The 576,716-nt window shown below is 41.3% G+C and overlaps 1 protein-coding gene across 3 annotated transcripts; it reads right to left on the reverse strand.

The window, feature by feature from the left end:
- Nucleotides 1–3,957: 3,957 nt before the first annotated feature.
- On the reverse strand, nucleotides 3,958–405,273 carry PARD3B (par-3 family cell polarity regulator beta). 3 transcript variants are annotated; one of them, XM_082763758.1, is made up of 23 exons: nucleotides 404,861–405,270; nucleotides 377,980–378,081; nucleotides 283,758–283,929; nucleotides 269,248–269,357; nucleotides 239,961–240,052; nucleotides 229,619–229,705; nucleotides 225,976–226,101; nucleotides 221,752–222,110; nucleotides 220,060–220,199; nucleotides 219,180–219,308; nucleotides 204,783–204,968; nucleotides 198,414–198,584; nucleotides 195,282–195,411; nucleotides 189,438–189,537; nucleotides 187,294–187,409; nucleotides 175,703–175,747; nucleotides 143,138–143,344; nucleotides 141,947–142,181; nucleotides 100,773–100,883; nucleotides 81,604–81,900; nucleotides 51,591–51,726; nucleotides 30,957–31,036; nucleotides 3,959–5,624 (listed from the first exon to the last, which is right to left on the reverse strand). In XM_082763758.1, the coding sequence occupies exons 1-23, from the start codon at nucleotides 404,978–404,980 to the stop codon at nucleotides 5,270–5,272; spliced, it is 3,606 nt and encodes a 1,201-aa protein (XP_082619884.1). In that variant the 5' UTR covers nucleotides 404,981–405,270; the 3' UTR covers nucleotides 3,959–5,269. The 3 variants fall into 3 exon arrangements, with proteins under 3 accessions (XP_082619886.1, XP_082619884.1, XP_082619885.1); XM_082763760.1 differs by lacking the exon at nucleotides 81,604–81,900 and having other exon boundaries at nucleotides 3,958–5,624; nucleotides 404,861–405,273; XM_082763759.1 differs by lacking the exon at nucleotides 175,703–175,747 and having other exon boundaries at nucleotides 404,861–405,271.
- Nucleotides 405,274–576,716: the final 171,443 nt, after the last annotated feature.

The raw sequence follows: 576,716 nt of genomic DNA on the forward strand, positions 1-576,716 counted from the left end.
CATTTTAACTTAGCCATATCTTGTGTTGTAAACCTTCTGTACTTTTCTATCCCTCCACTTTGTTCTTTATTCTTTCGTTTTCTTCACAGCAAAATTTGCATCTCATAAATGCTACATTCTTTTCTTTCCTTCCCATTCTAGTGATGTTTCACTTAAATATGTACTAATTTGAATATTACATCATCTAACATAAACATAACACCCTTGCCTGACTCTCAGTATGCTCTACAACCCGTAGATCTGATCCTACCAAGATTTATGCTTGTACATAATCTGGAGCATGAGAAGTAGTGCCATCAGCTTCAGCAAAATGACCCACGTACCTCAAGTTAAGTACCTGTGTAAAACTTTCAAGGAGTCCTAAATCTCTGGGAAGATAGTGCTGCAGCCATCTCGCTGAAATACAGCCGCAGCTAGCTGGACCTGGTACAGGCTGCACGGCCACAGAACAGCTCGGTCCTCACTGACAGCAAGGGCTGGCTGGGTGTTGCGATGAAGCTGCCTGGGGAACTCTAGCAATGAACATGCAGTTGCCTAAGCTGAATTCGTTGAGTTGGCAAGGGACTTCTCTCTCTTTCTCTCTCTCTCCACCTCTCAGGGCTACAAAATCGGGACTCCGTCTCTACAACTGAAGACAATGCAGATTTAATGATGAATCAAGTGAAGCTTGGTGATTGTATTTTTTTTCTTCTACAATCAGCACACGGCTGCTGTGGTTTGTTCTGTTGGTGTCACCTTACCAATTCTGATCCGGCCTGATGGCACATGGTCTTCTAACATCAAATCACATCCAGAGGTGAGGATGACTTTGTAGACACAAAGAAGAGAAAGACTCAACATGCAAATACATAATCATACATAGTCTTAAAGCCTTTATTTTATTGCAAAATAAAACAGGTAAAATTTGTATAGCCATATGTAACAAAAGATCAAAATCTTTTATGTGGTACTAGAAAAAAACTCTCAAATTGTGTGTTGAATTTCTCCCGCAAAACAATCACACATGATTCTGAAATCAGTTTTGCTTAACCATACGGGTATTGTCAGGACCATAAACACCTTCCTCTCCGCCAAAATAACACAGAAGTGTCTAAAAAAGTGTGTTTTTAAATTCAGACAGTAAAGAGTGCTTCTAACTTTGCACTTAAGGCTTAGAGACTCTGCAGAACAACACTGGCAGAGAGCACAGGTGTAGGGCCTTTTGAAAGTGCAAAGCAGCCCCTGCTCAGAGCAGAGCATCAGGATGTGGCCCTGGCAGAGCAGGTGGTGGGATTCACTCACAGCACTAACCTTCTGATAAACAAACCTGTGGCGGCTGGGAGGAGGAGGTAGCACAATTCATCTGTAAAAAAATTAGGCAGCATGTGAAGCTATTTCTAGTTCAGGAAGCTGGAGTGAATCGGAATGCAGAGCTGCACGCAATTCTTCAAGGCAGGAGCTTTTTTTTTTTTTTTAAATTAAAATGCTTAGTTCCTCTTTTTCCCCACAAAGGACAATTGCTATTTCTTTATGCAGTCAAGGGGTGCCTAGAGACTCCTGCCTTATATTATATGACAGTGGTAATGTCTGCTCCCAGGCCGAGACCACGGGTCACTAGTGGGTGGTCACTCAGAAAATCCACAGGCTCTCCCCGTATATCTTCATCTTTCAACTGCTGGGCCCGGCTGGCCACGTGCCAGGGCCAGAGCTGCTGGCTGCACGCACCAGCTCAGGAAATCAAAGCTTCCAGCTTCGGGCAGGAGCGTGCCTCTCCCCCTCGCCCTGACTCCCCTTCACACGCACACTTATGGCACGCCGCTCCTGCCGCAAGCCCCAGCCCTCCCTTCACACCCCCTACGTCAGGAGCTGTGCTGCTGGACTGGCACATTTTGGATGAGGGAGTGCGAGGCAATTACGTGTCAAGAGCATTTCAGACTCATAATTTTCCCAAACATATGGACATATGGGGAAAAGAACAACTTGTTACTTAACGGCTCTTTTGGATTTTTGCAAGTGTGTATTTTCAACCGTCAGTTGTAGCACCTCGTGAATTCTGCACGGTACATATTTTTCCACAATATGGTGCTAAAATCATACATTTTACACTGCAGAGAAGCTGACTATATATACTGTAGTTACACATCATACTTTTGAAAATACCATACCTCTATTGGATATTAAACCGGCAAATGGCAATCCTCTCTCAGAACAATGGCACCAGAGATTGAGGAGATGCTCTGCGATACTTTTTGGTCTTGTTCCCCCAGCTAGGACAGCCTGCTCTTCCTCCTTAGCTCCTCGCCTGTAGGATGCATCCATATATTATGCTTGTAGCTATTTTATGTTTTTTTTGGAAGGAAGAAGCTCTGTACTGCTCTAACAGCCGAAGCATCGCTTAATAACCTGTTGGGTAAGATTAACAGCTCAGAAGTTGTTGGTTTGATCTGACCGCCTCAACCGAGTGGAGCTGAGGCAGTCAAGGGGAGCTGTTAAGGGAAGATTCAGGTTACGGGGAGACAATTGCGCAGGTCCTTCAAAGGCTATAAATAACCCAGGAGCTGTTTCCATCCAGATTTTATTTGGCCCTGGCTCTTGAAATACTGTAAATAAGTTCTGCTCACTGTGCTGCGATGCCATCTGAAGGGTTAGTTGAGAGTGATTTATAAAGGCAGTAGCTTACATTCAGAGCTGTTCTTAATTGTGGCCTGGCTTGATAAAGCCACTGTCGCAAACATATTAGTTTCTTTACAGCTGGATCAAATGTATCAGGGGTTATATTTCAAGCAGGGAAAGGAAAGTATTTTAATTTGTTTTCGCTTCACTTTCAGCAGGGCTTCATAACACCAGCATCTACCCTGTGGCTGCCAAGTCCTGGCTGAGTATCCTACAGCATCTAAAACTCTTGTAGAGGAGTACAAGGCTGCGTACAGCACGTATGCGACAAGGCAGAGTTTCCTTGGGGAATGTGCCTTATTTATGGAGGGTACCGAGAGACACCCAGCTTTACATCCAACCTCTCCCTCAGAGGTTTTCCCTCCTACATTTCTAGGGAAGAGGGCAGAAAGAAATGGAGCAAGAACCAAACATACTTGCTTCATGATCGGTTGCATTCCTCTCCCTCCCACCGATGCTTCCTCCTGACTGGATCTCGAGCTCGCCTGCCCCTGCCCCGGGGAGCCCAGCCCTGCCTCTGAGCCAGGGAGACACCCCCTCCCCACCACCCCAAGGCTGCTTCTCCCCCTGCTTCCAGCCTGCCTGGTGGGGAGAGGTCGGTGTGAATGCAACTGCAGGAGCCCACGGGCCAGCAGGGTGGATGCAGATGCTCCCAGACTCTTCCTGGCGCTGGCAGCACACAGACAACGGGCTGGCAGGGATAAATGCTCACCCTCTCACGGCCACGAGCTTCGGCTGTGGCCCCTGGAAGGCAGCAGCACGCAAACCCGCCCCCCTGTGCGCCTTATGGATCTCTTACTCTAACGAGGCCTTTTCCCAGGGATTTCTAGTAAAGGGGCACACTCCTGGCAGGATAGATCTTCCTGTGACATTTAACACCTAGAAGTGACCTATGTGATTTAATCTGCTGCATACCAAAGGTGTCAAAAAGACATCAAAGAAATCCTTGCACTTAATCCTTGGCTTAGGTCACAGTCTCTCCCTGACGAGGAGAAGAGCCCAAACTATTTAATAACACTCCCAAAAGACAGAAGTTGAGGAATTAAGGGCACTTGGTGACTTCATATTGCTAGGTGGCAAGATTGCATGGTTTCCCTGCAACAACATCCTTGAGATAAACCTCTGAGGGCCCCCAGCCCTGCTGGGCCAGGTAGCTATGTCTCTGTGGCTGCCATCGTATATTTCTGGCCTCCTGGCAGGCTGGGTGCACAGCGAGCTCAGGCTGCACGGGGCAAAGAGCCGGGCAGGAGCCCCAGCATCGTGCGCCCCCAGCTCCCCACCCACCCACCTCCTACCTCCTCTCTTCCCATGTACTCTTGCAAATAACTCACCGCTTACAGCTATTCCCTCCTCTTCCTCCGGGGCCCCAAGGTTTCAAAGCTCTTTCTGTTCCTTTCCTCGCTTTTTTCCTCACCTCTCACTGCGAAAAGCCTCTCTCCCTGCTGGCCCCCGACTGCAGGAACTGGAGTCGTTTGGCACGTGGCACCGCCTGAGGCTGATTTTCCATGTGGAGGCTGCGGGCAGCCCTGCTCTGACAGGTGCCTTCCCGTGGCAGCAGGCTGGCGAGGGCAGGGCGCAGGCACTTGATCGACTCGCATGCCACTGGCAGGCACTTGGCTGTCTTCCTGGCCAGCGGGCTGGGAACTGGGCTGCCCTGCCTGAGCCAAAGCAGCACCTGATATGTTAACTTAACGGGAGTTAGGGACTCCACGCCCGCGGTCACCTCCGCAGCCACTTCTTACAGGCTAGCTCCACTGAAAACCCGAGAGCGACACTTGCTGAGAACAACTAAGGATCTGCTCTCTGGGGTTTACATGTAAAGAGTGCACGTTGTGTAACTAAGAAGTGTTCACAGACACACATGCACCCAGACACACACCTCTCAGATGGCCGGCTGCCTTGTCCTCTGCAAGCCTGCTCAAGCATGGTGGATAAAACTTGTTGCCTTACTCCAAGCGCAGCAGGTGCAACAAGAGGAGAATCTTGCTATGCAAACTGCAAAAAAAAATAATAATGCAGGCTACAAGATAAACTGCTGCCACCATCAAATAGAAAGAGGAAGACAACGGCCAGATTACAAATCTGGGACTGCAGCATCCTTAAGATGCAGAGCTGCTGGTCTGAACAAGCCTGGAATGTGGTGGCTAACCCCACGAGGTCCCTGGTCAGCTGATGGATTACACAAGATCCCCAGCTCCGCAAGAAGTCCGCACTGCATGCTGTGTTCTCACTTAAAGGCTCTGCAACAGTGCTCTGAAGTAAACTCCGGTGACGCCGCTGCCCTTACGCAGCCAGCTGTGTGCTGCATAGGTGCAGCCGGGTTCGGTAAATAGCCCTGAGGTGTAATGAGTGTTGCGCTTCATTTCCAGCAGCCACTTTCTATTTTAAAAAAGGAATTAAAAAATACTCAACTGTCTGGTACCTCACGTACTCAAAACACATCGTACCTCCCGCGGCTTTAGTTCGCCTGTTAGAAAGCACCTCTGCTGAGCCCAGCTCAGTGCAAACGACTCCAGGTCTAATGCCACTCTTACAGGCAGCCACGCGTGGAACAACTCTAAAAGGCCGAGGTCCAACAGAAGTCCTCCCGGGCTGTGCTGGCAAGTCCAGTGCGTGGCTATACAGCTGCTGTCATGGGGTTCTTCTGCCTAGGATCCTGTTGCCTGTACTGGTACTGGTCTGGACTGGTCCCACGGTGTCGGACAATTTCGTTATAAGCTGGTGCACGGTGGGGCTGAGGAGGGGAAGGTGGCACGTCCTGCCGGAGGGGACCTTTGTGCTGGTTTGCAATGGGCGGGGCTGGGTAGTACTGGGGGTACCTCAATTCTGCCACTCTCGTGTCTGGTGCGCGGATGTAGTTCCCCTTCGACGGGTGGACAGCGGGCTGTCCTCCTTGGTAGTAGGGAAGATCTCTCTCTTTGTATATTACTCGTGGTCCTGTTAAATATTCCAGTGGTTCTGCAGGTCCACGCCTGAGGAGGAAAAACACAATAAAGCACATAAAAAGGCAGTCTGCAAGCCTAGAGGCACATTATTGTGCTCACAGTCTATGTGTACTTTGGGAAAGGAAATGCCACCTCAACCATGACTTGTCCAGATGAGTCAAAAGAACTCCTGAAGGATAACAACCCTCCCACCTGCAAGCTACAGAAGTCTGCAACACCCAGGACGCTGGAAGAAGGGTCCAGCACACATCACGGCCCTTTTACAATGGGGGAGCACTGGAGCCCTTCAGCTCCCAAACTCAGCCTCCTGTGATCCATTTGCCATAATGGAAACAAAGCTCCTTTAAACAATGCATGTTTGACTGAATCTTATCTGGCCTGAGGATAAACAGATGAGTTGGGTCTGCAAGTCTGCAAATCCCATAAGCTTTACATGCACAAATATTCACGCTTTCCAAGCCATTTCCCACTATTTTTTCTCCTAACATGTCAGACCGTAAAGCTTTCCAAACACTACAGTTGGAAAAACTGGAACTCCTGGAAGAAACACAAGGGATGTCAGGCTACTATACCTGTGTGCAACGGGCAAGCTGCCAATGGGGTTTCAAAAAAAAACTCCTGTGATCTGGAAGGCTCGATGTTACAACAGCTCTGTAACCTGTCTGTAACTTATCTGCATCAGTATGGATCTGACAAGCTCTAGTTCACGTGAAAAGCAACATGTGAACATGTCATCCCTGAGGATGTGCCACCGAGCCCTCTCTGTAGCTTTCTGCATCTTAATTCCATGATTTGCACTAATGAAGGACTGGTATTTTTCCTAGTACAGCTTAACTTGTGATACTTTCGAAATGGCAAAAATAATTGTTCTCACAGACATGTCGCCAGAGTACCCACAAAAGTTCAACTCAATTAGGAGTTTTTGCCAGTCTGATTGCAAATGCCTTTGCACTTAGGCAAAACCTCCCATTGACTGCACAGGAAGCTCCTCTCCAAGTGTGAGCTGAAGGAAGAAGGCAGGGCTTTGACCCAAAACAGGGGCCGAAAATATAAATCAATTACACCTGCTCTGTTGGTTTGGGACTAAACTCATCAACTGTTTAAATAGCCTTTCCATAGATTTATTAAAAAAAGTCATCGTTCATGGTACAGCAGATCAGGTGTGCACAATTCATCAATGCCTCTCTTTTGTTCACACAGAGATTTTACAAGCTCACCTCCCCTTTCTTAATCTGGACTCCCAGACTCCATTGGAATTGTTTTGCATGAAGTAAAACAAAACATGTGGTTTTCTGCTGCACTCGTTTAAGCCCATGGGGTAAATCATGGACATAGGCAATGAACAAACATTATCTGCCTTGAAATGAACCTACAATTCTCCCCCTGGAATAACTTAGTGCAAATGTTTCCTGTTTAAAATGGAAAGAGCAAAAGGAAGAATTCCAGGCCCTGGACTTTTAGGACCCCATGCTCCCCAGAGACTTTTTGCTTTAAAAACAGAACATTATAAAAGACAGGCACTCTTGGCTTTTTTTCCCCCCTCTCTCTCCTTGTGAGACAGTCCAGACAAAGTGCTGAAGGGCCTGAAGCCACCCTCTGAGATACTGAAAGGACTCCTAACCGCATGTGTTGAGACAACTGCTATCTCTGCTCACACACCTACGCCTTGCAACGAAGCCTTATTTCCACAGCAGGCCGAGGAGTTGCTCCATGTATTTCTCTATCAAGACTTGTTCACTAGTTAGTCCCATCACACACAGCTTTTAATTCTTCTGTGCACAATAACGCACATCCAATCTAAAAGGGCTTCTGCAATGTTAAGAACTGCTTTGTGTCAAGCAGCAAAGCAACAAGAACAAATGTCAAACCTACAACCATCACCTTTTAATTAGGGTAACACTCGAGATCCTGGTTATTAGATTTTAAAGATGTTCTCATCAGCAGCTGTAATCAACCAAATTCTTGTGGATCACATTAAAATGGGACTGAGCTTGGACACAGATCCAGAATTCACCAAGAAGCCAGGCAGCTTTTGGACAGAGATCTAACTACAAAATTGAATGACCCTAGAATAACAAAATCAAGATTAATTGGCACCAAAATGACTGCAGAGAACAGGACCGAGCCACCAGCATCATCTCCCGAGCCTTCAGCACAGCTCATCCCTCAGCTCACACGATGGGTCTGGATGCAGCAGGAAGAGGGGGATGCGCTTTGCTATCCAGCCAGCCCGCTTGGCTCCCGGCAGGGCTGCTTCCAGGAAAGCTCAGGCAGTCCAGTTCTGGGTGGAAGTGTGTGCAGAGGCAGCACATTCAGGCAGCTCTCACCTAGAATTGTGCAGCAAAGATGTGCCAGAGACCTCAGGCATGCACCCAAGCATCTTGAGCTTGTGCCACACAGTCCTCATTGCTGTTACCTAAGCAAGAAAACTAAAATCCACCATCGGTTCACTTACAGTTATACCACCTCTTGCTGTGTAGGCAGACTGCAGAGGAACATGAACGAGGGGCAAAATCTTTCTTAAAAACTACATAAATATGCAAGCTGCTCTCTTTCACACCAGTTTATCTGGGAAATACCCAGAGCTGCTATCATTCTGGAGTATCTTCCTCAGAGCTGGGGGGCAGCAGCTGGAGGAGAGGTTGTGCAGAGAGACAAGACTTGAATCCACTTCACGTGGATCCTTTAGGAAATCCCTGGGAGGATGGGAAGGTGTGCCATTTTTTTTGGCAGCCTTGGCATTAATATAATCAGGAATCTAATAAATGACTATTGCAACTCTCTCATGAGCAAAAGCTGGGTAAACCCTGGTAACTTGGCCCAAAAGGCAGCCTCCAGTCATCATGACCAGGGGAAATTTCATGAAGAATATCCCCGTGGCTGTACCACCCTCTGCAGCTCACTTCCCCTGGTGATCCAGTGGGTGTTTTGCATGCAAATCCACAAAGAATGACATTTTGCTTCCCTTTTATGACCAACACTGCATGCTGAAGGTGATTTATTTCCTTAAGATTAATTCCTCCCCACCTACTAGCCCTGCTCGGTGAAGCCTGCTCTCAGGGAGCTGCTCACAGTGCAAACGACCAGCCTGGGGAGTCTCTGACATGAACCTCCATTTGGCACATCTTTGAATACAGGAGAAAACAGCCCTTTCCTCCCCAAGTGCTTCAAATTAGTCCTCAGAAAGTCAAACTTGCTGAGGTAGAAAAACCATCTCTAGATGCCATGCTCTGACTATAGAAATGCTGTTACCATTAGGAGTGAGTCTGGGAGATGGGGCTGCTCCAGGCAGCAAAAGCAGGGTTTCTCTGGAAAAACAGCATTTTCACTTGATAGCTTATGGTGTAAAAGTATATGCTGTTGTTTACCCGTAAAGAAATTGCCGTAACAACTCAAACCAAGCCCTTTCTACTTGGCAGCCCCTTGTAGCTGCTATGCTTATTTCTGCAAGAAGCAAAACAACCCCTGCCTTTCCCCTCGGCAGACACTGCCACCTCTGAGGAGGCCCTAATGAAATTCTTCTCCCCTTCGTTGCTGTTTTTGTAGGCTCCTGATGAGTTCAGAGTTCATGGGGCCATATCACACCTCCCAAGTGACCCATGGTTTGGGGGTCAAACCAATAACCTCAAGTGGAAAATCAGTGACCCAGGGGACTGATCAAAAATCCACAAATTGGGTCAAGCAGGTCCAGCCACTCAAAAGGACCAGGCCAGGAGTGTGTCCTTTGAGAGGACATGCTGTGTAGGAGCTGCTCTGACCGTCAGCTGTTTTCCAGATTTTTGGTCAGTTGTTTGACCTGTGGGCCCAGTGAAATTAATGGCAGGCAGAAGGTGGGGAAGTTGACACAACATCCTGGGAAGGAACTGATCTCAGAGCTCAAAAAGTGTTTCTGCTGACAGTTCAGCTCTGCTGGCTTCCAGTGGAAGATCCATCAGTGATGTGCGCCTAGCTAACAGCAGAGGCTGCTGACCGAGGAAGCAGTAGAAGGCAAGCAGGCAGAAGCACCAGCTTCAAGAAAGGGCAAAGCTAGTGGGGTAGTGTGAAAATGCACCCCTCGAGAATGTCACACGCAAGGTGCCCCTTAAAATGTTCATTTTATTATGAGGGAGAGAAATCTCACCTTCCCCTGAAGCAGAAGCATAGATCACGCAGAGGTAGCTGCAGACATGTTTGGCCATATAGCTTCACATGCTGGTTAGCAGCTCTATGGGTTCATCTTCTACATGACTGACGGGGTAGGCACTGCGATTAATTTTGAGCTTTAAGAGCAAAAAGGAGCTTTGTCCAAGTAAAGCAGGTAACCTGTTTGTAAAGCAGTTAAAGCAGGCGATTGACATTCAATTAGCAGTACATGTTTTTTTTTTCTCTATGACAAGTAAAGCCTGAAATAGTTTAGTTTGTTTTTCTATCTCTGCTTTATTTACCTTTCAAGCACAAAGCATGTAAGACCTAATATATTCTGGCTTTGCTGCAGAATTTTTGAACGCTTCTGGAATTATTTAAAACAGAACTAAAGGAGTCAGAATACATAAGAAGGGCTTCTTTTACCCAAAATAATATTTAGTCACTGAAGTCAAATGGGTATCTGTATGTTTAAAAAAACACTAACCAAAACAGTTTTTGCTCTCTATAGTTCCATTTTTTTTGTTTTTAAAAGACACCATTTCAGTGATTCTTCAGTTGCCAAGAGTCTCACAGGGTAGAGCGTACCTGTCACACTGGCCTAAATACCTAATGTTTAAAAAAAAAAAAAAAAAGGAAAAAAAGAGCACATTTCAGGTTTACTGTGTTTCATTGTTAACCCCCATTTGCAGGTCACCTTTAACATAAGCTGCAAAGACACATGCTCGGGTTATCTCAAAGCAAAGGAAAGCAAAAAGACGATCTGGCTGTTCATGCTGTGCCCCATCATGTTGGGGGTTTGGATTTCATCATGACAAAAGAGTTTTTCTTGCCTCTGTTCTATGGGGAGAATCACAGAGGTCACATTCTTAGTACCTGGTAAAAAGCAAGGAAGGGAATGCTCCCTTCTTACATCACTGCCTCCTTCTAGCTGCTGCAGGAATATTTTGCAAGGGATATAATCTCACATGAAAAACTGCCTTCTTACTTTGTCAGGGAGTACTTCTTGAAATAAACTTCAAAGACAGCCACAGACTAAGTGGCAAATGGAAAGCCCACATTTGGCTGCAATCTCTTTCATGTCTAAGCAAGACATAGAGAGACTCTGGGTGATGGCATCAGGCAGCTCAGGCTGTGATTAAAGAACAGGAGAAAGCAACAAGGTCCTGTCTGTGTCCAGATTCTCACTGAAGAACTCTATTGTAGGCATTGTGATTGCAAGCTGTTTGTTCTCAGCCAGGAGGATCTACTTTTAAAGAAAAAAGGAGCAGATGTAAGAATTAAATTATGCAAATAAACAATCTTAGAGTATCAAATACATTACTGTGTCTTTATAAAGCTGTTCTCAATGTACACTAAAAACAACTGACTGAAAAGACCACGTAGCCCCTCTCTCTCCAGATACAGTATTAAAGACGTTGCTGTGCTGTTTGTAGTCTGTGGCAATAAGAAATTCTGTTGCTTAATATTCCATGTTCATTAAAAAATACAAAAAAAAACCTGCAGGTTACAAAAAAAAATAACTGCACGACTCTGAGCTTCATTAAAGTCTGTCTCCACATCTTAATAGGTGATATACTCCTGTAACAAATATTCTTTGCTGTTTCAGACCAATACTTCCCATAGCCAATGATAGGTTTTGCATTTTAAAAAACCACAGGAAATCAAATTTGGTATCTTAATGCTGGGAGGAATCTGCAGTGCAAGGAAGTGCTCTGTGGCTCCTGTCTGCGAGAGAGGCTTGTACCTCTCAGTACAAGGCAGATGTCTAGCAATGTCATACTAACCTCAAACACACCACACACAGATTATTTATGGGCTGAGCTGGTGGAGGTGCTTTCTTCTCCTGTTCTTTTATCAACAACGCAAGGCTAAAAAATCAGATAACATAAACGAATACAATCCCTGGCTCTCATGTAGCACATGCCATGTGGAGAGAGCTGTTTTTAGTTTGAGGACTGTGTTTGGAATTCCTTCAGTGTCAGGTTTCCAGTTACCAGACCCTCTTCCCTGGGCCAGGCACGACTGCGGTTGGACGGGATTAGCAGAACACTCTGCAATGTATATTACATAGCTTTGACTTCTATAGGCTTTGCAGTCCCATAAAAATAATGATCATTTCACGACCTGCATTACTAGTGGAAAAAAGAGCAGAAAGATCTCTCTCCTTTTTAAAGAACTTGTATTTGTTTTGGATTTGGAGAAGAAGGGATCCATACGAGTTTGTTTGATATTCAAGCAAGAGTACATTTCCGATGAGATGCAGGCCAGATTCCCTGCCCTTGCACACAGTTTTGCAAAGTTGAGCAGCGGTCTTGACTGGCCTGAACGTAAGAGCTTACGTGTGCAGTTTTTCTTTCTCTACAATACTATGGCTTTGAGTATTTAGAAACAAACAGCAAAAACACCACAGTCCTGGAATGCAACTGTAGAGTTTATATTACTCCACTTGAAGTCTATCCTTAAAGTGACTGGAGAACAGTCTTTTTTATTTGCAGAGGGACAAACCCTTTGAGCTGCTGGGCCCAGCAGCTACCTGGGCAGTTATTAGGAACTGGAGCTATTCAGTTGCCCCAGTCATCTTTACATCTGAGGCCAAGTGTAAAGTTTTGTCAGACTTTTGTCCCAACTTTCCAAGCACACAAGTAGACTGCAGAAGCAACTGTCAGAAAGGGAAACGGCAATTTGACAGGTCTGAAACTTTACTATAAGATTACTAAGATTTCTTATGGTAGCACCAACAGTTTATTCTGCACACAAACAACCTGATTGTTCTAAATCCCTAAGGGCCCAGACTATGTCACAGATTGGTTAACATCATGGTTTAGGCTGCCATTTAATTAAACAGCCTCCCATCACCAACAAAGCCATGGAACACTTTATGCTGCTCCTGTGCTCCAGCATTAGTTTGTTTTCCACAGAAGATCTCAGACCAGCTTCTGATAATCCTATCCTGCAGGCAAAGCTCCCTTTTCTTTCCTTCCCTAAATCCAACCTACAAATATAGGAACTGTGATAATCAGGATTAAAAAACTCAAATCAACAGCAACAAGCCCCAAATATGTTAGCTGGTGCTCTATAAATGCCCAATGAGCATTCAAAACAACTAGTCCAATAATCCTTCCTACTCAATTCACCACTTGCTTTGTTTGTATGCTCTCAGGCATGGCACATCTCCTCTACCAGGAGGCATAAAATAAAGCAGCACCTATTGAACAAGACATCGCTATTCTGTGATCTCTTCGAGCTTAAAGGGGTCTTAAGTAGATTGGTACTTTAAGTAGCGAGTCATTACAACATGTGTCATTTCATATGTTACTCATTATTCAACACAACATAATACCACGCGAGTCATTAACCTCTTGGCATTGGTAACCTACTCTCAATGCTAAGCAAGCACGCTTGTTGCTCAGGAACCCCTGCTCTGCTGGGGAGAGACCTGGATGGGATTTTAAGGTCCCTTTGGTCTTTTGTTTTGCAGATCAGCAGAGGCCAAAAGCTCTTGCTATAAACTAAGTGTTCTTGGCCTTTGGTCTCTTGCGTCACGTTTCTAAGATGATGCAGGCCAAGCGGCACAGGAGGACAGAAAGCTTTTCAAAGGGCTGAAGCCAGCAGAAGAAGCAAATGCTTTAGGTTTCTCAGCTGAATTTTGACTTTCAAAGCAGACAAACTAATACAGAGAAGTCCAAACAAGTGCAGAACTGTCATCACCTGGGTGAAATGCTCACGTGAAGTCTCTCTTATGGGATATTTGTACCACAGTACTGTGCAGTAACTCCAGTGGATGTGGGCACCTTGCTAACACTGCCAGGAGAAGAGCCAGCTACTGTCCCAAAAAGCAGACGTCCAGTGGGAAGGGAGAGGGGCACAGACAGGTGAGACCCCACCACTGGCCCTGTACAGCAGCACAAGAGCCAGAAACACCAAAAATTCAGATGTCTTCACCTCACCCTAAGCTCTCCTGCAGATCTATGCTGTTTTCAGAGGCTACCAGGGTAAAAATTAAAGGTCATGTGGTGGTTTGGGAGATTTTCATTTGATTTAAAAGCAATTCTGTTGCCACAGTCCAAATTCCCCTTCAGAAAGAAACAAACACACCACCCTGGGAAGCCTCCTCCAGTAGCCTATCCATTCACTGCTCCTATCTGTGCCATTTTCGTTCAGCGCTTTCAAAGGGACGTAAAACCAAATTCTATCCTGTTCTCATTTTTCACATGGAATGAATTTAAAGCATGGTGATTATTCAGCTGTGCTGTTAAAATGATTTTTCAACAAATAACAGAAGTCATTAAAAGAATCTTCCTAAGAAATAATAGCCTGGGCCTGGGTCTTTACTGTTCAGCCGCTGGGATCTTAACACGCTGTCTGATCTTTAGTGGGCTAGTAAAAACCCGCAAGAACTGGTTATTAATGTTATTACCAAGCTTTCAGGCTTTCTTTCTTTCTTTCTTATTTTTTTTTAAAGCATCTCTCATTTAAATTAAAGCATTCCTTGCAGCGTTTTCTCCCATTGCCATGATGAAGCATGGCTGTCAATTCTGCCTCCAATGGCACAAACTGGGTAGTAAAATCATGCTTCAATAAAAAAGGAAAATGATTTTTGAAACTGACTGTAGCTGGTTATTTTTCCCTCCGTTTCATTTTGTTTCTAGGTCCAGACATTCTGTTAAACTCCCTGGGAAGTGTCATTCCCTTCTCTCCCCTCCGCAGTCAAGGCAAGGCTCAACATCCAAGAAGAAAGATCCTGCTTTTGGGGGGGAGAGGGGGACCTTAAAAACAAGCAGCTCTTATTGGTTTCTTCAGGCAGTATTTCAATCCCCATTGTTCCTCCACTGCTCATGTATTGATTTGCTCCTAAACAGCACAAGCAGCCTGTAAATAGAGCCTCCCCATCCCCCAGCCCCCTTCCCTTATATTTTCTTTTGTTAGAGCCATTCATTTCTATACAGGCATTAGATTATAGATTTCCTGGCTTGCAGCACTCCATTAACACTCTGGTAACCACCCCTTTTCCAGCCAGCCATTAAACACCACCTTTAATAATTGAGATTTAAAGGCTCAGGGCATGATAAACAGCTGAAGTTATAACTTTACAGCTGCCTCCACAAAAGTGTGTAAATCTCCACATTTGGATAAGCAAATCAGTTAATTAGACTTGTATTAAGTCACAAACTTTGCAGGCGCTCTTGACAGCGTACGTCCTGAGGTTGAGCTTTAAATAACAAGGGTCAAACCCCTGAATCCCACAGGGCTGGGAGAGACGGAAACGTCCCACCCGGTGCCCAGAGAGCAGTAGCACTGCCTGCAGCTGCTGAGACATGAAGACGGCCGCGAGCGCCCTGCGACTGCAGCCCCTTCCAGCTGTGTTTATGCTGGCTTCTTCCTTAGGAGCTTCTACTGTTACACTAACACCAGTGCAGCTGCAGCAAGCACAGCGCCTGCCGACGGGATGTACTCTACCTGCTGCCCGTGGTGGAGACATCCCTTGTTTTAGCACCCTGCGTGTCCTGCCCAGCAGGACACAGGTTGCTCTTTCCAAGTGGGGCCCTGCAAGTTCCGTGGGCTGAGCACAGCTTCCTCCAGCTCTGCCCCCTGCACTCACCTGGGCTGAGGAAATGCTATGGATGTCCCTCAGTCGCTGCTGGCCAGCAAATGTTCAAAGCTGGGGAGATTTGGGAGATACAGGTCACTGGCCTCTTTAGGGACATGGGTAGTAAGAGGTTAACCTTCAGTTGCGAGGCCCAAGTGTCTGTGCTCCATCTCTGCATGAGTTATCTCCCTGTTGCTGCATTTAAAAATACTGTATGTAATTAACTGTTATCAGGTTGTTAAGCAGTGTGCTGAAGTGTGAACTTATCATTCAATTGTTTCCTTTATTTACAAAATCCTTGCCATTCTCTGGGATGGCAGCCTGGGACAGGCTGTTTACTTGTTCAGATTAGGAGGGTTTAGCACACCAGATTCTGGTGGCAGAAGCAGATTCGAGAGAGGTGAGACACAGCTGTGAGCCTGCTTGGCTCCTCAACCACCCCTTCAACACGCCCCGCAGAGTAGCTGTGTGTGTACGAGATGCACACATGCCGCTGCTACCAAATACATCACTGTAACACTGCTTTGCCCCCACTGCTCCCCTCCTTTCTCCTCCTTGAAGATCCTTCTGCACACTCTCCTATCCAGCAACAGCAGCTGCGTCCTACTCCTCTCTTGGCCTGGCAACCGTTCTTTTCTTTGCTTTCTCCTCCAGCAGCACTGCCCCTGGCAATGCCAGCAAAGAGGGAAGAAAACATGACACCATCAGACCTATGTGATTTTTCACATGTGTTTCTGTCTGAGGCAGCATCATGCATCCAGGACATATCAGTGTGGTCCCTGGGCATGCAGCATCCTTTGATCTTTGGGAACTGGTGCGATCCCCAATATCCCAGATCTATGCATCCCCCCAGCACTTGTAATACAGGAGATATGCAACTTCTAAACAAATTTCTTCTGTGCCATCTGCACACCATACTGCATGCCAGATGACGAGATAAAATTTGCAACAGCAAAGTTCTCGGAGCACAGCAATCTTCTAGAGAGAGCAACCACAGCCCGTGGAAACACTTCTATCAGCTTAGTCATGTACCTAGAACAGAAGATGTCAGGATGATGAAGCTGGAAGAGGGAGCACAAAGCAGAGGCCAAAAAAATGGGCTCTAAGGATGCACCAAAACACCACCTCCCATACCAATGGGACCCTGATGCTAATAGCTGGAAATTAGTGATACCTTACAAAGTTAACAACACAACAATTGAAAGACAGAAGCAGGCCAGTACTGAGATAAAGAGAGGCTCTGGAAAGCACCACCAGCTATAGGCTTTGGTTTCCTTTAAATATATCCACACATCATGTGGCAAAGACTACCATGTGCAGTAGAGTCATATGTGTAAGTCACAATGCTACCAGCGGTTTCAGTTTAGATTATGATAAACACCATCGCAGTCAGAGAGGTACCCCTGGGTACCTATTCCTGTGCCACCCAGTAAGGCCCAGTATGCCATTAGAGAGAAACAGAGAAGTGGCACCTCCCTATTTGAACGTGGTAAGAACCTGGCAAAGACTCCAGACATCCCTAAAGACAGCATGTCTCAATTTGGCTGGATTTTTTATTTATTTTTAAATTAAACAAAAATACCCTCTACCTTGAAACAAATTTTTTACATAATGAATCAATCAAACAATTATCTATGCTCTAGTATGTTCAAATCAAGGGAATCATCATCGAAAATAACCAGTTTTTATAGCTCATTTAAAACCACAGTACGCTAGGCTGCTGATTCACTAATGAACAATAAAGGTCACTACTACAGTATCATTCTGCCTATTTTCAGATTGTGTGATGTGATAGATTTGAAGTGGCAAGTTCATAAAAAAAACATCAAGGCACTTTGCAGAGGGAAGTGAAGATGGAAAGAGATCTGCGCCCTGCCCAAATACCAGACAGAGAAGAGGAAATAACTTAATGGTACATGAAATTTGGTCCCCCGGCCTCATCCAGACTCAGCCAAAGCCTCTGGATGTCAATGGAAGAATTTCAGTGAGCTTTGGATTTAGGCTCTTGTATAGGAAAATGGTATCTGAAAGGGGAGAAGAGGGCAGGCAGAGAATGAGACATCTGTATCCTGGAATGAAGTCAGGAAGTTAAGGTCTGAAAGCCTGAGATAGCAACTAAATAGCTGGAGTACGAGATGGGAGTTGCTGAAATGCCTCACTTCACACGGAAACTTCCTTTTTGGTACTCCCTTGCAGGTATCCAGAGGAAAGACAGACCAATACCATTAATTTACTTTTTGCTTTTTGAGTGCTCATGACCTAGATGGAGGTGTTTAGGTACAGCTGCTAAGGAACAGGCGTTCCCCCAGATGAACAGCACACCTCTACTACACAGATTCTGCACCTCTGAATATTGGTAATGTGGCAACTGGGGCGATGCAGCCGAGTGTGCATGCACCATGTCTCTGACTGCTACCAGAGCCCAATGCTTCAGAGGAAGATGCAATCAGTAGACAATTAACGACTTACAGGACAAAAGTAGTCCTCTTTCCCCTCCCCAAAACACATTCAAAACAAAACCACTATCAGCATTAAGTCCAGCTTTGCAGAAAGGTGCAGAAACACAAAACACTTGATGTGCATGTGCTCACAGATGGGGATAGGGAAAAACACAAAACCTGAACTTGATATTTAACCTTGAAAGACCTACTATTTGAATCCCATAGGAAAAAAGCACAATATAGGACAGAGGCACTGTGGTGAGTTGAGAATGATGTCTTTTCTAAACCTCCATGCTCATTTTTAATGCTGACTTGGGTTCCTCTCTAATAAACAAGTGAAATTCTACTTCCAGTAAACTGGGATTTTCTTTAAAATAACTCTGCAACATTTCAAAGGCCCCTCTTTTTTAATGATGAAAAAGTAAAAGGGAGGAATTTCACATCACATGAAACAGCTACAATATAAACCAACAATCAAGAACATTCCAGTTTCTACGTCAGAAAAGCAGAGAGCACCAACACCATTCTAAGGATGCAAAATGGTTTCTGTGTACTGAAGTTCCTTGAGAAACTTGTAAAACTTGTGGTATAAACTAGTACAACTGAAAACGAGACGTCTAAGGAGGAAAAGACCAGGGTTAAGGGTTCTTTATTGATTTTTTTCCCCCGCATTGGGATTAAAGTGATTTCAGCTGGGACCAAGCATTACAGATGTAATTATAATTTCCATTTATATTTTTAGACTGTGTACAAAGAAGTGTAATAATGGACAGCTGAACACTTTCCATTGTCCATTAAAAACAAAATGTTTCTGATGAAATCTCTGCAAGACCAAGGACCAGTGCAGTAATCTCTCAATAACGGAGCTTTCTTTAGATGTTTGGTGATGAGAGAGAAGGGAGAGCTGTCAGCCCTTCACACAAAGAAATCAAACTAAAATGACATTAAGGTTCTTATTCCACTCAGTAATACTAAAGAAATCCCATGTTAAGATCAGTAACAAGTTTCTTCAGAGAAAAAGTCAGATTATTCATTAAATATAATGATATTTTGATATTATTTACAGGATATTTAACAAAAACCAGTACATTGAGGCAACATTAGGGAAGCATTATTTAAACCACAGAAAGCTCAGAGAGTGAAAAAGTGAAATTTATGTAAGTACCACTGACTGTCTCCCATCCTTCCCCCATGTTTTACAATGCACATTTAAGTCCAGGTTTCCTGGAGATCTCTGATAGCTAGGCAAATGCTTGTTATTGAAAAGCAAAATGTATTCAAGGTAAAGCAGGTGCTTAAGTGCTCTGATGGATCTGGGCCTAAAAATCCAAGTTGTAATCCCCAACTCAATTTCAACTGACTAATTGAATTTGCTTTTTTTTTTTTTTTTTTTTTTTGTAAATTCCCTTTCGTTGCAAGCCGCTCTGCTGTGCAGCTCTGTGCTCTGTGCCAGGCGCCGTGGCGCAGGCAGCACCGCAGCACAGCTCGCAGCCCCCAGCTTCCCCTGCCCAGAGGGGCAGCAGCATGCCCTGCAGTGGAGTGGTCCTCACAGAAAGGTGCTAAAAATCAGCACCGGTGTGCTCAGGCAGCCTAAATTCAGCCTAATTCCCAAGTCAGTGAGAAAACCCAGTGCCTTTGGAGACCTCCAAAATACTAATTAGGATGACCAGAAGTTGAGTTAGGCAGGCAGTATAAGAAACGGGACACACAGGGCTTTGCGAGTGACTACCAGTGTCCTTAAAACTTTTAGCTCACTTTGGAGATCTTTAATCTCCTAATGTGCACATTTGCTGTATGAGGATCTTTGAAAGAAAGACTCTATGTCCTTTCTTCTATTAGTTTTGTCCCAGCTACTGTTTTACTGGTGGTTGATTTCAGTTCAAGAGCATATTGCTATCAAGAAAACAAAAGGAAAAACCATAACCAACACCATGACCATAAAAATGGACTTCTAAAAATGTATTCTTATTACACTGAAAACATCTTTGTTCTCAGAAAAGAAGCATTAATTTTCTTTGAAGCACAGCATCTCAGATGGAGTCAAAATTCATAATAAAAATGCTAAATGAGGGACCAAAACCTCGTGGCACATGGGTATGTACAACAGTATGCTAACACCAAGCAATAAGCCATTCATATGGATTTTCAGCTGTGAAATCCTGCTGAGATTGGTTTTGCTTGCCAGATTTTGTCATGATCTACAACCGACTGCTCTCAAAGTACTTCTTTTCACCTGGAAAACAAAGGCTATTTTTCTACTTTAAATGAAGAAAAGCTCCAGCCACTCAATATTCAAGGACCCCCGTTGGCTTGGGGTTTTACTTGATAACCTGGGCCGGGCTTTGTTCACACATTTACTGCCCTCTCTCTCCTCTCTTGCTTGGAACTGGCTGCCAATTTCCAAGGTGCTGTCTCAGACCATCTAACACACAGATTCAATCTTCTTGCTGAATTACATCTGGAGTGGAACAAAGATGGCAGATAATGCACTTTCTGTTCAAGTTAACAGCCACCTCCTCCTGCTTCCCATGTATGTTATACAGTGGACGTTTGCATGTTCTGCTTTGTTTTTTCAGCTGGTGCAAGTGCATGAGTTATCAACCAGTCTACGCACAGAGAGAAGATGGTGACTTGAGGAACAGCTTCCAGTTTACATGACTCCTCGCCTCACCTCCCTTTCTAACTGGGTACTAACACCAACTACATGCCTACCAGATATAGCTGGTGTTCTTCTGGCACAGCCAGAGCATCTTTACCTATGGTAAATAGCTTATGCAGAGTTTCCTAAATAAGCATCATTGAAAGAGCAGCATCCCTGAGCATCTTGTACTTTGTTTACGCTGTATTTTAAAGAACTGTTCTAGTAGAAAATTTTGTACAGGTGCTAAGTGACAAAATTAGAGCTAATTTACATAACTATTAAATGTTAGAACAATACAATCTCTTCCAAGCCCAGAGATGAGAGTAAAGATTCCTAAGAAAGCAGGAATTAATTTTCTCTAACAGGGTACAACAAGAGTTTTAGCTCCATGTTGGCTCTTAACAAAGTTAATGGCCCGTAACAGCCACTGATGTGAATGTTTGTGACTCTCCAGCGACCTTGAATTGCATTCATTTTTAAGTCCTACTTCACATATATCTGTGGTAAGATGGGACAGGGTAGAGAAGAAAATAGCATGCGAGGATATACTCCTTTTTCTAGAACCTCCAAAATATGGAGAGATTTTGACTGCTAGCACTGGTCTGCAGAGTTCATGTGCAAAAAACAAAGATACCATTTAGGTATAAGAAATAACACCACAGTTTATCAAATTGCTATCAAACAGACCTGGACAACAAAGAAATGATGGAATATGCTCTTACAGCAACTGCATTTCAGTCTAGACCGACTGCTTTCTGAAACCTACCGAACCACAACCATGGATTGCACTGATTCTGGATCAGGCTCATACTAGCGTGTACAGCATTTCTTGCAGAATAAGGTGTTATTCTACCTGGATGAACATATCCCATAGCATGACCTTTTAAAGTGCCAGAGTTAAAGAGCAAAATAAAACCTTAGGTGAATATATGGACAAAGAAAGTGGATAAAAACATGGAATTCAGAATATTCTCTTGATGTGTATTTAAGAGACTTCTGTGCAGAGAAATTAAATGTGTCACCTACTCATGAGATGGAAGCAGTTTGGCTGCCAGTTGAATGAGCTGTATTGAAACAGCTGCTCTAGCAACTGTTTTTACTGTTAACTTCTTCAGTGATTCTCTTCATCCCAAATTAGATAGCTCTTTCCTTTAATCACCAGTTTATATAAAAGCTCCCTCCTCACAAGGCAGGGTTTCACAGTGGATAACACTCATAAACAACTACAGGGCTGTTTAAAGCACTGCCCCTGAGTTCCTCTGTGGCTCAGATCTCCTCACCCCACGTGTTCTCGTTGCTCAGTGGGTGGCACTCCAGGCGCTCACTGTGTCTCCTCCTGATGTGCTTGTAAAAGAGCCCAGAACTGAATCCGGGTCCTTAAGAGTGCACAGCCCATCATTACCCTACAGTGCGCCTTTAAAACTGTCCACATACAACTCACTTCCCTACTTTATTGGCAATATCTCCTTTCCTTCTTTACCAATGTGCACGCAAGAATACTTATAACTGATGTACTTTTAATGGCTTGTTATTAGAAACTCAGATCTTGCCATGACAGTGCAACTTCCTTGTTCTTTTTAACCTTTCCCGCTTTTTGCTGTGAGAAGACACAGGCAGGATTATGGAGAGCTAGCTGCAGCCTGCCTCTGAACGATGGGAGCCATCGCAAAGCCGCCACTTGTTAGCAGGAACCTTGCTGAGCTCTGACAAACTGTACAGGACATCTATGCACAACGCTGTGGGAGAACTGCAGGAAGCTTGCTCAAAAAATCCTGATCCAACATCCTCAAAAACTCCGTGTATTTTTACACCTGATGGTGTTGGCTTCCTATGCTTCTCCTCGGCTAGCTGTTTTGAAAGCACGTTTGCTGGCAATTGTCTTTCAGCCACACCTCCAGACCTATTTATCAAGAGAAAGGCAACGCCAAAAACTGCAGTGGAGTTGCTTTATGTTAATTTACAAGGATCTTTCTCACGAAAACAAAACTTTTGCAGCCTAGAGTCCAAACTTTTTGATCAGTTCTGACTTACAACCCAACCCAAGCAGCAACATTTTTATTCCAGATATCCATACCTATAAAGCAGCCGGCTGAATTTCCCAGTCTGTTGGTCTCCTGAGCCATTTCAATATTCATCCTGACAATGCAGAGGATGTTATTTGCATTTTGTAGCACACATCTTATTCCCCAGGTTTCACTCAGCACATCACTCTGCTGATACATTCTATGGGACATATGCTTTTGTTTTTTAATTTGATCTCCTTGTTTTTAATTTGCATCCAGTTATCTTTTTTCCACAGATCCTTCATCTCAACCTAACCATTTTCTACTGACACTTACTTCTTTCATTAAAATTTTGTTCTGAACAGCTGTTTTGTTCTTCTGCTCATTGGAAGCACAGCTAATACGGCTTTCTTTTCTGTTCCTGAGTCATGTCTCCACGACTTCATTAAACTTTATAATATTAATTCAAGCCCCTTTGTTCACAGGCAATATTTTCTTCCCCTACCATATTTTTAAGCTGAATTTGGTGTTCCTAGTTTTAGTGGGAGGTCTTATGCCTGGTTGTACAATAAAATCCATATCAGATCCATGTTTTTTGTAAATGTGACAATTTAAAATTTAAATTTACTCCAGCTAATATCTCCTTAAAATAAGAATTAAAAAAAAAGCAAGCTGGCTGTTTAATTTCAAAATATTAATTGACTTCTAAACCATTCCATATTGCATTAACTGGCTCTTTGCTATGAGGAGTTGACTGACTTATTAGAAAAATTGACAAAACCCATCCCCATCTGCCTCCTCCTACACTTCCAAAGTATTCTGCTGGGACATCTGGCTTTCAGTGTTCTTTTCAAGCTATATCCCAGTTGTTGCAGACATTTTCTTTGCTCAGTTTTCTTTAGTTATCCCCATGGAAATTACAGAGGTGGCCCGCCAGCCACAATCCATGATTTGATGTCATGAACCTTGACCTTTCTGACTTTCTCAAGTATACTTTTTCAGCATAAAGACTCAATTTGGATAGAGGCATCCAGTTCATTTCAGCTGATATTTCCTTCTGTTAAGAAGACCAGAGGCATGTTTAACAACCAAATCCCCTCCTTTTTGAATTCCACCTATGGATTGCTGTATTTGTGATCTCATTTACAGTTTCCTTTCCTCCTAGTCTTAAGAGAAATTTAGGTTGCCTCAGACACAAGAGCATTTTATGAACCACACCTACAGTATAATGTAGATCCCTCCCTACCTGCACTGGCTTTTAATGTCTGAGACTCTCCCTGTAGAAGATATGCACAGATTATTTATAAACCCCAAATGTTTTTGGACAGATATATTTTAACACCATGCACAAAAGAAATCCTTCAGACATCACATATGACACAGAGGTGTTATTAGGAGCATGGCACAACGCAGCAGAGCAACCGAAACAGATGCAAGAGCATGATGCAACAGAGCACTTGCAGGTCCCTGCTGCGTGCCATTTACCACAATTCAGGTGTCCCACTTTGGATCTGGACTCTGTCCTTCTTGAAATACAATGACTTTCCTGTCATCTCTGAGGCTCTGGGCAGTTTCCACAGCAATCAGTTTTATTACCTTGCAGAGTTAAGTAAAGTTAAGTAAATCTTAAACTGTTTGATATTGGATTTAAGATAATCTTTTAATAAGCACATCAGCTTGGTTCCCAAGCTTGTGCTCTAGCATGTAAGAATGATCTCTTTTTTTTTTTTTCTTTGCTTGTATTTCATCTTGGCTGGTTTATTGCAGCGTATCTTGGAGGTCCTTGAGTAGGACCAGTATTTCCATTAAAACTGATTCTAAATTCATCTGCCAGGACTTAAAAACCAACTAAAACCATTCACGTATTTCATTTATAATGAGATCACTCCATTGGAAGATGCAGACAGATAAGATTTTGCTGCATTCTCAATGAAAGTACAGCTGTCAAGATAAAAATCATATTTAAAAATATTCCTGAGTTACTGATATTACTTTAGATGACTAAAACAGGAGAGAAAGTTAATAATCAAGTGTACTGTAGAATATACTGGACATTTTTTATATTTTATAGGACATTGGATGATGAAATTAGGTGGGTCGTTCATTTTTGCTCCCTACTTGGTTCCAATCCTATTTAATTTTTGCTAAGACTTCAAGTTATCAAGTTGTCTTAGTTCTGAAGCTCTGTCAGGTGAATATTTAAAAAAAATACTAATTCACATTGTAAACTGAAGTAAAAAGACCACTCACAATTGGTTCTCAAACCTATCTCCTGACTTTAATCAACATGAGAAATGGGAAGATACATACGTTTTTCAGCTCTAACCCAAATCTACAAAATATTTACCTGTTTTCCACCACTTTGGGGGGCAAATTAGAGCATTATTAAAATATACCTTGTTATATTATACAGAAAAAGTTTAAAGGTTTGCATTGTATCTGCATAATGTGTGTCTTGTTATGTGCTCTCACTGACAGAACGTGACATTGGTGATGCTGGACTAGGATGATAAGTTAGTTAGCTGCCATTGCAGTTTAAGAAAACAAAAACAAACCACGTTTATGATGATACATCTGCAGATGCTCTTTTGAAACAGGAGACTGACCCTACAGTTTTAACTACAGGCAGCACTACAAGGCAGCACTGGCATTGCCTGCAATTCCTGCAGCCTGCAATCAGCATTGCCACTCTCTGCCTGCCACAAAACATGATTTTGGGCTAAAAATTAGAAAAAGAGAATTGAGTAGAGCCATGTAATGAAGTCAACTGAAGAGTGGAACAGTGGAAACTGAGAGGTAGACAGGTATTAAGAGGTTGCTGAGCACTAGGAAGGCACCTGGAAGATAACTTGGCAGGACAGAGCAATGTTGTTGCTGTTACCAAAGACCTCCCTGCTACTGCATGGCCCTTGTCAGTGCAGATGGGTCAACAAAAAACCAACCACACCACCACATTACTCAGCTGGTGGCTGTAACCATGACTGCGCTGCTGGGAGAATGTTGTGCAACATACTTCTGTGTGTCAAGGATGAAAGTAAATGAAGTACCCAAATAAGAGGGAAAGACTTTTGGCAAAATGGGCTGACTAAGTTAAATGAAAGTGATTGAAACCAGAAAATTTAATTGCAATTTAAACCAAGAAACAGGGAATTTTGATTTAAATTATTGACTTGAAGCCTTGCTTTTTCATCTGTGTTCCTTGGTTTGTTGATTCCCATAGGTTGGGAATGCTCTGACAAGTTGATTTGAAGCTAATTATAGTCTGCACTAAAATTATGATTTCTTTTTGTTAACCAGGCAAATACACTATATACATATTTAAGTATTGTCAGTATATTATTTTCAGATTCTGCTAGACAATGGCAAATGATGACTTATTTAACAGATAATTAACTTTTCCTGGTGATTTGTGTCAAGTCACTTTATGATGACGTTTTTGGGGATTCAATTAAATTGCAGAAATTGTGAATTTTGAAATTAACTTGGTTAGTAAAGGCAAGAACACTTAACTGCAAGAAAAAGCTAATGGAACTCACTAAGTAGTCCATTCCTTCTCTTTGAGGATCCTTATCTCTTCATGACGTAGGTGTTACAGAAACAATTCTTTTGATCCAAACAGTTGGAAATGTTTTCAACTCTACTCTAGAGGCTATCTCATAATTTGACTGCATGGGGATTCCTGCCCCCTGAGTCAACGTTGTTTTCATGGTCTATAGTGAAAGACTTAAGTGCTCAATCTATTTAATTTATTCAAAGGGAGGTTAAAAGATAAAATAAATGATCACTGCATAGGACTACTGAAGGGGAGAGATTTTACAGACCACTTGGCTCTTAAAATCTAGCAGAAACTTGTAATTTTCTCAGAAAATGAAATGGGACAATTTCAGACTTAAAGAAGGCATAATATTTTCAAATAGTAAAATAATTATCCTCTGAAGAGTGTAATGAATTCTCCACTCTGTGACATTTTAATTCTAGGTTCAATGTTTTTTAAGTATATTTATTAAAGTAATGCTGTAGATCAAAATTGAAATTTAGTCTGATGCAGAAATGTAGAGGATAGGGAAAGGCTCAGAGAAGGTGATCACAGGTGCCCTTTCTGGCTTCAAACTTAGAAATGGTGGGTGGCTTCTTTTAGCTACTGCCTTAAAAAGCTTCCTTAACAGACTTGCAAGTTCCCCAGTTTTAAGGTGCATGCTACATTTGAGACAGATATTCCCATGAGCCAATTGCTAGCTTGCTCACTGGTCTCCTGCCAGCCACAGAAATGCAGCCTGAACTCATTTTTCCATCCTGGTAATTATTTTGTGATGTTCTTAGTGCAGTCGCACCCGTTTTCTTGACAAAACACATATTTTTCAGTAACTTGAGGATTCCAGAGAAAGTCTGGAATGTTAGCTTTCTTTTGGAATTAGCACTTCTTACCAGGAAGATGGCTGAGCTTTCTGATCTGCACTCATCATGCCATCAGTATCCCATCTCAGTGTCTCTGCTTCTGGTCACAGCCAGCTTAATGCAGCAAAGAGTATGTCTGGGGGCACGAGATTCCTCTGAGCAAGGTTGCTATTGGCAAGGCTGTGATTTAGATTGAGACAGACTTCCACAAAAGCAAGCTATGGGTATAGCTATATATAATATGAAAGCTATATGTAATATGTAAAAGCAAGCTATGAAAAATACAGCTATCAACAAACAGAGCAGCTTCTGCTTTCTATCTGTTCCATCAGGAAAATATTCTGGATTACACCAAGGAAACAGTTGTTAAAAAGAGTTCAAAAATACTAATGTTTTTTCTAGCTCCCACACTCCTCTTGTCAAAAAAGGAGGCTAAGAGGTGTAAGATTCAAGCCATTCTTCTCCTAAGCAGGAAGATTTAACATTGCTTAATAAATCTATTCAGCACTACTTAGCCTTAGCCCCAGAGCAACACATAAGCGCCGAGTGCACAGAACTGTATCTCTCTTGCAAAGCCTTCCTTTCTGTCTTTCCCATTTTGCTTCTTTTCTGCAGACAGAACAGCACAATGCAGCCTGAGATGAAGACCTGCCACTCTCCTGCCACAGTCACTTATCATCCAATTCAAATGTTTGCCTCTGTAGACATTTCCAAACAAAGTCTACAGACTGGCATTATTTTAGCTAGAAACTTAACTAGGTAACTCATCTGGCCACTCATTAAACCCAGCACATACAAAGCCTTCCTCCAAAGGCTGCTGCCTCCTGTTTTCAGCTTTTAATTAAAAACATCACCTTACAGAGGAACAGATCTTACACTCAAAGGCAAAAAGGGTGTCACTGAGCTCAGTGAGACTGGAACACTGGATTTGCTGCAAGTATCCAGAAAAGGCAAACACACTCGACACAGCTGAATTCCACAAACGCAGTTAAAACAGACTCACAGCACCTGAATTGGGCCCATAATATCTAGGCTTAAATTAGCAGCTTCAGAGAAAGCCAGAAAAATACAAAACGAAAGGGCAAAGCAGCAATGCTGTTTAAATGCTGAGATTTTACAAACCCAGCAGCAGATAAGCACAGATGCTGCTGACAGTCTTCCCCTCCATGCAGGATTTGTGCCTTTGCACTGAACAGGGTGGTGCCTTTGGGCACCACACATTCATAAAGCTATTTGGCACGTGATCCTTTTCTTCTTCTTGCCCAGCAGGGAGGAAAAATCAAAGCTCTCTTCCTTGATTTGTCCATGTCCACACACGTGCTGGCATGGCTCCTGCTGGCTTCAGGTAAGCGGATGTGTTTCCCTGTGCAAGTCCCACTTGCTCTTCACACGGCACAAGTTCCCTCCTCCTCCTCCTCGAGGGAAACCAGCTGCAGCCTCAGCACTTTCCTCTACTCCCTTGCGTTGTGCCATGCCAGAATGGCAGGCAAAGGTCAGAGCCTCCTAGACTCAACGCTATATTGCAAAGAGAAACTGCTTCCCAGCAGCTACAACCCTCAGCTGATCCTCCTTAACTCTCTCTTATTAAAAACTGGACTTAAGAGGCTAAATTTGTAAGACACTTATATGCTACCTCCATACCAAATACAGCTCAGTGGTTTGACCAAGGTGAGGACAGGACAAAAGAAGGACAGAAAACCATGACTATGAGAAAGCTGGGGAGAAGAAAGGTGGTCTTTGAGGAAATACTACCTCTGTAGAACCACCTACTGCTCTCTCTCTCCTCTGCCTGTCACCATAGCTTTCAAGATCCTCCACAGAGAATTGGTTGGCAAATAGGTGGCTTTTACCTGGATTCCTCTATACGCCTGGGCAGTCAGCCATGAGAACAAAAGACATCACTCATTTCCATTAGTGGCTGGCAATGAGACTGCATCCCCTTCTTCTGGATGTAGACTTCACTGTAGTGATCTAGTCATTTGTGACTGCCAGGGCTTAATTACTGCAGTAACGTGAAACTGCAAAACTTACAAAATGCGAGTATAAAACACAGCCGCTGATTGCTCGGCTGCAGGCACATCCAGGGCTGTGCTACCCCAAAGCTCTGCTCCTGCCTGGGTGGAAATGCTCTAGGGACAGGGCAGCGACATGGCCTACGTGTGACGGGGCGAGCCTTTGGGTCAGGCGTTGCACACAATCCACCTGAAGTACACACCTCACTGCAGCATTATCTTCTCAGGCTCTGAGGAAAACGACATTCTTTTCACACCGATCTCCAAAAGCTTATTGCATGTTTGGATCGCTTCCTAAATAGTGAGTCCTAGCCAGCTAAATGCTCAAACCTGTCAGAAGAGCTGGGAGAGTCGTGTTTCCAGCAAGTTAAATGGAAGTTTTGGGAAGAAAACTGTGAGATGCGCGATCTGATTAACACAGACATACTTTGAAAAATGCAGGGTGCCCCAGCAAGCAATTCACCCAGGGAATGTGCCGAGGGTCCAACAGGTTTAAAAAGGAACAGGACAAAAGGAATATGTGGAATACTTTGCTGCTGCATAAAGCAAAGACGTGTCTGCATCTGCAGTATTGTGCTCAGTTCTGGTCATCCTCGCTCCAAAGGAATACTAGTGATACAAAAATAACTCAGGGTGATGGAGGTTACTTCACTGCGAAATTTCCATTTTAAAAAGATTGGAAAAATAAGGCTGATTAGCTTGGATGGAAGATGAATAAAAGGAGACATGGTACAGAAATGTGAAAATTGCTGTAGAGAATTACACTGGGCACCACTTACTAATTTATTCTTGTAAGTCACAAGGAAATATTCAACAAAATTTAAGTTTAAAATAGATTTTTAAAAAAAGGGGTTGTGTATAATTAAACTGTGTAGAACCTGCAAAACTCACTGCTAAAACATGGCAGGAAACACAAGTGTCGAAGGACTCTGAAAGAAGATGGCTATTTAACCCGTACAGTAAGAATATCCACAGCCAGTCAGGAAATACATACAAGAATCCTTGCTGGAAAGCCGGGTCCAGTTAGAAAAGCCAGTTACTATGCAGAAGAAAGTTCCAAAACAAATAACATTTGAAGACAGTAACTAGACTACAGACTCATTCTTTGATTTAGAAGCCATATGCATTAAAAACACCTACGAACATCCAACAATTTGTATTGGTTTCCAAAGTAAGAGATGCTTTATATTTTCATGTGGAATTGAACAGAGCATTACATATTTATCAATCTTTGCAGTAATACCTATGAATGTGCATAGGTCAGTGGGAAAAAGAAGCAAAAAGAAATTCTTTACTGATTTCCTAAATGCCAGCACTACATCACAACTAAGAATCTCTTCTTGCTTGTAAATAGCTGTTTTGGCTTTGTTTTTACAAATTACCTTGCTTGAAGGTTCAAGAAGTGGACTGTGCAACCTCCTTAAGGTCTTTCCTGGCCGCCTCATTCCACAGGGGGACTATTTTCTATTTTTCCTTTCTTCCCACTCTCTCTTCTAGCGTTCTCTCACTCTTCTTTCTAGGTTGCTGAAACTTATACTATGCTATTAGAACTCCCATAGAAATGGGACTGAAATCTGTGAAATGCTTCCTTTTTGTTATGCCCCACTGGTTTTCTGGTTTTCAGTCTAGAAGGACTCTTCATTGAGTTGATAAGGACTAAAAAAAAAAAAAAAAAAAGCAAGCCTACAGAGAATTTGCTCTTTTTTCCACAGTGTTCAGTTAAAACACAGAGATGCTCTGCTCGAATGGGACCGCTACTTAGATAGTCTTTCCAGCAACACAGGACTTCAGGAGCTGTAGCTGCTGTACCAGAGACTTTCCACAGCAGTACTCTGTTATTGCCAGTTAGGGTTATGCCACTATAAACTTGGTCAGTTAGGCCTTGCTATGACCTGTTGTAACTCTCACAGAGACGGCTTCCCCAATGTCCATGTTCTCTACCTGTGGATCATGCCTCTTGCTAATGTGTTCAATGAGAGAGATTTTTTTCTTTAAAACCAAAAGTCCAAATTATTATCACAGTTATAAAGTTAGCATTAAATCATCACCAAAAGATGACATGACAAAATTGCAAAATAATGTCTCCTGCTGAAGCCAGGCTGATTTCCCTACTCATTGGAAGGAGGGTGTGAGTGTCCGAGGCTCGGCACTGTACCTGGGTAAAGATGCATACTGCCTTTCCATCCCTTCAAAGTGGAGATTGTATGAGCTCCCGTCTGGACCTTTTCCAGGAACCTGTGGAGAGAAGAGTAATTAGAGATGAAGATCAATTATGCACCCCAGCTACTAACAATGCATCTCGAAACGATAAGCAGAGAACACATGATGCTGCAACATGCCAAAATCAACAAAAGAAAGGCAGGAGCTCAAAGAAGCTCCACATCCTATACATAATCTTATCACTGCTAACAAGAAAGGCTTTTGTATCAAAGAGCTGTTTAGAACAGGTACAATCTTCAGAGACTTCTCCTTGTCTGCATGCTAGCTGGGATACTGTCTCGCCTTTCCTGGCTGGCCTTCCTCCTAGAATTCAGTAACAAGAGGAGCTAATCTAATTAAGCAAGCATACTCCTGATTCCTGCAGCATAACTCCCTGAGTCAAAGCTAGCATTTTAGTACCAAGTTTTCTGTTTTTCCTTTGCTTGTGTGTTTTGCTCAAGTATAAAACATGATATAAACAGGTATTGCTTTCATCCTTAACACAAATCCAGAAACTTCCCCTAGCACCACTGCAAAGCTAAGTATCCCACCGGGAGTTAAGCATATTTGTCATGCTCTGGTGGCAGTTCAGAAGTGAAGCATTAGTGTACTCAGTCAAAATGCCAGCTCACTACTTGGTTTGTTTTCAAGATGGCAACTGGAGTTGGCTGGAGAGCACTATTCTATCAGGAAGGCTCCAACTGGGGTACAAAATGGTGAACTTCAATGCTTTTAGCACACAGGAGCTCTCCCAATTTCACTCACTCAATGCCTGCTGATGGCCCAAAGTGTTAAGAGCCTTGTTAAAATGGAGCTATTAGTCTTTTCCTCCATAAATGCAGGAGGCTCTGACTGCATTCAGTGTTTCCTACATTAGTATGTATTCCTATTCCGGTGCTGCTAGAATCAGCAGTTTTATAAAGCAATATACTAAGAGGCCATTTAAAATCCCCTTCCTCTTTTACAGATTAATGGCAGAAAGGAAGATTTAATGCCTTTTCAAACATTTTTAACAATTCATTAAAAAGAAAAGAATAAATCACATGCAGCTTTCTGCAAATGCCTGATTATAGAGAAACAAACAAAAATTAACATTTTGCACTTTCCACAGGTTAGAGTACATTTCTGTTAGTTCTGTAATTTATGTATAATATGTCATTTTTACCGAGGAGATTTAAAAGCTTCTACAATGGGACAGGTTGTGCACTGAGGTGTAGTAGGTCTTATCTCCTTTTACAGAGCATTTTCACGTACAATCTCTCTACTATGGACCCATTACATAAGACAAGTGCAATGCAAATAGAGGCATAATTCCTAGCAAAGCACAGGAATTATGCTAGACAAATACCATTATGCACCTTACCATTCACTGAGCATCCAAGACACTCCTAAGCGAAAGCAATATTTATCACAGGCCTCCTGCTAATTCCCCTTTATCTGAATCAAAACAGAAAGGAATCCTCATGGAACTGATGGCCACAAGAAATAACCACCTCTGATTGGAAATGACCCCTACGCTAGCAGTGCCTGACTTTGGATGAGTGAAAAGTAACAGTAATTGCCCTACATTTCAAAAGGAGGGCAGCAGTCTAAATTGATCATTCATTCATTTTTTCTATCAGTAACAGTGACACGTAGAGAGAATTTGCACAGATAGATGCACTCAGGCTGCGAGTCAGAGCTGCTTTGGCTGTTCTCACACTGCTAATTTGATCAGGTTGGTAATTTCCCTTAATTCATCAGGTACAGTGGTGAGGGAGGAACCTCCCAATTTCTGCTATTTATGAAGAAGAATGAAGAAGGAAAAAAAAACTGAACATGTAATTTAGTTTGCTCAGCAAAAAAGCCATGTAGAATACAGTCTACCTGCATGGCAGTAGATAGGCTATTAATTATGTTCAGAGGCAAGATGTTTATGAGCTGAATGATGTGCCAGGTAACTGACTGTGCACTCGGGATGCCGTGCAAGCTTCACAGTGATTACTTTCACGCCTACCATGAATAGCAGGAGCCAGTCAATGTGCAGGAACAGGAACAGATTTAGAATTATGCCAATGCTCAGTAGCGATCCCAAAACTTCTACCAGTCACCAGAAAGTAAGAAATATTTATATCACAAGGCCTTTTTACAGCCTGAAAATACCCCTTTTCTGATGGTTTCCTACAGACCAAATAGAAGGAGGTCCCCCCTGCCAGTTCTGTTTGTATATACGACTCGAGAGCCAGTTGCCATAGAAACTCCCTGGCGGTGGATACCATTTTGCTAATTTGGTTCCATCGAGCTGCTCAGTCTCCCCATCCTGTATAAACCCCCCAATGCACTGGAAAAGCAAGCTCCGGCTCTCTATTGCTAATTAAAGACTCAGCCATTTCTTCTTTCCTTTCCTTTCCCCATCTGTCCACGCAGCAGTAAAAACATAGCGTCGCTCAGCCAAAGCAAAATGGTGCCTGAAATAAAATACTGCCCCGACGAAGAGGGAAGTTGTGAAAACGGAACAATTATGGACAAAATTATTTGCACTTCAGAACGAGTCAAAGCAATGGCTCCTTGCTGTCTTCACAACAAACCGAGCTAAGAATTGGCATTACAGATACTAATTAGCAAAATATTCCAACTTGCCCTCCTTCCCCCAAACCGGGAGCACACAGCAGGCCTCAGGACAGGTACGCAGATTTTAATGGCATATTTAATAATTGTGAGATATTTAGGCGAGTAAACAAGAACCCTAACAAAAAGGATTAGAAACTGGCAGTCCCACCCGAGGCAAAGGGATGTTGACCATGCAGTGCCCGGCGAGGCGCAGGAGCCGACGGGAGACGCGATGTTCGGTTGAGGCCCTGCCAGAGGCTTGAGATCAACTCTCCGGTCAGCACAGAGCGAACACAGCGGCAGATTAAATGCATGTTTCACGGATGTACAGTAATACACAACACTAAGAATGATTGGAAACACGCATCTGTATTTTTTCAGGGTTTAAATTAACTACATCAACTTAAAAAAAGAGCCATCATTAAGAAGAAATCATCTTAGCGTAGAGCGGCCTCAAATAACTAACAAGCAAAACATGAATATGCAAAAATAACGGGGGAGAGATAAACACAGAAACAGCCATCATCCCATCAGTGCAATTAAAAGAGCAGCATGCCTAAATTGAGGAAAGGAAATGCCATCTTTACTAAAAAACAACAACAAACAATTCATCAAACTTACTGTTGCAAAGTATCACCGCCAAACCCTTGAATAACTGGGACGCTTGAATTAATCCAAAGAAGGTGCACTAGGTTAACAGACGGCTATAAAGTCTCTGACAGGTTCGAGTCAGCTCCAGCCTCAAAGAGAAGTCTTCCCTTCTCTGAAAGGTTTGGTATCTTTGATACCAAAGTTGGTAGAAACTTTGGCATCAGCAGGCTGCTCTTCTGACTGCCTGCTGGGCAGCTGTGCCGCTGGCTCCTCTGAAGCACACCGCAGTGGCCACACTTGGAGACAAGATATGAGACATATAGGCAAGATATTACACCCATATATTGTAATGCCTTTCTGGTCAAGCTTTTCTGTAGGGCAAAAAGGCTTTTTTCCATCTACTTCGCTTTTTTTTTTTTTTTAATTATTTAAATATTATTCAAATCTCTCTCTCCAGTACTTTCCATTGGTAAACAAGATTTCTGTCATAGAAATACATCACTTCAGAAAAAAAAAGTGTGACACCTCTGTGTCTTCAATTACAACCCTGCCAGTCCCCAGCAGCTGGGGGAATGCAGATAGGAGAGCAGTGCAGGCACTGTGCGCTGCCTTCTGAATCCTCAGGCATCATCAGGGGACTAATGTGAAGGAAGAGAAGGAGAGCAGGCTGGGGGCTCGCCTCATCTCCAGGACAACTGGAACCCACGCTTGTTTCAAGACAGAAAACTGTAGATTCTTAATTTCACATTCAGATCCCAAACAGACAGAAAGAAAAAGTAACTATAAAGAAAGAGAAAACAAGACAAAAGCTGTGCAGGTGTCAGTGCAATCTATGTCAAATACACTAACTGCAAGGTACTTCAGAGGAGTCTTCTGATACAAGGAAACGATAAGCTAACAGCAAGTATCTCAAACCTGCTAATTCTCCCAAGGAAAATTTCCTAGGGAAAAAAGAAAAAGTGAACATGCACATTTAGATCAAACCAGAGAACAAATGTCTTAGGTAATTCAAGTATTTGCACATGAATTATATGGTGTGAGTAGAGTATACCTGCAGGCAGGTATCTTGAAATAAGTTTAGGACTTGCCTATGCTGGGCTTGTAGAAGAACAATTCTTTACAAGCAGAAAAAGATTTACTTCATATCCTAAAGACTGAGAGTACCTTGAAACATGCACTTAAAAGTGCAAGGGGTTGCATCTTTTTTTTTTTTTTTTTTTTTTTTTTTTTTTTTTTTCCCAGGAGATGCTGTGCCTTGTTTCTCTTCACCTGCTTTCTACTGGCTTCCTCCTGGAGTATTTATTCTAGGCTAAGGGAGCAGCTAAGAGCATAGTCTACCTTACCTCTTCCACATGGAGTGAGGCATCTGGCGCTGGACAGCCGCTGTGGTATGAACAACTACAGTGACCTCGTTCAAAGTCCATGATGCTTTACAAAGCCAGAATCAACTCTTTGTGCACCCGCCCACAGCTCAAGATGGGAGCTAGAGCTCCACAAACGAATACCAGCAGCAGCTCCTTGCCCCTGGCAGTGGAGCTGGCATTCAGCATGACTGTGGTTTCACCCGGGGCTCTACCTCCTCTCACATATTCCCACCTGAGCTACCCGATCTTCCTGCTCTGGGTCCATCCCAAATTAAGTCAGCAGGCTGAAGACCCAAGACCTTGTGTATTGCTCACAAGGAAGAAAAGAATAAAGCAGAGGCATTTTCAGGGTGGCTGTCTCAGAAGGCTGCAGTTATCGATCCCTCTGTCATATGCAGCAAGTATTACTCAGGGCTCTGTTGGAAAACTTCGACCATCTTTGCAGAGAGAGGTTTGTTAAAAAGTTTGTTTAAAGCTTCTTAACCAGCTGTAGGAAAACCGTATCTCCGCATCAGGAATTTCAGTCTTAAAAAGAAATACATAGGGTTGCTAAGGTTTATTCATTTTCCATTTTTATGCTAAACATCTCCTTTGCCCGTTTCATTTTTTTCGTTTTAACCCATCACTTTCTCCAGTTCTGAACAGTAAGCCTCCTCCAAACATTTCAATCATCACTAAGATCTGAAAGACAATGAAGCAGTCTGTGTTGCCTACTACATAAGTAGCAGTACTATAACTTCATACAGCTTGAGCTGATTTTAGCCATACTTTTGTGAACCCAAGGAAAAATACTGCTGACTCCACTTAAGTCATGCCTGACTTACCTAAAATTACAGGAGATCAGGAAGAGCTTATGAGGATAAGGAAGCTGGGACTCCCTATTTTTTTTTTTTTTTTTTTTTTACTGATTCACTGTGTATGTTCAGAAACATCACCGGAGCTTGTGCATTCTGGTTTTCTCTCCATAAAAAATGGCATGACACTACTGCTCTGTGTTATATGACTGACAAGCACTAAAAGACATGATCCAGCCCAGGAAGCCTGCAGAGTGAGGCATGTGCTCTGCCATCACCCAAGTGCTTTGAAAATCCCACCCAGTAGTGCCTTTTGCCTGCAAACCTGTGTATAAACATGGCACATAGTACCGCCGCATTGCTTAGCACATTTTTCAATAGTCTTGTGATCATCTGTTAAAGGACTTGATTCAGATGCTGGTTTGACCTCTGTTCTCAAAGCTCTTCTTTTGTCTGTGAGCGTTTCTAATCACATGGGTTGAGATTCAGCATGCCAAAAAGAGCCATGGTATAACGGAATTTGCCCTTTAACCTTCAGGTCTCCCCTCTGCTGAGACACAGTTGGTTTTTGTTTTCAATTAAGTGAAAACTGAAGAAAAAAACTGCGAGGTAAAAGTGGATTTGTTCCCCACCCTGGTCTCAATGTTTCACACACAGGTGAAGTATCAAAATACATCCATTTTATTTTTGCATTTCAACAGTCTGCCTGGATGTAGTGACTTCCAGTGGAATTTAAGAGGATGATTTGACTCACTAAGACTTTTTTTTATCTATTAAAACAGAGGTGGGTTATGTAAGGCAGTGAACTGCACGTTCCATGTGAAATGGATGAAGTTGATAGAAAGGGTCTTCTTAATTGCTTGCTGCTATGATATCCTAATTATCCCCCCCTTCAAGACCTCCAGCATTTCCAGAGAAAACATGTTTTCCTCCATCCAGCTTTTTTATGTTTTGCATCAAAAGGTAAAAATTAAAAATTCTAGCAGTGTTCACGATTCAAAAGAATTTTCCCGATGTTTTCCTTACATACACAAAGAGGGATGTATTTTGCTTTCCTGGTTTTGCAATGAAAGTTGAAACAGTGATTTTGCGTTATTATAACACTCATCATTTCTCCCTCTAATTTGGATGGTTTTTAATAAAGCTCCATTGATTCCACTGAAAGAAATCCCTCCTGGCAAAAGCAGAACACACACGCTGATTGCTAAATATGCAGCAATTATCATATTCAGCAGCACACTTTAATATCTTATTTATAGATGTATCTATCTATAATTTGCTTTAATTAAGTTGCATTGATTTTAATGACAGAAGCAGTCCTCAAAGAGGAGTCTAATGTTATATGAGCCCATCAGTACTGCTTTACTATTGTTTAGATATAAGACAGCACCTTTAATGCTTCTTTTCGGTACTCTTAGTGGTGCTTTCCTTCATTAAGTGGCCACAATGGCAAACCAAGAAATGTTCCATAGGAACCCTCAAACCCACCTCCACCGGACAGAGAACACTTTCAGCTTCCCTGTTACATGCTTAATTTCCACACAGGATAGTTTTCAAAACTAGGGAAGGAAGCAATGCATTCCCAGCACTGCGGGTCCTGGGAAACCTTGTAGTTCTGTTCCCCCTCCATTTCACAGATGTCTTGGGAGTATAGTTGTTAAGAGCTCCTCAAATCATGGTCTGATGCTTTGAAAGTTTGTTTTGGGTAGTCTGGCAACTAATTTAAACTTTTTTGTTATTTTGTCAAGAGAAAATACAGGGATACAGGGTATTTTGGAAGGTGAACCAACAAATTGCTGTGGGTGCCACTTCACTGCCCAAGTCATGATCTCACAGACTTCTGAAGTTCTGTTTTCTGGGCTCAGTCATAGGAAATGTTGAGCCTTCTTTCCCTTGAGCACATGCACGTGCACACTCACTTCTAAGCATTTGGTACAATGGTTTGGTATTGAGGTTACTCCAAAAAACACTTGATGTTATTAGAACTGTAGCTAACTGTCAAAAAAGCATCTTCAAGAACTGAAGGAAGGTATTGCTGCAGTCCTAGTAGAGTCTCACAGCCTTGGTTTCTGCTGTGTGCTACCACATACCTTGGCCCCGATTCAGGAAAGCATGCTAAATACTGATGAGAGTGGTTTGTTTTAATTTCAATAGCATTTGATTCTTCTTGGAGGAATTCCCAAAGCTGACATACACCTGCATCTCTCAATGGCTCTCTCTCCTTTTTGGGTGAAAATACACAGGGAAAACGTCAATATCTCTGTATCCTCTGCATGTCTTTACACACTTGAACACAGCATTCTAGTGATGATGAATTTGGCATGTACATTTCTGAAGTAACCCCGTAAGGTATTACTGGTCCACATCAATTGAGGATCTATCTCAGACATTATTGAGTAGCTTTGTACCATTACTTATGCAGATCTTCATGTATCATTCACTGTTTTTTGTTTTTTTTTTTCTAACATGAAAAATAAGTGCTGGCTTTTTAAATCACTGCCTTTTGGAATATATCAGCACTAATTTTATAAGAATTGTTCATGTTAAAATGCAAGGGCACGATCTCAAAGGAAAAGCGCCAAAATAGTTATGCAAGTACATTTTCAGTTTCTGGTCATCATTTTTCATTCACTGATTATTGCTTAAGTGTTGATTAATAGTTATGTTCATGCTGCTAGAATGCATTTCCCTTGGGTGAGAAAAACATCCTTGTCTAAAAGAAAAAAAGAGACAGTAATCAAACCATCCTTCATCTTCCCCATAAGAAACACAGACACACACTGCAGAGTTACTGATGATCTTGGCTGTGCTGGTGAGTAGTTTTGAAAATTTTCACTTAGAAAATCAGTTGTATGAGGACTGAACAATACTTGGTCAGTCAAGATTGCTAGGCAATTAAATGTTCCCCTTCTACCACTATACACACACGCACATATATATATATACATATACACACAGATGTGCATATTTACAGTCATTGCCCCTTCTTCCTATGCAATAAGCACCAGAAGCACTGATGACAGCAGTGCTCCATGCTGGAATTAAGCAAGGCTGATTATCTCAGGATTTAGTTCTCCTCACTAATGTCCTACCTCTTGTTCAAGGAGGTGAAACTAATGGTTTAGATTTAGAGAGAGGAAAACTCTCTATAAAGGCAATAGACTGAGGGAAATACAAACACAGATGGGAACTTTAAAAGGGAAACAGGCTGTTCCCATAACAGTTTAAAAACATGGCAATTGCCTTAGCTCAGTAGAAAACAAGCTCTCAGCATTTGCTGTATCTCACAACAGAAAGCAGAGAGAAAATAGCAGAGATGGAGGTGAAGCCAAAACTGCACAGCCCCACAAAGATAATATTCTGCTTTCTGAACCTTAGCTCCGTGATCCCTGATCCCTGGTGCAGGAGGACTATGGTTTCCTCTGACCATGCAAAATGAGATCATTTCCTGGCCTGTGTCCTTCTCTGTGGGTGGCTTCTTTTTCCATTAGTCGTCTAATATGTTTTGGTTAATTTTACCTCTTAATTGTCTTTAATGAGCACCAGATTTGCGACACCCTCACTTGCAAACCTGTTCTCAGAGTGCAGAGGCAAACAGAGGCCCTTGAGCTCAGCACAAAACTTAAAAGCAGCAAAACAACAAAAAAACTCAGCACGCACCGGCATTGATTCTTCCAACTACAAGGGGGCATTTCAATTGCTCTTCCACTGAACCAGGCCAATGCAATTAATTTCTTCCCGGCTACCAGACAGAATAATTTAACTTTTCACAGAGATACATTTGTGATGCAATATAGAGCATACATTAAAAAACGTTTTCACATGTACGTATTAAGTGGCTCTCTCATAGTTGTTCTACAATACCGTGCACCGCTCCTTCTCCCCTGCCTCAAAGGAAACTCTGCCTTAGCCTCTGTTTGAAACTAAGCTGCTTCTTGTTCCTCCCAGTCTTGCATTCTTTGCTTCTCTTCTCACTGTAATTAGTTTACAAGACTACTTATCCAGATGATTACTGCTTTTAAATGACAGTCGTCTTTTCTTTTACTCTAGTTCATTGTTGTGTATCATTTTGTCTTGCTATCTGAATCCCAGTTCTCTAAAGCATTTTCTCATTATGTTATCTCCTGATATAAGGCATTTTGAAATACTTCATGAGAGACACTGTATGAAGTAAATTGAATTGAATTTTCTCTCCAAGTCAGGGGCTTTCAGCATCTTTCTCTAGCTAAGTCAGCAGAGTTCTTGGCACCAGTGCCAGGGTGTAATGACCACTCTGTGCAGCACAGATATGAGCTTGTATTCTTTTTAGGGAAAATGAAATGACAGTGTCAGAACCTGGAAAGCAAACAGGGGACAGATCAATATTTCCACTTATGCTGAGGATGGCAAATGAAAACGTTTGGGGTATTTTTGAGGTTTTTAACATATACATCGAGATAATGCCATTTTGCCGCATCTACCTACAGCTGGTGTTGGTGCTGAATGCATACATGGGGGGTATGTGCATGTGTGTCTGGGAAGGAAAGAGGGAGGGGAAGGGGGAAATAGCAGGGCACAGAACTAAATTGCAGAGCAAGTAGTGGAAAAAGACAGAGAAAAGCTTCCTGCAGGCAGGCAGCTTCACAGGGGAGAGAGAGCCTTTCATTGTCTATAAAATCATGCCTTGCTGGAGGTCCTCAAGAGTGGAAGGGGTAGCGCCTAGAGGCAGTAAACCTCTCACTGTTGTATTATTACATTCTAAACACTTAGCCACTGTACAAACCAGCACACTGCTGCAAGAGAAGACAAGACAGAAGACAGGGGAAAAATGAACAAAGGGAAGAAGAGGAAGATGGTAATAAAATTGGGAAAAAACCCCCTGCCACACCTCTCCCCAAGAACAGCTCACATCAAAGAAAAAGAGCAGAGTAAATTGTCACGGAGTTAGAAGTTAACCCCAACTCATTCTATTGTGACTTGACACCACTCTGGAACAGTATTGCTAGAATTTGAATGGTTAGCCTCTAGCACAGGCTATTAAATCCACCTTAATCCTGTTAGACATAGATGCCACTAAAGAGAGGCTCTCTTTCAATGGCATTATGACAAAAGCTCTCCACGCCACAAATTCAATATGGTTAACAAAAAAAAAATCCCAAACCTGGATTAATACTGAGCAAACAACATCAGCATAAGCAGGCTTAGAAAGAGGAATTGCTTTCCATATGCTATGGCATCAGGTTCCTCCGGATCTTCAGATACCAGTCTGTAAATGTTACAGACATTGTTTCTCCTGCTTGCAACTGCTGTTGGGTGGCGACCTTCTTTGCTTGCTGATACCAATTTAGCAGTTGGTACAGTTTCTCTGCGATTTGGTACTGTCTGTTGTTTGCTGGTACCAGATGGATACCAGATGGGTAACTGTGGGCAATGGTTCTTCTGTGTTCCAGTCCCCAAAATCACTGCCTATAGGGTCAGTCCTGTCAGTTGACTCCTAAATGGCACTTCAAAGCAGCATTCTGAAAAACCTCAACATCTGTTCCTTACTCCTAATGACCTTAAAAAAATGTTGCAGACATACTTTCTTTTAGCCAGGAGTTACTATGCATCTGCAGGAAAAATACAGCCTTGCAGATGCTCAAAGCCATCAAACTCACTCCTCACTAATGGCAGCTCCAGAAGCTACCACCTCCACTCTGAGAGTCAGCACCGAATATGAAGTATAATCAATACATTCCTTTTCTGTGGTGTAGCCCCACAATGCGAGAGTTGAGATATTTCAATGCATTTCTCAAACAGTACTTGCAGCACTGAAGTGGAAGAATGAGAAAGCAAAAAAGTTAAAGTGCCTTTGAAAGGCAGCTGGGATACCCAAGGGCCAAACGTGAAGTGTGGAGACAAAGCAAGGAACGAGAAAGTGATGGAAGAGATCTCTATATGTAGTAATTTGTGATCGGTTTTTCAAAATGTTGACCTAGTTGTCAATCTATAGACAGCAGCTGAAAGGTCAGTTAATGGTTTTGAATACCTCCTATTGCCTTGCCCTTCTATATTATTTTCTATAACTGCTTCTGAGAGAGGGAAAAAAGTTTATGTAGGACAGTATGGGAGCATTTTGGTAAATTCTCTATAGATGCTAGAGAAGAATGATCTCTACAGAAAAATACAGTTGACATCAAAGCGTATTCCCCACCCCCTGTCTTGTTTCATGGAGAAGTTATGATAAACAGGTTATGTGTTCCCCTAAGGTTACCATGGAAACTCATTCTTTTCAGGCCATCATTTGCAAAGGTAAAATTTGCATTAAAATGTGATGGAATTTGATTTCGTGCATGTGTGTGTGAAACTCAAGTGGGGTCATGCTACCACACAGTATAGCTATTATTTCCAACTCAGGAGCATACGCTGAAGGGAGAGATCTATTAATCCGTGTAAACACCTCAGTGACCAAATTACAGTTTAATTGCTAACTTGACAGGTATCTTCCTAGCAAATTAAGAGAAATACTTTGAAAATTAGCTTCATATGCAAATGTAAACGTTAATACTGATCCACTGGTGGGGACCGCCAGATAGTATTTTGTTAAATTCCCCTATAATCATTCCACAGGAAAGATTGAATTTAAATTGTCAGAATGATTTTGTTTGATGATGGTAGACCAGGGATAGAAGGCACAGGCATGTGTTTCGAACTATCTTATCTTGAAGGAGTTATCATCAAATTACAAACTACAGAACAGAATACGATATGGTCATGCTTAATGTAATAAAAGAAACTCTCAAATCTCCTCAGAACCCTCCTTTGTTTGCCTTGTTCTGAGTCATACCATGCCTTCAAAGTTATAATTTCAACTTGGGTATCTACTGCTCTGACTTTTATTGGGATGTCTCAAGGTATAAAGTATACAGGCTCTCCAGGCCTCCCCAGAATCCGTGTTTCTTGAGAGCCACTACCATTACTTGTCATGCACAGCACTGTCTTCCTAATAGAGCAGTGCGTTATTTGCAATGGTAATTTTGACAACCATTATTTGCAGCCTATCTAGAAAACACATGAGAAGACCACACAGGGAAATCTTACCATTAGTCACCAGACCACATTTTAGAAGAGATACCAAAATTTGTCCTCCTTTTCAGTAGTAGGCATTCACAATACACATGTTGAAATAAACATACTACTTCATGAAATAGGTGATATTCTGGGGCACAGGATTGTTCACATATCATCTGCCTTGAACAGGAGGATCCCCTTGGAGCCAGCACTGTCCTCTGAAGGCAGATAATCCAGTAGCACCTGGATTACAAAAGACTAAGCAGCTCCTATCATACAGGACTTATGACAAACAGTTCAGCTGGAATGGCTCTACTTACTATTGGGCAATGTGACACGAAACCCAGCAGCCACGCTGTTTGAAGACAAAGAGAAGCAAAACCAAGCAGCAGTATTCATCACTTTTGCTTTCTTATTGTTAATAAATACAGTTGAACAGCAACTGTCTTAAAAAGACTAAAATATGTATATATATCAAAACCAACCCTTCAGATTAGGTTGCGCAGTGCAGGTATTTCATCAGACACACTTTTGTACCAGCAAATTCCTGCTGACAAATTCAGTTTACTAATCAAAGCAAGAACATTAAAGAAAGTTTACGAAATGAAATTGACTTCTAACTTTCACAGAACTTGTCAAAACTCAGCACATTCAACGGAAAGACTGCGTTCCAGTTGGATCCCATATTGAGCAAGAAAAAAGGGGGGTTAGCCTTCTTTTTTCGAAGCGTTCTTTAACAATAAAAGTTGAAGCTGAAAGTTGAGAAGAACTGGCCTTGAGCAGAAAAACCAAACTCATGTACAGCACCAGCCTTACCGGGTAAATGGAGTTCTCTTTCCCATATTTTGTGCTTTATTTTAATGCAATCTGGATATTAGATTAGCATCTGCACTACAGACCCTAGACTGGGAACTAATAAAGTTATCCGCCCAATCTCTCAATGTCTGAGTCAGTGACTTTCTTTTTCATTTTAAATAATTATAACAATGTCGCCTGTTTGTTGAGAAAAAATAGAGCCTTTATATATTCATAGATAATTGCTTATACCCAGCACCCAGCGATACATTCTAATTGCTTTTCACACCTTGGCTGTGAAGAAATCTTGAACTTTTTTAGTGTTTTTAACTGCGAGACAACAACGTAACCAGAACACTGACACCCTGGCTGCTGAAACTGTGCCTATGATGTAATTTAACAAGCAGTTCTCCTAATGCATTTTGCAGTGAGGAACTTCAACAAAACTCCAGAAGACCCAGGACCTACAGCTCAGATCTTATGCTGCAGTAATGAGAAGTGCTACATGTAAGATCTCAATCCAAAAATCAAAAGTAATCGAAAGTCCATTATTTCAGCTGGCTTCTGTCACATACTTAACTATAAAAAATAAAAGACCTGTACCCTGTAACAGCCTCAATGACATAGTTGTATTGCTTGACCCGGCTTCTTTCAAGCTTGACCCTGCTCTGCACACTCTGGGCAACCACCGCAGTTTCCCTCTCCGAGGTCATTCTGCTTTCCATTACGTTAAATGGACAAATGCTACAGTACTTCGTCAAAACTACTCTGTCTTGGTGGGACATTACCCCGAGCAGGTAGAACTAGACAGTGACCAGCATCTTTGGGCTACAGGATACTGTCTGGGACAACAGCAGCTAGGCAACTCTTTGGATCATCGATATTTTTGAGGGGAGAGATTTCTTTTTAATCAGCAACATACCGAACAAGGACATAACCTAGGGAGATTAAGCTGTGAGAATTCAAAAAGAAGTCAACCTTGTCAGCATCTATTTGATAAATGTCCCGGATACCTGATAGGAAAGGCAAAGCCTTCAGCCTGTGCCTATGAAGGGGTCAAGTCTGAGGCCCGGCTCCAGGCCCAATCTAATAAATACCTTAAGCATGTGCTTAGCTTCAGACATGAATTTAAATGGCATTACAGACTTGTCTCATGATTAAGAAAATGAGAGTTGTTGTAACTGGGGCCTCTTTCCAGAAGTTGAAGCAGGCCTCTTACTAATAGCCCGAGGAAGGGGAGGTCAATTTTAAAAGGAAGTGTACTTTTTTTCCCCCTGGTAGTCAGGCCCACGAGCAGCTGTATTTGATTCCATGGTATGTGGGGTGCTGACTTGCTAGGGGTCGGGACCGAGCTGTCATGGAGAAGTACATATCACTGAGGGCAAAGTGCAAAGTAGGAGCTTTAGCAACCCCTCACGAAGGCTCAGTGTTAAAATTTCAGTCCTCTTCCACCTTCAGCATGTGACACTGGCCAGAGACTGACAGCGTGCACACACGTTCAAGGGAAGTGGTCACACAGTCAGGGATCTACTGAGTGACCAACAAGTAGCCAGAAAACTATGACAGCCTATGCTGGCAGAAGCTTGCCATAAATGAAGCAAGTCACAAAGGCCCAGCTGTTGTGCAGCTCACAACTGCAACAAAGCCTTTGCACAGACCCACAGGCCAGTATAAAGCCTAGCTCTGAAAACCCCATTTCTGTGCCCATCCAGCTGTGCCCAAAGGATAAAAGTTGCGGAGCCAAGGCTCTGCACACAAGTACAGTAATTGTTCACCACACTACATGGCATGGATTACTTGTTCCCCTCATCAATATAATTACCAATTAGAGATTTGTTTCTTACCTCCCCAAACATATTGGCAAATTAGGAAAAATATATACAACAGAAAACCTCTAGGGCCCTTCATAACATATCAGCATGATCTGTGGCAGCTGTCATGGTCTCTGTGATACCACAATCAAGTTCTCAATTTGGGCAATGTCAGAAGAACCTCTGCTAGCTGCAAGGGACACGACCGCTGGAGCATGTGGTAATGTGCAGCCTCCCAGTGCTGCCAGCCTGCGTGGAAAGCCACAGCCAGGCGGCCTGGCAGCACCACCTGCTTTTGTCCAAGTTCCTCCCGCTATTTCTATGAAGAAAGAGCAAAGCTTAGAGTCCGTCTGTCTCAGAATAACCCCCCTGCACTTAAATGAAACAAAAAGCAGCTGTGTGGTGATGAGGTGCCTCATGGAATAGATGGCATGATGTATTTCTGGGATTCACAGAATATTGTAGGGTATAAAGAGTACCGGCGGGCTTTGATAAGACGACATATGGCACCAGAACTGTTTCCCTTGGTAAACAAGTGTGTACACAGCATTAAGCATGAAGACACGAGCATTTCAGACTCCCCTCTGGTTCAGTTTCCCTATGCCAAATTTAACCTTTGTGTAAGTAGGAATGACTCCAAGCAAGTTATAAGAGTCACTCTTTATTACTAGTATTAATGGAATTGAATTTGGCTCTCCTTGCATGTACCATTTGGAATAGTTTATTTTTCACATGAGGTTTGGCAGGGATTTCTCTAAAATAATTTTCCCCCAAAACCTACCCCCAAAGCCAGCCTGCAAATTTCAAAATCTCTCTGCTTGCTTAGAACAGCTTTTTAGAATATACCCCAATCTGAAACCTTCAGTATAGAGAGGTAAGTAGTGACCACAAAAAGTTATTGATTGGTGAGCTAATCATACATCCTAGTAGAATGCTTTAAATCCTCTCTTAATTAAGATGTTTTAATAACATATACTCAAATACTTCTGATCCACAGCTTTCAAAACAGCTACACAGAGTAAGTCATTGCTTTTCTTTCTTTCTTTTTTTTTTTTTTTAATTCAATGTTTTCTACTGACTAACAGTCTGTGGGCTCAAAGTCTGGAATTCACAGCAGTTTCTGCTATATGGTTTCACAAAGTACATAAAATTGTCACTTCTCCCATTGCGCTAGAAGACAGGAATGCTATTATTCTGGAAGTTGGAATTTTGGTTTCTAGCTGTGGTCCAACACAAATGCTGGTGAGTTTTGGGAACCTAACCTATTTGAAATGCAACATCCTGAACCTGGAATTAATTGATCGTGAAAAGTACAAACAGCTCCTTACTCAACCTGAAGTAAGCGTAGAACCCTTTGACACATTATGGAAAAATAATGCACTTCTTAACGTTCCTCTTCTTTTTTTTTTTTTCCCGTTTGATTTTTAGGCTTGGATCCCTGCCACACACACAATAAAGTACTTGGCCTTTAACACAGACAGGAATGATTCTTCTTCCATATTCTTGACTTGGAACTGACAAAACTCAGTACGTTACAGGTTTGTTTCATTCAAAATGTTCAGTTAGCATCCAGAAGCAGGTTTTCTTATGTCTTTAGTCTACTTACCAACTTACAAACCTCATTTGCAAATAAAAAAGCAGCTCTTACAGCCACTTAACATAAAGTTTGGTACAGTGAAGCTGATGTGGTCACTAACAGGTGAAGAATTATTTGCAATGTGGCCTGTGCTACACATAGTTCTTGAAAGTATATTACACAGAATATTTCAAGAATTTACTGCCACTCTGAAGGAAGGAACTGGTATTAAGTAACTTGAATTTGTACAGAGCCTGTAAGACAATCCAAGTAAATCCTCAAATAGATGATTAATTTCTCATTATTTAAATGCCTTTAAATAAAAGCATACATGCTAAATTTACAGCTCGTCTTCACAGCTCCTTTGGTATTTCTTATGACCTGTTACGACTCTACGACTCTAATGCCCTGAAAAAATGCTCCATGAAAATGCTCTCTAACTCCTAGGGATACTGGCTAAGTTCTTGCAGCTTATTGCTTATAGGGTTCTCTCAGGGTCTGACTGATACTGCACTATATGATAATACCACATAGACCTATTCTCTCTGTAGGCTCCAATGGCCTTAGGATTAGGTTTGTACAGAACACTTTCATGAGTGCTTTCACTATCTGATGTTCTGCTAGGACATGAATACGTATGCACTCTGTCTTGAGCTGATGCTTCCCAGCAGACATCCTGAGTGTCAGAAAATTTCAGGGTAATCCCATAGTGTACTGACAACAACTGGCACTCTTTTTCCTTAACAGTATTTATGCTCACCACAAGCCCGTTCTTTGGTTAACTAGGTTAACCCTCTGACCGAGGTTTACTTTAACCCTTGTGATCCACCCTGTAGAGCTGGGCTCACCATTTACCCTAGCTGTGAACCTGAAATGAAGGGGGGACGGGAGCAGGTGTAGAGGATTCCAAGGGATGCAAAACTCAGTGAGAAACCAAAACACAAAGGAACTGGAAATTAATTTCAAAGGATCTGGCTCCATAGCACAGACAGTGCTATATACATGCGTCTGTTTATGGAGACACACTAAACTGAATTATTCAGTTACTTACAAAAGGAAAAAGAACAGACTGTGGGGAAGGGAGACCAGAATGAAGGCACAAAAGAGCAAAAATTTCATCCAGCAACAGATGAGAAGAACAGCAGAGGACTGGAAAATGGATGCAGGGGGTGGGGAATGGATGATGAGAGAATAGCAGGCCTATTTAAAATGAATTTTTGACCTTATTTTTAAAACATTTATGGATCCCAATTGCCTGTCATGAGATCATTTTGCCTTACAATGCTGGCTTTTCAACCAGCTCTGCACTTTAACTTGATTTATCCCACTTTAAAAAAAGTAGATTGTTAGAAATACCCCTTCTATTAGAAATTCTGTCCCATTACAGTGTCAGCTAAAGGCCACTTGTCAATGTCAGCTTTATCAGAGAGAAACTCGCCTCATGAGTTCTCAGATACTTTTTGGAGGACAAGACCCCGTGTCCATTTCTGAGGCTGTTGATTTGTGACAGGATAGTGTCTTCTCAGATTATCCTCTGTAACTTCCCAACTTATCTGCGTGTTTCAGGAGATGGTGAGTAGCGATTACAGCAGCTGCTGTATGTTAGAAAGACATCATATAGAGAAGCTGGCTTAGGTAAAACAGCTGACTGACAAAAGCATAGGAAGAACTAATTGAGTATTAAAAATATATGCAGAGACCCACAATCTCCTTTCCAGCTGCAGCTTCTATGGTGATCTTATCTCCTGTGCGAAGCAAGAAAAATTATACCAGAAGGTTTTCCTCCTCCTCAGATGTCTCTTGACTCTTTGAAGAAAGACCTTCCGTCCTGAAGATTAGAGTAAGTTTTTATTTACAATTATGCAATTAGTCACCAGGATGTCTCTTCACTGATGAGTAAAGGTGGAAAAATTCAGCTGCTGTTCAATCTGTGTTACCACAGTACTGCTGAGGGTCAGCAGCCTGAGGCGGGTGAGATGACATTGCTTATAAAATATCTTGAGGACTCTTCTGGCAAGATGCTTTGAGACATTTGTTTTCTTTTGAATATTTTGATTCTAATTTTGTTCCTTCATTTTTGCTTGAATTGAATGATGTAACATACATTTTAAGGGTAAAACCATATGTCAGAGTAGAATCAAGTGTTTCAGCCAGGAGTCAAGAGGGAGCAAGCTATGGCTGCAGTATTTTCCAGACTAAAAGACTGTGCCTGTGAAAGCAAGGCTGGGTAGATCAATGGATGATATTGTTGCAGTGAAGAGACCAGAAGTCTTTGAAATTTGTAAACCGCTTCAACAAGAGCAACTGTTTCAGCAACAAACTTCAGTGTATTAAAGCCCTCAAGGTAAACTCTGATTTTTGAGCAGACTACAATTCCTCACAACAAAAAATGTTTAAAAATATTCTGCATTTGAAGGACAAAAAGAAACAATCCTGGCCACTATTATTTATCAATTCAAGATTGAGATACTCAGAGCTCCCTTTCAGCGGCTCTGATTAAGGACAAGTTGCCTCACAGGAAAAGCAAGGCTTTGGAAATCAGTAATCTCACGGTATTATACCTAATAGGAAAGGCTTAAAAAGGATTACCTGGGAGAAACCTTTGTGAATCTTAGGAAACAACACTGGACCATAAATATCAGCCTCCTCTGAGGATTAATAAAACTATCAGTTTCAGATAAGAAGTAAAAAACCTCAGGCTGCTGAAGAGGTACCACTGGGCCAGTCTAGGGCCTCTGGCAGAACACTTCACACACCATACAATTTCAGCAGAAAGAAGCATTTGATGAATATTCTCAGTTCGGTTTACAAAAGCTATTCAGAAGAACAGGAAAGTTGGGCCACAAATTTTAAGGCAGTAGATTGAAGTTAACAACTCTAAGGAAAGATTATTTTACTGAAAGTGAAATTTTGGGTACCTGAATGAGAATAATATATACAAAAACTTTTTGGGGCTAATGAACAAATATAAATGTTAATTTATGTAAAAACACTCTGTATCTGTGATTGCAATAAAATCTAGTCTCACACAGGATTTTTTTGGACTATAACCCCAATCACTGAAGATTTCACTTCAACATTTGCACGGATAGTTTGGAGGACATTAAAAACGTCAGTTCAAAGCTCAGGTGCATTTAGATTCTTAAGATTTTTAACATAATTCTGTCTCTTTTTTTAACTAAAATTTCAAATTTAGCATAAATTGCATCGTATCAGAGTTACGTTTTTGAATGCTTGCTGATTATAATTACTTCTAAAGAGACAGAGTCCAACTCTGAAGTCTGCTCAGGTAGAGCTGAGTGCCACAATTGTCATCCCATAGATTACAGCTGTTGCATTAAAAATCCAGCACTCTTGACTTAATCTCAGGTTCTACCACAGGTTACTCTTCTTTAGCAGGGTACATAATATGTGTCTATGTAGTGCAATTCCTGGGTGTAAAATCAAGAAAATAGCATATTTCTAACAGTTCTACTATGGCAGTAAAATATTTTAAGACCCTTTGACAGAGAAGGAATAAGTTATTCCATTTTTCACTTTATAAAGGTGACTGAGGATGTGTCACGGTCAGATTGCTATTGTCCAACGTACAGAAGGAAAGGCAGGGGTAGACATGCCTGTATTTCCTCCCTGTCACTTTGCAGCTAAGCACAGTGAGAGCCTGTTGTTCTAATGCTGTCATTAATCCAGGGAATCACTGGATGAACTGCCAGAATACCATAAATCCTGCTGAAAAGCCTTGATGCTACCACATGTGACAAAGTTTGGCAAGGACTGCATATCTTGGACCACCTCAGGAGAGAGAAAACCTGGGCCTAGATCAAAGACAGTGAACAGGCAGGGTATTTTTTAGCCAAGTTTTCATGTTACCAGTGTTTTCTTTGGGGGTGGGGGAAACTGGCATTAAGGATTTCTCTAATTCTGTAAATCCCCCCAAGTCATGTTAGGCCGACACAAGCTTTCTGTAAAATACAAACAAATGGACATCTTCTGCAAACCCCGAATGCTGCAAGCACACTTTGCAGCACATTGTAGACCTACCCAATGCTGGTCGTAATCAGACGGCTGTGTTCTTACTTCGTCGTCCTCATAGAAGGGTAAGCCCTCTCGCCTGGCCTGATGGTACTCCTTACGTAACTTCTGGATACGATCAGCATTCCCACCGCCTGCACAGCCACTGAGAGAAATAAAAAATGGTAAATAACACTCGTATGTACACACACATCTAAACATGTATCAGATACCCACGGGAGCACACACAATTCCCACACCTGAGACAAATGGATCGTGACTGTTTGACTCTTGACTTGCACAGTGCCCACAGGCTCACATCACCAATATTTTTGCCTTCTTGTATGAATACAGCTCCTAATTGTGAACTTGATCCAAATTTTTAAAAAATGCTATCCTTGTCCAAAGAACTTAACAATTCCAGTACAAGACAAGAGACAACAGATGGATGCAGACAGATGGGGGAGCACAAGGAAACTTTTAACATTCCTATGAGCAGCTATAAATGGCTATCATATTTTAATAATAATGATGATGATGATGATAAGCTGCCAGAAAAATGTTTCCTTTTGCTCCCACGCTAAATGTGGAATTTCCCTAAAATTGCATTTGTTCAAGGTAAAGAATAGACTATATTCATAGAGAAGCGAAGAAAAAAGTTGTACCTCCAAGAAAACCCCACACAACAAAAACAGAAAACAAAACAAACAAACAAGCAAACAAACAAAAAAAACCCAAACAACTGACAAACAAAAAAACAACCTTACTCTCAATTACACAAAGAATTAAAACATCATCTACGAAAATACAGGGCAGGCAAGAGATGGGAAAGCAAAGTACCACATCTCGATTCCATTTTTTAAAGGTAGTATTTAAGCAGCAATCCAACAAAGACTCACTTCTACGCTGGCTACGCTTCAAGCTGCCCTAGTAAAGGTAGCTGAGTTTAGTTTGTCAAGTTAAACACATGCTCGTCTTTGTGCTTTTTGACCCTGATAAACATTCCAAAACCTTACGGCTGGGCTTGCACAACTGTGGAAGCTCACGCCACTATACCTGAAAGGACAAAAAAAAAAAAACAAACAAACAAACTGAAAACACCTAGGAATTCTAATAAAATAAAATACCGGCACATGAAAATTAATAAATTAAATGTTCCTCCAGACCTATTTCCAGCCCTTCTCTGGCCAGGCTGGGGCAAATACTGACCACATAGCTCAGTAGCATTTACAAACTTTCACAGGGAATTGTTATAGAATTTATCTGTAGCCACTTCTAAACTCACACTGTTGTTTGTGTAGCACATATTCATATATTTTCTTAATTTGCAACCTCAACTCTGCCTCACCAGCAAAGGGCTATAGAGATACAAACTTATTCATGAGCTCTGTGGAGCATCTTGTCATACCGCAGTCCACTATGAGTGTGCCAGAATCTAGGTAAGCCTTTTATAGGATTTGCATAGCAAACTGAGTTAGGAAAGCACACAGAGAAGACTGAACATAAACCCATCAGTTCAATAGGTAGTTTCTAATACCTAATAGCAATCTAGAATGGTGGCTAAATTAGGTTCAAAGTTAATTACCAATGGCGAGAGATCCTATGTAGAGTGCAAATGCAACTGAATATGCAGGACTGGAAGTGTTTACTGGCAGCATCAGTATGTTTCCATGAAAAAATCAAACAAATTACTCGCTTTTCCTGGATCCCAAGCTATCCAGCCCCTCTACTCTACAAAACCCCAGAGGTTTCAAGCTTCTCTAGCTGACTTATCAACCTCTTCCAGAGGAAGTTTTTCTCATGATCTGCCAAGACAGCGCAGAAAGCTTGCGCAAACTTTGTGGATTATTGAAAAAACAACCATGCCCACAGTATATTCCTTTTTTCCCCAAGACTCTTTTCATAGATAAATGCCTCTGTTCCTTGCATGGATTCTTGTCAAATAGTGGAGAACCACCTCCAGTTCGCAAGTTAAGGACTACCTAATGGGGGATATCACTTAGAACAGTGAAGTTTGGTCCACAGTTCACAAGCAATACCTGTGAAATCCTCTGACTTCACTTGTGACTACAGATAATGAGTTTAATTAGGGCTGCTAAAATACAGATAAGGCCCAAAGTGCAATGCTATCCTTGTTGCTTTGCCAGCATCATTACCCAAAGCAGCACTAGCTGAGAGAAGGAAATGCTGAAATACACGCAACACAGCAGGTTTGGTTCCAGCTGGGCCGGCTCCCTGCTGCTCTTTGCAAACAGTGTTAGCATCTGCAACCAGTGGCCTGATAGCCACTGCACCCCTTTCTACCTCCAGGTATTTTGGCTGAAGAGGTTATATATATATATATATATATATATATATATATATATATATATATATATATATATATATGTATATAAATTGGGCCTGACAGCTTACTCTTTGGCAAACCTCTGCCATGCCATATTAATAAGTACAAAACCTCCCCATGAGAATGAGTAGGAACATTTGAATGAAAGATAGCACCACATGGAAAGTTATCCATCTGGATTAGTGTGAAAACACAAGCATAATCTCTGTGGAAACAAGCAGCTCCGTGAAGCCTGATTTCCTGTGCTTCTCTCCTGTGGGTTCTCTGGTGTCCGATAATGGGACTGAGTTCATGCTGCCGCGCTTCTCCCGGGCAAGGGCGTTCATCTGGACCCCTCTAATAGGCTGCTTATTTTCATGAAAATTACCTGATTTAGCATCCTTTGAACATCTAATCATCTGTCAAATCTGGTCAGAATTGGCCAGCAAGATCAGAAATCTGTGAGGAAGGTGCGGGTAACAGATCAGAAAAGGGACGATCAGTGCAATGTCAGCTTCATTTTTTCAGGAAACAGTTAGAGCTCAATGGCTCATTTTTTTCTCCATCACTGTTTACAGGCACAAATGTAAAAGACATTGGCTTTTGAAAGAGCTGCATATCTAGCTTACCATGAAAGTTTTACCCACTCCTGAGTAATGTGAGATGAATATGATGCCCTGTGCAATGCTCGTGAAACAGTTCTGAATTTCAAGTTGGCTCCTGACAATTATGTGAATATATGAACCACATTCAAGCTCACCAGATGAATTCAATCAGCACTGTGCAAATATCGCATACATAATCTATTAGTTTACCCCAAAGAAACTGAAGCATTGAATTCAAACAGAATGAAGTCATCAGTAATAAAAAAAAGAAACTGATAAGGCAATATTAAAAAAAAAAAAAAACACAACACAATTTTCAAAGATTTGCAGAGAAGATCATACATTGACTGTAAACTATTCTCCCATCTGCCTATAAGTACATAATTAAAAAATATTGGTTTGATCAGATAGCAGTTCTCAGACAGGGCTGGTAAATGAATACCAGTTCAAATGTTTGGGATGCATGACTATTTATACTGAAAAGGAACCTGCACTTACAGAAGAAATACAAAAACAATACTCCAATCAGAGTCAATTTATATTAAGGAGACTTATTGGAGCTTTTCCCCAGCCTAGTAAGTACAGCAGACGGATTTCTTTTACAGTAGCTTTACATTTAATGTAGTGCTCCTTCCTTTAGGAGACATAAATATTACAGTCCTCATGGTATCCACAGTATCATGCAAAACTCACTCCTCTGACATGGCTCCCTGCAGTATATGGTCGACAGAGAAGCGTGCAATGACACATTTGCCATTCTCCCTAGCGTGCTTGCAGGCTCCAACAGTTAACCTGCTCATGGACTTCTCAACCACCATGAGAAAGCTGTACGAGAAGCATCCACTTTGCATTTCGTGACTGGTTTCAGAACTATTTCCTAGAACAGTGCTATACTTACAGAGACTAGTTAGAAGTAGGTGGTGGTGGGATGGACCCTAAAGCTTTTTGTGGAAGTTTTAAACTAACACATAGGTGTGGAAAAAAGACTTGGAGAAACTTTACAAGGTGATTGGTGAAGACTGAGATGCTGATTTTAAACAGTAGCAAAAACTCTCCAAACTTCCAAGCCACAAGCAAGCAATCTTAAGAGAAGTTCAACAGTTGTTTGAATAAGCTGCACATACTGCAAGGACCTTTGCTGGAAATAATAATAATAACAACAACAATAATAGCAGTTATCTTACTAGAACAATCAAAAGAGGAAAAAGCACTTTCCTGCCAGCCATTCCGTAGTTTTGCCAGTTACAAGCCTTACAAACCAAAGCTTTCTTCTGGCTTGGAAGAAAGAAAAAAGAAGTCTGAACATTCATCATTCCTGGGTTGCTGGGGCCGTATAACTAACGAGATTAACTGCCCCAAATCACGTTTTTCTGCCTTATCCCCGAATATGCCTAAGTCCCAATACAGGTTTCACTCTGACCACTGTGACCGCAAGGAGAACCGCTGCGAAACAGCCACTCCAACCATACAGCTGGCATAGGTGTCCCAAAACAAAGCGTAAACTGTGCTTTGGCACAGCTGTTATCTTCAAGCTATCTCTAATCCTATGCAAAATATGACCACGAAATTTTATTTCTTCTTTATCTCTGAAGAGCTAGATGAGCAAGCACCACAGCAATAACGTTTGCAATATGACAGACAAGTTATTTTTTTCAAAGAATCAAAAGATTATCGTCAGTATTTAATACGTATGGCTCAGATTTTACACAATAAAATCTCCCCTCCATTCTTCCTTTGAGTAGCTCATCTGGATTTCAATCATTCAGGTTGAAAATGTCATTTTTTAAATTAATGACTTCTTAACTGCAGCTCTCTAGATAGCACAAAATTAAAAACAAGTGTTGCACGTACAGGCGAAGATGAACCACTTAAGGCTGTATATAAACATACATTTAAAGAGGCAATAAACATTTTGTTTCCAGTGGTTTTCCTAAACACATTAATATTGCACAGGCCACTTTGCCAGCCACTTACTTCAAACACTGATTTCACCCAGCTGACTGTCAGCCTTTAAACAAACTACTTGTGCTTCCAAGTGGAAAAAAAAAAAAGTGTTTTTTAGTGTAATTTCCATTAACAAACAAAACTTAATTCACTGACTCAAGAGAAGGGACAATCTTCCATTCACAGTTTGCCATAAACCCAAACTAGCTGTTACATACCGCAGGGAACGTACTGGTCTGCACAGGTATACAATGCAAAGGAGTCCAAAGGAGCATGTAAGAGAATATTTCATTCAGGATAAAATTTTCATTCTGGAGTTATAATAAAGAAATATTCAAGTATGTTACTCTTTCAATTCCAGACCTTGTCTTCCTACTCTAAAGTATTACGTTGCTTATGAAGATATTTCTGAACCTTAGCAGTAAGAAGGAATGGTGGCAAGCGATAAAAAGAAAATCGATGATAAGAACATAATCCTACAGTATTTCAGCTTTCATCTCGGCCAGCCACTGAGAGAGCAAGTTTAGGAAGAAATGAACATTTGTTGTTTTCATATGCACTTGGGTGAATGATACTGCAAGAAAAGACTTGTCAGAAAGTGGCACCACTGATATTACCTTGGAGGTCTGCGAATCCTGCTTTAAGAGCTGTACCTCTCTAGCCACCGGATCCATGCACACCATTTCACTGGTCTCCGCAATGCTTGCTTTCTTGGTCTGGGCAGGACTATACCCCCTGCACATGCAAGTAGGAACTTTATCAACACAAAAGGGGCCCCAGCAGGACATTTGATTTGGAAACTGTGCAAAGTGGCTGGAAGGAAGGCTGAGCCCAGTTCCACTTACACAGGGCTGCCCCTCATAGATGGGCCGCCTTGAGAAGCAGTAGATGGATATGTAGATGGATATGTAGCTCCCTAACTGAAAGTACATAAATACAAAGCCAGGAATCACAAATAAACTGCAGGAAAACCAACTACCCAGAAGAAGCTACTTACATCTGTTTGAGTGTATTTAACTCGTACACTGAAGTTCCCGAGTCTGTTTTACCGATACTCTGTATCTGCTTTACAATACTTAACAAAGTCATAACTGTCCCTCAGCATAACATATGCTGTCACCTTTCAGTTCTTCAGACTAACATAAAAGCAGTACAACCACTGATGTCCAAAAGGTCAAAGACTCCTAGGGCAGCACATGACTACCATTTGTCTGAATGTAAATCGAGTCCTATTGACCCTGTAACATCACTACTGACCCCTTGACATTAGGAGCTTAGTGGAGAGAAAGACGATGATATTCTTACCGACTCATTATGAAGAAAGAAGGAGAGTGAGCCTTGCACGATATGAATTAGCAGTGTCATTAACCTTTTCTTCCCCCAAATAGCTCCTAATATGTTTACAGAAGCCTCACCCGAACTATTTGAGGATTGAGACCAACAGATTTGTATCACTTTCAGTTTTTCCAAACTGTTTATACAATACTTCTCAGTGGCTTGACATAAAGCATCCTTTTCTGTCCTTTCAAATGACATACAACACCTTTTCCTGTTTGTCATGGCAGATGGCCTAGACATTCAGATGAGCACCATCTTTCCAATCCAGGTCACTTTTCATCTCTTTTGCCCCCCTTTATAATTTATAGCTGGCTACAGTTGGACAGAAATAAAGGTATAGCCTAGTTCTTTGCTTTAGGGAAACAAAATGGGCACATTAAGGCTTAACTTCACTGTAACAACAGAATGGTACTTGCTACTCCAATAGAAACATGAGGAAAAAGAAGACAGGAAAAAGAAAAAAGGAAAGGAAAAAAAAAAGAAGGGAAAAATTGAAAGAAAAAAGAAAAAAAGGAAAACAGGAAAGGACACTTTCTTGTTAGCAGCCGGTTTGTCATCTTTACTTCACAGAAAAGATTATTTTTTTCTTTTCTACTCAGTGTATTGTGCCTCATCAAAAAAGCAATCACCAGACTAACTACTAATAAAAAAAGACGCCTTACAGTTCAGGCTGGTTAATGACAATGCCTGCTCCTGGCATGTGACCAGTTTACTGCCGTCTTGTTGATCCGAGATGTGCACGTGTCTCCAAAGGGCTAGGAAAGCAGGGAGATTAGGGACTCGGCTGCTGACAACAACCAAACTCTCTATAAACAATACACAATGAAAATAATGAAAAACAGATTTTCCTGGTATTTTCAGTAGCCTCTAGACAATGCAACAGTTTCTGGTTTCTTCACTAAAGATGATATCAATTATGCCTTTTATCTATCATGCAGATGTCACATGTGAGGCATAATTGAGGGCCTTCTCTCCAAGGTAATTTCTTCTGGATTTACACGGCAAAGTACTTAAATTGCCTTTTTTGGCACTTTGTATTACAACACGGCTTGGGAGGGGGTATTTTACTTCCCTGATCTAAAGCAGCTGGCATATTTACAATAGATAGGTCACATCAACACACAGCGCAGATTTTCAGCCCTCCAACTCCATTTACTGTGGCTCTAACAATTCAACAAAGCAAACGCTGAATGCTAAACTCTTGTGTGGAAATGTAGCTCTGTTCCTTAATGGCTATCACACCTGCCTGCGACTGGCAGCCAGGTTTTTTCATTTGCAGACTCTTGCTTTTTTGCACTACAGTTTATTAAACTTACTGCTAAAGCTGAAATAATAAGTACTTTACAGACTTCCAATGAATTAGCCATTCAAGAGTCCCTCTGGAATTCCCTTTAGCACACACAAAGCAAAAGCAGGAGGGAGAGAAGGTGACAATTCACCGCAGTCTTAATTTCTGCGCTCCCTTGTGAGGGAAGAGTCGAGGATCTAAGAACTTGCTCGCAGCAGATGATGCTGTCCACGTTATAAAACACACTTTGTTGGAAACTACAAAGCCGAGAGTAACTATCCATTTTCTCTGAGAAATTACCTCTCCAAGTTTCACACAAGAGACTATATTCGGTTCTTTGTTGCAAACAAAAAAATTCCTGTCATTACCAGAATGGCAGCAACTAATCCTCTACGTTGTTCATTTTTATAATATCTGGCCCAGGTAGAAATAAGGTACAAATCTCAATTCAGAAGTCTCTGTGTCTGTAATCCTGTTACTGATAAAGTTTATGCTTTAAAATAAATAAATGAATTAATTTATACCATCTACAAAGCATCAGGGAAAGTCATAGCACTCAGTCAATTCACATCCTTACTACAAAGGTTTTTTTGTTTGTTTGTGTTTCTAATAAATGATCGCTGGGAGGATAACATTAATCCAGTATTAGGACCTTTACGGGAAAAAAAATACAAATGTAATTTATCTTTTTTAACTGTCAGCTGCATTTCTAAAGCTTAAAGTCTGTAGCTTCCAGCGGCCTTTTGTCTTTCTGCCATGGCAGGAATATCTTGGACAGCTGTAAGAGCTTTGTAAGCTATCTTTCTCAAAATCCATTAGCTAATTCAAGGAACCTAATTAGAGCTGCCATTTTGATGGAGCATATTGAATGTTCTGTATAAACTAGTAACACCATCAATGTTTATTAAAAATTGCAAGAACCAAAGCTCTCAGCTCGATATAAATATTAATGGACAGATACACAATACTTACTGAAATACAGATAGCGTGTTCACAGAAATACACACAGGTATACTTAGAGTAACAATCCAGTGTGATGTCTTTATTCCCAAAGGCTGAAGTACGGAAGCAAAATCCAGGGACTATTTTACACAAACTGCTGAAAATTGACTGGCTTCCATTTACACTATCCTTATGCACATTAAAGGAAGCAAAGCACACTGAGGATGAGTCGTTTCTTGTGTTTTTCATGAGTAGTGTGCTGACAATTTGGAGCGTATTTAGAGCTTACCTCAAGAATGCTCTCCAGCTGGAACTGTTTTTTAGCCCTCTTAACCTAGCCACTCCAATCACCGTACTTTGTAGACATTTACACGTACTCCACTACTGCACTGTTTAAGGGCTCCCAAAGATTCAAAGGGAATTTACACTGTAGAGCTAAAATGCAAGTTTTGCTGTAGACAGCAACAAAATCAGTAAAAGGAGCCAGACATCTGGAGCAATGCTCTCCTACGTTCTGCTGTGTAAAAGCCCAACTATAATGAAAAAGCAACTCTCAGACAATGATACAAGACACGAAACACTGACCATTCTAAGAATATCTCAGAGATCTAATTAGGTTAGGCTGTACAAGCATATGCCTTTGGCTGCAGAAATGCAAAGTTTTCTGGCTACTTCACAGCTTTGTTTTTAACTCGATACTTCATAAATGAACTACAGAAAACCTCATATGTTACCATTTCAATTTGACGTACGCTTTCGTACGCATCTAACAGTGCCTGGATTCTATTTATATGTACAACTGAATATACGTGCATAGAAAAATCATCGGATTTGCTACAGAAAGACAGCAGATGTTCTTATTAAGCCACTGGCACATGCAAGGTGAAGCATGGAAGCCTTATAAGGAAAACATTTTACGTTCTAACTACAAGCTAAAGAAAAGCAAAGATAACAAATTAAATTATTTCGCATGTATCTTACTATCCGTGAGCTGAAGGCACAGCAAACAAAAGCACTATTCAGCATGCTAGGATGACGCTCACAATACACGGAGCTTCTCACAGAGGGGAGCAGAAGCCATACGCACTCCTTGGAACACCCTAACTCCACTACAGCGATGCAGAGTTCACTTGCTCTGAATACAGACTAGCATGACACATGAAGCATTGAACAGACGTGCAAGAGGAACACTGTTAATTATATTTCTTACACTGTAGTAGTGCAAGGGGGCTAAAAATTTTGTAACGACCTTATCACGGGGACAATCCTGATGGGAAATTCATTTTAGCTCTCTGATAGGGCAGCGTTTCCAACTGATAACTGAGATCTGAGCAGTTTCACAGGAACACGCTCAAAAGTCAAAACAACAGTTACCACTAGCTTCTCTCAGGAATTATAAATGGCAAATTTAGCTTGTGGTTATTGCTCAACAGAAACCCTGCCAGATGCCGAAGCAGTTGATGGATTTTGCAAAGTTCTGCTGCCTTCAGGGCCACCCTGCCTACCCCAGCAGCACCTCCCTCCCCTCCACGGGCACCTCTCCCCCGCACAGCACAGCATTTTTGCTCACGTTTGCGATGGCTGGGGAGTGCACATTCCCTTCAGCTAGCTTTCATCGCAAGCTCCACATCAACAGAATTAAACATTTTACAAGCTGAACTGTATTTCGGAGAAATATTTCTGCACTCAAGGGCCTAAATTAGCAGTGGAACTTTATTACTTTTTATTCTGCAGCCCATGGAAGCTCTCAGACTTCCAGGCATGCGCAGCTTCTCTTGCTTCTTCCTCTTGTGGCTGCAGCTGCACCGCACCTCTCTGAAAGGACTCCCCCTTTTCCACTCAGAGAGGTGGGGGCAGATTTTCAGGTGTTGAAGATGGAAGGTGAAGAACTGTTCCTTTTCAGTATTTGGGTTGAAAAATGTTAAATTAAAACAGAAAAAAGGCAAAGTCATGGAATCTTCAAGCTACACACAATCACCTCCTCGTACATCTCACCTGGAAGAGGAAGAGCAAGCCTGCATCTCTGCATTTGGTTGGGATGTCTCAAACACCCTGAAGCAAGTGTTCTGGTTCAGGCCCATCCCTAGCCCTGCCGAATGATTCCTCTCTCTTTTCCCAAATAAAAAGGAAACACTGTTCTGCACCTTCTCTGTTTACATTTGCTCATATGGTTTCAAGTGGTGCGTTTAGATAAACAACTTACAAACCCTCACATGTGTTTTGTCTCGCTGCACTCATTCTCTGTTCTCACCCTGATGTTCCGAAGTTTTCCCTTCGTACCTTTCAGCTGAGGATGCCAGTTTCCTTGGCCCCTTACCAGCTTCTCACACAAGTGCATCCCCGTCCCGTGGGCTGTTCTAGCACCTTCCCCGATGCATCTAGGTCAGCGTCTCGCCTTCCAGCACTCCTTGAGCACCATCTCCCAGAAGCTTTTCACAAAGCAGTCTGCCAGTACCGATCAGGCTGCAGGTGGTTTGGGGCACCCAACAACACTTCTTCCTTTCTGCACTGCTTCAATATATAACACATTAACAGGGTATATATGTTCATGTATTACATGTTAACAGAGCATTAAGCTCACAGGGTCAAGCTCTCACAAGAAAAGACGTCCCTTTACTCTGAGGCACACACTCACTGCCAACCACGCTGCCCTGATCCAGCTCCTCCCTATATACATGTCTTTTATTCTCCCCATCCCCTGGGCTGCTCCAGCTATTCCTGTCCTACCCCTCCATGGCATTTCTTAGGATTTTGCATTCACCTCGGCTTTCCCTTTCCCTCCCCTAAGGTGGATCACAATGGCAAGGGGACACTGATCATACCCAGGTCACCTCGGTGCTCTCTGCTGCGCCGGGAGCCTCCCTGGTCCCTGCAGCCGGGAGAACCTACTGCTGGAAAAGCACGTCTAGGCGCTGGCAGCTCAGGACTAGCGCTTTTGGTGAAGTCAGCAGCCAAGTTTCCATCATGTGTGTGGGAAGTACTCTAAATCTTATAATTTAGTCAAATTGTCAACGTTCAAGGGGTGGCAAAAGGCACAGTCTGGTATAAGACTAGGCTGTGTTCCCTTCCTAAATATAAAGGCCCTGTTCCAGAGGATGGGAGGACTACAGCTTCTTATTGAAAGTATCATATGCTGCTTATTTTTACCTTTTCCACAGACAAACCAACCCCTTGCCTCCTCCCTCCCAGCCCCCCAAAACAGCTGTCATCATGTTCCAGAGAAATTCGGCTTCAGCACACCTCCTACATAGGCATTTTCAACCCAAATGGTTGAAGCCTGGTTATTAGCAGACAGAAACATGTTTTTCCAGTGGAAGTCAGGCCTGCAGCTCCTGCGGCAAGTGGAGCAGCAGGGGGCTGTATGACTGACCCCCAGCCCGCCCCCCAGCACTGCTCGTGCCTGGCACCGAGTCCTGCTTCCCGGTCCCGAAGGCAGCACAAAGCCGGTTTGCTCCCAAGGTGTGAGCGCTCCCAACAACCACCACACCACAGCCACCTCCGAGGCACAGCCTGGTGAGCTCGCAGAACTCCTGCATGTGCTCCAGATTAAGCTGTAGTCAGCTTAATGAGCGGCTTAATTGATGAGTGCTACTTCCTTCACTTGTCCATTAAGATAAGTACAGCACATGGACATTTCAACCCATCAAAGACGAGAAAATGCATTAATTTTGGTTTTCTTAGAGCTGTTAATAAATCTGACACTGTCTGGCAGTTTTCTTCATTTCCTACCATTTGACAGATACTGTGATCGCAAGTTACAGAAGATGTTTTTCCTCTGAAATTATCACTCTGGTAATACAAGACAGAAGGAAACTTTATCAAGATACCAAGAAGCTGGGTATCGTTTTTATTTTTAACTTTCTGTGACTGGTTTGTGAGTATCTCTATCTGATCAAAAAATAAAATCCATCTAGTGCTATTAAAAATATGTAGGCACACATTACAGATGACTGCATTACGGCAAAGAGTCACGCTGTGTGTTTATTAGCAAAAGTTAGTATTCCTCTCGTACAATCAGCCTGGCTCTACTGAGATCTCTCTACTGTAGAACCTCCTGCAACTGTTTTCTGCCTCTTTTTCTCTCTCAAATTGACATTTGTATGGAATCAAGAAAAATCTTCCTTAATAATTTTTCATTACTAATGGATTTTTTTTGGTATGTGTGTTTGGGAGGAGGGAAGGCAAAGGGCAGGAAAAAGCAGCTTTAAGTGCTCTGCAAATGATCCTCCCGAATCTGGGCCTCATAAATCCTATCAAATGTTATATTTCATCAATAGACTGCAAAAGCTTTTTCTCTGCAATGATGAAGCCTGGCTTTAAAATTTATGGTTTCATTTTAGAAATGGACTATAAAAAGAGTCTGACTTAGCTGTCTATCAACCACGGCTGACATTAGCAAGTTAGGTGTGGACTTTCAAAGTGTTATATGTATTTTTTATTTATATAGATGCACGTACATACATACAGAGAAATATGAGGACATATGGGCTTGCGCATGCTAAATACACAGCCTTTTTTGTCTTTAAAAAAACACATTTTCTTCCAACGCATGAGGTATTCAGCAGATTAGATTGCAAAGTGATAAAAGTCTCCAGACCAGAGCTGGCTCAAAGATCTGCAGCAACACCAGCAAATTGCATTTTGCTGCTCAAATGATGGAGGATAAAGTAGTTTATTTTGCTCTCATTTGTGGGGTGGTAAAATGCAATTCAGCAACGATAGAGCAGGTTTCAGGGGGAGGCAGTGGAGCTTTCAGAAGACTTGGGTGAGGGGAATGGCAAAAGGGCAGGAAATAACGAGAAGTTTTAAGGCTGTGGGAGACAATTAGTGAAGGCCCAGGACTGGGGAGGGAGGGGGTGCAGAGCTGCTGCACCTCTTGTGCAGGGGGATGGAGGCAGGTGGGCTGCCCGGCCTCTGTGCAACTCTTTGCCCCTGCTCTCTGCCACAAGCCCCAGAAACAAGCCTGGCTCCTGAGAGCCGCTCCTGCCTGCTCTCCTGCGCTGCTGGGCCAAAGGAGAGAGCTGAGAACATGAAGCCTGTTCCCGTCGCTGAAACTATGGATGGAGCCACGTGGGTGCAAGAGCTGTCCCTCACAAGCATCCTCTGAGCAGTGACAGCAGCAGCTTCCTCAGAGGGGAGGAGGAGACAGTCAGTGCATGCTGCCGCAACACCCGCTCCTCCTCTCCTCTGTCGCCACCAAAACCAGAGGTCTGCAGCCAGCGGCTACTGTGCAGTTCCCTCTATGCCTAAGTAAGCCTCCACGGTAACATTTCTCACGGAAGCATTGCTGTTGTCCCATCTCCTCCTGCCAGAATGCTTGAAAAAATAAACCACACTGAAAGCGGAAAAACAGATAAATGAAGTAAAATAGCTGCAGCTGAGAACGTGAGGCTCCGCTCTGAACGCAGGGGAGCCCATCTCTCCACCCGCTACAGAAGAACCTAGTTTCCGAAGTCAGACAATTAATGATGGATTATGTGAATACAGCAAATCAGATCATGCTGCTGAAGCATTACAAGAACCAAACGGAAGAGCAGTTAATCTAAATCTCATGTGGGATGGTTCCTATTGCACGTTGCCATCCTTGCTGCCGGGCCCAGCTGTAACGTCAGTTTTGGTGGCAACTCATAGAAGCAGCCGGAGGTCCTGTTCCTCATTATGGAACGGGGAGAAATCTCACCCTGGGGAACAAGGCCCAGGCTGACAAGTGAATATTGAAGCAAAGGTCTGGGAGAGGAGGGGGAAGGGACAGTGGTTAATGGTAAATGCTTTCTGAGTCAAGAATGAGGAAACAAAGCTCTTCTTCCACAGCCTCTCTTCTGTAACACAATCAATACAGAAAACAACCCTCGTGGATGCTGAGGACATGGCCTGGGGTCACCCCTGCAATAAGCTCTCAGGGGGCCCTGGCAAAGGTTCCGGGGAGGTGCTGCAGGGCAAGGCAGGGCTGGACTCCTCCTGCAGCTCCTGCTCTCGGTATGCCGGGAGCCTGCAGCTCACCACAGGTATTGGCGGAGTGTGTTAGCAAGGGAGACTCCTTTGTTTGGTGCCATCAACCAGGGGAGCACGCAGGGAAAACACCATCCATCCATATTTTGCAATTCAATTCCTGTGCTGGTTCTGGCACTGTTTCCACTGTCAGTATACAAAACATCGCAGCCACAACTTATGGAAATGAGAGGAGCTGGAGCTGCCTGTATTTTCACCAAAGGATATTTGTAATAATGAAGGGAAATTTTATAGCACCTTGATCTACAGACAACATGTCTCTGTAACTCTACATTTTTTATTGGAAGGGGACACACTAGCAGTATCATATTATCTGAACAGAAGTAACTTACGAAAATGAAGAGACTAAAATAAAATCTTGAAATGTTTCAGATTCATATAGGTTAACTCAATTTATCAATCAAAATCAGGTCACTATTGTTTTAGTGTCATGACAGTGTTTTCAAACACAAACACACACACCCTACAGCAGATCAAGAGTAACTCTAGCAGTGCACTTTCTTCTACAATTTCCCTGTAATGTTTCTCTTTGAAGGTTTCAAAATAATCAAACAACTCAGCTTTCCCTAGAACTCTTGGACTTTTTCAAACCTGAATTAACTCTCCTCTACACAAACCTTCTGCAAAGAAGCTCCTGGCACTGTTCATATTTTTAAAATCTTTTCTTACCATTTCTTAATTTCTTCTCTTTTAAAAATCTTTTCATTTGATTTTTTCTCCCCAAGGTGGATTTTTTTTTTCTTTTTGGTAATTCTTTTTGCTTTCCTTGCCTCTTTCTTTTTTGTTTCTTTCCTAAGACTTATCTCCAGCTTTTTTTTTTTTTTTTTTTGGTATTTTCCTTGAGCTTTTATGAAACCCTGACCTGTTCACAGAAAAAAAAACACAACCACCAACAACAAAAAAACAGAGCTCAAGGGTTAATGTTTTACCCCTTACTCACCATCCTGTATCTGGCTGCAGTCAACAGCAACCAAAATTCATCATCATCAATGGATTTTCACTGACATGCACTGTATTTGCTCACATAATGGCCCCATATATTGCCTTTGAAACGAGGGCGTGACCATTGCTGAGATATATTCCCAGGAGTCAGTAATTGGCATTGCTGCAGGACATATTTGCATAGTGTTTTGAAGGCAGACCTGCAGAAAAACAGGCTTTGAAGTTCTTTTGGATGGTACTGCGCTCTCAGCAGGACACATCAACATTAACCTAAGCACGTTCTCTTTGGATTGGAGCAGGCCATTAGCTGGCTGGTTTGGAGCACGGGGGAAACAGGCACACGTCTGCCTCTAAAAGGTCAGGCAAACACATGAGGGTACAAGACCTTCCCAAAATCTGCAGTGAGCTCCAGGCTAAATGCTGTAGGCTGGAGTGGCCTCGCTCCAGCTTCTGACAGGCATCCTCCTTATCTCTGCATACTTTTGGGATGGCCTCAAATCTGTCAAGACCACCTTTGGGATACTTGCAGACAAAACACCCCTGCAATGCCCCAGTCAGAGACAGGGCTCTCCGTGCAACAGGCCCTGCACAGATGCAAAATAAAAGGAAAGCTCTGTTCCCCCTCAACAGAAATTACGGAAACAGTAAAGGCAGGTGGGGAACACAAGACAATATGGAAACAACACTGGTCAGCAAGATGCCTGGCAGTGGTACTTAGCATTTGAGGAAGGTGGCAGATATATCACAACCATACAGGCTGCAAAGACAATTTTAGTTTTTGAGTTTCACTTCTGTAAGAAGTCACTATAAACAGTATACTAGCATTCTGACTTAAAAGAGCTAACAACTTGACAGAGCTACCATACGAACACACAAAGCAACTTCGGTGCAAGGTAACTGAAAGAAGAGAAGTGTATGCAGAATACCTGTGAGAATGCAGCCTCCAAAGTTGCTATTGCCAGCGAAGGAAAAATATCAGTCCACTTCTCTATCCATAGCTTTATAAGCATGTCACCTGAGCCCAAAAGGGGATCCCAGCTGCTATTCCTGGAGCAAGGAGGGAGCAAGGAGGATATCTTGTATCCAGCCCAGTTCTGTACACCTTTCCCACCTGCAGAGAGGAAAGCAAGGTGGCCTACCAACATTTGGGAGCGGGAGGAGAGATTGCTTTTATCTGCTGTATTTTTCCTGCACTGGCCATTGTTTGCAATCCCCATGGAGGCGCATTATCACTGACATAGCCACAGTGCCCATAAGATTTTTCTTTCCCTCATTTTTCTACATTTAAGCATGCTCTCCATTACTACACAAAATTACCCTTTTTCCCATCTAATTCACTGCTCCCCGTGGGATAGCAATTAAAATTGATTCATGAATATAATACATTTGCCAGGGAAAGCAGAACAGAGAAAGCCACTCGCCATCACGTCCCTCGCCACGAGAGGCTTTGAGGCCTACCCCGAGCAAGGCCCCCTCAGATCTGCGGGCACACAGCTTAGAAACCAGAATGTAGTTTCCAACCTGTATCTCACTTCAGTACAGAAGATATGGTCCTTAAAACAGGCACTGGGCTTTGACCAGCTGTATTTGTGCTCTAGCTTTTAGTTTGTGTTTCTGTAGATCCCGCTTTGCAACAGGAAGCTTCTCTCTTCAGTCCCTCCAGTCTGACTCCTCAGCATCCCCCGCTGCAGGACAGAAAGCACCTGCAGGACTTGGGCCGATAGAGAAAATGCAAGGCCCTCAGTCTCTGTATTTCACTCCCAAGTATATGTCTGGATTTGGCAAAGTCATGCCTATCAGACAGATCATCAGATAGTCTATCTATGTTGTGGTTGCAGGATTAGGTGGGAAGAGCACTCTGGCAACTTGTGCTTTACCACAACGAAAAGAGTGGTGCAAGCTTTTCAGTCCTGCTCTGGAGACAGCAAAAAAGGACAACTCATCACACTAACCAAATTCTTTCCCCTTAATCCTGGTGCAGGACCAGTCTACTTTGTGACCCTGAGAGATAAATAAAGTCTTAAATTACTGCTATTTAACTGCATATTCCAATAATATAAACCTCTCATAATACAACTGAGGCCAGGAGGCAAATTTCTTTTGAGAAAATCCATCATGGTTCAGGACAAACAATGTTGTAAGAACAGAAAGAACAATAATATTATTCTTCTACCTCTAAGCTGTTGTCATCTACGATGGCATAGCTGGGTTTTCCAGCCAACCCCATCAGAGGGCCACACTGGCCACCAGCAGAAGAGCAGTCTGGAAAACAGCGCACTACAGCCCTGCCTCAGCATGCTGGCTGCAATGCACTCTGAGGCAGCAGCTCTGTACTCAGTCAGAGATATTCCCACTGCACGTGCTGAAGAATTTCTGAAATTTGTGAAGAGATTAGAGCCAAACTTCTGGTCCCACAGAGGTCAGGGAAAATAACAGAACAATGGTTAGTAGCTTTTAAATGTTAATCATGACTATTCACACTAAAACCTCACTATACTAAAAACACAACCCCTCCCAACACCGGCTCATAGTACGAACATTTTCTTAAAAATAGCCTAAAAGGATTTTCTCCTAAGGTGTAGGTAAATTCAGCTGCAGAGGATTCTAGCACCTAGATACAATTTTCTGTTTCATGGAGGCTGTGCAACCATTCCTCCTCTTACATACAACTGTGCATATCAGTGTGTTAGTGATGCTTTTGCAAAGAGGGTTTGACAACAATAGAGAGTCCCCAGCCTGCTAAATAAGAAGTGACAACTCCATTTGAAAGCTGTCTCTGGATGTGTTTTATGTGCAGAAATTATCTGTGACAGTTCAGATCAAAATAGAGTTTTCATTTCATGTGGGAGGTAAATGGACGATAGAATAGGTTACTTTAAATGCTGTAGTCTAGTCCAATTAATGTTTCAGACTTTTTTTTGTATGGATTTCTTCTGTATTCTATGCTCTAAACTTTGGGGTAAAAAAAATGTAAAACTCATTTTGTCAATAGCATGATGCAAAAACCAGGCTAAAAGGTAATAAAAGTGGTTAACAAAAACAGTCATGCAGAAGTATGGCAAAAAAGCTCAAGTTACAGTAATCTGGCTGTGAAACTAATAAGTATAAAACAGAAAAGAAAACATCACTTCATCATTCTTTCAGGTAGAACTAGGCATGGGAATCAGTTCTGATTTTCCACCTCAATCAAGTGAAATGTTGCCACTTTGATGGAAAGAGGACTTGCACATCAGTCTTCTTTCTGAACAGCAGATTCAAATCCACATGCTATCTTTTTCTTTTCAGATTGTGAAACATAAATTTACAATTTTTAGCTTATGTAACAGTGACAATGACACAATTTGTACTTAAGAAAAATGTCAAATAAAAAATAATACTTTGGCCTCTAAGACAAGGTTGCAGATTTTCATGTTTTCCAGAACATCATACCTGCTGATTTTTTCAAAGATATGCCCCATTAAGTACCAGGCATGGTATCTTATTGGAAATAAGAAAGAATATGATAGAAAAGCATTAATGATTTCATTTGTTCTTGTATCCCTTTTATGCATTGTGGCAACTGCTGCTATCCTATCATATACAGTGACTACCACGTGTTACTTCCAACAGCTATAGCAATGAAGCGTGTGCCACCAAATTTATGTAGGTATGTATGTAAATGCAGAAGCAGTTACATTTCTTCCCAGTAAGCACAAATTCACATTTGTTACCTATAAACCGATCAGTTGTCTCCTGACAACTGATAAAAGAGACACGTTTTACTAGTGGAGTGGTTGGGATCCTCTGCTGTTACTTGAGCACAACCACAGTTCTGGTAAAAGTGGAAGGGAACTGTGCTGACTCAGTGCCCAGAGCCTCCTAGACATCTTTCAAAGTTGATGGGGAAAACAGTAGTTCATACAGTGCTTTTTCAGATGTAAGCAGTAAGTATTGCTAGCAGAAAAGCTACAGACCTACGAGAGTGATTTCTTCCTAAACAAGGGCCCACAAACCTTACATAATCTCTTCTATGTCACACACTAAACAATGCATATTTCGAAACTTTTCTGCGAAACAGCATTTTTCTTGGCATGATTTTCAATTTCCACCCACTTGCAAGAGCAGGTGTCTAAATGTATCATCTCTTAACTCCAGAAATAAAGAAAACACTTAGAAAGCGTATTAAAATCATTTTCCTAAATTCAGGGGACAGTAATTTGAGGTTTTTGCTTACAGAAAAGCAGACCTCTGCTACAAATGCACTGCACTACTAAAAACATGAACTGAGACAAAGCATTCAGAAAATATTAGACCTCAGTATTTTTACTGGCCAAAACCTGAATACTGGCAATCTTATTCCTCAGAGGCAGGTTTTAATACAAAAGGGAAATTAACATGTATCTATGCACTGCGGTCTTTAAAAGAAAAACACCAGAACAATGAAGCTGCTCAGCCATTTGATGTATTTGCCATAGCTAATAGTAATGAGATAGTGGGCAGAATGCAGATAAAAGGCTAAAAGGTATGAAGGAATACTGTTAATCATTTCTGAAGCCACACAGACATGTAAGAAATACCAGTATTTAGGCTAATGAGTTTAAATTTGGGGAGGAATACTTGAGCACTTATCATATTTAGATTGATAATCTATTTGCAGAAACGCTCAAAGACAGAGAGTTAGACTTCTGCCTGTTCGGTTCTGGAGCCAGGACATGTCACTAAGTGCAAGAGACTTTTCAAGCTCTGTAGCAAAGAGGTCAAAGTATCAACACTGATGCAGACAGTGGTATTTACAGAGAAAAGAAGGAAAAGATCAATCCCTTCCCCCCAGTCCCCTTTACATCAGCCACTGTTTTAACATTGCCATTGTACACAGCTGCACCATATAACCGCCTCCTGCTTTTTTTTTTTTTTTTTCAAATGAGGGACAGCAGAAAATGTCAAAGGAAGAAAATAGCACCTTATTCAGGTGAAGGATGGACTGCAGACTGTTTGCTTGTAATCTGTGTACTAACAATCCATAACGATTAGGAACAGGTTTATTGCTACTTTGCTGCTGCTCCCTAATGCTCCTCCGCCAGCTCACACCTCGCTGTCTTGCTAGAAGTGCCTGCTGACCTGCAAAGCAGGGACGAGCTGCAGAAGGCCTCCTCTATCATTACCTGAGAGCAGCGCTGAAGCAATCCAGGTCCCCTGGTTACCAGTGCACTTAGGGCAAGCAAGTGCTCAATTAAAGCAGTCTTTCAGCCAATTTAGCATTATGTCAACTCTGACACAGAAGATAGTTGCACCCTCCTTCCCCCCGACAGAACACGCTTTAACCTGTTTGCATCCCTCTGAAGGTGCATTTGCTTACTTTTCTACTGCTAGACCATGCACAGCACTTCCACTGGAACCATGTCCCGTGCTTTAACTTACAGGCTGGTCTCACAGTAATTGTTTTCCATGCATTTTATGTAAATACCATAATGATCGTTTGCAGTTGATTCCCATTTACAAGGTAATAACCATAACCAGGACTAAGTAGACATCAAAGCCTAAGGGCAGAAGTGTTTACAACAGATAAACTCCAGAGCTGAAGGATGTATTCTAGTTAATAGTGGTTTCAGAAGAAATGCCCCTAAGATACTATTAGGCAGAAAAAAAAATATTTAAGATTAAAATTTTAAGTGAGTGAAGAAATTAAACCACAAATATAGGTCATCAGAGACTGAACGATAAGATGTTGTTTGAAATGTTAGAACACTATCTGACACTTGCTTCTTTCTCCTCACGACTGCCAAATCACTGGAGGGAAGGGGCTAGCACAGCACAGATTCAGAGGAGTGCAACATGGATGCAATGTCACACTGACCGACTGCCACTGAAGGAACTGGAACAAGAAGGGGGGAAAACAAATTAAGAGGACATTTATTGCTTTATAGGTATGTTCAAGCTATTTGATTTTTAGCACTTTCTAACAGTATTTCATACTCTTTCATCATCATCTTTGTTATAAGTGTTTTTTTTCTTTTTCTCTCCTTCAGCTTGATTTGATAAAATAAATAAATAAATAAATGAAGGCAGCTACCTATTTTGCAGGCAACTGAAGAGTATAAAATCTTTCATGCAATTGCTCTCCACTGCTTTTTAAAAAATGGCCTCCAGGCATCAAGGACAAGGTAGTGATAAAAAAGATAACCGGTGTGGTTATCTGAAGCAACATCATTTTCTCATGTTCCTTTGTCCTAATGAAAGACCTCACTTTCCTTCAGATGCAGACCACAATCTAGTTGAAGACAAGTTACTTGTTTCATTTTCTGTAACAGTCTAACACCACTCTCCACAAAATAGTCACAATTCTCTTAGACCATCCCAGAATCAATACAGATACCTTGATCAATGTCAACAAATGATCTGTAGCTGCATGGCCTGCCAGAGAGACTGTTCCTCAGCCACTGTACGCGTGAACTCCATATGGTGCCAGCGCTCCTTTCAGGGATGTAAGGACAGTCAGTCAGTCACAGAGGTGCAGAGTATGTACCAACCTAACTACATCAGAAGGCTTGAGCTGACAAACAAACAATTTCTTGGCTTGCTCTGACCCCTCGAGTTGCTGTCTCTACCACTGGACTTGTTTGTGATCACGTATTGAAAAATAGGATGTTTTAGAGATTGTCATCGACTGCATGCTCTGCACAGCTGTCAGACAGTAATCACAATTATTCTCTTTTTATTCTGCATCCTGTTGCCTATTAAGCCATTTCCATCACATCTCTTCAGTTCTCCCAATATTTTTGCTAGCACAATATTGAGTGATTTTCAGCTTTTCAAACAACATCAATTCTTAGTTTTCTGCTGACCAAAAGGCAGTTCATGCTTCTGTCTGTACTTGCTGCCAGCAACGCTGCTTACTAAGTCCTTGGGTAACCTTTCACCAGTAGCATCTTGACACAAGCAAGGAGCAAGGTCCTGGACTCTGTTAGGAGCAGCTGGCTTATTCTGCTATTAGATCCTCAAACCTCCCACAAGTAGGTTCCCATTGACTCATTCTGAGGTCAGATCCACAGCCCTGTTACATCTTTTATAACTTGAGAGCTAAGTCACTTCACTGAAACAAAAGAATTAAGATTAGCAGAAAAATCTTAAAGATCTGCCAGTGTAAACTCTAACTAAACTGGGACTGCAGGAAAATCAGAGTATAAATATTCTACTCAGAAAACATTAAGAATTCCCTACAATTTTTATGGGTGCCTACAGATCACTACACTTTCCATTGTAAGGCTTCCCTTACAGAGTTGAGCTGTGTGAACACCATACAGGTTTAAGCACTATGCCTGGACATGAGCAGTCATGCTGCTGGAAAGCCCCCAAATTACTGCACTGTTCCTGCTGGCTATTTAACCTGGCAATGCTGGTGGGTCTGTGATGTCCCCTGTGGACATCATCCCCTATTATTGACTGCTTACTTTTAGAAAATATGAGAACTTGTGGGATGTCACCTGAAGACTCTCAGTATTCTTCCACCTCCAAGGAAAGACACGATATGCACAGACTAAATCCCATACCCTCATCTACTGATCAGTTTTACTAGGCAAAGACTATCGCTGCAGTGAAAGAACCTTTTTCTTTCACTTTGCACATTTCTTTCTACATTTGAGTAGGAGCTCAAAAAATACCATGGAAAAGGATTTTTTTTTTTTTTTTTTTTTTTTTGAAACTCACAGTTCTGGACAGAATGCAAGTTCCCTGAGGTTAGCAATGTAAATTCACCTCACATCGGGCTACACAGCAAAGCTTGCACAAGGCTAAGTCATCAGGGCTTTCTCTGGAAATTCTTACTTATCCAGAAGCTAGAAGATGGTAAGCCAAAACAACTATGACAGGAAGCTAGGGGAAAACCAGCAGAGAGTTAACAAAAGGAGTTGGGAACCGGGCTGAGAAGGGGAAAACATAAGAAAAACAGTTTCTTGGATCACAACGTGTTGGAAGAACAAGCCTCCGAATAGTGAGCAACATACAGACCTTCTGCTTGTTGTTTCTCTTCAGTCAGGGAAATGGGACTACGTTAACATTCATCATTTAACCCGAGTTGCAGTACAGAATAAACCTGACTGAAAACATACTTTTTTTTTTTTTTTCTTCCCTTAGCTGAAGCAACTCTGCAAGGCTAATGATGGGTCTGAGGAGACTCATTCTGACAGAAAACAACCTGGAGCAATGAAAAGCTGGGCACTTTGAAAACCCCGAAGCGTATGAAGTAGAACAGGCTATTTGGAGAGTAGTGGGAAAATAGAACCACATCACATTTAACCATGTCCCTTAAACTTTAATTAAAATAAGATTTAGCAATTTTATTTAGGATTACTGAAATCCCAGAGGATTTTGCATTTCACTGCCTATACTGCTACCAGACAACTATTAATTAGGAGGAAAACAGAGCACACAATGTTACATCCATCTATCTATACAGTATATCCAGTAAGGTAGGTTTCCTTGTTCAAGAAAAATATCCTAGTTACACTTCTTGCCTGCTAAATGGAAATACCACATGCCATTAAGGTTTGCACTTTAAGTATGCAAGTGACTGGCCTATAAACAAGATTTTAACAGCTTCTCTTTTGAACAACTCTGACTGTTTAATTAATCTTCAGCCATTAACCATTCATTTAAAATGCCACTTACAAAATCTTAATTTTGCACATTATCAGCTGGTTCGCAAATAGCTATCTACGAGCAGAAGTGTAATGATCTTCCTCACTGTTCCTTGGAGCTTACCAACCTTATAGTCAATTCTGGCTTCTTCATTAACAAGACACATATTAGCATTTAAAATTAAATGGCATTTTGTTGAAAAAAAAAAAAAGGGGGGCACAGAGAGAAGTTAATACGTACACACATTATTCTACTGCTGATTAAAGAAGCAAGTATGAGCTTTTGGTCAAACAACATCCTGCATGAGGCAGAATTTAGCATCTCTTGCTCACAGTAGGAAATACGCTATGGCAGCAACACATGCAAGGCCATATGATTTCATTCCAGCTGTATGGACGATCTCATTTTGTCTTTATTTGTACATTTAAGAGGCTGACAACACCATCTGCATTTCACTCTGTATCCTCTGGTATGGTCTCATCTTCCAGTAACAGACCTGCTCTTTCTCCAGGGATCTATCTTTTGCATTTGCATCCAACAACAGAAACAACAGAAAGAATGGGACATTACCAACAAATAGGCAGAATTAATGTAAAATAATTCCATGCAATAATATATCACATAAGAAAAGACAGGGCTGGAGGGGAAAAAAACCTGAATGCATATGAATGCTTAACACAGCTGCCAAAGCTCAGGCTCACCAGCATCTGCAGCAGGAGTCACAAGGGAGTTGTGGGAGTGCAGTATATAAAATTTTACACATCTGTCAATAAGTGAGGTGATCCAAATGCAAACCCTAGCAGGCAGGATGCATGTAGGCAGATTTGTGACTATTCCTGACAGAATTTATTTCTGCTGAAGAATGCATGGCCTCAAACAACCATGCACACATTACACGGCAGTAGCAGCTCTGCTCTGGTTCAAGTTTGACAATGTCCTTCTGTTTAGATGTGCTCTAAAATGCTCAGGGTCACCTGATTTCTGTGAAATCTGGGGTGTCCATAAGAGGTGAACAACAGGGCTGAGGTCCCAACAGCAGAAGGATCTGGGTGAGGGATCTTTCCTGGGAAAAAGCGCTTTGAACTTTACCTGGACTGTCGTTTTTCTTGAGTGCTATCAGTACATTCAGAGCCTCATCCCATTTCTGTTCCTCTACAACACAGAGCCTCATTCCACTTCTATCTTGCCTCTACAACATCCACCTTAAAGAGTAACCTTTCCTAAGTAAAAGACCCCCCACCCCTCTAGCAGTGAATTGCTTTTTCCATTCAGTGATAGAACGTGCTGTAGATGGACATTAGGCAATGACCATGGTGCCCTGTACTGACAAAAAAACCCTTCAGTGTCAGGCTGAGGGCCAAGTGATGTACCTGGACAACCCAAACTTACACTTTTGGAACAAAGCCTTTTCTGTACAGCTCTGGATTCCTAAGGCCTTGCTTACTTTGAACAGGGCCAGAGCTACCTATACACCTGCCCAAAAGATGAGCATTTAGCCTGCTTTTTAGAACAAAAATTCTCCATTTGTTGTATTTCAAAACTGTGGATCCTTTTCACTTTCCTCTCAAGTTTACACACAGCTTATGATTACCATTTAGTTTCTCAGGATCCACACACCACTATTTGTCTTTGATCCTCTCCAGGGCAGGGGACAGACTGCTCAGTGTGTCTTGCCTCTCCCCCATGCCTCCGACCGGTTCTGAGGGTGGCATGTGAGGGGCACAGGTTGGGCTGTGCAGAGGGATAGTTTTCCTCATTTACAATTTTGCATTTTGCTAGAAGAGTGGAAGAAATTTTCCATGAGGAAATTTTAATTCTGAAATAAGGAAGATCATTTTTTTTTGATTAATTAATTAACACTGTACAATCTTCCATATGGAGATAAGATCTTCCACATAATATCTTCTACAGTGGGACCCAACATAGCATCTCCAAAAAACGAGAGCTGGAACAGACTAGGGCTTTGGACTCTACTCCTATGCAATAAAACAGTGATTTCTTTCTTTCTTTTCTTTTTTTTTTTTTTTTTCTTAAATCTGCAACAAGATACAGCTCTGAATGTATTCTTGCTAAACAAAGGAAAACTGTATTCGTTTTTGTCAGACCAGCACTTTGAAATTCCCCAAGATAAGACACATAAATAAATGAAGAATTATACTTGGCAAAGAGTTTGGCATCAGACTTTAAATGTTTCATAGTTCTGGGCTGAGCAAATAAGTTGAGCATGTCTCTAGAACCTTTCAGGAGATGTGCTCAGAGTGTTTGGATAAACTTGACAGCACCATGTTTGAGGGAGGAAAAAAGAGGAAATTGCTTATTCAAAACGTGAGAAAGGGTTACAACATGTGACATGCCTGACATTTAAGTGATAAAAGTGTTTTACATATGCTCTTTTGGCTTTGGTCTGACACCTAGGCTCTGCCATGGTGCAACTTAGCACTGTCATGGTACAGCCTTGATAACTAAACTCAGAAATGTGACTTACCACTCGTTTCGGGAACATATGGGCCACAGACCGCAAAGCCTCTGCTGCAGGCTGAGGAAATGTACAGCGTCTCCAGCAGAGATCCACAAGTTCCCCAGCTGCACAAGGTGCCTGTGCAGGCTGCGCCATCCTCTAGGATGGCATTTGCATTACAGAAAATTGTGTCTAATTACAAATAAACAGAAAAATGCTTGATTTACAATGAAATGTGTGATTTTGCTAGCATTTTTTTAACCGTCTTTAACTTAACATTCACAGAATACACTGATCATGCTAATGATTTCGCTATATTCATTAATAAGGACAATTTACATTTATATAGCACCTCTCTTAGTTAAGAATCCCGAAGCTTTCAGTAAAATATACACAAAAAAATTAAATCTATTTCACTGAATATAGTAATCGTTGGAATAAAAACCAACGATTGTGAAGCAGTGCAGAAGAACGTTACACAACAGTTGAAAATAAGACAAAGCAAACCCCACAAAATAAACCAACGCAAAAAAATCCCTGAGATGCCAGATGCAATTGTAGGTAAAGGAATGTTAGTATGCAAAGAGCAGTGTGAACCAGGTCTGCGTGTGCCCTACGCAGCAGTGCTTGGAGGCAGCAGACATACTTCAGAATGATTAAAGGAACATTCTTCATACACTTGCAGGCTTTTGTTTTCTGCAATAGTGGGATCTCTGTGGGAGATTCTCAGTTTAAACTGGGAATCTACTGAGAAGAATAAACTGGGGACACTCAATGGACTCGTGATGAGAAAAGGGAAGGTGGGTAAGTATGTGAGTGGTGATTGGCACATATCTGACCACAAAGCTTCTTTCTTTACAAATGGCCTCTAATTCTACAAGCCATTTATTATGCTAATTCATTCTTCTGCAAAAATAAAATAAAAGTGAACTTACCATTTCAAATAATGAGTTTTAATTCTCTATCATAATGACACATAACGAATTTCCAGACCAAAATGCAATAAAGTATTCTCTCTGTGTTCAAATCCCCCTTCTACCCCAAGCTGCATTTACTCTAGTCACTGATCAAATCTCCACACACCACATTACAAGTGGAGAGTCAGAGGCAGGAGAAAAAGCCATCCATCTAAAGTAAAATTAATAGCAAAACTTTGAGAGAGCATGCATGCGTTAGCAGGACCAAAACATGAGCTATTACATGACAAATGCATTGATAAATGTTCCACCCTGCAAATGCAAAATAACTTTGGTTTGGTTAATAAGCATCCATTATAACCCTTTCCCATCATTCTGAGGCAGACTAGGCAGTTTTCATACTTGACCCTTGAAAGCAGATTTGTTTTTGTAATTAACATGTTACCCAGAGATTTTTCTTTCCACATCTCTTTTCTCCTTTCAATACTCTCCCTCTAGCACAGAAAGATTTCCTTGCGTGTAGTTGCCACTACATTCAACAACTGCTGGCTGAGACCTCACAACACACTGCATAAATTCACATCAAATTATTCAGGTTTGGCACATTTCTGCTGGTGAGTAACAACAACCTTTTTGTCTCTGAGACAAAGGAAATAAAGATTTAAAAAAAGAACAAAGGCAGCCTAATAAGAATCCCATATTTCCTATTTTTTCCTAATCTGGCTAAACACTATCTACAAGCCTCAGAAATTCAACAAAGCAAAGTTGTTGTGGACTGTTTGTCTTTCAGTACAGAACCAAAACAGATGGAACAGCCTCTCAGCATGACTTCTGATCACAGGTCAGACATTAGGTAACTTTTTTTTTTTCTTGTTTAGTTTTTCACTGAATTATCATGGCAGGACATGCAATTACAGATAAATACACTGTAAAACCCAGGACCCCAACACTGTATCCAGACTTGGTTGGGATTGCGATCATGTCCACATACCAAGTCAAGAGTTCATTCAGTGTAGTTACAGCCACAACATAAGCAATCAAACAAAAGAGGCCAGAGGGAGAGACTAGGGCATTTCTTCATGGCTGCATGGAAAAACAATGTTTAAACCACACTTCAAAACTGATGACATGTTTAAAATGTTAAGCTATAAAGTCTCTGTTAAAACTGATATTATGAAGCAACCTTTATGACAACGTCTTACTCCCATGCTGAGTTACATCTGTATATACTTATTTTTGAAAAATCCGTGAATCTGAATTTGGACTCCCTCCTGATGGTAATTCTCAGCTCTGGGTTTCCGAGCTAGCGTGAACTTGGTTTCAGATCCCTTCACTATATACAGATGTTCATGCGACTTCAGTAACAATCACCTCAAGCCTTTTCTAGGAAAGCAAAACACTTTAGATGGCAAAAAGCTTCAATCACTGCTTCTAATTTCACCCACTTCACCCTTATGCAGTAGGGGAAGAGTTAACAATACAGAAGAAGAGAATTAGCAATGCCATTATGTTTGGAAAGATCTCTCCCATACTGTATTTAGGTGAAAAAGAGAGATACTCGGCCAATTCCTTGCTAGGCACTTAGATTTATGTCAGAAGTATTTTATTACTATTTATAACAAGGACTCAGTACACATTTTTAAGGCACTGTGATGCCACAAACTGAAAACACTCCTGTATCTGTGCTCGTGTATTTCTCCAAAATTAACAAGTGTGGTATCACACAGAAGAGACTGAGGCTACAGGGAGACACTACCCATACGTGGGCATGAACTCAAAGCATAAACAATTCCTCAAGTCCCCAATGTCTTTCTCTGTCAGATCTTCTTTTCACATGCACCTCTCTATAATGCCTACACACTCAGATAATGGTTTGAAAAACCCAGCATCAATACATTAACACTGTGATACTAATGAAGACTTATGTTCCTTTAGCCCCAAATTCCAGAAGCATCCAGTTTTAAAACCATCATAATGGTGGGTAATCATCACCTCAACAGAATTTGTTTTCTTTTTAACCCAGGGAAAAACTTGACCATCTTTCTTTGGTGCTATCAACCTGGAACCTTGACAGTAAGGATTAAAAATTGCTCTTTCCTTCCCACTTGGTTATTGGAAAGGCTGTGAAAGGCAATCAGTCTTGTGAAGCCACACTTCACAGTCTGCATAAAAATGCCATGATTCCCAGTCCTCTCCCCAGCCTAATTGAAAGTGCATAATATCACACAGCTGGGAAAAACTAAACTATAAAAATATGCAATATATCATGTTATCATACAAAACCTGTTACTAATAGGCATTTGATGATCAGCAAGATCGAAAGGGATCTGAAACCAGAGATTATTTTTGCTGCAGTTTAAGAACTTTTCCCGAGTGAAAAAGGGAAAAGCACTCTCTCAGCAGGGGAGAAATTGGACTGAAGTCAGTTCATTCATTCTGTTTGTGAAATATGGACTTTTCTTTAATGATTTCTGTTTGACTGCTGTCTTGCTCAGATGCTTTAGGGGCATTGCTAGAGCAAATTACAGTTTTAAGAGGAAATCCATGGCTTTCTAAATCAGTAAATACAGGTGCCTGGGGCATCTGAACAGCCTCCCTGCCCAGCCCCAATCTCCCCTCTGCCAAGCTATTATTGTTTCTAATGCCAGGTGGCAATGTTACCTGTCACCAGGAGTCTGTGGGTAGTGCTGCTTGTTTATTTTTGCATACAATCCTTCCAAGTGCTCCCTCTCCATTGGTGCTGAAGCAGAATCACGTGGATACACAAAGGTTTCTGCTACTGCTGGTGATGATGGCCTGTAAATGCTCGCTGCTGGATACGCCTCTCGGAAGTGATTCACTCTAGCATAATTTGGATCCACCTCATCATCATCAATGTCAGGTCCTCCAGGACTAGTGGAATAATCAAGCAGGCCTCTCAGTTGCTTTTGCCGTAACTCCTGATGCTTTGCACCAATCCTAACAATGAAAAACAAAGAACAAATATGCAGTTGGATCTGCTTCAACAGCAACGACAGACACTGATTCATCATGTAAATTTGGAGCACCAGCTCCAAATCCAACTGTTTAGATCTTCCACTACGCAGTGAACTGGTGCCAGATGAAACAAAATGGTGCACACATTTGTCTCTGGAAATCACCTTTGTAACCAAGGTGGTCATCGTTCTGGTGAAAAAAACACAATGCTGAATATAGTGGCTTTTTAGAGGTGTATATGCATATCTGTGCATACATATGGTTTTAATTCTACAGCTGCTCTCCACTTTGTGGTTAATATACCTCACCCAGTCCTGAAACATTTAATCTAAAGTAGCCAATAAAATGATTACTGTCCCTTGTACAGTTGACCCACACAGATTCTTATAAATAAGCTAACTTTTGAAAAGTGGATTAAATGTGAACATTGATTTAAGACAACTCTGCCATCTCTCCATTAAAGGACCACAGTTCATTTGCTGAAGATTTAATTTTTTTAATTTTATTTTGGCTGAATAGATGGGGAAATCACGCCTCACTATATACAGGATAGGGAAAAAGTAAAACAGCAAAGAAATTAATAGAAACCTGACAGAGATGAATTGGTGCATATAAGTGAATTAAAGACTATTACTGGCAGTACTCCACTGTGATAAAGCCTTAAGTGGTATTACAAAATGCTGCTGCTAATCAGGGCCATTGTGTAATCTCTTTGGAATAGTAAAACATATTCAGGTAAATTTCAAACTCAGCTGATATTCAATGATTCAACATTCATGCTGAAGGAAAAAAAAACCAACAACCTATAGCAAAGCACATGCAACTTCTACTAACTGCTCAGCTACTCTTCAACACAGCATAATTAAATGCCGTGAGATGGATCAAGCAGAATGCTGATCACAGTATGCAGTAAATAGCATTTAGAGAAAATAATGAAGCATGGATGAAAAAATGAAGAATGGAAGACAGATACAGAAATGCAGTGATTGACAGAAGAAGCCAACATTCATTGTTTACTGTATCTGAAGTACAGCATCAGCACAGAAGGAATAGTATAATTTGTACCAAAGAAGAGTAAGTACAAAGGGTGTAAGCAGACCTGGTTCCCTCAGTTAAGCCTCAAGACTCTGCAGAGTGAAAAATGAAGATGTTTTCAAGAGTTTTGAATGGACATGGAGAAAACAGTTCCTTGAAAGAAGAGAAGAGCCCATCAGGAGCTTGGTGCTGATGATCCAGTCTGGCAGACAGCTGCTATTAAGTGGAGAATGAGATTCATGCCACTTATTTTGTTCCATTAGAATTGTATCATCAAAATAAATGTTTATTACTTTTCAAATGATTTATAGCTTCACAAATAATTCTAATGAGAACAACATGCTTTTCTCCACATACGTCTGAGTACATTAATGTGCACCATGCAGGCTTTTCAGTTAGACCTCTCCCTTATTCATGTGAGGATGTATCTAGTGAGGGTGCCAAATAAAAGGGCAAGTTTTAAATGCTTAAAACGTAGGCATACTTTACAGTGGGATGAGCCTGCATATGATACGATACAAGGCCGTTGACAGAGGAGATGTCTGTTCTCCACTCCATGTTTCCTCAGTGGAGCACATCACCTTTTTTCTCTCGAAATACTTTCTTATAAGGACTAAGAGGAGAGAGAGTAATATTTTCCTAATACACCATTTCTGCTTTTCTTCAAGTTCTTGATTCCAGCCCAGTTAGTTCATTTTCTTTTATTTTTCTTATTTTTTCATTAAAAGGTCTCACAAAGCCTAAATGTAATCTACTGCATTATTCTTAGAGATTAAAGGTCAATTAGAAGAAATAAACTCTAATCCAAGTGTATCCTTGACACCTCTCAAGTTTCTACACTTAGGCTTCCTAAGAATTCCTCCTTTTTTCTTCCTGGAGTTTCTCTACTCTGTACAATCTCCTCCTCCTTCCATACCCTTCACCCTACTTCTCTTTCACTTCATGTTTCAATGCCACACGTACTCCCTGTTGTGCATTTGAATGATGGTTCAGGTCATGACAGGTGCTAGCACCAAGTACAAACTCACACAGGCTATGCCAGTATCTTGAAGTTGTAGCAGATTCTGCACAACGCTTGCTTTATCCGCAAGGGAAATTTTTCAGGAGAATCTTATGGAGGGCACAGCCCGGCATCAATGTGTGATAAATTCAGTTATTAAGGTGTATCTTCTCCCATTTTACTCCCAATTGCTCTGGCTCATCTGGCTGAGGACTTCTTGAGATGGTGAGAATTTAATGGAATTCACAGAATGATGGGATGTGCAGCTTATTCTTGGTAAAACTAATAGTGACAGTGGTATAGACCTTGGTAACGGTCATGCTTTTCTTCATAAAACAATGGACAACAGTATGGGGAGAAAAGTCATCATGGAGGAGCTATATATGACAACAAGCTAAAAAGTAGTGGTCATCATTCATTTCCATCTAAACCACAAACCATCGCTAGCAAATTAGTAATAATTAAAGAGCATCTGAAAGCATGCAGAAGCCTTTATCCTCCAAGGACTTGTGAATAAAGATAAAAGAGAGATTATACAGCAGAGTTTTGTGGAGAAAACCAGTCTGCCCATGTGCAAAAAAAACCACATTCATCATTCACATAAAGGAATCTGTGGCAAAGTTATCACCTGGGACATTTGTGCAAAAAACAAATTTTCCAGGTAGCCCTTCACCAAGAGCACTCATTGTGCTATGATGGGGGTGGATTCTCACTGCAAATATGGCCTCAGACATCAGTGAAGCAGGGAGGGAGGTCTACATTGCTGATTTCTATCTTTTATACATAAAGAGACTTCAAGAGAAACCCTCTTGCAGAAGGATTAATATTTTACATGTCCCACATGGGATTACATCAGAAATGTAAAAATCTATCTATTTTTGTTTAAAAAATTCACACAAATAACCGTTAGCTCCTGCACTCCTCAATAACTCTGTCTGGCTGGTAGCTGTCCTTGCTTCTCATTATCCTGCTCTTCACCTACTAAAATTCACAAGGCACTTTGAGATTGTTTCTGCCTTTCAGATGAAGTTTGAAAAAGATTATTTGAATCTTCTTCCAGGGAAGCTCATGGAGCAGATTATCTTGAGTGTCATCACGCAGCACTTACAGGGCAAGCACGTGATCAGGCCCAGTCAGCACGGGTTTATGAAAGGCAGGTCCTGCTTGATGAACCTGATCTCCTTCTATGACAAAGTGACATGCTTGGTGGATGAGGGAAAGGCTCTGGATGTGGCCTACCTTGATTTCAGCAAGGCTTTTGACACTGTTTCCCACAGCATTCTCCTCAAGAAACTGGCTGCTCTTGGCTTGGACTGGCGCACGCTTCATTGGGTTAGAAACTAGCTGGATAGCCGGGCCCAAAGAGTTGTGGTGAATGGAGTCAAATCCAGTTGGAGGCCAGTCACTAGTGGCATCCCCCAGGGCTCGGTGCTGGGGCCAGTCCTCTTTAATACCTTTATCGATGATCTGGATGAGGGGATTGAGTGCACCCTCAGTAAGTTTGCAGATGACACCAAGTTAGGTGCGTGTGTCGATCTGCTCGAGGGTAGGAAAGCTCTGCAGGAGGATCTGGATAGGCTGCACCGATGGGCTGAGGTCAACTGCATCAAGTTCAACAAGGCCAAGTGCCGGGTCCTGCACCTGGGGCGCAATAACCCCAAGCAGAGCTACAGGCTGGGAGATGAGTGGTTGGAAAGCTGCCAGGCAGAGAAGAACCTGGGAGTATTGGTTGATAGTCAGCTGAATATGAGCCAGCAGCGTGCTCAGGTGGCCAAGAAGGCCAACAGCATCCTGGCTTGCATAAGAAGCAGTGTGGCCAGCAGGGCTAGGGAAGTGATTGTCCCTCTGTACTCGGCTCTGGTGAGGCCGTACCACGAGTACTGTGTTCAGTTTTGGGCCCCTCGTTACAAGAAGGACATGGAGGTGCTTGAGCGAGTCCAGAGAAGGGCGACGAAGCTGGTGAGGGGCCTGGAGAACAAGTCCTACGAGGAGCGGCTGAGGGAGCTGGGCTTGTTCAGCCTGGAGAAGAGGAGGCTCAGGGGCGACCTCATTGCACTCTATAGGTACATTAAAGGAGGCTGTAGAGAGGTGGGGGTTGGTCTGTTCTCCCATGTGCCTGGTGACAGGACAAGGGGGAATGGGCTAAAGTTGCGCCAGGAGTGTTTTAGGTTGGATATTAGGAAGAACTTCTTTACTGAGAGGGTTGTGAGGCATTGGAACAGGCTGCCCAGGGAAGTGGTGGAGTCACCATCCCTGGAGGTCTTCAAAAGATGTTTAGATGTAGAGCTTAGGGATATGGTTTAGTGGGGACTGCTAGTGTTAGGTCAGAGGTTGGACTCGATGATCTTGAGGTCTCTTCCAACCTAGACAATTCTGTGATTCTGTGATTCTTAAAAGCCCAGAAAACTGAAGGGCTTTGACCTCAATTAGCGATTAAAAAGCCTAACACAGACCTTGGTACGTGAATATATCAGCAGAGGTACAAGCTTCATGGCACACAGTGGGGAATTATTATAGGCCCATGTGGGATGACAGAGTGCAGAAAAGCAAGAGGACATTGCAATCAAGGAACAGTCTTCTCACACGCCAGTGTGGAAGGCACGGCACACATTCACAAGAAGAGTCCCAACAGTTTCTCAGAAATGAGGAGACATAACATTCTTTGGACCAATACATCACCTGTCCCCTAGGTACTTAAGACCTATCTGAAAACAAAAGTGTGTGCAGCACAGCAGCATCACATGATTTTTGCTTTCATGTCTGACAGCGAGAGTAATTTGTTCTGCTATCAATAATGGTATATTCTGCACAACAAAAGCTGGAATTAGGTCACCACAATTTTCTTTTGTTCCTGTAAATAAGTCTACCTTCTTCTACTTCTTCTGAATGCAACCTCCAATTGCTTCCACTATTGTAAGCCAAACCTGCTCAAGAACAATTATTTCCATTCTATATTATACTGACCAGCCAATACCAGGTTATGTCAAATTTTTCATGATCAATGTTTCATCTTTTCAGCACAGCTATTACAACTGCATTAATATTTTGTGTTTCTTTTCTACCCTTCCATATGAATCTATAAAGTTTGCTCTGTGATCTCTTTTTCACTTCAATCCAAATGTTCAAATATATGGAAACAAACTGCCAGATGACTGATTATTCTTTCCTTCTCTCTATTTATCTGGATTTCCAGGCCTTCTCTTACATTTTTCACCTTGGAAATTGCTTTGCATTTTTCTGAAGTTTTAAATACGCTCACTGTATTTCAGCATCATGTTTTCACCCAGTTTTAAAGCAATCATTTTTTCTGCAGCACATCCCAGTTGGTGCACAGGAATCCTTTACTGAGATATAGAAAAAATAAATGTTGCATTTCTTCTCTCTCTCCTACAACGCTCTGTCAACCCTACTAAGAAGGTTACTTCTGCTGCATCCCAGTGTATTGGTTTTACATTTCTGCATCTTCCTCTGCACTTCTTCCCATCTGAAAAAGCACTATCTTTATTTCCCACCACAAAAACACAAAGAAAATCATTCAAAATCAACACAATTATCATAGCAACCAGCTTACAGTTATTATGAACAAACAGTAATTACAAGAGAGTCCAAGACTTGAAGCACAGGATGGGTCTGGTTAAACAACTGGTGCAAACTTGTGACAAAAGATAAAATGTCACTCAGCACCACGATGCTGGCAGTGAAACCAGAGATGAGGAGAGGCACAGGTCACCATCTGAACAATTTAGTGTAGCACTGAAGTTTCTACAAACTTCCTGATGAGGGAAGGGGAAAAAAAAGCCTCTCAGAATGAAGGGAAGTTAAATATATTTCCTTTTGGGTATCCCATATCAGTCCTGCTTGCTCTCTTCCGCCACCTGAACACCACGCTCTCCAGTTAAATCACTGCATGACAACTACATCAACTTCCCTTAGCTGTGTCTCTGTAAAAACAAAACCTTTGCACACCAGCAGTCTGAGAACAAGCAACAGAAGTGCTGCATCAAGCAATGCCCTTTCTATTTCCTGTAACCTACCTTTTCCTCAACAGCATCCAACACATATCCTATCTTCATCTTTTCTGTCACTTTCAAGACCCACTAGCTATTGCTAGAACCTTTCTCTACAGCAAATCATGTCAGTAGAAAAAAGTACTTTGATAAAATATATAAGCTCAATAAAACCATAGGCAACATTTTCAAAACATGTTGCATGATTTGAAAATGAGTTAAATGAAGACAGTATCTAATATGCCTCACATACTTCTGAAAGTGGGACACAGTATTTTGAAAACATTTATCGACACCTCATGTAATACTCGGTAGCACACCCCCAGCACTATAAATCAAGTAAATGCCCTCATCTACTTTCAACCTTCCTACCTGACGTACCCACATGAATCCCATATGCTGACTGTGCATGTATTACTGCATGAAAAGCTGCACAAGGCCGGAGTGCAACAGCCACAGAAGGGTTAACAGCCCCAACAGCTCCTTCCAGCTGCAGCTCAGAGCTCAGACACACGATTGAGTTACTGTGGCTTAACAAGTTATTGTGTTTCTGCTGAGCTACTGTCAATGACCACATATGTATTCGCTGCCTGTGACAAACACAATGTAAAATGCTTTAGCCTGACATCAGTGACAGAGACACTGACAGGCAAAAGCTGGCTCAGAAGACAGCAGCTCACCAAGAGCAAGGCAGCTGCTGGAAGGGCTTGGGACCACCTCAAGAAAACTCCAAAAAAAAGGAGTGGAGCAGAAGTGGCTTGTGGAGCACACCCAGGAATGCTTTCAGGAATGGCATGAGAGGGCCAGGAAAAGCCACACCAGATACTCCTCATCTCTTGGCTTCCCAGGGTGGGTGGCTGGGTTGGGAGCAGGGAACAAGAAAATGCTGAACCTTCTAAAACCCATGCAGAAAAAAAACTCTGGAAAAACTAAAACACCGGACTTAGTGTGAGCAGCACAGTAGCTGAAAGAAGGCCAGGGTCATAAAAAACTTTGGAAATCAAAGACCGCTTGCAACAAGGCGCAACCAGGCACGTATTGGATGCAACCCAGCCTGCAGCTCTGGAGGCCCAACACCAGCCCTAGCTCGGAAGGAGATGTGCAGGGAGTCACCATCTAAGGAGCTATCACCTTGAGAGCAGTCCTGCCACCCCCATGCAAGGCTCAGGGTGTCTGCCACCCAACAGGAGGCACAAGAAGCTGCTTGGAGGCACAAACAGCCGCTAGATCTGATCACAGTGTAAGGACAACAGGAGGGGAGCTCAACCCAGGAGACACCATGGGCTTTTACTTCTGCAAGGCTGCATTTCACACCAGAACAGCTTTGGATGGGGGAGAAAAGAACAATCAACCAGAAATATACCCATGACAAAAAGCACAGTCTTTACTGAGGCATTTGAACGTCTCCCTTGCACACCCATGAGCTCTGGGATGTCCTGTCAGCACGAAGTCTGGCAAGAAACACTTCTCTAGAGGGTCTCAAAAAGCTCACAGCTTTCTGGTGGCACAAGCCCCACCAGAAGCACTTGTGTGGTGACAGTCCCACGGAAAGCAGGGGCAGGAGCACTGCATACTGGCTTACTGGTGCAAGAACACGAGCTGGAGGCGGATGCTATGTGAAATGTGCTCCAGCCCGCCAACTTTAGAAGTGGTGGTGTAAGCCCTGTTGTGACCATGCTTTCAGCAGCAAGTTAGGAGAGTCAAGTCCCAGCAGGACTAGGCACACATGCCACTTCCAGATGCCTCATCTTGTATCAGCAGTGGCTTTTAGTACAATTTTTGCTAGTTATTTACTAAAGTAGCAATGGCTTTTCCCAGTACTTTCTGCTAAGCTGTTACAGCTTCAGCTTTATCCATGTTTTTATACACAAGTATGAAATATCTATGAGTTTACGGAGTATTCTCTGTTTATATCTCAAGATAAGGTAAAAAATTGATTAGCACAACCTGTAGCTTGCAACCCAGAGTTGCCAGTAAGCACCTGTGACCGATCTGTGTTGCTGCAGAAAGGTTGCTCTTACTTTTTGAGGGCACAGAGCCCTCAAAATTGACAGCACTGAAGTTGTTCAATGGATCCAAAATGGCAAGTGGTACTATTTCTTCTGATTTCTCAGGGAAAGCACAAGAGTGATGCTTTTTTTTTTTTTTATTTTCTTTAATAAGCCATACACTGACTGTGCTTAGTACTGAGCAGATACAAAGAATGACACGGTTTAAGCCTCAAGGTGCCAATCTAAGTAGTCAAACACAACTAATGGACAGAAAATATACTTGCTGACCAAATGGTGTATTTTATAATAGCGAAATACTGAGTGGTTCAGGGACTTTGTTCTATACTTAAGATGAATACAGCAACATTTCTTGTAAGGTAGATTAAAAGCAATAGTCTTTGTTGAAGAGCAAGCATATATATGAATAAGAAAGATGCTGGCTAAGTCAATGAAAGATATTCCTGGGGGAGAATAAAGAATATCAACAGATAAAACATGCAACAGAAACAGGGAGGGAGCGATAGGTCTTTTAGGAGAATTTCTATCCTGTTCACAAAAAGAGGAGCAGAATAAGAGCAGGTGAGTGTGTGTACAAGCAGTTTGAGGTGCACCTAAACTCTGAAAAAGAACCTGATCTTTAAGTCTTTTGAAATCATTGAGATGCTAAACATTTTCCCACTCATTTGGTTCTTCCTTGTGAACAGCAGAATAAAAGCTGCTGCACTGATTTTTTCCCCACTCATGTGACTCTCCCCGAGATCTACATACTGCAATGATTACTCAATTTACATCTGATTTAGTATCTTAATACTTCAACTGTGATTTTACATAACATTTCTGCTTTTGTCTCTCATTTACCTAATTCATACATATATTGAGTAACGGGTTGACTAGAGGAAAGCAGCCTATTTCTGCAGGAGGTCACTTAGATTTCCATTGGGTTTAATGTTTTAATTTCTTTCTAGCTGCTAGCAAAATATATTTTGGTAACTAAAATATTGTATTTTCATTCATTTACATAATAGTGGACTGAAAACATCCTGCCTTCAGATATTCATAAGCCATAATCACTGATGGGAATGGATATATTTCACTTGAATATCTGAGGAAATAATTTCAGTATAGTGCTTTTAATTTTTTTTATTTCACACTCATTTTTCAGATGGGCATGGTCTATAATGACATTAATAACTTGATTCAAACCTGCATCTTTTATCAGGAAAAGACTCACTTATATTTTTTCAATCATCATCTAGGAAAACTCTAGAGGTAGGCAAGTCTTACAGCTAAATAAAATAATAATAAAAAAAAGATATCCAAACAACATCTAACTTAGCATTACCTTTCAGGGCATTCTGCTGGAGGCATATTTGTCAAAAACAACCTCTCCATAAACTATGCAAGTGTTTCTTCATTCTATCTCATTCTATTGTGCTGGATTTGAACAACTTATTTACAATTACAGATACTAATTACAGGGAGAAGAACAGAAACGGTCTTGGAAATAAATAAAAAATAAGGCATCTCACAAATTTAAAAGAGTAAGAGACTAACTTGGGCTAAGATAGATCTTGCAACAAGCATTAAGTGGCCCAACAATCAAAACCACCAAGTTTTAAACACAAAACAATGCCTATTCTGGAGAACTATCCTATGCCTTCCATGTAATGCTGAATTGACTGAAAAAGCTGCCCTTTGATGACTGTAAGCAAAGAAACATGGGAAAGAAAAAACTAAGAAGGAAATTTTATGGTCAATGTAGCCTAAGTTTATGACAAACTGAAGATGAAACATAGCCGTTTCATGCCACAAAACAAGAATTTTCCTGATGACTAAGTGTGAGCTTTGGACAGAAAAGACAGATGGCTCAGTGTTCTTCCATTTATCTCAGGGGTGACAGGGAGTGATCACCAAGTCACTCAGGATCTTGCCCTGTAAAGAAAAATTTTGGTTCTAATGAGGTCAGTGAGTTCCTGCTCATGAACTTCAATGAGAGCACGACTTCACTTTTGCTGCTAAATCTAAGAAAGTTTCAGCAGCTCTCTTTTTTTCCACATTAGTTCTACATTTGGTGAAATGCAGCAGATTACTAAAAGCAAATTATCACATTAAATTCCGTATTTTACTACATTATGCAATTTTCTCTGCTTGTAACTATCCTGTGTTGTTTTCTGAAGTGCCAATTTCATTAAAAAAAATAAAATAGGGTAGAAGGAACCCTCTAAAGGTCACCCTGTTCCATCTCCTGCTGAAAAAGCAAGGCTGACTACACTACCAGGTTGCTCAGCCTCTTGTCAACAGGATGTTCCTTGTTTTGTAGCAATGTGGATTAAATAGTGGAATCATTCCAGGTTTGTCAAAATTCCTTCTTTAGTGTCTTTCAACTGAAATGTTCTGATGCCTTTAGGAACTTCAGTCTCCTCCTGTAAGAAGACCTTGTATCTGCAGGGACTTTGCAGACCATAAGTAAGTTGTGGGCCTAGCTCTCTACGCTGATTTAAAGGGATTCCCAGGCTGCTATGATTTGTTCTTTTCAGTAAAAAAATATCTAGGTCAGGTATTCTGCACATCATACCTGAGGAAGGACAGCAGAGTCTGTATTAGGTAAGTACTCTGCATGCCTAACACTAGTCATGGTGCACTACTGGGCTACAATAAAATGTCTGTCACATAACGTGAATTTTACTGCAGGTTCATGTTTTCGAAACCCCAGAACCTACCCACTACCTTCTGTTCTGAATTCACCCACCCACATGTGGCCCAGAACTTTGTTCAATGCTAATTTGTGGCCCACACATTACCTGAGACCTGGGATCACAGCACTTCCTGATGAACCTTGAATCTAGCATCTAAAATTAACTCAAAAGGAGGATGTGATGACACAGGATCTGGCAGAGAGTTCAGCTTCAACTGTACAAATCATTAAGTCATACACCTCTACTGACACCTAGGCCAGCTGTCTTTAAATCTATGTCACATTATTTTTTTCCAGAAATCAAAATCCAAGCAGAAATGTGGCCTCTTTAGGCTTCAACATGCCAATGAGTTGTGCAACAGATGCACCTCAAGAGATTACTTTGTCCTACCACCTTTAGGAAAGAAAGTAGATTTAATTATTTATAATATGGTAGTAATGCAATATACTTGGGACATCTCTGCACAGGTACCTACCATGTGCAGTTCCCACTCACCTAGTGAGACCTCATGATTTTGCAAAACCACCTCTGCAACCGCATACATACTGTGCCTTAATTTGAATTAAATACTTGTAGTGGAAGGAGCAGGCCTAGCTCCACATGATAGGATGTATTTCCCGTTTCCTTATTCTACACTCAATGACATCAAACCTGGAACCTATTGAACAGAATCTCCCTGTTCAAGAACAGGAACAATCTCCGTCTGTCAGTCTGGGCTTCACATTTGCTCTTGTTGTTGTTTTCCTAATTACCAGTCTTGGACTAGAGAGCAAAACCGAGCTTTGACCGAGCAGAGAAGACTTCAAGCTTTTCAGTTATTTTGGTTTAAGCTTGCTATGGAGAATCACAAATGCAAACTGACTTCCTGTCCATCCCCATGAATTGTACTTTCATTTTTTTCCACTGGAAACAGGAACAGGAATTCTGTGCTGTGGCTTTACTTCAAAGCGCCTGCCAAGGACTTCTGATAGATTGTTATAAATCACAATTGGAAGGGCAAGGTACGAAATGCAGCTTCCAAGTCATTCTTATGCTCTTATTGATTTTGGGGTAGGCCAAGAGCTGACCTACGGTCTGTACTGCATCTAAGAAATCCCTAAGCCAGATTAGTCTGTCTCCTAGAAAGCACTCTACTACCCAGGCTGGCTAGTACACTGGCCAGTTTCACTGTATTAATTTGGTCTTTAAAAGTTTCTAATAACAGTATTTCTGTTTTACAGTCTAATTTTTTAAAACACCAAGCAATAAAGCTCCCATACATCCAGAAAGCACTGCACTGGCATGTCCATGCAAGCAAGAGCCAGGCCATTGCCACTGGGCTGCTCGGACCTCTTGGTTCGGTGGGCAAGTAGCACAGCTTGTGAAAAGTGGTCTCCAGAGCAAAGTGGAACCAGTGCCTCAAAGATGAGCAAACCAAGGACACTTTGATGAGACTTTGGGTCTTACTTAGAGGGCACGGCTATGATACCTGGAGAGGGTTATTTTCAGCAATCTCCAATACATGGAACAGTACTGCGATAGTTTAAGAGAAGGACCAACTCCACATGCCATTTTGCCATCCACAGTGCGAAATGCTGAGGTAGGACTTGAGGCTGTGAGGTAGAACTCACATCCTAATATTTTCATACAAATGCCCTCCAGCTGTGTATTAGCCCTCTGAAGGAGCTCACAAACTGCTATTTGGTTCTGGATTCCACGTCACAACCTGTGAAAGGTAAACGTGAGTCATCTACCTCAGCTATTCATAACCATGCATCAGTTTCTCAGTGTTCAGTGGTAGTCTTTTATTACATGTTCTGGTATGCAGAGCAGCAGCAGACCTAAAATGAGAATCATTCAGAATCAATGGGTTGGGATTAATCTGTCCTCCTGTCCAGTGCAAGTGCTGCCACAGTAATAAACAGAAATCTGATAACTTCATACTGTCAGCAAAAAATGAAACTATGACCTTGACCTATGCAACATCATCCACTAACTTTTTCATAACTTCAACATACCATACTACACGACTATGATCTAATAAGAATCTAAAAGTAATTAACTGGAATTTTTGAAAACTGAAGCTTTAATCAAATATGTATTCTTATCAGGGTTGCAAGCCAGCAATAAATTGAAACATTTAAAAAACTGGGATCCAATCCAATCCGTGATCTGATCAGAGTTCAATGGTTATAATAAATTGGGAGTATTAAAACTGGGATCACATCCAACATTTTATTTTGTCTAAACCACAGGACCTAGCTGTGTTGCAAAGTCAGGCATACTCAATGAAGAGATATGCAGTGTTGGATTAACCCTTAATAAATAATGATGCACACGTTCAGAGTCCCAAAAACATGTGGTTTAGCACAGAGTGGAATGGTGAGAAGAGCAATTACCAACATTTTACTAGAGATCAATATAAACTATAAACAGCCATAATAATACTTTCAGACTTTGCAAGACTGTAACGCAAGCACAAAAACTACATGGGGTTGATAACATTTTTTGTGTGTATGAGTGCAGTCTGAGATGTACCACATTTAAAAATCGTACTTTCATTTTTGTAACAGTGAGTTTCAACTTTTGACTCAGAACAATTTGGCTTTCGTACCACACTGCCGTGGCTGTAACTATTCTTGTCTTCATTTTGATTTCCAGTAACGTAGAAATTGTTTGTAATTAAATATAATGAAGCAACTGCTAACAGAAATGGAATGGAGTTTCACTCACAAGTATTCTCTCATATAGAAATGGTCTCTAAATGATTTTATTTCTGTAAGATGCATTCCCTTCGTACAGGGATCTTGCAGCTGCAAAATTAAATCTCAGTTTGCCAAATATCAAAAACATATGTATTGATTTTTTAAACTATGGGAACAGGCAACAAGCACCAGAGCTGATAAGACAAGAGAAGCTCCCTTCAATTTCTGGAAGGTTTCTGAAAAGTAAAGGCAACTCAGTCTTTAATATGAAAACTAAAACCATTTAATTTTACCCAAATTTGAGATGCACTGTAACTTAAGCATTCGGTTCAGACATTCAGAAAGCAAGGGCCAGATGTTCTTTCTGCTTCTCTGACATTCCACTCGACAACTTAATACTATTAAAAAAAATCCTCAATTAATGCTAATATGTAGTAAAAAAAAAACAAACAGACTGATTGAACAAAATGAGTTATCCTCTGAACAAGTGCAGAGTACAGTTTGCTTTTTTTTTTTTTTTTTTTTTTTTTTTACATAGGGAGCCTCCTTATTCACCAACGTATGATATGCTACTTATCAAAATCACCCCATTTTCAACAGAGTGCCATATTTTGTGAAAATTTATGTGAAGGGAATATATACATGTGAAGGAAATGTTCTATTCTGTTAGAAGAGAGACTCCGGTCTCAGCATGAATATTCCTGTACGATAATCCTAAATAAATAAAAAAAGAGTTTTCTTTCATTTACAGTCACTTTATTTGCATTTGAAAGGCAAACAAATTATTATGTGTAAAACTCAAGTGCCTAATATATTTATCTAGTTTGTTTTACGAAGATTTTCAAACTTCAGAAAATTTAAAGGCAACCCCAAATGAGTGGGAAAAAGATGGGAAGAAGGGAGGAAGAGAAATCTTGTTTTGAGGGAAAGAAAACAGGATCCCTTCCAACGTTTAATAATGTAGCGAACATCTTATTGTTAAAATGATAGATTCTGAGTAATTTATACAGAATGCACTAAAAATACAGATTTGAGTCAGCTTGATCAAAATAAACCTCAGACACAGCATTCGCTTTTTCCTTTTATGGGCAGATTCTAGACCTTTGGAGCACATGTTTTATTACAGCCAAAGTCTTTGAAGCAGGAACAAAATGTTGAGCTTATTTGAAGTAGGGCCTCAGTCCAATGAACCACTTGACTGGTGTCAGGAAGGACAAACCACCACCTCAGAGAACTGTATCACAAGCTAAGTCGTTCCTCCTAAACTAGCTGTGCCCTGAAGTTCTGACTTTCTCTGGTAAAGTTTCAGTGGTTTTGCATTGCTGCAGTAGAAAGGAAAGCTACGGGAGGTAGGGGGAGAAGGAGAAAATTGTGAAATTCAGAAGAGTGCTGACTTCATATTCAATTGGACACAGATAAAGCCATTACTAAATGAGGAATGCCTAACATCCTAAATTCCCTTTAACCACTTGAAGCCTGCAGAAGTAGCAGTCATATAATGAAGCACTGCCTTTGCAATGAAAGGAGGCCTGGGGCTAAGGTCTGGAACAAATTCCTAGTCTGACAGGGACTTTTTAGGAACCTGGATAAGCAGCTGCACTGCCTGCACATCATATTCCCACCCATGGGACACTTTTTTTTTTTTTTTCCCTGACAGATTTTGTCTCTGCTACCTCAACTGTAAGTGCTTGGGGCTGGGCCCAAGCTTCCCTAACAGCAACGAGCACAATGAGACCTTCACCTTGGTTGGGACTGTTAGGGAATACAAGCAGTAAGAAATAATAACGATGTCAGCATTTTAGTGCAGGATGCAGGGCTGCTTCAGAGAACTGCAGCTACAAGGCAGTACAGTACAGAGAGTCGTACTGAGAACTGAAAGATGTGGAATGGAAATAAGAATTGCTAGTCTAGAGAAATACTCAATTTTTTCACTTTTTAAGGTTCAAATCTTTAACTTGGTGGCCCATAAAAAGGTTGCCAGGCAAATCTGTGCTGTGGACCAATGTGCAGCAAGTTCAATCCTTTTGGGAAGCATCTGCATTACAGAGTAAGTGCTGTATGCTCTGTCTGCACACGCCTACTAGATCTAACACATTCTGGATGTGTCAGACTTGTTGCACATGCACTGTACAATTCTTTCCCCATGCAAGCAGTAAATCCAGCCTAGTCTGAGCATGATGGACTTATGTTCCTGCAAGCACACCTACATAAGATCTGATGTTTCCTGTCAGAGTCACTGAATTTGTACTGCACAGCCAATCCATAATCATGCACTGATAACATCTGTCATTTCTGCATGTCTGTAAATCTTGCAAAATTTCTGGAAAAAGGCTGTGTACAAGGAAATACAGAATTATGGCAGGCCTGTCTCTGGAATTCTGTGAGATATTATTGTACCTATTCAACACCAATCAAAAAAACTAACACCTTTGCAAAACTCCAAGTGACAACCTGCTCCTGTAAACTGGAAATGCATTTCCTTCTGAAAACTATTTCTCAGCTGGAACATACCTTGAAATGGTATTCTTTTTTTCTTTTTTCTTTTTGGTGTCTTTTTTTTTTTTTTTTTTTTTTTTTTTTTGGAGATCTGCCAAACATATAGTGCATGTAAAACCAACCTCCAAAACCATGCAAGGTCCACAGCTGCTAAGATGCACTCGATCATTAATCCTGTCACACCCAGCCCAAAAATCAACTACTCTGACCTCTTCTACCAGTGTCCAAAATGGACAGCTCAGCCTCTGAAAAAGATACCACTGAAAATCCTAAGTATTAGTTGATATGACAGATTCTGAAATATTTAGGTAGTCAGCATTAAAGAAAACTGAAGTTTAAGCAAACAAACTGACTTTAAAACTGTAGTAATTGGGATTGTGTCTGAACAAAATTACTTAGACAGCCCATCTTGGAAAAGTAAAATTAGGTATGTGTTTAAATTAATTTGAAAAAGGTTAGATGTCAGAAAAGCAATTTGTATTTTGTTCTAACTGTTAAATAGAGGATTTGTTCATGGGTATCAAGGGACAAAAGCTGCATTTCTATCAACATTTCTGTAGTCCATTTGTTCTACTATTACATTCCTAGTAGTTTTAACGTAACTCGTTTGAAAACATGATTTGAAAGCATACTGATGCTTTAGTAAAATTCAGCAAAGGTTGGTTTTATAAAGATGAAACCAAGTATGCAGAACTGTAGCTAGTGAAGTCATAGAAGCAGAAGATCTATGGTGTGTATGTGCCACAAGGTTTTCTTTGCCAATATCTGCATTAAAATCTTGGAATTCAATTACTTTATACAATCACTAAATCTTGAGACAGAGCTATAAAACTTGTCTAGTGTTTTACTGAGTATCATCACTAGCTGAACAGTCAACAACAAAACAAAAGGACTGAATTATATTTAAGTCAAGTAATGTTTCCTTCCACTGATTTTACTCTATCTCCCAAACAGTTCTTACCCATATATGAGAACCTTATTTAATTTTCCTCCAGGAAAGATGGAGCCTCTTCCATCTTACGATTCAAGAAGGATTCAGGAGTCAGCCTGTAGACGTACTTACGTGTGCAAACATATACTGCTGTGCTCTTATTTCACTTAGAAAGCTGAAGTGACTTGACTGCTTTTACAGCATATGTTGCATAGCTTTGGGGATAACGCAAGGAAATTTTATTCACTCCTCGTCTCTCCCCCCTCTTTATTTTTTGATTTTAATCCTTAAGCCATACAAGCTGTATTACCTGATAGAAAATAGGGTATATTTCTATTTTCATGCATTACAGAAGAAGAGGCAAATAAGTGAGTTAAAAATATCATCTTGGTTCATCCACTTCTCAACACACCTGCTGTTCTCCATTTCAGTCACAAACTCTTCCAGGTCAAAACTGAAATCATTACTAGAGAAACCAGAATGATGAAGACATTGAGCTGCCAGTTTCTAATGCAGTCTTACCAAGTTACTGTCAATCAGCGACTGTAACTTTAAAAAAATAATACAACACTAAAGAAGTATTAAGAACAATTATCTCATGTCCAATTGGAATGTTAGACCTCTAGACAGAAGGGTTCATTCCTTGCAGCCTGCCAACATTTTACTAAATGACACTGGCCCTTTAACAGATGGAATACATGCTTCTTAGCTTGCCAGGATCCTAATAAAAGACACTGGCTTCTTTAAAATGAAGGACACATACCTCTCAAATTGCCAGTATCCAAATTGGGAGTCAGCAGTTTAAAATAAAGGCACTCATCAATCTGGCAAAATCAAGGACGTGATACAGAAATTTTAAAACAAATGGTACAAAGTTTCTCCTGACACTACTTAACTTGGATGAACTAAATACTTCAAACACTGGCTAGGCATATCCAGTAGCAGCAAGAAGCAGCACTGTGGCAATTGGATACCATACTAGCTTTTAAAATGAGTCAAATAAATATTAGCAGCAGACTTCAGTGGTCAGGGCCTGGATTTATTTCTTTTTCTCCATCCCGTCATCTCCCACTCCACTCATACAGCTGACTGTGCACTGCATGACTCAAATGAAAGCAGGATATCTTTTCCCTGGGCACTGATCAGCACCACAAAGGCTGGCCTGTACCACAGGGAAAGACCCAGAACTCCCAAAATGAACTGTATCTGCTTCCTTCCCATCACCCAGGAGCAGCGTTTTCCACTGAGGGAAATAAGCCTCTGAAAGCTTTCCCTGTGCACTGACAACCCATAATACTACAGCTTGAAAAGTCTTGCAGCAACTGCAGAAGCCTCTTGAAAGCCAGCAAGTATGGGCTCTAACTTTTCTGACAGCAGCTATCCAAAGGGAGCAAAGACCCTCACTGGCAAGGACACCTGGATGAGTTGGGTTAGAGAAGCGGAGAAAGAAGTTTGCTGAGCCTTGTCAGCACTTACAGACTAACCCCAAACCCTGAATGGCTGAAATGGGTGAAAGGAGAAAACTGCAAGCTCCCCCTGTTTGCAGAAATCATGAAAATGATAAGATTGGGCATGAAACAGGAGCATTTTTATGAACAAGAGAACTGGTGTTACTCACATCAGTGGTTCCTTGTATTTCAGTCTCAGAGCCTTACTTCTGAAATTCTGCAACTCACTGCTGACACATGCCCAGTGGTACCTACGAACCTCAGATTCTTGTCTTGCCCAGCATCCCTTTCCCACCCCCTGAATGTCAGCAGACCCCTGCCTCTAAGTCTTCAGACTGACTGCATCTAGCTGAGCCTCTTTTCTTCCCATTGTGCCTGCCTACTCAACACTTGCTGACTAGATACTTCTGCAACATGGGGCTAGCCAGCAAACTCTTGTGCAGTAAAGAACATACTTAAGTCCAAAAACTACCATCTTATGGCACAGCCAGATGAAGCCAAAGATGTCTGATGTACTGGATCGGTTTTTCATCTGATGAACAAAAACGCGGACATGATTTACTTACCTTTCACGTTCATCTTTCATTTTCTCCAGCTCCTCTTCTTTAAGTACATCATGCTTTGGATTCCCCTTCTGATCTGTTTTCCCACTTTTATCTTCCTTTTTCTTTCCAAATCTGTTTAAGGTATTAAGGAAGGAGTCAGGAAGAAGTAATTACCAGAAGAAAAAACAGTACTTATCTATCATAAAGCACTGAAATTTTAGGCAATCACAACACTGTAAGCTTTTATCTTGACCACTCATAGATCCCACATAGCAAAAGAAGTACATTTTTAAATGGGCTGTGTGTAATAGGAAGGATTAGTTATGAACTGATTTGGTTCCCGAACTTTTGAAACATACTGCTCGAGAGAGAAAGCAGTGAAGCCCCACCAAACCCAAAACGCAAGCCACTGCAGGACTAAACTATTATTGCACATTTTAAAGTAGCAGAAGGTTGTTCTTACCACAGGACAGCTCTCTGAAAGTAATCTGCAGTGACTGTGGTGCCAGCACCCAAACTGGACCACAAATTCTGCTCTTATCAGTATCTATTATCTCTTAATCATATCTTGTCTTAATTTAAAGATTTGTTCTTTGTTTAAATAATGATGCATTCAGAAAGAATAAAATCTTGATATATTTTAAAGTACAAAACTAGACTGCTTTTAAGATCTCTTTTTAAAGTACTTGTGTTTTCCTTTCTGCCTGGGGATGCACTATACTTTAACATTTATGCAGTGAAAGTCCTCCAGAGACCCCCATCAGTTCTGGGGTCCCACTGTTTTATATGTTGCACTGAGATGTTATGTTGCATAACATAACAGCCCGTTTTATGCAGCCTGTAAAAGGTGACTAAACCAGGGAGCTACATATCATTTTTGGTGGAGCTAGACAGAATACTGGGGTCAAGTATGTCGTATCTCAAATATGCTTATGAATTATGGGCCAAAAAGTATAAAAACCTCCTCACCTCTTCCCCAATTTGAAATTCTCAATTCTGTAAGTAAATAAAAGATCAGTGTCTTCCACATAAGTTAGTGTCCTTTCATGCAAATCAATGACAGTACGTACAAAAAAGTAATGATTTCTCACTACTTACTCTTCTCTGTAAGTCTGCAGTATTGTCTTGGTGATCTTTCTTTTACCCTTTTTATTTTTCATGTCAGCCCAAACTGCCTCAAGTGGAACAGCTGAACTACTGTACATGTAGTTAAGTTGTAAATCATTGACTTTAGGTTTTTGCTCTGACCAAAGCAGAAATCTTTCTTGTCAGGCTTGTAAGTCAACAATCCAAATTTTTAGTGCATTTAAATCAATAATTATGAGCTTATGGTCAAATGAAGTTCTGACAGACTCTTCAGCAAGTCTTCCAGACAATAAGAATTTGGTTATATGTGTATATATGATGGGCACAAGAGACGGACATGTAGTTTATGGTGCAGACAAGAAGAAAAGCAAATACTACAGGCATTACCATGAGATGCTCTACTATTGCCTGTGCTGGGGAATAGGAAGAGTCACATCCCAGTGCACAGCTTTCTCTTGCCTTTTTCTTATATGTGACAAGACAGCTAGCGTATTACATTCTTCCAGGGATCCTCTGATCAATATAGATGCATACATGCACACACACACCCCATTTCCTACAAACCATCTTCAGTTCTTTTCTGATGGTCTCTCTTATATCAGTGCTTTCAGAAAGACAGCAGATACTTTCCATGCTTCTAATTTTCCTGAGTCAAGAGCAGCACACTGATTCCACTGCTGCTTTCCAAGTTCTAGCAGTCCCACCAGGCTGCGGAGCCATAAAACCCATCAGAGGGTGGTGGTAGCAGTGAAAGCAGCAGTTGGGAAACACAAGACAGATAGAGGTTGTTAAGAAAGAGTGAGAACATATGAAGTGAGGAAGGCTCATTACCCATGTGAAAAGCCAGGTGAAACTCTGCATATATTGCTCTCTACAGAGATGTCAGATAAACAAAGCACCTCACCAGACAGCCAAACAACAACTCTCCTTGGGATGAGCACCAGCAGGCTGCACCTGAAAACACCCTGCTTTTGAACACTTGCACATGCTGTGAAGGTCTCATGGCAGTTTTCTCAAGGGAGGCTGTATTAGCACTTACATCTTGGTCGTAATCCAAGTCTGGTACTTTGTTTGTATTCAGTCTGCTTACTTTTCTCCCACAATTTTTCAATTATGATTTTGTGGATTCTCATATTTGACTGTAGTAAGTATTGATTCTGAAAAGAGTATTCTTGGGCATATTGTACTGTTGAAGGGAGTTAAAGCTGAATATGTTGCATACTCAAGAGAAATGAAAAAAAAGAAATGTTCAGCATGCTTTCTTTTCAAGACTAGTATTATTTCTTCCTTATGAAGAAAATACATTTTAAATAAAATAGTGACGATTTTGATTGTAACAACTGCAAGCATCATAACTCTCAGTAAAAATAGTGCTGTCCATTGGTAGAGCTGCTCTAGCTAAAAATTAGCAAATTCCAGTGTAATTATAAATCAGGAATAGTGAGTTGGTCTTGATGAAAACACTTGATCTGTTGTTTTGGGGTATTTTTGTTGTTGTTGCTTTGTTTTATTTGTTTTTCATGTTATATTTAGCTTCACATGGGATTTGTGAAGACTTACAATTTTTACCTGTTACACTAAGTATGCAGCATATAGCTAAAGGCTAGGAAACGTTGAGGTTTTTAGCCTCTTGTGCACATTGCTATATCATAAAAATCCATTGTTTTTTATTATTATTGTAATATGTTTTCAGCTCAAAAAAATCTTGCACAAACATTAAAGAATAAAAACAACAAAAAATTAACACTTAAGAAAACCAATATAGAGCACAAAGCATTAAGCCACACACACAAAAAAAAAAAAAAGGAAAAGAAAAGAAGTATCACGTCTTCCTGAAATTATACACCCTGTCCTAAAATTTATCTTCTGCTCACTGATGTGTTCTAATTGCCATGGGCTTCCGATGATAAAATTAACTTCCACCCATTGTAATCTTGCATGGTTTTGTGCATTACAGGCTTAATGGTTCTCTAATGCTTATAGAAGAATAAACAACAAACAAATAGAAACAAAAACCAACAACAAAAAAGTTTGCTGCCCAACTGGGTTTTGATGCTATTCTCACTGAAATCAGTGAGAGGCCCGCTACTCTCTTGAACAAGGGCAGGATAAAATCTATTGTCAAAAGTATAGTATAGAATTAATTAAATCCATATTAAAATTCTATGAAAACTAAATGGTTTTAGGACTTAAAAGTTTCCAGTTCTCCAGGCAACAAATAATTGGAATACATTAAAATCTACCTTCCATAGTATATGCTATTGACAGAAGCATTATTTTCATCATTGATGAAAAGATTTATGGCACAAATTTTTTAAAAGTTCTGTTTGCTATCCTGAACACAGCAAAATTCTCTTTTAAGTTAATCTCTCTCAGAATTGTTACGCTGAAAACCTTATGTGCAAATGGAGAAACGTAACAGGAAGACCTGAAACAAATGGATTGGTTGCATCCTCTCATTCTATATACATCTATAATCAGTTTATGCCAAATGAATCCACTTCTAATCATAATGACTGAAAAGAAATAAACTCGTAACTTCCCAGGTTGTTAGAGCAACTGTCCCTGTTCTCTGACTATCTGCTGCAAATGCCTGGGTAGTACTGCTACAGAAGAGAAAACCTAATAACCTTAGCATACTTTTCAGCTGAGAAAATTAATATTCCAACTACTCAGAGCACAGTCCTGGAAACAAAAGTATAAAGGGATTTTCTTTAAGTGATCAGAGTGATACATCCTTACGGGAAAAGTCCATATGCAACAGTTGAGAACATACTGTAGCTTAGTGAAGGATTATCCTATTTCTTTGAATTTCAAAGGATGCCCTGCAAATAACTAACATTTTCCCCTTAGAAGCATTAAATGAATACCGAGTGTACATCATCATCTCGCAGTACATATTAACATTCAATTGGCTATCGTATAAAAGCACACATATGCTTCATTTCAAGGCTTTTATCCCCATTTTAAGGGATAAAAGTTAGAACAAACCTTCTATAGGCCTGCTCTGTTATATTTGGGATAAACGTCTTATATGCAAGACCTAAAGCTGTGGTCATGGCAACACCATTTCCGCGTGGAGCTGGGAGCTTCCAGATCTCAAACATGTTGATATTTGCTTCAAGGATTAAAAAGCAGGCAGGTCTGTGAAGTCCCAGACTTGTAAGGAGGAGAAACATCTGCTGGGTAGAACCCCAAGCAGCTTGCTGACTAAATTCAGCAACTTGGATTTCTTAGTTAATTTGGTTGCCCTAGATCAGTAGGTGTCACTGCAGCCAACAGGGTACATAATGGAACTGCAAACATCTGCACGGAAATAATTCAAGAGGGCATATGACACAGTCAAGCAAGATACACAGCCTAACAATGTCATAAAGCCTTGACATCTCCAGAAATGATCTGTAAAAAAACAGAGTGATTTGTAAAGTACATATAACAAAAGCTCTGGCTCCTAGTCATTTCACAGCAAATGGGGAAAAATGCTGAGATTATTAAAGCAGCTCCCTTATGAAAGACTAGAAATAACCCTTAAAATTAAATTTAAATGTGAGTAAGAATGAATGAGTGAACAAGAAAGATAAAGATACTAATAAGGTATGATTTTCAGGTCCACACAGGGACTATAAAAAGCTTATTAACTGCCACTACTGCTGTGTGTTTTAAGTTATTTTATCACGCAGCTTTACAGCAGAAGAAATACCCTAGAAGCAGCGCTGTGCTTTGATTAATCACTTTCATACATACACTTTTACAGAGTATTAAATATTTCCATAAAGATCCTTAGTGAGTCACACTTGTTTGTGATTACAGACCAGGCTCATTTTACATTTATGTTAATAGGAACATTAATGAAATACTTCTTTTACATTTTTTGTGGCTCTCTAAATATCTAAAAGGTTTGTTATTAAATGTTTACTTATTGGACAGAAGCATGCCATTGAGTATTATACTAATGGATCGAGAGCTTTGCAACAGCTGAAGAAATACAGAAAGACGAGAATATGTTTGGGTAAAGGCTGTGAATTTGAGAGCAGAGCACACATGGCAAGGGCTGGGCAGCACTGTTCACACCTTCACCAGTATCCAAGAAGATGGCCGTACTTTCATGGCACGAGTTAAACTTTTGTGGAAGGGCAGCTCTGTGCCAGGGGCATGTGTGCATCTCTTGTCCTTGCCCCACTGCCACCCCCACTCACCACTGACCGCATCCAATTCTCTATCCCTGGTAGATGGTGGACCTGGAGACGGCCACATCAGCTTCTTCTGCTCACAGCTTCGTGGTTCACAGGCAGGTGAACCGTGATGGCAGTGCCTCCACCTCCAGGGAGGAGGAGAGGAAGGGGCAGGCAGGCAAGTCCACTGCGGGGCTGGGCAGTGCTGTGTACAACACCCAGACCATTTGTTCCTCTTTATACTCCGGATCTCAGCACTGTGGTGGTGTTGAAAGAGTCCCTTCCATCCCACCCAACAGCCAGGTGGTCACTCCATCAGGCTCCCACCGAACCACCCCAAAAAGCAGGTAAGGCGGGTATGTGCAAGCTTAGACAATCAAAACTAGCTTGTATGGGAAGAGAAAAATAACCTAACCTTTGTTTTATTATATCAACCAAGACTCAAGAGGCACAACTTGTTAACATGTCCAGCGCTATAATTATTATTTGTATTTCACAAATTTAGCTAAGCTTTATGACAGTGACTGTGCTTATGTTTAGCCATCCTCAAATCACTTTGGGAGATAATCCACATTATTCTAATGCTGTGATCGGCATTTAACTGGTTATGGTCAGCCGGAAAAGAGAAGGTTATACAGATAATGCAAATACAAAGAAAACCACATTATTAACACCAGTATTTTGTTGCTCCTGTTTTGTTATGTCAACGTTAAACTAAGTACTTTTTTTTTTTTTTTTTTAATTTGCTATAGCTAACTACTGGAGCTAGACTGAGCTTCCAGATCCAGTCTAATGGGAGTAAAACTTATCTTTCTAACAACTCTCATTAAACACAACCTCCCCCCAACCCGTTTATTTCTTTGATGCCCAAATTAGCATCTTTTCTCCAGCATGCTGAATTAATTAGTACAGTGACAAAGAATTAGTACAGATAGGATCAAAGCTGAAACCGTATTTATCTGGAATTTGAAATTAAGAGCAGAGTATATTAACCCTCAGCATTTCATGGAGCTTTCCACATGGCATACTTAGTAAGCCTTCCAGGAGGTCATTCAAAATAAATCAACAGTGCAATTTTTTTCCCACCAAAGTCGTGCTAAAATGAAAATGAATTTGCCAAGAAGTCTGCTACAACGGGGAACTGCCTTTAATGCATAGCCTTCCGTACTACTTATTATGTAACTTGTAGGTATCAGTAGAACAAAGCAAACAAAGCTGAAAAAAGACAGTTAATCACATCTGTATTAATGCCTGGATCATTGCATTGTTCACAGACTTAAGGGCTAATGAAAGAATTCCCAGCACCAAACCTGAAGAACTGCTTGCTGTAACTCCTCACAGGTAAATAACATCTAATCTTTGATGAAATGAAGAAACTTGGAAATGAAATGTCAAAACAAAAGCCCTAACTTACACAGTAAAGCTTAGTCTGAAAGCATCAACCATATGGACTGCAACAAAAGAAAATCTTCACTGCCAGTATCATTGTCTCAAATATTATCTGTGTTTCAGTATCAGATAAATGATTGGAGATTGTTTGCCGGATGAAATGCAAGAGGTTCCTCTTCTGCATACAAACCACAGAACGAAATCAGGCAATCTAAATAAATACCCTGAAATCTTGAAATCTTTTTAACCATCATCTTCGCTAAGCCTTTATGCCCCACATCCTTACCGTTTAAATGTCGAACTTGCCCCTGATTTATATAGATGCCAGACCACGCTGAAGTACTGCAACTCTTTCTGGTAACTAGGTATTAGGAAATCCTTACCAGTGGGGTAGCTCTATCCAGCCCTACCATAGACCCAATGTAACTTCTGCAGGATATGACGTGACCAGAGACAAAAACCGAGGAACATGATGGTACCCTAAGACTTGGGCTACCCGAGTCACAGGTGGTTGCTACAAAACCACAAGTCCCATCTACAGAACCCATGGACTGGAGCAACTCTCCCTGGCAACTATGCAAGAATAGACAACAGAAGGCAGCCTGAGGAATCATCATTAATATTTCAAGAAACTTATTTCTAGAAAACATGCAGAGGTAGTATGAGTTTTGGAGATAGTGTTTATTAAGAGGGGTCACTGTTATTATTATCTGACTGGGAAACTTGTTACAGTGAATGACAGCTTTCCACCTGTGTCCAAGAAATGATGCTTAAGTCATCTGACGACCATGTTGCTGATTTGTGGTCGCTAGTACAAGAACTCTGCATCCTACATCACTTCCACAGAGAAATAAACACCTACAGTAATATAACACAGCTATGATTTACAGCTTGGCCAGAAGAAGGGAAAGTTGATTTATAGTCTGTCCAATCCATCAAGCCCTACCAGCTTATCCACCAGGCAGCGTAATTACCCTCCACCCAAGAAACTATTCCCATATATTCTTATTTTTCCCTGCTTTCATATAACATTATCCATTTCTCCCCTCTCTGTTCTACCCTACAGGAAAGTAATTTCTTCTGAAGTGAATACTAATTCTCTCCCAGTGCACAGAAACAGTGCACAGAAACATACCCGACCCTATTCTACATGAAGTTAGCAAATGCCAACACTAGGGGAAACAGAAAATCACACCCATGTCTTGGCCATGGTGAGAAAAAGAAAAGGACAGAGTACTAAGGTCTTCTCCCCTGACTCTGCTTTCTTAATTCCCATTTTCTCATCCCCACACTGAAGAAAAGAGACGAGAAGCAGGCAGTTAGGACAGCTATTATTTTTTCCAGGAATTTGTTATCCTCTGTCATGCAGGAGAAAGATAAATGCAGTTTCTGACTGAACCTATTCCTCTGAGGTTCAGTCAATAAGACAAAAAGTAGGAGACAGAGACTCCCTGTGCAGTCTGCAGGCGCTGCCAGCTGCCCCTCTGGGACTACTTGCTGACTCGGTGGATTTCTCAGATTGAGTTTGGAAATTCTGCAGGGTCCAGAGAGAGACAGCATCCCTCGGTGTCACACCAGCACCTTCAGCCTTAACAGGTAAATGAGACAGGGAAAAGACCAACTGAAGTGAGGGAAAGAGGCTTTTTTTTCTCCTTCTGTTCTCTTTCATGCTACCTCCTCATCTGTTCTGTGCCTCTTCCCCTATTACCAGCAATACAGCCCCAGAACTCACTGATGTATCAACTACACATGCATGTATAGCATATGCATATTTGTAAGGGGAAGGATTTTTCCATTTTTCTTGCATCGTGATTCTCATGGTACTTGGTGCTTTTCTTATCATTTTCAGCTGCTGAGACATTATATGAGAATCTCCATTCACACCAGAAAATTGTTTGCTCAGCCCTTTTGGCTATAGAAAACACTTGGACCCGTGACATTCTCAGAACTGCAGATACAAAACTTGTGAGGCAAATTAAATACATGACATTTGCAAAACAAAACTGAAAACCTGCTACATTTGCACTCAGAGTCATGATACTTGGAAGTGTCAGACTCGCTAATTATCTCACAACAGCAGTACTCACCTCCTCGACCACACCGTGTGCTTTCCTCTCCTTATGTGCCACAGCGGGGATTTGTTGGGGCTTATCTGACTTTCATGAAGAGAAACTGCTCATTGCAGGTTCCAACAAGATCTCCAGGAAAGCCTGACTCTTGAAAAACAGCAGTAACAGAGGAGTCCCCTGTGTTGTGCTTGAGACAACACCTAAACCTTCACAGAAGTCCCTTTCTCTATGGAAATGTAGTCACACTCTAATCATCATTCATGCTGAGCATGTATCACCACACCCATTCTACAAATCTAAGAAACTGAGGCACAAAGGGCAAAAACAGCTTGCCCAGATTAAGAAATCCTATTATCTTTCTCTGCTAATCTCCTCCGAGCTGTAGTTACAGTAATGCTACATATCCACCTGCCTTGTTTTCCTACCAGTGTAAGATGCTTTTTCCTTTTTCTATTTCCCCCTATCTCCTTTCAGTTTTCTCCTCATTCATTTCCTTTTCCTTTCCCAACACACTCCTTCTCCCCCCACCCCTTGCTCCATACTCCTTTCATATGCTCTCCTGCTGCACTGTTACGGAAATACCCCTTCCTGGAGATTTTTGCTGGAGGCAGAAAAGGAAAGGAATGTGTCTTGGGAAACAGCACTCTTGCCTCCAAGACGCAGCGCAGCAATATGCAGTAGAGACATGCAGAGTTCACTACAGTAGCTGAGCTACCAAAAACAGTCTCAATTCCTTCCCAGCAGGATGCATTAGTCTATATTTGAGCTCTGCACTGCTCACAGTGCTCAAGAAACTCTGAACTAAAGGAGAGTATACAGTGAAAAGACTCAGCCTCTTTCGAAGGAAGGCTTGTCCAAGGGAGAGGTACGGATATTGAATTGGAAAGGGAGGCAGTAAAGGCAACCAGAAAACTCTACAAGCCTTGTTCTTCGATTACACAGTGCACTCTTAAGGTTTAAGCATCACAAATTCCATCCCTACAGCCTCAATGACAGTTGCCTTTTTTTTTTTTGGAAAGCAGTAACTTTCAAAACAATGCCAAAATTAAAGAAGAGTGGAGTTACATATACTGTATTTTGAAAGATGTGTTTCAGCATAATAAATAATAGATGCTTTTGCATTTTTAAACTGTCAAAATCAGTCCTTCTGATAAATAATACTTTCCTTCCCTGGCCTTGGCTATTGTACATCACTAATTAGACATAGTAGTTTGTGGTTAAAATCCTTCCCTACAGATTTATTATTAGCTTGTATACACTTTTCTGTAGAATTTTGCTAATGGTAAGGTCTGCTGGAGGCCAACTCCATGAAGCCACTGGGAGGAGAAATCTGTTTGCCTGTCAAAACAGTGGCCATCAATTAGAACTGTAAATGTGATTCCTTTAAGTGTCTTGGATGGTAGCAGAGACTTCTAGTGATGTATTAGGGGGGTGAATCACTTTCATAGTGTACTAAAGGAAGCTTTCAGACAAACAGCTGTCCACATGAAACAAATTCACCACTATCTTTGAGTTCAGGAAGAACCAGTACGGTCTGCCAAAATTCCCTCAGCTATTTTCTCAGAAATCCCAGCTTTAAAACATTTTATGTGGCATATTGACAAAACTGATACTAGGTTATTCTGTGGTTTGCTTAGGAAAAATTTGGCTTAGGATAGTTATAACAACGTGAGAAAAAACAATGGAGTTGCTGAAAGACACAAAGCACGAGAAAAGTGTCAGTGGAACGATTCAATTCCACTGTTCACTGATTTAGGATGCAACCCTGGCACACACACAGCAATTTCGCCTTTGATACAAGCACCCAGCTCTCATTAGCATCAATAAGAGTTGTGTGGACACACTGATGGGAATATGTTCCCCAGTATGTTGCAGAAAATTAACACCACTCACTTGGGGACTGGAGGAGGCTCTGTCTGTCAGTCAGGCAGCCTTCTCTACCAGTTAATTAAGCAAAAACCTGTGTCACAAATCTCTAGAGGATCTCTTCCCTGTTCTCCTCGGTACAGCAAAACTGACACAAAGCAAAATGTCAGGAGCCTGAGCTGGGAAGTAGGGATGTTCAGGGAAGATGGACGTCCACCTGCATTTGCCAAGATCTTTTACCATTATTTTTTTGTGGATTTTGCAAGTAGTTATTACAAAGTAAAATGATTAGTCACAGTTATTTCTATGCTTTGAAAAGAATGATCTACAAAATTTTCAGTTCTCAATATATTGTGGCTTCTGGTTACCAGTTATTTTCAGCAGAGAGAGTCCCAGAGCACAGGGTCATAAACTCATTTAGGTAGGAAAAGACCTTTAAGATCATCAAGTCCAACCATCAACAAAACACTACCAAGTCCACCACTAAACCATGTTCCTAAGTACCACGTGATATATTAAATATATGACATATATAAATATATGACATATATAAAAACAAGTCAGCAAGATTGCTAACCCTCCAGGACTCCACTAATAATGGAGTGACCAACAAAAACAGGAAAAAGCAAAAGGACTCCATCACGCTCACAAGATGTGGCTCTGGCAGCTGAAGGACAGGGGCTCAGGATGGGAAAGGTTTCATCCAGCTGCTACACAACACACTCTCTTATCAGGCTAGGAAACTAGACTGAACTTAATAAACATCCTTCCTCATTGCCACTTTATAAAGAATAAATATGAGAACTGAGCAAATGAAATTTTTAGTCAATTGCGTGAACTACACAGATCTGTTGTATCTGCTTTTCTGCTCATGTACTATGCGCCAGAAACTTTCTTTATAAGGTTTTAATGAAGACCTGGCAATTGCTACTGTTTCTTGAACCTTAAAAGCAGTTATCCTAGAAGAATCAGATAGAAATATTATTTTACTGGATAAGTTCAGAGAAAATTGGTATAATTATGCTTTAAATCCATGAAGTATTTTGTTTTTGCTAGCTATCATAACCATGTAGCTCAAAGTTAATTAAACAACATAAACAGTCCAGATTCCCCAAATCTTTTTCCTCTTTGCATGTTCCTTGTCTTTCACACACTAATTTCCTGTCACAGATGTGCATACACAATTTTTACAAGACTTGTTATTAATGTTTGTATTACCAGCCTGTTAGTTTTTGTGTGAAAACGTAGGGAAAAAACTTCATCTGCTTTTTTGTTTAGATACAGTGATGCTTTGTTCACCACACAAAGGCATGGCTTCTTTTCTCAGTTGCCCTACAGCTCCAGGTTCTGATGTTATACTCATGCACTCAACTATTCACAATTCTAAAAAAAAAAACTGGTGCTAATTTTACCTAGTGACCAAAATGAGCACAGATCTCCTACAAATTCTACACAGTATCATCTCAACACAAAAAATTAATCTGAAAAAAGAACTCTGCTATGACTGATAAAATAAATGTTCAGTTCAAAGCCTCTATCTGCACAGGAGACTGGAGAACACAGATGAAGTCTGTCACTGACTTCATCAAAACTTATGCCACAGCGGATGCCAGTAGAAAACAGTATATATAAATAACTAAATGGTGTTGATAAAAACTACTCTAGGATGCATAATCAATAAATGAACTTAACACCACCTTGTTTCCGAACCGTGCCTGATTCAACCACAATGTTTCCTGAATGCATTAGCTAATAGCCTTTGTCCACCAAATAATTTGTAGGAAAAAGTTTAGCTTACTGGTGATTTGTGAATTGAATGCAATCATTATTCATTAAAATGAGCATTATGCTTATTCATCATTAACTGCAACTGATCATATGTATTGTTGCTACTTCTTTACTTGATGACTCATTCTTTAAAAACTACCTTCACAATCAGGGAGGAGGAGAAGTCACTCTTCGCTTCTTGAACAAACATGTTTTGGCCTCGGGCCCAAAAATTTACTGCATAAAAAACCCCACAACAGTATGAACACAAATTTCACCAGACGAGCGCTCACAGTTGATGAATTATGTTTAACTGAAAGTATTTCATCTGTAAAACAAACTAGAGACCTGACTGCGAAATAACTTAACCATCTGCATTTCCATTTCTTTAGCTGTATAGTTGGTCTTCTATTGTAAGAAAAAGTGAAGAGTGCCTAACAATGTCTATATAACATACATTTCTATTTGTTAGATATAATATTTAAAACAGATTTTTTTTCCCCATACTCTTTAGTTGTCCTTGCACTCTTCTAGTATTGTATTACTATTGTGCATCTGGACAACTGCACTGAAGATGGGACAGGATTTTTAGATGAGGCAGCATTATTAATTTGCAATGCTATGATGCTATTTTTCTGCCATGCTCTTAGAACTAAGACACCCAGTTACCTGGCCTCAATTCTGTTTTTCTTCTTCCAGTGGGACAATGAAACCCTTTTACCCCTTTCCCTTCAGTTACACAATTTCCTGCCATCCTCTTTCTCACTTGAACATAGCTGTTCAGTTGTGCCATTGCCATTCTGTCTCTCTTCCAGCTGCTGCTGAATAGACAAGTATCACTACAAATATAGCCCAGTGATCCTTGGAAAAAAGAGGTAACAGGATACAGGAATGTAAAGTAGAAATCGTGGTCAAATCCAAGGTCCTGAATTTCAATAACTGGAAAGCTGCACACCTGGAAAAAACATTCCCCCAAGTCCACTCACATCAGCTGGAATTAACAACTGCATCTTTTCTGCTGTCAGATATACTTCCTCTAGCAGCTTGTATATTGTCCAAATAAGCAGAATAGTAAAAGCACCAGTGCTGTTATTAGAAATCTTTATCAAAAACTGCTAATATTTAACAGATTGGCTGAAATTTGGATAAATATGAGAAAGTACAAGTTTCCAAAGAGTGAACTTTCACGTTATGTAGAGGATGGTAACTTTGACTCATACAATGTGGCTAGTACTGTTTGAAATGAAATGAGAGTAGAAAGGTAGAGAAGTGGAGATACCTAAAAGCTGTGTTTTTTCTCAAGAAATACCAAGAAGCTGGAACGTAGATTCTGAGAAGTAAAATGCCTAGACAAGAGAATAAAGTAAACGACGGGTTTTCCTGCACTAAATTGCAAAATATTTGCTTTTTGTCACTTTGAATACGAAGAATTCAGATGCAGTATTTAGGCTTAATAAAAACAAACCAAACCAAAAAACAAACAAACAAACAAACAAACAAACAAAAAAAACACATGGGATGAAAAAAGATCAAACTAACTGTATGACTTTTGTTGCAAGGGAAGAAGCCTGGGGAAGAAAAAATACTAGTATTGAGATAGATACCCCGTGTATCACTGACCTCTGTGCATTAAATATCTTCACCTGCAAATACCGTGCTTCTCAGTATTAACTATGTTTTTAAAAGACATGTACTGGACACCATATTCTAATCTGTCTTATCAGCACAACTAGATAAAACCAAATGCACAAAGATGCCTGAAAAACATCCCACCTACGAAATTGCTTTTACTATTTCCAGTGGTTCCTTTTCTGAATTTGAGCATGGCCTAGGAGATGGAACATAGGCTTTCCATGTCCTTTTGGTTCCAATCCCAGCATATGCTAAGGAATGCTCTTTTTCCTGAGGCAGGGCCAAAAAGAGAAAGGTCTATTTTGTTCTAGCCCATACTTTTAATTCCCCCAGTAGATGCAGTGTTTACTATTCCACAGACCAGCTGCTAGGAACAAATGCAAACATTGTGTTTGTCCTGTTCTGTTCAAGTTATCACACCAGAGAAACTCCATGTCTCCTTTCAACAAAAGAAGATACTTCACAGATGCATTATTTCCTCCAATATCAAACACGGGGAAAAATGGTTTAAAATACTCTCAAAGCAACTTTGTCATGACGCGGAAGAGAATAGCCCTTCAAAAAGGAAAAACATTAAGATAAATGAGGAAAGGCCTCTCTTATCATTAAATAGTAATTTAAGCACAGGATTAAGCTTAGTCAGATCATTTATGCTATTAATGACCTAACGTTTTGAACCAACCCTTATCATATCCCCTTGATGTTTCAGAAATTAAACTCTTAGACCTTTTCTCTCCTGAATCATAATCCTTTCTGAGAAAATTGTGTGTTCCTCCTTTTTTGAACATTATACATAGCACCAAATCAGGACCCAAAAATAACTCAACAGCCTGTATTCACAAGATGACTTGTAAATGCTACTTAAGCACCTTTTATCACCAGCCTTCACCCTTAGCCTCTGGGCCTTTGCATAGCCAGGAAGAAGCTCAGTTCTTTGAGCCCTTCTTTCTCAGATCCAAACCACAATCTGCTATTAATATTGTTTCGCCTCAACCTTTGCCATGTCTAAGCCAGGCCATTGCAATACATCCTTGTGCTTGCACACAGCAACTGTAGAATCAAAGAATCACAGAATATCCTGAGTTGGAAGGGACCCACACTGAGGGGAGGCCTCATGGCGGCCTGCAGCTCCCTCACGAGGGGAGCGGAGGGGCAGGTGCTGAGCTCTGCTCTCTGGGGACAGCGACAGGACCTGAGGGGACGGCATGGAGCTGGGACAGGGGAGGGTCAGGCTGGGGGTTAGGGACAGGTTCTGCACCCAGAGGGTGGTCAGGCACTGGGACAGGCTCCTCAAGGCAGTGGGCACAGCACCGAGTTCAAGAAGTATTTGGACAATGCTCTCAGACACGTGGTATGTTTTTTGGGTGGTCCTTTGGGACCACCCAAAAACACGGGAGTTTGACACTTTCAACAGGCTTTTGAAGACAGGTATGAAACATGCCCTTCCTTCCCCCCTTTTAACCCTTCTTAATTTTGCTTGTATAGGGTGATTTCCAAAGGCAGAAAGTCTGGCCTCCCCAAAGCTGCAGAAGATGTCGGTCAGTTCTACACAAATGCCTCTGTAAGCTTTGTAAGCTGTTCTCTAGCTTCTGCAACATCTTTGTGAAATGTTCACTAAAACAACAGTGGCACTTCTGGATGGGAATAGGTAGACCTGTACAACAACAGATTCTTCTGTACTTGGGAAGAAGCCTCACCAACAAAGCAGGAAAAAGGACAAGAATGGATGGTGGAAACATCTTTTGTTGCCTGGATCCTCAAGGTTCTGACCTCCTCCCTGTTGCACCTGTCAGCCTCTCCCAGAATAAATTCACAGCCAAAAAGAAAACTCAGCACAGCTGCTGTGCCCAACAAGGTTCAGCAAGACTCCCAATCACCTCAAGAATATGACAGCCTAAAGTGTTAGGAGATGCACAAAGCCTAGAGCTTCAGCTGGAGTACAGCAGCAAAGGGGTAGGCTGCAAACAGAACCCTTCCCTGAGAACTTGTTCTTCTGGACTATGGCTGAAGCTAAACTTGAGCTAACTATATAAATAACTATATACTATACAGTTATATAAGTAACTATATGTATATATACATATAAGCTATAATATATTTATGTATACTATAGATCTAAAATTACTAAAGCTGTATTAGCTAATATGAGACTATTATACAAATTTTTTAACTGCGCTGTCTGCATACTGATAAAAGATTACTCCCCCCCCCTCCTGTTTTTATGAATAAGTCAGTAGTGGAACAAGTGGAACTAAAATCAGAATAAACAAGACTATTTTGATCTGACATTAATTGTATAGTAGAGCTTGTTTCATGCAGTGAGCAAATTGTGCATGCCAAGGTTTTTTTTTTAAAAAAAAAAAAAAAAAAAAAAAAAAAGTATAGTCATTACTTTTTTTGTTCTTGCCTACTTGTACTTTAAGAAATCCTTATAACTTCTTGTCTGAACTCTTCCAGAAAAACGTATGTGAAAGATAAGGTCCTGTACATATTGAAAAAGGAAGCTGCAAGAGTGCTGCCCAATTTTCTTTTTCAGCAATGGCCATTTTTTGAAAACACCATTACTATGACTTAGCTAGCCCTGCCTAGTATCAGGTACACCGGAGTAAAGCATTGTAAAGACTGGTTCAGCAAAGTAAAGAGTTACTTCTGCCTGTCTAATTAAGGGTCAGTAGTGACTTCGGAAATAATAAGCTGCACTGACCCTCACAGATGCAAAACACAATAAGCCAAGAGAAGCAGGAGGAACAGAAAATGAGCTGTGGTCTTCTCCATGGCTGGAGGCATCATATGAAGCTTCTGACCAGCTCCAGCTGGGCTCCCGTGAGCGCGGCACGGGGCAGCCAGCCACCTGGGAATGGAGTGCCACATGAGGATGAACTGGCACTTTTCTTGGGTATGCATGTAAATGTTTGCCTATTTAGCTATAAATATATTTAAATATGCACATAATCATGCCCATATGTAAATACCCAGTGTTTTGCAAAACACGCTTATTTAAATATGTACATACTTAAATAAGAATCCCAAGTAGGATACTAACTTCCCTCTTCCTCTCATCAGCGTGGGCCTGATCTGATTCCTCACAAAATGAACAGGAATTTGTAAATTGTCCTCACTGAACATTGGATTAAGCCTCAAAATTTCCTCATGGCTCCCTCCTGAACATACTATCAAAATTCTTTACAGCTTAGTATTTCCTGAGGCCACGTACTACAATGACTGGTTCAGACTAGGGAATGTGAGGACACAGAGGCCTTGTGAAAAGAGAGATATCTGGGAGCTTCAGAGTAGTGAGATAGATTTCCTCCTGTGTTCCTTTCAGCACGTACTTTTTCATCAGATAAATATAAATAAGTAGCACAGCAGTTGTTTAGTGAACAGCTTAGGGACATATTGTTCCCGCTGTCCTAATTTTCCTGACACAATTGGTAAATTTAGACATCTAATTAACAGTCTGTGCCATTTACCAGGTTACTCATTGCCTTTTTTTTTTTTTTTTTTTAAGGCCATCAATTAAGCTTTCCATACCGTAGACATATACTCCATCTCCAGACTGAGCCCTAGACCCCTCCTAGAATGATTATAAATGCCTCTCACACATCCTCATTCTGTTTATATGGGTTTTGCATAGCTCCAGGGAGATGAACTAGGGTCATCTCTAAAACTAGTTTCAAAGTAATACTCTAACACCTGCATGTGTGGGATGGAAACCAAACAGGACAAAGAATGGAAGAATTTACAGTTTAGAGCCAGCTGGGGTACAAAGTCATCCAGTAAGAGCCATATCATAAAACAACTTCAGCATATTTGTTGACATTGTCATGATTATATTCTCAAATCTAACTTTGTAGGTCTTGCTGTTTTATGGTTATAAACGCATATTTTTACCATTACTTATTTATCCTCCTTTGTGCTGGGAGCTTTTGCATCTAACACACAAGATTTTTCATAGTGAAATATTTTTTAACCTCAGCAGTGACACTATTTGATTTCAAGTCCCTTTTTATCACAGATAGAGCAAAGGAAATTAAGAGCCTTCAAATAAAAAGGAAGATCTTTTGCAAGTTCATTGCCACACACATACACAAAAGGAGCTTGTAATGCTATGACAGATATGCAAGTTTTGTTTGCAGTGTGAAGAATCTTTGACTAGATCAATGCTACAAGCCTGCAGTAAAGCGAATCCTCTAACAAGCAGTGCATTTATTATCACTTCTTTACTAAAGAATAACAATTATGTAGGATCTAAAGTGTATGCTCTCACTCCCCACAGAGGTAGTGTAAAATGGGTCTTCTAGTTTATGCTTAGCTTAAAAATAAATAAATAAGACAACCAGATGCATGTATACATCAAATTTCTCTAATGATATTCCCCCATCTGAGAAAGGTAGATGCAGCGTGAAAAAGAAATCCCAAGAGAAAACCAGGCTCTCTTCACCCCTGCTTTGAGCTTCTGGACCATTCAGGTAATTGTCAGATCACCAGCACCAGAAGCAGGCAAAGAAAAAAACAACTGCAGAAGTATCTATTCATACACGTTCAGATGAAAGAACCCTTTTCTTCATTCTGTCACTAGTAACAATCAAACTAAAACTGCAAATGTATTTACCCTGAGGGTCATGCCTGGATTACATGAAACCTGCTTCCAGAAATCCAGGAAGCTAAAAAATCAAAATATACCTGCAATTAATGTTTAGTGGGCAAAGATAATTCATAACATTTTGCAGTGGCTAAGAAAGCTTTGCTACTTTTTTTTTTTTTTTTTTTTTAATACATATGCTTTAAATGATCTTTTTTAGGATACAGTGCAGTTTGTTTTGGCAAATTCTCTGAAGAAGGTAAGATACACAGTCCCATTGCAAGCTAGAAGGAAAAATTCTGATGCACTGTTTTCAGAGATGATATGTTGTAGTGAAAAATCCTGTCTGATGTCAATCTAACATCAAGAAAGAAAGGCCTCCACTGTGCCTCTCAGCAGCTTGCCCGACTTACCGTGAAGGAGTCTGGCCCTAAGGGTCTACAGCTCCAGGCAGCCCAGCAGTCGGACCCTCCTAGGTCCCAAAGCCCTGAAAGACAGCTGTCCAGAGCCCCCAAGCAGTCAGCTAGGAAGTCGTGAAAGTGAGCCAGGAGGAAACCCAACAACTCTTCTTTTTTGCTTTGCTCCGCTGCTGGCAGCACCGCTGCTACTCTGGCAGCTGCAGCCTGCTGGGAGAAGCCAGGGCTTCCAGGGTCCTTAACTCTGCAACAGCCGACCACTTTGAGTGCTCCTGGCTCTCTGGCAAACAATCTCAATGTCAAGGTTGGGTGCTCAGGGAAACTAACTTCATCCCTCCCTCAATTATTTTTAACTGAGTTCCAATTGTTGTGTTCTGTCTGGAGATGAAACGAGGGGCTCCTGAACATAATTTAGAAACAATAAACTGGGTAACATATGAGTTTTAAGGTTTTCTGCTTCAATTTCTTTGGTAGCTCTTTCATGCCACTGACAGATTTGTGCAGGAAAAGCAGTAACCTGAGTTTTGCTGGAATTGTATTGCACATATGCGTGGAATAGAGCCAGGCTGACACAAAGGACTCTGCAGCATTTCCTATCAAGATATTCACGTCAGAGATCATCACAAAACTCCACAAATTCAGGTCAAGGAGGTTATTTTTCTGAAAGGGGAAAAAAATATTAGAATTCAAAATAGAAAAGCTTCTTACAAATTTAAGCACAAGGTTGTGACCAGTGGCTAGTGAAAACCTACCAAATGTCAATGAATAGAATAATTATTACTGGTTTCCAAGGTGAAAGATAGCACCTTTGACTGAAGAGTAACAACTAACTTGGGTTAGCAGAAAGCTTGATTGAAACCATTATGTTTCACTCACTCTCTGTGGTTGATCATGCCTACGGAGACTTCCTTCATTATATAAAGCATGTAGGAGATAAATGGAACAAAAATCTCTAGGATAGTTAGGTCAGATGACATACACCACAGTGACACATTTTCCTCTATGAAGCCAGAAATTTCCAGTCCTCAGACACGATAGATGTGCTAAGTTTACTTTTCAGGGAGAAAAAAGGGTGCTGTTATAGTTCTGGCTAACCTTTGTAGAAATCCTTAATTCACAGAACAAGTGTGGAATCCTGTCTGGGAAACGCTGATCTCCTGCTTCATGCCTTGAAGCTACTCCACGCTTTAAGTACCCTGACAAGATTTTGAATCAGACAATAAGGATGAAAGGGAGGAATAGAGTCTGTTGGGGCACAGAGAGAGAAAGGCGGGGCAGGGGGGGAGGAATGAGAAGAGCAGATGGTAGCATTTGTTACGTTTTGCTTTTACAGTCCAAATAAGTCTAAAACCCAAAGTAACTATGCTGCTCCAATGTAATTAAGTGCTTCACTAATGTGAAAAACCTTTCTTTATGAGACACAGCAGAGTACAGAAGAAGGTTGCCTCTGAATGGCCACTCCAAAAAAACACCCTAATCAAAGACATTTGCCAGCCTTATCAAATACAGATGTAAAAAGTTAGGCACTGGAGAGCATCTCTGTTAGCAACAAAAATTGGCAGCAAGTCTAGGATAGATTCAAGTACCTTAAAACAGAATTCAACTCTTCATCATACAAAACCCTAAATAGATTTGGAGGTTCTTCAAATTCCAAACACACAGAATAATGCTCAACACATGTCTGTCTTCAGCATACTTTTAACTCAAATACAAGTATTCGATAAACCAATCCAGACTGCTACTCTTCAGTACATGAGAAACAAGTATGAAGTACTGACCTTCGTGGTGGAGGGGGAAATGCAGAAGTTGAAGAAGCTCCAGCTGCATTTCACCCGCAAAATGTCCAGCTTCCACAGCTGATGGTTAAGATCTTGAGAACATTTGTTTTGTAAAATCACAAGCATATTTCAAGAAGTTAGAAGGTGACATATCTACCTCCATACTAAAAATAAACACAACACCACTCTTCTCGTTGGAAGAGAAAACAAACTCCATTTTCTAAAATGCATCATGAACAAGACTTCAATCTACGTTATCTGTGAAGAATTAAGTACAGCTATCCAGAGCACAAAATATAACTTAGAAGTAATGGGTTCTGTGATAAATTAAGATGTTCCTTTCATAGATTATAGTGCATTCCTGTCAGATTAAGGCATTCTGAGCCACGAAGCCAACCTAGAGATTGATTGGACCATTTTTTTCAATAATTGAAGGAATTATAAACCAACATTTATATTCTGAACTGTTTTCTTAAACCTTTTTGGGGATATTTTTCTGAAAGTTAAAATGAAACAAAAGCAGATTTATGCTTAAGCACTGCTTTACTGAGAAAGTTAAACTTTGGAGTAACTCTATAAAGCAAGAAAGACAGCATGTGCAACTGACTTGGGTATTGTCCAAGAATGAGATGGAAAAAAGTAAAAATTATAACACATAAATGGTGGAAAGTGGAATGGATTTTTAAAGTAGTTTTAGGCTTTGAGCTTTATTCTAAGATATTTCTAGAAAGATAGATAATTTAAAAAGAGAAAAAAAAACAGAGATGTCATGAGCACAATTAACTTGTTTCATGCACTCTAAAATCCCATCAACTACTTATTAAAAGGGGATCAAGATCCCCCCCCCCCCCCCCATGTAAAACAACCTGTGGCTAGACATACAACCAGGAACCTATGTGTTTTAATTTTGTTGTAGGTCTCTCTTCCCACAGCTCTAGGTCTCTTAATCTGCTAACCACTTAATTCCTGTTGTGAGTATGAGGTTATTGTCTGCACTGGGCTGCTTTTGTAAAGCAATGGCAGAGGTAAACAAGATGACAGGATCATCCTCCCACTCTGTTTAAGGAAGGTCTGCAGAAAGTAAAAACAACCCTGGACAGCTACACTCAATCAGCCACCAGTGACAGAAATTTTTCCTGACCTATTCTGAACTACACACCTCCATTGCCCTTACTACCCTAGGTATTTGGAAAGGGGTGGGCGGTCCCCATTTGCCCAGGCCCTTCTGTGGGATAGATGTGCATCCCAGATGAGAGCCTAGACATGTTACCAACCCAACTGCCCTCACAGTCAACAAGGTGGCAATGGCAGAGTCCATCCTCTAAGGGCAATGTAATGTCCCTGTCACTTGGGAGGATTTCTGTGCTCAGATACCAGCCCAAAACTGTTCACCTGGTAGCAGAACAGCCTGAATACTGCAGAACTCCGTTGATTCCTTCTACCTCTAGCACTGTTTCATTTACGTATATCCATCTTATGTACTCATTCAGATGTCGCAGTAAGTAACCAATGCTTAACAGATGTTATGCTGATATCTTGTATCGCAATTATTACAACACTCCTGCCAAGACAAATTAGCTAAATCTTTGATGTGACTGAAAAACAAAACACTGTATAAAACTTACAGTTTCTGTATAAAACTTACAGAAATATGTTGGCTCTTCAATCCACTTCTTAATATCCACTAAAATTCAACTGCCTGACCTATGCTGCCCAAGATCCCTAAACGAATACTTGGGAGAGGCAAATAAACAACATAAAACAGTAAAGCTAAAGAGATTACCAATTTCTCTCCTATTTCCTGCTGATCATTGCCAGACTATGTTTCTGCCCCAAAGTGCAGGCTTCATTATTAAAGATGGACAGAATACAAGTATATTCAGCAGAGGCCGGCTGTTCAGGAAATAGCTATAATTTGGTAAATAGCATAATAAACACTTGAGCATCCTTGATGCAATGGGTAATGAGCCAGTGCAGTCATAAGTACGTACATAACAATGTTAAGATTATACTGTATTTCACATTATATATCTCCACACACACTCACATAGAGATGTCTGTATAATATTTCAACTATTGTATGTTTCCCTCCTGACATAAATTTATTACTTTTTCTCTGTACTTAGCTTGTCACTTGTAAAAGAAAACAGCATCTTACTTTCTTTCTTTGCTATTTCTCTTCCGTTTTGCTCCTAGTATACCTACACAAACCATCAGAAGCTTTTGTTCATCATGGCAACTGAATGCATTATACTATGAAGCACCAGAGATCCTGGAACTAAATGCAATCTCACAGCAAGTCATCAGCATGTCTATAGCCCATGCAGTGGCAGCCGATTTAAATCCCCAGTCTCCATGCCACCATCGAGAATAATGACAAACCATAATATATCCCATTCATCTAACAGCTGAGAGGGTAATGAATTACAGAGATAATTCAGCCACTCACTATTAAAAGCTTACAACATTAAAAATGAAGTTTTTTTTTTGGTTTGTTTTTTTTTTTTTTAAGGAAATGATCATGTTTTCATACAATAGGAGTCAAACAGTATTACTGATTCCCAACTACATTGTAAGGGCCAGCTTGTAACCAAGCCCTCAAATTGAATTAGTTTTTAAGTTAGCTTGAAACTCAATCCCAGTTCACATTGTTTTATTCCAAAGGCTGGAAATACCAGCACTATTTAATAGCGTCTCTAGACTTCCTTGCTGTCATTTTTCTCTAACAGCATTACCACATTTTAATACAACTGCAAATGTCCATAGTTGCTTTTGCCCAATACCGTTCTTGCATTCTTAAGTCAGGATTGAAAATGAAAAACAAACTAACATGAAAACAACCCTAAAACCAACAAACAACAGAAACCAAACAAGAACATCCTGCCCCAAAACAATATACACTGCATGATGCAAACTATGAAACAAAGCCTATATTTTATATGCTGGGCTCCTAAGTCTGCATAGCCTAGAGTTTCAAGTGAAATACCAGTGGCCACATTTCAGAGCAAACCTGTTAAATTTTAGTACTAAAAAAAAATCTCTGTAGCAAACAAGCATCCAATCAGTCCTTCCATCCAGGGGATCTGGTTACCCATAGACTGTTCAGGTTAATCCAGTAACAGATGAAATATGTACAGAACTGAAAATGCTCCTTATGTACTATGGGTAAATGCATGTTTCCACAGGAGACTACTCAATCATTAGATGCAAGACACAGCATCATCTAATATAAAGAGAGTTTTTAATACAGACCATCTGCAACCTATCAGCTCCATCTAAATGTCTACCCAGGGTCAATTAAAAAATACCTCAAAAAGTTTGATTCATAACCTTTTCACTTTCCCAAATACCTTTCTGCTGTTTGCAGAGTAGAAATCAGGAGGTGGGGAGAGGTGGGAGGAGAGGAGAAGGTCTACAAGAAAAATTAGGTTGTCAGAAAACGTCAATAGTCACAGCAAATCTTCTGTAAATGATTTTTGAAAGTCTGTTTCACTTTATATATAGCTGAACAATAATAAGCATAATGCCAACTTTCATTTCGAAAACAAGCTGAGAAGGGCATCTGTATCTGGACACCAATCGTAACCAGTTAAGACCAAAGAAAGTCCAGCGTCAGGATTTCTAAGAGGCAGACCATGGAGAAAGCATATTTTTGGCTGGCACAGGAAATATGGGAAACTGATACTATGAGGCTCAATGGAGGGGAATAAAAAATGATTACATATTTTATGTTTAGCCCTCTCTACAATTACCTTGAATGTCATGCCCAACTATTTCTTCAATTCATTCATTCACCTGCATTATATGGTGGACTCCTTTGTAGTGCCTGGAAAAAGCTACACTTTAAGAGAGAGGCCTTTCCTTCTCCTGCCTCATTACACCAGGAGTGAGCTCTCACTTCCTAAAGGTGCGCGCTCTCCACAAGCAGAGCCCAAGGCAGCAGCACTGCAGGCACCAGGCACTGGTAAGGGTGGGCGGCCAGCTTCCCTTGCTGCCCCTTGCCCAAGGCACTGAGCCCAGGACAGGGGCAAGGGGGTCCCAGAACGGAGAGCACGACTGGGAGAGCTCTTAAATTAGTGTTCTTCTCCTCTTTAACATTAGGAGACACAGTGTCAGCTGTACTTTTAACTAAGTAAGAGACACAAAGGCAGGCAAAGATACGCCTTCATTTTCACATTTAGCATTCCCGCTCCATTCCTGGAGGGTTGCCATTATTTTTTATTACTCATTTTCATCCTATAACCTTTCAGCTGAATCTGCTGAGTGGCCTTCTTATGAGTCTATTAGCTCATGATATTTGGTTTTCCTTTGAGCAGGCTTCTTTCTTTCCTCTGAGCACTTCAATGCCACACTAAATCCTACCAGATCCTTACGGGCTGCAGCAGGCACTTGACTGGCCATGTCCATCTCTTCCTCACAGCTAGGAGTCAGTGCTTTATCAGAAGCTTATTACAAACATTTTCGGATCATGGAGTTGTTTCCACTTAAAGTTCTTCTTAGGTCTGCTCCATCTTCTAGTAACGTCACAGGCTAGAGTTTCAGAATTAATAGCAGTAATGACTTTACAAAAGAGGTTACATTTTTCAGTCATATCATGCATACCTTTTTATGATGTTACACCTTGGGTTCATGGTACTCTTCCTAATGTACTATAAAAGACCATTTCTCTTTCCTAAGCTACTGGATTTTACTAAGCAAGCAGACTGTAGAGGTTATCAGATTTTCATTTGGTATGCCGTTTTTCTTTGTTTTACAGTAACATCACAAATTGATATTTTAATTTCAAAATTGCCAAGTTCTTTGTATTTCCACAATAAACTGTTCAAGATTTTGACTAAAGTGACTCTTCAGAGTAATATCCATCTACTGAAAGGTTCTAAAAGTGAAAGATGTGTAAAAATAGGTATTTTCAATTAACATAAACTTATTCTTTTTCAGATTTAGTCTGTGAGAAATATTTGAGTTTTATAATATCAGGCAAAACGTCCTATGAATTTTAAAATTCTCAGGAACAGAAAACCTGTTTCCTTCCCTTCCCAACACCGACTGCTACATGACAGAAATAGTACTTCACAGATTTGCTTCCTCTGGGAATTTATCAACCATATATAACTAGGGAAATAAACCAGGTTTCACCTACTTTGTAATCCTTTTGCCCCTAAACAATCAGCAAAACTAATGGACAAAAAGCTAAATTTTATTATTTTTCATGAATTGCTAGGCTAAAATCTATCTATTATTCCCATGAAACACAAGTCAAAAGTATGGGATGGTAAAGATGCAGCTAAAGGAAGAATTTGGTCTCAGAAATCTTAGTATACCAGTGAGAACAAATCAGTAACAGGAATATCTTTATGTTTAGATAGCAGTTTTCAGGATTAGCAGTTGAAGGGTATTTCTGAATATTACATATAACCTGATACTGAGTTATTGAAAGAAACACAGAAACTCAATAAGCTATTTTTAGGTTCACTATTCAGGGAAGAATTGGACCTTATGAGCGCTCAGTTTCAAGCTAGGTTCTCCCCAGGAAGTCAGAAAAACACATTTATCACTCTGAACTCTACATAGAGCTGGGACTAGGGTTAATTCTCCTACACCTTTACAACCCAAAGGAAAAAAGCATTAGTCACAACTTGAGAGTGGCGCACTTCAATCTCATAGATGTATGTGGGTTGCATCCAGTACAAGACTTCCATCAATTTCCACAGGCTTTGACTTGGACCTGGAAAATTTTGCCACAAAGCCATTATGTTTTTTTTTGTTTGTTTGTTTGTTTGTTTTTTAAATTATTATTTTATTTTTTTTTTCTGATTTAAACACAATCCATATCTCCTTGAAACGTCTGTTTTTTTTGTTTGTTTGTTTGTTTGTTTGTTTTTCCCCCTTTAGGAAGACAGGATGCTCTCTACTGTTTTGAAATAACTGTTGGTTATTTAGGTTCCCAAAACTCTTCCTTCTGCTCTGCCACAGTTTGTATTTCTATTTCATTTTCTGCAATCAGGTCTCATCACTTGTGCAGCTGATCCCCATTCCTTCCACTGCTGCCATAAAACAATAAACATTTTTAATCTCAGCCTCATCACTGGTCAGACAAATTTAGTCAGAGCTTCTGGAACTTTTCTGTTGTCATTGAAATGCACAAATGGTAGCAGCATTTTGAAAGACACAGGTTATAAAACCTGCTTGTTATAGTACTCTCTTGAGTTTCTTTGTTCTGTTTCAGAACTTCTACAGCATATTGACTTTAATAAAGTTTTGTTTTTTTGCATGAGACCAACATGATTATTATGAATCCAAGTTCCAGAATGGACAAATACCGAGAAGAAACTGCTCTGTTAAAGGTCTGTAACGATCTTTCTGTGAACAGTCAAATGGATAGCCATCTGTGTTGATTCAATGAAACTTGTCTGTGCCATTCAATACAATTGATCACAAGATGCTTTTACAGAGCATTTGGTTATCCTTGAAATTTGGTGTGCAGAGGCCTTGTAATATACCCACAGCTTGGGCTGTTCTTTGCTGAATACACTTGTTTATAGCCAGTAGTAAAATTGTTATTTATCCTGCTCCCTGTACACATTCAGAGGAATTCTGTTCAAGCCTCACTGTCTCATTCTTGATAGCAACAGCCACTCGGTGATTTTAATTAAATCTCATGGCTTTAATTATCTTCATGCAGACACTGTATCAATTTGTTTTCCAGTTTTGTACTTTTCTCCTCCTCCCTGATGTATTATTTTGGTCTCTCTCCTCTTTGGTCAGCCTTTGAAATTGGGTGCCTGAGAAGGCTACAAACCAAACTAGACATTGTTTTTGTTGGGGGCAGAGGGGTTGTGTCTTTGGTATTGCTTTTTAAAGCTCATTTAAATTCAATATTTACAAACAGAGTGAAAATCTCATACTTCAGTGCTTCATTTACAATCTTCTCCTTTTAGCTTGTAAAGTGGCATGACATTTTATGCAACCAATTTAATTTTTTTTAATTTTTCTTTTTCCTCCTCTGATCACTGCTGTATATGAAATCTCTGATTTACAGATTTCCTTATTAACCTTCATATTTGTAGGCTTATTTTAAGACTGCATCTGCCTTGCATGGTGATTTCCTTACATCATTAAACTGAAACCTAGATGTTCAACATCAAGTTTCCATAAAGCCAAATGGAAAAATTATGATGTAGCAGGTCTAAACACTGCCAGACAAAAGATATTAGCCCCTCTGGACACAGATCTCCCTCTACAGAAGACAGCAGTCACAGTTTCAATCTGGCTGGCATTTTCTAAAGTTAAGATGCAAGAAACCTGCGCAAGTTAATGACAGTACGAACTCACCAAACTGTCACCTACCTGGAACTGCTGCATGAGCATTAGAATAAAATCTCAATAGGAAGTTCTAAGACATTACAATACTACTGTGATTAATATGGTATCAAAGTCAACAGAAACCAACAGGAAAGCAGCCTCATGAGACTGACTTAACGTTTGACCAGTAAATTGGATCCATTATACGTAATTTGTCTCCCAAGATACTCAGTGAATGGCCAATGTAAACAAAATAAACAAAGACTGAGAAAAACAATAAACTGACAGGCAAGATCAACAAATGGCCATGGTATCTGATGAAGCCATGAATACAATGCTCTGTTAAACATGCTTTTCTCCAGATGTGGGATGTTTCAGCATGTTTGGGTCCCTCCGTGTCCTTGAAAAGATGCATAAGATGCACAGTGATGTGATGAGACCATTCTGTAAAGAAGCTCCTTTTAACTTATGTAAGCTGTAAGGACCTCCTTGCTCCTGTCCCCAGAGTATTTATAGTACTTGCACATGTAAATCTACCATCTCCTTTTCTAACCTTTTGCTGTTCTCATTATAGAGACAGAAATAGCTTGACAAAGACAGAAACCCAGTGTTTACTCGATATTCTGGAAATTAATTATATAATACTTTAAAAGATTTATGTGCTAATCCACCAGTTCCATAAAAATACAAGAATACAAATAACAGTTTAAAATAGCAAAGGTAAATATGTAGAGCAAAGATGACAGAAAAGTATATACTGCAACTGTAGTTTATTGCTTTGCTATCTGCTGGACTGAGGCTTCAGTAAGTTATTAAACCACTGAGGTAAATAACTAGTTATTCAAAATCTCAGTTCTCAGATTATTTTCTACTCCAGGGTTGTTGGGAACTTTTTTTTTTTATTTCATTTTCCCCAGTGAAAGGTCATTTTTTCTGTGCTACACTTCCAGTTGCACACAAGCGCACAGACAGTACTTTATGGTACAGTGTAAGTTTCGTACAGCAGGTCGAGGCTGGTGGTGATCTTTCTCCCCACCATGACAGGATCATCATCTTTCAATTTCTTTAAACTGTAGCCTAAAACCAAAAAAGATTAAACTCACTCTCTCCAATCTGAATACCCCCACAAGATAGAAGAAGCTGGTATTTAAGCCTGGATAAATGTTTGGGACGAATTAAATGAATATACTTCTACTGGAGTATTTTTGTTAGTATACTTCAGACCGCCTATAACTTGTTGTGCTTCTAATTAGACTGACAGAGCACATTTTGTAGGATTGTGGCTTCCTTCCTACTCTCTAACATGCAGAAGCATACAAGTCTTTGTAAAGCACTGAAATATCTCTACCACACAGATTTTTAATAGTACTTTCCATGTAGGAGGATGCAATAAAACCAAATCCGCTTTATTACAGCACTGGAGACTAACGCCAGTTATCCACTCAGAATTAGCAAGCTTGCATGCCAAATCAGTTTTCACCACTCACTGGGTATAACATACTTCACAGGCAAATTATGCAGTTTACAGAGAACTAGCACCATAAGATTTACAGGTCTCATCATGGTCTTACAAAACATCAACAGCATTTACTACAGATGCAGAAATACAACTTTGACTTTGTAATTACAGAAATTAGCATGCATCTCCCACGCAGGAACAAAACACTACAGCTACTGGCAGACAGAATTCAAAGCAGAACTATACACAGCAATTTCTCTACATTACTTCCCAAACCACTTCAGTCCTGAGCTCCTGGAGTTCTGCCTGAGCCTGCCTAGAGCACCCTCCATTGTTGCAGATGAATGATGGTTTGGGAAGCAACAAATGCCAACCAAGCTAAAATAGACTAAATAGGAATTCAACAAGAAGAAGATGGAGCTGAGGTATTCAGAGATGATAATAACTTGACTTTTTAAAGGAAAGAAATATTTGCTGATTTCTTTAGACTAATTTAATTCAGTAAGTTATGCTGCTGTTTATATTCTAGTCCTAGTAAAAATGATCTGCTGCTGCAAAGTGGAAAGTTTTTCCTCAAGAGCAGTGTATTTTTGGTTTTGCAAAATCTTCACCTTTTGACAAACCTCTTATATTACGAATTACAGTGCAGACTGCATCGACACAAACAGACAAAAATCAATAATTTAAAAATGTGTGTCACTAAGGAGACTAAATGAATGAACACGAGCTTCTTTGACAGTCCTCCCTCACTGCCTGTTGGGGAGGCTGAACAATTCAGTAGCACGAGAATGGAAACAAGCACCTCCAAATGCAGAAGAGGATATGGAAAACATACTTAGAGGGAGGGGAAAAAGAAAGAAAGCTAACTTCTTTGAATTGTTTATTTCCTCAATCTAATTTTAATTAAAAACAGAACATGAGGATGTCTGTTATACTAAGCTACTGTAATACAGATTTCCACATTAGAGGATAAAAAGCTAAACAAAAAGTCGACAGAGGTAGAATGAGCAGTGCCTGACTCATTACTCTCTGGGGTTCTTTGGCTAGAAAAAAATAACAGAGAACACTTGTGGCCTTCTACCACCAGAAAATAGCTTTACAATTCTATTTGCACATTACCACCCAACCTGATTGTCTAGGGTTAGTGTGAGGCCAGGTATTCACTGCTTTTGAATGGGGGGAATGAATGGCACAGGCATCCAGTTCCTTACTTGAAATCTAATACAAAGTTAAATGCTGAGGAACTATTGTAAATACTTAGTGATCTGTTTATCTTGCACTACATATACACACAGAGACAGATGATTTTTGCCTTGGGAGTCAACTTGTAAGACGATTATTTTTATTTTCTGGTTCTAAACTAGGGGCTACACGGCAACATATCTCATCGTCTCTCATATATATAGATATATACACACCCACCCACACAGTGCTAGTCTGCATCATGTCAGCATTTGTTTAACATTTTATTTGCTGAGGTTCCTTTTTATTCTTTGGTCACTCATTCTTCCCAACAATTAAAAAAAATAAGAAATAGGATAGAAGTGGAAAATTGCAAGAGAAGAAAGGAAAAAGAAGAATACATCTTGATTTTCACCACCAAGAATTTTGCAAAGACTTCTAAGGAGGAAGAGCAAATTCTCTCAAACATGCCTGGCCCAAGCCAAGACCCAAGAGAAGTCGTTTCAAATGAATGAAGGAAGCAAGCAGTGCGGTGCTCTTTGAATGTAAATACTTTGTGAGGAGTGCACTCAACAGCATCATTAACTTCTATGTCAAGCGTCATGCAGCATCACGACCACTGAGAAATCAGCAGTTGCTCCTCACGACAAGGTACTGAGGAGAAGCAACACACGCAGCAGAGCCCGTGCTAACGAGCTCTGCTAGGCTTATTAGTTGGGGCTCCATGTAAGCAGGGTAAGAGCAAGGACAAGAGAGACCCCAGGGTGGAGTGCAAGGTAGGGAGAGGAAGAAAAAGGAACAGGGACAGAAACCTGGGGACAAACAAAGCATCGTCAGGGGATGGAAGCAGTGAGAAGACAGAGTTAACACTGCAGCTGAAATGAGCAGGAACCGCTGGGTAAGGATCAATCCCACACCTTTGCATTTGCTTCCTGAAAGATTCCAATAAAACAGGGTGGGGTTGGACCGGGACAATCAAATATGGTGCAGCACAGGAAGCTGGAAAGAGCTTTTCTTTCCTCCTGTTGGTGGCTGGAGCTAGAAAGCAGGAGCTGGGGTGGAAGGGATCTGAAAGCCTTACTTCCTCACTCGTTTAGGCCTGCCAACATTCACACGCGCTATCGAAGTTCTACAGCAGGGACGAATCGGAGGCAAGTTGAAGGGCTATGTAAACTCCTCTCTGCACAGACACGCTGCAGTACGTTGCAGGAGGAATTGCGCTGCTGAGACAAGCTGGCTGGTAAGTGTTAACAGTTGCTCAAAGCAATATGTTACCACACTGGTCTGTTAACACAGACCAAACTAGGAAGGAGATGAAGTTCATGCTGTGCTGACAGGGGCAGCCGAGAGCAGTCAGAACAACGACCCAGCAACCTGATCCACAACAGAGACCGAAAAAATCTGGAAGCAACCAGTTGATAGGAGTCCAAGCAGAAAAGGAAGAAGCTTTGCTGCTTTTTTTGTGGGGTCAAGTCTTCAGTGTGATGGGTAAGAAGAGAGCAAATTTTACACGGCCTCGTAGAGAGGGTTTAAGGTTCACTGCAAGATGACATCCCATGTAGCGGCTTTTGTGAAGGGGGGAAGGTGCCACCACTTGCCATGATGACAGAGCAAGGAAATAAAGAGGGAGGGCTGGCAGAGAAAAAAAATGAATTTGCCCATCTTAAATTTGGAATGACAAGTCATTTTTTTCTAGCAAGAAGGCATAAAATCAGGATAAAAGATAGAAGGTCAACTTTATTTCTGAGCTGTTGTATTCTGAACCGCACTTCTGAAAGTAAGAGTATCTAGAGATAGGAGGCAGGAGGAGGAAACCCCTGCTTAGCATCTCATGTGCTAGCGGTGGCAAGGAGGGCGAAGGGTGAGCTACCCAGTACTCTCAACTGTTCTTCTAACAGCACAACGCTGAGCTTGCAAATTGGTCTGAGCTTGCATCGTATTTTTTTCCACAGAGAAAAGAGACCAAAGTTTGCTAAAAATTGATGGGACTATAAGCAATAACGAGGAAAAGTCAAAGGAGAATGGAGAGATGCCCTGTGGAAGTAAGAGACTGGGCAGTACAAGATCAACAAATGAGAAAAATTAGAATCACCGGAAAAAAAAAAAAGTAAAAGGGAAGAGTAAAAAGTCCTCAGAGAAGGAATTGTCCTAGTGACCAGAGGAGAAGTGAGAGAAATCATGCAAAAAGCTTACACTTCTTGGTTTTAATTTTCTTAAAAATAGAACTATTTGTCTGCTCTACTTTTACAGAAATAGCTAAAATTGTTTTTAAAATTATGTACATTTCACCAAACAATGATTAGGTCAAGCAGGGAAATGTTTTTGGCTTTCCTTATTTTTAAATAAGCATTACAGATAACCTTTGTATAAGGATAACTGAGGCCCAGAGCAGCTAAGTGAGGTAACCAGTGTCACCCAGGAACTCAGTAGCAGAGCACTTGAAACAGCCTCAGGCTGTTTTCCTATCTCCTAAACCATCTCTTGCCCACTTTGTTTCAAAAATCCTGGGTGGAAAAGAAGAGGGAAGAAAGAGGCAGAGTGGTTCAAAGGGGTCATTTTTTTCTGAGCCTAGCATACTTCATATTTTCTGAAATTGTGACTACCCCAAAAGGAGCTTTGTTCCTTTTATATGTCAGCAAAACAAAAGGTCAGCCTATTGAAATATTGGCCAGGTCTGACTTTCTTCTATTAATAACAAGTAGAGACACATTTTTTAAAGTAATAGTTAAATAAATGGCTACATGTCTGCAATCATTTCAACTTAAAATGTCAACTGGATTTGAGATGCCATGTGCATTTAATCAATGACTCTGAATTATAATATAAATATTACTTTGGTTTGACTGCTTTGTCTGGCATAAATCATAATTCAGTGAGATGAGCACATTTCATTTTCTCTACAGATGGCTGTTAATGGCAATACCTATTAAACTGGCACCTGCCAGCACTTTGTAGTTAAGGAATCTGTCAGGAGCCCCCTTCTGTGTAATTTCTCTGTTAATTGTTGTCTCCCCACCACCACAGATCCCCAAATTACCAAGTTCACATTACAAGAAATATTTCACCACAAAATCGGCAAAACTGCTTTTTTTTTTTTTTTTTTTTTTTTTTGTCTTAAGGCATAATTCCCTTCACACAATATTCCCAAGCAAAATATGTATTTATTAGTTAAAATGCAGCTCAGGTAGCATGACTTTAAACCCTCTAGGATCTTTGACCATGATGCACCTGTACTACATACAGAAATACCCAACGTACCATAACTTAGATGGAAAATCTGGTATTCACGTTTTATCCCCAGACAAGAGATGGATTTTAAAACTGGTAACAGCCATGTATACTGAATGAAGGGAAAACATACTGCCACAGTGTTGTTGATGAGAGCAAATACACTTTGCTTTTTAGGACTTCCCCCCCCCTTCCAAGAGTGGTGTCCTGGGGGAGAGGAGACAGACACTTAGAAGAAACATGCCACCTCCAGAAAGGACCTACTCGTATTTCCAATAGGAGCTTACTTTTATTTTAGTAGGTGTGGCATGCCCAGAGGTCAATAGCGAATAGGCAAGCATGCATTTAATTAGACACATCACAGAATTTAGTGCACATAGTTAATCCTTACAGACAAAGCATGCTGCTTTTTTTTTTTTTTCCTTAGTAATGGCTTGAATAATGATATTTTAACTTGAAATGAACATGCAACTATTTCACAAAAAGCATGCTCCTTGTAAACAGTTTGTAATTTCCAGTCCTTTCAAATAGTCAGAGGGAACTTTCTGCTCTGATCTGTTAAGTAAATATAAATCTCGTTATCCAAGTTCAGTAATGAGAGTAAGGGGTCTATTCTTCTTCACTGCACTTGCATACATCTAATGTTAATGAGATTTATGCATGCATATTAAGAAGAGAACAGATGCTTAATTAAACAAATAAGTCTTTAGTAGGCAGTCCACGTGATCATTTTTAGTACAAAACCCCCTTATTTTCTCTATTTTAGTCTGACTATGAATGCAGCCAAGGAGGAATCAATACAGTGGAGGAAAGGAAAAGGGATACACAAATTAAGGTCTTTGTCCTTTTTTAGTTTAAAACACTTGACGAACTTGAGGTACATTAAATCGAACAGGCATCTTATCTCACTCATCCGCTTGTGTTTTTTCAAGGAAACAGGAGTTTTATTTACCAATTTATACATTTGGAAAGTGGGAATATTTATGAGGAAGTCAAGGCCTCTCAACAACTAATTTGCCTCATTAACTGATGCTGTGTATCTAATACGCATGCATGATCCATCTTGGATTGTTTCACTATTGAGAAAAAAAAATCTAAAATAGCTTTACCCTAATTAATTATAATTTAATCTAGTCTTGTGGTGTTTTTATTTTCTGTCTATCCATGTCCATATTAATTTCCAGCTCAATATATACATGTGTATATATAAATATATTTGTACATATATAGGAGCATGTACACACACGCACACACAGAAGAACACACACTACCCATCTCCATCAAATTGCATTATTATTGTATGCTCTTATTAATTATGTTAACTTTTCCTCCCCAGTGCTTAACTTCTCAGGGCAAAAAAGACCAGAAAATAATTTTCTCCATAAGCTGTCATAGTGCTATACTTAATGGAAGGCAGTATCTGTACATTATGAGATCTACTCTGCAATACCATTACGGGCTCAATGGTGCTGGTTGTAAAAGTATCATTCCGAGCACAAGGCCTGTAATAGTAATAATGAAAAAAGGGTCATTTTTGTCTTCCAACTAGAATGAAAAATTAAAATCACTAACGCACTTAGCTGAAAGGAAAGTTGGCAAATTAAAGGGACAAAAAATAAAATATTCATGGCGCATATTGTGAAATGGAAGGTAAATAATTTAAGATGAACTGTTATGTGAGAAAGTGTGTAATATCTAAAGAAGAGAAAGCAAGATGCATCTGATATGCACATATTTCTACTTTCTTCACTTGCACGTACACACACACATGCATGTGTATGCAAGCTGTGGTTGATGTGCATTGGTTTTGACGGCCATGCATTTTCTCACCTATACAAATATTGAAAACATTCACCAGTGAACTAGTGAAGTCAGGTTGACAAGAAATATCTTAAACCAACAAAATTTTTCCCTCAATCTCGTCTAGAAAGAAAGACTGAGAAGGTGTTCTTCCATTACACTCCAGTTTGGCAAAAAACTCTTTACTTTTGAGTCCCCAATACTTGCTCATAGGGTGTTTTTTAAAAAAAAAAAATAATTAAAAAAAAAAAAAAAAACAAACTCCAACATACAGGCTTCTGCCTATGGGGAGCTAACCATAAAAATATAAAAATGTCACTGGTGTGGCTGCAGTCCTTTAGCTGACTTAACTTCATACTCATGAAATGGAAAGGGCTACCCAGAATTTTTACAATCACTATCTGGAAAGGGTAGTAAGAGAGTCATAGAGTCAGGTTTATTATATGCCAGGACTGTAACAACTGCAATGGGATTAGGATATGGAGCAGCAATGCAATACACAGCAGAGGTCATATTCCCTTGGTGATTTAAAGGTTCAGTCTTTCTTCAACTTAATTTAGAAAGCAACTCAACCCCTACCTTTGTTAGAAAGGAATATTTTGACAGGATTTCAAAGCAAAGCAATAACTACAGATCACAAATTTAAAATCTAGTGTTCATCACCTAGTCAACTGAGGAATAATATTTTTATTTTTAGATTAATCTCTTGGTTAGATCGGCTTTGCATTCCTAGTGCTAATTGACAATGCATTTTTGCGTTAGTGCTCAGCATCAGGGATTTCTACTACCCTGCACCAAGGGGTTAACCCTTCCAAACAGCTTACAAAGCCACCTTAGGTGGCCTCTGACAGCTCTAAACTAACAACACTACAGACTGCCTTTATTCAAAGGCTCGAAAAATGTTGTTTCACTATAGTGTTGCTCATAAAAATACAAAACACCTTCAAAAAGATGCACAGAGAATCTCATCTGAGCTACAGCAGTCCCCTCAAGACTCACCGTGCCCTGAAAGAATCAGTCAGACCAGTGTAAGAAAGGGAGTGAACCAAGAACTTCATGTAGTACTGCATAACCTTGCTCCTGTGATGCATCTGCATAGAATTGAATATTATTTTTGTTCCAAGTTTCATCATGAATGCTAGAGACTGACTTTTTCCTGAGACTGCAGGGTAGATGTAGTCACAGCTCCAGTAACGATGGTATTTAATGTAGTTGTTTTCCTGATATACATTAGCAATTTACTTTGCCGTCTGTTGTCTAGCATTGGGTTGTTTTAGTGAGCTATGATGGTGCAATGTGCCAGAAAATATCAAAAAGTAAAATAATGCTTGCTTAGCTGATGTTGCATACAAACAGTTAATCAAGTCAGCTTCTGTTCTTTGAACAGCACATATGCAGATCCAATCCTAAGGCAAGCAATATATGCATCAGGACCAACCAAACAAGAAAACACAAACACTATACGGTCTGCACCGCAGTAAAATAGTACTTTGTATTATAGAAATTTAACTAACCAGTGATAATCAGTGTCATCTGCATTTCAGATCTCCAGTATATCTACCTACTTTGCTCCAGGAGCAGCAGTCACTAAAATACAGCAGCCAGGAGTTCCAGTTCATACTACAGAAAACAGGACATTTTTAAAAACAAGGATTACAAAAATACACACATGATTTCTTGATGGTCTCCCTGAATCACAGTCACCTAAATAAAGCTTCAATCCAGGAAAAGCTTAGCAGGAAAGCAATTTTTTTTTTTATCCTTTTTTTTTTTTGTATGTGTAAAAAAAGACCAAGAACTACAAGTAAATAGCAGCTGAGCAACAGATGAGGCACTAAGTGAAATCTGTTAGCAACTGCTAACAGCTTTGCTATTTTCTGTTGTTAAATTAAAAAAAAAAAAAAAAAGCAAAAAACTGATGCAGTAGCAATTCCAATATGTTCAAAAATCTCAGATGCAAAAAGACTAAAGTCCAACACTTGCACTTTCTTGTACTACAGATAAATACTTGGGTTTGGTTTTAATACCTTGTTTTGCTTTGCTATTGATTAAAAGGCAGAAACAAGCCAATTCACATGGATATACTATCAAGATAAAACTTGGTACAGCTGTAAACATGGCCCAGTGATTATAGTACAATACCTCTATCATATACGTGTGCGACTTTTAGCCTCAAATTGGAATTTCCTTTGTCCCTTACACCTGACTGCCAGTCATTCTGCCCAAACTGCCAGAAATTGTATGTTCCTCCATCAGCACTGAGCTTTCTGGTGACATCTCAGGAACACTTTCTCTGTCCTGGTCCAGGAGCTTTCCCCACTGATGATCATTTCCTACATATTTCAATACAATTCTGACACGGGTTCAGCAAGCTTGTTTTCCTGTTTAGATGCATCCATATGGCACTGCAGAGCTGACATGGCTCAGAACAACGCAGTCCAGAAATTACACGGAATACAAATGCATCTGTGTGGGGCTTCAGTGCTCAGTAAGATCAATCAATTACACGGCTGCATCCACTCAACTAGCTTGAAAAACTCGTGGAATTGCACTGTCCCAGTCAGATATATCCTTTTGCCACCTCTGCCACCTGCTTCAGTAACTTCTTTTCTCCTGTCAGTATAGCAGGGGCTCTGTTCCCTATTCCTCATTTTGGTGAAGCGTCCCACATGGGGAACCACAGTATCGCTACCACTGCATCTGCAACAGGCACACTACAGATTTCCTTCTTCACTCAGCTTTCTGTTCCCTTATGGTGTTTACATTTCCAGCGCCTCCTATGGCAGGTTTCCCTTCCAATTTAAACTCGGCATGTCAAAAACCGAGCTCATCTCTGTTTCTAAATACTTCTCTCTACTTTTCTTTTAAACTACCAGGAATTAGTAGTCACCTTGCCTGCTGCTTAAGTTCACAACTTTGTCGTCTGCAGCTCCTTTTTTTTCTTTCCACAGATGTTCTACCAATAAAACATGCCAGTTTCATCTCCACAACGTTGTAAAAAATCTGGCTGTTTCTTTCCATCCGTGCTGCTAAAACACTTGATCATTTAAACCTTCCTACTGCAGTCTCCTCCTCCCTGGTCCTCTTGACAATCTCCTCACTCTTCATATCAGTGCAAACTCTAGTGTGAAAAGTACTTCTTGAATCTAGTACTTAGTCAGTATTCAATCCCTTCTAAGTTCCCTGATTCTTTTGCCATTCTTTCTTTAAAAAAAATATTCATATTCAGTTTTTGTTTTTCACATCACCCACAGCAGTTTTTCCCTGAATAAAGACTGGCCTGGTTTTGTTCTGCTTGAGTAGGTAATACAGTCCCTCCAATTCTTTTGCAAACCCATGCTGTTTGCACTTGTTCCATCTAGGACTCCTACCCTCTCAAGAAGGAATTTGTTTTCAAACACAATTTTGAAAATTTTTGGATAGAAACACTGACAAGAACAGAGGACCTCCCAAAACCTCCCAGCTGAGCCGTTTGTTTCTTACAAACAACGCCTCTGTGCTCTATAACCTGTTCCCATCACCTTTGTGGCTTTGTACGGATTTTCAATGGACAGAAATTCTCAATTGTGCTGCCATCCAGATAAATATTAAAAACCACCACTGTCTTCCAAGGAAGACTATCTATTGAAATAAAAACACACATGAAAAGAACAGCTGTATAAAGATTGCACACTGCTAAAATGTGAAATACGTTCTGAAAAAGTAAATCTCTAAGAATGGTAACCCATTGTTCTTAGCTTTGCATATTGATCATTATCAGATTTATTTATTTATTTTAACTACAATCTCTTGTTTTGGATTCTGATACCATCCCCTGCTCTTTCTGGGTCACCCCTGTAAGAAAGACCTTGTACTTCAAATTTAATCAATTCCGCTACCAACACACAAACCAGAATACTTATGCTTTTGTCAGACCTCTGTGTCACTCTCCTCTTCCCCCAGTCCTATTTGCTACAAAGAGTTAAGAAGAATGGAAATAGACAAAGCTTAACATACACAAAAAGAGAGTTGTTGAAGTTACCCTCCTAATTATTCAGTGTTTTGACTACATTTCCGTGTTAAGCCCTATTTCTTTAAACGGTATGAACACAAATGCACGTGCAACGCACAGGTGTGAGTATGTGCCTCTCGAGCATTCCTAAAGAGCTCCATTTGAATGCAGAGTGGTATACCCATACACCTTTATCTTACTAACATTAACAACTGCTGGAATCATGCAAACTTGGCACATAAGCATGCCTGTATATTTTTGACAACCTCTCTTCAGTGTTCAACACTCACTAGGGCAATTTGAAGATTCCTATTGATGATACATGGAAGCAAAACAGCTAAAATTTTCCATAACAGTATAAAACATAAGCTATTCGACACCGGAGGAAATATTAAGAGAGAGCTGCAATGCAAGTTCATGTATCAGTGTCCTAATGAAGATCATTGCAGAGTGAATGATGTCACAGCAGGATTTCATAGACTATTAGTTAAATACATCTCTGTCTAGGCAATGACTGTGGCTTTTGTATACACCTGGCTTGTCTACAATACAGCATGCTAGAAAATACCAATCACAGAATCATCTAGGTTGGAAAAGACCTTCAAGATCAGTAACTCCAACCATCAAGCTAATAGCGTCATAAAGCTAACACAATGTTTAGTGTCAGAAGTAACTACAATCAAATAACATCTTTATATATGAGATAATTACATTTCATTCACATACTCCACATTAATTGCAAAGATCTACTTAAATTAAACCACTTTAATACTCAGCAGACTAAACAGGTACCAGAGGCAGGGGTGATAGCAACCAGACTGCTTGTATCACCAAAGTCTCCAGCAGCAGTAAGGAAATGCTGAGATAAGTATTGTCTAGTCTCTGATGATTCCAGAGATGCAAAACCACCCACAAAAGCCAAATTTTTTTGGAAGAAATCCAAACAATTGTTTGCCAAGCAGAGAGGACAGTGAACTCTTGACCACTGCAGGCAATGGCTGAAGCTGTGAGACAAAGATTTCGTCATAGCTAGTACTTTTCAGCAACAACAAATGTCACTAAACTGTTTACAGTAATACAAGCATTCCTACTCTCCCCAAAGCTTGTGAAGAATCCAGATAACCAAGGGAATAAGAGGCAAATGTCTGACTGTGGGAGCGGGTCATGTATTACTCAGAAATATTCCCTGCAAAACCTCCACCCCCCACACATGCTTGTTTTTAGCCTGAAACCTTGATTTTTTTTTCTGGCATATGGGAATGAATTTCAAAGGCACAAAAAGACATTTTGTCTGCCAAATGTCTTCTGCCTCAGCCACAAGTTTGGTGTAAAAGTATAAACTGCTTTCTTTTTAAATAACATAAACATTATTTTGAGTCCAAGTGAAATAATTTTTCCACTACTTTATGAGAGCACCAGTTGTTTCATATGTTACAATGAGCAAGGGTGGTTGTTCTGCTTTTTAAAATGACATACCTCAACATGACACCAAAGCCTTTCTTCTTTTTCTTTTCAGGATCTTCATTTTCTTCTTTCCGTTTCTTCTCTTTGATTTTAGGTTTGCCCTTCTCTTTTTTCTTCTCTTTCTCTCTAATTTTTTTGTCTTTTTTTGCTTTGGTTTCTACATCTTCTATTTCAGGGTTCCCTGGAGGGGCAGATTCCATGTTCTGAGCTTCTTGACCAGAGTGAGAGCTCTTATCAGAAAAACCATCTGCACAAAATGAAAAAGAAGCAATGGGGATAGCTAGGGGCCACCACAACGCAAACACATGAAATACAGCATCTGTGTCTACAAGGTGCTCAAATGACTCACAACACACATGCATTTAATTGAATAATTTAGAAAGCAGACTAGACACATCTAGTGAATTCAAGCAAAGTTCTATTGTAAATTAAATGCAGAATTATTATAGTTACTTGTTTTCTAGTTATTAATCCTGATAAGAAAATCCTGACACGGTAAAACACTATTCTATTTTAAACCTGGCTAGTCCATCAGCTCAAGAAAACTGGCATGCTGGGGTAAAAACATTTCATCATGGGCTCACTTCAACAAATAACCTAGGTAAAAAAGTATGATTTTCATTCACTTCTTGGAATCTTTCCACTTTAATGGCTGAAAAAGAAATACATAAACTGTTCTGTCTGGTTGGAGAAGAGCTGTATTGTTTCTCTTTGAGGGCTCAGGATGCAAGCACAGTTTATGCTTCATCCTAAAGAAGACGTTATTTCCAGAGTGGGGTCCGTAAGCCCATGGTGACAGAATAAGCAGCAGGGTGCTCTGCCTTGTCTATACCAGGAAACAATTTCCTAGTTGGAGAAGGGGGAATTGTAGACAGCTCTGTAAAACAGGCAAGATGATTTTTAATGTAATCTGAAGAAGGCAGCTGCTTCTTGATGTTGAAAAACACAATTATTTAAGGATTGAGTTCTAATTCCTCCAACACACCCCTGCCCCAAAGGAGATCAGTGAAGACTTTACACTGAAGCCAGTCAAGGTTGGATGGAGTACTACAAAGACAGCTCCCTTTCAGCAGGACATAAGCAGCATGTTAAATTTAATCAAATTCAATTGGATTAAATTGCTTGCTTAGATGCTTTATTGAGTTGGCCCTCAGTCATGCTAAATGAAGGTGGTTCCCTCAAAGACTACCAGTAGCAACATACCCTCTTCTGTATCCTCCGGTCCATCATAAGACTTGTCAATGGCTGCTCGGAAACTCTCATTACACCCCCGACCACGGACCACATGAGGTCTGGGTCTGTGAAAAGGGAGTTCATTCTTCCTAACTTCAGCCACAGCAGTCTGAAGACTCTCAAGAGAACTGGACTTCTTCAGTCCCAGAGTGGGACCAAAATCCTTGCTGGAAGAGTCTGGAAAATAAATAGTTAAATTTTTAGACCTAAAACCACACAGTGAAATTAAACTAGTGAGACAGATACATTTCATTGTGTACTTTATTAGTTGGGGCCTTTGAAATAGTGTGCAATCAATGTAATTTGTTCTAAAAATAACATCAAGGTAAGCCTAGCTTCTGCAGAAATCCCCGTTCAGACTTGGAGGGAATAGCACATGATTTGCAGACCTGACAACAGTGATGGGCAATAGCAGCCCCTCTCTGTGACACTTTCAAGTCTGCATCAATGGTAAGGATGGGGTTATTTCTTTAGACTTTGACAACTGGACACTGCTAATAGACTCACGGAGGTCCTTACCAGATTACCCACAAATATAAACACCACTACAAAACAAGCTTTGGCTTTTAGAACAACTCAGGTTGTCTGAATGGCTGATATTTTCCAACATGCTTCTCCTATGAGAAGATACTAAATTCTCTCATAGCTTCATCCAACCTTTTTCTTCAAGCTGAAACTGGTGCTGTGCTATCAATACATGCAGCAGGTTTTTCAAGAAGAGAACATTTCCAGCAAAGTACAGCTTAACATGAATGATGTTGCTACCTCTTTCCTTGTTTATAGGCATAAGAAAGCACTTCATGCAAAAAAAGAAAGAGCAAGTACTTTCCCAGTTCTCCCAGACCTTTTCTCTCTTTGAATGCTTGACTCTCCCACGCTAGTTTTTTTTATATACTGTTAATACTGCTATTATGAATTAACTTTATTAATTAGTTAATAAGTTAAATTATTAATTAGCTTTTAATTAATTAAAATACTACTATTACTAATTAACTACTGTTAATACTACTGTTAAATACTACTGTTAATTAGTATTAATACAGTGATAGTAGAACACACCAAAAAAAAGTTCACAAAATACTTGCATACCAAGCAGCGGAGAAATTCACAACTAAAGCATAATTTAAAATCCTTTGTAGCACCTACTTCGTTTTTATATGGCAGAGCAGTAAATGTGACAAACACCTAGAAAGAGACTTTGCCTTGCAAAATACCTTGTCTTTGAGAGCACAAAATGCTTTTGTTTTCAACTTTTGAAAGTCATACTAACATAAGCAACAGGACAATATAAGAAGAGAAGACCTTCACATAGATGTCCAAATACTGTCACTCCCAAAGAGATTCAAGAAGCACATGACAGACAGATACGTTAAAACTATGCTGTGATTTTAGCAATCCTAGAGCGCAGATATTTCTGAACTAAAACACTGTGATGAGCAAATTCTTAAAAGGAAAAAAGCTGAGAACTGGCACCAAATAGAGAATCATCAGTAGTGTCTATGTAAAGCAATTTACACTTCTGTTCCCTGCAGACTGATATGGAGCTGAAAAAAGAAGGGGGAAAGAAAAGAGAAAACAAGTTTAAGGGAAGCCTGGTTGCTAGGTCACACAGAGCAACTTTCTTCTGTTCACTAATTGCCATTCTGGAGACTACCGTTATTGCCAAATTAGTAAGTGCTAAACGGAGCTAGAGCAATGACTTGCATACAACATAGAGACGCTTAGTATCACTAAAAATGCGTGCATCAGCACAGGGCACTGTGGTGCCTATCTCAGCCTGAGAACAAGTGAAAACAGACCAGGGAAGCACAATCGCTGTAAAAGGTGGTCAACTGAAAGCCATTCTGATTAGCAGAGAAAATGCTTTCTTGTTCTGAGGCAGAAAACAGCCTTGAGGGGTGGCGTTGTGCAGCAGACAGGGCAGAGCAGTGAAGCAGGCTGAGCATGGCAGGCTGCAGCGGCCTGGGGAGCCTCAGCCAGGTTGGGCCGCAGGCCTGAGCTGAGGCTGGTGCCCAGTGCCTCACCCACAGAGCCTGTGAGGACTGGTATCTACAGGGGCACAGCCACAGGAGGCTGCAGCACATCTGAGGAAGTGAGGGGCACAGCCTCACCTCTGCAAGCAGACAGTGCCGTCACTGTGACAGGCCACAGACAGACGGCAGGGCTCAGGGATCTGCCAGTGCCCATGGCTTGGGGAGGTTTGGCAGCCAATGCTCACTTCCAGGCTGCTGCAACCATCCAGCTACCTGAAACTGCTGTGCCAAAAGCCAGCACGCGAGTTGTTTATATACATGTCCCAGTACACGCTGTATACGTTAAATTAGGGCCTTACACTGCATTGCTTGGGGAAAAAATGAAGAAAAAAAGTCCTGGGTTGAATGCTGGTTAGATCATGTTTTATACAGAGCCAAACCAAGTGCTCAGACTGGAAGGCTACTCTTAACGTATGAAAGCCATCCTAGGAAAATCCAAGCCAGCATCCGAGGTGTTGGAGTGACACTCACGTGTGACACGTACCAGCACTGAAGCTGTCTGTCCAGCCTTTGCTGCCTGCTCACTGTGACACAGATTTTAGGCACCAGGTCACATACTGCCTAATCCAGCCAGGGTCACAAGGAACAGGTTCTCTGTCAAACACATGCCTTAGACAATTGCCTGGGAAACTGACAGGTACTGGCAAAGTATGTTTCTCTCTGTATAAGCAGCCTTTATTTTGCCATTTTGTCCTAACATGAAAACATCCCCAAGGAATTAATTTCAGCAATAAATAGCAATAACTTCCCATTTTTTGGTAAAGAGAACACTTATGACGACTTTCATGTAGTATTTTCAGTTCGCTATTAAAAGAGGAAAAAATTAAATGGAGCACTCTTTAGTTACCAAGTAAGTTCAGAACAACACTGCCTTGGAAAATTGCATTTTCTTCTAATGCCCCCAAAAGAATTGGCTTATGGTCACTTCACTGACACCGAGATTATCATCAAATATTGAGTTACCTTAAAAGATAGAATAAAATGGCAAAGATTGACAATATTCCTCACTGACAAAGAAAGTGAAATTTCATCTCTGATCTTCCTGTGTTCTACCATTTAAAAGGTGTCCTCATTTATTCAAAACCCTACCGAGATCCTTTAGTAACAAATTAATATCAGGCATTTAGTTGCCCTTTTCTAAAGCTGTAATCATTTAATCTGAAATTTGTACTGTTGCACATGGCAACACTGGAAGTTTCTCACTGTCAAATCCACCCATAAAAAAAACATCTGAATCCAGATGAAAAATGATTACTTTTTTTCTTATTGATGACAGTAGGAACGATGCAGTCTTATTAAGAAGGAGAACATTTAGTCAAGGAGTTTACATCCTTGGACATATTCACCGTGGTTTTCAGGGGGAACTTTATATTTTTCCAGTTCATCTTTTATTCCCTTTTCCTTTCATCGTAAGGCTGTAGCAGTCACACCTTAGTGTGCAACTAAAGAGACAGGAGCTGAGGAGCTTGCACAAGCAGGCTAACCAGTCAGTTCCCGTGCTTTCAGAGGCAGCATCTATTACTGGATACTGCACAGAGGAATGCCCAAGACTCCGTAACAAATAAATACCAATCAGACTCTCAGCTAGGGAAATTTCCCTCCCAGTGCCCCTGCAGTGACTTTTCATGCAGACCTTCAAGATAGCTCTAAGTCCGAAAATATGGATTTTACTCACAGGTAAAAATCAAAACAAAAACAAAGGACGAGAAAAAAAAAAAAAGACTCTCTCATCTTTTAGAAGTTACTAACAGGCATTTCTAGGTGGTGCATGCAGGAATGTGTGTGTAAATATCAAGCACCTACTCAGATTTTGAATGCAAAAATATCATTAGGCAAGGAATATTTTAATTGTTCATTATGCTTAAAAATGTTTCTTTTTATGGATTTTAAATTTCTTCAGTCCTCATTTTACTTCTTTCTAGAGCATCATGCTAAAAAGCCTCCACTTTATTTATTTATTTATAAATGGTGCAATATTTTATGCATCTCTTTTGAATTTCAAAAAACAACAGCTGATGTCAGCATCTGCCTGCGACTGGCTGAAAACAAGTTGCTGGTTCCAAGATAATATCCTTAAGCAATCGTCCTTTCACTGAAAGGAAGTATTACATACACCTCAATTTTCTGTTCAATGTCAACATGGCTACTGAAGATTTTTTTTTCTTTATGTAATATGTACTTTATGTTCTGTTCTTTCATTACTGTTATTAGTTTCAGATACTTCCAGGTTTCTCTTTTATAGCCCAGCAGAAAGAAACACAGTGAAAGCAAGATGTCAGTCACGAAAATCAAAGGGAAACAAGCTTGCATTGTGGGCAAGGCAAGCCACCCCAAAGGCCCATGCAGAGAGGGGAATGGAAGAGGCACCATAGCTTTTATCACCCGAAAGAAAATGCGATTCCTAAGACACCCTAAACTTTATGCATTATATACATTTATCATTAATTTCACTTTTTATACAATGATTCTTCTTGAAACTGAAAATACAGCAATATACCCAAACAATAATATTTAGAGGAACAATTTTATACAAATTATACTGATTTGATATTTGTATTTTGTATACAGTGAAGGAAAAACCAGATGTGAAGGAAAAATGAAGGGAAAATTATGCTGCGACTGAGAAACTAACATAAACGCCGAGCTGTAAGAGGTGATAGCCTGGCTCTGTGTTTACAGGAGGCCTGAACACATACATTCCTGTTTCCTACTGCGCTGCACAGGACGGAGCTACATGTGAAACTAAGGAAGAGAAAATGGTGAGGCTCAATGAGGCTTCTGCCTTCTGGGTACTGGGACAATGGAGATGGCACGGGCGTGCTTTTCGCTGGCAAACCACTGTCTGTTCACAAAACACCAAGGCTGACTTGCTTTGTGGCACAGCTCGGCACAGGATCTGTCTCAGGCAGCAGCTACAGCCTAAGCCCTGTCCTGCTTTGGGGACGCATCCTTGGTAATGTTCCCAATACCAAACTTAGCTGTGCCAACCTCAGCCCTACCCGTACCCTAACTGATCTTGCTTGCCCTTACCATCAGCCCTATGTTATCTTCTCTCTAAAGTAACCAGGGCAAGTTTAAAATACTTTGATACACATATGTTCACAATATGTTGAAAACAATTTCAATTCACTGATCATATACGTTTGGTTGGTTTCTTTTAATACAAATTAAAATATTGCTGAACTTAAATCACTCCTGCAGAGCAGGGGATGGCAAAAAGACAATTCACCCCTAAAACAACTGGTGTATAAAGTGAAAATCACAACTTTCTCTTTTAATAAACATGAGATATAAAACATTCAACATTATTACTAATCTCTGTATGACACAGCAGAAAACAGGTGGACAGACATGGTTCTTGCCCACAGGGTTGCAACATCATATACCGACTAAAATTAATTCATGTTCACTTTGTGAACCATTTTGTTTAAAGTCATTTCATTTATTTATGGTAGTATGCACAACTGTAAAGGATTTTTTCCACTCACATTTTTATATTCAGATGCTCCTCAATTATCAATCGATTCAATGCAGAAAATGATATAGGAAGAAGGAATTTTAAAGTCATTACATCGTTTAGTTTGTGATTTTCAAATGAAGAGCTTTCAGAGGGTATTTTTGTAGACTAACCTCAGACAATACTGTAGCCTTTTCTTCAACGCTACTCTATACAAGTAGCATAGAAAAGATTATGAAGGGCTTGATAAAAAGCAAGAGAAAATCACTATCTTGCACTCATATATTAAAGACAACATGTATCATTTTGCTCATTTTATACCTCAAACCAAGCATTTCAAATTAGAAGCAGGAATACTGAACGCTGAACAGCCTCACTCCTGACAGAAATATCTAAGAAAGAGAAATCAAAGCATGGGGGAATTTAACAAGTTCTCTGATTAAAAGAGCAAGCTACAGCCTTGAGATTTACAGATATTTCAATCTATTTTACTACATATAATGATTGCAATTTAGCTCGTATTTGCACAAACTTCAATTTCAACTATGAATAATGGCGGTTCACAATTTGGAGCCTGGAAGGTATGCTAAGCTTTAGCCAGCTGTACGAGAAATAGTTGGAATAAGGCAGTCATTAGGCAAGAGACAAAAATAAATGCATGACTACTGCCAGCTTAGAAAGGTGTGCTCACGATGCTGTTTTCTACAGTCTTATCAGTAACGAACACTAACGCTGCTAAAGAACATGTTAATATTTCAAAAAGAATAATATGTACAGCATTAAGCATCTCAAAAATGCAAGTTACAGTATGTGACAGTATAACTATAACTATTGTTAACAATTAGGAGCAGAAGAAAGAGGTTTGACCAAATGCAGTTGAAGACATGGCACGTTTGCTATATTAGTGCAGAACACTGGACAAAACGCAGCAAAGTCTGTCTCTGCAGAAAAAAGTGTTTGATGTTATCTATAGAAGTAGTTTTCTTCATGTGGCTAGATGAGTTTAACCTCTCTCCCATAACCTTCCACTTCACAGGACAGCTGTACATTCAGAGAAAAGTTTTCCTAGGTTATTTGAATCCCTGCTCCTCCGAGGGGCTAGTATTTTCTCTCTAGCTGGTGCAAACTCAAGTACTTGCCCTTACGACAGGTCTGAGTATAAATTAAGCTACCCGACCTTCTACAAAATAGCAGCTTTCTCCTCAAGGGTATTTATGTATATCAAATTGATTTTAGATATAGCTGTTATAACCTGCTAGAGGAAAGCAGGTACAGGAAAAGCAATGCAGACAGGAAAAAGTCCAGTTTGTAGTAAATATGATTCTCCCGTGATTTCAGGCACCTTGTAAATTGATCAGTCTGGAATTGAGAAGTAATAAAAATTCCAGTGCCTTGTGATTGCTTTACTCCTATTTCCACACCCACCCTCTGATAAGGTCAAAGATTTCAATGCTGCTTTAAACGATTGGGAAATGTGACACTTTCTCTGATTAATTGATATGAATTACACTTCCATAAGCTAAAACAACATTTTTGTTCCCAGGCCAAAGTTTAACATGAAGTGAGAGTCCCTGCACCATTCAAACAAAGTCACTTTTAATGGTATGAGGCTAAGATCTAGAATGTTAAATTTGACCTGTGGGACAGAGGAGGAAACCTCATCAGTAGCTGAACAGGAGAAAGGAAGCCAATACTCACGTTAAATTCATGATTATGTTAAATCAGTTTCAGTAAGCCTGAGGTTTATTTTGAACTAGTCTGCTGAATTATTATTTAATCTTCATTATCAAGCCTGAAATTGATTTTTTTTTTAATGACTGATTTAAATCAGAAACAACAAATTATAAGGATGCAGAGAGTTCACAGAACTTTTCTTCACTAATTCAAAGTGCTTTTTTGAGTTATTTATATGTGAACACAGACAGAAATCCTCTTATATCAACCATTTTATTCAGATTTTCTTTAAAAAATGGCATGTCATTTTTTTTTTGCATCATGTTTTTGCCTGCACATATTTTTACAAACACTCGTATAAACTACAGGTTAAAGATTGCTTACAGCATCAATCAGGGATTAATTTAGGCTACTACAACAAGTTAGATAATTAATGTAAAATAAAAGCCAAGGCGAGAAAAATAAGTTCCAACTTCACCAATTTGACTTGCAATTAGAAAAAAAAATAAAAAATATATACAACTTCTTTTGTGTTTGCTTTGCATTGTCAGTCAACATTAAGTGTAGGGATAAAAGGCTATATTTTAACAAAATAACCTGGAAAGAGGACTCCTTTTGCTACTAATAAAGGCATTTCTCTTGTGTACCTGCTTACACTGATCAGTGAATCCTACATGCTTGAGATATATATGTGATCTCTTTATTGCCAACCCCACCACCACAAAACTGCCCAACAGCCACTCTCATTTAAGATGCTCTAAATATTGTTGCCATGGGTGACACATGTACATGGAGTAAGGCAAAGCTCTGCTAATAAAAAGGCTTTCACAGCATTTCAGTCCTTGTTCATAACTAAAGTTAAAATTTATGGCTTTTAAAATACTGGATCTAAGAGGGGTCAGGTTAAATGGCTGCTAGTAATAAAAGGAATCAATATGCCACAGCATCTGAAGCAGCCAGCAAACTAAATAAACACTTCATCCAAATCCACTTGGCCCTGAATTAAAAGAACATAAAATACTGTATTTATTTTGTTTGCACTCCACCAGTCCATGGTTTGCATCGCTACATCCGCTAGAATTCTACACAGAGCAAGCAACAAACGTATGCTGGCCAAGTAGCAATTAAACTGCACGTCAAGGCTAGGAGCAATTAACTGGGCATTAACCTTATCAGGGAACCACTCGTGGATTAGCCAACTACAAACAGGCAAACATCTCTGTCTGGGAAGATTCCGCCACGCATTTACCAAAGCTTCAGAGGACTGAGACTTTCTGTCTCAGGCACACACAGGGTAAATGGACCATTCTCAATGATAACCCTTTATCCATAAATCTTGAACAAAACCAGCATCACCTACAGCAGCAACTAGCATTTTCTAGTAACACAGCAATGCAAAATGGTTCAGTCCTCATTCAACTTCAGAATAAAGCAGATAAAACAAGTAGTGAGCTTGTGTCTTTTACTCCTAATTTACATTTGGTTCAAGTTATAGACAATTTATAGACCTTCCAAAGGAGTTATAAAAAAACAATTTCTTATGTTTATTTCAAGAGGTTTAGACAGACCAGATGGGGATTAATTTTCACTTTAAGAAATTAATGCACATAATCTGCAAGCTGCCTGCAGATTACCTGCACAAAAGGTACGAATACACCCATAATCCACTTACCTGTATTGGCGTGCGCACACACACACAAAGGCCGTATGCATGAAAACACGCATATTATTTTAAGTGCTTTGGGTTTAACAATTTTTATCTTGGAACACTTTTGAAAAAGTCTGCAAAAGTCCAGCTCTTTAACAGAATTCTAATTACAAAATTTTGTCAAACTTATTCTGACTACAAGAAGTGGGTATCTAGTCTATGTCTGACTCAAAATCTCTGAAATACTGAATTTGAAAGGATTACGCACGTTTTCAGCCACAGCCCTGAACAGAAGTTCCTCTTTTATCTCCCAGTACAACTAAGATCACTTGAATACCTAAAATTTTGATAACAGTATGTAACAGCTTTGTAACAGTTAAACCCATAGTTGTCGTGATACTGGGACTTGAATCTAGCTTCACTTTCCATGCTTCAACTTCCCTCCTTTTTAAGCTATTCTCTGTACTAGAACTTCTTTTCTTGGCCTCATTCCAGAGATGGGGATTGCTTTGAGAAGAAAACAAACCCAAAGACTGTGTGGGTTCCTGCCATATCTGAAATAACCGAGTGGGAAACGTGCATGCCAGCTGGATAATGCTTTTTTTTTTCCCCCCTTATTCACCAATAACTCAAAAAAAGGACTGAAATAAAGCTTTTCCATCTTTGCACACAAGTAGGCTGTGAACTAGGTCCTTCACTACAGCGTTTAAGAAAGGAAAGTTTAATTTTCATGTCTAGGTTATTTCCTCTAACATTAGTTGGACCTGGGTAAATTTGGCCATAAACTTGCTCCTAAAGTAGAGGAGCAGAAATACATATGCATTCCCATAGGCCCATGAGCATATAATGATATTTCTTTTTCACATTTTCAGCGATTACAATGACCCCATCTACCCACACATCAGAAGCTACAAAGGAATAGTCACTCATGCTCCTTAGCCTATGTGTTTAAGTAAGATACAGGGTTTAGTACGAAACTCAAGAAGGCAGATCATGTGAGCAGAAACAACATCAGTACAATAAAACTCTAGCACTGAGAACATTCATTTTGTCGATCTTAAAACATGAAAAGTATTCTTAGTGCTTCCTTCTATGAAAGTGAATCCTTAGAAAAATCATGTCCAATTCATGGAAAAATTGGCAGCAAATTTTCCTTCTAAACAGCTGCAGCCAAGGGTTTTGCTGAGCTGTTCTACAGTGTGCAGAGACAGACGTGTACCAAAGGACATCTGGCAGTCTTCTGGGTTTTAACAGACAAGACTCATGACTGGATTACAATCCCAGCCTTCCTTAAGAATAAAGTCAAAATGCCACTTCAGTTTTAGCCATTAACTCCGCGGCCTAGTCTATTTGATTTACTACTTCGCAATTTATGTTTGTTTGGGGATATATGGTACTACCCTTCCCTTAGATGACTGCAGCTCCTTTGTTAGATATGCATGTCATGATGTGTCCTTTTAATAAAGAGGTTATTTAAAACAACTACAAAAGTGGTAAGAACATGAATAAGACATCAATTTAAGTTGTTTCCTCTAATCTGTGTTTGAAAACTAGACATAAGTATCCCCCATGGAAAGGGGAACCTCTCTGTATCTCTAAGTCTTGTTGGCCCATGAACAATTTTTAGCATCCTAAAGATGTTACTCTATTGCATTAATGAATTATGCTTAGGATCTTTACAATATGCAGTTTTGCGTTGCTACAATGTGTTTAAATAGCAAAGTTATAAAAGCAAATAGAACTGCTGCATGGAAAAACTTAGAATATGATATAATTGTAGTGCCAAATGAATACACATACACTTTTCTTGAAATTCTTCTACCAGAACTTATCCATTTTCCTTGCCTGTCTATAAGTCACAGTACCTTCTCCCTTTCACTTACCTAATAAATGGAGATTGGATACAGCATGCTCCTAAACATAATACAGTACCAGGCTGCAGAAATGTGGGATCTAATGAGATGAAAGAGTTGTTCTAATTCGTATCATTGCCATCACTCAGCAACCAATGGGGATGTTTCTAGAGAGGTTAGCCAAAGCAGTATCCTAAAAAATTCCAAGTTTTCCCTAGGTCTGACAGGATGGTAAGCAGCAGCTGGGAAATGCCACAGTGAAACTGCAATGCCACTGTGATCAAAATCACTGGATACAGGTTAAGCACAATCAAATGACATTTTAACTCAGACTAAACCAAGATGGCTTATCTTGGAAAAATCAAGGTTTCCTTTAAGATGAGCCTCAGTATTATTGGAAGCACTGCTCAGTGACTCAGTACACTCTTGTAGCATGAACCAGAGTCAAGCTCCAAGTGGATCTGGACGTGCTTGGATAATCAGACACTTAATCAACCATATCAGAAAACTAACACAGTACAATGTATCAGCTGCAGACCTCAGCCCCCAATTTGATCTACTTCATCTACTTGGTGGTTGGATCCATCGATGAAATTTCAAAATCTGCTAATTAGGCAGGCAGCTATTTTACAGGATCATGCAGCTCTCTCAAGTTATTTCAAACAGCAATCCCTTCAAAGCAAAGTGCTGCAATGAAATACCCCAAACTAATACTGAACCACAATCTTTGCCTAGAACAGTATCCTAAGCAACAGATAGCAACTGCAACTATTATTGCAACTATCCTGCAGTTATTCCAGGATGAGAACCTAAGCTTGCTCACATTAACAGGGACTACAGAACTAGAACAGGACCAATTTTTAACAAATTGGTCCAAGCCTAGGAGCCAAATAATCTCTCCTTTGATCATTGCCCTCCTCTGGCACCGTACGTTGGCATTACACATACCTGCCTGCAGAGTGTCAGCCAGTATTCACTCACTTTGCATAAGTTACAGCACAAGTGTCAAGTGTTAAGTTCAGCCTGAGATAGATTCAAAGTAATGATTTACGGGTTAAAAAAAGCTCTATATTATTTTATCAATCCACATAGCCATCTTTGGTTGCCCCCCAGTTCTGCTAAAGAAGTGAGAAGAAAGGAGTGGGTTTATATGCTGGTCAAATGGAGCATATTTACTCTTCTGAAAGCTCTGTTTTTATTTATTCGAAGAATCTGAAAGAAGTAATAGCTTTAAATGTATAAACAGTACAAAGATGCATCATCATAGATTATCAGGAATTTTGACATATTACCTCATGCTTTATTTTATGGACATTCTGAGGCAAGAGCACCTCTACAAACTACAGCTCACAGGAACAGTTTGTTGCAGCGTTTTCCCCAAGTCTTTCTTTTCTTGCATGTCTGTGGTGAGTGCAGTGCCAGTAAGAGACTTTCAAAATTAATTTATTTTTATCTTACAGCAAGTTTTCACTGTATTTTTTCTAGTTCTACGGCATTATTTAAAAAAAAAAAAAAAAAAAAAAAAAAGCAAAGAATTAAACAAGTATTCAAACATTTTAAAAGATCATTTGCTAAGTAGTATGTTTTGGTTTACTTTATTTTCATTTTCTAATTTTAAGTAATGTTTTTCTCCTCTGCTAATGTTTTGCTAGGTCTTTGGACAAGATTGGTAGAATCCATCCAAAATATGTGGGGCGACACTAATTTCTGAAATACTCATCTTTAGACCCTTAATTATAGATCTGATTTTGCTTGAGAATGATAGCTAATTTTAGCAGGGCCTGACCTCTAGCCAAAACACCTTCATGGAGACAAAGTAATTACATTCATGTGCAAGGTAGGAGTTAACATTCATCATCAGTCAACCAATGAAGAAATCTGTACATGAAGAAATGTTACCAGATACACAGCACACAAATAAAGGATGAAAATGTATTTCAGTTAACTGTTTTCTGTTATGCTGGTTTGAGAGCTAGCAGGTACAAAGTTTTCAAATTCTAATGCAATTATGCAGTTGACGTCATTTAAAATCTTGAATTGTTTGCAACAATAAATGTCTTCCTTTCTAGTAATCTCATTTTGAACTTTGTATTTGGCATGTTTAATAGTGAAAGGATAGCGCATCGATTTCTCCTTGCCTTCAAAATCCAATATTGTCCATAATCACACATCTTTCTTGCACGTGAAGGAAAATATACTTGGCTATAGATATACAAAACCATACAACATAAAAGTGTAAAACTTCACTCACTACAATTATGTCAATTCTCAGCTGCATTATGAGAATACACTAAAAAAACCACGATACTATTGCTTGTTTTACTAACCCTTCAGTGGATTCTTAAAACTAAAAGATGACAGTATCACTAATATTCTCGAAACCATAAGCTTTTGCTGCAGCTGACATAAAAGCCAGTCTTATAACAATAAGAACAAAGCACATAAACATTTTGAACAATTTCAAAGATATTAAATAGCTTGTCCAGATTTCTCTAGCAATGCCAGAATATGTTATTTTGCCTTTTTACACCAGCTAGTGCTGCGGTCTATCTTTTTCAAGTTGACCAAACATAGGAGAAAACAGTTCTTGTGTTTGATGATCACCTTGCTCCAAAAATTTTTAGCATCTATGTGATTGTACTTATTGTTTCTTCTGTATCAAGAGTGAACAGTTGCATTTGTATTCTGCCCTGTATTCTACTTGTTTTTGAAATATTTTTCCCTCCTTTAGTCTTTCTCTCACTGTTTACCAGTATTTCATCTGCATTAAGAGGAAAATTCATTTCATCTGTTAAATGCATGCCATCCCATTTCCTCAAGAAAATAACGCAAAACAACCCGTCCTGTGGTTGGGTATAGGCTTACAGCAATCAATTACTTCAATATTTATGTAATTCTCAAAACTTCATGCATATTATCACACGGTTAATCAGAGCTGCTCAGCAGCATCTTCTCTTGACCTTTAATGGGTATGTCAATACTCATACTAGATAGTGAAACATAATAAAGAATTTCCTTTCGACCAGAAAACTGAAATGAGATTTCAAAACATCGAGGCTAGTGTTATTAAAATAAAAAATGCCACGGTTCTGCTAACACATGCCTAATTAGCCCCCCTGCAAAGAAACAGTCCCACAAGAAGGAGCAGAAAGCTACTAGTTGGGCACGTATCTTGCTGTAAGACAAAAAGGAAGCAACAAGTAATCAATCATAATTTCTCTTTGTAGCAGTATCCTTGATAACAAACACATACGCAGATAATTTTTCATGCTGTGGATGTTAAGAGTTTACATGTGTTCAAGATGAAGCAAGAAACCTCAAGAGAAGTAAAACCCGCTGAAAATTAGCTAATACATGGAAACTATTCTTGCCTCTGGTCTTTAAGTCCCTGAATATTTGAGGAAGGAGAGAGCTCTTAGAGAAATAATGTATAAACGTGTCGTGTCTTTGTGTTTCTTATTAGGCACTAGCATTTAGTGTTATCACACAAAGGACGCAGGCTTTTTATAGGCTTTTTGTCTGATACAGTATGACCACTGTTATCTTTTTGAGATGTGTTACAGAAGAAAGGCTTCCAGAGTTATAATAGCATAAAAAAAAAATAAAACAAAATAAATACAGCATATGCATGCTAATATATGAAAATCCATGTTTTGGCTAGAAGACACTGCTTCCTTTTCCTATCAGTTCTTCAGTTCTTGCCCTACGAAAGCACACAGAATTGGTATTCATGAGCCAACACCTCACTGTGCTGTTACACCAACTCAAAACAGAGTAATAATCAGTACCTCTAATAATTTTTGAACAAGTCTAGCTGTGTTTCTGCAATATTGGCTCTCTTAAGTGGAGAGACTATGGATCCCTTTGTTTCTGCAGTGATTTATTGATGATTTGTCAACACTTTGTAAACTATAGCTCATCTCCTGCTTCATTCCCTTTATGCTCCTGTGGCTCATATGTTTTCTATTTTAAACAGAAAAAAACACAGATGTTTTGACACAGTATTAATTTACTCAAATTTCACCTTAACAATTCAGGTTCAATGAGAGCAGAAGTACAGTATTTCAAATGAATGTTGTAAGCATCAGCCCACAGAGCTGATGTCAAGCTCGTTCCTCATCTTTAGCGGTTCACCTTTTCTGACCAGAAGCACAAAAGAGCTGAGCACAGAATTCCCTGATGTTCTTTTAAATGTTTTTTTTGTTATTGTTGTTGTTTTGTTTTTTTCCAGTTTGTTTACTTCAAGTCAGTTCTGACAGAATAGTCCTTTCTTGTTTACTTGCTGTTCACAGAATTAGTTGGTTTTTTTTTTTTTTTTTGTTTTGTTTTTTTTTAATCAAAATAGATTATTGAAAAAACAACCCTCACATCTGTTTAGCACAGAAGCCTTCTGGATTTGGAACTGGTATTTTGTCAATTTTTAATACATTCTTATTGCTAACTATGTAACTCTTCAGTATCTGTGTTCGCATCTCATAGAGAAGACAATGATATTCCTGTATAGTAAAGCACACAACAAACGTACTTTTAGTTCATTCAGTTTGATCTAAAACAGCTACCTTGAGTAATAACTAATATCAATATTGCCTTACAGCATATGACTGTTAGATTTTAATCACTAGGTTTTGTTAGTCTGATTAAGCAATTAAACTCCTTAACTGAAAACCAAAGATAATTGATTTGCATGAAGGTAATAAGAAATTCTATTTGAAACTTAAGAATAATTCCCTACCAAAGATAACAAAAACACATTTACAAAAGCACATTTCAGTATTAGTGGTTGTAGTATTGTTGGCCATTTCGTTGTTTATTGATTCCATTTACTTGAGCGCTCATTCCTGGTTTCCATTTTCTAAAAATCACTAACAAAATGGGCACTCTCTCCTGCTAATGCAGATTACACTGCAAGTGAAGACTTCATCTACTGTAAGTGTAACTCATCATTAAACAAGAGAAAGAATTGCTGCTTCTGCTTCTTTAGCTACAAAAACTTTCTTAATGTGTAAATTCTCTTCTTTCACTTTGAATCATAAGGAAATTGCTCTGACAAGAGAGGAAGGAAGGAAGTAAAGTTTGTAATTCCAAGAATTGTAGATCCAAAAGGAGTTAATTTTGCAGAAGCATTTATTGTCACTGAGGTCTGAGGAAGACTGAAATGTGTGGGACTACCTGCAAGGTAAGCAACCACTCTAAACAAAAAACAAGGGCAGAGTTAGCTCTGCAATTGGTAATTTTTATGCTTCTCTTCCTCTAGGTAAGGGATTCCTGCATCCTCAGTTGAAATGAAGAGGTAAACATAATAATAGGTGTCAGAACCATGCCAGGACTCCATTAAAGAAAAACAAAAAAAGGAAAGAGGGTTGTGTTGATCTGCTTAGGCAGTGCTAGGAAGCTGTGGTGTTTCTCATCAAACAGAAGTTAGGTGAATATGTTATTCTGGCTTGAAGCAAATCGAGTGCACATCTGCATCTCTTATCACTAATAACATTCACTGCCTACATGTAATTCCTCTGTTGCTCAGGTGTCTTGCAGGGCCAGGGAGCAGTATGAAAGACAGTTAAACTAATCACAGACACACACCACCGTGCTGACTGCTGAGTGCTCAGGTCAGAATTTTAAAAGATGACTTATGGGCTCTTCCATGAGGGGAAGAAGGGTAGAAAAAGAAAAAGCAAACCCGACAAAGCAGGTAATTTAAGTAGGGATCAGATTTTATAAGATATTAAGTACTTGTCCTCTGAAAGTGACATGCTTTAGGGTTTCATCTTCAATCTTGTGCCTTGTATTTCGTGACCTCCAGTTTATTTACATTAGCTAAGATTCTTAATCTTTTTATACTACCACTCCATATTGTTCCAAATCAAGAGGTTTAGGCACAGAATTAGCTACTTAATGTCAAAATGATTCTTTAAACCATATGTGGTTTATAGAGTGCAGCAGGATCTTTCTGCACAGAGTGTGCCATATTAATAAAGACACATTTTTATTTGTTTACTCATACAGTAATACTGTATCTACTACATACTAAATAAAATGCATAATTTATTTGCGTTTCCATGTCTGATTTTCTGAAATGGCTCATGAAATTTTAATTCAAGTGGTTACAGCAACAGACTATGTATTAAAATTATATACAAAGAAAAAAGACCTTAAGAGAATACTATTAGCACTGCAAAGTAAAATGCTTGGGCTTGCAGAATACCACAGCAGAAGTGTCCATTGTTAACTTCTTTCTCTATGCACGCAGTGTAACACTTTCCTTTTATGACCAAATACATGATGATGATTTTATTTACAGACCTCCAGCTTCCTTCTTTCAGGAAAGATCTGCTAACATTTTCTTCCACATGTACAACAATTTCCCCCCTTTCTTATTCGACTCACTTTAATATCTGCTCTGACAAGAGTGTCTAGCAGTTCTTCATGTATCTTTCCCTGAAACACCTTATACAGCTGTAGGGTGCTTTGCTTTGGTGCCTTTTTTTGAGACAAAACACTAATTAATTTATTTCTATAATGTTATTTTATGACATATGAGTACTGTCTGTCTCGGGGACAATGAACTGAAACAAAGGGATGAAGATTAATTCAGGTTCCCATTTTAAGATGCTTGAGACCTGGTTCTCCTTGCTCTCCACGCACTCGTCTGGTGCTTAGCATCTAGTATTTCGTGGGTTCGGAGCACTATTACCGCTGACTTTGGCTGCAGCCTGAAAAAGATGTGGCCTTTCTGCAAATCAGCACACAGGCAGGTCAGGCACCAACGAAGTGAAGAGCATGCCATATCTTGGCAGTTTGGTTTAAGGACTTCTCCCCACAGCAATTCTGAGATATAGGTATGGCCAGAAAATATTTCAAGTTGTACTTAATGAATAGAAAACAGAAACTTTGTTTTGTTTTTTGTTTTCTTCCCCCCCCCCCCCCCAGAATCCTCTACATTATCATCATCATATCCTGCAGCCATGATATACCAACCAGCCATACACTTAGCTTCAATAGTAAATGAGGTGAGGGTTGAGCTTTACACAAAACAGCCTTCTTTACACTTGAGCAGGTCCACCTTGTGCTCTAGAAGTAAAAGTTTTTGTGGACAAATAAGGTTTTGATTATACAGTCTCACAGCATCAGCATAGACTAAAAAGGGCCAGACGGTCCTTGCTAACATATCCTGACAGCTAGCATTTCCTACTTCAGACACCCTTCACTTTCAAACACATATGCTATTTAAACATAGTTGGTGAATTTTTAAATATATATATTACAGTGAGGGTGACAGAGCACTGGAACAGGCTGCCCAGAGGGGTTGTGGAATCTCCTTGTCTAGAGACTTTCAAAACCTGCCTGGACACGTTACTGTGTGACATGATTTAGGTGTTCCTGTTCTGGCAGGTGGACTGGACTAGATGATCTTTCAAAAAAAAAAAATAAAAAATATGTTATATATATATAATTTATTTAAGAAAAGTGGAAATTTGTTTAGCTGGCTGCCACCCTATTCTCTCCCATTTGGTTTCTGGATGCAGGGTCATCCAGGATCAGCACAACCTTAGCCTCCTCCTCCCTTGCTTATGCCACCCTTTCCCACACTGCACCTTCTCACCTGCCATGTGCCCAACCTCCCTGTGTTCCCACCCTCAGCATCTTCTTCTAGCCCCTGGCACCCCACTAGCTTGCTTTCTTCCCAGCCCTTGCCGTATGTTCTTACTTCTTCCTCTCATAAACAAAAACAAATATCAAAGTTATTTTAGGAGAAAAAAGAAAAAAAAGAAAAAAAAAAAAAAAGGAAGACAAATCCCCCACCTCAAATGACACTTGAATGGAAATGGCTCATGGTATTGCAGAATCTGTGATAGGATGTGTCACGCATGACAGTTAACAGGTGACAACATAGTGCCAAATGCACACTGCACCAATCCTTTATATATGAAAAGGGAAAAGAAAAAGCAAACCATGAGTAGTAGGAGAACAAAATTGTTTTTCCTGATCATTTACCTATTTTTCCTACAGGTCAGCAGAAAAAGAATAACTGGAAGAAATAATTTTCTTGGATTTTTTGTTTGTGTATTTGGCCTCTTATTATAAACTTGGATTGTGAACTATCATTTGTAGCTGTTTTGTGATGTATATTTCAGTAATAAGTACTAAGCTATTTACGCTGACAATTTAGTCCTGAAGGTAATGCTCATTCTTTTTTGTACTTTAAAATTAAAACTGCTGGGTACATTTGTTAAACTCTGGAAACTTCTATCAAACAATTTTGTCTTTTTTTCCCCTCCTCCCAGAAGTAAGCATCTGGGCAGATTATGAAACAATAAGAACAAAGGCATCTGAATAACCGCACTATATTGGATTTCTCTTTTATAACATTTCTGTTTGTCAACAGCAGTACTTCAACTGGCAACCAAAAGAAACCCCAGCCCTTTTTTGAATACAGGAATTTATGCCAACTGCAGATAGGAGGAAAAATTGTAATTGCACCAAAAAAAAAAAAAAAAAAAAAAAATCAATGATAGATCCTCTGTTCTGGTCCCACTGCACCACTCCCACAGCACAGAAAGGCTTGAAAACTGTCTCAGTTTTAACAACTTGACAGCAAGTTAACTGAGGCTTCTGTTTGTGGTCTTTGCAAATACAATCAGCCTTCAATGATGGATGTAAGCTTCTAGCACCAAATTCTAGCTGTCAGTTCCCCCCACATTTTCCAGGTCCTGACTGCAGCACTGGAAAGGAACTGAACGCTGTGTACACTCTCAGTGGTGAAGAGTCAGGGTCCTGATGCTGGAAGTTATTATTCTGAACTATTATTCTGAACTTGGGCAATTAGCATCTGCTTCTCTCCCATGAATTCTCTGCTTTGCTCCAAGCCCACTATTCACACTTAAACAGAATGTTTCCGTCCTACTCCTTTCAGTCTGTCAACTTACCAAGTGAGCAACAAGACAACAGGAGAGAGAGAGACAGAGAGAGATGGTCTCCCAAACAAACAACTAATACTTAAACACACTGTGCAAGCAGCTGTCCCCAGGAACTGACTATGACTTGCCAGCTCTCTTGGCCATGGGGCATAAGGGGAACCACAAGCAGAACAGTAGGCAGAAGAATCTAGGCAAACTAGTACCAGCATAACCAGAAGAACTCAAACAAATGTAAATATAACTGTGCTAAGTCTGCTGGTGTCCTTGGATAGCTGGAGATGAAGCTTTCAGGTCACAGATTTGCTCCCAGACAGATACCCGATCTACATAGGTTTCTCTAGACATAAGAACAAGTTTGAAGAGGAAGGAAGAACTAGAGACGTGAAAACTAGCACAAGATGAAAACTGAAAGGGTGGGAAGCAGATGTAGAATAACCTCGGTACAGGTGCCAACCTATAGGGAAAGAAATCAGCTTTTAAGTTTCTTAAAAAGAGCACCAACCATAAATAAGTTTGGACTTCTATCAGTAGTGATCTTCTATGCACTCATAAGGTTGGGATACCGATCATTGTACTTATTACCTGCAGGTAAAAATGATTGGAAGTTACACCACCACAAGTAATAATAAATGCCAAGAATTGGGTGAGAAAAAACAGCCCTAATAGAAGTGCAAGCACAAGTTAGTGATTCCCTCACCAAATAATAACTAGACCAACAACGAGCTGATGATGTATTAATGGCTTGTTCTGGAGAAAGCCCAGAATACCCTGGGTCATAGCTAACTCTGTTTTGAGTAGGACACTTGTCTAGATACCTCCTGAATCTTCTGTCCCAATTTGAATTCTACGATTTTTGCTGATGACACTAAACAGGGAGTCAGTGGCAATACGGAAAAGGATGAGCACATAAATTGATAAAATAAATAACTGATGATGAGTGAAGTGAAATAAGAACAGTTTAAAAACAAGGTCACTTACTTTGACACAACAAAATAAATTTCTGAGCTAGCTCAGCTCCTCAGTAAGATGTATGAAACGACACTAAGCTGTGACAACTGAAGTAATTCCACTAGAAAGAAAGAAAGCCTACTGCATCTGTGATCATATTTGTTCAAGGAAGATTTCAATGTGAAACACATATAAGGATGAGTTACCACACCAAGTGATATATTTAACAGGCAAAATTAAGGCTGATGAGAAATTTCATCTATTGAGACATCAGGTGGAGAAAGGGTGGGGGTAAGCAGTGGTGTATTTCCAAAGGTCAGCATGGTGCCATTGCCATCATCAGCTGGTAGCTGAAGATAACTCAAGGAAGTGCTTTCTACTCTTCTGTGAAACGCTTCCTATTTGGGCTGCCACTATATATACAGCAAAAACTCTCCCACTCTTCTATTATATCAGAAGAAAGAATTCCAGTAGGGCACTTAATCAGAAATGATATTCTGGGTACTTTTGGAGTGCTGTGCAGGGAAGTGCTAAGTAGCGTTGCTGTACTGAAAGACCCACTAAAAATAATGCTATTTTATGAGACATACAAATAACAATGTAATTCTTTTCTTCAAAGTTAATTTCCGAACCATATTGCTGTGCACAGCTTTTATTACATGAAGATGCACATTAATAAATAGCATCAACAATTCATTTTATACAATACAACCTAATTTCAAATGCTATGGAAGGTAAACACTATACTAGATATTATTCCAGAAGCGAGCAGGACTAGAAATATCAATTACTGGTAGCTACTTTCAAAATCCCTCTTATTGATATGGCAACATGACAGAAGTTTGAAATTAAAATAATAATTGAAAAAAAAAACACTAAAAGGGGAAAATTATAAATGTTTCCCTGTCTATATACAAGCCTCAAAAGGTAAGGTAACTGGTAAATACATGGTACTACAAAATAAAAACAAACACCACAACCCCCAACTAAGACAACAGTTCAATCTTTTGTGGGGTATGTCATTTTCAACTTGTGGTCGGCCAGTTTAACCATACAAGAAAGTGTCCCCTACCCCACTTCAGCCAACAGCTCATTTAATTCACAGCTCTTCTTGCTACATCTCATACTCCAAAATGCAAGTTAGAGGGCCAGATGTATTATCTGGGAAGTTTTCCAAATTCATTAACTCCTTGGCACCAATGACTTCAGGATGCTCTCTGCCAGCACTGAATATTATGCCCTGCAAAAGCCCAGCTCCTGGAGGGAAAGGATTAATAAAATGAGGGATTCGTCAGTGTCTGTTGGTCTTTTTGGTCACAACAAGCCACTAAAAGAACCACAGTAGCTGCCAACACTGATCACAGCCAATTTCGCAGTACCTAGTACTCTGAAGGTCTTTCCTAAACATCTGCAGATCATTTCACCACAAAGCTTGAAAAAAGTGCAGACAGTGTTTGAAGGAACACAAAACCAGAGAAAGGCCTGGCAGGAAGTTATAACTGCAGAGAGTGGTAAACATGACGCAGGCGCATTACATTTCCTCTGTACTTCCTCCTCAGTTACAGGAGATGTAATCTAAAGCAACTCATTCTGCCTTCTGAAGTGGACGCAGTCTTGCTGCCAGCTGCTAAAGGGCTGACGACTGAAGAGCCTTACAGGATCCCAGCAATGGAGGAGACCTGATGGATCCACTTGCTGGTTTCAGCTTTATTCTAAGGGCTAAGGAGAGTTACATGAAGGAAACCAGCCAAATGTCAGTCATATAGCCACTTTGATGGGCCGTCTCTTCAGATGCCATCACCAAAAAGGTTGTCTGATTTGAAGACCAATGTACAAGAGGTCCCCACAATTTTAAATAATGAAGCTTTGCTGGCTGCTGTGCTTTACTTTAAATCTCCACTGTTTGAATAGAAAGCACACCAAATTTACATATGCTTTACATTTCCTCAAACTTATCATTTCTTACTCTTTGATTAGGATTAACGCCAGCTTTCGTGTTTTACATTCTGCCATCTGCAATCACTTCAAATTTAGTAACAATCCTTATCATCGCCCTGAGTATATTCCAGGATCCACAGACTCCAATACCTCCAGTTCTAATAACCACTTCTGCTGAATAGTGATGCTGTGAGACTGTCCTAACAGTTATACTACCTCAGCTTTCAGAGAAGGCTTTATTTCTGCCTGGTATAGCACTGCTCATATAGACACATCCACTGTATTTACAAGTTCTCCCACCCTTACATCAGAAACAACCTGAAATATGACAGTTGAAAACAACTTAAAGCAGAAAGTTTCAGCTAATACACGAAATGTGGCAGGTTCAGCACCAACAGTCATAGGGAAAAGTATTGCCAGATTTCAGAAAGAGAATGAATGCCCCAAACAGCCTATCTCTGATATATTATACCAGCACCACACTGTTTGCCAGAGTATTTCAGCTTGCAACTACAGACTTCTGCAGGAATACCTTCACTTCAGGCCACTGCAAGCTGACACAGACCACAGGAAGATAATACTATCAGGCCTTACAGTAAATAGACACATTCCTTATAGTTATTAGAAGTCTGCACCTCTATTTAATTTTATGTGACTACAGCATTGTTTGTTTGCTTGTTGCGTTTTTTGTTTTGTTTTGTTTTTATTGTTGTTGGATTTCTTTAATCATCTCTTGACTTGCTTCACTGAATTCTGCACAGAACAATGCTCAGAAATATGGACCAGCAGAAGAAATAGCAACTGTGAAGTGTAAATGTTAAAATACACCCACAGTTAACAAAGCAGTATGTTCAGAATCACTTCAGAAAGCAGAGGGGAAAAAAAAAAAAAAAGGAGGTAGCACTACTGCAAATGCACAAGCACCTTGGCTGGAAAAAATTTTGTGTGTTGGATTTTTTTCCTCCTACAGTCACTTCCCCCTCTTCTGTATCATACAGCAACTATAACATCGGAGCATTAAATTTCCCAGGTCGCATTATACAAAGTTTCTGTCCCTTTCTCTGCCCCTGGGATGAGGAATACTCCCCAAGGAAAAAAGGCTATTTACTTTGCAACCCCTAGATGTCAACAATTCACACTGGCTAATTCATAGTTCTCATACCGCTACAATGTGATGGAAATAAATTAAATCTTTCACCTCTTTATTTTTAAAGATTGCAGTTTGGGTATCTGCCAGACCAGGCATTTTCCTCTGAGAAAAGACCATCATTACTGCCATGCAGATTTTCCACTCTAAGTTTATCCATGTGGAAGAAAGAGGCATTCCTGACACCCAAAATTGCTCTCCAGTATCTTGGTTTAATGCTTTATGTTGCAGCTCTAGCTGGCATTTCCCTAGCTATGCATTTGCTGGAGTGCTTTGTGTAGTTCCTAACCACAGGAACTCTGAATTTTCATTTCCTGGGGGTCAAATTGAAATACCTGTCTTTGGTACGTTTTCAGGGCACAAGCTACCTTCACAGAGAAGCTTGAGTTGTTCAGGACTTTTAGGTAGATGTATACGCACTTCTGTCCTTAAAGTGGGAACATGGAAATGACTTTAACCTAGCTTTTTTTGTCGTCGTTTTGTGTTTTTGTTTTTTTTTTACACCACTTCTGTAGTACAGATGCTGGGTGAGGCAGTGAAATAAAGGATTCCACTGAATCTATGCTTTTACAGTGTCATTTTTTCTCTGCTCCAGCAGCTTTCTGTGATCACCTGGATCACCACACCCAATCCCAATGGTTCCAAAGGAAAACCTTTCCTCGTTCTGTCAGAGCCGCCGTCTTACTCTGACTGGCACTTAGGAAGGCTTTTCCTTGCTTGTCAGATTCAACTGCTCCCCAGGACAGCCCAACCACCTCTCACTCCTCAGAGGAGGGCCAGATGCAGAGCACAGCAGCCTGAACACAGCTAGAAAATGGCCACAGCCCTTTAACCAGCAAGTAACAACACATGGCCAAAAATACACAAAACCAAGTTTAGCTGGCCATTAAATACATTTCTCTTAGTATATAGAAAACTCACTTTCAGTTTGAGTCTCTATTTCTTGTCTTGAAGACTAAACTTGCTCCCCCACTTCTCTTCTTTCAGCACAAAGACATCTCTGAAGAACTGCAAATCTTCTTTCATCCATGCTTTCTCCCTCAGATGCATCTCTCTACCACCTCCCACCCCAGCCAACTTCCTTCAGCTCAGGCTGATCCCAGGATCAAAAACAGTCAGCTACGAAATCGCTCTCTCTTCTCCAGAACTTCCTTTTCCTTGCTCCCTTGGCTAAACCAGAAGAATACTGTTCTTTTTTTGTAGAATTATTTCTTCTGCTAGGTAAGCTCCCCACAACAGCTCACCATGGAATTACGAGAAGAATAATGCTCACACCGGGGGGAAAGGGGCAGGAACACATGGCCAGGCATTTATGAATACAAAGGTATCATGGGACTCCTCATTTGGAGACAGGAAAACATTAAATCAACTATGCTATGTTATAAAACCTCTAATAACACACCCTTGGCTTTGTAACCTTGCTGCAGTTGTTCTATGTTCAGCCCTGCTCTAGATCCTAAATCTCAGATTGGGGGAAACAGGTTTCTCCTGTAAGTTTGTTGCTGCAGGCAGCAGCTCAAATCTATACACTTTAATGACTGCAGTTCAAAGAAAGATCAACGGGCACTACTCCGCCGTATCTTAACACAATGCACACTAAGAGTCGGTCACAGAACACAAAGATAATTCATAAAATTGAAAAGAATAAATGATTTGATTCTTACAATTCAAAGATGAGACAGCAGGGATGCTCTTCCTTTTGCAGAGGTTTATTGACATTTTGTATTCCCTGTTCCTGCCACTGAGAAAGCAATTGTATCCATGGTGAGTAAAAAAATACCACCTCTGTTTTTATTTATTTATTTTTAGATCCCTGTAAATTCGGCATTTGAATTTTTTAAGGGTATAGCTTAATGTGGCAGATAAGGCGATCTACTAGCCAGGTGCCCCTGAAGGGCACAGTTCCCATGTCCATCCATTTGCAGAGCTCCCCTTCTGCTGGCATGGCAGCTTGCCTCTCTCAGAAGAGTGGTTCAGGGAGGTAAGCCCACTTTTTCTTTCTTGTGTTAATTATTGCCTGGTTTAATGCTCTCAACAGCTAAGCTGTAGGACTAGAATAAACGAAATAATGGGAACCAGGCAGCTGAAGGTAGGTGGGAAGGTGACTAAATAAGTCTCTTTGGACATCAGCAAGCTTCTAGATTAACGCTGTAATATCAAACTGCACCCTCAAGTGAGGGATTTTCTTACTTTTGTATTTTTTGTATCAACAGTTGACTTTCTCAGGACCTAACATAAAAGGGGTCACAACAATCATCATCACACAGCTAATAAAGTCTTCAAAAACAAATAAAAAATATCAAAAGAAGACTTACAGCTGGTGAGTTACTGGGGGCACAAAACAATTCCTCTCAGAGAAGAAGTGATAGCTTGTTTCCTTCCACAGAAGAAAACCATCTAACTAGGTTATCCTTTAGAGCTGTTTATCAGCCGCACAGGCCTGGCAGGCAAGAGGGACTGCAAAGACAGCCAGCCTGGCATTCGGAAAGTGTTCCAAATAACAAACTGCTCTTGACTCAAATCCAATGATACAACAAATTCTGTTAATTTGGAATAATTGTTTGAAGTACAAGAACTGAAGTGTTCAGCCTTCCTTTTCCTGGGTCAATGAAAAATCCAGCTTCTCAAGCAGGAGTGCATACAATTTGATAGGAGAAAGAGAAATTGCTGTATCAGTCCCCTTTTTAATAGCCTCTTAAAAATGACTGATATCTGGAGTGTCCAGTTTGAGCTTCTCTTGCTAGATCAGAAAATATAAGAACTCAACAAGAATTCCAGTGCTGTTTTCATCTCATTTCAATATGTTTTCTTATCTCTGACAGGTTAAACTACACAAAGTTCCAACAGACAAATGAACATTTTTCCTACTAAACATTTATACTTTATCCCTAACACTGTATACACTAGATGAAAAAGTTTTCTCAAATTCTATCTCTTAAGAGTCACCAGCACTCCCAGCACTAGCCAACATAGATCAGAACAATCTGTAACACGGAAATCATTATATACATAAATATAAAAATAAAATCAGGTCCACTAAAGAAAGGGTAGTAAAGCCATTTTGGCATAGAGTAATAAGTACGTTAATGTTATCTTCCTGGTTTCATTAGACACACTGTGTTTGAAAAGAAGACAAAAAAGATGAGTAGGCAGAATTGAGTAAAAGCTGAGCATTTTAACTCTAACAAATACTTATAACCCACAACTACTTAATAGATTCTCTGTAACATCTTTGACTTCAGACCTTACCAATTATAAGTACAGAAGAAAACATTAACTCTGCAAGTGATGTGCAGGGAAAAGGAACCTTATTTTTTGTTTCTTGGCTGCAGACATGAATACAGATTCTCAGATGCCAACAACTACTTTGGAAATACACGGACCAAAAGAATGCTTTGCTTGCAGTATAATCATAATTACTACCAATAACAGATACAGGCTAAAATAATTATCTATGAAGAGAAAAAATAAAAGAATAAAATTCTTTTGAAAAATATTTCCAGCAACAGATCAGCAATCTTAATGCATACCTTAAAGATTCAAATCTTAGAGGAACATGGGATATGGGTAACCCACTGCACTGAACCACCACAGAAAGATAGTTGCATTAGTTTTGTGTCAGTCAAGCTGAAATAGTGCAGAGCTCCACATTGGTTGAATTATGGGAAAATCACTTTGTTCAGCTTCTGGAGCTGCCAGAGTTTGCTTGCCTCCAGTACCCAAACCAACACCTGTGGGTTAGGTTTACTGTACCTGCTAAGGTATCCTGTGGTCCACAAAGCAGGCTATTCCTCATTCACACTTGTAAGAATGATTGAGATAGCTATATATCATACTCTTATTATCAAAGAGAAACAAAATGAACTAAAGCCAGCCTTTTTCTCCTCTCACAAATACAAAGGCAATTGTCAGATTCTATATGCCACAAACTTCCAGTTAGTGGCATGGTCCATGTCTGCACAGGCACTTCACTTACATATGCCAGGCAGCTAAGCCATTTGCACAAGTCTTTTTGACTGGTGGGGATTGATGTAGTTACTATATAAATCCTTGTGAACTTTGTATTAAACCCAATGCCCCCTTTGGAAAGCTCAGCTGTAATGACATTGAGAGCTGTGAGAAGGCTTATTTAATAAAATTATGAGATTTTTCAGGAGGAGAGCAGAATGCCACTTCCTTAGACACTCTGACATAATTGTGTTACCTGGAAATCAAAAGCCAAACAGAAACCAAACTTGATGCAGTGGCACTAGTCTCATTCTATCCAAACATGCCCATGCCCATCCACTCAGCTTTCTGTAGTCCCTCCTGTTCTCATTACTAGCACCAAACAAAATCCTTAGTTAAAAGAAATCATTTTGTGCAACGTAAGTATGCATAAACCACTGGATTTTGTTTGTGTCCCACTAGCTCAAACTTCGCATGATCCTTCTGGTTTAAAAAGAAAATTTCTCCAGTTTTACCTTCCTTTTTAAATCTGAACTCAAACTGCAGCAATAAGGTTAGCTTAGCACGTACACATTTATCAGAACAATCTCCAGCATGCTAGATCCTGATTGCATCAGACCCTATCCTGTCCCTGTGAAAAATAAATCCAGTTCTTAAAATCCTGTTGTTTTTATATTTGCAAACTTACCAGTGACAAGGCATACCTAAGGTTACTAGAATGGAATAATCTACAGTATGTAAGTTTTATAACAGCTCTTCTACTCTCACAAACACTTCTGAAAAATGGTTCTGGTGTTCAAATATATCAGGCACAGTTTTCAGGGGTAACCCAGAGCCATCCTGCAACGGAGGCTCAGAGCACAGATGGGGATCATCCTCTCTTAAAGTCAAAGGGAAGATTTAGTTCTATAGTTGTATGGATATAACCTCAGCGTCACAAATTTATTTAATTTACCAATGCAACCACAGCTTTCGCAACAGTCAGAAGAGCCTTTCTTGAAGGTAAGGATGGGACTTAATCCATTGCACTTTCCATACCCAATCCCAGTGGGTCATATAAGATCTAGCAATAACCCTAACTTTTCTACCACTGCTGTCCTAAACCATGACATCTTAATTGTCACCCTAGCCTTAATGAAACTACAGTAAAATGTATCTAGTACAGAATGTATCCTGTCATTAAAGGATGCAAAGATGCACCAAGAGCTTAACCTACTTTATTCCAAGCAAACTCCGGTCCTAATCTGAATCCCGTCTGAACAAGAGCTCAGTTACTGTACGAAGCACCAGTGACTGACTACCAGAGAAGCCTACCAGAGAGTCGGCACTCAACCCTCATCAAAGGCCTGACCTTGCAGGATTAAGCTACATACCCACCTCCTCAAACCTTCCTTCCCAGAACACCGATCCTACAGGCTGAACCACAAGCAGGGTAACTGCAGTGGCAGCAAAATTTACAAGGGGCAAAATTTGACCAGATGCATGCTTCAAAATACCCCACTGGACCTTTTCCAACTCAGATCCTAACCCTATTCCTTGCCATATAGCATTAATTCAAAGTAGCCAAGGACTCAGCTTGGTGACGGAGCTATCATACATCATTCAGTCATACCTGTACCAACCTGTAGCCCAGTGACACGTTCCTTGCATAGCAGCCAGCAAGAAAATAAGATCTTCAACTCATCTTGTCTCAGAACTGTCTCCAAATATAATCTGAGCCAAAAGCATGGTCTAGTGACATTAAAATAAAAATAGGAAAGCTTTTTTGCCCATTTTGCTAATTAATATGTCAGAGCTCATAAAGAAAGACTCATCAGCTTTTCTCCAGCACTGCATCATCTGAAAGAGCTGTGTCAGCAGAGACCTCAGCAGACAGTCAATACATATTAAAAGTGTTCTAAGCAGTAATTCAGAACAAGAAAATAATTTTGGAAAAGAAAATAGCTGTGAAGAATTCAGTATTCTCTTTCAGTATTTGATATAAATCAGGTTACACGTGACATAAAAACAATCCTGCCCTTCGCTAGCTGTCCTGTAATTGCTTTTCTAAAATGCTAAGAGTTCATGAAAAACATAACTAATATTCACTGATTTTTCATTTCCGTAAGTTTTCTCTTTTGTAATAAAGAGGCACCACTTGCCTGCTTCTCATTCTCATTACTGGAGTTGTGTGTAGGAAATGCAGATTCACCATTGCTAAGCACACAGGTAAATTACAAGGGGGAAAAGAAAATCCTCCTTACAGGATTCAGGAAGACAGGATGCCTTCCACACACACTTTGATTGAACTCTGGTCTCTTCCAGTACGGGGAAGTAAGCCACACCAACACAGCATTCCAGTGCATTTGCCAACAGTAATATGGAAAGCGTTTACAACACTAAGAACGTCTGTGAGTTTTGCAGGAGTCTTCATCCTCTGAAAGGACAGGCCAGCTATGGGAACCAGAATTCACTGATTCTTTTCTACTGCATTTCTTCTTTCTGTGAAGGTGAAATACAAGAACAGTTCTCCAGCCATCTTCCCAAAGAAAATGTTTACAAGTTCAGGCTGTCTCCAGACATGCTTCTAAAATCAGATCTATTTTTTAAGGGAAAAAAATATGGAACTGCTGCTTGTTGGTGCAATATATAAAAAGAAAGAAAGATGGGACTAAACTACAGATCCTTTTAATGTCTCAGTCTTCTGCAGAGTTGTGATAACACTTTTTGAAATTAATATGTGCTACCAACTCCTGAGCTGCTGCTCAGTAACATGTAATATGCAAGGAATGCAGTAACTATAACCAAAAGCTGAGACTAAATGCTTCAAGAGCCACTGCCCCAGAAGGAACAGAAAGGTTATTTCCCTAGAGAGAATTACTCAACTGTGTATTTCATAGAACAAGTCATGTCGAAGGAGAGAAGGGATAATTGCATTGATTGTCAGTAGGTGATAATTAATTCTGTAGAGAAATATGTTTAATTTCCTTAAGTCAAGAATGGGATGGAAACTCTTCTTTATGTAATGAGAAATAAAGTGTTTTGCTCCCAGCACAAGAAACTGCAATATCTCCCTTGGAGCTTTCTTACAAAAAAAGGTACCTACAGGAAGGCAAGGAAAATTGTTAGGAATGAAAAACATTAAAACGGTAGTTCTGCAATGTGATAAAATGCCACCAACATGCATATACATGTAGGATATACAATTCCAAAAACTGTACAATATAAAAGGGATCAGGTAAACGACAAAAAAGTTGAAAGTACAGCTTGATTTTGGATTTTGAAGGGATAGGAAATGGAACATGGGGGAGAGGGGAGGCATAACACACACTTTTCAACAGTATTTGAACAGTATTTAAAGTGGACAGAACCAAGAAAATCATTCACACTCTATCCTTCTCAGAAGTAGCTAGCTCCTTTTATTCTAAAGGAGAATAATAATAAAGAATAATAAAAAAATAAAGTCACAAACTGTAGGATACTTTGGCTCTATTGCTAAGGTGATCACTGATTTCAGCCTATTGAAAAAAGATTTTAGCTATATTCAAGAAGTCCGTGAGGAGTAAGTAATGCAAGCAAGCTAGAAGTCAATAAGCATGGGTCTACATCTTCATATAAAATTATTAGGTGTCTTCAAATAGAAAAATTTGGAAGCCAGTGTTTTCAATGATCTGGAGAAATGTGCAGAAGAAAGATCAAATGCTGTTAAAAATGATATGAAGCTTAACATATCTGTAACAACTGACTGCCAAAGAGCTGTGATCTCACCAGGTTTCCTTCCAATATTCTTTGATAGCAGTAAATTCCACTGATCTTTGGAAAACTGCATGATATTGCATGTTTATAGTCTTTTTTCTGCATAGGAAAAAAACCAAGGGCAACGCCCTTAGCTTCTCCTAGTTGACAAGATGATTTCTTTGAAGCTTTCACATTCCCAAAACAAAAAGTTGAAAGAAGTTTCTTCCCCCAGGAGTTACAAGGCATATGAACTACCCCTTTATTCAGAAAGGGAAGCCAAGAGGTTCACAGACTAAGGAAAGAAGCCAAAAGAATGTAGAAAGAATTTGTCTATTTTTAAGTTCAGGAAAAGGTCCTCAGATAAGGAAAATCCACACCAGAGAACTACAAGATAACAGAACCAAAGGAGGACACACAGTTGCATACAGAAGGAATACGATAAACAACCAGGAATCTCATATTCGACCTTCCTTCACATGAATTCAGCTTTTTAGTTCTATCAAAGGAGTGGAAAAAGGCAACATGCAATAATGCAGCAAAGGGGCAGCCAGAAACTTCGGGGCTTTCTAACAATAGAAGAGATCGCTGAATAACTTGAGTTTTCTAGAAAGTTTTCAAGGTTTCTCATGTCAGCTTATCTGTGTCTTGTGAAAAACTGCAGTCTTATATGACGTTTCCTTGAAATTTTTATAATAGAAGAACTGCAAGTTGTACAGCACCATGGTGTGGTTTGTGCAGGTACAGTAATGACAGCAGTATGAACCTTTTTTTTCTCATTTTTTGTTATGACGGCCTAAAAAGTTTTAAAATAATCTACTACACAAACACAGTGAAAGGAACTATGACCTTTTTAAATTGTAGAATATTTTTTGTATTATCTTCAATGTTTCTGGTAGTAGAAGTGAAACTCAGAGCAAGAAGAAAAAGTAATATTTATGTTTTTCAAAATTTATATTGCTTAAGTCTCCACACTCCACAAGACATGTTGAACTTGCCCTGATTTGAACCTTTATCCTCTGTTTCTGACACCTTTACTGAAAAAATAGTTATAGTTCTTCCTGCAAATGACTCATCTACATACACTGCCTGGCACACTGCAATCCCTAATTAATCGTTGTACAAGCTGAAGTCAGGCCATACGAAGTAATACCTTAATTTGCAAAGCTAGTCCCCACTGTTTCTGTAGGCTGATTTCATTTACTGCCCATACTACTTTAAAGTTGCTGTCTCTTCCTCCAAAATAGAAGAACAGTTTACCTGATTTGCATCCAGCCAATGAACCAACTTTGCTTTCATCTGCCACTGGGGGAATAAAAGAAAAGACACAAAGATCAGAAACTTATTTAAATTCACAAGCCTTTGAAACACTGTCAAATAATTTCAGATGCGCAGCATCCTAAATCTTTAAATTACAATCATTTGTAAAAATTCTTTCCCATCCCCCCAATCCATCTGGGGTGCTTCAAAGTCCACATACCTGAATCAAAGCCCACTGAAACCAATAAAAAACTACCAGTGGTCCTTGTGGATTACAGATCAGGACCTCCGCACTTACACACTCAAAACTGAGTTGTCAGAAGAGCAATTGCATTTGTAAATAACTCATCTTGCCAGACAAATTATGGGGCATAGGAGAGTTGTAACATTTTCAGATCAAAGACCTCAACTGGTAAAAAGAATCCAGATGTGGAAACATTCCCAACTGCAAGACATCTCACTGACTCACAGGACCATCTGCAGACAATGAGGTCTCCAAAAAGATGATCTTTTGGAAGGCTTGCATTTTTATTTTTTTTTACATTATGATTTATTTCTATTTGCTAATCATTCCTGTGTAGAATTTCACATCTTATAAAGAAAGATGTTTGCAGTAGTAACAGTTTGCAGACTAGCGAACAATTTCTGAATGTAACAAAAATTGTAATTTTTCTGTAGTTCAGTTTATTATCATATATCTCATGAAAATAATTAAAACACTTTCCCAGAGGGCTGAGTGGAAGAACCAATCACTATTTCTTAAAATGAATTCTATGCAAAGAAATGGTGCTAATGTAATGTAAGGGATGATAAAACAAGCACAGGAAATGAATGTTAGGCTTGAAAGCTTATCCTTCACTGTCTGCCCAAGCACTCCCTTATATTATGCCTTAAAATGTGATTTCTTTATATGATAAAATAAATTGTCAAGTCATACCAGCGACACTATAAATATGAACATACACAAGCTTTATATAGTGGTCACCATAAAAACTTTGCATACAGGGTATCTGTAATGGTAAGGGAGATGCTATTTTCTATCCAGGGAAAAGCTGTGCAGTAGTTATTAACATTTAGAAACCGTTCCTGGGAAAAATATCATAGTAAATGTTCTTTTATATTGCCTCACTTTTAGGAAAGCTGATTTTTTTTTAATTTTATTTTTTTAAAGCCCAAACCCAGTACCAGATTCGGGACTGGAATCGTGGAATCCACAACTGGAATTGTGAATCAATACCTGACTGTTTTATCTCCTCTCCACCTTTCTAAGCTGATTGTCAACCATTTCCTCATCAGTAAAATTGACATAGTTACATAGTTTAATGATGTTGAGAGAGACAGATGCAAATAAAGTAAGACGAAAGTAAGACTTTGGCATGTTATGCAGAGATACTGCAAGGCAAAATATCAGTGAGGCTAGTAAAAATTAAAGGTGGTTATGTATTCCTTAGTCTTTTAGCTTTTCCTTATTTTTTTTTTTTTTTCTTTTCTTAGTCTTTAGCTTTTATTCTGGGTTTTTGTAGCACCTGGAAATGACGGTAACTATTCATATCCTTGCTATGCAGTTTAACTGATCCTGTAACTCAAACCAGAAAAGGATTTTCTACAAGGACAGTTCAAAATCTTTTTTGTTCCTCTTTTCCCCCAAATTTACCTCTAAGGAGAACACGAAGTTGTCACAGAAAACTTTACCACCAAAGGTTAACATTTTGACAAGTTATGATTGTGTGAAAACAAGGGATCATAATGAAAACTGATATGCAACCTTAATTAGAATAGTCCCAAATGTCAACCACTATATTACACAATGATTACTTGGAAGTAAGCTATGTTATACTACATGGGAGCTTGAAAAATAATAGATACCAATGTTCACAGCATTTTTTTAAACTATGTTGATGATTGGCTCTGCCTGAGACTAAGTTTTATATTTTTAAGAGGGGTAAAACCATCTGACTTAATCATACTTTACACACCACCTTCAGATGTAAACATTAGATTTTAATACTGGAGGAACAAAGAAAGAATAAAATGGTTAAAAAATGAAAAATAATCTTACCAGAAAACAAGGATAGCATTATGCATTTAAACATACAAGAATTGGGAAAGAAGAAAATTAAAGATTTATATAGTGGTGTGAGCCTTCCATATGGTAATTTTCATTTCAGGAGGTATTACCCTTGGGCAGTGACTTTGAGGATGGTCACCGTTCATTAGACTGAACGAGTGGCACAGACAGGTCTGCTGGATGAGACTTCCACTCATTAGTATCCCCCTTCCTCTGGGAACAAAGAAAAGATGACAGAAAAGAAGGAAAAGGCTAATGGGAGATAATTGCTCATTTCCTTCAACTACCTTATGTATGTGTAAGTTGAAAACTTTGTAACTGAAGACTTTATATAGGAAGTACATTAAGACTTCTTGTTCCACAAAACGGTATTTGAAAATATTTCTCCTGCATGATGTTCAAAATTGATGCAATTGTTCAGTAACACCAGAAGTAGTACTTCTCTGGCTGTCCTTCCTGGTTTTGGAAGAAAAGTTCCAGCTAGATGGAAATTTCTTTAAGTTTATTCTAGTGTTGTTTTTTCTTTGCAGAAAGGCACCTGAAGTATTTTAAACAGGGAAAATATACTGTCTATCTTTAACACTAAAGTAAAACAAACAAACAAACAAAAAAAAAAAAACACAAAAAACTTGTTGTTGCAACATCAAAAAGTAATTACATTGCAACTAACTATGAACAATTTCAGCTCAACAGGATCACATTTGGGAATGCTCAGTGCCAGACTGCAGTATATCAGGAAAACGTTTATAACAAAATTTCAACTGCAACTATTTTTATGGGAACACTGTAAAGACTACGTATTCTTAGGCTAGAATTGATGCATGCAACGTATTTAAATAAAAAAATCTTGGAAGGATCAGTGCAAGAGAGTAAATACATTCACAAAGAACCTTCTCCTTAACTTGTAACCCAAACAAATAGGTTATATTTTTAAACATCCCTGAAACTCCAGGTATGTTAGTTCATGAAGTTTTCAGTGTTTGTGAGCATAAAACATTCTATCTCTTTTAAAACTAACACCTATAATTTAGGAGCTGCATTTTTATCACAGAAGCCAGTTAGATACTTGTTGTCAGTACTTGAAGTAATTACTGAAATGAAAGTGACTGAAGTTCTACAGCTATTTAAGAAAAGCACAGACATTTGGGTGACTAGCAAAATCACAGATTATGTAAAATGAAGTATTACTAAGACAAACAAGTCTCTCCAGCTCATAGCAAACAACTGATACTTTTTTCCCATGCCAATAACCAAAAGGTTAAAAAACTGTATGTCAGGAATAATCAGTTGTATTAGAACGTCTATGGTAATATTCCCAAATGCTGTTTCGCTTTAAGAAACGAAGTCGTAGTATTTAGCAACAGTAAAAGCAACCACAAAACATCCACATCCTTCCACCTAATCTTTTGATTGCCATTTCTGTACCCCACTCAATATAACTAGTGCAGCAATTTTATTTCAATTGTGGGATTTTCAGTGGTTTAGTACACAACAGATCTTCCGCACTGCCTCAGAAACAGTTTGCATCTAAATACTGTCCAAGTTTACCTACAGGTCAAACTTGTTCTGAACTACTGTTTAGAGAAGTGCAAAGCAATGCTGTTGTCATCTGTGACAATCAATTTTCTTCCTTTCTCCCAGTACAATCTCTGTGCAATTATATCATTTTTCCCCAAACAAGGAGTCACTACTATTCACAAGATACAGGGCACTAGTCTTCAACTCAGTGCCTCATTTCTGAATGATTAGATTTGCCACATTGCCCAATAGCTACTTAAAGTCTTCTAAATGTGTGGAAGTTAATTGTATTTCTGTTGAACAAACTGAGACATACGTTTGAAGACCAACTACAGTTCTGCACTCACAAAAGAAGCAAAGAAGGACTTTTTTATTATTATTTTTAAATTACAACAAATGGGGAAGAAAAAAAAAAAGTGCCTAAAACATCAAGGAATTTCCTGGAGAACAATTTTCCATTATCAGTGTGTATGAAGTGCACTACAAAATGTCTTACAATTAATCAATTAAGAAGGGCTGTATTCCCAAACCACATACACAAATGATGCTTCTGTGCTTTTTAGAATCTGCCAATTTCTGTGGTATAAACAACACATGAAAATAAAGCAAGGCAACAAAATGGTCACTGCTTTTTCCAATGCACTGTATCCATACCCAGCCCTTTCAGCATAATGAAGGCACTGCATCAGCAATTAATTTTAGTCAAAGACACTGCCAATGACATAATTCTCCTGCCATATTTATTTCCTTGGTGAAACATTCCCCCTTCGAGGAGTGGCATAAATTACTCACAGAGATTGTGTCAGATCCTGGCTCACAACCATCACTTAGAAAATGCTGTTAGCTGTTCTGGGGTTTCATTGTAGTACCGCGTACAAAGACCAAAGACCTGTTATTAAAACCTACTGAAGCAATGAACTGTGCATAGTAGGAAGGAAAATCTTGCACAGTCTTAAAATCTTTTCCTTCAACAATTCTCTCTATTCCCCTCCCTAGCGATGGCAAAACTTTACAGAAGGGGCCCATCTCTCCAGTTCTGCAGTCTCCTGGATATCCAACACCTACGCATTCCTGAAAGATTTAAAGTCCTTGATAGGCTCCTGTTCACTTCAGTGTTGATCATTTCAGCAGCGAAGCTAGCAGAACACTTGAACGAGGATTAAAGATAACTTTTATTCACATGGTAACAAAGGTAAATCCACTCAGCTTGGTGTCATCCACAGGCTTGCTGAGGGTGCACTCCACCCCAGTATCCATGTCACCACTACCTCCCTCTCACCTCTGTTCCAGTGAAACTGTACAGGGCTAAAACTGATCCAACTCACCCAACACACATCTCCCATATGTTATTCTTCTTCCACACTCCTATGGTTAAACCACAAGTTCCTAGCCTAATCTGTTATTATTCACTGATTGAGAATATTGATGCAGGAAAGATTTAAAATGAAGTGTTCTTAAAACTATTTTGAGATTAAGACTTCTTTATCATCTGTATTTTCTCATAGCAGCTAAATATTAACTTATTTGATATTTTCTACCTCTAATACTTCAATAGTGCAAGTACATTAACAGATCAACTTACTTCAAACTTAGACTAAAGCTGTGTAAGAAATTACCACCTCAACCACGTGTTACCATTTTCCCAGCTCCACCACCATCACAGCTCATGGGATGTTCCCAGTCAGCTCCACAGCAAACTTTTTGAATCCTGAGAGGTTTCTACAAAACCAGCCAAATAAGTTAATATTCCCTCCTGTCCTCATCTGTTCTTATGTCACAATTCACCTTCCCCTCAAACACATCACCCCTGATTTGTTGTAAAACTTTGTAAGAGAAATGACTTTGCTAAAAGCCTTTCTTGTCACAAAGAATAAAACAATCTAATTTTCAGTTCAGTCCCACTGTGTCCCTCCATTCATTCCCTACTTGCAGGCCTCAAGAAGAAATTTGAAAATTATTTAAACCAAGAAAACTATGTGCTGTGTTCATTTCTAAAAATTTGTTCTGCAGAGTAGCCTTGGAAAACAGGTATCTAATCTGACAGTACTATGAAGTTGTTCATGACATGAGCTAGAAAAACTTTAGAACGTCTCCTGGCCCTTGATCCCAAAGACAATTACAGCCATACACATTGCAGGTTTTCCTAAACCTATGACATTTTTCTTTCTGAAAAGTCCTCTTTAAGAGTTGGTTTTTTAAATTGTTGTTAAAGTCCAGTAGCGCCAAAAAGCCTATTAGAATTCTGAGCCATCTTCTCAACATTCATGTTCCTATGACCTTAACTGGCTTCTAAATGCAGATCTGAAGTTGGTTCCTTACATACAACCTGGTTAACAACACAACAATTTTAAAACAGCGTGCCACTTTTGAGGACCTACCAAAATGCATTCTTTTAATTGTACTTGAACGAAATCAGTGCTTTAACTGAAGAGCAATATCCATTAGCTCTGCCTGGTTCTCATTTGGTTACCTTTTGAGATATTTATTTCAATATCCAAAATTGTGAATAGAATAAGAATGAACTGGTTCATAGAAAACTGCAAAGGTAACAGCTAATAGTACTGATTGCATTTTCCACATCCTTCTATAAACACTCGTTTCTCTTTGTTTTAAGGTGTTTTAAACCTATGTACTGTTATCTAATGCATCCCTCATTAACAAAGAAATGAGCATTTACTTAAATAGTGGCTTCCTGGCAGAAAACTCCATACCACTTCTTGCATATTCACTTGCTAATTATTCTTAAATACACAAATGAAGTTGGCCGATATTTTCAATAAATATGCTCCAAGGTTAAGTGATTCTGAGTATGTCTAATTATGTTTTAGCAAATAATATTTCACTCACATTTAAAATCAAGTAAAGGGTATTTCCATTTCTTCAGGCTTTAATGCTTAATCAGTTAAGATCTATGGGTTTTTGCTTTTTATGGGGAAAGAAAGGTGGATTTGAGTAGTACCTTGGGATACTGGTCATGGGTTATTATAACAACATCCTTAAATACAAATCTACAAAGCCTGAATTGATACACAACAAAATAGTTATATACTCATATGATTCAATTTCATGCTGCTTCAGGTTAAAACAAGCCACACTTTCATGTGTTTGAATACAAAGCCCATGGCTGTAGTTTTTACAGTACATTTCTGCATAGACTAAATCATTCCTGTGCATAAAGATTTACGGAAAATAAGGGTATTAGAGATAAATAATAAAACACCTTTTTTCATTTCTTTTTCTTTTCCTCTTTCTTTTAATACAACAAAAATCCATATTGCTATTTTTTTCCACATAAATTACCTTTTAAATACAGTTAAAAGAAAGAAAAAACACTACTGAAAATGGGTTCTGATGAGCGGTTATAAAGAAGTTATTTTCTAGACAACCAATGCTAATGTACAGGAAAATGTGTGCACATAGAAGGAAAGGGAAAATCATCTTTCCAATGACTTGTATAGAAGCCATTGATTTCTTCTTCTTCATTTTCATCTGCCATTAAGTTTCAGAAAAAAGCGTACCACTTATTTGTGGAGTGGGAAGGCACAATGACACATGTATTTCTAGCATTTCTGCATTTGTTTTGCTAGTTTTTAACACTATGCTATAAGCACAAGTTCAAACTTGGCAAGCAGCCTAAATCTAATCAGTACAGGCATGTAATCCAAGCCAGACTTTGGCTGGCCCTGCACATATTCTTGAAATCATGGTAAAAGGACACTTATTTTCCCTGCTAATATATTCAAACACCATCACCCATAACATAAATTTACACTACCAAATGGACATCTCAAGTGCCACGATCAGTAAAAGAAAACATGTGGCTGTGCTCTTCTGTCACCAGTTCAGAATAAAAATAGACAAGGCAAAGAAAAAGATATACCATAAGACACGGGTAACATAACATAAGAACTAACATAAGAACTCTGCCAGTGATCCAGAAAGTGCTGTTGTTATCTCAACACAGCAGCAAGGAAGAACACTGGAACTTAGAGCTGATATGGAACTAATCTGTATCCTATTATCCTGAATGAAGCAGTAGATTTTAAAAAGACTTAGGTCGCTGACTAAATAATGGATGCTAAAGCACAGAACCAGTCACACTGCAACCATTCCAACTGCCTTCATATACCTGGTACAAAGATGTCTATACAGATGATGTAGGATTTTCTGCTCATACCTACAAAACCAAATAAAGTATCAAACTACCACTACTATTACACTACCACAGATCCTTTGTTTATATATATTTTTAAAAGATATACTACAACAGTATCACACACATACCACTGATTTGTTTATAAATTGCATTCAGGTGAAAACTAATTCATCTACAAATAGAAGTTCTTCAAATACATCTCCAGACATTGCCGATTTTGGATTCATGTGATTTGTGAATTTAGCTATTAAGGTTCATATAACTCACGGCACATGCATAACAACACAGAACCCTGCCTGAACAATCAGCTGGTTCATATCTTCTGCTACTGTCCAACTGCTAATCAACAACACAGATACACAAACAGTCAATAAACTAAACCATTTCTTCCTATTGGTGAGTAACCTACAGCTTTTGCTGCATGTGCCAAGTCCCTTTCATTGTTAGATTTGAGATGTGGAATGACAATAAATTGATGCTACATCTTAACTCTACTGCACACTATTTGATCACCCCTGTTTATATCCTGATACTATTCACTGAGGGTACCAATTTACAATTACAATAATTATTATTTTGTAAACAGATATGACTGGAAAACAGATTAAGCGCTCAAAGGTTTCTGGGCCTAAAATATATAGAAATGAAAAGATGAACATCAATTTTAAATGGGTTTTCATTGTAAATTTGTATAATTATAGACTAGTCTTTACTTAACGGATTTACTTCTTGTGCATGCATCAACCCTGATCAAAACCAAAAGATCCTTACTATATAATTTCATTAGCCCCCTAATTTAATGAATTTAGTATATTGTCATGAGGTTTCCAGTCTGTAGCAATATGTGGATTCTCAGTGCTTGTGTTAAAAATTTTCTGTTAACTGCCTTTGATGATCCTTCTGAGGATGCTGTTGTATAATCCATGCAATTTTCATCTCCTAACTAAGCATCTAATGCATTACATGTATACACATATTTCAAGGTAAAGTACAATGTTTCATAAGTGGATAGCAGTACAAATTTCACATTTATGCCCCCATATTATGCTAATTCTGTTGTCTACAGAGTTCAGGATCATATTTTGGTCTAGAGAGACCCAAGTGACTTCTGGACCTTGTAACCTTAAAGACTGACTATGTCTTCCCACATCGGTGGTGACATACAACTCAGACAATTTGTTTTAAAAGGAAAGAAACTGAATTTAAGTCACATTTTGTAAAGTCTCAAAGTTCTCCCCTGAGACTTCAATTCTGTTATTTTTCTGTTCATCATATTAGTTTTATTTATTTTGGAAGGGGATTGGAGACCTTTAGAACAAAAGAAAAGTAATAAGTGCACAGCATCACATGACAAACAGAAAAAGGGGGGCCTAGCAGTTATAAAACCATTTTCAGATAGCAAAAACTTCCTTTGTTACCAAATCCGCTACAAAATTCCTCTGTGGTAGCCAACAAGTCATTCTCACAACCACATCTCTGGATCTGGAAGAAAAAGACAGCAGCACTTCCCACCCCTTTTGTGCTGGCAAACATCACACTGAAATCAATATTGGGTACTTAGCTGAATGTTGGAATAAGAAGTTACTATGGGTCATGACTGTTGTTAAATAATATGAAAAATATAAAAGCAAACTAATATATTTTCCTTCTCCAAAAAATCTATTTTGAGTGTGCATTATACCAATACTCTATTTGAAAGAACTGTTTTAGATACCAAATTATTGGAATTTTATTTGCATTAGAAGCATTTATATTGCAGTTATCTCATATTTTCATATTTCTTTTCCCTTCACCTTTCCAGACTAAATAGGCTTCTGCCTAAAATCTTTCTTAAAGTGGAAAGTTGAGCGAAGTGTTTCACTGCTCACTAAAGAAGGACTGCAAAAGGTCGTAATTTCATTTTTCTATTGGGTAAACAACTTATTCCTGAAATGCTAAACTCAGGTTTCTTACTCAGTCTTTTTTTCCCAATAAGTAACTAGCAGCCTTATAAGAAAATGATTACATGATTACAGTTGGGCCCATTTCCTTAATGAAATAGAAAAACAGAAATGAACCAAAAAAAAAAAAGTAATAAACCTACCTTCAGAACATACAATTCTCCCACATCATCATATACGAGAAGGATAAAACATTACCATTTCTAATCATTACCCCTTTTGTTTTTTGTTTCATTTCAGAAGAGGTATTTTCAACAGTTACCATCTGCATACAACATTTTTACTTATTTTTGTAGACATTAAGGATATCTACACACTTTTTTTTTTTTTTAACCATTGATTCAGTAAATCGTGTAATTCTTAAAGCATCAGTTGTGCACGTCAAGAGCAGTTGCAGATCGTTTATACTCCTTTGAAACTTACAATATAAATGAACAGATCTGCAGAAAAGGAAGTACAAGTTACCTGGTAGTTCAGAACATGCTCTGAAGTGCATTCCCATTGCCTAATTTTACACTGCTGCTTGCAAACATTCTATCCTATTGACTTAAGGGGGAACTGTAAATGAGCCTTTCTAAAAATAGGCCATAAGGTTGAACAATATTTTTTCTAGTTGACTGTATAAGTATATATTTTGACTCAAGCTTGTAAACTGATTTCTTTGTTGAGTATGTACAGTATTTCCATTCTGAAAAAACATATATACTAACACATTCTTTGTCAAAAGGGTGGAACAGAACTGCAAAAGGACTCATTTCTGGTCTGTTCATGCAGTAAATTTAAATGTGAAGTTTTTTCTTCCTTAAGAACTTCTCAAAATGGATTCTTATTATTTGTTAATACAACAGGTATTAATCCAACGCTTTAGTTTCCTAACACTCCATTGCAGAAGCGCTTACATTTTATGATGCATTAAAATAATATTGCAGCAATGAGACAAAAATCAGTACCAAAATTAGGTCAAATCAGAACACTTCAGGAAAAAAAATACCAACAACAAAACGGTACCTTGAAACTATGTAAGAAATTAAACAGTTTCCATTCATTGTCTATAACGTCTGGTCCAACAAAACAGAAATCTGTTATGAAACACATCCTAATGACGGCCCTCAAAGTTACTCCCTCAACACTTTAACTTGAAACAGAAAGATAAAGGATGAGTGCCACAAAGAAGAATTAAAAGGCAGAAGACAAACTTACTTGGTTTCTGATTCTTTGCAGCTTAAGAATCTCATGAACTTTTCCTTGAACTACCATCAAAACATGACTCACTTTTCAACTGCAATAACCCTTCAATCTTTCACTCACCAATGTTTTACCAGTATTGAAAGAACCATTTACTTTCTGTTTTGTCCACCCTGCAGGATTTTCTCCACAGCTTTGATAGGTAGAGGGGACCATAACCTTACCACTCTTCAAGCATTTGTAAAGATTTTCTGCAACGCTTTGATTTTTGTCACGTGTGTTTGTCATTGTCAATGAAGACATATACAGCTTGTCTTAGGAAAGTTAGCCTTTGTCCACTGCAGTTTTGTAATCATTTATATTCTATATGAAAATGACTTCTGTTATTGCTGTTTTGCTATATTTTTAGACACACAAAACTTGTACAACAATTCTTTCTGTTTTACAAAAGCTCCCTCCTTTCTGCAGCTAAGATTTCAATACAATGGATAGAATGTTCCTTAAGAAAAAAGAAATAAACCTTTATTCAGTTTAATAGAAATGGTACTTGCAATTAGATGCTACAGGAGACAGACCATTGTCCCCGTCACTGCAGATCCTCTGCAGAACTTACTCCCTGATGCTCCCTGATGTTTGTGTTTAAGAAACAAAAGCAAGAAACAGAGATGGTGCAGATGTGCTGAGGCTAAAAAGCTGACCTGTGTGTCACCCCACCCCTTCTTACCCAGATCCATGCTTTTTGAGGCTTTCAGATTAATTGATTCAGACTGCTTGGCTGGTGTCAAAGATCTGAAGTTGATGTGCTGATCTGTTAAATACATTGCAGAATTTGTGATAGGGCTGCAGGAAAAAGAAAAAAAAAAAAAAAAGTAAAATATTTAGGCACCAGCTCAAATCACAAGCAATCTAATTAAAACATGCAATATATATGTTTTTCTTCCTCCAACTGCTTGCAGCCATGCATTTTAAAATCAATAATTGATCCTCACGTTTCATTTCTGAGACTTAGCACCTCTAGTCACTTGTTCTTCATAGCAGATGCAAATACAAATGTAAATGCTTAGTGATATTTGCTGCTTTTACACAATTCATATTTCATTTAGCAGAAGAAAGGAGAAACATACAAGTACTTGCTAGGGATTTGTGTGTATGTGTTTTGCTAGTTCCATTTAACCATTACATTTTCAAATAACATGTTACAAAAAGCTGGAAAAGATGTCACCCATGTACCTCTTTCAAATCTACTTCTTCCACTATCTAAAGCTGTTTTAGAAGCATACAGCTACCCACCTCTTCTGCAGATGCTGGAGGTTTTATGGAGACTGCCATAAAACTCTGTAGAATCCTAAGGTATAATGCGTGGGTTTTGTTTTTACTTATTTGATTTTATATCAAGTTAGGCAAATATATAAACATTTAAAAATTCTACCTGATTGAAAATCAACATAGCTTTAATCTTTGAGGAGTCAAAACACCTCACTGAAATGCATCAGAAAAATTCCACATCATTTTTCAATAAGAAACAGTTTTCTTTTCTCTGAAAACAAAGATTAAATTAAAAAGATTTATTTCTGAACTATACAATAACAACAGATTTTTCAGTGTCAAAACATTTCCTCCATTTTTTTTTTTTCCTACTAAAATGAATTTTCTGTGAAATATGCATGACTTTCCACAGGAATTCAATTTTGGAACTTTTGTTCTGAATGGAACACCAATACAACACCGGGAAAAAAAAAGTCAAGGTGGGAGGAAAGACCTGTAAATACATTATCATTTTAGTACATCATTATCATTTAAGGGAATGTTTTCACTCCCATCTTGTTGAAAAATTGGCAACTGATTCTAGCAAACAACTGTAGTTGCAAATTCAGTACAAATTTCCATTAATCTATATAGAATTTTGTTTGTTTACCATGACATACCTACACACCTGCGAGAGCAGAAAGTATGTAATTACTATAGTAAAATTACTGTCTGTTATTATAAAAAAGAATAATTCAAGGCATCCATAATAAAATATATGTACTCATATATGTACTCTTTCATTCTACTTGCAGTTGGTCATTTAAAGGCTAGTTTTTAATCACATCCATACACACAAGCACAGAAGTATACCTATGTTTTTAGTTGAAAAGTATACTCTCCTCATTTCATTTAAATAAAATAGTCACGTGACTATTACAAATGTGAACATACACAAAATGAGTGAAGTGTTCAATGCTGAATTTTCCATACTAGGTATTAAAAGTATGATAGGCTGAAATAAACATTTTGATTTGTAACCAGTGCTACCTGAGAGAATTCCATACTATTAGACAAAGTAGCATTTATCTGAAAAAATCTACCCAACTCGTTTATAACTTGTGAAGTGTCCATTGGTAACTTTTTCACTTACACTTTTCAATGTTCACACTTACTGAAACTTCATTTTCAAAGCTCAAGAACTTCTTTGGCTGACATGCCATATAACAAGATTTCGTTTTCTACAAAGTGAATTTGGCTAGGACTTTTAAAACTTTAAGAGACTTCAGGCACTGCATCTATGTATAGCATCCATTGGTATAATTTTTAATTGACTTTTTTTCTTTAAATTTTGATTATGTTTTGGGATTATTTTTGTCTTACTGAACACATGCAAGGTATTGCAACCCCACGTATCTTCAAGAGGAGGCATAACGCAGCTTATGAACAACCAAAATTAATAAAGCGCTGAATACTAGAATAACATCAATATATATTAAAGGATCACATGACTATTAAAATGGTGGTAAAAATTTTACAAAATAACGAGTGATTTTAAAATCAATTAGAACTATTATCACAATCAATTAGGGCTGTAAATATTAAGAATAGACAAAGTCCAACCTATGATTATAATCTTCGTTCAGCAAATCCTCTGTGGGATGTGGTGGTAGAGGTGGAGGGGTTTCATTTTCACCACTGCCATGATCAGACACTGGCAACTCTGAAATTAAAAAGAAAGGGTGTCTGTGTTAAAAAAAAATAATAAAATAAAAAGCACAGAAACAAGTACTTAACAACAGTTCATTGATCAATGACTGGACTGGAAGGCCTTAAGCAATTCTGAAATGACTCACAAATTATTCAAATCCCTAAACTAACTAAACTAGAATTAAAATCATACCAAGCAGAAAATATATCCCTTGAGATTTCCTGAAGAGCTGATTTTCAGATTTGCATATGCATAATTAAAGACAAATACAGGGAAACTTCGTGCTTATAGTGAAGTTGAGTGCATTGTTTTACTCCATTTGAGTGAATTTTCACTTCTACTGTATATCTGCACCCTCACTATTTCTAGGTTCTTGATTTCATTTCTTTTGACGGGGAGTATTTACCATCCCTCATGTATAGAAGAGAGAAGAAAAATTTCTGTTATCTCCTGACAAGACAAGAAGGAGGGTCTTTCTGAATTACAATCCTCAATTTCCTGGTATTAAGGCAATTCCTTCCTTACCTCTAGAAAAGACATTCAGTTCACACCAGAAAATTACTTCCAACCAAGAAAAACATAAACTACTCAATTAAACCACTCAGTGGTTTGCTAAGCAACAACACTTACATACCTGAGGTATTTAATATGAGTGCTGTGCTTGCTATAACCAGTTCATTATTGTCTTGTAAATTCACGCCTTGCAGTATAACAGGTCAGATCTTATAAGGAGTCCCTAAGTTTTTGTTTTTTTTTTTTAACATAGAACATGTCTTCAACCCTCCTTCTTTTCTGTGAAATTTTGGATACTTCATTCTTAGTCTTCAGTGGCAGATAAGTGATTTAACAATACCTACACATTGTATGTTCACAACCTGTTTTGTTCATTGTATATGTTGCTAGATTTTTTTGCACAATCCTATCTGAAAGTACTAATGTGATTTGAGAGGAAAATGGTTTAGAGGGAGGGAACTAAGCTAGACAACAACAGATTATATTTATTACGTAAGTGCACTGAAGTTGTTCCCTAGAATCAAACCAGTCAAATAAAACAAACAAAACTATGCTATTAGCTCAAGGATCCTACAAAACAGCAAATTCCTATTGGCTGGATAACCTGTTCAGGATCAGAATGCTATGGAATAGTTCAAAACCTTTGTCAGGAAAAGTGAGAACATCATCATCAGAATAAAGGGAGGGTGAGCGGATGAGATGAAAAGTTCCAATGGGATATTAAAAAAAAAAAAAGGATTGTCAGCCTGACACAGAAAACGGATATGCTACCCAACATACATGCACACTGAATAGTTGCAATTAAATATTTTTTTCTGGTTGCAATTTAAGGACAGGAAACATGAGGAATAAATGGCAAGTTCTCAAAGTAAAAAGAATATTTAACAAAGGGAAACTCGAACTGTACAAGGTAATTAAATGATTTAAAAGATGAAGCAAATCAGAAGATGAAAAAATGTACCCATGTAAAATTATTTAGACTTGCCCAAAATAAGCAAACTACAAAGCTCTGCAAAAGCACTGCAGTATATTAAGCAAGTAGGAAATAAAATGCAGGTGAAATTCATGTCAGTGACTGCAAAGTGATACACATGGGAGTAGGAGAAAACTCTTGACACATACACAAAGGCTATTACATTAGCGATTGCCACTCAGGAACAATACCTCAGAAGTGGGCTGGATCATTCTTTGAATATATGCTTAGGGAAGTAAAAGGCAAAGAAACATTCGCAGCCTTAAGAATAAGTCCAAACACTCCACCTCATCCTGCAAGCAAATGGCATGCCTAGTTTTTAAATAACATCTGAAGTTTCATTCTTTCATTCTTGCTTTCTGAAAGAGGATGTAGTATAATTCAGAAACTTACTGAAAAGGTAGCAAGGATAGTTAGAATATGTAAAATCATTCCTACAAGGAACATGAAGTGGAAATATTTAATTTAGAATAACAAGCAATAAAAAGGGATATAAAGGAGTCTATGAAATCATAAAAACTATGTGCTATGAAAAGGAATCTCACTGACCATGTCACACACAGCATGGCACCCAGTGTAACTCTCAAGTAGCATATCCAGGACAAACACAAGGCAGCAGTTTTTCCCGTGCAATGAAATCATGGATCTCATTGCCATGACAATGTTTTGGAAACCAAATTAAAAGAAAATTTTAAATAAATGGACTAAAAGTCAGGGAGGTATCAAAATCACAGTCGTCTAGACAGAACTTCTGATTTAGGAAGTTCCTAAGGCACTGACCACCCAAAGCAGAAAATATACGCATGATGACACTACACCCTCCCCTGTTGTCTTACTGTCTTTTCTCTGAGCAGCCTGCAATGGCCATGGTTGGAGACAGTATTGAGTATATTGTTTTATTAACTTTGATTCACAGCAACTGATATGTCTCTTCACAAACAGTGTTTGGTGACTGGTTACCACTGGCATTTTTCTTGCAGTAGATAAGAACATACAGAAAAACATCAGACTTCCTGAGGGAATCAGGAGTGATGACAGCAGACTAACTCCCAGCAAAATTAGTACATGAGCAAAAAAAAAAGATAGAACTTAAACTAAAAGGCAGTCAACGCCCCCACGTTCAAGACCTCAGGAAAAGATCTTAATAGATCTAAAGTGGTCAGAGGAACAGCCAAACTATTAACAAAATGCACCGAATTTTCAGACATTAAGCATTTCAGGGAAGTAAGTATTTGTAAGATACACGTAATGTTCACAAACAAAATCTAAAAATTACTTTCAAATGTAAATTTTTAATTTTCTAACTTGACATTATGACAAGTATAAAAACACAGATGCTTGTACAACCACAAGGACTTGATAGCCACTGGTAGTAGAGATATTTTACGATTATTCTACTACTTAACTATAGAGATGACAGCATTTCCTCTACAACCGTATATAATAAAGGGTTATAAGAAATATATAAGAACCTCTAATGAAACACATTCCAGTAATCTTTCAGCACCAGAAATGTAATGCTCCTGGCACTGAAGTATCGTTTCTCAAAGAGGCTTTCTCAGGAGAAAAAAAAAATCCACACACCCAACCACTGAAACTGCAACAACTTGGCAGCAAATGAAGTGAGGACCTGAAGGCAGCAAGTATTATTCATGCAAAAATAGAACAAACACTGACATTTCAATATTAGATCAGTACCCCCTCCCCCTTTATTTAAATATCCACAGGCAAGACAAAATGTAATGTTTTGGCTATAACCACTTTTCCCTAGACATTAGTTTTTCTTGCTCATGTATAATAAAAAAGGCTCTTAAAACAGACAACAGTATTAGCAAGCCAAGCTTCAGTGTGTTTTTGCTGAGCTTTTATATGAGTTTTATTGGTAGGAGCAGTGAATGATACTAGAAATAATTTATTGGAAAACATTAATTAAGAAAGTGACATTTTATTAAACCTAATACAACTCGTATCATTAAAATTGTTGCATTAGATCTAGTATTACATTAAAAAGCTCTTCTACCTTTGTTATTTGTGATGTTGTACCAATCGGACCTCCACCTCCAAAGTCTGGTCAGTACACTGTGAGAATGCCCAACTGGGGCCTGCTCTTGCTTGTATAAGAAATTCACCCTGTCTGAGATTCATTTCCTTAACAGATGTAGAATCTGAAGTTCACAGCTCAGTTAAATGATGGTTGGGCATAAGCATAGTGCTTTGCTTTTATGGATGCCTTCAAGGATTAAGGTCTTTTATAAAAAACAACGAAAAAAAAAAGAACCAATGACTGGAAATAAATAACAGGCTGATATGGAAAGCAGAAAGATTAGCTCTACAGTAATTAATAGTATGAATTCAAAATTTGAGAAATATGTCTACAATAGGAAGGAGTACTATAAGGCCAAAGTGTCTTTCGTCAAAAGCATTTCAGATCAGAATCCTACTGCCAGCAACCTTTGACAACTTTTCAGCTCAAAGTGTCTGTACAGTTCTCCATCAAGACCACAATAAATTTACTGATTATATGCCAAATCTTTAATAGAGATCTCAGAACAATGATACTTCCAGTAGGTTCCCAGTAGCACCACAACAACCTTTGTTGTTTATTGTCCCTTGACTCCAGTTACAAACTGCTCCCAGGCCATGGCTCAGAAGCCCCGGCCATGCCAACCCACCCCAATGATAGCCCTCAACAGCACTCCAGAGCATCCTTACTCCATCCCACACTCACTCCTCTGAGGCCGTCACATTTTTTTCTCCTTTTTCCTCAGCTTTTCAAAGTAACTTGTAGATTGCTATCTCCACCTGTTAAATTCACTTAACTTCTACTGAGGAAAATATAACCATAAATCAAATCTACAGATCGTCTTGTTCACAGTTTCCTCTTTTAAAAATTATCATTATTGACTGAAAAACTAAAAATGAGGTTGAACTCTGAATGCTCAGTATTCTGTCCCTATCCATTTCTTTTTAGCTTCCACAAAAAATATGCACAGTCATATGTGCATTTATGTTTTCCATTGCTTGACAGGTAAAGTAAGGTCTTATGCTATAAATATCACATACTGAAAGAAAAACTTAAAAGTATACATACAGAAATGCACCGAGTGTTCCTAAAATTCTTCAGAATAGCAGTTCTCAGAGTCTTTGGGCAAACCAATCACCATCAACCGTTAAAATAAATCTCCTGTTTGCTATAACGCTTTCTTACCGTTATTATTTAACTAAAATATGTTTATTGAAAACATTGATTTATGAATGTGCTACAAACTAATCATCCTTATTTTCAGAGCACAGTTGGAAAATCCTCATTTGAAAGTACAACTCTTGCACAAATTTTGTTTTAAACTTCGTTTAAGTGACAGGTTACCCATTGCCATTCACTTGCATCAATCACTCCAAAGCAATTGTGAATATGTTTTTAACAAATGGCTTTAAAGGTGTTTACTATCTTGTGATCCTCTGGCAATCGTTAACTCTACAGGGCAGGCTAGCTCTAAGGATAACACTATTTTCCTTTAACTACTGAATCAGTATTAACTCCAACATGAGAAACATAATGTAGATCTAAAGAAGATCTGTTCTTACAATGTTGGAGTCTAAATCTGTAGTATCTAAACCTTGCTAAGCCAGGTACAAATTGGACAGATAGTACAGTCTGCCGTCATAAATGGAAAAAGACAGGAAAATAAACGATCTTTAATGCTCTTATATGCTTACATTTGCTCGTACCTGTAGGTTTTCTTTTCACAATGTACAATCCTGCCTTTTTTAAAAATCACTTAATTAGTGTAAATCCAATTTGGAAATTAAGGGAGTATTTCTAACCTTTGAACAAATTTTACCTTTTAGTCTAAAAGTAGCACATGTACTTTATGAATTTAACAATTTGTATAAATTAATTTAGCTTATAAAAACATGGGACTTAAATCTAAGCATTCAATAAAAAAAAATCTTTGTACTCATTAAAGATATATATAAAATAAACATTTTGACAACATACATTTTGCACTCATCATTTGTTTTTTATCCAACCTTACGTGTTGGGGCAGCGAGCTAGAAACTGTTACTTAAACTGGAATTTGTGCCAGGAATCTAATTCACAACTTCTGAGTCAGCTCTCCCACCCTCTCTGGATCTTCATGACTCAAAGTGTGCACTTAGTCTAATTAACTGCTTTTCTAGCAGCTTTGTATTTCAAGGAAAAAAAAATAAATAAAAATACAAAACACAATAACTTTCTTTTAGCATACAGAAAAATATGAGAGACCACCTTGTATTCTTTCCTGAGGACTGCACGTTACAAATTGCTGAAGGATAGTATCATTGCGTCGGGAAACAGCTGCAAAGTTGTGACTCCCATCAAATGCTGATTTTTTAAAAGCCCCCTGGTCCAGGCGGTCCTAAGGAAAAAACAGAACCACATGTTGTATTAAAAAAATTAAATGTTCAACAATGCAGAAGATCAGACTATGGACAACACAAAAACAGCGTAACGTGTTCGCTGTACATTGCTTACTTGCAAATGTGAAATGTAAAAGACATCTTCAAAATGACTATCTGTTGTTGCTGGTCATGAAATCAGACAATCTCTAGGCACCAACAATCTCTGAGTGATGCACAAAAATGAAGAGTGTTTTCTTTATGACCCACAACTGGCTTCATTCAAATTCTCCATCTGGGAGGGCAGCTTGTGACATTGTCAACACAAGAACACGGGCAATGCCAATGGTATTTTTCTGCCAGCCAGCTGGTTCCCTTCTCTCAGAGATCGAGTACATATGTTCCGATGATCACACACTAGAGCAGTTTTGCAAGGAAGGAGTTACACCAAACTCCCAAATGCAGGTCTTCTGGCTAGCAGCTAAACAAACTCCTGTCACACCTCTAGTCAGCTTTTCTTTTGAGACATCCCCCCCCCAACACATGCCATATCGCCTAATTTATTCTCCTGAGCAGTTGTTCAAAAGAAAAAAATAATCACAGTTTCTACAACTGGGACAGACCCAAAAAGACGTTTCTGTACTTGGTATTCAGTGAAAACTGAAAACTCACACAGAAGAATGTTATGGCTAGTTTTCAGAATAACCTTTAAAGTTTCTGTATTTTATGTCTGTTTTGGTTTTGGCTTTTGTTCATCATGCCAGCAAATGTTACAGTAAGTATAATTCCTTACATTACATAGTCACATCTACAGAAGAAATGCATGGATCTAACCCATACCATTTAGTTGTTCAATGAGATAAGATGGCCAATGCTTTGGCAAGTGATTGCCTGCAAACCACTGCATAAGAAAGGTGTGCACTAAATCACTTGCAACCTGCCTTACAAGCTCCTGAATTAAACACAAAAATCAAGTCGGCAAAATATGCACCTCAGCTCAAAACACAAAGCAATATTAGGATGCTCATGGTGACAATACGGCTACAAATCTGGTCTCAGTGGACAGGCAGCATACACAACATTCTCCCCTCCCTTTTAGCACAGCATGAGCCCTTTGAAAAGGCTTTGTACAGAAACGCACCCGCTGCACACTGACAATTATGTTCCTTCTCCCTACTGGAAATTCTTTAGTTTACTTAAGATTTCTTATGTTGCAAGGTCCACGTTTACTTCTTTCTCACGTGTACTGCCAGCTAAATTACGCCTTGCAGCAGCCAAAGTACTACTACACTGAAGACTTGTACTCAGTGGGATAGGGAGCATTAAATTAACAACAACAAATCCGCTTTTCCAGCTCTTTGATAAACGACACAATCAGTATCCCAACAACTGATCAGTAACCAGCCTAATTAGAGTATTCAGCTTATAAAACATATCTGTCACGGAAGACCTCCATTAGTGTCCTGACCAATAAAAACAATAATGCATTTCTAAACATATTCTGCTTCTACCAAGCTGAGACGCAGTACTCAGGAAGCTGTTTTGGGGAAAGACTGGGTAACAACCCGTTTCTGCTACAGTGTCCAGACTCAAATGGAATTACAATTGAACCTGAAGACTGGCCTATAAAAATTAATTTCTGTCTAAAATGAATTTGATTCAATCAAGTCCTCATCATCTGTCCTTCATAGGGTGAGTCGAGATTATTTACCTTTGTCATACATCTGGACAACATACAAAGCAATACGCTTAACTATAAAAAGTAGCCTTATTAGGTCAGTCTGATTTTTGCTTGGAATTGTGTTGCAATTCTTATTTTTTAAAAAATTTGTTTTTTACTAAATGAATAAAACTTGCAAGATCATGCTTTATTTGAAGGTGAGCTATCTTCTTACATTGCAAGAATGCATAATAAATGCAACATGTACTTTTAAACTCCTCCTTATAATGTAATGCTGCCACATAGAAAAGGAAAGCAAATAAGCGTTTTCCTATAAAATGTTCTAGAATTACTAATGAATGTTTTTCATTTTTCCCAGTAAAATTGACAGAGCCCATCCCTCAATGCAAAACATCCTCCCAACAAAGACCATAATGTTCAGCCAGTAGCATTCTTCTAAATATAATTCTCAATCAATAATGGTAGTAAATCAGATAGATCTGTTATCAGGAAAACGTTAAAAGTTAATTGTACTACAAGCCTCTTGGCCCTCCCCATCTATATTTTATCTGAATAAACTTAAAAATGGATTATTCTCAACATTTTAAAATGTTTTGGCAATGCTTATTAAATAAAAAGCTTAAAATCATCCCTTAGAATTCTGTAATGAGATTTTTTACAACTTTTCATACCACAATTCGATTTGTATGTATTTTTATTCTAAGGAACACACAGATGTTGAAAACCTATTAAAATATTTACTCAAGTGCCAAAATTAAAACTGGGATGAGTAGTTTGGGCAGCCAGTATATATATACACACATCTGTGTATACAAAAAGATGGAGAAAGGGCATGTATGTGCACATGCACACATGTGAGAGAGAAAAAAAAGTATAATCATAAACACAAACATGGGGAGTGAATAAAAATGCTAATGAAAATGAAAAGGCAAGAGTGAAGCAAAATCCAAGTCACATTAAGAGCAGAGATTATGATAACAAATGGAATCAGAAAAATTAAAATCATCTGTATCTGAACTGTTGCCCCGAGGAGGTAACATAGTCAAAACTACACCAACTCATTAATCCTAACTAATCCTTCTTTGGATCACATTTTCTTTTGTTCTAAAACTTGTCAAAATAGCAAATTAAGATAAGAGGCAACTTTTAGCCTGGCCTCAACAGGAAGAGCAACTCGGGAGACATCAAGCAGAAGCACTGCGTGAATCCTGACTCCATGAAAACAGGAATTCATTCTGCCAGGATGTGCTCTCTGTGACCAAGAATTTAGTGGTCATCTCCTCTATGCAAAAACACCAAGACCACAAAGTCATTTATTTAATGATACATTTATTGCTTCACCTCTGTTTGTGCCTCTAGTCTCCGAAGAACTACTAGCTGGATCCTCCCACGAATGTTCCCCTCCATGGACATGGAGCGCCTCAGTGTCTCCATGGCCTCGTGATTTGACTTGCCCAGAAGTGACTCCCCATTTACTGCAACAAGCTGATCATTTACTCGCAAACGACCATCCTATAATCAAAAACAAACAAACAAAATTTAAAAATCAAGAATTATTAGGCAGAAGTGCTGTATACAGGAAATAAGATGCAGATTATCAGACGTTGCTTTCTGAAATGTAAGAAACAAGAGACTGCATAGTACCAGGTCTTTAAAGAGAAAAATCATTGTGCTCATTAACTGACCAAGTTCTTGTTCCATTTAGTACATTTTGGAATGAGTTCATAATGCAATTACAAATGCAGAAGTACAGGCACATGCTGCTGCTTTTCTTGCATATGCAATTTAATTTGTATCAGTTCCAAAAAAAATTATAAAAAAAAACAAACACAAAAACGGGAGCTTTTGGTTAGTTAAAAGGACCCACACCACAGCCATTCGTATTTGCAGTCCAATTGTGAAGGAATACTGCAGTGTATTTTACATGCATTGTTATCTGTTACTAGGGCCTGATAAGAAAATACAGCTCCAGAAATTTGTCTTACACTCTCACAAGAATTTATCTTGTCACAATTACCGTGCCACCGTACAGGCCATGTTGTCAGTTCAGAATGGTCACTAAGAATTAAGTATCTGTATTTCAGTTAACGTTGTTCCATGTATTTTAACATTGTTCCATGTATTAACTGCTGCCAATAACAAAGTTGGGGTTGAGCTGAATCAAGTAGCCTATGCTTTGCAGAAAGTCATTCAGTTTCATTGCCAAGGCTAACTGACATTTGTGGATGCAATAAAATTGTGGACATTGCCATTTTGTGATTTAGGAGCCCTATTGGTATTGTCAGTATAATCTGTGTTTATTTCTTTTCATAAAAGCATGTGCTGCAGACTTCCCTCTTTAGCAAGAAAGTAAGGTCTATTTAATTAAGAGACAGGAGTTTCTTTTAAAGCTTGTCAAGTTCACAATTATCAGGTTGGCATCAGACCTCAAAGAAAAAAGAGAAAGAGATTGAAGAAATCCAATACAGAAGGGCAGTGGAGAAAGAACAGCAAAAGAAGAACTGGCACAGAAAAACATTACCGAGGTTAAAATGAATCTGATTCAATCATAGGTACATTATACACTCTGCATAAGGCACTCATCTGTATTGTTTACATTTTTCATGCATTTGAGTAATCCAAAATATATATACTTTTCAATTTCTATTTTTTCTATCACTAAGATGTTCAATTAACTATTCTGCTATCGCTGCCAAGTCTAAGGCATTTGTGCTAAAGTGAGTTACAGGAGCTGTGACAAACCCAGCTTGCTGAAGGAATATTTTTATTGGAACTCAGTATCATTAACATTACCACAGCAGAGCCTGAATAGAAAGAGGTCCCACAGAGCTGCAGAACAGGAGCACAGAGCAGCATCAAAAATAAACCACAAAGAGCAAAAAGATGGAAAGACAGAACTGGAAGATGAAATGAAGGAGGACGAATAGAAATAAAGCTTTTCTGGAAAGAGCATGGGAATGGAGAATAGGAAACAGCAATACCATTTGGAAAGGATACTGAAACCTCTCCCTCTGCTGAATGTTTCATGCCAATATAAATCTACATACAACCAAAGTCAATAGGTTAACCCCACCCTTTCTCTACATATAAAATGATGCCATCACATATGCTAAAGTTTAGGGAGAGAAGAGTTAACATTATTGAGCAGAAAGCTTTATTACTTGCACATGTTGTAATTCCTTTGTGTTCTATCAAAACTTGCTGAAATGAATGGAGTCATTCATGGCAACAGGAGTTTGAGGAAAGAGGATTTTAATTTCTGCAAGTTTGTGTAAGACTGAAAGTTTACAGGTCCTCATGTCCCCAGAGGCTCCTGAATTACTATCCCCTTTCCATGGATAAACACTAGTGTAAATATCTCAAAAAGCTTCTTACTAAAGTATATACAAATACATGGTCAAGTGCACCTTGTTCATGGCTCCATTTGTTGACTATGTGACTATACAGGAATTGTTGCAGTCTCAGAAACCTCTGAATTGGTCTGGTTCTTAATTTCCCTTATAATACTTTTGTATGAAACTTTGTATTTATTTCTTTACATTTTAATAGAGTCAGTTCTTTGAACTTTTGATGCATCTCCGTTCTTTACACTCTGTAACATGCTCCACTTAAATTCAAAATTAAACTTTTAGGATCTGGGAAAAAAGGCATACATGGTTAATAAATGCTGATAAACTACTCTTGCAAAGCCACCTGTACAAGGTAGAACCGGCAGACAGTTGAACACTGTTTTCAAACATGCTCAGGTAGAAGGTATTTCACAGAAAACTTTTTGTTGTTTTAAAAAATAATAATAATAATAATAAAAACACAAGCAAAAACACAACAAACCAACAACAACAAAAAAAAAACAAAAAAAAAACACAATGTTTAAACAGTTTTCAAACAGATTTTCACATCACTAGTGTTATGGCCTGGTTTAGAAGACTGAACTGCAAGACAATCTGCTTGGCTCAAAACAAGTTAAATGTTGTTTTAACACATTTCTTCTTTCATCTCTGAAAGGTAGGTTTCTTTGTGGCTTCTGAGTAGAAAAACAACATTTGGCATTTCAGCAAAACAGTTTTCAAATGCCATCTCTGAAACTGCAAGTGAGCTACTCTAATAAAGCGTGAAGTTACTGTTCCCTAGCTTATTCAATGAGTGCAGTTTGTGTAAAGAGTCACAGCAAGGGGTAAAACCTACCATCACATGGCTACCATATTCAGAGACGAGACTTTCATGCTTTTACAGTAGAGCAGGGAGATATAAAGCTATGTTCCTCATAGAGTTATATTTTTAATCAAAGCATACCTAGCTATTTCCCTTAGCACATCAATGGTATTTCTCTCAAAAGGAACTCCTTGATAGCCTTTATTAGTATTATCCAAGTCACCATCCACTGCACACAACAAGCAATGTTTACAGCACTAGCACTCAGAAGCCTGAAGGAAGTTCAAGATACACCATGTTTGATTGGAACAGATGCACATGCTGAAGACACTCTTTCTAAAAATGACTCTGCTGCATTACAGCTGCAGTAGACAGCAGGTAATCAATAATCAAGAATTCATCTCAAGTGAAAAGACAAGATGTCTCAAGATGAACCAAGGCTGAAACCCCTGAAGTTGTGGGGAAAGATGATGTATTTAAGCTCAATTAAACATTCTGTTTTCCTCACATGAAAGGCTCTGCATAATTACATATATAAAGAACCCTGGTAACCCCTTTCTTACAGATGATGAAAACTAGACACTTCAAAAATTGCAAAAGGAGGTTAAGACAGGACACAATGAGTCAATCAGCAAAAGTAACCATATTTGAATCCTTTAGGATACAGCATTAAAATAGCAATTAAGAATACTAAGGCATTTTTAACTTTGTTGGGTTCTGTAGCCAGAGTAGTGCCACTGGGGCTTACTGTAGCAAGTGTGACTGAAGAAATGGTTGGTATTTTCTGTAATCTTTAACTAGCACACAATAAATAAATCCTAAAGTACAAAATTAAATACTTCAAAAATTTCCCTTACATTTTTCACAAATCCCTTACTGAGCTTTGCAATACCAGTAATAGATCAGAGCTAGATCAATCTGTTAATGTTTCAAAACAAAGCAAAAAAAAAGAAAAACAAAAAATACTAAAAATGATGGCCTCTCTTCAGAAATTCTGTTGCTTGATAACTGTAGCCATTCAAAATTGTCTGTATCTTATAAATAAATCTTCATTATAAAAAGCACACTTCAGCAAAAGAAATTTAATGTATCAAAAACCTTTATACATTTACTGACCATCTACAGCAATTAAAAAAATGTGGCTCATCTTCTGTGTATTATATTTTCTTTTGAAAACAAGTGCTGGCTGTGTGGACAAAGAGAAAAAGCTGCTCCCTCCCCACCATCCCCAATATCATTATATTAGCACCTAACAGTATCACAAAGTCAGAAATTAGAGCAGATTTTAAACTCTAAATGTAGAATTGAGAAATAACGCTTACTGAGATGAGTTTCCTGTCACTTTGATTTCCCCATATTATACTTTCCTAAGAATACTTCATACACTGAAAAGCAAATGCACATGCCTAAATCCATAATACTTAATTTCAGAGACAATTACTATGAAATAACATTGGAAAATGCTCTGGACAACTACCAGCTGCAAAGAAAGGCTCTGTATTTAAAAACGTGTTACAAGAAGGCTTTTAAAAATAAGGACAATAAGAACACATTTAAATATTTATGCACAATTGTATGCACACTTTTAAAATTGATATAAGAAATTGTATTAATTCTTAATACCCACTGATTATGTTTTGCTCTATATAAAGATCATTAGACAGAAGAAAGCTGTTTTTTCTGAATGTGTAAGAATAAACCATGATTACCCACACATTGCCAAAACGACTGCGGGGTTAAAGCTAGAGCCTCAGCCTCTCTCTCATTTGCTCTGGAGCACCCACTCAGACCTATCACTAAGCAGTTTCAACTGGTGAAAAAGTTATGAGGGAGTATAGGGAGTAGGTCAAAGGACTGGAGTTTATCACAAGACAAAATATTCTTCCAGTCATGGTGACCACCTTTGCCAGCTGCCCACTTACCTAGATAGAGGCAAGGAAGCCCTGCTTTATTAGTTTGCAGACCCCCTCAAGCCAAAATTAACAGGAGTAACAGTAGGAGAACAGAGAGTGGTAAACAGAGCACATTTGAAAGAGTTGGGTTATGCATCTCTGACGTGGCAATGGTAGCGAGCACACTAATGCTGCTGAGACATGGCTCCACGAACCTTGCTAGTCAAAACAACGAGTTTGCTCATGGTGACACGCTGGCATTGCAACTGCTGTGGACAATTACTCAGGGAACACAGAGCTGGGAAAGCAAGAAGAGCAGACTCATTTTCATGGTAAAGCGAGTTGTACTCTGCAGCAGACACACATGTAAACTGTGTTTATGTAGCTGTAATTTGGCCAATTGCACCGTAACTCAGTTCTGATATACACCAAGTAGATTAGTTTACTCACTTGTCACTTACCCTAAAGTTAACCACCGTGTTCTGCACTGCATGTGCCAGACTCTGTTACACTTGAGAAGACCCAAGCTTTGAAATAACTGTGAGACTAGGACAGGTAAATAATAGGAGCGGGAAAGTATTAAACATTCATATCAAAGCTAAAGCCTTGATTACTGCTATTTACCAGCTGCTGTAAAGAGATGATCATGAAAGTTTTAATGCTGTGAATTGTCTTACTCAGCAGGCTAATGTCAGCAAAGGAATTTACATAAACTGAATTAAAAGGTATTTTTACAGAAAAGAGAACTGCAAGGAATTGCTGAGATAACACAAGAGAAAAAAATACATTATGGATCAACAACAGCTACCTATACTAGCCCCAGAAACTAAGACTTCTTTGTTTTAAATAATTAAGAAAGTTACTTTTTCCAATTGTTATTTGAAAAACAAAAAACAATGCTGTCAACAGATCTCCTAAAACTTAGAAAGTACCTCAAATACTTTTCAATCAGAAATGTACAGCAGTCTTTGTACAGTCCACAGAGGGAGCAGAACACTTCATAATACTGTCCTTTACCAATTCAGTCCATCTCAGGAACAATTGGTAACTTCTGCGCAACTGATGCCAGGCTCAGCTAAGTCACAATGACTACAATGGTTAAAATATTTTGGATAAAACAGAAAGCAAATGGTGAACTAGGGTTTTATTTACAGTACAAATTAAATACATAACTCTTAACTTCACAGAACTGCCAATTACTACTTTTTGTAAATTGGTTTTTTCTTTTCATTCTTTGATGTGCCTGCCTGTATCACTTGGTGAAAACCGAAAGCAATGCAGACTGAACGATAAATGTAGATATCTAACTGTCACCAAGACTAGCAGCACGGTTTAGCAGCAGAATAGTTTCCTATTCCCTTCTGTGAGCTGTGGGGTAGCTGGGAGGCAGCCTCTCCCTCCTAACTACGCAGCCTCAGTCTCCCCACCCTTCCCACAGTATTTAAATGCCCCACAACATCTGCTTCCATTTACTTTCCTTGGGAAAAGCCTTGCCATGCACATGACACCAAAATCTTGGAAAAAAACATCAGATTTGCCGTTCATCTAAAGGAGCGAGTGACAAAAAGTTACTCATTCTCAGAATACTTATCAAGCCAGATTCAGGACTGAACATACAACTGCCAGAATTCTAATAAAATCATAGTCTGATCTGTTTATTCCATACCTTAAAAGCAGCACCTCCATGAATAACGGACTTGATGAAAATCCCAAGATCAGCTCCAGTCTCCCGAGATTTGTTGCCTTTTAAGCTCACACCAAGTCCAGCAGAGCCAGAATCATTCAGAGGAATCTCAAAGGTCAGCTGTTCTGTGGTTTCTGGAGAAAGAACACTGCAGTTTGGCTCTCCTTTCTAATGGAAAAAATAAGGGTGAAAATAAGGATGAAAATACAGGTGAAAAGGAGACACAGAAACAATGCATAAACTAGTTGTATACATAGGTTCATGTAATAAGAAATAGTCCTATTTTCCAGAAAGTAACTCAAAGAAACTGTGTTACAATCAATAATGCATTTAGATGGCATTTGGTCACGTGATGCGGCTTAAAAATGTTGTTTTTAACAATAGCTAGCAATATGTTTAAATATAAAGGAGAAGGGCTTAGTTTCACATGATATAAAACTGATGTTGCAGCAGAATAATAAAGACTTATTCTAAACACAGCTGCATTAAAAATTTAAGCCATAAAACTCTCACCGTCTTTACATGCAGCTCACAAACTGTAATGACAGTTGTACTGTTAAATTCAATTCCCCTCTGAAAATTGAGTTACATCCTTAAAAAATTATCCCCCCATTAAAACTGTCTACAGAGGGAAGTTGGTGTAACAAAAGCGATGGTGAGAATTGAAAATGCAATAACTTATTCTGCACTAACTCCCTTTGTGCATACTTTTACTCCACCCAAAAGTTTTTTACCCCTCTGGTAAAGATTGATCTAAAGATTTTTCCTAGATTAGATTACTGCTTACAAGACTGCAAAGTGAAGTGTCCACAGCTAGGGAAGATCAGAAAGAACTTTCTTTTACTGTACACTGTACCTGCAATTTTGTAGGGTTGTTTGTTGTTGGTTGCTTTTGTTGTTGTTTTTAAAGTTAGAATTGTAAGATTGAAGAAAAAAAATTCTAGCCTGAAGGATTCGTACTGGCACTACATAGAATAAAACTAAAAAAAAGAAACCTACTATAAGGTGTTCATAGAAGATATTAGTGTAAAAAGACCTTATGAATCACATCAAATTGTATTCCACACTTCCTTCTCCATGTAACTCTAAGACAATTGAATAGTTTATGTTGCTTGTTGATTGAACATTTTCTATTCTTCATAACAGTAGCATAAAATAATAATAATAAAAAAGGGAATACACAGACAAGCACAAGTTGAAAAATATTACTGCGGTCTATTTTCAAAGGCATCAGTCTTCTGTTCAACTATCATGTAGAGGCCACATGGAAGTATTAGCTGGGTCAATCCTCCTTTTACCTAATGAGGAAGAATCATTTCTAGGGGCTAAGCTGCAACACATACAAGTATAATGTAATTATCAACAAAGGTGCAAGCAATACTGATGCTTTCTCAGCAGCCAAATTAATCCCATATATTCTTAGTTTATTATGAGCAGAAATTAAAATCTTAAAGCAACAGCAACAAAGAAAAACAGTAACCACTAAGTATACTTGCATTTGTTTCAGATGCCCTTTCACTGATGAGAAGCAGCTACTGTTTAGACCACATGACCCAGAGACCTAGGACTGTAAACCTCAATCCCAAAATACATCATGCTCATGTTCTTCCTGAAATGTAACTACATGGTATTAAGTCAACACAATTTGTCTAACTGCCAAATATAAAAATGACAGCACGGACACTGTCTTGATGCTCATCTCCGATACCTGTGCTACTCATCTGTGCTTTTGTCTTTGCTCACCAGAAGTAGACAATTATGTCACAGATCCATCACTTTTGTTTTTTAGTTGTGGATGCAGACACATTTTGAACACAATCCCTGGAAAACTACAAATTTGTACTTATGTGTGTGAACAATACAGAATGGTTTGTAGATATTCTTGCTCTGACTTTCTTCAGAACAATCAGTGCAAGGAGAAAGACAAAATTACTGGCCTACTAACAAGCATTTAAACTTTCTCATGGTTTTGGAGGGAAGATTTTAGTGCTCTACCTTTTGTTTTCCAAAATACACATATGCTCGTATGCTGATTTAGAACTTTTAGATCAGAACTCTACTGAAATTGCACATCCTGCCTGGATGCGGACAGAGGAAATCCTTCTCAGGTCTCCTCAAGGTCCCTGACACGGTATCTCTGGCAGTCCTTCAGGATAGACTTTTATGTATTATTTTACTGGTCCCCTAAGTAAGCAGTTCCTGTGTGCTGCTATCCTGCAGCCTAAAGGCCATGTGCAGAGCCAGAAACAGAACAGGGCTACTGTTTCCTGTAGCACAGGTCTGTACACTGCCTGAGATTTGTAAGAAAGGCTTCTGCCCTCTGAACAGGAGAGGTCATCCCTTCCATCAAGGTGCACTACTAGAAGAGGAATTAGGAATTCTGCACATTAGGAATTCTGCAGCAGACCTGGTGAATAAAGGACCTTTGATAATTTGTCATTCACCTTGTGAAGAGCTGTACAAGGTGTCCCTAGCAAAGTGTTTGTAGTGTGGGGGGCTACAGGGCAGCCTCTGTGAGAAGAGGCCAGAGGTTGCCCTGTGCTGGACACAGCCTCCAGGATGGACCCACCACAGGGCACAGCCGAGCACCTCACCCAAGATGGTGGCAAAGGGAAGAAAATAGTGGCCAGAGAGTGAAGGAGGAAACAGAAAGTGAGAGAAGCATCAAGGTCAGAGAACGGAGGAAGAGGAGAAGGAGCTGCTCCATGGCAGAGCAGAGATTCTCTTACAGCCCACAGAAGCCCTGTGCTGGAGCATGCCCTGTCAGGGAACTGTCAGGATATTCCTGACAGGGCCTGCCACTAAAATCCTACTGATTATGACCAAGGCAACTCCAGGTCTATTCTTCTGCTTTAATCCACAACACCTACACCGGACTCTTGGCCTTCCTGTGTATATAACGCAGCTTTTCGGTCACTCCTAGCACCACTATGGGAGCAGTGTTGGGGGGTTGTTGCCACAGGCCGTAAAGGCCCTCCATGACTATGCCTACCTTCACCACAGCTGTCCAATTACTTTATAATGTTACCTCAGTACAAACATGCAGTTTATCTAAAACTGAACTTGGTCACGTTCAGATCGGATTTTAATGAGGATGGCTGAATTTAAGCCCTGGCACAAAAAGCTATTACTATGCAAAAAAGTTTTTGAGGAAGAGGTGACACAAGTCAACAGGTTCTACTTTGTCAAGTAAAACATATATAATTTTTGTTAGGTTCTTTCTCAGAATCATCTTAAATGTTTCACTTCAAGCTCAAAGATGTATGCTAATTTTAGGCTAAGCACTTCAAGCATTTGTTAATACAATATTATTAAGATAAAGATGACAAGATCTATAACACACCCGTCAAGACAACATATGAAATAAACCGGGCAGATGAGTCTGGTATTGACTAGGATGATCAACTCAAATTCGAGCATTCCCATTTGTACTATTGCTTGTCATACACCACTTGTGCATCCCTAGCTGACCCCAGGCCCTGGCAGCAGCATCGGCTGCAGGGGGCCACGCACCGTCCCCTTCCAGCAGCATGGGCACAGGCTGCGTGGCAGCACTCAGCTCAGCTCAGGGCATCAGGAAACAAACTGCATGGAGTCCAGAGGACAGCAATGAGAATCTTGTTTAACCCTGAGATAAAAAGCCTTAAAAAATGACAGACATCTTCTAAACACTTTAAAATTTTTCTCATTTTTCTTTGGAGCCAGTTTTTGAATGAAGAAATACCTCACTTTAGTAGCAGGCCAGGACACATTGGGTGAGTCTCAAAGAAAACTTTTGCCATTGCTATCTGGGGAAAAAAGACTGACGAGGTGGTGATTTGAAGCCTCCCACTATAAACATAGTGAGAGAATATTACGTGTAGCTTTCCAGCATAACTGAGTTCGGTTTTAAATTTTCATAAAATAAATTGTTAAAAGCAGAGTAACTGAAAAATAGTAACAAGCTGTTCAATGTTCTGTAACAGTTCCCAACTTCATTTAATGTAACTATCCCATGCATTAGCTCTTGTTAATAACCTACAAGATCATTGCCTGCATGCCTGGCCATGTCATCTATCAAAGTGGAGACATCAAGAGGTATTCAGCAAGACACCAGGCAAGTACAGTAAATCTTTGTCAGTACTCAGATTCTAAGAAAAACAGAGGAAACTAATTTGGAATACATAACATTTCACTACCATTTCCCTTGCTACGGTTCTCTGAGAAATGTTTATCATACAAAAACTTCAGCAAATTTAAACAACTACTACTTTTACCCATTACTGGAAAATTTGCTCATCTACCATAAATTCCTTCACAATGTGTTTCTTGTTCAACACAGAGAAATTATCCTAAAGCCTCCCATTTCAATACTTATATTTGGCCTTACCCTAAAATCCAGCTAGCATTGATTTAAAGTAATGCTGAACATTGTGTAATAGTACTATAAAAGTTTGTTACCCATGAGCAAGGGTGAATAACATTTCAATGATTTCAGAGGCATGGGTAACTGGAAAGGAGAGACATCTAAAAACAGTGAGTAAACTGTCTTGATTCATGTAAAATTTTCACACCCTACTCATTGTATGATATCTGACAGCAAATGCCTGGGTATTCAGTCCATGATGTCTGAAAACTCTTCGGTACAAATACAGGATGGAAAAACCTTTCTTCTTTGTGGGAGAATGTGGATGGAAACAAAAAGGAGGAAGAAAAGAGGAGAAAAAAGGGAATAACGGAATCAAAAGTTTTATTTCGTCCTATATTCACTAAATGGTTTCCAATTATAATCCTAATATTAGCAGTCTTCATTTGCTCTTGAAAGGAGTGCCTTTTCAATGATAACCAAAAAGAGCTCCAGCCTTCCTTAAGTTAACAGCTCATCACTTAACTGCTTCATTTGGGCAACTGACTTCATGAGTGATGGCCCCTGTTCCTAGATATGCAGATATGAATATTAAATGTTGCTAGTGACTCACAGAGCTGAATTCCCACTGCCTCCATTTCCCTGACGTTGCTAAAACATTATCCCAAGACATCAATACTTTACGACAGAGCAAACTCCATCAGCTGAGTTATGGTCTGGTAAAGAAAATCCTCTCCAACACACTAAGCCTCAAATTCTATTAGAAACATTTTTTACCTCAAGATTATCCTAGAATTTGAATTCACTCAAACACAGAATGAATGAAATGAGCTACAACACAAATATATTTCTGGACCAGGAAAAGGCTTTTACAGTTTAATGTTATAATTTACCTATTCAACAATCATGTTATGTATTTTCCACCCCAAATTTATCATACTTCAGCTGTTCAGAAATTTCATGATAGTATACCACTGAAGTCATACCCTGCTTTTGTGTTTCGTTTAATCCCAGTACCCAGCTAAGCAGCACACAGCTGCTTGCACTGCCCCTAAGCCAGATGGGGGAAGAGAATCAGAAGGGCAAATGTTGGAAAACATTTTAAGAGGTTGAAAAACAAACAAGAGAACACCACAGCAAAGAAAAACAAAGCCAAGGGAAAAACAAACCAACAAACAAAAAAGAAAACACATGATGCAAAACACAGTTGTTCACCACCAGCCAAACAAGGCCCAAGCAACAGCAGCAAACACCCTGCTCCCTTTTCCTCTCATTTTTATGGACGAGCACTGTGTCATGTGGCATGGAAAATCCCTTTGATCAGTTGGGGTCAGCTGTCCTGGCTGTGTCCCCTCTCAGCTTCCTGTGCATCCCCAGCCTGCTCGCTGTTGGGGCAACACGAGAAGCAGAAAATGACTTGACTTGTGCGTAAGTAGTGCTCAGCAACAACTAAAGCATAGTGTCACCAACACTGTTTTTATCACAAACCCAGAACACAGCACCATATGAACTTCTATGAAGAAAATTAACTCTATCCCAGCCAAAAAAACCTGCTGTAGACATAGGCAAGTAACTCAATGACACTATTATAAATGAGAAATTCTCACATAAATCAAATTCCAGATAGCCAAGTGATGAGACCTCAAGATGGCTAGAAAGCTTTGAGATAGACTGGCCTGTACTTTTCCTTTAAGATGGGTACATTGTAGACAGCAAAAGAGATTTTCAACTCCTAAGTATTAATAAAATGTACTTAAGAGTGAAACAGATTAAAGTAAAAAAGACTTGAAAAATCAATCTCCACTGCTCACTTTATCCTTGCTCTGGGGATCCTTCCTTCAACTTTGCTAAATTATAGCCTGTCAGCTTTCAATGGCTTCCTCTGTTGCAACAAGCTCTGATACACACCTGCCTTTTCCTCTGCAGCCTGGCCATGTGTGTTCCCTGCTGTGTCACAGTCCCAGTTCCTGCACCATCCAGCACGCTACATAGTTCCTGAGTGCTCCCGACTGCTTAGGGAAGACAACAGTCTCACCTCTTTCTCCAGTGCTTTTTTTGTTTGTTTGTTTGTTTTTGTATTTTTTTTCCCCCAGACCACAGTGCAGTCAAAAGGAGTTCAAGAAGTAATCTTTCCACTTGCTGCCCAGACTCAGCCATTAAACAGAATGGAGCTAACCAACTAAACAGGTACCATTCCTCACCAAGAAAATCAGGACAGGAATGTTTTCATTTACCTAGACATCTGCATGAAACTTCAGTAAAATCAATTCTGACATTTGTTGAATTACCACAGATAGAAAAGTTCAGAAGAGTTTACATGAAGGTAAGAGAATAGTTAGAGAACACATTTTGCTAGTTTTAAGAGGAGAAAACCTAATAATACATACTAAACATTCAGCAACAGAGATAGAAAACCTTCATTCAGGAATCTTAGGATACGTTTGATTAACTGATGTTCTGCCAACAATTTTATTTAATTCTTAGAAGCATATCTCTACCTCAGGTCTCTGATTTCTTAATTAAAAGGCTATAATAATGGATTCCTAAAGCACCCTAGAATTTTATTGGTATGTAATCGTCTCCAACCAATTCCCAATCTTCTAAAGCACAGACAAAATATACTTTTAGCCTTCTCTTATTCCCACAACACACAAAAACTGCACAGTCATAGTACAAACAGAACTATAACCTCTGAAAAAAAGTACTATGAACTGTATTTTTCCCCCTTCTGTTTAGTCCCTGGTTGTATCTATTCAATACTGTGTCAATCCTCTGTCTGCCATGGGACACCATTTTCAATTAGTCCTTTTATTTAATCTTAACCACGCCTGTTCTCATTGACCACTGCACTTTTTATCTGTGGATTTATGATAATCTAATGCATATCTTTCACTGGAAAGGTTGCCTTATTTATCCCTATTGTTCTTTTGCCAAAAGAGAAGCTTACAAAAAAAATTAGCTCCCACTTAAGCCAGGAAGGAAATAGCATTTGTTTAACACAACAAGAGACCTTTCAGTACCTGTCTGATGCCCTTGACCAACATGCTATTATAGTCTCTCAATATGCTGGCTGCCCCTTGCCTGGCTGCTCATTTCTGATAAGAGATGCCAACTCCCTGGAGTGCCATTCAGAGCTGAGAGCAAAAGGCAAGAGACCCAGGAGGGTTATTTTCAAAGGCTTATGAAGGAAGTAAGACATTTACATGCTTTTGCAATTATTTTCTGCAAAACCTGTAAAAGCTAAAGAGCAGTATTTAAATTGTGGCACTGCATAACTGTTAGTGGCAGAAAAGCTTGAAAAGATGATACTTGCACTATTCTCTCTATTCTTTTCAAGAGCTTAGGCACAATTAAGAAATACTTCACTGACAGTTCATTCATTGACTCAATATAAAATCTACACTGTATTTTGCCATAGATATCCAGTAATGCTTTTGATAATAATACTCTAAGTTAATGCACTGCTGTAATCTTGTCACGATCTAGTAAATAACTGAAGTCAGTGTTGCATGTATCTGTCTTCAGACAGATGCTTTCATATCAGGATCTTTAAAACCATCTGCATTCTACACTGCAATAAAAACTAAATGGTCACTAATGGCACACCCTAAGACAAAAAAAAAACAAACAACAAAAACACAGCAAAACCAGCAAATCTGTGAAGATATATTATGCTGTACTTGGATACTTTTTAAATTAATGCCATACACTACACATTTATGTCATATTAGATAGAATGGTCCTGTTTTGAATTATGTAGACCCTCTAGAATTAGAGCTTTGAAAACTCACAAAATTAGATTCAATTCTTCACCCAAGGCACATACGCTGCATTTCATTTTAGTTATTTGATGTCTCGGGCTGCTCCAAAAAACGGAGATCCTCCAAATCATTTGATATGCCTATTCAAGATCATGTGGCAAGTTTTACTCAAGGAAAAGGTTTGTCCTTGCAAAACAGTTTTGTAATTCTATGTGGCACTGCTCTTCAACCTTAAAAATGCAGTTTCACATAACATTATAAGTTCCATAACTGTAGGAAATAAGAGAAAAATTAACTAGTTTGGTCCTCAGTCAAGGTATGCCACATTGTGAAAATTCCAATTTCCATCCTAGATTTGAAGTTAGTCATATGCTCAAGCACCCTACTGAGCTGGATCCTTATACAGTTAAGTTACCTTGCTGGTTAGACTGGAAAATCTTATCACTTGCAAAGATGGAAAGCTACACTGTATTTTCAGGGTGAATTTAGCACTGCTGTTACTGTGTACCTTTGGAATATACTGCAGGCAAACAGTTCACAACACTGTGCTGTGCAAATCTTATTTATTTATTTTGATTTATTAGTTATTGTTTAAAGGGATGATAAACAAAGCAGTAAGTAGTGTGATACTTTTATGTCTACTTCAAACTCCATATGCACAGATTTTACATTAAGTCAGTCCTAGAAAAACTTTTTTCACGGATTCTAAGGCAGAGACGCTTTAAAATTTTCATATGGTACATGGAACAAGTCCAGTGACCCTTGTAAAAGGCAATGTACTCCAGTTGCCAGTAAGATTTAAGAATTGCCCAAAGACTTTGTTTTTATGAAATGCAAATACCGTAAGTCTGGTTGAATGATTCTGAGATGTATAATGATTCGGTTTCTGTTAAGAGACAGATTTTCTTTGCCTCTATTCTGATGTATACATAATTCTGATTTCACAGATTTAAGTGAACTGCCAAGCCATTTCGGACAATACCACTACTAAGACTGATGCTATCCAGTCAACAGTATTCCTTTCCCAATGCTCTGAGGCAGCATTCCTCAACACTTACATACCTTGGGCAATAATCCTGTAAGCAAATACATTACCCCTTGGCATGAGTAGTAAGATGTTTTTCTCTCCTTATTTGCCCCCACTCTACTTTTTACTTTACCCACAAGCATCAGAGGTTGTTGCAGGCAATGAGTGCTAGGACCATAGTTTTCAGACCACCCTTTTAAGGTTCCTTGAATTTGTTGGAAATAGTAAGACTGGGATCTGACAACCAAAATACTGCTAGGTCATAATAATTTGATGGGCTTGACAAAGAAGGCAATAGTTGACTCAGATGCAGTAACATCACTGCAGCTCATCACTAGATGAAAAGCACAGTAAATTTTGTTGGTAGCTATATTGGCACCAGATAGCCAATATATTTCTGGCTTCTTCTAGAAGCCAGAAACAATGAAAATGAAGGGATACTTCTTGTCGCACCTTCTTTATCACTGTGAAAGGAAAGAAGGTCAAGTTCCTTCTGCTGTGGTTCCTTCTAAATAGTCATCTCTTATCGACTTGTACTACAAGCAAGGTAAATAATCAGCTATGCCTCAGTCCATAGTTTTCAATACTGTAAACTACAATAAACTAGATTATGTATCTGTTCTCAGATACGTAATCAATGAAAGCTGAAAACCTTTGAGGACTGTGCTACACAATCTTTGCATTCTAAAGATATATTTTCACAGACACAGTCTGCACCGATTTCTCAACTAATCTACATAAATAAAATCTAAAACCCCCAAATTAAAAACTTTCTCTGAAAAATTTATTGGAAAAAAAAACACAGAACTTTATCTATATTGTTTATAAAGTAATTCAAGATGGAAAATGCCATATGCATTCATTATTTCTTTCTCTTCATTATGCAGAACAATTCAGGGACTGAATCTTCTGTGTTATTAAAATCCAAAATACGTATATTGACCTAGTTTTTGAAAGACTTTTTTCCCTTTGAATAGAGAACACAACAAAGAATTGGTACTTGTTGGAATCATTTTGTGACTGAAATTATTTGACCGTTTCTGTTTTATCAGGCATTAGAAACACGGGTTTGACCTACAAAAACAGGTGCAAAACTGCTTAAGTCTATGCTGAAATCTCATCTATTATTTCCTGCACATAAAAAGGCAAGAAACAATTAGAAGGAAGTAATAGAAAATAAGCTCTGAATATTAAAAAACAAAAAAAAAAAGGACAACACTTGAGGCAAACGAGTTCTTCAGGCACAGAAGTTCAAGGCAGTGGAAGGAATTAATTAGTAGGACACTGAAACGTAAAAGTTAATCAAACAGTGAGCAGGAAAAAATGCTTAATTGAACTTGCCTTTCATCATGATTCTTTCAATCCTATACAATATATGTATAAAAGAGACTTGGAGTTAAAGATCAACAGCTACATTATATACATTGTTCTTCTTTTGGCTTTTGTTGTATAAATACTGTTTTTTTCCCTTTCCCCTATTATTCTTCAAGGATGAGGGAATATGCTAAGAAACTACAGAAGCTATGATTACAACTGAAATTGGTAAGTTGAAGCTATCTACAAGAATTTTTAAAAAGTATCTCTAAAATGAGACTTCAAGAATTGCATAGGACCATGGCACAGAATGGGTTACACCAGAGCTGCTCTCATTCAAGCAGCTTTGCTTGTTTTACCAATACAGGGATAAAGGAATAGAAAGGGAAGAAGTCATCTTTATATCATTATTAAAAGAAATGGCACCTTCAGATCATACATTTTTCCCAGAGAAAGAACAAGATGCACATGATCAAAACACTGTACTTTCAAAACACAGTGGAATGGTAGTCACAGTTTGATGTGTATTCCATTTACTTTGATAAGAGCTGGAAAATCCAAACCCATTAAGACAGTTTCTCTCTGTAATATTAGCCATCCTTCAGAAAACAATCACTGTTGAACAGTTTAAAATCCAAATGCACCTCACAGAATGCACTAATCACTGGCCACTCTGTAGACTGCTGTAATTAAGTGAATCAAGATCTTCCCTTGAGTTTTGGAATCAGCTCCCTACTCAGCTGCTACATTGTCAACAGCTGGCATGAATTAGAAGGAACATTTGGTTAACTGGATAATAAGGAGGACAGCCTGTGGTTGGTCCAAATTCTACTTCACTGATCTGCTTCAGTAAAAAAAAAAAATCTCATTAGATCCTCCTATTCTTTTTTTTTTTTTTTTTAAGCAGTAACAACACTACAAAGATTGGGTTTCCTATTTTATTTCCTCATTATGTGCAAACAATGTAACTGTACAACTCTCAGATGTTGCATGAGCTCGAGTAACTGAAGCCATAATTCTCTACAATTTAATAATGTTGTTTGCAACACTGATTCATCCTCACCCCTATCATACCTCTCTCCTCTGGTGTGGTACAGGTTTGTTACTCTGTTTTTCTACTTCCTAGCAATTCATCAACATGGATCACAGTAACGAAACCCCCAAACTCTTCTCTCATCTAACTTAAGGAAGAGAAAGCATTCACCAGACCAAGCTCTCACCAAACAGCAGCTTTGTGATGTGGTAAAGTCATATTATATCACCACAGATCCACACAACTAAATGCCATCCTCCACTACTTTGTTACATTATTTGCTTTGTGCCCATTCAGCTGTCAAATTCTTTACAGAAATCAATGTAGGAACCAAGTTCTAGTGCAGTAATATGCTCAGTATAGTTTTGTGCATAGTCTCTAGTGGGTCCAATCACCAGAGGCATCTTTGCCAGAGGAAACTGTGGGAAGTGGGCAGATTTACTAGTCAGTCTTCTCCTGCTCCTTACAACAGATAACAAGGAATCTAAAGAAGATAGTTCCTCAGATTACATTCAAGTCCCTGGAGAACTGCTCAAGTCAAGAACAAGTCTGATATAAAGCAATTACCCTATTATTGCCAAGCATTAACAAAACTTCCATGTATTTAGATAAACTCTGCATGCATATTACATAGCCTGTGCATGCTGTTGCAGCTGTCCTTGAAAAATACTGGATTATCCACTGCCTCTCCCTCCCAAAACAAACATTTGAAATGCTGCCTTTTTTCTCTTTGATCAAAACAGCACTGTAACTTTTGAGCTAGCAGAGGATTAGCCTAATGTAATATCATGGCTAAGGCTGAAAACAAACAAAAAAGCTAAACTTTACTATTATTATTATTTTTAATTTTTGCTAGGACTACTCTCAGATGTCTCATGAATCTTAACGAGCATCATGTTAGTATCAACATCTGCTAGCTTAGTGCTATGTTAACCCATACTTTTGCCATGAGCTACCAAACAGATGTTGCTAAAAGGCTTTTTAATTTAGAAGGGCTGGTTCCATAAAATCATCCAATGTATTTTAGTAACTCACATTTGTATTAGATTGTATTTGGTTTGGATAACAAGAAACACAGAATAGTATTAGAATTCACATACCATCACTATTTCTGCTAGGGCCATCACTCTGTGCATCATTCTTTTGCAAAGAAAGCAATCTAAGCGAAGGTCAAGCCAACATGATAAATGTGGCTAGATTTCTAGATTTCAATCATGCCAGTCAAAAGTAAGTCACCTTTTGAAAAGGAGTTAATCCTTGCTGTGGAGGCCCAAATTTAATACCAGGCAATTCTGGAAGGTAAAAATTACAAACTGCTTTTAGATTCTCCCAGCCTGCTATATCCATGTACTTTACAGTGATTCCCAGGAGAATTTGAACTACAACAGAAAAGAATAATGTATAATGCTAGGGGAAGAGGAGAGAGAAAAGAAGAAAACATGCTTTAGAAAAAGTACACTTTCCAAGTAACGTGTTTTATAACTTAAAAGCACACACAAAAAAAAAAACTGTTGAAGAGTCACCTTTACAAAAAAAAAAAAAAAAAAAAGCTTGCATTTATAGGAGATGGTAGATGAAAAGAAATCCTAAATCTAACAGCTAATTCAGTATTTGAATCTCAGAAATTTCTCTCAGATCTACACAGACACTGACTCCAAATCTTAGGCGTTCCAAAACATGGCCTTACAATGACAAACTTATCTGACTTATCTGCTTTGGAAACTACTGACAAGGAATGCCCAATTAACCCACGACAGGGCTGAAAAATATTCTGTTATTCTCCTTAAAAATTCTTCAATCAGAAAGGAAAAGGAAAACAAAAATAGCTTTGTTAAGATTGCTTTACTACAAGAAAAAACAGGCACCAGATGAACAAAAGAAGGGCTCACAGGACAGAATCTGAACTCCTCTCCAGCTTCTCATCCTACCAGAGGCAATGGACACGCTTACCTTAGGCAAGGTCCAACTGATAACAAGGTAACATGAAGAAAATTATTAGCAATGTTTGGTGAGAAAACATACTGGAGAATTTCTGTAGAAGACTAACAGTCTTAAAGCAAAATGACTCCTTCCCCCCTTTTGCTTTTCCTTTTAAGAAAAAAGCGTTCTTTAGAGAAGATAAAAAGAGACAAAAGCAGGAAATGCTGTCCTTCCTTTATCCCAAGAACTTCTTAATGAAAGGTCAAGTAAAGCCATCAATCAAGATAAGGAAGAGGCAACCAAAGAGATGACCAGCTTTGAGGGGAAACACATATGTAACAGATAGCACTTTTACATTGATGTAGTCCTCCTATGACCACGTGAGACACAAAAGAACAGTTTCATGTTCACATTTTAAAAAAAAGGGGGGGGAATTAAGCACTAGAGATAAGCTCTGGCATGTCTGATTCTCTGCTATTAAGTCAGACTCACAGCCAACAAAAAGCTTGCTTCCAAAACTTGTCAGGAACACAATGGAACATTACCCCTCACTACTCCGCAGTTTGGCAACCTGGATTAGAAGATGCATCTCCTGGGGGCAGCCACCACCACTAGCTTGTTACTGATAAGCTGCAGGACTCACTATATGACCTTTAAACTGTTTTAAAAGTTTGTTGCTTTTCTCAAAGAGAATGATCCGCTTTCAGTCATGCTTGACCTCACAGTTACAAAATTCATGTACAATATCCCCTTGTGAATTATACTTATGATGTCATTTCTGGGCTGAAAATCAAATTTCATGGAATTCTATCTAAAGTGGATAAAATTAAATATAAATACTTCTGAAATACAAGTCTTACAGAGTTACCCTTTGCTAGCTTTCTCAGCCAACATCAGTTCATTTCTATTTCCTGAGCCAGTTTTAAAACATGGAATTGTTTCAATATCACTCTTCAGGAAAAAAAAACACAAGGTTTACCAGCTCTCGAGGTAGAAAGGCCTCCTCCTGACGAGCCACAATCAGACAGACCGTTTCCCCCTGCTTTGTGCTCCTCAGCATAGCTACAAGCTCTTCTTGGGTCCTGCCAGTGATGTCCCGTCCATTCACCTACCAGGCACAAAAGAAAAGAGGATGCCATATCCATGAATATGTCCTTTTATCATTTTCCCCTCACCTAAGTCAGGTGTCATTCAGTGACTGGGAGCAAAGATAATTAACAACAGCTCCCACACCGTCTTCCTCTGACCCTGCACAAGTCACTTAACCTTTTTTCCTCATTTTCACCATCTGCTAAAGCAGGTCTGTAGTACTTACCCACCTTGCAGGGGGTTTGTGAGGCTTAATTAGTTTGTAAAGCACTTTGAAGATGAAAAGTACAAAAACAAGACCTAAGTATTATTAAAACTGTTTACCTTAAGAGCTTTTTGAGGTTAGTAAGTAGAAATAGTCCATTAGATAATGAGATTTTAAGTCACAATCTATCTGAAATTTTTAAAAAGACCAATTTGAGCAAAATTGCCTTAAAATGAGCACTTAACCACTTTGATATTAATCATACTTTTGGACATGGCTGAAGAGGCAATACATGATCTGTTTCTCAACTGATGAGTTTATCTGCTTTAAGAACCAGTATGTTATCAGATCTCCCTTTTACTACCGTCCCATGAACCTCTGTAAAAATAAACTTTCTAAATTGTGGCGTAAAAAGCTTGCTGGCATAAATAACAAAAGCCATGACACTTTTTACCAAGGTCAGGAATTTTAATTCCATACATCAGTAGTATTTATAGGAAGTACCATATGTATGTTAAAACCAGTGATTGATACTCAGCAACGAAAATAAAATATTTATCCTAACCTCCAGGATTCTGTCTCCTGACTGCAAACGACCGTCTTTTACTGCTGCACCTTTTGGTAAAATATTCTTCACAAAAATAGGACCAGGACCGTGTACTGAAGACTCTCTGGTAACAACAGTGAAACCAAGTCCTTCTGGACCTAGAACATCAGACAAAAAATTCTCAATGTAAGTTTTAACAAGCCAGTGATGATCATTAAAATAAGTAATCAGTCAGGAACATACATCACAGACACTCATTGGGGTTAGCTCTTAGAGAAGGAAAGCAAACAAAAAGCTGGAAATATGAGCAGATTTTCTGCATGGTCTAGAGAAGAATTATATCAATGTCAGAACACATATGCTCAAATCTTTCAACAACTAAAGACAGAAATACTTTTGGATAACCCACAATAATACAAGACAAACCAGAACTCTGATTTTAAAGAGAATACCTTTTCTGCAAATGGTTTTATCACCAGCCTTTACATTAATGTCAACAGTCTATGCAATAAATCAGAGCAATTAGAATTGCTTTTTTATGATCATAAATATAATTTAGCAGTAGTTTTAATGTAACAGTGAAAAGTATCACATGATTTGAAGGCAGAAATTGCTGACTATATGCTGTTAAGAAAGGACAAGTGTTCTGAAGCTGCAGTTAGTGAAGGCATTTTACATTTGGAAATAAACAACCTGAAATGTTAATAGAAAAATGTTTTAATAAATAATTAGGTAGTAAAATCAATATTAACAGTAAGTCACCAAAATCATCCAAGACTAGTAAGGTCCATAAAATATTTTTTCACTGAGCACGATTGCTACCAAGTGAATGGTTTTCAGACATACAATGACAGTATCACAGTCCTATCATATCTAAAAATATAAATTACAATTTAAAAATCAAAAGCATTACATCTAAATTGGCAATAATTCTGAAGTGGTTTTGTTAACAAAAAGCTGAAGAGTCCAGAAGTCAAAATGAGTGATTTAAGTTCAGAAGTAACAAAAATTAAGAAATGACAGCTTAATTACATTCAATATATGTTATAAGAATAAAGTTAGACAGGTTTTTAAAAGGCCACTTTTAGCATCAGACTTAACTCTCAGTCAAATCAGAGACAGAAATTAAACAGAAAATGCAACTACTAATTGGGATACACTTAAAACACAGTTTGCTGGATGTGCACTAACCTGCTACTCTATGCAAAGACAGATCTGCATGGAGAAGCAATTAAGTATATACACACAAAAAGCAGGATACTAACAGCTAAATAAATACAGATGGAAAGATAAGGTTTGTAGAAAATAAAAAGGGGAAAAGGTACATGTGGTCAGTATGAAACAATGCAGAGTATATTTGTAAACATCTTTTTAAAATGTCATAACAGTGTTACTCAATTAGCAAATATAAATAAAAACTAATAAAGATCAGCAGCAGGAATTTTGCACTTTTATTCTGTACTTGGGAAAAGGCTGAAGTATCTCTTCATATTACATGTTGCCAATCAAATACCTTCCACATAACCAGTATCTGAGATATTTTAAAATCAGTAAGTCAAGGTAACATGCTTCCAAAAAATGCTTCCAACAGACAGGAAAGCTGTCTGTTGAGAACATTACTGCTAACATTCCCCTACTTTTCACGTCACTAGTTTACAGTTCAAGTAACAAAAATACAGAAAAAAAATAATATAATCACTAAAGACTCACCTTTTTTCAAGTCTATCTTTATTTTCTTCGCATTTTTTTTATTGCCAAAGCCCATAAGGGGAGACAGAGAGGGTGAAGATGATTTTCTACTCAGACGTGGGAGGTTGGGGCTCTTAGCCTGTTGTAGCGTTGACTGTACACCTGCCTCCAAGCTGCCTGGTCCAGAAAGATTAACTGGTTTCAGAGCAGGTTTTGGATGAACAGGAGGTGGAATCTTTGTTTTTGGAACTTCTTCTTCATTATGCAGAAAACAAAGGGGAGCAATAGCAGACTTCTCATACTGTTCTCGATTATATGGAGGAAGGACTTCCAAGATGACACTTTGAAATTTCATTGCCTGACGGAAGATGTCCTGAGCCCTTTAAATGAAAGGTATGAAAATTCACATAACCAGAAAATATGGGCAAAGGTTTAAAGTTGTTCACAGAGAATAAAATAAAATTTATCTTAAACATGGACAAATATCACCTTCATATCTACAGTTTCTTCTCTAAAAAGTAAGCATGAAATAAGATTTCTATACTGCAGCATTTCCTCAAGTTAAAGGAACGGAATACCTGTAAGGATTCCTAGGGTGCTAGGAAAATGTATCAGCCAGAATAAAATAATTAACACAATTCTTCATGCAAAGCATCAGGTAGTGAATTCCTGAGGGCAAAAGCTCTCTAAAAGACTAAAGTTACAACTTGCTACTTTTTCAAAGTGTTTGTCTGCTACGTTTTGTCATTGGAACAGAGGCACGCTGATTACCGAACAATTGCTCTTGTGGATACATCTATCCTGAGCAAGCTCAAGACTCCAGTATTTCCACTAGAGCCTAACCATGCCTCAAATTCCTTCACTATTCCTAACACAACCCATGGCTGACTTCACAGTAATAGAGAATGAAGGGATAGAAAATACGGGCATGCTCACAAGAAACATGGTGGCTGCAAATGATGCAATAAAATAGAATGAGGGTATGGGATATACAGATATCAGAAGAAATCTGATGACTGCAAAAGAGGCAACTGTTCGTGTGTTTCTACATAAATGAATAAATAAGTAGATATTACTCGCATCTTTCAAGCAGCAGCTTCTTCCTAAGGTAGATACTTGGACTTAATCAATGTATTTATAGATGTGTTCAAGTACAGCACCAGAAACTCAGAGTATTTCATGAAACTGCTCCCCTTGACTTGATATACAATAACAATACAACGTTTGGACTCATGGTTCTTTGCAAGGCAATTAAGACAATGTAGCCAAAGCAACAGTTCCAACACACATCCCTGGATTTTGAACGACCTGTAGACTCAAGTCATATCAGTTAAAGATATGTTATAAACCTTGAGTTCTGAAAGAACAAAGTAGAACACTTTCTGTGCTTTCCTTTCTCATCTTCTGAGGGTTTAGCTGAAGTGGACTGAAAGCCCATTGCAGAAGGCAACTTAAATAAAAACAGAAATAGTACCTGAAGAATTTTTGGGGAATGAAAAAAAATCAAGTACTTCTGCTTAGCAAAAGCCAAGTCAAAGGGAGAAGTAATGACCACATTTATTTTTAAATAGAAACGTAGAATCTTTTAGGTTGGAAAAGACCTCTAAGATCATCAAGTCCAACCGTTAACCTAGCACTGCCAAGCCTACCACTAAACCACATATCTAAATTATGATGTCCTTTGAGAACAATTTACACACCTCCTACCTTTCTTGAGCATATCTGTCATCAAAGTCAGTATTTCACTGAAACCTTGGCTTTGGATTTATACTCTGTTATGAAACAAAAGTCAATGCTGAATGTACTTCTGAAGTAAACAAAGTTTTCTACACTGCTACAGTGAACAAGACACTGCAGATGTTACCATCCTGAATGCACACCTAGTGCTTTCCCAGACCAACAATACTTCATAGTACATCCACCTTGCAGCTATAGCTCCTGGGTGGGAGGGGCTGTTTTGGGTGTGCTTTTTTTGGCAACATGAACATGCTGAAGTTATAGCAAAGTCTCAACAGATGCAAGGGATACTTCTGCAAGATAAAAATGTCTTGACTACACTGAGCATATATGCACCAGCAGTCAGAGCAATTGTGTTGTCTCTGATAGGAGACACGACCAGAAGAGAAACCTCAAACTTAGAGAAGTAAGGTATCAGGAAGAGCGTTGTGAGGGTATTCTTCCAGCATCATCCTTGAGGGTTAGGTTTCAGTGAAACTTTAACTGCACTATCCCAATGTGTCTGCAGGGGTTATAGGTTTTCAAGGACAGACTTTATCCTGATCTTAAAAATCACTGCATGCTCGCAGCATAAGGATGTAAAGTCTTAACCGGGTTTCTCTCATTCCTCATCTCCATCCTTGCAAGTGGCCACACATGGCTACATTTTACAAGATAATTTAAAAACTCAGTTTCAGAAGATGAATATTTTAAATATATGAAAGAGAAAATATAAGATCTCCTACAAACAAAAAATAGTGGAAATAACACAAGTCATCCTTTGGGAAAGTCTAAATGCAGTCTACAGGGGCAAAATAACTGGATGCACTTCAAAGAGAAAAAATAATGGATGGAGAAATTTACATTTCTGGAGACCCCAAACGCATACTTTAAAGAAATAAGGGAGTCAATTAAAAGAGGTGCTAGAAGCTTTGCAACACAACAGAATGTAATTGAATAGATTAACAGCAAATGAAAAAGCAGACCAGTAGTCCCAATATATACAAATATTATAAATGTGGGAATACAGAAAGTAGGTTGTTGCTATTACAGCTGCAGAAGAAGCAATCACCAGGAGCAGTACTAGAAAGCCTCTGCTGAAAATGGAAGGAGACAGTATGTAACAATCTCTGCTAAGTGTTAAAACAGATTTTACAAAGGTTATGAAGAAATGTCTATTTGAAGTTAGCAAACAGATTTTGCCATCAAAGGAAAATCTGCTGACTATTTCTGGGTCAGTAGTCATCAGGACAGTACTTCACATCTTTTAGAATTGCTGCATTTTTGTAACTTGGACTTCTATCAGGTTAATACAATTGTATCTTGCCAGATGAAAACTAAAAGGCATATTCATAAGATTAACTTCAGTCTGGAAAGGTGCTTTTTTCTAGCCATTCTCAACAGTCAGGGGTGATGATGCAGAAGGTATTCTAGAAGGTAACTGAGGAGAATTCATGGGGACCTAAAGGCTAGAGCTTGTCCAAAAATATTCCCCTAGCCCCCAAATGCATGTACTGTGGATGCTGAGTCTGCACTGCCCATAGTTTTTTCCTCAGGTCCAAGGCCAATGCAGCTACACGGTACGATGGTAGATCAGAACATATTTACCACCAAATATTCAGAAAGCAGTAACTGGAAAATCCATCAGGAGGAAAAAAACACAGCCACAGAAACAGGGCAGTATCTACTACCAAACCATGTTGGTTTTTTTAGCAAAGCCTGTTTTGCCAATATTTATCCCTAAAATTGAAATTATGTATTTTTATCTAGAAATCTTAAACATTTTGCTTACTGTTCAGAAAGTTAAGCCAAGCCTCAACTCCCCTGAGATCTCAATAGGTTTTTGTTTTATTATAAACAATCACTCAGCTGTCTAAATATATGGATTAGAAGTTAAAAACAAATTCCTATTTAATTACTACAGCAAATATCTGAAATTTGAGAGGCTATTTTCTTGCAACAATGTCAAATTAATTTATAGCCAATCAAAGCAACCTGTTACTTAAAGTAATTTGAGATGGATAATAAATGTCAACAGATTTTTCATAAAAGTCATAAAAGGTGAGATTTACCATTTAACTCCACTAATCATAGTTTGACAGTACTAGTATATCTAAAAACCTAAGTCCTAAAAAAGCTTTAGACTCAGAAAAATCTAATTTCCTTTGAAAAAGGACATCAAAAATATGCTGCGAATTTGATTCACTCTGAAGTTCTTACAAGGAAAAAAATATGAAGACAATATGGAGAAATAACAGAAGAATTAGAAAGTGAAGATAAGTTTAAAAAATGAAGTCATTTAAATTAAGTAAGCAGAAAGGGTTTACTACGATTACAAAAAGATTCTTATCCCCAATTTACGCCTTTTTAGAGGTTTCAGAAAAAAAATCACAAACTTTCTGCCAGTTATCATTTTTTCCATCATTTTAACCAAAATAAATATTTATCGACTTAAACAAACCATTTCTATAAACTCAGCATCGTATAAAATCTTGTCTAGTTACAAATACCAGTAAAAACAGCACTCACTGTGCAAAGGTTTTATCTATGAGGTCCACGTGGTTGATCTTCACAATGCATTCATTTTCATGGAAAAGCCCATCGCGCCTAGATCTACTATTTTCTTCAATACCACGGATAAAGAGTCCCAGCATCCTAAAAGGCAAAAGATTTTATTTTTTAATATGAAAACTTTCCTTATTCTGCTGGTATTAATTTATACCAACTAAATATATACATTTATCTCTGCTTTATATAAGACGAGATGAGATAGACTGTTATGAAGTGCTTAATCTAAAGGAAGAATTTCCAGTTCTTGCTTCAATTAACAGGAAGTGGACTTCAAGAAACACCAAGAAAAACTGCTGGACATTAATGCTAATCCAGATGCTAGAACTTCTGGAAGCATTAAATCTTGTAGGTCATACTTAGAGAAATGAAGGAAAACACCTAGATCTCCACATTCAGATAAAAGATTGAACATAGTTTAAGCAGTACATGTCTGACACTAAGATTAAATTGTTCTGAAGAAAATCACAAATGATTTAAAAGGTAATGTTCTAACTAGGCTGTAATAAACTAAACCAGCAATAGAATAAGATGGAAATAACCAAAGTTTCTATGTTTGAGAAGTCTGTGAAACTTTTCAGTTCTCAAGACCCTGTTGTGATACACGACAGCAATGCCATTTATTCACATTGCCGGACAGCAGCAGAACATAAAAACCTAAGGTTTGGGCTTATTGTCTTTTATTTATTTATTTATTTATTTAAAAGTTACTTGCAACTTGAAAACTGATGTACAGCACAGAAACTTCTCATGATGCATTCAGTGAAGTAAAACTCCAGTGTGGCTAACTGCTAGGAACACTGGGCTATTCCTGACCTACCTGGAGTATCTATATTGCAAATCACAGCTTAGCGTAGATATATCAAGTGATATAAGGTCCCAAAAACCTGACAACTGCATGTTTGTGAAGACCTTTTATCATCCAGTTTTACCCACTAAATTTCCATACCACATCAGCACAGACAGATGACCTTTAGAGACCATTTTCTATTGATTATACTCCATAAAATATTAATGTGCAATTTCCAACTTTGCCAGCACTCCAATCGCAAAACAGAAGTCTTGCACTTTTTTCTCAGATTCATGACTGCCTCTCATATTTAATTCCATTCAACATATTCACAGCAAGCCATTTCAAATGACACGATATTCATTGTTCACGCGTAACATTCTGATGTTAGATTTACTTTATAGTAAGATTTTAAATTGATATTTATGTTGAAAGCAACATACTTTAAATGAAAAATTGGTTCCAACTGAATGTTATGTCTTTAAAACATCTCACCAAAAAAAAAAAAAATCACATCAGGATTTTCTTGCAGCCTGTGTTACCCTTCACTAAAGAACTGAAAGGGCAAGCAGAGGTGAGGACCCACAGCCCTACTGATGACAAGCATCCAACCAGCTGCAATCAAGAAGCCACACGCTTAGAACTAATTCAATGTAATTACAGGAAGATAGAAACCAATAGAAGCAGGGAAATTAAAGAAATTAAAAATTAAGTCAGTTGCTATAATCTTCCCTAATCCTATTGTGCCTAGGTGCTGCATTCATGTAACGCTATAAGCTTGCACACTTGTCTAAAACCTACTGTGAGCACTGGTAACTGAGTGGCTTGAGTTACACATGCTATGGCAGCTGAAATTCATGACTCCATTAATTATTTCATACAATCTCAATTTTAGCATTGTTTTAATGCACTATTAAATTTTAATTTCCTTTTTTAACGATATCTAAGTGCTGAAGAAAGGGAAAAAATATTTCCATTAGTTTTGTAATTCCTATATAAGAGTTCATAAATTAATAAGATGTTTTAACTACCTCTAGAAAAATTTTGCTCTGCAGCAGCACTAGGTCTAAAGCCAGCATTACCTTATTAGTAGATAACTGTTTACAACTGAAATACCAGACCAAGTTGGTCATGGCCAACGTGCCCCCATAAATTGCACCCTGTCATTAACAGAAATAAAAGATGTCCTTCTGTACTTTCTCATCTTTGATGAGTTAAAATTTATTTAATTAAGCTTGGGTCTAGTGTTTAAGAGGTAAGAGTGATTTAAGTCACCCTAGTGCTCTTACGAAGATGTATGGTTCTGCCAAAGGTCACTACAATTTCAAAATAACTGTTTAAATAAGTAGGACATTTGTAAAAAAATAAAATAATAATAAAAAAAAAACAACCCACAACTGTGCTCTGAGGGATCCCCAAGAGCATTTGTAGATAAGACATAATAAAATGTACACAATGCAGACCAAGGAACTCCTTTTTTTCATTATGAAAGTCTTTAAAAGCTACATCCAAAACAGCGAAATTTCAATACAGAACAGTATTACAGTTACAAAATAATTGATTTTAACATCTTGTGATTTCATCACATTTTGAAATACAGTGTACACACTCCAACATTCATGGCATACCCAAACCAAACAACCACTGTCTGCGTTTTGTGCTGGGCAATGAACACAAGCACCTTGCTCAAGAGAGGCAGCCTGCAAAGCCTCACACAACTCAGACATCCTTCAGTTCCCATGCAAGACCAACTTTTTTCTTGAGACAGTGATGACATTTTTCCAGCCAATGGTTATCTCCTTTCCCCTTTAGCAAAAAAACATTCTGAAGGCATGTGGGTTCACTAACAACCACAGATGGCACTGAGAAAACATTTACACATATAGACCTTTACAAGGCAACCTAATCCTTCGTGTTCTCTGTGCTACGTGAAAGTTGACAAGTAAAGAAACATTTAAGGATTAGACAATTTTTACTTTTGCAATAATTGGCTTTGTATTACAGGCAGCCACTTTACTATATAATAGTGTCATTTATGGCACTGGCAATTTCCCATCTCTTATACAGGGCTGCCAGTGTCAAATTAACTCTCTGGCTAAGCCTTCACATGTCAAATTTCAGTCCAGATGTTTTATTTATTTATTTTTATTTTTACCATTCCAGTTACATAGCTTGGAAAATAGTTATAATGAAAATGCTGACACAGTCTTAACTACAGTACATCAATATGAGCATGCTGCTATAATAGGCTTTTGTGATCTCAAGAGACTATGTTAAATCATTTATAATTAAAGTAATTGTATTGTGACAAAGAAAAGTTCATGGTATAGTACACATTTTATAAATGCTATGCAACCAAATCTGAAAGGTAGCTTGAAAAAAATGAGGCATGACCAGGCAATCAGATATATATATTTTTTTGACTTTTCTTGTCTGACAAGTCATTAAGGAAGGGCCCAGGCAGAGAAATCCAACTGAAAACAAAACAAATATATATATATATATATAACCAACCCTGACATCTTAGAAATGCATGTACATTGTTCTACTCAGTCTAGTTTACCATTCAGAGAAGAAAAACAGAGACAAATAAAAGAACAAATATGAACAAATTGGTTGGTATTGTCTCATGTAACTCATGTAGACTAGTAAACATTTTGGCAATGGAAGACAGGGTCATAGACTCAAGTAACAATTTTTATATATTTTTAAGCATTTGTTCTTCCTTATGGTTATACAGAAGGTACTTTAATAGAACTGAAACTGAAATCCTTTCATTAAAATACTCCTTGAGCAATGCAGAAAATATCTTACCTTCCACTCAAAGATGAAAAAAAGGGCACTACATGTATTCCCAAGGGTCCACCTTCCCCAGAAATCTCCACTGTTTTTGTCATTTCACTAAAAAAAAGAGCACAAGAAAACATCTCATATTCTTCTTCACATAATTTTCTACCTTAAAAACAAATTCTAACCTAAAAACAAATGATTTAATCAAATAGCATAAAGTATAAAAACAATATTAAGCTCAGAACTCACTAATATATACAAAATCTGATGAAATTCAAAATGCCTAACAATTTCTTTAGTCTTCCTTTAGATTAGGATTTGTGTACTTGGAAAAAGAAAGACACCAAACACTAGACAATTTCCTAAGTGCATCCTTTAGTAAATTAACCAGAATATTTAAAATAAGCTTTGAAGTCAGGGGATACTTCATTACATTAAAGAAATTTTATTCTACATATTCTAGAAAAAAGCAACTTTTTAACTTAAGTTTCACATTAGCTGCTTCTGTCAATTATCCCCATGTGGACCCATTATGAACATGCAGATCACACACTGAAGACATCAAACAAATAAGCAAGTTAATTGAATTATGTTTAAGTATCTTGCTTTCTGCCCTGTGTTGCATACAACCTCAGACACAGCAAAAAAAAAATAAATAAAACTGCAACTCAGCCCATTTCTTCAGGAAGCTTCCTTCCTCAAAAAGCATTACCAATAACCTCTGTATTATCTCTGACAATACAACAAAAATTTTTTTGCTGTTTCATGGCGTGGTGCCGTTTCTTTTCCTATTGAGCATTTTACACTGCTAGCCTTGCAGTGACCTTAGTTCTATTCTGGGTGATCACAGTTTGAAAAGGAAGGCACTTGAATTGGCTAGAACTTCAAAAAAGATCAGAAGGGGGTGAGTTCTACATTTCAGCATGGAATTCCTACCTTCTGTGCTCGTCTACATTTCCCGTTACACCTCCCTCCCCCCAAATCACACCGAACAGCATCGCTCAGGATTAGTGGCCAAAGGAAAGCTACTGGGTATTTCCCTTCACATTAGGAATAGCCTAATCCAGTCAAGCTGTAAAAAGCTCTGCCTAAACCTGCACATCAATCCTGCCATTTTACTAGTTCTGTAAGTGCTGAACTGAGCGACCACTTCACATAGTGCCCTGAGTTACAGACAGTCAGTCTGATCTAAGTGCAGGCTGCTGTTGAGCAGAAGACTGACATTTCTGCAAACACCTTACAACAGGTCTGGAGAGCGCATCTCTGCAAGATGAAAAACACCTCCGACTCCTTCCTTTCCCCAACGGTGTTTTCCTGGGCAATAATTTCTGCAGGGATCTACTGACTGATTGCCCTGGCCTGTGGCCTTTTGATTTGATGCAAGAATAGGCACAGAGGCACGGCTGTAAGGGCAGAATCTGTGACCACCCTTGAAGGGAGGCCCTCGTTACACCAGACTTTACAGAAAAAACTTTACAGGGCATTACAGAAAAACACACGGTACACCTAAAACAAGGGGAGCAAATATTACTGCAACTCATCTTAGACAAATTCTGCCATTGCTTTCTAATAATGTCATACTTTTGTTTTTAAAAAGCTTTTATCCAGTTGTATAACCAGAAGCAACTTGCCCTTGGTACAATGATTCTTATCTTGCTCTGTTAAATATGGAATGAGAAAATAAGCTTTACAGTTTTGAAAGGGTTTCTATAATTTTTTTCTCCGCAAAAGGCTGACTGGAATGAATTTGTATTCCACATAAATAAAACGGACAAATCCTGAACAACAAACCACTGTTGGTCCCGACATAAAAGATTTCCATTTTACTATAACACAGGCATTATCAGCATGTATTGCTATTTTTCTTTCATGAATTCCCTGAATTCTTCATGAGCCAGGCATGGAAGTCCTGACAAAAATCTTTCTATGAGGTGCGATTTTTTTGGTTTGGTCTTAGTAAACTTTTTTTTATTATTATTTTTAGTTTCACTAGGGAAAAGAAAAAAAAGCTAGATTCCACTCAGGATTGTTCCCAAAAACTCCAAAATGCACACGTAGGAAGGTAGGAAGTTAACTATTCTTTCAGGTCCACCTTCAATTTCCATCGATTCTCTTAGTAGACAAAAAACATAATTAAAATGCTACTTGTATTATCTTTTGAACTTGTATAGAACCAAAACATGTAAGGGATTTAAGTCCTAAAGGTCCAGAAAATATTCAACAGTAGCAAATGGGATTTAATTTGTAAAGAGAGAAATTTAAATAAATCCTGGTTGTCCCCAGATAACCCTGTATTGCTTAAGGACTCCTGTGAAGAGATGTCTTCCTCAGCAACGGTAAAATAGAGCAGAAATTTTCTGAGGGTGATCATGACAGACAGGTTACCTGTCATCTGAAATCAATGCACTTACAGTTGTAAGTCAGCTCAAGGCCAAAGATAACATACAAGTTTATTTTTAAAATCTATTCACTGAGAAAAATTGGTTTTATTCTGAAAACAAGTAGCATGCAGATCGTTTGTTACTTTTAAAAACAGAAAGACATCCTAGAAGTAACGTACTAAAGCGCTAAATATCCTGACCAAGAGGACACCACATGTGTATCTAAAAGGTACTTTATACTTCAAAATGAAAAAACTACGACTCTGACTTACTTTTCATTCCCAAATGTAGTTATTATTTAAATCTAAAAAGAAAACTGCCCTTCCCGACAACATTAATAGACTTTAGAGGACATACTTTTTTTATATCATACCTATGAAGGCCTGAGAGTTTAAAATAAATAACTAAAGCAGGATATCTGGGATTGGGCTTTCTTGATTTAGAAATGTCAAAGATTAAAGACTTGGAAAAAATTGACATCACCCACTCCTACTGTCCATCTTCCAGCTGGTTTCATCTGCTCAAAAGAACAGCTTTATTCCAGCAGCATATTGGTCTGCACTGGCTTGCAATTTAAACTACACTGGCAAGAGAATTGGGGAATAGGTCTATGGGTGAATGAAACACTGAACAGGATGACCTTTAAGTTTAAGGATACTAATTACTAAACCCTACAGGCACAAGGAACCCCAAGATGCTGGGACTCTGAGTCTGACAGAGTCACATTAAAAAACTGAAAGCAAGTGGTAGGGGAGAATGTAGAGCAGCTTTCCATATTGTGGTTGACAGCTTTGATATTGATATTGGATGGTTTTTCTGCAATATTCAACACGTTTAAAAAAAAACAACCAAATCCCCAAAGAAGAAAAGCTACCTTCCAAAACTTGTAACCTACCTGTATCTTATTTGTATTTTAAATCTCTCCTATACATCTCAAATGCATTTTGCACTAAGTGAAAAGCCAACTTTGGCCTATCAAGTCAGCATACAAAGACCTGAAGTCCAACTGCAGGCTAGGGATGAGAGGCCAGGAGCATCAGTTCACAGGTGAGATGCACAGAGCATGCCTCAGTGTGCTCCCCAGGAGCAGACAGAGACACTGCCTCAGAAAATCCTGTCCCTGCTGCATTTGCAATGCAGTAAGTACAGGTATGTTCTTACAGCAATCAAAGTAAGTGAATTTTTAAAAAGTGTTTATTTCAGCAAAACTAATCAGAATTGCAGGGTTTACCCCAACTGGAAACACTGCACTGCAGCTACTTCGAATGCGTGCTGGTGTCTCCCTTCCCCTCCGCTACTGCACAACCGCATCTGTGGTCTCAGCAGGGACGGCACCTGCCCCGTGTTACCTGTCTGCTTCATCCAAGGCCACGGTCAACGCTGTACTATTGATTTTTAACCTAAAGAAGCTGTCGTCATTTACTATGTAAATTCTTCAGTGCTGGATGTTTATTGATTTCTGCCAGATTCTTTACAGTCTATCACATTTGGCAGGAAGGCTTGCCATGCATATTATTAAAAATGCTGATGAGTACAGTTTAGAGAAGAGAGAAAAAGTCTGTGTGTGTGTGTGTAGTGAGCACACACAACAGTCCATTGTTAACACAGACAGCAAAATTTAAATGGAGCGCTGCATATTCAGTGGCCATTGGTCTTTCTTCACACTGATAGTGCCCTTGCTGTCAAATATTATAGCTCCCTCTCCTGAAAACTGCATCAGGTATTACCAATTTGTCAAATACACAATAGGGAAAGCTTTGACAGCTGAAGGCTCCTCTACCAGCTACCCAATAATAGTGAGGAACTGATCTCAACTGCTAAAACACAGATGCTTAAAAGGGATCTCTCTCCACAGGTAAATGTTTTGCAGTTTCGCAGTAGGATTTTGTTCGCTAAGGGGATTTGACCTTCCCAAATTACCAATGCTAGGAAGATTTTGGTAGGATTTCTCTTTGAGAATGCAGGAAGATGCAACCTACAGACAATTGTTTATTTATTTTTTTAAAAACATATAGAAGACAGCACCTCAGAAAAAAGTTTTCTACATGGGGTAAAACTTGTCATCATATGCATGTCACAAGGATCTACTGCCTGAGTATTAAGTATTTATCATCCCAATAGCATATTCTTCTCCATTTTAGCCCTATTCAACACCTGCACATAATTACTCAACCCAGGAGCAAGATGACGAAACAACAAGCTTTCAATAGATCACTGAATTCCTTGTATATTTTTAAGGTTAGCAAGCGGCTGTATTTGAAAACAAAATAGCATAGGATGTCATATCCCTCGTTGCAAACATAAGCATAGCTGACAAATGTCACTCAGATGCAGAGAGCTCACTCACAGGTGAAGTTACTGAGCTGCTCTTGGCTGCTTGTCCCTCACACGTGCCTCCAGCCCCACCGGCCGATGCTGTCATTTTGGGGAGGAGACAATCCACAAAAAAGGGCAGCTCACATTTGTTAGAGAGCACAGGCTATGGGTGGTATCACGTTATAAAGGGAATTTTAAAGAGAAAGCACACAGAGATCTATCCAAATAAAGAGGGTGATGACTGTCCATGCACTTCTTTCACACATTAAGTCAGTTGCTGATGGTAATGAAGTATCTGTACCCATCTTTTCAGAGAAGGCAGCCCAACTACAGCTGCCAAAAAACACATTTTCCTCCCACCTCCTACCCCTCTTTCCATTTTTTCCTTCCCCTTTTAAACCAGATGCTCAAAGTTCTGAGGAAAATGACTTGGAAACTCTAAAGAAGAAACTGGAGCTGGAGATACTAAGTAGTGTGAATACACTCAAATATAGATGCAAGTCTGAGTAATATCCAGTGATGGAGAGCATCCTGCAAGGAGAGGAGAGAACAACTGAATGCGAAGGGTCGCAAAGGAGCTTTCCAGGCACAGCCAAAACGGCTCACTTGCTTCTAAGGGAGTCAGGCACGTTTCAGCTGTTCCACTCCACACAGGGGGAAAAAAAAACAAAAAACAAAACAACAAAAACACTAACAAAAAGTTTAAATATTTACTATGAAATAATGTCATCATCTCCCAGTTTCAGGAGGCAACCAATTGTCTCCTCCTATCTAAAATGTGTTAATCTAGTAAAGATGTCACTGCAATACAGATTTTTCCCTACTAAAATTTGTTAGCTCTCACAAGATCAGCTGTCTATAAGTTTAGAGACAAATCAGACAGCCTGCAGGCACAGGTTTTTGTCTTTTTTGTTTTTTAATCAAGTTGTTCCACTTCTGTGTTGTTAGACTACTGCAAGACACAGAAGGTGGTTAAAAAAAAAAAAAAGTAAAATACAGAGAAGAAAAAACCCTGCCGTTATGCTTTAATTATGTATCTACAGTGCTTAAACCAAGGAACTAACCCTGACCTCTGCTAAAAAGAAGTGGGAAGACAGCAAAACAGAACATAATGAAAACACGTAATGAATTATCTATGCATAAATTACTCTTTGAGTTCCAACTAATCCGCTGCTATTAAGCTAAACACCCACTTCCAAGCAGATACATGTTTGCTGTATCTTAAACCAGTCATTTTTACTAAGAAATAGAAGAAAGGTTTCAGTATTTCCATGTACACTGTGCTACAGGACTAAAGGTTTTGGGCTGTAACACATTTCTCTCTGATTTCTGTAGAGTACTGAGACCCCCACTGTTACTTTAAAAGTCCTCATCTAGAATAGGCAGCAAGGAAAAACGCCAGATTTTATACAATGATAGTATTAACTTAGCTGCTCTTATTCTGAACATCATCTTTACCAGCAAATACAAAATAAAAAATCCACCCTCACAAATTACAAGAGGATTATAATTAGTCCTGCTTTTATTTATTCCTTTAAAAAACTGCTAATAACAGGATGTTTCATGTCTTTCTCCAGAAAAGTTTCTCTCTCAGAAGGTCACATTAAATTTTTCATACTCCTGAGGGATACAGCCCTGAAAAGTTTCCCAGTACTTCCACAGTGAAATATTTTCTAGAGAATCCAGGCAAGGAAATATCCTTCCTATTAGCTTCTTCATAGAGGAGCTGAAAATCCTCCATGCTGCCCATCATTTCATTTACCCAACGTGCAACTTTCTAATTTTAACTACTTAATTTAATGAACCGATTTACTTCAAATGGAACAGTTTTCCTACTTGAATGAGAATTATAAAGTAAGTCGGGTCTGAAGCCTTTCACTTCAACTGACCAGGTTTCACAATCATAAAATATTAATCATGATGTTCTTTATTTTGCTTCCCTCTGAAATACCCATTACTGGCTACAGTTAGAGAAGGGACACTGACCTCAGATAGGCTGCTGCTCTGATGAGAAGCCTCAGATAATTTTCTTAGGTGACTAGCTGCTATTTTATTTAAGTGCTATAGGTCATAATGATCAAATTCAATGGCAGAACGGAGTATTTTCTGGTAAAAGCACCAGGGACAATAGTGGTTTTCTTTTCTTCCATAGCACGAAGCAGCTCTCAGGCTGAAATATTAGTTTCATTAACATCATTAAACTTAACGTGACTTATTTAAATGAAGGTTTACAGTATCATGACTTGGTGGTCTTTCATGGCCCTAAAACCTTTGAAATATAAAAAGACAGACACCTGCACAAATTATGTTTATTTTCCACGAAGAACAGCATAAAAGGAACCAAATTATATATCGAGATGTTACTTACATTTTTTTGGTGGAAATAACTGTTTTCATCATTTTATTAATAAGAGCTTCTAATGCAAATAATTAGTTAGATTCAATCAAATTAAGATACTAGTAAGGAAGATGGATAGTCTCTAGTAGTTGATTAATTATTTTTTCTTTATAAAACAATTCCTCCTAAAGAGAATACATCTATAAAACAGTTTTTAAAATAACTCCTCACTTCAGTAAGGAGAAAGCTATAAAACAGCAAAATCATTGCCTTAAAATGTATATTCTTTAACTTTTAAAATACTGGTAAATTTCACAGAAACGCCAACAAGTTTTCCAGAACAGTGTTTTCTGAATTCCCCGTAACTACACAGTTTAAGGAATGTGAATGTATTCATGTATTGCGAATACTTTAACATATTTCATAATTTTTAGGGAGTGAAAAAAAAAAAAAACCACAAAACCAACAACAACCAGCTCATTTTATCCCCAATACTTGCAGGCAAAACAGTGTTTTAAAAAAAAATCTCAATGTACTCCTCTCCTCAGGCCCATAGGATGTACTGCAAGTTATATTTTGGTATAACTATTTCACTGAAATTCTGCATTTAAGGAAACACTGTTCCTCTCAATTTTGCTGTTGTTTTTCTTTGTTTGTTTTGTTTATTTTCTTTTTTTTTGTCAGTGATTTTCTTGAATTCATCAATCTCAATCCAGATTACGATGAATCACATACCCACAAAAAATTACAACCAACGCAGAAAGGTTCTTAGGAATACATTGTTCTGACTTGTTTTTCCTCTGCTCCCTGTCTGGTTCAGCACTTTGATGCTCAGTCACTGAGTGGTGCCCAATCTATATCCTTTGTATTTTTCCTTCCATACTCCTCCCTCCAAGGGGGTTTGCATAGTTCAACAACAACCAAACCAAACCAAACCAAACCAAACCAAAACAAAACAAAAAAAAAAACAAAAAACACCACAGGATTAGGTTCATTATTGAGTGCTTTGTGATATAACAGAGAAGACCCGTCCATTTCAGGATTTGAAATATAACACAGAGGGGTCTTGTCATCTTTCTCACTGCCAAAGTTTCTGATGACACCACCAAAATACAAACGAATACAACCACCATCTTCTGAAGAATCTCCAATATAAGCAATAACTTGGTTAACCTGATGAACACTAATGTGCACGCCTAAGAGAGAACTAAGAGATTCCTAAGAGAACCTAGATGATCTAAAACACACTAGTAAAAGCATAAAGACAAAAACAAGTATGAGCATAGCATGAGCAGAGCTTGATTAATCCTCATAACAAATTAACAGATCAAGAGACAAATGAGTGCATATATTTGGTGATGCATAATAATTACCTCAGGTGAAACAAACTGTAGACGACTTGAGCAAAATTCCAAAAAGAAAAAAGCATTAGCAACTAAGCTAAGTTCAATACCTGCATGATGAACACTAATCAGCTAGCATGTAACTTAGAGGCCTGGCAGGTGCAAAGAAAGCTGGAAGAGCACTCCAATTCCTTTCCATGATGAGACCATTCTAAAAATACACATCAGTGCCAGCCAAAAAGTGAAGAAACTACAAAATGGCATACAAAAGCAGGTGACGAGGAGGACTCAGAGGGGAAAAAACGCAGACAGACAATTCGAGAAGCACAACCATACCAAAGTGAAAGAATCTCCCATGAAAGAAATGAAATGATGACACACATAACAAGACTGAGAAATTAATTCTCTTGCATGGAAAAGACTGATTTTATGTGCTCTAAAAGAAAAGGTGATCTTTCCAGCAAAACCCTGGCATGAGCCAGAAAACCAGAGTCCCTGCTCTGACAGACTTTCGCACATGCTTTGGGTATATAACTTCATGCCTCTTTCCTGGAACCCCATCTGTATAAAATAAGATATTAACACTTGTTTTTTCTCAGGTATTTATGAGGATAAGTGCTGAAAGATTACAACACGCAGAAATTATTCACTACAGTGTTTTTATTTTACACTGTTTTGACAAACAACTATAAGTTGCAGAATTAAAGTAAATGATTATTTGCTTTCCTCAAAATTGAAATGGAAATTTATTTTTGATGTCTTACCTGACACACACACAACTCCCATATGACACTTTTATTATATAACATGCTATTATATCACTACAGTTTCTCAACAAACACAATACACTGGACAAAGTGTGTTGAATACCTGAATTCCCTTCCCTACTCAAAAAGGTTATTTTAGCACAACCTTAATCTCCACTCAAAACTAAAATTTAGGCTCATAATGGGACAGGAGACTAATAATACAAAAACACTTTACTGTAAATTTGCCAGGTCAAATCCTTATTATCAACACTGAGGATCTGAATGACCGACTTTGTGATACTATACACCAAAATTAAGAAGTCAGGCTGCAGTAACAAATGTAAAATGCTTTTTAAGGCAGCTATTTAAAGGTTTGTGTGTTGCTTTTTTGTGTGTTTGTGTTTTTGTTTTGTTTTTAACTTCAGTTCAGCCATTCAGGATTTTCCTTGTGATTTCAGGAACAATAAACCCCAAAACTAAATATTAAACTTATTGAGAACACCTAGTTTCTTCTTAATTTCAGCTATACCGCTATCAAATTCTACCATATTGGCTTCCAATCCAGATTATATATTTAAATTCCATTCAAAATTTAGACTGGTCAAAATAAAAGGCATTTCCCAAATTAACAATATGAACCCTACCACCTTCAGTTCTAACAGCACTAGCCATCTGTGGTCTGCTGTAAATGAAGAGAGGAAAAAGATTCAATCTGACTACCCTAGTGAGGTAATGCACAGGGAAATACTGCAAATATTAGCTATAGTTTTCACAGTGTATAAACATAGAAATAAAATCTACTACAGTATATAGTGAAGTAATAACCTTACAGAGGTGACATTTTAACCAGAAAACGATTGTTTTAGGATTATATGGTTCAGCCAAATGTTTATTTCAGATATAACATCCTACGTAAGAACATCCTCTATCTGGAGACATTAAATACTTGCAAAATTGCAAACCACTAAATATACAATAGTAGCATACCTCCTGCATACCCTACTATATCGCAAACACAAGTAAAACTTTCCATACTCGCCAACCAGGGTAAAAGATTGCCATGTGCAAATAAATTCTTCGGTATATGCACTGAGTGAATTTTTAGAATGGGAAAAGGGATGAGGAAGAAGAGATCATGATGATAATGAGCACAACACAGGCGCAGGTGGAAGAAGTCAGTCTTGACTTGCATATTGACAAAACATGCTCAAGTCAGGGCCGCACAGAAGATGTTCCTACCTGACAGGGAGCCGGGTCCTCTGAGATGACAACACTTCTGTAGGTCCACTGAGGTTCATCTCCCCATCCTCGAAGGATCCCTGGGAAGCACCCTGTTGAGAGATTTCAAAGCACATTTTGAAACTAAGCACGTATTTTTGCATACAGAACACTGACTATGTGGATATTATTGAGCCAGTGCTTGAAAGAGAAAACACGTAGTAAGTAACCTCACCTCCCTGGCAGGGAGGTCCAAAAGGCCCATTTTGTATGGAGTGTACACAACAACTTTCACAGAAACGGGAGGACATCTACAGTCCTGTTTGCTCACTCCAGAGTCTCACCACACTTCTACTGACATTCTGGTTTAATATGCCAGAAGGCCTTTCCCACCACCTCAGGGAAGAGAGGAGTGAGATTTTGAAACAAGGCCCTGTATAGTCAGTAGATTTCCTTCCCTTAACTTCACACAACCTAACAGGACATTCAGAATCTCTCAGCTCATTACAAAAAAGACAGAGTGATTGATGAAACTAGCCACCAGCCACCCTGAACTTGTATAGGGCAGGCTACGGTACGCTTGGGCACCTGTCTTTAAAAAGCTGCTCCGTGCTGACAGGGAACACTTCAGGCTGAAGGCCTCCACAGAGGTGGAAAAGCTACCAATACTGCTTTCTCCCCTGCCACCTCCTTGCTTATGATAGATCCCCGAAATCTCAAACAAACTGCTTTTTCTGTCCCTTGGCAGCTTTACTCTGGTAAAGACATTTTCACATTAACTTCACAGAAAACGAAATTACGGAACGACTTGGCCAGGCACAAAAACGCAGTGCACACAGGGACCTAACATTAACGCTAACACTCTTTAAAATTATTAACTTTCCTTTCCTGATCCTTAGATTCTTCATGTTTGCATTTTTTTCCATACTGGAAAAGGGAAAAGAGGTACCAATGAGATAAGACCACTGTCAGCAGGTGATATATTAGCTTTAATGTACTGTACTTCGTTGCAACCCTCACAGCAATAATGTAAACACAGCAAAATCCGTAACAAAGACCTTCTTTGGAGAGGTCACTTCTGCCAACTCTGCAACAGGAATATAGCTGGAAGACATAAATCTTCAGCTGTCAACACACACAGAGAATTCAGTTCAAAGCTTGATCTTAACTAGATAAAGCCAAAAGTTAATCACCATTTTTTTGTTGCTACAGTGGTACAATTTTCCAATGTATATACTTGCCATATCAAGTTGTGTCAAGGCAAATGGTAGCAAATATTACAAATAAATTCCAAACAACAAAGCCAACTAGTTAGACAATTTTATTTTCTACTAAAGCTTTACGGTGTATATTAACATTTCCAATTTCTCTCAAAGGACAGCTCTACCCAGAAAGACAGCTTTACAGTTTTGGTGGCTTCAGTCTCTCAAAAGATTTGAGGAACTTATTTCCAATTTACAAGTAGAAAGAAGGTTGTAGGGAGAGGGGACTGCTTTTGTTTTAGAAAAGAATCATGACCAGCCTTGCAAGCAAACTTTTGTATTATAAATCAAGCTGGATTTCTGTCCCTCCTTTCCCCTCCCCTTTTGTTCACTCACCACCACCACATCTTTGAACCTATTATCTTGGCAGCAATTCTCTTTGCATGTTAATCAGAGCACAAGCCAACAGAGTTGGCTTCCACTGCAAAGCCAGTACAGCTCACTGAAAGTAACTTCTGTCACTAATGGAAGAACTATTTGAAAAAAATGGGTATTGAGTGCACGCCATCTCTTCCAATCCCTCTTTGCAGTGGAACCACACGTCAAGGAGCAATTCTTGTTGTATGAAGCATATTCCATACTAACCTCATAAATCACAAACTCAACCTCAAGCAGCAAGTTAGCAACAGAAATCTGACACACAGCCTTCATGTGTTGACTTCATCTTGAAAAAAAGACAGAGCCTTGGTAGCAGCAGATGCCAGAAGGAGACAGACCTCGTTAACTATAAGCTCCCAAACCTAACCTTTTTTAGCTAACCAGAGAAAACATTGGTGCTACAAAGGGTACTCATTTTGGAAAGTTGAAAATAGCCAAACCATGAGCAGATTTTGGGGTTGTAAATTAACCTGTCTCCTTTTTCTTCCAGACATTGGCTGCAACACAGTGCTGCTCAACGCATGAGAACTTGCTACTCATGCCTCAGAACAGTTTTGCTATTTAAAGCTTCCCTTGCAGTCTACTCAAGTCTGCACATGCTATATTACTTCTCTATTTCTGGGCTTTTGGGTACTGTTGCTTTTGGTACAGCAAGGTTACATCCATAGTTGTCCTCCTTCCCCCTTTCCTTGGATAACTGAGATTTCACAGCAACGACAAATATAGATACCAGAACATGATCTCATCTCATGTTTCTGCTGACTGATTCACACGTTTAAAACCCCATTTTTGATCAACAAGTCTAATGTCATACTTGGAATTAGATTTATTTAGTCACACAGCACAATGTTGGCAAGTGCACAGCTACACTGCAAGATAAGTAAAAGGTTGTTACACAAAGACGGCAACCAACTGTTCTCTTTTCTGCTAAAGGTAAGATCTGCAAAAGATGTCAGCAAGCTGGAAAATAAGGTTGTTATAGCTAAGAGGGGTATCAGACCTCCAATAGAGGTCTTCAAGGACAGACTTTAAAATGTGTCAGGAATGTTTCAGGGCATGTTTATTCCCGTGTTAGAAAAAGTGGTCCAACCTTGTGAAGTGCCTGACAGCCACACATCTCCACTGTTCCATAAGGGAGAGCTTCAGAGAGGAATTAGAGGATGAAGTTTGGAGTCCAAAACTTAAACTACAGCTTTTTTTTTTTTTTTACTTTAACATTCAATGGTAAAGGCTCCTAAAAGAGTAGTTATCTACTCCTGAGCTGGGCCGCTGAGTTTTTACAGACTTCAGAAATGCCACAGGGAGGGTTCAGTGTCATACTCCCCTCCTGAACATCACCCCCAGCTTTTATTTGAAGGCATACAGTGCTCACACACCACAGATTATGGCATGCTGAAAACAGTAAACACAGCTAAATATATTTAAAGTCTTAACTTATCGCAGAAACACAAATCATAATAGTAATTCATAATCGGGCTCTCTGAGAATGACATTAGATTTCCATTCACGTAATAATCACTACAAACGGACAAATTCCTTTTATACTTCAGCATTTCATTAGAGCCACAGTAAATTTAAACAGATATCTCCTGCCCAACAGGCGGAATGATAGCAAGCCAATGATGCACAGCTATTAGAAGACAATGATCCAAAACACACAAATTCTTAATATCTTGTTAATAAAGATCAATTGTCAGTTTTTCAGTAGTAGCAGAATTAATGACACTGACTCCCAAAACTTTACTCGCATTCAGCTGCCAGTGTAATATAACAGAATTGCAGTTTTCAGTTAGGAAATAGGAGTAAATGCAAAAAGGTATGGTAAATAGAAAAATCAAGAAGGCACATGCATCTAAGAAAAGTGGCACAATTATTATTTTTTTAATTTATTTACATAAGGATAATTTTAATTAAGCATTTTTTCTTAGGGCTGCAAAAAAGCATGTTTTTCAAATTAGGACTGGTACAGAAGAGAGGGATCCTATTAAATAATAGCTCTCTGCAAACAACTATAATCCAAATGCTTGAAAGTATCCCGTATTCATTGCATGACAGTTCTTGAAATAGGTACATGTGTATGTGTAACAGTTGGAGTAACAGAGTATATGCCAGTAACGTTTTCTACTCTGCAAGTGTGCACCATATTCCCAATTTAACAGTCAGCATGGATAGTATTAGCTCCCAAAACAAATATGCTGAAATCAGTAGAGCATCATACTGAGATTAGAGTATGAGAAATGCAGACACATGCCCCCCCCCCCCTTTCCTCTCTTTAAAATGTTCATTTGACAAAAACAAACAAACAAACAAAACAAAAAAAAAAACCCTCAAAACTCCTTGGAACCTATCAGCTTAAATAAAAATGAGAGTGGCACTTTTGAACAGAGAGATTAAAGTATTGGTTTCTGGCTAGAGAAGAAGAAAGGGATAGACAAAATTAGCTCAAAGCAGTCAAAGCTCCTGTTTTGACTTCAAACAGAGGGAGCAGCCCTGAGCAGCCAACACAGCAGAGGGCTGCCTGACAGCAAGGCCACTGACCGGCCCTGCACTGTGTCAGGCCATTGCTCTGCTTTCCTGCTATTGTCACAACTAAGAAAAGGTGTATTTTCAAGTCTTAGAAAAAAAAAAAAATCTGTACCTGATCAGCTTTCCAACTAAACTGTGATTACAGTGTAGTTTTCCATTATCTGTTACTTCAAAAGAAATTTTTCACTGAGGGTCTCCTATAGCAATATTTTGTATATTCACTCAAGAGTACACTATACCACATTGTCAACATGACAGATCTTTAGAAATAGTCAAGAGCCACCAGCAGGCATAGAAGGGCTGTTATTCACCTCTCTGACAGACTCCCAGTACTATTGTTAGGACAAGATGCAAGTTTGCAGCTCATTCCAAACTGCAGATATATCACTTTTGGAAAAGCTATGTAGCCGGGAAAAAAAAAAAAAAAAAAAAAAAAAAAAAAAAAGTCCTTTTCTATTTGGAAAAGGAATTCTTATTAAACAATAAGCAGCAGTAGACAAATCTCAGAATTAGATGGGAAGTTTAGAGAAACAGTAACTCTGTGTAAACAACTGGAGAACATCCTGAGTGCAGGGTATACTTGGAGTATAAAGCACTCATCAAACACTAACGATAAAATTGAAGGAAATAAATAAGATCTATTAATAAGAATTACAAATGGTACCCACTCAAAGTCTGGCATATCCCAAGGGAAAATATCTTTATTTCAAACTTTATTTTAATGGCCAAGTTAAAAGTGAAAATATATGCCTTAAGTTCCAGTTCATAGTATTGTATTCCCAGAGGAGGTCAGGCTTTTAAAACAAAGGAAAGACCTCCAGACCCCGCAGCAGAAGGTCGCGGAGCAGAGCGGCAGGTCGCAGAGCTCGCTCTCCGTGCATGGCCAATGTGGATCCTCCTCCAAGAAGGTTCAGTGGCAGTTCAGGCCCTACCAACACAACAAACAATCGGAGGCAAAGAAAGCTGGGGGTGAAAGGGACGCTAGTTTGCAAATGCAGGAAATGTCTCATCGACTGCTCTCACAACAGACAGCCCTGATTTCCATATTTAAAAACTGAGCATTTTTAGCAGCACTTTCAGGATCATGTGAGCATTTCTGACAGCCAGAAAGAGTTTAAAAAGCCACAGCACTATTTTTAGCTTGAAAAATCAGCACTTTCATAAATATGCCCAAACCGATTAGTAGCCACTACACAGGTGTTTACCTTTACATACAGCAACAAACGCAACAGCTGACATTGCATACCAAACACCCCAAGCCATCTGGCTCAAGGAACATGTGTAAATGCTGGGTTTTGTTCCATACGAATATAAACAGGCACAGGGTTAAATATGTTAACCTTATTTGAACCCACATTGCACAGCTCTTGATGTAACATTCAGCACATGGACACGGGGCTGGTTGGGCCCCGCCGCGGCCTGCTGGAAGGCCGCAGAGGTTGTGAGCCTGGTGGGGCTCCCGGCCAGCTCGGAGGCCTGCTTCCCCCACAGGGACCCGGGCCTTTTGTTACCCTGCTCCTGTCACCCTCATATTGTAAAACAAAGAATGAAGCAAGCCACAGCTTTCAGTAGGCTACACAAAACCAAAGTCACTCATACGCTGGAAAGGAAAGCAAAGTTTTTGTCAGTATCCGTATTTCACCTGCTTACCTAGTTACCTGCTCACCCACACAACTTCACATAATAACCAAAAACACTTCCTGAAATGCATTTGTAAGCGGAATGGTTTGGTATCACAAAAGCTAGTATAATAATATTCCTTTAAAAAAATCAGATGATCAGATGATCACTTTCCTTTTTTGCTTCAAAGTGTGATGAAATAACTAACAAATACTTTTAAAACTAACCGATAATAGAAGTTGAGTAAGCTGTTCAGTATGCTCTTAAATGACATTACAGAGCTTGTCCGAAAAAGAAATTTTGATCAAACACGCAAGCTGTCATACTTAAACAAGTGTATTTATAATCACAACTGATTTATCTAAATTTAAAAATTCATAACCATGAAAATCCCCACACCATAACTATCATTGCTATATCAAGCACAGAAACCAAGGCAAAACAGGCCGATAAAAAGCTGCTAAGCTAAAAGAAAAAATATTAGCATTTGATACTGCGTATTCCTTACTTTTCCAGCGGTCTGCTTGATTTAAATCACTCTGCCTCCACAAAACGTGACGAGTATTTTTAAACAGCTTACAATACTTCCTTTTCACTTACTGATTAATCTACATCATGCTCTTGACTATTCAGAACGAAATTCATTTTAAATGGATAATTGATGCAATTGTGCAGTATCTGCAAATGCAATTAATCACTTGCTAAAGATGATTTTTAGGCAGGCAACAAATACAAAAATAAGAATCATGCAACTTCCTTCGGTGTTGTCAACTAAAATGTATTCTGCTGGACTCGTAAAGGTATTTTTCAAAATCAGAACAGCTGTACATCTTCAGATATTTTTAACACAATATGCAAGTGGATTCATGTTTAATTAGCACAACGCAAAGACAAGCTGTAATACAGTTTGGCTTTCAGCAATTACATGACAGTTTGAGGAACCATAACAGCAACATTTTCCCCTCTCAACTACCAATGGGTGCCTTGAATGTTGTAGTGAGCTGGTCTTGGCACTTGCAAAGATATTTTAAGCCAAGGGCATAAATAGACGTGCTCCTGGGAATCAGTCTGGAGTAGATTAAAAAATTATTCCACTAAAGTGTTTGCTACCAACTCTCTGCTGAGGGTTATCCTCGCGGCTGATCCATACTGGTGGACTGCATACTTACTGTTTGCCCTTCAGTGCTAACTCCCTCCCTGGCAGGTCTACCTACTCCGTGCAACTTCGCACTGGGGCAGATTAGGTGTAACTGAACCACATGCACAGTTCAAGTGATTTACTCCATATCATTGTGAAAAGCAGGACAGGAACATCTTAAGGATACATAGCCATTTCCAAAATGGTTGTTTATACCTTAAAGTAGCAGTCAACAACTGCTGCCAAAACAGTGGGAGGGTAAACTGGGAACAGTAAGCAGTCTCTCTCACACCTAGAAAACAGGGAAGAGTACCTCATGGGGTTAATCATGGGAAGCAATATCCTCTACCCTCCTAATCACCACTGGTCCAAACTCAACACTCTTGTACCTGGGCAAAATATTGTCAATATCAAACAGCTCCCAAGGAGCACAGGAGTCAGCAGGAACCAAACCAGGAGAGCCTCTGTTCTCTGTGGACAGAAGTGATACCAACCAGTCTCATACCTCTTAACCTCCAACAAGCTCTTCTGGAAATGCCCAGCTTGCAGCATAAAACACACTTTGCCAAAATCAACCTCCAAAGTGTCCTCCTTAACCCAATTTATTTCCAGTCTTAACCATTAAAAATGTAGCTCATGAACCTCCTGAAACCACATGGAAACAGCAACACTTCATTCCTAAGGTCATGAACAAACAGTAAAGTCCTCTTTTTAGGAGCAGCAAGGATTGGTTTAAGCCTGGAGATCAAAACTATTGCATTTAATTTTGGTCATGAAACTTTCCAAGGGTCCTTGGATGGGAAATGTCTCTCTAACACCAAGTTAGAAAAAAAGAAATTTCCACTAGCTGCAACAGTAGTGGAGTTCACACCTTTATTGGCATTTGGTTTACATGGCTGAAGGGAAGGAAGAGGCGCAGCGAGAGTGCCTGTGTAAGTACTTCCTTCAGTGAAAGGCTCAGAGGAAAAGAAAAATGAGAACTACCACAGTGAAGTCTCCAGAAGTAGCTTTCCTGCACATAAAACTCTGGACTTAAGCCCAACATTTTAAGAATTTCCAGGGTGAGGTGTGCGCAATGTATGTTCCAAAATAGTATAAAGCAGCTTTTAAAAGCATTGATAGTATATTGATAAATATTTGGATTTAGCACCTCTACTGGCCAAGAACCAATTCTTGAAGTAGAAGGAAATTTTTCAGGAGAGTAAAAAAAGTAACTACTGGAAACATAAGTAATATGGTAAGTGTTTGCAACTTTTAGAAGCTGTCAGTATTGGAATAATTACTGCAATGATGGAGGTATGTGGCCAGTCATACGACCATTGGCAACTTTATAACAGATAATTATTTATTAGCCCTTCTTCCCATTTATCATGTTGATTTTAATTGCTCTTGCTTGGGTGGGCATTCAAACATATATATATATATATATATATATGTTACTGAACGCTTCAATAGGGCTTTTCATGACTAAAAACACATTAGGATTCTATAAGGTCTACAGTGGTTTAGAAAATGAACCTCTATTTTCTTCAACAAGAAAGCGTCAGGGTCTGCCCAATATCAGATAGAAATCAGTTGACCAGTACCTATAGAAAGAGCTACACGCAATGCTGAGATTTTTCCTGACTGGAACTATATTCATAGGACAAAGTAGCAGCAAAACCAGGCAGAGAGTTTTGCTGATTTAAATACCCTTTGTCTGTTGCTGAGTGTCTACATGGTCTTTTGAAGACCAGAAGATCTCTACCTGCATTGCAAGCCAACTAGACACTACAGGACAGCATTTAGCAGGTCACTGTGAGAGTTAGGTTATTATTTGTGTCTCAGAAAGATTATTAATTTGAGCTCATCCATGCTAAGAACTTTTTAAAAGATTTTGGCAGACCTAAAGCACCAGTACTCTTGTGCCTAGTTGTTAGAAATCAAATAGATAACCCCTGAGATTCTACTAGTGTAATGTTAAAATATTAATATTTTATTTACCTCTTACTGTTTTAATTAAAGGCTGTATTTACTGTCCAGAAATCTATGGCTCTCTTATTTACAGGGACCATGTAGCAGTGCTATCAACAATGCAAGACAGTGAAGAAGTAGGTGTTTCCAAGCAAAAACTTATAATTTCTTCTGTATCACCCACTTGGAGACAGAATCTGTATTCAAAGAAAGTGCACAACCTTTGGACATTTGAGCTACTGTACAAATTATTTGGGGGCATTCCCATGGCAACGAGCATCATTTTAGAAGTGCTCATAATTAGCACCACAAATGCACATTAATCCCTTCTCTTGGTTAGAAACTGCCATGGTGCAATTAATGATATTGCAAAAATGGGGAAAAAAAAAAAAAGAAAAAAAAAAAAAACATTTCTGCAAGAAAATCTAGCAAGTTTTCTCAGACCAAGAGAATATCACATTATCTTCCCTAGTCCGACTCACTATTTCAAGCCTGCCAAGATCTTGAATTGACAGATCCATTTACAAGAGATTTGCAAACTATATATCTGTATTTTTAATCCTCTCACTTGCACAAAGAGGAACTACTTGTACTCCTTTAAAAAAATTAAATCTTTGAAAACACTATACAATACACTGCAATGATTTCTTCAAAGCATTACTTAGTCAACATTTAAAGTCTTATCTAGGCATTCTTGCATATAATTCCACATCACCATTTTGCCCCAAAACAGAATTCTACTTACACCACATAAAACCACTAATTCTGAATACCTGAAAAAAATACATATATATATATACACAATACAGAAAAGAGAAACAAATTACAAATGTAGTTTCTGTACCAATCAAAACTTTCTCCAGCCACACCAATGTGCCGTCATTATTATCTTAAAGGCTGCTAAAGAACATGTTCCATCTAAAAGCTTGATGAATAAATGACATTCTAGCTTCACATCTCTATTCCTTGCAGTAAATTCCTTATTGAATTTAGCTGTCTTTCTCAGTCCAAATGAAAGTTATGGATATGTGGGAGATCTCAATGATGCTGCCATTGCCTATTTTGATATTTAGAGGAAAAAACAGTGAGAAGAAGGAAAAGGAAGGTAGGTCAAACAATAAAAATATGCCCTCACCACCACCACCAGTGACAGTGGGAGGGGATAAGGAGAGTTTTCAAAATTCAAAAACCAAGCCAGTTTTCAGAATCAGTAGAGGGACTGAACTAAAGAACACGTGTGTTACTTCACTGCTATCTTGCGCATTTAACGTATCACCTGAAACAGGTTAGGTTGGTGACACAAGTCCATAGTTCTGTTGATTCTGCATCAGCAAGGAAAACCAAATCATTACCTTACATCCACCTGCCCCAGCACTGCTCACAACCTGAGAACACCAAAGTTAACTTCTGTCCTAGATCAGAAAACTTAACTGACTGCTTTGGAAACCAAACAGTAACGTCAGTAAAATGCTGTCGTGGTGTAACACTACCCTTTACCTTGCCTTAGAAGTCACTCTCATCATTAAGTCAGCACGATGGTCACTTCAGTAGCCCATCCAGCTGACACTTTGGAAAAGACCCAGCTGCCCACAGTGCCTGCACCTCCTCCTCAGACACACCTTTTTCCAGCAGCACAGCACTACCAGGGAACACAACCCTATGCTGTGCCCAAGGCTGCCCCAAGCACCTGCGGCCTGCAGAAGGAGCACGGGGCCCAGCCCGGGCACCGCTCACCTCCTCTGGTGGCACTGGCCATGTGCTACAGTCTGCTTCCTCCCTGTACAACTAATGCTAATAATTGCTAGTGATGTTACTGCTGCTCCTCATATGGGATTATCACAGTGAAGCAACAGCACTGATTAATCAATTAGCATGGATTCATTAGAGAAGAGATGAAAGATAGGGCAATGTAATTGTGTTTACTGAACAATGGATGACAGTGCGCTTAAAAGCACAGGCTTTCTAATAATACACAGCCACCTAGCATGATATATACTTAACATTATGAATATTTAGAACATTTTCACAGCAGAGCTAGAGAAAGAACAATCAGAATGTGAATGTGTGTGTGCAAGTAATGCTGGAGCCTGAGGAACACGGAGGGGAGAAAGCACAAGATATGGCACAGAGGGAGGTGAATATTTTAGCTTTGACTTCTTTGTAGAACAGTTAAATCATGACCTGCAGTCCAGTATGCACAGGTGTGTCTGCACAACACAGTAGCCAACAATATAAACAGTCAAAGATGTTTCAAACATCATTAACCACGCTGTGATAAGCAGAAGAAAATCAAAAAACAGCACGCTTTTCTAACGAAACACCAACACAGCTCTATAAGAACAGAAGCATATAGAGTAATTTTTTTTTCTCCAGATGTCTTAGGTGTGCATCCTTTACTGCTCGCCCTTGACAGAACCTGAACACTGAACTGACATTAGCAATGAAAGACCATGAATACCAAGCTCCCAGACATGTCTTATGTTTTGACCATATGATCCTCTTTAAGCACTAATTTTATATTTGAAGATCCCTTCTTTTGTCTAATGGTAGTATACAGACTGGCCAGCAAATCAAGAGATGAGAAGAATTAATTTCTTGAAAATACGGTGCAGTATAGAGTTATTGAAATATAGCTCATGCTGCAATCTAAAACAATAAAGACTAAACAAGAATGTAACAGCTTACAGAAGAAATGTTTTGTAAAAAAGCTCTGGCAAAAAACATACCCGCCATACTCCATGAAATCCAAAATCTTCACAGAACTCAAAAATCAAGATCCCATGAGAGACCCAATCTATAGCGTGACAGGGATTTGAATGCTCTCAGAGACCCACTCATCCAGTGTTTTCCCAAGATACTGCCACAGCGTGCCAGGGAACCACAGTTTGCGATTAGTGCAGAGCTTCCTCAGCTTGGAATGCAGCCCTTGAACACAAGGTACTAAAAATTACATTGCTTGTTTAGATTAAAGGCACTTTCATTCCTGCTGGGAGTTAAGTATTCCCCCCTTAACTTTGTGGGCTGCAAATTTATTTACTCTTCAGTACATTCAGGCATTGAGTTAATGAAAGACTTATCAGCTTGCTTCAGTCTAAGTGGCTTACTGGTAACAGTCTGAGCATCATCCTGCAGCCATCTAATATTTAACCATTTTCTCCCTACTATAAGTGATGTTGAACTCTCCAAAGATAGTTTTATTTATGTATATATCATTTTAAGTTGCAGGTGAGGTTCATCCAAAATTGTCTCTGGTCACGGAGACACTATGAAGTCTCACAGCTTATCTCCGTACAGGAAGGAATTATGTCCCTTGGAAATCCTCACCTCCCTTTGGCTTTGGGTATTTTCCGAACCAAATTCTCAACAAAACCTGCCCTGACACTAAGGACAGAGAGTCATCATGACAACCTAAGAACCTCGCCAGCTCTCTATTTGACAGGCAAACCCTAGCATTTTTCATTCTTTAAACCTAACTGTAAGAAAAACCTTGTCAGAGCAAAACCAGGTCTTTAAGAAATTGTGAAAGGACCATGGAAACATCTCAACCTAGACAGCACCAAACAATTGAATAAGGGTTAAATGTTGTCTGAATCTCTTCAAGGAACTGAGAGTTGAATGTAAGAAAACATACCGCCCTACACAAAGCCCTTGATCTTGATCCTAATTCTCAATGGAAATTAAGACAACTGCATAGCATTTTAATTCTGTGCAACCGTATACAAAACCTAATTTTAGGATCTAAAATTACAGGCACGGTGGTGTTACCCTGAATTTATGAGTGGATATTATTAATAAATCTGAGTTGACTCCTATGAGTCAAGACATTACTATCAGTGGCTTATCTTAAACCTAGCAGGTAATTTAAACCAGAGGCAGATCACCTTAGAGTATATTGTTATTTCCAACAAATCCGTATGAATCATAACGGTATTTTCAACCTCTCCTAGGATTTTGAAAAGTCATCCGAAAATAACCTTTCATAAAATGATCTGGATTCATGTTAATTATTAACTACATCTTGCAATAACAGCACTGGTTAGTAAATAATTTGACAGTACTAAAAATTGCAGTGGAAGAAAACAGGATTTATCACATGGCTGAAAGAAAGCAGGGTGAACAAAATACGTTCAAAGATGTATTAGCATATTCACTGGGAATAAAACAGCACAGTAATAATAAAACAATATAGATTAAGATCAAGATATAACACTTTTTTTGTACTACTGATCAGATTATGAGAGAGCAATATTGTACAGTGAGATCCCTTTTTAAATTATTTAGAGAAAATAAGTAAAAGTGAATCACGAAGTTAACTTCATTTTCACACTCCAAAGTTGTATTTATTGACAAAACTGCTTTTTTCTACAGTTATAGATGGGCTTAACTGCACTACAGTTTTTGATTGATAGCAACATGCTTAATTGCAAGGACAAATGTCAGAACACATTGCTGCTCCTGAGGTGAGCACGACAGGTGACATGAATAAGTGAATAATTCTTAGTAAGACAGGAACAAAAAATAGCATAAGCTATTAACTCTCCTAATTCTTGTATGTGTTCCTGGACAAACATGCCTGTTTCTCCGATTTTTCTCACAAGCAAAGTGAATTATGAATTAATGTGTGCGCATATACACACACACACACACACACACACACACAAAGGCTTACACAATAAATTCCTGATTTTTATTTATTCCTATTTTAAAATAAACATTATCCCTTACACATCACTGGTTTCCTATAAACAAAATATCCCCAAGGCATGGTCAGTATATAAGTGGTTTCTGCAAAGTGGAAGGTAGTAACAAGCATCTCCTTGCATGCTTTAATATAGCTCCATCACTTGCTAACTTCTCCACAGAAGATGTTCAAGCTGGTTTCAGATAAGCAGAGAAACTACACACCAAGACAAAACAGCTCTCTCATTTCCAGTTCCTTCATATGAAGGACCCTGGATAATCTACTGCCAAGACTCCAAATCCAAAAGTGTGGTGCACACAGCAAAGTACAAAGTAAAGTCCCAAACTACTTTCCATACTCTACAGCATAATGAACACAGTGAGACACAGGAATGCTGTCCAAGTGTGCAGACATAAGGCTTTCACTTCAGTATTCTACTTAATTGAGATTTTTAGAAATATTTTGAATCCTTATTAAAATAAGATATAGTTTACTTTCACCTTTTTGGGATAAGAAACTCAGAATTTATGCAGTCATTTAACATTTAAAAGACATTGAATCACATTCAGCAAGATAAAATGTGAAAGCTTTGCTTTATGAACCCCTTGTTTCAGCTGCATTGCCATCTCCAAGACTGCCATTTATTACAGCTCACCAAATAACAGAATCCTACTGTGCTTGGTAACTGCCTTGGATTAAGCTGTTTCCTTCCTTTGTTGATGTTTGAGTCAGTTTGTTTCACACAATGAGTGAAAAACAGAAGAAGGTGAAGCAAACTATAGTAAAAGCTGTTTCATGAGCCAACATAGTGAAGGTGCTCTTGAAATAACGTGACTAACAAGCCTGTTTTACATATGAGTAAAAGTAGCCTATAAATAAATTTTCAGGCAAGCTACAGGTCCACGCAAACCTCTAATGACTTCGAAACATGTCTCCTGTAGTTTGTCCCAAACTGCAAACTCCATTCCTCAGATTTCCTCATTTTACTCCGCTGACTTTTTTGTTTTGTTTTTAATGCTACATAGGAGAGTGGAGGTCAGAATTAATAATGTGATTTGTGCTTGTGACATGCTGAAGAACATGACAGGTGCACAAAGGAGTGACAAGAAGTCTTGGTGCTTTTTGATACTTTATGATGTTTCTGAGCTAAGGCATACAGCAACAGATTGATTTAATGATTAGCGTATCCTTAACTTACAGTTTCCTTGACTTTTTAAGAAAAGTTAGGCTTTAAAACTTCACTACAATAAGCTTACATACATAGCGCAGACCAGTTTTGTTTACTAGTTAAATATTTCAAATATTATTACTTATGAATAAGACCAACATGAATTATCCAGGTCTGATTACAATCAGAACTGCTCTTCAACCAGAAATGCTGGAGGAGCAGCAGCATTTCTACATTAGTTGGGATGGAGAATTGGTTTTATTTTTTGCTTGCTTGCTTTTAAAGAAAATATGACTTATCTTAAGTTCATTGAAATTTATTACTTAGAAAAGCAAATTTATAAAACAGTTTGTACAGTGAAGTTATCACACAGAAAATAAGCTTTTTCTGAAGACTTTATAATTGTATTATAAAAATCCAGTGCAAGCTGTTAGACTTTGCTTGCAGCTCTCGTGTATTGAGCACTACTAATCTGCATATTTAACGGCTCCAAATCACTGCAATGTCTTCTATGTACTCAAATGTAAAGACACTATCTTCTCTTCTAGAAAGAAAAGGTAGAAATAGCTCCAGTAAGTTACTTTGTGAGGGAAAGAACAAGGTAGACTTTCTGAAGAAAGGCATTGCATTCAGATAAGAACTTTGCCAAATTCAAAAGCTACTGAAGAAAGCATTCACTGCTTGCTTCTGAAAAAAAAACTTAATAGTCTAGGACCCCTGAAACATGGTACACCCTGCAGCCACAAGCAATACATCCTTGACAAAAGTAGCTCCCAGCGGAAAAGAGGATCATGGCAGGAATGGCATGTTTTCAAGTATCTGTGCATAATCTCACACAGGGCTTTAAATTTCAGTATAAAAGGACAATGAATTGGGCTCAGCACTTCAATAGGAAGTACTGGATAGATGAACCAAGACAGTGGAATAACAGAGTAATACTGATACGTGTTGCTAAAGTGACATGCTGCTGCAATTTTAAGTTACTCCAAACTTCTGCGCAATAATACATGCTTGTGCTTGTGTAATGGCAGCAGAGCAGTTGAGCCTGGAGATGACAAACAGAGGGGCCTGGGCTGATGAATGCCAGCTCAAAAACAGTTTGAACACTGCTTTTCCCTCAAGCGTGAGCTGTCCACAGCACAGCGTTGTGAGCACAACGTGAGTCCAGCTGCTAATAGAAAGAGAAATAAGCTTTCAATTTGCCATTCTCTCTCAGCAAATAACCCTTTTCTGTTTAAATGGTTATAATTTTCAACAGCAATACTGGAACTTAAAGAAAAACCCAACCAGAACAACATCTGGGGCAGCTAGACTTGATCTGGACTGAAATGCATGTACCCCCTGTGCATGAATTCCTGCTACTCCATCCAGCTCCATCAAGTCTGGAAATCACGAGTGCAAGGACTTGGGGAGCCGAACACAGCCTGAAAAAAAGTTTGAACAGTTCTTTCTGCTGCAGCCTGAACCATCTTATGTCTTTGTAACAATCAAACAGGAACTGTTTACCATAAGAAAGCAAATATTATTTCTGTTGTTACAGCTATTTGGACATCTGATAGCCTCAGGCAACCCAAAGGGGCCCCAACAATAACAGCTCAACTTAAAAGCCAAAGGGCAGATACCTTTGAAGTGAGGGATGACACAGAAACAGGAGCAGACCTTGAAGTTTGGACTGATGGAATGAACCTGAGCACTTCAGAGGATTTTTAATTCATCCTCACAACACTCTGGAAGGCAGAATAGGCACGGCTGATCACCAGCGGTGCTAAATGCCAGATAACCTAATGGCAAAACCTTCTTCCCACAAACTCCTCCTCTAGGGAAAAGGCAGCTCAGCTAGAGGGGCTCAGAGCTGTGGCAAGTGACATTGGGGAATCACCTTTGTTGGGTTCTTGATTAACTTGTAGAGACCATAAGTTGTTAACATTTTGTGAGCTGATTAAGTTCTATGTATTTAAAAAAAAAAAAAAAAAAGCTTCACTAAAGCTACGTTATTGAGCATCTCTGTAAAAGAAAACATTAGCTGTCTACTGAGAGGATCCTACTGCACAGGTAAGGCTGAGATGCACAGGAAAGGATTGCACTGCACCCTGCCACTGCAGAGAAAGCATGCTTTTCTGAGCAACTGGTGCTTCTCAGTGCTGAAAAGATTTAAGCATGTATAAACAGCTTTATGTGAGTGTAAAAGCTGTTATGTGTTACACGTTTTCACAGCTGTTCTAGGGACATAGAGTTGTCATTCCCCTTTAAATCAAAAATTAGCAAGAACTGTGCACTCAAGAACTCTAGCAGTGAGACCATTATTTGTCACCAGTATTTTGTAGTTTATTGCTGCAGACGACGCCTTCAATCTGCGGTCAACAAACTCCTGTAAATTCCTTGACTACTTTTAGAGGATCCTAAAAAAAAAAATTACTGAAGAGCTAGCTTACCGTCTGCACTGGAAAAGTTTTGAGAGTCCACAAAGCAAGAAAATGAAACTATAAGCCATAATTTGGATTATAAACCGGGTGGCATTTCTGACACCAGCAGAGATGTTGACTTTTGTGTTATTGAACGGACAGAAAATTCTTGTGTTTTTCTGTTGCTGATTATTTTTCATAGATATAAAACTGAAATGCACCAAGGACTGCTGCTGTTTTTCCTCCTGGATTTGCTTCAGATTTATTTATAGCAGGGCTTTCCACCTTTATCTGCAAATGTCACAATTGAGCCAGAGACTTTATGTAGTTTCTTGGTTTAATAACTACAGCAGATACGGCACACGTTCTGCTTCTGCCCCTCTCTGAAAATAAACAAAACTAATCAGGTCTAAAAACTAGTTTATTTCTCACTGTTCATAGCAAATAGAAAGAGTTGGGCGCAGATAACCTTATTTTCACCTGTTTCTGCTTACTGCATATACACTAACTCAATTTAGATTGATCAGCTAATGTTTGCAGACTTACTACAGAGGCACAAGGGTACTACATCCATTCAGCTTATTTTTTTAAAAAAGGCACACCAAGATGAAATGTTGTTCACGCTCCTTTTTTAATTTTATTTTAGCTCTTTGTTTATCTCTTCACTTCAAAGCACTTCCAATATGAGGCACAGTTTCAGTGTGACAACTTTGTAAAATTAAAATAGAAAAAATGTGCCAGCATCAATCTGCTTTACATTGGAAAGCACAACAGCCCTGAGACAGAAATGACGACTTATGAGAGTGAGCTATAATGAACCCAGAAGTGCTATGTGCAGTAGGAAAAATATATTATACTAGAGGCTGAATGCTCCTGACACAATTTGTCTTCCTCAATAGGAGCCTCCTGTTCCCCAGTCGCAGCGTACGGGCAAGTTCAACTCCAAAAGTGAGGCAAAGTCGTCAATATGAAGCTGCACAATTCTGTTTGCTAGCATCTCTTATTTGGATTGAGGCTGCCTGGGGTCCAAACGGACAGAAGCGCAGCACAGAATGAAGCTGAGTCCGCAGGAGGCCTCCCATAAGGGCAGCAGAGCCCCTCCAGCCCCCTGCAGCTGGGCCTGGAGGCTGGCAGCAAGGCTGAGAAGCGGTGCTGGCACAAGCGGCCAGGTGGGGCGGCCAGCCTGCCCTCGGCAGCCCCCTCCCAGCCCTGCAGGAGCTGGGCAGCAGAGCGACAGCCCAGGGGGGCTCCGAGCCTGTGAACAGGCTCCCCACTCCCACATGTCAAGGCAAGACAAGCACAAAACTAAACGTAGTATTTCAGAGGGAGGTTAGAGATACCAATGGTTATCTGTAAAAAAAACAGCGGTAGGTGCCTTGGAAGCTAAGCCCTTCTAAAATTTCAGTGATTTGGGAAAATAAGTTTTACTATAACAAGTTATATTCTGACTTCTCTGAACAGATACTTTTCCATTATCTGAACTGAATATATTCAACTCATTTCTGCTCTTTCCACAATAATGTATCTGGGGTGCAATTTTAATTCTCCTACAAGACACTGTCAGCAAAGGGCACTGCATGAACACATTCTATATACGCTGGTAAGTGGGTAGCATCACCTCGTATTGCTTTCCATAGACATGCTTCCCCACTAAAAAGAGCTCATGGTGCGCTCAGCACAGAGACATCTCTCTGCCTTCTGCTTGAATAAAACTATTTTTGTTCCCCTAGGAACTGGTGAGTGCTATGAACTTGCTTTCTAACTCTTATTTGTACCATTATGTTATACATTTACCAGAAGTCTAAATTTATTATTTCAACTATTTAAAAAGCAAAGGAAACAGATTATAAATTGCATGTGTCAAATCTTCTCATTTGTTTTTTGCACTGCAAACTAAATAGATGTATTTGCAACCCACAGTTGCCAATCAGCTCTAAATATTCATGAAATGCTGGCAGCAGTGGAACAGAAAGCCAGACCTGAAGTAATCTCACAAATTGTGAAGAAAAAAATGAACTATTTTAGTGGTCACCCTGATAATTATATCACTAATAAACTATTAATATTGAATAATTTAACAAATGTTACAGTAAACCTCAAACTTGCATGTTAGACCTGTGCTTAGAAGGTAACTGGCACTGGGCTGTACAGAAATAATTTTAATGGAACTAATATCTATAATTTGGTGTTTTATATACTTCTTATAGTATTATAAACGTATAATTGGCAGCAGATTCAGTTCCCAAAAGTGTTATAATCTGTTGGCACAGTGCCATACTTTAAAAAAAATCTACATTTATTTACAGGAGCACGCATCTGGTTCTAATGAACTTGCTTTACCTGCTAATATCAGTGTTTGCATGACTGGTGACATTAACAGAATAGCGTCATCAATGTGCCTCTCAAAACAGCCATTTGAAAACGACAACTCCACGCAAACTAGACATTGAAAGGTAAAAAGGCAGAAAATTGTAGCCAGGCATTAAGTGATCATTTGGTTCAGTGTTTTGTAAACCCAAGGATAGCTTTGTTATTATTAACATGGTAAATGAAAGTACTTGGTACTTGAAAGTACTTCTATTGATGATGGGTTCTTGCTACATTCTCATGTGCCTTAAAATAAAAAATAATATAAAAGAAACACGGTTGTTTGCTATGTATTAACTGGACTATCACTCTGACCACAACAAATTATCCACCACAAAGGACTCTTGCTGGCTGTTTGGATACATCTATAAGGGGTAATCCTGGCAACTTCCCTTCTCTTCTGCATGACAGCATGGAGTGCTTCTCATTTTCACAGGGAACCAAAGATGGACAGAACAGCCCAAAGACTGTGGTGGAGCCACCTTCTTTTATCCCAACAATTAGCCCCGCTATTTACTAGTTTACAGGGTAATTTCTAAATAATATTAAAAAGTATTTCTACTGTAGAAACTTTTCCAGTTCTTGGTGACTCACTCTGTTCCTCTGAGCCTCTGTGGCAGGAACTTGGGGAGGACTTGTAATATATGCCTCATATGCTCTTTCACATTTTTATCCACTAGAAGCAAAGCAGTTCCTGGTTTGAGCTGTTCTTCCCACTGCGCAGCACACTGCCTCCATCATCAATATTTTCCGGATATCTTTTGTAGAATATTCTTCCCTCAGAGATAGAGTTACTGAATTCACTCTGTCAAATGGAAATCTGAGGGCATCAGGAAGGCACATACTTCTTGTGAAGGAAATGCAGATACATTTATCCATATAATGTACATTAGCCCCATCGGTTTCATAGCTGCTGAAGAATCTTCAACACCACCAATAATTAAGAAACAGCACATCTTTGCAGAAGCACGCAGAAACACCTGATGCCTCTGCAGCTACTGCCAACGCATCACAGATCTGAGGAATATACTCCTGTGCTTTTAAACCCAAAACAGTGTTAAGAAATCCTTTGGCTGAAGAGAATATCCATACAAGAACTTGGTGACAAATCTGTTTGCAATCTCAGGACTGCAGCACTTCAGAGACGTGATTTATTTAGATTATTTATTTTTAGATGAAACACCCATACTTTGGCTACATCTTTTAAAACCAAATAGGAGATATCTTTCTTCCAGCTGATAAATAGAGTTTCTTGTTCTTTGTGACTTGAAATCCATTTAATCTGTGGGTTTCTATTCCCTGGCCTCTCCTCCTTTTAACATTCTTCCAACCTCTCATAGAAATGTTTTATAAGATTCCCCTTGGAATACGCCTCTCCTGCATTAGAAGCAGAGACTTCATCAGGGTTCTTCGGAAAGGCATCCTAAAATGAGGATGCAATGAAGAGCAACTGGCCCGTGCTCAGCCGATCTGCCGGCAGAACCCACTTTACCCCCGAACAACGGGGTAAAGTCCCAGTCTTCTGTCTGCTTCCCAGCCTGCTGCTGGACAAAGATTCCTGCAGATTACTGCAGAATGGCATGGTGGGGGGTAGAAGCAGAAGGGGATTGGAACTGAACTCCTAATTGAGAAGCCTTGGCCGTGTTTCTTAGACCGAGGTGAGGCGAGCTGAAAGGCAGGGCTTTGCTTTTGTTTCCACGAAGCTGACAGGTACACTGTGAAATTGATTACACTTGGGAATTCCAAAAAAGCAGAAGAAAGGAAAAGGAAGTTGCCAATTTATCTCCACAGGTATTAAATGTATAATCATTGCAGATGTACCACTACTTAGCTCAATGGAGCAAGCAAGCCACCAAAAACTCGGCAGCTCTTTTATTTGAAGTCCAAGTTCACGCTGCCTTATTTAAGCCAGTTGTTAAAGAGACAGCAGGCTCTCCAACCAGGAGAGCGTCTGTGGGACGCCACAGTGTGCTCTCAGCCCAGTCGCACTGCATGCTGCGGCTCAGACACAGCACATAGTGTATAATGAGCATTCCTTGGGACTAGTGCAAGCAAGAAAGCTGTTTTACTTGCATTATTGAGACAGAAGCTTGGGGATCCATATGTTCTACCCGAAACCTGGATTGAACCAAGGCAGTATTTATTAGTAGTATGTTAAAAATTTTTGGTTCCCAAGCAGGAAAAAAAAAAAAGAAATAACTTTGGGAACAACTGCTCTTATGTAAGATCACTCTTGAGTCCAAACTTTTTTGGTTTCTTGTTTTTAATAATATTGTTTGGGAACAATACCCTGAACTTCCAAATACACTTTAGAATCTGGGATACAACGTAAGAACAGTGCCAGCTCAGACCACAAGCATGCCCCTCTTTGGGTGTTCAGCACCAGCATACCAGGGTGCCTCGCTAACAGACAGTTGTTGTTCCTCATCGTACAGAGGAACGGGGACCAAAATTTGCTTTCGCAGCAACTCATCAGCATTTCTTCTAGATTGAATCACTTCCTTTTTATCAGACAAAAAAAGGAAGTTGAGATGCTCATTCTAGATCTTGAATCTCGCTGAATCACCCTTACCATTTTAGTCGATATTCACAGTGGCCTCAGCTTTCTATTCCCAAACTCCAACATACCAAACACACACAATGCCCAAAGCGCACAGCACACAGAAGCATTAGAATATTCCTCCCTTCATTCCAGTTGTCACTGTCAGAAACTGCTTTAAAGAGTATGGAGTAAATCAGGACCTACTGCCATTAAAAACAAACAAACAACAACAACAAAAAAAAAAGCAGAATTGTGAATTTGCATGTTTCAAAAATGATGATCTGCAAAATCTGTATATTCAGATTAGCTGAGAAACCATCTACACAGGAAAAGAACAAATCCTTGGATAACATCTTTCCAATGGGTACTTACAGTACCTAATGGGCCTCTTCTACCAAAAAAGTGTGTAAATTACTATCAACACTAAGAGAAACAGCCACTGGCCTCATTTTCAGAAATACAAAAATATTAACTAGAACAAGAGCACAGCCTCACAGATCTGTGCACTGCAAGATGATGTATTAAAATAAAAAAAATAGTTTTTTTCTTAATGTCACAGCAACATTTGGGCCTAACTAGGTATCAAAGATATCTGCCATTATTGCCATTTGTCCCCTGGGTTACTATGCTTTGAGAAAATGGTATCTATATATTTAATGGTCTGTATTTCAATAGGCCGCTGACTGAGAACCAATTTTATTTTAGCTAAATGTTTCTAGAGCTTGACAGTAAATGATATATATGTATGAGCCATGTTGACTGCCATCTTCCACTTTTAATTTGACTGTCAGACATACAAGTAACTTGCTAATGTTTCCTTCCAATTTCAGTGCAAGGAGCCTGTTGCATAAGCTGCCTGCTAAAAGCTGTTCCAGATGGAATGACAGTATTTTGTAGGACCCCAAAGATGTAGCTATAAGAGATGAATATGTGTCAGCAGCATTGAAAGCATGACCTTTTTTCCTTTTTTGTCAGCAGTTCTTATTCCCACCCTATAATTTCTCCACATTCTTTGTAAGATAGGCCACGTGGGAAAAAGAAAGAGTTTAAGTCTCACAGCCATCTTCCATCATCTGCAGTCACATCTACCTGACTACACAAGGCAGAGGACAAAGGAGGAAGGTTTATAAACAATCAGGCATCTTTGAAATGACAGCCTAGGCCCAAAATTTATTTCAAAAAGGAAACAAAACTCAACCCCCTACTAACATAAGTTCCGGAATGATGGAGAACTTTGATGGCTTTCATAATAGATACTTTCTCTCATGAATATTCACTGAAAAGCCTGCATTCCTCTCACTGGAAACAAGCTTTAGAAAGCAACACATTAACAATGAATAACATTTTACTGATTGTACCATTATTACTGATAATTTATATAGTATATTAACGTCACAGAACAGTCATCATTAAGCCTTATTAAAAGAAATCACAAAGTCTACTTATCCTTCTCAAATAAAAATATGTAAATTACACCCACCGCTCACCTTGCACAATACAGGTAAAACAATGCACTTGTTCTGAAGGGTAAGCCGTGCAAGGAAGCACAAAGAAGTCTTTTTCCCCCGCACATACCTCTTTGCGCACGCCAAAAAGGAAATTACTACAGGGCACTTCTGTCCTGTTTCAGATGATCAATTCAGTGCTCTGAAGCACTACAAATATTTCGTTTAGATTTCTTAGTTTTTCCTCTACAGTGTACAGTAATTTCCTTTTGATGCAAAATGCCACGGCACAAGCTACAAAGGCAGTGGGGGGAAAGCAGCACAGGGTGGAAAAACAACAGAGAGACTCAGGGAGGAATGGCTTTTGTTAATTTGACAGCCCTCAGCTAGCTGCGTAGCGGGATTTATGAAAGGCTCGAGGAGGCGCGGTTTGCCGCGGCGTACGGCTGCCACGCAGCTCCGGTTTGTGCAGCGCCTCGCTCCAAGAACTTCAGAGCTCCCCGGCTGCAGACGTCCCTCTGATCAGCTAATCAGACATCAAGAGCGATGCGCTGGCTGGCTCTCGCGCTGATGAGAAGTCGCGCAGCATAAACAGGCACACGGCAATTGCTTTAAAAAATGGATTCTCCCAGATCAGGATTGCCTTTCAAAACCCGGCACTGTTCAGAACCTCCCAGGTGAATGACAGCAAGTTCTTTCCAGTCTCCCCAAATCTGGGGTTCAGTTCTACACAGCAGAAATTTCAAGAGCAGGAGCTAAAATATTAATGGGAAAACTTCACTAGAAAATAAGTGAATGCCTTCTAGAACTTCAATACCTCCCTGGTCTGAAAGACTGACTGAAACCACGTCACTTCAGTGAAAGAGTCTTCCTTCTACCCTGAGACAAGCACTGTAACACCTAAGATGCGTTTCCACTCCTGCTTTATTTGTTGCCTAATTATAACACATCAAAAGCATTGGATTTCAGGCATTACATCATCAAGGTACAAACCCACAACCACTGCTCCAGCGCTGAGCCCTCCAGCACTGAGCCAAGAGAGACCTTTCGTGCCCTGCCTTGCTTTTAAACAGCCTGATTAGATGAAACAATATTTTTAGCTTTTACTTACCATGAAACACCCAAACATTTTGAAAGTACTATTGATAATCTTTACCTCGAAACCAAGCTCTGATTGTGGTATGACTTCATGTTTACATACGCACATAAAACAGCGTGCAAAAGGAACAAGCTGTGGAGCTGCATCCCTACACACGCTCACATTATGCTAATCTGCAGACTCTTAATCAGAAAGGGTAATACGTTACAAACACAATTAATGGCCAGAAGAACCAGGGCAGGTTTCGACCCTTTTTAACAAGGGCTTGAAACATAAAAATGTTCTGATTATATATGAACCTTATACAAAATTGCAAATTATATGTCCACAATGCATAAAATACGGTCAATTTCAAGTCACTTTTAGGTAAAAATGGAAACTGGACAGAGCTGCTGGAGCAGCTCTTCAATTGATCCTACATCTCATTGTAGCCTTAAGTATGGATAAATGCAATTTAATCAGCCATTCCTATTGATTACTATTGATTAACTCCAAGTTAACCCAAGTATTTATTGAAGAAACATGCAACTATAGAAGAAAAGGAGGTCATCCAGAATGTGGCAGCCCCATGATAATCAGCAGGTTAGCAAGAGGAGGTGAAATACTCATCCCTCCTAAATTAATGCAGAACTCCCATCAACTTAAAAGGGACCACACTCAGGCTAAGACTTCATCCGTCGTGAGTTTTAAGAGAGTGGAGAAGTCTGCCCCTGAGCAGAGACAAACAGAAGTAATAGCTCCAGAAAGGGAAGTTCAGATGTTTTAATTAGACCACGATAATTACTACGGTTCAGTACTGCCAAACTAGACTGAGGAAAAGCAGCAAAACGTGATCTCCTCCCTAGAAAGTTCAATGGTGAACGCAACTGCACACCCCATCAGCACCTGACTGGTGCTTGGGCAGTGGCCTCCAGCCGGGCCTGGGCAGCCAGCACCAAAATCCAGCTCTACTCCCTGAGGCACGCTGGGCAAGGGCTGAGGGAACAGCCGGAGGCAAAAGCAGGCTTCCTCCATCCCAAAGGCTTCGACCGCCTCAGTCCCGCAGCGTGGCCTCACTCTGAGGGGGGTCCCCAGGAGAAGGCTTCACGTCTGCTGCCAACCAGACAGCCTGAAGCCAGGACACTCACAGCCAAAAAGCTGCTGGGCCAATACTTAGCTATTGCCAGAGCAAAGCTTTGGGCACAGAGTTTTGCAGAGGAGTACATTACGCTGACTGCTCTTCCCTGAAGTCCCCTCTGGAGAGGCAGGGGGGAGTCCGCATTTCTGAAAGCCTGGCCAGGGCACTACGATCGTGACTAGTCAGAAGAGGTTAACAGCTGCCTTCGTAAATTAACAAATTCAGTAAGAAATACCTCTTCTTTGATAGCATATTTGGATTTTTGCTATCCCCCTTTTTCCCTGATTACAGTCTCTAGATTTTTCTGTGGCAGCTATCACGATAAGGAAGGGAAGGTCTGGATGAAACGAGAGACTCAGATTCCGTACCATCTGTTAAATGACTTCCAGTCTGAGAGAACAGATGCTGGACTTCACGATCAGATTTTGACTGATCTAGAAACATTTTGCAAATTGGGGCTAAAACTATAGCTAAGACAAAACAAGTATCAGAGGAAAACGTGAACGAATGGCTTAAATTCATCTCAAGCTCCCTGGTCACTCAAAAGACACTTCCTTTTGGTAATCGTAATATGGCATGAGACTGCCTTCCTCTGAATATACACCAGGACAACATTTGAAAACAGAGTATGAACTCTGATTAGATTCTATAAATACTGTGTACTGCTCAAATGGTTCGTCAGGTCCATCCAGTTCTCCTGGACCAGGCAGCAGTTTTCTTACCCTATTGCATGTTTGTTGTGCAATAGGATAAGAAATTAATCAATTTTACTTGATGCATTACTCTACTGCACATCTGCCTTGCACTCACCTGGAGACAAACCAGTGTTGCCTTGATGTTCATATGACAATCACCTCTTAAAAACCTGACCACCTACTATCCATACACATCATGTAAGACAGCATAACCATGAGCATTTCTACATAATACCAAACTAACAGTTCTGTAGGTATCAAACACCAAAATTCCCAAAGTGCTAAGAACAACCAAGTGAATTATAGAACACAGATACAATTTTATATTTGAAACTAAGATAGCAGTGGCATAAATAATACAAATATGTAGTTTTTACTGTGTATACTGAAGGTAGTTTACACTACTCATAGTTCTGATTCTTCCAACTTGCATATGAATGTTCACAAGCAGCTTAATTAGAAAAAAACATGTGGCAAAGAAAATGTAGTAATAGTTTTAATGTTTCAGCTGCAATATACAGAACAAAAGAAATTTCTCTAAATACCCCTTTAAAGCTTGTGTGAAAGAGCACAGCTATATTCAAAATGCAGAGCTGTTTGTGCCATGTTTTTTCATTTGTCAAATATCAATTCTTCCTTGTGTTTTAAAACAATCTGTACTTAATTTAAGTTATTTAAGCTTTTTATGCTTCCCAATACATTATGCCAAAGCATATTTCAGTATGATTGACGATGAGAGTTTTAGAAATAGTACTGTTGCAAAAATAAGAGCTGGTGTAATGTGTTTTGCTGTAACAGATTTTCATTTTAACAATAAAAACTTTCAACCTTCTGGGACTTTTTCCCCCACTTACACAACATTTCAAAATCTGAGAACCTTCCTCACTCTTGCTAGCTGTCCAGCTTTTGCTGTTAACCCTATAGTTGACAGAGGGATGCTCTGTCTTTTAGGCACAGAGGTTTCGTTTAGGCCTAGAGGAGTCTTGTGTACTGATACAACTCAGTGAAGCAGTGTGAGCCTTCAGCCTACAGATACAACTGGAGTCCCCATATAATTGCATTAAAAGGGCTTACTGCTGCTAATATTAAAAAAAAAAAAAAAAAAACAACCAAAACAGAAAATGTCTTTCTCTCCCTGATAGTCAACAACATAACATAAAATATTTTCTGGAATGAAATAAATGATTTCACCATTTTGTCTGTTTTTGTTCAAGTTATGAAATACCAGAATCAGCACTAATATGCTCATTTGACAAATTTCTCAACTTTGCAAACTTTTTTGCAACATTACAGAACTCTTCTTTGTACTTCAATTTATCAGACTAAGCCAGCATTTCTTGAATATGTAAGCGCTGGCAGCATACACCTCAAGAAAAACCTCTCAGCTCTCTGACAAATGACACAGCACATCATTTACGTGAAGCCCCTAAAACACCATAATGTACTTGGAGAGTCAAGAGCATTTTTAAATTGCACCACTCTGCAAATAACAGTAAATAACACTGTAAAGCCGGATGCACACTAGGCATTTGGATGTGCCCAAAGCTGACCAAAGAGAAACAACGAACAGTCGACCTAAAATCGTGTGTTGGTCTTCAGAATTCCAGTCAACACTGAGACCCATAAAATGTCATTTAGATTCATTTAGATGCAAGTCACCTGACTTTTTTTTTTTTTTTTTTTTTTAAAAAAAAAAACTTACCTTGTTCTTGTGAAACTAAAGGAAGATATGGTCTTAAATGCAAGATCTTCAGCTGAACTGGTTCCCACCTCCAGCATTAGTTACTTTTCTATTTCACTCCTCCTTTCTCCCTAATGCGCCAATACAGCTGTTCATGGATTCTTACAGCATTAACGAGCTACGATCGAGGCTGAAACATCTCCCCATGCCAAATGAGGAAGCTGGGGTTTTGTTTTTTCCTTTTTGTTTGAGCATGTGGAAGTAGGAGTGATACAAATCAGTTCCAACAAGTGGGGACAGGGACCGGATCAGGGAAGGAAAAGGGGAAAAACCAGAAGTTTCACTAGGAAAGAAAATGCAGGTGCATCTGCAACATCAATTAAACCAGTGTTCATTTGGCATAAAGCAGTGCAGAAGCAGACCCAGCAGAGCTTTCTAGGCAAATATCAAATCTACCAAAAAGCTCTGTTCTGCTTGATACACATACATATCCCAGCCGACACATTTACAAATTCAACACAATTTTACCTTTCTGCATGTAATAAAGGAACACCTTCCCCACAAGCAAACACAAAGCTTCAGGCCTTAAAAATGCAAAGTAAAGAATATGGCCTAAGTGTCACCAACACAGTATCACTTTCAGAAGATCAGAAACAGCCTGCAATAATGTCCAATTAAGAGTTACTGCATCCCCATCAATTATGGGTTTGCTTCTGTACGTAGTAGTGACAATGCTGCACCTGAGTTTGTCCTCAGAAGGGAAGAGTAAGATTGTAAAACAGAGACATGGGAGAAAGAAGAGACCATGCAGAATAGTAGCAGTGCGTCAAAGGAAGGCAAAAATGTCATGAAAAAGGCAAGGGAAGCATAAAGAGGTTCAAGACTGGTGATGCGTATTAAAAGTGAGTACATTTTTTTCCCGCTAAGCAATGATAAACTGGACAATAAAATGCCAAACAAAGAAACAATTCCTAAAAGCACAATGGTGCCTTATGTCACCATTAAGCTTTATGTAAATATTGTACTGAGAAAAGTGAACCACTGTTAATTGACTATATCATCTAAATGACTGTATCACCCATTTTATGCAGAGGATAAATTCTTTCCTTCACAGAAAATGAGTATGATGCACTTTGCTTTAGATCCAAACACATTTAGCTTATAAAACAGCTGTGTACCAACAGGTAAGAACAGTTTTTGCTCGAATAAAAAGATGAGTGAAGTGGACACTTACTGCTGTAACATGTTTGAGACTGTGGTCACTGGGATGAGAAGCACTTGGGTGAAAGTCAGCAGGGGGGCCCAAAGCTGGATCACTGCTCCTTCGTACCAGAAGCGGCATGCCTGAGAGACAAAATAAACAGCAACAGGTCAACAGTACTGCAGGAAAACAAGGAAGAGTTCCAGGTAGTCTAATGGAGAGGTGTACAGTGGTCAAATACAAACTTCCCTGTGCCAATACCCATCTGGTGAATTACTGGATTTGATGAAATTGTGCTATTTAGGATGTGCTGAGCTACAGAAATTAGATGATTTCAAGCTCTGTTATATAGATTTTTATCTGTGACCTGATAAATTACATAAAAACTGCTGTCAAATGAGAAAAACACATGTTCTTGGAAAAAAACAAAGATTTGCAGTTATGGGTAACCACATGTATTATCAAGTTCTGAGATGGAAACTATACTCTTGATATCGAGAATGACTGCAAACACGCAGAATTGGACTAGTACTACTAGTTTCTACAACTGGCAGTGGCTATTCCACCAGACCAGAACAGACTCCAAAGCTTTCCACTTCACACTAAGGACAGCTCTCATTGTGCAGTTTTGCATTAGGCCCTGAAAACTGGGGACTCACAGTCTCAGTGAAGTCTCTTACTTTCTCCCTGGGTATCTCCAGAAACCACACTGAGCAACTGCTGCTCTCTCCCCTACCAATTATACAAGCCCACATTCAGCCTGTACGGAAAGTCACTTTGAAAACAATGCTATGACAATACGCAGGGTCATAAATTTTATTTCCATGAGCTTACAAGACACAGTTGCCTCTTGCACTACTACAAAGTAGCAGCATTACTACTTTGCCTTCCCAAATAGATGCATGTAAATGACAGACCAGCCACTGTTTTTTGGGTTGAAGGGCAGCTGAAGGACAAGTGGATAACTCTAATTTCCAATTAGACTCACCAGCTACTCGTGCCTATTCGTGTGCTGCCTGGGAGCAACCTCAAAGACCAGTCAGCAGCTTGTGGTGGCACAGCTGTCCCATTACCAGAACACACTGGTGCCATAAAAAAAAAACTCCAGTTGAGGAGAGAGGGGAAACACCTTTAGTAACATGAGAAAGGAAACTCACATGTTATCCAAAATTAAATAAAAACGACTTTTTTTTTTTCCAAGTCTTTCCAAAATAATTTGTCCCTAGGCGAATAAAAAATGCAGAGAACATTGTTCTCAGACGATTTTCCAAATTTTGCAAGTGAAAAAAAGATTATAACTGACAGTTATAATATTAATTACAGTGGCTGGGACTGATGGCAGCCATAATCGCTGGATCTATAATAGAAGTTTGAACAGGCAATAAAGTTTCCTCATTAGAGGGACACTTAACCATGCAGCAGCAACTGTACTACATTCAATCTCAGCAAAATTTTTGTCTTCACTGTAGTTACAATTGGAACAAATCCAGGCACCTGATGCTGAGGAATGACCAGAACATCTGATGTTCTTGCCCTTACTCACAATAAGCAGAAGTTTTTATACCCAGGCAATCTCTCTGATCTCCACTTATGCAGGAAATCAATAGGAAGAGCAAAACAGCCTTAAATTTGAGTCCTAGCATTGCATGAATGCTCAAAAATCAGAAGGTGAAAATGTTTTTCTGGTCTGGGTGATCTTCGTCTTGGTATCACAAGCTATGCACATTTTCACCAGAAGATTCTGAAGAAACAGACCGATCCCAAGAAATGGCCATTTTGTGCCGCTGTCTGAAGTTGCCAGTAGTCAAAGGGAAACCAAATCCCTCAACTCAAACGTTGCTCCTCTCCACGTGGTTTGCTTTCCCTCTAAGCCCGTGTGATAAGAGAGTTGAAGGCCCAGCCTGAATTGGTCCTTAAAATGGCTAAAACCCAGAAGCCTCTTTAACCCTTTACTTCAGCAAATGGCTTCTTTACAGATGAGGACTTTTTTTCCTCCTTCCTTATCAAAACCTGAGCTCTGTCTAGTTGCTGGCACTTTATCCTTCTGGGCCCAACACTACAAACACGTGCAAATATCTATTTCTATTCTAAAATGGCGCAAACCTTCCAAATTTAGGTAGTTGAATTTTAATAACTCTCTTCTACAATACACCCCAGAGATGAATCACATCTTTAACCAATATTTTAATTACACATGCAATTTAATGCCATTATTCATTTTCTGACTTCAATACTTAGAATAACATTTTCTGCATGATGTTCAGCTAAACAAATGGCTTCCCTGGACACAAACCCCGTGCACAACTCTGGACCCCTCTAACTCCAGTCCTGGTGCACTGCTTGCAATCCTGCTGTCCCCTCAGATGAGGTTCACTGAAGCTCCCCTCCTTCCTTTCAAGCCAGGGCTGCTTCACCAGTGGAAGAGGCTCCACAAAACAAGACAATTGACCAGTTCCTTGCCCATGCAAATACAGATATGGGCCAACAGCACTCATCTGCAAACTCCAGTTTGTTCCTATTTCCTTGTTCCAGCTGACCTTTTATTTATTTATTTATTTTAAAAACTCTTCGCCAATTCAATACAGCCTTGCCTCTCCTCATATGCAAAACATTGTCCAGCATGCCTCTGCATTTTCTTACAGTCCTGTTAGACAGCTTTAGGTTTTTGAGCCTTGTGTCTTCCTATCTATGCCAGTTCTGCCCTATTAATATGTGACTCATTCCAAATCTCAGCAGAAACTGTATCTTATTCTTTTGTCTGTAATTCATCACATCTTTGCCTTTTAGGATGGATTATTTAGTGGTACAACACTGACTTTAATATCAGTATAGCAATAAAGTATGATTACCATACATCAGCAGTGTCACTGAGCATTATAGATACTTCCCCCTTCTGTGGTGAGTAGTGCTCATACAGGGAAACAGCAGACCTATATTTAATAATACATTTTAAAAACCATAAGCATCAATGTAATTATATACTCATTTTTTTATTAGGGTAAGTCAAACACCCATACAGCAAGTGATTCCATCACGCTGTACTAACAAAAAAAAAAAAACCTCAAAGCAATACCTCAGCTTTAGGTTAATCAAATAATGTCCAGCTGTACATTAGCAGTCCCATTTAGCAGTTCCAGTTTAGTTAGATACACAAACATTTTATTATTTGCACATAAAAACTAAAGCCAAAAAGTGTTGGATTTTAAGATACTCCTTCAGTACAATAAATACTTACTCTTTCTCTTTCAAATCATTCTTTCCCTGTATGAACACAGTGTCTGGTGACCTGCATCCAATTTTTAGTTACTCTTCAATACAACTGTTTGAAAACAGATCTTGAGACACTTGTATCATTCAGCATAATGTAATCTCCAAATCCTTTTGATATAAACTCTGCAGAGAAATGCTCTTGCTGAACTATCAGAAAGCCAGCCGCATTGGCATTTTATTTGCAGCTTTCACAACTGAATAAGCCATATTCCAAATTCAAATACACTGCTACTTATACTCTCAAAGCCATCATCCCAACCACTCTTCTCATTTCTTTCTTTTCCCGTGGGGAGATATGAACAGTAACTCAGTTGTTTTTTGTTTTTTTTTGTTTTTTTTAAAAAGTGCCTGCATTTAACTAGAAGACAGGAAATAAATAGAGCATGTAAAATAATAAGGCCTTAAAAATACCCTCAACATGGTTCCAAAACCAGTTCAGTGCCATACCCGTTCTGCGACATCAGTCACCAGCAGTGACCATGAGAATCTTCTTTCCAATTCAGTAAAAGACCACAGAACCATAACCAACATACCGTGAGGAATATTTAATCATGACCCAAAATAATAAATAAAAAAGATCATTCTTGCAATTAAAGTAAGCTAGGACAAAAGCAGACACTGATTTGGTTATTCTTTCAGGAGTCCCATCAAAACACAGTAACTGGCTATTAACCTGAAAGCCCAAAGCATAGCATGGGAGCAAAAGTTGTGTTTACCTGCTATGTGTTACCCTGAAGAAGTCTCTTTTCAGGAAGGTCACTGGAAGGGACCATAATCAGAGATGTACAGTTTGACTCCTGTGCAGTCCCAGCTCATACCACGGGCTGGCCATGCAATGCTGCACAGTGACAGAGGCAGTACTAACATTGGTCACAAGATTTGCATAGTGAATAACAAACTGCACACATAGATAAGCACCCTGACAACACGCACCACATACGTGGCCCATGCCCGTCATACATATACCTTTAATTTGTTCGTCACTGCCCTCCTTAGATATGAGCAAAAGGTAATGGAAAACCATCACTCATGCCATTTATTATAGACACTAGAGAGAAGTTTACTTAGGAGATACCCCCATCTGCTTTCTTTTCTCAGGAAACAATATTTTCTTTTCCTTATTGCTTTCCTTTTGTCATGTTGCATTTCTGCACTATTCTACCTATGCTCTGGCGTTCGGGCTGAACATTTATAATAACCATTGTGAGCTAAGACAAAAGAAGTATTTCTTTTCCCTGAATGATGAAACACAGAAAACACTCTCCTTTCTGCACACCAAGTTGATCATACACACACGCTATTTATAAGCACCGCTGTTTTACTGCAGAGCAGCACTTTGTACTTTAAACTTAGGAACCTGGTTTAAAAAATAAGTTATCCTCATCTTGCTGCATTGCAGCAGTAAGCCGCAGACAGCGGACGTTCAAACACACGAGCCAAACTCAAATTTTATTCTCATGACAACAGCTTTTAACCTCAATTACATCGGGGGCACTTCCCTCCTTGTCAAAATTTGCAGGGTACCTTCTAGCACAGCACCACAGCACATACCGTGTGTGCATGGGCAGCCTTACTCACAGTGCATCCTCTCTGACAAAGCTGAGGATAAAGTCCCACCATTTCCCTTCTTTAAGCAAATCTCTGCACCACTGAGCTTCAAGCCATGCAGAGCAACCCTTTTTCCTTTTGCTAGCATCACCTTCAAAGATTAGTATCTACACAGATTCATGGTTAACAGTGTATTTTCCCTGAACTCTTATGTTTTGGAAATATTTTTTTTTAAACTGCAAATATGGTTGAAACAAGCATATGGTAGAAACCACACTTAGACTTAAATTGGTTACATTAGAAAAAACAGAAGGGAAGTTCTGCCATTTGTGCACAATTAAAAACTGAAAGCTTGCATCAACACAATGGCAAAAGAAGCATCTCTAGGCCAGATGTAATCCTATTTTCTTATTTTATTTTGTTTTTAATTTTACTAAGAAGCCATACAGAGATGTTAACACCTTCCCTGAACAGGAGTGCCTTCTGCCTTACTTCACAGCATTTGAACCCTTCAGTGGATCAAAAAAAAGTTAGCGTTTCAGGTTAGAAGGTGGCTGCCTAACTGTGGGTATAGAAGCACCGGGCAATCTCAGACAAATAACACAAGGTTTGGAGTTCAGGACCCCAGTGTAGTTGGGGGTGTCTGGAGCTGCAGCTGTCCCTCCTGGGGTCCCCCCAAACTCTTCAAGGTCTCTAGGTTCTGAGTTCTGGCAGCAAATTGATGCCTACATCTAGATAGCAAAGTATCGCCCGGAGTGACCAGGAGCGCAAACAGGACAATTCCAATCCTTCCTTTATTGTCTTTTGCTTTCAAGTCTCCTTGCCCAGGAAAGCACAATTTACATCTAGCTGAAACCCTTTTCTTCTCTGGGATTCAGGCTGCAGGCTGCTGTCACAGGGCCAAATTCAGAAAACCAATAAAGACAACTGGAGTTTTTCACCCACTAGCATTTTCTGTAGGCTGTGCTATCTATAATGCAGTCTAAATTACATATTAAAAATTGATTTTGATGGTTTTGGGTGCAAACACACTAAGGTGACTTTTGGGTAGGCTGCCAGATTGAGGAACATAGGCAATATATGCACGTGTGTATAACTGCATCCATTGCAACTCCCTAAAATACTGTGAGGTCTATTTGTTTAGCCACCCAGCGGGGAAGAACTATGTTTAAGAAGAACTAAGGATACACTTGGATGAAATACCGTAAGTGGGCAGCAAGAAGCTTACAATCAATCACCCACACAGTTAAAGTCATAATTTTAAATTCTGCTCCTGCATATAAAAATACTGATTAGGGTGGGAAAAACGCTGTCCATCACACGTGGATCAAGCTGTCAGGTGTCAAAGGCCATACCCATGACAATTACTCTTCTGCCTGCTTCCACATTACACTCGCCAGGACAGACAGACAAATTACTTTCTCACACCTGAATGTGTGTCAAAATATTTTTTAGAGCTCCTTCTGAACAAATCTCAACAAAATTTCAAGCCAGCTTTGAAGCAAAGCACTGTAAGTGGTACATCCGTACAGACATACGTGGGAAATTGCCCCTCAACACAGACAGCTATGGGCTGGAGGATCCCCGACATGCCAACCACTGCCACACAACAGCCTAAGTAGAGAGTCAGAATGACTTTTAAACTGGCCCTGCCAAACAATTCAGGAACTCACAACACAACATTACGAGCAGGATAGTAATTTATACTTAAATACAGGAAAGGTCGTTAATATACGACCATTTTTCTTCTCTTTGTCAGAGACATTTCATGTTAGCAGGCGTGCAGACAGCTCTGCTGGTCAGGGCTTTCTGAGAGCTCTAAGTCATCAGCCTGAGGAAATTCGGTCACCCTCAGATTTATTGCTTACCACCACCTGAGGCACCACATAATGGTTCTGCCATGTACTTAAAGTGTACCTGACATTACCTTCTGCATTCTACTTTGTGACAGGACAGCACCACTTTTTTATTATTATTGTTATTAACTATATAATGCTCTGACAGTGTGACTTTATGTTTAAAACTAACTCAAATTGCTCACAACAGCAATAAAATCAAAGACCTACAGCTATCAGTTCTGCCTGAGGTACATACTGCGTTTTTTAAATTCCCATGGATAAAAGATTAGATTAACAAACTACGGTGATGTAACAGCGAGACAACTGACTTAAATCTGCAAATGCAGAGCAAGGTATTTCCCCATCACTCTAAAGAAAGAGTGCTTTTTCTTACAAAGGAAAACAAAAGCAGCCAACTGCAAGTAAAACCCAGTAAAGTCTATAAAAACAGATGTTTTGGGGTGGTGTTCCTGGGTGCCATGGATTTCAACAGAATGCTTTTCCCTGTTTGCACACAATGGAAAAAATGAAGTCAGATTTTATTTACAAAACACAAGAACTGTTCCTACAGTTGTTGACCGACCAGAAGGACATTTCTTTGGAGCTGCTGTTGTGAGAAATGGTGCCTCATGAAACAACTGGCACGAGACGGGGCAGAGCAGAGGGAGCCGCAGCAGCATCCCCCAGCATGGGGATCAATCACGTTGCCCGCAGCAGGGAGACGTGGGTTTTGCCAGCCTGGATTCTAGCAAAACTCACGACTCTTACCCTTGCTGGGCCGACTGATGAGCTTTGTGAGAGCACAGCAGCACTGCTGACAAGAGCCAGCACTCACCACTACAGGCCTGGCTCCTCTTGCTCTTCTCTAGTGAAGCCCCCGTCTGACCCACGCCAGCATCGGGCACCCACCAGCTGATCCACACCCTCCTGCTCCCTGCTTTGGGCAGGGGGATTAAAAATCAGAGCAGCTGCAATCATTTTGTCTCTTTTAAGTTATCATTGGAAACAAACAAAAAAATCTATTTTCTGTTATAATATAACTTCCCTAAGCACACATGACTTTTCCTTCCTTTTTTTTTTTAATTTTATTTTTAAAGTAATCTCTTCCAAATAGCATTCACATGTAAATGGAAACTAAACTTTACATATTCTTAAAAACGCCAATAAAAATGGTTTCTTGTTAGTCTTACAACATGCTGGACACAGCAAAAAGCATTCATCTTACTAAACAGACTGGCTTTTTTGAACAGCATATTATCTGAATTTAAATCAATCATTTTAGGCTAATATATCCTACAAGATTTTAAAGCTAATAGATCTCAGGCTCTCGCACCTCATTTTTATTCACAGATTGAAAGGTGAAAATAAGCATTTCTTCTATTTCAATTCCCAACCCATTTCTCAACTTCAAATGAAATACTTAATGAACTGTACTAGTTGAATAAACTGACACAAAAAAAATACTCTCTGCACCTGCAAAAGAGGCCATGCTGCCAAGAGCTGGTTTAGCACTTCAGCTAGCATCAGTTACAGGTGCTTAGGCAGTGACTTTTCCACAGTTCAATGGCTTGACTTTCTTTAAAAACTTTGGCAGCTAAATTGTACAGCCTGAATATCACTTTGGTAGCATTTTATTGCTGGCAGTGGAACACTGAAATGTATTTTTGAATATCTTAATGGTAGGTATTTGAAAGGAGTTATACTCCTTTCAATTTAAGGCATTAATATACTTTTCTGTAATATGTAAACATGGCTTGTGCTCTACATATACGATATAAATATATATGTGATCTAAATTAAAATTTCATTCTATTTTTTTTAATCTTTCCTTGAAAGTAATTCCTATTAAGACTGTTGTATTCTGGTGACAGTAAACCAATTTTAGCCTCAAATGTCAAACTTATTCCTGCCAGTTTAAAAAAAGACGTTAAGATAAAGTAGTGAAACTTCTGCAATTCAAGGTGTCCGGTGAGGTTTCGAGGAGCAATAAGAATACACGTAGGTAAGTTAATACCTGGTGTGGCCAAGCACCCGGCCAGCCCGTTATCCCACACCTCACTGTGGTCAGCAGCAAATACTCAGGGAGGGGGCATACAAGCAAGGACAAAGTGGCGTGTGCTACCAGCTTGCATAAATAAACAGTTGAAAGACTTCCAAATCAGAGCAGCATCCACTCCACCGTATGTTAAGTCTCCGATGAGCCACATCCTGTGAATTTGTCTAATTCTACTTCACTTCATTGATTTTTGGCCCATAACACTGAATTACAGAATTGAGCTGAACGCTTCATGAGAGAGGTAGCTTGGGGATGTTTTTCTTTTTAATCTGTTGAATGATCATTTTGTTTGGTACTCCTAGTTTTTATGTGGTGAGGAAGCTGAATCATCATTCCTTATTAATCCATCCTAGTATTTAAAACAGTAAGATAACTGTTTCTATAGGAAAGTTAAGACCAGACACAATCACCGAAAGGTCATTTTTCCCTTTTAGCTGGAAGGCTAAAAAGAGTTGACCAGAAATACCGTACAAGATTCATCCTCATCTCAAATCTAGTGAGCACAACATTCTGCTTTTACTTAATGCCCATAGTAAACTGACTTCCCCGTAATGAAGTAGTGAGTTACGAAGCAAACAAAACACAAATCAGCATCCACTGTGTCCATGTGAAAACTGCAACATATTGGGAGGGAGGTGCAGCTTTTGCCAGCTACATTCAGGAGAAGTAAATACACAGCTCTCCTTTCCACTTGGCTGAAATTCTAGATTTCTGCTTTGAGAAACAATCAGAATCTCAAGTGGCACTTCAAAGTAAGGAGCCAAAAAAATTAACTATCAACTGAGGCTCTTAGAAGGGTAAATAAAACAGAAAGCAATGAGAAAGCCACGTGGCAACGAATGAGCAAACTTGCTGAATCATTTAACTGTTAGTTGTAATTTTTCTATTGACAACTTCTGTAAAGATGTGTTCATCCATATACTGGAACACATTCATATGAAAGCAAACAGCTAACAAAACTATTGGTGAATGAACAATGCAAAACTGCGTAAAACTATATTTATGTGGTTTCATAAGAAAAAAAGGATGATTGTCTACCTCAAGACCTTTATTTGAAATCTTATTTTTACCCTGAATAATTTCCAACTATCATTCGGCCAAGCTTAGTAGGCTCCTTTTCAACTCTAAATAGATTTCACTGTATTGCCTCTTACCTCGTAATGCAGCACCACAGAGATTTATAAATACACACACACACCCTCACACTCCTTTGTACTGCCTAGTTCCAGGCTGTACTGATGGAGACTGTACTATAGCTATTCAGTAAGATATTACCCTATATCCTTTCCAAACCTCCAGTTGCAAATATTTAGCTTACTTAGGTGGGTTGTTCTGTTTGTTTTTAAGCAATATCACCTTTGAAGCTAGCTATGCATCACAATAATAGACGAATAATCACACAAACAGCAACATCGCAAAAGCAGTAAAATAAGGAAAATCTTAGGAAAGCCACTGAATAAACAAGTATCAAAAAGCAGTATAGAGCTTTGTGATAGAATTCATTCCATCATTCTGAGCCCCATTCATCACCATCCCCCAAAACCGTCCCTGAGGCAATAAAAGGCTGGAAATGAATATTTTGGCTGGCGAGCTACTTCAGGAAAATGTGGAACTTGTGATGGAAAATATTTTTCTCCTTACTTATCATATTTTCAAGGGAATAATTCCTTACCCCAAAGTAACATATATTAAAGCAAGTGCAAAGGGAGTAGAAGCAAAGGGAATAATGGATGAGAAAATCACTGGGGAAATCAGAGGCAGAGGGGCTATTAGAAAGAAGGGGGGGGCCTCTTTGGTAACCTACTATGCACATAAATTTAGTACCTACACTGCTACTAAATTTTTGAGTACAGGGAAAGGAAGGGCAGGCTGGTTTGTTTTCTAAACAGGTAAAACAAATATGTGGTATTTTTCATATATATTTTTTATATATATATATATATATATACATACACACACACATATATATGCTTCATAGAATATATTGCTGTATTGTTTTTGCTGCAATATAAAGATAAACTTCAGCTATGCTGGTGCAAAGCTCATTTCCATGAATCAAGGACAACTAAGTAATACCAAGCTAAAGTCATGAGGTCAAAATATACCAAGCCTGCACTCTGACTGAAATGAAAAGTTATCTTCGAACCTTTAGCTTGCCTGAGAACAGAAGCCATTTGTTTTAAGAACACAAGTAGACTTTAATTGATCATCACAATTCTTTAAAACCAGATTAAACCAAATGCCACAGAGGAGAAAAATCCATCAAGTCCAGTGGCATCCTCACAACACCTGTGACAAACTGCACAGAGCAAGGCATGATATCACTGCTGTAAGAGCAGCTGTTGGGCACAGAGAAAGAATAAAATTATATTTGCTTAAAGAAATAAACAGTGTTGCCTCAAACCACAGAAGACAGCATGTGCTTCTACAATGCTTTTTTTTTTTTTAATTAAATACAAAATGTTAATTTTCCCTGAATTGTGCAGAAGAGAATTACACTCAGTGTACTGACAAACATCAGTACACTCTGCCAATAAACTGACATCACAAGATTAAGTTGAACAAAATAGCTCTTATATAAGAAAAAATCTTCCCTACTTTGAAACAGCACGTATGCTGTATACAAGCAAAAGCAACATTTTGTCAAATGAATAGTTTCAGTTCATATCTGTTTTCATAACATTAAAAAAAAGCATAATCATACATATTTCTCTATTTAAAAATGCACTGTCTGCATATCCACCACACAGCATTTCAACACCAGCTTGAAAGAGGACTAACCAAATATATGCTATTCAAAGTGCCTCCAAGCCTACTTCAATACCTCCACTTCAGAGCAGCTGAGACAGAGTGAGGATTTCTTCCCGAGTTCTGAAGTCACCCAGGAAGCGTTCCCAGCCCTTATCCCAGCGTAGGGATCAGCTCTGCCAGACCCCTCAATGGAAAGACATCCAAACTGTGACTTCAGACTGAGTCAGAGTGGTCAGTACACAAAGGATATCAGTCACAAAAAAATGTGCAAGTAGTAACCATCTAATAAAAACATATTTCCCCCACGGTTGCTATCTCTGTCTAGCCAGTACAGGTTTTAGGATCAGGTGTAACGTTTAATTAACTTACCTGCATCAAATAAACAATTCATTAAAAAGAAGAAAATTTGAAGCCAGTATCTTAGGTGCCTTTTCTAAAATCTTTGCTGATTCTCTCATGCTTGAGAATGACAACACTTAGTTGTTTCACATGCTTCATGTTTCATCAAGCTCCAAGTATTCTCTGAGCAGATCACTAAATGTTCACTGTTTCTACATAGAACTATGTATCTGGTTTCACAGCACACAAAAACATCCAACAGAAACTAACAGACAGAATAGTTCCACAATCTGTCAATTGATTTAACAATGGATTTCCTACATATCATCCCTAAAGGCCTTCTGCAAAAATACACTCTAAAAGGCCAAACACGTGACAGCACTTTAAAGAGCTTCACCACGTAAAGTACCACTGCTTGCTCACTATGTATATATTTAATCATGTTCTTGTTCCTGAAATAAAGATAGCTTTTAAAAATTATTAGTATTTATATCTGCTAGCAAGGTTGAATCAATTCAATAATTAGGCAGCCAGACTACTGTGGTTCATGCATCAATGATATTGATGCAAGCACATTCTCCTATCTCTTCACATATATTTCAATTTGCCTCTAATGGACATAGGAACTTAATTTAAGTTACAGCGACTTATACAGGAAAGATAAAGGCAAAATTTAAGTTTAAAGAACTGTTATCAGTGATGAAAAGTCCAGAAGAGAAAACAACTACATTTCAGACTCCAGACCAAGTTTACAAGACTGACAGGTAGAAAATTTGTTTTTATTTTACACTAGGTAAATGGAAATCTGGAAGAGAACCATCAAGACAAACAGATTACATTTATGCTCTCAATTTTAAGAAACAAGCACCCATTTTAATTTCAAATGTATATCAGTATAACACTGAAAATGAAGTAGAAGCCTAATTGGCTGCTCTTAGTATGCTGTATTTCATCTCTAGACTCTATAGTGCAGGGATTCCATAAATGCTATGAAAACTGAATGATCTGGTAGCTTAATGGTAAGCTCAAGAGCACTAGCATTTAACTGTTTCACATAGAAATGCATTAAGTTGAAATTCCTCTTCTCTCCAGCCTTCAGCTTGTGTTCAACAGCATAGTAGAAAAACTACTTTTAATGTTTTTTTGTTTGTTTTTAATATAGTTCAGAGGTACATGGAAAACAATGTACTACTACTAGTACATCTACTTTCAAAAACATGCTAAAAACATGGATTATACCATGTTGTTCCAAAATAACCAATAAATGATGTGAGAAACCATTCAAAAATCAGACCTTTAGCCACAAACTTTTCCATACATCATGGCTAACAAAATCGGTGAAGATACATAGAAGATAAAAACATAATTCTTATGACAAGAATAAGCCTCTCCGAAGATACCTTCATATGAGAAACACCCGTGTCATTAAAGAGATTTTGCTATATTCACCAGAATATAGAAAGAACCAAGATGACCCATTAAAACAGAAATCTGAATCTAAAAAGTTTCATGCAGCTTGGATTAAAATACTTTCTACAACAGACAAAAATGAGCACAGACTTCCATCAGAAGTTACATTATGCAGCCTCAACCAATGAACTTCATTAGAAGTTTTATTTTAGCTCATTCTTTTATCAGCCTTTTCCTTTAGATTGCAATTCAAATAAACAGACAACTGAACATTCAGTTTCTGAAATCAAAACCAGACTCCTCTACAACATAAGTAGCACAACTAGAGGTAGTTTTTCTATCTTTATGCCACCCACTTACATTCAGAAATTTTATCGCACATCATTACAAGACTGCCAAGGGTGAATTGGGCAACGAGCTCTAGTGAAATGCAGACAAGTCTCTCTTGAACAGTATTCATTTGCCAAAGGCTGTCAGTATACTACACTGCTTTACAGACAACAGGAAGAGGATTCACCCTCAGGAAGTTTTTGAAAGTTTCCATATCTAGTATCCAGGTGACAGCTTAGCCCACTCTCAATCCAAGAAAGTAATTCAAACGGCTTTGTATCCAATTTACAAGACTCTCTCTTTTTAATTTGAATCCAGCATTTGAACTCTTGGCCTTCCAGGCCCGTTGAAGCAATGCAGGGGACCAGAGCTGCAGCACCTCATGTAGTGCTCTCTGATCTAAGAGGGAATTAAACAGAAACCTCTCCCAGTCACAATTTGCTCACCTGAAAGTCAGATAGGCAAACAGAACTGTTGTGCAACTTCTTCAATAACAAAGAGATTAAATGTTTGCAACCAGGACCTCCGAAACATGGGATACGCTCAGGTAAAAAAAATAAATGTATGTATATTTGTACACAGGTGTTTACACTCATTAAACCAACATTCTTAAACAAAAATGGTATTTTTTTTCCCATTTATTTTCTTGTTAGAAAAACTGTGAATAGGTTTCATCTCTTGAGCTCTCAGAAAATTATAATGAAGGATTGTCAGTAACTTACCTGCTCAAAGAAAGGAGAAGAAAGATCCCAGCCATATGGATGGGCTTAACATAGAGTAAGATAACAAAGCTCTGGTGCAAATTCACCATGCACAGTTACAGCATTCAGCACCAATTGTTCAAAAGCACAACTTTTGTCATTACAATTATCTTCACTGAATCATAAGGTAAATAACCAAGTGCTAAAAAAATCTATAAATACTTCATATCACAAACAAAAAAAGAAAAAAGTGATACGTATTGGTTAAAACTGGAAAATAAACGTGCATGATATACATACCCAGTTTTAGGGCAGAAGGGGTCACTTCAATCTCACCCCCAATCGGTTGAAAGGCTGCCAACTGAGCCGCTACCTCTGCCTCAAAAGGGTCTGGGCTACTTCTGTCTGCCAGACTGCCGTTGGTGCCATCAGTCTTACGGTGAGGTTCTTCCTCATCATAAACAGCAATCAGCTATCAAAACAAAAGAAAACACCATTTGTATATTTAAAGTATTCCCCAAATTTTCTCTTATATTTTTAATGCAAAAATTATCAGTTATGGGAGTATAAAACCAACAATCTTATTTGAGAACAGCTAACCATAAGCATACAGATTCGGGAAAGCACATACATCTGTGTTTAAATAGATTGATTCCAATATGACTTGAGTACATGCTTCAGCACTGCCCTGTGTTGGCGTGTTTTTCTCAGAATTAGCATGCTACAATTAGGGAGCATCTTATGTCGTTCCAAACTATTTACAGTTGAACATACTTAAACACTCAAACCAGAGTTTAAGTCTTGTGGGTGCGTGGGAGCGTGTTCTGTTTTTCAAAATTGTAACCCTACTGACCGACACAGTGGGCAGAGGTAGCACAACCATGGAAGCTGTATGGAGTACGCAGCTAAAGCTTTTATTTGTAATTACATAATGATTATGTTCCAAGGAAAAGTTCTATCCAGCCCAGTGACAGAGGGTGAAGCTCTGTTAATCCCCAATCCTACGCCTCTGTAAGAGTGCAAGGTACACACACACACACGTACCTGTAGGCACCCACCATAAATCTATCAATAGCCTCTTCCCGTTCCCTCCTGCAAGCTTATACCAGATACTTTGCTTCTGAAAGCTGGCCTCACTGACCAGTTCTTCCACAACGTCAGGCCAGCAGGAAAGCCACAATTAAATATGGACAAGCTGCAAAGTCTACTATCCAAGCTCACATTAATGATGGTGTGAAAATGATGAAAAACACCAGAATCATTTTTCCCCAGCTAGGCTGGCCTACAAGGACTTTTGTCTTTATCCCTACTAATACAACGTCATCAGATAATGTATATTAGATATAGATAGATTCAGCAACAAGTGACTCAGACAAGCGTGCTTGCTGTTGCCGTTATAGTTCCAGGAGCTGGCTAAAAGACAAAAGGATGACTTCCCAATGAACCTACACAAATTACAAGACTGGCTGCTCCCAGTCAACGAGACACTTGACAGCCCAGAGCCCCCTCCAGGAGGGCAGGAGATGACTGCAGCAGCACTTTTCCTGCCCAATGCCTTATGTGGCACAACTTTCCTGACATACGACAACAAGTGCTTTGCCTAGTAAGCACGTACAAGTTATCTTTACCTTCAGATATCCATTTGTTTTGCTTTTTCTGAACTCCTTAGGACTAAAAAAGTTTTATTTAGCTAGTACACCTGGTTATGCAATGTCAAGACACATATAGAAACAAAGTCTAAAGGATTGATTTAACCATGCTGCCTCTCTCTCTCTGTTATTTTAAGGGCCGCATACACACTCTCTCTATAAAAATATTAGTAGATCAAATCTCCTTTGACACTTCCAAGACATGTGTCAAAAATTATATCCTGTGATAAGCAGCATACTGAAACAAAGAGACAAACATTTAAAGGACCTCATTTGCCTAAGGGAAGAAATGAATGTATGAGAGGGAAAGGAAACAAAAAAATGCAAACAAAAATCCTGAAGGAAGGATGCTTCTAAGGAAGAAACTGACATTTTCAGGTCTTTCTCTCATTTATAATTTGGTTGCTAGAAATGTGTCAGCTCATATTTACCAATGCATATTTCAGAGGCGCACAGAACCCCTTAAATTATTAGGTAGAAAACTGGTTCTCCTTTTTCATATGGAAGCTGTTTCCTTTCCACAGCCAAACAAATAGCTCTTAGAGCACACAATTTCGTTTTTATTTGTCCAAAGCTTATGGGAAACATTAATTTCAGTACCAAAGACTACACTCCTTGTACTTTTTTACTGCATTACAAGGAAACCACCCAGGTATTCACACCACATTCACCACTACACCATCTCTACGTCTCACAACTACATATAGCCAAAATAGCACATTTGGACCCAGACGCCAAGTGACCATGGCAAAAAAAACCATGGTACCTCTTGTTTGTTATTAAAATGACTATCCATGTTACTGCTGTTATGGAAGCCCATCAGCGCTTCTTACTGCTGCCATTCCTCAAGTGACTGTAGTGCACAGACAGGCACTATTTTGACAGATTAAAAAAAAAAAAGAAAACATTTCTTAATGGTATGGAACACACCATTAATTAATTATTGCAACTAGACTTAAACAGAGTGAGGAAAGGAGATACTGTAAGTACTGAATGTAGTGGTAACAAAGATCTGACATCTTTCCTCACCAAGGAAATAAAACTGCCATTTGTTTTCTAAAATGTTTATTCAGGAGAGAACTACTCAAGACCACAGCTGCAGGAGAACCTTACCAGTAGCAATCCTAACAGTATGAATATACCACTAATCAATCAAACCATTACAAATATCAGCCTTAGTCTTTCAAATGAAATAAATACAATTAAGGTTATGTAAATCAGCTATTCAAAAATAATTGTTGTAATTGACTTCTTGTTTCCAGTATGGAAAATTTGTTAATTGGAATAGACTGTAAACCCCTCCCAAAGCAAAGAACTTTGGGAGGCATTAAGAAGTCTCCCACAAATCTGTCATAACGTTATTTGCAATATAAGTTCAATATTTACAAATATTGAGAGTTCAGTAGGCCAGCTGATTTTTCTTGACACAAATTGAGATAGTACTCTAGACATTTGTGAACTGCAGAAGTTATGCACATCCTCTGTTGTGGTTTTATATGCTTGCTGTACTTCAGCATCTGTTATCTTTTTAAATAGTTTATTTAAAGAACATACCAATTTTTACAGTCGAAGATATCTATATATTTCTGTACAGTTCAAGTAGTTTTATTGCATATTGCTATAACATCTATTAAAAGGAGTTAGACTTCTACAACCTGCCAGCTACATACATAATAAATTATTGAAATTAACACTTCTATCATTTTTGGTTATTGAACTCCTTCCTACTTATATTGACATTGCCACAACATAAGGTAGCAATAGCGAATGGCGCTATTTTCTTAGCATTTTCATTAAACCTAAGCATGGCAAACTTATCACAATGCAATTTAGTAAAGCCAAATTCTAATTTTGAATTGTGTCCTATGGCACTGCTCTTTCAATATTTTATTGATATTCCAATTAGGAAACTTGAAGAAAAGTATAAGAAAATTATGTAAAAAAACAAATGACTTTATTCCCAAACACACAGAGCAACACTCACATTCAGTTAAGATCAACTCTCCTATTAAAAAAAAAAGTGGGTAAATACGCAAGGAGGAAAATTATGTTCCTGAGCGAAGGGGTCCGAATACAAAGCAGCAGCCTGTTTGACACAGGGGTACCGCTGCCCACTGGGAGGCAGAGAACTGATGCAACATTGCATTTAAAGCTCTCTGGGAGATGAAATGTTGGCACTGGTCACACGCCGCGCACACGGGCAGCCATGCAGAAAACTGCGCACAACTTGACAAACCTTGCCTTACAGCGCTTACCTGGTAGGCCTGAAACAACTGGCTTTCCCTTGCCCTATGCACCATTTTAAATAAAAGGTTTTGTAATTATTCCGCTTTTCAAACTACACTTTTGACAGCTAGATTACTGTTAATAAGGTTAAAAAGTGTGTATTTTACCAGCTTTTCTGTGCTGAATTACAAAACAGACAATGCTATTTCCGTTCCTATCCCAAACACCACATGCGTACGCGAAGTTCTAGGAAAAAAGGGATAAAATAAAAATTTGCTTGCAATTAAATTAATCAGCTTTCAATTACTGTCAGGATAAAATCGCTAAGACAAGTTCCCAGTCATAAGCTAGTACCAGTATGTGACTGATGAGATACAACTTTCAATAGCTAGAATAATGCATTCAAAAGCACCAGGAAGAGTTAAATGCTCAACACGTACAGAATTTTTCATCTAAGTTGGATGGAAACTTTTCCTCAGTTTCTCTATACTCATAGATTCTATTTCTTCTCTCGCTATGTACAAGGAAAGCCAGTAAAATTGCCCATTTGTTCAAGGCATGTTTGTTAACCACCCTGATACTGCTACTTCATGACCTCAATTCTCATTTAAGAGAAAGAAAACTGTATTTTTTAATATTTTTTTTTAAACTGTATCTATACTTCTGACAGCCAGTACTCCTATGGGAGTGATAATTAGATACTTATAAAATGATGTTGAAAAAAATCTATTTTTTTTTGTCAATTAATAAAGACTTCTCACACAGAGCACTCATCTCCACAAAAGAACCGTTCAGAGGGGGTGAATTAACAGCTCAGCAACCATTTCACTAAGCTTCATGACATAAAGAGAAATGATGGCTCAAGCTACAGCAGAAAATTAAGTTCACCACAGTACCATGTTACCTTACGCTCTGACCCCTGAATTTGGGATCTCTAGGATTTAATTACGTATATATCCCTGCACATATACAACAAAGAGAAAGACACAAGGTGTTTCTATATGTACCATGTTGATGCCAGCAAACGCAAATTCAAAATAAAAATAAAAAGATCAGAGGTGTTTGCACCTGCAAGCCACCAGACACACACAGATGGAGGCAGGCTGCAGCTGACAGCAGCTGAAAACAGCCTCCATATGGCCAACGCAGAAAGGAGAAGGGATTCTTCCCTCCTCTCACCCTCCCTTTATTTATTTTTAATTCTTCCTTCATTTCTTTCAACAAGGTTGTGTGTTTGGCCAGGTCAGTCAACTTCCTGCCCCCAAAGACATTCAAGCACCAGCAGCAACACGATGAAGGCAAAGTTACCTCTTCCCAGAGGCCTGTGCTGGCTCTGGGTCACCTTGCCTCCTTCACCACCCGCTGCCTCCTGCCACCCCTTCGCACAAATAGGGACACTTTCTGGGCCCACGGGGAGTCAGCTCAGGGAACCGAACCATGAAGAAAAGCAGCTCTGCCAGCCACGCAAAGCAAGCTCCTGTCAACATGTGGCTGTCTCCTCGGCCCATCGCAGGCCACAAGGCCGCGGTAGCTGCACCTGGCTGTCTCGCTCAACAGCGATGGATGCTGTGGAGAGCACACCCGTGTAATGTGTATGTGTGCATCGTGACACTGGAGCACTACAGCAGGACCGATGTTTCTGTGGTTCTTTAAAGGAGCTGTTCTCCCTCACAGATAGACTTCTACCTTCCGAGTAACCCTTCAAGGTGACAAGAACACTTTAACTAAAGACAAGATCCATGTGAACAAAAAACTTCAGAAAGGCACTGTGGAGACAGTTTCCACAGAGTTCCACAAATTCATTAACGTAAAATTAGATTTTATATATTACTTATGAAAGACTTCTGTTCAAATGGTTAAAAGATTAAAGTCTAGTAATGGTACAACAGACAGAACTAAGGTAATCAGGGTACCTCAAAAATGGATAAAAGTGTTATTTAATTTTTTCAATTTAAAAACTTTCCTGGAGCTCTACAGCCTTTCTTCAATGTTCTTTCAAGGTATTCTTCTAGCATATGCTGATAAGTATTTGAAATGGTATTCTTGCAAAATAGAATGTCTTGGAATTCCTTTAACTTAAAATAAAGGCTGTCAAAGAAAAATACCCATGTACACACCATATGGCAGCCTTCCTTCACACCTACGTATGAAAACAAATTATAGATACGTTACAGGAAAGCTATGGTGATTATCCCATCTTGTTTACCTACATGCCAGAACTATATACACCAAAGTCTCTTTCCAGGGACCACCTGACACTTTTCCTACTCCTTCTGTCCAGATTTCTTTCAGTATCATCTATACGTCGCCAGAACAGAATCCTACTGCACACGGTGCAAACACCGGGAGGCTCTGCTCTACACAATTTGCAAGAGTTTCTTTAACAGCCTGTTGTAATTTCTTGTTTACTATCATTGCTATTTATGGTTATTTTGGGAAGGTCCTCAACTAGTCTGGAAAGGTTAGAAAAACTGTATTAAGTTATCATGCCTGAGAAAACCCATCCGTGCATGCTTTTCAGGAAGTCTAGCTGGTGGTTTTTTTGTGCATGTGTGTGATCAAATTGAAAGATATCCTCATCTTCTGGAATTCCAATGTAGCTGAACAGGCAGTGTTTTTTTGTGTGCTTTTTCCTTTTTTTTTTTTTTTTTTTGAAAGGTCACAGCAGAACATCTACCTGATTGATGAGACCTTACCCACTTTCTTCTTCCTGTCCAACCTACCCCTCCGTGGGCCACGTGGCTGCACTCCAAACAATGCCGCTGATTGGGTACTTAACATTGATATTTGTGGCAAAGTTTGATGAGCCCTTCAAGCATGACTGAGATGTAATTTTTTAAGCCACTTAGTAGCTACTTGAGAGCTGTTACGGAGATCCATAGTAACAATACAGACATTCCTTGAGGGTTGACTCTGGGTAGCTTCCCTGGCAGATATAAATGCTAGTGCTAAAATGTCAAGGATTTATAATTATGATGGCGGATGCATAAAACACATAAAACAAGCCTTATTAGGGTTGATTGAAGTAAATACACCAAAGGACGTTTCTCCTTTCTTCTGTAAAAGATTCATGTTCAGTGCTATTTGTAGCCTGTCATACTCATTATGTTTTCATGTGAAATAGCTTCTGAGTTTTGCTAGATAACAAATGCCCTTTGTTTTCATTCCTCCTCTATCCAAGCAAAAAGCAAATGGAATGAGGACTTGAAAATTCACAACTGATTAGTTCCTCCCTGGTTACCTTGAAGCTGGCTACCTTCACCTGTACAGACTTTACAGAGGACTAGCTAATTTTGGAGTCCATTTAAAATAGTGCTATAAAATGTAGTAACTACTATTAAAGACTGTATTTCTGTATTTGTAAATAAGCACTTGAACTGTGATATTTTTTCTAAATTCCACTCTAGTGAGTGGGACAAACAGAGCAATTTAGGTTGGAAAGGACCTCTGGAAATCACCTGGTCCATTTTTCCAGTGGAAGTAGGGCCATGCTATGATTTAGCTCAAACTTAAAAGTTGGCTCAGTTTGCTCAGGGTCTTGCCCAACTCTCTTCCGCACATCTCCAAGTACAGAGCTCTCAATTCTTTGGACAATTTGTTGTGGTGCTTGAACACTCATGAGACAGAAATGTTTCTCATACCTAATCAGTCTCCTTCATGGCAACTTCACACCCATTACCTTGTCTTCTTACTGTGGACTTTCAAAAAAGGTGAGGTGGAGTCTTCCCTACAGACAGTGAACCAGCTGTAGACAGCAAGAAAATGCTCCCAATTTGTTCATTCGCCCTCTCCCCACATGCCATACGTTCCAGTCCCAGACTGCACTGGTGGCCTGATGCTGAGCTCGCTCCAGCAAGCCGGTGTTTCCCTTGCCCAAAGGAGAACAAAACAGACACAACCACCTCGCTGTTGTCTCAAGTACTGAATAGAGTAGAACTGCTTTCCTCAACTTGATGGCTACACCTCTGCTAGCCTACTAAATATGTATGTAGCCTTCGTAGCTGCAAAAACATGCTGCTGACTCCTGCTCAGCTTATTTTTCACCTGGGCTACTAGGTGCAGGCCCTTCTGCAAACCTGCTTTCTGTCTACAGATATGACACTTGCCATTAAACCCGAGTCACTTCCATGAAATCAATTAGTTTAAAAATTAAGAATTTCTGCTTCAGCCACAATTACTTAATGACAGCATACAAATTAGCAATTTGTTTTTAAACGGCTTTGATCTTTTTAGAGGACACTGCGGGATGGGCAAATGGAACTTTGGGAGTAAAAAAAAAAAAAAAAAGCACAAAATACTTGAATTGTGAAACAAATCAAAAAGTGTAAAACCATCTGTACAGCACAACACACACGATGACTTTCGTTAGTATAGACAGGCTTGATAAATCTTGGGATGTTGCCACACGTCATACAGTTCTCACACTGTGTTTCTGTCTGTGCAGAAAAACATTTCGGTATTTACAACTGCCAAGAGTCCTATTCTTACTGATGCCTAGTTTAGTTAGACTGCATTATTTGCCCTGCCTCTGACAGTTTACGTGTCAGGCTCCAGAAAGGAAAAAGTAAGCTTACAAAACTGGTTGTCACCTTGATGAGGAAAGGTCTGCCTGTAATGATAAACTAATGCTATCAGTCTCTACTGGTTTGTTGTTATTAATCCTGTCAAACAGTAGTCCCAGGGGGTTTCTAGTGCACTGTAGTAACACATACACGCTCTTCTGAAAAAAAAATAAAATTTTGCCATTCGTGCAGTGACCTCATTTTTCTAAGAGTCATGACCCCACATGCTTGAGCAGCAGCAGTGTATTGCAGCTGACCTTGACCTAGAGCAACCACGTCCCTACAATGAGCTCGTAAACGTCATGGCACTTTTATGTCTAACATCTAAGAGGAAAAGGGAAAACAAACAGAAGAAGGAAGAAAAGAGTAGTTTAATGTAAGCGCAACAGGAACATCATGGAAATCCTTGGAATTTATGTAACAACTGGCTAGTTCACATGCTTTGCGTTACCATACTCATTAAAAAAATACTGCGAGGTCAACCACTTTCACTCAAAATAACTGTTTTTCTATTTTATTTATTAATTTTTACAGGCAAACCAGTTTAAGTCTACCACAACCAAAGAATAAGCCTTCTATAAAGTTATGCTCTCTCAGAAGATCAATAAAACACAAAATTGTGAAACATTCCGAAACTTTAAAAGAAGTGTGGTGGTTCCAAACACTGCAGTTCCAAAAATATATGTTCTCAAATGAACCATCCGAACAGAAGGACTAGAAAAAATATTTTGACTTGACATCTTAATGCACCATTACTGTGAAAACAATGAAACTAAAAGTAAAATTTCCAGAGACAGTCACAGCTCTGGCAATAACAAAAAACCCTTCAGTGACAATTACTCATTTCAGCAATCAGTTCATAACAGACATCCTACTGCTGCCTTGCTCATTATACTCCTTAAAAGAATGATCTACATATTATACATTTCAGTCATTTTTTACCCAAGCATTAGCTGCCCACAGCATAATTTCATAGTTAAGTTTCTTAATTTCTTCGTAAACAAATTAAATGCTGACATCATGTTCAAGATTCACAGCAAAATTTAACATACTATTTCAAGGTTTTCCAACTCAAAATTCAGAGCACAGCTGTCAAGAAAATCGTATTTACAAAGTCATTAACATCTATGTATATATACCTATATGTTATACATCCCTCGGACCTAACCATGCTTGCAAACAGACATAATTTCAGATATATATATATATATATTATATGTACACACACACACCCCTTTCTACTATCTACACGTTGGTACTTGCTATTCAAATACTAACACAGGCTATTTAAACAAAATACATAAGAAAAGATAACCACCATTCAAAAAATTACAGCACTAGGAATGTTCTTGTCCTTCCACAGCAATACAGGATCCAAAATATAAAACCAAAACATACTTTCCGTACATGACATTATAATTGTTCACCAAATGGATTTCGACATGTTCCTCACTTCCAAGGCTGAATTTTAATGCCCTGTTAAGCATACTGTTAAACATGTATTTGATGAAGAGTTTTGTGAATTTAACTATAAATAGCCTGAGTAAAGTCTGACCTCCCAACAATGAATAAAATTATCTAAGCTTTTCTTGCTGAGACCATCTCCTGTAAGACAAGCCGTTAAATAAAAGGAAACTCTATCATACTGAATACAGTATACAATACTGAGCATGGTTTCATACCTACACTAGTTAAACAAACTCTTTATTAGATAATTAAAAAACAAAACAAATTTTACCAGAGAGTTGAATTCAATTAACATTACTAGGTGAAATAACCTAAATACTGTTTTCTTGTGATCTGAAGTTTTCAGTTTTAACATCTTCATGCTTAGGGCATAGTTGAGTATTGATTTCAGCAGTTTGAATATTCTGCAAAACAGTGATATGTCTTGGGAATAAATGACTTCAGACTATTCAGACCATTACTCAGAAATTTCAAATGTGATTTTTCACAGAAGCTTGTTCATTCATTTTCCACTCTTCATTACAAATGATAAAGGGACCTATTCATAAAGCAAAGCATTTTTTATGAAAAAAATCTCAAACTGAATGATATACCAGGCTCCACTTTCAAAAATAAGCTAAGCTACTCAATAAACAGTGCAATGAGAGAGGAGTAAAATCCTTTCAGCTAACAGAAAATTCTCCCAAAGCGTTTCAGGTGTCATGAATTTTTGAGTATCTTGAATATCATGAAAAACCATTAGAACTGGAGCCACAAGACTAGCCAAGTATTTTAGCCTTCCCCAGAAAAATAAATGTGGCTATTCCTCTACCCATCTGCATGAAGGTTCTCACCAGGCCCCTCAAAAGGGAATTTGTGTTTTCCAAGCTTTGTTATTAGTTCTCTTATGGATTCATCACAGAATTACATTTGCCTTTCTCACTGCCACATTGCCTAGTTACCTGCCGTTACTCTAATGGTCGGAAACAGGTGAACCCTGAGGTTGGCAAAAAAAAAAAAAAGCTAACAGAACTGTTGATTCTATTCTTTCTCAACATTTATGGAGGATTTTTGAACACATTTATTCCCTTCCAGTAAAAAACAATGATACCCTATTAAGAGAGGGACATCCGTGGCCCACTGAATCAGCTCCTCTGCAGGTACGGTTTCCATTTCTTCTGCAGCTCCAGCACTCTGCAAGCAAGCCGTACCTCTGTAACAGCACACTTCTCTTCAAGGCTTCCAGGGCTTTCCAAAACCCAAGGGGGAAGAAAGTCCACAAAGTTCCAGACAAGATAACACACATTCATGCTGCCTTGAATCCTTATCCTCCAGTCAAATTATTTTCTTTCTAAGAGACCAAGAGTGTTTTTTCACACTTAACTGAAATCAAGTCTCCTGGGTTCCTACCCAGTGTAAGTCAAATAGATTTCTATTAGTAATTCAGCAGGCACACACACTGCAGAACTTGACACTGCCATTTAGGAAGGTCTCCAAAATAACTTCACTCTTAATTTAAAGATCTGGATGCCCAAGATGCTACAAAGCAAACAAACCACACAGACTGCAGTGATGAAGGGGAGCCACAGCTGGCAAACCCCAGGGTGCCCACTCTCCATTCTGACACAAATTGGAACAAGAAAGGTTTAAGAGGGAAAAAAAAAAAAAAAAAAAAAAAAAAAACACCACTCCCTTGTCCCTTCTCTCACTGTTTTATCTTCTGTCTACAAGCTGAACAGGGGACCCATGGTGTGGGGCTGCAGGCAGGCACCTGAAGGGGACGATGAGGAGCTGACCACAACAGAAATCCGCCTGCTCCCCAGAGACAGAGGCAATCTGCCAAGTATCTTCTGCACAGGACATTACAACAGAGGTAATTTATCACCTGGGGTGAATAGAAAATGACTATTTTTTTCCAATCGCAATGGCATTTGAAGTTAGAATTAGTGTTAAGTTATGTTAGCCTAGCACAAGTCAAACGCAAAGACATTACAGCACATCATGATGGGCCAAGTCTGTGGTAAAAATCTATTTTTTCTCTCTCATTTCTTACATGCATTGTTTACCTGGCAAAATTACACACTTTTTAATCAAAACAACGTTTGGAGAGCTGTGCTTTCCAGTCCTTGGCCTCTTGACCTTGAGCACAGGGAAGGGGCAAGGAGGGCAGCCCCATCCTCTTCCCTGGGCTCCAAGCCAACGTCACCACAGCCATGAGGGCAGCTCCTGCCAGCCTCTGAGCTTCTGCTCACCTGCCCTGCTTTCAGGCTGGCAAGAAGCTCCACAACTTCTGCTGACCCAGCAGGGCTTTTCATCTTTGGACATGCCACCCTGCTCTCCCGGGATTATAATCATTTATACTAATTGTTTCTGGTCTACTCTTCAACTGCAATGTACAGCATGGAGAGAGGTAGGCTACTGTGCGATCGGTAAGGTAATGCAGGGTTCCACAGCCCCTCCCTAACCCCCACAGGATTGCTCACAAGTAGCACATTCCTTTTTGTTGTTGTTGTTGTTTTATGGAAGCTCAAGCTATCAAAGAGGAGAAAGCCTAGAGCAAACTCCATTTGCCGAGGCGATCGGCTCCGGGGCAGACGCGTTCTGCAGCGGAGCGGGGGATCGGGCCAGGCAGGGCTAATTTTGTCCGGCATCGAGCCTACTTGAGGGAGCCGCCAGGACCCGGCAGCCCTCGTGAGGGAGGCTGACGAGGCGAAGGCGGAGCCAGCAGCGCCCCCCTCCCCAGCCATTCAAAAGCTGCCCCTAGGGAGCGCGAGCGACCAGGAGCGCGGCGAACAGGACGGGCAAACAGGGCGTGGCGCGTCAGAGGGAGTGGCGCGGCAGTTAGCGCGGCAGTTCGCGCAGGCAGGGCGCGCAGGCAGGGCGCGCAGGAAGGGCAGAGCGCTCCCCCTACACACAAACAACACCTACTTAACAACAGCCGTAACTAGGCGATAATGGTCGCCACCAGGCACGGCGCGCTCTCCAGAAAGTCGGTACACACGCAGACCGACTACCCGTTAAAAGATGCAGCAGTTCAGGTCAGCGGATGCAAGGAGTGTCTGAGCCTGTTGCTGCCATCGGCGGGAGGCAGAGAAACTGCGTGCGTGAGGTGCGAGCAGGTGGATGATCTGGTCCGCATGGTGGCGGAGCTCAAGGAGGAGGTGGAGAGGTTGAGGGCCATCAGGGAGTATGAGCGGGAGATAGACTTCTGGAGTAACTCCCTGCAGGGCCTCAAGGGGAGGTGCCGAGGTGAGACTCCTCAAATGGGGGCGGACCCCCCGCCCTGTCCCCGTCGGGCAGAGGGAGGGGATCTGGGAGCTGAGGAGGAATGGAGACAGGTCCCTGCTCGACATCGCAGGCGATGCTCTCCCCTTCCGGCCCCGCCTTCCCAGGTGCCCTTACACAACAGGTTTGAGGCCCTGGAGCTCGACAGACCAGTAGCTGAGGAAGAGGTAGCAAGTGTTCCCAGGAGGATGCCTAGGGCGAGGAGGTCGACTCCGCGCCTCAGGACTGCCTCCACAAAGAAAGACAGGAGGGTTATTGTTGTTGGTGACTCGATTCTTAGGGGAACAGAGGGCCCTATTTGTCGGCCTGACCCTACCCGTAGGGAAGTCTGCTGTCTCCCTGGGGCCAGGGTCAGGGACGTTGCCAGGAAGCTTCCTAACCTGGTACGCCCCTCTGATTATTACCCCCTTTTGATAGTCCAGGCGGGCAGTGATAACATCGAAGAGAGAAGCCTCAAGGCTATCAAAAGGGACTTTAGGGGGCTGGGTCGGTTAGTGGATGGAGCGGGAGTGCAGGTGGTGTTTTCGTCCATCCCTATGGTGGCAGGGAGGGGTTCAGAGAGGACACGGAAAGCCCACCTGTTAAACACGTGGCTCCGGGGCTGGTGCCAACGCAGAAATTTTGGGTTTTTTGATCATGGGGCACTTTACTCAGCACCTGGCCTGATGGCCGCAGACGGGTCCCTATCTTTTAGGGGAAAAAGGATCCTGGGCCAGGAACTGGCAGGGCTCATTGAGAGGGCTTTAAACTAGGTAGGAAGGGGGATGGGGCTGAGGCTAGGATTGTTGGGGCTGTGCCAGGGGGAACAATGGCAAGGCCGGAGGATAAGGCAATGGCCCAGCTGAAGTGCATCTACACCAATGCACGCAGCATGGGTAACAAACAGGAGGAGCTGGAAGCCATCGTGCGGCAGGCAGGCTACGACTTGGTTGCCATCACGGAGACGTGGTGGGACCAGTCTCATGACTGGAGTGCTGCAATGCCTGGCTATAAGCTCTATAGAAGGGACAGGCAGCATAGAAGGGGTGGTGGTGTGGCTCTCTATATTAGAGAGTCTTTCGAGGTTGTAGAACTCGAGGTTGGGAATGACAAGGTCGAGTCCCTTTGGGTTAGGATCGGCAGGGACAATAAGGCTAGTGTCCTGGTCGGGGTCTGCTATAGACCGCCGAACCAGGATGAGGAGACGGATGAGGAATTCTACAGGCAGCTGACAGAGGTTGCTAAATCATCAGCTCTTGTACTCGTGGGGGACTTCAACTTCCCCGACATATCCTGGAAGCACAACACAGCCCTGAGAAAGCAGTCTAGGAGGTTTCTGGAGAGCGTGGAAGATAGCTTCCTGACGCAGCTGGTTAGTGAGCCTACCAGGGGAGGTGCCCCGCTAGACCTTCTCTTCACAAACAGAGAAGGACTGGTGGAGGACGTGATCGTCGGGAGCTGTCTCGGGCAGAGTGACCACGCAATGGTGGAGTTCACTATTCTTGGCGAGGCCAGGAAGGGGACCAGTAAAACCGCTGTATTGGACTTTCGGAGGGCTGACTTTGAACTGCTCAGGACACTGGTTGGTGGAGTCCCTTGGGAGGCGGTTCTGAAGGGCAGAGGGGTCCAGGAAGGCTGGGCGCTCTTCAAGAGGGAAGTCTTAATGGCGCAGGAACGGTCTGTTCCCACGTGCCCAAAGACGAGCTGGCGGGGAAGAAGACCGGCCTGGCTCAACAGAGAATTGTGGCTTGATCTTAGGAGGAAAAAGAGGGTTTATAAGCTTTGGAAAAGTGGGCAGGCCACTAAGGAGGACTTTAAAGAAGTAGCGAGGCTGTGCAGGGACAAAATTAGGAAGGCCAAAGCTCATCTGGAGCTCAATCTGGCTACTGCCATTAAAGATAACAAAAAACGTTTCTATAAATACATCAACACAAAAAGGAGGACTAAGGAGAATCTCCATCCTTTACTGGATGCGGGGGGAAACTTAGTTACAAGAGATGAGGAAAAGGCGGAGGTGCTCAATGCCTTCTTTGCCTCAGTCTTTAGCGGCAATACCGGTTGTTCTCTGGATACTCAGTACCCTGAGCTGGTGGAAGGGGATGAGGAGCAGGAAGTGGCCCTCATTATCCATGAAGAACTGGTTGGTGACCTGCTACGGCACTTAGATGTGCACAAGTCGATGGGGCCGGATGGGATCCACCCAAGGGTACTGAGGGAACTCGCAGAGGAGCTGGCCAAGCCACTGTCCATCATTTATCAACAGTCCTGGCTATCGGGGGAGGTCCCAATCGACTGGCGGCTAGCAAACGTGACGCCCATCTACAAGAAGGGCCGGAGGGCAGACCCGGGAAACTACAGGCCTGTCAGTTTGACCTCAGTGCCAGGGAAGCTCATGGAGCAGATCCTCCTGAGAGTCATCATGCAGCACTTGCAGGGCAAGCAGGCGATCAGGCCCAGTCAGCATGGCTTTATGAAAGGCAGGTCATGCCTGACGAACCTGATCTCCTTCTATGACAGAGTGACGCGCTGGGTGGATGAGGGAAAGGCTGTGGATGTGGTCTACCTTGACTTCAGCAAGGCTTTTGACACCGTCTCCCACAGCATTCTCCTCAAGAAACTGGCTGCTCTTGGCTTGGACTGGCGCACGCTTCGTTGGGTTAGAAACTGGCTGGATAGCCGGGCCCAAAGAGTCGTGGTGAATGGAGCCAAGTCCAGTTGGAGGCCAGTCACTAGTGGCGTCCCCCAGGGCTCGGTGCTGGGGCCGGTCCTCTTTAATATCTTCATCGATGATCTGGATGAGGGGATCGAGTGCACCCTCAGTAAGTTTGCAGATGACACCAAGTTAGGTGCGTGTGTCGATCTGCTTGAGGGTAGGAAAGCTCTGCAGGAGGATCTGGATAGGCTGCACCGATGGGCTGAGGTCAACTGCATGAAGTTCAACAAGGCCAAGTGCCGGGTCCTGCACCTGGGGCGCAATAACCCCAAGCAGAGCTACAGGCTGGGAGAGGAATGGTTGGAAAGCTGCCAGGCAGAGAAGGACCTGGGAGTGATGGTGGACAGTCGGCTGAATATGAGCCAGCAGTGTGCTCAGGTGGCCAAGAAGGCCAACGGCATCCTGGCTTGTATCAGGAACAGCGTGACCAGCAGGGCTAGGGAGGTGATCGTCCCCCTGTACTCAGCTCTGGTGAGGCCGCACCTCGAGTACTGTGTTCAGTTTTGGGCCCCTCGCTACAAGAAGGACATCGAGGTGCTTGAGCGGGTCCAGAGAAGGGCGACAAAGCTGGTGAGGGGCCTGGAGAACAAGTCCTACGAGGAGCGGCTGAGGGAGCTGGGCTTGTTCAGCCTGGAGAAGAGGAGGCTCAGGGGCGACCTTATCGCTCTTTTTAGGTACCTCAAGGGAGGCTGTAGCGAGGTGGGGGTTGGCCTGTTCTCCCACGTGCCTGGTGACAGGACGAGGGGGAATGGGTTTAAGTTGAGCCAGGGGAGTTTTAGGCTAGATGTTAGGAAGAACTTCTTCACTGAAAGGGTTGTGAGGCACTGGAACAGGCTGCCCAGGGAAGTGGTGGAGTCACCATCCCTGGAAGTCTTCAAAAGCCGTTTAGATGTAGAGCTTAGGGATATGGTTTAGTGGAGGGCTGTTAGCGTTAGGTTGAAGGTTGGACTCGATGACCTTGAGGTCTCTTCCAACCTAGAAATTCTGTGATTCTGTGATTCTGTGAAACTACATGGAGCTTGAGCTTCCTGAGGAGACAAGATGGCGTGCTCCTGACGGCCATCACTGCATCTTCTAGGCACAGAGCACTCTCTTCATCTCAGTTTATCTAAGCTATTCAGTTCAACAGTAAGTTTGTTCAAAATGAAAAATCAGACGAGAACTGAAGGGCAAGGAAGCCTGCTAGTCTTATTTCTTACAACCCATGAAGAAAATTAAATGCAAGAGCTAAGCACCAGTACCTCCAGCACCTGAAAGACTCCTGCTGGTCTCATCTACTCTATCAGCGATATAGTCCATCACGCATAACCTACAAACTGCCTCTGTTCAATACAGCTTTAAATGCTCAACTCTTGCTAAAACTCTTTCCAATACATATACAGAATGTTTCCCATTTTTTCTCAACTAAAATTCATTTTATTTCTCTGCAGCTTTAATTGAACTCCAATTTCTAAAACTAGCTTGACACAAGCCATGAAGAAATTAATATTCTACTAAATAAGAACTGTCACTCAGCATTTCCTAAGCTAAATGTAAAAATTAAGACTGAATAAATGTATGCTAAGTATCACTGCATAAATATGCATATAATGCATTTTTCTCTTCATAAAAAGTGTTAAATTTAATGTAAAGATATTTAATTGCACATCAACATTTTAGTCGTGATCAATCACTGAAAATCAATGTGTTTTTTTTTTAATAAATGTAGAAATATATTTAATTCAAATCCAATTACTTTAAATATATTTTTGTTTACTTCACAATCACTTAGACTTGAGTTGGTTCACTCTCCAGTTAAGAAAAAGGATCTCAGGACTCAATTGGTTTACCAAATTTCTTATCCAAAGGTGCGTCACTGAGGGTTTACTCACACAATCCTCTTTACAGAAGGGTAGTGTGGTGTGGTTTTTTTTTTGATGCAATTAAAATATTCCAATCCTATTAGAATGCAAATTTAGGGGGTAGAAGGAGCACACATAATGCCATTAACATTCAAAAATTTCTTGGTCCCCATTATCAGATACTAATTCTCACATTAACTGATGTTGGGGGGGGGGGGGGGGGGGGGAATGAACAAATCCATTAGCAGCTGCATTAAAAGTGAACAAAAGAGGAAACAACTGCTGATGTGATTAAACACCTGTCCCTTTTTGAAAGCTTCTGTATCCAAGAGCACCAAATGCGCCGTTCCAAATGTCACTTTGCACCAGGTAGGTAGGCATCCCTTCCTGTAGGATACCCCTGACAGCTACCCCTACAACCTCAGCAGTTTTAGCAAGCCTCCAAAACCTGGCAGTCACTTTCAGCAAGCCTCTAGATAGTTTCCTTTAACACATTTTAAAACCATAATATAATACTTCTGAGAGAAAGAAATAAAGAGGACCACATTTGTGCATGCGAGGAGCTAGATCAGGCTCCAGCAAGGCCAAGCCAGCAGGAGCAATCCCAGCCACCTCAGCTGACTTGGAGCATCCTCATGTCTCTGCCCAGGTGTGCCTATACTACAAAAACAATCCTGTACATGCTTCTCGATGGCATATAAACCTATGTGATCATGTTTGTGGGAATAGTCCAAGTATACTGCCATTTCACACAGGGGGGGACAATGCCACCTGATTTAATTACTGACAAACAGCACTTTTCCTCCCTAGTGGTGACTTCACTCCTAGCTGAACATGGATGAATGAAAGGTAGATCCTGTGTGATAAACACATTTGTCAATATGACTTGCATTCTCTTTCTTACAAATCCACATCGTATTCTTGAATGAGCACTACGTAAACAGAAATCCCATAAATTCACAACACCTCACTGTTATAGTCACAGACCCGGTCCCTGCAGGAGTCTAGCGTTACATTACTTCATCTTGGATGTGTCAAACTCAATTTGTCTATACGTCTCCCTCAAACATCACTGGAATTGGTTCAAGATGCACTGTACATCCAAGCAGGTTTACCAATATTCAGAAAGTGACTCAACTAATATTTCCTTGGAAATTTGTAAAAATAAATAAATAGATAAATAATAATAATAATTACATCATCTTTGTCTCTGACCAAGGGAGATTCCCCTGTATCACTGGAACCTTCTTCCAAATCTTACAAATGTAGAGGTTGCTGACCAGTGCGAGCCCCTCTGAGAAGCCTGGCACTTCACATGATTCCCTCACAACTGCTCACATCCCCAGTTCATCATCACTGCTGGGGGGCTCAGCACAGAAGCTAAAGGCTGAACATACTGTCTCCAACCTTATTTTGGAACCTTTTCAGTATCTTCCAACGCTAAACAGCAACATAATAAATTAAAGAATTTATATCCACACTCACTATACATATATATTATATATCCACACTCACTATATATATATTATATATCCACACTCACTATATATTATGCGGTACATTGAACTGTCCTATAATCAAGACATAAAATGTTTTTAAAAACAAAACTGCTACAAGTCCTCCTTCCGGTTCCACTATCATCATAAAGATACAGATGTCTCTTATGCTATGGTAAACTGATAATCTATCAAATTTAAAGCACACAAATACTAGTTGAAGCATCCTAAGAAGAAGCATGAATTAAAAAATATCTGCTAGCAGACAAGAATAAGAAGTATTTGATAATCTTATTATTCAGATTGTTTCTTACTGCAAACGATGCAAAAAAAATGGAGATTTTCTCCATATTATTAGTGGGAGACATTAAATGTATATATATGCATATATTTAATATACTGCATATATATAAATGCATTTTGTATTTCAACAACTAAAAAAAATACAGAACACCTACAAAGCAGTTCCTTTAAACTAAGTAAAGCAGCTATATCCTAGACCCCCAGCAGACAAACCACACAGAACAAGCATACTTAATGTGATCAATATGGCACACTTGATAACTAAGACAGTGACAAAGGAAGGCCACAAAAATAACCAACTAAAAAAAAACATACAGCATACAAATTTTATGAACACTTTTGAAGAATTAAAGAATTACCATTCCTATTTCAGAAATTAACGTTTAAGTTTTATTTATTCAAGATAGTACAGGATATCCAGGACAAACATGGCAATTAAATCCCAAGTCCCCGGTTAGTTCTATATCCATAAATTACCTTTCCTTCTTACCAACAGTTTCCATGAATAGTTGAAGTGCTTTACAATATCCTTATCTTAATTTTACAAATAGGCAAAGTGATGCACTAGATCAAATCCTTTACCTGTGACTGCCCACAAAACCAGTGAAACATCTCTAAAGCAAAGGTCCACTACAGAACTATCACATACACTGCAGCCTCCCTGTGGTCCACTGTCAGCACCCCTGCTACAAGGAGCAGTAAAAAATTTTAGCCTGCTCTTTTAAGAAGACAATGTTACTTCAACATCATGATCCAGTCTGCTGCATGCACAAGCAAGCAGATGCTGCACAAGTAGAAAGGTATTTGAAATCAGAAGACTTCATTCAGGTTTTCAGGTGAACCTTCAGTTTTCAAGAACACCGACCTACTTCCTAAAAGTACACAGAACTGCACTGTTCTAAGAAATACCATTAGAAACCCCACCACGCATACTTAGATAGTTGTGCTTCAATTATTTGATTAAATGCTTTACTGGGAGAACGAACAGTCACGTCTAGAGAGACCTATGAGCATCACTGACCACAATCCATGTGCTCTCCAAAAAGCATGATTCCAGCCTGGAGTTTTTCTTTCTTTGGGAACAGAATTCTCACACCAAGAGATGGAAAATTCAGAACTGCCAATTCCAGCTGCGGAAGCTCTGACATCTATATACATCCTAAAATAAAGACACTCAGCTGCAAGGCTCATATGTAGAAGGTGGTGTTAGGAAAAAAAAACACTTCAATATCTATATGGCTGACAAGCATAAAATAGCCTGAATTTTTTCATAAAATATATATTTCTCAAAATTCATCGGTTTTGTGACAGATCAACACTACATCCTTTCCCAAATCTCCGACTTAAGTGCACTTTTACAAAGAGGGAACAAATTTCAACAGCCTTTATAAAGCAGTTAGGTCTTTCGCAACCCATCATCACTCTTCCTATAAAGTAGCAGAACAGTAGATACCAGTTTCAGAGTGGGCAAAAAAATGCAGAAACCAAAGAAAATGCATAATTCAATACGTAAATACTAATAAAAATGCATGACCAAATTCTTTACATGTGCTATGGGGACTTAAGTTTCAAGGTCTTCAAATCCTCTAGAAACAGTCACTTTTCTTTGCTGTATGAGAGGGATTTCAAAACACAAAAAAAGCATTAACAGGTCACTGGAGAAAACACAAATTAGAAAATACAGTTTCACTTCAGTTTAGGCAAAAGTGCTGCAGAACAATCTCTGTGGGAACTAACAGATAAACACCTACAGTATGCTCTAGCTTTCAGTAACTGGCAGAACTCGCAGAAATATTCAAGAGTCACTTAACAGCTTTGAAAACCACAGAGATGTACTGGAGAAAAGTTAAAAAAAAATTCAAAACCACGAGTAAATGAAAGATATGAACAATCACGTTAAAGGTAGGCATATACCAATTGTGTCCTATAATTTAAATATATACATATAAATTTATAGCCTGCATTTAAAAATGAGGGAAGAGAATAAATAAATACCTTCTCAAATTTTGATCACAGAGACCTCAATTATAAATGACAACATTCTAATGAACCAGTACTGATTACAATCTTTTTTTTATGAAAAGGTATGCAAAACCAACAAATAAAATGCATCAGAGCTGCGTAAAGATCAGTAGTTTAGCCTCAGTGTTATCTACTGCACATCTGCCACACTGCATTATCTTACTACTCAAGCATCATTTTTGCATTTCAATGTAGTAGCTCTATCAGATTAATGCCCAAGACATTTCAGCTGTGTTTCAAGTAAATAAGTGGACATACAGGAATATTATGCATGGCCTGTATCATTGACACTAAGCAAAGAAAACGTGATTAGCACCAAATTGCATCTGACAGGGGAATCAGAAAGCTGTCAAACACAATGACATGGATTCAGTATTTAGAAGGTAAAAGGGGGAATAAAGAAGCTGGCCAGTCTGGCATGGAGACAGCAATAAAACACAACAGCTATGATAAATTAATTCATTTACTTATGAAAAATTAGAGGCTTCCACACACAGCTCTCATTTATAATCTTGTCAATCTGGCAGAGTAAATAAAAAGCCTATACAATGCACACAGTGGGAGGGAAGAAAGAAACAAAAGAGGGGAAAAAGCAAAACCAGATTTTTGCATTTAATCTAACAATAATTTCTTACATGAAACCACACTGGACAGAGCCTTTGATAGGCATGACTAATGCAAGGATACATTATAGCAGTGGTTACTGTATTTACCACAGACATGCAGTATCAAAACAACAGTAAGGCTGAGAGCGCTCAGAAGCCACATAAAGCAAAATGAAATTTTCATGTGCAATAGATGCTATTGCATCTATCAAAAAAAAGATGCAGAAACAGCAGGCTGAGAGTGGGAGTAAATCCCAAGGAGCATCCCTTGGCAGAAGCGGGAAGGGAAGGGACATCGTGCAACTCAGGAGCAGAGCGGCCTCTGCAGTGCTTTAGAGAAGGTTCTCCCTGGACCGCCAGGCAGACCCAGCATCTGACACCTCAGCAGTAATATAGCAGTGGAAGTCTTCTCAGATGAGACTGTTGTTGTCATAAGGGGTCAGAGAAACAGCAGCCTGTTAGAGGTGTATTTCAGTGATCGCCATGTCCGGGAGTCAGGCGGCAGGAAGAGCAGAGACAGGCCAGCAGAGCAGAGCCCATGCCCCTGCAGCAGCCCTTACTCAAACACTGTCTCCACGCTGCTGTTACCTCTAACCATTAGTTTCTTTTACCATGACTGTTTTAACCAAAGGACTTAAACTCTGGTCTACAATCAAGTATTTAGTCTTCAATACATACAATTCAGTATTCACACACACAAAAATACCTACTGTTTGACACCTCCTTTGCAAATCCACAAATTCTAAGTGTTGCAAGGCCAGCTGGGGGTTTGTTCATGAATTTCTGCAGGACTAATTCCCATCTAAACTTAACGTGTGACCCTTGTGTGTTTGTAGAGCCAGTCCTCCAACTCCAGGCTTCTTGCTGGATAGGTAAGCAGAGAACCAAAACAAAGATCTGAATTCCTTAAAAGCCTAAAAGGGGGAGAGGTGAGCAGCAGTAGTGGCATAACTGATTTCCCACGTGTTCATCTAGAGACTTAGTGACTTATTTCAAGAACTTTTGATTTTTCTAGCAACCATATACATTTATTTTTCCTATGTCCCACATCTTCAGAACCAAACCAAACCTGTAGCATTTCCATAGTGGAATATTTCCTTCATTATCATTTGTAAGTATTGTGTTTTCCACTTTGAAAAAAAAAAAAAAAAAAGTAAATAGTAAGGTTTTAGTATTAGCCAACAGTTGAGGTTCTCTGCCGATTTCAGGCCTGCTTTGCTCTCCCACCATCACGCTCGACCCAAAGAGCTGCCAGGATGTCCTGCCTGCACTGGCGATGCCAGCACCCAATGCCCAGGAGGGCACAAGTGACCTTGGGGCAGCCAGAGGCCAGGCTGCTGAGGTGTATTCAGCAACCAACCATTCGACCTTCAGTCGGTCACATTCACGGTCACAACCGCAAATGAATTTTTAATTTTTTCATATCTGATTTTTACAATGCCTTGAGAGAGGCAATTTAAAAGGCAGCATAGTATGCATCAGTGGCAACACAACCAGAATAAAAAAAAAAAAACACACAGAATTGTTACATGACCTCTACAACAAACATCTTAAAAACGAATTCCAAGTTTTCAGCCAATTTCAAGCCTTCAGTAATACAAAATTTGTATATGTAGGAGTTAATACGGCCTTCAGGAACTCCTCAGAGTATAACTAGAGAACAGGAAAAAAAAAAAATGATGAAACCGTGGCAGGAAAGTTACAGGAAATAGTGCATGGTAAATCCCTACACAAGATAATGCCAAGTAAGGAGAAGCTGCTTCCCACCTTTTAAATGCCTTTTTAAGCATGTCAGAAGTACGCTCCTTCAGCATGCACACTTTTATTTTGTCACTACCTGCTATGCTGTGGAAATGCTGTATTACAGCTCACAAATATGCCATGAAAGCCTGGCTTACGATTAAACTTGTTGTAGTTTACCCTGGAGCAGAGCATTTACGTTTGTTGCTTTTAAGGTATGTAACCAAAGAAAACAGAGTAAAACATCTAACTGAACAGGTATGTTAAAAAAATACCTTTCTTAAAATATCTATAGCTACAATTGCAAGAAGGTACTGAGCAGATTGTTGCAGTCCAGCTGCCACTGAGAATTTCACAACTGGTCCGGATACAAAGCATAACCAGCTTTAATCACTTATTTGAACAGCTGCTGCTCAATTAAAACAATTTTTGTAAAACATTTTCCTATTATCTTTTCATCTTCACTATTGCAAGAAAGTAACTTTAGCCCAGGGCTGAGACAAGGAGCAGATCACAGACAATATGGTAATACTGGAACAAACGCTTATGAACAGATCAGACTTGAATTAACCATTCTTTACTTCCTTCTCCTTCCATCCTTTAATCTTCTATTTCACTCTTTCAGTGCTTGCCTGGTACGTTTCACTTGTTAAGAAACTTACGAGCTCTTTATCCTCTTTTCAAATTTGAAGAGAGGCGCAGACATTAAGCTCAGCTGCAAAGCACTGAATTACAGTCTACGTAATTTATTTTCATTTCTAATCCTCATGCTCAAGTAACTGCAACAAATACTTAAATATTTCAAAATGCCAAATCTGAAGACTTCATAAAACCAAAAATTTTTATGTAAGACTAAATAAGCACAGGCTGGTGACCACGACCCGCAGTACGTGACCAATTTGATTAAATGTGGGGAATTCTCATAACCTCTGTATTAAACACAGCAAAAAACACCAGAAATTACAGCTTTGTAAAACCGCCACCACTGTCTAGCAAAAAGACGACTGCAATTCAAGGCAGGAGTGTAGCAGAGCTCAGACCATTCACACACACAGCACATCTCACACCTGCCAGCATACACAAAAACATGCAAGAGCACAAAAACAGAGGAGGAGGAAGTACACAGGTGGCACCAAAGCTCATCCACATGCACGCAGGCTTGACTTGCAGCATTTGAGGCCCACCAAGGCCTGAAAGGACTCATGGCACCACTAGGACCCCAAACAGGGTCAACACTACCCCTAGTGCCACCACAGCTACAAATTTCTCTGTATTCCCCTCATGAACCACAAATACTTTGCTCTTTTCTTCCAGGGAGCCACAGATGACTCAGAACAGCAGCTGCCTAAAAAAAAAAAAACAAAAAAAAAAAAACTGAGAACTGATAGTGCTAGCCACAGGGAAATGCAGGGTGCAGCCACAGCTCTCCTCCTCACTCGGCCTGTGTGAGCTCCACCCAAGGAGCTGTGGTCAGAGCTCCAGTCGTGGGCTACAGCCTGCTGCAGGACTGCCTTGCGACAGGCACCACGCACGGAAAGGAGCCTTGCAGTTCTTTACATAGTCTCTCCATCTAAGGTCACAGCAAAACTGCAGGCAAAGATTTTATTCCCGAAGTCCTAGCACTGTAGATTTATCCCAGCCCTGTTCTGCCTTGTGGATCGAGTCCGATCCAATATCCAGACCAGAGCAGATCCTCAACCATCACTGACAGCACCTGCCGCCTTTCCACAGGTCTCCTCAGTGCCTCAAGTCACAATGACGTTAAATAGATGCCACTGATGAGGGAAAGGGGAAAAAAAAGTGAGGAGACTGTGTGTGTATCTGAAGCCATCACTCAGCACCATCACTGCTGATTATGCAGAAGATTAAAAGAGCCAAAGCATCTTAGCCTCAGGCAAGTTTGGAGGCTAATAGATGTCTGCTTCTCTAAAAGATGCCACGTGGAATCAGTGGGATAGGAGCACTGTACCATAATGTTGTCTTTGCAAAATTGCACTTAAGGCGCAGAGCAGCGATTTCCGGCTTTCGGGATGTGGTAACAGCTGAACTCTGAAGCAGCAAACAGATCACTCACTCGAGAAAAACATCTCGGAAGGAAAATTACCAAGTGCTAGCTTGCTGCTTGTGGAAGCCCCTGCACAGGGGCAGGCTGACACCGTGAGGACGTGGCTGCAGCACAGGAGGTGCATGCAGGTAACAGCTGCAGGGGCCCGGGGAAGGGCAGGCAGGGCTGGGAGCCACCACACAGCGTGCCAGCACCCTGCTGCTGCACCTGAGTCCCTGAGCCTACAGGGAGCTCACATGTAACCGTGCATGCCGTTTGAAACCAAGAGGCACTGTGAGGTGAAAAAAATAATAATAAAAACAAGATCAGTGAGCTTCCCCCACATGGTGACTTGCCACAGCTGGAGCTATTCCCCTTATTCCCTGCTCCTCACTCCCGTGCCAGCAGCAGGTTCTGCAGCCAGCCCGGTGCAGCAGGAGAAATGACAAACTCTCAGCAAAGAGGTGCTTATTTGACATCCAACACTTCCATGGCCATGAAAAATCCGAATTTCCCCAGCTTCCCCAATCTCTTTACTCCCTCTGCCTGGCATTAGGATATCAAGGGTTATTAATCTGCATAGATTAATCTTTCATTTTCAATGCAGATGCCTTTACAACAAAAAGTAAAGAGATGGAAAAGTCAACGAGAACAAATCCATTACAACACCTCCAGTAAAATAAGTTTTTAGATTTTCCTGAATAAAGGAAACCTGACAGTCCTTAAAAGAAATGCACTAATGCAAAACTAATGATAAAAGAAATTGTTTACCTTGTCTAGTTTGCAAGCATTTCTTTACATAAAATAAGGTATTAGCAAAATAATGACTGCTATAAAATATTTTTCATTGAAAGCACATGTACACAAATTGACAGACAAAATGGCAGCCAAAACAAATATTTAGTATTAAAGGTGAAATATTGGCTGAAAAAAAAAAAAGGTAAGAAAATTCTAACTTAAGTCTATCTACACTTTTCACGTTACATCTAAACTTCAAACAGAAAGCAATGTTGCAGCATTCACTATGAAAGTAAGCATGCAAAATAAGCCAGGCAAAACTGAACTGTGAGCAATGTGTCAGCAACACCTTTTGATTTCTCTGCTTCTGTCAGCCCGCATCAGAACGACAGCGTAACTCCGCTGTAGTAATTGACTAAGTTTGTGCTTTCCAGTCTCCCTGTATCGTGGGACAGCAACTTCCCTGAGTTTCTTGATGAGGGAAGAAAAAAGCCCTATCTCTCGAGAAGCAATTAAAAAGACTGAAAATAACAGTGTTCCACAGAAGGGTAAAGAGAGCAGCATCAGATAAATATAGAAAAAAACAAACAACTGCTTTAAAAATAGATTTGAGTACCGCAAAAACAAAAACCCACTACGCTTTTCAGAAAATGCCATCCTTGGCACAAAAGCATAGTTTTGTCTGCCATAGGTTCCTGTAAAATAGTCCTTTAACAAGTCCTACACATAATGATTCTCAGCTCAAAGAAGAAATGAAGAATCATGCAGGAATGAGACAAGGGACCCCCACAAGGGACACGAAGCCTATTTTTCGTCCTTTGAAACTCACAGGCTTTCCTCTGTGTTTGTGCAGTACATCAGGTGTTGATACCTTAACAGCGTTTTTCTTGTTGTTGTTTGTTCCCCCCCCCAAAGTAGCAGCTTTCCACTTTACTTGCTAGCGCTCAGGTCCATGACAAACTACATGCTATCCTATTTTGGGAGTCAAAATGCCAACACGAACATTGACAAACAACTACTAGCTTATGAACACAGCAGCCTACCAACCACTCTGGAGAAGACAGCGGGCATCTGCATACTGGGATAAGCCGGTTTTCAATGCTGTTGCTATGCACCCTGCTATGAGCTAAAAAATCTTACCAAATGTCTTGATCCAAAGGATCAAGACATTTTTCTATTTTTTTTTCTATTGTTTATAGAAAACAGAATCATTATTGTAGAAACCCCTGAAGTTACCTAAATATGGTAAATATTTACCATATGAAATTTATATTTACCTATGAAATTAATATTTACCTATGAAATTACCTAAATATTCTTTGAAAAGCTCTATTATTTTTTATAAAAAAAAACACTGGCCAAAGCATCAGTTACTGTCCATTTAGATAACAGAGTCAGAACACATCCATGATGCACCTGAGAAACCACAAAAAAACATGTGAGATGTGTTAAATGGTCAAATAACCCCCCCACTATGGCACTCACATTTGCTCTCCCAGCCTTCTTTCAGTTAAATGCTGTTGGAAAACACAGGGACTGCCCTGCAATGCCAATTCATCACTTCAGTGCTGAGGAAGTTTTGCTTACATATTCTGAGTGAGCCTAATTCCACTTTGCAGTCAATTTGTATTCTCCAAATCTGTATTACTTACATAAAGCTACACATTTCTCTTTTGTCACAGGTTACTGATTTCAAGGGTTTCAGGAAATTGTATTTTCTGAACTCACTGGAGGTCTGAAGAATTAGGAAAAGTTTTTTTAAAAAAATCTGTCAACATCTGTCTCCAGAAACAAACACTGAGCCTGCAATAATGAGGTGAGATTTTTTGCTTTGTGGACTCAGTATGAATTTTGTAAGTCAAAAAAAAAAAAAAAAAAAAAGCATCCTGCAAAATATCACTTCTCAAAAACAAAACCCAGTGTCCTAGTATTTTATTTTGCCTGGCACTTAAATTTGAAAAATAAAATAGGTTCCCAAAATCAAAATCTAAAACCAAGTGAGAGCACAGCAAAAGATCGAAGTAGTAACAATCCACCAGCTTGTGGTTTTTTATTTGTTTTTAACTTGCATCTTCTAAGATCTTGATTTTAATCACCTAAAGGAAGCCTGAGACCATGCTAGCTCCCACCATGAGTCCTGCCTCAGAGCCGCTAACCCCACCCAGAACATCACCTTATTTCACACCATAAACTCACCACTTTAAGTTGCAGTGAGAAGGGATCTGGGTGCTTGCAAAGGTGGTTAATGCAGCCAGCACTGAATACACACAAGTTCCCCCATGCTCAGATTTTTATTTTAGCACACAAATAGGGCCAAGCAGAATTACTTAGAAGCAAACATGCAAAGAAAATGTTTGTTTAGAAGCAACCCAGCCAACAAAATAAATAAATAAATAAATAAAAATTGAGACCTATGAGAGTCCAGATGCACCCTGTGTTTCAAGTCTGGAGTTCTTCATTAGCTCTTTGAGCAGGATAGAAACTGCTCTGGAACAAAGACTGATCATATTAACCCAAAAAAAAAAAAAAAAATGTATCAGAGTAACATAAAATACAGGCACGCATTAGATCAATCACCAGAAATATTTTTTTATTAATGAAAATAATATATTTTTATTTGCTGAACAATAATAAAGTGTTTGGGCTTTAATTAAGTCCTTGGAGCAGAACAACAAAAATTGTGATAGGGGATGCTATACAATCATCTAAAAAATTTACAATATCTGAGTGGGAAAACTGTGAGTTAATGGAGAAATTGAATTTTCACTATTTAAAAGGGGACACAAACATTCTGCTACGACATCTGTTCTTAGGTTCTACCGCAGCAGAAAACCAGAAAACCACCAGAATTTTAGCTGTCAAAACAAATCCTCAAATTAAAGAAAGGAGGAGGAAGTAAGCGCTGAACAATTACACACTTCCAGCAGCACAAGTCTAGCATTTAGTGAGGACAAAAAAGTATGCAAAGAAGTATGGATGCAGCATTCAGCCAAATGCTGGAACGAGTACTAAATTGGAAATGCACTCAGATGTACGCAGTTTTACAACAATTTACTGAGATCTGTTAAAAAAAAAAAAAAACTGAAGTCAGACTCACCAGTTACTTATTGCTGCTGGGGCATCTGAACACATGCTCAAAGGCAGGAACAAAACCCCCTCTGGTCCTGAGTCCACTCACTCTGCTGAGAGCTTCCCGGGTTGTACCAGCCTGCTCTTCTCAATTATAACTTTAATAAAACAACATAAGGACAACGCAAACGCCTTTCCACTTCCATGTGGGACCTGAAGTTATGCAGTAATTATTCCCCATGATCTGTTTGAGAACACCAACAGCAGAGTCAATGCACAAAATCACTTTGTGCATTGATCTGCACCAAGTAACTGAAATGCAACCCGGTGCTGGAACCCCACAATGAGCTGAAACTCGGCAGCGCTGAGCGCCGCTTACCCAGTGAGAAGCGGCAAGAAGCCTGGGCACACGTGGAAGCACTCCTGCTTGGGAAGCTACGAGGAATCACATAATGTAGTGTGCCTTCAGTTATTCATAAATTAGAAAAAGGTATTTGAGTGAGTGCCATGAGACTTCAGTAAATGGCTGTGGAACAGGCGGCGACCATGTGGACAGCCCACACGACAGCATGGACACACACCAGAGCAAAAGCAAGCAAACTCGACCAAGCTATACAGAGGGACCTGACTCAAAAGTCATTACAGAACAACCAGGAGATGCCTCACTGCAATATGGTACTCTTAAAAATAATAACAACAACATAAAAAAAAAATCACTCCTTTAATAATATTCTGGATACTGTTAAAATTCAAGAACAGCTTGAGTAGAGCAGCCCCTACTTCTCTAACTCGTGAGCCACATGAAAGGCAATTACTTTTCATTCAGATTTTAACTTTTAATTTTCCAACAGTCCTCAGTTTCATTTTTTACTTTCATTATTGTAACCACCTCTTTATAATCAATACCTGCAAGCATTACAGCATTTATTCTTGGAAGGAGATTAATAAAAAGTTTTTGAAAAATAACGCAATGACCTTCCTGAACAATCATTGAGTTTTAACCAGTTGATCTAAGTAGAGAAAACTGGAAAAAGGCACTTAAAAACACAACAGCACAGTAAGAAAAATGCAATTTACAGTGCATGTGAAGACCCACTTGCTGCCAAAAACACAGAAAAGTTTGCAGACTAGAGAACCCAACTGCAAAGCAACAACAAGACAGAGTCCATATGCCAGCCTGAAACCAACACAAAAAAAAGGAAGCTGACCTATATAATCCCCTTCCAACCTTTCTATTGATATGTTGCAAGTGTTTCAAAATGGAAAATGCTACAAACATAACCAAAGTGAATGGGGGGATATAGGAAGTACCAAAGTTTTCTAGTAAAGACAGGATCCCAAAATAACCTCCTGAGAATTACAGTAGGTACCTGCTGAATGCAGCACTGAGTCGCATCAATACGAGAGCTTCGTGTGGGCACCTGGCCCATCAGGCCATCATAAAATGTATTATTTCTCCCTGAGACTAAAGAAAGAAAACAGCCATTGAGGGAACAGACTCTTCTACAAGAGTGTATATTTTATAAACCAACTATTTCCATTTCATATGAATGAATTGAACTCCTTGGCTTACATGCACATTGTTTTATACTTCTGCTATGGAACTGAAAATCTAATACTGACACGTTGTTAATCTCCAGCAATACCTATAATCAGCAGTTACTACCGCATGTGTTAACAGGTGCAAGTCGGTGCATATTTTTCCATATTTTACGAAATATATTTCATGATATTAAAGCAGGTGGGTAAATCAAACTCTTCCCCTCCCTCATAAATTGAATTTGATACCAGACGGCTGGCACAAATTAGTTTGTGATCTGATCCAAAATGTTTCCCATTAAAAATAGGAAAATTCCCAATAGTTATTCCCTCCCCCCACCTTTTTTTTTTTTTTTTTTTTTTTTTACATAATTGAACTAGCTAAACCAAGCAGATAAGGAATAATGCTTTTCTGTCCAACTGATTGAGTTAAACAAGCAAATCAGTTTAAAAATCATACCTTTAAAAGTGTAACAGCTCTTTCTTTCTGATCTACCATGCAACACATTTCTTTGTCTATGAAACAGGGAAATTTACAGTTGAGAAGCTCTGCTTCTTGACCTTGGACACAGAAGGACCAGTCGTTAGAAAGCAAGCTTCTTTAATATAAAACAATTCTATATTCATAAGGGTCGTAAGTGTTGGTCATAACTATCACTTTTTCCCCATCTTCCACATCGTTGTCAATTTAAAAAAACCTCATAAAGCTATCAGGACCGGTGCTGCAGCTTATGACCTGCTGCTTCTCTCCTACACCCTCTCTCCTTGCTACAGCATCCTGAGAACAAAGTTTTAGTCTACATTACTCGTTTGGGTTATTGATTCACTGGCAATACTGGGAGCAGAACAAATCCAACTTCAAGCAGCAGACAGTGAGCTGCTTCCAGAAGTCACAGTTGGCAATTCCTGTAAAGCACCTACTTTGTGAGAAGCAGAGCAAGGCTTCCAGCATACAGGGCAGAGATGCCAGGCAGCTCCTGCCAGCGCTGCCCATGGCAGTGGGGAGTGACCACACTGCCCGACAAAGGCACTGCCTCAGATGTCTTTGCTGCGACGAGATAGGGACTTGAATTGAGAAAGCATGCGGTAGACACAGAGCTTTGCACTAAAGATGATGCAACTTGGCTTCAAAGACAATCTCTATGCCTAGGGCAGGTTAAGTTACAGCCCCAAAAGGCCAAAGAGAAAGAACCCGTGAGGCCGCAAGGCCCAGCCTTGGAGGTCTCCTCAGGACATACCTGAGGCAGTCACAGTGCCTGCGCTGACACAGACGCAGCACAAGGATAGCTCTGAAGCAGGGGAAACTTGAAGCAAGGAAAGAACTCAAAAGAAAATTGTTTCCCTTACCCCCCAGCTTATCACACAACACTTCAAGTTGAATTCACTCTTGAAGACAGCAATTCACAATGCAGATTCCCTGACACAGAGTGCATCAGCTGCATCTTCTCCCTTGGAAAAACCCCAGTAAAACACTCCACATAACTAAACATAAACTAATCTTCCTTTCCTTCTCAGTAAATAATTCTACTTTCTGCCTTATGTAATTGTGATACAGCATTCTGCTTTCCCTCATGGCAATCTTCTTCTGTTCACTCTAGTACCAGAAAGACAATAATCCATATCCTATTGCTATTTACTTACATTCCTTCTCCAGTTAAGCAACAGAAAAGGAGTAATTCTCCATCACAGCCCCAAGGATCAAGACTTCAATATCAGATGTAGATTATCTTGTTATCAAAAACAAAAATTATGAAGTGTTTGTTTTGATGCATAACAATACTACAATATTTATTACGTTGATTGAATTGCAATGCTCTAAGGCAGCCTAAGAAACTACGATTTATATCTGCCTTGGGGAAAAATTGGGTATTCCAAAAAACAAAACTACTTGTGCCAGCCCCTCTGACTGTCACCTTCAACACAGCAAAGTCAAACTATCCATAACTTGCTTCTGAAATTTGGCAGAAAAACAACTTAGCTCAAAAATCTGCAGTATTTGCTGTCTTGGTTATAGAGACCTTTAAACAGCCTACGCGGACACCTATGCTTACAGAACCCTGGTGCTCCTGCTATTAAACATCAGTGCGATCTGTGTTTTTATCATCTCCATACTAATCAGATCGATTACTCCTGATATATTGTCCTGCCACACCACTGTAATACTAATCAAACAAATGTAGCCACAGGGAAATGATGCTGATATATAGCTATTTAATATTGCTGGATTATTATTATAATTTTAAATGCTTTGGGCACCACTGCCGCAGGACTTAACAGACCTGTGAGCAAACCACAAGCACTATACAGGTAGTGCTGCATCTTTTTTGTCATGGCCAACAAATCAGAATATAACCTAGGACAATAGACCAAAACCAACCTTGAGTGAGAAATGAGGTTAGTGGTTCTGCTTCACTTCTAAGAGGCAATCAGAGCATACTATTTGAGAACACCCCGAGTGCCTTAGGATAACAGCAGGACACTGAGTAACAGCCATTTGTCTGGTCAACCCTTACAGAACTTTTGAGAAAGACATACACAGAGATAACCTTGCAATTAAAAATGTCTTTGTAAACATTACAGTTCTGCAAACTTTTATTACAGTAACTCTTTCATAGTTAATCACTATCTACTGTAGTATTCCTATAAAGAGAAATTTAACTTTAAGTAGTCGTTATCTTTTGAGTTCTTTCATCTATAATACCAACTAACATTATTTCTAGAGCTCTATTAATCTCATTTACAGCTAGTAAACCAAGATATAAACTGCATCTATCACTGAGGCATTCTTTATATATTACAGAGCTGTTAAAAGCATTCCAGTTTATTTATAGGTCTATTATTTAATGAAGCTACACTCCATCTTAATATATTGTGCCAAAAACTAGTCCAGGAAAATTTCGTTATACTGTCCCAAAATGGACTGATACAAATTAAAGAAAATGTAAAATTGTTTTTGAATACACTCTAATATAGTGTTAAATTTTTTGTTAATCAATATTTCTGAGCATGAAATAAGTGTTGTTTTTTTTTTAATAAGATAATTCTTTTTAAAGTTGTCGTCGTTGTGTCCCCCCCCCCTTCCTCCCTTCCATCAAATGAAAAGTATTCCCCCTAATAAAAAAAAAAAAAAAAAATTTATACAGCAGTTTTGGGACCTGGACATCCAGGCTTGAGACACTGAAAACAAGCCTGGGGTGAGTTCTAGCCCTGAGACTCTCCTAACAGTCCAATGACACAAGTCACACAGCACTAGCAACCTACCAGCCCACACTGGCATGGGAATAGGTTATTCCACAAGCCACTTTGATAGAGTTAACAACTAGGTATTTTTCTCATGGCACTACTGTCAGAATTACTATGCACACAGATCATTTTCTTCACACAGAGCTTTTTTGACCAATGTGGCTGCAACAGCTTGCCCTGTACCGATGGCACACGTTTTGTTCCCCCTTATCTGATGACCATGTCTACAACTTAACCAGAACTGACAGGAAAGCTCATGACATAAGAAGGTAATTTAAGTACTTTGTAATTATACAAAGGAGAACAACAATATTGTCTCAGTAAGACCAGTTAATTTGCACTCCAGTGGGAATGGGTACTACCTCCCTGTGATGGGCCACGGGTTGATACCATGTATCTCTGGATTTACAACCATTTTGTGGCAGAAAGCATCTGAGTTTTGGCCATCACACACTTCACCTACAGTAAAGAAAGACCTATGGTGGCCATACAAAAAAAGCAAAATAAAGTTGCCGGCCAGCAAAAATGATCTGGCCAGCAGCTCATGCAAATCCTGGGAAAATGCGGACCAAGCCATATGGTGAGTGACCTTGTTTGGTGAACCAGATTCCACTTGGTTGATTTACTGTGAAGTGAGTACAGCAGTGGTCCTGTATACATTAAAGAAGCTGCTTCTTTAAACAGAAACATAGCAGGAGGACAAAGGAAGAATATTCTAGAGTATTGCTGAAAAATCCTACCATCTATAGACAGAGCCATACATTTTTAACATGTTTACTGCACTGAATACTTGATGCCATTCAAGAAAATAAAATGGAAGAAAACTATTTTTTAGAAGTATAGATTAGTGCTGTTCCAAAAGCATTATTACTGATTTCAAAGCACTTGACCTACCACATCTGAATCATCATGTCCAAAGAAAAACTTTAAACAAAAATAATATTTAGAAAAATCTGTTTGGTTTAACTACTGCTTAAGGTAAATACAGTATGATAATGAAAATCCAGAAAATTATTCAGAAGCCACAGAAGCTAACCCTGGCTTCTTAGGACACAATCAACAGAAACTTTGAACTTAAACTAGATTGTGTTCTTAATTTTACACAAAAACACTTCCAAATTGCTGTAGCAGTAAACAAACTATAGCCAGTTGTTATTCATTCAGATCAGGAGTGAATAACACTCCTAAATACTCCCAGACCTCAAAAGAGCATTACCGTAGAGAAACTGTTCAGATGAAGACAATCTATGTGTCCGGATTCATAAATGCTTTCAGCCAAGAGCTGATGAAACCCAGTTGCACACCATCAAGTATCTGTTTCATAAAATCAGAAGGTTCACAGGTCTGCTGTGAAGTCCAGACCCCACATCTCAATGCCCTGATTCCCAGGCAAACAGCTGGACAGGCACGGTGCACAAAACAGCTTGAATTGCCCGGAGAGCTGTGATGTTCACACAAAATTAAAAATAGATAAATGCAGAAAAATCCTGATACTCTGGGTTGTATTTCAGGACCATGTTTCTGTGTCTCCCCTCTCCTTGATTTTTAATGCCCATCACTTGAGTATAATGAGACATTTGCTGCTCAAGCGTTGCTCTGCTCCTGCTGCTTATTCCTCACCTAGTATCTCTGCCTACCATGGCATCGTAATTAGGGCTGTGGGGGTGATTAGGTTTCCAGTCATTAGAGGCAGGATTACAAGTGGGCACAGCCTGGCGTTTCCCCTTAGGCAGGGGGAGATAGGGGAGTGCTGGCTTACATGGTTAGACTCTGCTTTACCCTGCACATGTACAAAGCCTTCCACTGTCCACCACGCTGCATTTTGAATCTTGCCTTGGCTACACTCCAGAGTATGGATTAAGTCAAATTTGTTTTTAAGATCACTAAAGAGGGCCAGAAGTTTCAGGTTCACAGGGAAACCCAGCGAGTTTCAGCTTGTTCCATTGTGAAGGCTGAACGCTGCTCTAATTACGCTGTCAAGCTGACGATTGTGAACTCCTAATAAACAGAGACCTGTTTTCATGCAAATTTTGCTAGTAATAAAAAGATAGGAAGAAAAATATGTCAGCAGAATTGTTCCTGTAAGCAAAATGTTTTTCAAATGCTTTCATGAGTTGTCAGCAGCTCTAACTAGAAGCAGTTACCGGGGCGAAGCACTGCATCAGCAGCTGAAAGTTCTCAGTCAAACCTTCTACGTCAGCTGCTGCAGCGGGAAGCACGAGGTGGCAGCTAGGAACAGCCACAAGGCCTGCGTGCCAGCACTGACACAGGAGCAGCACTCACGCATGACTGCCTTTAATCCCATTAAACCGCCTAAATTCTGCACGGGGTGGTGATGGAGCATTTACAAAACCATCCGGAGAGCACGCACGCCTTCCTCCTGCACCAGCCCCACAGCTCCGTGCCCCTGACTTGGCCGTGCGCTGCAGCTCCAGATGCAGCCCAGGGGAGCACAGCTGCTCTCCGAGGGCCACCGGGGGCAAGGCTGCTGCAGGAGTCCCATCAGAATGCTGCTGAATCATCTTCCCAGCCCACAAGCAAAAAAATAACAATGAAATCAGATGAGACTGGCACGGCATCTGAAAGAAGTAAAATAACTAGGCTCTTAGTTTTCACTTTCTAATGTAACTGGTGGGGTCTAAAACAAAACACAGTATTGCAGAGGCTGATGTAATGATAATGCAGTGACAACTTTGCTTTTACCCACAATTAATAACAAACTCTCCTAATTTAGCAAAGACCTTTTCAAAACATTACGCTACGGATCAGTATGTCAAACCCAGCGAGCCTGCAAGTCTCAGGGCTCCTGAATGCTCTATAAGATGGCAGTAAAGAAGGCATTTACCTACTGCACAGGGGTGCTGTGACAATTAATTAATGTTTGTAAAGTGCGCTGAAGCTGAAAATTACTAGATACCATGCTAAATATTAATTACCACAACTACAACATAGTACTGAAATTGTCACGGTGCTCTCGTTGTAAACTCCTCTCACTGAGCAAGCAAAAAAAGTTCTCAGCACCCCGCTGAGGTTATCACCTTCTCTACAGCCAAACACGTATGCATAGCTCCACATGTGTGGCACCTCTAGCCACGCTGTTGTGTATTGTTTTGGGCACACTCATTGCACAAGTGCACACAGCACACTAGGTTCATTTCTGACGGCAGTGACAAAGACAGCCTGTGCATACAAACCATCTGGCCACAGAATCTCATCTGTGTGCTGCTGCAAGCCACCAGCCACTTCAAAAGAGCCCAAAAGCAGTTTTAAGGAGTGTCCATGGTTATGGTCCCCTACATGTGGCACAGCAGCTACTCACTGGCAGTTCTGGATCTCCTCATGCAGGTGAGGTACCTCCAACTTTTTAGAGGCACTTAGCTGGCAGTTCAAACCCAGCACAAACTGCTTGATGTCAGTTTCACAGCTTCGTCGTCTTTTCCCTTTGTGACATACCTGCCTCTAAAAAGGACTAAAACAAATACAACAAGTTAAACAGCTAGAGAAATTTGTATTGTCAGAGCAGACAACACATTAAAGAAAAGCAGCAAGAGATGCAATGCATGCAGAAATACAGATTCCATAAAAGCGGTGTTATTTTGCAGTCATCTTTTTGGACCACTTGAAACAAAATGATTTCAAGGGGAAGAATAGGAACAGCCCCATTCTGGGCTGGTAGCTGGCACATGCGTGCATGGGGAATGCAGATGAGGATCCTTGACAAATTTGAAAATTCCAATCAATCACATCCATCTAATTATGTCTCTCTCACTGAAGGAAACACCACAACCTGTTTGCTCTCGGCCAACCACAGGCATATGTCTGATCAATAACTTGAATGATATGAGGTCAACTCGCTCAGCAAAGATACTTCCAGTAAGGTTCAAAGAACCACTTAACTATTCTTGTTAAGTAAGTGAACAGCCTATTTTGCTTCCAGCTCAGTCACTGGTTTTTGTATTTTTATTTTTTTTATTTTTTAAATAGGAAGAAGATAATAAAACATTAATTGAATGTGTCAGAAGAAGGATGTCACAAGAAGCATATCAATATAGAGAGACATTGCAGCACATGTGCTTTAAAATAATTGCAGGATGCTGGCTCTGCTCCCAAGTAATTATTACATCAGTTATCCTATTCCCTACAGAGTTATGCAAATTTATTTATTTATTTTAAAGATAACCTGCCCTTGGGAAAGTAATTGGTGTGCAGCTAAACATCAGCCGTAGGTTTCTGAAAATAACAATGAGTTTCACTCAATTGCTTTTAAAACATGCCTTTTGCTGTCTTCCATAAACGCGTGGAACGCTTCAGCAGCTACTCAGAGGAGACAGAAGCAAAGAAGATCCAACTTTACTGACATCCTATAGCTACATTAAACACTTAAAATCTCCTTTAAGTCACTGTCCTACAGGAACACACCAGCCTTCATTTTTACACCATTCTGAATGCCCTGCACTAAAGCAGCAGAACATTCACAAGAAAAAAAAAAAAATCTCAGCTGGAAGCTATACAGCAAGACAAGGCAGCTAGTAGTCTGGTGAAGGGAGGTAATAGCCCACACCCTTCCTTTTTACACAGAGAAGAATTTATCTCCAGCTGGGATTTCTACTGCACATAAGAAGTGTTACACAATCACTACATCTTTTCCTATTAAGGCAAAGAAAACGCTGTGCAGTTTAACTGATTATCGTGAGCACACAGGCTTGTCACTCCCTCTGCAAACCAAAATCCCTGCTCAACATCAGTACGTGTCCAATTAGACATGCACTGTGCCTGCCTTTGCATATGGCTGGCGAGGGTCCTTCTCAAAGTCATCTGGTACTGGCAACCAAGAAGCCCAGCGAGAGCCATGCCGAAGGGCCCAAGCTCCCAGCCTTACGACATGCAGCAGCCTCTAGGCAGATTGCTAGTACTCCATCTCTCAAAAATTAGTAAGAAAAGCTGCTCAGCACACAAAAACCCAGATTATCTGTAGAGCATTATAGTCCCATCAGGATTTCGTTAACGAGAGCCTATGTGCACATGTGGGCACCTGCTGGAGAGTTCTTTCAGCCTTCTGACAAGCCCGTGATCCTTTTCCTGGAGTGTGAAAGAGACACAGCACTGCAAGAAAAATAACATTACCTACCTATGACAACTCTGTTGATCCATTCCAAGCGATCTCCATTCACTTACCTCTCCTGAATACCCTTATAAAAGATGAATTTAACCAAACTAAAACCAGAACAAAAGTTTTATGCTTCTAGATAATACTGTTACTAAAAAGGGATTGCACTGCAAGCATCCAAATACCAGAAGCTCAAGCCCAGTAGTCATAAGTATGGCATAAGATTTGATATTTTACAAACCATATGCAATTTAAAAAGTTCTTATTTTTAAGTTTTAGGGTGTTTCATCATCAAAGATAGGAAGTCTTCAGGATTCCCACCCAGTTCCTCCCTCCCACAGAAAAGTGTCACAAGAGACAGAAGGAAGTTTTTAACTCAAGGAGTTGCCAGCTCCCAGAACACATTAGTACATATCTCACAATAATTGATGTTATCTTCAAACTGCAGCTGTGGGACGTATACTAGGAGATGACATTTCCAGCTTTGATTTGAAGGAAGTTTGTCACATTTTTGGATTCTGTAGAAATGCTTCCAACCCTGAGAGTGCAGCCCATCAACCAGCAAAATTACAAAGCAAGTAAGGACACTTATTTTTCCTTTTTTAAGTATCATTTAAAACCAACTAAGTCTCATGACCAAGGGAGGGATTCATCACTGAAACCAGAGAACTTCGGTAGGAGTAGATCACGGAACATTTCATGAGGATGGGAGTTGAGACAGAAACGACCATGTACCCACACATGCACTAGAAAGACTTGCAGCTTTTTTCAGCTCCATAAGAAATACACAGTACAAATAATCACAACCAAAATCAAACTTGACAGTAGGAGCATACAAAGTAAAAGCTACCCACTAATAAAGTATCATTAACTCTTCCTTTGAGCATCTTCCCTGTTCCACACAGGGCATTATCACTACATTAATGCAGGAGTACTTATGCAGTACTAAATCACTTTGCTGATCATCTATTTTATTTTTTTTTCTCTAGTATTTCTCTTTCATAATGGAAACAAATAGCCAACAAACAAATTCCAGTTTTCATATTTTCTAGTCCTATTATTTAAAGAAAAACAAGCTCAAACACCTCATTTAAATGATACGTTGCATTTCCTTCATCAATACATATTAAAAGACCCACTACTCACTCATAGCAACATTCTGCACATGTACACCGCCCTACCCCAAAGTCCCCACCAGCATTTCAATCTTTTTGCTTTTTCAGACAATGCAGCAGCCAGCTGTGCTCCTCTAAGATGTCTTGGAAAGCAATCTGACATTGTATCACAAATTTCATTCCAGTGTGCATGAAACCAGCTTGCAAGAAACTGAAACTTCAGAACACATGGACGGAATAATCACGAGTGTATGAAAACCTACGCTTAATGTTTCTTCTCTCTGAGATAAGTGCCATTTAGGATATCACTGAAGAAGTGGGGATATATAGCTTTACAAAGTCTTCATCTCTTTGTGGCCAAGCACACATCTGCCTCAGTTATGCTGCTTGAAAACAGAGCAGCTGGGGCTTCCGTCTTGCATGCAGTTGCTGCCACCCCAGGGGCTGGTGCTATGCCAGTGCCCTGCTTCCCACATCTGCCCTCTGCAACAACATCGCTGAGTGGCAGCTTAGCATCTCTAAGCTAGCTAAAGCGGACTTTGCAGCAATGAATTATTCAGCAACTGGGAAAAAAAAAAATACAAGCACAAGAACTCTGCTTTACTATTTGAAAACAGAAACAAAACCAGGAAACATCGTTATGGTGTGGATGACAAGTAAATAAGTAGAGCCCCATGGGCCTATTAAGGTAGCTTTTATACTTGAGACAATTTTAACGATAGGAAGCTAAGCAAAAACAACGTAAGAGAAATTCTGGAAAACTTTTGCCTCAACTAGATTGAGGATTCCCTTCAACATTCAGTGTAACTGAAAGTTGAGGTAATGTACAGTTTGTAACTTCTCTTTTAAGTGCAGACAGAAGCCTGCTCATCCTAACTGTGAGGCCCAACAGAAGAGCCTGAGGAAAAAAATCCAAAGACACTGAAGCCCACTACAACCTAGTAAGCAATCACTTGTCAAAGCCTCTTTACTGTGGAGCTGTACCTTTGCAACTTCTGATGACAAACTCCGCAGCTCCAACTGTCTGTACTGGTCTGTATGTATTCTCTTTCCTAAACAACATATGAAGAAATTCTATTCAAATTTTTTTTTTTAACTTAAGAGAATGTCGTTTTGTAGCATTACTAAATACAACTTCCTCTTCTTTTTTCTTTACAAACAAATGAATTGTAATTGCTGGTACAGTGAAAATTGCAGGAGTAGAGGTTTACAGCATGCACTCTTACACCCAGAGGTGAACACGGCATGAACACAAGACAGAGTCGGCACCCACCAATTACAGCTTTCTACTCAGATGAGAGTGCTCATTTATACAGGAAAAAGTACTATAGTGCTTTATTCTTTTTTAAACACTCAGCCCATCTCGTATTTCTTTGATAAGAACTTCCTTATAATACCTCTCCTATGACAGGATGGCATCACAGAACCACCTTCAATAAGGAGGAACGAGAGGTCATAAGCTGAGTCTTAATGATTATGTCAGGCTTTGAAAACTCACTGGCTGAAGTCAGCTACCTGTAACCACACCTGGAAAATTCTCAGAGCTCAGAAGACTGAAGTGCCCCAAGACTACATGGATTTCCACAAACCACTGTTCTCCCTCCCTTAAAAAAACATAAATAAATCACGCTGTCCATGTTGAAATGCTTAAATATAGAAACTGGTGCTTAACACTTCAGCTAGCAGTATTGTCAGGGTTTGGCTATCTAAGGAAGACACATAAAATAGCAGCATTAATCCAAATCAATCAAGAGAAATTTAAACACTGAAGGACTGTTGTACAGTGTTGCGGTATTTGTAGATAATTAGTATACAGCGATACTGTATAATCTATAATACTCCAAAGTTTGAATACCATTAGACAAGCTTGCCGTATTTCTTTAAAAGTTTTTTAAACATTTTATACTCCATTCACTATTGTAAATACTTAAAAGTCTAACAGATTCTAAAGCTAAAGTGGGATGTGAAACCTATGCAGATGAAAACATCTGATTGTTTAATGGAACATCTGTTCCATTAAAGAATGAAAACGTAGCAAAAGCTATGTTTACCCTAACACCAACCAACCACTACCTACCTAATGCTACAAACACTTTAATCCAAAACAAGGGAAAGTGACTTACTTCGATTAGGATCAGGATATAAAACAGAATCCCAGAATCCCCTCTTACTCAGTGTCCTGTCACAGAAAGTCTTACGCAACTTTTAAGCACCACCTGCTCAGTATTTCATGACTGTAACATGTGAACAGTGTTGCAGCATCATTGGGGCAAATATATTAAATACTGTACTCATGTGAGCACAGAAAAAATAAACAAGAAACCAGAACAGCTGATCCAGAAGAGCAACTCCTATCTTCCTGAGCAACTAACAATGACAATTTAATCTTCCAGACAAGCACAGACAATAATTGATGTCAGTGCTGATTGTCTACTGCCAGTAGTGAACTTACAGAAGACTGAAAACTGAGCTACCTCATTCAGGATAGTCACTTCCAGGGCAGATGAGCATTGCATGGAGAAGAAAACTCTGCACTTCCATTCCCTGGGGTTCTGCCTGTTTTCTACAGATAGAAACTCAGCCTCTGGACCTGTCAAGATAGCATCTTTTGCAATATTCAAACCACATAAATTTGGAATGCAGAAGGTATTTTTTTCTTCCCTTCTTGCAAAGGGCATACGGTCCACACTTGCCCCAAACAGAGTCAAAATGACAGCTAGAAAGAAAATTAAAAATGAAAAATAGAATGCTATTTTGAGAGTTTAAGCACTATGCAAAATATTTAATTGATTTCAGTAGTGTTTGACCACTTAGCAAATTGTGGTGCTCACCATCTTGATTATCTGCATACACGAACTGCTAAGGACCTGAGCAATCCGGTTAGAGTATCCAACACAGTAATTTACTGCAATTAACTACTTCAAAGGTGACCTTTATTAAACTTAGTCTTAAAAATACACAGGATTCATATTTAAGCACTAAATAAAACATTTAGCATCTCATGTTATTTCCCTACATTTCATGCTTTGGCAGGACAAAGCAACAACATGGTTATGACAAGAATATAATGCGAGGAAATAATGGGAGAAAATGTATTTGGTAAGTTCACACCCAGGCACTAGTAAGATTTGGCTAGTGGTCATCACTTCCCTATATTCATGATGGAGACAGTTAACCATGTAGGTTACCCCAACCCTTTTATGACAGCAAAATCGTTATCAGATTTGCTAGGTCAGTTGCATTTACAATCCATCCCAGTACCTCTGAAACAGTCTTACGCACAATGCTGCCACGGTAACTCTGCCATCTACTTTAATATCACCTTCTTCCCCCAGAGGAGCGAATTTCCAATTCAGATTTGCACTCTTCAAGTAGGGTGCCCATGGGCACCTTTCAATTCCTCACCAGGAACTGGTTAAACACTGCCTCTTAGTTAGCAAGCACTCCTGACTTACAACGTGTTTACTCTTTAACCAGCCAGCCCAAAGGGAAATTCAGAAGCAAGAGTTCTTGGAAGAAGAGTCCCTAGCACTGTACCTATTTCACAGAAGATCTTATAGCTCCATCTAGCTCTGCACGAAGGAAATCACGGAGACATCTAAGAAACTGCAACCCAAAGCCCAAGAAATCCCAGCCATCTCTCGCAAACAATTATATGGGAGAATACCAGCTGTAGATATACCAACTATCAGCACAGTAGTGATCATTTTAAGAGGTAAATAAGTTAATCACTTCTGTACACATACATCTACTCTATGCTGTGACCACCCTTTTCTCAGCTCTGTAGCTGACAAGTGGCACAAGAGCTTTGTTAACAGATGAAACACAGGGGGATTATGGAAGACTTCCTACTTTTTCATCCAAAATGCTTGTCTTTGCCACACTGTTTCACAGGCATTATAGCTATGGGTTGCCACTGGAGGTAGGAGACCAAGATTTCCCCAGAGCTGTGCTGGAATGGAAGCCAAGAGATGACCTGGCGCGCCTCCAGTTCCTTAGGGATCTCTCAAAGCAGGTGCAGCAGCAGCAGCTACTCCAACAGGTCCCACAAGGTGGTCACTCACACAATTTTGAAGGATACCTGACCAACACTGTTGAACAAAGAGATATACACACGCTTGGACCAGGACAAAAGGTTAGTAACACAAAAAACTGGTCATTAACCCCCACTCTGTGAAAAAAGATTAACTTCTGTGACTGAACTAATTTGCAACTTGTGCCACATCTGAAGTAGCACCACTTTGACTCTTTGGAGTGAAAACATACGCAACACCTGAATACTTAAGAATATTTATAAAATACATTCTGTCAACATTTTCCCTCAATTTATGTTGATGCTTATTTAATTAACAGCATAATTTCAACTGTTTAAGTTTTCCTATTAAAGATTCTTCAAAAAGTCATCACAGTGCGTACTTGTACATACTTCTTCCTGATACAGGGAAAACCATACCCATTTTACAAATCCAGAGTTCCAGTGTGACATCAGGACAAAATACTAAGCGGGATTAACTTTTTTTTTTTTTTTTCTAAAGTGGGAACAGAACTCTGGTAACTTAGTAGGACATGTTGCAGGTAACTGGACTTTGCAAAATACACAGCAAACAAAATACAGAACAGTTTCAGGCACTATTCATAAACGTAATTAAATCTCTTCGTTTATTCTGATATGTGTAATTTTTTTATTTTTTTATTTTTTTTTAAGAGCAAACTACATTTCTGAGGAAATCTTCATAAGCCCTCATGTTACAATTGATACTAAAATTTTGAAAACAGAACTATTAAAGAACACAAACATCTTCAAGACAACCACTAATTTTTTTCCTTATTAGTAAAATGAGTTTCTATAGCTCCTAATGACCACCTATTCTTTAGGATCCTGCATCTGTAGTGGATTCCAGTATTCCTCCTGCTCCTCCCTGGCAATAGCACACTGAATAAACAGAGTAGCAGCAGACAGTAAAACATTCCCAATTTTACTTAGGTATTTCGGTCCCTTTAAGCAAAGCAAATCTCCAGCAGTGTTTTTGCATTTTACTTAGCCTATCCCAAATCTACAGTGTATCTTCCCAGAACTGGAGTAACACACACTATAATACCAAGCATCTCTGCCACCACTTGTGGAGAGGTTTTAATTGCTGGTTAACCTGTTAATATTGGACCATTGTGCTAGAATGATGCGTAAAATGTTAAGAGGAGTACACTGGAAATTGGTACACTTCAGATAAATAGCAAGTCTATGCTAGCATGCATTATCTCTTTTGGAGACTATGATCTGGTTATTTTCCATGTTTCTGAGATGCTGTGACTGCAAGAAAAAGTACCTGTCACGCAAGAAAAATTCAAGCCCATGACAGAACTTGTCTTTTCAAAGCCACCACAGAAGGATGGCAACCCAAGATCCCACCAGTAGCTGAGCCTGCCATCAACATCCTTATTAACCAATGCCAACCTTCAACACACAAGTTTTCACTTTCTAGAGACAAAGATTTTCCTGACTTTCCACCTCAGTTTCCAGCATTTAGCTATCCTCTGAAGCTTGCCCTGAATTGTTTTATAGCAGTACGCAGAGCTCCCACCTTGCCAGGAGATGGTCACAGACAAAGGAAGCTCACTCACCTGGTGAAGTGATGCTGAGCTGCACAAAGCTCACTGCAAAGCAGCAGCACAACCCGCTGGAGTAGTTATATGTTTTTTTTTGACACACTGATACCGCCACCACACAACAGCAGGAGAGCAGACTACAGGAAAACTTCTGGGATGCTGGGGAAGAGAGATCCTCTTGGGTCATTAAAGCTTCATGCCTTATTCTAGGGCATCAGGAAAGAAACTCTGCCTGAAAATTAGTGAGAAAAATAAACCCCCTTCTCGCATGTGCAACGGAGACATAACAAGTCTCTAAGGCATGCTCATGAATGCTTCTTGTGAAGAGGAAGCATGCCTCAAGATCTGAGTTTAGTTAAGTCCAACAGAAGAAGAAAAATCTTTACAAATACCTAGAAGTTGACACCACTGGATTTGATAGCACCATAAAGCACTCTCCCATCCAGGCATCTGTTGTGAATTCACCAGTGTCCAAGGAGCTGGTGCTTTTACCAGCACAGAAATTTGGCTATCACAAGGCCGCTGCCCAAGAAGAACCACTTCAGCAGTGCTACAGAAAGCACACAAGTATTTTAGGGTCCCAGAGAGATTCCCAAAGCACCTAGATGTTTAGTTCATCTCCACCTCATTCTGAGGAAGTTCTCAACACGGATAAGAACAACTTCTACATCCCTCCAAAGGAAGCTGAACTAAAAATTCACCAAAAACATAGCCTGCTTCAGACCCAAGCCTGGTGTTTGCTAATCCATGCATAGTGATGACACACTGCTAGCAGAGCTGTTCCTCATCCCAGAATAAGACAGCAGGGAAACCTGACCTCTTTTCACCCTCTACACAGAGCAGAAAAGGGAGGAAACCAAAATTTACTGTTCAAAAAATTCCAATCTCTGACCATGTTCTGTAGTGCCAATTCTAGAAAAACTCCCCCATAAGATGTTCATAGCCTGGTTCCACACATTTACTTGTGACATCTTAACTCAAATTCTCCATTTGAGTTTTATTTTCCATAGTCTTCAATAGTGTAAATCAAAATACAATTTTCCTTTTAATCTTCCACATTTAGCTCCTGAAAGATACAGGTAGCTTCCTCCAGATGATCACTTACTCTTACCTGGCTGAGATATACAAGTCCTTCCATACTTTAACATCTCCTTTTTGGGGGGGACCTTAGAAAGACAGCTACAGACAAGGCTTGCAGCCTTTTTCCCTTCTAAGATCATGTGTGTCTTCATGTGTATTAGCTAAACTACTGCTTGTCACCATACGAAGCTGAAGGTAACAGAAAAATTTCCCAGTGCTTTAGGAAGTATATGTTTCTGCTTAGTCTTAGAAACATTTAACATCATACATTGATTAAAATGTCAATATTTATTTCACATCATATCTGATATTTTAAGATAATTCTCTCTTATCTGTTAACATCAAAAAGAAAATGAATGTACATCACTAGCAGAAATAAAATGTCCGTTTAGATCTGCTGTACAGCAAAATCTAATGGGTAGAACATATTCAAGAGAAGTAAGGGAAGACACACCATCATTTGTTTCCTAAAGTTTTCTGAACGACCAAGTCACTACTGGGAGCAATGCTAAAACCTCCTCAGACTCTGGCTGGGTTTGCACTGCAAAGACAAACGAAAACAAAAGCTGTAGAAAACAAACCCTGAAATAATCATCTTACACAGAGAAGGAATTCATAATTCGCTAGTTGTGTACCACGCAAAAGGCATCACAAATTTAGTCTTGCCCTTCCTAACCATCAGAATAGGGAAAAAAAAAAAAAAAAAAAAAAAAACACTTCATCATCGTTTAATAAACCATTATCCCTTTGTTTATAATTATTTTTATTTGATATCATTTTTGGTGTGCTACACTTCTATCTGGATGTCTCTACAGGTCCTGTGTGTTGCCTCTTGTGTGAGAGCAGCAGTTTGCTTCAAAAAAAAAAAAAAAAACACACAAAAAAAAACAACACAGAAAACATCCACTTCAACATATCGTTCAGCAATTTCTTGTCCAACACTGTGTGGCATCTTGCAGCAGTGCTCCCTTCTCTCACTGCTATGTGCCAGTCTTCACATTTCTGCTCACCTGGCTGACTCCTCTCCTGCACCTCCGCACACTCCAAAAACCCCTCAGAGACTATAACATTTATTGTTCAAAGATAGATCAAATAGGCAATTTGTCATTGTTGAATTGTAAAAAAAAAGAATGTTCATTGAAAACCTTTAGGGTTTTCATAATGCTAAAGATCAAGACAAAGTTATATAGTCATCACCTCTCCCCAAAACATAAGGACAAATATTTGACTGAAACTACTGTTGAGATTTAACGTGCAATTCACCGAAACAAGCAACTTTTACTTTAGAATTAACTGGACATTAGCACCACCATAAATCTTGATTCGCGCTGGACTGTGTTAGTGTCCGTGTTAATCTGCTTAAAATTCCTGACTTTAAAGAGCGAATAAAGGCTGCATTACAGGCTTATAACAAGGTTAAGCCGGAGAGGTTCTATTAATACCCTCCCTAAAGCTACCAGGGAACTCCTTGAAGCAAGCAAATTTTTGGCTTTGCCACAGACTGTGCCCTAGGGTGGTTTGCTCTAGCTCCCTAAAGGCAAGGAGTTTATCTCGTGTCTGCATCAGCAGCCGGCTCCTTCTGGGGGCTCCTCATCTCAGATGCTCATCAGGAATCGCAGAATAAGTTAACAGCAGTAAAAATCTGGAGTTCTGCCATGTTCACTCTCCATATCCCCCACGTCAATTAAGTTTTAACTGATTGTCAAGCATCTGATTCATTTGTGAGAAATAACAGTTTTATCTGCTTAAATTCCAGATACTCAAGAGCATAACTGAAGCCCTTGGAAAGAAAAAGTGGTAATCTGCCATAATGGACCCATGATGACTGTGACTATACACCATTAGTATACTAACGTGTTTCCTGACTCCAAAAGTGCAAGAACAAAAAAATCAGGTTCATCTTCTTTAACCATGATTTTTAGCTTTTCTTTACATCCTGTGCTTCTTCTATACAGCAATTGTGCAATTTGGAATTTTATCAAACAAGTTGCTATGCATATGTAACTCTAAACAAGCCTGAAAAGGAACGTACAAATCTGTTAAATAAACCTAAATATAACTTTCTTTTTGATTGCTCAGGTCACTGCCTGAACTGCAGAGAGTTACTGAAAAACAGCTCCAAGATAATTTATTTCAGTAGGGTTGCTGGCAAAGTTCAGAGGGACCAGAGAAGGCTCTCCAAAGGCTGTAAATAAAACAATTGAGCACAGCTTCACACAGCAGCCGCCTCAGCTAGGCTGCGGAGATGCGTTACCGGGCAGTTCGATCGCTATTTTAAGAGGTTCCATTTAGCGAACCCGTGATTAGTAATTGGATGGCAGAACAAGGCAAGGCAGAGAGGACACGTGTTTGTTGAAGCGTTGTGAGGGAAACTGGCGCCCACAATTAAAAATACATTTATTTCTACTGAGCGATGTTTCTTGAACAGCTCCCTGTACCTCCCGATGGAAAACAGCTTTTAGTTAGATACCTGAACGGACACACAACTTAGGCATAAGGCCAGGTGCAGGGGCAGTTTTCTGTTTGTTGGTTGTATGGTTTTGTTTTTGTTGTTGGGGTTGGTTATTTGTTTAGGGGGAGACATTTAACTGAATACTCCTATTTGGGACTTCCCTTGCCTACTTGGCTAATTCCCATCTTACATTAAAGAGCTCCAGTTTATATCACTTTTTTTTTTTTTTTTTTTTTTAGGAATAAGATTTTGCTAGCACTGCACACTTGGCCAGGCTTCTTTGTTCTAATAATAACCGTGATGGTAGAATTGTGTTCATAATGCAAAGAACTGGCTGCTAGAGACCGCTGGCCCCAACTACTTTGGTTTTTGGTTTTAGGGAACCTACAGCTCTGTGCACTTGGTCCCCTGAAGTCCATTTCAAAAATGGATTTTGCACCAGAAGTATTAAGATACATAATACATGTTAAATTCACTTTCGATACACTAAAATTATACAGAGTTTATCCATGTGATGAAACATTTTCCAGTTGTTCTACTGTTTGAAGGTCTACCTGTTCCAACAGGAAATCAGTGAGCGTGATGACAAGGAGATTTGTCATACTGAAGCAGCAGCCCGAGCGTGCTGATTAAGTTTTGTTCTTTTCTTCTTACCTTGTAACTGCAGTGCTAACCAATGTGCGCTTTAAAAGCAATCAAGTCTCCCCAAAGAATTCACTATTCCTAAATGTGTTGATGATTTATAACATGACTGAAACAAAGAATCATCAGGAATTGTATGTAATCCCTATTTAGTAATATTAATAGTGTCAAAGAAAGTATCAACATCCCCAAATGACTAAACTGAAAAATGCATTTTACTTTTTTTTTTTTTTTTTTTTTTTTTTAAATTCATCACACAGTTACAGTTTTCTTCCTTGAATAGTGACAGGGAGAACCCTCTTAAGGGGTGGCCGCTTAGCGTTTCATTTGTAGAGATTTTGGAAATTCCTTCTGTTTTGGACACGCCCAAGTAGCCACCACTCATTCTTTGATTAGGACCGTGTCTTTAAGTCACTTTCCGTAGCGAAGGTGTTGATTAAACCTCCTTACAGCGCCTGCTCCCCTGGGAAGCAGTTACACAGAGTGCTCTGCAGGAAAGCATCTCCAACACGGCTTTTAACCTAAGGAAAACAGCTTAAGGAAATCCCACAAAACGTGCACACTGGCTGCATTTTGATCCCTCTCCTCAGCCGTTCCGGTACAGCACATTACCCAGCAAACACTCTTTGCATAGAGCAAGGGCTAAGGCAGAACCCTGTGCCACTGCCTAGGCCAGCTTTCCTCAGGGGTTTCACAGGCCCAAAACTACGACATTGCCGCTTGCCTCAGCTTCCCATGTCACCATCCAAACCTTTGCCCCTGGACTCGTGGGATCAAAGTCTCCATCCAGCTGTCAGCAATGCCATAAGGTGTCTGAAGGCCTTCCTGGAGCACTACTTTCGACAATGACGAGCATTGCTTAGCTTAGCAGCTTAGCACTACCAGCCCTCAACAATTCTGTCACACTGAGGCCCTGTTCAGCAAGTCACTGCTGGTGCAACCTCAGGAGGCCTGGTGCATCCTGCAGTAACTGGATGCTTTCCACGAAGTATTTCAGCACATGAAACTCTTCACCTCATGCTTTAAGATTTCCCTGATTCTGATATCTGAATCAATATTTGTGCAACTTAGTTGCTTCATTTAGATTAATCTAGGATGCTCACACTGCAATTAAATTATATGCACAACTTATTTAAGTTAGCACTTAAAAATGGAATAATTAAAACTTTTATACAGTTAAGAATATAGGCCCTCCAGGGACCTGTCTGTCTGCAAAATTACTACTTGTCCCTGATACATTAAGGCACAAGCCAAAGGTAAATTGACTTGGCCTTCTGGGAAATGTAATGATCCCCAGAAATTCTCTACTTAGATTGAAGTCAACTGCCAGGCGTTAATTTCTTATTCGTGAGAAGGGGATCTGCTTCAGCTTCACCTTTCCCTGTTCTGATCATCGTTTGACGACAAGTTAATTCTCAAGACTTCAGTTTTAAAAACAACGTGCCTGGGTCAGAGTGCTACAAGAATTTGCCAGGTTCAAACAATTTCATATTAAAAGTGACTTTTTAATGTCACTTCACTGCAGAAGGTACTACGCTCTGTTTGCTAGAGCAAAACTGAAGCTCAATAACTTTTTTACTTTAAGAATTGCAATCACAAAACTTAACAGCTGAATTTTAGTGAAACTTTGCACAACAGAATACAAGGACCATGTAAACTGTAGGGACAGTGCTGTCAGCTAACGGCAGCACCAAGTGAAAGGCGCTGCTGAAGTCTGAAAAAAGCAGCTCAACAGAACTCAAAGGAGTTCACAGCTGCTAAGCATTTGCAATTTTGAATGCTGTGTTTTCAATCATTGTTGCCAGCTTATTATTTTCATAACCACTGTTTTATCAGTGGTTTAAAGAATGAAGAAATTCAGTTCAGGTTCACTGTCTGCTGAGCTGTGTTTCTGTCAGACTGTCAGAAGTATGTTGAGTGTAATGGGAGACAGAAAGCACACTGGGAACACTTGCATAGGAGCAACTGAACTGAAATTTCCAATTCCTTTCACACACAAATCCTTTTATTCACAGTCTACCTAATCAAATTGTTCCAAAACTGATCTTAGTGCTGTATTCTAAGATTGCAGCTTCTATTCCAGCCTTTCAAAGCAACATGGTTAAAAATGAACTAACCCATTCCACTGAACAGTACAAATAATGGGGGTCAGCTGGCAGCAGGACCTCTACAGAAATGTATATTCTCTTCATGACCCAAGATCACAAAACCCCTCTGCATCCTAATGGTAACTTGTGTTTCTGACTTGTGAGAGCAGTTTTGAGTTGGAAAAAGTTGGGATGTTGAAATCTATTTGAAAATTGCCAGATGCATCTTTTCTTGCATGCAAGAAAGCAAGACACTGTGAGTGGGCTGAAATAAGAGAGCCCCTTTTCAATTCTGTCTAAAATTCAGCTAGCACTGAACTGCACGTCTAGTTTTGCACTGAGCAGACACGAGTTATACACAGGATGTTTTAGATGCTGCAGAGCAATTGCAAGAGGATATAAGTGTGAGTACAGGTAGCTTAGGGTGTTGAGCATCACCTCGCCTCCCCTTTGCAAGCCAACTTGCCCCACAGCTGCTGAGCAGCTCCAGCTGCTGGCATGCACTGCAGAGGGACAGCTCACCAAGCCGACTGCTCTGCAGCCCAGGGCCTGCGGTGTGGAGCCCCAGGGTCCCCACCACTTCAGCTGCCCTTGAGGCAACGCCCTGACCTGCTCTGCACACAAGCAGTAACAGCAAATCACCACATCCAAACATGCAACCCTGTGCTGAGCCACTGCTCTGGAAAGCAAAATCCTCCGTGAGGTTATTGCTCCCCTGTCACCAGCTGCACAATTAATATTGAACCAACAGTATCAGGAGAAATCCTTCTTGAGACCTAAATGCATAAGAGCCCTTCTTAAAGGGCTTTAGGAAACTTCATTAAATCTTTAATTAAAGTTTAAAAAAAAATCTCTAATTTAAGACATCCAACATTATTCCTTTTACATCTGCCCAAATCACTTTTTTTCAAAAGGCATTTACTCAACCTATCTAAAAAAAGAATTTCACTCTCTTAAGCCTAAGTCTCACGCTGATGAAGGCTTCAGTCACTGAAGCCCTTTTTTAGGGCTTGGAGCTTCCCCACCGTCTGAGGTCCCCAACAGCACACAGCATGCCCTCTGAAACGCAGTGAAGCAAACTTTGCTCCCGCAGAAAACAAGAATGTCATCATCTACTCCTCGAAAGTGGCACAAGCACTCCTATTCTCAAGCATCTTATCAACGTTTTATTTCCTGGCATTCCTATTGCTCTAGCGTGGCGGGTTCATCCCCACAGACTACCATCACAGGCTCTTTATTTTCTTTTGTTTTTCTTTCTTTTTTTTTTTTTTTTTGAAAAAAAAAAAATAAAAAAATAAAAGCAGACTAGAACTAAAACTAGAACTAAAAGCAGCATCAAACCAAAAGCAGCCTGTATACAGTGACCCAGGTAAACCCCAATATCCCGTGGTCATGCTATCCTCACAAACACAACAACAAAAGTCTGTTGACTACTTAGAGCAAGTATTTATCGGCTTGGTGAACAATTGCTCTCTCTCATATTAATCAAGCAAGAAGCAAGAGCACAAGAGCAGCCACTTGATCTTGAGTTTGGTGCCTGGATCACTTTTTTAAATAAAAAACTTCCATCAGCAATCCATCAAACAATTTAAAATAATTATCTACACAAGCTGTCAATAAACCGTGCTCTTTCTCAAGTGTTATAATTCAATTATGTCCATTTAGGAGAACACTTTTTTTTCTTAAAGCAAAAAAGGCAAAACAACCTGATCTACTTTTAATTTCACAGACACACAAATCTGAAACAAGCTTTTAGACTTCTTGTTTCTCAGTTACCATTGACAATGTATTTAAAAATTAAGTAGCCACCCAGAGGTTCTGACTCCTGTTTCATAACTCTAAATACTGACTAAATTTAAAAGGCCATGAAAAAAATAAATGTTCCATTATTTACGCTTCTGAATTATGCTGATCATGGCAAGGAATCTCCTGGCAACCCTGACAACATATCATAAAACTTTTTCAAGTAATAATTTCAAAGTCTTTCCAGTCTTCACAGTGAGTTATTCTGATATTAAATTTCCTATGAAATTAACATGACCCCTGGAAACGCAGCACCTTAAATTTTATTACTTGACTTATTTAAATTCCACGTATCCCACTATGCTTTATGCATTATTCCTAACAACTGCAGAATATTAGGAAGTTAATTTCTAAAATTACTGTTTTATTATTAATGTTACTCCACTAAAACCAGAGGAACTTCAGTGCAAATGAGGTTCACTGTACAGCTTTAACTCTCTGAGAAGACCGCAACAGCTCGGGTCAGGCTACGTCTGCTCCTTTCACCTCAAATAAAGCAGCAGCGCTGGAGAAGCAACGTTGGGCTCTGCAGGAGAGCTGCGCTGCCCGAGTGGGGCAGGCAACGCAGAGCTGCAGCCGCTGGGACACCCCTGCCCATCTGCGAGGGAGGAGAGAGCCCACCTCTGGGGGTCTGCCTTCCCGTCACGTGTGAGGAAATACTTTCACGTTAATTCCCTGTTAGTCTCCTGCAGCTGAAAAAAAGCTTCGATGAAGCACCCCTTCTCCAAGTACCTACAGACACACATCCAATGTGGGGAGATCCACAACAGCACCTACATCACTGACACCAACCACCAGGTCACCACTGAATGCCTGCCACACACAAATTGCACGCACACGTTGAGGCTGCTGTTAACATGACTGGCAAGCTGCAGCTACAGCGCTACTGCTAAACCTGCTTAAATTTCCCAAGTGAAAAACTACAACACCACGGGGCCTTAACGTTACCCATACCAAAATTACCTGATTCTGAGAACTACTCCTCCAAACAGAAGTGTCTGACTGAAATCTAATGAGCAAAAGCTAAATCAAGGTGATGAATTCAGGAGCTACAAGAGTCCCAGGCTCACTCACGTGTGCTCCTGCTGGAATAAACACAGCTGAACTCCTGCTCAACGCCACACAGACATGCCTGCTGGATAACAACTACAGTTTAGAGTCTCACTAAGCTTTAAGAATGACTTTCAAAGCTGCTAACAATTGTGCAAAGTTTAATTTACCTGATTCAAAAACAGCCCTTCACAGTTTACCTTTGTATTATTTTTTAAAGTCATCTGTTCTGCAGCATGCAGCACTGAGATAACCTAAAAATTAGCATCATAACTTCAGTAAGAATTCAGGGGAGAAAGGCTAAAATGTTCAAGGTACATACAGAGATGTGAGAAAGTTGAGTAGAAATGACAATCTAATCTCTCGCTTCCCTTTAAGGCACTACTGATGTATTTTGAAACCAAGGTTCACTATTTCTTTGTTGAGCTTGGTGTTTATTTCAAGGTTTAACCCAGTTGTCGAAAACCGATTTATCTACTTAAATGAGTGAAAAACACGAAAACCTCTGCAGCTACCAGACAGGACACAGGCCTAGAGGAGGGCTCTGACCAGAAAGTCCACTCTGAAATGCTATTTACTCTCTCATGTAGCACTAAAGGACTTAACCGCCAGCACTGCAATCCAATTGCCTCCTGAGCAGCACTGCTGGTCTTCCTAAATCAATTTTTATCTCACTGAGTCTTAAACTCATGCTCTTCAATGAAGCATTTAATTCAATGCAAGTGTTAACTCTGATCTAGAGGGAGTAGGACAGCAGGGGAAGGGAAGAGCATCACCGGCAAAGCATCGGGTTACTTATCAGCAGATGAGGAAATAGAAATGGCTTGTATTAGTTAAGTTTGCTTGTGTACCAAAAAGCTATTTTCTCCAAATTCTTCCAACACCCCAAAAACCACAGAATGAAGGTATGCACCAGTGGATTTTGGCTGACTGCAAAGCTTTCCATACCACCTACAAAAAGATAGGCTACTCTTTTTCACCCTTATCCTGGGTGCAACATGATTTGAGATGATGTAACAGAGCATAATATGCATATTCTTAGCAATTAAAACTGAGAATGTTTCCACATCAGAGTGGAATATTGGATATACTACTGCAAATCTTGGGAAAAAAAAATTGTAATGAGCTTTAAAAAAATCCTGCACTGTAATTAAGTTTGCCAGTGGTGCAACAACTTAGGATCTAGCAATTCAAAGACATTGTCCTCTGACCAAAAAAAAGGAAGAGCTCCAACTGTGAAGCCAAAACATTGTGCTGCTGGTATAAGCAGATAACACATTATCTGGCCTTCCACTGTGAGAACACTCCTAGTGACACTGCTTCCCGAAGCTCTGTTATGGATATGATGAGATACACGTGAAATTGATGACCAGGAGGCTGAACTGGAGAAGGTGCAAACTGATGAGACTACCCAAGCACTTCTTGTTAACATTACTTTAATGGCTTTCAGAGTTTGATAAGGAAAAGTATTATACTTAAACACTAATTAGCATATATATATGTACCTCGGCAATGAGGATTACAGTTAGGGGTACTTGCAAGCCAACATTTTGACAGCTTCTGCCACTGCCAAGTAAGCTGCACCCTTACTAACTCAGACATCCTCATCACGTCACCCACCCAGGACCTTCGGCACAGCATTCCCAGGAAACCAGAGAGCGTGGCAGCCACTGGAAAGGCGGCAAGAAGAGCAGCCTCAGGTGTTCAAGCTTAGAAAAAAAGTTAAGACACCACCAAGTTGGTTTTTTTTTTTCCCTCTCAGTTGTAGGAGCAGTGTTGTTTTGCTGCCTGCACTGGCAAGCTCCGCAGCCAAGCCAAGCAGCTCTGATCCAGCGCGGCACGAGGCAGGAGCAGGTGCCCGGGCTGCCATTAACCACGGCCCCTGCTCAGGGGGTGCTCAGCACCAGCTTGGCTGAGCTCTCAGCGTACTCGCAGGTAAACGCAGCCGTAACCCGACTGTTGCTGAAGGTGCTGGTAAAAGGCAATCGAACTGTAATTGCAGCACAGACTTGCATAAGTGATTGCAACCACAAAAATAATTGGGGGACAGGGAGATGTCTCCCAGCTGAATATGCTCTCTATAATGCTACAAGCAAAAAATCTATCTGGATCTAAACGTGTGAGACATCAGACAAAACAGAAGTGCTTACACGCTTTAAGTGGCTAAATACCTCTTAAAATATATTTCCTATTTTCAGGGACATTCCAAAAATCGTATTAACCAGTGTCTGCCATTTACCATATCTTGAATTTCTACATCTCCTTCCCTTGCTAAGCTTTGATAGCTAAAGCTTTGTCTGAATTTTGATTGTTCTCCTTTCATATTGTGATCACAGAGCAAGAAATGCCACAGGGCAAGAGCATCATGTGTCTGGAAGCTTGGACCTCCATGAGGGATTTCATTGCAGAGCCTGTAGCCTGTTTACAATAAATACAGTCAGAACGTGCAAGGTGAGAGCACCTGGAGACTGATGACACACAGAAGAACATTTCAAAACATGGACACTTAAAAAAACAATTGATTTTACATACCAATTCCCCACAGAACAACAGGCTCCTCTCATCAACTGAAGCAAAGATACCTCTAAGATTCATCTTAACAGCTATTTGTGTTTTAATAACCAGTCAATCATAGTGAGAAGCCAAGTAATAGACCAGATTTTGACAGACTTCCTTTAAAATCCTGTAAGGGCACACTAAAACCTAACTGAACAAACAAAAAAACTTTCAAATATTACTTGCAGTGCTGTCAAGTTAGCTTTTTCTCTTAAGAGATAAAAACATTGCAGGGAAGTTTAGGTAAACTGAACAAAAATAGCAGTGAATATTGCAAAATTTCAAGTTACATTAAAAGAGCATCTTAGACTATGGAAAAGAAAATAATCAAAGACAGCATGAAGCTACAAATATGCTTTAAAAAATAAAATGTACCATTTGTCAAATTGACAGTCTAAGGTATCTCACTTGCCAGAACTGATGTGTATTGCATAAGCAGCCAGAATATTAAAAACAGCAAAGAGCCAAACAAATTACAACACATGTACATGTATACAACTTGCTTTTTTCCCTTTTTATCAAAGTACGCTTATCAGTTAGGCTTTCTTCCCACCCCTAACTATGTTAGAAAGAGTGCACGTGTTAAGGATTACCCAAATCATTAACGCTAATTAGGGAAGAAAAATATGACAAGCAACTGGTATTTCTTTTCCCAACACAACACTATTTCACTAGTCTGCAGAAGTATGGCTAGCCTTTGAGGAACACCAGTTAACTGAGGCTTTATATAACCAACTACAGTATTGGAAACTGAGGTCCAGTAACAATTTATTAGTAAAAGTGGCATTTTTTGAGCTAAGATTACATCTCAATTCATTTAAAGTCTATAAGCATTAGCAATTTTTTAAAAAACAGAAGACAGTTGCTTTGTATCAACTTAATTAAATGGAACGTAAGGGAGAAGAGTATGGATTTTACATCCAAACACAAGAGCTATGCTTTGAACTAAGCTAGATATTTCTAAGAAAAATGCTTAAAAACAAACAATTGCAACGCAAATGAAAGCCCACAAAGTCTTACCAGAGGTTATAAATACGAGAAAAGACAATTGCAACTTGGTTTCAAGTATTCCTTAGTTCCTAAACTACGACATTTCTTCTGAGTTCAGACTACACATGGAACTGGCTACAAGGAGAAATGTGGCACTAATAAGGCTGATTCTAAGAGACTAACAACAACTACTAGAACAACTACTCTTCAAAGCTGCGTTATCTCCTCACCCCAGGATTCACACGTTCTCACCTGCAGCAAGATTTCACTTTGTGTACGTCCGTGCTGTGACAGGGGAAAGTCATGTCCCCTGTGTAGGCAGGAGCCCAGAAAGCCACTGGGATCTTGGAAAACTTGGGTGTTTTGGGAGGTGGAGGCAGCAGTGGTAGTGGCATTATAAACAGCTCTCTCACTTGACTGCTCCATTTTGGTACTCCATCAGTTTGTTTTGTTGGGTTTGGGTTTTTTGTTGTTGTTGCTTTAATACCATAAGACCACTATAAACCCTGTACCTGATTAGCATAAGAAGGCAGAAATTACTCTTACTAGTGTGAAGAAATAAAAATAGAACAAATCAGAAAGCATGAAGTCCGCATTCTCTTACTACAACCAGAATCTGGGTTACCTCTGAGACCTGTCTTCATAAGACTATAGATTTGAATGAATTCATTGTAATGCCTGATGTGTGAGGAGCTATAGTAGAGGGACGGACAACACAGGAGACAGAATGAAGCTGGAAAGCCACTTGCTCAAGCTCCCATTCCAGCAAAAAAAATAAAAAAATAAAAAAATCAAGGAAGCTACAAAAATAGTAAAATGAACTTTTTTCTTCTGTATCCAAAATATATTTTAAAATACATCAACATTGCCAAGAGCTATTTTTTGTCATCGTGACCCCTACTGTTCCCTCTTCCAACAAGAATTCAGTTCACCATATGAAAACGTACATACATTATAGAGGTGGGAAAACACATAGAATTTCATTTGCAAAGCAGAACAAGTCTTTAGTGACCTCATTTCCTGTGCAACAGTGAACACTAAGTTTCCTATATACTTATTCCAGCTACATGTAGAAGCCTGAAAAAAATATTGCAAAGTACCACTGCCATCAGACTGTTTGCATTAGTTCCAGATACTGTAACGTCTCAGTAACTGTGAGCATGGATCGCTGCTTCCTTCACATTTATTACAGTCCTACAGAATTACTTCCTATGAATTTGCATTTATTTCTCAGAAATAAACAACAACTTAATATAGTTACTAGCAAAACTAATGACCCCTAAAACTAATGATATGGAAAGTGACAAGTGTAAGAATTGAAAATTTCATCACTCTAACCAACCAAATATGAAATCCATTTCCTTAAATTTCATTAAAGTTTTCAGGACTGCATCTGTGAAGCGTTACATTTTCCATTACCCTAGAAGCTTTCTTTGTTCAAATGAAGGACGCCAGCTTTCTCAACACCCTATCAGGGCCTCTTCACCTCTGCAGTCTCAGTGCCTGGAACCAAGAGCTGTTATTCGGCAGATCTCAGTGTCTGTGCCACTCCAATCAAGTGAACCAAGCTTCATCGTCTCCAGCCTCATTCCAAAAAAACACTTGTCTGCACCACACATCTACATTTAATATAACAAGTCAAGTGCACAGCCTGGAGTGCTGTATTAGAAGAAATACCAGAACTGCATTAAGAAGCCAATATAAATACTTCTGCATCTTATCACAGTATCATTAAATTCTTACAGCTGTACAAACATCAATAAAATGCTTCTCTCACCCAAAAAAGGGGCTGGCTACGTAAGTCACGTAATGGAGAAGTTTAAAGAAAAATAGCACATGGAGAAAACATTAAATTCAACATGAATATAAAAATATGGAGTGAGAGAACTTGTTTAGGAGAAACAGGTAGTTTTCACAAGACATGAAAGTACATAACAGTACTTTTCATCTATTTCCAACAAAGCATATCCAATTTCTAATAAAGTTCAACATTCACTAAGTAGTAATGACTCTTTTCTCCTGTAACACTTAGTTTTTCCATAAACAGAAATTTACATTGAAGTAAACATATTTATTTGTGACATTGTTTTTGACAGCTAACTACTCAGACAGTTGAGGTTTCCTTAATGGAGCATGAGCTTATATTGTCACAAGTCCAAGAATGAATTAGACTGCAGTAAGTAACCAACAAGACAGGAAAAAAATGATACCTGTAATCTCACAATAAAAAAAATATCTGGGCACTTTCTTAGCAAAAACTAAATATATGAACATATCCCAAGGTAACAGTGAAAATCAAGAAAAAACACTGCATAAACGCCAAGTACAACATAAGCATACAACAGAAGTGTAGTATCAACTTGAGGCAGTGCTACAACATTCCCAGAAGAGGCTAGAAAAAAGCCTGCTAGGGTTCTAAAATACAGCGTGCTTTTTCTTTTTTTTTTTTTTTTTTTTTTTTAAGAAAAAAAAAAAAAAAAAAAAAAAAGATGGGTGCTCACCTTCCGGAGATGAAATCCTGCCTGGCGCACTGCAGAGGGCTGTGGATGGGCTGTGTTGAGCTCACAGTGCTGACCAAATCCTGCCAAAATCTGTCAGGCAGCAACCATGAGTTTGGCTGCAAAGCATGGGATTGGGCCTCCAACCCACTGAAGGCTAACCCTATCCAGCTTTCCCAGCCCACGTCACCCCTTCAGCAGACCAGGGAATTTGGCTAAGAAAGCCACACTAGCTCAGCCTGTCACACCATGAGACACAAGCCATCTGCCCAGAGCCGCAGGCCCAGCGAGGCAGAGCACACAGGCAGGGTGGGTAGGAGGAACTCGGCATCAGGGACGGCAGCTGGGAACATGCAAGTCAAACAGCCCTCTATAGCACGCGTGCTTGGCAGTGCTGTTGTACAGATGCAGCATTCAGCCTTCCTCCACCAACACCTGCCCCTGAATGGTTTTGCTACACAGAACAGAAATACTACTGAAATAAAACTTGCCAAGTAGCCAGCCACAAACTAATAGTATCATGAAAACTGTTATTAAAGCAGCAATCACAGTAAGTCACTCCTAGCCAAGCCAGGTTTTAGGCACAATGGTCTGAAACACAATCTTCCTTCTTTGTACAACATGGCTACTTCTCACTGTCTGATTTGGGAAAAGCAGAGGTGCTACGCTGAAGCTGCAATTTCCAACCTTCACTTGATATTTATCTCCAGGGCAGAAAATAATTGGATGTCACACCTACTAACTCAATTTCATTCTGCTAATTATTCTTTAGTGATATTCTTTTATTTTCCTCCCCTCACCACTGCATTTTGAATAGAACTAATGAACTCACTGGTGAAATTATTTTGAAGACTATTGATCCCATCTGCGAACTACCCCCTCAACACCAAATCAGAAAAATCAGCACTGAAAAAATAAAGTTAGATTGATATTGCAGTTTTCAGAGAACAAGCACTACCATCTGAATTCCAAAATCTTTCACTTTGAAAAAGCTGAAGACATGGTTGTTCCGTACTTACAGTGCTGCAAATAACTAGCCAGCAACACCGAAGTCACAGCTCCCACCAAGGAGCCTGCTTCAGTTGCAGCCAGTCCTTGTTTCTGCATCGCGGCGCTGCCCTAGTGCTGCACAGAAGCCTGCAGAAGGCAAGGTGTTGTTCTTGTTCCTTAGTCTGGTCCTCCAAGACTCACACAAGGTGAGCAGTGAAATCTTTCAGGTCTTCTCTGTTATTTAGAAAGAATATCTAAAGAAAAACATACTTTATCAATAACGTTCCCTACCAAGCACCTACTGGTTTCAAATAAGATCCAATTGTTTTGTCAGTGAGCCCTGTGATTCAAAGGCACAGCATAAGCTATAACAAAGAGATAGATTTTTTAAAACAAGTTTTAGAAAGCCATAAGATACTGTTTGTACAATTCTAATGACAACCCAGCACCTCAATGCTATAGATCATCTCCCATACATACACAACTCTGACGTAACCTTAAACCCCAGGAGGACGAGAAGGCATAAGAACAAGCAAAAAAAGCATCGATACTGTATAAAAAGATTATTCAAGCTGTATGAGAAAACTCAAAGAGAACATTCACCCACTTCTGTAAGTGATCTGTTTTGGCAACCTGACGAGAAGAACTTTTAAAATAAAGAGCTGCACACTGCATCTGGTCTTACAGCTTCACTCTAATCAAGAAGAGCAACCAACTACCTCTCCAGCTACAAACACGTATAAAATTGTTTGATCACTATGTGGCTTAGCTATGTCATCAAATTTCTTTTGCTCGTGGCTCATGTCCCCTAGTGAAAGAGCATTATTTTGAAAGGTTGGCCTTTTCTTACTGCAGACATTTTTTTAGGAGAAATCTGTAAGTCTGTACTCTAAACGATATGTCCACTTTGAAACATGCAAATAATAAAAATAGAGCTTTCAAGATGCACTGTTTTTCCAACTTAATTTCCAATTCCTCTTTAAAAGCTGGCATGATTCACACACACAAAAAATCCCACTACCTACAAGTTTAGCCAACTCAACATCCCATCACAGGTTTACAAACCTTCCAGCTATTAAAATATCACCACATGGTCATTATGAGATGAAAACTTAAGTTTATTCTTCACTCCTCTCTTATATTTATGCTTTACAAGCTGAAGTACAATTTGTAGACCCCATTCTCTTTATCCCAACCCCTGCTATAGATTATGCCCTTCCTTGCATCCTTGGTTAAGCAAAAAAAAAAAAAAAAGTGCAAACGGTAGAAGGTCTCTCCATAGCCTGATCATAGCTGCAAAGGGCATGGAAGTAAGACGTTTAGTATACAATAACCTCAGAAAACACGCAGATTATCTTTCTTTCTGCTGTTGCATAATAAGCTAAAATATTTCATACTTTCTGAAAGATATGGGAGACCTTGTGAAAAACTAATAATCTGTTCATCACCTTGTTGCTCCAAGTAGCCAGAACTCTAGTTTTATAGTCTTCCTTCATCTTTTTAGACACCAAAATTACTAGCCGCCAACTCAGACCAATATTCTTAAAAAATACCCAACTCCATAATTTAAGCTAATAACTACTGTTGCTGAGGTTTCTATAGTTACTCATGAAAGGGTCACAAACTCTCTGAAATGCAGGCAGTCTCTAATAATAAACTGCACCATAGTATGCTGACAACCTCTAATGATTAATTAGGCTAAGACCAAGTTCCTGGTATGGCACAGAATCCCAGAATATGCTCGTTACGTACCCAAGCAGCAAGCAGAAGAGCTTCAGGTTTTCAGATAGATCTGTGGCTTCAGCTGGCATCCCTGGATTCTGGCAGCATCTGAGCCCCAGCTCCATGAGCTCCCCAGCCAGCCACAGCTGGCAGCAGGCACATTAAAACAAACACGATGCACTTGTACCTCTCTGAATTGATGCTCAAGTGTTGGGAGCTTGATTTTCAATCTCCCCCTCTCCCCCCCCCCTCCCCCATTTTTCCCTAATTTTGCTTTTAATTGCACAATGCCAGGAATAATACAGAAAAGTAATAATCACTAATCACTCGTAGAGATTATATGCTGATATTTTCTTGGGAAGAAAACAAAAGTATTGTAGAAAACATTTCAGAAAGCAAATGCTTAACGCACACACAGGCTAACAAAACAACATCTTAGGGCCACATAGTGTAAGAAATAGTATTCTGGAGTGTTAGTGATGAATTGATGCCTTTATTTTCAGAACACCTCGTGCAAGTACGGAAGAATTTTCACCTCCCAAAATTCCAATTTTCGGGACATAAGTAAACTTAATTTTGCGTTATTGGATGCCATGATTAGAAAACAAGGCCCCTTGTTTCTCTACACGCTAAGAACTTAGCTCTCACTTAAGACACTCAACCTTCATATGTGCCAGACTTCTGCCTGCATGCAGATCACTCTCTTGCAGAGACATAGAGTACATATTATACCTGTAAAGGGAATTATGGCCAGTCAACCATGTTCTGACTTTTGCTTTTTGGTCCTAGAAACAAAACTGCAGAGCTGTAAACAATGAAAATACACGTGTGCAACAACTCAAAGATGTGCCTAATATTCAACAAGCCAAATTTTCAGGTTTAAAAAAGAAGGCCAACTGTTGCAAAGCTACATTTACTTGTTGCTGGATATTATCACCTCTTCAGCTTCCCTCATATCCCGCAATGCAATCAGGTCAAGGCCAAGTGAACTCTATAGGAGGTGGGGTTTGGTTTCGTTTTTAAGGAGAAAAAAAAGTAGCTTCAATGAGCAGTAGATTTTTTTCCTTTATTTCTTGTGTGTGTGTTTTTTTTTTTGTTTTTTTTTTTTTTAATCTATTTCTTAGACTGAAAGAACGTAGAGCTAGTTAAAAAACTGAAAACATAACAAAACATTTTTTAACCTGTCAATACCATACCAATTTTGAAGCCAACAATAATTAATTCATTTCTTTAGTCCTCTGGGATGAAGAGATAAGTTCACTTTGCCTATGAATTGCTCTAAATATTAATTTTTGCTTGCCTACTGGGACTAAATCAAACACAGTTAAAATGGTTACTGTGGTTACAGTGATAGAACATAAAAAATAGAAAAGTAATTTAACCCTCAAAATACAAACTTAAAAGCCTGCAGAAAACACCTAACCACTATTTTCATTTACATGACAAAAAAAAAAAAAAAAAAAAGAAAAATACAGACCTGTGTTTCATTGAGTTTTAGAAAAACAAGGCTTGTGATCCCAAATCCCTGAGAGGTTGATTTTTTTGCTCCGATATTTAAAAAATACAAAGTATGTATACATTTTTTTCCTTGTTAAAGGATAACCATAAATATATAGTATTACATCTTCTTTACAATAAAGCAAAATATTTTGTTTTGCCAACTAGCGAGGGAGGGGAAGAACAGTATCAAAAGTAGTTAAATATTCCTGCTAAATGTTTGGAGAATCTGGGAAACAAGTATATTTTTTTTGATTAACCTACTTACAGAAGAATATTAAAACAATTTCCACACATCCACAATAACTTTTTTTTTTTACATTGTCACAGAAGAGGTCCATCTGAACACTTGTAAAGATCACAAAGATAACAGCAGAAGCACACAGCTGTGAAGAGAAATGTTTAAAAATACAACCTTGAAATAGCATCCTTTTAAATCAATCAGTAGTTTTTAATGATTCTTTAACAAACTGCAATTAAGCATTAAACCACACTTTTTGTAAGAAAATGGTTCTATATAAAGGACAGTTTCTTTGCAACGATGCTGGCAATTTTTTTCCTCCAACTTCCAAAAAGAGCACACCGCACACCTAACCCCCTAACTATAATGCATATTGGCAACTGAAAAGCTGCTGAAGTGATCCCAAACCCAACAAAATCAAGGACAGGGAAAAAAACAGAGCTCATATTGAAATTAAGGAAAAAAATGCATTAAATGCTCTTATTAATTTTAGTAGCCATTGCAGCAAAGACACTAACAAAGGATGGGCTTTCTCAAGCATGCACTTCTCCAGTATTCCCCCTAAGCACTGTAGCTATTTTCATCTACAGATCCTACCAAATTCTAGTAGCTTACTTAACAACACATATATTTCACATTATTTTAATTTTTATTTGCTGAAGAATTTCTCCCCATTCCTCAAAAATAGTACAATTCATAACTTTACGACAAAGTCCAAAAAATTATTCAAAAAAAAAAATATGTAAAACCGTGAAGTTACTCGCAAAAAAAAATGTGTTTTCTGGAATGCTTTTCTGATTTAGTGTGGTTCTAGAAGCTGTAAATCATAATCCAAACTCGGAGGACTAAGCAGTCATACAAGAAGGGTTAAATAAAGCCAGATATGTATGCACCGTGTGCATACATGAGATTTCCTGTTAGAAGTATTTTTTAGTGCACTCTGATGTTTAAGATACTGAAGTAGCTGCCTTTCTGTTTTCCCCCTTACCTGTAGGAAGTATGACTTTCAAACAACTTGTCTAATTTGGCCAGATTCTTCTCTGACTCGCTTGCAGTTTCCATGCACACATGGAATGATGCAGTCTGAGGAATCATAAATATTTCCGTAAACTGTAGGTTAAATTACATGCATCACCAGTCATCCAAGACTGGAGTTGCTGACAGCTATCTGCAAACCAACTGTCCTCTGATTTGTACAGAGGTTTTCCCAACTCCTACCAAAATTCTCTTTCCCCTAGATGGAATAATCCCACTATGTCATCTAATGGCTGCGTTTTACCATCATATATCTTATGAATTATGAAGCATGTTGTGTTTTGAATCTGATATTGGAGGTTTACCTGCCTCATTAGTCTTTTTGCTCTACAGACCACAGATGACAAAAATAGCCGTTATTAAATGCAATCTATAGAGCCTGTGAAATTAGACATCGAGCCCACATTTTTATTGCATGATTATACTGGGAACACACTGCTTAGACAGCTTTGTTTGTAACATTAATGTGCTTGTTTTGAAGATAAGCCTGCCTTCTCTCTTACTATTGTCTGAAGATGTACATAAAGCAAATATTAGGTACTTCAATACAATTCAATAGATAATTTCTAGTTTGCTACTTAGAGAGAAAAAGATCCAGAAGACTTTGATAAACCAATACAGAAAATTCTCAATTTCAACTACATTCATCTCTTCACAGTCTCTGTCCTGCTGCACTGCTCTATCTGAATTGCTCACCTTTACCACCTGCCAAAGCATTATCTGAAGTTCTGAGAAATGACCTGGTGTGTGCAAGGGTCCTGCACCGTTCTGGGTCGTTCTGTGACAAGACACTTTACACATTTTATAGCAAGCAAAGGAAAACACATAATTCACTTGAGATGCTTTGTCATTCTCCTCTGAAGTTATTTATTGCATATATAAGTTATTCCTAGAGACAGCGTTATTGAATTGTTCACACTGCAGTACTATCTAGTTTTCTTACACAGCAGATCTCAGCCACAATACTCATTGGCCTGTTGAAATACAGATAATCAATATAACTCCAAAAAGGGCACAAACATTTATTTTAGATCAGATATTATACAAACTATTTCTTTCATTATTAGTCATTCTGCTGCATCAGGACAACCATCAAGCATTCCTTCTACCCTTTGTCTCTTCTTCTCAAAGTTAATGCAACCTTCCAGCATTTTTACTTTCAACAGAAACAGGAGACTACAAAAAATGGAGAAATATGAAATAACGCCACTGCTCTTGTTTTCAAGTTACCCACATTTTGCAGCCAAGCAGCTGATAAGGTATAGAAGGTGAAAGCACATACACTAGCGATGGACCAGGAAAGCAAGTCGTGTGTAAGAGATTCACAGCAATACAATCCACAAAACTCATATCCCCTTTTCTTGCTCCTCATACACTAACACTGTATCAAAGCCCTACATATACAGTATTATTTCTCAATGAATAGTTAGCTACTTCACTCAATAGTAAATATTTCCATTTGGTACAACAGACAAACCTCACTTTCACTTTGTCTCCACAAGGAAGTATAGGACAACATGCTTTCGGAGGAAGTCTGCAGTTTCGGGACATTTGAGTACATGTCCTTTCCACCACACTATGTTTCTTTATATTCCAGGCTTTTCAACAGTTTTTTCTGAAGTAGAGAGGTCCTATAGAACATGCAAAAAGCCATCCACTATTTTGTCTCATAAAACAATTGTAGAAGGAGATACTTCAACAATAGTATTTTTGAGCACCATTTACAAAAGTGTCAACTTCATAAATCCACCATTTCAAGAGTTTTGGTCTCAAACAAGCTCATACCAGGCTTTCCTTTATGATAAATTTAGGATAATTTTATTTAACCATAAGCAATCCAAATCTATCTCACGTAGATTATGTGGATGTGCAGAGGCAAACTAAACAGAAAGAAGCACAATTCACAGTTCAGCTATTTTAAATAGCTAATAGAGAATGAAACATCATGGAAAAAACACTTCTCAGGGACAGCAACAAACACCAAGCAACTTCACCCAGCAGCCTGAGATACTGACTCAAGACAAGTGGGAGAGGTCACAGGAGAACAGCAAAGTGGAAGAGCTTTCAAAACATGTTTCATCTTGCCATTTCAAACATGATCCTTGTGTTAAGACTGAGTTTTATATTCACTTGCATTCAAGCTCAGTGAAACAGCAATTTCTTCCTAGTCTCATGAAATCTGATATCTCTATTTTTTCTTACAAAAGAGGCAGACAAGGAATTCTCAGGATCTTTGCCAATACTGTAAGGCCCTACAGGAACAAAGAGCTGATTTGTAGTAGAGTAGAAACAACCGACTTAAATCTGAATGAATCCAATTCTCTTGTCATCCTTTCTTCAGAAGTTGCTTCATTTATAAACTAAATCAATGAAGGCTGTATAAGCAAAAAGAAAAAAAATCTTAAGCATTCTTAGGACACATGCTGTAATAAGCTAGCTAATATCTTTAACTGGGAATGAAGAGAAAGAGACCAATCAAACAGCTCAATCAAGTTTCCAGAAGATACAGACGCCAAGCAGGTAACAGCAGGCAAGAGTGACAATAGCAGCCCCTTTAAGATGTTCTCTTCCATCATCTCTTCCACCAGTGGCAGCATGCTGCCTTCTATCATAATTGTAGCTTTGGGAAACGTTGTTTAAGCCCAATGTCTACTAAAGAAGACCAAAGCTATGAACTACTTCATTGCTAATTTCTAAAGCTCACAGAAATTAATTTGAAGGATGAAATTAATTATGAGCAACCCAAATATCAGTTAGCTTCAGAACAGAAGAGATCAAAGACCTTCATTAGCTCACTTTTTTCCTTGAAAGATTTAAGGAATCTCTCTCACAAATAAGTCAAGTTCAGCAAAATACAAATCAGCCTTTGTAACAAATTCCAATTAAGGGTCAAGAGAGCCTCCTGACAACTCTTTCAGAGAGGGCTATAAACGTTGAGTCAACAGCTTAAGACTGGATCAGGCCAACAGCACGCGATACCCCAAAGGAGTGGGGGGGGAAAGTGATCAAGGAATACTGAGGCATCTTATAAAAAGAAAGAAGAAAAAGCTTATTTATAATTCAAAGGAGTTTTGAAGTCCCTCCTTTCCACGGCAACACTTGCTTCATCTGACCTGCAGATGAAAGGAGAGCATATAGAGAAAAGGTAGGGAAAATTTTGCATCAACCCAAGCAATTTCCATTAAGCATCCTCAAGCATTAGGAGTGAATGGTCCTGTAAGGAACCACTCCGTTCTCCAGGGCTGGCGATGTACAGTGCCCATGCTCTACTCTAAAAGGAATTAGAAAAAAAAAACAGCTGATGGAACAGGAAGAAAGAGAGACATCTTAGCAAAATCTACAAAGGAAAAGTAGGGTAATTCCCTCCTCATTTTCTCTGAAATAGCCTCCTTCAAGTGACTTCCTCAGCATCAAACTTACTGCTCGAAGGCTGCAGAATTCCAGCCAGCACAATACAATGAGCACACTGTCCCATATGGATTAAGCAGCTCAATTTGGCTAAAGGCTGACTTGTTTCCCTAAACTACGTTACCTGAGGTCCAGGTGCGCATGTATGCATGACCTGCAAATGTAAGTTGCTGGTCAGTACCATCTCTCAAATTCAAATTCTGTTTAAAAGGAATACAAAAACTATTTTTATATATCACTTCAGTGAGCTCTGAAAAGCCAAATGGGAAAACTAACACAAGAACTATAGAACTAGAAGATCATCTGGCATTTCCTCACCCATACGGCTTTCTCAGTCCCAAAGAAGATATTAGCCACACATCCGTCACAGACAGTCTGGAGCATTTTTTCTGGTGGTTCGGGTTTCAACAAACAGAACTGCAGAGGGGAAAAAGCTACAGTCATCTAGAAGAGAGCCTCATACAATCCACACCCATTAATTTGCCCCAAAACCTGCTCAAGAAGTATGCAGTGACATCCACAGCAAGGCCAACAACTCCAAGCCAAACAGCAGGAGGAACAGAGAGGCCTGGGCAGGCCGTGCAGGACCTGGTACATCACAGTGCTCCGACAGCAGCACAAGGAACTCTCCCGCCCTTAGTCAAGTGGTAAATAAGCAGCTGTAACATATACAGAACAAGAGTTCACAGTTTACTATACAAAAAAAAAAAAAAAAAAATACCTGGAAGGCTTTCTGCTTCTCCTGCCCCCTGTTCTCACTAAGATCTTGATGCAGGAATCCATATAAAATATATCATGGACTGTCTTCTCTTTAGAGCAGCATTACATACTGCATGCATTGTCTAGACATCCTTCTTCTAAACACATTCATGCACCTTTAGGAATGGGGTGACACACAATTTCCCATTAAAATCATTATTAAGATTAAATAGAAGTTACAGTTTTGAAACATCACCTACACTGCCTTCAGGTTCGTGAACAGCTTGCTTAAAAAAGGAAAACAAAACAGTTATTTTCCCATTTTGTCATGGGATGCTGGTTCACAGAGGGAAAGAAAGGAAAAGAATTGCCATACAATTGTAGCTAAGATGACTGAAAGAATAAGGAACAGAACATAAAATTTTTCATAGAAGGGAAGCAGAAGTCATCCATAACTGATGGCATGACCTTGGTATGGCTTATCATGAACTCAAAAAAATAAGGGCAAAATGAGCATCTTTAAGCATAATTTCAAAGGTGAAAACTCAATTGGCAAAGGTGACAGGTAGGTCTTGTACTAAAAACTGTAGCATATTAAGAAAAACAGTCACTATTAAAACACATGGCACAAAGCTGACCTTTTCCTTAAAAAAGGCAGATACTAGTACAAAATCAATCATATATTGGCTCCACCATCTTATCCGTCCACTAAGCCTTGCCTTTTCATTTCACAGGAAGATATGTACTCTTCCATGCTTCTGTTGTCTGAAATACTCCTGATTTTTGTTATGTGCTTAACACCACAGCCTGCTGTCAGCAGAAATCAAGACAGAACAGAGCAAGTTGTGCCTTCTGCAAGCCTGCTGCTTCTGAAAATAAGTTATTGTGACATGCCTCACGTGATTTTATTTTTTTGCCTTCTCTTAAACTGGCTTATGTGCAAAATTAGACTGATGTTTAAACAGTGTCAGGCTGTCAAAGGGAGAAAACGACAGTGCTACTGTGACATGAAACATGACAAGAAGAAAGATTAATCACGTACTCAAAAGTGAAAAGTTGAATACAAAACGCATAACCATGTGTCTCAAATTTGTTATTGTATGTGAAAGACTGAATGCTGATCCCAAGATATGCTTCATAAATTTCAAGTTAACTGAAAAAAATTATAACAGCAAACATACTTTGAAAAATCAAGATAATGGAGTAAAAGGTTAAAAAAAGTTCCCTAAGACAAAAATGCGTGATCTAGGCGTAAAGTTTTTTTTGCCTACACCTGAAACAAGCTAGATTCTTACTCAGCACTAGAAAAGAGTTTCCAAAAAGAAAACAAATCTACTAAGAAAAGCGCAAGTCAGAATTCAGCTATAAATAAAGCAAAAGTCACTGTTACAATAAAAGTATCTCAACTGTTTATTCCACTAATTTACACCAACTCTACTACAGCAGGATATACACCTCAATATTTTTCATCTATTTTAAACACTTCTCCATCTTCCCCTGAAACGTGCCCTAACTTCAAATGTTTCAGAACAATTTCTCTTTTTTGAGCAAATTTGTCAGGCATTGGTTTACTTATTAGACACATTTAAAGATTTTCAAGTTTAGTGAGCATTGCCATTTGTGAGTAGCTTAGCAAATTCTGCTGGGGAAACAAAAAAGCAAATGTAAAAATAATGTAACAGAAAAAATATCCGTAATATGGATAAAACGATAGTCCCAATTTCCTGATTAAAAATCATTAATTCCCTGAGTGCAAGGATATTTTGTTCCTAACTGCAGCACACCTGAATTCCTCTACTGGAGTTAAAGTGAAACAGCAAGGAAAAAGAAGATTACTTTAAAATGATGCAGCAGAAACCAACACAGAAATATTTCCCTTTTAACAGAAGGGTCCTTGTCTCCTTGGCCCAAGCATATCTGGCAAGTCCTTTATATATGCACAGTAGTGGAACGACTCTTTGAAAAATAGTTCCCTATCAAACCTTTTTCCTTTTCACACATTTCAACCCAATTAAAGACAAGAAAGATTAGTGTGAAAGAGAGAGTTAATTTTAGAAAATTTATGCATAAACCCAAATGTGTTTAATTACTGCAGTATTTCCCACATGTAGGAAAATCATTTTTAAGTAGGCTGTAAAACAGTGTTTTAAAAAGTAAAATCAATGACAGAAGTAGTTCAGAACTATCAAGTAGATATCAATTAAAATTTAGCTTCTTAAACACGTATTTCACTTTTCACCAGACTTGTAAAGCAAGCCACAAAACATACTTAAAATTGTTCACTTATGTACTTATCCTGAGGACACTGCAAAATTGTGCTAGAGCTCATTTGTGTAAGACAATGAAATTCTTCTCTCCCTTTCCTTCTGTCCACCCTTCTCTCCCAAGAAAGGGTCATACAGAAATAAATATAACGCCTGAGAAAAAGAAACACCTAGTTCAGTTTGTCTCTCGCCTATATTGGTAAAAGGCAGCCCCCGCCCATAAGCACAGCACAGAAAATGGAACCTGAGAAAATGAAATGAAGGAACAAGAGCTAATGGATGCACATCAAATCTTGTTGTTCCTTCAGATGCCAAGAAAACAGACTAAAAAACAGACTAAAAACATATTGACAGAAGAGGACCCCCCCCCCCCCCGTTTTGTTTTCCTCCAAATAATGCTGACCATACCCAACACAGCACCATTCATTCAGGAAGCAAATGACAGAAGCCATAAAACAATTTAACAACTTGAGAACTGCTCAAAAAAGAGAGCACCATTCTTCAAAATTGGGTGGTTTTGCACATTCTTTGTTCTAAGCATGAAAAAAAGGAAAAGGGGAAGGGGACAAAGATGATGACAAAGCTCCAAAGTTTGTTGAGCCAGAAAATTGACAGACTGATTTGAAGGCTATGAATCCATACTTTGGGTTTCCTATGGAGCCTGTGAACATCAAAAAAGTATGTTATTTGTACATAGCGAACTCCACATGAACCTAACCAGCTCAGTTACGTATTTTTCCACAATCAAACTATGCATGCCTTACATTTTTGTAGGTATATGCCTATGCAATCTCCTGAAGCTGCCTCAGTGTTGAGAGAAGGGAAAGGGTACCCTAACAGCTGTTTAACAGTCTTAAACTACCAGGGCTTAAGCTACTGGGAACAAGCTCCAACACTTGGAATTCCACTTGTCAGTCATGTATGAAGATGACAGAAGTTAATTTTTTCTTCAAATCTACCCTCATCCTTTCTTATTTCACCACCCAAAATCTCTCCAGTGCCTTATACTAGTTCTAAATTACTCAGCGACGACTCAGCCCTTAATAACCTTGAAAGTCAAGTTGGGCACCATTTGCCCCAGACCATAAGAATCAATGGTGGTTTTAAAAGCTATGGGAAAATGATCACATGCTAAGGTAAAATGCACTACACAAGCAGCTGTCCAAAAGTAAGGAATCCATGGGCATTGCCTGAGGGCATTACAAACAAGGACCTGCTGACTGTGTATATATGTTCTCACATCTGGGGATCAAAGGATCCTAAGTTCACCTTTAAAACTTCTTCCCAGAAGCTACATATGCTGGCTTCTACTCTTTTCTCCAAATATTTGTATTTTTCAAATACAAGTATGTTCTATTCCTGTCATTTTAAAAGCTCCCTTAGTTCTGTTTATTCAGATCTATACTTTTCTAAAGCAACCACTTTGAAATATACGGCACCTGCTCAGAGCGGGACAGTTACAGAGGAGTTGTACTGCAAGTCATTGGCCACTGAGCAGCTCTGCAAACGCTGATGTTCATCCAGGTAGACAAATGAAGAGATACTACTTTGTTACAAACACTAACACTAACTAAAAAAAATAAGAAATATGTGATTATATTATTTAACCATTAAGGTTATTTACATTTTGTGCCACTGAAAGCTAATGAATATAGTAAAAAGCAGCTAAATTCAAATTTAAAAAAATCTTTTGCAATTAACTGAGAAGAACAGATCAATATCTAATTGTACAAAAATTGCTTTTTCTATTAAGCTAAAAGAGGTGTCTCTTAGACCCACTATAAATAGCTTTGTTACAAATTCTTCAACACGAGCAAGCTAACAGAACACCAGCTATTAGAAATAATCCAAAATAAATAAAAAGTGCTAGATGGCTTCAAAAACCCAAAGAGTTTTTCAAACTTCTCCTGAAAACATTTAATTGCTTAAAACGTCACTGCATTCAACATGCTGATTATTATTCTACCCTTATCTGGGTTGTCAAGCCTTCTTTCATGAAAGTTTTCTCTGCATACACTACATGTACAAAACTGCTTTAATACAATGCACCATGACTTCGCCAGAAGTAATCCATCATCACTAACAGTGAGCTAATGACCAAAGGGGGCAAGAAGTGCAGTTGCACTAGCACCCGAGTGCCAGACACCGGGTTACAAAGGAGGGGGCACAAGGATGAAGAACGAACAATCAACTGCAAAAGAGTAAGAGGGGCTAAGCCACAGGGCAAGCCCTCCCAGCCCTCCACAGCCCTGCTTTTTGTGAGGGGACTGACCTGACAGTGACAGACCAACACACTTCTTTGATTAGCAGTGAAATCTGTGCTCTGATTAGATGCCAAAACCTTTCCCCAATATTTAGCACTGCTGACATCCCAGTACCTGGTACACAGTGACCAGCAGCAAGTCCCGGTGCACGCTGCCCAGAAGAACGGTTGGAGACCCAATAATAATGCACTGTTACCCCTCACACCCACACCTCTTGGGGAAGAAGCACCTGAAGGAGAAAATCCCACTGCAGGAGGGATTTTCTAGAGATGAGGACAGTGTCCCAGTCAGACCCGGCATTATCAACTCCACAGCACCTTTGGGAAAGGCACAAAAAGCATGGGAAATTTGGGGGAAGACTGTGAACCCCCAGGCAGCTCCATGAAGTCACACCGACCCTTTGTGCAAGCTATTTAACAACATGTGACTTGGTGGTATCGGCAGCAAAGATTCAAACAGCATGGTTTACCACACCACTGGTGGATGTATTCTCCAGGCTACGGTCATCAAAGCTCCAGCTGGCTTGCTCCCAAGGCCAAGCTCCCTGGGGAGCAAGCTCCAAGCCCACTGCCTGGCCCTGCCACTCCAAAGTAGTGGCTCATGCATCACCTCCCGCCCATAAACTACTGCCACCTCCCCATGTCTCCTCGAGGCACATCTTGGGGCTGCTGTCCTGGGGACGCCCTGCTCAGATTTACAAGGTTACCGGCATGGCCATTTCAAGACAATTAACACCCAGTGTTTATATCTGCTATTATTTCTTGAACACATACAGATTGCAGTGCCCAGTTACCCCAAGTTCAAAAACAAATCTCTGTTTCTTGTTGGTAATGTGTTTCAATCTCATGAAGCACCCTTCCTAGCTGAAACTCGGCATATAATGCTTGTTTAACACTTACTTACAGAACACAAACCCAGAGCCCCAGCTTACTATCAACAATGCCCCCATGCATAATGAAAGAGGACGTTGACATGATGAAGAGATGTTGTAGGAGAGCACTCACAAAATCCAGATCCACAGCGCTGCAGCTGTGTTTGTAGCTGACCATCTCCACACACAGTAAATTTTGTGGCCACAAACACTTCTGAACTGGCCATTTTCACATACTGTCTGCCTCTTGCAATTCTTACAGCTCCATACCTGCGTTCTTCCATAAAGCACAGGTAATAAGGTCTAATAAAACTGTCACTTGCGAAGTGCCAAAGAAAATTGTTTAAGACGTTCTGTACGTGCTACATTGCTTTATTTTGGCACTGTAATCTCTTGAAAAACCTGGTAATCTCAGCATAATCTTTGATAAATAGTTGTTTGCCACTCCAACAGAGCCTCTCAGATTTTGTTTTAGACTTCAATAAAGAATTTGTCTTGCCTGCAGTATGTTCATCCAACCAGTTATCCTCTTTTTCCTGCAAGATAACAAGATAACAGCTGGAAACAATGGAATTAACATGAAAAAGTGAATAGGAATGAGGAAAATGGTTTGCTTATTCAGAAACCCGGGACATTCTCTGGAAAGCACAACTCAAAGGGATTTAGCAACAGTCACAGACCAGTCAAAGAAACAACAGCCTCTCCACACTAGTAGTTCAAAGCATGAGGACTAACTAACCCAGGAACGAGGAGCAACTAGTATAGGCCAGCTCTGTAATGATTTATATAACAATAAACCCTAAATGAGCCAAGAAATACAAGTTCTTATAATTTCAGTCAACATTTGTTGCTGCAGTGCAAGGAACAGGGCTACTGCCATATCCCTTTCCCAACCATAAAATGGAAATTGCAAGGTACTCACAATGTCAAAAATAATAATAATTAAAAAAAAGCTCTCAGTGTTATAAGATGAATGGAATACACTGAATCTAATCAAATTCTGCAAATCATTGTTCCCTAGGTCAACTAAGCAAGCACTACTAGTGATTACATAATACAACATTGGGTTTGGTTTTCCGGTGTTTTGGTTTTGTGTTGTTCCCCCCCCCTCCCCTTTAACCAGGGAGAGCTCTGAAACCACAGCCATTCGAACAACCAGGAGGAGGTGACCAAGCCCAGTTAAGCTGCAGAAATCCCTGCCACAGAAGACCAACCTTGCAAGTTCCCAGGCGTTCAAGGGAGGAGCAGGCCAGCTCCTGAAACCAAAACCCATTACCAGTTCTGGTGTACTCAAAAGTCCGTCCACCTTACAGAACCCTTGAGCCGCAGACTGAAAACCCACACCTCACCTTACCCCCAGAGCTTCCTCAATTCAGAACGCAGTACAATAACATACTAACTGTATACTGAAATTATATACTATACAAGTGGTCATGGCAACAAAACAACTTGCTTGAAATTGGCTTACTCAAGCCTACTCAAAAAACGTTATTCTTACATAAAAGCTAGATTGTTTAGCTACTTAAATTACTTACATTAAAGAAAAAGCCACCACAGTTATAGATTACAATTTCACGCAAATGTAGACTAATCTTGATAAAGCAAATAATATGGAAAAAACACTTAACTTTGCCATAACTCACATAACACACCACAGATTAAAAATAAAAATAAAAATAAATCCTACAACCCCTTGCTTTCAGACAAAAAAAAAAAAAAAACAACACACTAATTTGTCAATTGTCTAAACATGATGTTATGAAGAAGTGGCACATCAGAAGCCACTACTTGTTTCAAGAACCCCAGCCCAGACTACATTTTAAATAAAGCAGCAGTGGCTTCATAAGTGAAAGGATTTTGCTATAGCTGGAACGCTAACACAATTTTAAAAAAGGGATTTCCCCAGAAATTCTCACTCTGTAGCTCCAAGGTGCATGGAGAAGGTAGCCTAAAAATGAAGCTGCCAAGAACGCAAGCAGTAGACCCAATTATTTGCACGGCTGCTTATTTCTCTGTTAGTTCTCAACTGCTTGGGACAAGGGGTTTTGGTTGTTTTGTTGGTGTCTAAGCAAATCACTGGCTGATTTTATTTATTTATTGCTACTGTCGTAAACAAGCCAGTTCAACCGATTCAAAAGATCTTACCTAACCACTTCAGATAAAAAGGAAGTGAAGTTAAAATGAAGGAAGAGGGGCTGGCTCTGATGGAAGGATAGCACACAGTCCCTGACAACTAGGGACAAGAAGCCAGAGAACAAAGATCACTAAAAGATGCCCCTGTTCATCTCCCAAGGAAAACAAATAGTGTTTATTTTCAAATGCTTCCATTAGCATTATGATCAATAGATCAGAATTTAACTGATCATCACCTTCAACCTCTGTATTAGACCACTCAATGTGTCTTCTGTTAAGGTGATACAATTGTTTTCCACTATTTTTCATAGTTTCCTAGTGAATGCGTTCAGCAATGCTATGGTAGCACTTATGTGTTCACAGTACAATTCTGCTGGATTTTTGTTTCCCCCTCCTTAAGAGTATGCAACATGCTGGGGAAAAAGCCAAGTACTGGAAGTCCCAATAACACCCACTGTTTACCATTCAATCAAATGTTACTACAAAATAAGTATACCTCATCTGCTGTTTGTTATTCTTCTTTAGTTCTACCTTATATGATTTGAAGATATTTGAAGAATGTTTATGTTCTCAGCTATTCTCCGCGGAGCTGATACCATTCCTAATTAGACAGCCAACAGAAAAAGTAATAGCAGGTATTCACGTGCTTTGTACATTTGGGACAATTTCAGAAGGGACTGAATTCCCCCTAATTTTTACTTTTCTATTAAATAAGCCAGAAAAAAAAAAAAAAACACATACATCCCTTGAATTGCCAAAAGAATTTCACAGCCTAGGTTTCTATACAGGGACAGCAGATTGCATCTAGGACTGAGTATCAGCACGCTGGGCACTGCCATCCCCTCCTTTCCCCTACATCTGCTAGGAGGTTACAATACAGGTAGGACTGCTATATTTGTGCACATTAACTTTCAAGTCCTGTTCTACTACCAAAATAATGATAATTAAAGCAGACAAGCAAGCTACACACAAACACTACCTTACAGCTAATGTTTATAATGATCCCGATCATGCTGAACCCTTTGACATAGCTCTCCCAGAGCCTGCTGACATACACATACGATTTTGGTGGTTTTTTTTTTCTCCTTTTTATGAAACAGCCATTGATCAATTAAATATCACAGCACAAGGATATTCTTTTCAGACTACTCTCTTTCCAGCTCTTATATTACTTTTTAACACCCCCAAACTGTAGAATTATTCATATCCTCATTAGTTTTAATGAAGAAAAGCTGGTGTTCCAAATGCTGCAATTATCAGCTTTCCCTCTCCCGCATGTGGCCAATCATCAGGTTTTCTAAACTTTGAAGTGGCACAGCTAATCAGCATAGTTGCAAAACCCTTTATGCTGTACCATAATCTTTTCCACAGTTTTACATCCAAGGAGGTGAAGATCAACTCTTCTACCACAGTTCTGCCTTCGGGAAAAATGGCTTGTTGACTGCTGACCTCTGTTTAGATGAAACTGAAACGGTAAATAATAATACAAAAATAAATAAAAAAGCCCCCCACACCTATCCTACCCTAACACCTAAACTCTCATTCAATAGTGCTATTTGTTACGCAGGAACAGAGGCACTGCCCAACACAGCTGAAATGTACTACATATTTGACTAATTGCAAGTCTCCAAACAAATTTACTTCTTATTTGTGTTTGAAACAGAAGTGTAAAAGAAGACAAACTATGAAGGTATTACTTGAATTGCCATCAAGTGAATGCTCATGGTTAGGTATATACTATAATGCTACCACAAAAACTAGGCCTATCTTCTTCAAATTGTTCCAGCACTTGAAGATTTTTTTTTTCAGTTTAAGAACAAAAATGCAAGCTTTTGCATTTTGTCAGACTGCTTCATAATACAGAATTAGTATACCTGATTTGGGTTGGGGCAGCGTGGAGGCAGTGGAGAAAAACACCCCAGCAACAGGTCATCAGAACAAAAATAATTAGAGGGGCCATAACAACTGCCCTAAGATGCAATTTCATAAATGCAAAAAACTAGGAGCTGAACTACAAAAACACAATCATGTTACCCTCAAAGCCTCAACCCTGCTCTGTAGAGTCATAGGAAGGTTACAAGGGACAAGATAAGGAATAGTCTTACACTATATCATCATAGAGCAAAAGGAAGAGCCATATGCTATTTAAATATATATACATATATATATATTAGTGTGAAGTAAATATTATTAACACTCCTGTGCTTAATGCAAGAATTGCCTGTTGGTCTCAGGCACTTGTTCCAAAGTGTAGCCAAAGTTCAACACTACTAGTCACCTGCTTCATTTAAATTTGACCTATGCTCCATGTTGTTTGCTAAAATGATGCATCAAGCCCCTCGCTAACAAGCACTTCCAAGGCAGTAATCAAGTTGTGATTATGTCTGTGGAACGCTAGCATTATTTCCCACCTTTCCATTCCAGGTTGTTCAATCCACAATTACAAGCTGCTGCACTCTGCTCCTGGATAACCACAGGGCTCTGTTTTCCGTCCCTGCCAGTAATTCAATCAACCTGAATATTCAATGTAATATTTTTTTGAAGTACAGAAAAAAACACTTAAAAATCTATGGCCACATACAAGAAGCCTTTTGAATTTGCTCTACTTCAAAGTACGGATTAGAACTTTAAGCTGCATTAGAATCACCTCAAAATTACCTAAAGCCTTTTAAAAGCTTTGACAGAAACCCAATGAGGAGTGCCAGGGTTATTTGCATTACATCCTAAAGCCACTGAATCACTGAAAATAGCAAGACTCCCAGCACCTTTAAAAGACAAACACACAAATCCATGGGGCAAGATGTTTCCTCAAAACTCATTGTACATTTCAGTACGACCCTTCTCCATGTTGTAATTACCAAGAGATTACGGCCACTGCATACAACAGACTGCGTCTGCACAAAGGAACAGTGCCCCTGCTAATTCCAGGAGTCAGACACCTTGGACATTTCATGCCATTTCTCTCCTGGGAGCTAGTTGTTAGAGTCAACCAAGCTGTTTTGAATTCACTCTCTTTTCCTATAAATAACAACAGCAAAGAACAGACTTCCATCACCAAGTACATCGTTGAACAAATGCCTAGAAGTACATACTGAACAGCAGGCAAAATAATCTGATTCCTTGGAACCGAGCACCTTCCTCAGCAAGGGTTAATGACCGGTTATTTGTTTAATTTAGCCAGCAAACTAGAGAAGCTAACCTTCCCTCTAGAGAACCAACAGTCCAGTTTTAAGAAATAACATGCAAAAGCAGTGCCACTTTATTAACAAGATCTGTTCACGTTATACAAGTGGCATACCACAGTGCTGACTCAATATGATAAAGACTTGCCCTTTCTGCAGTCACGATCACAGATCAAAGGTTTGAATAGCAATAAGGACACAAAAAACACACCCTTCAGGTAAACTAAAGTCCTCAGTATATTCCTTTATACAGTTTACAATCTTTCTTAATAAGCATATGAAAATTTATATCCAGAAGATCCCCTTCTCTGGTCAGCAGAAACTCATGAGTTTGATAATCACAAAATCAGTCACCAGAACAGTTCCCCCAGTGAAAATTATAATTAATTATAAGTTACTTGTTACATAAAGTATTAAATTAAATGGGTACAACGTCCTTAGTTTAAAGTAATTCACTAAACAACACAAGGCTTCACAGGAAAAACACAATACATCATTCAAGTCTACCCCATTGCACAGAAGAAAACCCAGGTAAACATTCCCAAGTTCTGCCCAAGAGCCAAAGTACGTCCTTCCTCCTGTTCCTTGGACTTCGGTACAGCAGGTGACATGCCCGTGTAGTGTGACACCCATGCGGGTACTGCTTTACCTCCGAAGATACTAAGCATGCTTGACCCTGCCATGTAAAGGAAGCAGTCAGCTTTCTGCCTACTTGACCAAACAATTGGCATCAAACCAAAAAGTGCTTTGGACCAAATTGAGTTGATTACTGGGGTTTTCCAAAGAATCGTGGAAACAAACCTATTTAACACTTCAACCCGTAACATTAACACAGTTGGTTTTAACAACAGCATCCATAAAGCTAAAAAAATATATCTTTGCATATAAAAAAAAAACACTATCAGGTGATCTCAAGGCCTGCAGCAAGAGGAGATAGATGCCTTTTTTTTAAAAATAAATGTCTTCACAACCATGCATGTGGGCCTAAAGAAGTTTTTGCTACAAATTGGAAGTGCAGTGGCTGGGAAAGGTGAGTACAACATTTAATAAGTTTATTGATGAACCACTACAAATGCAAACCTGGTGTGGTTATGGTGAATGAGAAGGACAAAGTGGTATTCGTATACTACAGAAGACATGGAGGAGGCCATTGGTGGAATTAACACAGTTCTTGAAAATAAACCTAAATAATAATCCAAGCTGCAACATCTACAGCCATGTTTGGACTATTCGCAGCCTAAATACCTGCATGCTAGTTAAACTTCTGCAGAAAGGTAGCACAGAAGTTCTCCATCTGTGCTGGTGTCCTAAACAGCCATGTCAGAACAAACTCCTAAAAGGAGAAAGGAGAAAAAACAAATGCTAGCTACTTCTAATACGGAATATATCAAAACTTATGATGGATTTCAAGTTGAGTTTACACAAGAGAGAAGAAGTTTAGATTTTGTGCTCAGATACGCACCCCATACAATTTCTTAATTTAAACAATTTGGTGCTTCAGGGTTCAAGACAGGGAGCAAAAGGGAAGACATGTCAAGTGTGATACTCCTCATCATGATGGGTAGTGTCAATATTTTTCCATTAAAATATACCACTTTTGTGGAAATCAGAAAAACACCTTCAGATTTTCTATAATTCACAAAAACATTAAAATATAGATTATAAAAACAACATCTGCAGTATACTGCAAAATTGGAACAGAGAAAGTGGTCACCTATGCAACATGATCCAAATAATCATTACTCTTGCCAATGTAAAAATAAAAGCATCACAGATTTTCTTTTCAGAGAACATTGGAGAGGAATACTTTCTAGTCTACTTCTGTCAAGCTACACAAAACTGATTTTGAAGAAAAAAATTACAGGACTTTAAATACAAGTTAAAAAAACAAGCAGTTATCTGAAGAAAAAAAAAAAAAAGCCTTCAACTCAACTATTCATCACGGTTACTATAACCAGGGTCAAAAGCAAGAACTTCAGTTCCATATGAAGATTATTAATAAAGCCAGTGTGTAGTTTTGACTTCATATGCATCTGCTATTTCAAAACTAAACTTGCCACCCACAGTTATCAAAGTTCTTCACAAAATGCATTTTGTACCCACTCCAGCAGTTTAACTTCAATGCCACGAAGGCACAGCAGAGTACCACAAGACACCTAACTCCTGTTGCTGCATTGTTTGTTCGCCTCATTAGCATTATTCTACACCAGGCTACAGGAATTTCCTGATCATACAGTTTCTACTTACAGCTTTGATTCTTATGGGGTAGATATTAAGATATATGAAAAAAGTTTAGGAAACCTTCCTTAAAGACTGAACATAAAACGATCTAAGAAACATGCCATCTAAGGAAAACTTTTCAGAAGTGTTAATATAAAATGCATTAGCACCATATGAAAGACTCCTCAGATTTTAAAGATGTAAAACATTGAGATCAGGAAAATCTCACTACTCTGAAACCTGGTTCTTTGATTTCTTATCAGTCAGTAATCTCTGTGTAGTCCCAGGAAGGCAAGCAATCATAACTTGAAAGTGCCACTAATATGACCTGGGTCAAGTTAAACCCAGCAGTTTAAGCTTAGAACCTCAATCAACAGCAAATGAAGACATTTCTTCAGCAAAAGAGCAAGTCTTCATCTTCTCTAATGGAGGTTCTTCCAAAAAAAGTGATTAGCAACTTGATTGCATTAACTTGATTGCAAGATCTACCATAGTGTATTTTATTACCCTCTTGAGAATTATACCTTAAAGTTAAAAACACACTGGAAAAAGTGTACTTTTTTAAAAAAACACTAATTACTATAATTACTAAATCCTGCTAAATAATCACAAGAGTGGAACTTGAGTTCATCAAAAAGTTAGTTCTTATTTCAAAAAAAAGCAAAGACATGAAATGTATTTCAAAAAAGGGGGGGGGGGAGAAGGGGGACAGTACCAAGAGAGGCATAGATTTTGAACTGGTTACTTTTAACTAATAAGAAATTACACACATGAAAAAATATAAATTGGCAAAAACAGTGGCATAAAACCATGTACTATTTTCATGCTGTTTTGGGAGGGCACAACACATCTTTAGACTTCCTTGACTAGCTCTGCATGCATTTTCATCTTAGGTTTTGACTACTCCTTGTTTTCAGTTCAATTTTCAAGAACGCATAACAAACAATGCCTCTAAACAAGCTGAAGTGTATGCAGGTCAACTTCCCTAATTCTTAAAAAAAAAAAAAAAAAATCACCTCTTAGAATTCCTGTTTGCCAAGTATTATCTTTTTTTACATCTACAAATTTAACACCTTGCCATTTGTTCTATTACTGTGCATTTCCATAAGATACACAAGCAGATGGATGGCATTTATCTGAAGCATCTTTAGAATACAAGCTCCAGGTAGGAGCTTCAATTTTGTAACTATGAATACATCCAAACAATTTTTTTCTGAATATGAGTAATAACTCCACTGGTACGAAACACCACCGCAGATACCACATTTACACTGGAAAAATGTGCAGCTTAAGCAAATTCAAGTCTTAATTCTAATTATCAAAGACTAATACCGAAGTATTGATTTTCAACTTTTACACACCATTCATTAGCTACAAATTACATGTACATGCTGACAGAATGCAAAGATACTGTGTATTCTCAAGGAAATACACATATTCCTGAAATGGATTATGGGGGAAGAAGCAATGCAAACACTTGTAAATTTCTAGTACCGTGTTAATATATTCAATATAGAAATTACAGTTTTAATATTTGAAATTTTATTTCAACTTTATTTAACACCTAATTTCTTTTACAACACAATGTCTATACATACATATAAACTTCTATTTTCAACAAGAATTTCAACAGCTTCTAAATACTCCATTTAGCACACCACGTAACTCATCACCATCACATTTCATGAAAAGAATGTAACAAAATAAAAAACAGTGGTTAGAAATGGCAGCATGAACTAATAACTCGCCACAACAAGGCTCCCTTATTTTCGCAAGGTTAATCGCTCATTTGCCAATCATCAAGTTCATATAAGCACGTGTGTTAAACATCAACATGAATAGACAGAATTCCAAATGTTACATCAAGAAAAATATAAGGAGGAAAAAGCAACTTGAGCCAGGCTAGCCTTATGAAAAGAGAAAGAGCTTTTTTCTGCCAGGATATGTGAATGCCCATCTCATTTGTGACCAGATGTGCTTAAAACGAACTCTCTCCCTCCATTCCTTTCATTGTTTGAGGAACAGAAACTGTAATTGCTTCACTTGTTTTACCCCCTGTTGGTTACAATACTTAGTGCCCAGATGACAAAACATCTTCAGATTGAAAGCATTGCAGTGGTACAGCTGAATGCTCGCCAAAACACAAGCGATCCAGGTCCCAAACCTGCTCCCTGCTGTATATATCTATTGCTTTTTAATATCTATTAAAAAAACACAAAACACAGAATACAAATAAAATAGAGGGATCATTACAAAATCAAATTAGAAAAGCACAAACCTCAATTTTGCACATATCTTAGATACAACAGACTAACTTGAGAATCCCTTTCCTAGCATTCAGAGAGGCAGCTGTACTCCAAAACTATCATGAATCCTATTAGCGCCACAGATCCACTGCAGCATTTAAATTTCTTTAATCTAGAAAAGTAATGGAATACTTATGGCAAAATGAAAAGCTTTGGTGATAACAAACGTTCAGAGAAAGCGTTCACAGTTGAGGATGTTAAAACACAAACATTACAATGGAAAAAAAAGTATTGAAGTTTATCTGTTAAGGGCCTTTAAAGCACATTTTCACTTGTAAAGTAGCTACAGCTGAAATAAGGAACCCTTGTAATTTGTGCCAGGACAATATTCATTTTAAGAAAAATGACTATACAGGACTAAATATGTAAAAGCTTATGATTTTCTAGGGTAAACAGGAGGTTAATCTATGCACAGGCACTGTGTTATGGCTGTAGATCTATAGAACTGAATTTTCTTTAATAAGCAAAGCAACATTTGACCAGGTGTCTGTTCTTAAACCTACAAACTTACCTTGAAGCATATCACTAGACCTCAAGTTTATTACAAGAATGTTTCCAGTAACCAGGAGCACATGATAGTGTAATTGCACACCCTGGAACATAATATCACACTTAAAAAATAGTTATTATAATGATTACACTAATGAGTTCTGAACTTCCAACCTATGTGGATTCAGTTTCATAATTACACAGCTTGAAATCCTCATCAGCAAATCCAAATGCTCCTGAAATCCAAATCATTTTATAATCTTGAATAATGCATGGCACCTCTGCAGCAAGAAATTAAAACAAATTTCATAAAAATGCAAAGCTTCATAATCTCTGTTCTAAAAGAAACTACATTATTGAAATAATGTGTTGCTTAGTAAGTCCTAGTGATAGTGATTTTCTACCCCTGGTACTCACAGTTCAGATCCCACTTCAAAAATAAACAGACTAATTCGTATCAAAATATCATTTTATTTATATATATACACACACATATATGGTGATTCATGACATACTACTACACAGGACTGAAGTCAAATATTTGTTTCCTAAACAAGCACTGGCTCAAAAAGGCATAAAACCTTTTCTTCCTGAGAAGTGTGTTTTTTTCCTCTCTCGATATATTTTTACTATTATTTTTAAAAGGCTGTAGCTTGGCAGGATTGATTACAATTTCATCAATAGCAAACAAAACTCTATTTTAATTCAAAGGGTCAGTAAATAAAGGTCCACATTCCTATCCCCCCCCCCAAATGTGACTATTTCCCTTCCCCAACATGCTTTCAAAAGAAAGAATTCACCATAGAAAATATACAGAAGTATAAAACCATACATAAAGCCTATACGAATTCAAATATTTTTTGGCAAGCATTAATGTGGTCCTTTCTAACAAATCCAATAGGTTAAGAAAAGCCTGTGACTCAAGATTAGGGGAAAAGCCATCACTGTAGTCAACGCAAAAGGGTAGCTACTCTATTCTCCTGTAGGATTGACCTGCATCTCACTTTTTTCTATATTTAAGGTACTCAAAAGCACAAAGGTTTTTACAATATGCCCTTTTCTGATGCTTCCCCTCCTTGTAGACGTGAGATGCTCAGCTAACTATCAGACACCTGAAGAATACTTACACGGACTCCCTTGACAGAACAGAAGCTGCACAGAAGTGTTTGTGTTTGTATCTTCATTGCTCAGAACTAGCTAAGAATATTTTTGTAAGAAGTACTGTCAAATTATTACTGTTGATGGTAACAATTTCATATTCCAGCAAACTTTGACTATAGGAAATTACAACTGGAACATCATATTACAAGTTATTTTTACAGGAAAGAATCAGCCTACTTGCAACATAACAAAGCTAGGAACACTATCACAGCTTTGGAGGTTGTTACTTCGCTACTCAAAGTAAAGTGTAGCATTTCTACCAATTTAGGGTGTGACAGAAGAATGAATTATTAGTTACCCTTTTTGTCAATCAAATATTAGGACTTAGAAATCTATAGGATCTCATTAGTGTATCCACAAGATGTGAAAGCAAAAATCAGCAGCAGTAATAGTCAAATACCTACATATATTCTGGCAGAATTATTAACCACAGCCTGAAAACTACACTTCAAAAAAGCACAGTCAAATCAAAATCAAAGAACTACAGCCCTTATGTACCAGCTTGGCCAAGGTTCTGCAACTTCATTTTTCCCCACCTTAAAACATACCAGGCTTTTGAAGTACTAATCCTTATTTTACCCTGTTAGGGCCAAGAACTGAAGATAAGAACTGGCTGCCTCAGGACAACAGGTCTCTCAACCAAGGCATTCAAACTTACAGGAGCGCAATCAAGGCTCTGCCAGCAGCACTAAGTATCAAAACTCTGGAAGGTGTATTTGCTGCAACCAGTTTAACAGCCCATGAAATCAAATACATTAAAACAATAACTTGGCTATGGTATTAATCTATGAAATATCATAGCATCTCAAAAACTGAGTCCAGGAGCAACAAAAATTATCTTTCAATTTTTCCCTTTATTTCATGCCTTCTTTGGTGCAGATTTATGGAAGACAGAGCATTTGAGTTACAATACACCGATATGGACTAGCCCGCATCAATTCCGCACTTAAAACATTACTTCCACATCATAAGAAACCAAAAGTTGCTTTTTGTGCTACCAGATACATACCTTACATACTCATTCCTTATATCAAAGGGAAATATATTTTCAAAACCTTCTCCGGGGAAAAGTTGAGTAATATACAACAACTTGTAGAGCAGCATACACCGCAACATACACTTCAATAAGTCGAAGCTCTCAGCTGTAACAGTCTTACATGGCTTGCTTTGTTTTTTCTATACAAGTGTAATATACTGCTGTACAACAAACTAAAGAATAAAAAACTCCATTCTGCATTCCAGTTATCAGAAAATTACAAAACCCTAGAGAAAATACTAGACAGCTCAATTAGGCAGGTCTGGAGTCTGAACAAAATTTCTCTCTGTTAAGTATGCATAATACGTATGGGTCACATGTTTCAGCATAAAACCACATGACAAAAAGTGGGTAAAGCACAACATTTTCAGGCTCTACTGACCCACTGGAAACTAACTGAAATAGGGTCTCTGCCAATGATTCAGTTACTGATTTTAAAGCAGCAATGCCATAGCTCCCCATTAGGAGAATTTCTCTGAGAATTCCAGAGCCCTTTGATTAATTTATTTTTATTTTTTTTTTAAATCAAGATGCTACTGTCTCTGCACCTTGCTATTTTGACTTCAACAAGAGGGTTGATCAATGGTAAAATGAAGTCACTTCCTTCAACACCTCAGACACCCTTCTACCACACCTTTACTTAACATAGAAGTTACTTCACTTCCAACTTCCTTTTCCACTCAAGAAAATGATGGTATACAGGAAAAGAAACTGTCCAGGGGTGGAACAGCTTCCATATACCTTAACTGAAATAACATCACATCTTACAGTGTGCCATCACCTCCACAGCTGGAATAACAAAGGTCTCCAGAGTCATACTTGGATCACAGAATAAATGCTGCATAAGTACTATAACCACACAGCCCTTACGGTAACTAAATCTACCTGGAAACAGAGAAGTTCAGGGGCTGCTAAAAGAAAACATGTCTGTCAGGTACTCAGAGATGTTTCCTTTGTACAGTTTAACCTGGAAGTTGATACCTGCTCTGAATCCAAGCTTTTTGCTGAAGCAACTACTCCAAACCAACCTCACATTCACAACGTGGCCTTGCTCTGAACTCTTCAGTGAAACTAAAGCTACATGCGAACAGCCCTGTCTGAAGTAAGGTTTAGGAAGGTACTTCGCATCCTGTACAAACACAGCTTCAGCCAGGTCTTCAGATTCTTTGCAGGAGCATGCGAGCTCAGGAACTGTTTTCAAATCAGCAGCAGACAATTTCTCCAGCATTTGGAGACCTTCCAGCATACGTTTTCCTAATATCACATTTCTGCTGGTAGTGAATTGAGAAGGAAGAGTTCAATGAAATAATAAATAGCAAAATCAATAAGAGCTTGGCTAAAATAATTCGAGCTACACTTGATTCATACTATTTACTTGATATCATCATTAGAAACATTTAAATGACAGTTACAATCCCTAAAAATCTTTTACCTGAATGTCACTGTCAGCATTTCATTTATGTTGCTCTGCATGCTTCAAAACCTTTTGTAGCTGTTAAAAACAACATACAAGTCACCTGTATTTAACCAAGGAAGAGTCCAAGAAAAAAAAAAAAAAAAGAAGTATTTCTAGGACCACACAGCCTGCTAGTTATTCCACTCAGCACAACACTAATCATCACCACATACTCTTTTCCTTCCATTCCTTAAAAATAAATAAATAAAACCACCACACTTCCCCTCACACATGGTCTGCTTAAACCAACTGAATTGCTAACTAAGGCAGGTAAGCCTTAGGAGAAGCTAAGCTTGCAGTACCTTCTAGGCTGACAAGCCTAGATCTTTTGCCAGCATCACTGTCTGTGTGAGGATATCGTTTCTCCAGTAAGTTCATTGGCTTTGGAGGACAAATTGTAGATGCTACAATACTGCACTTTTATCAATGTTACTTGCACCTCCATGGGGAGTCTTACCAAGGAGGAAAAGGGGAAAAAAAACATCCTTGACAGTAGGCAATCACATCCTACTTCAGAAGGGCTCTGCTGATAGCTGCAGAGCTATTGTATTTAGTCCTATCAAGATAAAGATTTCAGTAAGTCAGGTTAGATACAGAACCCTACAGGGAAAATACACTTTTTAACGCATTCAGAGAGCAGGACTGCTCTGTTCTAGGAAGTTATTAGCAGTTTAAACTCTTTTCCTGTAAACTGAGCAAGTTTTAACTTATGAACATAGAGCTCCATTACATCCTTTTAGTCTTCTTAAGTGTTTATGAATATATGAAAACATAACTCCATAAATAAATCAGAGGGAAATCTAGATAAGTACATCAAGTTTGAGTTCAGACGTGCCAAACACAGGCTCAGCGTACACAATGATATGAAGGGAAACATTTTGTATTCATTTTTGGTGGAACAGAAATTTTCTTACAGCATTTTTATCAGGCAAAGAAGGAATTTCAAGTGAGAGATCTGTTAAGAACAGCATACAAAGAGGACTCCACTTATAGCTAAAACACATTAAAACTGGACAGTTTAAATAGGCTTTTTATTCAAATGACAAAATTTGAGTTTCTGAATTAATCTACCATACAGAGCAATCAGGACACAAACCACTTGGCTAGATAACTCAGTGAAAACAAACTGTTTTAAAACTGTTCAGCATTAGCTTTGACATCCCATTCAGGACACAGATTATTATAGCGACAGCACGAGGGGCTCTTGCCATAAAGAATTGCCAAAGCACTTCCACAACAAGTTCCCAAGCACATCTAACACTGATTTAGGACCAGTTTATATGCACAAGGAACAAGTTACCTGCTCTAGCATGCATAACCATGCAACTGATAGCAATTAACTTCATCCACTGTACAGCCTATTATCCAGTTTTTAATTAATTTCGAGTTCAAGAGGAAAGCGTGAAGTTAACATCCGAAGAACTGCAGAACGCTGCCACCACTCCTAATAAGGCCCAGCGGGTGTCTCAGCACCACAGCTTCCCACCGCTGGAAGCTGACCATTCCTCCTGCCCTCCTGGTCTCTCAGTCATTACCGACCCATGACAGCACTCTGCCGCTCACCTCCGGAGTGGCTGCGCCTCCTTAACAGGCTATTGTTAAGGACTGTCAAAAGCTTTTGAAATTCCAAATAAATTACATCTGATAACTCTCCCTGATTCGCCGTGTTGTTGCTAAAGTGAAAGAATTTCAACAGATTAGCAAGCACATTTTCCTTTGCAGAAACTGTGCTAATTTACTGCTATCAAGCCATGATCTAGAGCAGATTAATGCTTCAAGAAAAAGCACCAGCTAGTTTCCTCTGCCACTACAAAGGAGCTTGATGGTCAGCAATGCCAAACAATTTTGTTTAAAGGCACTGAGGTTAAGTGCAATGCTTATTTTTGTATAGACTGACTGATTTCCTGAGAGACTGCACTCCTGTCTTGGACACAAAAGAAAGAATGACAAGAATAAGGCAACAACAAAGCTGCAGCCTATTCCATTTATCACACATTCAGATAATCCTAACCAAAGAAAATCAGTGCATAGATACACATACCAAAAATTCTTTCATCTATTTATGGACTTTAAACACCAAATTAGATATCAGATATTAGATCTCAACATCTCCTCCCATTTTTGCAAAGCTTAAAATATAGCCAATATCCTCAGTGTGGAATAGCACTGGCCAAGGCTCAAAGGCTAACAGGCTACAATAAAACCATTAAAAAATATTTGTAAGCCTTTTATAGGGCTGGTTCTTTGTTATCTGATCATATTGAACCCTGGAAGCAGGTAGTATCAATGACTTCAATATACATGCTCTGAAGGTACTATGGCCCAATTTCACTCTCATGAAAGAACTGTTTGACCCCTCAACCAGTAGTCCCATTATGTGATTACATGTTTCTGCTCTGGTTTAATAAAAAAGCCATTGCAGCTACCACTGTTCTGTAAGTCTTACTTATCACTGTTTCACCAAGGCCTTCTGAAGAAAAGACAGCAGTGATGCATCACCTATAGACACACTTGAATGTATCTCCCTTATTTGTACCACGTCATTGAGACGTCACAGGAAGGGAAATTGAGGATCTTGCTGTATTCTTAAACTGTCCCAGTCTACTCCAACGAATAACATCCTGTTTTGCTTCCATCCTCATCCTCCCCTCCCAAAAAAAAGCCAACCTCAGAATCCCACCTAACACTTTTATAATAGAAGATGCTTATGTTTACAGTTGTGTAGAAATTTCTCCAGCAACAATATTCAACCATAGCGATACCCACTGATAAAGTATAGTAAGGCCTTGGGAACAAGTAGAAAATTGGATGATATATCAAATATTCTGCAAACTACTGCTCAAAAATGCATGAACATTTGTCAGTATTAAATAGAGGTAATCCAGGGTAGACATGTTAGCTTTTATTAACTGATCAGACAAACAAGTAAACCATTTCCATTAACTCTGATTATTTGATTCTATGACATATTATGCTGATGGCCTTCTGCCTCGTATAGCAGTGTTAATCCTCAGAAAGCAACTGGTTTCCTCCAAACCAAAAAAGGTTTTGTACATTTCAAGTATACTTTCAATAATAAGGACAAACAAGAAATGCTAATTGGACATACGAAAAAACAGCTTCACTAATTTTAAGAATTCCTGTACTAACACACATAAAATGTCATGGAGGCACCTCTTAGGCAATTTGCTAAGGTACGGAGAAACAGCATCCCATTAGTTGTAACCAAAGCAACGTACTTTTTATTAAAACAAAAAAACAGCATGCAGAACTAGCATTTCTGTTTACAACATACAAAGTTATTTTTGAAATCACCAAGCATATGGTACCTTAGGTAGACAAAGCTATTTGTTTGAAGCTATAAGCATATCCCACATTTAGACCCTCAGTTTCAAGTCACTAAACATTTTTTCCCTGTGATTTTATGCAACACAAAGCATTACAAATTATATCCATTCTTCTTTACAGTGAAACAAGTCACCAGTTTACCAAGCAATTTTTTTTTTCTGGTAACTACAAAAACATTAAAACGAACTCCTCTGCATCTATTATTTCTCTACCTAGAGAGGACACCTGTAGCAAACCACAAACTCTTTGTGAAATACAACACAGTTGGGGCAGCTGCTCTTGTCATCACAGGATTTGTCTGTTTATTTTGTCACACATTCAACCATGACATTTGAATGATTCTCAGAAACTTAATTCTAAGCAGAAGAGATCAAAGACATTTTAAGTGGCATAAAAAGAGTGTCTTGTAAAACCCTCATTCCTTCACCACAATTTTCATATAGCAATAAAAGGAAACACAAAACTGCTTGAAAAGGTTAAGTCCTAAGTCAACTGCTAGGTTCCTCTGATTATCTTCATTGTTTTCGTCATTCTTTCCCCTTCACCCTGCCCCCAGTTCTACTCCAGAAACAGTGCTACAGCACCTATAGGCAGATGTGTTTAATTTAAGGATATTCAACACTCACCTCACCTGTTGGAGATCCAAGAAATTAGAATGTAGCATTAGTTATTTGAAAAGACATAGCAAAAAGCAGTGGTATTTTCACTCACTCTACCTTATCTTTGTCTTCCACAACATCTGCCAGCACATCATCAGGGTCCAGGATTCCTCCATCTGTGTACTCCAGGTGGTGAATATTTACCCAGTAAGTTGAATCCTGTAAGAGACAGACAAGTATTCTCAACCTAACCTTGCATGCTTTTAGCGCCATCAGATGAAGCAGTTTTGTATCCCATCTCCTTCACACCCACTTCCCTCTTAAATCATAAGGTAAAAGCTTGTTCTAGAATTGAAAATTATTGAAAAAGGATAAAATGAAAACTGCAGACATAAGACACTGCTTACAGAACTCTATGCAAAAAAAAAAAAAAATTGCCTGTAGTATTTTTCCATTCTGGAAATTTTAACTCACAAAGAGTTGTCTCATGGTCCTACAAACAGCAGTCCCAAGTGAAGAGCTCCTTGAGCTCTCCAGGGACCATGGCACCCTTCATCTTCCCAAGCTGGGATGCCTCCAGGGCACCCTGAGGAGAGGAGCACCTCCAGGCCAGCTCCTCAAGGGATGAGCTTGGCCACCAGCAAACGCCGACCAGGAAGCAGGTGAGTAGCTCATGCCAGGGGGTAATCTGGCAGCACATGACTGGATTTAGGCACCCACCAGGACCCTGCAGTAAGCTTTGGGTGAATCTTACCGTCCTTGAGTCTTTTCAGTTGCTGTTTCTATTGTAGCAAATTCCACTGAAATCATTCTGTTTAACTGGTTGAAGATCAAATGCTGATTAAGTGCTGTTAAAAAATCATACCATCTAACCTTGTTATTTACCATAAAGACGGAGAATAAATCCTTAATCACTGCTATGCTGAAGTGGCATAAATTCAATTCTGCAACAGTAGTTAATGGGTTTGTTGCTTGTTGTTTTTTTGGAGTAGTTGATAGTTGGAGAGCTTGAGTTCTAATCAGCGCACACACAAATACATGTATGCATGGACACACACATCTCCTAACAGTTTCTGAAACATATTTATTTTTTTTAAAATACACACACAAACATGTATAAAAACATTCACCATTTTTCTCCTCTGAAGAGGTTGCTCAGGCTGCCATTGCAAAAAAAAAAAAAAAAAAATTAGTAAATCCCAATTTGTTTCCAGAAGTGAATGCTCTCACATTGCAATGCAGCATTGTATATCATATAAACAGCGATTAGTCTTCTGAAACCAATGTTTTCCTCAACCATTAACGACTCCACTCCAGTAACCGGGAGCTTAGCCATCCTTCCACTGACCCTGAAGCCAAAAGGCTCAGACAGTACTGCTCAAGAGCCTGTTCTCCAGACATGAAACACAGAGGGGTGCAGGCACACAGCTTAGTAACCACTGTCTCCAAACTGTAACAGCTAACTGCAGACACAACTTGCCAGAAGGACAGGCTAAGGGGCACTTCTATCTGAGCTTGCACTACCAGAGACAGGTACTGGGGTTTAACAAACACATGGCAGATCACCAACTCACAGCAACACGTTTGATTGATCTATGGTACCAGCATCAATTCAATGCTTATCGAGGCATCTTCTACAGCACACTGAAGAGGAAACATACTTAGTTAAGATCATAAAGCATATCTGAGACCTCCATCAAATAGTATGGAGACTGGCCAGAATACACATTAAGGATCAAGAAACTAACATGTACATATAGCCTCAAGAAAGGCTTCAGAAATGAGAAAGAACACTGCTGAGGTGCAACATGCAGTCTCAGTGATTCTACTTACTGTATCTGTATCTTCAATCCCTTCTTTCCTGCCAAGTCTTATTAGATCACTGTTCTCAGAAGCAAAGTGAAGCGCAATAGATGCAGCATCACAGAATCACAGAATTTTCTAGGTTGGAAGAGACCTCAAGGTCATCGAGTCCAACCTCTGACCTAACGCTAACAGTCCCCACTAAACCATTTCCCTAAGCTCTACATCTAAACGTCTTTTAAAGACCTCCAGGGATGGTGACTCCACCACTTCCCTGGGCAGCCTGTTCCAGTGCCTCACAACCCTTTCAGTGAAGAAGTTCTTCCTAACATCTAACCTAAAACTCCCCTGGCTCAACTTAAGCCCATTCCGCCTCGTCCTGTCACCAGGCACATGGGAGAACAGGCCAACCCCCACCTCGCTACAGCCTCCCTTGAGGTACCCATAGAGAGCGATAAGGTCGCCCCTGAGCCTCCTCTTCTCCAGGCTGAACAAGCCCAGCTCCCTCAGCCGCTCCTCGTAGGACTTGTTCTCCAGGCCCCTCACCAGCTTCGTCGCCCTTCTCTGCACCCGCTCAAGCACCTCGATGTCCTTCTTGTAGCGAGGGGCCCAAAACTGAACACAGTACTCGAGGTGCGGCCTCACCAGAGCTGAGTACAGGGGGACGATCACCTCCCTAGCCCTGCTGGTCACGCTGTTCCTAATACAAGCCAGGATGCCGTTGGCCTTCTTGGCCACCTGAGCACGCTGCTGGCTCATATTCAGCCGACTATCCACCATCACTCCCAGGTCCTTCTCTGCCTGGCAGCTCTCCAACCATTCCTCTCCCAGCCTGTAGCTCTGCTTGGGGTTATTGCGCCCCAGGTGCAGGACCCGGCACTTGGCCTTGTTGAACTTCATGCAGTTGCCCTCAGCCCATCGGTCCAGCCTATCCAGATCCTCCTGCAGAGCTTTCCTACCCTCGAGCAGATCAACACACGCACCTAACTTGGTGTCATCTGCAAACTTACTGAGGGTGCACTCGATGCCCTCGTCCAGATCATCGATGAAGATATTAAAGAGGACCGGCCCCAGCACCGAGCCCTGGGGGACGCCACTAGTGACTGGCCTCCAACTGGATTTGACTCCATTCACCACGACTCTTTGGGCCCAGCTATCCAGCCAGTTTCTAACCCAACGAAGCGTGCGCCAGTCCAAGCCTAGGGCAGCCAGTTTCTTGAGGAGAATGCTGTGGGAGACGGTGTCAAAAGCCTTGCTGAAGTCAAGGTAGGCCACATCCACAGCCTTTCCCTCATCCACCCAGCGCGTCACTCTGTCATAGAAGGAGATCAGGTTCGTTCAGCATCCTGACTAGCAAGTTCCTGATAACTGGTTTGGATGTTCCCCTAGTAAAGAAGTTCCTGAGAAGTACGTACATCCCACTCCCTATTTATTCATGGCCATTCTATGACTTTTGGCCATCGATGGACAAAGGATAATTAAGATAATTCCATTGCAGGTACAGATGTGGATCGATTTGATTAGACTATTTTTTAAATCATTAATAGGCAGCAGGCAAAACAACAGAATCCACAACACACAAGAATCCTAATAATACCAAAAGGTCAGCTCATCATGCTGCAACCAACTTCACTGGTGAACTCACAGAACGTTTTTCCTGTTCTGATCCACCTACCTTCCACAGTTCAATTTCAATTCTGACATGTACTGGTTTTGGCTGGGACAGAGCTAGTTTTCTTCTTAGTTGCTATGTTTTGGATTTTTAACATAAACAGTGTTGGCAACTCATAAATGTTTTAGCTATTGCTGAACAACATTTACACAGAGTCAAATTCTTTTCTGCTTCTCACACTGCTTCACCAGTGGGCAAGCACAAGATGCTTGGGAGGGGACAAGGACAGCTGATCCCAAGTGCCTAAAGGAACATTTCATGCCACGTGACATGGTGCACAGCAAAAAAGCTGGGGGAATGGAAGGGATGATGAGAGTTGCACACACAGCTGCTGCTTTACCTCTTAAATTGAGAAAACTCACTGAGGTAACAACAGTTTTAACCTTCCACTTCTCTTCCCCATTACAACTAGGGGGGAGTAAGCAGCTGTGTGGGGTTTAGCAGCCTGCCAGGGTTAAACCACAACCTTTTTACCCCCCGCACTTGTTTGATGGTTAGGTATTTGTACAGTACAGCACGGCTGAATGACAACCACCTAATTAGGTATATGGAGCATCTCTATTTGTAACATGTCTATTCTATCAGGAATTTACCCCTAACTACAGTTATTTCATTTTGCACTGAAACCAACTATTTGTGAAATAACTGTTTTTTTTTCCCCACTCTACGTATCAGGTGCTCAAAAATCTGAAATTTAACTAGAAAACCAAATTGCATGTTTTTATCTCTGCAAAGTGATTAAATGCAGTCAACTACTATAGCTCGGTGGTTTATTTTTAAGCCCATGGTTTAACTATTTTTTTCTGTAACCACAAAATTCCTAAGATCAAAAGGGGGAGAAGAAATGTATCTCTGTGCAGCAAGCAAGCAGGTTAACTTTGATCAAATAATTTACTTAATGCTGAAACCTTGTGAAAGAGCACTGCTTGACCCTACCAATAAACCTACAAAGTAAAAAGATTCTCTCAAACTGGAATGCATCAGTAGCTACAGATGTTCCTGCTGAACCTTTAAACAAACAGGAAAAATATTCATACATATTAACACTAAAACAGCATACTTGAAAATCACCCCTCTTAATTAGATGAACTTCTGTGGCTAATATTTTTGTCTGAAGATACATTAAAACCTGTTATACATATTATGCTACTTGGAGAGTCCTATGCACGGAATAAAGCTGATATGAAAGTAAAAAAAAAAAAAACAACAAAAACAAAGAGCTGATTGGAATATTTTGCTTTTGCTGTTTGCTTCTACTTGTGATTCTGTAGCTGCACCAACCCAGATGTGCCTTTGAAAGAGAAACAATGAAAAAAAAAAGGAGTGTAAAAGCTGTATTGTCCCAACAGAATGCAGCAAGTTGGCAAGAAACAAGCTCAAGACAAACAGCCACCCTAAATTCCATCACGCTTAACAAAATCCTAATCTTTTTACTTTGGGCCACAACAAATACAGTAATTTTGTGTTTTTGTCAAAGGCCCTATAAAGAGAAAGTGAAGTCCCTAGATCAGTCTGAAGGAACAGAAGACACCATTCCTCTGCCAGCCTTAAGAGCAAGTGCAGCTTCAGGAGCCACATCTTTAGAAGAAAGAAACAACAAATCTCACCAAAACGCTAGAACAGAACAAGATGCATATGGTCTCCTCAGCAGAAAAAATAAAATAAAACACACAGTTTAGGTGCTGGTCCCCCCACGGCGGCTCAGACCCACGCTGTGTGAAGGCACTGACCTTCTGGGCACAAGGACCCCCCAGCCACAGCAACCGCCCGACTGCAGCACTGAATACATGCTGCTTCGTAACCCAGTTTCACATCCGTATTTCTATTATCTTAACAGGAACAGCATCCCTGAGAGTCAGAAAACGGAAACTATGGAGGCAGAGAGAGCATTGATTTTGACAGACTTGTCTGATGAAACAAACAGTAACTGCTTGTAGCAGTTTCCTCCTAGGTGGAGGGAATTCACTCTGCACAGTAACAGATGTAGCAATGCCTCAGACCAGCAAAATGCTCCCCCTTTCCAAAGAGATCTTGGAGCCAGAGGACATTTTTTGTTCCTGGAATGAACTCCAAACACCACCACACACAGGATACAGTGTCTACTACAAAACTAAAATCTATGTATCAATGTCATCGGTTTCTTTCCTCCCAGACAACTTCAAAGAAACAAACAACAACAAAAAACAGGGACTGAATAAATTAAAGCAGCTAAAGCCTCCCCCCCACCCCAACAAAAAAAATTACTCCCCACTCTTACAAGGACACTTTGCAGCAATTAAATGCACCTGGCAGAGCACATGCTCTTAAGCAGAAGAGCTCTCATGCATGTGCTCTGCAGAGGACAAAGGTCTGCAGCCTCCAAAAACGCTGTCCAGATTAACAAATCAAAGGGATGACCTGAATTCCCAGGTACCAATAAAACTGTATTTGAAACTTATCTCATTAATTAGCTTTGATTCTGGATGTTCTGCACAATAGCCCTTTCTTCTATAGGAGCAATTACTGAGCAGCTTATTACGCACCATAGGGCATTTCTTCTGCAAAAGCAGAGTTTTTCTACCTCGCATGTTCTCATACCTGCTTTGCTAAGCACCACCTTCCAGAACTGCAGTATTCAGCATGCACGTGTTCTACTTAAAATAGGGAGGAGAGGAAATCCACTACTGAAAAGTCAATTGGCTTGAAATCCATTCAAGTAAATTTGCAGCATATTTGCTCCCAAATGCTCTCAATGTTAGCAGGGTCATTTAGGGAAAAAAAAAAAATATATATATATATATATTTTTTTTTTTTTTGAAATGGTGCCAAAAATCCTAATAGCATAAGTGTAAAGAACTTAAGGGTTATATGCAGTGTAGTAAGGTAAGATATGGAATATCTAAATATTTAAAGGAAAACCATGAACAGGTTACGTGGTATATTCCTACCAACACTTCCCAAATGAATATTGAACAGTTACACTAACACACATTTTACCTTAGGGCTGCAAGTCATGTTTGTGTTTAACATCAAGCCACTTAAAAGCTATTTATCATCATTTCCTTTATGTGTGGTAGAACACTTTAGGAATTACTATGCAAATATTTACCAAACAATAAATTAAAGCCAGGTCACATGAATGCACAAGTATGCTGTAGGCAGAAGTGACATAAATTAAAAAAAAAAAAAAAAAAAAGTGGTTTTGATGTTCACATTGCAACAGAATCCTAACTGAACTGTTGCCACCTAATGCAGCTCCTTCCGCCTTCATGTACTTTGAAATAATTTCAAGAATTTTTGTATGCATTTGTTTTTGGTCAAGAACAAACAGATTCAAGTGAAAGACCAATCCTTCTATCATTAGGGCAAACCTATTTATGTATTTTTAAATATGCATTTTTAAGACATCAAAAACTCGGAGGACCATCTTGATTCCTTTTTCCTCCCTATGAATTTGAGTAGGAATGTGGCAGTCCATTTCTCTGAAAACTTCATTTTCAGTTAATGTCAATGAGAGAGAGAAGGGTACTACCATTTAATCATTTTTACATTGCATAGTGCAATGTGATCTATCACCTCCCAACACGTAAGTACTTTATTTCTATAAGCAGTCCAAGGCTACATGATGCATTAGCATCCACAGCCAACTAACATCAAGCATTAGTGGTCAGCTCTGCAAGCTGTGGTTTGAGAGTTACAAGAAGTATGAGCTTGGTCACAGCCTCAGACTTATCTCTAACTCCTTCCCAAAACCTAGCACTAAGTTAGAACAGCCTCTAGCACTTTGTTTGCTTACCACCACCATCACCTCCTAACAAGCCTGAAGCATCTCTTCTATTCAGGCAGCGTTTCATCCCTCAGCAGTTAGGCTACCACCACCCGTGGTAGCAGAGGTGGGGTTTCAGCTCTGTGGGAATACAGAGGCAGACTTCCCAAAATCATCAGTTGATCGGGACGTAAAGATTTGCATAATATATACTGAATTTGTTGACTGCTAAATACTCCTCCGTCACAGCAGAGGGATTTCTCAAGAATGACCCAGAGCTGAACAGCGAGCAGATGTCGGCAGCAACAGAACAGGCAGGCACTTGAAGCTGGGTATGCAACATCAGAGAAGCAACAATAAAAACGTATCACGCCTCCTCCTCTCTCACAGGAAAAGAACCGTCTAATTCATACATATGAGGACAGCTGAAATGGTAGAAATACATAATTTCTATATCTGTTGCAGACATGACATCTTAAAAAAAAAAAAAAAAAAAAAAAAAGCAAACACAAGAAGCTGATATAGAAAGCCAAGACTAACAGCTTTCTGCACAGGAGATTAAGTCTACTCCAGACATTTACAGAATTCAGCACACCCTAATGTTGACCAGACCCAAATAAGCCCCCCGGATGAAGACTATACATTATGACTTCTTTTCACAAACTTCCAGAAAAAAAAAAAAAAAAAAAGAGAGAGAGAAAGCAACACTTGGGTCTCACTGCTCAGGAAACTGCCAAAGTTTGTATTACAGCAAAACAGAATAATTTACAAACCCATGTTTCCAGGTCTCACTGTTGAAAATAAACTCATACTTGGAATTAATTACTTCATTTTCATAGCTCTATAGTTCTCCTGAATAAAATTAAATGAGACATCTGTAATAATTTCTAGTTAGAAGTTCAGAAGTGGCAGAAACCTTCAAGATAACATAAGGAAGATAAACACGTCACAGAAGAGTGAGATGGTAAGAAATAGATGCCTCACATATTCCGTAGCAATTTTTGCTTTCAAGAAAACCGAATCCGCTTGCACTAGAAGTGAAAATGCTGTAAGATGCTAGCGAGAAGATAAAACTTCTTCATATTGCTCTACCAGGTGACAGGATACGCACTCTCTCATGTCAGTGACATTCAAGATCTACACAGACTGACTTCAAAGCCACAAATTAAAGCGGGGAGAGAAGGGAAAGGACAGAAGGTAGCCTGCTCAGAAAGAAACTGCTTTTAAGCATTTGGCAGTGAAACAAGGCAAAATTCTTCAATTTTAACGGTAGATTTAGTGGGGCTGACTAACAAGCTCTCAACTCTCCTGCCAAAACTTAACTTTACCTCCCTTCCCACAGCATTCCCAGACAGGACAGGCATTTTCACTTCAGCTGATACAACTACATACATGCAGCCTGAAACTAATCTACCATAAGCCACAAAGACACTGAGTACACAAGAAAGTAAAAAACACAGTACTGTCAGCATCATCACTTTTAACAGCGCTGACATCCCTTAGCTCCCTGCTCGGGAGGGCAGACCCACCTCACAGCCGTAACACCCGCAGAACACAGCAAAGCCTCCCCTCCGAGCTCCCCTTGCTGCAAGAGGAGACCACCTCAACTACGTGGGCAAGTGCTTCTGGGCTGGCAGGCTGCACCACACACCTGCAACACATTGAAGTACACAGCTGAAGTAAAAGCACCACCACCTGCTTTGCTAGGGCCTCTTAAAATGAGTTTTCACCTAATAATCACTTACCCAATCTTTGACCAATTGCCTCGACAAAATTAAAGGGATACTAGATTACCACATACTACTGAGCGTGGTATCATCCTAATAACGAGAGCAGCCACCTATCTAAAATACCCCCTTAGCAGGCCTCCCCTGTTAATCACATACAACAGTGAGCCTGTACCAAACTGTCCCTCTGCCACTTACAATTTGTTCTGACAGCGTACATGGATCTGCACACGAGGAACATACAGGACTGGACAATCCCTAAATCAGTACATTTTTGAAAAAAGCAAGAAGTTACCTGCAAACAAACATGAAGAGCCATCTTTTCATGAGGATTCAATACACCTCAACTACAAAAAAAAAAAAAAAGAAGCTCTCACAAGATCAATATGCTTTTTAGCACAGGTGTTTATTGTAGAAGGATATGCTTAATCTGTTTGTGCTTGTTTTATTTTATCTGCCCTGATTTCAACACAGGAAATGAAATTAGAGATCACGGGAAATAAAGTCATTCTAAATAATACACCCATGATTCTTTGTTTCCAGCTGCACTACACACATTGATTTTCAGAGAGGTTAGGGATTTTTTCACAAAAGAAGAGGTTTTACTCCTAAAAGAAATCAATTAAGCATTCAAACATGAGCTGAACCAAAGACATCCCTACAAAACAGCGCTGTTTACCCAGTCTTTTAGAAGATCTGCCTTTAGACAATACCAGAGGAAGCTATTCCAAGTAAGCTTCCAATGAAAAGCCCCATTTTATGTATTTTCCCCCATATACATTAACATTTTGTCCAGATTCATTCACTTCATCTTTCAAGACTATTTTTGAAAACTGTACCCACACACACACCCTTTTTCTTTATATCATCATTGGATGTGATATTGCCAAAGGGTGGAATCACAGAGTAGTAAGGCAGTCACGGAAAAATAAGATTTTTACTTAAGGTCACTTTAAATATCCAATTTTAAAAGCTTCCCTTCTTGAAGGTGCTAAATACCTGACATCAAAATGGAGACTAACCACACCGGGTAAGCACAGAAACAGATACAACAGGACACCTTGGTCACTAAGGTTGGGCTTTACACCTCAGCCAGCCTGAAGTTTTTGTGAAGTCTGCTCACGCTGTCTGCCGGCTCTTCAGGATCAGAGTGGAAAAAGCAAAGCAAACAAAGACAAACAAACAATTCATGCATGAGGTCTGCGGAACACCACAGACCATTAACAGAAGAACTGTTACACATCTGGGAAAGGGCAGAAAAGCCTTCCCTTGCTTTTCTTTGAAGTCAAAAGGGAACACTGAGTGAAGACAGACACGGCGTACAACCAGAAGGCATAGCTTCTTTTTAGCTTTCGGAATGCAGCTAACACAGCACCAGCACAGCACTGGAAGGTATATTTAACGTGCTGAATGGTCATTATGCTGAATAGTCACTCAAGGGACTGCAATATTTCTAGTTCTTTAGCTATCTTTACCTGATAATTATTTGAGAAATTAGTAGGACTACATGCCACTACAACTACGCATCAAAACACAACAGCATGAGATGAGCATGGTCTGATAACCACTTCTGTCTTCTCCTCCTATGTTCTGCAGCACACCACCATACACAAAGCTTTATTTTAGATGGATGAAACTCAACTGTTTCTCGGTCTTTTTCTTCCTCCTTCCTTCTCTGATTCTTTTTTGGTTACAATAAATAAATTCCTTTTTTACTGAGAAGACAGGAAAACATGCGTTTCGAAAGCCTAATAGCCACCTCCTTTTACAGCAAGCCAAACTTAGACATCAGCAAGGTTCCAGCTCGGGAAGTCTCTCAAGGTGAAGATGATTCCTTGTTCTGTAGCCATCTTTAAATGATTATGCTTTGATAAATCAATAGGGCTATGTACCAACAAATGGAAAGTCTTTATTTCTTACAAGGAAGGAAAGGTAGTTATTCTTCTCACCTAGTGAACTCCACTATCCCTAGAGAGCAGGAAGAAGAGAAAGTTAGTTTATCCTGATGGATGAATACTTAAGGAGGAGGGGGAAGAGACATTTCCCTGAGAAGAAAAACAAAAATAAAAAAAAAAATGCAGAGATCCCTAGCACAGAATCCCCAACAGTCCAATGGTCAGAGCACAGCTATATAAATCCAACCTCTCAAAAAGAAGAGCATCCTGATTTTATACTGAATCTGAGTAATAACCAGTCTCTAAGTATGGCTTACTACCTCCATACTATCTGAACGCTGAATAAAATACGATTTAGAGAAGACATTACAGGGCTGAGGGATCACGAAACCCACACCTTTCCACTGCCTTCCAACATTTGACACTTAAGAAACATACTTCAGCGAAGAACAAGTATGCAAAACCAGAACAGGCAAAGATCTTTGGAGACATGCATTTAGGCAGAGGTTCACACAGACTGCAGGACAAAGAACTACAACAAAAAAGCTCCTTAAAGTCTCAGCTAAAACTGAAGTGCACTGTGTGCCAGGCTTTGAATTAAAGACAGCCTGCCAGAACATAAATAAGAAATGTAAACAGATATTCAGTTATAAATTAATACCTTTCGGCTCATTGAGCCCTTTAGACTAAGTTGCTTCAACAAGCTAAAAGCACAAAAGGCTCACCCCTAAAAAAGCTGACACCACAGCTCCAAAACAAAACATCTCTAAGTAAAACCACAACATTTTAAGCGCATACTTTAACTTCTGTATCCCAAGTTCTCCGTGTCAAGTATTAGCCAAACTACTCCAAGTGCTATTATTATGCCAGTAAGCTACACCTCCACAGGCACCTGAGCAATAATTAAATAGCATTTGGTCAGGCATTTTGTTTCTTTGAAGAAAATACCAGAGGGTGGAGGGACCCCAATCATTTCTTAAAATCCAACTTAAAGTGAGCACACAAAACTTGAAGGCTACTCGTTCAAACTACCAGCCATTTCTCACACAGAAATAAAATAAAATAAACTATTAAGAAAATAAGAAAGACATGCGTACAGATCTACTGTATTTCAAAAGTGAAGTTCAGGTTAAGTGAGCGAAAAACAACATTGATATTTAGCCAACTAAAACTGAAGATACCTTAAATTCAAACCACTCAACACAGCTACAGAAACAAGAACTCAGGGCTGGCTGTAAATTCACACAGCTGAGCTGGTTGCTAACTCTACACTGAGGTATACCAGATCCTAAACAAAAAAACTGATAAAGCGCTCAGCAGCTACAGAAAGAGCAGCCACCACTTCAGTCCTGCATCTAGATACTATCTAAGATAAATTTATTTACAACCGTTTGGCTTTACTTTGGTGAAGTGATTAATGTATTTGGAGCTGACACAGGACTGCTTATCAGGGTGACTGGAGTTTCAAACGTGTGATTGAGCAATAGCAGACTCCAAACTCCCACACCACAGAATACAAATGCTGGTAAGACAATGCAGAGCAGGTATGATTAAATCCCCTAACTCCTTGTAATGTAAACTGGGCTTTAGATAAAGCTCAAGCAAGGAAAAAGCAGCAGTAAATTACAGAAGTACATCCATACTTCCACGTGAGAAGCCAGTATGTATATTGGCAGGGGGGCTTTTTTCTTCCCCTGTTACGGAAATATTTCACCTATTTCCCAGAAAGCAGTAGGGTGGCACTGCAGCAGCACAGACCTACATGCTGCACAAAACAGACATTGGGGAGTGGGGGTTAGGGCCTGACTGACCTTCCTGCTCCAAAATACAGCCATTAGGGACGATGTCAGGCCCCAGTGCTGGAAAGCTGCTGAGACAGCTATGGTAGCTTTAAAAACCAGAAGCATTAGAAGTATTTGAAGATGCAAGCTGGGTCCCTGCGAGGCAGAAGTTCATTTGTTCATTACACAAAAAAAGATAAAAGAAGTGGGGGAGGTGAAGTAGCAGAACTTAGAATTGCTTGTGCAGAAATAAAGGATTCTCAGCCATACAGGTGTTGGAACAAGGTCTGTACTAAATGAAGCTGTTACCTGCCAGTTTGTTGTCATTTGAAATGCTAAATTAACCAGCCTCCCCTCTCGCTTTACTTCTCAGTAGCAAAAATGACTGACTGAGGAATGTTCTCACGGCACAAAGGACAGGCAAGCACTGCCAAATTCTGAAAAGATTAGTCAGCTTTACTGGTTCTGGCTAGCATTTGAAAAAAAGTGTGCAGGAATTTCAAAGAGTAATAAAAATATCTAGCAACATAACATTACGCAGTGGGAATTATTACATAATCTCTCTTATATTTTTGTTATGTTACTGGTTGATGGGTTTTAGGTTTTGTTTTTTGAGACGCAGAAAACACTCTCTGTGAATAGACCAAACCACCTCTATCTGAAAGGGTATTGGCGGAGCTGAGTGATGGAACCAGATGAAACTCAAACAAAGACAACTCTCTCATTCTTGAGATCAACTTCCATCTTCACCTGAGTGAAATACAGGATATCCCAGAATTAACACGTCATCAAAATCTTAAGCCATAAAGGAAGTGGATATCAGCTAGGTAGAAGACAACAAAGAACAGAATGAGGTTACTCATTCTTTCATAGAAACTCAATACTGCTTGTGTACAGAAGCGTTATTCCCTTCCCTTATCCTGAAGTGCAAAAAGGCATCCTTTCTCCCTCAAATACCTGCAGGAAAACAGAACCACAAAGGAGTTGGGATGGGACATCTTTAGAGATTTACAAGGAAAGAGAAGGAAGGCCTCTCCAAAGGTGGTGAAAAGACTTTCAGCTCAAACATGAAGAAGGACACATATCCCAGTTACTGTTCTGCGGCTCCTTTCTCCACCCTTCTGACCAGGATGGCCTTTCCTGAGCTGGGCTGGGGAGTGTGCACACAAAACCTTCCTTACACAGTTTTAGCCCAGCCAATACAACCCCGCAAAGAGAAACTTCAAATGACAACAGCCTGTAAGAAAACTTGATCAAATGCTCTATTTGCACATACATCACAACCATGTTGAGATGAACACGAACAGCTTTGGCTGCATTATTAGAAGTATTTCTTGCACTACGCACATCCTTAACAGAGTTAGGCTCCACAACATAAAAGCAATACTAGAAGTCTGAAAATTCATTAATTTTTAGCAAGATTACAGCATTATTTAACAATCTAATTATTAAATTGTAGTCTGTATCTTTGAGCATTAACCCACCGTTGCTTAAAACATTATATAACGTGCTTCACATTCATAGCTTAATAACAAAATCTAGCTTTTGTTCTTCTTCACAATTTTAAGAAATCCCTTTCCTCGTGCTTCCTAGAACTCATTTTTCCCCCAGACTGCAGATTTTGTTTTACTAAACAGTATAAAACTTGCAGTGTGCGAGATGTTTCAGAATTGAAGCAACATTTAAAGAATGCTAATAGTCCACTACGACCTATTTCTAAACAATTCCTGTATACAACATGTTACGTGGAGCTGAGACCTGCACTCTCGAGTCAGCTATGAACACTAACATCCTGGATTTTGCTATACCATGAAGTTGGGGTTTATTGCTCTAAAATCCCCATTGATAAGCCAAACAGTTAATCTGTACACACACAATGCATAAAAGGGAACATTTCAAACCAGAAAAATGGAAGACACTTATAATCACCACAGCATTCACATTTGAATGACAGCTAAACATAAAGACACATCAAGCATTCAGCCATCTGGAAAGAAGCTGGTATTTTTTCATATTGTCTATTCTCAAACCTTTAAGACAAGAGTCAGAGGTTGACCAAGACTTCCATTTAGCAAGATGCTCTTTTCATATCCACAGCCATTAATAAACCGCATTATGAACAATAAGCCAGACCTCTCCACTTCCTTCGAATGCAAAAGATGGCTCTGTCACACCAAGATAAACAATGTGTGTATGCTGCCAGATGTATGTTACAGATGAAACATCTGAACTTACCAGAACAGACCTACCTAGTTGTCCTAGTCTCTTTGAATATTGCTTATTTAATAAAACAAATACAACAATGAATATACATTGTTCTTCCAGACAAGAAATGATAGGTTGGCAACACAGGCAACTGCAAAATCCATGCTGTATAAAACATATATTTAAAAATAACCAAAGTGGGTCTTCAGTCTATATTCAGAGCTAAGTGGTAGAGTTAAATGTTGCTGCAGCAAAAAATAAAAAAAACTGCAAGATATCAGAGACTGGGATGAGGAGATCAAGAAGACGTAGTCCAACGTTAGCAATACATTTTTCAATGTTACATGAAAGGTGCAATAGTAAAAGGTACATTGCAAGTACAAAAGCAAATCACCTACTCTTTTCAGTGTCTGATTTGCTGTAATTACTCCCCCCAAACTGACAAAATTAATTTAGATGGGAGCTGGCCTAAGCCAACATGTTTCCAGACTCAGTGATTAAGGGGTCAACACTGGTATACTCCCATCTGATCTACCTCATATCAAGTACAAGTACATGAAAAGGATAACAGTTTAAAGCAATTCTGTTCTCTTGACAGTTTTGGAAAAAAATAGTGGATTATAAAAAAAAAAAAGTAATTATGAGGGGAAAAAAACTCAGAAGCAATATACTTAAAATGCACAGTCCATGAGTGTTTTTTTCAAGCATTTCCAAGCCATGTCAAGTATTTTAAGCAAAAATTAATTCTGAATGTTGTTATTTGGAAAGCCAGTGGAGTGCTTTTTATGAGAGTTTTTCAAGTAAAGTTAGTGTCTCCCACTAACTTTGAATGAGAGCTATTCAAATTACTGTTCCTGAAAAAATAAATACAGAAGACTTCTTTGGGTTTTCGAGTGCTAGTCTTCTTACCTAACACAGAAGAGCTGTCACTGATCACTAACAGGATAGACCTCAATGCTTGAATCTCCTCCCTGTTCCTAAAAGGGGATCTCTTCCTTTTCACTGCCATCTAAACAAACCCTGCCTTACAAACACTACTACAAACACGCTGGTCCTTCTCCATGCACAATGGCAAAATGTCAATGAACTTTCCGCTTTTCTTGCCCAACACAACCATTTCAGGTTTCCAACTCCTCAGGGAGTTTTCGTTTTCTATATTATAATGCCAGGAACTCCTGAAACAGTTGTTCAGAATACATTCAGCACAAGCAGCAGAGGAAAATTAATTGTGACTTGGCAGCAGTTGGGTTTTTCACATGAGCATAATTGTGCGGGAGCTGAGCATGTTAACTCCCTTCAGTCCTTGAAAAATCTCAGCCGGTCTTTCTACCCCATGCAAGACCTGGGTAAATTCAACTCAAGCAAGCAGTCTCCTTCCCAATCTCCTGGTTTTGGGGCAGTTAAAGAGCAGGTTGAGGTACCAGAAGCAGAAGAGGACAGCCAAGTTTCCAACATCAGCAAAAAAACACTGTCATATTCGTTAAAAAGGTGCATACCGACTGACTAAATGAACACAGTACCCAACTTCTGGAAAATATGCTGATAATGTGATTTGATGTCAGCATACTGCTGTAACCTGTCCGACAGGACAGAAAGGTAATGGGTTGGATCCAGAGGGGGATACAAAGATAACTTCTGTAGAAAATCTCAGCAGAGCGAGTAACCTAAAGAACATGCAATTGAAGTCAATCAGTCAAAGCAAAGCACAACATGTTTCTGGCAGATTAAAACAAACCAGGTATTTCCTCAAGTTTAGAAAAATAGCTTGTAAAAGTAATCCAATAGATTGTTGACAACCCCTCACAGTACTTACTTATTTTATTAGCAAGAAAAATTATACGTTAGCAAAAATCATTATTAGAGACAATAACTTTTTAACTCAACACAAGAGGTTTGGAGTTAAACTGCATTTTCATAAAGAGTTCATATTTGATTGATGCAATAATGTATTTGTTTCTTTTTCCTGCAGGCTTAAACAATTACTGACATTTTTTCCCATGCAAGCCCTCTGGAGACTTTACTGAGCTAAAAAAACCTTCTGCATCGCTTCTGGGTTCCATACAGGCTTTCATCTGGACTAACTCACAGTTCAAGACAAAGGAGGATAACTGATAAGAAAGAACTTCATTAAAGTAACTTAAGCAGTGAATGCAAGACAGGAAGGTTATTTTAAAACCAGAAGCTTAAAAAAATGTACATGAGATTCAGTATGTTCATCTAAGTTACTACAGATATAATACGACAGAGGCTAGAATATCAGCAGACGAAGTTACCCACTTGTCTCACTAACTACTTTAACACATTTTTTCCAAAAAATAAAATCCCCATGTTTCTCAATTAAGTCTGAAATTACTATTTTCACCCCAGCCCTCAAAGCTGATGTCACTACCTTAGCTTTCATCCTCCTCTGGACAGCGGTTGCAACAGGGCTTTTAAATAAAGACCTTATCCCTTTTTCATTTTTCTCTCTCCCAACTCCCCTGTCTTACTATCCTGCCTCAGATAATTTTGATTTCATCCTGGACAGCAACCAAGAAACAGTTTTCATTACATAGCTGCATAGGCTTTCCTACACATAAAAAAAAAAAAAAAAAAAACGCAACCAAGGTTAAACTGCTGTAAAACTGCAACCTCACCTTAATCAGATTTGTGGAACCCGCAAGTTACTTCTACTTTTAAAACTAAATGTCTAAATGCAGCCATAAATAGCATTGTTTATTGCTTCCTCTACTTCAGCACTACTATACTCCTGTTCTCTCTTCACGGTGTTTAGCATCTAGGAGAAAGACAACAAGAAACCCAAGATCAGAGAATCCTCAATCCAAATCCTTATTGAACAAGATAAGAATTTTAAAAAGCCTTATAGAGAACCTTAAGTTAGGCTTACGTTAAAGCTAGTAGAGAGAATTTAAATAGCTGCTCAGCCAGGAATCCACAGGAAAGATTCTGCCGCTGACCTCCAGGCAGGAATTGCAGGGTTAGCCAGCATATGCTAATATGCCAAAATATGGCTAATATGATAAAATATGGCTGAGGAAGTTTCTTATCCAGGTGACATGCTGCCTTCCTTACTCCTAGAACCCACCACTTCCAAAAGGCCTGCATCAAAAGCAGTCAACAGCCAACACTCCCACTAACAGCAAAATCTTCAAGTTGGCAGTCTGGTCCTACTTTTGGCTTGTGCTCAGAAACAAAAAAAGTAGGCAGCAGAGAACATCGGTGCAAAGCTTTGTAACACACTAAGTATTATTGAGCCAATTCCTCACTCAGTTAGTAGCATCACGTAGCAGCCTAGACATCTTTTCACCCAGCCACCTTCTGGAGCAGCTTAAGATCATCTCTTTGCTTACGGGAAGGACAGAACCCCATTCATGCTAAGTTTCAGGGAACTGCAAAAACACTACTTAATCCCCACTGCTACCTTTCACACAGAAAGCATAAATCCATACCCATATTAAAAGAAATAATCCTCAACTGTAGGACAGTCTACAAATGGGTGCTCAAGATCCACTCCAGAGTTTGGACACCGGACAAATCCAACATGTACAGGGTTAATTCATCAGAATGAATGACAGGATCATGGACATCAGAAAACATGGCTTAGTCCTCTTCAATGATCCAAAGAGAGACAGGCTGGATTCTGACTCCTTTGGACCTGGAACTGTTCTCAGTTGACCTGCATACTGACGGCCTTAAAAGAAATAGGACGTGATCATATAACAAAATCTTCTCTCTTCACAGAGAATGTGTGACTTGGATATATTTGATAATAAAGATCAGCTCAGATGTTGATGCACTGAAGAGAATGAAACAACGTTCTCTGTAACAACCTGAAGGTCTTACAAGAATTTAAAAAAGAGCGATGAAGAGAGAAGCTGTTCAGCTTCTGGACAGAAAGCCACACAGTTTTCCAAGAACTAAAGTCTTGAAGCTTGTCTGGATGCATCAAATTCTGTTTTAGACTAAATGTTCTATGTAGCTCTGTCGAGTGAGAAATTATTGCATCTGTAAAAAGTTAAATAATTGGGTGATCTTTTAGCATGCACCCTCCAGTAACTAGTGTTTTGTCGGGAATCTGGAAAGCATTCCATCAGATAAGCTGCACTGCAAAACCTTTTGGCTCACTGGAGCCTCACCTCTAAAGGCAATCCCAAGCCAGAAAAAAAAAAGTCCAAACAGCCAGCTGTCAGCCTCTACCTGTCAGATCTAACTCCGCACGCCTACAGCCATCCATCTTCCTCCCCGTGTACCACTCAGATAAACAGGATCCTTATTACAGGCTGTAGTTTTCTTTTCCATAGATACAGCAATCAAAGAAAAGCCTCGCCACAGTGAGGCCTCCTACTTCAGTACTTGCTGCCAAAGCACACCCACGAAACCAGAGAAGAGCGTGGCTGAACCTCCCGACTCCAGAGCACCCCCAAGAGCAAGTCGGAGCACGGGAGGAGTGCTATGGCACCTGCCACAACAAAGCGAAGACATGACTCTGAAGGGATATACCGGTGGCACAAAAATTACAGGTTTACACTAGATAGTGAGACAAATTTGGATGACAGATTAAAACATTGCAATGGTTCGTTTAATGGAGGTATCTATAGCACAATCAGTAGGCATGAGAAAAATAATTTATAGAAACAAGTCTTACATATTTCTTCTTTAAAGTAAGGGTAACGATCCAAAGAAGTCCTATCCAGTGCAATCAGTAATTTCACATAACAGGAAGTTTGCTGTACGTGGAAGTTTTTGAAGCAATGCTGTAGAAGAAATAAATTACTGATGATACATCTCACACAACTACCCCAACACCACGTGAGGAGAACAAACACCACTTTTATTAGGGGAGATGCTAGGTAACATACTACATTCTTCTTTCCATAAGGTCTCGTGTCAAGCCCATTTTCTAAAACCTTCTCATGAAGCAGCTTGCTCAGTTTACCAACATATTTAGGGCACTGTCTGGTCAGTGGCATCTATAAGTTTGTTTCTATCGAGAGATCACTCACAGGAACCCATCACAGCTGTTAGCCAGCTCCCCAACATCAAATGGGTGCATCTTTATTAAAACTCAGGAGTGAAATATAAAAATACAAAGCAGAACCTGTTTTCAACAATACTAAGCTCAAGCCCGTTAGCATCATCCCATTTGTTAAGGAACAAACACAGGCATCCTAACAGGGAGCTGGAGGGATTTCAATAACGAAGCAATAAGCCTTCATGCCTAGGAATGCTGCAGTTATGACATTAGTGTCATTAAGAAAGCCTGAAGAATGTCATGCTCAATGGGGGAGGAAATCGCTGCTTCAGCGGCAGGACGCGAGGCTGCACAGTGTGGTGCAACCCAAGCGACCCCACACCGAACAGCTGAGGAGGAAAACACAGTCACATAACATGAAGCATAAAAACTATAAAGATAAAAAGATAACAACTATATCTATTACAAAAAATAGATTTTTTTTTTTTTTAAAGAAAACACCAACAGAACACAACCCCCTGTTTTCAAATACTTTGAAAAAACTAAAGCAGCATTTTATGCAGCGAGCAAAAGCATCTCTCAGTTCTGTCCTATGCCAGAAGGGAATTTTTTGAACATTAAACCGTCATACTGCATGCTGCTTCCCGAGCTGGAAATAAATAGATGAAAAACACCATTTGGGGTTTGAAATTCTTAACAATCGTACAAGAGCATGCAGAGCTTGTGTTCACGTGGGCAGAGGAACAGGAATCAGCCACTACCGAGAACTTTGTACTGCTCTTCGACAGCTCCTTCCGTGACTGTTTGCACACCCAGTTATTAGAAAGTCTTCGCTGTCTCAAATGAGAACAACTGAAGGGTACTCAGAACTTGATAAATGTGTTCCAGGAAACAAAAATGAAAACCCTGTACTATCGTGTAGATTGATGCCTGACCTGCAATATTTCCATGATCAGCTATTCTCAGTTTGCCTACCAAATTTCCACTAGCTTTATCCAGCTCTACCCTTCAACCAAGCTTTTCCCTTGAAGCCCATTAACATCATTAACATCAGGTAACGATGTTCAGCCAAAAGCACAGGTTGCTGGCAGTAGTCTGCTTCGTAAAAAAAAAAAAAAAAAAAAAAAAAAAAAAAAAAAAAAAAAAAAGAGAGAGAGAGATACAACAACTAATTTTTCAAGTTACATAAGTACATAAAGCCCTGTAAGACGTTTTGCATAAGTCTGACTTCCAGTCCAACAACAGTTTTTGTTTGGATTATAAACACCTGTTCAAAAGAGAAAAGGAGACTGGAAACCTACCAAAAACTCATTACATCGACACTAGTAGCTATGAAACAGTACAGAAGCAGACTTTGTAGCATTTTATGCAGAAGTGATAGAAAAAGCAGGCACTTTTAACTCTCCAGTTTTCAGGATCACTATACAAATTCAACTCACTTCAGACCAAAGAAAAAGCCACTGTCAGCAGCTTGTATACAGTTCTGCCTCCTAGCACATATGTAACATGCACATGTAAAACACATACAATTCATGTGTGCAAGGTATTCAGCAATAAACTCTCAACTTGCTTCTCACAGCATAAAGTATTTATACAGCTTGAAGGACAAGCACGCTTCTTAATAGAGCTTCTCTGACAACTGATCAGAACTACACGTGTGGAGGAACTGAACTACTGAACTCATTTCTCAGCTTGTAAATTCGGAGGACAGAGAGAAATTAACAGTCTAGGAAAACAATTGCTTTACTAACAACTTTAAAAGCAAGTTCTAGCTAAAGAGCATCTCTGTTCCTGTGAAGCCACCCCTTCGGAAATACTCACACAAATACCCACTGTGAAACTTCTCATTTGAACTATGCCTTAATTAGAAGGCTTTGTACAACCACCACATTGACTGCACAGCCCACGAACATGCTGATTTGAGGAAACTAATGCCCTTGGTTTCACCTGGTCCCTTGGAACTACTTTAACAACTCGACCTAATTTGGTGTGCCAAAAAAAAAAAAAAAAGAGAGAGAGAGAGAGAAACCACAATCATGCTAGGACAATGAAATCACCAAGAGAGGAAAAGCCAAGGAAAAAAAAATGTGGTGAGTGTATCTCCTGCATGATTAAAGAGAGTTACAAGTTACCAATAGAACTGAAACAAAAACTCTTTAAGAAACTCACAAATTCCGCCACTTTGAAGCTATTTCCAGCATCAATGAAGTATCACCAGTATGATTAAGCCAATAACAATTTGTTTCATATAAACACTTTCTGAGATACTTTGTCTCTTTCCCTTCTTTTCCAGTTACATGAGTCAGTTGCCCATGAACTCCTACAACTTCTATACTGCTTTTTAGCATGCTGTCATAGTGGCCAAACCGAAAGGTGAATGCAGAAGTGATAATGAACTGTTCACTGAAATGCATCAGTTTCCAAGACAACTTAAAAATTTGCTACCATACTGTATCTTATATAGAAATACTTAGGCAAACGTGGCAATGAATTGTTAAGAATATTCCTTAGTGAAAGTACTTAAACCAGAGCTTACTTTACCCATCGTTTTGGTAAAACTAAGATTAGGGACTTGCTCCATTAGAGCATAAGATAGGAAACTTGCTAAAATGAACCAGGATGGAAAAGAAAGAAAATAAAAAAAAAAAAAAAAAAAAAAAGGACCAGGTTCATGACAACAGTGCCACAGAAACACAGTTGCATGACTCTCTCTTTAGGAAGGACTAAGTACTCATGATTTGCACAAAACACAAAAGCCTTCCTAACAATGGACTTCTTTCAAAATTTCCCTGCTATACTTGGTATCTTCTGAAGAAATCTCTTATGTTTTTTCAAACATTTTTTGTAAGCATAAAATTTTGAGTCAAAACTTGTTGTTTCCCTCTCCCTCTCCCCCCACTGTTTTCAGGGGAACTGAAGAACATTTACTGCTCCTTCTGCTTTCTGGCTGATTTACAACAGCAATACACAATTCTAGAAAACTATCATGTTGTGGGGCAAACAAGACTGGAAAGAAGGGGAAAGATCTATTTTTTCAGTCTGAATTAGAATCTGATACAGACAGTCGAGCTGCAGCTTTAGCCCTCTCAATGCCTCTCACCTGGGGAAGGTGGCCAGTACAACCCAGCAGCCCGCTGTTCTCCCTCCCATCAGAAACACACCCGACTCGAATCAGCCTGGCCACTACTGTTCCTGCTTCCCACTCAGTCCAACCACCAATTCAAGTTACCATTACCATTGCAGAGCCACCTGCTGGCTTTTGTACCTTCTGACCAGTGGAAATGCAAGCTGCAGTGCCCATCACAACTGGGGACCAAGTCCAGGCGAGACAGCCCAACTCACACGTGCTCGTCTGTGTCAGCAGTCCCAACAGGAGGCCCTCAGACACCGAAAATGACCCACTCGAGAATTGAACTGCAGCTTAATCTGCACATCGTAAGCTGTATGTAAATGGAAAATTGCAGCATTTATTAACTTTTTACATGTTTCCCTGTCCCACCCATTCAACTGGCTTCTAAGAACAGACTTCCAACAGCCACAGCAGTCACGCCAAGCAAGCCTCTAGGTAAGCACCAAACACGAGGACATTCCTGGGCAGGCGATAACCACCACTCCTCCATCCCCAGCTCCTCCAGAGGGATAAAGAACATCTGGACCAGCGAGCTTTGTTGTTGTTGCTGCTGTCAGACATTTCTCCATGGGCTCCACGTTTCACTGCAGGCTAAACAAAAGTCCTTGTGAATGTCACTTCCTAGGCTCAGGGCCATTCTCTTTGGGCACTTTCTGTACCAACAGCTGTTAGTTCTCTTTTAACACGCCGCTGGAGCGAGCATCTCCAGCTGAACCAAGGGCCTCACTACAAGGCTGGCAGCTCAAGTACTGTCCCCTGCTTTGGGGAGTGGGGTCTCAGAGGGGAGAAGCATGAGCACAATGCTGCATTTAGCCTTGGAAGCACCGTGGAGTTGCTGTTAACAGGACCGCACAGACCCAGAAAACACGAGAGCTTAGGTAATCCTTCAGACCTGACCCAAAATCTCTTTCTCCCTCTCATCCATATACTCAGGGAAAAACAGAAGACAAAAGGTCTCTCAATTCACTGAAAAACAATCGAGGAGGCACCTTGCTTTGCATCCAAGGGCCGTGCCTCACAGCCGCAGAGCAGCCGACACACCGCACCTCCTGCCGTGTGCAGCACCTCCACTCTCACTCACGCAAAGAATCCTAAATACAGATAACAAGCAAACGCTCCCCAAGGCACCAAAATACCAAGTTACAAGAAACAGTAAAGGACTAAAGGCTGACAACAAGGAATCAATTCTACTGAGTGAATCTACCTGCCAGCAGGAAGCCTTATCACACGTTACCAAACAGAAGAAGCAGATCCTGACTCACAGAATTCCATCAAACTTCACTTCACTGAAACACAAATAACTTTCTGAGATGGCAGTCACTTATCTGAAAATTTATTAACAGTTCTCACAAAGAAGCTGATTAACAAAACATTTGTTTAACCACCCAAGACAATTCACAACACAGAATCCCAGAGCACAGGACTCTCTTCGCTGACACTGTCACACGGACAGTGGGTCCCAGCAACAGGCAGGTATTTGAACCTGTGGTGGTTGGACCAGATGGTCTTGAAGGTCTTTTTCAACCTTAATAATTCTTTGAACACTCCAGAAAGTCACGTCTGCCCACTCAGCACTACAACAAACAGTGCTCCTGACAATTCACTGCTAATCTCCCAAAAAAATAATCCCAGTCTGATTCTTCAGCTGAAGCCACAGCCCTGTATTTTGTTGTTTTAATGACAGCACTCGAGCTTTCATGACCAATCCTCACCAATGCAGCCCAGCCAAGAAACCAAAACAAATGTGCAGAGAAAACGCAGCAGGCTGCAATAAGCGACTGCCTGCAGAGTTCTCAGCTATTTACTGAAAGTCTCATGGAAATGTGAGACTTGGCCATTTGTTGCATCGACTTTCCCCTCATTACAAATGTAGGTTTAAAGAGTCACTAAGTACTGTAAACCACTAAAAATTTTGCTAGTATTACACACAACAGAAGCCCAAATATCTTACACTATACATGAATTAATATTCTAATCTCACGTCTTCCCCTTTACCAGACACTAGAAATCCATCAAATGACTGCTCTGTAATGGCAAAACTCTGCTTCCAGAAGAACCCTTGAATTACAAAGCTTCTCACACATGTTTTTGGGGTATTTGACAGTGTTGTAACTAAGAAAAAATTCCCAAAGCTTGTATCCTAGCTACCTTTTCATTTTCCATTCTGCAACTATCAAAGATGTTCCTTGCATCAATTTTCCTGCCTTCCCCAAATGCTTGGGCACTTTAACAATAACATTTTCCACTTTGTTTTTTAGAAGTTGTTAACGCTTCAGAAAAAAGTTACATAAAGCACACTTAATGTGCCAACAGCAACAGCAGTATTCTGCCACAGGAAGTATTCCAAACATTCTAAATATTTTGAAAAGAAAAACAAATATTCAGTTATCTTTCACATAAACCTGTTTATGCACCCACACCACACAACAGATTTTAGTTGTTGATTATCTTGAAATAATCCCATTCTCTATGGCAGTCTATGTTTATGTAAAAAAAAAAAAAAAAAAGTTAATTTTAAAACAAGCTAGAAAAAAAAAATGGCAAGACAGCCATGCTAGATTGGACAGAAACACTCCACAAGGTAATAAAATGAACTGCTTGTGACTTCTGTACTGCTTGTTGTGACTTCTGTGACTTCTGATCTACTTATCCAACCCCAAATTTTCTCCTCTGGAAAGAGCACCAACTCCAAATACGTTTGACAAGATGAAATTTGTCTCCGTATCTTTGTGGCTAATTCCACTGCAGACCATGTAAACTGAAAAGCAATTAATCAAAGCCCTGAAAACAAACTTTGTAAATTTCCTTCAATCAAGAGGGAGGTAGGGTCCACAAGTCATCAAACTTTAAGTGACCTGAATGAAAACCTGTTTGGTACTTTTCAGGTCCTCAGGTTGCTTCTGCCCTCCTTGCCTCTTTACCAGCTCTCGTGCAAGCTGTGAACACCATTCCCCAGTGTGACCAGTCATTTCTGAACAAACTGGCCCGCAGCCCGTACTGGGTCCATCTACGACGCAGAGTAGGGAACCAAGGACTTCCATCAGGATAAAGCCTGGAAGTTTCATTTGGAAAGACAAGAAATACAAGGTCAGAAACGTGAACCCTCTCTCACTTTGCTACAGAGAAGGCCGGATGTTTCAGACCTCACACCACCTGAACGAGGCATAGAAGATGAATGCTTAGCATAAAAATCATTATCTGGAACTACCACCTGATAGCAAACTGGGTACAAAACCTTAAGACGCGTTACAGGACAATTAGTTTTGCATAGGTCTGGTGTTTATCTGAACCTCTCTCTGGCTATTGGGACTTTTCCCCTATAAGCTGCTTCCTGAGCCCTCTAGAACAGGCAGGGCCTGACCCAAAAGGCAGAGACCCCGTCAGTCCTCTCTGAAGGAGTCTGAAGAAAAAGTGAGGCGGGAAGGAAAGGTGTATGACGTATTTAGACAAAAGCCTCTCAGGTCACCTTCTGGCGACCATCACCCCCCAGACTAACTCCAGGGTCATCACAAGTACGGGCTGAAACCAAGTTTTACACGTCCAAGTTCTCTGCTACCAACGCACTTGGCTGTGCTGAGCCCCATCCTTGAGAGGACACAATTTGGCAGTTTTGGGGCTCTGAACCACGCGTCGGTGCAAAAGGTCGCGCTGACTGCGGGCCAGCACAGCACCAAGAAACCTCAAGGCGTTCTGCAGTTATCACACACATGCAACATTTGATAGGGAAAACGTTTTTAATATAAAAACATGTCCCTCCTGCCCTACGTGTGCCAGGGCCGGTTAGGCAGGACACTCGCTGGGGAGCCCTGTGAGGGTGGCCACGGCCCCGGAGCCACCCCGGAGCCCCCCCCGTGCGGGTGCCGGCTGTGGCACACGGCTGGCGCCTGGCTCCCGGCGCTGCGGGGCAGGAGGGGAGCCCGGCTGCCAGCCCCGTGCCGGGGCAGCAGGGACGCCCCGGGAGCAGGGTGCGCGGCCTCGCCAGGCCTCCGCCAGGCCCCAGCAGCGCCGAGCCGAGCCGAGCCGAGCCGAGCCGCCCCCGGGCGCTGCCCCCCGCCGCCCCGTGCTCACCTTCTCCTGCGCCCGGCGGTAGCGCTGCAGGGCCTGCTGCGTGAGGTCGCGCACGCGGAGCTGCCCGTCCTTGCAGGGCACCACGATGCCGGTCCGCCCGAAGCACACGGTCACTTTCATCTCAGCGCGCCGCCATGCCCTGCCCGGCCCCGCACGGCTCCGCTCCCCGGCACGGCCCGGCCCGGCCCGGCCCGCCGCAGGTGCCGCCGCCCGGCCCTGGCCCTGGCCCTGGCCCTGGCCCTGCCCCTGTCCCCAGCCCCGGCCCCGGCCCCGTCCCGCTGCGCGTCCCCGCGGCGGGGGCGTGCCGGCAGGTGCGCGCCGAGCCCCGCGGCCGCGCGCGGGCAGCGCCGGGAGCGAGGCCGCGGCCGCCGGGCTCCTTCCGCCGAGGCGCCACGGGACGGGACCGGGGGACGGCACCGGGGGGACGGCACCGGAGGGCCGGGACAGGCCAGGAGGCGCCGCCCGCCCGCCGCCGTCCCCGCCCCGCCGTGCGCCGCCAGCGGAACGGGCCCGGGGAGGCCGCGGCGGGCCGGGAGCGCTGCGGCGCTGAGCGGGGCTCCCCCGGCCCCTCGGGAGCCCGGCCGGGCCTGGGCACACCGCGGGGAAGGAGCCTGGCACGGCCGGACCTGTGCCTGTGCCTGCACGTGCCAGTGCGCGGATGTGCCCCCGGCGTGGTCTGAGGCAGGAATTACTGCTTCTGTAGTGCGAAGAGGCAATGCAGAGCAAGAGGAATGATTCTGCTTCTTCAGGGGGAAAAAAAAAAAAAATCAGTGAAGCAATGCAGCAGGCCAGTCTGGGGAAATAGTGGAAATAATCCCCAGAAGAAATAAATAAATAAATAAATAAATAAATAAATAAATAAATAAGGGGGGCAGGGGGTAAAGGGGAGGCATGGCGCAGCTCAGAGCAGTTCTGCCAGCTGCATTCAGAGCAATGGAGCCGGAGGGGCAGCCAGGGCAGGGGGCAATGGGTGCTTGCACATTTCTTTGCTCTGGAGCAAGTGACGAGGAGGAGAGGTCCCAGGCAGCAGCCTGGAGCTGAGCAGGAGGCAGCAGGAGCTGCAGGAGCTCCTCGTCTCGGCTGTGACGTGCCAGCAGGTAGCCTGGGTTCCCAGCGCTTACAGGGCTTGGCTTCGAGATTAATGATTGACTGGGGCAGTAAAGGCTTCGCTCTCCCTCCCTGCCACCCCCAGCTCTGTTTACGAGCAAGGTGTGACACATTCAGGGAAAAACATGGTCTGGCTTCTTGTCCTCAAGCTCAGAAAGGTGCGTGTGATAAGCACTGCAGCTGGAGGTGGATAGGGCTTGTTGATAGGGATAGTGCCTCGTCTGAGACCGGCTGGGATGTCTGGAAAAATTAAATAATTGCAGGCCCAACTCCATAGCCAAAGCCTAAGCAGCAGGTTTCAGTGTCCATGGTGACACCATAAGGGCCTGTAAATTATCTCAGAAGAGGAGAAGAGGTTTTCTTTACATGTGCGTACTGAGCATCTCACAGAAACTGAGATTGTATTTAATTATCACACGTCAGCAGGGAGGGAGGAGAGGTTGCAGAGGAATCACCCACCAGTGTATTTACTGTCTGAAGATATGCACGGTATTGCAAATAAGACATGATTGTGTTGTGGGTGCTTAACATGTTTGTTTACTCTGAAACAATCTGAAAGTCTTTGAAGCCAGCAGGTAACAATTACCACCTACATAGCAAGGGTTTACCTGTAATATCTCTGGGCGTTAAGCCTGCACAACTGTCAGAAAATAAAACCTTTGCTTTATCAGAGAGCTGTCATGTGTTTTTTTTTTTCTTCTGGAGCTGGGCAAGGAAGTTGCAGCACTTTTTCCAAAAGTAAGTTCCCCCAGTGCAGCTAACAGCATGGCAAGAAGATCTGCCACGTTGGTATAGCTGTGAAGGAAAGTACGGGAGGACAAGAGCATTCAGCTGGAGTTCCCACAACATACGTCTTGAAAAACTACAGCCTGAGTTCCAAGAGGTTGAAGAGAGCTGAACGTAATTGTGTCTTATTAGTTTTCTACATCATTCGTTCATGCATGGGATCGTCAGGAATTATGAAAACAACTACAATAAAATATTCCCTGGAAAAAAAAAAAACACCCCAAGAACATTTGAGAGCTTAAGGCTTCCAAACAGCAAAGCAGCTTCAGAGCCACACACACCTCTTCTCGTCAGGCACATGTACCTTCTAAGAAATGGATCATCCACATCCTCCTTATGCCCAGTTACACTTACTTAAGGTGCAATGTGCCAACTTTTAGAACTAATAATGGGGTCTTGTTTGCACTGTACTGCTGAACATCCAGGAGGAGCTGCCTGCTTAGCTCTTTACAGAAATCCAAACCGTATTGTGCTCTGAGGAGCTCCTCACCCAGCTAATGCTGTGAGCAGGCGGAAAGCTGCGCCCTGCGAGGGACCTCTGCTCCCTGCCCGCCCCAGCTGTTTCTTCCCGTCCACTCCCTTTCATGTGCCAGCACACACAGTTGCAGGTCTGTGCAACGAGATGCTGTGGCAAACTGATTCCTGTGAAAATTAATTTTTTGCCAGATTAGCTTTCAGCCAGATCAGTTCTGCAGAAAGCAGAAAATCAGTAGAAACCAGCCCGCAGTTCTGTAATGGGGCTTAACGCGTGCGCTGGCCCAAGGGAGGGCATGGCACAGCGCGACGGCTGACTTTTCCTTTTGGTTTATGCCGGCTTACAGGGCTTGGCAGGCGGCCTAGCTACAAGAGTGTCATGCATAAATGCATACACATATCCATGAAATACACTCATAACATCCATGTATCAGCTTCCTGAGAGGGGGTGATGTGATTTAACAGCCTATTGTCACTGAAGGACGCTACTGTTGTCTTCACAGAATCACAGAATCACAGAATTTCTAGGTTGGAAGAGACCTCAAGGTCATCGAGTCCAACCTTCAACCTAACGCTAACAGCCCTCCACTAAACCATATCCCTAAGCTCTACATCTAAACGGCTTTTGAAGACTTCCAGGGATGGTGACTCCACCACTTCCCTGGGCAGCCTGTTCCAGTGCCTCACAACCCTTTCAGTGAAGAAGTTCTTCCTAACATCTAACCTAAAACTCCCCTGGCTCAACTTAAACCCATTCCCCCTCGTCCTGTCACCAGGCACGTGGGAGAACAGGCCAACCCCCACCTCGCTACAGCCTCCCTTGAGGTACCTAAAAAGAGCGATAAGGTCGCCCCTGAGCCTCCTCTTCTCCAGGCTGAACAAGCCCAGCTCCCTCAGCCGCTCCTCGTAGGACTTGTTCTCCAGGCCCCTCACCAGCTTTGTCGCCCTTCTCTGGACCCGCTCAAGCACCTCGATGTCCTTCTTGTAGCGAGGGGCCCAAAACTGAACACAGTACTCGAGGTGCGGCCTCACCAGAGCTGAGTACAGGGGGACGATCACCTCCCTAGCCCTGCTGGTCACGCTGTTCCTGATACAAGCCAGGATGCCGTTGGCCTTCTTGGCCACCTGAGCACACTGCTGGCTCATATTCAGCCGACTGTCCACCATCACTCCCAGGTCCTTCTCTGCCTGGCAGCTTTCCAACCATTCCTCTCCCAGCCTGTAGCTCTGCTTGGGGTTATTGCGCCCCAGGTGCAGGACCCGGCACTTGGCCTTGTTGAACTTCCTCCCCTTCTACTGCCCTTGATGCCTCTTGGATAGCTCCATGAGCCACTTCAGCTCATCAGTCTGGTAGAAAGTTAGCAAAGAACAAAGGAAAAGGTTGTTTTCTGCTTTATGGGCAAGCCAAGGCCACTCAGGCATGGATGTGCAACATCCCAGAGCAGGTCTGAGGGCGAGGACAGGGCCACATGGCTGGGAACAGGATGGGGAATGGACAAAACCTCCACATCCACCAACCACAGTAAGCTGTTGTGTTTAGTGCATTAACCCAAACGACTGCCCTGGCCAACCTACTGTGCTGTTTGCATTGCTCTGTACTGCAGCCGATTCCTCTGGGATCCCTCTGGCTCCCTCCCCTCAGCCCCCAGCTCCTGAGTCCCCATGGGGAACTACACCACAGCGAGTGCTCTCCCCTCACACCTCCAACCAGCAGCTCTGCCCCCTCCTGCCCCTTCCCACACCGGTACCACACTGGCCCAGCAGCAGCCAGAACACTTGAATTCAAGGCTTCCCAGTTCACGTCTTTCTAAGCTGAGCGGCCCTTGCAGGTTCCGTGTTCCAGCTGGAAATTGCAGTAAGGATAATTGGTGCTTTGCTTTGGTGTCTTTGAGACTTTACCTAAAAAGTTTGTTTACCCAAACAGCCAGCAAATGTCAGTGAAGATTTGCAAGCGCTGTGCCAGCAGACACGGACTGGTAAAGCAACTCGCCTGGAAACACAATGGAAGTTTGGCTGCTAACAAGACAACACAAGTTTTGACCTTTAATTTTTTGGCTCTGAGCAGTGCCTCTTTCCTGCACTATCACCCGTTAGGCATTTAACCATTTGGCACCTGTAGCCATGGCTGCCAAAGAAGATGCTCGTACAGCATTATTGGTTAGGCCCCTCTTCTACTGTTAATAAACCACGTAAATGGGATGGAGTCAGCCGGAGCTCAGTTACATTCCAAACGTGCTAAAAAGGGTGTTATTACAGGCATCATCTTTTGTTCCTGGACTGCCAACTGGAATGGATTTGGGGATAAAGCTGAACCAGATCAGGAGGAAAAAAAAAAAAAAAAAAAAAAAAAAAAGTGTTATCGTTTAAATCAGTCGCATAACCTCTGGAGATCTGATTTGTGATTTTTCAAACTTTTTCTGTTAATGCAGTAGAATATATTTGTTTGCTACTTACTGAATGTTGTTACCAGTAAACCCTTCAATTACTAAAAGCAAAAAAGGTCATAATTCCTGCTGTTTATATTTTGCATTTCTCCTAGCCTGGATAATGAAAATCAATAAAACCACTTTCGCTGCCAAGTCTCAATGGTACAATGTTGGTGAATAAAGGGAAAGCAAACTAACAAGTGTTCTTGGCAACTGCAGTAGAATTTTAAAAAATACAATTTTAAAAAATCTATTTACAAGCTATATGAAATCACATTCTTGCAAAAGTTTAAATTGAACCTAATTTAAAGTTGAAATAATAAATAAAGGAACTGTGATATAGACTTGCAAAGCAAGACGATTCTGAGTTTCCATTCGTGCTGCCACCCTTAGTTTACCCTATATCTTCTTTCTGCTCATGTAACTGTATTGATTTAGCTCAACAAAGAACTTTTTTTAATATCTACGTTCTGCAAGGACCTAAAAGAAGTGTGTGCCTGTACACCAGTACTACGTCTCCTGCAGCAGCAAAATAAAAGTGTGGAACCAGGTGAGAGAAGTCTGGCTCCACTTAGTCTAGGTGGGATCACACCTCCCCGGCCCTCTTTGGATGGGAAAGGGCCCCACTCCCCACTGCCACGCTGCCGAAGCTAAGGGTGGGCTTGCAGCACTCCCTCCTCAGCCAGGGCAGCCCGCTAGGCTCTGCTTCTCCCGAGAGCCTTCTTATACAGTCATTTATTGCTACAAATATTAAATTGCTACCATACGTATGCCTCCTTCCGTGCCATACTGGCATCGTGTATGCCTGTCAATATCCACATGCCTCTATGAGAAGCAGCCGAGTGCATGAGAGCTGGGCACTGAGGCCAAACCCCACCCTGCAGGGTGCAAAGGAATGTTTTGCTTACAGTCGGATAATGAGTTATGTACGGTTAATGAAGGGTAAGAGCTGTTGATAACAAGCTCTGTTTACAGTGTGGGGAGGAGATGGCTCCAGCTAAACAGGTCTAAAGGGATCTTAACATTCTTAAAAGTTTGGCAGGTGCAGAAATTAGTCCCTCAAAAAACACCAAAGGCATGTTCAGAGAAATCCAGAGGGGAAGGGAAATCTAAATAGAGCCCCAGGGGAGATTTATGTACACGAGTTACATGTTTAGAGATTTCTCTAAAATGGTCCTCAGCCACAAGGTTTGGTAAACACCTCTGTGATACAATCTCTGGGACTTAGAGAGAGAGAAAAGCCTTTTGAAGCTGACTTTAAAGTATAGGTGGATTCAACCCCAGATTTCTTTTATATTTCTGTTCACATATCTAAAAAATCTTACTCACGGTATAATTCTGGCTTTGGCTGCCAATGTCTGCTTCACTCCAAGCTCAGTTTCGTTTTGTGTGAAGTGTGGTTTCGTGGTCCATGACCGTGACCAAGGCCATGCTTATCACTCTGCCAGGGTTTCATTCTTGTTTCATTTGTGGTACACCTTGGCCAGGACCATCCTTGGGGCCAGGACAGCAGGATGTTTCCCCGATACATCGGCAGGGAACAGGCTGCCCTTCTGCTCCACCACAGCATGGAAAGACGCAGCACCTCGTGGAAGAGCGATCTTGTTACCAGGCCTTGCGCTGACAGAAAGCTTGCTCAGCCCTGGGGCTCTCTGAAGCTCCCAAGTAAGGCTAAGCTACAAACTGAAGGTTTCTTTGCTAACTCTGTGATAATGTCAGCGCTGTACCACTACCTAGGATTTGGGATGAGCCACCCCTCCATGATGATCTTGCTCTTCTCCAGGTAGCTCAACGCACAAATGGGGAGTATCATAAATTGAGGTTATGCAGAAGCACACAGACTGCCCTGAAAATCAGGCAAGCTTAACTTTTTCTAACTTAATCATTAGCAGTTGTACTGGAGTAATCTAACTCTTGAACTAGAGAGGAATCCACAGGTCCTGCCCTCTTAGTGCACCACTCACCGGGGAGATTCAGGCTCAGATCCCAGGCTGTGTGACGTTAGTTCTGTTACAGAGCACAGCGTCTTAGGTATTTCAGAGCCCGTGTCCACGCCATGCTCTGATGCTGCATGGCAGCTCCACAGCGGTGGTTCGCCTTCTGGGCCATGAGGCCGGGGACTCTCACCCTTCCCCAGGGGCCGGCTGCTGGCTCCTGTGGGTGCCCGCAGCGGCTGCAGCACGCAGCGCCACATCGGCTCTGATCTGGGAGCTGGGACGTTGCGCTGGCTCTCTGCTCCTCCTGCCCTACAGCTACTCCTGTGGCAAGGCAATTTATTCATCTCTCCTTGCTCAGAGCTGTGCCTAAAGGCACAATATGGCCTTTGATTATCTGAGAAAGAAAAACTTGAGTCTTCAAGGGCCACCGCTGGTTTCTATTTAACAGTATGTCGTTTCCAGATTTTGTTTACTTCTAGCTCCTAGCACTGACTCCTTTCATTTTGTTTTATTCATACGTGGGTTTCATTAGTTGTTCTGTTTGCAGCCGTTGCTTGCGGTTGCTAACAGCAAATCTATATTTGCTTTAACCTGGCCAGTATATATAACATTAATTAATATACGCAATTTTAAAATGCTTATTTTAGCATGAAAGTCAGGAAAGGACTATTTACATCACAGCTGAAGGTGCAGTTTTTGAAATAGGTTCTCACCAATTCTGTTTTCTGTTTACTTTCTTTCGACTTCTCTCTTTCTTCCTCCCAGGCTATTTTATACTATCCAGTAATATGAAGCTACAGAACATTTTTTACCCTTTCATTCCCCCGAAGCTGAAGGATTTGCTCTAAACATGGAAAAGATGTGGGCTCCCAGGCCAGCACAGCCTGGGGAGGACTCAAGGAGGGGCTGAGATCACAAATCAATCTCTCTGGCAACACGGCAGGGAGGGAGAGGATTCGGTGGAAAGAGATGCTGTGCCTGCTGCCAGCTGCATGACCTTCAGCAGCTGAAGGAGCGTGGTGTGTAAGTGGCTGTTCCCCTCCCTTGACCACAAAGGATTTGCTTAAAAGGGATGCCAGCGGGAGGACTGGAGCAGAGCCCTCCTCCTCTCCTTTGTCTGGGAGGGCGGGAGCACAAACCCGTGCTTACTGGAGGCTTGCCTCACCTCCTAGTGCCAGGCTGCTCCTTTCTGTCTTCCCCTCACCCCTTGCCACCACTACTGAGCACGATTACTTAATGTTCCCGTAATTGCATTGTGCTCTGCAGGAATATCAGAGTTTCTGGACTGCTCCGTGAACTGTGCTCTGCTTATGTACAGGGTGCCTGCGAAGCTATCTGGGTCAGGCACGCTGAACACCCCACCCCGCCTTTCCTTAGTGGGAAGCTCCTCGCATGATCCTTTTTCCAGATGGTCCCTAATCCTTGCACATATCCAAAAGCCTCCGGCTACGATTTCTTGACCTCCTCAACAACAGATATTCTTCTTCAGTGTATACAGCACACGGTGTTCTTTCTGTTTCTACAACACTTCACAGCATTTCCCAACAGTATTTCAAAATCCTCATTCCTTTCCACTGCGTTCCAGCGTTCACACCTACGGCAACGGCTGAACACCAGCGAGCCGAGCCAGCGGCGTATCAGCCTGACTCGTGGTAGCTGACACACACCTTTCTTTCCAAGAGGCACTTCATTCATGCTGATGTCTTCTCCAGATGTTTCTGGAATGATCCCAAATTCATTCAGGGTGCAGTCCAAACAAGAGCAGTGTCCTTACTCTCGCACACCACACGCAGGTTCTCCTGGTGAGCCCTCAGCTTCCCACCCCCTGTACTTCTTCCCTCCTCTTCCTTTCTGCCCGAAAAGACCTTTCCCAGCCATCGCGCTCAGCGTTTTGAATGAGACTAACTATCCTGTTAAAAAATTTCCTGTGAATAGTTAAAACTTCCCCTGATTTTTTTCTAGGGCTGGGAGTTGGCCCTAAGCATGTGCAGCTATTCAGCATTCTGGCAGCGGAGTGTATTTTGTTGCTATTTGTGTGGTATCCAATATCCTGTCTTTTGTATTCTCACCTCCTTTCCCTTTCTTTCCAAGGTGCCCAATAATGTATTCTCCTAACAAGTGTATAATTATTTAGTTATTGCACTGTTTTATGATTGCATTGTTGGTAATTGCTCAATATTGCAGGCGATTTATTAGTAATTGCAGAGTCTTTCAGATCTGTCTTCAGTAGGAGTACAAATAGCAGCTTGCATCAATAGACATCAAAGTCTTCAAGAGGGATTTTGCTTTAATGATCTTTTTAAAACTATCTTTCCTACCGCAGCCTTGAGGGCCAGAGTTTCTTTCTTTAAACAATAGCTCAAAGTTTCGCTCCTGCCCTGCAGTGGAAAAATACATTACATCAGTCTCTGAATAGGGCTCTATGCCGTAGCGCAGCTATCACCTCCCTGTAGTTTCATCTATTTCTAATAGGATTTTGCTCTGGCGATATACACGCAGACTGCATAACTCCTCAGCCACCCAAAATCTCGAAGCTTTTTGACAATAATTAAACTGTGAGTGGCTTGCAGATACTCCTGTCATTTACGCCTTCTCATGCTGCCTTCGGTGGGAATTCACAGGTGGAGCGGCCGAGAGCTCAGCTTCCCTCTCATTAATACGTGCCTGCTGGTCACACCTCGCCAGCCTCCGTGCAGGAGCCCCGCTCATTTTGTCACACCCTTCCTCCTAAGGGATCTCTCAACTTTCCGCCAGCTAGAGCAACAAACTCAGGCCGCCTCAGCTCGGCTGTGTGGCAAAGAGAAAAACACTCCCCAGCCCCGCATGGAGTGCCTGGCGCCCTGCCCAGCCTCCTCTGCCTTCCCCTCGCTGCCACGGCTCTCCCCGCCCCGACCGCCCGCTGGGTGCCCAGCGCTGCCTGGATGCAGCACCAAGGGGCAATGCCAGCCCTCTCCTCTGCCCCCGTGTGCCCTCACCCTCTCCGCACTTAAGCCCACTGTGTAACTGTGGCACCCCTGGGACTCACACGTACCCAGGACACAGCGACAGGCCCACAGCTGTAAGTGAATGCTGGCAGTTTTCCCGGTGGTTCCAGTAACAAACCGACCTCTCCTTCACTAGCAAAGAAAATCATTTCCTACTGAAGTCACTGGCTTGAAATGGGAACCGCCTTTGTCACAGGCTCTTCCAAAATGTTCTTTGAAGAGGTTCCCACACCGCTGACTCACCACGCGGCTCCCGAGGACAAACCTGCCCCGAGTCAGCTCCTGCAGCGTGTAAGGCAGCCAGCTCAGGCGCTGGCACACAACAGAGGAGGCGAGGGACCAAACCCAAACAGCTGGGAGGAGAAAAAAGAGAACAGCAACGCTCCCCAAAACAAATCTATCATCTGTTTCATTAGATCTGACATTTGAGGCTAACAATTTTTCCCTTTGCTATCATTTCATCAGGAAGAGAAAGGGGAATCTGAAATTTGGGGATGAAGTGCAAACAGTGTTCGTTAGCTAAATGCACAGCTGAAGGGATTTTCAGAAAATAAACCAAGACTGTATTTGTGTAGTGAAAGTTAAGTATTTACCAAGTACTGGATCCATATATTAAAAAAAAAAAAAAAGCACTTACAGTTCTAGTCGATGTAAAACTAATGCCAGAGGCCATAATATTGATATTTAAAATAAGACACACTGTTTAATAATAAATAATATTTTTCAGCTGTAATTATTTTGCCCCAACATGTTTACACACATTGCAGAGATCAATAAGGATCGAAAATAAAATCTTACATGTGATTAAGTTTTATTAGTTTTATATAAGAAATAATTTAGGAACGTGGCAATTTAAGCAAATATTCTTTACTTTTATCCATTCGCATCATGCTCCCGCATGTTTTTTTTCTTTCATCTCACGCAGGAAGAGCGTGGTTTGCAGAAATCCCCAGCCCAGCCACACTGACCAAAGTCAGAAGCACCACTGCATATCTGCCACTTCTCCAAAGCGGCTACATTTGGTTTTTCTTGAGGCTTGAAAATCTCAGTGGTTCCTTCCTTGTGCTAAGAACGTTACCCCAAGATGCTCAGCAGCTAGAGCCTACACACACCGTCCTTCACACAGAATCACAGAATCATCTAGGTTGGAAGAGGCCTCCAAGATCACCGAGTCCAACCTCTGACCTAACACTAACCAGCCCTGCACTAACCCATATCACTCAGCTCTACATCTAAATGTCTTTGCTGCTGCCTGTGCATGTGTTTATAGACACGGAGGGGAAGCATTCATGTTGGCATTAAGGAGAGCTTCTCACCCCTCCAGAACTTGCATTAAATGGATAGCAAAATGTTCTTTTTGTCCTCTGCTAGGCTTTGGGAATAAAATACACCCACTAATTCCATAAGGAAAAAAGCAAACAAACAAACAAACACATGCTGATTTCTTTTGCTTGCTGTTTCAACAGCTCATTCAAATTTTTAAAAATAAATTATGATCTGGTCATACTAATTTTGTTTGTATTTGGATTCATCACTAAATAACTTTGAACACTGAATAATCATTATTAATGCTATGAAATTATGTTATTGGTGTTTTTAGATGCTTTTCAATTAATGCAATGAAGCACGAAATGTTATTTTTACTGCAGCTAGCCCATGAAATCTTTCTCTCTTTCACTGTGATTTCTAGAGTATGGATTCTTCATTATAAGGTTAACAATTCATGTCTCAAATGTTTCCACCCAGTTTCCTGCAGCACTTAGCGTTCTGGTCCTGCAGCAAGTTGGATGCTCACATGAACTGCGGGGTTCTGGGTGCTTTTGGCAAGGGGCTGAACATCTCCCTGCTCAGCACTTTGCAGGGGGACTGGGGTTTTATAAGGCATTGCGGCATCAGGGAGTCATTTGGGGTGGAGCTCAGATGGGTTTTGCTGTGGCTGCAAGGGAGGCATCCCAGCAGGGGCTGGTGGGAGCCAATGGACAAGGGTGCGCCCAGGAGCTGCCGCCCTGCTGCTGCTCAGCGCGCCTTGGCACCCGGCCTTCTGAGTCAAAGCTGCTGCTCCTGGCAGCCGAATGATGTTCTCATCCCCCTGCCCTGGGTCTGATTTCCCAACCCATGAAGGCAGAGAGCAGGGGGGGGCCTGCACATGGGAAGCTGAGGCCCAGGTGGAGCTACCTGCACTGCTCCAATGCACGCAGCCGGAGGGGTTTCACCCCAGGTAGCGAGTAGGGCGCGCACCCACCAGCACCCTCTGCCTCCCCTCCTCGGCACGACTAAAATCACACAGCCTCCCAGCTCCCCGGCCAGTAATTAGAAACATCTTTTAGCTTCAAAACCAAATCCTGCAGGGTGGAAACCCCTGGCAGAGGCAAAGAGAGACAAGCCCTCCGCTGCCACGTGGCGAGCCTTGAACGCCCACCAGCCATGAGCCAGCCAGCTGTGGGCTCAGGTGATAATTTGTGTTCATGTGAATGCAGCAAGGAGGCAGCGTGAAGGCAGTGGGGATGCCTGTGGTTTGCTGCATCCCCCCTGCAGGCCTTAAGGAGGCTGCCTGGGTTTTGCTGCAGCTTTCCACACGGACAGCAAGAAATCAGGGAGAGCCCCAGAGCCTGGAAAATTCCAGCCCTGCTCGCAGCCTTGCTCCAGCTGAGGCTGTTGGGAAGCAAGGGGATCTTTTTTTTTCAGCGAAAATTTTGCAACTTGAGTTATAAGAGCTGTTACCAGGCAACCAGCATAACTGAGAGCAGTGTGAGCCAATGAAGCAGGCACTTTGCTCGAGGTGCCTGGTGCCCAAATACCACAGCCATGAGACAGCGCCGGGTGGACAAATAAATAGTAAAGGAGAGGCAAGGAGCTGAAGTGAGGAACGGTAAAATAAAGCATGCCTGACTGCAAGAAGTGATAAAATAAAAGGCAGGGAACCGAAAGCTCGTGTGTAATGTAGCAGGAAGGGCAGGAGGCCAGGAGGTCAGAAGGCAGCAATACAACTTGGCAAGGAACGAGCCCAGGAGAAGCTGCTAAGCTCAGCAGTGGACAGCACCCTCGGACAACTGTCCTTCATCCTGGCTTTCGGGATGGCTTTTCCCCTCATTTTCTGAGACAGCAGCACCACAGATGTGTTCAGATCCGCCATGAGCAAGTTCATATGGAGCATCTGACAAGGGCAGCAGATAGCAGAGCCAAAGACTTGCCCTGCTGCCACAACCGGTGTGGTACGCGCCATCCCCTGCCCGGAGCCGCAGCTCTGCAGAGGCCCTCTCCATGCCACCTTCCTCAGGATGGGGACTTAGCAGGGTGATGGTTGGACCAGATGATCTGTAAGGTCTTTTCCAACCTTAATGATTCTGTGATATTTCTGCGGGCTGTGGTGGGAGAAACGCTCAGGGCGATGGCAATGGGATGGACTGTCAGAGGCAGGTGTGATTGAATTCTAGAGACGCCGCTACTGGATCCCTGCTTTGGGTGCCCACACTCCAAAACAGCTGTGAAAAACTGTAGAGGCTCCAGAAAAGGGCTGTGAAGAGCTTCTGAGCTACAAAACCTGTGTTTGTCAGAGACCAGCAGAACTCCTGACGTTGACGAGGCTGGACCACCGTGGAGTGCACCTCCGTGGCAAGGCCGTCTCCGAGAGGAGGCAGCTCCGTAATTGAGCTGGGATTGAGTGTAACAAGATCCAGTGGGCAGAAACTTCATACCACGTTACCCATGAAATACCAATATAATAAAATAATGATTTCCCCATTAAACTTCAGCTCTCCTAATGGAATACATTACAGTAGAGTCAGTTTTGTGGAAGAAACCCGTAGGTGTCGTATTAGGAGGTTTCTCATGCGGTGCATCACCGTAGGGAGTACACTTCAGAGACTGATGACATTATTTAATTATGCCGATGTGTCACTGTGTTCTCTGTATTACCTGAACAGGGTATTAATGCTCTGCCTCCCTGCATAGGAAGCTATGCATGGGGAACGGCGCAGTTCGGAGCACAAGGGCAACTGCAAACAAACATTTTTTAGCAGCCAGGCGGAGAAAAAGGCTGTTGACGAGCAGCGCTTAAGCACACAAACAGAGCGCAGTGATTACAGATTTAGAAGCGATACGTGAAAAGAACTAGAGGCATTTTACATTTTGGGTGCTGCAAAATCCTAAAGATAAAGAACCTGTCTATGAGGTGTTTTTTTTTTTTCAGTTCTGAATGTCTGCTGCACCAACTGAAACGTGTTATGGAAATGATTTAGGTTTCCCTAATTTATCTGACAATTTTACAGGGAAACATGTTTTTTAATCATTAAGATTTTTGAGGTAATCATATAATGCCAGTCAGATAATTTATGGTCCTTTGAATTTTTTGTTGAAATTAGAATTGACTCAGCTGGATTTGTAATACAACATTTTGAATAATTTAAAACCACCCACTTGAAGATTGTAAATCAGGCTGCTCTCTTTTTATAAAGAATTTCCAGTTTGATGGCTGAAACACTACAAGGCTTTAACAGACTTAACTCTTTTCCTCACAGGATGCTTTGTTCTCAGGAAGATCCTTGGGAAGAGGGGCTTAACCACAGAGTTGTCCTGACACACATAGGTTGCAAACAATTTGGGACCCAAAGCCCCAAGAGTCTCCGTAAGAAAGGTACTACTACCAATTTGGTATTTTTATTGAAATTCCTAAAGAAAGCCAGGCCAGAAAAGTAGTACTGGTCAGCACTATGCGGTCTCGGGAGCTGTAACCTCATTGCTAAATTTTGAAGGAAAATATTCAAAATTGTCCATTTCCATAGGGGGGAGTTCAGTGCTGTAATCATCTGCCCCATCTGGGCTCCCTCCGGATCTATTATAGCATTTAGAAGCACGTCTTCTTTTATTGCTTCTTGTATTTCTGGTCGAGGCAAAAGCTTATGAAACCACGGGGATAGCTTTGAAAATGAAGTATTCTTTTGCGATTGATGGTATATAGTACTCCTGATCCAGTGGGTATATTTGAAATATTGCCAGGTTACTTTCTTTCCTTGAGTTAGTCAGTTTTATGGTCCTAACCTCACAGCTCACGTAAACTCCTCCCTCGCTGGCTGGCAAACTCAACTGGAGATGAAACTGCAAGTGGGCAAAACTGAACATCATGAAATTTAATGCCATGCATAAAGCCCAGCAGATGGAGTCAACTTACATACAAACATTTCAGCTTTCTCTGAAGAAACAAGCATCAGGGCCAGAGACTTCCTAAACCATAAGTTTTTAATGTGAAGTAAAGGCTCAGAATCCTAAAGAGCAGATTTCCTTTTAGTTGGAATTTTAGGACATTTTCTGTTGCTCATGGTCATCTTGTTCAGCTTAGAAGTTTTAACGTTTTTTGCTTGGGTTGGGGCTTTTCTTTCTTTTTTTTTTTTTCTTTCTTTTTTTTTTTTTTTTTTTTTTTTGCACAGGTGTGCATTTGTTTCAAGAGTCAGCATTTCAAGAAAATCAGACAGACTGTGCTAAGTGGAGATTTATAAATAAGCTGCTTTATTTATGCATGCCTGGATGACAGCTAAAGGCCTTGCTGTGGAGCAGCATAACGGAACACCACCAGCAGCAGCAGTGCTTTGGCTGCCACCTCTCTGCCGGTATTTGTGCCTCCGCTCCCTGGCCCTTCTGGCCCTTCTCCAGCTTTGCTCCTGCAGTAAAAGTGAATGAGACTCACTCCTCACTCACTGTAATGTATTCGTCAGTGTAAAGCTTGGCTGTTCAGAAGCTAAGCAACCCCCGTGCTCCCCTTCGCACCTGCCCTGTACTTGAGGCAGCAGTTCCCAGAAGGGCTGCAGATACAAAGGGCACCTCTCCTCTGGGCAAGGACCCTTCAGCTCCACTCTGCTGGCCTTGCTTAGCCCTCCTTCCTCAGCCCTGAAAAGCACAGGCCCTGGGGCCAGTCTTCCTACAGCCTTTCCTCTGGCCGGACTCTCACCAGTATCAGCAAGGACAGCACAAACTGCTCTGTCACAACAGAAAGCGGCGGCTTTGTTTGTAGGGCCTCTTGACTTTGAAGATGTTTCTTGCAACTGTTTCGCCTCCATAGCACACTCCAGTGTAAAAGAGAGAAAAGCAGTTTTTCTCAGGAAAACCTGCTTTATTGACCTCGGTGCTGTCTGTGTGGTGTCCCTTCAGGCCCTTACAGCAGCGCTGCAGCAGAGCGGGGCCCACGAGAGAGCAGCAGGAAGGGCTGTGCTGGAGCCCTGCCGCACTCCCCCCTTGCCAGGCGAACCACGCACAAACAGGTTCCTTCCCTGCGTGTCTGCATGCCAAAGAGAGTCGGGCACCTAAGCGTGAGCCCGGCACAATTAGCACTTATGCAAATACAGCACCTCTCTGCTTTTGTCTGTGGGGCACGCTTCCAGGTCCCAAAGAGCCTGCAAGGTAAGCAGCGCACAAGTACCAGAAGACAGCCCACGTGCCTGTACCCACAGATGTGGGAACAGGATGCACATGCCCTGGGGTCAGGGTGAAGCTTCTGAGCTAGGAACACATCCCACAGCTTGCTGGTATCCAGTGCATCACCTGAAAGCGCTTTCTTGGCTGCGCCGACGGGTGTTGTGCTTTGTGGAGAGCGCCGTGCGAGCGCAGCAATCCTGCTGCGAGTGCTGCCTTGGTTCTGCGCCCTCCGCACTGCGCCACGCTCCCACCACCCCGCAAGGCTGCCAGCGCTGTCCTGTGTTTCCCCAAAGATTAGAATGTCATCGCTTGTGGTTAAGAGCTTCGGGGACATGTTGAATTACTTTTCTGATACTATCTTTACATTTTTTCAAGAGCTTAGCATATTCCAAACATTAATCTTCTGTGCTGTCTTGAGGCAACGTGACCAGAAAATGCTTTGTCAGCCACAGTTGTGACAAAAATGCCAGGCACGCCTTAATAAAATAAACAAATATAAAGGAATCACCCCCTCGAATCCTCTCTTTGCCTTACACACTTGATGAACATTATAGTTCTGCCGGAGCACTTGGCAGTCCTTACAGGCACCCAGCAGAGGCCAGGGCAGTGTAAGCACCAGACCATTTGCAGAAATGACCCATCCTCAACAGAATGGAGCACCCATGGTAAATTTACAAGGACAGACACACAAAATGGTTTCCAAAAAACCTTCCTATGCAGGTCGCCCTGTCTCTTTCAAACACGGGGTTGGTTTCCAGGGGTGGTGGGACCACCACCAGTGGGACCGAGATCAGCGGTGGCCCCTTGGCACCCTCGCAGTTTGGGCCCCACGGTGTTGCTGCCACCTGGGAGGGCCTCAAGCAGCCACCACGCCACAGAGTGCCTGCAGCACCGGCAGCAGAGGAGGGGGTGCCCCAGAGATTTTGCAGTTTGTATTCCTAAGGTAAGAGGCACTAGTGGTGGGACAGAAGGTGATGACTTCTAAATTACTACAGCTTAAATGCAGGAGCCCGTCAGGAGTGACCCAACTGCATACCTTGCTCCCAGTGTGTTCAGTGCTACATGAATCAACAGAGATATTGACAGTTCCGAAATCCTTCACACAGGCGACAGCAAAAATTAGGCATATGCTCAGCCAAGCAGAAAGAAGCAGTCCTGAAGATTAACAGCCAAATCTGGCAGCCCTTCAACACCCATACTCTGTCAAAGCTCCCAATGAAATCAATACAGTTTTCAAAAGGAGACTCCATCATGCCAGTGCTCAGAGCGAAGGGGCAGCTCATTATCCCAGCCCTGGAGCAGACTGCAAGGTTTGCTGCTGCAAAGGCCATGATGTTACCTATGGGTCAGAAGCTCAAGCATGTCAAACCCTTGTGCGTACACATTCGGCTCTGCTCTGGTTCCCTCTGTTAGAGTATAGGCACGGTACCATAAGTCTTAGGTGCTAGAGGAATAGGTGATGCACACCCAAATCTCATAACTTTACTCCTCTAAAATTACCTGGGTAAGAAACCGTTAATTTAATACCTGAAGTTTTGGGTTAGAATGATGTAGTTCAGTGGAGAATAGCTGGCTTGTGATATAATCCCGTGGGTCAAGTGCAATTGCAGGGGGCAATTTCCAATAAGAAAATGACTTGCACAAGTTTGCTAGTATCACAGTCAAATGTGAAGTAACCCAGGCAGTGTCAGGTGTTAAGCCAAACACAGGGGTGTTTTCACTTAAAACTTAACTCAAAACACCTCCTGGAAGGACAAATAAGTCAGAAAGGCAACCATCTGCTAATGGGCACAGGTAACTTTGAAAGTAAAATCTGAAGAAAATAGTAGATGGTAAACAGAGGAAACATCAGAGAAGTGAGTAGCTCAAGCAAGAGTGACACCCACCTCTGGAGAATGCATCTGTTCCCTCTCACAGGCTGGGTGTGCACTCTCCTAGGAGGTTTGCAGTTCCCAATCCCACTTTTATATGGCTCAGCGTTTCAGCAGCTGAGTGACCCTGCAGGTAGCTCTGCCAGCAGCTCCGAAGCCAGGCTCTGGGCGCCCCCTCCCTGCTGGGGACTCGGTGTGTCCAGGACACCTGTTACTCCCAAGGATGAGGTGGAACCACTGGGCAAACACCAGCTACGATATAACCTTGCTTGCATGTTTTCTTTAACAGCCCTGCAACACACCGTGCAGGCTTTGCCTCAACAGAACTGTAAAAGCACAGGCGTTCAGCATACATAATTTACAGGCTGAGGTTCTGGCCTCCAGGGCCTCGCTTAGCTGATGATAATGCACTTGACAGCGACATTTTTTCCCTAAATGATTCAGCATATCTCATCCCTTTTGTCCTGCTTATTCAAGGAGAAAATACCTAAGTGAAACGAATAGCTTGTGTGGCGTGCAGAGAACAGCTGGGTTTGCTCCCCTGGCAAGGTAAGTGCCGCTGCACGGGGCATGCAGCCCCGCAAGAAGACTGTTTCCAGCCACGCTTATTTTACCCGATGTGGTAGTGCTCTGCCTCTCTTTCAGGCTGCCAACGTGGTCAATAATTCAATGGCAGGACTGCTGCCTTCTGCCCTGGAGAGCAAAGGTTGGTGCGTGGCCTCACCATCCCACTAGAGGGTCTCGATGTGTACGTGTGTCTCAACACACTCTAGTTTTGCGAGCACGGGTTTCAGCGATGTGTTTAATAATTCCTGTTAGATGTATCTCCACGAGTGACCCAGATTCAGAAAGAAAGCCTCTTTGTTTAAGATTGTTATGCACATACTTAAAGTTGGGCTTAATGGCTTTCTCAGATCAGGGCCACATCAAACAGTGTTGTTAGTGAACATGGAACGACTGTCTGCATTCAAAGCAGTTGTGTGCCACACAAGGCTTGTCAACAAGGTGCAGATGCATCTAGGGGTTTTCTTGGTTGTGCTCAGCCATTTCAAACTTACATTCAACGTAGCCTGTGTGGTTTTTGTTTGCTTTGCATTTAAAAATCCCTGTGGCAGTTGCAAGCATGCAACACTGCAGGCTTCAGTCCCCATCTCCTGTGATTCCTCACCCCTTGGCAATGGCAGCATGAAGGGACAGCACAGGGACCTCTTTGTGTGGCAGCTGCTCCTCACAGCCACAGTGTCCTCAGCTTTAGCACATTTGCTAGCTTTTTGTAGGTGCAGTGTCAACTACAAGGGCTCAAGGAGGGTTAGCTTTGTGCTGCTGCCTTACTGTAATCGTCAAGTTGAATCTGGATATTTTGCTTTCAGTTTATTCTTTGGTTCTTCCAAATGGATGGTTCTTCCTCCTGCCTCACTTTCCTTCTGACCATTTTCCATTGTTACACAGCAGACTTGTCACACTATGATGCTGCTGGGCTCCAAATTCTTTCTCTTCTTCAATTAGATTTTTTACATGTCCTCATGCCACTTCTTAACTATTTCAAGGTGCGGGTAGGAGCCTTTATGCATTCCCTAAAACAGCACATGCGAAAACCTAAACATCTAATATTCATGCCAAGATACTGCTATACCCACTGCTCATCCTTCCAAGGGCACGCTAAGATAGCTGGTAAATATGCACTGGTGTGACAACCGGCTGCAGGGTGTTCTGGCAAAAGGGGCGATCTGTTAGTCAAATGCAGCAAGGAGCAGCAGAGAATAGCAGAACAGAGGGGTGTTAACAATTTTGCTAACAAACTGTAAAATAGCTGAAAGTGTAATTTCACCTTCACAACATCTAGTTATTTTTAGTTTTGCAAGTTAACATGAAGTGCACCACAAATAATTCCTGATGAGAGCAGAGAAGAGAAGGACAGCTCAGGATGAGGAAAGGATGCAGTTTTGTCCCCCCTTTTTCAAAGAGTACAAATGATGCAGTGTGGATCCCCTTCTTTGCCAGAAAACCTTGGACACCACAAGTCCTGCACCCCATGGAAGGAACTGCTGTTGGAGGAGATAATTTGCCTGAGTAGTCCTTTTTCCAGTGATACCTTTAAATATACTCAATTGAACAAATACTCTTCAGGAGAAGAGCTGAAACCCAGACAGCTCAAGCTCCAGGCTCCTCTAACCCAGAGCCTGCGCTCCCCCACATGAAACGCTTCAGCAGTCCCAGGTACAGAGAGCAGCTGCAGTTTCCCTCAGAAGGGACTGTGTTCATATTGCAAGTGCTTAAAGCTTAGTTAGCAATTCACCTGAACGAGGTTCCTGCTTCAAGTTTACCAGTTCTCGGAGAGGATACGAACCCGTCTCTTGACATTCAGAGAAGTGTTCTTAGACACCAAGCTACTGAAAAAGAGAATAACAACAAGACTGCATCCTCAAACACTTTTCTGAAACTCAGTCTTTGTCTCCTCTTTTTACAGATTTTTTTTTTTATAATTGAACTAAACAAAATTTTGGGGAAGGGAAAGGAAGTAATTTTGTTCAGCGGGACAATAAGTCTCATCTAAACCAATTTAAAAAATGGCTGACAAAATGAAAAAAAAAAAATCAATTATTCCTGTGGCACTAATCAGGAAGACGTTTTTTGAGCTCATCATTTTCTACAGTTACAGTGTTCCGATAAATTTACAGGTGCAAATTTAGCTGTCGAAATCAGCATCCTGATTCTTTGTCATGGCTACAGAGTTGCTGAGAATGCTGTATCTTCTTCAGAAAATTGGATTAGATTCAGGGACTAAAATATGTGAATGTGAGTACGTAACTAAGTCTGAAAGCATTAGCCTAGAGGAACAAACCCTGCATCTGTGTGCCTCTTTTATTCAGCACCATTTGAACCACATTTATTCAAAACAAAGCCACTTCTCCTTGTGCATCTCTTGGCTACCTCAGAATATTCCACAGGCAGAACCTGGGGGATGTGTGGAGAGGGAGGCATGACATGTTATGGCTGCCCTTACGAGTCTTGGGTTCAAAAACACAATCACTTATGCTTATTGATGCCAAGAAGCTTACAAAATCCACTTCAGATTGTAATAATTCCTTCCAAAATTGAAAACATATTCACTTGACTCCACCCCACAACAAGATAATCAAATAAAAACTTCAAATGCAAAAGCATGAGAAAATGTGATGATATGCAGCCTTTTGCAGTGCTCTGCATGAAATAATGCTGTCCCCTCCTCTCCTAACCCCAAATATTTAACCCAGGCCAAACTGCGAATAACTGGTACATTTTGATCTATCTGGGGTCAGGTCTTAGCCTTAAGACTGCAAAGTGAGCCTGTAAAGCTGTTCCTAAATAAACTATGGCATTATGTTGAATTGAGCTGCATGTGCACGAAGCTGGATGTGCTCAGTGCAGAATAACACCAACTGCTTCTTTAATAATTCTCTCCAAAATGCTGCAGTCTGGGAACAGTTTATATTAACCTATGGGCTTCGGATAATTTAATAACATTACTGCTATTTCTGCTTCAAAGAGAGCGTAGATAAAACAAACTAGTTTTATTTTGCTTAATCACAGTTATTTTTCTGAAATTTACATGCACCTTCTCGTTCTACTAAGGAAATTTGAGTTAATATCATTCCCAAATTGTAACACATACATCAGGATCTATTCCTGAGAGCAAGACCTAACACACTAATAAGTCTCTTTTCACCTAGAGGCATTCCTTCTCAGTTTTAATAACACAGAAGGGAACGACTGCACAGCTACAGAGCAAGGAATGAAACCTTATTGTACATATGAAAAACAGACAGAAGGAAAAAATAGTTAAAATGAAAATCTCATATTGTTTCCTGCCATTTCACAGAACGTGACCCTAGCTGGACTGTGGAATAAAATAAATATGAATCATATTTTGTATTTGTATACAAGCTTTCACCTCAGGAACTCATAACGAACTTAATGAGGGACACGATGGCTTTGTGGCATCGCTAAGTATTACTGTCCCCAGGAGCAGAGGGGCACCTTGGGGACACACCTGGGGCACAGCACCTCTCCTGCACTGAGGTGGCCTGGCCCAGAGACTCGGCTACAAAAGTGCTGTCACTTGTCTAGCCATTTTTGTCCAATTTAGGACAAAATAAGAGGCCTCCACCAGCCATGCAAAGTAACAACAACAACAATAATAGTAATGATAATAATCCCACCCTGAGATAATCACACTTTTCAACTCTTTGGTTATTTTTGCACCAGTTTTGTTTAAGCTTTTAACCATTTAACTGTTACTGGTTACCTTCCTAAGCATTTCAAGATGCCTAACTACCGCTTCTTTCCAGTCTTCTACCTCAAAAGCCCCAGTCCCAGAAGGGGTGGGGGCAGACCCCAGGGTCAGGGCAGACCCTTTTGCCCCCATAGCCTGCGGCAGCTGCAGGCTCCCAAGGCCAGCCCCAGCCGTGGCGGGGGGAAGAGCAGCCCCACTGATGGTCAGGGCACGGCGGCACCAGCACCAGGAGTGTGACAGCAGGGGGTGAGGCAGCCAAAAGGCAGCCAGCCCACGGGGAGCAGCAAGTCCTCCTGAGACACGGTGCTCCTATGTCCCTTGCTTTGTCGGGGCTCTTAGAAGGGTTTCTCAATATCCACAAGAATTTTGCTTCAGGGACTACTAGAGAAGGAAGGGACTGACTCTAATTCACAGCCGTGTTTGATTTTCAATGCTCTGAAAAGAAATTGTAGAGAGTCACCAAGTATAAGGCCAAGGAGGCTTAACAAATACCTAATCCGACCTCCCACACAATCAAACAACTCCTGCTGCGGGTACCTTCCCCCAGCAATACATGAACCGTGCCACTTTCATAACAAGAGCTATATAGTGCTGCTTTTCTTTCAAGAGCACCTTAAGGCAAACAGATTATGGATGGTGGCCTCAGAAGTCTCTGTGAGGAAGTTCTCACTTAAGAAAAAGGTAAAGCAAAATGCCACAGGGCAGATCAGCACTTTGTCACTGTTCTCTGCTAAATAAGGATGGAGCAGGAAAGATCAAAATTGTCAAATCAGTCCCCACCAGCCCTGGGCAGATGCTTTGTAGCTCCCTTGCACTTTGGCAACCCTTGTACGCTTGTTATGCTAATAGCTTTTAATTGAATTCTATCAGCAGCGATGCGAGTGAAGTGCTCATTGCCTACAATTGAGTTACCAGCTCTGCAGGTCTTTCAGATGTGACCAGATACTGCATCTTTTCCTGTTGTTCCTGGCTGTAAACTTTAGCTTATCCATCAGTGCCAAGGCAGAGAGGCCTTTAATGCAGCCTGTGAGGAGTCAGATGTTCCTGTTTCCTACTAGCCTCACGCTGACCCTGTGGCCAACGCGGGCGGCCGCAGCTCCCTCCCTGTGGCGCTGCTTCACGTAAGAAACCACAACGCACAAAATGCCACATTAAAGCCATGCAGATGTTCAGCCAACTGCTTTCCCACATCACTGCAGAGACAGGTCAAGCAGTGTCCCGCTGGGTGTGCCAGGTCATTGCCTTTCTGTTCCTCTCCCCGTGAAGGCGGTGTGGGTGCACTGTGCCCACAGCACAAGGCGCGAGCCTTCCCTGACCAATCTCACTGCCTGCAGCTCTTGGACTCGCTCTTCGGACCTGCTCCTGGCCAAATTTCTTTCAGTGAGGAAGCAGGGAGCAGTACATCATGCACCACCTCGTCTCAGCATGTGGGCCACCACTATCCCTCCTGTGGTTTGGAGGGCAGGCCACACAGAGGGTGCAGCTGAGCTACGGATGGCAGCGTAGGCAGAGCTCCTGGAGTGCGGGGCTCAGGGTGCCCAGGCTACTCAAAAACCCATTTTTCACAACTGAAGGCATATATAAGAGCCAAACAGTGAACAGAAGAGCTGGAGATCTGAATTATTCTGGGTTCATTACGGCAGAACACGGTCCAGCACCCAGTGCACTTGGATTTATGCTGCAGACGTCACCAGCTACATGCAATAAACTAGCAGCTAAAACGTTAAAGTAGCAGGAAGTCAGTGGGCGATTTTCTGAAGACAAGTTTCCAGATTTCAGCTTCAGGCCTCTTTTTGAAAATCATGCCTTTTATTTTCTCAAAACCTTAGAAAGTTGCAGGGCAGAAATAAAATGAAAAGCTATAAAAATAATGAAACTAGAGATGGGGGAATATTTTATAGCACATTGAACCATGAGCAAAAAGTGTAAATTAGGAAAAAATAAGAGACTGGAGTGCCTATACAGTCAAACCAATGTTTTCTTGGGATCTGGAAAAAAACACCCTAATAATAAATGACAACTCCCATCCAGAGCAAAGCAATAATTTAAACCTAAATTTACATTGTAATTAGCCTCTCAAAAATGCAAAGAACTCCAATATAGATGTCCATTAATAATCCCACTGCTGTTGGGAAGCCTGTTCCACCCACACAGGCAACTTAATTAAACTCAGAGTTCCTCATTCATACAAACAGACGTTATGGAGAACAGGTGGTTCCTAATTTGAAGATAATGGATAAGTGGATCTCAGTATAGCTTCAGAGCCTCAGATTATCTCATTTAATGTTTTTCTCATACCTTTGAAGATTTTATTTTAAGCTCAATGTGTTTTTTTTTCACTTACAGCCATGACGTAGCCTATCTGTAACAGAATACTGTGCATGTTTGTCTTTTAATAAAATGGCACAGATCACTTGCCTCAAAGAGCCATTGAAACTGCTTTACAGGAGCTCACCAGTTAACCTACAGCACGCTGTGTTTTTGAGGTAACTACAGGCCTATTGTTCACATGCACATACATCAGATAAGAGCTCGGATGTTCAGAAAGCGTTAAACCTTTCTTCCCTCTCTCCAAGCTTGAGAAACTTGAATTTCCAAAGACAGCCTTGCTAGAATTGACTCCTCACACAGCAACCTGCCTAAGAAAGGTCTTTGAGGTAGATCTAAAGGAAGGAAGCGAAGCTGAAGGATGGTCTCCTACCCTTTTGTGGCCTGAATAACCTCTTCCCACATGGACTGGCCATTTGCAAGACAAGCTCCAGTTCTGTCAAAAGCCTCTGGGCTGCCGAGGATAAGTGTAGTGATGGGAAGGCTGGTGTGCAGCAAGGGTCTCCAAGGCTGCCTGCAGCTGGAAAGTCTCCTGCTGGTCTGCAGGATATTGAGAGCATCCTCAAAAGACTCGGTAAAACATCGGCTGGCTGGAGGAAGAACTTTGTACTGGAAGAGCAGTAGAAGAGAGAACTAGAGAGGGGTCTTGGAAGAACAGAGGTGGCCAAGGAACAAAGTAGTGCACAGTCTTCGTGCTGGGCTGCCAGTCCTACGCTCAGGCAGCGTGCTGCTCTGTGGGGACACCCAGGTAGTACAAAAAACAGGGAATGTGCTCGGGATTGCTCCCAATGTTTTGGTGCTTCCTCGCCTGTGGTCACGGTGTTGTGTGAAGGCAGGCAGCAAGCTCAGCTCTCAGGCTGCACCAGTGCGGCCGTGCCAGGCTCCATCTGAGCTGGCTCTGGACAGAATCACTGAGGATGCCCCTTATTTAATTAGGATTCAGCCTAATTAATTAACCACATGCCAGGTTCTCTGCGGGTTGATAATCTTCATGAGCTACATGATGTTTATAGGCAGTTCTTTGCTTGGCAATATATACCTAGAGTGAGCACCAGGATCTGGAGCAGCAGGTGAGATGGGGGGAGCTTTCACTGCCACCTGCACATTTTAAAGCACTGTATGTGGGGCTCCACTATGCTCAGCTAACAGCTCACAAAATGCTGCAAGAAAGCAAGGCAGGGTAGAGCCATGCCTGGGACCCAGGTCTCCCAACGCCTTATTTACTTGATAAAAATTGCTTCCCTTGAGCCAAGGCCTTTTTCTTGTGGAGAATTACTTCAGGATTTCTGGCGCCTTAGAAAGTCAAGTTGCAGTTCTGTACAAGAGGTGGTAGTAATAACTTTAAAACTCTTTGGAAAGGATTTGGAGGCTGTCCTGGAAGGCCCAAGAGTAAAGGGGAGAAAGGCACAGATCCCAGACTTTGCTCAGAAACTCATCACATTTGGCATTTCAGCTGTGCAAACTGCAATGACTAATTCAAAACAATGAAGCATTTAAAGACAGAGACTATGTATAGTAGAAACAAATGGGTCTTTTATACCCAATTCGAACAGCCATTTAAAGAGAAAATATAATCACAGCATAATCAATGGAGTAAGTAATATTTACTGGTTGAGTGATGAATGGCTCTCTCTGGAAAAAAGGATATTTTTATGTATGACTTCTGACAGCCAAGGTAGGTAGCTGTAAGATGCAGCCTGAAATAAATACCTGTTTTATTTTTACCATGCAGAATGACTCAAATCAGGCAGGCAAAGATGTAGCAACTCACACCTCACTAACAGTTTATTCACAAGCCTATTGTTTCTTTCCTTTAACTCTGTTCTACATCCCACTGCTGTTGAGACACCTTCTACTTGTCAGGAAAACTTTATGACAAGGTTTAAGCAGAAAGGACAAAGAGGTTAAACCGTGGCATTACAGCTTACCACCCACCAGGGCTCAGTGCACACGCTGGTAGGTTGACCTGACGGAGGTTGAAAGAAGGGTACGGGGAGTTGCAGGGCTTTGCACCGCTCAGGCAAGGTGATGTTCCTTCAGCAGGGGTAGGGTTAGGCGTGCACAGCTAACCACTCCTGCAGGTCAGCAATACCAGGTGAAGATGCCATTACACAGTGGTGTGTTAAAGCCAGCTTTACAAAAGCTGATGATTTTTACGTGATGAGACTACCCCCTAGTTACCTGTATTCAGTAGAATATTCAGATAAAATAATGTGTCATATGTAATACAAGGCTGTTCAACCACGTTCCTGCACCTTGAGCAAGATATACCACAGGAACCACGCACACACGTGAGCAATATACTCTGATCGGACCAGAAATTGGGATAAAGATGTTTTCTCTCACTGTGCTCTATCTCAGTCAAATGAAAGGTTGATAGAAGTTTTAAATGCTATTTTTTCTGTGGAGGAAAGGCTTTACTCACAGGCATTTTTCCTACATATTTATGCTACATGGCCCTTGAAGCCGGCACTATCTGTTACAGTCAAGAATATCGAGGCCTTCACTGCCAACCGAGAGTCCTGTGTCTAGCTGACAGCCTACTCTCTCCTTCCAGGTCACCCATCTTTTTAAAAATCAAATAAACCTCCTATTATACAGCAGTCACAAGACAGATAAAAATATAACAGTTAATGCTAGTATGGCAGATGTTGTGTATTCAGACTCCACTGTCAAACTATAAATGTATGGCAAAGGAAACAAGAGCAGATTGTCTCCTTTATCTTAAATTAGCTGTATGCCCATCAGGTGATCTCTGTTCTCATCTCCTTTGTTCCTACCCACCCTGCTCCCTTCCTCCAAATGTTCAGCTGTGTTTTTCTCCAAGTTGTGTTCCTCCTGTTTGTTCCTCCATACAACACAATAAGGCTGTCTGGAAAGCTCCAGTTCAGCTAAGCAGAAACATGCGAAATCAAATGAGGGGCTTTGGATTTTCAAGATCTCTTAATACTGGTGTGTTTGTGTTTGTAGGTGAAGACATTGCTGGTATCACTCCTTTCTTTCTGACCCGTGGCTAGTTCATCCATCCCTCTGGAGCACCAAAGCGTCATGTTCAAGTCCATGCTCTGCACCTTGATGTGAGCAAGAAGTCATTTATATAAGGAAGTGAAGAGTTCAAAATCTGTGAGAGTGGAAAAGGCGCTTGGTTGCATCTTTTTCTTGGCCAGGTCTCCAGACAGTGCCTCTAAAGCCTTGGAGAAAAGTTTGTGGACTCAGAAGTTCACCTGCCCCCTCCCCAGCAATATACTGACTTATTTAGTAGAAGAGATCACCTCTCCCTCCAAGTCCTCTCACTGAAATAGCCGTTTTTTTCTGCACCTCTGGTCTGACCACCCCCAATCTCCCCCTCGTGCACCACATTACTCTGCTGACTTTGGTCCTGTTGAACACGAGCTGTGAGGCCTCCTTGTTCTCCTGTACTTCCATTCCTATTGATTCTTCCAACTCATCATGCCTTTATATAAATGCCTCCCTAACGTCTATGTGCATCAGTCCAGCAAATATCTGACTTCATGCTTACACACTACCCTGAAGTGAAATGTTTTCTTGAATAGGGGCCTCATTTTGGAACAGCCCCAACTTCCAGTCCAACAGGCTCTTTTCTCTCCTCCAGAGCCCTCTTTCATCTAAGTGCTCATTTCATAAAGCTTTCTGCAATCAATTTCCTCCTCAATGTCATCTCCACTTCCCCCTTTATTTAAACTATTGCCCTCTTTTTTGCTTCTGTCAGATTTAGAGTGTAAGCACTGTGACCAACTCTGCATGCCTTGATGGCACTAATAATGTATCATTATACATAATGATGTAATCAGAGAAAGTTCAAGAGGCAGTTCAAGCATGGGGAGGCTGGAACCAGCCCATCTTCAGATGTGCGGAGCCTGCCATACAATTTCAGATAAAAGGAAAACATGTAAATAAACAGTCAAACTATGTGGGGAAAAGGCAAAGAGAAAGTCAGTCATTGTACTAACTTTTTATTACTGTTATATGTATTGTGGGAATCGAGAAGAGAAAGTGGAAGTGAAGTTTGTAGTTTCTCCTACGAGCATTGTATCACTCAGGATTCTGCACGGGACTATTGCGTAATGGGAAAAGCTTGTGCTTGCAAGACACATTCCAGCAGCAGCAGCAAGAAAGGCACATTGTGCAGCTTTCACCTTCCCTTGCCAGATTCCCAGTTATTATTTTAGGAAGGCACAATTACAGGCTCACAATTTTCATAGATTTTTGAAAAATGCCCCATTGATTAGATTTTACAAACTGCTCAGAAAAGGAACGCCGGAATTAATGGCAGACTGACACTGTCTATATTAGTTTGCTCACAAAACCTCTTTGTATCTGTCAGCTTGTGGACTCCATGGCTGTAGGGATACACTGTCAGTTTCTTAGAAAGATGGAAGAACATCGCCAATTCATTTTTCTCTGTCAAACATTTCATTTATTATTAAGTCCATATGCAGGTTAACATCTCTCTCCCGTGCCAGCACTCCTGCAACAATAACCATTTTTGTATTTCACTTGCCAACTAAGTTTGCACTACCCTTGTTCTAGCACGAAGGAGATATTCATGGCAGTATGTACATAATGAATGAGCATAATTAGCTTCAAGATGTCTCAGCGGGCCGGTGAGATGGCAGCACACTGAATTGCTACATAAAACGTGAAGCTAAATGACTCCCACACCCAGAGCTGGTGATAAATAGGCTTGACACAACACAGTTGCTGGTCTCTCAGCCAGTCGGAGTTCACTGTGCTGTGGACTGCAAGTTTGGAGAAACCATGTGGGTGGCCTGCAGCCCACATCCCTGGGCTCTGACTCACGTGCCTGTGGGCAGAGCTCCTTGGGAATGGCAGCAGCCTGCAAGGACATCAGTGACCCCCACGTCTTGGAAACGAGGCTAACCCCACTGCACAGAGCTCAGGGTGGCCCTGGGGGGGACAGGCAGCGTGGGGTGCAACCCTCCATGGTGCTGATGGTGCAGGAAAAGGGAGAAAGCAAATGACAAGGAGCAAGAGGTACACCTCCACTCGTGTAAATCACACTAGCAAAGGGAAGGCATTTTCTGCACTTGGGAACAGTCCCAGGCTGCTGCCCTGTGCCATGCTGCTGCTAAGCCACAACTGTGCCTGCAGCACCAACAAGGGCAGCTCTGTTTTGCCAGGCAAAGCCAAGCAACAGGAGATCTCTAACTGAACACAGCCAAAAAAGAAAAGCCGGGCAGGTGCTTAGAAGCGTGAGAACCAGCAAAACAGATGCTGGGATCTCTTTTTTTTTTCTGTTTAAAGGCAAGACAGAGCTGAACTGCAACCAAAGCCTGGACTTCCCTTTTGTGAGCATTTTGATGAAGAGCCGTGTTTTACAGGGTAGGCTGCATCATCACCCAGCGCATTCGGTAGATGTTGTGTGCCTTCAGAGCTGCCCAGCCCAGACAGCTTATCCTGGGGCTACATCAGGATGCCCACAGAAGAACAGTGTGGGTGAACATCAGCTCCCGGCTATGCCAGACCCTTTCCCATGCTGGTGTGCCCCCAGCTATGCCACGGGGGAGAGAGCTGGATTATACTTTGAGTCTTGCACAGTCAATCACATCCATATTCCCGGCTCTTTGTTACGAGTGATGGTGCAATAAGTGTAAAGAATGCAGCTTGCAGTTTGAGATCCCAAGATGAATTTGCAGTGCTGACAGCTAGAGAAATCATCTCTTGATTTATAATCAGAGGAAATTTGATACAGGAGTCTCTGTGAGAGGATAAATGTGTCATTTTTAGAGTCGCTTTGACTATAACCCCACTTTAATTGCAGAAAATACAAAATAAGTGCCAAATGGAAGTATGAGAAGCAATTTTTTCTGTTCATTACTGACACAAAATAAGCCGTGAGCTTATCCTTTCAGAGACTGTAAATTCAAAACACCCTCTACATTTTAAGCCCTATTTCCCTAGAATGAGAAGTAAAACATATCTGCATATTGTAACAGTTATAAAGCTGTAGAAAAAAATCTTTCTTTTCTCTAAGTAAGATTGATAGGCATTTTCCACTAAAACTTAATTTCAAATGAGAATATAAATTATAATTTTATATATCTGCCATGCCGTAGGAGCCTGAATATTCTTAATCACTATGGACATATTTGAGATTGTTCAGGAGAGAAAAAAAGAAGACCCCAGCATTTAACAATAGTTTTGCTAAATAGCAATCCTTCCAACTGCATTTTGGCAAGCAACTACAGCTTGCAGAAATCAAGTAACCATGGTGTCTTAGTCATCTTTACATCCTCTGGGATCAAATGCAGTTTAAATAACCAGAGTTAAAATAACTGGCTTTGGAAAAACAGTACAATCCAGCAAACATACCTTTCTGTCAAGACTTTTTTTTTTTCCTTTTTTTTCTTTTTTTTTAACGAAAAGCTGCTGTTTCTTACTTCTGTAAGGGAATTTTAAACACAGAAACTATATCTTCAGTAATAAACTTTAAGATACTATCTAGACTACTCAAGTTTTAGACTTGTTTGGATTGGGAAAATTGGAAGCGTATGGATCAATTAAGAATGAATTAATGTGACATTCCAGCATGAAAGAGATGCTCAGAAACCAATTGCAAACTAATCAGTTTAAAATGTCACAGAAGTTTAAAATGGCTCATAAAAGAACCAGTGGTGAAACCTGGCCTTCAATGAAGTCAGAGAGCTTTAAAACCAGCTTCAGTGAGGGCCAGGTTTTCAACCTCAAATATTTTGACTTCATACCACATTTGCCCCAACTTGAGCATCAGACCTCCAAGGAAAGCTAAATCCTGGAGCTGCTGAAGTTTCAGCGTGGTGTTAGAAAATATAATCCATCTGTAAGTGGAACATTTAAGGGAAATTACAAATAAGTGGATATGTGACTGAAGATCTCTATTCACCTCCAGTTCACTTTGGCTGAGTCCTGCCTTCCACCCTTCTGCCTGCTTCTGCTCCTTTGCTTGGGGCAGGATTCAGCAGCCATGGGACTGTTGCCTCTTTAACGTGATACATTTTTTCAGATAACTTCAGCCTCCAAAATCCCCGAAAACTTACATTTCATATATACGTGTTTGTTCTCCACCGTTCTCTGACCTTCTCTTCCCTCCCCGTTTTAGCTCATCTTTCACAAGCCGGTTTTCAAGGAAGCTCTGTCCCTGCAAACACACACGCACATTTGCAAGCTTTGCACACAGACTCTGTAAGGCCAGAGCCATCAGTTAACCACACACGCTCTTCCCTCCACCCAGCCCACCTCTCCCCACTTGTCTCTGTTCCACTTTCCTTCCTGACACCCTAATTGGGGGCTTTAAACTGTTAACTCTTCAGGATATAAATTATATCATCTTGCGTGTTTGTACATTGCCAAGCAGAAGAATAGTAACTGCTCGCCTTTGCTGGCAATCCTGTGACACCTTTTGTAAGAGGGTGGAAGCTCTGGAGGTCTAATTAAATTTCAGTGTGGATGATCACATTCTGCTTTTCTAAATTCCTTCTGCTTATCTAAATTCCTCCTGTAGTTACAACCTGATACAATATTTCTCTTCACTTCCCACTCCAGCATGCTGTGTAGTGTGACTGTGTGCTTTTAAACAGCTGCTGCTGTCCTTCCCAGAGCTCCACTTCATTAGTGGCTAACACATCTTCTGTTTATATAGTTTGCGATGTGAAACACACATCTCCCTGGATTTGTATGCATGTGTGTGAGAGAGATGGAGTACTTTATTAATATGGATTTCTTTAAAAATGGAATAAGACACTGATTCTTAAACTACGCTCCACGGAGCACTTGGGGATGGCCCATTAAGAGCTGGTATGTCACATGGTGCTGATTTGCTCTGTGTTTCCAGCTGCTAAATTGCACTGTGACACTGCTAAATATACGTTAAATACTTTCCTAATGTTACTTAAGCAAGTAAATTGCTTCCATCGCCTGAAGGAAGTTCTGCAACTGCAAGCATGGGGGAAAAGAAGGGAAAAGGCGATCAACAAGACCCTCCTGCGGTTTGGGCCAGCCCTCTGAAAGCATCCCAAGCATGGGGTGCGTGGCACTTCATCACGACTGAGCCTCTTCAGGGGAGGGGATCAGGATGGGCAGCCTCAGGCTGAGGTACACAAGGTGATGGGTCACTTGGAAGCCTTGTGGGGGACCTTCAGGGGCCCTCTACCCAGACGAACAGCTCACCATGGTGCAGCTGAAGCCAGAGGTTGTGCACAGGGCCAGTAATTGATGTATGAAATCATAGCCTCTTGTATCACCATAATACAGAATCCATGCCTGTTTATTTAATGGATTTGAGCATTTTCAACAACTGCTGCCACTGTCCATTTGCCATTTCTTTCCTTTCTTCTTTTTTTTTTAAAGCAAACCAACACAAAGGAAAAAAAAACACCTTGCAATTCACGCTTTGCTCAACCTGCCCTGACCGTACAACAACGTGGAAAATGCAGACTAAATATCTAGTAAGTGGAAGTACTTTCTAAACACACGCATCTCTCCCCATCCATTTTAAAAGGACCAGTCAGAGGCAGAAAATAAGGAACTTATTGCTAACATCTAGCCTATCTTCTTTGTCTCCAGCCAACTCCCAGTATCTACAGGGAGTTTCTACCATTGTAGAAATAAGCCTGTGCAAAGAGCATGTTTGTTATACAACTGTACAAATACACACACACAGCTCTGCGTGGACATGCCATGGTAGCCGACCAACTGCGTGCTTGTGTGCTGCATGTGCTTGGGCAACCCCCAACAGATTTGGATGCCCAGTCCATCCACATTTTCCTGCTTTTGGTAGGCTTGTGCCTCTCTGCTTGCACTAGCATCACAACATGTACTAGGGCTGTTCAGAGTAGCTGTAGAAGTTTTGTTGGCTTTAGCTTTCTAAGTGAGCAGTTGGGTTTTGTGTCCTGTTACAGAACAAGGACCACAGACCGCTAACACGAATGTTTGAAGCTTGTACACTTCCACTCTCATTATGGTGTTTGTCACAAAGATGAATTAATGTTGTGCCATTTTCAGTTCTCATTACAATCTTTGTCATGAGATGAAATATTAGACTCTTAAAGTCTCTATGAATCATAGCAGCATGCTCTACTATGTTGACCTTTTCAATATTCTGTGTTTGGACTGGTTGGCATTTCCTCTCCTCTTCCTCTGCAATAGCCGCACTAAGCTGGTGGGCAGGCTGCACTGGGCTTGCCAATGAAAATGTAGAATCCTGATGAAGTCAGCATTGCACAGACTGGGCATGTTTTGAGGAATTCGTTGCAGAACGTGAAGTCTAATCACATTGCAAAACGAAGGACCGAAGAAATGGGCCCATGGGAAGCCCTGCTTGCTGCTCCTGTAAAACATGCACATGCACATGCTCAATGAAAAGAAAGTAGCTACGGAATAGTTGTAATGAAAAAGAAAGACAAGTCCCCAACTACCAGCTCTCGTTTGAAAAATAAAAAAGATCACAAATCTGTTCTTAAATGGCCAGAAAATTGTCATCCAAGTTCTTTATTTTCCAGTGCTAGGTGTGGAATTTCCTGCTTTCTTTACACTAGCTGATGGTGTCAACACCACGCAAACAATGGCTCAACTGGGATATTGCAGAGTGTCCTCCAGTGTCCTCTCATAGCTCCTGGATGAAATCAGTCCAGTAGAAACACTTTTAGCAGCTTGTCACTGCTAAAAGGAGGCTTTCTTCAAAGAAAGTAAAACATTGCCAGCAAGCCAGGGCAAAATGCATAGCGTCCTCGTGATATGGTCAGAATATCTCCTGCAACAGCACAAGGATCCTCTTAATGCATGTTTGTACAGGGGAAGGGAGGAGAGCAGAAGAGAACTGGAGCAAATGTCCCATGATGTGGTGAACCTAAGATAGAATCTGATGTAGTCTAGCTGCTCTACAAACAAACCTCCCACATGCTGCAGGTGGAGGAGGCTGCCACATTAATGCTATCAGTGCATGAAAAGAAAGATGCTTGTACAGGTACTCAGGGAAGAAGAAAGCCCAAACAAATTCCCACCCCTCAGGCAGGTCACTTCAAAGGTAAACAGCACCACAGTCTCTCTCCATTCCTGACTCTTCCCTGCAATCACAGCTCAAGACATGCATTGCTGCAGAGGGCCCTCAGGCCCTGAGCAGAAATATTCAGTGCTTCTGGGGAGGGCACAGCTGCAGAAGCACAATCCCATTGCTTGCTTGTTTTTGGGGCCACTGTGGCCCATGTTAGCCTGTCCTCATCAGGGCATGTAATCCATCCCTGGTCTGTTCTCAGTCACACGCTCACTATAACGAAGCCTATCTTTCAGTGAAGATTTGCACACACTCCTTCTGGTGGTATAACCCCAACTGTTTGTATGATATGCAGGACCTCTTAGGAAAACACTGGAAATTATTCCATCCCTTAGCTGTCATAGAGGAGGTCAAAGGGTTCAGATGACAGTCAGCTTAACAGCTCAAGACATGCTGCTAAAAAGCCCCCACTTCATTGCAAATGTGCGTTTCATCCTTGCTGCCAAGTGGTGAGACAAATATGTGACTAAGGACCCCAAGCAACCCCACATCCCTCATAATTCTGTGCACATTAATGGGCGTTTTAACCCATGTGCACTGCCAAGGGCCTAGAGACCAGTGTGCAGCTTGCATGAACCCAGCCTGGAGTGCAGGAACGTGACCATCTCTGGGGGAGGCTGTGCAGCCCATCCCAGAGCCTCAGGCTGGGATGCGCAGACCAGAGCCTTCTCTGAGCGGCTGACATGCTCTGGCCACACAGAGGAGTGGTGGGGCTGCAGCATCTCCGCTGCAGGGTGCAGCAGCCACCTCGGGCCCATCCTCAAGGTGGGGGCAGGGGAGAGCTGCTGCCCCATGGCTGTGAGGGAAAGACCAGACTTGACCCAATATAGCGAACTTTGGGATCTTAACTGTCTTAAAACAGTCAAGGGTGCACACAGAGTGCTGCTCCTGTCATTAAACATCATGCACGCCTGTGGGTTTTGGTCCATTTGTCATGTTTGGATAGCTCAAAAGCCTTTAAAAATAGGACGATTCATTTATAGAACTTAAAAACTGTGAGCCTGCCAAAATCCCACTATTTTAAAACATTCTGTGAAGTAAAAAGTTAAATGGGTTGGAAAATGTATGATTTTAGTCCCTGTGAAGAACCGTAAGAGCAAGAAGGAAGGGGCCATGTGGCATCCCAAGGCTGCAGCAGACAGCCCAGGCCGGAGGCCTGCCAGGAGCGCGGCCTAGCCTAGAAATGGCTCTGGCAGCCCCCTAAGGGCACCCCTGGCACTTGCCCTCCTGGGGGGCCTTCTCCCCTGCAGGCCAGCCAGAACCAGGCTGTTCTAGGGCTGAAACGAACTACACACAACTTCCAGTAGCAGGGACGTCTCTTTTGACATGAGTGGTCCGAATCAGATCAAAAGAGCAAACTCTTTGTAGATTAACTGAAATCAGAGTTCAGTGTCTTTCCAGAAAGGCCACAAATCTGACACAGACACTGACATGTCACTGGGGAGCTAAATTAAAGGTCATGCAAGCTTTCAAAACAAAACCTGGATGTTTGGTTCAATGCAATACTCTCCATATGAAAGCTCATGAGACCCCTGATTGCCAGTGAGACCGCAGCACTTGGGCATGCAGGTGATGCTCTGCATTACACTTGCATCCTCAGAGTTAAACTCCCCCTGCACCTTCCTCCTCTGTGTTAACCCAGAGGGTGCAGGACAGTGGTTTCACAGTAGCCAGCTTTAGCACATAAAAACAGCCAGGCTGTGCCCTCTGCCCTACCCCAAACTAGGAATCATTCGCCTATGGGAAGGTAAATGTATAAAGGTGCCCCTAGCCTGGGGAAGGCCCATCCCTGCACGTCACAGCTCCTTTTATACAAATAACATAAAACTATGTGGTAATGGCTGCCTGAAATGGTTCCTGCCCTCACGCATGCCTCCTGCCCCGGCTGGGAGCAGAAGAGAGACTGCCCCTTCCTGCAGGCTCTCGCCCTCCTTCTGGGGTACAGCCACTAAATGCATTCTCACCCTAAGACTCCACGGAAATTTCAAACTTATTTTCCTAAGCTCAGCCCCCCTCCAGATGGGATGTAGGGCTCTGATAAGAACTCTGGAACAGCTGGAAGGGAACGCCAATCTCTGCCTCTGCCATTTAATTTCTTGGTCCAGCAGTGTCACGCAGCCCTGACCTTGGTGGTCTGACAGCACACATTCCTTTCTGCCAACTCTGCCGTGAACTGCTGCGGTGTAATAACAAACAACTGGGAGGTGATAACCTCTTAAACCAGCCCAGCTGAGCAAACATGAATAAGAGTATTTACTTCTTCCAGCTGAGACCCGCACACTGGTATCGAAATGCGGAAACTGAATTAAAGTGCAAAGCAGCACTGGAAGCAATGCCATCAGATACCTGCACAGAAGATACGAGTGCTGTGTGTAGGTACAGGCCTAGCCAGTCTAAGTCTTTCACACTGGTTGCTCTCCTTGAAATAGTTATGTCAATACAACCTCTCCTGTGGATGAATTCAAGCAAGAGGCACCTTTGATGGGCAGCACATTCCCCTTTCTCCTCAGGAAAGTGTTCCTGCAGAATAGCTGCATCAATACACACACATACCCCCCAGCCAGAATCCTTATCCTACAGATCTAATTCATATGTATGGCCCAGGTTTTGAAAAAGCAGACATTTCTTGTGCTGGTGTTCTCTGTGGCTGCTTCTGCCTCCCAAGGAGGTCGCTGGCTGGGCTCCTTAGCAGTCATTGCTATCCACAGGGCTGGCCTTAGAAACTGGGATCCACCGGTTCATAAGACTGACACACATGACAAAGTTAAATACTTAAACAATATATCAAAGCTACATATAGGAAAGCTGTGCTAACCTCCTGCTGTCAAAGCAGAGCCAGGGGCTGCTCGCTGGTAGCCTACAGATTGGTTTATAGAAGTTCTTTCAGCATAGAAAAGAACACTGACTTCCTTAGCCCCAGCTCACCGCTCCCTAGATATAGCAAACGCTGAGATCCTCCTGCACCAGCCTGTAGGACTGCCAGTGCTAACAAGGGGCTCACACAAGACCCTTCCAGCTCCACAGCAATATTTTTTATTTAAAATCCAAACACACAGCTCAGTGCAGCACTAGCTGTGAAGTAATTCCTCCCCCTTAAGCGAGCTCCGTCAGTGTTTTCCCTGTTCTGCAGTAACAGACCTGAACATATAAACAACCTCACGGCACGCTCTGGGTGAGTCAGTGCCAGTCAGTAAGAGCCCCCCTCCGAGAAGACACTACAGAAAGGAATACTTCTAATTTAAAATCCTTGTAAGTGCTAGAGACATTTAAAGCATTAATCAGCAATTAATACAAATAAGAAACTCAATCTCTCACATCATTAATACTAATTATGCTTTATAGTTGCATTTTCTGAGTAAGATGACAGGCAACATGCATATGGAGGAGGCTGTTTGACAGAGGTGTAGAAATGGGAGGCAGCTAAATTGAAGGAGAAAGCAGAGTGTCAGACGTATTAAAAGGCCCTCAGTTTCCTTGAGCAGGGGAAGGCATTTCTAAAAGAGCTGGAGTTGGGCCCCCAGGAAGTTCAGGAGCTGAGTGAGGGCAAAGTGAGACTCGGCGTGGGTGTCTCAGGTGCTGGGCAGCTGCTGCTGGGAGAGCTCCTGCAGCTGTGGGTGTTTGGTACCTGTTGGACACAGACCCAGGGCATCGCCAGTTGGATACCAAGCATCAGAGTAATTCTCAGAAGTGTTGGCTTCAGCTTTTGCCACAAGGAATGTGACACTGGTGGCTCTGAGGACATCAGTGATGATGCTGGGAACAAATGATGTGCAACTGATCCAGTATTTTCATACCCTGCCTCTTTAGCAATGGATTTCCTGTCCTTTGTGGTGAACTTCACCAAATACCACTGAGTCCCTGTAGAAAGAGCTGCTACCTTATGCTGGGAAGGTGGGGTTTTTATCTCTCAGTGTGTTTACACACAAAATGATGAGCAGGACAAGGACTGCTGGAAAAATCGATCCCACCTTAATGTGCTCGTTGACAAGTTCCTACTGTGCTACAGTGGGAGACTCTGGAGGGAATTTCCATCTAAAGCAAACAAAACACAAACTAAAGATTGCATATACACCACTCCTCAAGTTAGGACTACTCCTAAACACATACTGCCCCCTCTTAATCTCATTATCTGCTCTCACATCTCGTACTTTCCATGTAGTCGGTTCTTATTGCTGCACCGCTCTGGTGCACCACACCACATGCAGCTTGTAAGCAAGATTGAGAAGGTCCAGACATCAAATCAGTGATGATATGCATAAAACCTCAGCTTACTAGTCAAAGGCAATCTGAACTATACTTGTTACAAATGCCTTCTATCTGGATTCCCTGTTGCTTCCTTTGGCCTGGCTCCAGCTGCTTGTACTGACAGGAGCAGACTTCATTCAGGAAAGCTAGTGAAAGCTGGAGAAGTCATTAGACAGGTTGTCTCTGCCCTGCCCGATGTTGTGCTAAATTATACCTGTGAGGCTGCAGAGGCATTTGGTTTGATTTATTTTACCCCAGCAGGGAAGCCAATTCTGACCTGGATTAGCAGTGGCAGAGCGTCTTAACTATAAGCTCTTGAAAGATGGCCCTACACAAACATATTTCAAGTTCATATGCGGTCTCTGGCCTCCCTATGCAAAGGAAAGATATTCTTTGCATCATGAATAAGTACTAAAGAAAAACACAATGAGAAAGACATTTTGCCAACCAATAAAACATAGCTAGTCCAGATAAGGGGGAAGGAAACAGGAATTACACCTCATGCTTGGCAAATGCTGTGTCTAGTAGTGATGACTCAACCCTTCAGAGAACTTTGTGCAGGCAGAGCCTGTCCCGTACCAGGACTGTGCTTACCCCTTGGTGTGACAATAGGGTTGTCAGATCAGCGATGAGGCAAAATCAGGGCAGCCAAACAGACGCACACTGTGGTGCCCTGTGCTCAAGCTTCACGAAGGCATTGCAGAAAAGTAACATCTACGGTTCCACAGCACAGCAGCACTCTGCTGCTGGCAGTAGCTCTGCAGAAGACTGAGAGCATTTCAGCCTGAGAGAAATTCTGTACACTAGCTTTAGGCAATGGACATCATGCTGGCAAGAAGTAGCAAGGCTTCTTATACTTGGCTCTGTCACCGACCTGCTGTGTGACCTCAGGCAAATCACTTCACTTCTGTGTGCCTCTTCTACTTCCCGTCTTTCATCTGTCTTGTCTGTTTGACTGTAAGCTTTGGGAGGGGGATTATCTCTTACGATGCGATGAGTATGCAGCACCAACCACAGGAGAGCTTTAATCTCTGTTGGGACTCTGAGGCACAGTGCAAAACCTACAGCTATTCTGTAGTCCAGACTGTCTACATTACCATTCTGCACAGAAGTGTTGCAGAGTGGTCAGAATGGGCGACTGCTCCAAGATTTGCCAAGCCAGCATTTTTCAGATCATCCAGCATGTACCCTGGCACTCTGCCTACTGAATGGGCAAGGCATGCCTCCCAGCAGACCTTCTATATTTTCATTTGGGTTGTTGACTCTGCACGAAAAGTCAGATTATGAACTGTCTGCTTTGCCTTGAAGATATGCTTTGAATGTGCTTTCCTAGTACAATGGAAGAGCCATGCTGTAAGAGGGCTTCCTGTCCTACATTTGACCATGCCAAGTGCAAAAGAAAATGAGCTTTTATATTTCTTAAAAATAGCTATTAAGAAAAGGATTAGGAATACCTTTATTACTCTTAATGTGATGAGAACACCCCACATATACGAAGTACTGTAGAGATACCTAGGCCAAGAAAAGATCTGACTTGTAGATGCCCTAATGGGACAGGCTTTTATGAGCAATAGAAGATGCACACTGACCACAAGTACAGCTCTGACCATCAATGTGAGTGAATGGATGTCCACATGTGTGTCTGTGAGCATGTGTGTACAGAGAGAGAGGAAACGAGAACAAGACTGAAGCCAACGTGACAAAGAGAAGTCAAAAAGAGGGGTACCACAGGCAGAAGAATCCAGTTGCTACCTTGGCCTGTTGCTTCTCACTTTTTTTTAACAAATTATTTCTGTCAGATTTCCTTGCAGAATCATTGTTCAAATCCCTTACTCTTAAGCATTCACCTCTACTTAGCCTTCCTTCCAGTTTGCTAGAACAAAGAATGCGATATGCCTCTTGAAACTGCTCCTTTATGATCCAGAGCTGACTGAAAGTTCAAGCTGCCCTCAGGCAGCTTGGATCAGCCCCATGACACCTGTAACACTCCCCTTGAAGAAACTCACAGGAAGGCAGAACTTTCTCCTCTGTTACTGCTTTTTGAACTTTCCATACAAAATACCCTTCTACAAACTGCAAAGCAGCTTTGGGCTTTGCTAGAACCTGTAAAGAACAGCTGTCAGCAAAGACAGCAGCTTGTGTTATCACACAGCACAATACTCTCCACTGTTATCATTTTGCAAGATGTGCTGCTTCCCGTTGTCCCATTTGTGAAGGTGCTTTCTGGCTTTCCCTCGCTCTGTTGTGACAGCTTTTGTCTTTGCACCACTGGTGCAAAACTAAAGAGATCTCTGAACGAGGGAGCAGTTTTGTTCTCCTGCGACAGAGAGATATGCCAGGCTTTTCAGCTAAAAAATAAAATATAGGCATGTTTTTGAATCCCCTTTTGTTTTTCCTAAGTTTTACAACCTTACTTATCTGTAAATAAAATCACTATATATTTTTTTTTTCATAGCATACTGCATAAATATAACTTCATGCATCTGGGAAGCTGACAGCTGCCCTATGAGATAGAGTGTGACAGTTTAAAATCAAGGAATCAATCACTGAGATATAGCGCCTGTATGCCATTTCCACCAGGATGTATTGCAGGATCCAGGAGCTCGCTATTTGAGATATGCCATCATAACTCTGATAGATTAAAGCACCACATCCAGGAAACAATTGTGCAAGAAAAAAATGGTGTCATAGATCTGCCAGGTTACAGCACAGACTCCAGGAGCCAACCAGTGGAAGGCAGGGCTGTATCTCTGCTCCCAGAAGCCGCCAGAGCAGCCTGATGACAGTTCTGTTCTCAAACAGCCCCATTATGACCTAATTAGCATACATGAATTGCAGATTTAAAGCATTAAAGTGATGTACAAATCATTAATTTTTTGTCAAATCCATGTCAGCCTTGTGTATGCCTTCCTATTTTAATGTTGCATGACAGAGAAAAGAAGTCTAATCCTCTGTATATAAAGAGGAGAGATTTGGTGTAGCTGATATAATGAGATCTATTTAAACAGGGGATGTTTTGCAGCTTTGAGTGTTTCTGCTCAGAGAAGAAAAAATGCCATATTTGTCCCATTAGGGTTAATTGTGAAAGGATGTAAATATATTCAAAGCCCCAAGGGCAGTTCTACATGTTTTCTGTATGAAAGAGAAGATATAAAGCTTGTTTTCTATCAAAACTTCTTTTTAGTTTTGCGACAAATAAAAAGAACCACATGCTCACATAAGATGGACCTGATTTTCAAAAGAGATGAGCGGCGACATCTCCACTTGAAGTCAACAAGAGCTAGGAGCACTCAGAAAAATCAAGCCCTCACTTTGAAAAACAAGTCTGAGCCATATTGTCAGGAATGGCATACAAAAAAGTCACGAAATCAAAAATACCAAAATCAAGCCCACATTGACTCCAGTGCAGGCAGAGAATCACTGTAAAAAGTGAGAAGGACTACTTTAAAGTGGCTCTTCTTAAAATATCTGTGCTTCATGGTGTCCCTGGGAATCCAAGATATCACAAGCAAGCAGGCTGTGTTTAGCTGCTCTCTGAACCACCAAATAGTGTTGGCTCCTGTTTTGGGGAGGGTGTCCATCTGTTCTGGCCTCAGGGGCTGGATACCTGTTTACTATTCCACTTCATATCCCGCCCTCCTATTTTGTCTCCTTGGCTTTAAAAGGGGTCTTGCATCATATGCTCAGAACAGATGATAAAGTCTCTGTTTTGAGCTGAGAGCACTGTTCACACCTCGGGGCAAATCCTCCTGCCACCTCTTTAAAGTATCATCCAAGTCCCCTCTCGCTGTGCCAATGCCACAAGTGGTATTTCACAGGCAGGACCAAACAGCAGTATTCTGCAAAACTGGCGTTCATATTAGACTGACTGCAATCCAGATGCAACAACAGAGGTCTTCCGTGACTGTCTACTCATTTCTCACACAGGCTGGTCTGGGGATTGATTAAATTCTGGGGAGTTGCACAGGAGGTAGGTAAGAGGGATAGTCTGGGCAGCTATGGTCAAGTATTTCACCTGTCCATACAAAAGTATATTGGTGGCATAATTCTGACAAAGCACAGACCTCCATATGCTGGCTGCGAGTTTCATAAAGTATAACAGTATTAGGCACCCAGTTCCAATTTATCTTCCATGGGTACTGGAACTCTCACCCTTAAGCCCCTTTGAAATCACCTACAGTCCCAAACCAGCAGATCTGGCCAAGGCGGGGAGGGGTCTTTGTTTTAGATCTGTGCATTTCTGCAGTCGACAGCACTCCTGGGCAGATGATTTCTCTTACAGTTCACTAGAATGACTTTCCCAGCAGCAAATAATCAGCAGTATAGCTCATCTTTTCTGACAGGAGTTGAGCACAGAGATGGCTCTCCTCGGGCTAGCAAAAAAGGGATATAGAGGAATGAAAGTGCCATTGAGAAATGTGTTGAACAGAGAGGCAGCCTGTGTCAGCTCTGCACCTGGGCAGATGCTCAGCAGTTACCTCTGAGTGTCACTTCAGTAGCTTACATGTCTGTCCACTGGCCTGCTATCCCTGCATGACTTGTGTAGACAGCCTCAGGACAGTTTCATTGTCCTTGTGTTCTGGAAAAAAAATAAAGATACAAGCCCATGAATTAAATACACCATTATTTTTCTGCATTGAAATGCTGGACATTTGCAAAAAGATGAGGATGGCTTCCAAGTGCACCTCCTCACATTCATCTACATGGCAATAGCCCAAATCAGCTGAGTTTGGAGCCAGACTGTTTTCCAACCGCCATGGCAGCAGCCAGAAGAGATATATGAGGATGGAGGAAGCCGGTGTGGGTTAAAGTTAACTTTGGGATTAACATGCTGGACTGGGTTTAAAAAACTGAGACAGCATACAGTTTCATTAATTACTTTTGCCAACGTTTTAGGAGTCCCACAGAGAACAGGTTTTCTGTGGACCTGGGAAGAGCCTTCATCTGTTAATGAGGAATCAGCACATGGAGATCGTAATCACTCATCCCCACACTTCATTTACATTTTTCGGAAGACTTAAAGAATGTGTTGTGTGTGTTGCAGTGATACCTGGTGACTCTTGTTCAGGAGAAGAATATTAGCAGTCTTTGGGGTAAGGACAAGAGAGCATGCAAAAGGCTCTGTTAGAAACCAGAAATGGCAAGGAAGCATTTGGATTTCATTTTCCCTTCACATCTTGCCAGAATTGGGGGAGCTCCTGAATACGGTGCAATTCCTCAACAACATTCCACATTTGCTATGCAGGAAGGGTTATTTGAGGAATGGCTGGCAAAGCAGGGAGCACTTTGGTAAGGAATGTGTTTTACAGAATGGTGTTTTGCACTCACTCAAAGTGAAAGATTTTATTTTGTGTAGGAACGCTCCCTGCCTGTGACGTTGATGTGTTCCCGTTCATTTGCAGTCTGCACATGGGTACTGTCCTTTAAAGTGAAAGGGGGAAATGGAAATCACACAAATTGAGAGACTGTGGGGAGAGCAGAGGACATCTCTGACAGAGCCAGTGCTCAGCAGTATGCGTAACTGCGAGAGCTGAAACTAAAGGAGTCTCAAGGTCCTTGTGAAATTAATCCCAGCGCAAAGGGCCAAGGCAACCGGGCAAACACTTTTGTGACAGCCTTCCTGCAGCCCCGGAGGGACTGTGGGGCTTGTTCTGTCCTTCTTTCACAACCTGGAGTTCAGGAGAATACAGTTGCAGGCACTGTCTCCTTGAGGAAACACCAGTTTGAAAGTTGACTGGCAGAATGCAAATGGACTTCTGAGCCTTGCAGAGCCAGCTTTGGCCTCCCTCCTGCTGCTAAGGACAAGCTGCTTGGCCTCTGCACAGCAGTGGTTTCGTTGCTGCTTGCTGAGCTCCCTGCCCTGCTCATCATTTTCTTCTCTTCGCTTGCTCACATGGAGCACTGTCCAGGACCTAGCCATGCAACTTGAGGGAGCAGCTGCAATGCCTTTCAGCTGCTTCGATTTCAGGGTGAACCTGCACCTTCTCCAAAATCTCCAAAATGGCTCCTTGGCTGGTAACTCCTGAACTCAGGATCTTGTGGAGCTACAGGAGCAGGATCTGAATAAAAAATCCTCTAATGTAGCAGCAAAATCAGGAGTTATGTCGGCTGACTCCAGGGGCTTGTTTAATTTCATTAACTTGATAGTAGATGCAATACCTCCTGCAGTAATTGGTATGTTGATCTAGTCCCTGAGCTCTTGTATGAAAGAGGAGAGCATAAGATCTCCATTTCATCCCAGGGCTCAGATGAGCTAGCCCTGTGCTGCACTCTGTTAGTGATCTTCAAAAGGCATTATTTATAAAAGTAGCTTTCTGGGACCATGTTCAATCCATGCCCATTATCCATGCAAATTCCTCAAGCTGTATCGGGTTAGATAGCTGCTGGTATCATAGTTGGAAAACCAACCAACCTGCAGAAATCTTTGCTTAGTTCTTTACCGAGCACAATGAGGCCAGGATCAGTCAGTCAAGGCACTGGATTAGCACTGCCGGTAGCCATGGCAATTTCCATTTGTGTGACAATCCATGTCACCTTTCCCATTAAAATTCAGCTTAAAATACCTATGAGAATCCCACAGTCCTCTCCGAATCCCAGGAATATCACATTGCATCATTCAAGCTAGAATAAATCCAAACACATCTGAAGCTTTATTCAAATGAGGTGAAGCCACAGTCAGTCCAATTAAAGAAGAAAAGCATTAAAAGCCTGAGAAACGAGCTGAGTGCATTCTAATTCTGTTCCCGGTCCACCAAATGGCTTGCCATGATTCATTTTGTTTCTAAGTCCTGCAGGTGCTTTAAATAAATAAGGAAGTTGTTCCCTCTGGTTCCTGTTTACTCAGTAGTTAAGCCTGGAAGCCAAGCTTTCACCTGAACAGAGAACATTTCTGGCGAGGTCATCCGCCTGGCTGCTAAAGATGCTGCATGCAGCTGCTGAGAAACCAAAGGCCGAAGCACCTACCCTGGCACCCCAGCCTGCTTATAGCTCCTTCTGAGTTCCACAATCAGCTTTTCAGATAAAAATCAGAGTTGGATAAAAATCTTCACCTCAAGCCCGTTGAGTTTTCCCTCGTTTTGCATAGTCACCAGCCAATTATTTTAACTGTGCTGCTGAAATTACTCGCGCGGGGGTGGAATTCAGACACACTGAGCTGGCAGGGTGTTAGCGGGGTGAGGATGGAAGTGGAGCAGGAGATGACGTCTTTCTGCATAACCTCCAGTCCTCCGCTCCCTGGTTGCTGACCCCCAGCTGAAGGGCAGGCACTAGCAGCTGGAGCCTCCTTACATCTTGATCTCATGCAGCTGTTTGCAGCTGACCCTGTGCGGCTGCATCCTTTTACAGCCAACGCCAGGTAGAGAGAAAAATATGAATTGTTGCTTCTGTATGTCCCACGGGCATTACTGCTTTAATTCAGTGCGAAAGGCCTCTGCTTCTGAGCCCTGCCCCACCAAAAGATCTCCGTTTTGAAATTCATCAAGTACCTCCTGCTAAAAGTCTGCACACGGGAGCTTCATTAAAAGATTGGAAGCAGACTAATAGGATTGGCTTGATCAAAGCGTGTAACAAGCAAACACAGCACAGGCATTTTTATTCCATTATTTTGTGTGTTGTAATATCCCAGTTTTCCACACCGGGCCTCTTTCAAGGAAGTGACTGTTCGGCATGGTGAATTTTTCTGTGTGGAGATATACCCATTAAAATCTAAGCTAAGGTTATACGTTTGTTATCTACCTCTGAGTTATATCTTAGGGTCACCAGAGGGGAAGAATGAACCTGAACCCTGAAGAATGAACCTTCCACATTGTTCCCTCCCCCTTCTGAAACACTTTTGCTCAGACACCGTTGGATTGTAATGCTTAGAGATGCAGCACATGCATAGTAAAAAAAAAAAAAAAAAAGACATAAAAAGATGCCTGTGCACTTGGGGACTGAAATGATTTCACACTTGAGCTGAGGACTCCTTTTTCTATAGCAAGGAATGAGAAGATGCTGAGCATCTCCAAATGCCACGGCAGCCGCCTGCCCTTTGGACAATGCCACCGCTTCTGCGGGGGTGCCTGCAGCCAGCAGCACCACCGGCGCCATAGCCTGGAGCAAGCCAAGGTGGCCTCTTTGGAAAAGCTGCAACTGCCTGTGCCATTCCCCAAAACTATAGCAGATTTACCCCTGGAAGTGGAATCACAGATGAATTCATCAGGTTTTTAGAAGTGTCCATCTCAACCCATAGCCCACTCGCTTCTCATGCACAGCCTGCACCTGCCACAGTGCAATTTGTTCTTGTTTTGTGCCTTGAATGTCGCTTCTCCTTCTCTGTGTCAATAGACAGCCTTTAGTTCTGTGATTCAAACATTTTCCCATGCTGTGCAATTGTGCATAAAAACCTTCTGCTCCAGATCTTTTGCTGAGATTATTTTTGTAGTTACATTGTTAGAAGAGTCTCACTCTCAACTATAAGATAAATAAAACAATTTTCTTGCCATCAAACACCTAAACCTTCTGCCCTGACATGGGTGGAGTGAAATATGGACAATAAAAAAATGGGAAGACCAAAAATCTTTATCCTACATGCACTTCCATCAATAACTTAAATTATTCAGCTGTCCTCACATAGATCATGCTCACAAAGAGTGCAGCTCTCAGATGAAGAGAGAACCTGATGAAAATAAATTGATTTGAAAATATAATTGCTTCGTATATTCTCCGATATTTTCTGAAGCCCAGGACTGTCTGGACCGCTGTGAGAGGCCGCAGAGCTGTGAGTGGTTTTCCTTAAATCGCTTGTGAGGTAGTGGGGAAGTTAGTTGATATGTTATGTACTCAAATGAAAGGCTTTTTGAAACGGAGCTCAAGCGAACTGCAAATTCCGATCAGCAGGGTGCCGATGCCCTCTGTGCTTGCTGTCTGCCTCCTTAAGAACACAGAGTCAAAGACTTCCAGCAGAGACATATGATCATCATCTCCTCACTGCCTCCTGCACTAGCAGACACAGTGCCCCATTGCAAAAGCCGTGTGTGACACTGCAGGACACTGGGACCCTCTCAGGCACGTCACCTCCCTCCTCCAATGCAACCACAGCCGCTGCCCATGGCCCAGGCGCACTGCACTGCCAGCAGCCCCAGCAGGCAGAGGTTTAACCACTACATGCAGGTTTTAGAGCACTGAGGGGCAGCTCCCACCTGCAGCGAGGCCAGAGCACAGCCACAATGTGCCCGGCTACCTGAACCCCTGGTCTAGTTAAAAGCCAGCCAGCAGGCACTGCTGGGCCAGCAAAGAATTGAGATGGAGTGATGGAGTAGTGGGACTTGTCCCCTTCCCTGGAGCCCATCCAGGACACCTCCCTGCTCTTTTAGGCAAGGGGGTAGGTCTAGTGGCTCCTGACCATAGGACAATCTGACAGGTGACTTGCAGGGTCGGTTCACCTGTCACCAGGTGCTGTTCAACCCTGTTTTAAAGGCTGTGAGAAGAGCAGAGACCACACCAGATGTGTCTACGTGATTAAATTCAGGTTAGGGAGGCCTACCTATGTCCGTTCGGTAGTCACTGAGACACATTAGCTCAAGTTTGCAAGTTGTCATTGACAACCACGATGCCTGAGGTTCTTTTCCCTGCAGTGTGCCAACTAAGGGACAAAGAGAAAAAGCACCAAATACTGTAAATCTTCCCAAAAAACTGCAAAGGCTACAAACACTATGGGGGAATAGAGATGCAGCTCACAGAGGTGGAGATACAGAGATGAAAGAAAACTCATGGCTTGCCTTCTAGTGTTTTGTCAGATAAATTAATGTTGGTCATACACAACTGCACATCGCTTCTGAGTTTAGCCATATGATTTAGTAGCTTTTTTTAGTGATGCCATATGCACAGTCTGAAAAAGAAAGGCCTGGCAAAGCTTCAGGAACAGTGTTTGTTTTGTGTGTGTGTGAGGGAGGGGTGGGTGGCATCCCTAGAAATTTTTATTGGAGCTGGGTAAATGATGCTATTGTATACTGAAAATGGATAGGAGATGATATGCATGGTCTTAATTTGAAGTGTCTGTTGAGGCTCTGTATTACAGAAAGCTTTAGTTACTTCTTCAAGGAAGAATTAGGCTGCTTAAAAGGACATAACAAAATCTCACCTATCACCGTTTACAGACTGAACATGTCCAGAGCCAGATTCACTGGCAAGTATGTTTTGGCTATTTCATCCCTCCTTTGGTGACACAAAGCAGGCACGAGACTTTACAGCTGCTTTGTGTCACCAGAACAGGACACGTATGCTGTGCACAGGCCAGCGCACGGGCCAGTGAATCTGGCAGTCTGTGCGTACAAAATAATGCTCGGGAAAATAATTTTACAAATGATAAACTATGCCAAACTCTCTTCTTTCTGGCATTATTAATATCTGTGTAGTTATCAGACTGCAAATAAGTTTGAATCAAACGCAGCAGCACTTTATGAAAATAGAGTGTATATATCACTGTACATTGTGTATAATTGGTGCCATTTGAAATGATGAAGTGCTACTAACTGATCTTCATAAAATAATACTTTGCATTTATATAGTGCCTTCCATCTGAGATCTCAGAGCACTTTGCAAACATTACCAAGTTAACTCTCTCTGAGCCGTCTGAGTTCGCTGTTGCTCTCCCCCGTCTACAGATGTGGAAAGCAAGGCAAAGAGAGATGAAGACCATATGAGAACTGGGGCTCAGAGGGCAGGCACTGCCTGGCGGATAAAAACACACACACAACCTTTCTGTTCTAACGGAAGCTGCAAGCTTTCAGCACCTCTGAAAATCAAGCTACTTCAGTTGTTCTTTTGGATGCAAATGACCAATTTAGTTTAAATGATTTCTTCAAAGTCCTTCAGGAAATGTGTAGGAGAACTGACAAAAAAGATCCAGAAAGCTTGGCTCGGGGCCCTGTGCTTTGGCTGAGGGACTGTTCTCCACATACCGCCTGACCACTGCGACCACAGCTTGTGAAACCTTGTTTTGCATTCTTGTGCTTCCCCCCCTCCACAGTCTCCAGCAAAAAAATAAAAGCAGAAGATGCCTGCAGCTTGCCAGGGAGTGCTGGAGACACTTCAAGGGCATAGGGCCTACTGCAAATGGGCAAGTTAGATGGTCCCAGCCTCACCAGATTTCTGAGGAGCTTCTGAAATTAGATCTAGTCGAATTAATCAATATGGCTAAAAAATCCCTCTGAAGAAATGATCATACTGATTCGGGATGGTCTGGCAGAACAGGGCCAGGCACCTGCTTGCCAGTATGAGGATGGGTACAGGAACAGCAGCTGGAGGAGAGCTGGAGTGGCACCAAGCCATGAATCTGGGTAAAATGCAGCCAAGGCACAAATTCAGTTTAAGAAAGAAATTGGGACTCGGCCTGTGGGGCTGCATTCAGCCAGACATCAATGTCACTACTTGGTGCCTCCCGCTCTCCATTGTACAGTGCCTTATTCAGATCACTGGAGGCTTTGAGAGGTGCCTTGCTTATTAAACTGGGTCAGGGACATAAAGCGCTGCTCAGCCACCTGGGGATAGTCCCGAGACTCCGAGGAGGCCTGTGGCTGGATTGCCCTCTCTTTCCTGGCCCTGGCATTGCCGTGACTGCAGACTGATTCCCCCCATGCCCTGTGCTGGCACTGCCCCCTTTGTCCCGGAGTGGCAGCTGCTCCTACCTGGCACCGCTGCACAAGGCAAGATCCCTCCTCACCTGGGCAAAGATAAATGGCACCGCTCCAGGGAGCGTGTGCACTCACATGGGGAACCGAGGAATAAAAGCCAATAGAAGAAAGTGACTTATAAAAACCAGTGGAGTAATATCTCTTGACATGTCCCTTTCTACCACGCAGTAAGTACAGAACCTGCCACTCTATTTTACCATGGGACTTAATGCATTGATCGGATTAGCAACTTCGGCCTGTGTGTTCCATCTCCCTATCTCCCCTCTACCCTGTTTTTTTTTTTTTTAAGACAATGCGCTCATTCCCTTGTTTCTCAATTTATTGTCTGAAAGAAATATTTACTAGGCAAATGTGGAATGCATCTGAATGCTTTGCAGAGCTGCCAAGAGGTCAAAGGTCTAGAATAAAAATGATGCTGAAACAATAATTAATTAGCTGACATTCTCTTAGCAAATTTGCTTTGGGAAAAGCTATGGTAAATCAAGACAACAGGACAAAGTGACAGAAAAAATGAGTAATGACGGAAAGAGGGATAGGAAGAAAAAAAATCCACATGGATAGATTTATTCGCTTTGGAAAATGATCCAATCTTTCTCAGCCATTGTTCTGGCTCCTAAACAAAAATCTTCTCCAATAAATAATTTCAAGCTGTTTTCAGTGACTAAACCACAAAATGTTCCATCCTGAATAAATTCTATTTACTGCATGCAAAACCGATTAGCATACTTCCAATGCATTTATAGGACTTCTGGTCTGCAGAGGCCATCTGTTCGGGGGAATTTCTGGAATAGCAGTATCATCTCTACAGCAGGACTAGCAAGAGGCCTGAAAGCACCATACTCTACACAGCTGTATAGATTATTCGGGAGCTGATTGGGCAAAAAAAGAATTTGTGTGACTCACTGGGCAAACATGTCGTGTCTGCCTGGGCGGGGAACCTGCCTTCGCTTTTGCATAGGCAAGAAGAAGAGGAAAGGGTGGTGAGGCAAAGCAGTTGCTCTGGCCTCACAAGCATGAATAATAATCCCTCATAAATGGGTCTGTTTAAGATGTCATCAATGTCTATTTTTTTCTTTAAAGACCATCTTGTTCCAGCAGAGGTGGTGGTAAATGGTAGGGAGCTGTTTATCCAAAACAGTATCTTGTGATATGGAGCACCATCCCCTCTGCAATGGGAGGGCTGTGGCTCATCACCCCACCAATCTCCCAGAAAAGTAGCTCCTGGCAGAGTAAAGGAGTTTCTGGGAAGAGCTTTGCCTGAACAACTCCAGGGCATTCACCATGGCTGGTTTGCTCTTGCAAAGCTGATCTCAGCTGGGAGAGGCTCAGACCTCCCGGGTGACTCAGGGAGGCTCTGCTCCTCTCAGCCCCAGGTCCTCTTCCAGAAGAGGCCAACCTCTCTCTGTTGAGTTTGCAGGAGCTCAGCTTCAGGATGCTAGAGTTGGCTCATTCTCCCTTCTACTGGCCAATTCTCCCTTCCATGTTAAAGTATCTACAGTCAAAAAACAAAATGTTTTGTCCCAAACCACCTGTTGCTTTATAACGTGCTATCAAACCCTGTCTGAAAACCGTGTGTGCTGAACCTCCACGGGAATGCACCTGCCTTCCATGCTCCTTCCCTTGGAAACGTGACTCACCTGTCTTCATACCCTGTGTGCACCTCCTGGGACAGGCTGGCAGCTTCTGGTGACCAATAAACGTACCGGGGGGAAAAAGAGAGAGAGAGAGAATTGTACTCGTCCCCTAACTGTTCACTGAATTGGAGTGAATTTGCCATGAAATTCCTGCAGATAGGTCATGGATACAGAGGCTGTACTCAGGGCAGAAAAATGCCCAGACCTACTAAGGCACCGGCCTCAGAGATCTGTCCAGATCTGTATAGTTTGTATTGTGATGATCAGGACTGAAGAACACCAGAGGGAAAGGAAACAAAGGTGAGGACCATCAGTATAAGGTCCCAGGATATTTGAGAGTCCCTAACTGTGTCTCCAACACCACCGCACACTGTTGACTGCACAGCCCAAAACTGGAGAGGAATGGTAGAAGAGAGCACCGTACTGTGATGATGGCAAAATCCTCTTTCATTGCTGCTGCCCCATGGCAGAAATACCAAGCGCTAACTGGTACCCAAGAGGCTGGCAGCAGGCAGAGCAAAGGACAGGTCTCCAAGTACTGGTGGCTGCATGCTTGTCTGCCGAGGAAGCTTTATTCAAGGTCATGCTTTCCCCCTGCCAAGGAAAGCAGAGGTGTCACACAAATGGTCTGGCCCTAGCCAATTCAAATCCCCAGCTTTCCTTGCAAGTGGAAAGCTCAGCAGCTGTTTAAGACACCCTGAGGATGTCTGACCAACGTGCTGCAGGCTTGTTTATAAACTTCCTCCTATGCTTTGTGACAGCAAATGGATGTAATAAATACCATTCTGGGGAAGAAAAGCAAGGAATAGATAAACTTGAACAACGCTCTCTATGGCTATACAAAAACCTGCTGTGATTTGGAAGCTTAGATGTGCCCTAACATACTGCAATTATTAAGCGCCAGGTATTAGGAAAATCGCATCTGTCTGTATTGCGCAGCTGAATTAGCTAGGCTGGTCTCATTACTCAATAAATAGGCAGCTTTCATGTATTTCTCAGATCTACACATGTGGTGATATTTAGAAAGAAGTTGTCAAAAGTATTTTTTCAAAGGTGGTGTTTAGAGCTAATGCAAAGTACTCAGGGGAAAAAGCAATCCAGACTATGTAGGTCTAAAGGATGCGATTTGCAAAGCTGCCTCGGGACTTTCTGACATCCTGCTCCTATTCAGGATGAATGTATGAATTGAAAAATGCAGCAAGGGCTTGAACTTCTTTAGATTAGGGGGATGATCCTGCATCTAGCTCAAAGAAGATTCCTGCAGAAGAGAAGGGGAGTTCTATATGGATTAGGGGCGCAAAGCTGGGCTGACAGGTTGGCTGTGTACATGTTTTTAAGTTTCGATATCCTCATTATGACAATTGCAGATCTTCTGTCTCTCTCCTCACTAGGATTCCCCAAAGCAGCCTATTTTCACCTGAGTAAATATTCTGGTCCTGTCTTCATTTTCACACACCAGCGTTCCAGTTTGTGCTAGAAGCACACCACGGTAGCAGTACTCTGGGGATGCTGCTCTAATAGATTCATGAGGTTGACTTGTTTAAGTGGGATTTCATTGTATTACACAGAGGATTTTTTCCTAAGGATGTGATTATTCCAGGACTGATCCTACTGCTGTGATATGACCACTTTTGGCACTGTGCATGCATGGCATGGGATTAGTCTTCTGGCACGGTATAAAATGACTTAGGCATGTTGTCTTACTTATTAGCATGTGGGTTTGCAGATCATTTTACAAAGGCAACAGCTGCAACCATTACTCCTACAGTTATGTCATAATTCGGTATGTCAAACACCTCTATATAGTGCAGGCAAGAGGAACATTTATTCATCTCACTTGTCAATACATTTATTTCCCTCTTCTCATGATTTTCCTTTTTGCAGTAGTAAAACAATCCACTGTCTCCATACGGCCAGCTTTCCTTGGAGCCAATGTGAGGATGCAAAAGGAAAGAAACACAGAAACTATGGAGCTTAGCACCTCGCAGGACGCTGTACAGGAGGGATTCACACAAATTAACGTTCTGTGTTAACCCTACTCTGTGCACTCTGTTCTGTGCACAGCCTCAGCCATTTACCACAGCCACATTTGCCACGCTCACTGCCAGCGACTGCAGCTGCCGGGAGCCAGGATCCCCGAGTGCCCGGCTCTGTGTGGAGGCTGGGGAAGGAGCTGGCACAGGCCGCATACAGCCCCGCAGAGGGAAGCCCTGCTCACAGCCAGCTCGCTCTGAAGCACTGCTCGTGAGCCCAGTAAAACCACGCACCAGCCCCAGCATATGCAAACCCTGCCTGCCACGGGCAGGATGGCTGCCATTCAAATAGGAGCAGTGTACTCGGACAAAAAGGGGAGCCTTGGGATCACAGGGCCTACGCTGGGACTCCAGGAGCTTTGGGGAGTGCCGGGACACGAGCTCGTTGCTTCTGGCACTTACAGCCCGCCCTCAGCCTTTCTCACAGCACCTTCCCCACAGCACAAGCTACCCAGGTCGCAGGCTTGATGGAAAGGGGAACTCGCTGGTAAAAGAAACCCAAGATGACACATTTCTTCAGGTTCTGCTCAAGCAATAAAATGGCAGGTAGTGCCATATGTTCAGTGCGGCCCAGCCTGGGGGCTAACACAAGGCGATGTCAGAGGCGAGGAGGTGGATATGAAGCTTTCCTCCTGCCCTTTTACAAACTCGGGTTCCCTCAGGAGCTCGTAGGCAACCTCTCTGGGCGAGTTCATGCAGCAGCACAGCCCCACCATGGCCCCAGCTCCTCGGGGCCCCCTTCCTGCTGACAACACCCCGCACACAAAGCTCCACCAGGCCGTGCGAGCACGTCTTCAGCCGCATGGGGAAGATGAGCTGGTCCCGGTGTAACACGTGAAGGCCTTTCCCAAGGCAGCACATCTTGGCCCAAACGGGCCAGGAGCCTTCACAGATGCCACCCCCAGCAGGGCCACGGAGGTGGCAACTGCATGAGAGCAGCAGTGAGGGGCAGCTGGGGCGGCCTCGTGGTGGCTGCCGCTGGGAGGAGGAAGCTTCCCCGAGAAGAGGCTGCCCCCAGGTCACGTCTGCAACAGGCAGGCATTCTGACTTGGCTTGGGAGGAGGATTCGGCCTCGAGTCCCTCCTAGCCAGCCCAGCAGAAGTCAGCCAAGCTGGCATTTTGCAGCAGTGCTGGGATCCCCTCCATCCCCCAGCTTATTTTTCTATTTGCTTTGACAGGGGGAAGGAGGGCAGATGGGGGTGGCGGAAGGTGCTCCAGACTGCAACCTGCAGCAGCTGACATTTATATTGTCTTTTAATTAAATAAGCCCCAGACACATGAGTGCATGCAAATTCCCCTGTGTGCCCTCCTTCCTCCTCTTCCTCTTAAAACCTCATTAGGGAAGAGGACAGCAATCAAATGAGGAATGCAGGCTTGCCTCTCCTACTTTCAGGCTGTTGCCTGCACAGCTTCGCCTGGACAAAGGGTCACTGCACAACAATGCAAGGTGGCTACAGCTGAAATAGCAGAAATCCAGTACGATTCTCCTTTTCCTCTGCAATCGGTGTGCAGCTCAGGGGGCAGCAGTCTGTGCATTCACACACTGGGCTGTGTTTTCCAGTTTGGTAACAGCCTGCAGCATCTTTGAGCCCGCATATCTACTGGAAGGCCCAGGTAATGTAAGGGGAGTTGCATTTGTGTTGCCGTGTCCTCCGCTGAATAGCAATGCCTAGGAGGCAAGAAACATCTTACTCCTGTGCTTCATGGGCTGCTGTTTGCTGCAAGGCACTTTCTTTGCAGATTCAAGGCCTTCTAGGTGTCCAGAGGCCACTCCTTGCTCTACACACAAGTAAACGGGATCCCCAAGATCCACCTCTGCAAGAAGAGGAAAGCTCCACCTGCACAGCCCCTGCAGATGACACCCCCCAACAGCTGACAGTGGCCAGGGGAAGGTGCAAGCAAACAGCAGTGTGTAGGCTCAGCACTTGCCATTATTTCTAGTTACTGTTCTGTCCCCTCTGGAGGCAATTCAGAGCAGTTGTTACATTAAAGTCAGTCTTGGGACCCCAGTGGTACAGGTGTAAGCCCTGAGCTAGCTTTGTGGTGAACGTACACAAATACACAAGTGCGTGTATTTGTGGTGTCCTTTGTGCTTCCTGACCAGCGCCACTCATCTGGCTTGTACCTTACTCATGCTTTTGTCTCACGGAGGTTCTTGTGGGGCTGGGCCAAGAGACTAACATCATCCAGGCCCCTCTGCAGGCAGTTCAGACCAAGTCTGTTCTCTTTCTTTCAGCAGGTGTTGCCCCTGCACATGGGAAACCCCCTCACAGGAGATGATGAGCAGCCGGAGCTAGAATAGAAGGATGCTCGCACTAACCTCTGGGGGGTCGGCACAGTGGAGAGAAAGTCCTTGAAATGATCTGCCAGCATTTTTCTTTCCCCACCGGGGATCTCAGGGGAGAAGGCACGGGGTCAGCGCCTCGGCTCTGAGAGGCTCTCCTGCTGGCCCTCCGGAAGCACTTGAGGGCCAGGTGAATTTATTTCCTATTGCTTCGTTTTTCCTCGCAGATCTGACAGCTCATAATACCTCTGGTGCCTGACAGCCTCGCTCTTCCCCAATTGATAAATAATCTCTTTCTGATTTGAGCAACCAAGGAACATCTTGAGCCTGTCACACCGGAGAAGATCCATCAGCCTCTTGTGCCATGAGTGAGGTGTTTGAAAAATGCTGTTTGCGCAGCCATTCTGGGGTATTAATTCCTGGCATCCCACTTTATTTTGATTGTTTCCTAAAGAACAACAACATACTTTAACTCTTTGCAAATGAAGCAGCATTCTGTTGTTATGGTAACTCAAGTTCTAAAAATACTATAAAGGAAAGACCACCTTTAATTGGTATCACAAGAAGTTGTTATGGTAACTGGAATTTTAAAAGTAACTAGGTTAAACTCCATTTCTTTTTATCCAGAGCTCTGCATAAACAAATTCTGATTAAAATATCAGGTTTAATTTAATCAGTTAATTAATGTCACTAAATGTCATTTATCTTGTACGTCTCATTTATATTCAGTGCAAAATTACCTAACTTGCTGAGTTCTAACTATTCTGCCTTTGGTCTGGTATTTTGGAGTTGGATGACTGTACAATTTATTTTTGGTCACGGAGCGGTTAAAAATGAACGCGCTGCTTTTAGATCATGTGAACGCCTTTTCCTGTATTTTTCCTGGGTAGCATGGGTTTAATGCCATCAGGTAATCCTGCCATCAGGTAATCCTGCCAGAAAAGTCAAGCGTGTGCGGTCTGAATGGAGGCGCATGCTCTGCTGACTTCTGGAGCTGTCCTAAGCAAAACCCTTCCGAGGCCTTCTCTCCTGCTCTCCCCCCCTCCTCCTCAGCGCCCAGCCTCAGCTCAGACTTTCTGTCTCTGCACACTCCCCCCAGGCCGTCTCACCTTGCCCTTCTTCCCAGATCGCTCTCTCTTCCCTTCCCTGTCAGAACCAGCTCATCGCTCTCCAGCCTAATCCCCTAGGTCGGCAGTGTCACTTCCTTCGCTGGGGGTGTATTTTCTGCCTGTCTCTCCACCGCACCGTCTCTGCCACTTGCATCAGTACGTCTCCTTTGCTCACTCTTTGCTCTCTTTGAGCTTCCCAGGCTCTCCCAAGCCTGCCTCCCGTGTGCCCCGATTTGCCATGACCAAACCCAGCTCTCTGCCCACTGCACTGGCAAGCGCCTCTGTAACTTCTTCGTACCTTTTGACCAAATTTAATCTTCTTGTCCTTGCTTTCCACGATCTGAACTGCACAGCTCCTGGTTGCCTCTCAATCCTCTGTTCATTTTTCACAGATTAGTAGAGTGAAAGGCCAGGGAAGGTTCATTATGATCATTTAGCCTAACAGGCCACAGAATTTCATCCAGGAATTTCTGTGTCGAACCTGTAACTTCTGTTTGAGCGATGAGCGTGTCTTTTACAAAGACACCTAGTCTTGATTAAAAGACTGCAGCTACTGGAGAACATACTACATCCCTAGATAGCTTGACCTAAAGATTTAACCCTCCCCGTTAAAAATAAATGCATCATATCTTTCATCCAAATGTGTCTAGCCTCAGCTGACAGCCCTTGGACCTCTCCATGGACTTTAACATTTGAACAGTTCACCTCAAGGGAAAAAATTACTACAGGTCAGCTTCCCTGTGGTAATCATCCCCATTCAGGCTCTTACCTGCAGCTATCTGCAATAATGGTGAGGTGATTTATTAGGGGAGCCTGGCTTCCAGGGAAAGAGGGATAAACACACGCTTACAGAGAGGGGACAAACAGCTCCTGCAGAGCAGCTGGTACAGGGGAATCTAGTTTTCCAGGTACCTTGTCTGTTTGTCTTCCTTTCTGCTGGGGTTTCTTTCCCAGATGGAAGACTAGCATCAGATTTTTTTTTCCCAAATAATGCTTATACATGTAGGTCTCAATCAAATTGCTTCTTAACCTTTTGGATAAGCAGGGAAAGGCCTGAAACAGCTTTTTAAGTCTCTCATTGAGAAGCAGAATTGGCAGGACTGCAAATACTTTTTCCAGTTGTTTTTGTACTGCTATTCCATTTTTTTTGCATCTTTTCTGGATGTCTGAGAAAGAGCATGGACACAGAGTCCAGCAGATCTCTCAGAAATCCTGTATCAAGAAGTGATGTGATTCCCTCCCGAGCCCTACTAATCCCTTTGCTTACTTGCCCAAGGATTGCATCAGCCCTCGTAGCCCCAGCTTCACAGTAGTTCACATTCGTTCATCCACCCAAAATAGCCCCTACCTCCTTTCCAGACTTTCTGCTTTCTAGTATTTGGTCCCAAACTGCAAATATAACCTGCAGTCTTGGTTTGTGTATACATGACCTTCCCAGCAGCTATATCTATGCGCCAGCTTTCTAAAAGAATCCCGTTTATGAAGCAACCCACATCTTGCCGTAGGAATGCTCTGTCCATATTAGCATCACTTATCATGCCCGAGTTGTTTATTTAATCTGTGCAGTTCACCAGCCATGCCACCTTCTTCCACCTCAGTTGTGACTCCTTTTGCATTTGCCTCCAAGCCTTCAACCTTGCCTCTTCCTCTGCTCTTAAATCGCCAGCCTTCTAACCCACACCTCTGAAAGCACAACTTCCAGAGAGCACCCAGCCTGCCTCCTAAGCAGCACAAACAAATCACACCATTGAAGAGTCCCCTTTAAAAAAGAAGTTCCAGACATTATAGCTTAAGGGAAACACACAGAAAACTGTCCCAGTCAGCCACAATATATCCCAGAGTACTGCATCCTCTCTCCAGTGCCGGGTTATTTATTCCATAAACTGTTTGGGTTGGGTCCCTGTCTTGCAGAGCATCTTGCACACAGTTAATTCTATCAGCGCATTATTATAAATCAAACAGCTTGCACATGCACTAAGTGGCTTGTAAACACGCGCATGCAAACAGCTATGAATCAATCTACTTGCTTCTTTTTGATGTACTGTAATCAATCCATAAACCAATTGTGGGAAGGATTGTGTTTTGTTCTTATGAAATGGAAATTTCTTCAAGTGCAAGTGGTTGCATATCAAATGCTTCTCCAAAAATTAAGCTTTTAATTTAATCAACATGAGTTTTTAAAAATCTTTCTCCCTCACAGCTGCCAGCTAGAAACAGATTATACTTTAGACAGATTTTACTTTACTTAAGAAAAAAGGAAAAAAAGAAAAAAATGGAAAAAAAGGAAAGCTGCCTTGTCTTCCCTTTAAATGCTTGATTGCCATTCATGACACAATTTACTGTAACTGTCCTGTTTTGCTCCCTTACTGAAATGCTGAAATGCTCCCTGACTGAAATTTGCTTCCTTTTTACATTTCTGGCAACGTCTTTGCTCCCAGCTAATGTTGGTTCTGCTATTTCGCTTCCCCCACATGTATGATCTTCAGCTGCTATGAATGGAGTTACCTGCTTTACTGACAGCAGCACATCATAACTGATGAGATTCACCGAATGCCTGAGAGGAGGATGTTAACTGGAATCCTACAACTTTACACACCAAGCTGTTATTATTTGTGATCGTGGAGTTTGTGGAGAAGCTGCATCTCTTGTGCCACTCTTAAAAAGATGACCTCAAATCTTTAGTCACTGCAATTATGGAAGGACATTTCTCATGGGAGGAGGCAGGGAAAAGAGTCACCAAATATTATTGTACAGGGCTGACACCAAGAAGTAAACAGCTCTGGAAGATCACAGATGGGCAGATTTACTCAGAGCTCCAGCTCAAGACCCGCATCTTGTATCACACCCCCAGTGCCTCTCATTTGAGGATCCCTGGGAGTTTAGAAACTGCAGGTGATTTCTAATACTTTGTGTTTGAGGTGTGCATAGCAGAGCACCTGATCAGAACACGCAATCCGTTTTCTAAACTGTAATTAGGTTATCAGAACATACCCATCATTTAGCTTAGTCATTACAGATGACTGGAATCAATCTTTTTTTTCCTGTGGAAGTTTTTAACAACCTTGCCCTTTATCTGTTTCAGAGAAGTTTCAGGTTTTTGGCAGAAATCCAACCCCCATGTATATGCGTTCTGAAATACCTCTCTGGCATTTGCAGCTTAAATACCTCCTGTTCCCCTCCTTCCCTGGCCCTTTGGCACCTTGGCTGTATCCCAAGCCTGGCGGTGCTCTGCCACCTTTCTGGCTGCCCCTGCTCTGGGGACGTGGCTCTGCTCCACGCGGGAGCCAGACCCTGCACGGGGCAAGGTAGAGAACAGCAGGTTTGGTGCGGGGCACCGAGCTTTCAGAACCCAGCCATTTGGGATTTGTTCATGTGCTTCTTTTTGACAAATAACAGGAAATTTCTGGTGAAAGCAGATACCTTTCAGCTTTGTTTGAATGTAATTTTCCTTCATAAAGGCATTTTCAGGGCAGATTCGTGGAGGAGCTCTGGCAGTCATCACATAAAAACGTGATTAATGCTGTTTGAGCATGAGGTCTGCCTTCCCGGGGAAGCCCAGCGATGGAGGTTTACGATGAGGTACATGCAAAGCTGACACGTGGGACCCCTGCACACACAGAAAGGGTTTCTGACCCAGCACCTTGCCTGAAATCTTCTCCCTACACATACTAACTGTCCATTCATTGCAGAGAGGTGAAATAGTCATTACATGTTTTTTCCCAGTCTGTGTAAGGAGAGGTTTGAAGCCTCAGCCTGGGCAGAAACTGTTAAATCAGAGAAATATTTGGAAGCATTGATCCAGCTGAATGAAACCACAGCCAGGCTGAGCCTGTGTGCAGCCACTGAAGTTACAAGGGGCACAACAGCTGGAGGACAGGCAGGGGAAGCCAGAAACTGCTCAGCTGAAGCCTCTCCAGACCATGTTTGACATGTTATTTATCTTCTTCTTTTACAGGTCTCTCTTGCCAAGGAAGTGGGGGAGAGAAGTACAGCTCAGAGAGCTGTTTACTTTCCTGTTGAATGAACAATTTTGAATGAGCAAGATTAGTCTACAAGGATGAAAATGCAATCCTGTCTCACTTAAACAAAAAAAAGGAAAAAAAGAAGAAAAAAGAAAAAAGGGGGGAAAGGGTAAGAAATTAGGTTAGCTCTTCCAAAGACCTTCTACCTCCAGGAGAAGCAGCGCAGCTTAATCTCAGCTGGGCCTCCCTCCCTCTCAGGAGGGGCCTTCTGCCAGCCCCCAGCCAAGAGCCCCAGGCCTGAGGAGCCCTTCAGGAGTGACACGCACAAACGTCTGCGGGGCTGCAGCGTCCACGGGCAACCCCCAGCCTCTGGGCACTTTTCCTATCCGTGGGATGTCCCCCCTGCCCTGTGCCACCATCTGCCATGCGTTACTGGGCTGTGGGATACGGCCAGCCCAGCTCCTGGCCTCCCTGCCCCGAGTCCTTTCCCTGGCAGGGCTGCGGTGCACGAGGCCAAATCCACCCCGCAGTCCCCTCACCCTGTGCTTCGGGAGAAGCCAGTGGGAACACCAGGAGTGTGACCTACACTGGGACACCGAAAGGTGTCCAGAAAGTGCACACTGTAGTGGATATTGCAATAGCCAACAATAATCCATGCTGGTATTTTGCAGCCAGACGTGCCAGGTTGTTTCCCCAAACACCCAGGTTAAAAGGTTTGGCTCTGTGGTAACTGGGCTCCCAGACCCCCGGGGAAGCAGCCAGGCCTCCCAGAACATCACAGCTCCTCAGAGCAGCTGTTCTGCCCGGCAACACATTTTGGATTTGGTTTTATTCTGCTGAGAAAATGCTTGTGAAGTTCAGTGCAGGCAACGTGCGGCTCCTGGGCGTATGCTAGAAGGTGATGTGCTTGCTTCCTCGTCCCCAGAGCAATCCCAGGGCAAACTTCCCAGCAACAAGGGCCCTAGATTCCTTACAGGTTTGGGTTAAACCAATTCAGTACTTTCTATTGCTACAAGGGCAGCTTCCAGACAGCTCCCAACCTAGCTGCTTACAATGACTGAAGGAAAAAAAAGCCTCATATTTACAGGGCGCGCTGCAAGTAGAAGAATGGCATTACATAAAGCATTTTTGCTCCTTCAGAAATGAATAATGAGCAAGATGAGCTGCCCAACAGAAAGAATTGTCCTTGATTCAGTGGATTAATTTGCTCGATAGCATGAAATAACACAATTTAAGGGAAATTAAAATTAATACAAAACATTTGTCTTCAGACACGCTTAAACAATAACATGGAAGAGTATGACGGTCAATAGGGCGTACGGAGCTGTTTAGCCCATAACGCTGCAGCCATCTTAAAAATGCCAAATACCATTTACATAATTTGCCTTATGACAACACAGTTGCGATACTGCTAGTGGGTAGCTACACAACCTTGTTATAGAAAAGCAGACTGACAACCATACCTGCTTCTGCTTCCTATTTTACCTAGCCTATCGGTAGCGTTTGCTTTAGAGCAGCACCCAGGAAGACAGATCAGGCTGCCTCACCATTTTCCTTTCTTGTTTGTGCTACACAGACAAGGGCTACACAGACGGTCCTTGCCTTCAGAGCATTCACAGCCTAAAGACTCTTGCTCTGCCATGAAGTGGTAGACCCAATGGGTAACGTCCACAGAAACCTTTCTTTTTTTCTCAGCACATTTTTTTGAAAATCCTGCCACTGTTTTTTCATTGCTGTATTGAGGGAAAAAGCCCTGTGAATCACACGTCTCCTCTCCAAGTCACTTTTCTTTGTGCTTTGCACCTGCTCTACCACTTGGGCAGCGGATGGCACTCTCTCACTCGCTGGTGCACACACACAGTGTGGTGGAAATAAAGTTCTGGGGCCTCCGGTGACGTGCCAGTTCACATTCCCATGCCTGGGTAGGTGATCTGAATCCACAACCAGCCCCGGCAGCAATGGGTGGCAGATTGCCTTGAGCACAGCTTACCATGGCACACGATGCTGCTAGCACTGTAAGCTGCTATTCAGCCGCCGCGGGCACGGCAGCATTGCCAGCACGGCCTCCTCCTGCCGAGATTAAGTCAGAGATAAATCACCATGGGTGGGCTTGAATACACTGACTACGTTTGTAAAGTCCTGCTGCCTAGCAAGCGGTTGTCCCTAGGCACAGCACCAGCAGGATTTATGGATGGATGGCCATGCTCCCCATAAATATTACTGTGCACAGCAAAGTGGGTAAATGTTAGAAATAATAATAAAGAAATCTATATGAAAGCATGACTCAACCTAATCACGTTCCTGATGCTTGGGACTCAGCATCTCAGAGAAACGGCTCTGTGATGGCTCACAAAGTGAGGAGAAAATATACTGCCTTCCTCCTAGCCACGGCCCTACCCAGCGCTTCAGCAGCAGGCGAGCCCCCAGCCAGGCACTGCACCAAGGGCTGGGTTCAAGAGGGATTTACACCGTGCCCAGAGGAGCTGAACGAAGAAGCTCCACTCCTATAGGAAACCCGCCCCCAGCTCCATCCTCCTAAGGCAGGGAGGCAGCAGAGGGTTAAGAACAAGTGACCTACGGCTGCTACTGGCTGTGCTTTGCTCTCACAGATGGGGAAACGCAGTCAGCAAAGAGATTTTTAAACTTCATTTTCTCTGTCTACAGGTGCCTGTCTTCCAGTATTAGTCTAGGGAACTGCACACCAATTACCTCATATATTCACTGAAAGAGCAGTACAATACAACTTATTGTTATATAGTGTCCTTGATAGAAAGCCCCATGAAATGCTTGACAGTACTATTGGGTCCATAAAAGTGTGCGTGGTCATGAATACATGTGAGGGTTCAGTCCTTGCTCTTGATTCCTGTTCTCTGCTGGAAACCACTCTGTTACAATTCTCTCAATTTCAACACGGAGAGGAGGTGGAGGAAGGGAATATCACAGCTCTGTGTCACTGTCTGCAAATGCACGAGGACACGGAAGGGCCATCCTGCCAGACGTGAGACAAATGGCCTGAGGGACACGCAGAGACACGCAAATAGAGAGGCACGCACGCTGACCCACCGCTGGACCATGACCAGCCCGACCCTGGGCACCACCAGGGCTCCTGAGGAGAGGTGGCGTGCCCCTGTCGCTGAAGCAGACGGGACAGGATTCCTCCTGGCAGTGCTTTGGCTCAGCCACACGTACGGTCCAAGCAGCTTAATCTAATCTCTGCAGCGCTCGGCAAATGAAGAGCCTAATGCCATATCATGCGTCACCTTTAGGCTCTGGGGCCAGCACTGGGCCCCCAGAAAAAAAAAAAAAAAAAAGAGTTCGCTTTCCAAAGTTCAAATTCTTTGTAACCATTTGACTAAGCCGATTTCTAAAAAACACAGGAAAATGTCAGTGTTGTGCTTCCATCACCAAGCAGCTGGGGCTGAATTCGCACAGCCAACTGTGAGGCTGAAGACAAACTTAGCTGCCTGATGCGGCATCTATGCTCAAAAATTCTGTGAGAGATTCAGTCTGCCAGACGCCCCGGGCTGCTGTTTTGGGGATCTGTGTGCAGTCAGTGGAAAGGGACAGGCATGAGGACAAACAGGCCGTTGGAGGATCCTGAGGTGCCTGAAGGACGGCTCCCTAGCACAGGTGGAGCAGTCCCCGTGGACTCCTCAGTGCTGGGTCCACCTGTAGCACGTAGAAGCCAGCACAAGGCAGGGGGATGTGTTGTCTTCCTACCCAGACACCGGCTCCCCTACCTCAACCCAGCCACGAGGTTCAGAGGGACCCAGCAGGTGACACTTGGCACCTTCTGTGGGGCAGCTTCCACCCTGGGTCCTTCAGAAGCCATTGAAGGCCCAAGGAAGAAAGCCAGCCATGTGCTGCCCGCTCAGACGCAAGGATTTTCCTTAGGTTTGTAGGAACATTTTGCAGAAATGAGATAGGAGAATATTGTAGAAAAAGTACCCAAGACTTTGATTTCTTCTTAATTGGCTGCGCTCCCTTACGACCCTTGAATTTCCTTTGCAATAACCAAGGAAAGTATTAAAAAATCCCATACTTAATTAGGCCTGAGTTTCATCACAGTCCCATAGATTTTTTTTATTTTTTTATTTTTAAAAGGAAACGAAAACCTCAGTAATTTGCCCGTGACTAAACTTTACATATTTTCATCCAGACAAATAGACAGTCATCTCCTGAACGTTTTAACAAGCTGATGCTAATGACCTATAACTGACAAATGTAAAGAAGAATGATCCCCTGCCATTTAAAAGGAAACTCCACTTCTCTTTGCTACGTGGTGCCCTGCATAGCGCTGGGAGCCCTGCTGGTAGATGTCCAGACAGAGGATCTTATAAAACCTGAGCCCTGCAAAGAGTTTGTTGGGCTTTGGTGACTGGGCAGTGGAGGAGGGAGGGGCTCACTGAAACCACAGTTGAACTTTGATGAGTTAGCAATGACACTACATGGTGAAAAACATGGGGCGAAAATATTTTCAGGCTGACATTAGGTATGAAACATTGGTGAACTGAAGACTGGAAGAAATCTTGCTTTGGGTTGAAACAGTTTGGATTTGAGCAGTTTTGCTGAGCTATACGCAGTGTAAACAAGATCAAAATAAAATGGAAATCCAAAAATAAAAACGTCATGCTGAAGACAAAATCAAAGTGTTTCACTAGGAAAAACAGACCTAACTGAGACGATTTGAGATTCAGGGATATTTTGTTGAACACAGCTGGGAAAATGAAGATTTATTTGGAAATTATCTTGCTTCTACGAAATCAGATCATGTAATGCTTACCCAGGGCCATATGCAGACCTGTGTAGCTCCAGTCTAGGGCTGATTATCTCTGCAGCTGAGGGCAGATACGGCGTATCAGCCCCACTTCTGAACATCTCCAGCCCGGTGCTGCCCAGGCCCCACACAGGGGTCCGCTGGGTGATGGAGCCCCCTCGCTTGTCTCTGTGGCTGCTGAGACTGGGCTCAGCAATTCTCAGCTGACCCCCCCCCACACACACACATTTCCACATGTACAAAGCAAGGTTAGGCTCTAATACCTACACAATGCCCTTTAATTTCCCTGGCCTGGTGCTGACAATTGGAAAATGAATATTACACAGGCAGCAGAGGATGGCTGCGGTGGTTGGGTGTAATCAGCATCCCTGGGCATGTCCAAGTGAGTCTCATCTTATTTTAATTCCGGTAATATTTCTGTTTTCAGCCAGCTCATTACAGGCACCTATTCAAAGCCTGGAGAATACATCTAAATTGAAAGCAGAAAAAATTAAAAAAAGGAAAAAAAAACATAATGTGCTGCCTTTTCACCTCCCCCTGCTTCTTCCCCTACCAAATTAACAGCAAGGACCTTTGGAGGCACCTCACGTAGGCATCCTTGTTAGCAGAACTGTCCTGGGGGTGCAGATCGGGCCCTGAGACTTGCAGGGAGGTGCCCCCGGTGCCGGGTCTCTGGCTGGCAGGGCTCCTGGGCGCTGGGAGCAGCGTGGCAGCCTGCTGCTCGCTGTGCCTGGCAGCCCCGCTCTGCCGCACGCAGCCACGGGAAGCCCTGGAGAGCGGAGCATGGGCACAGCACAGAGGGCTCCTCCACCCCTCCAGTTCTTGTTTGTATCTGCTTACCCCCTTGTTTATTATCTGCTGAGGTTCAAAATGCATCTCAAAATGTCGGGGAGCAGGAAAAGAAAAGGAAGGAGAGAGAATTACAGCCTGCCTGTCTCTATTTTATAATGCATTTATGTGGGAATAGGGGAGGGAACCTGGGGCGTCACTTCGTATCTGGTTTGAAATACTTTTTTTTTTTTTTTTTTCTTTCCATAAACAGAAAGGCTTCGGGAGGAGAATGCTAAGCAGAACGGAAAAGTGACACACCATTTATCCAGGTTTTGTTAAGTAATGAGCTCGATTCCTCAGTGATCAATCTCTCCCCTTCAATTAACAGCAATAAATTCCTCATAAAATATTCTAAACAGTGCTGGACTTTCTTCTTGCTTTACATTATTTATGCAGCATGTTTGTTATTCTTGTCCTTAAAGCAACTTTATATATTATGTCTTGTTTCTCAGCCAGAAAAACAACTTGCCACTGCAGAATGATCTCAGCAGTATGTTATCTCTGCCCGTCTGATCCCTGCCTTGTAATGCACACACACACTGCCCCTTAGAGGTGACATCCCGTCATGGCCACGGGGAAAAATCACAGCTACGGAGATATGTTTTGATTGCAATGTGTTTGTGCAATTTTAACCAGCTGGCTGGCTTACCAGAAAGAGAGGCTGATATTTTTTTATTTAGAACAAATGTCCATATTTTGATCTCAGACAAGCAGTGCAAATCTGGGCTAAATCCTTCGATTTCAGTACTGATTTTTGCTTTTTTTTTTTTTTTTTTTTTTTTTTTTTTTTTTTTTTTAATTTTAATTTTAATTTTTTAAATCCAACATCAGGCTCCTGACCCCTACTCCTTCTCCTGAAAGCTCTGGCATTTAAAGATACAGAATTGCAGCCGCAACCACCGTGCCCTTCCAGATGCTGCCAGGTACGGCCACGCTCGCATTGCAAGAAAGCCCCCGGCGCCTGCAGGCATGCTGCCATCCACCCTAACAAACAAGTATGGAAACGATGAGAAAGGAAACAGCAGGCTAAGCCTATTACTTCATCAATTTCTACAGCAACCACCAACCCTATTACTGCTCTCCATTCCTCCGCTCACTGGGGATGCTGCCTCAGCAAGGCAATGGGCATCCTCTTGGAAAGCAAGACGGTGACAGCCCGGCCCACCGCGGCCACCCCAAGGGATGCTCTTTCATGTCAAGTGCTCTCTGTCTCCTGCCCTGATGGAATAATAAAGGAAGCCTGTCTCCTTCTTTCATCAGCAGCTGCCTCTGCCCTCCCGAGCCAGGCAGGGTAGCACAGACAGAGGGAGGTAAATGCATTCTTGTGTCCATCTGTCTGATCTGACAGTAATACCTCTAGCTAGGATCCTACATTAAACAAACTGATGTGCATGTATCCCCTCTGCAGAGCTGGAGGTGGGGAATGAGCAGTAAGCTGTGTGGGACACAAAGCCATCAAGTAAGCATGCTGGTAAATGAGACATTTAATTAAAAATGAGCAGAGCTAGGAGCCTTGAGGAACTTGTGGGCTGGCAAAGAAATGTGAGCTGCTCCCCCAGCAAAAGCTAGCACATGATCAAGCCAAGGGACAGATTAAGATGAGAAATTTCAGCCTGCCCTTTCCCTTCCCAGCCAGGAGAAAGCAGGCATGCAGCAGAGGGCTGGGACCACTCTTTATTGCAAAGAAAATATTCCACAAACATGACTTGGCCCTTTCCACCATTTGTTCCCTCTGTAACGCTCTTAATGGCTCCAAGTGGCAGCATCAATGCCTGTGTGGTTTATCACTTATCCGAGCAAACTGCTTGGCCTCCGAGGCAGCAGACTGTCCTCCTCCAGGGGTGAGAGGACCACTTCTCTGGGCTGGGGACCTCACACAGAGCTGTGGACCAAAATGGGGAGAATCTCTGGGCCAAAGAGTGATCCACCATAAAGCAGGGATCCAAGAGCCGGTGGGAAAACATCAGTTTGGCCCTGCTATGGCAGGAGGGGGGACAGTTCTGCTGAGAGACAGGGGAGACCAGGAGCCAGCCAGGCACAGAGAAGACCCAGCCCACCCTCTGCAGAGGAAGCCGGGAGGAGGCGTGCAGGGAGCGGGGGCACAGCGTCTGTCCTCCTACAGCTGGAGGGGGCAAAGCACAGCCCCGGCGGGGGGGAGACAGGCCCCTTGGTGGTGCAAGTCAACCTCCTTGCTCCAGGAACTCAGATGATGGCCCTTTTGCAAACCACTACGGAACTGCTCTGCCTGGCTTCATGGGAGGAAGCTGGACTCATTACCTCCCATCCGACGTTCCCTTTCATCTGCGGCCAGGGTCAGCCTGCAAGGGGAACACCCAGCCAGACACCAGCAAAACAGGAGGGGGGGGGGTGTTTGTATGGGAAGAGTTATAAAAATGCTACTTTTCCTTGGGGAGAAACTTGCTACATGAGATTTTAATGAGCAATTAGGTTCCGGGAGACTGTCACTCATGACGAAATGAACCCCAGCAGTGCTAGAGATAGAGGTCAGCAGAGGAAGCCAACCCACGAGGGCTGCCCTTCGCTCGAGGGGTGGCCGTGTCCCTCAGGCCTGCAGCTGGGCCAAACGGCAGCCCGGCCTGGCTGAGGGTGAGATTTACTGAGGGCTAAACCTTGTCTGCACACACACACGGAGGCCTGAGGCTCCTGACGGAGATGTGCAAACTGTTGCCATACAAACACCCGACATATTTCCACACCGGCCTTGAGCAGTCCTCCGTGAGGCCTGGCCAGAGGCAGAAACACCCCTGAGGCTGCTTTTTCCTCATGCCAAGCAGATGCCATCTGCATGGATGTGACTGCAGGGACGGAAAGAACCCAGTCACTGATCCACGCCCCTGCTTGCACAGGCAACACCGCCACATGGATCCCCCCACTGAGCACACGAGCCATGTTACGATGACAGAACTGTTCCCAGCGCACCCTGTAAGGATGCAGAATGCACCAACACACCAGCGACCGTCCAAACTCTCCTCACGACAATAGCAGCTGCAAAATTTTCATTGTGGCTTGCGAAGGAGTGACTGGATGCAAACAACCCTCAAAGCTCTCTGTGAGGCTGTGCTGGCCACACCCTGCTCCCTGGCCTTCCTCCTCCTCCTCCTCCTCCTGGGGAGAACAATGGGGCTTTGTCAGCACCAGGAGGAATGAGCACTAGCCAAGCACAATAGCCTTTTTTATCCCAGCTTCAAGGCATTTGTGGTTGGAAAAAGAAATGCATTCATCTTGTACGAGCGAGGAATATCTGTTAGAATTGGGCTTTGCCCAGAATTCTGTATGTGACCTCCAGGGAATAGATCTGAGCATGGATCACAGTCAAAACATTTTAGCTTAATCCTCTCTCTTAGCTTCAGCTAATTCTGAGAGCCCGAGCTCGTGGCTTTACCTACATTTTAATTGCAGTGGTGATTTAACATCTTCCATCTTGAAAGTCCTCCCTAACTTGGGGAACCTCTCCATGCCACCGGGAAGACAGGTAGAAGCACAAGCTTGCTTACTTCTTGTGGACCAACTCACTTTTAATCCTGGAGGTCCATTCAGCCAGGAAAGAGTTAACACCTGCACCTTTCAGTGAACAAATTGGTTCATCCAGGAAAAAAAAAAAAAATCCCAGAAAATTGGATGTTGGTAGATTATCCTTCTCCAGATCCATGGATTAGTGTGCTTGCAGAGGGCATCCAAGTGGAAAAGAATGTAATATCGCTGTACGTGCGGGGAGAGCCTTCACCTCCACTCCAGCTCAATTACACATCTCTCTTATCACAGCTATCACATGATGCCTATCCTTATGCCTTTCTCCACTTAAGCCTATTACTGCATTTCTATTAAATACTGGGAAGCCTTTTGAAATCATGAAGTTTCTTGCCACAACGGATCATATGCCAGCTAAATCATTTTGTTTCCCCAGTTCTCCCCACTTTCTGCTCCCACATTGCTTCATTATTTGAGTATTTCCCTTTTAAGTGCAAGACATCGTGACATCCCTCCCCTCGATTTCTCCTCAGCACACCCACATACATGCTTCCACTTACAGCTTCAGTCCAAACCCTGATTCCCTTATGCCAGCCTAGAGCAAGAGACAAAGGCTGAAATACCAGAGGAGCCAACAAAATGCCTCTGGACACTCACTCTGTAGGCTACGGGAAAGCTTGAAGTGCACGGAGAAGCCAGGAGGCAGCAGAGCTGACGCCAGCTGTGCCCTGAGTGCCCGACGCTTCCCTGCAGAAGACCTGGTGCAACCAGAGACATGGAGGCTGAACACCAGCAGCTGCAGTGCCAGCTCTTTAAGCTGTAACAAGTAACGTGGCAGTGTGATATTTCTTCTCAGGGCCCCGGCCTCGAGATGCAGTGCCTTGGCTGACATTCTCTGCTTGCACTTTCTGCTGCAGGCTTTTTTATTTGTTTGTTTGTTTGCTTGCTTGCTTGCTTGCCTTTTTTCCCAATTTATCCTTCACACTTACGGAACAAAGCTTGAAAACAAGAACTGGTATCTAGTTTGAAAACCAGAGGCTGATTAGGAGAAGTATCTCCAACAGGCCGAGGGAGGTGATCCTTCCTCTCTGCTCAGCACTGGTGAGCCCACAGCTGAGTGCTGTGCCCAGGCAGACGTGGGCACACTGGAGCGAGCCCAGCAAAGGGACACAAATGGGGTAAAGGGACTGGAGTGTCTGCCCCATGAGAAGAGGCTCAGAGAGCTGGGGTTATTTAGCCTGGAGAAGAAAAGACTTCGGGGTTCTCAGGGTGTCTAAATTCCCGAGGGTGTGGGGAGAAAGAAGACAGAGCCAGACTCCTGTGGTCAGTGACGGGACAGGAAGCAATGGGCACAAACTGAAACTCAAGAAATTTCATTTAAATATAAGATTATAATTCTAGTTTTACTGTGACCATGACTGAGTGCAGGCACAGGGTGCCCAAAGAGGCTGTGGAGATATTCAGAACCCAGCCAGACACGGCCCTGAGGGACCTGCTCCAGCCGTCCCTGCTTTGAGCAGGGTGGGACTGGGCATCTCCAGAGCTGCCTGCTGACCTCACCTGTTGCTGGGATGCTGTGGTTCTGTAATTAATTTCTAGTTTTAAAGCCATTTAAATTCAGGGGAGGAGCTGACCCATTCTTTTTCAGGACCTACATCAGCAATGTTATGTTTTCCTTGAGCTCCAACCCTCCCGTTAAGTCAGCCCGATCTCCGAGACGCACAGCGCCCAGCCTGTTGGACAGCCACCTACACGGCTTCTCGTGCCACACAGGTGAGACCTGAGCATCACTTTAACCAAGCAGCCGAAGCTGCAACATTGCAATATGAAGTGCATGGGCAGTTTCCAGTGTGTATCTTGTGTATTTGCTCAGCCACACTTGAAAATGAACCTAGAGGTACAAAAAAATGAAGACCTGGAGTTCTACATGTGCATTTGTTCAAAGTTTGTTTCAGAGATTTGTAGGGGTATTTTCATCACGTTAATTGAGTTTTAAAGGTTTTACATTTCATTATCATTTGAAAGTCTGATAAGAGTAATCAGTGGCTGCATTTATTCTCCTTCATTCTTTTACCTGTTTGCTGCCAACAGAGAATAAATAAATAAATAAATAAATAAATAAATAAATAAATACTGCTTTCTTAGCATAAAACAAGAAGTAAAAAGCAGGAATAAGTAAAATAGAAGTATTGCAAAATAAATAAATAATAAATAAAATCCAGATTTTCCTCTTTCTTTTGACTAAAGCTGACAATCTTACATCACAGGTAGAAACTCTTCAAGAGAGAAACTGGCAAGTAAGGGTTTTGAGGTGTTTAGGTTCCCAGTCTAATCCTGAGAGCTCTATATTGAAGAATCATGATGAATTTGTGCAACTTATGAATAATTGAGGAATTTCATCTGGCTTTTGATTTGAAAGAGAGGGAATACTTTTCATTACACAAATATATGAACCTACAAAATCACAAGTGTCTCCTGATTTGGAGTAGCTCTGCCTTCTGTGTACCTATTCTAAAATACTGCAAAGGGGTCTGGTTTCAGAGGGGAACTGATGAAAATTAGTCCTCTGAAAAACCGTCTCTGTGTGATGCAGCCCAAGTGCAAGGATCAGACTGATTCATCAGGTGAATACTCTCTACAATACAACAAGCATTTGCCAGGGGGATCGTCTCTTAAATTCTTTATCCACTGAATTATTGCAGAAGAATATTTCTCCCTCCAGCCACATGCCGAGTAATAATTTGTTCACAGGCTTGAAACTAGGTTTGGAAAAAATATTCTAAAAAAAAGGGTAAGAACAGAAAGTATTTTGGTTCTTAGAAGTTCAATACTGAGTGGACAGCTGTGGTTATTATTCTACTCCTACCAGTTAACTATTGCTAAACACTAGAACTGATTAAGAAAAATGTAAGGGCTCACAGAATTAAAAGAAATTCATATTTTCTCTTACTTAATCTACCTTTCTCTTGGCAATCTCAGCCTTTTTTTTTTTCTGTTTATACTCAATCTCCAGTTTGAGTACCATGATCAAGCTGCTGTGTCCCCAGGACACACTGCAATCTTGCCACAGGCTCTGTAGTTGGCTACCGTGGAATTCAGTGGAGTATCACAAAGAAAATAAGGCCATCATGTAAAAATCAAACAGGTTGTCAAGAAAGCAGTTCAGGTAGGCTGTCCTCCTCAAGTCCCTGTAGCCACTTTTGACCGAAGTCACAAACTCCTTGGAAAAGAGAGCCATTTCTCAACATCTGCAACGTATCAACTATGCTGTCAGTGCTCAGCAAACAAATAATTAGAATAACAAATGGAATTGTTTCTATATATAATGTTCCACAAAGCTTTCCAAGAGATGCCATCTGGTCTGTAAGGTAGAAAGCTGGAGCCTGGAAAAAATTCCACGTATGCTTAATTTTACACCCTCAAACAGCCCCAAGGACTGTTCAAGTGCATAAAATTGAGCAGATATGTAAATATTTGCAGAGCTACAGCTCCATAATTGGTAATTTTGCATCTCCTGTATTTTTCAAGGATGTGGAAAGAAGGTCTCCGGAGAAAGGTGCCTTGAGGGTCAACAGAAATAAGCTGTGGACAGCTCGTCTCCACTCCTATTCTAGTTCTTGGCTTAATTTGTCAGCCTCCTAAGCCCGCCCAGCTCGCAGGGGAAGGATGGCACATTCCCAGTGCTTTGGCATCTGAGAGACAGCAGAACATATCTCACTCCTGCTTAGAGCTGAAAGTGAAAATAGAGTGCGAGGAATCCAAAAGGAAGTTGTTGAATGCATGGCAGATGTTGTTACATTTGGCCTAGCAGTACTCCATGTGGCAGTCACACGACTGGTGGTCTTAGCCAGAGAGGTTAATCGTGATGGGCACTCCCACCTGAGGGTTTTCTTTCAAACAAGAGTAAAAGAAATGTTAGAAGTGAACTAATAACAGCAGGTCCAAAAAACCACACACACAAAAACAAAACCAAAAGAAAAACACAAAAAACACCCCACAACAGCAAAACCCACATTAAAAATAAGGCAAAGGGAAGCTCAGAGCTAACAGCATGTCTGTTGGGAGTACAGCACCTCAACAGCCCAGAAGAGACACAAAACCAAGACCGTAACTCCATGGGAAAGTGAGCTGAAAGAGACATCTGAAGACCACCCCATGTATCTCCATCCTACACTCCTGAGCTTTGGCTGGCACCCAAAGTGTCCTACAGACAAACATGGAGTGAGGAAATGATACATGCTGGCATGAATCGTGGATTTCTAGGCCATCATTTACAACAGGAGCTACGCCTGAGCAGAGGAGCATTACTCACATATGATTTATGTGTTTTTTACGTAGCTGTTGGGCTTTAATTATTCACTTGATTATCAATAAAAAATAAGCACTGAGCAGCACAGAATGTTAACACGCCTGAAAGGGGCATGCAGCCACTTGTGTGAAACAAATGTGGACATGCAGGGAGGCATTCCTGTGCTGTCAGTGCTGGGCATGGGGAGAAATTCACCAGCAGAATTAGTGCATTTCTTTTCTCTTCCTTCTCTGTCTCCTCCCCACCCTTTCACAAACAAAACCTGCCAACCTGTTCATCAGCTCTGTGATGGCAGACAAATGTTTCAGCAAAACATGTGCCAAATATCCATTGATATTGGCTGAAATTCAATATGATGAAATGAATTGATGCTGGCATCCCATTTGGTGCAATGCAATATCTGATCAATAGCAAGTAATTGGACATCACTTTGTGTAGGAGAGAAAGCTAGGGCTGTTACATCACTCTGAGTTATGGATCATATTAATCACTGCCTAACTGTTTCATCAATGTAATTTCTTTTCATCAACATGCCGTGGCATTTAGAATGTTGGACATAAAACCTCTATACTGTATTAACTTGAAATTAAAAGCTGTGCAGCCCAATGAAGTGAAACATCACTACCATGGGTGTGAATAGTGTTCTCAAATCATAGGGCAAAATTATACAATTGGCACCTTTAACAAGCAGAAGGAAGTGACAGGAAAAAAAATAATCAAACAGCAAGAACTCATCTGGACTGGGGAGGATATGCACTCATACAAGCCTTACCTACAGTTCCTCCTCCTTAATTGCAATCAATGCAGGACCAGCAGGGAGAGAAATCCATGCTTCTTTTCAGCCCTTGCTAGTTCACAGGTGTTTGCAACTTGTGAAGCTACCAAGGATGTATTAAAAGGGCAGCTCTAGGAAAGAAAAAGGTAGTCTCCTCAGCCCCATTTCCTAGCATGGGAATATGTGCATCTCTGTCAGTGGTCATTTGGGTTCCTGTTGCTTTCCTTATACGCTTTCCATTTTGGCTTTCTTCAATCCTCTCCCTGCTCCAGCAGAAGCACGCTTGTGGCGACTGGTAGCATGGCCTCCTATCAGCTGACTCAAAGTCACTTGTCTGCCATGCACACCGGCAGGAGTCCCTGCTCAGCACCTGACAGCTAAGGAAAGCTTTCAGGCACGTCAGGCGGAGAAGCAGTGCCACTGGCACTGCACACAGCCAAGGGAGAGAGATGCTGCACTCTGAAGCTGTTCTTCTCCCACCGGACCATATAGGGCAACCCATGCATGGAAAAACTGAGATCAAGAGACTTCAGAGAGAGCCAGTTAGACTTGGGGTTTGAGGTCAGAAAAAGCAACTTGATGGCACTGAGTTCACCAAAAAAACTTTTGGTGGGGTCCACTTTACACACCTACTTGGGCAACTGTCCACTGACTGCAGAGTCAGGCACTCCACTGCTGAACCTCCCACCACACTGCTGTGTTCAGTAAGGTCATGGCAGGAAATTAAATGAGGCCTGCACTCCTCTGCATAGACGTTTAGCCAGGCAAATATCAGCTCCATGGCGGGGCAAGGCCTAGGCACATGCATCCTCCCACACTGTGGGAAATACACTGGGAAAAGCAAGCAAAGTGGTATTTAAGCCAAATCCACATCACTCAGGGAGTAGGTGCATGCAAGAGGCTGAAGGACCCCATCCAAGCCCTCAGATCAAGTTGGCAGAGAACAGCCTTGAGTCTCCATTAGTCTCACTGCACAGAAACGGAGCAGGACTGTGTCCCACCTGAGCAGAGAACAAGAAAGCAAGTCAACAGCAGAAAAAAAACTGATGACAGGATCTTATTCTCAGAGCACCTGCATTTCCCACTGATACCAGAGCTGCGGGTGCCTGGCACTTCTTAAAATGTAACCGGCTTATTCATCCTGTCCTAGGTGAGAGCATTTTCTCTGCTCTTTGTTTGGTGTGAAGCCTGTTGGGAAAGACAGAATGAGCAGATAATAATAATGATGTTTCAACATCTCCAGCTCATGGTTCCTTGCCATATTTGGTGATTGTTTTCTTTAAGCTCTGAACTCTGGGTCTGTGGGAATCTTTAGCTTTCTCTTAAAAAATGCTGTCTGTTCCTTTTGATGGGGTTGGAAAGGCTGAAAACCTGTCATCCAACAGAACTGAAAAATTATAAACCTAAAGAGAAGAACCTTAAGTGCGCATTACTTTTAAACATCCGTGTTTTTAACAGTACCCTCCTGATTTGGGGGAAAATTTTGCTATCAGGTTTTGAGTGCTGAATAAAATTGACCCCCACCAAGGCTTGCAGTTTGGATAAAGTCCCAAAAGAAGCATTTGTAAACCAGAAAAAACAACAACTTGGATTATGGCAAAATGCCTTTTTTGGATTTTTTTTTTTTTGTACTTCATGCTTCCAATTGGAATTAGAAACACAAAAGAAGTAAACTGAGGTTCAGGGGTGAAGGGGAAGGGGGACAAAAATTTCTTTTATTTCCACCCCACTAAGTAAAATATTTGCACGCATGACAAAACCTCATGTTATGGTGAGTTGAGACATTAATTTCCTCTGCGCTCAGCAGCAGACCTATACAGCGCCGTATAAAACAGGAACTGGCCTCCCATTGAAGCGGCACCAGCAATGTCGAAATTGAGTCTGTTCCTGAGACATTTTAAAACTATTTCAAGATCAGACAGCACCGGTGCAGACAGGAGCACAGGGCTGTAGGGGGAAACAGCACAGGGGCTTTTTTCACTGTGGTTCCTTGGAAGGTTTAAGCATCAGTGGCAAAATCTTTCAGTCTCCCCTCTCCTCATTTCTGCCGCTGACACTTGCTGTCTGTGCCTTTAATGGTACAAGATAAATATGCAAATGTGTGGCTGTGCATTTTTTTTAAACATATTATGCCATTAAGGCTTACAGCAATCCTGCAGCCACTCTTCAGGGAGTGCTCCTTCGGAGCCAAGTCCATTGCAGTCACTGTCACAGAGCAAATCATCTGTGCACACACGTGCACTTACATACACAGCACTCTTCTTTTTTCCACTTCCCACTGGTGCCAGGAGCACCAGTAGCTGTCTACTGATTGCTGCTGGTGTGTTGTAAAGGGAAACTAAGCATAACATGGGCAAAGTGGGAAGACCCCTCTACAACCCCCACAGAAAGTCAACGGGGATTGCTGTGTAGATCCACCTACCTGGATCAAACTCCCCTTCACCCTCTATCTCTGGTGCCTTATTCTAAAACAAGAGCTATTCAGAGTGCAAGGACTTCTGCTCTTTGTCTGTGGAAAATAACCCCCCTATAACCCTTTTGTCTGTTCATGTCACTCAGATGATCAGCCACATCTTCTGTTCAGTGACAGCTTCACAAAATGCACCTATTTTAGAGTGCTCAGTTGTTTTACTCCTGCATTTTTAAGAAGGACTTATTTTAGCAACTAATTATCCTAACAGCCATAAAGAGATGGGGCCAAAAAATGTAAAACAGCTTACAGAAGAGAAATGAAGACACTGGATTATTTTAAAAGGACGGAGTCTACTACTAAATTCATTGATGCTCGTCTATTGGGGTAACCTGCCAGAAAAGGTCAAGATGTAATTAGGACGGGTGTGCTGAGTGCATTGTATCCCTAACGCATGAAAAGCTGTTAGGTCTAAGCTTTCTAGCAGTACCCAAGGCACATTAAAACTCTTTGAGGACCACAGAAGGAAAGTAGATCATGAAGCCCTACCTATGGGCTGAGGCTTTGATTTTCTGCAGGGGCAGCACACTCTGGACACGCAAAAGAGTACGATGCCTTGAGAGCTCTTTCTCATTTCACAAGGGATTTGCCAAGGATCTGGTGGGCAGCTCAACTCCTCATCTATAGATGCAATGGTTATTTCATCCAGCCAAACACTTCAACGTTTAGGAGCAGATGTCAGTATGTCAAAGAGCATTGTGCTGTTTGTGTATTGCTCTCAGTATGAGTACATAAGATGAGGTTTACGGACTGTTTAAAATGGTCTATATGGTATTTATTTGGCACTCATCACCTGGGCATCAAGCTTCCTACAAAAACAGGCATTAAACATCCTTTTTTTTCCCCCTCTACAACCAACTAAATCATTTTTACAGGCATTTAGAGAGCTCACACACTCCTGTAATTATTGCCACGTTGCCTCTGTCATTCTCTTGGTCATGTTCAGGAGCACAATTCACTTCCTCCGGTATTAATGAGTAATAAATAATTCATACAAAAAATAAAAAAGGTACCTAACAAAAGAGACATGGGCATACTTCATGTGGTGACTGCATTATATCGTCTGTGATGTCGTTTTCTGTGGAAAAGCCCTGGAGAATTTAAGAGAAAATGATAACCTTTCTTTACATTCTGAACATCCTATAGAATAGAATACAATTAACATCTTTGTCAAAGAACATAATCCGGTAGCATGGCTCAAAAAGGTTGCAGAAGACAGCGCTCTCCGTTTCAATTCCAGAATAGAGTAGTATTACACTTCTGTAGACTCTTATTGGTTTCATCCCTCTTAACTTCTGCAGGCCTTTCCCGGGAGGGTTTGCACATGAGATGAGAAGAATGGCAGGAGAAAAAATACTGTAGAGAGACAGGAAAATGTCTGGCCTAAATTTGCTGCCAAAAGCTGTCTTGGGAGGCTTAGACGTAGTGGGACCATTCAGCTCCACGACAAAGGGGTCAGGTGTGCTCAGAAGAGGGTTAATGGGGAGAAAACAGAGAAACAACAGGAGAGTGCCCTGCAGATACACAATTAAACCGCTTTATCTGCCTAATAGCAATAGGTGGAGTACCAAGTCCCTGGCTGCTGCCACAGCCCCCCAGCTGCTGCAGGGCAGCAAATGACTAGATACTTTATCTGGGGAGCTGCCAGACCGTGCTCTTCATAGCCCGTGACCAGCTCCTTTGCCCAAGGGGTCCAGAGGAAGCATCTGGCCCTTAGATGACAGACAGCACGAATTACTCTGAGCACAGAAGGGTTCGGACATCTTTGTTCAGTTAGCATCTATCCATCCAATGCATATTGAATCATGCTCTATACAAACGAATCGCAGGGTAGCCTACCGTGAACACTCTCCATGCCCACACAAGCCAACCCCTTTCCACTCAATTGCCTTCTTACACCAGTCCTGGTATCAGTGTATCCCCACATAAAAGGGAATTAAAACCTTATTACGAGTTTGGCTGTGGCTGTTCAGCTCCATTGCTGTTTTTCAGAAGAGTGGCAGAAAGAAACTGAGAATGCTTTATTATTGTTGCTCAGTCTCCCTTGCTGGAGGGAGCTGCTCATGATTGAAGCTCTAAGACGGATCCTGCACTGGTGGGATGAGGGGCTTTCAGTGCAGTTTAGCAACAATCAGGGAAGCCAAAGGTTGGTTGGTGTTAGAAAATGAATACAGATTATGTTCTGTTAGACAAACACGAAAGGTAAAAACAGTCACCTGAAAAACACCACACCTCTAAGGCTGCAAACTCAAACACGGAGATGGGAGACATCAGAATCACACAACCTTAATTAACCCTCCTGTGTGCATGCATTATCTAATTATATGAGCTTATATTAGTCCTCCCCAGAGGGCCTGTGCCTCACAATGCAGAGGACAGACAAATAACCACTGTGTGAGAAGCTGGTCAATATTTTACTTTCTCCTCTCTGTATGGTCCCAGCCTTATTCACTGAATGACATTCGCTTCCTGCTGAAGGTAGGATTACTCATCATATCATGGACATTCATTTCACATTCCTGACTTTAGCAGCTTTGGACCTCACATAGATTAACACACTTGTTTTCATCTATGTAAAAGGAGGGCTTGGCATTATCCCCATTTAGCAGAGGAGATCATTGCTGAACAATTTCAATGAGAATTTCTATTACTCTCTCTGAAATGGTTAAAAAGGCAAATGAAATATGGTTTTGCTGTGAGAAGAGCCGCTCAGTTTTAATATGTGGTGCTACTGGTCCTGCATAAATTTTGCATTCTCTTTCTAACCAATATAAGTGCAGATATCCTCACTATTCATAAAAATGATTAATCCATTTTCAGAATCTCACCAACTCCTTTGATTGAGTGGCCCATTGCAAGGTGTGCTCCAAAAACAGCCTTGTACTGAGATTTCAGCTGACCTAGAACATACTTCCTTGCACCACTGAAGTTGACTTTCATAAATTTTATTGTATGTCTTATTGCTCCTGATCAAAAATGCTGACTGTTTTTTTTTCTATTTTATGTATCTTTTCTATATCCTTCTACTCTTTTACCACCCCTTTCCTCGCTACACTAGCTAGTTTCATTTGTTTTCTTCTGTCTCTCCCAACAGAATATTCACAGCCTTGTTTCAGGCTCTTCTATTTCAGAAATATCTTTCAGGAGGGGAAAAAATATATATATTTTTTTCCTTTAACTTGCAAACCCAACAGTTTTTAGAAACACCTGTCACTGCTTCCATCTCTCCAATCAGTGAGCAGTGCGGGTGTCTCTCTCAGTGGGAGCTGACAATTTGATGATACTTCATCAGCGTGGGACTCCTGCTGAGAAGTAGATTGAGACAAAGGAAATGCCTCTCACCATTGGAACAAATAAGAAATCAGATTTTCTAAGTTATTGCTAGGTAAGTTCCTTTTTTTTTTTTTTTTTTGGAAGTAAGTCTGCATGTGTGTGTACTGGCATTAGTACTGACTAGTCCACTCCCGTTTCTCTCTCACACTGCACAGTCATTAATCTTACCAGCAGAATGACAGTCCTCAGAAAAAAACAACAACAACAAAAAAACACACCAGGCTGGGACTCAGGAGCTGTACTAAAATGCTGGTTTCACTATAGATTTCCTGTGAACCTCAGGTAGGGCATGTTTAAGGTCTCAATTCACAAGCCCAGTGCAACTCTTCTTTAAAATAATCAGAAAGTTTATCCTTTTCCTGGTGGCAGGTGTATTCTGGTTTGTATTTTCAAGACTGTCTGCATTATCAGACTGCTTTCTCTAAAATATAAAGAAGGAAGTCCTTATACTACACAAAAGTAAGCTAGTACTGAAAAGCAGGGCATGTAGGAATGTAGGGCAAAAGAGGTTGGGAGAGAGTGAAGTGCTGGCTCCCCTGAAATCAGCTGGAGGTTTGCTCGACAAATCAAGCAAATCAATCAAGCAAATCAATCAACCTTCCCACCCGTTAGTTGGGAGGGAATGAATGCCCTATTGCCTCCTAGATTGCTTGCAGTGAAGAGGGTCACAGCCTCTCTGCAGGTTGCCAGAATATTCAGTGCATGAGTGGCTGCTGACAAAATGCCCAAACTCAGGTCACAATGAGAATAACCAGCTGATGGAAATTGCTGTTGGAAATCCTCTGTATCATTCAGTGTGATGGAGTTCCTTTTTCTTGCATTATCGATAACGGGGACCCTGTAAAGCTGAGAGATTCAGAATCACCAGCAGCCGTCATCTGGACAGTAAGGGACAAGCAAGATGAGTGGTAGAGGTTACTCGTATATGTAGTGCCTCAAGGCTACAGAAAGCACGGTGTGAGTGCTCTTAGCATGATACAAGTGCTCTTTGTGCTCATACATACAACAAAGGAACTGTACCCAGTCCCCCTTTCCAACTGGGATGGTTTCTCTCCCTTTGGTCAGGCACTGGGCAGCTCTCAACAGCCAGGACTAAGCCAATATACTGCAGGCAGGAGAAGCTGCATCTCTGGAAACTGAGATGGTCAATGCATGCTGCATTTCTTCTGCAGGTAGATGCTCTCTCAGGAGACCATAGGAGAACACTGCAGCACCAGCAACATCAGTCTTGCTGGTGGAAGTAACCTGCCCTCCATTTCTGGGGCTTTGTGCTTGGTTCCCGCTGACCCACAGACACGTATCTGCATTTTCTGTAGTTTTGCTGTATTCCCTTGAGATCTTTCTTGGATGCCAAGTCCTGAACAGCCTGCAGTACAGGCCACAGCTCATGATGTCCAGCTGACTTTTACTGCCATAAACAGGATGATATTTGTTTAATTTAGTGAAATAAATGCCTCTCCTGGCTGTTTGGAAAGCAAATCCCTCCTTACCCTCCAGCTGGTATTTGCTGTACTTGAGTGAGGCTGGTAAAAAGCTTGGGTTATAATTGAATGCTGCTATGTTTGTGCAGAACCAACAAGCTTTCTTAATGCTTCTTAGGGCTTTTTAAGCCAAGGAACTGCTCTTTTCCTCGCCGGAGCTCTCCAGTGCTTTAACAGCATTGCACACAGCAGATCTTCAAACAGGGACAGCAAGCAAGACTGAAGCAGCAGGTACTGCCACGGAGCATAATAATACATTTGTGCAGGACTTTACAGAGCTTTCTGAAGTTCCTCACAACAGTCACACAGCGCCTCTTTGGTATTTACCAACAAGAACTGCCTGTGGTCCTGCAAGCACAGCGCTACTAAATGGTAAAGCCGTGGCCCCCGCCTAGGCCTTCTCTTCTCTGTCGGTCTTTGCTATAATCCTTATCCCAACGTGAAAAATTTGGACTTTGCTGTTAGCAGGCATCCGGATAGCTCTACAGATATCCATGCTGACTAACTCCTGAGAGACTATTTACAATTCCAGTGCTTTTGAGCACAGTGATGTTTTTTTCCCATTGCCTTCAGCAGCAGCAGGAGCAAGAGTTAGTACTGAGAAAAACTGTGGAGATATGAGGCCAAAACGAGTGGTGATTAAATGAATGGAAGCTTTCAAACAGGAGCGAGACCCAAAGTCCCAGATTTTTTGCCTCTTCTCATCCAGCTCCACAGAGGGTAAGTTAATAGAAATATGCATGCTTTGGAATGTAGTGCATATTTCCTCCTTTCAAAATTTATGTATGTCTACTAATTTATTCTTGTCAATGATGACAAGAGGAATTCAGGCTGATGGCTGGCACTATACCGTATTAATTGCTTGCTTTGCAAAAAACATCTGTGCTACAGGGCCAAGTTCTGTCTTCTGCTTCTAGTTGCCTTAATTCTATGTATATTCCCATATGTCCTTCAGTCTCTTCCTCTTACTCTTCCCTCCAAATTTCCCCTTCACTTCAGTGCCTCTCATATTTTATGGGCTGTCTGATCACATGCCTAAGTCAAAGATTTCTTCCAAATGTTTGCTTTCACTCACAGCTCAGTTCATGTTAGGGAAGAACTGTATATAAAGGAGTGAAAAAGATGTGTTGCTTACATCTGATCCTAAGTCATCTTAATTAAGATGACTTCCTCATGAGGAACACTCCCTAGAAATGCCTATGGTCTGCAGAGCACCCAGCTGTTAAATGAAAAACATGCTAGAAGACCACCACAACTTTAGCCAGTAACTAACAACTCCCTCTGCCTCCAGGGTGTAACTGATGGATATTCTAGAGAGCCCCCTGTTGCCATATGTGAGAGTAAATCATGCTTCAATTATTGCATCTTATAGTCAGTTGCAGCACAGGGAACATGCTTTGCCAGCAGCTGTTATCAGCATACTTGGAATTCTTGACCAAGATCATTGAAAACCCAATATGAGAATGAAAGGCTACAAATTATATCCATAGTATGTTAAAGTTAAGACAGTAGGCTGTAAAATAAAGAGAAATCTTTCTATTAGATAGAGCTGTCTCAGAGTCACTTCTTCCTTTAGAAATCATGATCTACACAGTTTCATAAATCGATGAAAGGATTTTGACCATTAAACTTAATTGATACTGAATTTAAAGGCATGAACTTAAATCATTTTGCCATTTTCTTTGACAATTAGTTTTTGGCATTGCATTTCTCTCTATCGCTATATGAAGCAAAAAATCACAAGTACTGAGGAAGCAAGATTAGCATGTAGAAAAGATGAAGCACTGTGAGAAGCGACATCTGGGGCAATGCAAAAGATGTTTCAAGGAGTGTAAACAGGCAGAAGTAAAAACAGAAAATAAAACCTGACTTTTAAGTAAAATCAGCAACAACTTGGATTTATATAGTGCTCCATATGTTCTAGACGAATAACACCCAAGGCGTTTTAGAGTGAAGTAAGGTAGGAAGCATGCTCAAGGCGAGAAAGTAAGAAAATAATTAAATTTCTTGAAAATGTTTTCAGCTTTGAGTAGGTGTAATTCTTCCTTTTAGATGGCTGTTGGTAATGGTGCTGAGGTGCTGTTGTTTTACATAATTGGCTTTGGATGGAAGCCATGCTGCAGTGAAAGAGCAAAGACTGCTTGTAGTTAAAATGCTCGTTCTGTTTGTTTATTTTATATATATATATATATATATATTAATGTAATGCTGCAGTGGAAGTCTGATTGCTTAGGAAAATCTACCTAGAAAGAAAGAACAAAAACATTCAGCTGTTTGGAAATGTCATTGAGCCTGTTAAGGACAAAAGCAGACCTTAGGTGGGAGAGAGAAGAAAGTACACAAAGACAGTTTTCCCCCATTTTTGTGTTTTTTACCACATCTCTAGTTTACAGAGGAGAGGACTGAGAAAAAGGTTCTTAAAGGCTGCATCTAGGTGGATTTCTCCATCTCTGTGTAAAAATTAAACCAGCATTGTTGTACTATCTATAAAAACAAAGGACTGTCAGCAAGAGAAATAAATACAGCACGAAGTAAACAGCTGCCGAACAGTTTCAACATGAATCACTATCATAGTGTTGTGATTATTATACAACGAGAAAACAATGAGTTGCACGAGTATAGTACAAAATGGAGTCTGTCCATTTCTACCATTCATGAGGCACAGATCACATCAGCTAAGATTTGCTGGTGATAAATGTATGTGTCCCTTATTCCATTTCTTCAGAAGGGAAGTGCCATGCAATGTCAAATTTCTCACCCTCTTTCACCACGATTTTATGTTTTCCACAGGATAGAAGATCAGCAGGTTAGTCAGTTGCTTAGGCCACCACTGGTAAACTGCAGGTGGATGGCTATTTCGTATACGGGCATTTTTCTGGCCAGAAACTGTAATTACTGTTGCTGTTATGAAACCTCCCCAAGCTTTCTAATGCTAAAACCATGCTCAGATTCTGGGCCCCCAGTCCTAGAGGCCTGTATGACTGTACCTTCAAAGATGGGCCTTGGAATAAGACTTTGATTTGTCAGACTGCTGTGGAATTCCCAGAACAGTGAAGCAGGCAACTGTGCGTGGCTACCTGCCAACAGCAGGGGTTTTACAGCTTACTAAAGCAGTCATCATCTTCATCATCACTTGGATTTATCAGCTGTATCGTCCTCAAGGCCTCTGTCAGAAACAGGGCCTCACTGTTCTTTATAGACAGTAAGAAGATACACAACAAGCTTCAAAGAGGTAAAAAAATAAAAATAAAAATAAATTATGCTTGAGAGAGGTTATCAAATGTCTTCTGTCTTGGAAAACAGTACTGCTAGCCAGCATTCAGTCTGCCCAGCTGGCTCAAGGGTACTTCCTGATTTCAAGGAAGAAAACCTGCCAGTTTTTGAAATGAATATATTATTATTATTATTATTATTGGTGTCTTGCTTTTTAATCCTTCACTATATGCATAGCCTGATCTACATCAAAAAGGAAACCAGAAGGGTGCACACATGCTGCCAAAAGTCTGCTAGAAGAGGATTCTTGGCTAAAATTTTCAAAGCTGCTTGAAAGGATTTCCTGCTAACTTCAGTCCTGGAAATCTACTCTTTGCTGCATGAAGATAATGAAGAGGCTACTCATCAACACCAGCATTTCAATTTCCATTTTCTCTTTAAACTGAGGAATCTTAGGCCCAGAGCTTCCTTTTTTAGTGGTTACTTAGTCTGATGACTGTGGCTTTATGTAACAGTTAAGGAGAGGCCAAAAAGCCCTGTCCATAACCTGCTATATAACAGAGAACTGCAGATTGTAGCAGTCCCTAAAGCTGCTTAGATGGACCGAGCTGAGCACTGTAATCTAGCTCTAAACATCAAGGAAAAAGTATTCCCCACCAGTAGCTATCCATTATATGTAAGAGACAGCAAAAGATGATTGAACTGAGTTTTCATATCTCATACATGATGATCAACAGAGGAAGAGTCATAATAATAATCTAGGTTAGGCAAGTAAGGCAGTGATTTTGTGGGGTTTATGTTTATCCAGGATGTGGAACAGATATAAAGTCGGTCAGAGCTAAGCTTTCGGCATGAACTGGAAGGTTACAGCTGTCTCTTACTTCTGCAAGGTGCTTCTGCTGAGTATTATATGCTAAATATTTCTATGAATGTTTACTGAAATTACTGCTGAGTTATTAGCTCTGATCAGGATGTAAATGATGCAAAAAGATAGTTCCTCGGGGCCAGGAAAAGTTGAGAAAGGCAGTCTTGAAAAGATCACCACAGATAAAAAAGAAAAAAAAAAAAAAGCACATAACAAACATCTCAGTTACCATTTTCTTACAATCTTATTTTGCATCCCTAATGAGGTCCTAGGACTCACATGAGAACCTTGCTCTAGTCCCCATTAACTTCTTGGTGTATCAGGCAACTAAGCCAGCTTATGGTGCCCTGCTGAAAAAATGTGACTCCTTTAATAACAAAGAAAAGCAAGGGCACAGTAGTTGAACATTCAGCCATCACGCTATTACTTATGCAACCAAGATTGCCACTGGAGTTCCCAGAAGGCCATAGACTTCAAATCAAAGGCCACAACATGTTCCCAGGAACATAAAGCCCGTGATGCCAGCTCCTCAAGCTATCTGAAAGAGAAGCAGCAGTCCAGTGCTGCATCGGGAGTCAATAAATGTCAAAAAGATAAGTTCCGTAATGCATAAAGAAATATAATACAGTCTTATAAAAAGGAAACACTGGCAGTCTCTTTCTGTTTTAAAGCACTTCGTATTTTAAGTATCCCTAGTACTCAAATAGCTCTTTTCTGGTTAATATAGCAGCTGTGATTCTTAAAGTTCTGTTTTTGCTAAAGCATGCTGTCTCAGTGACTGCAACCAGCTTTCTCTTTTTTGTTTCCCCATGTAGTAAGCAAGGATAAAACATATCCACCCGTTTCTAGTTAGGATGGGTAACCCAAAACAACAGATTTTTTTTTTTTTTTTTTTTTTAAGAACAATACAACAAAACTGTGTTACTTTTAAAAAAATCTTTTGTTCAGGACGTAATGATTGAATTTATAACCTGATACTTATGTGCTGAAGTTAGGGGTCAAGGAAATGTTATTTTAGTACCCGTGGAAGGAACAAAACCTATTTTATGTTAATGATTTAGAAAAATTAGGTAGTGTAAAAACTTCCTTCCGTTTTCTAAACTGGCTCCTTGGGAAATGTGATAATGCAGAGTTTTAAAATACTTTAGAATTTGCATTTAAAAAAAATGGAAATTGTGTACAAAGAAAAACACAAACATGTTCAGAATGCCTACTGCCAGCAACATCTTGGCATTTGCCAGTACTTAAAGGTTATGTCTGTCATGTTTAGATGTGGCATAAAGTCTTTCACCCTTTCCCAAGTAATTGGACATCACACTGATAGGTAAAATTGAATGTGTTATGAGCAGCTCTCCTATAGACTTGCAGGGCTTATTGACAGACAGTGCTTGGAGAGAAGGCCTAATTTTATGCATGAACATGTCATGCTGGAATAATTATGCAACTGCTTGCTTTCCTTCCTCAGCACATTGTGAAACCCCACAATGGTTCCTGGAAATTCACACCTTCTTCTGGTTTTGCATAAACGTAATTGCTGTGGTTAACACGGGACAATAGATTCAAGATATTATTAAGCTGAATGAAACATACAACCAAGAACAAAGAACAGAATAATTATATATATAAAATATTCTTGCTCTCAAGGTCTAGGAAACTGGCTTCAGCCTACACATCTTTTGTAAATAGTGGCAAATGAAAAACTGGTTCTAGCTGGGGAATCTACGGTCATTTGTTTTCTTCTCCTACTCTGTTGGTTGACTGAAAGAAATGTGCAAAAACTGAGGTAGCATTTTGCCTCTGTTAAGTTTGGCTTATGGTCTTTTAGTTCAAGGCAAGTTTAACCAGTGTGAAGTATCCCATCTTCTTCTAAAATAAGAAATCCTTCTGGATCATAGCTGAAAATCACTGACAACTGACTACTACCTAGCTCTCACGTGAACAAGCTGACTGAACATTTACGGTTAAGGAAAGGAAAATGTTGGGGTGGCAAGGACACCTCTTGAGCTGAAAATAATTGGCTGCTGGGAGGGTGGTATTGGGGGATGAAGGAGTATCCTTATGCTTTCCCTGTTCCTATTCTCTCCAGACATCTGTTCAATGCCACAGTTATACTTTTTTTTTTTTTTTAAACTGGTACATAATGTTCATGCCTATATTTCACATTTGGAAATGCATATATCAAACAGCAATACAAAAACTACCCAGGAAGAATGCATAATCTCTGAAAAAAAACTGACAGCATTCCTGTTACTGTTCCATTTCTAAATACAAAACTGACTACCATAATGCTGCTTCTGTTTGTATAGTGAGACAAGTTCATTTTGTGTGTGTGTGAATGGCATGAGTGACAGTCTCCCTGTTTTGATTTCTTTGCTGTTTAGGACTTGTAGGCTTGCACACCTCCTAGAGAAAGACCCAGGCAGTGCACGGCTGGCTTATGTCATCCTGTTTGAGACAGAATAAAATCATTTTGCTCTTGCCAATCAGGAATCCATTGCTTATCAGTGGCCAATTCCCCCCTCTTTACCCTTTTCACCCTGCTGTCAGTCTGATTCAGCTTGCCCTCATTCCTTTCCCTTCTCTGGTACACTCCTTTGGGTCCTCTCCCATGTGGCTGGCACCAGCAGTGGTGCTGTCAGAACACGGCTGCTCTGGGTGCACCATAGTGGAGCAAACCCATCTCTCTGTACAACTGCAGCTCACAGAAAGGCAGATCAGTGCTGGCAGACGCCGCACGGAAAGCAGCGAGTGCCCATGCTATGTATCTGTGGCACCTGTGCTCGCTGCTAAGGTGCTCAAGTAGTGCTGAGGTTGCAGGACTGGGATCTCTCTTAGCTTCATGTTTCCTGGTTCTCATCACATTTCCCTTACCCACAGTCTCCTCTTCCTTGTTTTCAGGTCTGCGTTTAGTCATCCCCAGCTCCAGGGGACAGGAGACACCGCGGAGCCATTTTAACTCGGCCCTGGGGGTGTCCAGCAGCGAGGTGCTTTGGCTGTGAGCTCTGGGGGGCCCCTTCCTAGAGCTGCAGAGATACCTCAGGAGCCTGAGGTAGCAGACCGGTCAGGCTCCAGATGTGTTGAAGACAACAGGAACGAGCCTGCTCTCTCACGATTTCCAACCAAGGAGAAGCAGGTAAAGCTTTAAACTGAACCTCCAGCAGAACAGGGGACTGCTTGCCCGGGGTAGTAACCAGACTCCCTGTTGGTATTCTGCCACGTGAGGGACTGCTACTAGGGCAAACAGCACAGGGGAATGTTTGTTCCCTTCTTTTCCCATTACTTTTGAAGCATCGCTACCAATTTTCATGCATTCTTTTTTTTCTTTGCTTTTCCCATTTGCATTTACTCAGCAGCAACTGGAGCATATCCACTTCTGAAGTAAGGTTAAATAAATGCTGTTAGTTGATGACTAGCAGTCGAGCACAAATGCCTTCGTAAGAAGGTAAGTTTTCTCAAAGCTCTTTACCTACGGGTAGATGGCTGTTCTAATGGCATGTTCAATAAACATGCCATTATTTATAGGGCTCGTGAGATTATTCATATAATACAGGTTTATATATATAATATAAGAGCAAGTTTAATCTTTTCCAACACCTAGATCCCTCTTTGCAATTAGCAAAGTAATGAATTGCATCTGCCACCATTCTGCTGCTCACCCCATCCTCATCTATAACTTCTAAAAAAAGGATTGAGAGTACCAAGTCTTATCATAAAATAAATAAAAAGGAATAATGTCTATTAGTACCTGCCTCTGGATTTAAAAGGAAGGGCAGATTACTTGAACAGAATACAAGAAAACTTTCCTTACATCAACAAATAATTCATGATGTGTATGTGGGTATCCAGCAACTCTATTATTGCAGTAGCGTGACAAATATTGTGAGAGGGACAGCAAATGGGACTTATCATTCTACTGTCTTGACAAAGATTATAGCAAGAACGGGAAACGGGACAAATGTAACTCATTCTGGAGACAGTCCCAGAGCTGTAATCTCATTTGTTCTTCAGCATGAATTATACAGCAGTGCAGAGGATGAGAATGTGATTTTCACCATGTTGTATACTTTAATCACTTTTCTTCGCTACTAAACAAATAACTCAATGTGAAATGCTGATAAATGGGGGATATTAGTTTTTGAACTATGAACTAAATGAACAGAAGAAAGCTGCAATGTAAGAGTTCTGCCAGTTCCATTAAAATTTGATATGGGACAAATTCGGCTCAGGTTCAGGCAAACAGGATTCCTGCAGATTTCTGAGAATCGTCTGCCATGTCCCGGAGTGGAGCTGGACCCATGCCCTTGCCTTCCTTAGCTTGGAATTGGGCCTTTTGGAGATCGTTCCAGAGCTGGGTGTCTGCTTGGTGGGAAGTTTTGATCTGGAAGCTATGGTGGAAAAAAATTGTGGTTGCAAAGTCCCATTGGACCTAACTCTTCTGGCAAGAATAGGGGGCAGCTTGACTGTTGTTTATGCCAACAGCTGATTTGGATGTTGTTTGGTGTGGAAAGACAACATTTGAAGCTCCACAGGGAGTTTAATCCAAGCTGAAGTCCTTAGGTAATCCATTCTGTAGTAGAAGAAAGCTAGGAAGCTCCCTAAGGTACGTGTGGTTTTCCAGAACTCATCTCGTGAGTAAGGGGAACTTTGTGAAGGTCATTATTAAGGAGAGGAAGAATAGCTATTTTGTGATATATTTGTGTGATAAGCCATTTCCAGAGTAGCTTACAGTCCCTCTAAAACCTCTCAGTACAAAATCCCTTAGGTTTCTTCTGCATGCTTACCCTGCAGTTCTGAGCCAGACTGAAGAATGAATTTCCCATTTTTCCCTTTGTGTTTGCTGCTTGTAACTCCAAGGCACCACAAGCAGGTGAAGGGCTGACATGACCACCGGTGAATTAGGCTGCTATGACAACAGCAAGAGCAAAGAGACAACCTGGGCCTGAATTTATGTAAATGGGATTTCCATGTTCCAGGTGGCTAGAGGGCTTGAAGTGACAAACGATCCTTCCAGAAGGTAGATGAGAATATCAGGACTCCCCCGGTGCGCAAGCAATCACGGCGTATGTGGGAAAGCAGGAGACAAAGTTTTGGTTTTGAATCTCAAGTGCACTGTGATGACAGTGCAAGCAGTGGAGTGGCTCGTGTGAATCCAAAATCAGCGTGTGTGAGCACCAGAGGAACAGTCTGGGCTCCGTAGGAGGCTGCTGTGGTTTAGAGCAGAGAATTGCCTCTGAAAACTTTAGGAACTGAAACTCAGTTCTTCCTGTGCTGCAGGACTGGAGACAAAGCATGCCAAGGCCTGCTCTTACAGGTGGTTCAACCCTGATCTTAACTTTTAGGGTCAGGTTTTCAAAATCAGTTGAACGTAGTGGGACATGTGCCAATGTCTCTGCACAAATCCAGCCCGCACTGTGAATTACTGTAGACTGTGCATCCAGTTTCCCCTGCCTGCCTCAACCTGCCAGCCTCAGTGGAGAGCTGCAGGGGTTGGCTGGTCAGTGCTGTAAGCACGGCAGTGCTCGCTGGGCAGCAGCAGTTTCAGCCCCAGCGGATGGAAGCTGGGAGACAACAGAACTCTTCTGTGTAACACTGAATCATGGCCTCACTGGGAAGCAGACAGCCTTTGAATGGACAAGCTCGAGTTCTGCTAGGGATCCCAGATTACACTTTGATTTCATCAGTTTACTGAGAAAGCTGCTGAGATTGGGCCAGCAAAGGAAGGATGAGGATGAGAAGGATTTTCCTGGCAAGTTGAAAGGCCTGGGAAGACAAAAGAATGTGTTAAGATTGTTCATCTTCTCTAGAGTACAAGAGCCTCTTTTTTTTTTTATTATTATTATTTTTTTATTTCATTTTTGAATGAATAGGGAGGATATTTGGGGAAGCAAGAATGCTTCCTTAAACACAATTTTTCCAAGAAACTGACCTTTCAGGAAAAGCGGGCATGGACAATGCCCAGGGTCCGAAACACCATGGTGAGTTTTGAGTAACATGAGTGAAGTAAGATGGTTTATTTAGGATTTATGATTGCTCTAGGTCAGACCAAAATTTATTAGTCTAGGACTGTAATTCCCTTGAGTCCTGGCGGGTCTCCAGGCTGTGGTGATCTCAGTTTCTCAGAGGACAGATCTGAAAGCAACATGTCTCACATAATGAAATATTAAATTCCTGTTATTTAAAGGCAAAACCAAAAATAAAATCCTTCATTTGCAGTGCAACTACAAGATGCACCTCTCCATGCCATGCATAACAGCTGTAGCAGCTGGCAGCCAACAAACCTACACAGCCAGAAGTTGCCTTCTGAGGGAGGAAACCCCATTTGCTTTTAGCAAAAGGCACAAAATCGATGCTCTTTCCCATAGCAGTTGGCCACAGCCATGCCAGCAAACAGGGCACGGCACTGAGGCAGTGCTCAAGACCTCCCAGATGCTTTGGTCTAGGAAAGACTCCCCTCTCTGAGATAGAAATAAGAAAGATGAGTTGCCTGAAGCCATCTCTTGAAGGACTGAGCCCCTGGCCAGGCCCTGGACAGGGGGAATCATATCAAAGATTTTCCATGTACCCACCTATTTCAAGAGAAAGTATTCAGCCTCCTCCCCTCCCAGCCTTTCTTTGCTAGAAAAGTGCCAAAGCTGCTAGTGCTTCCTCTCTAGCCAAAGCGCAAAACTGGTGTGAAAAGCTCAAATGAGTTTGTTCACTCCAAATTTCATCTGGCTTCTTGGCCATGTGCTGGAACAACGAGCTGGGCTCCTTTGCCTTCTGTGATGCCTGTTAAGTCAACTGGCTCTTGGCAAGGCTACTTGTGGATGGGGCCAGTTTACACCACCACGAGGTGTTTAAGTTTCTGAAACCAGGGCCAGAGTTTGGCTCCCAATGGCTGGGACAACCACCAAGACTGGAAGAAGCTGTCACTGTGCTAATCTATCACAATAGCTTTGCCTCAACTGTCAGGCACAAGGGGCTTGGATATGCTGTTTGGGATAGCCAAAAATTACCCCTGATTAACATAGCCAAATATTAACTTCCCTTCAGAAAATGATGGGGAGGAACTGTTGTGTTAGAGTAATGAAGCTGGCAGCAGTCTGCTGTGGTGTCCACATGCCCTAGGGAGACAGTGGTGAAATGAGGTGGTGTAACAAAAACCTTGTTTTGAATTTGGGCTTATTCTTGTCTTGAGTCCAAGTCCTCTGATTTCACAACCTGGCTGGAGACTGGACTCCAGAGGACAACAGCTCAGCATAACACTGGCAATGCTTTCTGCTTTCTCTTCCCTTCCAAAATGGGCCCCTGTGGGCCCTGACGAAGGATCCAGAGGCTCCTGACATCCCTGCGAAGCAGCGTACGCAAATGCTAGCTGCTTCTCCTCCTCTGTCCTCAGGTCAAGGGAGAAAACTCGAATCACAGAGGTCAGATGAGAAAAGAGCCTGGTCCTAACCCAGGCTCTGCTCAGGAGCAGAAAGAGGGGTTTCTAGTGTGGGAAGTGTTGATTTCACTCTCTAAAGGCTTTGTGTTTGATATTAAAAGGATTTAGAGACTGCACAGATTTAACAGCCCTTTCTCTCTTCATTGCTTTCTGCTCCAACCTGCTTTTGGTCACTTTCATTCATCTGCCCATGGCTGGCTGCCTGGATTAGTTTTTTTTATTGAATACATTTCCTTGCGTTAACAACATATGTGACAAATAAGTAATGTGACTCATCAAAAGGCACAGGAATGCAATGCTCCAGCTATTGAAGGACATTTAGAATTCAGCAACTTGCCACCTTTGTGTCAGTCCCAAAACACTGTATAATGTAAACAGACAGATCTGAAAGGAGATGCAGAAGTACAAACTTGTCCAGAACTCTGCTTGTTTTCATTCTCATTTTAAATAAGTAAACTGAAATGAAATCTACTGACACAGTTTTGGCAGTTTTGATTTACATTTCCTCTGAGGCCCAGTAAACATTTCCTCAAGATCTTATCTAGGGTTAAAAATATGTCTGTGTTCCAACACACACCTATAAAACATGTCAAATGCTTTTGCCACAGTTTGTGCAAATACAGTTGTTTCTTCCCCTTTTACTAGGAAAACCTTCTGAAGAGTATTCAGAGGTGACATTAATTCCTTGTGAAGAGTATTTTTTGTATAAATTGCCTATGCAACCTAACTGGCAGGTGCCTCTTCTAATGACAGATGGGAAAACTCCTAATTTTGAGAGGCTAAGGCTAAAGGAGGATGCCAATCCAGTTGTGGTGGTGCTGGTCCTGTGAGCGTGGTTTCTCCTGGCCTCACACACCATAGCTCCTGGTTATGTGCAACAAGCGTCTTGCAAAAGGTTCAGTTCATGTTCTGTGAGCCTTCTCAGGCATGGAGACAGATGGACGAGGTCACCGAGGAATGCAGAGGGTCTCTGCGGTGTGACTGGGGTCATCTTGGTACTACCTGCACTGGGAAATGGAGGCAGGAAGCATGCAGGACAGCCTAGGGGTGGGAATAATCCCATCAGACTTGGGGGGAGGAATGCCAGGTCCCTCGCTGATGGGGAGGTGGTGAGGCAAGGGCTTGATGACAGCAGAGGAGGTGGCACAGCTTGGGGGAAAGGTGCCAGCAGTGTGCACGGGGTGCAGATGCCAGCTTTAACAGCCAGTTCGACTCAACCAGCCGGGGTGCTTGCTGAGACACAGCAGCACGCCATCTGACTTGGCCAGAGCACTGCTGCAAGGAGCAAATGGGGGCTAACGCGCTCAGACCCAACCTGGGGTATTGCTTTACGAGCCTGTAGGAAATGGGGAGAGCCTCTTCCTGCCTTACCACACATTTTTTGCATCTGCACAGGCTTCAACACAGCCTGACCCTAACCTTGTTTCCTCACTACAAAATTCCCCGTGAAGCCAACACGTATAAAATCCCCTGGAAAACCAGAAGAAATTCTTGACCTGGATTCCCAGCTAAACAAGGCACCCCAGCAAGGACAACAACCACCCTGCTAAGGTTCACCCAGTTTTCTCCTAGGGACCTGCCCATACCTGGGTCCTGGAGACCCCCACTCTTGAAACAGGGTTTCGACTTTGATGTGGGCTGCAGAAAGGGCGCTGGGGTATGCCGAGCTCAGCTGTTGTATCTTGTGACAGATTTCCTAACTGTAGCTGGGCAAGCTGAAGACAGACTGTCATTTCATCATTTTTGGACAGGGATCCCCCCTTTAACACTTAACTATTATCCACATACTGGTATTCTGGCAAGTCTGTGCTCACGCTAATCTGTTAGGATGGTCCTGTTCCCACTCATAATGTGGCACAGTATGTCAGCTTCAACCAGGCAAGGATGCCAACCTCAGTTGGATTGTGAATAGCCTGCAGAAGAGCCTCCTGCTGGTGGAAGAAGTGCCAAATTAGGCCACATGCTCTCTCATTGGGATGCACTGTGCCCAAAGCTGCTTTGGTATCAATTATGGAGGGAGCAACACCCTCTTGCAGAAAAGAATGTGTTAACCCTTCCATTTCACGCGCTCTGTCTCTCCTGTTCAATTTCCATGTGTTATTTCTGGTGTTTGCCTGTACAACATGAAGATATTCTTCTTCCATGACAGCTAAGACAAAGGTCAGATGTGGCTGTTCAGATTACAAGCCCCAGCTCCGATTGTTGTTGACTCTGGAGCTGTCTCTTTCTATTAAACCATTTGCCATTGAGACAACATCTCTAGATGCTGCAGAGACACTGACTCCAAAGACATCCTTTGCCCCCACTGGGATTACTGCCTTACTGCTCGATGTTTCTTAGCAGAAATCCTGTGGACTTTAGCTACCTCCAGAGAACTGGTGAGGAGGTAGGAGACGGGTACCCTGCTGCATGGTTCCCTGCTGCATGTGTCCCTCTGAGCCAGCGCAGCACTACCCAGGTCAGAAGAGCTTCTGGACCTGCCTTTTTCTAATCAGGATGATCTCTACAGTTTCAGGCAGGCAGCTGCATGAACAGAGTACCATACCTATCAAACTAAACACAGCCTGCCAGCCTCAGTGTAACATCTCTTCAACAGTCTCGCGTTGGTGCTGAATTATAACTTGTTTTTCTACAGCCTCATAGTTGCTTCTGTCTTTTCAGCTATGATGCTGTTTGTCCTTTGTGTAAGCACCAGCTTTTTTTTTTTTTTTTTTAAACAATATGAATGGGGAACAATATACCGCCAGCTAAAATGGTTGCCTTTCCACACTCACTCACCGCAGGAACTCTTTAATCAGTAGTGTCAGCCAGGGACAGAAATCTCATACTTGAGAGATAACAGTTATTTGCTGGCAACTTCTTGTATGATAAGCCCAACAACTGGGTGATTACACAGTTCCTCAAATAACACAAGAAAATGATGCACCACATTTCCAAAAGTACATGTTGCAGCATCTGGAAAATTCATAAGAATTTTGTCACGTTTTTTTCTCCTCCTGCTTTTTTTTTTTTTTTTTTTTTTTCTGTGCTCTGAAATCTGAATGTAATTTTGACATTTTTGAGCAATCCAACATCTTTCCTGCAACAAAAGGCTCCATAAAGAGTGTTAAGTCAATGCTAGAGACAAAGTGCAACTGATTAACGGGAGACAGTTTCTGGCATAACTAGGCTGCTTAAGGTCATGGCTAAACACTTTTTCATAGCTGCTTCATCCACTGAATTGCACTCACATGGTTGCATTGCTAGTTGAAAGGGAAATGAGCAAGTACATGTTGGTTGCCTAAATTATTAAAATACATAAGTTGGAGCAAAGCTATTTCTGTGAAAACCGTGCTAATGAAGGGAGACAATGCCTTTGCCGCAGTGAAATCAGTTTAAAGTAAACAGGTGTGAGAAAATGGCATTTCAAAGCACTGACAGGGTTTTTCTAAGGTGCAGGGGAGACAGCTGTGAAGTAGTAAGGTTAGTTTGCACCTGGGTGATGCACCTTTATAGCTAGGTGGAGGTATTTGGTCTGGTTTAAATGTGGATCTGTGTTCCAGCTATGCTTGGGATTCAAGACCAGCCCAGGACACGTTTATAGGCTTCTTCACTTTCGTGAATTTCTATGTGATACAATAGCTACAGACACATAAGAAGGAGTATCTGCCATGCTGGGGCATACTCCCAGGTGTTGGGTTTTATTAGCTGCTAAGCTAGGCAGCTGCTGGGCGGGTACTTATTGGCAAAGGAGGACATCTGCCTTCTCCCTTTTATTGCAACTCCATGTTGGGTGCAGTAGTCTGGAGAACCACAGGAGGTGCGGGGTCTCAGAGTGAAGCCCCACTACTGCTTAGTGAACTGCAAAAGACAGGTAAAACTGGGGGTGAGAAGAGTGCTAGATTGGAGTCAGGAGTAGATGCGGCATTTCATCAGTGAGACCTGATGGGCTTGCAGTTCAGGTCTACAAACATCTGAGATATTCTGAAGATTTCTATCCCTGTCACAATATTATGTGGTATTTGTGCCATTTGGATGGATGGGTCTTTTGAGTTGAAATCTTACTTGAGGAGCTTTTGGATTATTTTTGGCAGTTATCTTCCTGATAATCAAAGGACTTAGAGCTTTTCTGTCTTCATGTCCAAATCTGAAGTTGTTTTCAGACAGGAGTAATTAAACCTAAACACTTCTAGGTTCTTAACCTGCTGTGATGTGAGTAGGGGCCAGGATTTGTGGTTGTGGTCTTTTACTCTGTGTCTGAAGCAAGGAGTGCAGGCTGAAGTTTCTAGCACTGGGCTGCACTCAAGAGAGGGGAAGCCATCTGGATTATTCTGCTTTCTCCTCTTCCCTCCTATCAGGTATTTGTTTTTCTCTTGCAATAGCAACAGCAGGTGTTGCTTTTGTGTTTGCACTACAAGTGAAAGAGAGACAGACCTACTAGCCTGCTGGATTTCATGGTACCCCGTTGGCTTGCACTTGTGGGAAGGCGGAATAGACATTAATGGAGCTCAGATTCTCTCATCTTCATCTTGCTTCATCTCTGAAATACAAGGTGGTCATTCACTTTCTTTCCACTTAAAACTTACTGGTTCTTCCTCTTCCTTCTCTATTACTCTTACTTTCCTCTTCTTCCTTTCTCTCAAGCTAGATGCTGTACAACAAACTCAGGAAGGACTGAGTGTTATTTCTGATGTTTATAGCACAATTGGCCACGCTAATGCTTCCTGTATAAGCTGAAATCGGGCACTTCTCCAAGACAGCACGTAATGCAAACATAGCCTGGAAACTTTTTCAATAGCTCCAGTTAGAATCTGACTTTCTCTCTCTCTCTGAAGGTTGATCTTAGGGATCTTCATATGCAGCCTTTGGGTTTTAGGCCACAGGTAGCTTAAAAGGAAAATAAGTCTGGAGATTGCCTGTGGAGATTAAAAAGGTTGCTTCTGGCTTCAGACAACCACTATTCTTTATAAGTCTTTTTGAAACAGTAAATCTGCATTTATTCATACTGGGTGAAGTAGACAGCTGGCACTTTCTGATTCCAAGACAAACAGATCCTGTGGATTTTGCTGGCTGAAAAGAAGTTAATACTCCAGAAGTGGAAATCCACATGGTTCCCAACAATGAGACTGGTATCAGCCAAGCAACAAGATTTCAAGTGTATCTTGTGTTTGGCTGGCAGAGTCTGAGCTCAGTTAGGTTAGCACTCATGTAAATTGATTTATTTTAGACCGGATATCTGGGACCAAAATTCAACCTGCCGACATCTTGTTAGGCAAATATTTTTCCTCCTTTCCATATACAGCTACTTACTGTCTTATGTTGCTTTATATGCTAGATGTTAATCTTCTCGATAGTGATTTTCAGAGGTTCTCCTTCAGAAGGAGACTTGCCCATAGCAATGTATTTTGAAACAGTATAAGAAGTTAGCAAATAAGAAATTCAGTAAGAAAAATATCTGCTTGGCACACATCTTACCGTTTCCAATAATGATTTTCATTAAAAAACCCTACAGTAACAGACAACCTCCACTATAAAGCAACTTGCTCCTTAATAAATAAGACTCAGAATGTGACTGAAATCTACATCATTTCTCAATTTCTCATGGTCCCTCTCCATCTGTTTGCCTCTTGTCTCCTGAAGGCCAATATCTTTGCTTTGTTTGAACATTGTTCAAGCTTCTTTAACTTGGTTGGGGATTGCTAAGTGCTATGCAATATCAATTAAAAATGATTATCTTGTAGTGTACGGTTTGATTAATGCTTATGATTCTCAGGGCAAAAGACTAAATTCCTGTATAAGAGCCTCCAAGTTGATTTTCACCAATTCCACAGAAAATGGAATAGTTAACACTGCTACTCGAGCTGACATATGGGGGAGTCATACGAGTTTGGAAATGAGCTGGAAAGTAGGCTGGGAATATTGCTCTGTTTCTACGCCAGTTTTTCCAATTTCTATGCACATTTCCTCCTCTGCAATAACATGGTGTAATTAGGACCTATTCTGAGGGCCATTCATGGAGAGACCGGGTCTGTCATTAGTGGAAGCATTATGTTGACAAATGGTTTGTATTGGGAGAGCAGTGCTTCCCTTTACCAGAGAAACCACTCTGTAGTCACAAGAAGAGCTGTGTTTCACTTGGCATGTTATCTTCTGTCTTTAGCGGGCAGCCTCCAAATGCAGCAGAAAAGGTTGTGTTATCAGTGTGTCCCGTTCTTGTGTGATACACAATTTCTCAAATGCACCAGAGTGAGCTTGCCTTGCACTGTCTTCAGGTGTCATCGCTGTTCCTGGGACTTCATATTAAACATATGCTAACGGTGCACAGGGCTTTCACCAAACAGGTAATTTGAAGTGCTTGAAGGCTGTGATGATGGTGTTGTTACTGTCACAAAAACTGCAGAGCCGTGATACTTTTGTGATAGTAGTGGAGCCATGGGATGAGTTACAGAGCAAGCTACTGACTGGCTTCTTACCTGGCTCTGTAGTTTGCTGCTGAATGGCTTACTTCTTTTGCAGTGTTATGGCTAGCAGCCTGCAGGGTCGCCACAACAGGTGTGAGCTAAGCAGAATGTTGATCTTGACCTCCTACGAGGGCTGTGATGTGCTATGGAGTAGCCAGCAGATAAATAACCCTGCTTGGAGTTACAGGAGGGTAAGAAGTTGCAGGAGTGCATCAGGAATGGTATGCTGTGTCCTCATTTACCAAGGAAATTGGAAATGGCGTGCCTTCAGTCACAGAAGTGTAAATAGTGGGCTAATCCAGCTAGGGATGGTGGCAGTCGTCTCCCAGAATGGTGGCCATCATGGGCTGTGGCACATGTTCCCTCTTCTCCCTGCCTGTGTTCCCTGCTCCTCCCGTGTGACAGGGTATGTCCCTCCTTGCCTGCCAGCCTCCAGTGGAACAGCTACGACCTTTGCTTGCTGCTTCTGCCTTCCCTGGCAACTGCTCCCCAAGTGTGCTGGAAGAGTAGCACAAGGATTCCCCTGTACTCAAGGCATTTGCTGCACACAATTTGCCCTGCAACCTAGCCTGTGGCTGGAAGATCTGCTTTTTCAACATGACAGCCTTGTTTTGTTGCCACTGTTTCTCTGTTGACATGTGTCAGACAGAAGAGCTAGCTATCTCCTCTCAATAGCCTTTTGTGGCTCTTCCGCCCCTTTTTGTTGTGAAAAAATCCCTAAATCCATTTAACTTCATCTGCCTGCAAGAAAGCATCTTGCTTTAACCCTCTGCTGGCTTTTTATCAATGTGCAGTCTCAGTACCGAGTGGTACCTCTTCATGGAAGTGGCAGCTGTGTCCCTCCGTGTAGGTCTGTCGCTGCCCTGGTCTGTGCCTTTCTATTAAATGCTTTCAGAATCCCACTTTCCTGGCACTTACGGCTCAATTTGTGCAGAGTGGAATTACACCAAGGCCTGTGAGTGAGAGATGCAACAGCAGAAGGCAAAGCTGGGAGTAGTGGGAGCAGGTGTCTGGCACCTCGTAGAGTTGGAGCTAGTTCCCTGACATTTAGAAGGGATAATGGCTGCGCTGTTCCATGCCAAGAATTGGGAGCATGGGATTTATCCAGCCTATGCCCACCTACTTTCTGCATGTGGACATTTGTTCTCCCACCCACCTAATTAGGAAAATAGAGTGCAGAAAATGAAGGGGTGGATTTGTTATTTTGTTGTGGCTGTTTGAAAGCAAAGTTTGCTTTGCAGCCTCACATTACAGTCCATGGAGGGACAGTATTGTCTCCAAACCTGGCATTAGTGCTGGCTTTCCACAGGAAGTCTAATGGGAGGCAAAGCTACACCACAGACTGCCGCTGCAGTGAGGGAAAGGATCAGAATCACTGGAACAAGCCTCCATCCCAAGAGTGAATGCTTGGGAGAAGGCTGCCATTGGAGATGGGCACAAATAACCTCCGGGTGATCAGGGAAAATGGACACTTTGACTGCCGAGTGTTTCAGTAGAAGAAAATAATTCTCAAAGCCAGAGAGTTTCCAACAAACTCTGCCTCAGCTGAGGTAACATTTAAAATTCAGCTTCCCTGAGAAAGTAACCTCAGTTCCTTTACCCATTCTCCTTCACCAGAACTTCCCTTATTTGCCTATCCTGGCTGGGCCCTAGATAATTTGCTGTATAATAGCAAGGAATTCAGAATGGTTCGAGAGTGTCCAGGGAAAACCCATTCCCAAAATTTATCCAGCCAGCCGTTACCCAGTTGCATTCACTCTTAGGTAAGTTGTTAAGCTCCCCTGGCAAATAGGGAAGAGTGGTTTTGTTTCACCCAAGAGAGATTCATCAATCTGAGCAACAGGACCAAAGAAAAAGGGAGCTGGAAGGGATGCCAAGAAGGCTGTTTCCCACCCAGGGCAGGATTTGCTGTAGCTACATCATTACTGGCAGATGTCAAATTTATCACATAACTTCATCAGAAAAGGATGAGAGAGGTGTGGGATGGTGAAAACCTCTGAATGTGACAGAATACAGATCGCGTACTTCTCAGCCTGAGGATCTGCCCCTTCCTTGAACATCCCATCACACAGAAACGTGCCTCAACTGACAGGCAATGGGACATTCAGAACTGGGATGGCCTCAGACCCTCCTCAAGTGTCTGTGTAGGTTTTTGAGTCCAGGGAGACCTCTCACCATGCTGAATGCCATGCCTTCCTAACCCTACATACAGACCACTCAGCGGGGAGCTGGGGTTTAATCCTTGCCTCCATTAGCAGTTAGCTTTTTAGGGATGACTTCCCAAAACTGAAGTAAGTTCACGAGCCATTGCTGGGGGACAGTTATACTGCAAACAGTCTCTTATAGCACCTCTGTGATTCTAACCCTTCATTTCTTTTGTCTTTCTTATAAGTCCTTGAAAACAAAATATCCCATTTTGGCACAGATAAGGCACTCATTCAACGCAAAGGAAGGATGATGGGTTTTAAAACAAAGGCTATGGCTCAATCCAAGTAAAATAAAATATTTATGTTTTTCTTCTGGTTCAGCTGTTGAGCTAAAAAAAAATCACCGTGTAAGCCTTTGAAAACCACTGGCCATCCCATTAAATTTGTTTCAAGTCTTTGCTCCAATTCCCCTTCCCACTGGTGGTCTTAAAGCTGGTTTTGTCACAGCAAGAGTCTCCTCTGCGTGGAGCCCGGCAGAGCTGATCTGGCTTAGTCATCAGCAAGGAGAAGAGGCAACTTCACTCATCTCTGCTGATAATCTAGAGTGTTTGTGACAGAGGATGCTTCACAGCATCTCAGCTTAGTCAGTTTCAGACTGATTATAAATTTGTGGTTTTTTTTTCCCTTTCGGCTCAGAGGGCTGTGAACAGAAAGGTGGAGACCCTTACTACCTGCCAGCTGAGAGCACGGTTACACCAGGCACTGGTGGTTTGGCTGGCAGCATCTCTTCCTCAGCTACTTTCCAAACCTGAGCACGCAGGGTGGAAGCCATCAGGGTGTAGATAAGAGAATTATTCCTGAAGATTATGATAGTACAAAACCGTGTCAACTCCTATAATTGTTAGGATACATATTCTACTATTATAAAGTCACCAAGATAAGCATTTAGACCTCATAATATCACAAACCTGGCTGAGGTACCTAGATTCTCTCTGCAGTATCCAGGGAGAAACAGGCATTCCATTTGTCATCCAGGAAGAAACAAAGTGCAATTCACAAAAGCCAGCGAGCTGAAGATAGATGTATGTTGAAAGTTGTGCCCCCTTCTAGAACTGAGATACCATGTTCAGCGCTGTCAAAGGAGACATCTGCTCACTTAGGCTTCACAAACAGCTGCTCTTTCCTGAAAGTTAGGGAATAAACTCTTCCTTTCCAGATACCCTAATTCCAAACCTCTTCTCACGTAGAATGGTGCTATTCCCCACCAACAGCCCTGCCTCTCTCATGAGGAGATTTGAATCCATGTCTTGAATTCAGAGTGAGCTCTAACAGCCAAGGTGCGTGCTGCTGAGAGGGTTCAGTTCCTTCTGTGAGAGCTGCCAGAAAAAGTACTCAGGAGCATGGAGTTCACCTGGTGTATGAACGGGACACCTGGATTAATCCCTTCTTATGTCTGCCAGTTGTATGTTTTCCAACAACTTCTTAAAATAAAGTCTTACATTACATAAAGTCTCCTCCACTGAGGAGGCACTTTTGTTTTCCCCCATGCAAGAGGAAGGCAACTTAGAGCGACATCCTGCAGCTGTGCATGGGAGATGCTAGGGTGGGTGCTGAAAAATGGAGTATCGAGAGCCGGGGGACAGGACCATGGGCACAGAGGGACTTCAGGTGCTTGGTCAGCATTAAGTCTTTCAGGGGGTCTGTGCCTGGGGGATTTGCACTCACAAATTGACTGGTGTGATTGAATTGAATGAAAGCAACCAGTCACAGGGAATGCACAGCTCCTGCTGGCTCCCAGCTGAGGAACCAGAGCTTTGAATTAATGCTGAAGAGAGAGCTCCTGGAGATACAAGTAACAGATAAGTAATCTTGGAGATACGCGTGGGTACCGAGCGTGCCCGTGACTTGCCAAATAGTTTGAGCTGAGGGACAGCACAGGAGAAGGCCTTTCCTAATGTTCATCCTTCCCCCTCCTCTGAGATTAAATCCAGCCTGCATGCTATTTGTTGCCAGCGGTTTCCCACTTAGCAATAATCAGGCCATATTGGGGCAAAATATTTGAAATATGCAGCAATGTGGGACTTTGGAAAGCATCGGCATGAAGTTATGCCTTCTGCAAAAGCAAGCCGATGGATGCGCTGGAACTGAATAGCACTGGTTTTAATGAATGAGACCTTGGCTACATTTCTTGCTTGGCATTAGCCTACCAAAGATTAAAACTTGTCTTAACATCTTTTTGAAGTGATTCAGTGAAATTTCTAGCTTTTGGATTCAAAGAGCCATTATTAAATCAGGCTATAAATGTTTCAGTGAAGGTAACCAACTCCTGCTGCAAATGTGCTGAATAACACGGATGTGAAGCTCAGGTAACTGGCAAACAGGCCGCCTGTTGATTTTCTTGTATTGTTGCTACCTGGGGTATGATTCTACTCAAGGAGAAAATAGGGCTCTTCTAATTAAAACAATGTGTGCACCATCATTTCACTTAAAATTGTCCGTGCCTTCTTGAAGAAGATTGAAAATAGTCTAATCAAGTCTTTATTGGGGTTCTACAGGCTGGAGGAGAAAAGCAGGCAATCAAAGGGAATTTCACAGTGTGTATGAGAGGGCTAAAATATAGGTGTTAACCTTGGCACTGGAAGTTAACAAGCAGTCTGATGCTCCACTATTTCTCCAGCTGTAACTCTGTAAGTGCTCAGAGCTGTTTCTTGCTGCCAGGCCTGGGGTGTGCATCTTTGTTTCCCTAAGTTTTGCTGAAACAACAGCTGTAATCAGCAGCACCCGATTCCCGCTGATCAGCTGGATGGCTACATGTGCTCAGGTACTTTCTACAGCTGTGACCTCGATAACAACAGAAACCAGGAGCTCCTAACTAGAGGAGCATTTGGTCTTTACATAAATCTAACACTCTTCCCTAAATTTCTGGTAGAATGTGCTTTTGAACATATTTGCAGGTACCTTTCTGGAGAGCACGGTAATACTGTTGGCGCATATAGCTTTCTTAACTCCTGCACCTCTTACAAACAATAGATCTGAAATGGCTGCTTCAGCTGCTGCCCCAGAATAGCAACCCTGTAGTGGAGTGAAGTGGTTACCTGGCCACGCTAGCAGCTTGATTTTAGGAAGGAGTGCAAAATGCAATCGAGTACATCAGTTAAAAATGTAGGCCATAATGAGATAAGAAATCAGGATGCAGTGATCAGCACTTCTGTCCTGCAGCGTGGAACACTGCCAGCTTGAATTCAATGATACCTCAATCGATGAAAGAGTGAGAATCCTGACTATCAAATCCACAGGAACCGTGAATATATTTGTTATGATGTTCTCAACCAGTAGGGGAAGCAGGTGGGAATGTGAAAACAGAATTACTCACAGCATCTAAAGTGAGTATACTTCAAACACCACTTAGCATCTAGTCTAGACAAAGACAGGCATGTTTAAAATGGTCTTATCTGCTTGTGGTTAACCACAGCTGTTAATTGCGGGTTTTCCCAGTGCACATCCATTTGCAGCTTTGCTGGAAGGTGCCTTTGTAAAGGGAGTGCAGTTGAGGAAGGAAAACTTGTTGAGAAGGAAGATAATGATCACAGTCATTGATATGTCTTGTCTAAATACCCAGGCTCCACATCAGAAGGGGTGAGGATTCTTTGTTGTTCTCCCGTTCTTGTGGAATGGATTTGATCAGGCTGGGATGGTCCTTCAAGGAATGAGTACTGAGAGGAAGAAAATCATCTCTTTGAAGACCGCCATTGCTTTTAAACTATGACTTCCTGGGAAGAGGAAGTGTGTGAAATGGAGAGACATGAGAAAAGGGAAGGCAGTGAAGTGGAAGCCCACAGAAGAACAGAGAGAGACACTCAGGCAAAAGTAAGTCAGGAAGCTGGCGAACTGCAGGCACCTGAGCTCCTTTCTACAGAGAAAATAAAAACAAATCAAATCCTCCCTTCTGCTGCCCCTTGTAATTTTCCAGAAATCTTCTATAATTTTCCCTGGAGTCCCACGCTGACAGCTGGCAGATGCCAAAGGAGAGAGGGTCCCCAGAATGAGTGATGGCAAGGTCACAGCTGGAATGCCTGTGAAGATACTGATGCAGCGAATCACAAGCAACTTTTGCTGCCACACAGTGGCAGAGAGAAAAGCTGCCATAGGACAGATCCTTCTTTGTAGTTCTTGTCCAAAGATGATGTCTTTGTATTTTTATTAGTGTTGCTCTCTGGTAACAAGTGCACTGATGCTCAGAGATTAAAGTCATGGAGGAAGGGGAGGACCTTGAGCAATACCAATCCTGCAGGCTTAATTTAGTGTGCAAGTTACTCCTCATAAACCACACAGCATTCTCATATGCCATAGGTTTATCAACAAGTGTTGCTAAGAAGTGCTTAAAAGCTTGTATTTCAGAGACAGCGTATGAATAGTACCTCTCAACGCTGCCGTTGCTATAGTAAACCCTTGTTCTTAATTGAATACTACAGTAAATAATACTTTAAAACTGGAGAGGAAAATAAAAAGAGAAATCCATCAGGAGTTCCCTGAGCCACTTGAAATTACTGCTCCTTTTTTGTTGTTTTGCTATACGGAATGCATTGTGCAGTGGGTTAGAATAGGGACACCTGCATAACCGTGATGCTCTCTCAGCACAATTTCTAGTTCCTCAAAACTTTGCAGATGACGTGCTTCGGAGCACCTCCATCAATATGGAAAATAGCTATTAGTGGGATTAAAATATGCTGTTGTTTTCTTAAAATTATGTATATTTTATACCAAATTTTGGAGGCAGATAGGATGCAAAAAGTTGAAATGATCCTTGAAATGATCTGTGCTGTAACTGCTGTCAGGGAAGTTACACTGGAGATAAATACTCCAATCTTTTCCTTGTTAAACCGTAATAATCCATAAGCATTGCAATTTGAGAGCTCACTCATGCTGATGGCAGCATTTGAGTGCCACAGAGATAACACTGTCCAGGACAGAAAATACAGGATGTGCAGAACTGTCATGTATGTGGGGGGGGGAACAAGGCAGAAGTTGGTGAGCAGCTGAGATCTGCAGCAGTTCCTTCTTACCCTGGGGCAAAGAGGAGGAGGAGGAGGATCCTCGAAGGCCAGATAACTCTTCGAGAGCTAAGAGAAACATCCCATACGTCATGATAAACAGCTGTGAGGCAGAAGACTTGCAGGCCCCTGAGGGGAAACAGAAGGAGCAGTGAGGTTAATGGAAGTAGGAGATTATGCTATCATAGGGTGTAAAGCAGTGAAAGAAATTAAATGATACATGAAATGCTGTGTTCACAGTTACTAGCATGAGGCAAACAATAGATTGGTATTTAAAGCACTGGAGTGAGAATAAGCTGATTTGGACCTATTTTATGCTTTGATCAGTCTCTGTGTGTGTCCTTGGTCCTCTGTCTCATCTTCCCACCTGTATAATGGGGCTAGAGAGTTCTTTGGCAGGGCTCTTGACAGGGGCAAACATACTGCTCTTCGTGAGTTGTTCAGATGCTGTGGCAAGAAGGGTCATAGATGTGACGTCTTTTGTAGACTTCTGCTCTCTCAAGGAGTGGAAGACACGCTTATTCCTCACCAGCTAAGATGCTTCTCATGGCTCTGCATCCTCATTAGCAGACAACATCTGTTTCTTCTTGTAATTAGCTCACAGTTCAATAGGTAGCTCCAGTCTCTTTTACACCTGGACTACAATCAAGATGGAAATCACAGAAGCACATGTCTCCCCCTCCTCCCTCCCACCCCTTTTAAAGCAGGCTGAGTTACACACATTGTTAAACACCTAATAGACAACAACTGTGTGTTAGAGCTCTCCAGCACATGTGCGAAAAAATGTTTTGTTTTGTTTTGTTTTTTTTCCTTTCCTTTCTTGATGGGCTTCAGTTCCAATGTGCTTTGCCTTCCCTGGCTTCTGTGTTAGCCTCAACCCACCAGTCATGGATTAGGCCATAAAGAACTGTTTCCAGCCACCTGCACAATGGCAAGGGGAAGTGAAGCGAGGGCTGCTGGAGGGGGGAGCGTGCACCAGCTGGCCCTGCTCCTGAGGCATTATAACTGGATTCTTTGGGGCAGAAGGGTGTGAGGTCTCAGGTCATTTCCTGCCAGGTTTGCTCTGAATGGGAGGGGGATATGTAATTGCGCTGTCTCCCTGTACCATTAGTGTCAAGACTCATTAGGAACCCAATCTACTCAGTGGTGGTAGGCATACAAAAGAAAGAACTAGCCAAAGTCTGCAGACTGCAGAGCAGGAGTTGGTGGAGGAAGCAATTGCAAAATTCCCGTCTGGGTAATTAGAGTCAGCAGGGAATCAGATTGGCTACGGCAGGGCTTTCATTTTTCCCCTTGCTGTTTTAACAGGATTGGCAGGTGCTGCTTTATTCCAGGGGTGAGGTGATGTGCCTGTGTCATAATTCACAATGAGAAATGATCATCAATTTGCTGCCATGCTCCTGGGGTGAGCTGAGCAGACAAACTGTGATTACTATTGTTGTTAGTACCTTGTTAGCATGGAGCAGGAAGATTGTTGCGGGCAGTTGTCTATTAAAGGGGTAGGATCTGCACACACAAATGCATATTCCTGGAAGCTAAGCTAGATTTTGGAAAGTTTGGGACTGCTGGCTCTTTCATGCCCCTTACGCTGGGATCTATTTGATAGCAGTCAAAAAGACATGACTTGGAAAATCTATCTCACGTGTAAAAATTGGCAGCATATTGGCATCCTTCATCAGCAGGATAATTTAACGGAGCAACAAAACAGTAAACCAGAATGGACACTCTTTCTTTGAATACTCTGCTTAGTACCGAACTGTTTGCTTAGTGAGAGATGGAATAAGACATAAGCAAGCTATTCTGTCTGCACGCAAGGTGAGGTTCAAGGCCTGGATCATGATGTTGTGATATGAACAGAGAGCTTCACGCGGACTTCCCTGGGTTCTGGCTCAGCCCAGCAGCCTGCACACTCTGCTTGTCAGTTGACACAATGCTTGGAAGGTGCAGCAGGGAGGGATGTGCTATGACAACACGGCTTTTGGGAAGAAAAGGTTTTGTTAACACACTTACTCCACAAAAGTTCCTAGAAATAGAGATTTCCATATGGAATTGCCCATGTTTACTAATCAAATTAAGATTCTTGCACCTGCTTTGCTTAGCTGAATTCCCCTTCGGAGAGTCAGACCTTGTTCTTCCTACCTCAATCCATCAACAGTCAAATTAAAGCTTAAGGATGAATTTGTTGATGATGCACAAGTCAGCATAAAATGCAGGCTGCTTCTCTTCTCTGAAACTGCATGGTCTTGATGCTAAGCTCTTGGGTTTGCTTTAAAGGATGAAAGACTTATTCCCCACCCCTGGCCAAAAAAAAGTCCTATAGTGATCAGTGGACTACTTTCCTGAGGAAAGCATAAAAGATTGGACCACAAAGAGAAAATAAATGCAATGACAAGCCATGCTGTTCTCTAGGCACTCTTCAGTAAAGCATTGGACCAGAGACAATTATTTCTGTCCAGGAAAATATGCCAACATTGCAAAAAATATTTTCTTGCTCTCCATGAGCAAAGCTGATACCTGTCAAGGTTTATTTTATGAAAAGTATGGAAGAGAAAGGCAGTATTGTCCTGAAGAGCTGCTGTTTGGACCCTTGTTTGAGGTGTGGACAACCCTGTTGTGACCTTGGCCTCCCCTGCTCTGGGATGGTGTTCTGTTGGCCAGGCTCTTCTGAAGCACTTCCTGAGGCTCTGCCCAGAAATTTCACGCGTAAGGTGGAACCGTATCTTACTGGAGGCCTAATGATGCTGGTATATACCCATGAAAATTTTCAGCTTTTAATAATTGTTTTTCCCTTTAAAAGAGCAATTTCACCTAAAAGGAAAGGGGAAAAAAGAATTTGAAAAAGACAGATCCCTGCCAGTTCTACCCTTCAGACTGCAGCTACATCCGAAGAACCTACCTGGAACACTAACACTGAGATGTGTGTTTTCCTCGAAGCCTTTTGTTTGAGTCTCTGCACATCTCTTCAGCGTGTTGGGTAACTGACAGAGTAAGAAACAAATACCTGAAAAATGGCCTTTTCCTCATCCCCAGATTCCTGGCTGGAATGAATCAAGCTCAGATCTATAAGCTGCTTAGGCTTTCCAAGCACTCTAGATTAAATTATGGCAACAGCAGCTTTGCTAGCTGCTGATTTTTATAGCTAACTGTCTCTCTCTCAGGGCAAAAGCTAACACTCCATACGGATGTATCTGTTATTTCAGATTATTTCTCAAGGCCCATTTGGGCTACTGGCCATGGATGGTAGCTTGGAGTTTGACTGAGTCTGTCCTCCCAAGGAGAAAATGCAGGCTTGCTTCTCCATTATACCCCACCTCTCACTTAATTGACAACTCCTTCTGTCAAAACAAGGCTGACCCTCTCCCTTCCTACCCCTCGCGCATCCTTGGCAGGTCTTCTGTCTAGATGGCTTTAAATCTGATTTGGGATTTGAGCGTTATTTGGATTAACTCATTAGTGGGCTCCGTTCTGGCAAGCTTGCTAATCTGTGACAGTGGTGCATAGCACTGTGACAATATTACACTGAAAATGAGAAATCTAATGAGATTAGCATTTTATGCATTCAGACAGGGCCCGGGTGTTTGCATGGTCTGCAGACACTTGGTATGAATCACAGCAGGCCCAGGAGGAAGCAAAGTGGCTGGCCTGTAACACAGCACCCAAACAAAAAGAGGCGATTGCAATGGTGCGCGGAAGGAACCTCAGCTTGGTTCTGGGAACAGAACCATCTCTAGCCCTATTCACTGACTGTCTCAAACGCGCTCCTGCATACAACCAGCAGGTTCCTTGCTTTTCACAGGGATGGAAGAGGGCTGAGCTGGGCCCAGGGGATCACCCTGCAAGTTAGTCCCGCACCACCTTACTGGCGGTGATGGGGAATGCTTTATTGGTTGCTTTCATGGGGAAGAAGGCTGCTGACTTCCAAGTTGTTCTTACCTCACACAGGGATGCAGTGCAAGTTGTGTGTGTTAATATGTGTGGCTACCAGACTGCTCCAGTCTAAAATTATACCCACAAGATTAGTTGCCTGGACAAATTCCAGTCGCACTTTTCCCCCTCAAAGGCGTTGTTGTTTTTACTTCAGGTTTAAACAGAGAAGAAAAAGTGAGCCAATATCTGCAGCCTCCTTTGGTTGCATGCAGAGGGAGTTTCTGGTTTCTTAGGGCCATTTAATAGAGCAAAGCAGCCCCCGTGCTGAGTGCATGGGCATCCCCTCCTGTACCACCCAACCAAGCCTTTTGTAGCTGCCAAGGAGACAACTGTGGGAGAAGCTGGAAGTGATGCATCAGGGCTGGGAGCCACTGCTAAGTGCTGTCCTAGCCTGCCACCCAGTGCTGGTTTCTGGCACTCGGAGCTGCTAGTGTGAGTGTGCTCCATCACTGCAGCTGGTACCTGGCACGTCCTGGGCTGCATCTCCTTGGACCCTGCTGGAGTAGTCCTGAGTTACTGAACGAGACACTCAGGCCCTGCCAGAAGTCACCCATGGTTTAAAATGGGCTGCCCTTGGAGAAGTGTGTGTCAGCACCTTCCTTGCTGAGTACCATGGGCTCGGCAACTGGAAATGGCTCCTGGCTATTGTGCGCTCAGCAGGTGATGGTCTGTTCTAGTTTCTGGCTTTAGCGAGTGTTAAGCAAGAAGGAAAAGCTATTATTTCTCATCTGTTTTTTTCCAGGACAGCTTAGGAGTGATCAGAGCTGCATAGTCTCTCAGCAATGGTGATGGATCCAAACCAAATACATCCACAAAACTGCTGAAGTTGGCAATAGTTTTCAAACTGGGATGATTGTGTCATCTTTATAAAACACCTAAGAGAGCTGGAGAGAGGTGATGAATCCCAAACATACCACAAAGCTGCCCAATCCCCACTGAAGAAGGGGAGGGAAGAATACTTCCTTGGGAAAGCACAGATGGTGAACGCTGCTGTGGAGCTGGGCTGTTCAGGGAGAAGAGATGTTGCCGTGGTACAGAGGACAATTCTCGTTCACAGGACTCATCATTTCTTGATTCCAGAAAGCCATCCTCCTATTACAAAGCTAAAAGTGCTGCTGGGGAAAAAGATTCTGTTTTGTAACTTTCTTTCACAGAAAATTTGGGGTGGATAATTTAGGGAATCATTTTTTTTCTTTTTTATTTTTAAATAAAAGATGTCTGTCACTTAACCATCAAAAAAGCAGTAATTGAATAGTGCCAATGACAAAACAAAAATTGTAGGTGAAACCAATAGCTTTAATTGGGTAAATGAGGAAAAAAATCTGGTGTAGTCTTAGAAACTGCTGTTTGTCTGACTTAATAAGCAACAGTCATTGTTGTTTGTAATGGCATGGACAAAAGCTGCCACACCAGAGTTTTATTAGCCAAAGAATTTAATAGAGCAGCAGCCTTTGTGACTGTGGCCTGACACTCAGCCTTGACAATGCCGCTTGGATTTATCTAGGTGACCAGATATATTGAGCTTTGGCTCTGCAGCGTGTGGGGGGGGCGGTGAGTGGTCATTTTTCTTTAAGTAGTGAGATAGATTTTGTTGCCAACTCAAAAGGAAGGGGAGGAGAAGAAAGAATGTGATGTGATGGCCTTGTTTTAAAGTGTGTGAGGTGCAGAGAGCAGGCACAATACAGGAAAGGGTGAGGATAGAAGGAGAAGATGAAGAAAAACAAAGGCGTATTTACTCTGAAGGGTGCTTAAATGCCATTAATATATATTGTAAACCTTTAAATGCTCTATTATTCAAGCATTGTATTAAGTGGAATGAAAAAAAAAAAAACACACTGCTACTGATTTGCATTTTGTTATTAATTCAGAGTAAAAAAGAGGAAAAATTGTCAGCAAGGTGCCTTAGCGAATCTTAGCATAATAGTAACAATTTATGTATGGGAAGCAAATACTTAAAAAAAAGGAGTAAAATGAATAGAAATGTAATTCAGAGCAGCACTAGCACTTCATCTTCATGTAATGATATGGGCAAAGCCTCAATTCCAGCTCTCTGTGGTGAATTATGTGACATGGTAGAGTTTGCACGACTGCAAAAATAAAACACCATCAGTTATAACGTCCCATTAGGAAAAGGTGATGTAATGAATTCCTCTTTCACGGCCTAGCAATGACACATTTCATTCACGAGGTTATTTACCCCCCGGATAAAATTCATAATCTTTCTCATAATATGAAAATATCTCCTTAGATACATTTTGCGGGGGAATCTCATTTTGCTGAATGTATTTTTGTCAGAGCTGTAACAGCAGCGAGCCTCATGAATAGGAAAGCTGCACTGGGAGCCAGAATACCTGGGTTATGTTCCTGACTCCGCGATGACCTTCTGAGGCACTGGGTGAGCACCATCAGCCACTGGGACTCTTCTTCCCATGTCCCTTCTGATTCCATCTGTCACAGGTCAGCTGGCATCGTTAAGACATACCTATTTAAGCTGTCTAAGCCAACACAGCTCGTTCGGGGTGAAACATGTTGAAGCCATTTAGCCTCTCTGACAGGAAGGCAATCTTCATTGGGAGATGTGATGCGCGGCTGGGGAGAGGCCTGAGTAGTACCAGGTTAGGAGAGGACAGATGTCCAGAGCCTGAAGACAGCGGCTTCTTGAGGCAGGGGGTTTTATGAGGAAGGTGCATGATCCACCCCAACCTGAGCAGGAATTTCTGGATGCTCCAGGAAAGCTGTCACTGGTGTGGTTTCTTTCTTCTGGCTCAGTGCACAGGTTGTGATGTTATAAAGAAGACTGGCCTGTGTGGGCCAACTTTGGAGCTACTGTGCGTGAAAAAATTACTCTTTAGTGGCTTGGCTGACTCTCATATTTTTCTGGACTAAGGCAGCAAAGGAGTGAACAAAATACAGTCTAGTACAGAACTGCTTTTAAAAGAAAGCTGTTCTAATTTGATCTTTTTTTTTTTTTAAATCCTGAAAGGAGGCTTGAGAATTCTTAAAAAGCTCACCTGGAATCACAGTTGGCTTGCTGTCTACAAAAACCCACAACATACAAATCATCCCAGAACAGGCCTTGCAATTTATCACACTATGTGGCATATCTGTCTCTACCAACAGGTATCTGCTAGCACATCTCCACAGGTCTGTAAATATTCAGGATTTACATTTAATGAAAAATACTGTCTCTGTGTAAAGAAAAGGTAACAGTTTATATGCAAATGTGAAGGTGCTATCATTTTAGTTATCTTAGTTTAAAAAAAATCAAACTGTGGCCTTCACTCCTACTTAAATATAATAAAATAAAAAAATCACTTTCTCTCCAGAGATCCAAAAAGCTGAATATATTTTCCTAGCTGATTGATGCTTTTCCATTTATTTTTAAATGTAATTTTCCCCCGGTAAGGAATTGTTCTCTTGAATGTCAAGGAGGAAATATTCCCCAAATCATAGGCTTGGATTGGCTGGCTCGAACCTAATGAGATAGCTCTGTGGAGAGGGGGTAGGCCAGGGAAGCAGAGAGCGGAGTGATTTGTCACGCTGCTTTTCCAGCCATTGCTAAAGAGCTGCTTTGTAATGCCCGCCTGCCAAATCTCCTGGCCACAATCAAATTACTCCCTCCGCATGCACGCACATCCACACCCTCGCCCTTTAGATCTATCACTGACAGAATAGTTATTAAACAAAAACTCAGCCCGGGGAATTATTAATCGTCAGGCTTCATTTCTTTATCAAATGTTGTGGCCCGGAGGGAGAGCTCTTTAAGCTTTCAGAAAGACCATAGCACATTAATCACTGGAAGGAAGAGGGGTGTAGGCTTGGCATTTGTAATACTTGTCAGATCAGAAATGGGAGATACAGAGATCAAAATAGATGTCTATGACATGGCAGCTAAAGGGTTTCACTTTTCTTGTTGCTCTTCCTTGTGGACTCTTTTCTTATTGTTTGTTTTGGGATTTTGGTTTTGCTTTTCTTCTTCTGGTCTTGTTCCAGAACTTACACTAACTCTGGCCCAACACACTGCCCAGGAAGAGAAAGGCCACGAGTTACGGGTGCTGTTTTCTGTGTACCCTACAACAAAATGGTAGGCACTGCTTTTGAATGCCAGCCTGCTGTAGTGTGGCACTTGTCCGGGAGCTGAGTGGGCCCCAAACGGTCAGCGAGCTGCGGGTACTTAGGTGCTTGTCTGCACAAACAAATTAATGGAGTTACCCAGCACTGCGGATCAGTCCTCATACACATGCCTGACTTCTTGAAAGTTTAATACTGGGTTTGCTATTACATGTAACAAACCTGTATATGCACATACGCTCCTTTAAAATTACTACAATCACAGCAGCTCTAGACCATATAAATGGCAGATTAAGCCAATATTGGAGACTGCCTGTGGCTGGAAGCACTTACCCTGTGATTAGTTAGAGCATCAATTAACATTGACCTTGTTCACTCTAATCCTGAGACCTTTACCCCTGTAGTATGTGGGGAGGTTGTTACTCCTGGCAGGGTACCTTGTGAGGAATGTAATGTAAGCTGCTGTTCAGCTGACATGCTTTTTCTTATGAAAAGGATGGCATAGCAACTGAAGCAAGTAGCCTTTATTGTAACACTTCAACAACACTGCGCTTTGCAGTCCAGATTCTTCCTCTACCACTTGAAGAGATTCTTCAAGCTGCTGAGAGGTGGCTTTGCTCCTACAAATCAACCAAATTTGCATACGTAATCTTTTCTGCAGCAGAAAACTGACTGACTTCTTACTAATACCTTAGCTCAAAACACACAATCATTTTAGCATATATTGTAAACACACTGTCCACTTCCACCATCACCTGGAAATAATTATCAAAACAACCTGCTTCTTCAAAATAATATATATATAAGTATATACAGAAATATAGCACAGAGTATGACTGAATGAAATCTATTAAAGTGGGTAAAATCAACATAAAGATTTTGTAAATAAACACCAGTTTCCCCTCGCATAAAAGGTTTTTTTTTGCACTAATTTCCTATCAGAACTATCCAGAGTTTTGGCTGCAGTGAGAGCGCCACAGGTACCTGGAACGTCCCTGTCTCACAGAAACATGTGAAAGGGAAAAAAATCTGTACTTCGGTGGTTGCAGTGAGGATCCCAAGCTCATTGGAGAGTGGGCTGTGTGTTAACATGCATTTTATACTGTGGCTGGCAGACAGCCTAGTTTTGTACAGCCATGCTGTTAGCTGGAGCCTCTAGGCACTACTGTAATATAAATATTCTGGAAGAATAATAGGGCTATTTGTGGCTCTTGAGGGCAGCTAATGCGCCTGGTATGCAGCATGTTTTTCAAACCTTCATCTCTTATTTTTCCAAGCATCCAGGAAGAGAGAAGAAACAAACCACATTTTCTACACACAGACAGAAGGAACGAGAGGAGGGATGGATCACATCAAATGGATTCTGGGAGCGCCACAAAACACTTGTTGCGTGTTGTCCCGACACTGCAATATGATATTTGCATTGTGATGTTGTATCAATATGTGAGACGATCTGTCTCCTTGGGAGTCTTGGGAGTTGGCAAGGCACTTCCCAACTCAGAGTCTCACTTCTTTCAAAGGGATTTTGTCTGTACGTGTGTAAACAGAGGCCAATTCTTTGTCATCTCCAGAGCAATCTGTGTAGACTTAAGCACTGCAAAACCTGAATGACCTACCATACCGCAGGCAAACAATTCAAATTATTAGTTGTACTCCCAAGTATATCAGCATATAGCAAAGAGCGTACCAGGACACCACTGTGAATAACCATCAAGCAGTCTTCCTAAGGAACAGCATGACAGAAGAATGTGTGGGCTACGAATAATAGTCAGTGAGTCTGGTTTGTCTGTCAAGAAAACTCTGAGACATCCATATTTTTGGATAAGCTTTGCACAGCAGGAGCTGCCTGTGTGTGTTTATTGTTAATTGAACTCAGCACTAAAGGAATTGCTTCTGTCTCATTAAATGCGTAATCCTCCGTGCGATACTTTTCTTTTGGTTGTTTTTAGAGGAGAGGGGAGCAGGCAGTAAACAAAGTGTGCTGTATTATCATTTTTTCCCCAGTTTGTAATCTTATGAGAAAGAACATGAAGATGCCCAAACTCCTAAATTACACTCCTATAGGGTGGCTTTGCTGTTGCTGTCAGGAATACTGTAGCAAGTACTCAAAGAATCTCAAATTAGTGGGATTTGAGCTAGGATTCTGCAGTAAAACAGGAATTATTAGAAAAGAAACTCTGCGCAGTGATTAGCATATTTTCTTTTGTTCCCTCAAAGCAGCTTTTCCACCTTCCTGCAAGGAGCTATAGGTGAAGTCCTTCACGGGGACCTGTTAGGGTCTACACACCTTTAACAGCTTGCAAGACTAATAGATCGCAGGAAGCTTTGCAGCTCAAGCATGTATTTGGTCTTGATTATTTTCAATTAACAGTGTTTTTGCTTCCACTAGCTCTGTGCTAGTTTGCTCAGCATCTACATTCACAGGGTCTCTCTAGCAACAGGTTCCTCGGTCTCAGTGCTTCCATGGCATCAGATTACCTCAGGTCAGCTGCTCCACGTAACTGCTCTCCAGCAATGTCTTGTTCCCTTATGGTTCGGCTGAGGTAATTTACTCTTCTTTCAGAGCGGAGTACGTGACCTCAAATGACACTACAATTACCAAGCGATAAGATCTTGCAGACAGGCGCTTACCCTGGAAGAGCTGATAGATGCTAACACACCTGGGTGGCTCTTGCAGGGGCTCAGCAGAGCCCACAGCTGCAGTGGGATCTGCGCTTTCCAGGCGAGGGGGTGGTACGGGCCTGTGAGGGGGGGACAGCGGGCAGGTGGCTGGGGATAAGGAATTAGAGAAGCCTTGAAGCTGGGCAACAGACAAATCGCTTCTAAAGCATTTATTAAAATTCTTTTATTGGCACTGAAGCAAGGTTTTATCACTTTCTGCAGTGCATTGCATGGTTAAAGGTAGTGGCTGATACATCGCGACTCAGGCTTAGCTGCAGATTTAGAAGAGCTTTCCTCCTGTCTACACCACTGCTGTCTGCCCTGTATCGAACAGCTCCTGGTAGCACCAGCCTGGCGTCCATGCTAACGGCAGGGGGTTGGAGTTAGGTGATCTTTAAGGTCCCTTCCAACCTGAGCCGTTCTTTGATTCTATTGAGTGATGGTTAAAAGCAGGATTGTGCAGGATTTGTCTGCTCCCAGGGCTTTGGTTTCCCAAAGGAAAACTTGCTTAAGCATCTCAGCCTAAATCATTAAGCCTAATGATAGTTATTGTTGCCATTGCCAGTTACTTCACTGACTACGCTTTTCCCCTCAGAAGACCTTTATTTTTACTTATATATACACACTTCATAGATGTCTTTATGTATAAATAAATCATATATAACATATGATGTGTAATGTGTACACACATTTATTCCAAAGCATGAGTTATTTCACAGTGGCAAAGACACTTAAAGATACGACTACCCGTAAAGATGCTGCTGTGATGCAGAGATAATGCTCTGTTGTTCCTTCTGACAGTCAGGAGTAATTCCTGGTGTTAGTGCCTTCTATCCCTGCCTGTTAATTGTGTTACGGTAGCACTTAGCAGAGCGAGCTGAGATAGAGTCCTTGTTACAGTCAGTGCCGCAGAGACATGTAGCAAGGCTGTCCTCCCCCTGCAATGCAAACAGGGGTAGGCAGAGGACAGGGAGAGGAAGAGATTCATTAGTGTCACCGAGCAGGTGAACAAGAGTCAGAAACAACCCTCCCCGGGACAATGCACGCTCTACTGGAGCCGTAGATTACTGCTGCCACTGTGACACACACATCTTTTTGTACTCATTTGGTGGGGCACCCAGGAGCCACATCAAGGTGGTTTTTTTTTATTTTCTTTTTTCCATTTGTTCCATTATTGCTTTCTGCAGTTGTTTGCCAGTGATTTATTGTCAGCAACTGTAAGACCCTGTGTAAGGACTGGACTCTAGGTTACATCAGCTGAGAACAAGGTGAAGTGTGGCCGAGCACGTGCCATGGAGCCGTCCGTAACACAACCCCAGAAACACAGAGTGGGGCAGAGCTCTCGAGAACTCACAGCCAGTGCTGGGTCCACCAAGCAGCAATCCTGTGATAGAGAAATGACTGATACCACATTTTCCTAAATGTGGGGGGAAAAGGAAGGGAACAATGTACTTTGGAAAGAACTACTTAAGCTACACCCTTGGCTGCAACCCCTCCGGGGAAAAAAATAATAAGAGATTTCAATGAAGACATCATTGCAATGTGCAGAGGTGCTAAAAGAGAAACAGCAAAAATGTCAGATTGTATGAAAAAGGGAAGAAGGAGAATACAGAACATCCTGAAGTAGGATTACATCGATTGGTGTTATAGCTCCAACTAACCTACGGCATTCAGCCTTGGTTGCTTCATTTCTAAATGGCCAGTGCAGAGAGCAAGCCAGACAAGAACCTAAGAAAACTATTAGACACAGCATGGAGGAATGAGAGACTACGCCAGATGAAGTTAAAAAAGAATATGATGACTTAATTTGAAAAGTGCAAAGTAATAGAAAAGATAAGAGACACGAGATAATGAATTCCATTCTGTCCCATGGCCTAAATGCAAGTCAGCTCTTGATGAAATCAAAAGGCACAAATTTAATATGGATCAAAAGAAATTTTGTTTTGAGTGCAGCACAAGGGCCAGATATCTTGGCCTGACTTTTGTGTGCCTGGCACAACTCAGTGCAAGACAGAAGTACCACAGCATTTTTGAGCTACTTCTGCTGCTCTCTGATAAGAGGAGCCCTGCTCTGTGTCCTGGGCCAGGCCTGCTGCTGTGGGACAGCAGGGTGCAGACTGAAAGGGCTGCTCGGCCAGCTGTACGCCCGCACAGCTCGGGACTGCCCTTGCTGACCACTCCAGTACTGCTGCTTCAGAAGCACTCATCTCTCCTTAACTCCTGCTGCAGGCACTCCTGCTTTGCAGCATCACTCCCTGTCACATCTGCAGTGCACTTTCTTAGCCTTAGGTTTCTCGCACTCTCAAAAGCATCCGAGCTAGCAGTTGCCGATGTCAGTTGAGTAAACAGATCTTTCAAGAGAAGTGCTTCTTCACGTTGTGTTTTGTGTAGCTAGATAAACAGCATTTTTCACCTTTTGTTATTGTCTGAACAATGTAAGCACAAATATTGCTGAGGATCACAATGCCTGATGTATCTTGGGAATACATTATCCATCAAGAGTAAAGCAGAGGTAGAAGGGAGGAAACATTCTTAATAGTTACATCTGGTACTTATTTCATGACTTGGCAAATCTGCCTCCATAGGAGATAACCTACGTAGCTCTGTGTGGCCACTGTCTCCAGTTATCTTGATTAAGATAATGTGGCTGGTACCAGGAATATGCCAGTAGCTTGAAAAAAAGCTGAGGTCAGGAAAACAAAACTTGAGACTACACTAGTTCAAAGGAGAAGAGAATTAAAATCAAGAAGAATTTGGTGGACTTCCCTGAAGCGTCTCCATTTGCATTTGCTCTGCTGTAATAATTCGGTGGTTGTTCGAAGCTTCATTTCTATCAAACACTTCTTTCTGTCAGCTTGGGAGCATCTCTCTAAAGCTACCTGATTGGTCTTTGGCTCTTAGGTTTTAATTAGACACGGGAAAGGATTCTCTTAATTAGGGCTCCTGATTGAAGGAGATCTAGGAGCATTCCATGATTGTTGAAAGAGAGGAGGATTAGCAGGGAATTAACTCCCTGTGTTCTGGTTTCTGGCTGCCTATGGTAGCCTGCCAGAATTCACTGTTAATTGCTTCACGAACAGAAGGGACAGCACGGCGCCGTCTGGCAGTGGAAGCAGGCACTGGGCCTTCCCTGTGCATCCTGGCAGTCTCTCTGGAGGAAGGCACAGAGCCTTCGTTATCACAGCGCTGCTGATCCTGTCCCCATGCCCGTACCAGTACCCCAAAGTTACTGGGCAGTAAGCAAGAGTGTGTATTGGAACGGCACGAGCAAAGCTGCACCAGTGCATGCAATGAGACGAGGGGGCCACCTCACATAGAAGCACACGCTGTCTCTCGAGCAGGGGACTTTGTGCAAAGCAGGTCGTAAGCACTAAATTTCCAGTCATGTAGGCAGTATCCCTGCACGGAGCCCTGTCATTTGATGGGTGGCAAAGGGCAGCACGGGAATTCCTGCAGGGAAGCCCATGTGCCAGCTGGCAGAGTGGCTGGGATAGGATGAGGCTGGACAGCTTTATAGGCGCGTTTTTTTCTTAACTCCAGGCTTTCTACTCTGCACATAAGACTACTTCTATGCGGCTCAAGGGAAGCAAGTGCAATGCAGAATGAGGAATGCTGTTGTTTCTTTTTTTACCAAGAAAGATGAAGACTGTTGATAAATCTGAAGACTTTGGTGGCACAGGGAAGAAAGAGATTTAGTCAAAGAAAATACCAGGTATCTGAGGAACTGTCTGCATTCAGATGATCGTATCTGCTAGGAAGTCAGTAACCTGAGAGAGCCTTATTTAATTCCTTGGAGAGAGGAAAGAGGTTGAATTCTGTATTGTCAGAAAGGCAGACGTGGGCCTTAGAGCTGCACTTCACAGAGGTAACAGTATTTCTGAGAAAGAGTAATTTGAAATGGTCATCCTCCAGGAACTTGGGTTCTATTCAGCTAGAAAATTTGAAGCATTTGAAGGAAAAAGCATTTGAAGGAAAAACAGAAAAAGTGCAATACCACAGACTGAATGGAGTTCTGGCCTTGATAGGCAGTGGGACTATTCCAATAAATGGGATATAGAGCAAGGTTATAAAGAGGACATGGCAATAACAATAACTGAGGTTAAGCAATAAAACAATGCAAGCACCAAAATCAGATTTTACATCTGCACATGAATGTGTAGAAGAGAGATGTAAGTCTGTATGTATATGTTGGTAGATAAAATACTTTTCAGAACGGTGTGACAGAGTTCCTGCCTATAAAACTCAATTTTGAAGTGATTTTGAAATCACTTTAATTGAAGTTATTAAGCTTTCAAAGATACACAAAATCAAGGTGGCACTGTTTTTTTATGTCATTCAGCCAGCCCAGCTCCAAAAATCTCGGTGTACTTTGTAACCCAGCCCCCATAACTGTTTACGATGGAGTGAGGTGATTTCATGGGCCTCACAAATCAAATTGCAGTGGCAAAACTGGGACCATAGCAGAAGAATTGAAACTCTCAGCACTCCTTATTCTTGCCACTACATCAAACTCCTGCTTCCACACTTCAGCACAGTACAGCCTTCATTAGGAAAAAACACTTTAAACAAACAGATGAAGTGCACATAATATTTTTACTCCTCAAAATCTGGAATACTATATGCCATTAACACTGAGTCATTGAAATTGCTCCAAAATGAAATATTACAGTGTGTTGTGCCAATGCCTTAGAAGTCTTTGTGTTAAGGCTTCAACAAGAGAAACCAAAACAAAACTCCAAACCTGAAATTTCCAGTCCAGGCATCACATTTCAGTCCTAATGCATGGGAAATATCAAAGCATTATGAGCCATCATGTCCACACAGAGAGGCAGATAAAAGTCTAAAGCCGAAAAGATCAGACTGCAAATAGGATACACATTTAACTGAAGATAATTAACCACTGGAACAGATGGTAAAGGGATGTGGTAAATTAATCGCCTACAGTCTTTAAATCAAGATTGGATGTCCTTGCTTCTAAAAGAGATGGCATGGTTCAGCTATAAATTATTGGGCTTGATGGTGGTATCACTGGGTGATATGCTCTGGACTGTGTCGTATGCAGGAGGTCAGAGTTTATGAGCATAATGATCCATCCCTCCAGACCTTGCTATCCATGAATCCATTATGTTAGCTTGAAAAGTTTTATAGTTTAACGAAGCAGTTACAGACTGTTAGGTTCACAGTGTGCGGCTTTAGAAGTTTCTAAATACTCTTTCATTCTGTGTTGTAAAGGGTCTGAATTAATCTTGTTAATATTGTTTAAAAGCATGCAATTGTAAAATGTGAACATGCTTTGTTTTTAACACATTTATTGCTGTATCTCACTAAAACAAATCATGATCTTGAGACACACATCGATTGCATATTCCCTGACGTGCTCATTGCCCCAGCTGTTGGGTGGGTAGGCGACAGAAAATTTCCTTCTCCACCTCTTTCTGTCCCTCCCTTGGACAATGTGAAGGATGCGGTGTACACCAGGGTAAACACAGGTGCAACACACTTGCATGTCTCCGCTTCTGAGTGCTTGAAGAGAAGTTCTGAGGCAGAGGCCTACTCAATCATTTGTGGCCACAGCTTGCACAGTCACTGAGGTGGAGGCTGGCAAAGCTCTCCAGCTTAATCTTCTGCTTCTGTCTTGGGTGGGATCTTTGCTTTTGTGGTGGAATTCAGAGCTCTTCTTATGTCTGTAACATCAAAACTCTGGTACCAATGGTGTCATCATGGAAGGGATTTAAATGTCCCCGAGCCAAGAGCACGTGAGATAGAGGTCAGCTTGTGCTTTGGGTGTGCTCACCCCCCACTGCTTCCATGCACTTGGCTGAAATCTCGAGTCCCACAGTGAGACTGCTGGGGGAAGTTCCCTAACTCTGAAATGGGAGGAGAAGTTGACAGGATTGAGATCAGAGGTGTAACCTGGCTTTACTAGAAGGTTAAGGGATGACAGAAGGGAAAGAGTAGGCCACCTAGAGACCATTAGGTGGTCTGTCTGTGTCATGGGGCAGAATCCTTAAAGGAACAATCTGGAGATACAAATACATGTAAGATGATGTGGCACTAGGATGTAATCAGGCTGCAATTCTGAATGTTACTTTCTGCCAACCAAACTTCAGCCCCTCAGTTTTACTTGCTTACAATAGCCTCCACTTCCTGCCCTGAACTGCTGTTGTGGTGCTGGGCATCTCCATATGGTTGCTGAATTTCAAAGCACGCCCATCTGTGCTGATGCTTCCCGACCGATATATTTTGTAAAATGTTTTGGGATCATTCCTCAATACATCTTCAATGTTTAAGATCCCAAAGCATTCTCTGGGAGTTATATATAGAAAAATCTGGGTTCTCCTCTCTCGTTACAGGACAAGGTTATCAAGATTAATGAAGCTGAGGGTCTCTGGTTCTCGACATCCAACTTTTCAATGAAGAGACACTTGAAGGGGTGCTCAAAGAGAGACTTCTGAGCTCTTTCTGAGTCTTAAACTGAGCACCCCACAGTAGAAACACCCCCAAATTACAATTTGCTTCTTGTTTCTAGTGAATTTTCATTATAATTCCATGCACATGCTAACATCTTTTGTGATTATGAGAAACAGCCTTGCGCAGCTAAAAGGCAGTTTTTCATCAAGCACCAGGGAAATAACATCTCGAATATCTAGCCCCTAATGCTGCTTAAATTAAACCAGTTTCTCTCCTCTCCTTTCTCTTAATTCTGATTGACCCTCTGTACTCATTTGAACTACATTCTTCTTGTATGTTTTGTCATTTATGCTCCAAGTTTATAGTCCCCTGGTTAGATAACCATAAACATTCAGCTCCTCTCATATATAACCAAGATTAAAGCTGTGTATACAAACGTGGCAGCAAAGCGGTATTTTTGCCCACTCTTGGATTGTAGATATATTTCTTCAGTAATGACTGAACAGTAATTCATCATTTTCACTTTTTCAATCCCCACATAAATAAGCAAACTAAAACCACAACAAATATTTGTGCTGGCAACTGGCTATTGTACTTAACCCTCCGAGAAACCTGTTTGTACCTGTGAACAACTGTAGCTGCTGATTCCTTCCACGTACAAGTGATTGTTTCGTTTGCACTGCAGTTAGGAGCTGTACAATTGCAGTGCAAAGCACTCGGACGGAAATGCCATTGAGGCAACTTCCCTCCACAGCATACTGTAAAGCATCCCCAATCTCTTGTTTAGGTATACAGTAATCTAATCTGCCCTGTACTACTTCAAGCTTGTTTATTTTCTGAATCCCACGCATGGTCCTGTACACACAGCCGTGTTCAGCTCCGTGTAGCTCCCACCTTACTGCAGGTGATGTGTGGGTGTGCTGTAAAGGATGCTTGCTGCTGTGCTCAAGCTCCCTGCACACCAAATGCAAACACCCAACTGCTGAGGATAAACAGGATCATCTGACTTGAGACTTTCTGCTCACTTTCCCCTAGTCCTCTCCTTCCACTCTCTCTCACAAGAATTCCTCAGTAAGCTCTGTTGTCTTCTCGTCCACTTCAGACCCTAACAAGATGCTTCTCACCCATAAAAACAAGTCCCCGTGTCACATGTCTCACTTTAAAGTGCTTTATGCAGTGCTCCTGTTCCATACTGCACATTATCTGCCTTTCCCATTCCCTGCTGCACCTGCGGCTCTCTGTCCCCAGCACCCGGCCAGATGGGAATCTGTATCCATCGCTCACACACACACATGTGAACTTGCATGCACAGATTCAGACAGTTTCACCCCAAAGCTCTCCCCTAAGTTAGGTTACACGTCGGGGGTGTGGGGGTGGCAGCCTCGTGTTCTCTGTTTTCACCCCCTCAGACCTCTTTTTAAAATTCAGTACTCAAAACAACAACAACAACAACAAGAAGACTGAAGCTAATCTCTATTTCATATAATTTTGGGGTACAGACTTGTAGTATGCTGAATGACCTCAGGTGGCATATGACCTAGAAAGAGCTCTTTCTTCCTATAAATACAAATAAATTATAACTCTGGCTGCTAAAAAGGAAATAAATGTTATGAATATACTGTTTTTGCAAGCTTGGATGTATAGGGAGAGGTAATATTTTGTAATGAATCAATGAATGTAGCTACCAAAAAAAGAAAAGACAAGATGATGGACACAAAATCTTTTCCTGAATGTGCAGGAGCCTGAGCTGTGTTTGAGCTGAAATTCCCTCTGCAGTCAGTATTTTAAGGTGTTAATTCTCCAACTCCATGATGCAGTATTAGCCTCAGCAGGAACTGGTTAATTTTAGTGGCTGGAAGTTGTTATTAAGAGATAAATGCAGATCAGAGGGAAAAGCCCTCTTAAAGGAAAAAAAAAAAATTAAAAAAAAATAGAGGATGGAGCAGTAATTGTGCCCAATCACAGTGGCAGGAGGAAGCAGTTTTCCTTCTAAGTCAAGCCAATAGTGAGGTGATCAACCAACAAATAATAAAATCACTGCAGAAAGGCCAACTTTTCTTCTTCTTGCCAGCCTCCTGTGAACATGGGAGAAGGTCTATGGGGCGTACAGAGCCTTTGATTCATTCATGTAGAGGGCATGATTAGAATTAAATTCACTTCGAGGAATTTGTTTTTGTTTTCTCCTCCATCTCCGTACTGCTTCTCAGAACCATCTCCTGACTGCTCTTCCCACTGTCTGCAGGAACTGGATGTTTCTCAGAGGACTACTAAAACTGGCGAGCAGCATGTTCCCTCTAGCAAAGTACTTCAGGCCCATCCCACAAGCAGTGCTCAGGGCTGCAGAGGCTCCAGAGCCATACGTAACGCAATGCTCACTACATGCTGTTTGGTTCAGATGGAGGATCTGTCTGTTGTGTGTTAAAGGATGATACCAGGCAATGCGAGGCCACTTCCTGACACCAATCCTCAGGCACCTCTGAGGAAGACCAGAATGCACGGTCTGCTCAAAAGATGGATGAAGGTGGAGGCCAAACAACCACCCGACTCCTTTAATCTCAAACCTATCTTGGCACTTGGGTAGTGCCAGATGGAGGTTCAAGACCTTAAGGCTACTTTGTTTTACACTGTCTGAAAGGAAATGAAGGACGAGTTCCTAAGGATGCTTTGGCCCATGTGTAACTCTTGCTCTTGCTCTTTGAAGGCCAAAGGTCCTCCAGGTCAGGGTTTAAAGAATGTGTTTTTTAGGGAATTATTGTCTAGTATTACATAAAACACACTTGCCTAAATGGAAGAAAAAAGAAAAAAAATAAAAGGATTCCCTTACAGTATGGTCCTGGATGCATGGAAAAATCCTTTTAAGTTTAGAGTGAGAAAACAGTCCTCTCCTTCACTGCCATTAATAACTGCCAGCTCTGAATTACGCCAGCGTGGCCCAGCGAGTTCTGGGCTTTGCTGTCCATCACATTTTATTCCTCGCTTTGTCATGAATCATTGCTATGAGATAATCATAGTTCATTTCCACACTTCTGTTTTTCTTCTCACTCCAGATCTCAGGAGCTGAGAATCTCTCTTATTAGATGGCTGGAATGAACTTAGACTAGGAGGTGGGAAGCTTTGCTGAAGGTCTCTACTTGCTATTGTCATACGAGCAAATGCTGTTAAGCAGCACGGCAGCTGTTTGACCTGGATTGGGGAACAGGACTAATGGGAACAGCATCCTTACATTTTGCTCCTAACTGGCTAGGGAAAAAGAACATGCATGAAATATCTGAACTTAAATTGCTGTGTGTGAAAGATGGCCCCGTAACTTGAGACTTGGGATAGCTACAGTTGATGAGTTACACTAGCACACACTATTTATGTTAGTTGGGCTGAGTTGGTTAATAAGCTTTAAAATCAGGACATTGGCATTTGCACACCTTACGGTGCTGCTGAGAATATAATTCACTAAAGGCTTGAGGTACCAGAAGCTGTGCTGCCCAGAAGCTGTGGTAGCAGGCATGTCAGCTCAGTGTCTACAGCACACACACACACAGTGGGCTGTTACCCAGCTCTGTGCTCATTCTGCGAGCACAGAGTAGATCTGTAACATGAGATAAGGACAGGGCTCACAATTGCAGTATTTATGGGTATTCAAGACACACCCAAGAGATTTTTACATCATTCCATTTTGGGGCCACTGTCTTTATACATTGTGCATGCACAAGGAGAAAGCAGGGACAGCCAGCTGCTATATGAAATGTAGGTCTGGGTTCTGCCTCCATTTCAAATTACTGCATCGAGGTGGTACCCTTGCAGGAAAGCAATATAAAATGAGCATTTTTCTCTCTGACCTCAGATTGCTCAGGAGAACACCGGAGCATTGTGTATGGAGTAAACAATATATATATGTAGAAGTCCCTTGCATTATTCTCCTGCTGGGTGGGAACGTTTGTGTGTGTGCAAGTGTTATTTTTTAAGAGCCAGGGAAACAACAAATCCAAACGTATCTTTGCAGCTTTCTCTTTAGACTTCTGAATAATTGGGACCCTTATATATTTTCCCCCTGTGTAATACCCCAAGATGCAACTCCCTCTGGGAGTTCCCTAATCTGTGTATCAGTGGCAATCCTATAATCCCATATAATTGTATTAGTCTCAATAGCAGATTAGCTCCGAGTGCCCCTACAGACAAGGAGCTGTCAGCTCTGCTATTGTTTTCCTCTTAATGTAATTATAGGCAGCAAAGAAGAAAAGCAGCTGAGAGCCCTCTGTCTCACATTACAGCCCACAGTTTCTAAACCAATTAAGAAAAAGGGATTTACAGTCAACTGGATTAGGGGCTCTGTTTATATTATCCCATATTTCTTTTTATAATACCTTCCATTTTCTATCTAGCCTTGTAATCAACTACCCTTTCCTCTGCCTTTTGAAACACCCATCCGTGTCCTTACCTATCCATTTACCGATCCATCTCGCATGTAGGATTTCAGCCATCTGTCTGGTTAACTTCACCAGCCTGCTTTATTGCATATTTGTTTAGAGGACACATGGCGTATGAAGCATACCGAGTAATGCTGAGATTAAAAACGATGGCTGATATCAGATCAGTTTCAGAATGATCTCACTAATCCAAGTGCATTTTTGAGACAGCGTTTGGGCAAATCTCCCTGTTCTGCTAGCTAAAACATTTTACCACCATCCTTATCAGAGGCAAATAACCTTGGTATGTAAAGAGCAAGATAGTCATCATTTTTAGGCAGGGAAATGGTACCCATAAAATCCTGCAACACTCACAGAGGAAGAGGTAAAATGAGGCTCTGGCAGCACTGTGTTAATAAGACAAAAAATCATCTTGCCAGTTTGCTCCTTGTTATGATCACCTTATTAGTAGAGCAAAGATAGAATCTGATACATTTTTCTCATGGAGACATCCCTTTTGCTTTGACAAGAGGTAATGATTGCTGGAGGATGTGGGCTGAAATACCACTTCACCTGAGGACAGGCATCACTAACTGGGAGGCTGAGAGCTGGTCACCACTGCGGTTTGTGCTTTTAAAAATACATACAAAAAGGCATGCATCAGCTACCAATGGTAACTGTTTGCTTTTATTAGATCAAAATAAATCAATAAAATAAAGTTAGCACAATCCATATTGCACAGAATGTCTCTGTTATCATCCTGCAAAGTAAATTACCTTGCATTTCCTTGGATTCCTAATTCAGCATAAATTCCCACTAAGGGATATTAACACATTCAGGTGACTGTCATTTTATGTGCTTTCCTAGAAGGCAGCAGCCCAGAGAACACCTTTCTTTATGGTTCGTTCTTATGATAAAATTAGTTTGGGGCCGTCGTTTCTCCGAATGGAGATTCTTTTCCTATTGAATTCCATTTCTCAAAAATGTTTTCCCAATCAGCTCAATATTTAAACAGGTTTAAATTTTAAATCTCACTGTACAAATCCACTTAGATTTTTAAATTACAGTAATACTTCACCAGGTTTCACTTTTAAGGCAATGTAATATGTATAATTCATTCCATGAATCTTAGATAAGGTGGATATTCTGATACAGTACAATTTGCTGCCTCGCAATGAAGCTTTACAGCGAAGGTGAGTTCTTCCACTTCAGGCTGTAGCTCTATTATAAATGGCTTTAAAGGAAATAAGAATGAAAAATGAGAAATGAAGTGTTCCAGTAGCTGGAGAGCTCCACAACCAATGGCTCTTTTAGCACTTGTGCTTGTTCCTGGAGTGCTTACGGCAAAGTACTGCTCCACCTCACAGTTTCCTCTGGGCAAGGAGAGTCTCATCGAATGAGTCACCTTCATTATATCTTTGAACCATATGTGTACAGAGGAAAGCTCAGGGAAAAGGATAAATGACTGATACTCTGAAAAGATTAGATGATGGCCAGAATATTAAAGCAGATAGGCAAAAATTTTCAACACCAATGATTATTTTTCAGGACTTCAACTTTTGGGACCCAAATGTAATGCATTTTAAGGTGGTTCTTTTTTTGCAGTTTAGTATTACTTGCTCCTAATACCACCATCCAAAACCAGGAAGAAAAACAGAGGTGCTTAAGATCCAAATAAGTACATGACCTAACTTTATGCAGACACCATAGGCCTAGCTCCTGTAACAATACTACTCCAGCTCTTTCCTGATAGTTGCTGCAACACTGATCCCAGTGAGTACCAGTAGATGGTTTGCTAAAGCTTCCCAGTATTCCAGTAACGGTAAGTGTTGTGACCCCTTTTGATAAGCTGTCAGCAAGGAAAATTACTCAAGCTGGACACCTAAAAATGGAGATACCCCAAATAACAAATTAATCTTGACCCTGGACCAGCTGGGTGCTGCTTGTATGACAGCAGTTGATTCAGAAGCCAGATGGCAAATGAACCTTATACTGTTATATGATGATGGAAAATCATTCAGGATCCAGATGGAGCTGGATTGCCAGTTTGACAGTCTTAATGCAGGCTACTTAGTGCCTATTTTCCAACAGTAGCACAGTATCTCCAGTGCTCAGAAAGACTTCTGCAGCAGTACTGGGGTATACTCAAGGATGACCTAAGGATGTAAGAAGGTGTCAGTAATAAGGTGGAAAGTTGCCAACACCCGAGCATTATGCATGTTGTCAAGCCTTGGTTCTGGCCTGCCCTGTCAAAACCAGAGTTATTAAAACCAGCGGTGGTGCTAGCTACATTTTTGCTGGTAAACATTCCCAAGATTTATTAGCACAGACACAAGTTGTGAGCATAGCTTCTAAAGCTTTCAGGCAGTAGCAATCTGGAAAAATTGATGTTTACACAGAAATCCTGTACCGTTCATAATTTGAAGATGCTGCTGCCATGGTGCATTTCTGTCAGCTTGCCCAGAATCAAATCTCATAGCGATAACCACGGAGGAACAGGAACATCCAACTCATCATGTGGAGGTGGAATCAATTGAATACAAAAATACTTAGTTAGTAAGGAAAGGATGGATACTGGAGGGATTATTAAAGAGAACGTCTGTATCCACCTTCAAAGATATTACTGGAAACACTGCTTCATTTCTGTACTACACTCCTTTTTTTAAACAATGACCACTTGACATTTTCTGGAATCTGTCATCTGCTTGTAAAATTTTGAATCTTACTTTGTTTGTCTTGAAAGGTTTGTGTAGAAAAAAACATTTGTGGTATGTTGACATTACAACAGGTGTGACCAACATCTAAACAACAGCTGAGGGCCATTTACTCCAAGCATACAAGAGACCAAGGCATGATTTTTAAAAGCTAATTTTCTGCTTTGCTTTTTTGTATAATGAAAGACTAAGAAGCTGTAATCAGAAATATCAGGACTGGAAGTTCTGTTTTCCTCTAGTTTTGCAGAAAGCCTTGCGGTATGTTTATCATTGCACCTATACTTATGCACTAGAAGTCAAGCCAGCTTTTTTTATAGGAAAAAAAGGGCAAATAGTTCCAAATAGGCTGAAAGTAAACTTCAGCATCTGCTCACTGCTCAATTTCCAGTCTTGTGTTTTTTATGCTGTGATTTTGATAACTTCAGTAATCTTACAGTTTTCCTGGGATGACAGTATTGTAAATTTAACCTATCAAAAAAAACTGTCATTGGAGGTAGGGATACTCTTTAAAGAAAGCATGTTTTCAGACCATGCTCCTGTATTGTAGGAAAGAACACAAAGCTTTATCTGCGCACTTTGTCTCAGTCCTGAGAAATACACTGTCAACTCATCTTCTACCATGAGTAATGTTGCCAATACACTGAAGCCTACTTCATAATATTCCTCCTTGCATTTACTGTACCTGTTCTCCTGACTGCAAAGTTTTTCCAGACAGCATTTAAACTTTTTTAACATACATAAATTACATTTTATACCTTGGACTCAACAGTTACTATAAAACCTGTAGGTAATAAAAAAATAGACAACCATAAAAATAGATTTTTTACCTTGATTGTGATTTAGTTATAGCTTGGCTTTATGATTAATCTTGTGTAGGTTGTAAAGCACATGGATTATATGGCACATGAACTCACAACAGACAGCACATAGCAGCAATCTAACACGTATCACCAGAAACCATTTAGAAGTAAATTATTTCCTGTTAACTAGTAAATGCTACAAACACTCACCTTCCATGCAAGTCTTGCTAGTTTTTTCAAGGCACACTGTGAAGTAACATGGATTGGATTTGGGTAATGAAGGAATGTAAAAGTCTTTATTTTTTTGAGCCAGGGGATCAAAATCTGAAGATGCACAGGAGATTTTGGTGTATGCTTTTAGTTATGTTTTCCATCTACATGATCCTAAAAATACTGCATTTGAGTTTCCAACAGCCTATGCTAGTGCAAAAAGCTGAGAAAGTGCAATGGGCTGTGAAAAGATGAAGCACTGTTTTCTAAATTCAAAAAAGGCAGCAATGCAGGTGAGGAGCATGGGCAGAGAGAAGCCTGCCGCCTGCTTATAGTGCTCTGGCTTTTAACTGGCTGTTCTGATGTGCCTGTGATAGAACAGATTTTAAACAATAAATGGAAACAAATTACATTCCAATTACACTGATGTAAATAAAAGTACTATAAAATTAGGTTTCATGAATAGAAATGCTTCTTCTTTCCACTCAATACCATGATTTCCATCCTCTTAACTCTCCCCTTGTTTAAATCACTCAAATTACAAATGTGTTTACTGCAGAGTTTTCTAATAGGTACGGACATGTATTGGTTAGCCTGTTATGTTAAGTAATCATAGATAATTTTTAGTTCTAATTCTCTTGCCCGAATCTATAGGTGTTCAGGTGTACTTTAGTTTTAAAGTTTTCCAAAAAAAATCCTGCCCACAAAGGTATCTGGCATGAGCTTGAACTACCAAAACCTGGATGTTTTCAAGTTGTTGCTAATATTGTTATTTCAGGCGCTGTCTGCACTGGAGAGCCCAGCAAGATAACATGGGGCAGAGAGCCTGGGCCTGCAAACTTTGTTTCCTGTGATGTTTACTAACATGAGGAGCAATAGCAAATTTGTGAATTTCTGTGAATTTCTCAGGTCTGTGCATTCACAGGACTCTTTCCCAGAATTGTTTCCCACTGCTGCATGTAAGATGATTTTCTGTTATTTCTTTTGTACTTAGGAGATACCACGACTGGCCCTGGGTCTGAGGAGGACACAGGGCCGGCGCAGACTTACCTGGCCTGCAGGCTTCTGGCCACCTTCAGCTTTGTCTTTGTCCATTCCTCAGAAAGCCGTGTGCTGGCCGTCAAGCTTTCAAGGAGGCACCAGCACCTGCCCTGTTTCAGCTGACTGCTTGCAGCACGGGGGTACAGAGGATGAAGGCCACCTCAGGACGCAGAGCTTCAGGCTTCCCGCCATGCCGTGGGACTCGAGCAAGGCCGTCACTTCTCTGAGGGGCACCTCACACATGCCAGGGCCAGCAGTGAGGCCCAGGCTGATGGCTGTGGCTGGACAAAATGCTATTGTGCTAAAGTCTCTTCTTCACACATTCATCACTGCTGGCAGCTCTCAGGGGGCAGAGGGTCCCCGCACCTCACGCATCCCCCATCAAACCCCTCAAAGCGTTTTGGGGAGGCGCCCGGTGCCACAGGCACATGGCCCCGCTGAGGAGAGGGCTGCCAGGGCCCTGCTGAGGTGGGCACGGCCGTGTTGAGGAGATGGATGCCAACGGCAGCGTGGGGAGATGGCCACCAGTGGGCCCTGAGGAGATGGGCACTGCCCTGCTGAGGAAATGGCCGCCAGCGCGCTGAGGAGATGGCCGGCAGGGCCCGCTGAGGAAATGGACGCTGTTTTCTTGAGGTAAACGGATGCCCCTGTGGGAAAATGGCCCCCAGGGCCCGCTGAGGAAATGGACGCTGTTTTCTTGAGGTAAACAGATGCCCCTGTGGGAAAATGGCCCCCAGGGCCTGCTGAGGAGGAGGCTGACAGGGCCCTGCTGAGGAAATGGATGCCAGCGGCCCCCTGAGGAGATGACCAGCAGGGCCCTCCTGAGGCGGGCGCTGCCATGTTGAGGTGGATGCCAACGGCCTGCTGGGGAAATGGCCTCCAGGGCCTGCTGAGGAGAGAGATGGCCGCCGGGTCTCTGCTGAGGAAATGACTGCTGATGCCCCACTGAGGAAATGGCCACCAGTGCAGCGGGAAGAAGACACCAGGTAACTCCAGGGTACTGCATGGTGGCCTCACAGGGCTGCAGGGTGGTCCAAACAGACTCTTCTTTGGGGTCCTTCATGAGTAAAGATGAGCCACATAAGCCCTTTTTTTCCCTCATATTGACAAAACAGGGAGTAGGTCCTTGATTGTTGCTTTACTGTGGGTTTAAATTGTCCATTTCATACAGTTATAAAACCTTCACAAAGTAAGGAGTGACTGTACAGAGAAAAATCCTAGAGCCATCACACCCTACTTAAACAAGAAGGTGCCATTCACCAGCAAAGAAAAAGCCATGCTGTACTGAAATGCCTCCCCAGCCATGGCTGCTTTCTTCAGACGCTGATTTACAGGAAAAGGTTGAACTATTTGAAATAATTAACTTATTTAATGAATTGAGCTTCATACTTAGGTTTCAAATTGTCATTGAATATGCTCAGAGTTTTGCAAACATACTTGCAATTATTTCAGAAGTGGCTGATAAGAGTTGTCACCCAGTGCATTTCTCATTAATTGTTTGCTGCTCTGCTTGGAAAGCAGGCTATTGTACCTGCATGCCTTATTGCTCAACTTTTCTGGTATTTCCTCAGAATACCCAGAACCCTTTTTTAGCTAGTTGTTTGAACAGTTCCTCTACGAATAGCCACATGAATATGATATATCCACATACACACGGAGATATTAGCCACATTTGAGTGTTCTGAATGTTTCTTTCTCTTTAGCTATAAACCAGCCAATGTGAGTATTTGCAGAATAATGGAAGAGGATCTGTTTGGAAGTGGAGCTACCATTAAAAATAAGTGGTTTTGTTTTTATGCAACTATTATCCCCTTTTCTCCTCCAGCTTACATTCAAGAAGTGCAGGGGTATTAAATATTGTGCTAATGTGTGATCATGCTCTATCAAAAAATAACACTTACAGTGTTAAAAATGTGTAATTCTGACATTCATCTGTGTGATAAAAATGTTTTTCATTAATGTAATAACAATGGCCGCATGAAGACACTGTGGAAGCTCCTTGTGCTAGGACCATGAGGTCCTGGGCATGATTCAGTGGGAACAAAGGAGCATGGTATAGATCCTATTGATTCTCCTCTACAGGAACAGGAAAATAGTGTCAATCTGTACGTGACAAGTCATGCTGTCAGTTTATGGGGGATGCGTTTTTCATTGCAATGTGAAAAATTCCCAGAGTCTAGAGTCCTTCATCAACTGTGCGTTTGTATATATAAATAAGAAACAGATAATTCCTTTCTACTAAGTGTAGCTCCCAGAATGCAGATATATTTTTCATATCCACTTCCTTTCCCAAACACTTTTTCTTTCAGAAATTAAAAGCATATGAATTCAAAAGTATCTCAGAGAAGCAGCCAAAAATCAGGTCATAGGCACACTCAGATGGTGGAGTCTCTATTACCGCTGTTGTTTGAATTGAGGAGATAAAAATCTCACTGAGTGGCTTTGCATTCTCTGACTTCAAACAATGCTGTTAAAACAGAGCAGAATTCTTAAGATTCCTGAGCAAAGCAAGGAAGGTTGCTTCTCCTTCTTCTGCTTTAACTCTTCTCTTCAAAGTCCTGGAGTCTTTGGGGTGTGGTATCTTATTTTACTGCTTGCTTTATAATAAGGATAAAGGGGTTATGGTGTTGGAGTTAAATATCACTTAAGAACTTCAAAGCTGCTCCTTTGAGAGGAGGGTCTTTGACTTTACATCTGGGTGGAGGACACACATGGAAAGGGTTACCATGAGAAACAGTCTTTCCCAGCTGCTGTCTGTCTTAAATTACTGTAGCAGGAGCAGCCACAGTCACTTACTTATGCCAAACATTGTTTTTTGGCATATTTCAGCCTGCTCAGTTCCTTGCAGGAATTCCCACAAGAGTGGAAGGGATTTCCAGCTTGTTGAAACCTCTTTTAAACAATGCGAGATGGCTCTGGCTGTTTCTCTAGCTTAAGTCAAGACTGGAAAATGGAATCTTCCAAAGTCAACAGCCATGTTAAGTATGAAAGGGGCTTGCCTGAGCTTGTGGAAACAGTTGTCTCCACACTTTGAGTAACTCTCTTTTTTTTTGACGTGAGAGACCCCTGTCTTTTGCATTAGATGTCTGTGTAGCTTAAATCATGTGGTAGCTGTGCTTTTGTCTTTTCTGTATTGTTGTTGTTATTGTTATTCTGTCAGCAAATCATTTAGGTTTTTCTTAACTTCAGCCTTTCTATTTTTCACAAACTCACTAGACAGGTAGGACAAAAAGAAAAGCCCGAGCCCAGCTCCTCCTCAGTCTAACAGCTTAGCAAGGAAAATGTGTTTTAATTATATTCAGCTCCTGCACAAAGGGCTTAGTCACTCAAAGTTAATAAGGCGTAATGGCTTCCCGCCCCACAGAGCGCTCAACCTGCCATGCAGCTCCTGCTCTGAGGCAGCCATGTGATGGACAGAGTTGGGAAAGGCAGCAGCAGGAACGGCTTTGAGGATAATTGTTAGCAGATCTGAGTGTCTTAGATTTCACTTGTTCATTTGAAAACAACCAAGGCCCCTTTAACAGCACTCAGGAAAATCTCTCAGAAGAGGGGACTCCTGCTCCCAACAATTACTAGCACCATGTCTTCATTATGTTAGCTGTAATGACAGTTCCAGCTGCCTTTGATCTGTTGATGCATGGCCTGGCCTGCTGTTATTCTGCAGGGGATGGCACCAGCATGCCGCTGGATGCCTGGGCAGGTAACAGTCTGCTCCGTGTTTCCCATAGATTTGCTAGCCTAGTCTGGATTGAAACGGGAACTGCAGGAGACAGGTTCCCTCCAGTCCTTTCGGCTCTTGTTGTGGAGGGATGACAGTGACAGCTCTCCCTGCTTGCTGCTAGCCTGGCACAGCCCAAGAAGAGGCCAGGTCGAGGAAGGTGCACAGCCGGCAGTTGCTCATGGCAACTGTAATCCCCCAGTTTTGCTAGCTTGCAGTGCCCTGCAAAGCAAGGGCTCTCACTGCTGTTGGCTCCTGCTTTTGCTGAGAGAAAGCTGGGGGGATGGAGATGTCTCTTACTGTGGGATGGCAAGAAATGAAATGGGGCCTGCAGAATAGGCTCTTTTAGTACCACTGCTTGCTGCCCCAGTGCCCATGTAGACAGCAGCAATGGGAACAGTGAGCCCAGCTCCCCAGGATCTTCCTCTCCAGCTTAGCTATCCCAGTTTGTTCTCCTAAGAGCATCATTTGGGTGAGAGGGTTTGCTTTCACCTGTATTGCAGGGAAGCCTTGAGCTGGCTCTCAATTCATCTGTTTGATGAACTGGGCATGCTTCTAGGCTAGGCACTTGACCTGAAATCTAGTTAAATTGAGATGTCTGACTAGTCTTTCACTATTAATCCTGAAAGGATACTTGAGGAAGTTACTCTGGGAGTGTACAAGTCAGGGATTGCTGCAGGAAGTTCTCTTGGCTGGAATTCAGGAGGCCAGACTAGGTAAGCACAGAGTCACAGAACAGCAGAATTATAGACTGGTTTGGGTTGAAAAGAGACCTTAAAGATCACCTAGTTCCAGTTTTTGTCCACCAGAACCCCCAAATCTCTCTCTCCATGGGGCTGCTCTCAGTGAGTTGTTCTCCCAGTCTGTGTTCGTGTCTGGGATTGCCCTGACCCAAGTGCAGCACCCTGCACCTGGACTTGTGGAACCTCACTGGGTTCTTGTGGGCCCACATCTCAAGCTTGTCCAGGTCCCTTTGGATGGCATCCCTTCCCTCTGTTGTATCAGCTGCACCACTCAGCTTGGTGTCATCTGCAAACTTGCTGAGGGTGAGCTCAATCCCCCTGTCTGTGTCACTGATAGAAGTATTAAACAGCACTGGTCCCAAGACAGACCCAGGGTAGGCCCAGTAGAAAAAATCTATGAACCGTCATGATGGAAGTACTGGAAATGGGTTAAAGATAAATCCTAGATAAGTTTATTCCTTTATTTTTTATTATTTGATAAGTAAACCCTTTCTTGATTGTAGTAAATGCCTTCTTAGGTGATCAAAGGAATTATTTTAAAGGACACTGCTTACTCACAAAATTCATTATGGTAATGCTCCATCATGCTTTGCCAAGCTGTTCTCGCTTTGATCTGCTGCTGCGGCCTTTTGTCTGTTTCTGCAGTTAATCTACATTTTGTTAGTGTCAGGTGTTTTTAGGTTTCACATCTCTGTTTTATATCATAGTAGCCCTCCGGGATTAGAGAATCTACTTTTAGAGTTGATTTCAGCTCAAGATTTTAAAAAATCATCCATGATGAAAACATAAGGAGCTCTTGATTCCTTATTGATAAGGACCTTTAATACTTTTGAATCCCATAGTACTATCTAGTAATCTTTGATTTCTGTAATTCAGTATGCTAGTCTCATACTCGAGCAGGATTTATTTGTCTATTTTAATGGCTCTGACTTATTTTGATAGGGAGTGTTGTGGTAATTTGTTCTTGTCAAACAATTTGGGTCGTGTTATATGACATGTTCCGTATGAGTCAAATTTGACAAAAGCCTTTTCCTTTAATATCTTCAAATTACAGCTTTTCATTGTCGGATCACTTTTGTTCTAATTTATTTTTAGTGGATGTTAGTACTTATGAATGGCAGTGAGATTGACAGCCCTAGACACTCCTGCCTACTATGAGAAGAGGACCTTGATAGCATAGACATTACTCAACAGACAGCTTGGAATATGATGCAATGACAAAAATCAATAAGATACTGTAATTCCTGGCTATGAACTGTACCCAAAGGACAGCTTAGGTCACAGGGGTGTGAGAGGAGTACTGTAGCTTTAAAGACAGAAACAACTCTTTGTAAACTGATGAGATAAAATTTTAGTGAAGTGCATGCAGCAGTCTAGAAATCTCCCGTAGTGCGGTTAGGGGTGTATTAACAGTTTTGTGTGAACAGCTTTTTCCTCAATAAATAGATAATGCATATATACAGTTGAGAGCGACTGCAGAGAAATAAGTCAATGAAGCGGTACTAACAGGGTAATTGCAACCAAACACGAACTGTTTGGGGATGACAAAAGGACAGGATTTTAGAGCTGCAGTTTTCCAGGATGCTGGAAAATTAGCATCACCCTGGTAGCTCATCTGAGAGGAGGGGTGATGCTAATTAGCACGGGAGTGTTATAATAGGAGTTCATTTAAGAAGTAGCACATAAGCCATGAAGTAAAAATCCCACAACAGTTTAGAGTTCAATATTTTTAGGGATACCAACAGCTAATACAATGGAGTTTCTTTTTGAAAAGAGGGTGACAGGCAGTAGGTGATACCATTCTGGAAAAGACCCTATGGATAAGAGAAGGATCTGGCTGAAGACTCAAACTGACGCAGAGGAACAAAACGTGATGGCAGATGAAGGTGTGTTGGCAGACACAGAGCAGAACACATGTGACTTTGCTTCTCCCTCTCACTGCAGTTTCTCCTCAGAATGGGTGACCAAAAACAAGCACAGAATTCTACACCGAAACATGCCATTAATTTACAGAGTGGCATTGCAAAATATATCATTTTTTCTCTTCTGTTTCTCATCCATCATTAGTGTGTCCACTCCCCCCCCCCAGAAATGACCAGATGTTTTCCACTGAGATTATCTCAAAGATAACATACTTTTTTTTTTTTTTTCTTCAGAGTAGTTACAGCTAATTTAGGACCCAGCTGTCCAGTTAAACCTTCCAGGGCCCTAATGTGACAGAACCCAAATGTGCGTGAGGTTCAAATTCTTTCCTCCCATTTGCATCTAACTGATTTTAAAACAGCATCAGTGTTGGCTTATTGGAGTACAGGGATAGACTGCTTTGACTTTCACATTTAAGACCTTGTAAAGGGAGTTTCTCCAATCTAAACACATTCATAAGTTCTACGAGTTCTTTGACACCAGAAGGAGAGCTAGATGGCCTGGAAAATTACAACTGGAGTAATATGGGAGAAGAGGAGGCTTTCTAGTAACTCTGCACCCCGCCTGGATGAGCTAATAGTTTGGAACTACTTCAGTACTCTGGTAGACCAGGTTTATTTATGGCCAGACTGCATTTTGTGGTTTTGAAGGCATATTTATCTTCAGAAGTCTATGAACAGTTTTAGCTAGAAAAGGCTTAAAGCAGTGCTAGTTTGGATGTTTGTAATGAACCACATGAATGTCATGAAGCTGCTCCCTTCCCTTCCCTTCCCTCCCTTTTTCCCATATGAATTTTGAGTTGAGCTTTGTGCCCAAGGGGCTTATATCAGGGTTACGCAACGGGCTTCAGCCACAGCTAGGTTCATGGGAGAGAGACATCTCTAGCTTGTAGCATTTTCCAACCAAAACCATGCAGGCGATTGTGGCATGTTTTGCCAGTGTGATCTGTAATTGGATCACTTCTGATTACTAGACATTGGATTACCTGTATATTATAAAGATAAAACCTATAAGAAGCAATAAGCCAGGCTCTTCCAAGCCTGATAACAACATGTTTTTTGCGGATCTGTAATGTTGAGGGGAAGAATAGCTGGGTGGCATTTGGATGTGGCCTGCTCTTTTGCATGCCAGTGATATCCAGAGTGACTTCTTTGGGAAATGACTTCAGCTGCCTCTGTCTGGTATTTGTGTTGTCCAGGCTTCTGGAGTACCTGCATGCAGAATGCTACCTACATGGCGCTGTTTCATAAGAGAAATTGGGGAATCTTTTTCTCATTTTCAGCAGGCCTGCTTATACCTGCAGGTGGTGAACAAGGATGCTGGGGGAAGAAAAACAGCGCACAGATCTTTTAGCAGCATTTCAACAGATTTGGGAGAGTTGGAGGGAGAGGAACCACAGGGATGATGCAGTGAAAGTGCAACCACGGAAGGCATGCTCTAGCTGAGACAGTTAGTAGAAAATATGTATTTTAGGCATCAACACCAAAAGCCACAAGTGTATGTTGCGGTCAGTCTCCCTTTGGAGTGCTCTAGGTATGTAGAGTTTCTTAGCCACTAGGCTCACTGATTTAGTGACCTTTTAAATTATTTGAAGCTGGGCCTTCGCATCCGTGGGGTATCCTTTTGTGTTTGTCTTTGTGCTGGCATCCCTGGCTAACCCTGCTGGTGGAGCTGCTCTTGTGAGTGCTGCCCATCCCGTTTCAGTCGAAAGGAGGGGCATGGCTAGCGAAGGCTTGCCATTTAAGCTGTAGCAGTTCACCTGGCTAGCTTTCACTGAAGTGGTTTAGGGCACGCTCGTGTGAACAACTCAGATGATCTCCCTAAGTAGCACTGTCTTCCCAAGCTCAACAGGGAATGTGGTGCGGAAGTGCAGGTGGGAGAGTTAAATCCTGGCTGCCTTGGCCACTGTCCCCAAAGGACCTTTTTGCTTTAGACTTATCCTTCACACACACCCCAGAAATACTGGCGGATGGTAGGAGGGGGTGACATGAGGCGGTATTTTCACACACAGCCTGAATGCCTGCACGGTAGAGTCTAAGGGCTTCTTCATTCTGTTTCCCATCTGAGGCAGAAGCTGCAAGTCTGAGCCTTTCTGAGCACAGAGGTGTGTTCCTGCCCCGTTTGGCTCCCTGGCAACCCCCGACTGCCGTATGCTGCTGCAGGCAGCTGTAGTGCTCCAGCGCGTCGTCGTTTTGGTGCAAGGGTAGGGGATGGAACAGCAGTAGTTCTATAGCATGCATGCAAACTGTCTCCAGAATTAGTACTGCCCCTCTTTATTGTTACCAGTAAAATTAAACTGATGAGACAGTCATACGTGGCAGGTTTCCAGCTGTCTGCTCTTCTTTTGATGGGATGGAGGGATTGCCCTTGGAGCGAAAGGGGGTTGGATGCTTTCCAGGAGGGACAGAAAATCCTCTTGTGACCACTGTGGAACTGCAGATGAACCTACCTGCTGCTGAAGGAAGAAACTTACAGTAAATGCAGCAAAGCAGGGTGAGGGGAAATAAATCATAGATTATGGTGGAGGACATCCCCTTTCCTCTCCTCAGCAAATACAGTATTTCATCATTTGCATTCAAAAATAAATGGTGTTCATGCTTCTGCCCTGCATGCTAAATAGGAAATGTCTGACTTGTGCGTATTGGAGTCACAGGACTCTGATATATTCCTGCTCTTGGAATTCTAGTTTCGTACCGAGGAATACAGTGTGGGAGCAAATATGCCAAGAAGAATATATCCAGGCAGAAAGCAGGGACTGAAGCATTTAATGTTGCCCCAGGTCACAACATCACTTGGGAAAAATACTGTGTCATTAGGGCTTATCTGCGCCTGTGAGTAATGAAGTTGACAGCCTCTCCCTGTTTGCCCATGTGATGGGTAGGTTTTTAAGCTACCAACAGATTTTGAAAATCAGGCATCAAGTTGTTTTCTTTTTTGTCGTCTTTTTTTCTTGCAAACTATTGTGCATATGCACTTGGAGGAAGGTAGCTGCTTTGAGCTTGCCAGGGGGAATGTGTTCTCTCCAATACAGCCTGGAGAAGATTTCATGATAAAAACTGCTTTACTCCACTCTTCAGGGAGGCTTCAAGCAAGGACACGTCTGTTTTGTTCTGTCCTTGGTTCTTCCCTGGGCAGTGACCTCACAGAGGGCTACTGCCCATCTTTAAAGGCTCTGAACACCTTGGATCAACCTCTATATGGCATTTCCAGCCTTGTTTGTCTGTTCCCTCGTACAACAGGTCTGGGGCAGGGGTGGGGGGCCTTGGCCTGTTAGGATCCAAGAGAGAGGCCGTGGTGCTGAGCCAGAGCTAGGCAGTGGATCCTGCAGTGGGGCTCACCCGTCTGTGATCACACGTATTCTACAGAGGAGAAGGGATGAGGCCAGTCCAGCAAGTACAGAGAGCCCGAGGTAGGCAAGCTGTGTGATGGTGTTGCAGAAGGACTCAGACACTCACAGCTGGTGGGACTTGGCTGATGTTGGAGCACGTGGCTGCTGAGGAGCTCTGCTCTTTTCTTGAACCCCTGTGCAGCACCGCCTCTAACCGGGACAGCGTGATTTCCTTTAGGTCTCCTCTAAGCCAAGCAGCAGTTAGAAACCTGCCTCGCAGCAAACCTTTGCTTTCCAGAACCAAAGGCCAAAAAATCTTTGAGTTTGGGGGTGATGGAAACAAACTAAAATCAGAAGAAACAAACGGTGATTGATACTGGGCTTTTGTTCATCCTCTGCTCTGCTTAATTTCAGCTCAAGCATTGTGGTCAATTAGTGGTAAACTGAACAGAGGGCTGTAGTTAGTAACACACACATTTCTAATCTCTGCTTCGGCTCCCTGCCTTCTCTGTTCCTTTGTGTCTGAGCAATGAACATGCTTTCAGGTGTGAAGTGCGCTGTTTCAACATCGTGACTTGCCAAAGCTGATCTCCAGTTGCATTTGGCCTTGATCTCTCATTCAGTACTTCCTAAAAAACAGAATGGAAGCTCTTAAGGAGCCCTTTTAAAATAATGCTGAGTGGTGATTTAAGAAGGAAAGGCAAGATAGGGAGGGGAAAAAAAAAAAAAAAGCATTTTCTTTCAATGTTAAGTAATGCTTCTGTGTTCTAATGGCTTTGCGAGTCAGGCAGTCACTGTTGCTTGGTCCCAGCTGGACACTAATTCCTGCTGGGAACCTTGTGGCAGCTTTCAGAGTGCTCTGAAGCTGAATCTGTAATTGTGGCTCAGAGCAGGTCAATTCTTCTTCCTTTCTGCAGTGAAACTTGGGTTCCATTACAGACATGAAGACCCCTCAGTGCACTAGCAGCATTAAAGCAGCAGTGCCTGCCAGGCACCAGAAACCAGAACTAAACAATATGGTGGCTGGGTTTTGGATAGAAACATTAAACTAAAGGAAGGTGCAAAGAATAGAGCTCAGAATAGCTGAAAGCCTCTTTTCTTCACTTGGTCAGCCTCATATCAATGGCAATGAGGGCTTTCTTGTCCTTGGGAATATTAGGCCAAGATTAAGAGAAACTTTGAAATATTTCTCCATTTTTTTTTGAACTGTGGCTTGCTGCATTTTCTTCCCACTCCTGTTGCGCTACTACTTTTTCTTGCTTAGATGTGTAACTCCAGTTCAGGAGTGATCTCCTGAGCAGCTGCAGTCTCTCAGACAGTGGCACAATTTTCCTGCTGGGAGAGTGAGTGGATCATGTGGTCATACCATTCGATGGATAAAAGAGGATGGTTTGTCTGTCGTTAAACCCATGGCCAACTATAAACTGTAGAAGGATGGATCTCAGTTGTACGTCTAGTCAGCAGCCAATCTCTGAGTTTGCATGTGCTGTCCGAGTATTGCAGGTTTTCAACTTCTAAATGTGCTTCTTTGTCTCCCTGCTTCACCGCTGGACACACACCCACCCACAGAAGTACTTTACTTTCACACTGGTATTTCTTCTCTGTTACAAATGCTTTTGAGACGTAAAACACTCCAAGTATTCTAATTGGAATCCAGACTGGATTGGAAAGGAGCAATTCAAAGCTGGCATTTCAGGCTTCTGCAGACGCGGGCAGGTCTTGTAAGCAGTGATGCTTATATTGCCTTCCCACAGTTCCTGTAGTGATCGTTATACCTAGAAGCATGCTTAAAAAGCAAAGTGAGAGTCTGGTATAAAGCTGAGATGTCTGGCTGTTTTTTCCTCTTCCTTTTGGGAAATGAGAGTTTGTGTTTTATCACTTTTTCTGGCCTACTCAGGCTAAGAGGTGCTTTCATATTGATTTCAAAGGAGTGATGATTTAGGCATCTTTTATACTGAAATGGATGATGTCTGCTTCCACTTTAAACTGATGACATCTGTGACTTCAGAAGCTTATATTCAATATTAAGGATTTTATTATCGGGTCAGTGCTGCATTAAAGTAACTGAGACAGCTAAACTGTGCAGCAGAATTCTTCTCAGGCAGACTCAGCGTATATTTCTCTTGCCAGTGCACAGAGCACGGTCCACTAAGTTTTTGAATATCAAACCACAAGACACTGCCGCCTGCCATTTAAAAGCAGCTGTTCCCATAGGAGAGCTAGGGAGTGGTGGACAGCAGCGCAGGGATCAGATGTGCTGTCATGTTAATGGCTTGAATTTGCAGCATGGTGCTGCTGAGCAGCCTGCAGAGATGCTCTAACTCATGGTCCCTGGAGAGTGTTTGGAGGAGGGAAGTTGGGGGGGAGCAGTGTAAACAAGCCCCATTGGAAGTAAGAATAAAAGCCAAACAAAATGGGCCAGTCTTTATAGGTAAAGACTCTGCAATCTGTACGCTGAATAATGCAAGACAGCATTATCCTCAGCCTGTCACTGAGGATGTCTGTTGCATTGCAGTCATCTCCCAGAAAAGTCTACTCCCATTCATTTCAATAGAAGCCTTTACAGGGCAAGCTTATCTGCCACTGGATTTTTAACTCTGAAAAGCCTTACTAAACTAAAAATTTTAAAAAGGACATGGCTTTCTAACCCCCAACCCCCCACCCACTTCCCTAACATTTGCCTTTAAGATGATAATGAAATTGCATTCCGCTCTAGGCAGCAAACCCTTTGAAAATGTATATCCTCCCCCAAACCATTCCATTTTTCCCAAATGTGCTAGAGACATTGTCTCATGATCCGCAGTAATTATCTTGACAGGTCAATTATTAAAAAAGAAATTAAAAAATTAAATTTAAAACATGATACAGGAGCTTGGCTGCTGTTTCTCCTTTTACTGCTGTTACTCTGCAGTTTCTCTTGGCACCAATTGACACGGGAACTGCATTGCACCAGAGTGGGAAATTATCCTCCCCTATCTTGATGCCAGAGGAAAGATAACCTCTAGGCAGCTATTTCTCTCTGGATTTGTGGGCATTCAGAGCAGCAACAGCCCCTCCTGGCACACGTGTGATTACAGTACCAGGGCTAGCTGCAGTAATCTGAACAGTCATTCACTCCTCCTGGCCTGCCTGAAGGAGCTGCCTATTTAGGAAGGAAACTTGGCACGGAAGAGAAAGAACAGAGATAACTCTTCTTGCTTTAATGAAAGGAAGAATAGAAGTGAATGTCTTCCTTGGAGGAAGATAGATGTGAATTTCCACCTATTAGATATTTGATCAGTTCAGTAATATCCACATATCAAACCTTACGAGGATTTTTTAAAGAATCTCTTTGAGCTCATAGGATAGTAATATATGAGTAGTGTGTACCTGCAAGATTCATACTAACAAGTAAGCGCTCTGGGGGAAGTAGTTCATCTGTTAGTTCATTTTTCTTACAAAATTGACGTTAACATGCATTATTGCCAGATAAATACTTCAGCACGTCATATAAGCAGCTATTGAGCAAGGTACCAACTGGAGCCTTTAAGCTTCTATACCACCTGAGGAATGCAACATCAGGAAGAAATTGGGTCCTCAAGGTGCCTTTCAAAGCTGACTGAGAAACTCACTTGACAAAGAATCTCCTGAAATCTTGTTCTCTGCTCTGCTTTGCTCCTCTCCTGGGTCCTGCGATAATTTGTAATTCAAGCTTGGAAAGAATCCTATGCTATTTCCCTCAGACTTATTCCTTCCATATGTGAAATCTAGTCATTTAAACACCTCATCTCCTTTCATAACTGAGGCAGGAAAAAATAGCCAATGATCACTGATTGAATCCATATTTCCATAAAGTTCCAGTTATTTTGTTTGAAGTTAAAAAAAAAAAAAAATTAAATGAAGGTAGTTAAAGGAGTAAGTACACTTAAAAAAAATAATAATTCAGATGGTTGTGGCAAATGAATCTGTACTAATCTGGACTTGCAAATAAATCCCTAAAAACCTACTGGCCACATTCCTGGGGTGTGATATCAAGTAATGAATTTGAAACCAGAGACACGTTTAGTAGTAAGTGCTGGTTCAGCTTCACAGAGTGGGAAGCAGCCCAGAATGAGTGATGATGTATTTTGGCTTAAAGCTTTAAGAAGAGCACAGGATGAAGATTGAAATTAAGCTCCATTACCTAATTACTTGGGGCACAGTAGGAACTGAGGATGATCAGTATCTTGGAGCAGTATTTTTCAAACTTTTGGGAGCTGATCTCTTCCTCACTAAAGCCAGTCGTGCATCTTCAGTGCTGCCCCGTGTGGTTGAGGACCTCACCGTGTTTCAGGTCTTCCTAGTGCAATACTCCTTCACTGTTCTCACCGAGGAGCTGACGGTGAGATTGAAGGTGCTGCAGTTCAGTCTGCATTGGCATGCTTTGAAATGAAAAGAGCAGGTCATGCATCTCAGAGCTGATGTTTCAGGCTCTCTGCAAACTTCAGCAGGAAATGAATTGATTACATGTGAGTTATGTTTGCAGTCTTTTTTTCACCATCTGAAGAACTACAGAAAAAAAGAAGAAAGCTGAGGCTAGAAAATCTTTGGAAGGCCTAAGTGTTTTTTACATCTTCCTTGAGAAATGGCAGCTACATTGCCAAGTGGTTGCAAACCGAATAACTTTTAAGCTGCTTCCACTTGATACAAAGACAGCATCTCTGCCTTCAGAAGCTCGTATCCCATTCTGAGGATGGTTTTGCTTTGTGAGTGCTGTCGCTAAGCGCAGGGAACTGAAGGGAACAGCAGAGCTTTTCCCATGAAGTTAAAGTTGGTGTTTCCTAGCCTCCTACCCAGATTCTTAAAGCAATATATTTGTTGACCAGAGACTTTCTGAAAGCAAAGGGGACCCTGGCGCATTCTGTACAGATTGTTGAGACAATGAAAACGCCGTAATTGCAGCCGCATGGTAAAACACAAATGGGTAACGCTGGGGAGCTGAATTCTAGCCCTGTTCCCTCTGCATGGCACGTTTCCTGCAGCAATCCCCAGCTGAGCCATCTGAGGAAGGACAAGATGCTTTTTCCTGCATCAGCAAACCCATTGTACATTTGCAAATTCCCAGGCTTAAACAATCAATTTTTTAACTGTTGGCAGTTGAGGTGGAAGGCACATATCCCACCTGACACCAGCTTCCCTCTCTTCTTTTCCACACGTAACTGTATCTTCTTACCTGTTCCAGCAGGGAGTTCAACAGCAGAAGTCTTAAGTACAGTTCCACTCAGTAAAGCACTTCCAAATGATTTCTGCCTGAACCCACCCCAGCTGCCAGAACCCATCTCTGCAGACACATTTAGCCAATGTGCAGCAGATTGGCGTGGAATTAGCCTGTGCTGTGTGGGAGAGCTCACTGCCTGCCAGGGAGCAGGGACTGGGTGCCTGTGCACGGTGAGACGAGCTCTGCAGGGCCAGGGCAGCCGCCGCTGCTCCCTTCTGTTGCAGCACTCTCCCGCAGGAGCAGCAGAGAGGAACGGGGTGTTGGCACAGCCCTGCTTTCTGCAGAAGGCAGCCCATAGAGAAGGTGCCTTTGGTGTTGAGGTCTTGAATGGCACTAAGGACATAGTGAGTTCTTTCCTGGCTGTGTTAGGTCAGAGGTTGGACTGGGTGACCTCGGAGGTCTCTTCCAACCTAGATGATTCTGTGAAATCCAGCACTAGGTTTGCAGAGGCAGGAGAGCACTTCTCAGCTGTGGAGTTACAGTGGACTGTTCTACAAGGGGTATTATAATCCAGGGGGCACTCAGCATCTGTAGGTGTCCTCAGGTCTCCCCTAAAATGAGGGAAATCCTTTGCGAAGCACTAACAAAGAGCACGTTGGGTGCTCTGTGTTGTGCTTGGTTAGGCAGCTGCCTGGCTGTCAGGCACAGTGCTGCTGGGTCACCAGGGGTGCCAGGGGCCCTCAGCAGACCCTGTTCTTAGCTCCTTTCTGCTTAAGGGTCCTCTCTATAAAATGGAACTTTCTTCCATCTGCCAGGGCTGCAGGGAGGGTAAGTTTCTTGTGCCTGCAGGAGGTGACAAGCCTGGTAGGACGTTTGTGGAGTCCCTGCACTCAAGGCTCTTACAGAAGATGTGTGGACAAGGGTTTCCTTGTTCTCCATCCACGCAGAGAAGACAGCCTGGCAGTACTACTCAGCAACGGGAGAGGAGGCAAAAATTACTCTGCTAAACTGAGCTGAGGGAGTGAAATTAATGAGAGGGAATGTGGGTGCAGCTGGCACATAATTTACCTCTTAAAAAACTTAGCCTGTCTGCCTTGCCCTCCCCTGGAAATTACTGTACTTTCAAAGAGGTGAAGACTTTTGCTGTAGAACCAGAGATCGCAGCTGCGCTCGGACCAACCTTTCTAATGAGATGTTTAACCAATATAAAGTTCAGCCTACCTGATGTAATGTCAGATGGAGAGGCTGTTTAACTTTGCATTAATTATGACAGAAGTCTGGGGACAGGAACCCAAGCTGTAGTCTTGGCTGAGAAGGTATCAACTCCTAATTCGCTGCGATGAAGCTTCAGCTGTACCACAGACATGGGAGCTGTGCGCGCCTCCTCTTTTACCAGACTGAAGAAGAAAACGCATTGCAATAATAAAGAAATAAAAACATCCCTTTTATTAAAGCCTGACCACCCTGACCTTTATGCAATGCATTATTGACAATTCCGTTAGCATTTGTTTAAACTTAATTTCCCAGAGCAGGACATGACAGAAAGTAAGAAACATTCATTTCAATTGTAAAACCTTTCACTTTAATGCATCTCTGAATTAATTGGGCACAGTCTTCATATCAAGTAAAATAAATGGGCTGATAATTGATTAGGACCTCGGGGAACAGTGAGCTCGGATTGGCTAGGAAAAGAGAAGTGACCTATAAAAGGTCAGGATTTTTTCAAATCGCTTTTTTAATAAAGCATGTTGATGAAGAAATTATCTGCAAGGCTGAGATGAAATATTCTGATTTGATGTATGCCTTCTGTCAAAGGGGGAACTGTATGTGATGTGACTTAATTCTTGGAAGACTTGAGATCCCCCTTAAAAGGGGTGAGTTGGGCTCAGGTGGCAGGAGTACAGCTTTCCAGCTCGGGGAAAGCCTTTCAAGGCTGACTGACACTGAGGCCTTGCCTCACGCCCCATCTTGCATTTGACCACTTTTACTGAGTCATCAGAAGACTTTTTTTTTTTCTTTTTATGCTTCTGGCTCAAGTGTCTATCCCAACGGGACTTGGCCTTCGTACAAGCCTCTGCCTTTCTACGAAGATAACCAAAAAGTACCTGCCAGGCTTCGTGCTGTGCTGGTTGGATCGATTAGAGCACGCTGCTCCAAGGCATCTCTTCTTTGGCCTGGGTCCCAGCTAATTAGTACAGCAATAATAAAAAGTTGAGCCTTACCTGATGGACAGCCTCCATTTCATCCACGAAGGGGCTGCTCAAAAGGGTATGTTTCAGGGAAGACTTCCACTGCCAATGACCATGTACCCACTGCCAATGTTATATGGCTCCTATTTGTGTTCTAATGCTGTGCATTGCTGTAATGCTTTATCAGCACCTGGGAAGTTGCATTTCTTAAGGGGAGGTACAGCAATGCTTTTGGTGGGTGTGCAGGTATTCAGCCTGGTCTGGTCTGGCTCCTGGGAACATCTAGTTTTTAGAGGATATTTGAGTATGTTGTTAGTGTTGTCACCCTCATCCCAGTGCAAGGATGAGAAATAGTTAGATACTTTCATTTTTCTGTGCTGTTTGCTGTCAGGCTCTGAGAGATTTAAAACGCCTCATTTTTGTTTGTGGAAACATCGTGAAGACTGATTGTGTCTAACGACAGATCCGAACTGGAATCCCAAATTCAGCTGTGGAGGTGTTGGAGATCTCAGCCCATCCTGAACCTGAGCTGAATGCCTTATGAAGACGCGCATTCACAGAACAAACGGCTGCATCCCTCGGAGGTGTTAGCTCCTTACAGCCCCACGGGAGAAGAGGAGATGTGCCTGTGTCCATTCGTGACAGCTCCTGAGTGCAAAACATTCTGCTGGGGGTTGTTCTTGCCAGCAGAGCAGCGCGTGAGCTGGAGGCAGTGAGACGAGGGCACGTGGCATGGAGATGAGCGCCTTGTGCCACCGCTGCGGGGTGCAGAAGCCAGGAGCAGGATGGATCAGAGCTCACCTGGCACAGCCCTCGTGTTTTGGCTGTACTTTGCTTGGTTTGTTCAGCAAGAATTCCATTATTTCAGACCCCTGATGAATCCTTATATGTCCCTGCCATTTCATAGCCTTTGGGCACTGATTTCTATTGTTTCAGTGATCTCTAAACAAAGGGACATTAAGGGTTTCTCTCCCTTAGCTGTGTGGAATGTGGCTCCAGCCCCAAGCTTCAGTGGGGCCTGCGGGAGCCGAGGCCCCTTACACAGCACCTTCCCCCGGGCACTCTTTCTCTGGGAGCTCTGCACAGCACATTCTCTTTTTGAAACTTCTTTACAGGAAAATCAAAGCTCTTTTTTTTTTCTAATACTTAGCTTTCAGAAAGTCGTGGTTTCTCAGAAAGCTTGGGTGGGGGCTTTCTAAGCAAGACGGGGCTATGAAAGCAAAACACGCCTCTATGTCCAGAAGCGGAACGGGTGCCCCTGTTGACGAATTGTAGGACGTGTACTGGGGTGCCCTGCTTGGTTTTGGGGAGATGCACGTCACTGCAGCAATATGCTGCCCTTCAGTTGGTGCAAGCTGGTGTGTAGGTGGCAAGCCGTGTTGGCCACCCCTGGGAAGCTGCAGATGAAGGCAGTCGGGGAAAAGACAGGGGTCTCTGCAGAAACAGCACCCAAACTGCAAGTAGCATGCTGCCCCAGCTGCAAGTTACCCAGGGAAATGGAGTTTGCATCCTAGCAAGCTGGGCTTGGACTTCTGAAGTGGAAGCAGCAATGTTTCTGGGCCAGAGACCTTACCTGCAGCTGTAACTTGTAAGATGGGCCCTTCCCCCTTCTGGGAGCCACAACTTGTCTTTCCTTAGGCATTCCCACCCATGCCACAGGTCTGGTTTGCTGGTTTGTAAAGTGGCTTGAGAATTGCTGTAAATTATAGTTCCAACTGTTACAGAAAACCCAAACTGCTGCCAGGAGTTAGTTCACAAGCAGGTCAATGGTACCTGCAGTCAGAGCTGGAGTCGGTGGGAGAGGGCGGAGAGCGGGGGACTTCTTGACAGCTCTCAGAGTAAGTCGTCTCCAGAGCCCCTTTTGTCTCTGAAATGACAGAGGCAAAGAACTAAAAAAAAAAGAGAGAGAGAAGAGGAGTTGGATTAGAAATGAGCAGCATTTGGGTTGTCTGTCCTGTGGAAAACTTCGGCATTTCAGGACTTTTCATTTCTGCTTAGGACAAAATGCTGACATTTTAACTATTGTTTTTTCAGAGAATGGAAATTCTGGCGGAAAAAAAAAAATTGAAAATGTTGGAATCTTCCATTCTGCTTTTCCAAATGAAAAATAGGGGCTTTTACTTTTGTTTGAGGCATAGCCAATGTTTTCTTGTACAAACTTCTTTGATTTTATAGAAACTGCTTTTCTTTACTTTTATTCCTTGTCTTGCCTTTCTCTTTTATTGTCTGTTCTTTGCCTTGCCTTTTTTTCTCATTCCCCTCCCTTTCCTTCTATCCTCTTCCTTTCTCCTCTCTTCTATCTCTTCTCTTTTCTCTTTTCTGTCTTTCTGTCCTCTCTTCTCTTTTCTTTCTGCAGATTTTTATCCACCAGGCTATGTTCTGTGTTCCACAGTGACCTCAAGCGCTGTGCTGAGGAGCTGGTTCAAAGCTTTGCCAAGCAGTTCCCTCAGCCCTTAGATTTTCCTTTAAAGTCCCCTAGTCAAGTGGTAACTGAGCTTAGTCCTAGCTGTAAGATCTCAGAAGATCACATCTTGCAATGATATGATTCCAGGCATGAAACAAGTGTACTGATATGTAAGTCACGCTCAGCACTACTCTCATCCATCACAGGTTGAGATGCTGTCCTGTTCTTTTCAATAGCACCTTAGAACTGCTGCTGCACCAGAGGAATGTAATCAGATGCTGTGTTGGCAAGAGTATGGGAAAAGGGTTGCAATTTGGTGTACAGATACAAGCATGCTCCTCTCCCGTGAGAAGCAAGGGCTAAAATGCAGTATCCAAAGGGCAGTTGGATTGTGGTTTTGTAATTCTAACCCAGAAAAAAAGCCAACCCTGACTTCCACATCTTGTATTTACAGTCAGCATTGTGTTAAATGGCAAGGAATTATTCTCTGCTCTCCAGGAAAGTCACTTATACTTGTGCAAATAGGGTGTAGGTTCCTCACGTACTACAGCAGTGTTTTGCATTCATTTTGCACTCTGCAGGCAGAAGAGTGCCTGTGAAAAGTGTCCTGTGTGAGAACCAACCCTTCCCTGGCTGCTACAGGTTAGCAGGCACAGGAACTTTTTCATTTTTAGACTTTGGGATAAAGCTGATGCAGTTTGGCTCTCTTTATTTAGTATGAGTACGGGTCAGGCAGTGCAATTCCTACCTGACCTCAGGGGCAGAAATTCTTCTGTCCGAGTTTTGTATCCTCAGATACAGACTGCCTGGCAACACATCCCCTGGGGGAGTTTTGCTTTGGCTAACTGACAGAGTGTGCCCATTTTATTGGTCTTGTTTTTCAAGACATGCTGACCTGGGAGAACTTCAGGTTATGTGCCGAATTTAAGCTCAGTCTCGTGGCATTCCTGGGATTATCCCAGGTTGGTTTTAATCATGCAGAAAACTAAAACAAAGTCATCAAATTATTACTTCCTTAGCTCTGTTGACAGAATTGCATCCTTCCCTCTCTACAGGAGAGGACCTGTTCTGATGATTTGTCCTCTGAGACAGATAAAACTAAGAGCATTCAAGATTTATTTCAAGGGAATTTATTACTTAATCAGTGAGACGTTTTGTGAGTAGTTTACTGGAAGTACATGTGCCAGCATCCAAAGGCAAGCACCTAGACATCCTTGTAGATTCAAAGATAACTTATGACTGATGAAGTAGTGGAAAAGTCAGTAAGAGGATGGAATGGAAACATGGCTGTGCATCCAAGGAAAGGGCCTCATCCTCTCTGGAGTATTTTGCAGTCTGTGTCCTCTGTGGTTCCTACTGCTGTGCATTCACTGCTGCTATCCAGACCTAACTAAAAGGCTGACCCGTGTCCTGTGAGCGGTGAGCTTTGCTGTCCAGAGGCTGTCTTCCTGTAATGGAGGTGGTACAACCCTGGAAGGGATTTGGACATATTGTCTGGTACAGACTTTATTCCATGGCCCTGAAGAACTGAGCAAAAAATACCTGTGCTCTTGATCCATCTTGGCTGGCTAGATGTTGTGTAAGATCCCGTGTACCTAGATCGCAGATATATTAGCCTGATATGTCTTTGGATTAATTAGCAACCACCTGGGCATCCCTGCTTAGCTCGCTGATAACTACCGTCCCTCCTGTCTGGAAGGACCACACAAGTCCCGTACTCCAGCTCTCTGTCCTAAGGCATTTTCACCTAAACATGTGTTGTTCTTTGAAAATATTTTCTCTTAACACTCTTAAAACCTGCAATGAAGGTGATTTTACAGTCTCCATGGGAAATGTAGTCTGATGCTACGCTCCTGTCATAGTTCTTGATAATTAACCTAAAGTTTGTGGTAATTTCAACCTATTACAACTCATCGTGCCCACCATCAATGGGAGAGCAAACTCTCCCCGTTTCCTCTGAAACTGTTCTTTCTGCATTTCAAGCCTGAGCTCAGCTCCCCTCCATGCTGTCTTCACTACACAAAGCAACACTGGTTATTGCAGTCTTTCTGCTCTTTTTTCTTGTCAGCCTCCTCCCGTCTCTCCAAGTCGTGTGCAGCTCTTTTAAATAGATATTACTTCAGTGGAGGCCTTCCCAATAGTGTTTGGAAAGATTATTTCATATGATATGCAGATGATGCTGTTATTTGTAAAGGATGATATATGCCCTTTTTTCTGTACTTTTTTTTTTTTTCTTTTTCATACAGAGATGCTCTAGTGCTGTCAATTCGTGTTCAGCTGGTGATCCTTTTTTACAGAGCTGCTCCCCAGCCTCACTCTGTACCTGTGCAGCTGATTGTTGCTGGCAGAGCTCTGCGTTGTTTGCGGATATGGGGGTGTTCGCCCCAGCCTGTTATCCAGGCCCAGTGAGAACACTAAATCATCCCCCTGGAACCTCACTAGGTCCAGCTTTTAATTTTGACAGTGGATGATTTTATGACCGAATCTGTGCAGCCTGTCCCTTAGAGTACTTTTGTGTGGCCCACGTTTCTCTGCCTTCTCTTTCAAAGTAACATGTCAGTGTCAAAAACCTTACCCAAGTAAAGTTCTATGACATTTTCTCTTTTTCCCCTAAAGCTGTTCCCTGGCCACAAAAGGAAGTTAGATTGGTTTGATGTGCTTTGTGACAAATGCATGTTGGCTATTACTCATCTTCTGTTTTTTTTTTTTTTTTTTTTTTTTTTTTTTTTTTTTTTTTTGAGGTATTTAAGTAATTTATTAGTTTGTTTCAATATTTTTCCAGGAATTGGATTTGAGCTCTTTTACTTCTTGACTCTTCCTCCTTCCCTTCTTTTGAAGATCCGAGCTTTCTTTTTGCCCTTTAGCAGTTTTCTAGAGTCTCAGCCTTTCTTTTGGGTGTCTTGGTGCTTAAAGGCAGCTTCAGCCAATTCTCTAAATGTCCTAGGGTTTTCATTAAGCCCAGCTGATCTGAAAATATGCGAATTATCCTTCTACTGTGTACTGCAGCCTCAGCATGTGTTCGGGACTTTGTTGTGCTAAGTGCTGGACACAAGTAATAAAGATAGTTCTTTCAGCGAGACCTGATTAGCTGCACATATGGATAAGCCAGACTAAGCAGAAGCTGCTGGCCAGACAGAAGGCAGGTTAAACAATGAAACATTCCTCATTAGCTTAGAAGATAAAAGTGTCAGCTTGTGCATGGTCTGGCCATTATCAAACGATTTGCAGGCGTTCCAGCAGGGGGGATTTTCAAGCAGGAGTCAAAAGAGGACAGTGTTTTAGCTGGTCTGCCTTTTTACTCAGATCTCTAAAGCAATAGGAGAGGGCAGGCGTAAAGACAAGAAATAGGAATGGGTGTTAGGGAGAAATGGTGAAGAAGGGATCACTTGGGCTGCTAGGCAGGGCTGGGCAGAGCTGGCAGCACAAGGCAGGGGCTCAGCAGAAGTTGTTAGAGCAGCCCCTGCACGGACAGGCATCCTGCCACTGCGTCTGCCGGGCTCTGCGGGGTTTTTTTTGGTGGCGGGTGGGACTGGCAGGTCCTTGGGGCCAGTGTCACCTGGAGCCTGCTCAGATGTTCTTCTGTCACAGCCCCACGGCCCTGGGGAGGTGCTGTGAGTACAGCTCAGCCGTGGCTTGAGTGAAACCTCATTTTGCCTTTTCTTTTCTCCCTCATTTAGCATAGGGTTCAGCTGGGCGGATCTGACCGGAGGGGTCGGGAGGGTTCGATTTGGACTGGCTGCCTGCACTCTGCTCTGCTAGCTCCGTACCCAGCTGCTGCTGCTGCTGCTGCCAGCCCAGGGCACCACCGGGAGCTGCCGGCCTCTGCCTTGGGTGCCTGGCAGCGTGCTGGTAGGGCAGGGAGATGCAGCGCGTGTCCTGGCAGGACGGCGGGCTGGAGCAGGGAAGGCATTGGAGCTGTGAGAGGTCATCGCCAAAGGTGGTTTTGACTCAGAGGATTTGGAGAGCTCGGGGCCCTGGCAGGAGCTAAAGCATGGAACAGTTGAGAGATATCACTGCAGGCTCAGCTCAAACTGTAGCCCAAAGTGGCTTCAGAACGACTAACCCGGCCTTCTTCTCCCTGTACACCTGAGACTGCTCTCAGAAATTATTTTAATTCTTGATTAATGAGTTGTGAGCCACAGGGGGTAATTAGTCTGCTAATCACCAGGCTCAGCAACCTCCTTGGCCGCTCAGATGGCTCCGGATGGCAGCCCTGGCTCTGCAGCGGCACCGACGTCAGGACCTGAGCTCCTTCACACCACCAGGCTGCTCGCTGGGGAGGCAGTGTCTGCACCGGGCAGCTCCGTTAATTAAGTCATTGTGCATTGCCGTATAACGAGAGAGCAGAATGCACCGGTCGAAGGTTTCATGCCACTGCCCGGAAGGTTTAAATAAATAAAATAAAACCAAGGGGTAAAGCCTCCTGGCCCACGTGTTGAGCTGGGTTCCCATGCTCGGCAGGCTGTGGCTGGGCCGCGGTGCAGGTGTGCTCTGTCGTGGCGACACACGTTTGAACCAGGCGCCCTGTGAAATCCGAAAAGTGCACTTCCTCTGCTTTGTCAGCACGGCTCCCCTTTGCCTGCAAGGTTTTTCAAAAGCGTGAGGGAAATGAGTCACCCAGCAGAATGTGGGAATTATCCTGTTTAGCTGCTCTGCTTTATCCTGTCAGAAACGCGCGATGAAAAACCTCTGGTCACAGGAGACCAAAGGGGCTCCCACCTAACTGACAGACACCAACTGCTCGAGAGCACTCAGATCCTGTTATCAAGAGGAGCCTGACCCCTGTGCTGCACCTCCATTTATCATCATTTTAATCCAATTGCAAGTCTTTTTGAAAGTCTCCGTGTTCTTTCATCCCTTTCCTACTTTCTCTTACCCCAAATGTTCTCTTCTTTTCTCTCTTTTTGTTTACTTTTAAAACCCTGCCCTCCCAAATTTTTTTTAGTCTTCTAAGTTGGAAAGGGATAAATTTTTAGAGATGATCCTGGGCCAAAACCTCTCTGTTAAAGCAGTATAAAGAGAAGATTACTTCACCAAAATCAATGGAGTTAGTCCAGCTTTAGCTGTCGAACTGGGCAGACTTCAGCTGGCTAAGTGACTTTTTTTTTCTCTTTTTAATCTTCAAAGTGATCCTGAAAGGTGCCAGACAGCAACTGAAAAGAGTTTACTCTTGCAAGATAAGGCCCAATTTTTTCCATCTCCTGTTTGTCATTAAAGTAGTGAGTGTAACTGTGCCAGGTATTTTATACTCCAAGTGAGAGGTGGTTCTTGCCCACGAGGTCTAAAGCTTTCTTCAGGGAGGTATTTAAATGCCTCAGCACTTGTTAAGCGGTCAGGGAGATTACTTGTGGTTGGTTCCTCTATCTGTCTAAATGCCTTCTGAATCAGTGCCCAAAAGTTGGGGGAAAAATGCTATTGTCATTCCTAATTTTCACTGGGGAAGAAAATCAGCTGATTAAATTCCTCAGAAATCAGAGCAAACTTCAGCTTTTTTTAAGACACAGTTAAGAAATTGTGCTCTTCGCTTCAAATCTTTCATGAATGATGCAAATGGCTCCATGAAACATCTCAATTTTCACTGTGTCAAACACTGGCCATGCTTTGCCCCTGTGCTCACTCCAATATTATCAGCACACATCAGTGTTTGCGCAGTGTTACTGAAAAGTTGCTGACAATGAAGTCATGCTTTCTGAAAGCAAAACAAACAGCAAATAGTTGTACCATGTTTTTGTGTCGGTATATTTGATGCTTTTTATCTGAATGAGAACTGTGGTTGCCAACAAAAAATTGAAAATAGTAGTCAGCTAAAGGTAAGCTGAGGCTTGGGATGGGCTGAAGTCTCATTCTGGCTGTGCCGTGGGCCTGTGCTACCCCTTTCCCTTTCCCTTTCCCTTTCCCTTTCCCTTTCCCTTTCCCTTTCCCTTTCCCTTTCCCTTTCCCTTTCCCTTTCCCTTTCCCTTTCCCTTTCCCTTTCCCTTTCCCTTTCCCTTTCCCTTTCCCTTTCCCTTTCCCTTTCCCTTTCCCTTTCCCTTTCCCTTTCCCTTTCCCTTTCCCTCCCTTGGTGAAAGCCTGGCAAGGATGGAGGTAGGGAACTCTGCCCTTTGGTCTGGATTTCTGGAATGTGATTGACACGAAGCAATTTCTGCAACATTTTGGGGTTTTCAGTTGTATCTAGTTCTGGGTTACTAGTAAGGTTTTGTTTGTTTGTTTGTTTTGTTATTTGTTATTTGTTTTTTTATCACCTCTGTCATGTGTAACAGACACAAAGTTATTCTGACTCTGTATGAACTTGGGTGGAAAACCATACACCATTCTCTCAGACCAGTGTTTGTGATGGGAAAGGTGATGGCAAAAATAAGGGTGAAACACCAAATACCAGCACCAAATACCAGGAGAAGATATGGGGCAAACTGATAAATGGAAGCTGATGAAAGGAAGGTTTACAACCACTGCCACTCACGATGATGGGAAGACTGAACTTTCCCCTCTGGATCCCCTTCTTTTTCTGGCTGCAACAAAGCTAATTTTTTTTGATGTTCAGAAATCAAAAATATAGGTCTGATGACCCATTGCGCATGAGACAATGCTGAAAGTTTTCCTAAGCAGTCTGCAGGGGGAGGTATATCTCTGCTGAGCTAGAGCATCCCTACGCTCCTTATGCCTGTGGTAGTTTGTCTTCAGATCGGGGTCCACTCCTATTTACCTCTTTATTTCACAATTTACACCATAGAGCTACAGTAAAATTCCGCCACCAATCAATACGTAACACGGGCGACAAAATTAAATTGAAAATCTCTAACAAGGATCATCTCCACTCAGCCCGTTCTTTCAGGTAGGGAAAACCCACAGAGCGCATAAACAGATTACACAGCATCTTAAAAGCAGTGCAAACGGAGTTATGGATTTGCATGGTAAAAATTGCACCTTACAGGGACATCTCAGTTGTCACTCACATTAAGATATTCTTGGGATGCAAGAAAAAAAGGAAGCTTGAATTATTTATTCTAGCAGAATTTAAATGGTTTCCATGCAAACTCTTCTCAACGGAGAAGACTTAATATATATCGCCCTTTAAAGCAATCTTAATAGAAATGTATTATTTAGAAGGCCTAAAACCACAGAATTCAGGAGAAGTGTCAGCTATCGCATGAAACTTAATATTGATCTGACTGAAAGGTGCTTGAGTAAAGCTGGAATCTTGCTTAAGAGATCAGCTCACTGTTTGCATTTGCTGCCTTCCCTGACAAACCTGCGTTGTGTTGCTTGATATTCCCATTAGCACCGCAGCATCGGAGCAGCCGGGGGAGAGGATTACCTCCAATTCCTCCCTCTGCATGACAAGCAGAGCATTCCTGCTCGCTCCCAGTCATTTTAGCACCTGTGCAAATCTACTTCTTAAACCGAAGGCAGTTCAGCTTCCTGTGCTTTGCCAAGGCAGTTCGGGGGTTGTCGAGCTTTTCTTGCTTGCCTGGATGCTAAACAGCATTAAATAGAACTGCAGGAATTCGGCACGGCTCTCTGGGCCCAGGCTCAGTTTGTAGTGAGGCAAACCGCACAATAACTGCTCTACCCAGAAACCGAGCGGGTCTCTCAGCCAAAAATAAGCCCGGAGCCCCATGTTGCGACTTTAACAAACACTTCTGCAGCTTCCCTTGCTGAGCACATTACGGCTATTAGAAGGCTTCTTGGGAGACAGAAGGGAATAATTCTCAATAAATAATTTAACGATTCTTTTTTCCTATTCACAAACAGTTGTGAAATTCTCGCATTGATTCATTATTTGACATTATTTTCCAGTGAGTTCATGGAAAAGTACTAAGGTTTCTGATTGTGTCAGTTCGAAATGTAAGAATTAACTGTGCCTTCACACTGTGAGCTATGGAGCTAACTGATACAAATTAAATCCAATAACTCGAGCTATACAAATAACAAGGTGTTTAATAACGTGCAAATGTTGCAGTGCAGAGCACTCGATTTGGGCCGTGTACGTTAGCTCTGCAAGTCACCTAATCAAAGCTGGGAGGGAAAATCACATACCTCTGGTGGCTAACAAGTTCTGATTTGGATTTTAGCTGGGAAGTCTGAGTTCAGTAATGCCAACCCACTTTGAAAGCATGGCTCTACCTGCCAAATATGTGTTGTAATAACAGTGTAGGATAGTTCTGGGATTTCCTGTGGGTCTTGTTTTTCCTGACTGATTTTTTTTTTTTTTTAAATCTGAAGCATTGGGACCATATATACTGGTCATATTTTAAGGCAGAACATATTCTCAACCCAGCTCTACCTTAACTGAATTTTTCATGAGGGAATTCATTAGAATTTCTGTACACTGGAGCGATTAAAAAGCTTTATTTTGTGGGTTCTTTCCCATGATCATAACTCAGAAGAATTGCAGAAGGTATTTGCTGGACTATTTAGTAAGGGCACACTTGGCCATCAGTGCCCAGGGAGTCTGCAACTTTCCTGACGTCTCTTAAGCTCTCAGGGGAGTTACATAGGATTTGGTTTTCTTTCTTATTTCGGTGTGAACTCAAATGTACCTGAAAATATATTGAAGTTATGAATCACCTGGATAAATTGCAGAGTTTATGGCAATAAAGGATATTTTTCTGCTCATAGTAACCATCTTAGCTGCTGACTAGGACTTGTGACATTTTGAGCTAGGCTGGCGTGGTTCGCGTTTCCTCACTAGCTATCAGGCAGGTACCCAAGCCTGAATCTTTGCTGTGGCTGCTGTAGGCTGAAGTACTTCAGTAAACCATAACTGAGGCTGCCAGAGACGCTGTCAAGCATGCAGCCTTGGTTTCAGTGAAATTTTCACCTGCTGATTCCAGATTTGCACATGGCTCCAGCAGCGAGGCTGTGGATGTGGCTGAGCTTCCAGTCGCAGAGCTCTGTGCTGTGTCGCTGCTCTTGTCTGCTGGGAAGAAGCCGTGGGCAGGTCCCAATGAACTGACCAAAACATGAGCCAGACATCCCAGCTGCTTTGGAATCACCTTGATAATTCGTGCAAAGGTGAAAGGCTTCCTTGAAATCCAGCCATTTGCTGTAAGACGCTGTTCCTACAAATTTTCCTACAGGCTGAGGCAGGGACAATACAAGGCCAGGGACTCAGTGCAGGGGTTTTCTGGTGCCTTCAGAGCAACCGACTGCTCCTGTTCTGTTACTGTGGTTCACAGCTGTGCAATTACCAGCATACCTGTTCAATGAGGAGCAGAGAAGCTTAGCCTGGGACTCTGCAGCAGAGTCTCGAGTCCATTTGCCATTCTTCGGGCATGTCTACATGTTTGCTTTGCTATCTGAAGCAAGCCACTTGGCTAGAAGACTTCTGGACACATCTCTTCTTACCACATCTTCCTGTAGAAGTTATTTTTGTCTATAATATAATACTGTTATTGCAATCTGTCTCCACTACTGACTTGCTGAGAGCTTCCAAGTTACTCCACCTGCCTCTGCACCCACAGGCACGGTTTGTCTAGCAGGTACCGTGCCCCCGGTGGGCTGCCTCCCACAGCTGGTGCGGCTGTCACAGCCACTGTGGTTTCTGCCTGGCTATTCTTAAAAAGTCATTTCAGTGGAAGATCCTCTCTTCTTTACTGCTGCTTGCTTCTTTTGGGGGGCACTGTGCTTTGTCCACCCTGTTTATTTGTGTATGAGGGGATACAGAGTTTGTTTCGTAGAGAGCCCTTTTAATAGCAAGCCTACAGAGTGGGAAATCTTCAGTTTAGAGCTGGCTTTCACACAGCCCACCTGGGAGCAAAGTCAGACCTAAACAGCTGAAGAGTTGGCTCCTTTCCCCTCTGCCTCCTACCAGGCTCTGTGAAGGAACCACTGCTAGCCAGCTGAGGTGATCGATCCTGTGGGATTTGCTAATGGCAGTAAATCCTAAAGAGGAAGGAAGTGACTCTGGGCAGCAGTGCTGTGGAAGTACGTTGGTTTTTACAGTGCTTTCCTTGTGGTGTCTTTAGTCCTGTCCTGGGCTACGTGGTGCACAGAAGTCAGGCAAGAACTGATTTCTAGAGGTTTGGGGGCCTTCTGAGGTTTGCACCTGTGCATTCTGTTAGGGAACATTGTGTTAGGCCTCTCCTCATCAGTAGGTGTCGGATATGTTATCTGTAAAGACCTAAAGTTCACTCTTCAACTTCTTTGCTAACTGAAATGAAAATATTTCCTTCAGGTCTTACTCTTTTGAACAAAAGCCCACAGGGTAGGTCATCGTACTGATCAAGAAAACTCCTTGAGGACTGAATGGTGGCTCCCAGTGTTACCACGGCCTCACTCAGCCCTCTTCTGTTGCAAAGCAGCGGGCACCCAGCAGGTGCCAGCTCCTTCCTCAGCAGGCTCCGTGGCTGGCACAGGGCAGAGCGGTGCCCCTGTGGTGACTGGCATTCAGGTGCCGTGTCTCAGCAACAAGTCTCTCCTGGCATCCTGCGCTGCTGTGTCCCTCCTCCTTCAAGTACCAAGTATCTCCTCCCTCCTATGCCCAGACAACAAAATGAGGCTTTGGGTTTCGGAAAGAGGGAGGTTTCTGAGGGCAGTGTTTTGGCACAGGGTAAGGCAAGTTCACACCGCCTGGGCCGAGACACCACGCTGTGTGACAAGGTGCCAAACCACACGGCTGCCGCAATGGGTGCTTGCTCTGTTCCCTGCTGGTCTGCCTTGGGGAGGTGTTGCTGGTGGCTTTTCCTGTGGTCCTGGGCCTGCTTCTTGGCTCCCGAGCTGCTGCTTGCGGTGCCACAACGTCCTAGGGCTTTTTTTTTGCACTGCTCTGTCTACAGCAATGCCACGTTACGAGATGCACGCTCTATCTGCTGATGTCAGCACGAAGAGAGGAGAAGGAAATCGTCTTTTCACTTAAAGTGTTGTAAATCAGCCCAGTAAACCAGACTATACATTATGCTTTTGTTACCGAGAGTTAAATTACAAGGAAATGAATGGTGCATAATAATTCCCCATGTCACTGAATTCTCCGCTTCTCAGCAAAATAGTCTCTCCCGCGGCAGGTTGGCAGTGCTTGGCCCATCGCTGTGGAAGAGGCGCTCTCTAGTGGCTCTGGGTCTGAAAAATTGCTGCTGGGTGGTGGCAGAACAGCTCCGGAGAGATTCATCTAAATGCGGGGAAGGGTGATTATGACAGAAAGTGGTGTTTAAACAGGTCATGTTATCCCAGTCCGAGATCAGTTTTGGAGAAATGATACGTTCCCAAGAAGACGAAGGGGGTCTTTTGTATTCACTGAAGGCACTATTAGTTAAACTGTGAGCTTTGTTTATCATGCTTGCAGCCTCATTTCATCAAGGAGAAAATGATCACCAATACCTCCATGTACTGAAAAGTACTGGTTATTTGTTTCCACTTGGCATCTGCTGATCAGCACCTCAAGAGCTGTGCTTCCTTCAAGTGGGTTTGATGGCTGAAGACTGCAGTGAGTGAGTACTGCTGGCTGCCTGCTGGAGATTAAACAACTCGGTTGGAATAGATCACGAAAACAAAGCTTGGAAACAGACAAAACATTTACCTAAGCACAGCTGACCATCTCCATGTGCAACATGTGTACGGGGCTGTGTACAGCTAGGTGTAACTAAACCTCTCTCTTGTGCCAGCTTTACAGATCGCTAGAGCTAACGTTGTCAACAGGAATCTTAAAGCAAAAATCCCATCATCTGGCACTGTTCTGGGGGTATGGGAGCTCAGAAAGGGGAAATCCTTCTCTCAGACTCATTTTCTCAGACAGAAAGGGCACCCAGGAAAAGGGTTGTGCTTGCAGCATTACCTGCCCTGCCCACGCAGCTGCATCCCCCTGCAGAGCCTCTCGGTGCAGCTCAGGGAAGGATGTGTCAGCAGGGGAAGGCGGAGCAGCAGGGAGGCATGCGTGGTGCATCTTTTCAGTCTCCTCAGCTTGAGGCTAGAAAGTGTCTGCACTTACAGGAAACCTTTTTCTGATATTGCTCCTGTGGGAGAGGCTGACAACAAAGAGAGAGACCAAGGAAAGATTTAACTGGAAACAAAGACTGGTACAGAAGTGCTGGGGCCTCAAAGAGATGGTTCATGTCCCTTTGGATTCCCTAAGCATCTGCTAGTTTTGGGCAGTAAGCCTTACAGCCTGCTTTGGTGGGAGAGTCACTCAAGGGTGGTTTGACGTGTTTTGGGCAATAGGGCCTGCTGCAGGGTGGTGGTGTGAAGGAGGTGACCTAGTGCATGGTGTCTGGAGGTATATTGTTGGCACAGCGTAGCACTAGCTCAGCCCTTCTGAATTCAGCAGGATCACAACACTGGCTGAGAATATCTTTACTAGAGATACAGAACTCGCAGGCTGGATCAACAAGAGCACCATCCCTCTTCCTCCTAGCTGGATGCTAAAAAATTAAACTGCTTTAGAGCTCCTTTGTGGAATATGGTGACTGAGTTGTAATTTGTTAGGCATTGGAACAGGCTGCCCTGGGAAGTGGTGGAGTCACCATCCCTGGAGGCCTTTAAAAGACGTTTAGATGTAGAGCTTAGGGATATGGTTTAGTGTTTGACTGCTAGCGTTAGGTCAGAGGTTGGACTCGATCTTGAGGTCTCTTCCAACCTAGAAATTCTGTGATTCTGTGATTCTGTAATTTGGCTTTTGGAGCTGTAAGCTGAAGAAACCAATGTGCAAAGAATGCGCTGATCTTACACACTTAGAAAACTCGGTGTCCATGCCATGCACATACAAGCATATGATTCTAGCTGTGTGGGCAACAGGATGATATCTTCAGAGACCACCAGGCAGGCTCACAAACTACTACACCATCATCTTGGAAAAACCTTGGCTCAGGAACACAAGCCTGTTGCAGTTACCAGACCCAAATGGTCCTCAGCCCAGCTCCTGGGTGGTGCTGCTGTCTTTGGTGCCACCCAAATGCATGTGAAACAACCCCTGCATTGCTCAGTTCTGCAGCTTGGTGTTAACAACAAGATGTGCCCAGTGCCCAGCACATGAGATGTACACTGCAGCAGTTTGGATGCAGTTTCATTTCTGTAGTTTGGCTGTCTCTGCCAAGAGGGAGGAAGCCTCCAGGGGATAAGCAAGGCAGCTCTGGAGGGCAGTTACTCTTCAGTTTTAATCTAGTCTTTCCATATTTCAGCAGACTTCACTTCGTGCTGTCTGTCTTCAGCAGCATCTAGCCCGTAAGAGCACAGGAACGTGTAATCAGGGGACTTTGTTGTCTAAGTACCTATTGTTTTCATTTTGCAAAAGGTGCACATGGATAACACGAAGAAATGAGAGATTAAAGGATGGGGATGTGTGAGGAATTGGCTGTCTGAGCTTCTAAGCAGAATGAGAGAGAACTCCATTTGGAAACCTTTTGCCCCCTCTAATAAACACCGTAAGACATCGTTTTGTATTAAGAACTAATGTATGTGGCTCTCTTTTTAAGGATAAGAAAAGAAAGAAAGAAAATGCTTTGTTTCTCCGAGGCACCATATGTACCACATGCTGCAGTTGCTATGGTAATTATTCGCATTTTATTGAATAGCACTGCGAGGGGTTATACAGAAATGAATCTGACTGGCCAAAGTGCTTGTTAGAATGAATATGTCCAGTTATTTATAAAAGCTTCCATGAAGCACTTGAAGAAAATAAGTGTGTTAGGGAGAGGAAGGGAAGGAGAGGAGAGGGAGAGCGTTCATAAAGCAGGCACCAACATGGTAGCCTAACCTCTTTTCCCCTTGATGGCAGAGACGGCACCCCATGAGTTTTGGTACAGAAGAACCAGCACACTAACTTGCAGTTACTTCAGTTATTAAGTTGTTAGTGGAGGAAATGTGGAGTAATTTCTACAAAAAAAGAAGAAAAAAGTAGGGGGGAGCCAAAGTTGGGGGCTCCAGCAGGACTAAAAGGGTCAGCTGTGGTTTGCTGCACTTGAATACCTTTGTGCTTTCCTTGTCCTGGTTGGGTCAGACAAAGGGGCCTCTCTTTTTAGTTCTTGTGTGCTTTAAGGCTGGCTTTTCAAGGGGAGCGATCGCCTCCTGAGCAGACTGAAATCCCAGGAGAGTGAGTCCCCTGTGAGATACCAGCCTCCAAAGTTTTGGAGCGAGCCAAATCCTCTCTGGCTGGAGGCTACAGCCCAAACACAATCTGTAACCAAACAACTCCAGGCTGGTGTTTCTCTGAAACGTAATGTTGCAGTTAATGGAGCTATCCATGCAAAAAATATTCCTAGGCGATGTAAATAAATTAACAGGAATTAATTTAGCTAATTAATTTGATTGCTGTAAATTGATAAAATTTTACCAAATGCATAAATCATATCCGTGTATTTTCTGTAAGGAGGTGATTAGCGTGCCTCGGTGTCAGAGGCACAGATAGAGCTCGAGGCCTTCCTGTGGTTTAACCTGGAGAAACGTGCTCTTCCCGTGACACGAGTGCAACGATGTCCTTGCACTGGTCGCAGCTCCAGAGGTGTTTGCGTGGATGGCCACCTGCAGTGCCTGGATTACACTGGCTTGGGAGGGATTTAATTGGGAAGGCCACTTACAGACCTGTCAATGCTGAACTGCTGATTAACCTTGGCAGCACTGTTTCAGGGCAATTACCATCAACCAAACCTCTGCCCTGGTTTGCTGAATCTCTGGAGGGTCACCCGTGCCCTCGGAGTCCATGCCAAAGGAGTGCTTTGTAGGACCAGGGCCTTGTGTCAGGGTGCTGCAGAGGAGGTGAAGGTTGGCTGGAGTTCTCAGGAGCGAGGCTACCACTGATTTCACAAGCTCTGGTGCTGCTGGGTCAGCTTTTAGTGCTGTGCTTGGGTAACCCGTGCTGCAGTGGGGCTGTGGTGTGTGAGTGGGGTTGGGAGGGGATGAGGCTTGCAACCTGTGAACACCTCAGTAACAACATCTTTGTTGTTAGAAAGTGTCTGCTGGTTAAACCTGCCGGTGGCACCAGGCTCCGCAGCAGAGAATTCAAAACGGTATTTATTGCCAGTCTGGGAACCTGGTGTGAAAAGATGTGAGAACAAGGTACAAATTTCTACATCTTTTTATGAGTAATCCGTTGTACAAATGTAGAATGGGGAACAAAGGTATAGATAGCAACTTTGCAGAGCCGTGACTCAAAACCATGATGGCATCGTAACAGAAGCAGGTGCACGAGCATAGATATAGATGTATAGCACTGTCAGTACAACATGGACAATGCTTTTTTGCTGTACTTGGTACTTGAATTAAGTATTCTGTTTGGGATTCTGTAATTCAAGGTTTGGATTGCCTGGTTGGAAGCAGAGATGACTGACAGCAACAATCACAAGTTCAGAAATCGTGGCTGGTGAGGGCAGGCTGAAGGGATTGAGGTAGTTGGTCCACCAGAGGGTACTTAGGGGAGATATGATATATCTATGAGCAGAAAAAGGTTTGCTTCAAAGAAAAGGGTATAATCTATTTTCCTTGCCCGTAGTAGAGACGAGGAGAAGGAATGGGCTTAAATGGAGCACGAGGGATCCAAGTCCTGATTAGGAGAACCTTTTGCACTGCCAGGCTAGGGGAAGGCAGGGCACAGCAGGAGGCTCCAGTCTGTGGGGCACGGAGTGGGCAGAGGTTGTCCTGTTCGAGGAGGTGGAGGTAAACAATTCCTATTAATTCAAATTTCAAGCTTGCACAAGGACTGGGCCTTGGATAATGGGCTTTTCTTTCTGGTCGGTGCTTCTGCCTTGAAGGGGTCTCACGAGTTATTAAAAACAAAATCACAGACAAAGTAAAGTGGAGCATGGGGAAAAGGAGAGAAGAATTCCTTAAGAAATGGTGTGTGCCAAACAGAAGTCCAGCTAGGTTGGCTTAATGGGGGGAGAATTGCAGGGACGTCTTCCCCTTCAGAAAGCAGGTTGATTTCTGCTGAACATGCATGTGACTGACGTTGAATTCAACTCCCCTGTGAGAGTCAGGGCTTCGCTTTGGGAGCCAGGCTCTGTGCTGTGCAGGCTGGGGAGAGGTCGCTGGCTATGGGCAGGAGCCATGGCCCCGTGCCTGGGCCACTTTTTTAGGTGAGGAGGACGTCTGAAAGCAGATGCGGTGTAAAGGAAGAGGCCTCCCAGGCGTGCCTGGCACTCTGCAGCCTGCTCTCTGCTAGACACGCTTGGGCTCCCCAGGCAGGGCACTGGGGGTGCGTGCCTGGGGCGAACCTCTCAGGGCTGCAATGTTCTCTGCTGAGCACAGGCTGAGCTTTGCCCCCAGGCCTCAGCTCGGTCCACGTGGAGCTGCTGGCCTGGCCGGGGCCTCAGTCTGGTTGTGGGGCAGCCTCTGGGAGCAGCAGCCAGCTGGGGGTGATGGAGGAGGAGCCCACCACCAGGTCCCCAGGGAGCAGATGGCATCTCGTGCCACCAGGTAGCCTCTTCTGGTAATCAGGGAAACCGCTTTAACAAGCTGTACTGGGGGGTCTCCACACCAAGGGCTCTCCTGGCTCCCGTGTTTGTGCTCGCTTCAGATGGGATTTCACAGTCGTTCTCTCCCTCTGTTCAGAGCCCCCCCTTTGTGCTACAGAGGAGGCGTGTTTTGTCTGGGCGCGGGATTTGGTCTGCCACCTTTGGAGAGCCATCTTCCAAGCAGATGGAAGCGAGATTCAGCAAGCGACCCCTGCAGCCCGAGACAGAGATGCTTTTTTAGCTAGCAAGCGGGGAGCTTCTTTTGCCTGCAAGGCTGTGTCCATCTCCTCACCAGCTCTCACTAATTATGTCAGCTTGTCTTTCACCCAACTTCCAGCCGCTCCTTTTCAATGCCCACATCTGTGACTACCAATTAACACACCAGCAAGTCGGCACAGCACTGCCAGGCAGCCCCCTGTAGCCATAATGGCATTCAAATACTGTTTTGACCTGAATGAATTCCCTTTGTTGGACACTTGGAGCCTTATGGAGGCTATAATCACAATGGTAGCCTTGGTGCCGCAGATATCACTTAGCGGTGATGTTCTGAGGACAAACAGGATTACAAAGCGGTCCGTATGCCCTGATATTCACCACTTAGGTCATTTAAAAATCTTTAAGAAATCATTACAGCTGAAGCTGAATTGTACAGTGTGTGATTACATGCTCGCTGCTAACAGCAAAGCTTGTCGCTTGCCATGAGAAGCAGGCAGCGCACAAGCAGAATGTATTTTTGAGCAGCATGTGACATAAATAGCAATCTTTGGGGGGCTCGCCATTGAAAACATCACCAGAGACTCAGCTGCAATCTGAAGGGCTTGGTAAAGCAATGTTTTGAGAAGACATAGTAGTTCAGCCCATGAAATATTTAGATAAGGCACTAAGGATGTGGTGCTCAGCTTCCCAGAAGCACGCAGGGCACCTGGCGATGCATTATTAACAGCTTAGGAGTGCGGTGCTGGGAGGGCAGGAGAGCAGAATCCAGAGGGATGGGAAGCTTGTGCTGGGGAAAGAGATTTTGTAGGAAGCCCTGGGCTGGAGGGGGGTGAGCGCAAAGAAAGCTGGTGACTTAATAGGAGAGGAGCCTAGCCATTACTGCAGTAATGAAGAGTGCCTGGGAGGCATATTCAGGTTGCTGGGGGCAGAAATGTCAGAGAAAAGGATGCCTGAGGGGAGCTGAGAGGCTCAAGGAACTGATAAATGAAATGGGAATTGGGAGTGCATTGACAACTTTTCACCTTTCTTTACAACCAAGTAATTATTGCCCTGAGACGGCCGACTTGAAAGCTTAGGCCGAGTTTGTTGCTGAACGTCTGGCTCCCAAACACTGCCTGTAGTTACCTTGCTCCCCAGCAGCTCTTCAAGAAGGGTTCCAATCTCCCCAGGTGCTGATTGCTTTGTTCCCAAGCTACAAAAGCTCTCAAGTGCCTGCTTTAAGCGGAGCAAGAGTAGCCCACCGAGCAGGAGCACAAAACCGCCAGTGAAGCACCTCAGTAAGCGGGCGCAGGAGCCCTGTATGAGAAGAATCCCTCATGCCAAATCAGCTGCGTCCTCTGCAGCA

The sequence above is a fragment of the Aythya marila genome (assembly GCF_965140915.1).
Source record: "Aythya marila genome assembly, chromosome: 6".
Taxonomy (NCBI): Eukaryota; Metazoa; Chordata; class Aves; order Anseriformes; family Anatidae; genus Aythya; species Aythya marila.

Bases quoted from the DNA above. Each gene is read 5' to 3' on its own strand.
- PARD3B (XM_082763758.1), bottom strand. From the start codon at position 404,980: ATGAAAGTGACCGTGTGCTTCGGGCGGACCGGCATCGTGGTGCCCTGC. The intron at 198,585-204,782 runs GTATGGAATAAA...TTTTGATTATAG, and splicing joins ATGGAGGTGCTGCTTTTAAG to GATGGTCGTTTGCGAGTAAA. The intron at 142,182-143,137 runs GTATGTTGCTAC...CATTTTGTGCAG, and splicing joins ACCGGAGGATACAGAAGAGG to ATGGTTTTTCTGATAAGAGC.